The sequence below is a fragment of the Bos grunniens genome, chromosome 1, assembly GCF_055505025.1.
Source record: "Bos grunniens cultivar Pamir isolate PY7600 chromosome 1, Bosgru_T2T1.0, whole genome shotgun sequence".
NCBI classification, from domain to species: domain Eukaryota; kingdom Metazoa; phylum Chordata; class Mammalia; order Artiodactyla; family Bovidae; genus Bos; species Bos grunniens.
Genome location: NC_141165.1, coordinates 4439931 through 5016646, shown reverse-complemented (window position 1 = coordinate 5016646; position 576716 = coordinate 4439931). Strand labels below are relative to the sequence as shown.

The 576716-nt window shown below is 42.7% G+C and overlaps 4 protein-coding genes and 3 long non-coding RNA genes across 51 annotated transcripts; 4 read left to right on the top strand and 3 right to left on the bottom strand.

Annotated features, from left to right (window-relative positions):
- Nucleotides 1-23101: 23101 nt before the first annotated feature.
- Nucleotides 23102-63752, bottom strand: HACL1 (2-hydroxyacyl-CoA lyase 1). 13 transcript variants are annotated; one of them, XM_086397939.1, is made up of 18 exons: nucleotides 63238-63411; nucleotides 62944-63048; nucleotides 60176-60216; nucleotides 58913-58993; nucleotides 57357-57429; nucleotides 56354-56431; nucleotides 55448-55542; nucleotides 53812-53924; nucleotides 52282-52417; nucleotides 47426-47531; nucleotides 45839-45922; nucleotides 44822-44923; nucleotides 43521-43632; nucleotides 41493-41647; nucleotides 40350-40508; nucleotides 39340-39447; nucleotides 38258-38444; nucleotides 23102-23333 (listed from the first exon to the last, which is right to left on the bottom strand). In XM_086397939.1, exons 12-18 carry the CDS (start codon nucleotides 44836-44838, stop codon nucleotides 23148-23150), a joined length of 924 nt encoding a protein of 307 aa, XP_086254065.1. In that variant the 5' UTR covers nucleotides 44839-44923; nucleotides 45839-45922; nucleotides 47426-47531; nucleotides 52282-52417; nucleotides 53812-53924; nucleotides 55448-55542; nucleotides 56354-56431; nucleotides 57357-57429; nucleotides 58913-58993; nucleotides 60176-60216; nucleotides 62944-63048; nucleotides 63238-63411; the 3' UTR covers nucleotides 23102-23147. The 13 variants fall into 12 exon arrangements, 10 of the variants coding, with proteins under 10 accessions (XP_086254065.1, XP_086253412.1, XP_086253320.1 ...); XR_015163001.1 differs by lacking the exons at nucleotides 23102-23333; nucleotides 63238-63411 and adding exons at nucleotides 24936-25093; nucleotides 63637-63737; XR_015162876.1 differs by lacking the exon at nucleotides 23102-23333 and adding an exon at nucleotides 24936-25093.
- BTD (biotinidase) lies at nucleotides 63198-104046 on the top strand. 5 transcript variants are annotated; one of them, XM_086398278.1, is made up of 4 exons: nucleotides 63198-63395; nucleotides 85987-86257; nucleotides 91579-91728; nucleotides 102579-104046. In XM_086398278.1, exons 2-4 carry the CDS (start codon nucleotides 86003-86005, stop codon nucleotides 103749-103751), a joined length of 1578 nt encoding a protein of 525 aa, XP_086254404.1. In that variant the 5' UTR covers nucleotides 63198-63395; nucleotides 85987-86002; the 3' UTR covers nucleotides 103752-104046. The 5 variants fall into 5 exon arrangements, with proteins under 5 accessions (XP_086254404.1, XP_086254324.1, XP_086254530.1 ...); XM_086398198.1 differs by having other exon boundaries at nucleotides 63198-63601; XM_086398353.1 differs by lacking the exon at nucleotides 63198-63395 and adding an exon at nucleotides 63708-63791.
- Nucleotides 104047-124467: 20421 nt separating this feature from the next.
- Nucleotides 124468-340738, bottom strand: ANKRD28 (ankyrin repeat domain 28). 19 transcript variants are annotated; one of them, XM_086396292.1, is made up of 30 exons: nucleotides 340599-340735; nucleotides 254796-254873; nucleotides 249511-249594; nucleotides 232134-232171; nucleotides 204355-204433; nucleotides 190292-190362; nucleotides 184653-184853; nucleotides 183175-183262; nucleotides 177334-177476; nucleotides 174152-174364; nucleotides 170306-170384; nucleotides 169469-169583; nucleotides 168303-168385; nucleotides 166444-166507; nucleotides 166169-166237; nucleotides 163508-163648; nucleotides 152289-152400; nucleotides 151331-151357; nucleotides 150838-150912; nucleotides 146485-146686; nucleotides 145318-145405; nucleotides 144961-145078; nucleotides 143638-143857; nucleotides 137257-137344; nucleotides 137084-137167; nucleotides 135820-135965; nucleotides 135138-135220; nucleotides 134599-134681; nucleotides 133557-133648; nucleotides 124468-126379 (listed from the first exon to the last, which is right to left on the bottom strand). In XM_086396292.1, exons 4-30 carry the CDS (start codon nucleotides 232143-232145, stop codon nucleotides 126093-126095), a joined length of 3063 nt encoding a protein of 1020 aa, XP_086252418.1. In that variant the 5' UTR covers nucleotides 232146-232171; nucleotides 249511-249594; nucleotides 254796-254873; nucleotides 340599-340735; the 3' UTR covers nucleotides 124468-126092. The 19 variants fall into 19 exon arrangements, with proteins under 19 accessions (XP_086252418.1, XP_086252175.1, XP_086252952.1 ...); XM_086396049.1 differs by lacking the exon at nucleotides 254796-254873 and having other exon boundaries at nucleotides 340599-340738; XM_086396826.1 differs by lacking the exon at nucleotides 232134-232171 and having other exon boundaries at nucleotides 170299-170384.
- Nucleotides 299960-302054, bottom strand: LOC147378868 (uncharacterized). Its single transcript, XR_015163571.1, has 2 exons — nucleotides 300259-302054; nucleotides 299960-300090 (listed from the first exon to the last, which is right to left on the bottom strand). It is a non-coding gene; the product is annotated as an uncharacterized LOC147378868 (long non-coding RNA).
- Nucleotides 340624-376673, top strand: LOC147378866 (uncharacterized). Of its 9 annotated transcripts, XM_086398712.1 has the most exons (5): nucleotides 340624-340777; nucleotides 341452-341634; nucleotides 342051-342149; nucleotides 369966-370078; nucleotides 376308-376673. In XM_086398712.1, the coding sequence occupies exons 1-2, from the start codon at nucleotides 340624-340626 to the stop codon at nucleotides 341628-341630; spliced, it is 333 nt and encodes a 110-aa protein (XP_086254838.1). In that variant the 3' UTR covers nucleotides 341631-341634; nucleotides 342051-342149; nucleotides 369966-370078; nucleotides 376308-376673. The 9 variants fall into 9 exon arrangements, with proteins under 9 accessions (XP_086254838.1, XP_086255144.1, XP_086254774.1 ...); XM_086399018.1 differs by lacking the exon at nucleotides 341452-341634; XM_086398648.1 differs by lacking the exons at nucleotides 369966-370078; nucleotides 376308-376673 and adding an exon at nucleotides 363543-364109.
- Nucleotides 376674-413389: 36716 nt separating this feature from the next.
- Nucleotides 413390-418209, top strand: LOC147378865 (uncharacterized). Its single transcript, XR_015162082.1, has 3 exons — nucleotides 413390-413888; nucleotides 414054-414187; nucleotides 417144-418209. It is a non-coding gene; the product is annotated as an uncharacterized LOC147378865 (long non-coding RNA).
- Nucleotides 418210-426084: 7875 nt separating this feature from the next.
- Nucleotides 426085-434957, top strand: LOC147378864 (uncharacterized). 3 transcript variants are annotated; one of them, XR_015162040.1, is made up of 4 exons: nucleotides 426085-426215; nucleotides 426578-426665; nucleotides 433363-433498; nucleotides 434857-434957. It is a non-coding gene; the product is annotated as an uncharacterized LOC147378864 (long non-coding RNA). The 3 variants fall into 3 exon arrangements; XR_015162044.1 differs by lacking the exons at nucleotides 433363-433498; nucleotides 434857-434957 and adding an exon at nucleotides 432435-432930; XR_015162034.1 differs by lacking the exons at nucleotides 433363-433498; nucleotides 434857-434957 and adding an exon at nucleotides 428724-429218.
- Nucleotides 434958-576716: the final 141759 nt, after the last annotated feature.

Below are 576716 nucleotides of genomic sequence, written 5' to 3'. Positions count from 1 at the left end.
AAACGGCAACCCACTCCAGTGTTCTTGCCTGGAGAATCCCAGGGACGGGGGAACCTGGTAGGCTGCCATCCATGGGGTCGCACAGAGTCAGACACCACTAAAGCGACTTAGCAGCAGCAGCAGGTTGGTCATAACTTTCCTTCCAAGGAGTAAGCGTCTTTTAATTTCATGGCTGCAATCACCATCTGCAGTGATTTTGGAGCCCCCCAAAATAAAGTCTGACACTGTTTCCACTGTTCCCCATCTATTTCCCATGAAGTGATGGGACCAGATGCCATGATCTTAGTTTCCTGAATGTTGAACTTTAAGCCAACTTTTTCACTCTCCTCTTTCACTTTCATCAAGAGGCTTTTTAGTTCCTCTTCACTTTCTGCCATAAGGGTGATGTTATCTGCATATCTGAGGTTATTGCTATTTCTCCTATAATCTTGATTCCAATTTGTGCTTCTTCCAGCCCAGTGTTTCTCATGATGTACTCTGCATATAAGTTAAATAAGCAGGGTGACAATATACAGCCTTGATGTACTCCTTTTCCTATTAGGAACCAGTCTGTTGTTCCATGTCCAGTTCTAACTGTTGCTTCCTGACCTGCATATAGGTTTCTCAAGAGGCAGCTCAGGTGGTCTGGTATTTCTACCTCTTGAAGAATTTTCCACAGTTTATTGTGATCCACACAGTCAAAGGCTTTGGCATAGTCAATAAAGCAGAAATAGATGTTTTTCTGGAACTCTCTTGCTTTTTCCATGATCCAGCAGATGTTGGCAATTTGATCTCTGGTTCCTCTGCTTTTTCTAAATCCAGCTTGAACATCTGGAGTTTCATGGTTCATGTATTGCTGAAGCCTGGCTTGGAGAATTTTGAGCATTTACTTTACTACCATTGAAAGGTTGTTGTTGCATCAAGCGAATACACCAGGATTCTTGGCCCCCGGAGGAGAAGAATTCAATCCGGAGCCAGAGACGAAGCTTGATCGCTCAGAGCTTTTGTGTAATAAAGTTTTATTAAAGTATAAAGGAGATAGAGAAAGCTTCTGACATAGGCATCAGAAGGGGGCAGAAAGAGTACCCCCCTGCTAGTCTTTAGCTGGATGTTATATAGTCACTAGCAGTCTGTTAATGAAAGAAAGGAATGTCTTAAAATTCAGAATGGCACCAGGCCCCTCACCCATAAGATGCATTTTGGGATAATCTTGGCACCAAATGGTTTATCCTGGGCCATAAAATGATTAACTTGAATCTTGAAGAAGGGCAGACCACCATACAAATAGTTTCATTTACATAGATTAGGGGAACAATATCCATACTGGTTTGTCAAGTAGGTTCTGGGCAAAGAGGCGGAACCGACTTGGAGACAGAGTTTGGGGTAAAGGCATAGTACATTAGCATAGCTTAAGACAAACATTTCCATAAGAAAAAGGCATTGGTTATCTCTAGACTCGAGAATAGCTAACTTCAGGCGAAGCCAGGTGTCATTATGGCAACACAATATTTTAAGAGAAACCTCCCTTTAAATTTGTATAGAGACAGAAAAAATATTGCTAGTTTGTTTCCTCCTGCCGCTTAAGAGAGAGAAAAATGTCTGACACTTGCAGGCTATTTCCTCTATTTGGAGACCCCTGGCCTTCCTACCTGTTACCCTCTCACCATGTAAGATGAGTGTAATTGTGTAGTAGTTTGAGCATTCTTTGGCATTGCCCTTCTTTGGGATTGGAATGAAAACTGCCTTTTTCGAGTCCTGTGGCCACTGCTGAGTTTTCCAAATTTGCTGACATGTTGAGTGCAGAACTTTCACAGCATCATCTTTTAGGATCTGAAATAGCTCAACGGGAATTCCATCACCTCCACTAGCTTTGTTCGTAGTGATCCTTCCTAAGGCCCACTTGACTTCACATTCCAGGATGTCTGGCTCTAGGTGAGTGATCACACCATCAAGATTATCTGGGTCATGAAGATCTTTTTTGTAAAGGTCAGGAGTGGTGGCCATGAGGAGATGCCCCACATTCAAGGTAAGAGAAACCCAAGTAAGATGGTAGACACTGAGAGAGGGCATCAGAGGGCAGACAGACTGAAACCACAATCACAGATAACTAGCTAATCTGATCACATGGACCACAGCCTTATCTAACTCAATGAAACTAAGCCATGACATGTGGGGCCACCCAAGACGGAATGGTCATGGTGAAGAGGTCTGACAGAATGTGGTCCACTGGAGAAGGGAATGGCAAACCACTTCAGTATTCTTGCCTTGAGAACCCCATGAACAGGATGAAAAGGCAAAATGATAGGACTCTGAAAGATGAACTCCCCAGGTCAGTAGATGCCCAATATGCTACTGGAGATTAGTGGAGAAATAACTCCAGAAAGAATGAAGGGATGGAGCCAAAGCAAAAACAATACCCAGCTGTGGATGTGACTGGTGATAGAAGCAAGGTCCAATGCTGTAAAGAGCAATATTGCATAGGAACCTGGAATGTCAGGTCCATGAATCAAGGCAAATTGGAAGTAGTCAAACAGGAGATGGCAAGAGTGAACGTCTACATTCTAGGAATCAGCGAACTAAAATGGACTGGAATGGGTGAATTTAACTCAGATGACCATTATATCTGCTACTGTGTGCAGGAATCCCCTAGAAGAAATGGAGTAGCCATCATGGTCAACAAAAGAGTCCGAAATGCAGTACTTGGGTGCAATCTCAAAAATGACAGAATGATCTCTGTTCGTTTCCAAGGCAAACCATTCAACATCACATTAATCCATGTCTATGCCCCAACCAGTAATGCCAAAGAAGCTGAAGTTGAATAGTTCTATGAAGAACTACAAGACCTTCTAGAACTAACACCCCCAAAAGATGTCCTTTTCATTACAGGGGACTGGAATGTAAAAGTAGGAAGTCAAGAAACACCTGGAGCAATGAGTAAATTTGGCCTTGGAGTACAGTCCATAGGGTCACAAGAGTCCGACATGACTTAGCAACTAAACCACCACCATGATGTAAATAAAGATTTATGCAGGAAAAAGATATTAATTATGAGTCTAAACACTGAGTGACCAAGATGCCAAAGAGGATGATTGAGAGCAGGGAATTTTAGAAGAATATAAAATTACAAAGTTGCTGGAATATTCACTCACACAATTCTTATTTTATGAATTAAATTAGAAGTAAGCAGTACCCTCTTCAGTATCACTGTCCCTGGAATTAGAGATGGAAAAAAGCTTTGAAATTGTCTTTTACTTGTTCTCAAACTGATCTGCAGACTGGCATCACCAGGGGAGCTTTAAAAGACACTGATTGATGCCTGGGTCCCATCCTAGAGATTCTAATGCAATTGGGCTGGGCTGTGAACTGAGGACCAGGATTTTCAAAAGCTCCCCAGCTAAAGTGAAAAAAACAACAACAAAAAATCTCTTTTAAAATTGTATCAACAAGACAAACAGGAATAAACCTGACCAAGAAGGTGAAAGACTTATGTGGTAGGAACTTTAAAACACTGATAAAGGAAATTAAGGATTATTCAAAGAAATGGAAAGATATCCCATGCTCTCGGATTGGAAGAATTAATACTGTTAAAATGGCCATACTACCCAAAGCAATCTACAGATTCCCATGATATCTTACACAGAACTAGAACACATAATCCTAAAATTTATATGGAACTATAACCCAGAATTGCCAAAGCAATCCTGAGGAAGAAGGACAAAGCTGGAGATAGAACGCTCCCAGACTTCAGTGAATACTACAAAGCTACAGTAATCAAAACAGTGTGGTCTTAGCACAAAAACAGACACGTAGGTCAATGGTATAGAGTCAAGAGCCCAGAAATAAGCCACACACCTGCAGTCAGTTAATCCTTGACAAAGGAGGCAAAAACATACAATGCAGAAAAGACAGTGTCTTCAGAAAAGACAGTGATTAGGAGAGCTGGACGGTGTCATGTAAACCACTGAAGTTAGAATACACCCTCACACCACATATAAAAATGAACTCAAAATGGCTTAAAGACTTAAATGTAAGACATGACACCATAAAATTCCTAGATGAGAACATAGGCAAAACATTCTCTGATGTAAACCATACCAATGTCTTCCTAGGTCAGGCCCTCAAGGCAATGGAAATAAAAGCAAACAAACAAAAACCAAAACAAGTGGAATATAATCAAACTTTATAAGATTTTGCACATCAAAGAAAACACAAAGAAAATGAAAAGACAACCTACAGACTGGGAGGGACTATTTACAAATGATGCAGTTGACAAGGGCTGAATTTCCATAATATACAAACAGTTCATACAGCTAATATCAGAAAAGCAAGCAACCCAATCAAAAAATACGCAGAAGACCTGAATAGACATTTCTTCAAAGAAGATATACAGATGGCCAACAGGCACATGAGAAGATGCTCAACACTGCTAATAACCGTAGAAATACAACACAAAACAAAGATGTATCACCTCACACTGGTCAGAACGGCCATTACTAAAAAGCCTGCAAAAAAAATAAATGCTGAAGAGGATGTGGAAGAAAGGGAACCCCCCTACAATATTGGTGGGAATGTAAATTGGGGCAGCCACCATGGAGAACAGTATGGAGGTTTCTCAAAAAACTAAACACAGAGCTACCCTGTGATCCAGCAACCCCAGTCCTGGGTATATATCTGGAGAAAACTCTAATTCCAAAAGATACATACACCCCATGTTCAGTGCTGTGGTTGTTCAGTCACAAAGTCATGTCTGACTCTCTGCGACCCCATGAACTGCAGCTTTCCAGGATTCCCTGTCCTTCACTATCTCCCTGAGTTTGTTCAAACTCATGTCCATTGAGACAGTGATGTCACCCAACCATCTCATCTTCTGTCTCCCCCTTCTTGTCTTGCCCTCAGTCTTTCCCAGCATCAGGGTCTTTTCTAATGAGTCAGTTCTTCGCATCAGGTGGTCAAAGTATTGGAGCTTCAGCTTCAGCATCAGTCCTTCCAATGAATATTCATGGTTGATTTCCTTTAGGATTGACTGGTTTGATCTCCCTGCTGTCCAAGGAACTCTCAAAACTTCTCCAACATGACAGTTGAAAAGAATCAGTTCTTCAGTGATCAGCCTTCCTCATGGTCCAACTCTCACATCCATACAGGATGACTGGAAAGACCATAGCTCTGACTACATGGACCTTTGTCAGGAAAGTGATGTTTCTGATTTTAATATGCTGTCTAGGTTTGTCATAGCTTTTCTTCCAAGGAGCAAGCATCTTTTAATTTCATGGCTGCAGTCACTGTCGACAGTGATTTTGGAACCCAAGAAAATAAAGTCTGTCACTGTTTCCCCATCTATTTGCCATGAACTGATGGGAATGGATGCCATGATCTTAGTTTTTTGAATGCTGAGTTTTAAGCCAGCTTTTACACTCTCCTTTTTCACCTTCATCGAGAGGCTCTTTATTCCTCCTTGATTTCTGCCATGAGGGTGGTGTCATCTGCATATTTGAGGTTATTGATATTTCTCCCAGCAATCTTGATTCCAGCTTATGAGTCATCCAGCCCAGCATTTTGCATGATATACTCTGCATGCAAGTTAAATAAGCAGGGTGACAACATACAAGCTTGATGAACTCCTTTCCCAATTTTGAACCAGTCTGTTGTTCCATGGCTGGTACTAGCTGCTGTTTCTTGTTCTGCATACAGGTTTCTCAGGAGGCACGTAAGGTGGTCTGGTATTCCCATCGCTTGAAGAATTTTCCACAGTTTGTTGTGATCCACTCGGTCATTTACACTATTCACAACAGCCAAGACATGGAAGCAACCTAAATGTCCATTGACAAATGAAAGGATAAAGCAGATGTAAAACCTATACTGTAGAATACTATGCTATGCTAAGTCACTTCAGTCATGTCCGACTCTGTGCGACCCCATAGACGGCAGCCCACCAGGCTCCCCCATCCCTGGGATTCTCCAGGCAAGAACACTGGAGTGGGTTGCCATTTCCTTCTCCAATGCATGAAAGTGAAAAGTGAAAGTGAAGTCGCTCAGTCGTGTCCGACTCTTAGCGACCCCATGGATTGCAGCCTACCAGGCTCCTCCGTCCATGGGATTTTTCAGGCAAGAGTACTGGAGTGGGGTGCCATGCTCAGCCATAAAAAGGAATGAAATCATACCATGTGTAGCAACATGGATGGAACTAAGTGAAGTAAGTCAGAAAGAGAAAGACAAATATCTTATATCACTTTTATATGGAATCTAAAATATGACACAAACTTATTTATGAAACAGAAACAGACTCAAAGACATAGGAAACAAACATACAGATACCAAAGGGGAAAGGAGTGGGGGTGGGATAAATTAGGGATTCAGGATTAGCAGATACAAGCTTCCACATATGAAATAAACACCAAGGTCCTACTGTATAGCACAGGGAATTATATTCAATATCCTGTAATAACCCATAATAAAAAATTGAAAAAAATCACTTTGCTAAACATCAGAAAGTATGCAAAGACAAGAATGGTATGGACTGAACAGAAGCAGAAGATATTAAGAAGAGGTGGCAAGGACACACAGAAGAAATATACAAAAAAGACCTTAATGACCTGGATAACCATTATGGTGTGATCACTCACCTAGATCCAGACATCCTGGAATATGAAGTACAGTGGACCTTAGGAAGCATCACTACAAACAAAGCTAGTGGAGGTGATGCAATTCCACCTGAGCTATTTCAAATCTTAAAAGATGATCCTGTCAAAGTGCTGCACTCAATATGCCAGCAAATTTGGAAAACTCAGCAGTGGCCACAGGACTGGAAAAGGTCAGTTTTCATTCCAATCCCAAAGAAGGGCAATGCCAAATAATGTTCAAACTACCACACAATTGCACTCATCTCACATGCTATCAAGGTCATGCTCAAAATTCTCCAAGCCAGGCTTCAACAGTATGTGAACCAAGAACTTCCAGATGTTCAAGCGGGATTTAGAAAAGGCAGAGGAACCGGAGATCAAATTGCCAACATCCACTGGGTCATCGAAAAAGCAAGAGAGTTCCAGAAAAACATCTACTTCTGCTTCACTGACTGTGCTAAAGCCTTTGACTGTGTGGATCACAACAAACTGTGGAACATTCTTAAAGAGATGGGAATACCAGACCACCTTACCTGCCTCCTGAGAAATCTGTATGCAGGTCAGGAAGCAACAGTTAGAACTGGATATGGAACAACGGGCTGGTTCCAAACTGGGGAAAGAGTACGTCAAGGCTGTATATTGTCACCCTGCTTATTTAACTTCTATACCAGAGTACATCATGAGAAACACTGGGCTGGGTGAAGCACAAGCTGGACTCAAGATTTATGGGAGAAATATCAATAACCTCAGACATGCAGATGACACCACACTTACGGCACAAAGAGAAGAGAAACTAAAGCGCCTCTTGATGCAAGGGAAAAAAGAGAGTGAAAAAGTTGGCTTAAAACTCAACATTCAAAAAACTAAGATCATGCATCTGGTCCCATCATTTCATGGCAAATAGATGGGGAAACAGTGGAAGCAGTACCAGACTTTATTTTTTTGGGCTCCAAGATCACTGCAGATGGTGAGTGCAGCCATGAAATTAAAAGACGCTTACTCCTTGAAAGAAAAGTTATGACCAACCTAGATAGCATATTAAAAAGCAGAGACATTACTTTGCCAACAAAGTCCATCTAGTCATGGCTATGGTTTTTCCAGTAGTCATGTATGGATGTGAGAGTTGGACTGTGAAGAAAGGTGAGCACTGAAGAATTGATGGTTCTGAACTGTGGTGTTGGAAATGACTCTTGAGAGTCCCCTGGAATGCAAGGAGATCAAACCAGTCAATCTTAAAGGAAATCAATCCTGAATACTCATTGGAGGGACTGATGCTGAGGCTGAAACTCTAATACTTTGGCCACTTGATGAAAACAGCCGACTCGTTGGAAAAGACTCTGACCCTGGGAAAGATAAGGCAGGAGGAGAAGGGGGCAACAGAGGATGAGATGGTTGGATGGCATCACTGTCTCAATGGGCATGAGTTTGAGCAAGCGCCAGGAGTTAGGGAAGGACAGGGAGGCCTGGCGTGTGCAGTCCATGGGGTCGCAAAGAGTTGGACACGACTGAGTGACTGAACAACAACAGGCAAGTAACACAAAGCTGTAAAATACTTCAATTTATAAAAAGCTGAGAAAAAATACAAGCGCCCCAGGTGATGGCAGGATGCTTCCAAGGTTGAGAACTAGGGATCAGTTTCAACCACTTTCCACAAATGAGTGCACGGAGGTCAGTGCCAACAAACGGCTGCAACATGTGCATTGATTGGCTGCAGTCGATTTTCTCTGATGCGCTGTAACAGGATGGAGCTGGGGCAGGGATAATGAATAATCTAAAAATACTTTCTGTTTGGTTTGGGAAAGCAGCACGTGACTTCCCAGCCGCCGACTGGCCTGGCTAATTCGGTTTGGCTCAAATGAATGCGCCTTTTCCTGGTTTTGCACGGACAGCCCAGGACTGTGCTGAGGTGTGGAAGGAAGCAGGGGAGCCAAACGCTGGCGGCAGCCCAGATTCCCAAGGGGGACAGACAAGCTGTCAGAGGCTCATGAATCACTGAATGGACACGGGGACATTTCTTACCGCAGTGGGGGCAGGCCTCCACGTGGGTCTGGGGGCCGGAGGGTGTGAGGGAGAGGGGTGCTGGAGATCAGAGCGCACCCTTGAGCATGGCTTCCTGCGAAGCGCACCTGTAAACACACGCGCACCGGGCAGCTCTGAATTAGGTGTTCCATTGCCTCCCCCCGTTACAGAGATGTGGAAACTGAGGCTCAGAGGGGTATAGCCGCCAACGCAGAGGAGGATGCAAACTCATGCTCTACCCAAGAGGACAGTCCCGGTCCAAAGCCGAAAAACGAGCTGCTGAGAGACCTGGGTCAGAGCCTTAGATTTTTAGGTCTTGCTGAACGAACTTTGGCCCCCTTATTACTCAGCTCAAACAGTCTGCAGTAGAGACACCACCAGAGGCGGCCCGTGGCGGCGGCACCGACAGAGAGTCCCTGCGAGGCTCCCCGAAACCTGTCCGCGGCATCTGCCGGGGTCCAGCCCCGGCTGATGCAGGGTATTCGAAGGGGAGACGGAGTCGGTGACTATTTACATATTTATCAAAGATATAAAGAGTAATGGAATGAGAATAGCTCAGTAGGAAAATTCAGTGGGGAAAAGAGGCTGAGTAGCTTGGTTTACGCGGGAGACCAATAAAACTTCAAGACAAGAAGTTTGCACCACTTACATAGGCCGCAGGCGCCCTCCCGAATAGCAGAAGGTGCCCCACCCTAGACACCTTCTCGAGTGGGTCTTAGAAGCCCAGGCATAATTAGTAAGCATGGTGGGTTCCGTGCTCCAGATGGAGACTCAGCTGGAAATTAAAGGGAAGAATGACACGGGGAGACAAAGCGTTGGTGAGCAAGGCCCGTAGCTTTATTTTCAAAAGGGGCTTTTATACCCTAAGTTACACATAGAGGATAATAGGGGATGCAAAGTCAGCAGCTTTTGATCCTTATCAAAAACCAGGGTTTCTTTCCTGCGAATTTATCGTATACAAATGGTTTAGGTGATTTACATCATCTTCTGGCCAGAAGGCCTATTTACATTTTATGACTCTTGACAAGGACTTATCAACAAAGACTTATTTTCTCTAAGAGTAATTATTTTAAGGTTTGGCGCCATCTTCCGAAGATAAAACTGCATTCCTATAGGGTGGATGTGTAATGGGTTTACAACAAAGGAAAGAATTTATTACCTTAAGGGTCTAAAGTTACAAACACCAAGGTCACTACTTATTTTTTCTACATACCAACTATTAATTAATACACATTCAAGGATACAATTCAGGGGATGTGAAAACTTGGCAACAAGCATTGGCTCATCAATGAAATCCTTTACTAGTTTATTCTGACAGTTTTTAACTCTCTGAGAGGCTCTAAGCTATTTGAATATCTTAAGCTTCCCGTGCCTCTCGCGGCTGGGAGACTGTAAACAATCGTATGCATAGCTGTAGGAGTCCGGGTAAACTTGTCAGGCGAGTTAGAGAGCCATCTGAGGGGTTTGGATTTAAACACTCCTAATTGCCCAAGAACTTTATTAATTGGAGCTGTAAGTTAACTCTTTGACAGAGAGAGCGAGATGGTGGTGGGGGACAGCCCCCAGTAAAGTCAGAGGTGAGAGCACAAAGTAATCAAGTAGGCAGACTCTGGTTTTTTGGGGGAAGATGCTCGAGAATATCCGGGGAGACTCCCGAGGCTCGATCCCGCCTTTGCGTGTGCCGAGCCTCCTTCCTCATGACCTTTGTCACAAGCGAACGTCTCTCGCCGGCTCCCGGCAGGCATCCGTGTTGCTCCCCTCCCAGGTCTGCGCCCAACACTTCCTGGCGCTGCGCGGCGGCCTCCCCTCCCAGGTCTGCGCCCAACACTTCCTGGCACTGCGCGGCGGCCAGGGCGCTCCCACCCAGCCTTGCCGCCTCTCCCCTTCCCTGGGGTCTGGTCTGCATTGCGTCTGAAGGCCCTCCCAGCCTTCCCGGCCCCTCCTGTTTTCTCTCACACAGACGTTTCCTGTAATCAGATTCTCGCATGCTTAATGTCATCTCTGCATCCGCTTCGCGGAGCACCGGGACTAAAAAGCAAAGTCCCCCGCGGGGGCCCCGACCGTGCACACACGGGAGGGAGGCAGCAAAGGAGGTCGCCTCCTGCTGGTTCACCTGGGGCCCTTGGTCTGAGATTTTGAAGGCGCAGATGACAGAGGCAGTGCATTGCCTGCATCCCTGGCCTTGGTGCCATGAAGGAGGGAAGTCGAGGTGGCGAGTAACTTGACCAGCACTGCCAGGAGTCTAAGTCGATTGCCAAGAAGTCAGTTTTCCTCTCCGGCGACCGCAAGCATAAAAAACTGGGATTCTTTTTCCATCTTGTTATATCCCTTGGGGAAGATACTCAAGCCCTCCAGCCTCAGTAACTCCTGGGGGGCAGATTTCTTGCCATCTTTTGCTCCTCCTGAAGGAAGAAAGGAGGAAAGGACATCCTGATTCTAAGCACCTCGAGGAAAGTGGTCTGGGCGGCAGTCACCAGGGTCATTTAGCATTGTTCTGGAAGTACTAGCCAGTGCCAGCAGGCGACAGAAAGGAAGAAGAGGTTTGAGGGAATTCACTGAGGTGTGGAAATAACACACAAACTACGCAAACAGCAGCCAAGTGTGAATAGAGTGGAAGATAAGAACTTGTTTACGAGAGTGACAAAACAGATCAACGTCTGTGTGCTTGGTCGCTCAGTCGTGCCCGACTCTTGCGACCCCATAGACTTTAGCCCACCAGGCTCCTCCGTCCATGGGATTTCCCAGGCAAGAACACTGGAGCCGGTTGCCATTTCCTTCTCCAGGGGATCTTCCTGACGCAGGAATCCAACCCGGGTCTCCTGCATTGCAGGCAGACTCTTCACTGATGGAACTATGAGGACGTCTAGGAGCCAGTTTAACAAAGGCTGCGTAGTGCCAATACTATGAGAATTTTAAACTCCACCAAGGGACAGAAAAAATACTTTAATAGATTCAAAGATGCCTTATTCTTGAACAGACATAATTTAAGATTCACTAATCCAAATATTCACTTCAGATTTAATATTTAAAAGAATATTTAATAAGTATCCATTTACTGCCACTCTGCATTAAGTGCATCAGCTTATTTTCTGTCACCCTGTTTATTTACCTTATATGCAGAATACATCATGAGAAACGCTGGACTGGAAGAAACACAAGCTGGAATCAAGATTGCCAGGAGAAATATCAATAACCTCAGATATGTAGATGATACCACCCTTATGGCAGAAAGTGATGAGGAACTAAAAAGCCTCTTGATGAAAGTGAAGGTAGAGAGTGAAAAAGTTGGCTTAAGCTCAACATTCAGAAAACGAAGATCTTGGCATCTGGTCCCATCACTTCATGGGAAATAGATGGGGAAACAGTGGAAACAGTGTCAGACTTTATTTTTCTGGGCTCCAGAATCACTACAGATGGTGACTGCAGCCATGAAATTAAAAGACGCTTACTCCTTGGAAGGAAAGTTATGACCAACCTAGACAGCATATTCAAAAGCAGAGACATTACTTGGCCAACAAAGGTCCGTCTAGTCAAGGCTATGGTTTTTCCAGTGGTCAGGTATGGATGTGAGAGTTGGACTGTGAAGAAGGCTGAGTGCCGAAGAATTGATGCTTTTGAACTGTGGTGTTGGAGAAGACTCTTGAGAGTCCCTTGGACTGCAAGGAGATCCAACCAGTCCATTCTGAAGGAGATCAGCCCTGGGATTTCTTTGGAAGGAATGATGCTAAAGCTGAAAGTCCAGTACTTTGGCCACCTCATGCAAAGAGTTGACTCATTGGAAGAGACTCTGATGCTGGGAGGGATTGGGGACAGGAGGAGAAGGGGACGACAGAGGGTGAGATGGCTGGATGGCATCACTGACTCGATGGACGTGAGTCTCAGCGAACTCTGGGAGTTGGTGTTGGACAGGGAGGCCTGGCGTGCTGTGATTCATGGGGTCGCAAAGAGTTGGACACAACTGAGCAACTGAACTGAACTGAACTGATCTGAATGCTTTGACATAGGGTCTTGCTGGCCCCGGTGACTGCCCCTCCCAGGTTAACGAGTTCCTGGTGAGCAAACAACTCTTTTCACATACAAATCCATCCTGAGCCCGTCATCCCCACCTCCCTCTGTCTCACTCTGCATTGGGCTCTCACATTCCAGGCTTCTCTCCCTGGCCCTAATCACCGCAGGGTCCAGATGCCTGGGGCACCCTGGAGCCCATGGATATTGTTCAAACTGGCTAAGCCTAAACCTGCTTACTCTGCCTCACCTCTTTCTTCCCAAGGAAAGCACGGGAAAGGCCTCCACCGTGCATCCCCTCTTTCTCGGAGACCACCCCCACCACCTCCCGGCCACCTCTCCAGAACTGTGAGCAAGAAACCACCTTTACCTGTTGACGTTGCTGTCATCGGCAGTTCTTCTATTAATGCACTGAATTTTAAAATAGACTCCAATGGAAATACTATCTTTTTGTGCTACTAGACTTAACACAGAATAATTAAATGGAGAAAAGCCTATAAACTCCGCAGAAGAATGAGGTAGGCAGGGTGGTGGGGAGAGGGCACACAGCTGGAGCAGTGGCAGGGTGGGGCGGGGTGGGGCAGGAGTGGCGCTGAGTCAGGAGAGGGAGTCGGGAGTGCGGCGATGGGTTAGCCCACAGGACTCATGTGTGAAAGAAGCATGTATTCCCAGGAACTCAACTTTACTTTGGACCTCCATTTTGCCAAGGTAGGAATTTGGCCCAGTTCTGTCAGGATTCTTGTGGCCCATCCCTACCCCTACACGACTCTAAGGATGGTTCAGTTCAGTCCTTCAGTCCTGTCCGACTCTTTGTGACCCCATGAACCGCAGCACCCCAGGCTTCCCTGTCCATCACCAACTCCTGGAGTCTACCCAAATTCATGTCCATTGAGTCGGTGATGCCATCTAACCATCTCATCCTCTGTCATCCCCTTCTCCTCCTGCCCTCAATCTTTCCCAGCATCAGGGTCATTTCCAATGAGTCAGCTCATTTAAAACGGTGGCCAAAGTATTGGAGTTTCAGCTTCAGCATCAGTCCTTCCAATTCAGGACTGATTTCCTTCAGGATGGATTGGTTGGATCTCCTTGCAGTCCAAGGTACTCTCAAGCATCTTCTCCAACACTACAGTTCAAAAGCATCAATTCTTCTGCGCTCAGCTTTCTTTACAGTCCAACTCTCACATCCATACATGACTACTGGAAAAACCATAGCTTTGACTAGATGGACCTTTGTCAGCAAAGTAACGTCTCTGCTTTTTAATATGCTGTCTAGGTTGGTCATAATTTTTCTTCCAAGGAGTAAGCATCTTTTAATTTCATGGCTACAGTCACCATCTGCAGTGACTTCTGTCACTGTTTCCACTGTTTCCCCATCTATTTCCCATGAAGTGATGGGACCAGATGCCATGATCTTAGTTTTCTGAATTTTGAACTTTAAGCCAACTTTTTCACTCTCCTCTTTCACTTTCATCAAGAGGCTCTTTAGTTCTTCTTCACTTTCTGCCATAAGGGTGGTGTCATCTGCGTATCTGAGGTTATTGATATTTCACCTGGCAATGCTGATTCCAGCTTGTGCTTCTTCCAGGCCAGCATTCTCATGATGTAACTCTCTTTAATAGAAGTTAAATAAGCAGGGTGACAATATACAGACTTGATGGACTCCTTTTCCTATTTGGAACCAGTCTGTTGTTCCATGTCCAGTTCTAACTGTTGCTTCCTGACCTGCATACAGGTTTCTCAAGAGGCAGGTCAGGTGGTCTGGTATTCCTATCTGTTTAAGAATTTTCCATAGTTCATTGTGATCCACATAGTCAAAAGGTTTGGCATAGTCAATAAAGCAGAAATAGATGTTTTTCTGGAACTCTCTTGCTTTTTCAATGATCCAGTGGATGTTGATCTCTGGTTTCTCTGCCTTTTCTAAAACCAGCTTGAACATCTGAAAGTTCACGGTTCACGTATTGCTGAAGCCTGGCTTGGAGAATTTTGAGCATTACTTTACTAGTGTGTGAGATGAGTGCAATTGTGCAGTAATTTGAGCATTCTTTGGCATTGCCCTTCTTTGAATGAAAACTGACCTTTTCCAGTCCTGTGGCCACTGCTGAGTTTTCCAAATTTCCTGACATATAGAGTGAAGCAGTTTCACAGCATCATCTTTCAGGATTTGAAATAGCTCAACTGGAAATCCATCACCTCCACTAGCTTTGTTCATAGTGATGCTTCCTAAGGCCCACTTGACTTCACATTCCAAGATGTCTGGCTCTAGGTGAGTGATCACACCATCGTGGTTATCTGGGTCGTGAAGATCTTTTTTGTATAGTTCTTCTGTGTATTCTTGCCACCTCTTCGTAATATCGTCTGCTTCTGTTAGGTCCATACCATTTCTGTCCTTTATCAAGCCCATCTTTGCATGAAATGTTCCCTTGGTATCTCTAATTTTCTTGAAGAGATCTCTAGTCTTTCCCATTCTGTTGTTTTCCTCTATTTCTTTACACTGATCACTGAGGAAGGCTTTCTCATCTCTCTCTGCTAAGGATGGTGGGGGTGTCTAACCCAGGCCCCAGGGCTGGCCTTTGACCCCGAATGGCTCACCCTCTCCACTCTGCACCCTCAGGGTTGTCTGCTGCACCTTTTGTGACATAAACCCCTCCTGGGTCTCCACCCTTGCAAGAAAATGTCTGTGACGTCCATGATGTATATTTCACTACATGACTTGTGGGAGTCGATTCTTCATGGGAGCCCTCAGAGGAGCTTGCCAAAGAGAGCAAGCGGATGCAAGCCCCGGAAGAGGAGGGTGGGCAGCACCTGGGTGCACAGGGACTCAGCCAAGGCGGGAAGGGGGATGGGGATTCATTTCACCAAGCATAATGTGAGTAGTGAACGAGGTGCTGTAGGAGGGCAGGGAAAGTGGACGGCTTCGTGGAAGAGGTGACAATACAGCTGACACCACACGCCAAATGGGGGGCAGCACACGGAGCACTGGAGCGGAAGTGGCACGGCAGGGCTCAGGCTGAGGTGACACTGGGCCTGATGTCCTTTTCTCCCTGAGCCTCGAGGAGCCAGCTCCTGGGAATACGCTGGGGCCGGAGAGTGAGGCTCAGGACAAACGCGCTAGCTATAGAGTGACTACAGAGCCAGCTCCAGTGACACCTGGGAAGGAGACGGTGGATGATGCCATCTCTGGGTATTTCCAGGCCTGAGTCATAATTTAAAGTGTTCCCTTCAAACTTTGAAACTGGAGATCCAAGTGTTTTTAGCTGGGCCTTTTCTCTCTCTAACTGCAGGGGTAACCATACAACTGGTCCACCATGGGTTCACTGACCAGCTAGCCAGCCTCTCTCCTGGAAAGAAAGGGCTTGGAGGAGAGGGATGATCCAAAATAATCTGATGAAAACCAGAGGCATAGGCATCCGTGCCTGTCAGATCCGAATCCAAGGTGTCCCTTAATCTGCATTTTATCTTTGGGAGGATGTCACCGGATTTTCAATTTCCTTTACCCACATGACTTCATTATTCAGATTGCGAGAGTGCATGTGTGTGTACTCAGTCATTCAGTCGTGTCTGACTCCTGGAGACTCCATGGTAGCCTGCGAGGCTCCTCTGTCCACGGAATTTTTTCAGTCAAGAATACTGGAGTGTGTTGCCATCTCCTACTACAAGCGATCTTTCCCACCACCCAGGGATCAAACCTGCATCTCTTGCGTCTTTTGCACTGGCAGGCAGATTCTTCACTGAGCCACCTGGGTTGCCCCCGTTATTCAGATTAGCAGCCAACAAATGCAACCAGCAAACACCAGATGACTCAGACTGCATCTGTATACATTTCACTGTCCACAGCAGTCAGCACACTCTGCTTTATTAGGGTTTCTCAGTCATAATTCCCACCTGGAATTTAACTGGTTTCCAACTTTCTTCATACATTCATGTGAAACTTCATCACAGTCACTTTTAAATCTACGTTTACTTTAGCCATGTACCACTTCTTCATGGCAGTGTACTACTTCCCCATTGCCTAGAGAAATGTCTTAAAAACACTAAAGGAAATTGCTGCAGCCACTATGGAAAACAATATGGAGGTTCTGCAAAAAACTAAAAATAGAATTACAGTACAATCCGGCAATTCCACTTCTGGGTATTTATCCAAAGAAAATAAAAACATTAATTCAACGGATACATGCACCCCTATGATCACTGCAGTGTTATTTACAATAGCCAAGATATGGAAACAACCTCAATGTCCATGCATAGATGACTGGATAAAGAAGATGCGGTATTAATATAATACTACTCAGCCATTTAAAGAACAAGGTCTTGCCATTTGCAGCAACAAGGACTGACCTGGAGAGTGGTATGCTAAGTGAAGTCAGTAAAACAGAGAAAGACAAGTACATGATTTCAATATGGAATCTAAAAACTGAAAAACAAATGAACAAACAAAATACAACAGATTCATAGGTAGAACCAACTGGTGGTTGCCAGAAGAAAGTGGGGTGAAGGACAGATAAAAGAGGGGACAAAGTTTAAAAGGTAAAAACTTCCAGCTGTAAGATAAATAGCTCATGAGCGTATAACATACATAGGCAACATAATATTGTAACAGCTTTGCATGGTAAAAGATAGCAATTGGTGTTACCATGGTGACCATTTCATAATGTATAAAAATACTGAATCATTAAATTAAACATTTGAAACTAATACAATATTGTATGGTACTTACTATTAAATTAGAGGTAATAAAAGAACAAATATATTTCTGGAAGCAATATTACTTTTACTTTCCTTTAATGTTCAAAATTCTATTATTTCTTTGTAATAGATTTGAGACTTTTTTCTGTATGGAAAATACACGCCAGTCACAGAATAAGCTGAGCTACTCCAAAGGTGCACACATGAGATAACCACAGAAAATATCCACTGAGCTGTTTCCAACATGATGAGTTCTCAGTCAACTATCATCCAGTGAGTTCAGCTCAGTCGCTCAGTCGTGTCCAACTCTTCACGAGCCCATGAATCGCAGCACGCCAGGCCTCCCTGTCCATCACCAACTCCCAAAGTTCACTCAGACTCATGTCCATCAAGTCGGTGATGCCATCCAACCATCTCATCCTCTGTCGTCCCCTTCTCCTCCTGCCCCCAATCCTTCCCAGCATCAGGGTCTTTTCCAATGAGTCAACTCTTCGCATGAGGTGGCCAAAGTACTGGAGTTTCAGCTTCAGCATCAGTCCTTCCAGTGAACACCCAGGACTGATAACCCTTAGGATGGACTGGTTGGATCTCCTTGCAGTCCAAGGGACTCTCAAGAGTCTTCTCCAACACCACAGTTCAAAAGCATCAATTCTTCAGCGCTCAGCCTTCTTCACAGTCCAACTCTCACATCCATATATGACCACAGGAAAAACCATAGCCTTGACTAGACAGACCTTTGTTGGCAAAGTACTGTCTCTCTGCATTTGAATATGCTATCTAGGTTGGTCATAACTTTCCTTCCAAGGAGTAAGCATCTTTTAATTTCATGGCTACAGTCACCATCTGCAGTGATTTTGGAGCTCAAAAAAATAAAATTAGACACTGCTTCCACTGTTTCCCCGTCTATTTCTCATGAAGTGATGGGACCAGATGCCATGATCTTCGTTTTCTGAATGTTGAGCTTTAAACCAACTTTTTCACTCTCCTCTTTCACTTTCATCAAGAGGCTTTTTAGTTCCTCTTCATTTTCTGCCATTAGGGTGGTGTCATCTGCATATCTGAGGTTATTGATATTTCTCCCGGCAATCCTGATTCCAGCTTGTGCTTCTTCCAGCCCAGCGTTTCTCATGATGTACTCTGCATAGAGGTTAAATGAGCAGGGTGACAATATACAGCCTTGACATACTCTTTTTCCTATTTGGGACCAGTCTGTTGTTCCATGTCCAGTTCTAACTGTTGCTTCCTGACCTGCATATAGGTTTCTCAAGAGGCTGGTCAGGTGGTCTGGTATTCCTATCTCTTTCAGAATTTTCCACAGTTGATTGTGATCCACACAGTCAAAGGCTTTGGCATAGTCAATAAAGCAGAAATAGATGTTTTACTGGAATTCTCTTGCTTTTTTGATGATCCAGCAGATGTTGGCAAATTGATCTCTGGTTCCTCTGCCTTTTATAAAACCAGCTTGAACATCTGGAAGTTCACAGTTCACGTATTGCTGAAGCCTGGCTTGGAGAATTTTAAGCATTACTTTACTAGCATGTGAGATGAGTAAATGGCATGGAGAAGGGAATGGCAAACCACTTCAGTATTCTTGCCTTGAGAACCCCATAAACAGGATGAAAAGGCAAAATGATAGGATACTGAAAGAGGACCTCCCCAGGTTGGTAGGTGCCCAATATGCTACAGGAGATCAGTGGAGAAATAACTCCAGAAAGAATGAAGGGATGGAGCCAAAGCAAAAACAATACCCAGCTGTGGATGTGACTGGTGATAGAAGCAAGGTCCAATGCTGTAAAGAGCAATATTGCATAGGAACCTGGAATGTCAGGTCCATGAATCAAGGCAAATTGGAAGTAGTCAAACAGGAGATGGCAAGAGTGAACGTCTACATTTTAGGAATCAGCAAACTAAAATGGACTGGAATGGGTGAATTTAACTCAGATGACCATTATATCTGCTACTGTGTGCAGGAATCCCCTAGAAGAAATGGAGTAGCCATCATGGTCAACAAAAGAGTCCGAAATGCAGTACTTGGGTGCAATCTCAAAAACGACAGAATGATCTCTGTTCGTTTCTAAGGCAAACCATTCAACATCACAGTAATCCATGTCTATGCCCCAACCAGTAATGCCAAAGAAGCTGAAGTTGAATAGTTCTATGAAGAACTACAAGACCTTCTAGAACTAACACCCCAAAAAGATGTCCTTTTCATTACAGGGGACTGGAATGTAAAAGTAGGAAGTCAAGAAACACCTGGAGCAATGGGCAAATTTGGCCTTGGAATATGGAATGAAGCAGGGCAAAGGCTAATAGAGTTTTGCCAAGAGAATGCAATGGTTATAGAAAACACCCTCTTCTAACAACACAAGAGAAGACTCTACACATGGACATCACCAGATGGTCAAACCAAAATCAGATTGATTATATTCTTTGCAGCCAAAGATGGAGAAGCTCTATACACTCAGCAAAAACAAGACTGGGAGCTGACTGTGGCTCAGATCATGAACTCCTTATTGCCAAATTCAGACTGAAATTGAAGAAAGTAGGGAAAACCACTAGACCATTCAAGTATGACCTAAATCAAATCCCTTATGATTATACACTGGAAGTGAGAAATAAATTTAAGGGACTAGATCTGAGAGATAGAGTGCCTGATGAACTATGGAGGGAGGTTTGTGACATTGTACAGGAGATAGGGATCAAGACCATCCCCATGGAAAAGAAATGCAAAAAAGCAAAATGGCTGTCTGAGGAGGCCTTACAAATAGCTGTGAAAAGAAGAGAAATGAAAAGGAAAGGAGAAAAAGAAAGATATAAGCATCTGAATGCACAGTTCCAAAGAATAGCAAGGAGAGATAAGAAAGGCTTCCTCAGTGATCAATGCAAAGAAATAGAGGAAAACAACAGAATGGGAAAGACTAGAGATCTCTTCAGGAAAATTAGAGATACCAAGGGAACATTTCATGCAAAGATGGGCTTGATAAAGGACAGAAATGGTATGGACCTAACAGAAGCAGAAGATATTAAGAAGAAGTGGCAAGAATACACAGAATATACAAAAAAGATCTTCACGACCCAGATAACCACGATGGTGTGATCACTCACCTAGAGCCAGACATCCTGGAATGTGAAGTCAAGTGGGCCTTAGAAAGCAGCACTACGAACAAAGCTAGTGGAGGTAATGGAATTCCAGTTGAGCTATTTCAAATCCTGAAAGATGATGCTGTGAAAGTGTTGCACTCAATATGCCAGCAAATTTGGAAAACTCAGCAGTGGCCACAGGACTGGAAAAGGTCAGTTTTCATTCTAATCCCAAAGAAGGGCAATGCCAAAGAATTCTCAAACTACCACATGATTGCACTCATCTCACACGCTAGTAAACTAATGCTTAAAATTCTCCAAGCCAGGCTTCAGCAATACGTGAACCGTGAATTTCCAGATGTTCAAGCTGGTTTTAGAAAAGGCAGCGGAAACAGAGATCAATTTGCCAACATCTGCTGGATCATCAAAAAAGCAAGAGAGTTCCAGAAAAACATCTATTTCTGCTTTATTGACTATGCCAAAGCCTTTGACTGTGTGGATCACAATCAACTGTGGAAAATTCTGAAAGAGATGGGAATACCAGACCATCTGATCTGCCTCTTGAGAAACCTATATGCAGATCAAGAAGCAACAGTTAGAACTGAACATGGAACAACAGACTGGTTCCAAGTAGGAAAAGGAGTATGTTAAGGCTGTATATTGTCACCCTGCTTATTTAACTTCTATGCAGAGTACATCATGAGAAACGCTGGGCTGGAATCAGGATTGCCAGGAGAAATATCAATAACCTCAGATACACAGATGACACCACCCTAATGGCAGAAAGTGAAGAGAACTAAAAAGCCTCTTGATGAAAGTGAAAGAGGAGAATGAAAAAGTTGGCAGCTCAACATTCAGAAAACGAAGATCATGGCATCTGGTTCCATCACTTCATGGGAAATAGACGGGGAAACAGTGGAAACTGTGTCAGACTTTAATTTTTTTTTTTTTTTTTTTGAGCTCCAAAATCACTGCAGATGGTGACTGTAGCCATGAAATTAAAAGATGCTTACTCCTTGGAAGAAAAGTTATGACCAACCTAGACAGCATATTCAAATGCAGAGACATTACTTTGCCAACAAAGGTCCGTCTAGTCAAGGCTATGGTTTTTCCTGTGGTCATGTATGGATGTGAGAGTTGGACTGTGAAGAAAGCTGAGCGCTGAAGAATTGATGTGGTGTTGGAGAAGACTCTTGAGAGTCCCTTGGACTGCAAGGAGATCCAACCAGTCCATTCTAAAGGAGATCAGCCCTGGGTGTTCTTTGGAAGGAATGATGCTAAAGCTGAAACTCCAATACTTTGGCCACCTCATTCGAAGAGTTGACTCATTCGAAAAGACTCTGATGCTGGGAGGGATTAGGGGCAGGAGGAGAAGGGGATGACAGAGGACAAGATGGCTGGATGGTATCACCAGCTCGATGGACATGAGTTTGGGTGAACTCAGGGACTTGGTGGACAGGGAGGCCTGGCGTGCTGCAATTGATGGGGTTGCAAAGAGTCGGACACGACTGAGCAATTGAATTGAACTGAACTCTATGGCACGTGCCCTCCAGAGGCCAGCGTCTGCCGGGAGCCAACGTGAGGAACTCCGCCCATGTCAAAGGTCATGAGGAAGGAGGCTCGACATACGCAAAGGCAGGATCGAGCCTCAGGAGTCCCCCTGGAAATTCTCGAGCATCCATCCCCAAAGCCAGAGTCTGCCTACTTTACTGCTTTGTGCTCTCACCTACACCTCTGACTTTACGGGGGGCTGTCCCCCACCACCTCTCTCTGAAAAAGAGTTAACTTACAGCTCCAGTTAATAAAGTTCCTGGGCATGACAAGAGTGTTTCAACCTACAAACTCCTTTGGAAGTCCTCTAGCCTGCCTGAACAGGTTCTTCCAGCCACATGTGATTGTTCAGAGCCTCCCAACCGTGAGAGGCATGAGATGTTCTAAACTGTCTAAATACAGATTCCTTTGAGCAGTTAAAAGATTGATTAGAAATTGTATTGGTGAAGGGTTTTTCACTTGTTGGGCCAATGTTTGCTGCTAAGTTTCCATATCCCTACCTACTGTGTCCCTGGGAATGTATTGATTAATATAATTGGTGTATAGGAATGTAAGTAGTAGCTTTAATGTTTGTAACCTTGGACCCTTGAGTTAATTCTTTTCTTTTTATAGCCCAACACACGTTTGCCCTATAGGAATGCACTTTATCAAATGCTTTCGGAGGGTGGTGCCTGACTTTAGAATAACCACCTTTAGAGGAAAATGAAGAAAGGGTCATAAAATGTTAACAGGCCTCCTGGCCAGAAGATGATGTAAATCACCTAAACTTTTGCATATGATAAGTTTGAAAGCCTGGCTTCGATAAGGATCAAGGACTGCTGACCTTCCCCCGTTATCCTCCACGCACAACTTAAGGTATAAAAACTACTTTGGAAAATAAAATGCAGGCCTTATTCACCGAAGCTTGGTCTCCCCATGTCGTTCTTTCTCTCACCTTCTGGCTGAATTCCCATCTGGAGCGTGGAGGCTCGTCAAGCCTACTAATTATGCCTGGGCTTCTAAGATCTGACTGGGGAGGCCTTAGTGTCTCCTCTCCTTCGGGAGAACGGGAGGACGCCTGCGGCCTACATAGGTGACGCAAATCCCTTGTCTTGGAATTTAATTAGCTTTCAAGGTAAACCAAGTTATTCAGCCTCTTTTCTTCACTGAATTTCTTCGCTGAGCTATCCTTATTTAACCACTCTTTATATCTTTAATTAACATTTAAATAAGCTATTGTTTCCTGATCGCCGACACCGTCCCAGCTTCGAATTCCCTGGATCCACCGGGGCTGGACCCTGGTAAGCGTCCACGGGGAGCACGGGACACCCGGTGAGATGACAGGGCCACCCACTCTCTGCTTCTCCTCTGCAGCCCAGGCTCTGCAGTGTGTGTCGCAGAACTCCATAAGGCGACCTGCTGGGGAAGAGGGGGGCCTGATCTCAGGCGCTTGTCACGTGAAACCACATCTTCATGCAAGCATCTCCTCAGCTCATACCTCAAAGCTGGAGGCCACCGCTTCGCGGAGGTCACTTAGGTCCTTAACAAGCCAATGGATGGATACAAGTCTGATGTGTATGACACAGTCAAACTAGCTGAACTTAGATATAAAGTCCTATACCCCAATTCATATATAAAACTGCAGATAATAAACAAGAACTCTGAAAATAATTTCCATTTCTAGTATTTTCTTAAAACAATATGTTTCTGAGAATACAATTATATAACAATTTTCATTTTAAAATCTTACACAAGCAGGAAAAAATGTACAAAAAATAAAAATTACCTACATACCATCACCAAGATATATCAAAATTTTGGTTTACTTCGTGCCCACCTTTTTTCTCTATGTATATTATCTGTGAATGAGTAAAGATGTATATCCTGACCTGAACCCATTCATTTTTGTAGCTGTGATTATGCTCAGTCACATCTCTTTGGGACCCCACGGGCCCCACCAGGCTCCTCTGTCCATGGGATTTTCCAAGCAAGAATACTGGAGTGGGTTGTCATTTATTTCTCCATTAATAAACATTCTCTTCAACACAATTTTTATTTTATGATGTTGAAAAACCATAATTTATATAACCAATGTCTTATCATTAAACACTGGGGTTGTTCCTAAATAAAGCCATGCTGAAGGGGCTTACAAATAAATATTTGACCAAATATTTCATTATTTCTTTAAACTACATTCTTGAAATATGCCCACTGGGTCAAAAGTTATGGGGTATGAACACTTTATGATTGTGAATACAAACACTGCTAGAATCCCTCAGTGAAATTTGCACCAATTTCGACACAGTGCTCTGCTCTTCATTTCACCCTCACCAAATGCTGAAAACTGTAATTTTAAAAGTGCTTTGCCGAGGAGCTGGGGTATAAAAGAGGTTTTCAAGTTTAACTTACATACTCATTTGTATTCATACTCATACTCTGATTGATCATTTGCTTTTTTCTATTAATTATACATTCATGCCCTTTGCCCATTTTCTGACTAGTGCATTAACAGTTTTCTTATCAACAAGAGTTCTCTATATATTAAGGCTGCTGACTGTTGCTCTCAATGTGGTACACATATACTGAGGTTGATAATCCAAATATACCCTGAAATTATTAGTTTGGGTGTGAGGTGACTTCTCTTTGGCTTGGTAAGTTCTTTCCAGAAAAAGAAAACAAACACACAACTTATAGCGTAGAACAAGCCCCATCAGACACTGGGCAGACTAACGAACGAAGTGCTCAGTGGATAAACCACGAGGCAGAAACAGTCCAGGTATTCCAACTCACTCAACATGCCTCTCAGTATACAGTTCTTGAAACTGTTTTTTGTCTGAAGAGGTTTCTAAAAGATATGTGATGTTAAGAAGGGATTCGTTTAAAAGAATACTGACGTGTAATTCAACAGTTAGGTAGTCACAATACAATGTAATTAACCCCTTCTTCCATCTGTAAATGGTTATTTCTGTGGTAGGATTCTGGTAGCTTTTTATATTTTTAATCAATTCCTACACTATAAAATGTCACTTAGAAATGTTTTATTTAATTTTTGCATGACAATTTTAAGATTATAGTAATTTTGTTTTGAAAAATAAAATTCCATCTTATAGGAAAGAGAAAACTCTTCAAGTCATTCATTGGCATCTTTACAGATTAGACCTGGTCAGCCAGTGAAAATCCTAAAAAAAGAAAAGAAACAAATATTCAGTCAAAAGAAATAACTACATCAAACTATATCCTATCTTGCTTGTTCTAAAATCCAAAAGTCCCATTATAACGACACTAGCCACAGTGGGGGTAAATGAGTTTTGTCTTTGATCTACAGCTTTTCCTAAAAAGGAGCTAAAAATCTATTAGTGAATCTTCTGTCTCTTCCTACAAAACAACCTAATATCACTTTCTGAATCTTGCCCCATTAATAGTAATCAGGGCAGACAAAAAAACTATAGAGTATGAAAGAAGCAGAAATACTACAAAACAGAAATATGTAGAAAACAAACTTATGGTTTGTCATTGTTCAGTCGCTCAGTTGTGTCCAACTTTGTGACCCCATGGACTGCAGTATACACCAGGCCCCCCTGTCCATCACCATCTCCCGGAGCTTGCTCATACTCACATCCATCGAGTCAGTGATGCCATCCAACCATCTCATCCTCTGTCGTCCCCTTCTCCTCCTGCCTTCAATCTTTCCCAGCATCAGGGTCTTTTCCAGTGAATCAGCTCTTCACATCAGGTGGCCAAAGTATTGGAGCTTGAGCTTCAGCATCAGTCCTTCCAATGAACACTCAGGAATGATTTCCTTTAGGATGGACTGGTTGGATCTCCTTGCAGTCCAAGGGACTCCCAAGCATCTTCTCTAACACCACAGTTTGAAAGCATTAATTCTTTGGCACTCAGCTTTCTTTAAGGTCCAACTTTCACATCTGCACATGACTACTGGAAAAATCATAGCTTTGACTAGATGGACCTTTGTCAACAAAGTAATGTCTCTGCTTTTTAATATGCTTTGTCATAGCTTTTGTTCCAAGGAGCAAGCGTCTTTTAATTTAATAGCTGCAGTCACCGTCCACAGTGATTTTGGAGCCCAAGAAAATGGTCTGTCACTGTTTCCATTGTTTCCCATCTATTTGCCATGAAGTTATGGGACTGGATGCCATGATCTTAGTTTTTTGAATGCCGAGTTTTAAGCCAGCTTTTTCACTCTCCTCTTTCATCAAGAGGCTCTTTAGTTCCTGTTCCTTTTCTGTCATGAAGGTGGTGTAATCTGCATATCTGAGGTTATTGATATTTCTCCCAGCAATCTTGATTTCAGCTTGTGCTTCATCCAGCCCAGCATTTCTCATGATGTACTCCATATATAAGTTAAATAAACAGGGTGACAAGCCTTGACGCACTCCCTCCCCAATTTCGAACCAGTTTGTTATTCCATGTCTGGTTCTAACTGTTGCTTCTTGACCTGCATACATGTTTCTCAGGAGGTAGGTCAGGTGGTCTGGTATTCCCATCTCTTTAAGAATTTTCCACAGTTTGTTGTGATCCATAGTCAAAGGCTTTAGCATAGTCAATGAAGCAGGGGTAGATGTTTTTTTTGGAATTCCCTTGCTTTTTCTATCACCCAATGGATGTTGGCAATTTGATTATCTGCCTTTTCCAAATCTAGCTGGTACACGTGGAAGTTTTCGATTCACATACTGTTGAAGCATAGCTGGAAGGATTTGAGCATTAACTTGCTAGCTTATGAAATGAGTGCAACTGTGCGATAGTTTGAACATTCTTTGGCATTGCCCTTCTTTGGGTTTAGAATGAAAACTGACCTTTTCCAGTCCTGTGGCCACTGCTGAGTTTTCCAAATTTGCTAGCATACTGAGTGCAGTACTTTAACAGCATCTTCTTTTAAGATCTGAAATAGCTCAGGTAGAATTCCATCACCTCCACTAGCTCTGTTCGTAGTGATGCTTCCTACGGCCCACTTGACTTCACACTCTAGGATGTCTGGCTCTAGGTGAATGATGACACTACCATGGTTATCCAGGTCATTAAGGCCTTTTTTGTATAGTTCTTGTGTGTATTCTTGCCAACTTATGGTTACCAAGGGGAAAAAGGCATGGTGGGGGAGGGAAGAAACTGGGAGACAGGGATTGACATATAAACACTACTATATATAAAACAGGTAACTAATGAGAACCTACTGTATCGCACAGGGAACTCTAGTCATATTATGTAGTGACCTACATGGGAAGAGAATCTAAAAAAGAATGGATATATGCATAACTGTTAATTTTGCTGAACAGCAGAAACCAACACACTATAAACCAACTATACTCCAATAAAAATTAATTTTTTAAAAAAGGAGGAGATGAAGGAGGAAAGAGGACCAAGCTCCCACATCTAAGCAGAACTTTGGTAGAAAGAGCAGTGCACGGAAGCCTTTCCCAGGACAGAAACTATCCTACCCATAGAGCCTGGACACTGGCAACTGCAGAGATTAGGTCCTCCCTGTACAGCAAGCAGCCCGCTACACCATGAATCAGTGATAAGTGGTGACCAGCAGTCTGTTCTCTGTATCTGAGTCTGTTTCTTTGCTCACAGTCACATTCATTCGTTTTACTTCAGATTCCACATCAAGAAGTGACAATACCCAGTGTCGCTCCTCTTTCCCTTTCTCTGTCTGCCTTATGTCACGAAGAATAATATCCTCTAGGTCCATCCACATTGCTGCAGATCATGGGATCTCCTTTTTTATGGTTGAATAGTGTTCTATTGTACATGTATATCACATCTTTTAAAAATTTATTTATTCATTTATTTATGGCTGTGCTGGGTCTTCACTGCTGCACAGGCCTTTCTCTAGATGCAGCAAACGAGGGCTCCTCTCTAGTTGCAGAGTGCGGGCTTCTCGTCACGGTGGCTCCTCCTGCTGTGGAGCACAGGCTCTGAGGTGCACGGGCTCTGAGGCGCACAGGCTCTGCAGTGCACGGGCGTCAGCAGTCACAGCCTGCAGGCTCAGCAGTTGCAGCTCCCAGGCTCTGGAGCACAGAGTCAGTGGTTGCAGCTCATGGGCTTCGTTGCTCCGTGGCATGTCCCATCTTCCCAGATCAGGGACTGAACCTGTGTCTCCTGCATTGGCAGGCAGGTTCTTTACCACTGAATCACCGGGGAAGTCCATACAAGAATCTGCTTCATCCGTTTATTGGTTGATGGACGCTTAGGTTACTTCCATATCTTAGCTATTGTAAATAATGTTGCTCTGGACACTGGGGTGCATGTTATCTTTTCAGACTTAAACATATAGAAACAAACTAGTGGTCACCAGTGGGGAGAAGGACAGGCAGAGGGACGAGATGGGGTATGAGATTCAGAGACACAAATTACTCTGTATAAAGTAACTAAGCTACAAGGATATATTGCACAGCATAGGAATAGACTTCCCTGTAGCTTAAACAGTAAAGAATCTGCCTGTGATGCAGGAAACCAGGGTTCGATTCCTGGGTTGGGAAGTTCCTCTGGAGAAGGGAATGGCAATCCACTCCAGTATTCTTGCCTGGAGAATTCCATGTACAGAGAAGCCTGGTGGGCTACAGTCTGTGGGGTCGCAAAGAGTCGGACACGACTAAGCGACTAACGCACATAGGGAATATAGCCAATATTTTATAATAACTTTAAATGGAGTGTAGTCTATAAAAATCACTATGTTGTATACCTAAAACTAACATGGTACTGCAAATCAACTGTACTTTGTTTTAAAAAAATGACAAATGGCAATGGACACATAATTAATCAATGAAAAGTAAACAGCTTAGAAACTGTAATATAAGTGGAATTCTACCAGAATGAAGACACATATGTTGAAGTAGTAGATGCAAAAAAATACAAGGATAATCCTCGTGGAATTATAAAAGAGGAAGTAGGAGGCTATATTTCTCCAGCAATATCCTCCAGGTTCATAGAGAACCCACAACAGACCACTAGAAGCAGATCACTTAGAAAGGTGAACGTGATGAGAGGACAGTCAGTCAGGGCCCTCCTGTGACTACAACACCGGTCTGTTTTGTCTGTGTGCTCTGACCGCACTTACCAGGGCTTTAGCCCTTAGTGCTCTGATGCTCTGATGCCAGGAGGAGGGGCTCTTGGCTGCAACACTAACACCCCAGCTACTGGAAAGTAGGTGCTCAGCTAGACAAAAGGACACGGGATTTTAAAACCTATCTATTGGGTGTCTAGCTAGACAGAATTATCTGAACAAAGAGTTTCTTTCTAAGGTGATCAATAAACCCACAAAGGTACTGAGCAGATTCTGAAAGTTGACCTATCTTAAAACAGTCTGGCTGCTTGCTCCATGTAAACTGTGCTAATCTCACCTAACTCATCATCTTTCTGGCCTAGTCTTTCTGTGCTCACCATCCCCATCACCATGCTTCTTCTTAAGTATCTCTTCTCTCTGCTATGAGAAGAGCCTAGAGAGGCTATGCCAAAGCCTTTCTCTCCCTGTTTTTAAATTTTAATTGAAGTATAATTGACACACGTGCATGCTAAGTCGCTTCAGTCATGCTCCACTCTCTGCGACCCTATGGACTGTGGCCCACCAGGTTCCTCTGTCTATGGAATTATCCAGACAGAAATACTGGAGTGGGATGCCATACATTCCTCCAGGGGATCTTCCTGACTCAGGGATCAAACCTGCACCTCCTGTGGCCCCTGAACTGAGCCACTGGGAAGGCCCCATAATTGACTCATAACATTACATTTATTTCAGGGGCTTCCCAGGTGGCGTCAGCGGTAAACAACCCGCCTGCCAATGCAGGAGACATGAGACATGGGTTCAGTCCCTGGGTCAGGAAGATCCCCTGGAGGAGAAAATGGCAACCCACTCCAGTATTTGTATCTGGAGAATTCCATAGACAGAGGAGTCTGGCAGGCTACGTCCATGGGATTGCAGAGTCTGACACAACTTAGCGACTAACACACACACACGTTATACTCATTTCAGGTATACAACACAATGACCTGATATTTGTACACATCAAAAAATGATGACAACAAATCTAGCTAACATCCATCACTACATATAGTCACAAAAATGTTTACTGTAATGAGAACTTGTAATAGCTATTTGGTTAGCAACTTTCAAATATGCAACACAGTATTATTAACTACAGTTATCATGCTGTTCATTACATCTCCGAAGACTTATATTTATAACTGGAAGTTTGTACCTTTTGACCCCCATAGGCCATTTTGCCCACTCCCCACCCACCAACTCTGGCGACCACCAACCCATTTTCTGCACCTATGAGCTGGGGTTTTTGTTTGGGGCTCCATACGTGAGGTCATATGACACTCACCTCTCTCTGACTTGAGTCTCTCAGCACAACGCATTCAAGGCCGACCCACGTTGTTGCAGTGCTAAGACTCCATCCTTTTTACGGCTAAATAATAACCCATTGTGTGTATTTACAAACCATTTTAGGAATCACTGAGCTAACATGGACTAGAATGGGTGAACTTAACTCAGATAACCAATATATCTACTACTGTGGACAAGAATTCCTTAGAAGAAATGGAGTAGCCCTCATAGGCAACAAAAGAGTCTGAAATGCAGTACTTGGGTGCAGTCTCAAAAATGACAGAATGATCTCTGTTCATTTCCAAGGCAAACCTGCAATATGATAGTAATCCAAGTCCATGCCCCAACCACTAATGCTAAAGAAGCTGAAGTCTGAACCGAGATATGAAGACCTACAAGACCTTCTAGAACTAACACCCCAAAAAGATGTCCTTTTCATTATAGGGTACTGGAAGGCAAAAGTAGGAAGTCAAGAGATACCTGGTGTAACAGGCAAGTTTGGCCTTGAGTACAAAATGAAGCAGGGCAAAGGCTAACAGAGTTTTGCCAAGAGAATGCACTGGTCATAGCGAACACCCTCTTCCAACAACACAAGAGAAGACTCTACACATGGACATCACCAGATGGTCAATACCAAAATTAGATTGATTATATTCTTTGCAGCCGAAGATGGAGAAGCTCTATACAGTCAGCAAAAACAAGACCAGGAGCTGTGACTCAGATCATGAATTCCTTATTGCAAAATTCAGACTTAAATTAAAGTAGAGAAAACCACTAGGCCATTCAGGTATGACCTAAATCAAACCCTTTATAATTATACAGTGGAAGTGACAAATAGATTCAAGGAATGAGATCTGACAGAATGCCTGAAGAACTATGGATGGGGGTTCATAACATTGTACAAGAGGTGGTGATCAAAATCATCTCCAAGAAAAAGAAATGCAAGAAGGCAAAATAGTTGTCTGAGGAGGCCTTACAAATAGCTGAGAAAAGAAGAAAAGTGAAAGGCACAGGAGAAAAGGAAAGATAAAATCATCTGAACACAGAGTTCCAAAGAATAGCAAGGAGAGATAAGAAAAGCTTCCTAAGTGATCAGTGCAAAGAAATAGAGGAAAACAACAGAATGAGAAAGACTAGAGATCTCTTCAAGAAAATTAGAGATACCAATGAAACATTTCATGCAAAGACAGGCACAATAAAAGACAGAAATGGTATGGACCTAATAGAAGCAGATGATATTAAGAAGAGGTGGCAAGACTACACAGAAGAACTGTACAAAAAAGATCTTCATGATCCAGATAACCACAAAGGTGTGATCACTCACCTAGAGCCAGACATCTTGGAGTGTGAAGTCAAGTGGGCCTTAGGAAACATCACTACGAACAAAGCTAGTGGAGGTGATGGAATTCCAGTTGAGCTATTTCAAATCCTAAAAGATGATGCTGTGAAAGTACAGCACTCAACAATCCAGCAAATTTGGAAAAATCAGCGGTGGCCACAGGAGTAGAAAAGGTCAGTTTTCATTCTAATACCAAAGAAGGGAAATGCCAAGAAATGTTCAAACTATCACACAGTTGCATTGATTTCATACGCTAGCAAAATAACGCTCAAGATTCTCCAAGCCAGGTTTCAACAGTATGTGAATCGAGAACTTCCAGATGTTCAAGCTGGATTTAGAAAAGGCAGAGGAACCAGAGATCAAATTGCCAACATCTGCTGGATCATAGAAAAAGCAGGAGAATTTCAGAAAGTCATCTACTTGTTTTACTGACTATGCTAAAGCCTTTGACTGTGTGGATCACAACAAACTGTGAAGCATCCTTAAAGAGATGAGAATACCAGACCAGCTTACCTACCTCCTGAGAAATCTGTATTCAAGTCAATGAGCAACAGTTAGAATTGGACATGGAACAACGGAATACTGGTTCTAAATTGGGAAAGGAGTATATCAAGGCTATATACTGTCACCCTGCTTATTCAACTTATATGCAGTGAACATCATGTGAAATACTGGGCTGGGTGAAGTGCAAGCTGGAATCAAGATTGCCAGGAGAAATATCAATAACTTCAGATACGTAGATGACACCACCCTTATGGCAGAAAGCAAAGAGGAATTAAAAAGCCTCTTGATGAAGGTGAAAGAGGAGAGAGAAAAAGCTGGCTTAAAACCCAACATTCAAAAAACTAAGATTATGGCATCCAGTCCCATCAGTTCAGTTCAGTTCAGTCGCTCAGTCGTGTCTGACTCTTTGCGACCCCACGAACCGCAGCATGCCAGGCTTCCCTGTCCATCACCAACTCCCAGAGTCCACCCAAACCCATGTCCATTGATCTCATCCTCTGTCATCCCCTTCTTCTCCTGCCCTCAATCTTTCCTAGCAGTTCATGGCAAATAGATGGGGAAACAATAGAAAGTGACAGACTTTATTTTCTTGGGCTCCAAAATCACTGCACATGGTGACTGCAGCCATGAAATTGAAAGAGGCTTGCTCCTTGAAAGAAATGCTATGATAAACCTAGACAGCATATTAAAAAGCAGAGACATTACTTTGCTGACAAAGGCTCATCTACATGAAAGCTACGTTTTTTCCACTAGTCATGTATGGATGTGAGAATTGGACCATAAAGAAAGCTGAGCACCAAAGAATTGATGCTTTTGAACTGTGGTGCTATAGAAGACTCTTGAAAAGTCCCTTGGACTGCAAGATCAAACCAGTCAATCCTAAAGGAAATCAATCCTGAATATTCATGGGAAGGACTGATGCTGAAGCTGAAGCTCCAATATTTTGGGCACCTGATGCAAAGAGCTGACTTATTAGAAAAGACCCGGAAGCTGGAAAAGACTGAAGGTAGGAGGAGAAGAGGGTGACAGAAGATGAAATGGTTGGATGGAATCACTGACTTAATGGACATGAGTGTGAACAAGCTCCAGGAGATGGTGAAGGACAGGAAACTCCATGGGGTTGCAAAGAGTTGAACAGGATTGAGCGACTGAACCAAAACAACATCTATTGAGATGATCATATTATTTTTATCCTTCATTTTGTTAATGTAGTATACCACAATGACTGATTTGTAGATAGCAACTGTTTTTAAATACCTGGAATAAACCCTAGTTCATCATACAATATAATTTTTTAATGTATTGTTGAATTTGGTTTGCTAATATTTTATTAAGGTTTTTACATCTATGTTCATCAAGGATAATTTTCTTTTCTTGTGGTATCCTTGTCTGATCTTGGTTATTGAGGTAAATTTGGCCTTGTAAAAATGACTTCACAAGTGTTCCTTCCTCCTTTATCTTCTGGAAGAATTTGAGAAGAACTGATATTAATTCTGCTTTGAATGTTTGGTAGAATTCACCAATGAAGCCACCTGGTCCTGGACTTTTGTTTCAGAGGTTTTGATTACCAATTCAATCTTCTAACTACTAATCAGTCTATTCAAATTTTTTATTTCTTCATGATTCAGTCTTGGTAGTTTACATGTTTCTAGGAATTTATCCATAAATTTAGGTTGTCAAATTTATTAGTATATATTTGTTCACAGTAGTCTCTATGAATTTTTATATTTCCACAGTATCAGTTGTAATGGCTCATCTTTCATTTCTGATTTTGAGTCCTCTCCCTTTATTCTTGCTGATTCTAGATAAAGTTGTGTCAGTTTTAACTATTCAAAGAACCAGAGTTAAGTTACATCAATCTTTTCTACTGTGCTTTTAGACTCTATTTATATGTGCTCTGACCTTTGTTATTTCCTTCCTTCTAACAACTTTGGGCTTTTCCCCCCTTATTTTCTTCAAGTGTAAAGTCAGGTTGTTTGAAATTTTTCTTGTTTTTTGAGGTAGGCTTTTATTGCTATGAACTTCTGAGACCTGCTTTTGCTGCATCCCATACATTTTGATATATTTATTAGCATTTTCATTTAAATTTTTTAAAAATTTATTCTTTGACCCCTTTGCTGCTCAGTAACATGTTGTTTCAGCTCCACATTTTCTAGTTTTCTTTTGTAATCGATTTCAAGTTTCACACTATGGTGGCTGAAAAAGATGCTTTGTATGATTTTATTCTTAAATTTATGAAGATTTCTTTTGTGTCCTAACATATGATCTATCCTGGAGAAAGTTTCATGTGCACTTGAAAAGAATGTGTATACTGTTGTTTTTGAAAGGAATGTTCTGAATACATACGTTATTGACTGGGGAGTTTTTGCAGAAACTAACGCCTGTGGCCAGTGATTCGTCATGTAAGTGTATACTGAAATGTTTTCAGTCAGTAAGTTAAGTCCATCTGTTCAAATGCGTCATAGAAGGTTGATGTTTTCTAACTGATTTTGTGTCTGGATAAGCTATCAATGCCAAAGAATGCTCAAACTACCGCACAACTGCACTCACCTCACGTGCTAGTAAAGTAATGCTTAAAATTCTCCAAGCCAGGCTTCAGCAATATGTGAACTGTGAACTTCCTCATGTTCAAGCTGGTTTTAGAAAAGGCAGAGGAACCAGAGATCAAATTGCCAACATCCGATGGATCATGGAAAAAGCAAGAGAGTTCCAGAAAAACATATATTTCTGCTTTATTGACTACACCAAAGTTTTTGACTGTGTGGATCACAATCAACTGTGGAAAATTCTGAAAGAGATGGGAATACCAGACCACCTGATCTGCCTCTTGAGAAACCTATATGCAGGTCAGGAAGCAACAGTTAGAACTGAACATGGAACAACAGACTGGTTCCAAATAGGAAAAGGAGTACGTCAAGGCTGTATATTGTCACCCTGCTAATTTAACTTCTATGCAGAGTACATTATGAGAAACACTGGACTGGAAGAAGCACAAGCTGGAATCAAGATTGCCGGGAGAAATATCAATAACCTCAGATATGCAGATGACACCACCCTTATGGCAGAAAGTGAAGAGGAACTAAAAAGCCTCTTGATGAAGGTGAAAGTAGAAAGTGAAAAAGTTGGCTTAAAGTTCAACATTCAGAAAACGAAGATCATGGCATCCGGTCCCACCACTTCATGGGAAATAGATGGGGAAACAGTGGAAACCGTGTCAGACTTTATTTTTCTGGGCTCCAAATCACTGCAGATGGTGACTGCAGCCATGAAATTAAAAGACGCTTACTCCTTGGAAGGAAAGTTATGACCAACCTAGACAGCATATTCAAAAGCAGAGACATTACTTTGCCAACAAAGGTTTGTCTAGTCAAGGCTATGGTTTTTTCTGTGGTCATGTATAGATGTGAGAGTTGGACTGTGAAGAAGGCTGAGTGCCGAAGAATTGATGCTTTTGAACTGTGGTGTTGGAGAAGACTCTTGAGAGTCCCTTGGACTGCAAGGAGATCCAACCAGTCCATTCTGAAGGAGATCAGCCCTGGGATTTCTTTGGAAGGAATGATGCTAAAGCTGAAAGTCCAGTACTTTGGCCACCTCATGCGAAGAGTTGACTCATTGGAAAAGATTCTGATGCTGGGAGGGATTGGGGGCAAGAGGAGAAAGGGATGACAGAGGATGAGATGGCTGGATGGCATCACTGACTCAATGGACGGGAGTCTGAGTGAACTCCAGGAGTTGGTGATGGACAGGGAGGCCTGGCGTGCTGCGATTCATGGGGTCGCAAAGAGTCAGACACGACTGAACGACTGATCTGATCTGATCTGAAACTATACTGATGTAAGTGGATGTTAAAGTTCCTGAATATTATTATACTGATGTCTCTCTCTCTTTAGGTCTGTAAATATTTGCTTTATATCCATGTGTATGTGTGTACTTTCCTATGTTGTATGTCTATGTACTTTCCTATGTCATATTTATAAATGTTATGTCTTTTTGTTGGATTGACTCCTTTATCATTACACAATGCCCTTCTTTTTCTCTTGCTACAGTCTCTTGTTCTGAAGTCTATTTTATCTGATAGAAGTACAGCTACTCTAGCTTTCCTCTGGTTTCCATTTGCACGGATTATTTTTTTCCATCTCTTTATTTTCAGTCTGTGTGTGTTCTTATAACTGAAGTGAGTCTCTTATAGGCAGCATATAGATGTATCTTTTATCCATTCAGCCACTCTATTTACTTTGATTCAAGAACTTAATACATTAATATTTAAAGTAATTACTGGCAGGTATGTACTTATTGCCATTTTGTTCTTTTCTGGCTGTTTTGTAGTTCCCCTTTATTCCTTTTACCAAAGTCCTTGTTATCTGTTTTATAAAAACAGAATTTCAGTACAATTCTGTACATTTCATAGATTCCAAATAAGGTAATTTACATTCATTTACCAGGTGTCCATTTTGCCCATTTGTCCACTGCCTTGTTCAAAACAGAAGAAAATCTAACAGCAGATGTATAAAGAACCAAGACAAAAACTCCTTGAAAAAATATACAAAACATTGAAAACAACAGCTGATATGCAAGGTGTAAGCTTGAAGGCCAGGTATTTAAGAGAAAGCAAAATTAGCTGGACCAGGATCAAAGTACAAAGGTAAGTACGAAAAGCAACTTAATCTGGAATGGAAGAGGAGCAGGCTACAAACTTTATCATTTATTTTACTGGTAGTCTATACTGCAGTTTTGCTTTAGAGGCCAAAGTAACTTTGAATATAATTGCCCAAATTACCCTATTATATAATCTCCTATCCTATTGAGACTATATCCACTCTCTGCCTTCTGGCCACTTTGGCCTTCTTTCAGTTTCCTGGACTTGCCACGCTCTGTCCTGCTAAACAGCCTGTGCACAGTGTTCTTCTCGCTTCTTTGCTGAGCATGTCCTACTTCCTTACTTATCCTTCAGCTCTCAGTTTAAGCATCACTTCTGAGAAGACTTCCTGGTGACTCCAGTATAAACTGAATTCCTTTGTGGGTTTTTTTGCTTGGTTTCAAATTTATTTTATTGAAGTATACTTAGTTGATTTACAATGTTGTGTGAATTTTTGATGAATAGCAAAGTGATTCCATTATACATGTATATAGATACCCTTTTTCATATTCTTTTCCATTATGGCTTATAATAGACTTTTGAACATAGTTCCCTGTGTTATACAGTAGGACTCTGTTGCCTACCCATTTTATATATAATAGTTTGCACCTGCTGATCCTAGACTCCCAATCCATCCCTTCCCTCTCGCCCTCCCCCGTGGCAACCACAAATCTGTTCTCTGTATCAGTCTGCTTCTGTTTCACAGGTAAGTTCATCTGTGTCAAACTTTAGATTCCACCTACAAATGATACCAGACAGTATTTGTCTTTCTCTTTCTGACTTACTTCACTTAATATGATAATCTCTAGGCCCACCCATGTTGCTGCAAACGGCATAATTTTGTTCCTTTTACTGCTGAGTAATATTTCATTGTATACATGTACTACATTTTTATCTATTAATCTCTTGATGGACATTTAGGTTGCTTCCATGTCTTCATTATTCCTGCAGTGAACACTTGGGTGCATGTATCTTTTCAAATTATGGTTTGCATCAGATACATGTCCAGGAGCAGGATTGCTGGATCATATGGCAACTCTGTTTTTACTTTTTTGAGGAACTTCCATACTATTTTCCACAGTGGCTGCACCACTTTACACCCCCATCAATAGGGTAGGAAGGTTCCCTTTCCTCCACAACTTCTTGGATTCCTTTGTTTTATGTTTATTCAGAACTGGGTTTCTTTCCTTCAGAGGAATTGCCTCACTTTACTGTGATACATTCTAGTTGAGAGGTGATGGACTGTACTTTCTGACTGGACAATAAACTCCATGAGGTGAGAACTGAGCCTAGCTTTGCTCACTAAGCTATTCTTAGCACCTGACATAGCACATCTAATACCTATCTTAACAAATACTCATTGAACAAACAGATGACAGTGACAAACTCAGAAATGGTTTACAAAAAAAAAAAAAAAAGAAATGGTTTACACAGAACTCTGTAAATGAGAGGGTGTTCTATTTGGTAGATACTTTTGGGGGTGGGCTGAGAGATGCCTTCTGCTTAGCAATTGCCTTTACCTGGGCTTTCCGCGTGCCTTGTGGCTCAATCATGATGTTGATAAGGGAGGGATTAGTTGTGTCTGCCAGGCTCTGCCTCAGGGATTTCTGGAGTTCTTCTGGTGTTTGTACAAAATACCCTTTGCCTCCAAATGCAGTCATGACGTGCTCATAATGTGAGTGAGGCAGAAGACACATTGGAGGGGCCCTGAAAAAGAAGGTCATAGTCAATAGAAAATAATTTGTCTGAAATAATTTGTGGGAAAATTTCAGCTAAACTGAAAGGCATATGTAAACTGAGATGCCTGTAAATTAAACTTTCCATACATTTTTTATTGTCTATGTGACAATGTCTAATGAACTTTCTATGATGATGGAAATTTTTATATCTGTTTTGTCCAATACAGTAACTACTAGTGACCTGCTGCTCTGAGCACTTTAAATGTGACTGATTAAAAAGAAGAACTGAATTTTTAATTTAAACTTAAACAGCCATATGTGGCTAGTAGCTACCTTGATGGACAGTGTAAGCTATACCATCAATTATTATGAATCCTTCTCATAAAAAAGAAGAAAACAGGAATGATTACTACAAAACCGCAAATCACAACAAAACGACAAAGTCAGCAAGGCTTAAGAAACATACCCATGCCCTGCTGCCAGATTCACATCTCTCACATCCCACGGCCAGCCACAGTACTGTCTCAGGGTGACTGTGGCATCAGATGACCAAAATTTAGCGTGGTAAAAGGAAGACCTCTGTATCATGAATAATATGTAAACATCTATATCCCTATATTGTACAGTAGGAATAGTAGGACTAGGAGCATTTTGCAATAAGTTTTTTTGTTAACAAGGCTTAGACATCAAACTCATTCACCTGAGACTTCAGTGGCTCCCTGATCATAAACTGCTCATTGAAGTGCCAATCAAGGATGGTTGTATGAAAAGGAACCATGCAGACAGAACTCCTGCCCTGTAGAGCAGCCGGCCATGGAAAGAAGCAATACTTACACCACGCAGGCACATTCCGGTACAGCACACTTTTTAAACAGATTAAACTCGATGAGAAAAGTAAATATATGTTATTCTGGGTTACTTACACTGTAGTAGCATCTCCAAATTTTAACATTTCCTTCCAACTATCTTTATCAAAACCTTGATAAATTCCATTATTATTCACCACCAAAAGTACAATTGGCAAGTTGTACCTAAAATTGAAAGCAAAATATAAAGGAAATAATTTTCCATTCGAAAGCAATTTCTTTTCATTGGATTAAAATTTTAACTTGAAAATGGATAGTTTTCCATAAGCTTTTTTGTAGTATTAGGATAAGACTAAAAATTAAACATTTGTTATCCTAGTGAAAGTGAAAGTCGCTCAGTTGTGTCTGACTTTTTGCGACTCCATGGACTGTAGCCTGCCGGGCTCCTCTGTCCATGGGATTTTCCAGGCAAGAAGACTGGAGTGGGCTGCCATGCCCTTCTCCAGGGGATCTTTCTGACCCGGGGATGGAACCCCAGTCTCTTGCACTGCAGACAGACTCTTTACACTCTGAGCTATCAGGGAAACCCTAATAAAGATTATCAAATTATTAACAGAAATATCATGGAGCGGTAGAAAGAGTGAAAGGTTAGTGGTTGGCAGACTGGTCCTACCACTATGCAGCTGTGTACCTTGGACAAATCACTGAGTTTTTCTGAACCTTGGTTTTCACAGATCTGGGTGCTAACAAGAATGACACCTTCCATATTTAATCCACCCCCTGAAGCACCTAGATTACTTCAACTGTTCCTCACAACTGTCGTTTAAGGTAGAAACTAGTACGACTCCTATTCCTGTTTTAGAGGAGACTGAAATTTGGTTAAGAGACTTATTTTGGGTCCTGGTGGAACAGCCAGCATTTAAATAATCCAGGCCATCTGACCCAGAGGCTGTGCTCTTAACCACCAAGCTGTGCTATCTCCCCAAAGAAATCAAGAGTTTTTCAGACCAGAACTTTTTTCAGTGACCTAAAAACTACTCCCCTGTTTTGCATTAGGCAAGTGGGTCTTGGGTATAATTTTTCATATTTCAGAGAAAGAAATACCCTGATTCAGGATGCTTTTTTACCTGCAGATGGTTTCTACTTCCATGCCAGAAAATCCAAATGCACTGTCTCCTTCCACACAGATGACCCGCTGCCCTGGGTTTCTATCTTTAGCCACTATAGCAGCTGCAATGGCAAATCCCAAACCGACTCCCATTGTTCCAAAAGTACCAGCATCAAGTCTGTTGGGGAACAGAGCTAAAATGAAACTCTCTGGGCATATCACAGATGGTGGCGTTGGCACAAATCTAGTCATATCCACATGGCTCATGGAACAATAAAGAACAATAAAAACATCCTCCTTATTATTAAGTTTTAAGACTGGGAGAAACTAATTTGTTGCGGATAAGCAGAATGAATGGGAAAAATCACCTATGATTGCTTGGAAGACTGTGAATATATCCTCAGAACACTGAGTACACAAATTATCACATGACCTCAGGGCACACCAAGCATTGCTGTTCAGTCGCTAAGTCGAGTTTGACCCTATGTACTGCAGAATGCCGGGCTCCTCTGTTCTATACTATTTTCCAGAGTTTGTTCAAATTCATGTCCATCAAGTTAGTGATGCTATCTAACCATCTTATCCTCTGCCAGTCCCTTCTCCTTTTGCCTTCAACCTTTCCCAGCAGCAGTGTCTTTTCCAGTAAGTTGGTTCTTCACATCAGGTGGCCAAAGTACTGGAGCTTCAGCTTCAGCATCAGTCCTTCCAATGAATATGCAGGGTTGAATTCCCCTAAGATTGATTGGTTTGATCTCCTTGCAGTCCAAGAGACTCTCAGAGTCTTCTCCAGCACCACAATTTGAAAGCATCAATTTTTTGGCACTCAGCCTTCTTTATGGTCCAACTCTCACAAGAAAAACCACAGCTTTGACTATACACATCTTTGGTGACAAAGTGATGTCTCTGCTTTTTAATATGCTATGGGTTTGTCATAGCTTTACTTCTAAGGAGCAAGTGTTTTTTAAGTTGCCTCTTTAGTGCAACAGGCAGCTCGTCAGTCTCATACCAAGCACAGAAGTGCTCCAAAACCTTTACTAAAAATATATTTATGAAGTATGTCCTTATGGACACATAGAATTTTCAAATGTTTTTATTAATTTGCTTTTTGTCATTTCTAATTGAATGCATTATTTCATTATAATTCCTTTCTTGGAAGCCTTACCTGTGGCGAGGAAGGTAGTTTTGAAGCACAGTACGTCCAATATCCATAGTATTTGCTCCTTCACTCACCACAAAACAGTCTCTGGGTAGTTGTTCTTGAACATGGTAGAATACTGTGTAATAGTTCATAGGCAGAGATTTTTTGGAAGCTAATTCCTAAAACATTAGAAGGAAATATAATCAAATTAGATTAGGACACAATGAGAATAAAAATCATCAATAAGCTACTTTCAAACTGATCTGCAACAACTATTTAGGTTGGTGCAAAAGTAACCGTGGTTCTGTACTGCTGAGCTTTGCTGTTCAACACTGGAATGCACCCTTAAATAAACATGGTTTTGTTACACATCATTTTCATGTGCGTTTCTCACTTTGTGCTGTTCTGCTTATGACATTACTTGCTGTTTATTTTATATTTATTTTAGACTAGGCAAATGATGTTAAGACAAAAAGCAAGTCCGAGCAATTTTCTTATTCGAGTTCAAAATGGGTCATAAAGCAGCAGAGAAAACTCACAACGTCAACGCGTTTGGCCCAGGAGATGCTAACAAGTGTACGCTGCAGTGGTGGTGCAGAAAGTTTTGCGAAGGAGACAAGAGCCTTGACGATGAGGAGTGCAGCAGCCAGCCATCAGAAGCTGACAGTGACCAATGGAGAGCAATCACTGAAGCTGACTGTAAGCTGATCCCTTACCTGAGAAGTTGTCCAAAAGCTCAATGTCGACCGTTCTACAGTCGTTTGGCACTTGAAGCAAATTGGAAAGGCAAAAAACCTAAGTGGGTGCCTCATGAGGTGACCAAAAATCAAAAAAATTGTCATTTTCAAGTGTTGTCCTTTCTTATTCTATTCAACAACAACAAACACTTTTTTGATTGGACTGTGACGTGAGACAAAAAGTAGATTTTACATGACAGCTGGCGATGACCAGCTCAGTGGCTGGACTGAGAAGAAACTCCAAAACTCTTCCCAAAACCAAACTTGCAACACAAAAAGGTCATGGTCACTGTCTGGTGGTCTGCTGCCCATCTGAACTACTACAGCTTTCTGAATCCCAGTGAAACCATTACATCTGAGAAGTATGCTCAGCAAATCGATGAGATGCACTGAAAACTCCAACACCCGCAGCTGGTACTGATCAACAGAACGGGCCTAATTATCCTGCACGACACCGCCCGACCACATGCCACACAGCCCACGGGCTGAAGTTTTGCTTCACCTGCTACGTTCACCTGACTTCCTGCCAACCGACTACCACATCGTCAAGCATCTTGACAACTTTTCACAGGGAAAATGCTTCCATAACCAACAGGAGGTAGAAAATGCTTTCCAAGAGTTCACTGAATCCCAAAGCATGGATTTTCATGCTACAGGCGTAAACAATCTTATTTCTTGTTGGCAAAAATGTGTTAATTGTAACGGGTCCTATTTTGATTAATAAAGATATGTTCGAGCCTAGTTATAATGATTTAAAATGTAACAGTCCAAAACCGCAATTACTTTTTCACCAACCTAATGTGAGCTATGAAATTCCCAAATGGCCATCAGACAGCCACTCTGAGAAGCTATCTGACTTGTATACACTCCGAGAGAATAGGCCAAGCAAAACAGGTTCCAGTTCCAACTTGAGACACAATCAAATAAGCCAAGAAATAATCTCTTCCTGAAGATCCACAGTGCACAGTAGCATATTAAAGACCAAGACGTGCCATAGTAAAGACAGCTAAAAACACTAGGTTAAGCAAAACTAAAGTCTTATTTGAGCGCTTTCAGGAAAACACTGCCTTAGGAAAAAAGTGAAAATTTTATTCTAGAAGATTTTCATATAAAATATGGCCTTATACTAAAAATAAAAAATGAAGTTCGGGTTTTAGAAAATCTGAAAGTCTAGTCCTTCCCTACACACAGCACTGGAAAGGGGCTGTGCTTCACCCACTACTCCCGAGGGTCAAGGTCAAGGGCCTTGTCTGGCCAAATGCCTTTAAGATTATCAGCAGCAGAGCCCCATCTGGTCCCAGTACTGCTTCTTCACCTGGACCACTTTCATTTGCTGGAGATTATACCCAAGACGGATGAGGGACCCTCCTGTGCTCCTGCACCAGAGAAGACAGGGAAGATCCTTCCATCTTAAACCAAGGCGATTCCTACAGAAAAGAAGGAATTAATCACAATATCATTCGGGAAAAAGAAGTGTGACTGGCTCTTGATAGAAGAAACAGACACTGATTAAAATTCCAAAGAAAGAATCATATACAATCAACCCTACTTGTTTGGAAAATGCAAATTTATTCCAAGACAATTGATATATTAGGGAACAGTGAATATAGCTGGAATTTCATATTTGCTTATGCATGATTCTATCAGTTAGAAACACTACCCAAACACAGAAAACTGCACCCAGCTGAACCGAGATGCAGAGGAAGACATAGAACAGTGGGGTGAATAATCAGGAACAACCTTTCCCACCATCAAAGAGAAAACACTATCCGTAAGTAAAGACTTTAAATAGAAACTGAAGAATCCTGCAGAAGTGGTACGTTTTTGGGCTAACAGTGGATGGTTTGGTAATTTCATACATTACTACAATTTCCAAAGCGTTCAGCTACCAGGTAAAGCCCTGAGGACAGATGAGGAAGTTGCAAAAGAATTTCCAGCAGTGATACAAAAATTTCAATTGAAAAAGAAGGCTACAAATGGTCTCAATGACATAACAGAACAGAACACAGCAGCATAACATAGCGTAAGGTAACATAAAAGTGAGGGGATGGATGTGTTAATTAACTAGATAGGGAGAATTCTTTCACAGTGTGCATGTATACCAAAGTACTATGATATATACCAAAGTACCATGATGTACTTTACTTTATAATTTTATACCTTAATAAAATTGAAATAAAAAAAAGAAAAAGGTGGCTATACATTAGATCAAATTTTCAATTTTGATGAAACACTTATTTAAATGAATGCCTTAAAGAACTTACACCTTAAAGGCAGAAAAACATGCCCCAGCATTTAAGGTTCCAAAAGATCTCCTGTGATTTGGTACCAAGGTCAAACTGAGGCTAAGGAGCCCCAGCCATCCACACTGACTCTTAGCGCTCTGCCCAGTGTCAGATCCCCACTTTCCACCACTTCGCGGTAACTCACAACCGGTAACCCTTCCAGTGGCACTTTCACAAGAAACTCAGGTGCTGTATTTATCATAATACATACATGAATGTGTGTGTGTATCTTATGCACAGTGATTTTAGGGATGCACATGTATGCATGCTATGACAGAACTAACAACCGCGGACCCGCAGCATTCTTGAATTTCAGTGGGTCCCGTATTACCTTGGATAAAGCTTCATTGCTCTTCATTTTTTCTCTCAGAACTTTCCACCACTCACTCTCAGGAGGATACTGCCATGGTGTTTTATCAAATTGTTCTAAAAGCTAAAAAAAAAAAAAAAAAAGAAATTTTTTCTTTCCTTTTTTAAAATAAGCTTAAACCATATTAGCATAAAAGTCTCTTCTAAAGAAGACAACACAGCCACACTAGCCTACCCTTCACACCACTCATGTTCTGTTTTTCCTCTTGGCAGTAAAGGACTGATGGAAGATGAAAGGTACCACAGAAAACCTCTGCCAGAAGCTGGGATCCCATAAGACAAAACAGAAGTGATGCCCCAAGCACACATCACAGGCAGGGGCGTTCACAGTCCTCTCCGTTTGACACTAGAAGGAAAATCAAAGAACCTGGGCAAGAAGGTTCAGAGCCCTAATACCCAGGGATTCCCATGATACAGGTCAAATGCTCCGGAGTGTGTTTTAATATGTGGTTGGGATCACACCCTAATTTTGTGTAACGATGACTATGACACTAATTTATATCCAAAGTCAAGTGATAAATGTGCTATATCTTATCTCCTATCACAGTGAAATGTATAAATTATATGCAAATAATAAGAATCTGGATAAGTCACTGGTAACAGCTTGAAGAGTAAAAATATCTTTATTGCCAAAAGAAACACTAAGCGAGAATTTTTTCCAGTAGGTAAAGTCATTTCTTGGCTGTAAGTTCAGTTCCTCTGGAAGCTGTGTAATAATCTTTCAGATAGCTGGGTCAGTTTGCCAAACAAATGCCTTTAAATTGTCACTCATTTAAAAAATGCTTAACTTACTCACATACAAATGATCTATATATAAGGAGTTGGATTTACCAAGTTCTATAGTTATATTTAAGAATAGCTTTCTATCATAAATTTTATTTTATATATTAAAAGACCTGTTACCAAGTGAAACATTCCCAAAAACTGACTTCAGTTGAGACCAAGCCACATAAACTAGAACCTGGGCAAAAGCTCTCACCTGTTTAGTGACAGCATTTACGTCTCCAAGCAAGGTCACAGCAGGCCTTACATTATTCCCCAATTCTTCTGCACAGATATCAACCTAAAAAAGAGACAAGACTAAAGAACAAGCCATGTTTATTCTTAAAAATAATTAAAGAATCAAGACTGAATAAATGGACTGTGCATGTTACACATAAGCATATGATTAAGATTTGATATTCAAGAAGTTCCTTAATAAAAGTAATAATCCATGAACTCTATGAGGATCATGGCTAGTACAGAAACCTCACTAACTTCTCTCATTTTAAAATCTACTCTGTAGAATTTCGGTATTATTCCACTATACTCATAGGAATACATTTGAGTTGATCAATTATAGCTTTGAATAATAAGTTTTGAATACTTAATAATAGTTTTGAATACTTAATTACACTAGAATTCCTATTCAGAGCAGGAGTTCTCAAATTTGAACATGTATCAGAACAACCTGGTAGGCTTGTTAAACCAGAGACTGCAAGAATCCACCTCAGTTTCTTCTCTCAAGAGGTCTAGCGTGGGGCCCCAAAATGTGCATTCCTAACAGACTTCCCAGTGGTGCTGAAATTGCTGATCCGGGAACCACATTTTGAGAGCCACTCATTGGAAAAGGTTGGGAAAGGCTGAGGGCAGGAGAAGGGGGTGACATAGGATGAGATGGTTGGATGGCATTACCAACTCAATGCACATGAGTTTGAGCAGATTCCAGGAGATAGCGAAGGACAGGGAAGCCTGGCGTGCTGCACTCCAATGGAGTCAAAAAGAGTCAGACATGACTGAGCGGCTGAACAACAATCCAGGAAAAGCATGACTATGCCCTATTTACTCAGAATTCTGCTCCATTTCTGGATGGCCGTGGGTCAGTGAAGACAGCTTCCTGAGAAGTAACTCAGGATGGACTCTATTCTGTAATCAAGAGGTGGCAGCATCTTCCAGTACAACCCAGGTCTTGCTTGTCTGTGGCTTTAGTTTTCAATGCTAGAAGTTGACTTAGGAAGTAAAAGGTAAACGGAGAAGACAGCATTGTAGCAAGATCTTTACTTTACACAATCTATGCAGGGCAAGCAGGTTTGTACACGCACTAGTACTGGTTTTTCTACCAGTAGGGAAATGGGTTTATAAAGATAAAAAGCTTATTCTAAACATTGATTAATGACATAGTTGCACCACTGTTTAGAGGTTTCTAACCAAAGGGTGTTTGAAAGTTTGGGAATCTAAAGAAACTACTCAATTCCTAATAGTGCTGAATGTTTTGTTCTAATTTACCTCCTACTTGAAACTCTTGTCTACCTTTAACTCTAAAGAAGAAGCAAATTGTGCTTTTCAAACTATTTAAAACTTGATTTTGAAAGGTTTTCTGGTTAGAAGCAAAGTGAAACACGTTTCACAGGCTTGAAAAGGCAGCTCACTTTGGTACCTGTAATTATGCTAGACAATTTATAAAATTCTACCTAAGTAAAAAGAGAAACTGTTCATTATAAAAGTCAAGAAGAAAGCAGAGCTGGTAATGCTGAGAGAACAATGAAGGACACATAGCTTTGACTTTAAGTCTCTCTTCTTTGAGTACCTGGATAAACTTCACATCTGGCTGATACCTTGGAGGCAGTCCAAAATGCAAAATCCAATTTAATCTGGCACCGAGTAAAACAATTACATCGGCAAATTGCAAAGCCCTATTAAAAAGAAAAATCTGATATAACAAAAAGTATATCTACATTCTTATTTGAATTATTCTAAAATTAATTTCTAAAGTATTTGGAAAAGTTTAAATAATTTGGAGTTTGCCCTGCTCTTCAGAATGGGCTTAAATGGTAAATTCGATCTTTCAAACTGAAATAATTTATGAAGTCATCCTATTTAAATGGTAATCTAAAAGTTGACATAAGCAGAAAATACTACCATACTATATAGCATTTATTACTTTTTCATCATTAGAAAAATTATACAAGTCTACTGTAGATAATCAAGAAAAAACAGGAAAGTATAAGGAAAAAGCCAAAATTACCCAATATTACTATCAACTTATAAACTATTATTAATATCCTGGCATATTTTCATTAGTCTTTAATCTGCCTGCAATGCGGGAGACCTGGGTTCCATCCCTGGGTTGGGAAGATCCCCTGGAGAAGGGAAAGGCTCCCCACTCCAGTGTTCTGGCCTGGAGAAGGCCATGGACTAGAGCAGGACTCGACAGAGAGACTTTTACTTTCACTTTTTTTTCTACGCATGTATATTTTTAAATAGTTGAGCTTATATACTAAATACTGTCTCATGCACTTTTGCTTACCATATGCTTTCCTTTCTTATTAAGTTATTCTTAAATACAAATTTTAAAAGATACACATTTTGTTGGACACAAATTTATTTCAGCTCTTCTCAACTGCTAAATATTTTCTTTGCTATTAATAGTCTGGGTTGTATATCTTTATTTGACCACTTCGTATTGATTCCTAGAAGCAGGTATTTTTACGATGATTGATTCACTTTTCCAAACTGCTTTCAAAAAATATTACACCAAGTGTATTTGTAAGTTTTACATATTAATATCCTAATATTTTTGTCAATGTAACTTGCTTTTTATTTTTACTTTGATATCCACTCTGATAGTAACAGAGCTATCAACTCTTGCTTCCCTTTTGTTTACCTCATACATCTTTGCTTGTTTTTACATTGTATCATTTTTAGCTGTGGCTCTAATGATACATATAACCATCATTATTATTGATCCAATTGAAAGTCTCTGCCTTTTTGCAGGATAATTTTTATTATCATAATTGCCATAGGTTTTGTTCTTTCTACTTCTTGACTGTTTCCCTTTTTTCTTATCTTTTGCCCAAAGAGGATCTTTTGCTTTTGTTTTCTGTAGTGGTTTATGCTATTTTTCACAGAAATTTAGCTATTATTTTAACTATATGGTCAAAAAAACTATCCTTATATACTGCTTTGGTCCTGTGGTCCAATTTAACAAACACATAAAAACTGGAAATGGAGAGATAGATTTGCTTATAGATACTCCAAAGCCCATAAAATTCTTGATACAATTATTTATAGCCCCTTACAATCTTTTCTACATTATTAATGTCATTAATATTACCTTCTTAAAATTCAACAAGAATGAAGATAAATTTCAGTTCAACCCAAGTTAAAGTATATTTTAAGAAAACAGTGTAATAATTAATTTGGCTCCTGTTCAATGTATGAGTGTTAGTCACTCAGTAATGTTGGACTCTTTGTGACCTCATGGACTGTAGCCCACCAGGCTCTTCTGTGCATGGAATTTTCCAGGCAAGAATACTGAAATGGATTGCCATTCCCTTCTCTAGGGGATCTTCCCAACCCAGGATCAAACCTGGGTCTCCAGCATTATGGGCAGATTCTTTACCGTTTGAGTGACCAGGGAAGCCCATACAATGTATACTATTATGAAAAAAAGGGACAGTTATGAGCCTATTAAAATAGCATTAAATGAGTAACATTAAAGGCTGAACAGCAAACATTACATTTTAAAAATCCTCAAAGCTAACTGAGTGTGTGCATAACAACATGAAAATTACCAAGTGTAGCACAACGGTGAACTGTGGAGAGGGAGGAAGAAATGGATGGGATCAGGTAAGACATGCAGGGACTACAAACAAATCTGTCATATTTTGTTTCTCAGAAATAACCTTAAGCAACAACATATTTGATATTAGATGAAGTGGAGTGGTGGTTACATCAGATCAGATCAGATCAGTCGCTCAGTCGTGTCTGACTCTTTGCGACCCCATGAACTGCAGCACGCTAGGCCTCCCTGTCCATCACCAACTCCCGGAGTTCACTCAGACTCACGTCTATCGAGTCAGTGATGCCATCCAGCCATCTCATCCTCTCCCGTCCCCTTCTCCTCTTGCCCCCAATCCCTCCCAGCATCAGAGTCTTTTCCAATGAGTAAACTCTTCGCATGAGGTGGCCAAAGTACTGGACTTTCAGCTTTAGCATCATTCCTTCTAAAGAAATCCCAGGGCTGATCTCCTTCAGAATGGACTGGTTGGATCTCCTTGCAGTCCAAGGGACTCTCAAGAGTCTTCTCCAACACCACAGTTCAAAAGCATCAATTCTTCGGCGCTCAGTCTTCTTCAGAGTCCAACTCTCACATCCATAGGAAAACCATACAGGAAAAACTATAGCCTTGACTAGACGGACCTTTGTTGGCAAAGTAATGTTTCTGCTTTTGAATATGCTATCTAGGTTGGTCATAACTTTCCTTCCAAGGAGTAAGCGTCTTTTAATTTCATGGCTGCAGTCACCATCTGCAGTGATTTGTTTCCCGTTTCCCCATCTATTTCCCATGAAGTGATGGGACCGGATGCCATGATCTTCGTTTTCTGAATGTTGAGCTTTAAGCCAACTTTTTCACTCTCCACTTTCCCTTTCATCAAGAGGCTCTGTAGTTCCTCGTCACTTTCTGCCGTAAGGGTGGTGTCATCTGCGTACCTGAGGTGATTGGTGTTGCTCCCGGCAGTCTCCCGGTGGTTACACAGTGCTCACTAAATCACTCTCTCATCTGTATATTTATAATATTTCAAAATAAAGAAATTTTAAAATAAGTGGTCTATCAGAAAGTGTGTTTTGGCCAGAAAATCAGGAAAAGGGGCCTGCAATGCCTGAAAGCATGGAGGAAAAGCTCTGTAATTTTCTTTTTCTCTATGTCTCTTTCCCAACTGTGCTCTGAGTGCAGCACAGTAGCACTGCAGTAAGTCTTTTTGCCTCTTTTCTTCAGCCACACCGCACAGCATGCACAACCTTCCCTCATGAGGGATCAAACCCACGCCTCCTGCTTGGAAGTACACAGTCTCATTAACCACTGGACCACAGTCCTAAGCAGCTAAATTCCCAAGATAAACTTCATTTTTCAGGCAAGAGGAACTGGGAAAAGAGGCCCCTGTGGTGTGGAAAGTATGGGGGCATGTCCCTTTTTTTTAACATCTTTTTTTTTTTTTCTGCTACATTGCTTCAAAGGCAGCACCTGTTGTATGGTACTATAAGGTATCAGCAAGGGGAAGGAACAGGGATTCTGGGAAATGGGAGTAGGGTTTGGGCTGTGTCCTAAGAGAGAAAGGAAATCCCTTGTTCTGGATAGGAACCAGCATGTTCACATCCAGAATGGGGGCTGCGGCTCACCCCTGGGCTGGGCACGATTGGGCAGCCTCAAAGGAGAACAGCAGAAGCTTGGAGATTAACCGACCCTGGGACTATGCCCACAGTGAGTGAGATAGGACCTGCAGTCTGAAAGCAACCGAGTGAACTGCCTGTTAAACAAATAAACAAAATCAACCTTCTACAGAGGATTTCTATATGATCTAGAATCTCACAACATAGTATTCAAAATTCTAGGATACAGTCAAAAACTACTCAACACACACACACACAAAAGATAACCAATTTCAGAAGAAAATATAAGGAATAGACACCAATTGTACTGATGACCCAGATGTTAGAATTAGTAAACCTATTTTGAATCAGCTATTATGACTATGTTCCATAAGGTAAACAAAAATACTTTTCAAATAAGTGGGAAGATAAAAGTTCTCTGCAGAGAGGACTTTCCTGGAGGTCCCGTGGTTAAGAACCCACGTGCCAATGCAGGAGACACGGGTTCAATCCCTGGTGTGGGAAGATTTCACATGCCATGGAACTAAGCCGTGCCCCACAACTACTCAGCCCAAACACCTCACCTCCTGAAGCCTGCAAGCCACACTGCCTGGACTCCACAGTAACCCCGGCTGGTTTGGAACTAGAGAAAAGCCTGTGTGCAGCAACAAAGACCCAGAACAGCCAAAAACAAATCAGTGAATGAATGAATAAATAAATAAATAAGTTTTTAAAGTTCTCAGCAGAGAAAGAGGAAATATAAAAAAGATAAAAGGATTAAAAAGAATGAAACACTTATTCAGGGACCTCTGGGACAATATCAACGATCTTGTGTTACTCCAGAAAAAAAGACTGGTGCCGAAAAACATATTTGAAGAAATAATGGTCAAAACTTTTCAAATTTGGTGAAGATATCAATGCATAGATTTAAGAAGATTAGAAAATCTCAAAGAGGATAAATTTTAAAAAAAATGTGTCCAAACACATCATAATCAAACTGCTGAGAACCAAAGACAAAAAAAAAAAAATTCTGAACGCAGCCACAGAAAAACAAGATAGTGTTACATATAGGCGAACAGAGATTCAAATGACTACAGATTTCTCATTTGAAATTACGAGGGTCAGAAGATACAGAACAGCATTAAAAGTGCTGAAAAGTAAAAAGAAACGGGTATGCTTAAAAATACGTGATTCTTTCAGAACTTCTACTAGATTCATTCAAGTCACAAACTAATTTAAATGAGCCTGAAATCTGCCAAGCTATTGTATTTAAAATCTGGAGTTGCCCCATACCTGGATCTGGCAGCAGCTACACAGTTTGGATGGTTGTCACGGATAACACCCTTTCCCATGGGGGTGGGCAGAAACGGCAATTTACACTGCTCCACCAGCGTCCTGATACTCTCCTCTGCGTGGGCATAAGCAGCACCTACAACAAATCCAAATGTATTGGACAATGCAGTTAAGCTCCAGACACTTACAAGAGTTCATGTGAGACTGCTTTCAGAACTTCTCAAAGATTCTCCTGCTCAGGGCTTAAACTCGAAACAAATGGTGACTTACAGTTTTTTATCTTTGGTATTTTAAAATGTTTAAGAAGGCAGTAGTTCTAATTCCTCCCTCCCCCTGGCCAAGTAATAGTATCAATTATTCTGAAGTATGTCTACCCACAAACAAAAGTTGCACCTTCCACTCTTCTTGTTCTTAATTGTCGGTTCTATGCTGTTCCTCCTGAATTACTACCACTAACAATTACCTGAACACACATAGACTGGGAGGTGCAGGTGGGAAAGCAAAGACCTTGCTCTGACAGGTAAAAGCAACCTCACACATTGCTCCCCACCACCAGCCAACCAGGACTGCACATTGCCTAGTCTATGTATGGAAATTCTAACAAGGAGCCTAAGTTTCTAAAGCTCTGTAGATCACTTCGCAGGTTCCATAATCCAGTGACTGCAACAGGACTAACCCCGAGGCAGTCACACCATTTGTTTATTTATAGTTACGTGCCTGTAGGAATAACCATGTCTTATACTCTCAATGGCACTAGAAACAACTCCTTGTTTGGATACAGAAATGATTTCGTTTCTCATGTTACCAAGGCTGTCATTTTAGCTATTTAACTTTATGCTCTTCCTCAGAGTTAGTAAATATTACTCCACATCCAGTATTTATAATTCTCTGCTGAATCCAAGCAAATGGTGTAGTATATTCAGATTCGTGTAATGCTCACCCCTATAAAAATACATTACAATCTTTTCTCACCCATGCAGGATGAAAAATATTTACTTTTTAAAAAATCCAGAACACTTCCTTGTATTCTTCTTGCCTCAATATCTTGGTCCATTCGGTTCCCTCTTCCTGGACTACCTGGATTCTCTGTGTTCACTCCGTGACCAGTGACCCATGTCTTTTTCCACTGGGCAGCTACAGCATCATCTCTTCTGAATTGTTTTCCACATCACCAAACAAGAACGTTGTTGCTATCTCCCGAGAACCCACCTCAGTTCTCTACACACATCACACTTACTGATGATCAGGTCTGTCCACCAGCTGTTGTCGCTGAGTCATGTCTGACTCTTGTGACCCCATGGACTGTAACCCACCAGGCTCCTCTGTCATGGGATTCTCCAGGTAAGAATACTGGAGTGGGTTGCCATTTCCTTCTCCAGGGAACCTTCCCAACCCAAGGATCGAACCTGCATCGCAGGCAGATTCTTTATGGTCTGAGACGTCAGGGAAGCAAATAATGAGGACAAGTTCTAAACAGATTCGGCATTCTTTTGAAAGCCTAGCAAGATTTAGAGTTCCATTCAATGCTACCTTTCCCAATGATGACAAGGGGCTGCTTGGCATTCCTAATAACAGATGCTGCCATGCGTACAGCAGAGGTTTCTGCCATACTAATAGGAGGTGGCATACAGCACTCCACATACCTGGAAATAAAGAGCTCTGTTAATTAAAGGATGCCAAATTTTAAACTTTTTTATTATGAAAATATCAAATACAAAAAAAAGGTAGAAAAAATAGTATAATAAACTGCATATACCCACCCTGTAGGCCACTACTAATATTTTACATTTGTTTCACCTGTACACACATAAACACACATATACATTTCTTCCTAAGCCATTTTAAAGAAGATTATAGCAGCAAGATTTAAAAACTAAAAGATAAACACTTTTTCCTATATAACCATTATATCTATAAAATCTGATAAATCAACATTTATTCCCTAAGATCATCTAATAGCCAAATAAGCAATTCATTAACAGGAAAACAGAGCTAATGACTTTGCAATGAAGTGGTAGTTATTGTGGTTGAAATAATAAAACAAATCCTAATATTTAATACTATGTGCCATGTATTTTCATTTAATTTTCAAAATAATAAGATTAGGTATTATCATTACATCCATTTCATTACTGTAGGGGGAAAAAAACAACTCCTCAGAAAGTAAGTAACTTGCCCAGGATCCCTGGATGGTGTGTGGCAACTAGGCTGAAGTAAGTTGTTCTGTCTCCAAAGTCCATGCTTTACCTACCTCACTATATTACCACTCACTAAGTCCACATTTTAGTACCACAATATGCATTAGTAAAAGAAATATTAAAATGATCATAGTTATTTCTAGACACCAAATCCTCAGTGTTTTATTTCATTTACCCTAATCAATAAACATCATACTATACAAAACTTGGGAATATAATACCAAAAAAGGACATTCAAGTCTTTACAAAAATTGCAAACCCAATAATCTTATTTTGATCTTCATGTTCAGGAATTATAAGAAATCGACACCCTTTCTGACTGACTCCCAAATGGAAGCCAGACTTGGTATCCTGAGTGAACAGAAATGCCTGCTGTATCTCAGTAGTCACTGGAGGACCACCGAGTCCCTGACGGCAGAAATGTGCTAAACGGCACTCAGGGTGATGCATTAATCCAAGTAGCCAACCTTACCGGGTGACTTATTTACCAGTTTGTTGTACTTATTGTTCACTCAGTGCTTATGTACGGAATAAGGGGACTTGGCAAATCATAGTAACATCTGGTGTTGAACTATTTTTAAATCACAGAGACAGATTAAAATTTTTTATGCTGAGTTATAGTAATTTCTCAATAGTCATTTCAACTCTTGATTTATATCAACCATAAAGACTCTAAATAACCACACTATATGAGGATTAAATTTTTATGGTTACTGGAAGAATAATTTCAAATGAGTTTGGGAAGCTCCAAGTATTTGACTTAGTATTTAAACCCCAAGGTAATTCTTAAATAATACAATTTTAATTAAGAGAATTAAGCCCTTTGGCCAGGATTCAATTTAATCACCAAATCTGCAAAAGTTAAGACAAGTGAAAATTGTAATTTATAAGCTGCTAGGTAAATTCTTTTAGAAGGGTAAGCCTACGGTAACATAATTGAGAAAGAACTCCGATTAACTATTACTTACTTTACAGAACTCACATTCACCTGGAGGCTCACGAAATCTGCAGGTATGTCGACATAGCAAGCGCCTGGACGACCATAAATACTGCTCCTCACTGCCTAAGTTCATTACAAACGGAAGAAAAAATTTAAAAAATCTCAATCCTCATTATCACATCCTACTCAAATATAATTTAAAATTGTGAAATAAATACTATTTTAATTTTTCTTGACATCTTTAGTTGATGCAACATCCTTAGAAATAAGCAATTTTAATTAAAATTGAAATGCACTCTATTGATTCTATATTTTTGTTTCAAAGGGGAGACATAAGAAAGTACTCACTTAGGGCTTTAAAATTCATTTTTCACTACGCTTTAGTCCTAGAAATTATCTACTAGGTTCTGCCTGCCAAGTTTTTGTAACATGTACTTTCACCTACTTTCTAATCTTAATGATTTGCCAAAGATTTCAGAAACTGTGATGCTGTAATACGTGTCAGATGGTTTCTATTAATACATGGCTTTTGAAACAGCTTAAATGTAAAATCACACAATTTATTAATACACTGCTTAATCAACTAACAGACGGTCTTATATGCATTAGTACTAATTTTCAAAAATAATCTTACAGAAGTATAAGAGAAAGGGCACTGAGGGTTTCATTTTATCTTTCTTTCTACTTTTCCATAATTTAAAAAATTAAAAACTAAAGTATAGGAAAAAATCCTCCCAAAAAATTTCTTTTATGTGGTTCTTTCAGTAAGTTAAGGATAGTGAATATTAAAATGTATGTAGCTATTTATCAATATCATTGTTAACTGCATGATATACTCCAAATTTTTTTGTCTCTATTGAGAATAAAAGTAACACAGGTATAAACAACTGAGAAAAACCAGTGGACCTAGACAGCTTGTAATTAAATACTATACCTTTTCGATAATAGATGGAATAGCTTCTATGCTACTTGGCCGGGCAGAGAACTTGCTATATAGTCTACAAGCTTCAACCTATACGTGAAAAGAAAGTCACTTAAAATAAGCGCATGTATCACATTACTCTTCTGAAAGAAGACGAAATGTTGAGTCACTACATTCTATTATGTTTAGAGGAAAGATGGAGAAAAATGCATTATCTGGATTGTTTCTTAAAAGCCTCTGCAAAGCACAATCAAACATCTGCCTTGGTATAGTTCAGGAAGAAAATCAAAACAAGACACCATTTTCATTTCTCAGATTGGCAAAAATGAAAAAGTTAGGTAATAACAGTCATAAACTGTGGTGAGAAAATAAATGGGGAGAGAAGTTGACAATATCTCCTAAAAATGTAAGTAAGAATATCCTTGGACCCAGAAATTCTACCACCAGGGATACACAACTTTATCTGTTATATCTCATTATAATAATAATAATCTATTTTTACATTTCTGCCAGTTTTCCAGTTATATGTTTTGTTGCTATGCTGTTTGGCATAAATTCAGTACTGCTAATTTTTCACTATTTAGTGTGCTTTGAAGCATTATATAGAAACTGTTTGTCTTAGTACTTTTTGGTATAAAATCTATGGAACAGTTGGTAGTTTTAGTCCCGCAGGTGTGAGCGGGATTTTTCCTTATTTTTCCTTTCAACTTTTCTCTTCCTCAAAGTCTGAAAGTCCCAAATCATTTTTATTCCTGAATTTTCTTTAAAGAACTTATTTTCTGAGTTTAAATTTCTGTCAAAAAGGTTATCTTTCTTGGAAGATTGCTAAGTAGAGCCTAAGCTTTCTTAACACTCACATTGAGAGTTTCCTGTAGTTGAAGAAAATCACCTTTTAAGTTATCTCAGGTATTTCTATTTTATGTGTTTATTTTGCAGATAGAAGTTTTAATTTCTTCCCCATATATCTTAATGGAGTATAATTATACTACAGAGGGAAGATCTTAGAGACGGGTACCTGAGGAAACTCCTGGAAGGCTCCCATTGTTTCCTGACTTCTTTCAGAGGAACCACCAATCACAATCAAGGGCCTGAAATATTAATTTTTTAAAAGAGAATTACAACAAGTGCCCAGAGAATAGAAAACACTCAGTGAATGTTAAAAAAAGAAAGAGAATTACATTTTCTCTTAAAAAACTGTTAATTTAAAAAGATTTAGGAAACATCTTGGTCTGAGAAAACACTTCCTCAATTTCAGAAAAATCTGAAATTTATAGTAAATATTTTTTCTCCATACCCCTCTCTCCCCTGCCTCTTCTGGATACTGATGCTAAAACTTCTGGGTGGTGATGATATAAAATGAATTGTTATGCTATTCCTATTATTCTCGAGATTAAGAGAAGGAAACATTTTTTTCCTGCACTTTCCTAACTAAGTCTATTTGGAAATGGCAGAATGATGAGAAAAATCCCTCAGCAATAAAATTCTCAGGGAGAAATAAAAGATAGCAAAGCTAAAGTTATTTAAAAATTATGAGACACTGAAGTTGATAAGAAAGTGTAGGAAGAAAGCAAAGAAGGACCTGAAAGAAACACATGGCAAGAAAGAAAATAATGCCCTTCCCATGGGAAATTTAAACATTGTATGAATTGAACAGAATATAGCCCCCTTGGGCTTCCCTGGTGGCTCAGTGGTAAAGAATCCTCCTGCCAATGCAGGAGACGCAGGAGTGATCCCTGATCTAAGAAGATCCTGCATGCAGCGGAGCAGCTAAGCCTGTGTGCCACAACCACTGAGCCTGTGCTCTAGAGCCTGGGAGCCCCAGCTACTGAGCAGATGTGCTGCAACTGCTGAATCCACGTGCCCTAGAGCCTGTCCTCCCAACGAGAGACGCCAATGCAATGACAAGCCCACCCACTGCAACTAGAGAAAAGCCCACTCAGCAACAAAGACCCAACACAGTCAAAACCAAATAGATATAAATTAAATTATTGAAAAAGACAAAGACACAGCCCCCTTTAACATGATTGTACTGGTAAAGAATCAGAGATTAAGAACCAGGATTAAGGACAAGAGCAACTAATCTGTTTATAATACCAACTCAATAAATACAATTTCAACTGTCCTGCTGGTTATGCAAGACAAGGTGAAAAATTAAATACATTCTTGCAGACTGAGCTGGGATCTTTAAAAAACAATTCTTCACTTAAAGAGACTTACACACACATTCACTTACATATATAGATATGGAATATACACATATTCATCCCCAAATATTAAGTGTTTTTCTCTAGGTAAAAGAATTATCCATGTTTTTTAATTTTCTTCCTAACACTCTTCTTAATTTTTCACTAAGTCATTTCCTCAAGCATATGACCCCTCGTCTTCCCACCACAGAGCAGTGGTTCTCCACTGGATAAAATCATGTGTTGATATTTTCAGGAAAGTGTTCTCAGTAATAATAATAATAATAATAATAATCTAATTACCAGTACTAATCTGGTACTCATCTAATTACTAAATACTAATCTAAGTACTCAGTAATAATAATAATAAAAATAAGAATCTAATTACCAACAGTTCATGTTTGCATTTGCCATACCGCCCAAACTGTGGACAAGACCGGGGCCAGAAACAACAAGGCAGACTCCTGGCCTGAAAGCAAAACAGAATTGATTACATTAAAAGCAGGTCAAAGGTACTACTTGATTCATACTGCTTTAGGGTGGAACATAATCTTCCTGGACTTCCAAGGAGGGGTACATAGGTCTTTACTACAGCTGTAAAGCAATTATCAGAATATTTTTTAATTAGTTTTTTAAAAAAAGATATCAGTCTTCCTGCAAGAAATAAGGTATTTACCATCCTCACACTGTATTTCACTAAACTTCATATTTTGCTACTATATTTGGGCTAAATCAAGGTGATTGCATACAGAAGCAAATTTTTGACTACTGAGTGTACTTCTGTATGTAAAAAAAGGTGGTTTTTAAAAATTTCTTAACAAGTAAATATATAATGTAAATTGGTCTTTGACAGAAAGTAATCCTGAAATGTAGTGTTCTGCTCCAGTTTTTTAAGTTGAACTTGAATGCTTTACCCTAGATGACTTTCTAAGCTTAAAGCACTGAAGAAAATGGTATCTCCATACAATTCAGCCTACCAGTTTCAATTTATAAAGTAGCAACCTCTATTTAAGACAGCCTTTAAATTGGTGCAGCCACTATGAAAAACAATGTGGAGGTTCCTCAAAAAACTAAAAATAGAACTATCATACAATCCAGCAATTCCATCCTGGGTATTTATACACACACACACACACACACAATAAAATATTAGCAATAAAAAAGAATGAAATCTTATGAATGAAATCTTTGTGGCAACATGGATAAACTTGGAGGATATTATGCTTAGTGAAATAAATCAGAGAAAATAAAATACCATATGATTTCACTTATATGTGGACTCTCAAAAACAAAACAATGAACAAACAAAACAGACTCATAGACACAGAGAAAAAACTGGTGGCTGCTAGAGGGAAGGTGGGTAGAGAAATGGATAAAATTGGTGAAGGGGATTAAGAGATATAAACTGCCAGCTATAAAATAACTAAGTCATTGGGATGAAATGTACAGCATAGGGAACACAGTCAATAACACTGTATATAACAACTTTGTATGGTAACAGATGGGAGCTGGTTTTACTGTAGTTACCATTTCATTATGTATAATAATATCAAATCACTATGTTGGACACTTACAACTAATTTAATACTACATGTTAATTACAACTCAAGTTTAAAAAAGAAGCTGAAATAAAACATAGACTTGAGCTTACCTGCCTGTCAGATATCCAACTGCAGAGGCAGCATAGCAAGCCTACAAAGAAAAAACACTGGGACTGAAGCATTTTGGAACTTTTATAGTACTAAATCATGTTAAGTAATAAGTATTATACATGTATAAAGTATGTATGTAGTAATTTACTCTCAATAAGGGGAAAATGGAATATTTTTCATTTTAACAAGTAATCTTCTATCTGTACCTTTCAGATAATCACTTAAGTATCTAAATCTGATATTTAGTTTTTCAAGGAATTTGTCCATATCATCTAGTTTATTCATAATATCATCTTATAATTGCTTAAACATCTGCAGGATCAATAGGAATGCCCTATTTTTTATTCCTAACATTGATAATTTGTGCTTTTTATGTTTTATTCTTTATCAGTCTTGCTAGAGATTTACCAAATCTATTGATCTTTTCAAAGACACAATTTTTGGATTTGTGGCTTTTCTCTACTGTTCCTTTGTTCTCTCCTCCACTGATTTCCACTCTCATGTTTATCATTTTACTACTTTCAGTTTGGATTTACTTTTTTTTTATTTAACTTTACAATATTGTATTGGTTTTGCCATATATCAAAATGAATCCGCCACAGGTATACATGTGTTCCCCATCCTGAACCCTCCTCCCTCCTCCCTCCCCATACCATCCCTCTGGGTCGTCCCAGTGCACCAGCCCCAAGCATCCAGTATCGTGCATCGAACCTGGACTGGCGATTCGTTTCATATATGATATTATACATATTTCAATGCCATTCTGCCAAATCATCCCACCCTCTCCCTCTCCCACAGAATCCAAAAGACTGTTCTATACATCAGTGTCTCTTTTGCTGTCTCGTATACAGGGGTATTGTTACCATCTTTCTAAATTCCATATATATGCGTTAGTATACTGTATTGGTGTTTTTCTTTCTGGCTTACTTCACTCTGTATAATAGGCTCCAGTTTCATCCACCTCATTAGAACTGATTCAAATGTATTCTTTTTAATGGCTGAGTAATACTCCATTGTGTACATGTACCACAGCTTTCTTATCCATTCATCTGCTGAACATCTAGGTTGCTTCCATGTCCTGGCTATTATAAACAGTGCTGCGACGAACATTGGGGTACACGTGTCTCTTTCAATTCTGGCTTCCTCAGTGTGTATGCCCAGCAGTGGGATTGCTGGATCATAAGGCAGTTCTATTTCCAGTTTTTTAAGGAATCTCCACACTGTTCTCCATAGTGGCTGTACTAGTTTGCATTCCCACCAACAGTGTAAGAGGGTTCCCTTTTCTCCACACCCTCTCCAGCATTTATTGCATGTAGACTTTTGGATCGCAGCCATTCTGACTGGCGTGAAATGGTACCTCATAGTGGTTTTGATGGATTTACTTTGGTTTCCTTCTTCTAGCTTCTTAAAATGCATGTTCAGGGCACTGATTTTTGATCTTCTTTACTAAGAGATTCATTTAAAACTATTTCCTCTAAGAACTGCTTAGCTATTGCTCACATGTTTGAGATCTCATTTTCTCATCATCATTAAATTCAAAATGTTTTCCATTTTCCATTGGGATTTCTTCTTCACCCCACTGGTTAGTTAGGCTGATGGTGACATCTCCCTCTTCATCCTTGATACTGGTAATTTATATATTTTTTCTCTTTTAATCAACCTGCTGTGAAGTTTATTGATCTTAATTAATCTTTTCAAATATTTACAATGCATTGAATTTTCAAATGTTTGGGGATTTTCCATCTTCCTGTTGTTAAATTCCAGTTTATTTCCACATGGTCTGGTCACACATACTGTATATTTTCAATCCTTGCTTGGAGATGTATTGAAATTTCCTTTATGGCCTTCATATGGTTAGTTTTTATTTTTAAACTGTACTCCAGCTCATTATAAAAGAGGGGGAAGGTGCTAAACACAAAAGATAACCTGGGAAAATGCTAAATGCCCTTTAGGAAGAAATGAGACGGGGAGACAAAACGTCCTAACTTCCTTTCTTGGGCTTCCAAATAAGCCTCTAAGAACGGTGGCAATGTGATGAGGTGGAATGAGCACTGGCCTGGGTCTTGGGACATCTCTGGAGTTCAGTCATGGCTTTATCCTTTGTGATGCCTGTCACCTTGCAGAGCCACCTACTACACAACCTGAGACGTGACCTTTCCCCATTCATGTTGCAGGTACTATCATGGGCAGGCCCCACGGATAAACTGGGGATACAGATGTTGGAAGAAGAAATACGTATTTGTGACCCCCTGGAACTCACATCCTAATAGGGAAGTCAGACGAGGCAAATAATACACAGAAACAGACACACAACAATAGCTAGTTATAGGAATGAAGCACAGGGGGCCAGGATTCAGACCAGGTGACTGTCCCTTCTGATTCTGACACTGTAGACCTGGCAGAGCTTCATACTTTGTAGTTGTAAGAGCAAGGACTCCAGAACGAGAACACCTGGGTTCAAATCCTGGTTCCGCCAATACCAGCTGTCTCCTTGAGCAAGTTTCTTCACTTCTGTGTGTGTGTGTGGGGGGGGGGGGTCATCTCTCTTTTAATAATTTTACTTTATATTTATTTATTTTTAACTGGAGCCTCATTGTTCTCATCTGCAATGACGACTAACAATCGGTCTTGGCTCCCAGGAGCGTTGTGATTGATAAGCGTAAAGTATTAGAGGAGTGAGCGGTAAGCAGCTACTGTTTGCAGTCAATTATCTGTCATCACTGTTACTCATCCCCGAGAACCCGCTGGGCTCTGAGTCCATACTTACTGCCTGCTCATTCCTCATCCCGATGTATCTGATGCCCACCTCCTGCGCAGCAAGGGCGATTTCGGTCACCGGGATGCCTACGATGCCGAACATGTAATTCACGTCCTGGGGGGCGGCCAAAAGCAGAGGAATGAGGCCGGGACCCCAGCCCGCCCTACCGAGGCGGTAAAAAGAAAACCTCCCGCAAACCTCCCTTCTGCCCACCTCCCCATCCCGCCGCTTTCCCGTTTCCAAGACAACGCAGCGGCCCCGTCGGGCTTCCGTAGGGCTCTCTGCGGCTGGCAGGTCTCACACCTGGGTTTTCAGGGCCTGGGCGATGACTCGCGCCCCGGACACCTGCCCCTCGAGCCCGTCACTGCGCGCCGCCAGGTTACTTTCCGACATCTTCCACCGCAGCGGACAGCAGGCTAGCGCGGAGTCACCCTGTCAAGGCACCCCTGAGGACACCAACCGTGAGGCCGCTCCTCTGAGGGACGAGGGGAGCGATCGGCTCCTTTAAAGAGGGGGGGGAGCGGGGCTGCAGCCAGCCCACTGGCGCTGAGGCGCCGGGTAAACACTCTTTCCTGTCAGGGCCGGCCCTTCTCCCCGGCCCGCCCTTCACGGAACCCGCGGAGCGTCAGTCAGGAGGAGGCGGAGGCCTCCGCCGAGCGCGTGAGAGGTGGGCCCGCAGTGGGGTCTTGGGCCTCAGCCTACCACCTAGAGCCTTTTCGGAACGGGTGGCGCCTGCGCAGAGTCTGGGCGGAGGGGGAAGCAGGCGCGGGCCGCTGCAGAAGGGGGCGTGGCGCGCACTCGCGGCCCCGCCCCGCAGCAGGGCGGGTGGGGCCTGCGCAGAGCTCGGCGGAAGCGAGGTCAGGGGCGGGGCCGCGGCAGAAAGGGGCGTGGTTCCGGGGCTGAGCGCGGGTTTTGCTGGGACGCCAGTGGTGGGTTGGCGCCAGATTTTGGTCGATGCGGCTTTTTTTTTTTTGCGTTGTGTGGTCGTGTCCCCTTGTCCCCTTGTCCCCTTGTATTCTAGGCTTTGACGTACACGCTTATTTGATGGATACGTTCGTAACTTTGCAATCCTTAAAGATAAATGCCAACTAGTTAAATCCGTAGGCGGATGCGTACTCTTTAACTTAGACTACGACACCGAATCTCCCAGCGACAGCTGAAGTAACTTGCCCAGAGCCATTGGACCAGACGTCTTGCGCTCCCTTCACCCTTCCGCCCTTTGGCCACAAGAGATAAGAAGGGCCCCTTGAGCCTAGTTAACTTCTAACGGTTATTTTCTGTAATCGTTGCTAATAACCCTTCACCCTGCCTTTACAGTGAAGTCAGGAAATGGTGGGGAGAGTTTTGAATCTTCAGAGTCAGCCTCTCATTATAACCAGCTCCTGCAGCTGAGAACCTTTTTGTAAAAAAAAAAAAAAAAAATGTGATGAAGTATTTATTGATTTACAGTGTTAATTTCTGCTGTACAGCGAAGTGATTCAGTTCTGCCTCTACGTACACACTTATTTTTCATACTCTTTTCTATCATGGTTTATCACAGGAAGACAACCTTTTAAAATGCATTTTTTAGTGAAAATGTCTTTACAGTGTGTGGTTCATGATGCCAGGGCCTCAGGGGCATTAGACTACCTGCTTAGTAGCAAACAGAACTTCTCACATCATGAAGAAGAGTGGAACTTAAAGTTGTTGAGGATTTGAAGTGTTTTAAAGCAGAAAGACTAGTAATATGTGGGAAGGAAAGAAACCAGAGCAGCTTCCCAGATGGCACTAGTGGTAAAGAACCATCTGCCCATGCAGGACACAGAAGAGAGGGGTTTGATCCCTGGGTGGGGAAGATCCCCCAGAGGAGGGCAAGACAATACACTCCAGTTTTCTTACCTGGAGAATCCCCGTGGACAGAGGAGCCTGGTGGGCTACAGTCCATGGAGTCGCAAAGAGTCAGACACAACTGAGCGGCTTAAAACAGGCAAAGAAGCCGGAAGCAAGGAGAGTGGGTCCTGGGTAATGAAATGAATGAGAAACTTTGGAAATGAAAGAATTCCTAAACTCCTGGAGCTCTTCCAAAAAGGTTTCCCCTTGCATTTCAAGTCCTAACTCCCACTCTAAGCAAAGGAATGAGAATGGCTGCATCTTTGGGTATGGGGACCCAGCCTAATGTAGCCCATCTAAGAGGGAGATTTCTTTAAAGTTTTAGAGTTCATCTAAAAAATAAAAGCAGATCTTGCATTGTATTCCAGAATCTGCCCATATTTTAATATAAAAGTGATCTTTTTAATTGAGGTAAACATACACTTAAATGTACAGCTCTTAAATGACACTTGTAGCCACCGAAATACAAATGACATTTTAAAATACCTATGAAAGTTGGCATTCCGGAAAGATGCCAACTTTGAACACAAAATGTTCTTTGTGTGTCTTTGAATAATCCTTGGCACAATGTCCCCTGCCCCTGTTTGAGAAGCATTGACCCTTCATCTCTCTATCGTGTGGGATTGTTTCTGTCAGCACCTATGTGACAGTTTCTACCCCCAAGCATCAGAATTGCATGGAAAGCCTTTTATTTTTAAAAATATTTATTTTTGGCTGTGTCAGGTCTTGGTTGCGCCATGAAGCTTCCTTGTTGTGGGCATGTGGGCTTCTCTCTAGTTACAGCGGGAGTGCTCAGTAATTGTGGCTTGAGGGCTTCGTTCCCCAGCATCCTGTGGAATCTTGGGCTTCCCAGGTGGGGCTAGTGGTAAAGAACCTGACTGCCAATGAGGGAATGTAAGAGATCTGGGTTCGATCCCTGGGTCAGGAAGATCCCCTGGAGGAGGGCATGGCAACTCACTCCAGTATTCTTGCCTGGAGAATCCCATGGACAGAGGAGTCTGGCGGGCTGCAGTCCATGGGGTCACAAAGAGTCGGACGCAACTGAAGCGACATAGCACACAGTCAAGCATGTGGCGTATTAGTTCACCAACCAGGAAGTAGTCTTAATCACTGCACCACCAGGGAAGTTCCTGGAAAGTTTTTTTAAATATACAGTTGCTTGGGCCTACCCCACATCTTCTGAATCAGCATCTTAGGACAAATTAGTCACCTGTGTTTTTTTTAAAGCTGCTATCTAAATTTGATTTGCAGCCTGACTTGAGAAGCACCAGCTCCATACTCATGCTGCACGCATGAGTTAATAATTAAACGTGTGCTTGCCTATTATCAAATACTGATGCTTAATTTGGATTTTTGGGTTCAAGGCTAGTTTGACATTAATAGCACAGAATGTGTAGGTGGTGGTTAGTCAGTTCATGGACTTGGGTTCACTAGTGTCCCAAAAGATTCACTGACAGAATCACTCAGTATAGTGTGAAAACTGAACTATGAATTGGAACAAACCCCCTGAATTCAGATTAACATTGTGCAAAAGGATAAATTCTCAACTGAGTAGACTCTGCCCTTTAGCTGGGGGAGAAGTCGATGAGTCTGTTGAAACTTGTTTCACCTTTACACCTTTGAGTACAGGGCATAACATTCCATGGTGAACTTGGGTCTCATGATTCAGCAGAAGTACTGAGAGTCTCCCTCCAAGATTTGCAGGCACTTGGAGCAACTGCCTTCAATCCAATGGCAGTGAGCAGATTCCAGGATTCTTCAGTAACTTATCCAAGGCCTTTATGCAGACACTGTAAGCATTAACCACGTCGTTTACTATTTAAATTGGTGGTAGGCATGGAATTTTATTTGTTGGATATTTTATTGAAATTTTGTTTGTTTTGCCTTGTTTATTGGTGGAAGGAGGCCAAAGGAGGAGTAAGTCTAGTTTGTTTGTTTTTTAAAAGAAAAGGGTGGAGTAATGATAACATGCTATCCAAAGAGCAGAGTCAGTCATCAGAGAGTTTTCATACTGGTTACTCTATTTGTGAGCTCGAGACCTGAGATCCTACACTGCAGGTGGCTTCTTTACCACCGAGCTGCCGGGGAAGCCCAGGAACTTCTTAGGCCCCAGAATTATGATATTGTGTTTTAACTTCAGTAAACTAACAAGGACACTGAAAACCCATGTGATTATTTGAAAGCATAACACTAACTGAACCTGTAAGAAATATTCTCGTAGGCATATTTTATCAAAATGTGAAGTATTTGGTTATTGTGTGAAGAAATGAATTGGGATTATTTATGATGCATTATTGGAGAAGGAAATGGCAACCCACTCCAGTGTTCTTGCCTGGAGAATCCCAGGGACGGGGGAGCCTGGTGAGCTGCCGTCTGTGGGGTCGCACAGAGTCGGACATGACTGAAGCGACTTAGCAGCAGCCACAGCAGCAGCATGATGCATTATAGAATGGCTGAAAATAAAATAAAATTGACTGAAACAGAGGAGAAAACTGAAACTGAGTATCTTAAATACAAACAAAAGCAACAATAACCCAAAAGGAAGTCTATGTAGAACACTCTTTTTTAAACCAAACTTGAAAACTACATCAAATGGTTCTTTGAATAAAGCAGGTTAAATTAATTTTGTTTGCTTCTCATTAAGCTTATGAACTGTACCGAATCTCAGAAATAGGTCTGAAGTGAAGCCAGTGAGAAGCAACTTCATTATTGAACCAGCAGGGCCAGATTTAATGGCTGTCACTGGCAGACAGGGACTGGGAGTTTTTCCCAGTTGCTGTGTGACATAGAGAGTGGTTGGATCCCTGCCCTTGGTCTGCAGGCTCTTCACCTTTGCTTTGTTTTTTAATGCCAATGAGACTCAGCAAGACCCAGAACTGGAGTGGAAGCACTCCGGGGGCAGAAACTGAAGGAGCTTTGTTTTGTTTTAAACAAATATGGGGTTTGACATCAGCAATTATTAGATCACTGATAAGGTGTCTATTTTTTGGAAAATGCACCAGAAATGGTGACAACTATAGGTCATGCTGTGAGGACATAAGTGGTTTATTTCAGATGGCTTAGAAGTCGTAATATAGAATGTCTCCATATGCTGGAACTCCACAGTTGGGAGTGGTCTGTGGGCTAGGGCATCAGCAGCCCTCACCTATGAAACATGGTTATAGGTGTTTAAAATGTTTTCTGTTTTCATGTGTTTCTTCTGTTTCACCACCAGCCTTCATTTGAGCCCCTTCCTTTAGCTTTTTATATTGTATCATATTTTTTAAAACTTATTTCATTTACTCGTTTGACTGTGCCAGGTCTTAGTTCTGCTGCATGGGACCTTTGATCTTCCTGCGGCATGTGGGGTCTCGTTCCCTGACCAAAGGGTGAACCCAGGCGCTCTGCATTGGGAGCACAGAGTCCTGGCCCCTGGACCACCAGGGAGGTCCCTGTACTGTTTTCTTTTGCTTCTAATCTAGTCTGTGTCAGCTCCAGGGTAAACTCTGAATGATTCCCAGGGTTTGGAGTTGAACTGAGGTATAACCCGAGGTGAGGGACATCTTCATGATGAGGAACGCAAGCCCTTAAACTTTTTTCTGCATTGTGACCTTTGAGTTTCTGTTTACAGCTTAGCTGTGATGTATTGTTTTATTCACTTTCTTTTTTATACATTTATAATTTATATTTTTGATTTTATATGTTTTATATATATATACTTAATGTCATTTATGACATCTTTCAGACACATGAATAAGAAGAGAGATTAATAGACACCCAGGTACCCGGCCCTAGTTTAAGAAATACATTACAAATAGGGCAAAGTCTGTGTTTCCTCCCCCATCACATCTGCCCCCGTGCCATAGTGGTGACCACTACTTGACTTCAGTGTTTATCATTCCCACATGTCCATTCTTTAGGCAACGGCATTTGGGTTGTTTTAAGCTTTTTGGTGTTATAAGCATTTTTCCCTGAACGTTCTTGCGTGTCTCCTTGTGCGTATGAGTGAACTTGTATGCGTATGTATCTAGAGGTGTTATCAGAAGGTAGGTTCTTGTTTCGTTGCAGAAGGAATTCAGAGATGAGCTAGGAAGGTCATGAAAGCAAAGTGAGGATTTATTTAAGGGAAAGGATGCTCTCAAGGCAAGAGCAGGCAGTCTCAGGTGAGTAACTGCACTGAGTTTCTTTGGCAGGCTGGTTTATGGAGTGTAGAAATGAAGGGATAGAACATTCACTGGGGAGGCAGGGGTCTGGGGATCATTGTATTCTCTGAGTTTCTTCCTAGCTCTGCCTTCCTTAGGGAAGAGGCATTTCTGTCCTTATTTAGCCTTAATCAGAAATGTCATGGCATTGGTGCATGATGGGAATATCTTATTTGCAAGGCTAATTTTACTGTAATGAGGGCATAGTGAACAGAAGGTTACATTCAGACACTGGCGATTCTTGCCTTTTCCCACCTTTCTTTGTCTGCCTCCAGGACACTTACCACCCCCAACGTGTAGTTTCCTGTTAGTCTGGTTAGATTCTTGCTTTTCTTTGTCTGTCCAAGGACCCCCCCATTGTTTACAAGATGTGTGGTTTCCTCTAGCTAGATGACTGCTTTAACTTGGGCAGGTCATCATCAGTTTTACTAGAAAAATTGATCTCTAAACTTCCTGTACCAATTTATACCCCTGACTTCTATATATAAGAACTCCCCTTTTTCTGCATCCTCAATTGTGGAATTAAAAATTTTTTTTTCCAATTTTATAGTTGTGAAATGGATTTTCATTTCCATTTCCATATCTAGATATAGATTCCCACTCCAGTACTCTTGCCTGGAAAATTCCATGGATGGAGGAGTCTGGTAGGCTAGTTCATGGGGTCGCAAAGAGTCGGACACGACTGAGCGACTTCACTTTCTTTCTATCTATAGTTCCTTCTGGAGAAGGAAATGGCAGCCCACTCCAGTGTTCTTGCCTGAAGAATCCCATGGACAGAGGGGCCTAGTGGGCTACAGTCTATGGGGTTGCACAGAGTCGGACACAGCTAAGCAACTAACACACACACGCACACACAGATATAGATTACATAGTTACATATTCGGATTTATCCTTGGGTTTTCTTCTGTGATTTACCCATTTATATCTTTTGTCCTGTTCTTTATTGATTGTGTATCTTTTTCTTATTGTTTTATAGATGTTTTTATATATTCTGGATACTTATTCTTTGTCTTTTAACTTTGCTTATAGTTACTTTTGGATAAGGATATGGCAACCCACTCCATTATTCTTGCCTGGAGCATCCTGTCAAGGGAATGTGTGATTTCCTTGGTTCTGTCTCATCACAACAAAAATTTGAAGCAATGGATGTTAAAGCCCTCAGTGTGTCACAGCTCTCTACAGTGTTACAGCTCCGTGTTACAGCTCAGTTTTATTTAGAAAATAAAGGAAAATACATCCTCGAGGTGTGAGCGTATACCGACCTAAAAGACGTGAAGGGAAGAGAGAGGGAGCGCGCCCGTGGGAGAGAGACCCCCAGCCCTTTGGCTCCTCTTTTTATATGTCTTTTCCTCACCCTGGGCCTGCCCTGTGTAAACTGGGCTAGCCACGAGTGCTGTTTGTTCTACCTGAGGTCCTCACTCAGGTCCTCAGACCTTCCTTTGTTCTATTTTCGTGGGCTTTTCCCTTCCTTGTCTTCTAGCCACCACCATTCTGGACTCCTTTTTCCTGTTTTAACTACCTAACACAGTTATGTGTTTGGATTTATCCTTGGGGTTTCTTCTGTGAATTACCTGTTTATATCTTTTGTCCTGTTCTTTATTGTTTATCTTTTTCTTATTTATTTTATAGATTTTTAAAAAATATATTCTGGATGCTTATTCTTTGTCTTTTAACTTTGTCTATAGTTCCTTTTGGATAAGGACGTGGCAGCCCACTCCAGTATTCTTGCCTGGAGCATCCCATGGACAGAGAAAGCAGGCTACGTTCCATGGTTTGCAAAGAGTCAGACAGGACTGCAGCGACTTAGCACATAGCACATAGTTACTTTTGATGTACAGAATTTTGTGGTTTTCTTGGTGTGTGGTCACAACTGACAATTATTCTGTTTTATTTTCCTTTGTTTTCGGCTGAGTTGCACCGCTTATGGGGTCTTAGTTCCCTAATGAGGGATTGAACCCACATCCCCTGCAGTGGAAGTGTGACGTCCTAACCACTGGGCCACCAGGGAATTCCCATAACTGACAGTTCCTTTCCTTTATGTTTTATCTCTTCATATCTTGCTTGAGAAAGACTTTCCCTAAACTGAAGTTGTAAGGAATTTTTTTGGTGTGTTTTTATTTAAAGTTTAGGTTTTATATATATAAATGTATTTATATATATATTTATATGTATATTTTACAAGTATTATAAATATTATATATATATGTTTTTTATATATATATATATATATGTATTTAAGCTTCATGGTCTACCTGAAATTGATTTTTATATATGATGACAAGTAGCAATTCAGTATTTTTTCCCCAAATGATACATAATATGTCTATATCAATTAGATTTTGCTGTGTAATTAACCATTCTAAAACTCAGTGACTTAAAGCAACCACCACTTATTTAATTTGTAATCCTGTGAGGCTGGGCTCAACTGGGCTTCTTCATTATCTGTGGTCAGTTGCTAGTTAGCAAGGTCACTCTGCCCCTGGAGGTTGACTGCATATCCCCAGGGGTGGCAGGCTTATCCTCACTGCACATGTATCTTTCATCATTCAGTAAGCTTCCCTGAGCTTCTTTGTTTGGCAGCAGTTTGCAAAAGGGGACAAATCCCACCGTGAAAGCCTCTGTGTGCCTACGTTTGCTAACATCCCATTAGCCAAAGTGCATTACAGGTGGAGCTAAGACTCTGAGTGGGATGGCATTAGTGTTTCATGATAAAGGAACATGAACAAAGAGAGAAGAATTTCTAGCCGTTTTTATAGTCAGTTTACTAAAATACCTGTTGTCCAAGCATCTTTGATAGTGTACTTCATTCTTTTCCCAGTGATCCATAAGGTTATTTATCAAGTTGCCATGCATGTTGGCCTGTCTCTAGACTCTCTGTTCTTTTCCTACCCCAATCCAGTCCAATCCTATCTTAATTTCTACATTTTTGAAATAAGCCTTTATGTTGGTAGGATAAGTTGTTCTACTTTGTCATTTTGAAACCATCTCACCTAATGTAATTAGTTTCCTGCCACTGCTGTAACAAACTGAATGGCTTAAAACAACATAAATTTATCATTTTAAGAGTTCTGTAGTTAAGACATCTGACACAGGGTTCACTGGGATAAAACATCAAGGCGTTGGCAGGACCGCATTCCTTTCTGGAGTCTCTAGGGGAGAATCCACGCCTTTCTCCTTCCAGCCTCGGGAGGCCTCTCACATTCTTGGCTCCATCTTCAAAGTGAGCAGTGTCAGGCCAAGTCCTACTCACTCAGGTTCTCCTGCTTCTCTGTTCCTAAGGGCTGTGTGACTACGCTGAGTTTACCTGGACAATCCAGGGTAATCTCCCTATTTCAGTCAGTTTATCAGCAAACTTAATTCCCCCTTTCCACATATTCACAACTTCTAGGGATTGGGATGTGAACCTCTCTGTGGGGCCATTATCCTGCCACTGGGTTTATTCTTGGCCTTCTCTTTTGTGTAAATTATAAAATCAGTTTATCGAGTTCCATGAAATACTCTGAGATTCTAATTGGAATTACATTGTTCATAAATTAACTTGGATAGAACAGTATCTTTATATTAAGTCTGTTTTAACATAAGCATGATATATATCTCTCCATTTATTTTATTTTTCCTCAATCTTTAATAAAAATCTTTTATTATGTTTATGTCTAAGTATCTTACTATTTGGTTATTTGCATTTTCTAGTTTTTTTGGAGGGGTCAGTGTATTAGAATGCAATTAATTTTCATGTGCTGGTCCAAAATCTAACTACTTTACTATATTTTCTTGTTAATTATAATTAGCTCATAGATTCTCTTGGGTGACTTTGTTGATAAGCATGTCATATTCATGAAAGTTCTGTGTCTTTTTTTTTGTCCTTATATCTTCTATATTTTGTATTTTTTAACATTCCTCAATTATTTTAAAATATTTTTTAAAGGCTGTACTCCATTCATAGTTATTATTACATATTAGCTATGTTCCCTCTGCTGTACAATATATCCTTGTGACTGACTTTGTACATAATAGTTTGTACCACTTAATGCCCCCTCCTTCTTCACTCTCTCCAGCGGTAACCCCTGGTTTGTTCTCTGTCTCTATGCGCCTGCTGCTTTTTTGTTATATCTGCTAGTTTTTTATGTTTTTTAGATTGCACATGTAAGGTATTTCATTCTTTGATATGACTGGGTAGTATTGCTTTCTGTGTGTCTTCTCTGTCCATTCATCTATTGACGGATACTTAGGTTGGTTCCAAATCTTAGCAATTGTAAACAGTGCTGCTGTGAACATTAGGGTGCGTGTGTCTTTTCGAATTAGCATTATATCTATGCCCAGGAGTGAAATTGCTGGATCACTTGCTAGTTTCATTTTTATTTTTTGAGGAACCTCCCTGCTGTTTTCCTCAGTGGCTGCACCAATTTACATTCCCATCAACAATGTGCACAGGTTCCTTTTCTCCACATTCTCACCAACGTTTGTATTTGTATTCTTTTTGATGCTAGCTATTCTGATAGGTATGAGGTGATATCTCATTGTGGTTTTGATTTGCATTTTCCTGATGTTTAGTGATGTTGAACATCTTTTCAGGTGCTTGTGGACCATCTGCATTTCTCCTTTGCATATATACTTCTTCTTTTTCTTATCTTATTGCACAGGCTAAGACCTCCAATACAGTATAGATAAGAAGCACTGATATGTGACATTTTAATTTCCTTTAATGTGTTAATGTGGTGAATTGAGTTGATATGCTTTCTCATATTAAATGATTCATCATTCTTTGATAAATCCTACTTGGTCATGATGTAAACATTGCTTAATTAAGTTTGCTATTATTTTTATTTAAGCTTCCTGCATTTATGTTTAAGAATGAAAGTCAACCGTTATTTTCCTGTCTTGAACTATCCTTATCTAGCTTGGGTATCAAGGTTATACTTATACTGTCCTTTAAAAAGTTTTAGAATAGTTTGTATACAATATTTATGTTTAAATATGTTTGTATAAAAAAGATACAGTATGTATCTTTACTTGGATGTTTGGGAGAATTCTACTGAAAAATATACCAGAATTGGTGCTTTTAGAGAGAGTCTTTGATAATTTAATTTTTCTTGGGAAATTGGTCTGCTTCATTTTCCTATCCTTTTTGAACTTGGTTTTGGCAAGCTTTATTTTCCTAAAAAAATTGGCATTTTCATCCAGATATCCTTTTAACACATATTTGTACCAGAGCATCCAGTAATCAGTTCTGTGATCTCTGTTGTAATCACAAGTGTGCTCCTGTTTAGTTTTTCATGTACATGTACATGTGTTTTTGTTACTTTTCTCCTTGATCTATCTTGATGCAGTCTTGTTTATTTCATTAGTCCTTTCAAAGAACCAGTTTTTGTGCCCAAGACTTCTTGGAGAAATGGCCACTTCCAACTCTGAGCCAGGAAATGTATACAGTAAGCTTGGGACATCTTTTAGTGTTAAATTACAAAGAAGGTGTCAAAAACTATTAGAGTGATGTCAAGAGGAATCAAGGGCTGAATCGAAAAGGCTACTATGAGTCAAGGATGAGTTTCTATAATGATAATAATTGCAATGGAAAAAACCCATGAAATATGTTCAAATCCTTGAATTTATAATATTTTTAAAAAATTGGTCACCTTCAGATAATAAGTTACTTGTCTTGAAAAATGATTTTAAAAAGATTGAGAGAGAGAATCTAGCATTTATCCTGTCTTTGCTATATGAACTGTACCATTAGATAACCAAATAATAGATAAAATATCTCTTTATAAAAACCACTACAATTAATGAAGGAAAATGAAATAATAGACTACCAGCATTGCAATTCTAAATGAATAGAAAAAGGCATTAAGGACTGATGGTTTGTTCTAAGATCATAAAAATAGAGTCAGACACACGTCTCATGCCAAAAGAACATACTACCATGCATAGTCATCCCCAAAGGATAGAACCTGAGTTCAATCCAGTCTCTGGATCCAGCTGTCCTATTAAAGGATTATTGTCAGTTTATTTGCCATATTTTTAAAATCACCTCTTGGTTGGCAGTTTATCCTATGTGTATTTTTTCAAGAAAGACTGATAAAAATAATATTCCCTGAGTTCTTGCATTGTCCAGTCTATTATCTCTTATTTCTATACTTCAAACACAGTTTGGCATAGAAGAAAACTCCTGGTTCATATTTTCTTCTTCAGAAGGACTCTATGTAGGGTTTACTAGCATTGACGTTATTGTGGCGAAGTCTGAGGAGTGCCTGATTTTGTGCTCTTATAAATGCCCTTGATCATTTTACTCGGCTTTCCAAGTGATTCCCACTTTGTCTTTGAAGGTTAGGAATCTTACTAGACGATGTACTGGTGTTGAGATTCTGTTTCTTTCCTTCCTGAGTTTTGGTGTGTCCTTTCAATATGTAAGTTCAAATCTGCTTTTCTTTCTGGAAAGTTTTCTTCAATTACATCTTTAAATAATGTTCGTCTTCCATTATCTATTATCTGTTATTGTATCATTATGTATTATCTATGTGTAACAACTTACCACACATTTAGTAACTTAAAACACAGCATATTTATTATCTCACAGTTTCAGTGGTCAAGGCGTCTGAGCAAGCTTAACTGCACCCTTTGAGCAGGACCTCCCAAGGGCACAGTGAAGATGTCAGCTGGGTTCACAGTCTCATCCAAGGCTGAGTCCTCTTCCAAGCTCAACTGGTGTTTAGAAGAATAATTTCCTTGCAATAGTAGAAGTCCTGGTAGCTTTCTTCTTCAAGGACAGGAGAAGAGAAAGTGTCTGACTCCAGGGAAGACACCAGTTCCTTTTTCAAAGTCCTTTACCTGATTAGGTCAGGCCCACTCAGGATAATCTCTTAAAGAACTCAGAATTAGCTGATTTGAGATTTTAATTACATGTGAAATCCATTCACCTTTGTCATGTTCTGTTGACTGGAAGCAAAGCATAGCTTCTACCTGCATTCAAGGGAAGGGTGTCTCCACGGCACATTTATTTCCCTTTTCTTTTATGGGTTTCCCAATTGTGTATATGTTGGCTCTCATTCACCAGCCCTCCCTATCTGTCATTTCCTCTAGACTCCTTTTCAATTCTACATTTCCATTCACGTTGTTCACTTTCTCATTCTTGACCCCTTGTCACGTATATTATTTACAGCGTCATCAGATTCTTTGTGCTGTTCTGTACTTGCTTTCGTTTCTTTTTTTTTTTTTAAGTTCATTTTTTAAATTGAGGTGTAATTGACATGTAAAATTATGTTAGTTTCAGGTGTACAGCATCATGACTTGATATCTGGGTACATTACTAAATGATCACCACAGTCACCACACATAGTTGAAAATATTTTTTATGATGAGCATTTTTTATGATTTACTTTCTTAGCAACATTCAGATATGCAATACAGTATTATAAACTATAGTCACCATGCTGTACATTACATCCCAGGACTTATTTTGTAACTGGAAGTGTGCCTTAATTTATTTGATGGTGTTTGTTTTTCCTTCTCTCTTGCTGCTAAGTCGCTTCAGTCTTGTCCGACTCTGTGTGACCCCATAGACGGCAGCCCACCAGGCCCTGCCCTCCCTGGGATTCTCCAGGCAGGAACACTGGAGTGGGTTGCCATTTCCTCCTCCAATTAAGTTCTACCAAATAACATTTCATTTCCCCCCCTCTGCCTTCTCCTCCCCCTCCTCTCTCTTCTCCTTTCTCTACCCCTCCACCCCTGCCCTGCCTCTCTTTTTCCTTCCTTTTAAAAATGATTTTGTGTTTGGTCTTTTTTTGTGTGTTTGTCTTATAAACCAATTGTTTGGGGCTTTTTCATTTATGGCGAGATATTTGGTTACAATGTTTATGTGCTTTGTGGCAACTTGCTAGTGAATAATCTTAGTTTGCTTTTCTTATAGGATCCTTTTTAAAGAATTTAATTACTCTATTTATTTATTTTGGCTGCACTGCATGACTTGTGGAATCTTAATGCCCCCACCAGGGATCAAACCTGGGCCCCTCAGCAGTGAAAGCGCAAAGTCCTAACTAGTGGACCACTAGGAAGGTCCCAGAGCCAGGATTTCAGATCAGATATTTTAAAACTCAAAAGCCCATATTCTTTACTTCCATAGTATGCTGTCATTTCAACTGACTTTCTTCTTACTTAAATGACTTCCTAAGATCAAATCCCGGAAGCATACTTTTGTGACTTATAATACAAACTGTCAAACTTTTTTTCCCAATAAGAAATTACTACTTATTATTACTTTACTAGTTTATTTGTCCAAATTTAGTATTTTAAAATAGTACAAGTTAATGTTTATTTTGTACGTAAGTTCAGAGTCTTTCAGAGTGTTCGTTTATGATTTGTTTTCTTCTTTACATCTGTTCTTGTTCCTCGCCTAGTTGTAAGTGTTATCTTGAGGTTCAATTTTGCATCTAAACTTTAATTTATTGATCTGTTTCTTTTATTGTTTTAACTGCTTCAGATTTTAGACCGTTGTTTCATCAAACCTCTGATACCCAATTATAATTTATTCTAGCTTTCTTAACATTTAATATTTAACTCTTGATTTTGAGTTTGTTTTTGTGTATGGTGTAAGTTTAAACTTATTTCCAAATTGTTATTCAGTCATCCCAATATCACTTATTCAGTCAAACTTTTCCTCTTGTTATTCTGAGTGTGGTGGCATGAAAAGAGTGTAGGCCTTTGGACAGAATTAATTTGAATTGAATCCTGGTTCTAGATGTTGGTCCCTTTCAAGTTTAGGAGTAGCCTCTTTCCCAAAAGAGCCAGGCTGTATTCCACTGCTTCGCCCTGAGTGCTGAGGAATGTCGCACCTATGAGCTTGGGGAACTTGGGCCAAAGTTCCCCAACTGGGAAAGCTGCAGCAGTCAGTCAGGCGTCTGCCCTCAGATGCTCTGCATGGCCCAGGGCAATGGGACTTGCTTTAGTACCAGGATGTAGTCATGGCTGAGCTGGGACCCTTGCCAGAGGGGAAAAGGCACACAAAAAATGCCCAGTCTATTCAAAGCCTGGCATGCTCAGCGCCTCCAGGAGAACAAAAGCAGAGATGGTAACCAGTTCTCTGCCACGCACGTGAGACGGTCACTCTCACCCAGGACTGTGTGCTGCGCTCTGCTTGGCGGTGGGTCACCTACATCTTGCCACCACGCTTGTGCTGAAGGCATCGTCCACCAGGACTCAGGACTGACAGCACGTGGACCCACTTGCCTGCTTGTCGCTGCTCCTCTCTTGGGGAGCGTAGCTGTGCCCCTCCCGTATATGCTTCATGCACCCTCCGTAGGAGGAGGTGGCCTTTGGCAGGTTTTCTCTAGTGCTTTGTTTTGCTTTAGCTTTTTTTGTTGTTTCATTTACTCTTCCTACTGTCATCCATTCTCAGTGTTTCTGGACTGTCCAATTAGGGATTGTTCTTTTGACTTGGGGACCGTGGTTTCCATTGTTCTCCGCTGCCTGCATCCAGGGCATCCCCACCATCCTGTTGGTCCTGTGACGTGGGTGTCTCCCTCGCCAGCACGGGAGTGACAAGCCTTGAGGTCCTGATCTTTGGCCTGTCTTGCCTTAGGGATATCGTGTCCACCATACGCTTAATTCATGAAGAGCCGTTCCATTGTGCCCACTTCTGAGCACATCTTCCCTGAATATTTGACCTGTGGTTCTAGAGCATCGTGCTTTCTGTCTACTGCTTGTGTTTCTCCACGTCCAGCCTTCAGGGCCTTATTCTCTAAAAGGTGCTTCTTCTGACCACTCTGATTGAAGGTAGTCCAATACAGAAATGGGCGGGGGGCGGGGGGGGCGGAGCTTCTCAAGGGCTTTGAAAGACAGTTCTTTGCTGACACCATGGAGGCTTATTTCAGAGACCTTGATGACAGTTCTGGAAGGCTGGGAAGGTGAAGCCCAGCCGGAAGTCATAGATGTCCCAGAAGAGCAGGGTCGCCACAACCGCCCGCACTGTTCCTCTGGCCCAAGACCCGCGGAGAGTGAGGACGCACAGCTGCTCCGAGCTCGCCCTGCTCCCTTATCCAAGGTCTATGAACCACAGTTGAAGAGCTCTCAGCAATTCATTTTTGGCTCCCTAAGATTTCAGATAAATTTTTGAAAAGAAATCCGGTACATTTTTGCAGAATATAGCTGGAAGATTTTTCAGATTATCTATTTATTTATGAATGTATACTATTTACAAATTTTTTAAATTAAAAATTAAAATTTATAAATATGTCATTTATTTTATTGTATTTCTACATATTTCTTATTCATCTTATGAAATTACTGAATGGAGTATCTATCTATTACCCCTGTTTTATTCTTTTAAAATCAGGGACTTTAAACATATGAAAATCAGCAACAATCTGGTTCTACTGTGATATTCCTTTTGAGGCAAAAACAAGCACTGAATTATTTAACTGACCTGGGTCAGATTGTTCTGGGGACCCCTCCCACCTCCAATTTGGTAGTTTACTTCGCTGCTCATTTTCAGTAAAATAGTGGAAACGCTCTGAAATCTGCCCACGTTCTCTCAGCCCTGTTGGAGAGGCTCCTGAGAGACAAAGGTGATGGTTCTGGCTCACATTTTTCTTTGACGTGAGCAGAAGACAGAGACACAATGGACCTGCCTTTACCCTCCAGCCCAGTGGTTCTCCTGGTGACCCAGGCTGGGAGCATCAGCTCCACCATCACCCAGGAACTTGTTAGAAAAATGCATATTCTCGGACCCTACCCCAGAGCTTCTGAGTTAAAACTCCCAGGAACAGGGTCCTCGGAGCTCCGTGCTCAAGCCCTGCGGGTGTCCCAGCATCAGGCCCACGTTTGAGAACCCCTGCTCTGGTCTGACAACCCATACTCATGGGAGGGTGCTGTGAATTTCTGTCGAATTCTGCTGCAGCTGCATTGAAGACACTACCGTGGTCTTTGAAGTTCTGATAAACTATCCTTGTCTTGAATGTGTGCTGGGAGGGCTGGACCAGGAGCCAGGAGAACTGCTTTCTCTATTGTCACCACTAACTGGTCCTGGAGGACTCCCTCACCAGGAGAGTGGCGTTTTACCATCTGCTTTTCTTGCTTTGTGTGACAGGAAGATAAAATGAAACAGTGGATGTTAAAGTGGTTTGAAAGTGTTAGCATGGATGTGAAACGCAAGGCCGCGCCCGTACAAGAGAGGCCCTGTAGAGCTTTACCCCGACCAGATTTCCCTGTGAACAGTCCTGTGCGTCTGCCGTGGGCTGTGTTGCTGTGCACACCCACTCACAGCTGTTAGAAATCACAGCTAGCTTAGCACCTGTGAATACAGAGGAAGCAATAGGTCCTAGGAACATGACAAAGTGAAAAAAAAATAGCTTTCACGAGACCCCAGTGTTGGAAAATCAAATGCTTTCTAGTTTTTTCACTGTAAACGAGATAGGTGAAATGTTAGAAATGAAAGGGAGAAGGAAAGGAGGGGGAAAAACACCTGTTTACTTCTTAAGAAGGACCACTGTTGTGGCATTCGCGCTGACAGTGGTACCCAGTTTGCCCACAGGGTGGCAGCTGCAGACCTGGAGGCTCAGCCTCACGGGCCCTCTTCTCTGCACAAGAGTGAAAAACAAACAAAGAGCTTTCTTCCATTCATTCAACACCCGCGCGTCTCGGGGCGGCTTTGTCTTCAAGTATAGAGATAATATCCCATTTGAGGAAAAGAAAGGTGGCCCTATTTCAGTTCAAGTGATCTGTGATTGCTCATCGGGCGTTCCACGAGAAGTGACTGCAGTGGACAGAAGGAGGTGCCAGCCCAAGGCCTGGCCGTGGTCACACTCCTGTGTGTCCCCCTCTTGTTTGGTGAGAACAGCTGGGCTGTTTTTTAAGGGAAATCACGACCTACCAGTTCAGCCTGCAGTGCCTGGTAACTTACTCACTGTCCCGTGTGAATTCAGCCTTGAACCCCAGCACCACCCTCCGCGGCCCCCTGAAGCACCGGAGTCTTGGTGGCGGAAATTCGCAGGAAACTGGGCTCCAACGCCGTGGGGCTTTACATTGCTCGAGAGGAGGGGGCTTCCTTGGGGTTTCTTTAAATTCAGATTATATAAATTAGATGGAGAGGGGCACTCTTTCTTTTTTTCTTTTTTTAATGGAAAGATAATTGCTTTATAGAATTTTGCTGTTTTCTGTCAAACCTCAACATGAATCAGCCATAGGCTGATTTCTTTAGAAAAAAATTTTTTTAAATTTTCTATTGGAATATAGCTAATTAGCAATGTTGTGATGGTTTCAGGTGGACAGCAAAGGGACTCAGCCGTACACATACATGTATCCCTTCTCCCCCAAACTCCCCTCCCATCCAGGCTGCCACATAACATGGAGCAGAGTTCCCTGTGCCCTACAGTAGGTCCTTATTGGTTCTCCGTTTAAAATACAGCAGTGTGTCCATGTCCATCCCAAACTCCCTAACTGTCCCTTCCCTCCATCCTCCCACTCCCATCCCCCGCAACCATGAGTTCTCATAGTTTGTTAGTATGTTGCTGTTTTGTAAATAAATTCATTTGTATCATTTCTTTTTAGATTTTGCATATAAGGGATATCATATTTCTCCTGTCTGACTTACAAGATGCTCGTACTTACTTATGTGAAAGGACTTATGGAAATCACAAAATTCATGAGAATGGGTTTAAAACTATTTAGAGCTTCACAGTGTTTTTCTTGGAGTCCTGTCGGACACATGCAGAGGTGTATTCCACACGTTCCTAATAACTTATCTGGTCCCGCTTTGTTCCACAGGATGTAACATTTCCTCTGCCAACTCTTCCTGCCTCTTTCCCAATAAGGGGGCTGTTATTCTCCCCGGCAAGTGAAAAGTGACAAGCTCTTTTATTAAAACAATCAGGACATCTAAATATAAAATTTTAAAGGTGTATACCCACCTCTGAAATTATCTTATTAAGAATACCTTCATAATAATCCTTTCATTTTATTGCAAAAGACACTACTGTAATAGCAAGGCTAGGAAGGAAACACAGGTAATTATCAAAGTGACTCATGTAGCGAGATGGAAAATCCAAGTTCCTTGTGTGTAAAAATATCTCGTGATGGACGTGTTACCAAATTTCCACAAAATCGATTTCCATATCATGATTTAAGGCTTTGATTGCTTTCCCTCATGGATCGCAGGAACTTTCCCAAGCAGAATGAGCATCCAAGGAGCATGCTTCCTTATGAAATGAGAAGCAGAGGCTTCTGTAGGCAGTGGGCAGGTGAGGATGCTGGCGTGAAGGAGTCCCTCCACCCCGGCCGCCGTTCCCTGTCGGGACCGTGAGTGCTCTGACCCTCCCTGTGGGGGCGCCTGGGAGTCACCGGGAGATTCTGAACAGAGGAACGGCTCTGAGCGCTCAGGCTCTACCTGGATCTCCGTGGAGAAGGGGCCGGAGGAGAGGGGGAACCACTGGGGGAGCTGCCCGTTGCCGCCCTCTGACTTCATTTTCCGCCACCTCCCAGCCCTCTGCTCTCCTGGCTGTTTCTCGAGCCATCCCCGAAGCCCCCACTTGGCCCTTGTAACCAAGCAGCCCTCTGCCTGGAGCCCTTTCCCCACCAGGAGTCCACAGCCCTCGTCTCGCACTTTCTTCAGATACCAGGGTCTCTTTGAGCCCTTCCTGATTTAAAACTTGCCCCCACCCCCACCGCCGGCCCTCCCTGCCCTCTCCCCTGTCTCTATCTTTCCTTCCTACTTATTGCCAGCTGCTGCATGAAGTACGGTCAGCAGGGCAATAGCGGTGGGATTAATGTCCCAATAAACTCATCATCAGTTGAAAGATTTGAAGGTAGAAAGTGCACTCAGCACGCCCAGCCCACCTGCTGTGCCCAGAGCACTCACAGTAGTCTGCAGGTGGGCAGAACCCTCTAACCCCAGGCCTGGTTTGTCATAAAGGGTGGAAGTCTCACGGGATTTCTGGAACACCTACTGGAAAGGAGAAACAGCACGAGGTGTGGGGCTAGATGGTTGTCAGAGTGCGGGTTGTTCAGCCTCGTGATCTTAGGGTCCAGTCTGCCACGTGCAGGCTGAGAGAGGGTCACTAGGCAGGCCCCCATTCTGAGTCCTAAGCACGGTTTCTGCTAAAAGCATACAGCTTTCACAGCATCATAAAGTCACGAGTGAGGGACCCTCTATGTGCATTGTGGCAGATACGTGGTGGGGGGTGGTCCACTCGGAAGGGCTGGGAACCTTCACCACTGGGTCCTTGAGGCCAGCGCCTGCATCTGGCACGGGCAGGCGTCACGTGGACATTGAAATGAGTGTCCGCCAGCCCTGCCATCTCCCTGCCGGCTCAGGGGGGCACAGGAAGCAGGGGGTGGGAGTCAGGTGTCGCTTCAGTGACGCCTCCACGCCGGGCCTTTCTTGGAGTCTCATCTCACGTCAAATACCTATGATGGAAGGAGGCTCGTAGCTCACTCTTCAGACTGAACACAGGCCTCCAGCCACCTCTGTGTTCAGGGTCCAGGCCCTGCCCAGCTCTGCAGGGGGGTCAGTTGCTGGGCTGCCAGAAACCTCCTGACTCTAGGGCCCTGGTATTCCCGGGAAGCCCCCCACCCCTCAGCCACGGGCATGGCTCCCGAGCCAACTCCGGGCCCCCTCGCATCCTGGCCGCCCCCCAGCCCTGCCTTTCAGAGCTCCTGCCACATGAAGAATTCGGTTAAAACGTCTGCAGTGGCACCGCTTTGCAGCAGGGACGCTGTGGTGCCTATTTTTACTTGAATGACTCATTCTCTGCTGCCTCAGTAGGCTTACTTCCTTTGGAGCGTGACTACCTGGCTGAATCTGCCTAACCGCTCATTCCTGACTGACCTCTGTTCACGCAGAAATGATGGCACCTTTTGTAAAGAATCTAAATTTATTTTCTCAAAATAGAAAGAAAGGTGATTCCGTGCCATTTCCGCGAGTTCCTTGCTTTGCCAGATTGCAGTCCCTGAGACGTAAACAAAGGTTCTGCGTCCCCACATCAGTGGTGGGCAGCTCTTAGCTGAGAAAGCAGGGCCTGCAAACAGCGCCATTGCTCCAGGGCCTCCTGACCTGCACGCACCCGGCCCCGGGTCATCTGCCCCACACGCACCCCCATCATGGGCCTCGTTTTCCTCCCTCTTAGGGAGAGACCTGGGTTCAGTCCCTGGGTTGGGAAGATCCCCTGGAGAAGGGAAAGGCTACCCACTCTGGTATTCTGGCCTGGAGAATTCCATGGACCCTATAGTCCATGGGGTCGCAAAGAGTCGGACACGACTAGCGACTTTCACTCACTCACTCACTCAGGGAGGCCACGGCCTTACATTGCGAATGTGACTTTGAAGATGAATGTATCCCCCCTCAAACCACTCTCCATTATCATCGTCCTGAAATCAGAGCTGGAATGTTAAACAGATTTTGAGACTTCAAAAATTATTCCTTGCTGGTCTTCAGAAAGAAAACTCAAGTAAGAAAGCTTATCAATTGCACTTCTGTTTCTGCTCAAAAGCTCCTGACCGCGGGCTCAAAGGCCCCTTGTTCTGACCTCCTGACACGGCAGCGCCCCGGGGCCTGGCGTTTGGGTGGACCCTTTATTCCCCAGGGAAGGAGGGGCAGTTTGCGAGGGGCCGCTGGGGCAGGGGAAGGGGCCGCCTGCCTGGCCGGAGCAGTCTCTGAGTCCGTGCGGGTTCTGACGGAGCACCCGGAGCCCGGGCTGCTCCTGAAAATAGTTAGAGTTGTTTTTATTTTTGGAACTTTTGCAAGAAAAAGAAATTTGTGGCGCCTGGAGAGTCTGGTTTTGGAAAGCAAGCACAGGGCCTCTGAGTCCGACTTGGGCGGGACGTCATTTTCTCATTAAGGAGCAGAATATGGTTTCTTGATCTGTTTCTGCTGTCTTGATGTTTAGCTGGATTCCTGGGTGGTTGGTCAGCCTGGGTACATCTCCAGAGAGCAGGGGGCCCGGCCTTGGCACCACCCGGCAAATCTGTGTGCCAGGGGAGGGGCTTTGGCTGCCAGACCAGGTCGATTTTCAAGGCAGAACTGTGTGTAAAAACGCCCAGTGACAGATAACTATTAAATATTAAAATTCCTGTTCTTGGGGGAAAAAGGCACACACAGAAGTGTCATTGTAAGTGATATGATTTACTTCTAATCTCTTACAGTAAGAGCTAGAAAGCTGAGTTTCCTTTCCAGAAAATTCTCATTTATTTTCAAAAAGTTGCATTTTATTACTGCTGAAGGATTTTAATTTCCAAATGAGTATGCTTTTAAAAAAAAAAAAAAAAAAAAAAAAACCAGGAGTTTTGGAAATCCCAGAGACAGGAGTAGAAAAAGTCGCAGTGTATGATGGCAATTCTCAAGTTCAAGGAGGGGTGAGGGGAGCCATGCTGTGATGGCAGACTTCTTTTAGCCCGTCTGTAAACTGACATTTAAGTAGAATTTAAGTCGGCAGTTTCTCTGCACCAAGTTAAAGACTGTTGTGCTGGCTAAGGGGAGGCTTATGTGTAAGCCTTTATAGAAGTATATAGATATTCACTCCCAACCAAAGAAAGGCAGGGAGGGTTGTGATGCCTCAGGTTTTATGGCCAGGGTAGCCGAGCTGTACTTAGAGGACCACAGCCATCACAGCCGGTCTGGACGGTTGACCTGCAGCGTGAGCGTGCACATGGAGGGCAGGCTGTGGGGTGAGGGGGTACGTCACAGAATGATGTAAAACCATTAGACTAGTTATTATTGCCTAAATCTGAAGCCTGCAGCTAGAAGAGTCCTGCTGGGGAAACAATCGTGGCCAACACTGGGTCTGTTTTGGAAATGTTCTGATCCAGACGGTTAACACAGTGAGCCGTTTTATTAAGGGGCCCTCGCTCCATGTTTGGAGAGAATCGCACACCCTTTTATTAGGAACGTGAAGTAAAGCCTTTGAGTTTCAGCGTCCTGGCGGGTACGTCTAGTTGCCGGGAATAACGAATCGCATCTGCGGAAGCCCCAGTCCTGGCAGGATCCTGGCTTCAGCTGTCCTCTCCTCACCCCTTCCCCTTCTAGACTGACGAGCGGCGCCATGTCCAGAGCCGGCCGGCAGCTGGCCCTTCTCCTGTGCAGCTGCTGCGTGGCTGTGGCCGTCCCGGGGGGCCTGGCCGAGGAGGGCTGTCCGGCTGAGCCCCACCAGGCCTCCCACTACGTGGCCGCTGTGTACGAGCACCCATCCTTCCTGAGTCCCGACCCGCTGGCCCTCACCAGCCGGGAGCAAGCCTTGGAGCTCATGCATCGGAACCTCGACGTCTACGAGCAGCAAGTGACAACTGCGGCCCGAAAGGCAAGGCGTGCTCAGCAGGGCGGGCTGGCCCCGGGTCGGTGGTCCCCTGCAGCCCCTCTGCGAAATCAGACCCAGAGCGCTGAGCTGAAGGAATTAGGTGGCTCAGTTCAGTAGAGTTGCTCAGTCATGTCCGACTCTTTGCAACCCCATGGACTGCAGCACACCGGGCCTCCCTGTCCCTCACCAACTCCTGGAGTCCACCCAAACTCATGTCCATTGAATCGGTGATGCCATCCAATTATCTCATCCTCTGTCATCTCCTTCTCCTCCCGCCTTCAGTCTTTCCCAGCATCGGGGTCTTTTTCATTGAGTCAGTTCTTCACATCAGGTGGCCAAAGTATTGGAGTTTCAGCTTCAGCATCAGTCCTTCCAAAGAATACTCAGGACTGAGCTGCATCAGGGGGCTAGAGGCCCGCTACTCAGAGGGCGGTCTGCAGACCAGCAGCATCAGCCTGCCCACCAGAGCCCGTGAGAAATGCAGAACACAGGGCCCCGTCCTAGACCTGCAGAGTCAGAATCTATTATTTTGTAAGATCCCCAGGTGATGCTTCCCCTCCAGCCTGGGGGACATGCCGGGCCAGGCCCCTGGTTATCACACGTGGGGCCTGCTAAACCAACTGGGTGTCTGGTGGCTCCCATGCCCACAGAGTGGGCTGGGGTGCAGGCGGGGGCCTTGGCTTTCTTTAAGGCACCCCCGGTAGGAAGAAGGTGCAGAAACACTGCAAAGCTGCCTGCCCGCTGGCCGCTCCCGCTCTTGGAGGCTTTCAGAGTCTAACTGAACCAGGGAGCCACCCCGGAGCGGGTTTGCTGCCTCCCGACGATGCGGGGGGCTCATTGCTGGTCCCTGTGCTGGACCCCGAGCAGCCCGAGGGCCCGGTCCAGACAGAACCGAGCCCAGCGGACAGAGTGGACTGGTGCCGCCTCTGTGCCGGGGACGGAGCGGGACCAACTGGAGGGAGGGCCGGGGGGAAGGGCCAGCGGGGCTGCTGAAGGATGCCCCACTCTTGGGGACAGGCGGGGACCCTCTGGGGGCAGAGGCCCGTGCCTGTGAGGTCGGGGGCAGACCACCTGCCCAAGCAGCCCCCCACCCCTGCGCAGGGAGGCCAGCCCTGCCCGGCCACGTTCTGACATGCGGCCTGTAGCGCAGGTACGTGGAGCACACTGATGTTGGAAGGGCACCTAGAGGCCGCGTCCTCCTGCTTCTGATGGGTGACCCTCCTCCTCTGTTCCCAACCCGATGCCCAGCCCTGGACGCCTCCAGAGCCCAGGGCTCCCCGTCCACTTGAGGACGGTGGGAACTCCTGGGAAAGAGCTTTCTTTCCGTGAGCGACAGTCAGCCTCCCTGCCACTGCCGCCCATCGCCCTGTCCTCCGAGCCCAACAGGACAGACTGAACCCCCCCCCGCAACCCACGCTGCCTCCCCCAGAGCGCAGCCTGGCTGTCACGGCCGGGATCTCTCCCCAGGCCCATTGGGGGTCTCTCCCAGGCCCATCGGGATCTGTCCCCAGGCCCATCGGGATCTTCCCCCAGGCCCGTCAGGATCTCTCCCCAGGCCCGTCAGGATGTCTCCCCAGGCCCATCAGGATCTGTCCCCAGGCCCATTGGGATCTGTCCCCAGGCCCATCAGGATCTCTCCCCAGGTGCATCGGGATCTGTCCCCAGGCCCATCCGCAGCTCCTGGACAGGGGCGGTTCCAGCCCTTCCCTCAAGGCTTTCTGGGTTACCCCATACCCTGAACTGCGCACAGCTCTGTTGAGGACAGAGCAGAGCAGACCTGTCTCCATTCTCAGTCTAAGTGTTGTCCCCAGACGAAAAGCTTTTCACAGTTACATCTCGCTGTGGGCTTGCCAGGCACTTGCTGTCAGTTGCAGCCCCCGAGCCCTTTTCGCACAGACATACACACTGCCAAGGCCGTGCCATCGTGTAAGGTTAATTGATTTAATCTGATAGCAAAGCCTCCCATTGATGCCATTAAATTTCATCGTTCCAGCCTGTTGGGCTATTTGGGGATCCATACGGGCGTCCTGCGTAGCAGTTACCATCACTCACGTCATTCACACCTCCTGGACACAGCTTGTTTCAGTCTGCCCTGAAGTCGGTGTAAAGACATCCCAGGCCATGCGCTCAGGCCTTCTCCTGACACAGATCCATTCTCTGCACGGGGGCGTTGGCTTGCACCGTGCTGAAATGTCACCCCCTTTCCCTCCATCCTGTCCACAAAACCATGCTGAGACATTCGGCAGATGCCGCACTGAAACCCAGAGACCGTGACTGCAGTATCCCTGCCTTTTCATCACCTGCCCCCAAATGAAACATGTAACACGTTTTTATTAAACATACACTGGCTGCAGACATCATTGCATCTCTACTTGTGGTCCAGGAGCAGTGATGAAGCCGTTGATCTGGTCATTTTTAGGACTTACAGACATCTTAGCTCCCCTACATGGTTATGTGTGTTAAAGTCACCTCTAAGACAGGTTGATGTCAAGTGTGTGTCAAAGTTTTGTATCAAACGTGCTATAAGGGCAGAGGTTCCTGCAGGCCAACAAGTTCTCTCTTGACAGAGGCATTTACAGGGAAGAAAAGGAGTCATGCTTCAAGATATCAGGCTGGGAGCTCACCTGGGTTGGCACTCGGAATTCCTCAGGAGTTCTTGGGCTACTGGTCTATCAGGAAACTGCTCAAGCCCTTTGTCAGGCATGCAGAGTGCTTCCTAGAAGGCATCAGACCCCGAGTTCTGCCTCTGCTCCAGTCTGAGTCCTCATTCCTGGCAGGCATGTAGTTAGGAAATGCAATTTAATATTAATAGGTATACATAACTGTTACTTTCCACAGGTAACCATTCAGTGCTTTCAAAGCTTTAGTTTTTAATAGAGGAAAAACATTTGTCCAAGTATAATTTGCAAAACGTTAGAAACGTGACTCTTACACATAGAGAAGAATGGACATGTGTCAAAGGTTTTATTTAACTCATTAATTAGCCAAGGAACCAGTGAGGTGGTAAAGCTGGCTCAAAAGAGAATTTGAGGAAGAGATGTGAGTGTATCCATCAGTCAAATGAATGTGGAAATGAATCTGCTAATGGATACAAAAGTGGCTCGTGCTGCCCTGTGCCGTGCTGTGCTTACTTGCTCAGTCATGTCCGACTCTGCAACCCCACGGACTGTAGCCCGCCAGGCTCCTCTGCCCCTGGGATTCTCTAGGCAAAGGATACTGGAGTGGGTCGCCATGCCCTCCTCTAGGGGATCTTCCCGACCCAGGGATTTAACCCAGGTTTCCCACGTTGCAGGAGGATTCTTTAGTCCTACAGGGCAATGAATCATCATCTTTAGGGTGATGTTTTGTTAAACAGCAAAGGCAAACAATGGTACATTCACTAGATAAATGATCCTCGAATGCGCTTGTCAGTCAGTACTCTGCTATATCGTGGAAACACATACGTATACAGAGAACGTAGACAGACATTCTTCATCTTGTTTATTTCTGAGTTTGCGATAATTTTCTTTCTAATGTGCAGTAAGATGACCGAATGCATTTTCTGCTAGAGGGAGTGAATTTTTCTGTGATCTTTCTGGAAGGCTATTTGGCAACGTATGTTAAGAATTTAAATTTTTTTCCTATGTTTGACTCTCAGTATTTTCACTTATAAAGCTTTATACTTATAAAGCTTTATTTATAAAGAAATAACCAGAGTTCCAATCAAAGATTTGTGTACAGTGCTCATCCAGAAAGTGTCTTGAGTACCCTGTAGGCAGATGGTCACCACAGTTGTCCAGCAACAGAGGATAAACTGTGGTGTCTTCTTAAATATTATCCAGCGTCTAATACAAGTGATGTTTCTGAAGGTGTCTTTGTAGTTTTTTTTTTTTTTAAATAATTTTGTTTATTTACCTCTGGCCGCACTGGACTCCCTGCTGCACACAGGCTGTCTCTAACTGTGGTGAGCAGGGCCGACTCTTCGTTGTGGGTGTGCGGGCTTCTCATCAAGGTGGCTTCTCTTGTTGCAGAGCGTGGGCTGTAGGCACTCGTGTTTCAGTGACTGCAGCACTCGAGCTGGGTACTTGGTGCTTGCAGGCTCCAGGGAGCATGGGCTCAGCCGACGTGGTGCTGGGGCTCAGCTGCTCTGCAGCACAGGGAATCTTCCCAGACCAGGGACTTAACCCGTCCCCTGCATGGGCAGGCGGATTCTTACCCACTGTACCTCCAGGAAAGTCCTGGCACCTTTGTAGTCTTGATGGTTCTGTAGTGAGAGCATCAAGATAGAAAACTGTATGTTTATTATTGTCTCAGTTATACACACACACACACATAGACAGAGAGGGGAAAAATGAAATCAGGATGTTAGCAATTCCTATCTTCATGATACAGGCTTAGGAATTCTTCCTTTATAATTTCTGTTTTCCAAATGTTCTACAAATAAGCTTTCATGGGTTTTATATAGCCAGGAAAAAGTTATAAGGGTGTGCAGTGCATTCCGGAAAGCAGTGACTCAGATCGCCTGTTACTCTCGATGACTCGTGCCTGCCCGCCGCCCTCTGCCATCACTCGCCGTGGCTGAGGCTCCAGGCTTGGCACCTTCAGCCCAGTAAGAAGAGAGCGGCTGCAAAGGGCCTGGCCCTGTCCGTTCTGGCTGTCTCAGGCGGCTGCCATCCCCCTGGGCTGCCCCAGTTGTGAAGAGGCCTGTAAGGGGCCCAGGGCTCTAAACGGAGTCTCCTAACTCCCAGGGAGAGAAACACAAGTTACAGCCCAGTCCTGGTTCCTATGCTGAAATCAGCTCGACCCTGACCCCCCAGCCCAGGGGGCGCCCACCTCTGCTGCACGTTAGAGTCACCTGGGGCCCTGTAGACAAACTCTGTCCCCGGCACCTGCTCACAGCCAACAGAAGCAGACTCTAGGCACGGGCCGCCGGATCACCCTGGAACAGCCAGTATGTTTTAAGAAGCTCCCCTGCCTGACGGAAAAGCGCAGTGAAGGCTGAAAGCCACTGGACTACTGGTAGCGTGTGTGTTGAGCATGGCGTTCAGGGCCTGTTGTAGTTCCCACTGCAGCCCCCAGGGCACCACCCCGGCTCCTAACCCCGCTCCCTCCGGCCAGGCTCACCTGTCCCCACCGCCCCCGACCAGCTCCAGGCACGTCCCTGGTTCCTGGAGGACACTGTCTCGGTTCCCTGAGAGTCAGACCCAGTGAACTGTTCCCCCCAAGGCTCAGATCCCTGGCCCTCCGGTCCCTGGTTCCGAGCAGCTGCAGGACGGCTGTCGGAGGCATGCGGGCTGCTTCCCGGCATCTGCTGACAGACTGTCCTCTGATGTTTTGACTTACAGGGTGCACAGATCATAGTGTTTCCAGAAGACGGCATCCACGGATTCAACTTTACAAGGACATCCATTTACCCGTTCTTGGACTTCATGCCATCTCTCCGCTCAGTCAGGTGGAACCCGTGCCTGGAGCCCCACCGCTTCAATGACACGGAGGTAAGTGAGGGGCCTGGCTTCCCTCCTAAGGGGGCAGGAGGCACACGGAGCTGGGCCAGGCCAGGGGCCAGGAGCCAGGACGTGCAGAGCCCTTCAGATCCTGAAAACCAAGCCGAAGCTCCCTGTGCCCCACAGTTAGAGAGTGTCCGCTACCACGAGACCTTTACTCACCTGCGGCTCACTGTGGTTTTCAATCACCAAGGAATGCATGAATATATGCTAGAACAACAGACCAAACAGAAGTTAAAGAAGCGGGGCTTCCCCAGTGGCTCAGTGGTAAAGGATCCAGCTGCAGGAGATGTAGGCTCGATCCTGGTCCAGGAAGACCCCATGGTGCTGCGGAGCGGCTCCACCTCTGAGCCAGTGCTCCGGAGCCCGGGGACCGCGGCCCCGGAACCCCCTCTTCACGGCAAGAGAAGCCCCCGCAACGAGAAGCCCGACACCGCCGCCACTCACTGCGGCTGGAGAGAAGGGCTCCCAGGAACAAAGACCCGGCACAACCAAAAATCAATAAATAAAATTATTGTAAAAACTTAAAAAAACGCAAGTCCACTTCAGCACGCCCCATGCCCCATCCTTCCCTGCTTTCTAGAGAAAACTATAAATGATTGGATGCACCTCCAACTATTAATATATTCTTGTCTATGCATCCAGCAGATAGTGACGTCGTTTTTATTTTAAAGTTTTTTCGTTGATGTACGGTTGATTCACCATGTGTTAATTTCCGCTGTACAGCAAAGTGGTTCACTTACATGTACGCGTTTTTTGTGTTCTTTCTCGTGTTGGTTTATCACAGGATGTTGAATATGGTTCCCTGTGCTGTATCGTAGGACCTCGTCTATCTATTTTATAGACAGCAGTTTGCATCTGCTAACCTCAAACTCCCAGCCCATCTCTCCCGCAGCCCACACCCCGCCTCCCCTGCTCTCCCGCAGCTGCACCCCGCCTCCCCGGCTCTCCCGCAGCCCCCACCCCACCTCTAGCCTGCACCCCGCCTCCCCGGCCACCATCTGCTAATCTCAAACTCCCAGCCCATCTCTCCCGCAGCCGCACCCCACCTCCCTGGCTCTCCTGCAGCCCGCACCCTGCCTCCCCGGCTCTCCCGCAGCCGCACCCCGCCTCCCCGGCTCTCCTGCAGCCCGCACCCCACCTCCCCGGCTCTGCCGCAGACCTCACCCCACCTCCAGCCCGCACCCCACCTCCCCGGCCACCATCTGCTAACCTCAAACTCCCAGCCCATCTCTCCCGCAGCCCACACCCCGCCTCCCCGGCTCTCCCGCAGCCCACACCCCGACTCCCCGGCTCTCCCACAGCCCGCACCCCACCTCCCCAGCCCCTGCAAGTCTGTTCTTTGTATCTGTGAGCCTGTTTCTGTGTCATCCAGTGAAGCCGTTCAGTTGTGTCCGACTCTTTGTGACCCCATGGACTGTCGCCTACCAGGCTCCTCCATCTGTGGGATTTTCCAGGCAAGAACACTCAAGTGTGTTGCCAATTCCTTCTCCAGGGGATCTTCCCGACCTGGGGATGGAACCCGGGTCTCCCGCATTACAGGCAGACGCTTTACCGTCTGGGCCACCCGAGAAGCCCTGTTTCATAGATATGTTCGTTTGAGTTCTATTTTACATTCCGCATCAAAGTGATACCGCGTGGTGCTTGTCTCCTCCTGACTCACCTCGCTTACTCTGATCATCTCCTGAGCCCACCCCTGTTGTCGACCATGGCGTTACTCCATTCTCGTGGCTGAGTGACCTCCCGCTGTGTATGCGCACCACGTCTTCCATCCCTCTGTCAGTCGGTGGGCGCTTAGGTTGCTTCCGCGTCTTGGCTATTGTGCGTAGTGCTGCTGTGAACACGGGGGAGTGTGTCTCTTTTGGGATTAGTCTTCTCCAGGTGCACGCCCAGGAGTGGGCTTGCTGGGTCCCCTGGCTGTGCTGGGTCTTGACTGCTGCACCTGGGATCTTTGTTGTGTCCGGCGGGACCTTTCCTTGCAGCACAGAGACTCTCTAGTTGCAGCTCGCGGGCTCACTAATCATGGCACACTAGTTGCTCCATGGCCTGTGGAATCCTAGTTCCTCAACCAGGGATCAAACTCGCATTCCCTGCATTGCAAGGCAGAGTCTTAACCACTGGGCCACCAGGGAAATCCCTTTGGTTTTTTGAGGAACCTCCATCGTGTGTCCCACAGTGGCCACGCCAATTTGCATTCCCATCCACAGCGTTCTCCTTTCTCCATACCCTCTCCAGCAGTTGTTTGTAGACTTTTTAATGATGGCCATTCTGACTGGAGTGAGGCAGCACTTCACTGCAGTTTTGATTTGCCTTTCTCTAATAACTAGCAATCTTGAACATCTTTTCATGTGCCTGTTGGCCATCTGTATGTGTCTTCTTTGGAGAAATGTCTATTTAGGTCTTCTGGCCATTTTTCAATTGGGTTTTTCTTGTTTTCTTTGTTCCATTGTATGAGCTGTTTGTATATTTTGGAAATTGAGCCATCGTCTGTCACATCATTGGCAATATTTTCTCCTGGTCCGTAGGCTGACTTTTTGTATTGTGTCCTTGGCTGTAGAAAAGCTGTTTGATTAGGTCCCATTTGTCTGACTTTGCTTTTTTTCCCTCAGCTTGGGAGACTGACCTAAGACAACATTGGTTTATAATTCATGTCAGGAAATGTTTGCCTACGTTCTCTTCTAGGAGTTTCATGGTGTCATGTCTTATATTTAAGTCTTTAAGCCATTTTGAGTTTACTTTGTGTATGGTGTGAAGGTCATTGATTTACTTACATGTGGCTGTCTAACTTCCCCAACACTGCTTCCTAAAGAGACTGTCTTTTCTCTGTTGTATATCTTGCCTCCTTTGTCGAAGGTTAGTTGACCATAGGTAAGTGGGTTTCAGAGAAGGCAATGGCACCCCACTCCAGTACTTTTGCCTGGAAAATCCCGTGGATGGAGGAGCCTGGTAGGCTGCAGTCCACGGGGTCACTAAAGTCAGACACGACTGAGCGACTTCACTTTCACTTTTCACTTGCATGCATTGGAGAAGGAAATGGCAACCCACTCCAGTGTTCTTGCCTGGAGAATCCCAGGGACGGGGGAGCCTGGTGGGCTGCCGTCAGTGGGGTCGCACAGAGTCGGAGATGACTGAAGCGATGTGGGTTTATTTCCAGGCTCTCTCTGTTCCACTGATCCATGTTTATTTTTGTGCTAAGACCACACTGTTTTAATTACTGTAGCTTTGTAGTCTTGTCTAAAGTGTGGAAGGGTCATGCTTCCTGCTTTATTCTTTTTCTTCAGTATTGCTTTGACAATTCTGGGTCTTTTATGGTTCTATATAAATTTTAGGGTTATTTGTCCAAGTTCTGTGAAAATGTGAATAATTTGATAGGGATCACATTAAATCTGTAGATGGCTTTGGATAGTATGGCCATTTTAACAAAATTAATTCTTCCAATCTAAGAGCATGGAATATCTTTCCATTTCTTTAAATCATCTCTAGTTTTCTTTCTTAATGTTTTATAATTCTCAGTATATAAGTCTTTCCCGACCCCTTGGTCAGGTTTATTCCTAAGTATTTTTATTTTATTGAAACAATTTTAAAAGAGTTTTTTTTTTTTACATTTCCTTTTTGATAATTTATTTTCAGTGTAGAGAAATGCAACTGATTTCTGTACGTTAATCTTGTATCCTGCTACCAGACTGAAGTTGTTTATCAGTTCTGGTAGTTTTTGTGTGGATCTTTAGGGTTTTTTTTTTTTTTTTTTTTTATAGTATTGGGCTTCCCTGGTGGCTCAGAGGTAAAGAATCTGCCTGCGATGCAAGAGACCTGGGTTCGATTCCTGGGTGGGAAAGATCCCTGGGAGAAGGGAATGGCTGCCCACTCCAGTAAACAGAATCATGTCATCTGCATAAAATGACAGTTTTACCTCTTCCCTTCCAATGTGGATGCCTTTTTTTTTTTTCCTTGTCATTGCTGTGACTAGGGCTTTCCAATACTATGCTGAATACAAGTGGTGAGAGTGGGCATTTTTGTCTTATTCCAGATTTTAGCAGGAAGGCTTTCAGCTTTTCACCATTGAGTGTTATATTGGCTGTGGGTTTGTCATAAGTAGCTTCTATTATGTTGAGATATGTTCCCTCTCTCTCTCATCTCTACTTTGGTGAGAGTTTTTTTTCATGAATGGATGTTGAATTTTATCAAAAGCTCTTTCTGTGGTTTTTGTCTCCGGTTGGTGTGATGTATCTCATGTTGATTTGCGTGCACTGAACCATCCTGTGACCCGGGGTTGTGACCCTAGGATGAATAGCCCAGTTGTGGTATATGGTCTTTCTTATGTGTTGCTGCATTCAGTTTGCTAATATCTTGCTGAGAATTTTTCCATGTATATTCATCAAAGGTATTGGCCTGTACTCTTCTCTTTTGGTAGCGGCTTTGGTTTTGGTATGAGGCTGAGGGTGGTTTCCTGGAGTGTCTTTGGTTTCCCTTGTTGGGATTGGTCTGTTCAAATTGTCTATTTCTTCTAGCTCCAGTTGTGCTGGGCTGTATGTTTCTAGAAACTTGTCCATTTCATCTAAGTCGTCTAAATTGTTAGCACATAATTGTTCACAGTATTTTCTCCCGGTCTTTTATATTTCTGTGGTATCAGTTTTATCTCTTCTTTTTCCTTCTTTTGTTTATTTGGGGTCCTCTCTCTTGTTTTTGTTGAGCTTGGCTAGAGATTTGTTGATTTTGTTCAGCCTTTCAAAAGACCAGGTCTTGGTTTTATTGATTTTTTTCTGTTGTTGTTTTAATCTTTATTTTTTCCTCTCTCATCTTTATTATTTCCTTCCTTCTAATGCCTTTAGGGGATATATATAAATTTTATTTCTTTGTTTTTGGCTGTGCTGGGTCCCGTTGCTGTGGGTTTTCTCTAGTGGTAGTGAACAGGGGCTCCTCTCTGAATGCAGCGTGCAGGCTCCTCACCGCAGCGGCTTCTCTGACTGTGGAGCCTGGGCTCTAGGGCGTGCAGGCTCCTCACCGCAGCGGCTTCTCTGACTGTGGAGCCTGGGCTCTAGGGCGTGCAGGTTCCTCACTGCAGCGGCTTCTCTGACTGCGGAGCCTGGGCTCTAGGGCGTGTGCAGCCTTTAGCAGCTGTGGCACGTGGCTCAGTAGTCACAGTTCCCGGGCTCTGGAGCGCGGGCTTAACAGTTGTTGCCCACAGGCCCAGTTGCTCCACAGATGTGGGATCCTCTGTAAACCAGGGATTGAACCCGTGTCTCCTGCATGGGCAGGTGAACTCCTTACCCCTGGGCACCCGGGGAGCCTCTGACTTTGAGGAAGGCCTGTATCACTATGAATGTCCCTCTAAGGACTGCTTTTGCTGCATCCCATAGGTTTTGTATGGCTGTGTTTTCATTGTCATTTGCTTCAAGGTATTTTTAAGATTCTTCTTTGATTTCATAATTGATTGACCCTTTGGTTTTTGATAGCATGTTGTTTAGTCTCCATGTAACCTTTTTTTTTTCTCATTTCTTTTTCTGTGGTTGATTTCTAATCTCATGCCATTGTGGTCAGAAAAGACGCTTGAAATAATTTGTCTTCTTACATTTCTTAAGGCTTATTTTGTGCCCTAGTATGTGGTCAATCCTAGAGAATGTTCAATGTGCACTTGAAAAGAATGTTTGTTTGTTTTTTTTTAATGTAAGGTCCTAAAAATATCAATTAAGTTTAACTGTTCTATTGTATCATTTAGGATTGCTGTGCCTTATTGATTTTCAGTCTGGAAGATCTGTGTTTGATGTGAGTGAGCTGTTAGTCTCCTACTACTGTTGTATTCCTGTCAATTTCTCCCTTTATGTCTGCATTTGTTTTATGCATTAAACATTCGGTGATCCTATACTGGGTGAATATATATTGACAAGTGTAATATCCTCTTCTTGTACTGATTGTTTTCTCATTATATAGTGTCCTTCTTTATCTTTCTTTATGGTCCTTGTTTTAAAATCTATTTCGTCTGCTATGAATATTGTGACCCTCATTTTCTTGTCATTTCCATATGCATAAAATATTTTTTTCCATCCCCTCAGTTTTTTTTAACTTATCTTTATTTGGCTGTGGTGGATCTTAGTTACAGCATGCAGGATCTAGTTCCCCAACCAGGGATCGAACCTGGGGCCCCTGCATTGGGAGTGAGGAGTGTTAACTACTGGGCCACCAGGCAAGTCCCCATCCCCCACTTTCAATCTGTGTATGTCCTTTGTCCTAAAATGAGTCTCTAGTGCAGTGAAGTTGTTTAGTCGTGTCTGACTCTTGGTGCAGTGAAGTTGTTTAGTCGTGTCTGACTCTTGGCGACCCTGTGGACTGTAGCCCACCAGGCTCCTCTGTCCATGGGATTCTCCAGGCGAGAATACTGGAGTGGGGTGCCATTTCCTTCTCCAGGGGATCTTCCCGACCCATGGATCGAACCCAGGTCTCCTGCATTGCAGGCAGATGCTTTAACCTCTGAGCCACCAGGGAAGCCCAAAATGAGTCTCTAGTAGACAGGATATTGTAAGCACTTTTTTTTAAACCCAATCTGCCACTCTTTCTTTTGATTGGAGCATTTAGTCCGTTGACATTTAAGGTAATTATTGATAGATATGTATTCATTGCCATTGTAGACTTTGTTTTCTAGTTGACTTTTTAATTTCTTGTTTCTTTTTCTTCTTCTTTTTGTGATTTGATGATTTTCTTTTTGTATTATACTTATGTTCTCTTTTTGTTTTTCTGTGAATCTATTGTATGTTTTTGATTTGTGGTCACCTTGTTTTTCAAGTATGTTAACCCCTTCCTACATCTCCTTGCATTAGACTTATAGTCACATGGGTTGAAACACATTCAGTGAAAAAAATCTACTTTTCTTTACTCTCCTCCCCAACATTTTATGATTTTCATGTCCTCTTTTTCATCTTCATGTTTATTCTTTTGCTGTTCATTGCCTTCACAAAATGTTTGATTTTTTTTTAAAAACCTGTATAATAGTTTATTGAAGTGATTTACTTTCCAATTGTGATTTTCTCTTTTCCATAGATTCTTGCTTCTTTTCTATCTAGAGAAGACCTTTCAATATTTCCTTTAGGGTAGGTTTAGTATTGCTGTATTCTCTTAGTTTTTTGCTTGTCTGAGAAAATATTTATCTCTCCTTCTATTCTAAATGATAATCTTGCTGGGTAGACTATCCTGTGAAAAGTGAAAGTGGAAGTCGCTCAGTCGTATCTGACTCTTTGCGACCCCATGGACTGAAGTCTGTGGAATTCTCCAGGCCAGAATACTGGAGTGGGTAACCGTTCCCTTCTCCAGGGGATCTTCCCAACCTAGGGATCAAACCCAGGTCTCCCACATTGCAGGCACATTTCTTACTAGCTGAGCTACCAGGGAAGTGCAGATTTTTCCCTTTTAAGACTTTTTAAAAACTCTTAAGACTCCTTTATGAGTGTATCTTACTGCTCCCTTCTGGCCTGCAACTTTTTTGTAGAGAAAGAAAGAAAGAAAGAAACGGAAGCTGCTCACTCATGTCCAACTCTCTGCAACCCCATGGACTGTAGCCCACCAGGCTGCTTCATCTCTCAGATTTTCCAGGCAAGAATACTGGAATGGGTTGCCATTTCCTTCTCCACGGGGTCTTCCTGACCCAGGGATTGAACTCAGGCCTCCAGCATTGCAGGCAGATTCTTTAGCATCTGAGCCACCAGGGAAGCCCAAGAACACTGGAGTGGGTAGCCTATCCCTTGTCCAGGGGATCTTCCTGACCCAGGAATCAAACAGGGGTCTCCTGCATTTTAGGCAGACGCTTTACCCTCTGAGCCACCAGTGAAGCCCATTTCTGTAGAGAAATCAGCTGATAGCCTTAGGGGGTTCCCTTGTAATTAATTCTGTTTTTTTCTTGCTGCCTTTAGACTCCTCTCTTTATCTTTGACTTTTGTCATTTTAATTATAGAATGTCTTGGTGCAGGTCTGTTTCCTTTCACCTTGTTTGGGACTCTCTTTGTTTCCTATATCTGGATATTTGTTTCTTTCTTTCGTTTTGGGAAGTTTTCAGCCATAATTTCTTCAAAGAAATTTTTGATCCCATTTTGATTTTCTTCTCCTCTGGAGTCTCCATTATGCTTAGATTGGCACACTTTATATTATCCGTGTGCACGCGTGTCCTCAGTCGCTCAGTCGTGTCCGACTCTTTGCAACCCTGTGGACTGTAGCCTGCCAGGCTCCTCTGTGCATGGGATTCTCCAGGCAGGAATACTGGAGTGGGTTGCCAGGGGATCTTCTCAACCAGGGATCAGACCCGTGGTTCTTGTGTCTCCTGCATTGCTCTTTACCACTAGTGCTGTCTGGGAAGCCCATATTATCCCATAGTCCCTTACATTGCTTTCATTTTTTTTCTTTTTATTTGACTTTCTGTCTGCTCTTCTGATTGGGTGATTTCCATTATTCTATCTTCCAAGTATTTATTCATTCTTCTGCATTATTTAATCTGCTATTCATTGCCTTTAGCTCAGCTTTTGTCTGGACAAGTGAGTTTTCTAATTTTTCTTGGCTCCTCTTTATAGCTTCTAGGTCCTTTTTATGGTAATCTGCATTTTTATCAATCGCTCTTCTTAATTCCTTCAGTATTTTCATTATCTCCTTCTTGAATCCAGTGTATATTAGGCTGATGAGGTCTGTTTCATTGTTTGTTCTTTCAGGGGAATTCTCTTGATCTTTTAATTGGGAATGGTTCCTCCACTGTATTTGACTTATATTTCTCTTGCTCTGTGAGTTTAGGAGAAACAGTGATCTGCTGTGGTCTTGGAGGTCTAGTCTAGCTTTATGGGGTAGCCTCCCTGGGTAGCCTGTGTGGGTTTGGTATTTTTGGTGTGAGGGCTGTCTTTGCTATAGATGCCTGCTGTTCTTCCCTAGGTCTATATTGGTCATTATCCCCTGGATAGGAGGTATGACAGGCGTCGTGGTGACCAGAGCCTGCGCTGGACGTTGAGCAGGGCCTCCTCTTTGCTCAGTGGTTGTCACTGCCCACTGAGGGCCAGATCTGCTCCCGAGCTGTTGGGGCAGAAGCCCCCAGACCCATTTCTGAGCTGGGGTGCGAGGGAGCTGGGGAGCTGAGGGGGCCTGGAGCACTCCTGCTGGGAGAGAGCCACTAAGTATTCCTCTGCCAGCACCGTCCTCCCTGAGTGTGCTCTGTGGTGTCACCTGTCACCTGTCGCGCAGGCATACAAAGCCTCTGCTCTTGGCACTGCTCTCCGTCCCTTCTCAACCACGGGAAAACGGGCAGCCTGCCCTGGTGTCCCTCGGGTGGCGTTCTCACAAGGCCAGCGCAGCTCCGCTGAAGTCAGGCATCCCGAGCACAGTAGTTGCACATCTGGATCTGCTGCAGGACCTGCGGAAGCAAGCCGCAGCCTGCCGGGCCCCCATGTGCATGTCCCCACAAGCACACGGCCGCTAAGGCCGGACCTGTCCCAGGCCCGGGAGCTGCCCACTGGGATGTCCCAGGGGCGCTGAGCTTACAGAGCTGGCAGTGGTGGGGTGACCTCGCACAGTGGCAGGGGGAGGGCTCGGTTCCTGCCTTTACATGCGGGCAACCCACGGGTGCTCCCGCAGAACTTGCAGAGGTAGAGCTGTCATCAGCGCCCATGGAGACAGAGGCTGCTGTGGTGGACCCACCCCTCTGTTTGGGCAGTGTGCATTCACAGTGGGGTTTTGATGGGGGTGCAAGCCCTCCATGAGCGTGCCAAGACTGAGGCTCCTACGGCAGGCCCACCCTCGCCTCGCACGCTTGTTAACAAAGGCTCTTCACTTCTGTGGCCGGCCCAGGCTTCTTCCACATACACCCCTGCCCCTCACCATGCTCCAGCCCCCTCAGGCTGTCTGCGTGCAGCCCACTGCAGTCCTGCCCCTCAGGCTGTCCTCTGAAGCCTGAGTTTCAGCACCCAGCCCTGCTGCAGACATCGGTGGGTGCGTGTCTCTAGTGCAGGCTGGTGGCTGGACCATCCCTGCAGGCCTCTCTGCTCGGTCTGCCCAGGCTGGTGGCTGGACCATCCCTGCAGGCCTCTCTGCTCTGTCTGCCCCAGGTGGGTGGCTCGGCTCGCCTCTGAGCCCCTGAAGCTCCCTTTCTGTCTTGGTGAAGGGGCTTCCCAGGGTGCGGGACCCTTTCCTCTTTCACAGCTACTTCTTAGGGGTGCAAGTCCCATCCCAATCCACCCCTGCCTCAGCTTTTTTTTCTTTCGTTCTATCCGGTGTGTGGAGATTTCTCTTATGATTTTGGGTGTTTGAGATGGTCTGCCAGCATTCAGCGGGTATTTTGTAAGAATTATTCAAGATGGAGGTGTATTTTGATGTGTATGTGTGAGGAGGTGAGCTCCACATCCCCCTATTCTGCCACATTGATTGGACCTCCCGCCCCCCGCCAGGATAAACACTTTTAAAATTATTTTTTCAAGAGCACTGTGTTTTCCCTTTAAAGGACTTTGTTGCACTTTGCATCCCCAGTAATAGCACATGAGTGCCTGTTTGCCCATCCTTTGGTCAGTGAGAGAGAGAATAGCCTTTTTAATTTTTGCCAGTCTTATGGAGGTGAGAAATGACACCTCATTGTCATATTAATCTGCGTGTCCTTACTGCTAAAGAGACTGAGCGTCTCCTCAGGTGTTTGTTGGCCCTTTGTATTTGCTCATCTGTAGCCCGCTTGTCCATGTTCTCTGCGTGCTTTCAGTGGTGGGTACTCTTTTCTTCTTGATTTATGTTAGCTGTTTACATATTATGGACACAATACAGGTACTGTTCTAAAATTATAAGAAGGAGGCAGGGTTTAAAACTTCCTTCGTTTACACTTTCATTTCCCCCTCTAGGTCCTCCAGCGCCTGAGTTGCATGGCTATGAAGGGAGAGATGTTCCTGGTGGCCAATCTTGGGACAAAGCAGCCTTGCCATAGCAGTGACCCAGGGTGCCCGAGTGACGGTAGATACCAGTTTAACACGAACGTTGTGTTCAGCAGTAACGGAACCCTGGTTGACCGCTACCGCAAACACAACCTCTATTTTGAGGCAGCGTTCGATACCCCTCTGGAGGTGGATCACACAGTCTTTGACACCCCCTTCGCTGGCAAGTTCGGCGTCTTCACTTGCTTTGACATATTGTTCTTTGACCCTGCCGTCAGGCTCCTCCAGGACTCCGAGGTGAAGCACGTTGTGTATCCGACTGCCTGGATGAACCAGCTCCCACTCTTGGCGGCCATTCAGATTCAGAGCGGTTTCGCCATCGCCTTTGGCATCAACCTTCTGGCTGCGAACATCCACCACCCGTCTCTGGGGATGACGGGGAGCGGCATACACACCCCTCTGAAGTCCTTTTGGCACCACAGCATGGACAGTCCTGAAGGCCGCCTCATAATTGCTGAGGTGGCCAGAAACCCACCGGGGCTCGTCAGTGCAGGGAACGCCACAGGGAAAACGGACCCGTTCCACAGGAAGTTTTTACAACTCTTGGCAGGGGATCCCTACTCAGAGAAGGATGCCCAGGACGTCCATTGTGATGCGGCCCCCAAATCAACCACGAATGCCTCTCCCACGTTTAACTCTGAGATGATGTATGACAATTTCACCCTGGTTCCCGTGTGGGGGAGGGACGGCCACGTCCACGTCTGTGCACACGGCCTCTGCTGTCATCTGCTTTACCAGAGGCCCACCGTGTCCCCGGAGCTGTATGCCCTGGGGGTCTTCGATGGTCTTCACACCGTGCACGGCACCTACTATGTCCAAGTCTGTGCGCTGGTCAAGTGTGGGGGTCTTGGCTTTGACACGTGCGGGCAGGAGATCACAGAGGCCATGGGGATGTTCGAGTTTCACCTGTGGGGGAACTTCAGTACTTCTTCTATCTTCCCAATGCTTCTGACCTCAGGGATGATGCTGGAAACCCCTGACCAGCTGGGCTGGGAGAGTGATCAGTATTTCCTGAAGAAGAGGGGACTGTCCTCTGGGCTGGTGACGGCAGCTCTCTACGGGCGGTTATATGAGAGGGACTAGGGGGTTTTGGAAATGCCTCCCCCCCCACATACACACACCGACACAGGCTGAAGCTCACGGCAGTGGGACCTCCTCTTTGCCCCAGAGCCCATCTGGGAGGCAGGGAGGAGGTAGGGAGACAGGCTGCGTCAGGGTCTTTCCCTCTTAGGTGGAAATTAGTGAGGTATTTTCTGGTATTTTATACTCTCATTTCTATTTTTCAAGCCATTTCTTCCTCCAGCAGATCTTTCATCACACAATTGATTTAACAGCTCAAACAGAAATAAACGTCAGCTTATGTTTCACATGTCCACAAGACGGCTAGTTCTGCATGTTGTGTGTGCTTTTTCTTGTTGTTGATCAAGTGACTCCCAGGATATACAGGTATTTCACAAGCCTCAAACATTATCGAGGGTAAGAACACTCAAAGCAAAAGCCGTCTTAGAATGGCTGCCGTGGGGACTTTTCCCTACTGGTGGCCAGAATTCGGACCCATCATGCCACAGCCACAGGCGGCCCCAGCAATGTGGAGCCTGAGGCAGCTTTTGAAAACAGAGGGGAAACTTTTCTCAAATCTGCCTTTCTGCCAGTGATCAGAATGTGTCAGGCAGGCCTCAGCATAACTGGAAAGAAAGAGGGCTGTGCCCCAGAGAGAGAGAGAGGCTGGAAAAAGTGCTGAAGAGAGGGCAGCGATGGGAACAGATGAGTAATAGGATTCCTGGGCACAGTGTGTCTCATCCAGGGATTCCAGGCACGTCAATAAATCACACTGGCTCTGGGCAAGCACCTTCTGGCTGCCCAGCTGTAAGGGATGGAGCGATGCTGTGAACTCAGGGCCTTCTCCTTGCAGACAGGTGGCTGGAGCGGCCTGGGGCTGGCGCATGCAGACTTTATCCAGTCACTGGACAGGTGTCTTTGGAGAGCCCACCACAGCCGGAGCAGGACCTCCCACAGAGTGAACTGTAGATGCAAAATCGTATTCAGTGTGTGAAGACCGTTTTCAGGCCTCTGGTGTCGGTATTCCTTGTGTCCAACATTTCCAAGTTGTTTTGACTCTATGCCTAGTAATTATCTCAGATCATTTTTAAAGTGGAAAATGGATAGGTTTTTTTTTTTTTTTTAAAGAAAATGGATAGTTAGCTTTATGTGATTTGCCTCTTCAAGATATAGCTAGTTTCATCTCCGTTATAAATTAGGTGTTTTAAAGCAGTATGTGCATATATATATATATATATATATAATATATAATTAACTGTTATTATAATTATACAAAGCGAAAAATGAGATTCTTTGCCCGTCTCCCACAGTGTGGCCCTTCTGGACCCTTCTCTGGCTCTCAGGCAGGATAATAAAGAGCACAGATCCTAGAGTCAGACTGGCCGTTGCTTTCTTGGCCTCCTGGTTTTCACTTCCCCATGCAGACCTCGCCTGTTTATTTGACCTTGTTGCGCCCGTTTTCTTCTGCATGGAATGTGTGTTGAATCATTCACGTGGGAAAGAAGTGAAGACCCACTGACTCACTGCCTGCTTGCAAAGGCCTGGAATGAATCAGTCTGGCCTTCAGGGAATTTGCAGACGCAAATCAGGATTCCCGAGGAAACCCGGGAGGTCCCCCTGGAACAGAACGGGGACCTCTCCCACCAGATGCTGGCGCAGACCCAGGAGGGGTGAGCTGGCGGCGCCATGCGGCTCCGGATGTGGCCACGGTCGCCGCCCCAGGGAAGCAGAAATCATCTCAGAAATGCACATCTTGCTTCCTGCCGAGATGATTCAGATCAGCCCGAGAGAGACAGAGGCCAGGCCTACATGCAGGCATGGTGCAGCTCCTTCACCAGTGATGCTTCTGAGGCACCTGCTGGATGCACCTTCTGCTCCCGCGAGCAGAGCACCAAGAACTTTCCCCGAGCTGCTATCTACTGAAGATTCAGAACAAACTGCAAACAAAGCAGAAATGAGGGGGGGCTTCCACGATGAAAAGCAGTTGCCAGATGGCAGAGCAAAGCGGAGGGTAGGGGAAATGAGCAGAATAAATCATTTTCAAGATAGAAAAAAAAGCACCCATGACTCATGGTCATGACATGCTTTTGTGAGCTGCGATCCTGAAACTCAGGAAGCAAACGTTGATCCGGACCACAGCAGAGAGGCGGGACGCCCCGGGGTGTACTTTTGGCGGAATCGGGCTTGGGGGAAGTGGCCGGTCGGTGCGGTTTCCCATGAAGGTGCAGCTGGGCCTGTCTGCGGTTTTCCTCCAAGAGGAAGTGAGAGGCAGCAGTGAGCTGAAGAAGTGCCGTTCTTAGGGAAGGCGCAGCCGCGGCCTGCCGGCAGCCTGTCTGTCCCAGCGCCTGCCGAGGCCTCTCAGGAGGAGGGCCTCCCCAGCACCCCGCCGAGAGAGCCCCGCCTGGGACCAGCACCCTCCCCCCCCCTCCCCGAAACAGACGCTGTGCCCACGAGCAGTCACGCCCACCCCCCGTGGCAGGCACTGACATGCTCCCTATCTCTGTGGATTTGCCCATTCTGAACAGTCTCTCTAAATAGAATCACACCCCAGGTGGCCTTTTGTTCCTGCCTCCTTCCGCCTGGTGTATCGTTTTCAAGGTTTATGCTTGTGTACCGCCTACAAGGTCTTCCTTTTTATGGTTGAATAACGTTTCACTGTATGGACGCATCGCGTTTGTTTATCCATTCATAAGTAAGTGGGCTTCAGGGGGCTGCCACCTTTGGCTATTAGGAATGATGCTGCTATGAACGTTCATGCACAAGTTTATATATGTGAACATGTGTTTTCAACTCCTTGTGTATACGCCTAGGAGAGTAATTGCTGGGTCATAGGGTAGTGTTTAATTGTTTGAGGAACTGTCAAGACAGTTTTGGAGAAGAACATGGCAACCCACTCCAGTGTCCTTGCCTGGAGAATCCCAGGGACGGCGGAGCCTGGTGGGCTGCCGTCTATGGGGTCGCACAGCAGCAGCAGCAGCAAGAGTTTTCCAAAGGGACTACATCATTTTACAGCCCTATTAGCAGTGTTAAAGTATTCCAATATTTTCACATTCTTGCCAGTGCTTGTTGTCGTCTGTTAAAATCATAGCCGTCCCAATGGCTGTGGTTTCCGTTGTGGGTGTGATTTCATTTCTCTCATGGCAAATAATGAGACGTACCTTTCTTTTCTTAATGAAAAATTTTACATTTGTGGCTGTGCCGGGTGTTCGATGCTGCCTGGGCTTTTCTCTAGCTGGGGCCAGCGGGGCCTGGGCTCTTCTCTGGCTGCAGCGAGCGGGGGCTGCTCCTCGTTGCAGTGTGAGAGCTTCTGTTGCAGCGGCTTCTCTTGTTGCAGAGCCGTGAGCTCTCTGCCCTCAGGAGCTGCAGAGCGTGGGCTCAGAAGCCGCGGTTCCGGGTGGCGCTCGGGCCCCGTTTTTCTGCCGCACGTGGGATCCTCTCGGACCAGGGGTCCAACGGGTGTCTCCTGCCCTGGCAGGAGTGGTGGTGACTCCTCACCACTGAGCCACCAGGGAAGCTCTGAAGATTCTTCCAAGTGCTTACTGGCCACTTACATATCTTTTTTGAAGAAATGATTAAAATCGTATGCCTCCATTCTCCCCCCGACTCCCCTCCCATCCAGGCTGCCACGTCACCCTGAGCAGAGTTCCCCGTGCTGTGCGGTAGGTCCTTGTGATGACCCTTGTACATTCAGCAGCGTGTGCGTGTCCATCCCGATTCCAAACTACCCCTTCTCGCCCCTCCTTGCTGGCAACTACCAGTTTGTTCTCTACGTTGGTCAGTCGCTTTCTGTTTTGTAAGTTCATTCGTGTCTTTCTTTTTTCGATTCCACATACAAGGGATGTCCTAGGATAGTTCTCCCCTGACTGACCGAGCTCAGTGTGGCAGTCTCCGGGTCCGCCCATGCTGCTGCAAATGGCATCATTTCATCCTCACGTGTGCGCGGCTGAATCCCTCCGCTGTCCACCTGAACTAACACAGCGCTGTTGACCGGCTCCACCCGAATGCAAAATGAGGAGTCCGGAAAAAATAAAACCTTATGCCCACGTAAAAAAACTGAATTTTCTTTTTATTATTTAGTTGTAGGAGTTCTCTATTTTGAATATTAGACCCTTACCAGGTAAGTGATCTGCAAATATTTTCTCCGTTTGTTGGCTGTCTTTTCACTTTTTGATATTGGTTTTTGGTACACAAAAGTTTTTAATTTTGTGATGAAATCGTTAAGATGAAATCTAATTTATCTGTTTTTTCTTAGTTGTTTGTGCTTTAGGTGTCATACCTAATCCACGGGCACAGACTTAGAGCTGTTTTCTTCTAAATATTTTCTAGCTTGAGCTCCTACATTTAGATCTAAGACCCACAGAAGTTAATTTTTGTATATGTTGTGAAGTAGGGGTCCAAATTCATTCTTTTGCAAGTGAGCATCTAGCTGTCCCAGCACCATTTGTTGAAAGAGGTTATTTTTTCCCCTTTGCATTATCTTGGTGCCTTTACGGAAATCTACTGACCATAAATGAGTGGGATTATTTCTAAACTCAGCGCAGTGCCACTGGTCTGTATGTCTGTTCTTGAGTGACAATCGCAGTCGACCTTATTACAGTAGCATTGTAGTAAGTTTTTAGATTGGGACGCATGAGTCCTCTTTGTTCTTCATTAAAATTGCTTTGGCTATTTTGGATCCTTTGAAGTTCCATATGAACTTTTTGGCGTCATCTTGTAAGATTTTTGTCAAAAAATCACTGGAATTTTTATAGATATTTCATTAAACCTATAATTTGGGGAGTGCTGCCATTTTAATAATATTGTTTTCCAATTCATGAACACAGGATGTATTCTTATTTAGTCATTTTTAGTGTACGAATTCCTTTTATTTTTATTCCCAAGTATTTTGGGGAATGCTATAATAAATGGAATTGTTCTTTTAAATTCATTTTAAATCATTAATTGCAAGTGTATAAAAATACAGTTGATTTTTTATATTGATCTTGACTCTAGCAACCTTGCTGAACGTCACAGCACTAATAATTTTCTGGTGGAGTTTTTAGGGTTTTCTCTATTAAAAGACACTTGCTCCTTGGAAGAAAAGCTATGACAAACCTAGACAGCATATTAAAAAGCAGAGACATTACTTTGCCATCAACTGACTCATTAGAAAAGACCCTGATGCTGGGAAAGATTGAAGGCAGGAGGAGAAGAGGATGAGATGGCTGGATGGCATCACCAAATCAATGGACATGAGTTTGAGCAAGCTCTGGGAGTTGGTGATGGACAGGGAGGCCTGGCATGCTGCAGTCCATGGCGTCGCAAAGACTCGGACATGACTGAGTGACTGAACAACCACAAATATACAAGATCCTGTCATCTACACATAGATTAACTTTTTCCTTTTGTATAAACACCTTTTTTCCCCCCTCCCGTCTAATTGTGCTGACTGGAACCTCTAGTACAGTGTTGGGTTGATGAGGTGAGACTGAACATCCTTGCCTCATTTCTGATCTTGGGGAAAGCTTTCACTCATTCACTCATGTCAGCTGTGGGCTTCTCATGGTTGGCGCTTCCTTCTACTCCTAGTGTTTAGTGTTTTTATCTTCAAAATTCTTTTTCTCCGTTAATAGTGATAATCCAGTGTTTGCCGCTTTTATTGATATGGAGTATTACACTGACTTATTTTTATATGTTGGACATATCTTGCATTCCCGGGATAAGCCCCACTTAGTCATGGTATGTAACGTTTATTGTTGGCTGCGCTGGGTCTCTGCTGCTGCCCGAGGGCTTCCTCTAGTTGTGGTGAGCGGGGCCGTTCTCCTTGCAGTGAGCAGGCTTCTCACTGCGGTGGGTTCTCTTGCTGCAGAACGTGGGCTCTGGGGACACGGGCTTGGTTGCCCAGCAACTTGTGGGATCTTAATTCCCGGACCAGGGATCATCCCGTGTGCTCTGAATTGGCAGGCAGATTCTTTACCATCAGACCACCAGGGAAGTTCCTATGATACTTTTTCAGCACTGATATAGTTGAGTTGATAGTATTTTTCTTTTGATGCCTTTTTGCGTCTGTATTCATAAGGGATATTCATGGTGTATGAAGGTTTCTAGATGGTGATGGATTTGGTTTGATACTATTTTGTTGATAACTTTAGCATCTGTGCTCATAAAAGAATAGTTCTGTAGTGGTCTTAAGATGCCTTTGTCTGGTTTTGGTATGAGGTTAATACCTCACAGAGCCAGGTGGAAATGTTTCCCTCTCGTCTGTTTTTAAAAAGAGTTTCTGAAAGCCTGGTGTTACTTCTTGAAACGTTTTGTACAATTCACCAGTGAAGTCACCTGGTCCCGAGCGTTTCTTCATGGGGATTTTTTTTTTTAATTCAATGTCTTTATGTAGCATAAGCCTACTCAGACTTTTCTATACTACCCCTTCTTGAAACAGTTTTGATAGTTTATCTTCCTAGGAATTTGTTCATTTAGATTAGTAGCTTTGTTGGTATATAATTATTCATAGTACTGTCTTATAAATTCATTTGATTTCTATGAGGTTATTAGAATTCCTCTTCTTTTCCTGATTTCCACTCTTTTTTTCTGGATCGATCTAGCTACACGTCTGTCAGTTTTTTCAGACTTCTGTAGAGGGATTGTTTTGTTGGTTTTTCTTTTTTCTTGAATGCCCACATTTATTTTCGCTCTAACTTCTATTGTTTTCTTCTGCCTGCTTTGGGTTCTGTCTGCACTTCTTTTGTCTAATATCTTAAACTGGAAGATTATAGATTTGAGACCTTTCTCCCTTTTTACTATGTTTTCAGCTAAATTTCCTTCTAAGCACTGCTTTCACTACAGTGAAGTGAAATGTTATATTTTTGCTTTCATTAATCAATATGCCAGCAAATTTGGAAAACTCAGCAGTGGCCACAGGACTGGAAAAAGTCAGCTTTCATTCAAATCCAAAAGAAGGGCAATGCCAAAGAATGTTCAAACTGCCACACAATTGCACTCATCTCACTTGCAAGCAAGGTAGTGTTCAAAATCCTTCAAGCCAGGCTTCAACAGTACATAAACCAAAAAATTCCAGATGTACAAGCTGAATTTAGAAAAGGCAGAGGAACCAGAGATCAAATTGCCAACATCCGTTGGATCATAGAAAAAGCAAGAATATTCCAGAAAAACATTGACTATGCCTTTGACTGTGTGGATAACAACAAACTGTGGAAAATTCTTAAAGAGATGGGAATACCAGACCACCTTACCTGCCTCCTCAGAAACCTGTATGCAGGTCAAGAAACAACAGTTAAAACTGGACATGGAACAATGGACTGGTTCAAAACTGGGAAAGGAATACGTCAAGGTTATATAGTGTCACCCTGCTTATTTAACTTACATGCAGAGTACATCATGCGAAATGCCAGGCTGGATGAAGCACAATCTGGAATCAAGATTGCAGGGAGAAATACCAATAACCTGAAATATGCAGATGACACCACTCTAATGGCAGAAAGCAAAGAGGAGCTAAAGAGCTTCTTGATGAAGGTAAAACAGGAGAGTGAAAAACCTGGCTTAAAACTCGGCATTCAAAAGACTAAATCATGGCATCCATCTGGTCCCAACACTGAAGGGACCATGATTTTAGTCTCTCACTGTTTCCATTGTTTCCCCATCTACTTGCCATGAAGTGATGGGACCAGATGCCATGATCTGAGTTTTTTGAATGTTGAGTTTTAAGCCAAATTTTTCACTCTTCTCTTTCACTTTCATCAAGAGGCTCTTCAGCTCCACTTCATTTTCTGCCATAAGGGTGATATCATTTGCATATCTGAGGTTATTGCTATTTCTCCTGGCAATCTTGATTCCAGCTTGTGCTTCATCCAGCCTGGCATTTTGCATGATGTACTCTGCATATAAGTTAAATAAGCAGGGTGACAATATACAGCCTTGACGTACTCCTTTGCCAATTTGGAACCAGTCCATTGTTTCATGTCCGGTTTTAACTGTTGCTTCCTGACCTGCATACAGGTTTCTGAGGAGGCAGGTCAGGTGGTCTGGTATTCCCATCTCTTGAAGAATTTTCCAGAGTTTGTCCTGACCCACACAGTCAAAGGCTTTGGCACAGTCAGTGAAGCAGAAGTAGATGTATTTCTGGAACTCTCTTGCTTTTTCTATGGTCCAACAGATGTTGGCAATTGGATCTCTGGTTCCTCTGCCTTTTCTAAATCCAGCTTGAACATCTGGAAGTTCTCGGTTCACATACTGTTGGAGCCTAGTTTGGAGAATTTTGAGCATCACTTTGCTAGCATGTGAGATGAGTGAAATTGTGCAGTAGTTTGAACATTCTTTGGCATTGCCTTTCTTTAGGACTGGAATGAAAACTGACCTTTTCCAGGTCTGTGGTCACTGCTGAGCTTTCTAACTTTGCTGGCATCTTGAGTACAGCACTTTCACAGCATCATCTTTTAGGATTTGAAATAGCTCAGCTGGAGTTCCATCACCTCCACAGCTTTGTTCGGAGATATGCTTCCTAAGGTCCACTTGACTTCACATTCCCGGATGTCTGGCTCTAGGTAAGTGATCACAGTATCGTGGTTATCTGGCTCATTAAGATCTTTTTTGTATAGTTCTTCTGTATATTCTTGCCACCTCTTCTTAATATCTTCTGCTTCTGTTAGGTCCATACAGTTTCTGTCCTTTATTGTATCCATCTTTGCATGAAATGTTCCCTTGGTATCTCTAATTTTCTTGAAGGGAGATCTAGTCTTTCCCATTCTATTGCTTTCCTCTATTTCTTTGCATTGATCACTGAGGAACTCTTTCTTATCTCTCCTTGCTATTCTTTGGAACTCTGCATTCAGATGCTTTTATCTTTCCTTTTTTCCTTTCCCTTTCAGTTCTCTTCTTTTCTCAGCTATTTGTAAGGCCTCCTCAGACAGCCATTTTGCCTTTTTGCACTGCTTTTTCTTGGGGATGATCTTGATCGCTGTCTCTTGTACAATGTCATGAACTTCTAGCCATAGTTCATCAGACACTCTGTCTGTCAGGTCTAATCCCTGGAATCTACTTCTCACTTCCACTGTATAATCATAAGGGATTTGATTTAGGCCATACCTGTATGGTCTAGTGGTTTTCCCTACTTTCTTCATTTAAGTCTGAATTTTGTAATAAAGAGTTCATGATCTGAGCCACAGTCAGCTCCCGGTCTTGTTTTTGTTGACTGTATAGAGCTTCTCCATCTTTGGCTGCAAAGAATATAATCAATATAATTTCGGTATTGCATCTGGTGATGTTCATGTGTGGAGTTGTCTCTTGTCTTGTTGGAAGAGGATGTTTGCTATGACCATTGCATTCTCTTGGCAAAACTGTTAGCCTTTGCCCTGCTTCATTTTGTATTTCAAGGCCAAACTTGCCTGTTATTCCAGGTGTTTCTTGACTTCCTACTTTTGCATTCTAGTCCCCTATGATGAAAAGGACATCTTTTTTTGGTGTTAGTTCTAGAAGGTCTTGTAGGTCTTTATAGAACCATTGAATTTCAACTTCAACTTCTTTGTCATTAGTGGTTGGGGCCTAGACTTGGATTACTGTGATATTGAATGGGTTGCCTTGGAACAAGCAGAGATCATTCTGTTGTGTTTGAGACTGTACCCAAGTACTGCATTTTGGACTCTTTTGTTGACTATGATGGCTACTCTATTTCTTCTAATGGGTTCTTGCCCACAGAAGTAGATATAATGGTCATCTGAATGACATTCGCCCGTTCCAGTCCATTTTAGTTCACTGATTCCTAAAATGTCGATGTTCACTCTTGACATCTCCTGTTTGATCACTTCTGATTTACCTTGATTCATGGACCTAACATTTCAGGTTCCTATGCAATATTGTTCTTTACAGCATCAGACTGTTTCCCATCACCAGTCACAGCCACAACTGGCGTTGGTTTCACTTTGGCTCCATCCCTTCATTCTTTCTGGAGTTATTTCTCCACTTTTCTCCAGTAGCCTATTGGGCACCTACTGACCTGGGGAGTTCATCTTTCAGTGTCCTATCTTTTTGCCTTTTCATGCTGGTCTTGGGGTTCTCAAGGCAAGAATACTGAAGTGGTTTTCCATTCTCTTCTTCAATGGACCACGTTTTGTCAGAGCTCTCCACCATGACCTGTCTGTCTTGGGTGGCCCTATATGGCATGGCTCATAGTTTCATTGAGTTAGACAAGGCTGTTATTCATGGGATCAGTTTGGTTAATTTTCTGTGATTATGGTTTTCATTCTGTCTGCCCTCTAATGGATAAGGATAAGAGGCTTGTGGAAGCTTCCTGATGGGAATTATAGCCATAGGAAACGTACTTCTTACATAATGTCTCGAAGGTTGAAATCACTCCTTAGTCCAGGCGCTCAAGTGTGGATGCTGTGTCAGCAAGTGTGGAGCAGCCTGGATCTCAGTGTCCATTTCCCTCTGAGCTCTTGGGCAGCCATGTGCACTGGCAGTGAGCCATCATCGCAAAAGGGATCTTTTCTTCTGAGCAGTGGGTTTCAACAGTTGGCTTAAAATATCCAGTAAGCCATGTTATCAAAAAGCGTGGTGTCATCCAGACTTTCTTGTTCTATTTATGTAGTACAGGCAGAGTTATATAGCATATTTTTAAAGGCCCCAGGGTTTTCAGAATCTGAGTATTGGCTCAATGTTAGCTGCATTCAGTCAGTTCAGTTGCTCAGTCGTGTCCAACTCTTTATGACCCCATGGACTGCAGCACTCCAGGCCTCCCTGTCCATCACCAAGTCCCAGAGTTTACTCAAACTCATGTCCATTGAGTTGGTGATGCCATCCAACCGTCTCATCCTCTATCGTGCCCTTCTCCTCCTACCTTCAATCTTTCCCAGCATCAGGGTCTTTTCAAATGAACATTGAAAACAGGGTCCTTCCAATGAACATTCAGGACTGATTTCCTTTAGGATGGACAGGTTGGATCTCCTTGCAGTCCAAGGGACTCTCAAGAGTCTTCTCCAACACCACAGTTCAAAAGCATCAATTCTTTGGTGCTCAGCTTTCTTTATAGTCCAACTCTCACATCCATACATGACTACTGGAAAAACCATAGCCTTGACTAGATGGACCTTTGTTGACAAAGTAATGTCTCTGCTTTTTAATATGCTGTCTTGGTTGGTCATTAATTTTCCTTCCAAGGAGTAAGCGTCTTTTTATTTCATGGCTGCATTAGCCCCTAACATTAGAGTCAGCCTGTTTTTTGAAGCTTTGAAGCCAGGCATTGAGTTCTTCTCTCTAGCTATGGAAGTCCTAGGTGGCATCACCTTCCAATGGAAGGCAGTCCCAGCTATTGTCGTTTAGCGTAGCTGACTACATCTTAGCTACAACCTGCTGCAGGTTCTACATCTGCACAGGCTGCTTCACCTTGCACTTGGAGTCATAGAGACGGCTTCTTTCCTTAAACCTCAGCAAGCAGCCTCTGCGGGCTTCAGCTCTTCTTCTGCAGCTTCCTTGCTTCTCTCAGCCTTCACAGAACTGAAGAGAGCTAGGGACTTGCTCTGGCTCAGGCTTTGCCATAAGGGAATGTGGTGGCTGGTTTCATCTTCTGTCTGGACCACTCAGACTTTGTCTGTATCAGCAATAAGGCTCTTTTGCTTTCTGATCATTCATGTGTTCACTGGGGCAGCACTTTTCATTTCCTTTGAAAACTTTCCTTTTGCATTCATTTACAACTTGGCTGTTTGGTCAAGGGACCTAGCTGTGGGCCTGCTCTGGGCTATGGATATGCCCTCCTCACTGAGAGGAATCAGTCTGAACTTTTGATTTAAAGTAAGAGGTGTGTGACTCTTCCTTTCACTTGAACACTTAGAGGCCATTTTAGGGCTAGTAACTGGTCTAATTTCAATATTGTTGTGTTTCCAGGCAGAGGGAGGCCCGGGGGAAAAAAGATGAGGAAATAAGTGGTGGACAGTCAGAACACACACGTATTAAATTTGCCATCTTAAATAGGTGTGGTTTGTGGCACCCCCAAATAATTACAATAGTAACATCAATGATCGCTGATCACCATAACAGATATAATAAGAATAAAATTTGAAATTTTGGCAACAATTACCAAAATGTGACAGATATAAAGTGAGTATATGTTGTTAGAAATATGCTGCCTATAGACTTACCCAATTCAGGATTGCCACAAACCTTCAATTTGTAAAAAATGCAGTATCTGTGAAGTGCAATAAAGCAGATCCCCATAAAACAAGGTCTGCCTGTGTTATACAAAATCGTTTCTCCTGTGAGCTCCTTTCCCCCTATTCCTTTGTGTTATTGTCACAAATTCACATTTTCATACATTATGTACCCATCAACAGAGATTTATAATTATAGCTTTATATAGTTGACTTTTAAATGATAAATAAAAATTAAAAAAAATAGATTTGTACTGTTTTTAAAGTTTAGTTTGCTGTTACCATTACTATATTGCTCTTTATGTTTTCATTTTTCTTAATAACAAATAGGTAATAATAAATAAAACATCTTAATCTGTCCTTCATTTCTGAAAGACAGTTGTGCTGGATATAAGGCTCTTTATGGACAGTATTTTTCTTTTAGCACCTTGACTACCACATCCCTGCCTTCTGACTCCATCAGCTCTGATGAGAAACTAGCTGTTAATGTTATTAGGATTTCTTGTACATAATGGATTACTTCTCTCTTTCTGCTTTCAAGATGCTTGTTTTGTCTTTAGACAGTTTGATTATAATGTGTGTAGGCTAGATCTCTTTGAGTTTATATTCTTCTTGGGGTTCTTTGAGCTTCTTGAGTTTGTAGATTAGCATTTTTGAAATTAAGTTTCAGCCATTATTTCTTCAAATATTCTGCCTCCTTTTCTTTCTCTTCTCTTTCTGGGACTTCCCTTGTGTGCATGTTGCTGTTTATTGGGATCTCACAGGTCTCTGAGGCTATGATCACTTTTCATTTTCCCCCTTTTCTCCTCAAGACTAGGAATTGACCTACCCTCACACTCACTGGTTCTTCTGTCTCCTGAGATCTAACGTTGAGTCCCTCTATTCAAGTTACTGTAATTTCCAAATACAGAACTTCCATCTGCTTTTAAAAATATTATCTCTATTCTCTCTTTAGTGAGGTATTTTTTTTAAAACTTTAATTCTTTAGACATGGTTTTCTCTAGCTCCTTGAACATGTTTAAAATAAATGATTTAGCTTCTTTGTCTAGTGAACCCAATGTCTCAGCTTCTTCAAGGATCATTTCTATTGATTGTTTTTCCTGTGTAGGGGTATTACGTTGTTTCTCGGCATATCTCAACCTTTTGTTGAAAATTGGGCTTTTAAAATAATATAACATGGCAATTCTGGAAATCAGATTCACCTCCTCCCCAGAGTTTGCTGTTACTGCTGATTGTTACGGTTGCTTAGTGACTTTTCTGAACATGTTCTGTAAAGTCTGTGTTTTTGCCATCGTGGCCAGCGAAGTCTCTACTCATTTAGCTTAGCAGTCAGCTAATAATTGGACAGAGGTTTCCTTAAACATGTGGGACCAAAAGAATTCCCTGGTCTTTGCCAAAGGGCTGTGTCTATAAGGGCACATCTTCAAAATGCAGCTTGGCAGTTGAAAATTGGCTTTCACTTCCTGTTTGTGCAGAGCCTCAAAATTAGGCACAGGTAAGAATTTAGGGTAGCCTAGGTCTTATACAAGAAGGCACACAGGTTCATGTGTGTGTGTGGCATTCTAGATTTCTTTTCCAAAGTCTTATGGACATCTCTTCCCCTAGCTTTTCTTTTTAAGCTTTTGGTTATCTGTTGCTTGCCTCAGCTCTTATCCATCTCCGAAGGTAAGGGCAACATTAAAACTCTCGCCTGGCGCTGGGAAAACAGGAGAGCTACATGTGAAAGAATGAAACTAGAACATTCTCTAACTCCATACACAAAAATAAGCTCAAAATGAATTAAAGACCTAAAGGTAAGAGCGGATACTATGAAACTCCTAGAGGAAAGCAGGCAGGACACTCTGACATAAATCAGAGCAAGATCTTTTTGGATCTGTCATCTACAGCAATGGGATACAAGCAAAAATAAACAAATGGGACCTAGTTAAAAAGTTTTTACACAGCAAAGGAAACTATAAACAAAATGAAAAGACAATCTATGGATGGGGAGAAAATATCTGCAAATAATGCAGCCAACAAGGGCTTACTTTCTAAAGTGTACAGCTCATGGAGTTCAATGTCAAAAACCAACCAACCTAATAAAAATGTGTACAAGATCTAAACAGACATTTTTCCAAAGAAGACATACAGATGACCAATGGGCACATGAAAAGATGCTCAGCACCACTAATTTTTAGGGAAATGCAAATCAAAACTATAATGGGGTTATTACCTCATGTCAGCCAGAATGGTCATCATTAAAAAGTCTACAGATAAGAAATGCTGGAGGGGGTGTGCAGGAAACAACCGTCCTGCAGTGTCGGTGGGAATGTAAATTGATGTGGCCACTATGGAGAACAATACAGAGGTTCCTTAAAAAACTAAAAATAGAGCTACCATATGATCCTGCAAGCCCACTCCTGGGCATATATCCAGAGAAAGCCTTAATTTGAAAAGATACATGAACTCCAATGTTCATGGCAGCACTGTTTACAATTGCCAAGACATGGAAGCAACCTATGCAACCGAGACACGGAATCAAGACATGGAAGCAAAGTATCCACTGGCAGATGGATGCATAAAGACGTGGGGTATGCGTACATACGCAGACACACACACAATGGAGTGTTTACTCGGCCATGACAATAATGAAATAATGCCACTTGCAGCAACATCAACGGACGGACCTAGAGATTATCACAGTAAGTGAAGTAAGCCAGACAAAGAAGGACAAATTATCATAGGATATCACTTGCCGTATGGAAACAAAAAAAAAGATACAAATGAACTTACAAACAGAAAGAGACAGATGTAGAAAATAAGCTTATAGTTACCAAAAGGGAGAGGGAGGGGGAGGGATAAATTAGGAGCTTGAGATGAACATATATCACTAGTAGAATTGATGCCTTTGAACTGTGGTGTTGGAGAAGACTCTTGAGAGTCCCTTGGACAGCAAGGAGATCCAACCAGTCTATTCTGAAGATCAGCCCTGGGATTTCTTTGGAAGGAATGATGCTAAAGCTGAAACTCCAGTACTTTGGCCACCTCATGTGAAGAGTTGACTCACTGGAAAAGACTCTGATGGTGGGAGGGATTGGGGGCAGGAGGAGAAGGGGATGACAGAGGATGAGATGGCTGGATGGCATCACTGACTCGATGGACCTGGGTTTGAGTGAACTCCGGGAGTTGGTGATGGACAGGGAGGCCTGGCGTGCTGGTATTCATGGGGTCGCAGAGAGTCAGACACGACTGAGCGACTGAACTGAACTGAACTGATACATAAAATAGATAACCAACAAGGAGCTACTGTATAGCACAGGGAGCTATACTCAATATTTTATAATAACCTGTAAGAGAAAAGAATCTGAGAAAGGATATCTATTTATGTGTGTATGTGTAACTGATCGATTTGCTGTATGCCTGAGACTAACACAATACTGTCAATCAAATGTATTTCAATTAAAAAAATTCCCCCAAAATTCTTTCCTGTAATTGTTTTCAACAAGTCTCTCTTCAGGGAAAATAACTTTCACAGTGGGTCAACTTTGAGTTTGCCCAGCTACTGACAACACGGTAAGTGGGATCTTCCAGGGAACCATTAGGCAGCGAAAATGATGACAGTTCTCGGGAGTGAGGCTTTGAAAGGGCTCTCGTTTTGCTGTGCTCCTTCCCTGGCTGGCTGGCTGCACCGGCAACATGGGCTTGGTTGTCAAGGCTCCCCCAGAGCTGGAATGAGGAATGCAACCAGAGCAAGTTGTACCACCACGAAGGTCATGGATCTCATCGCGGCTCAGTGGTCCTCGCTGTTTTCACTGACATCACTTGGCAAACACTTCTGGACCATTAGCAACGTCCTAGGTCCTACTCCCACCTGACTCCTTCTCGCCTAACCGTAGGCAACCGGGGCATTTCTCCCCAAGCCCCTACACTCACAAGCACCTAGAATGTGAGGAGGCAAAGTCCTTCTCCAGACACCCCCTTTCCTTGAATTCTCTTCATTCACATTCTGTCATTTATATCATGAATATCATACCATGAATATCATACCATGAATATCAGAACCACAAGGAAGTGCTCTCTAGTATACTGGATCCTACCATCTTTGGGCAGGCACAATGAGGGTTCAAGACCATGTCGAGTGCAAAATTTCCTGTGAACGTGAAAATGCACTGTTTCCACTAGGTCTGAGGCGATGTAACTCACAGTGCTCCGCTGTCACCAGACGTGAACCACCTCTCCATGTTCGGGCGGGGGTGGTGAACTTTACGGGAAAGCCTGTTTGAGAGCTTAGTGCTCACCTAACCTCAGTCATTGGGCCATGTTCATTTCTAGCTAAAGATTTAAGCGAGTTACATGTCACAGACTAGGGGTGGTGGAGCCAACAGGCATCTAAGAAACACTTTCGATTAAACCAGATCCCCTCTCTTTAAATGCCAACTGATGCTTGGGTTAAGCTATGACATGCTCTGGGCTTCCCTGGTGGCTCGGATGGCATGGAATCTGCCTGCAATGCAGGAGACCGTGGTTCAATCCCTGGGTTACGAGGATCCCCTGGAGAAGGGAATGGCTACCCACTCCAGTATTCTTGCCTGGAGAAGTCCGTGGACAGAGGAGCCTGGTGGGCTACAGCCCATGGGGTCATGAAGAATCAGACACGACTGAGCGACTAATACTTTCACATGCTTTGGGGTTAGTTAAACCTCAGGTTTGCTTTTGGGGATTAGGTTGCCATCTTTGTCTATGCTTTTCCTGCTTTTATTAATTTCTTACTTCAACATTCTTCCACTTTCTCAGCAAAATCTTATGGCATCTCACATCAAAAATTGTACGATTCTTGAGTGCATAAATGGGGGTCTTTTAAATCAAGGATTTTCCCCAACTACCAACTATCACAAATCTTTCTGTCTGGAACAATCACCGCTGACATCCCTCTTGCTTCCCCGACTAAAATGTATGCTTCTTGACAGCAGGAAGTTTATCCCTGGCATAGCTCCGGGCTTTAAGACAGTGCGTGCTGCCCAGTATGGACTCAAAAAATGTTTGCTGAAGGCCTTAAAATCGAAAATGCAATTTTTCTTTAGGTTGAGAGAAGGGCACAGAGGAAGAAGTTTTTTAAGATCAAATCAAAATCATGGCTTTTCAGATTAAGGAAATGCCACACCTCAGCCTATATTTCAAACCTAATCAAGAAAGAAGGCAGGTAAGAATCAAAAGGAAGAGGGGTACAACACTCTCTGGGAAATGAGAAATAACACAGACCGAGGAAGGCAGAGAAATGGGGACTTACAGAGTGCTGGAGACGAGCTGAGGGCGCGAGCTAGCTACTGGAGAGCTGGAGCGAATGGCCACAATCAGACATGGGAGGGGCGTGGCACGGCATTGATAACCCAACACCTACCCTGTCAGCTCAACACTACCAGGGAAGAACTTTCCAACTCCAAATTCATTTCTGCAGCCCCCTTTTTAATATCTGAACCTCCTACACCAGAAGGGGAACCACAAGAAGGGAAGGAGCAGGCAGACAGCAAAGACTGCGAGGCATGTCCACGGATAAACCTAAAACAATGGCAAGATGGTGTGGCCCACCGCTTCAGGGCTAAGTTCATTGTGAACTGAACTCAAATTCTTCTTCTCTGACAAGCAGCGCCAAGCGCCTCATCTCCCTGAGGCTGGACTCGGCAGTGGCCGATCAACCACTGTGACACAGAGGCGAGACCCGTGCGTGCGGAGGGCAGAGGCGTGACCTGTGCGTGGGGAGGGCAGAGGCGTGACCCGTGCGTGCGGAGGGCAGAGGCGTGACCTGTGCGCGCGGAGGGCAGGCTTGCCTTTTTGTGCTCGGGTCACAGGAACACAGAGCGGGGCAGATGGAGCCCAGTTCACAACGCGGCCAAGTCCAGCCAGGCTCCCGCTTGAGCGCCACCCAGACAAGCCCGCCAGCTACCTGCAGAGGCACAAGTGAGGATGTTCGCTTGACAAGACTTGAAGCAGCAGTAGCCACAGAAACACGAGCAGCTGTCCTTCTCTGAGGCTCCACCGGGAGGACACACACTGGTAGCACGCCGCCTTCCCTGCACTATGCCCAGAGCCTAGCACAGTTCTTGCTTGGCACACGGCAGGTGTTGCGGTATTTGTGTTTCTTCTCAAACTCGTGACCTGGGATAACAAAGCTGAAAGGAACCTACTCATTTAGTGGCCAAGCATATGGTCCAGTTCCAAAATGGCCAGTTTCAACAAGGACTTGAAAGTGTTATCAGAGGTCATCAGGTGACCGAACGCCAAGGGTGGGAACTGCCTGGATGTGAACCTAGGCCCTAATGAATTATGGGCCAAACAAGCTCTGGCAGAATTCAGCTCACCTTTCTGCCTCATTCCTCCTGTGTTAAATGGTGCTATGAATAGGAGCTACCTCATAGGACAGTTGTGTGGATTAAGAGACGGATTTCAAGTACTTGCAACCTTACCTGGCGCATGACAAACACTGTGTATGCACTTTGTTACTATTATCAGCATTAAGACGATTTGGCAAAGTTATTCAAGTCTTCCTGGCCTGCTCCTCCCATCGCTTATTTATATCTACTTGCTGTCACTTCCATCTAATCTCTGTGCATAATAAATACTTCTGTAGGTTTACATGCTAAGTGCTGATATCCGTTCCATCCACCTCCCCTCCACCAAGCATTTTAAGAACTGCTGATTCTGTTCTCACTCGGGCTATCATTTGCCCCTTCTCCACCTGCTCAAATCAGATTTGTTCCTCAATGTTCTGCCTAAATACCACCTCTTCCAAGAAGTCTGTTCTGACCACCCTTCCCAGAGGGATCTTGCTGTAGTCTTCACTTGCTTCAGTTAGCAGTTCATCAATTACACTTTCACTTTCCACTTTTAGGTACCTACCCTTCCAAGAAGTCTGTTCTCCTCACCCTTCCCACAGGGATCGTGTTGTAGTCTTGACTTGCGTCAGTTAGCAGTTTATCAATTACACTTTCACTTTCCACTTTTAGGCACATACCTTCCCATGATGAAACTATAAGCTCCAAGAGGACCAGACCCCAATTTTGAGGCTCATTTTCTGCCCATTGCCAAGCATGTAGCAGGCAAGCAGTAAGTATTTGTTGAATAACTGTATTTAAAATGCTTGTTTAGAAAGGTTCATCTAAATTCTAAAACAGCTTTATTGAAAATTCAATAAGTTAGTAAAGAAAGGTAAAAACCAGTTACAGTTCAACACTAGTCAGATATTTTGAGGGAAAAAGAAGGTTGCACGTGAAAGACACTTGATTTATTGCATTAAAAAACTTTATTTAAAAGGTCCGATATAAGCCAAATTAAACCCCAAATCAACAGCTATACTTAGCTCCTGAACTAAACGGTACTGTTTGTCTTGTTAAAGGAGGTTATTTGCTATTATCACCACTGCCCTAAAAGCAGTTCCAGAGCAGAAGCTGGTATTATAATACACATCAGATACTTCAGATGTCATCTTCCATGCAGAAGTTAAAAAAGCAAGCAGGCTTTTCTATTCTGTGCGAGTATAAAACCATTACAGAATAGGGCCTGGACGCCTTTGACGCACAAGGTTTAGCTATAAAGGAGCGCGCGGGCGCTGTGCCCCTTCATTCAAGCAGCCCTCGGGTTCCTCCAGTACCAGTGCTGCTGCAGCGTGGCTCACGACGGTGCTTTGGGATTTGCCCTCGCTGGTGCTAACCAAAGGAAGTGGCTGATCAAGCCAGGGGACAGCCCATCACAAAATGAGACCGTAAAGCAACGGAACAGCTTCCCTAGTGGGCCAGTGATCGGAAGACCCACTTCACAAGTATTCCTAGTCAGGGCATCATGTACGTAAAATGACGCAAGCTCTGAATTCTGGTGCGTGTGAGGATAAATTAAGAACAGCTTGTTACTTTATAGCTACACCTTGAGTTTCATCAGAGGCAGTAAATCTAACAGTGTGTCTAATGAGTCCTTCTGGAAATGGCTTCAGCAGATGAGTCCAGCAGCCTGCAAAAGAGAAGAGGGCATGTGTCGTCCTGCCGAGGTTCTCCGTGTTCTCTTGGAGGACGGACCCGGGGCCCAAGGACCTAAGTTCCCGGGAAGGAGGGAGGCTCAGCTCCACCTAAGGAAGACCTTTCTAACAGCTGGAGCTGCTCAGCAACTGAGTGGACTGCCCGGTGAGGTAGAGTCACTGCAAGTGTCAGGGTGGGAGGATCACCCTGGTCGAAGGGGCTCCTGCATTTGTTAAGAGGCTAGACTGGATGAACCTCAGGTCTCTTTCAATTCTGAGACTCTAGGAAATTCCCTCAGGGAATTCAGAAGAGAATTCCTAAAAGGAAAGAGAAAGTACACATATGTATACTTTTAGAATCCTCTTGAGTTTTTTTCCTTTTTTTCAAAAGGTACAAAAGAAAATGTAGTCTGCTGTCTTTAAAATGCATATAACACCTTCCTGCCACTAATAATTAGGAAGGGTTCATTATGACTTCTTTATACTATAAAGAAAAGATGGACAATTACATTTATAATTTCTGTAAATATTTTAGAAAAAATGCTTAAAATCTAGTAGTCAATGCCCTAGAAACTTTATAGATTTTTAAGTAATATGCACAGATACAAATACATTATGCATTAAATACAACTCACATCTGTGTTTTATTATACTCTAAAATATACAGGAATCTTGATGTACTGAAAGAGTGCAAGTAAATACAGTATTCAAGCAGTCACTATTTCTATTTACATGCTCATTAATTCTTCAAAAACCCACAAAATTATCAAATAGATCAAAATACTGTTCTGTGTTTTCACACTTTATATTCAGAAAAACCAGCTGATAATTTACAATGTCATAAAGTTTCCAGTTTCACGATACAAAAAGAATAAAATGAAATTGGGAATCACTTTGTCAAAATTTATGGAACTCTACCCCGACCTGGAAGACCCCCTTACATAATTGAAATCATTTTCACTGGGAAGGTGACAGTTACAGTAAAAGCAGACCCTTATAAATTGTCGTTTAAAAGCCCAACATCAGCCTTCCCCGCCTCTTTTTGTTATTTGAAAGGCAGTCTTCCAATCTGGTTGGCAGTCGCTTCTTTCCCTAAACAGTAGCATGTTATAAACACGCTACTTTAAATGTGAATAAGACCTAAAGGCTTTAGTATTTTAAACCTTGCCCAGTACAGAAATGCCTTCCAAGAGACCTGATGATGTTAACTTATGAGTAGCAAGGGAGTTTTTCTTTTTGATTCTTCACTAAACAATGACAACAAAAATACCCTAACCCACTGTGGAGGCACGGGGGTGACATAAAGGTGACGAAAGTGTACCATCCAAGTAGTGAGGCTGAAAACGCCACTCCCCAGGACCACTCGGCTGCAACAGGGTGAAAATCATCCACTTCCTGATTTTATCAAATTTCCTTCTTTGAGGAAATTCTTTACATTTTCAAACAAAAATAGTTCAGTTTTAAACCTAAACCATTCAAAACCCGGCAATCAACAGTCTGACCCCAATCTATCACGTGTCTACATCACAAATATTTTCACCCTGACTGCACCCAGTCAGCTGGTTTTCAATTCTAATATTATAAAAGTTGGAATTTTAAAATTTTTATGTAAAAGAAAAAAAATGTAAAAATACATCTGCTTTCTCTCATGGTTTAATACATATTAGAAGGCTTTCAGATGTTTTCTTTTAAAAAAAAAAATCAACATTGAAAACCAAATCTCAGCTTCATTTTCCGAAATATTGAAGTTTGGTTTGGATAATGTCTAGTTTCACCCGCTCCAGTTTCCGCAAAGTGGTGCTCTACTAAAACCCGAGTTATTTGGTCCTTTGGCAATTTGCTGTGCACATCATGCCTATTGTACCAAACTTTTATTGCCCTTAAATTTAGTTGTAGTTTTATTGATAAAATTGAAATCTAGTGTCCTTATCTCTTCTTTCACGATAGTGTTGCTCGTGTGAGCAGATTAGGGTGCAGTGTCCCAAATAACTCCTGGCACTGCAAACCTGAAGCCTACAGCTTCACAAGGCTCTGTGCCATCAAGTGTTCCCCTCTGCTCAAGTCTGTTTCAAGACACTGGAAGTTCCTTCCGTAAACGTGCCTTTACAACTCTTCTTCCTAATGTGATCATATTTCTTCTGTGTGCGCACTCTGCCATCTCTCTTAGGTTGCATTTGTATGTGAGTAAGAAAGTGCCTTTTTCCTGAAAAAGCACAGTGTGAAGCCTCCCCGGGTCTCTGGCTCAGCCGGTCAGTAGGTCTCTGAATCGGAGTCATTGAGCTCGTCCACATCAGTGTATAGGTACTCCTGCTCCCCGCCGATGTTGTTGAAGCTACAGTAGGAGCTGGGTTCATTTCTCATGATGGGCAAGGCTTCGAAGCTGACAGTTTTCGAGGTGTTGGTGTAACGGTTAATGGCATTGAACGTCAGGGATGATAAAGGGCTACTTGACGAGATAGGCATCATGGTGGCCAGAATGAGTGCGAGGCAGTCTGCAACGTCCTTGTTGGGAGCACAGGCCAAAGCTGGGGTATAGCCTGGAATTAAAAACAAGTTTAAAAATCACTCATCCTGAGACTCATTTCACTAAAGAAAGGCAGTAAACCTACCCTGGTCTTCAACCTCAGACATATATTAAATTACTTGGCTTATATAATAAGCTGGCTTAATTAGAATGATTCATCCTCCTGCATCCATCCAAGTTCCCAGATGCTATCAGGCTAGAATAAGGGGGGAAAAGTCTGGTAAAACTTCATTCAGAATGGTGGGGGAGTTTTACCGTTAATTTGTAATTCTGTAGGGAAGGACTTACATGCTGAGAAACCTAAATGTGCACAGATTCGTGAGTGAGGCTATGAGCTGGTGCTCAAAATATGCATGTTCAATGAAAACACATGGCCACCATTTAACTTCTTTTGGGGTCATAGTCCACTGAGAAAAACATAAATCCAACCCTGAGAAAACTTGGATGGATGCAGATAAGTTATGAGATAGTGGAGGAATCATCCATCTGGGACCTCGGTTTCCTCTGTCGTCTGTTACGTTTAAAGCTTTAGGTTTAAAGCTCCTAAATCAAACAAATGTTTCCTTTGTGTATGTTCCCTTCTTCAGTACAAGACTGACTTTAAATGCTGGGCTGGATGAATCACAAGCTGGAATCAAGACTGCCAGGGAAATATCAACAACCTGAGATACGCAGATGACACCAACCAAATGGCAGAAAGTGAAGAGGAACTAAAGAGCCTCCTGATGAGAGTGAGAGGAGAGTGAAAAACCTGGCTTAAAACTCAACATTCAGAAAACTAAGATCATGGCATCCAGTCCCATCACGACAAACAGATGGGAGGAAAGTAGAACAGTGACAGACTATTTTCTTGGCTCTAAAATCAGCGAGAATGGTGACTGCAGCCATGCAAGTCAAAGACGCTTGCGCCCTGGGAGGAAAGCCATGACAAGCCTAGACAGCACTGAAAAGCAGAGACGCCACACGGTCCATCTGGTCAAGGCTATGGCTCTTCCAGTGGTCATGCACCATAAAGAGAGTCGGCCCATGAAGAAGGCTGAGCGCTGAAGAACTGATGCTTTCAAACTGTGGTGCTGGAGAAGACTCTTGAGAGCCCCTCGGGCAGCAAGGACATCAAACCAGTCAATCCTAAAGGAAACCAACCCTGAATGCTCATTGGACGGACTGATGCTAAAGTTGAAGCCCCAGTACTTTGGCCACCTGATGTGAAGAGCTGACTTGCTAGAAAAGACCCTGATGCTGAGAAAGACTGAAGGCAAAAGTAGAAGGGGGTGGCAGAGGATGGACATGAATTTGAGCAAACTCTGGGAGACAGTGATGGACAGGGAAATCTACTGTGCTGCAGTCCATGAGGTCACAAAGAGTCATAGCTGTTTATAATAGCCAGGACATGGAAGCAACCTAGATGTCCATCAGCAGATGAATGGATAAGAAAGCTGTGGTACATATACACAGTGGAGTGTTACTCAGCCATTAAAAAGAATACATTTGAATCAGTTCTAATGAGGTGGATGAAACTGGAGCCAGAGTTTCACTTACAACAGAGTGAAGTAAGCCAGAAAGAAAACCACCAATATAGTATATTAACGCATATATATGGAATTTAGAAAGATGGTAACAATACCCCTGTATACGAGACAGCAAAAAAGACACTGATGTATATAGAACAGTCTTTTGGACTCTGTGGGAGAGGGAGAGGGTGGGATGATTTGGGAGAATGGCATTGAAACATGTATAATATCATATATGAAATGAGTCGCCAGTCCAGGTTTGATGCATGATACTGGATGCTTGGGGCTGGTGCACTGGGACGACCCAGAGGGATGGTACAGGGAGGGAGGAGGGAGAAGGGTTCAGGATGGAGAACACATGTATACTTGTGGCGGACTCATTTTGATATATGGCAGAACCAATACAATATTGTAAAGTTAAAAAAAAAAAAAGAGTCTTAGCGACTGAACAATACCACCACAACAAAGTATCTGTGCAACAAACTGGAAACACTTGTCTGGGTCAGGAAAGACGACAGTGAAAATACAGAGTCTAATTAAATCATCAACGTCTCTTGTTACTGGAGCAATTTATAACTGGATCATTAATCTGAAGGTTAGAATTAATTACAAAATAAGATGGGTACTTACTATGACTTGCCAACTTTGGACCCTGATTACTATCTCATATTGCAAAGTATGCAAGAAGACATCAGGTCACAGGCGACCTTCACTGTCATCTGTTTATTATGCTTTCCATATGGAAAAGCGATATAAAACCTTGAAAATGACCAACAAAGATCATCTATTGGCTATTTGATGTACAGCCTCATAATGTGACCAAATATCTTCTATAGGTTAGCAATTTAGGCTCTTCATTTTAATCTATATTGCTTCTTATTTCCAGAAATATAATTTGCTGACAGTGAAAGTTTCTTTTAAATCAGGTGAGACTGAATTTATCTTAGTACGTGGTACCACTCACTTCTACGGATTTCATGACTGTATTAAACAAACGATTCCCAAATTTCTATGTCCAACCTAGATGTTGCTGACTTTGGGCTCCAGGTCCATACGTCTATATCCAATTACTCACCTGGAGTTGCCAGTGAACTTTTCTCACGTTCCTAAGTGAACCCAGCTCTTCCTCCTACATTCTCATCTTAAACAATGGCCTCCCCTCCCCTGCCCACATCACTCCATGCCAGACTGCAGGCCACGTCTTCCCTCCCCAGGCTCTGATGAATGCCCTTTTGATGGGATTCACTGGAGCCTGGGGAGGGAAGAAACATCAACATTCTTTCATCTGCAACATCTCTGCGGTACTCTGCCCACTCCCTCCTCCCACCCTGACTGTGAACTTGTCACCTAGTCTGACACAAAGATCCTTTGCCACTTGACCTAAGAGACTCTGCTGCTGCTGCTAAGTCGCTTCAGTTGTGTCCGACTCTGTGCGACCCCATAGATGGCAGCCCACCAGGCTCCCCCGTCCCTGGGATTCTCCAGGCAAGAACACTGGAGTGGGTTGCCATTTCACTTTCATGAAAGTGAAAAGTGAAAGTGAAGTTGCTCAGTCGTGTCCGACTCTTAGCGACCCCATGGATTGCAGCCTACCAGGCTCCTCCATCCATGGGATTTTCCAGGCAAGAGTACTGGAGTGGGGTGCCATTGCCTTCTCCCAAGAGACTCTGGTTTGGTGTAACTTAGTACTCAGGCTGCCCTGCATTGTATCTCTATTAAATATGCCACTCTCTCAGAAAGTTTTCTCCCATATTTTCACTTGTCCTTTGGATTCTGGCTCAGAAGGCACTTTGGGGGGGATACCTTCCCTGACATCTCTCACGGCATTCTAGGTTTATTCTAACTGAACTGCTTCAAGGGCCTTCTGACAGCCTGCTTCTTCTCGCTGTTGTTCAAGGCAGCTGGCTGTCCTGGACCCTACGGTGTGTCTGCAGGACTCAGCACACTGCTCAGCACACCATCACCTACACACACCTGCTGAGCTCGATGTGGCCAGGGGCTCTTCTAACCACTCAAAACAGATTTGTGCACACAGACTCCTGCCCTCATATGTTAGAAGATACGCTCTGTGGAAAGAAGGAAAAGGAAGGAATAGAGCAGTGCAATAAGAACTGAGAATGCGATGGGGGTGATCAGCAGGCTGTAGTATAAGAAGGGTAGTCGGGATGGGATTCACTGAATAGATGACACTGGAGCTAAGACTGGAAACAGGTGAAGGGTTTAGTCAAAGACCACTGGGGGCAGAGTGTTGGAAGCCGGAAGAAAGATGATGACGCACATCCACCATCATGTACATGGTGTGAGGAGCCGCCGTGGCAGAACTGGACAAGGGGGTAAGACGAGGAGACAAGCGGGAGTGGTAACAGAAAGAGCTGACCCAGTCGGCCCCAAGAGATCATCTAAGGACTATCAGTAAACTGAGATGCGGATGAGCAGCATCTCCCCACACGCTTCTCTGGCTTCAGTGCTGGGCTTCTCACGGCAGTGGCTGCTCTTACTGTGGAGCACAGCCCTACGGCACTCAGGCTTCAGGAGTTGCGGCCTGTGGGCTCAGCAGCTGTGGCTCCCAGGCTCTAGAGCACAGGCTCAGTAGTTGTGGGCACATGGACTTAGTTGCTCCATGGCATGTCAGATCTTCTCGAACCAGGGATCGAACCCGTGTCTCCTGCACTGGCAGGCAGGTTCTTTATCACTGAGCCACCAGGGAAGCCCCTTCCCACGTATTTTAAAAGGATCCTGGCCAAGGGTGTAGTAGACGGGGAAAAGTGGACATACTTGGATATACTTTGGAGGTGGATCGATAGTACATGTTGGTGCATTGTGCCCTGGGTATGAGGGGGTCAAGGAGCAATTGCAAGGGTGGGAACGGTCATCAGCTGGGCCCAGGCTGTGCCGAGAGCAGGCTTGCAGCGGGGACAGGCCAGCAGTCCAGGTCTGGGCCTGTGCATCAGACACTCACAGGGTGCGCTGTCAGTCAGGCAGCTGGAGACACAACTTACACATTCTCAGCACAGATGCAGTGTTCAGAACCCCAGAACTGGATGAGGTCACCCAGAGAGTGAGTGTAGGAAGTGTTGTTCAGTCACTAAGCTGTGGCCAACTCTTTGCAACCCCATGAACTGCAGCATGCCAGGCTCCCTACTCCTTCACTATCTCCCTGAGTTTGCTCAAACTCGTGTCCATTCAGTGATGCCATCCTACCATCTCATCTTCTGTCACCCCTTCTCCTTTGGCCTTCAATCTTTCCCAATCAGGGTCTTTTCCAGTGAGTCAGCTCTTTGCATCAGGAAGGCAAAGTACTGGAGCTTCAGCTTCAGCATCAGTCCTTCCAATGAGTATTCAGGGTTGATTCTCTTTAGGATGGACTGGTTTGATCTCCCTGCTGTCCAAGGGACTCTCAAGAATCGTTTTCAGCACCACAGTTTGAAAGTATCAATTCTTGGGTGCTCAGCCTTCTTCATGGTCTGACTCTCACATCTGGACATGATAACTGGAAAGAACCATAGCTTTAACTATATAGACTTTTGTTGGCAAAGTGATGGCTCTGCTTTCTAATATGTTCTCCAGGTTTGTCACAGCTTTCCTTTCAAGGAGCAAGTGTCTTTTAACTTCATGGCTGCAGTCTGCAGTGATTTTGGAGCCCAAGAAAATAAAGCCTGTCACTGTTCCCACTTTCCCCCCATCTATTTGCCATGAAGTGATGGGACTAGATGCCATGATCGTAAGTTTTTTCAATGTTGAGTTTTAAGCCAGCTTTTTCACTCCCCTCTTTTGCCCTTATCAAGAGGCTCTTTAGTTCTTCGCTTTCTGCCAATAGAGTGGTATCATCTGTGTATATGAAGTTGTTGATATTTCTCCTAGCAATCTTGATTCCAGCTTGTGATTCATCCAGCCCAGCATTTCGCATGATGTACTCTGCACAGAAGTTAAATATGCAGGGTGACAATACACAGCCTTGATGTACTCCTTTCCCAGTTTTGAACCAGTCTGTTGTTTCACGTCTGGTTCTAACTGTTGCTTCTTGACCTGCATACAGATTTCTCAGGATGCAGGTAAGGTGGTCTAATACTCCCACCTCTTTAAGAATTTTCCAGTCTGTTGTGAACCACACAAAGGCTTTAGTGTCCAATGAAACAGAAGTAGATGTGTAGAGAAGGCAAAAAGAATGAAGTACTGAACTTGAGAGCCCTCCAATAGTAACAGGTTGAGGAGAAGAGAGAGAAACTTAGCAAAAGAAACTGAAGATAGTACTGTAGGAGGAAAGCCAAGAAAGTGTGGAGTCCAGAAAGCCACATAAAGAAAATGCAAAAAAATGGGTATACCTGAAACTAACAGAACATTGTATGTCACACTTCAAAAAAAAAAAAAAAAATCAGTAAAATAAAAAATACTCAGTTCCAGTAAATATAGTTATTTAACAACAAAATAAGAAGTTATAAACCCTCATCCAGTTACTAATTCAAGGAACCAGATATTTGTGAATGAAGAACACCCCTAAGAAGGACACTGTAACAAGCATCATGTGCATTCTCTCTGACCCACCCTTATCCTGCCGTAAGAGATCTGCATCTGCTGGTCCAGGGAACAGCGTGCGGCAAATGCAAAGTGTGGAGACTACTTGGGGGAGTATCAGACACTAGCTATGGCAGACTGCAACCTTAACATCTGGTATTTCACATACATTTAAATTCCACATTAGAAGCCTATTCCTAAGGAAGGAATGATCGGTTGTGTCGAATTCTGGATGTAAAGTCAAAGCAGAGCTGACCCTAACACTGTGGAGGGCACTGGTGGTCTTGCTGAGCACAGTGCTGCAGTGTGGCGGGGGTGAGGTCTGACCAGAGGGGATTCAAGGGAGAAAGAAAGAGGAGAAGAACTGGAGACAGAGGGAGAAATGGCTCCTGAGTAACTGTGCTGCAAAGGGGGACAGGGAAATATGGCCACAGCAGGAGCAGAGGGAGTAATGAAAGGTGTGTTACGATGAGAGAAATGATGTTTTTTTGCAAAGAGATCCTATAAAAGCCATTATTATAAGACACAAAGCAAAGAGATGCTACAGTGACTGCCTCAGGCAGGCAGAGGACAGCACCCAGCACATGGATGGGAAGATAGATTCTGATAAAACCTGGCATTCAAGTAAGGGCCTTGATAAATGTTTGCTGAAAGAACAAATTCTTTGAATACTAAAAGAACAGAGGTGGTATCACTAAACCAAAGTTAATAAACCCTAACTCTGATTTGGGCTTCCCAGCTGGCACAGCTGGTAAAGAGAATCTGCCTGCCAATGCAGGAGACCCAGGTTCGATCCCTGGGTCGGGAAGATCCCCTGGAGGAGGAAATGGCAACCCCTGGAAAATCCCACGGACAGAGGAGGCTGGCGGGCTATAGTCCATGGGGTCGCAAAGAGCTGGACTTGACTGAGTGACTGAGCGACTGAGCAGGCAAACACAACTCTGATTTAACAGATACATGGAACTCAGGAGTTCACCTGTTGGATGGACTTTCCCTGTTTCTCCTTCCCTTGTTCCCTTTGCACAAGGTAAGCCCCAGTCAGTATTAGCTCCAGCTCTCCTCTCTGACCAATAAAAAATCCCCAAGTCTCCTTTCCTTCAAGTATGGATCACTGAAAGGCCAACGCTGTCTAACAGGTTAGGGAAAGAGGAAGCAGACGCTACTCACCGTTCTCATCGACCGCAAGCACACTTGCCCCTTTCCCCAGGAGTTCCTGAACCACCATTGTCAGCCCGTTTCGGGCAGCAACATGCAGAGGTCTGGAGAGAAAAAAATACGTGTACACATCCATGTGTGCAGGCCCACACGTGTGTGTGCTCACTCTCTACCCTGGTTGCTGAAGGCCATTTACGCTAGGCTATGGAGACCCACAGACGCAAACCGGAGGCCCCTGGTCCCAACGGCAGTGACGAGAGGAGTGAGGCCCGGGAGAGCCAGGACCCAGAGCGCCTGTCAGCGCTGCACCCAGCACCGGCCATCAGCAGCTCCCACTTCTACCAGACTCTCGTGCCACTTTCCTTCAAGACCAACGTTTAGAAAGATTTACTAACTAAACTGCAATCTTAAGTTGTTTTAAGAAATGCAGTTGGCAAACACATGTATTAAACAATAAAAACTGTAAACTGCAACAGCGCAAGTGCCAACAGGTTTTGAAGACAGTTTACAGGTTCCGTGACTCATTCTGGACCCTTCAGGGATCTGACTGAGACCTGAATGGGAACATTATTGTAAGATTCTTCTCTTTACTAAGTCTCAAAGCAGAACGGCAAATGAAAATGGTGAGGAACAACGGGAGACGCTGGGTCAGGATTTAGGTGGTCACCCAGGACTGGCGGCTCACATTAAGAGCCTGATTATTTCTGAAATCTCTCTAGCTACAGACATGTGTAAAACTTTGTGCCTCATTTGTTGTTAAGTGTATTATTCCAGTTGGTTACTGTAAAACACACAGAATAGTATTACTTTTCACCATAAACCTGGATTGACAAACAACCTATTATTTTCAAGAATAAGGGTTTCAGTTCAAAAACTTAAATAATGTCTTTTAATTATGATGATTTTAGAAATGAGTTTTGTCAATTATAAGAACTGTTTTTTTTATTTTTTAATTGCTTCTGTGACAGATTCCAGTCATATTAGAAAAGAATTCCATTAATCATTTTTATAATTAAAGGTTCCAAGGTTTACACTAGACACTGGAAGTACTCACGTTTGCAAAGCTGCATTGGTTGCATTGATGAGGTTTCTATCTGTTATCTTTTCCAGTATTAACAAGGCACTAGTTTCATGACCCTAAAATTATGACAAATAACTCTTAAAAACTTCGGCACCATCAAGGGTAACTTTATACACTCAATACACCCCAGTCGTCATCCATATTTTATATATATATATATGTATATACCACCATTCATATGCTATGCATTTTCTTGGCTAATGTCTTAAATATACATCCAAACATGAATTGGTGTAATGGGGTTACAGAAGAGGACAAGAATATTTAAGGTTAGAGACATTAGAGACAGACAATAATTACATTTAAGCCTGTGGTCCAAAACTTGCTTGGCTTACTGGAAATTTCATGTACCATAGTGCTTCACACATAAGTAAATATTTTTTCCAAGAAATCTGATGCCAGTGATTATTAGACAGGTTTGGTCCCTAGCTCTGTTCATTTTAGTTAAGTGGAAAAACCTTAAATGCCACTGTCGATATTAACAATCAAAAAATATTAAGATGTGTACCTACCTTACTGCAAGCCAAATGGAGGGCGGTGTTTTTACTGTTATCTTGTAAAGTCAGATCTGCACTAGCACTGCTAACCAGCATCTCTGGGAGGAAAAATTGTATCAACTCTTTTGTATATGAACATACACCTCAGATTACTAATAACTCACTGTAGAGAAATGAAGACAGAAAGGAAAAATATCCCTCTGGCAAAAACACACTGCAAAATAAAGGTCTACATTATATCCTCGTGTGTGTGTGTGTTGTACAAGGAACAGACAAGAACAGCAACTGACACTCATTCTGTGAGCGCTTACTGTACTTCGGCCTGTTCTAAGTGCTCTAGATTTACAGTAACGCATTCACCTCTCAGAACAACCCCGTGAGGAGGTGCTGTTCCTTTTGTCACTGTACGGATGGAAACATTGAGGCATGAGGCCACCCAGCTGGCAGATCCAGGACTCACATGCAGTCTGACTCCACAGTCAGGCTTCTTGACCATCCTAACACTGCCTGCTAACACGAGGGCAAATGAAAATACTGTGGGCCTAAAAGAAAACATGAGTGTAGGCAGGTAAAAGGGTTTAAGTCTGAGGAATGGTGAGATAACTAATGGAAAATTCAGTGAACCAGAGTGGAAGCTATATCGTACATAAGCAACATTCACACTTAGAACAACAAAAGCCTCAAGCGGTTTCTTTACCAACTGTGTTTGTCTGTCCGTTTTCTGCAGCCATCATGAGAGGTGTTTTCCCAGAGGAGTCCACAGAGTTCACGTGAGCATTATGGCTGAGCAGAAGCTGCAGACACTCCACATGGTCTGTGAAGGCGGCTGCGTGCAGAGGAGTTCTGCCCACAGAGAAATGCAAAGACTGGGCTAAATCTGTACGTGTATATTCTTAATTTATAACAAGCAACTTTCAAGGATTTACATACCAGGCTATAAAACCATTGCCTGGATACAAATAGGCTTACTAATTCCTGCCACAAAAATTTGTATTTTTGATAACTATTATTTAGGTAAACTAATGGGTAAATTATGAAACTGCCAAAAAAAATTACATCATTAAAGGAACCTTTGAAAGAAACAAATCCGGCCCCAAATACTGTCATCTATTACAACTGTTAGACTCTTCATAATTAGAAATGTTAACTTTATTAAAAAACAGTCTTTAGGGGGACTCCCTGGTGGTCCAGTGGTTAAGAATCCACCTTGCAATGCAGGCAACACAGGTTCAATTCCTGGTTCATGAACTAAGATCCCACATGCCACAGCACCTGTGTGCTGAGACTGGACACAACCGAACACATTAAAAAAAAAAAAGAATCTGCCTTGCAATGCAGGGGATGAGAGTTCGATCCCTGGTGGAGGAACTAAGATCCCACTGAGCCTGTGTGCCACAATTACTGAGTCCACACACTCAGAGGCTGTGTACCACAACTAGAGTCCTTGAGTCACAACAAAAAATGCTGTCACAATTAAGACTCAACACAGCCAAACAAAAAAAACAAACAATAACAACAAAGAGCCTTTGGGTAACAAGCACGTGCTAAGTTGCTTCAGTTGTGTTCGACTCTTGGTAACTATGGACTGTGGCCCACCAGGCTCCTCTATCTATGGGAGTCTCCAGGCAAGAATACTGGAGTGGGTTGCCATTTCCTACTCCAGGGGCTCTTCCTGACTCTGACAGGAGTCTCTTCCATCTCCTGCGCTGGCAGGCAGGTGCTTTATCATGCACGCCACCTGGGAAGCCCAACAAGAACGTATGTTTTTAACAAAGGGAAATCTTTAGCCAGTTTTCCTGGTCAAGGGAGAAAAGCCTTTTATAATGAGAATATAATTAAGATTTTGCAACAATTTATACTTGTAAATATAAAACCAACCTTTAGGTAATAATGGGGTTTCTTTAAATTCTCCCATATTAATCTAATAACTGATGAAATTTTCTACATGGTTGAATTCCTACCTTCCTTTTGAATCTGTGGCGTTCACAATGCTGGAGCCTAATGTATCAATTAACATCTCAGCAGCACCTTCGTTGTCATTTATTCTGTGAAGGTAACAAGGTGATCACTCTCAAAGCTATGCTTTATTTCTTAAATATTCAAATCAAATCCAATTCATTCTGCCTTTACTTACACAGCACAATGCAACGGACTGAAAGCATTTCCTTCTGTTTTCTGGAAAACGTCTTGTTCTAAAAGGAGTTCTACACATGTCTCATGACCTAGATAAGTAAATGGGAATCAGATATTAAAATACCAAGAAAATACTGAGGTGTCCATACATATCCACATATCCCAACAGATTAAAAAAAGGCTTTACATGGATTACAAGTAGTCAGTTCAGTTCACTGAACCCATTAAACATCACAGTTTTAGACACTTTGAAATCCAAAGTACAACTTCAGCAGTTTATTATTGACATGACAAATACTTTGTGGGGGACAAAAATTAGTCTCACTTTTTCCATGGTGACCAATTAAGAGTTATTTGGGCATTATTTCTTGAAATGACCTATTTACATATAAATAGTGTAACTTTCGGAGAAGGCAATGGCACCCCACTCCAGAACTCTTGCCTGGAGAATCCCACGGATGGAGGAGCCTGGAAGGCTGCAGTCCATGGGGTTGCTGAGGGTTGGACACGACTGAGCAACTTCACTTTCACTTTTCACTTTCCTGCATTGGAGAAGGAAATGGCAACCCACTCCAGTGTTCTTGACTGGAGAATCCCAGGGACGGGGGAGCCTGGTGGGCTGCCGTCTATGGGGTCGCACAGAGTTGGACATGACTGAAGCGACTTAGCAACAGCAGCAGTGTAACTTTCAAAATAATATATATTTACGTAACATTGTTGTTTTAGTAGCTAAGTCACGTCTGACTCTCTGAGAGCCCATGGATTGTAGCCCACCAGGCTTCTCTGTCCTGGGATTTTCCAAGCAACAACAATACTGGCGTGGGCTGCCCTTTCCTTCTCAGGGGATCTCACCGATCCAGGGATTGAACCTGTGCTCCTGCATTGGCAGGCAGGTTCTTTACTAGTAAGCAACCAGGGAACAACTATTTATGGAGCACAATTAACTTCAGAATTGAAATATTTTCTGGTTATAGGAATGAGCCAATGGTATTATTTTACAGAAGTGTTTAGAGGGAAAAAAAAGTACACGTCCCTGTCTCCACACCCAGTTCTACTCTCTGGACCTACTGCCTTACAGTTCCAGAACATTTTTAGGCATATACAACTGCATGTACATAACACATACTTTTTCATTTTTATGCAACTGGGACATTCTGCAAGTTGTTTTTTACTTAAAAAACTATATGTCTTTTCATAGTAGTGTATGTAGACATCCTATTGCTGAATGTTTGGGAGAATGTCACAGTATCAGAACATATCATAAATGATTTAATCTCTATAATTATGGATTTCAAGGTGACTGCTAGTTTTTCTTTGTGATATAATCATCAATGTTATAAATGAAATATTTCAGATCTTAAAGAGAAAAGTATTTATTTCTTTTGTATTTCCAAGAACAATTTTCTGGAAATGATATTGCTGAGCTAAAGGGCAATAACTGATTACTAGTAAGTATCAGGTCCACACTTTTTCTTTTTTTCAACAATTTTGTTTATTTTTGGGTGTGCTCTGTCTTCACTGCTGTGCAGGCTTTTCTCTAGTTGCAGAGACCAGGGGCTACTCTGCAGTCTTGGTGTTAAGGCTTCTCTTGTTGCAGAGCATGGGTTTTAGGCGGCTCCAGGCTCTAGAGCACAGGCTCAGCAATATTCTCCATCAGGGACTGAACCCATGTCTCCAGCACTGGCAGGCGGATTCTTTACCACTGAGCCACCAGGGAAGCCCCCAGGCGCACAGTTTTTAATAGCAACTTTAAAAATGGGAAAACCCAAACCCCAGATTGTCTTAAGCCCAATTGTCAAAGGCAGGGTTTTAGTAAAAGCGCCCTCGTTGCTGCGTTAATGATGGAAAGTTACATCCTGCTTCTACCTTGTTAGTCATTTGGGATCCACATTAGGAGTAAAGTAGATTCTTAAAGAGCCTCTTAATTTATTTCCATGGCTTAATATTTGGTTAGCAAAGTGATGCTTTATTTCTTTTACCCTAGCATTCTCAAACAACAGTTCAACTTAATTGTTACACTATAATCGTTTCTACCAGGAGAAGAAAGTATGTTCTAGGAAACCTGTGGTTATGCTCCGTCACCTGTGAGTTCTTTCATCTAGTGGTTCTCACCTGGAGCAATTTTAGCCCTCAGAGGACATCTGGCCACATCTAGAGACATTTCTGCTTATGACATTGGAGATGGGGTAGCAAAGTGCTGTGGCATCTAGTGGGTAAAAGGCAGGGCTGCTGCTAAACCTCTTGCAAGCACAGGACAGTCACAACAAAGGATTAAACACTGTCTGGCCCCAAATGTCAACAGTGCTGAGAAACCCTGCTTTAGCTCTCCCTCTCCAAATGTTAACTCATGGCCAAGAAGTAGTGAAGGTCAATGGTCCAGTATTGATTTGAGGGTTTCCTATTTTCCTGGGATAGCAGTTCTCAAGGTGTGGTCTGGGAGCTCCAGGGTGGGACTGCAAACTATTCTTTTCTTAAAACAAGACATCAAAGAAATTTGCTACTGTATTTTTTTTTAAATAGTTATTTTCTCATAAAAATGCTATTTATATTAACATGTAATAGATTTATTATTATTTTAAAATAAACATCTTTAAATTTCTCAGTCCTAATTTACCATACAGTAAATATTAATAGCTATAAGCCACAGGTCCTGAAACGGAAAGATGTGGGAGTCACCGCCTGAGCAGACTGTGGACAGCTAAAAGGGAGTCCTGGGGCCAGCAGTCATCGCTGGATCATGTTAAGCTGAAAACCTTCACTTTGTGTCCTGGGTTATAAAAGAAGGAGAAAACTGGTCTCCTTATGTTTTAGAGGGATATTTTGAAGATGCTTATAAGCATCAAAAAAATTTGATACATTTTTGAAAGGAACACATGAGATCATGTAAATATTCTTAGTTCTGTGGCTAAATGACTCCACAAACCAAAATCTGAATGTTAAAGCTGAGTATGTATAACCAGTTCTCTTCTAAAGTGTTGCCATCAATCCATTTTAAGAGAGTGTTTTCTGTTCTGTTGGAGTGCTTCCAACTTTCTTTTCAGCTGTACAATTACTAGTCAAAGTAAAACTATTTACATATTCTACTCTCAGAATGCCAAAATTATAAAATAGCCTTTTGTCTGTAAATATGGTATTAATTTTACACTGCCTTTACATTCTCTGTACATGGAGGCAACACACATCTAATTCCTTCCAGCTCAATTCAGAATCATTACCAATTCTACTAGAGCCTGGAAATTAGACACATCTGTTACGATCTTTAAATGGCAACCCGGCATGTAGTTTGGGCAAAATTTTGTCTTGTACACAATGTGCTCAGAGAGGCTAAATTCAGCAGTGATAGAGTAGGGAACTCACTTAAGAAAACCATGTTCTCCAGAAGGACCTGGTAGGAATGTTATAATAATAAATACCAACTCTCCAAAGGACAGTTACAGCAATATTTTTACAAGTAAATGCTCTACCCGAGGAAAAAATACCTTACTGTATGATGTTTCCAAGAGCTAATTTTCACTGATCAAAAAAAAAAAAAAAAAAAAACACAATAAAAGTCTGCTTCAAAATAGTTTTATCTCACTGATTCCTTAAATAAATTTCCCATGTCTAGATGTCTTACTCCTATTTGATTTTCCCGATACTTGTAAGATGTCAAATTATACTGTAAAGCAAAGGAAGAGCTGGAATCCAAAGGTTTTTATTGTTTCAAATCTGCTCTGGCTAAAGATCTGGTATAGTAAAAAAAATGAAACTGACTAAGCTTTTGAATTAGGAATATATTTAACTATTCAAGTTTTCCATGGTACACGATGGTGTGATCACTCACCTAGAGCTAGACATTCTGGAATGTGAAGTGAAGTGGGCCTTAGGAAGCATCACTATGAACAAAGCTAGTGGAGGTGATGGATTTCCAGCTGAGCTATTTCAAATCCTAAAAGATGATGCTGTGAAAGTGCTGCACTCAATATGCCAGCAAATTTGGAAAAACTCAGCAGTGGCCATAGGACTGGAAAAGGTCAGTTTTCATTCTAATCCCAAAGAAAGGCAATGCCAAAGAATGCTGAAACTACCGCACAACTGTACTCATCTCACATGCTAGCAAAATGATGCTCAAAATTCTCTAAGCTAGGCTTCAACAGTACTTTAACCAAGAAATTCCAGATGTTCAAGATGGATTTAGAAAGGGCAGAGGAACCAGAGATCATATTGCCAACATCTGCTGGATCACAGAAAAAGCAAGAGAGTTCCAGAAAAACACCTACTTCTGCTTCACTGACTACGCTTAAAGCCTTTGACTGTGTGTATTGCAACAAACTGTGGAAAATTCTTAAAGAGACAGGAATACCAGACCACCTGACCTGCCTCTTGAGAAACCTGTGTGCAGGTCAAGAAGCAACAGTTAGAACCACACATGGAACAAAGGCCTGGCTCAAAATTGGGAAAAGAGTCTGTCAAGGCTGTATACAGTCACCCTGCTTATTTAACTTCTGTGCAGAGTACATCACATGAACTGCCGGGATGAAGCTTAAGCTGGAATCAAGATTGCCAGGAGAAATATCAATAACTTCAGATATGAAGATGATACCACCCTTATCGCAGAAAGCAAAGAGGAACTAAAGAGCCTCTTGATGAAGGTGAAAGAGGAGAGTGAAAAAACTGGCTTAAAACTCAACGTTCAAAAAAGGAAGATCATGGTATCTGGTACCATCACGTCATGGCAAATAGATGGGGAAACAATGCAAACAGTGACAGACATTATTTGGGGGGCTCCAAACTCACTGCAGATGGTGACTGCAGGCATGAGAGTAAAAGATGCTTGCTTCTTGGAAGAAAAGCTATGACAAACCTAGACAGTATATTAAAAAGCAGATACATTACTTTGCCAACAAAGGTCTGTCTAGTCAGAGCTATAGTTTTTCCAATAGTCAGGTATGGATGTGAGAGTTGGACCATAAAGAAGGCTGAGCATCAAAGAACTGATACGTTTGAACTGTGGTGCTGGAGAAGACTCTTCAGAGTTCCTTGCACTGCAAAGAGATCAAACCAGTTAATCCTTAAGGAAATCAACCCTGAATATTCACTGGAAGGACTGATGCTGAAGTTGAAGCTCAAATACTTTGGCCACCTGATGCGAAAAGCTGACTCATTAGAAAAGACCCTGACGCTGGGAAAGATTGAAGGTGGGAGAAGGGGAAGACAGAGGATTAGATGGCTGGATAGCATCACTGACTCAATGGACACGACTTTGAGCCAGCTCCAGGAGATGGTGATGGACAGGGAGGCCTGGCGTGCTGCAGTCCACGGGGCTGCAGAGTCACATATGACTGAGTGACTAAACAACAACAACAACAGTCAGTACTCAGAGTTGCAAAATGACCAAATGTGGCCAATCCTCAAGAAGAAAGCAATCTTTCTCAGAAGAAAAGAACAGAGCTCTCAATTCTGATACAAGGATTAATATGAAAATTAAAATAGTGTATCTAGAAAATGCTCATGAAAATGTTTGATTAAATTATTAATATAACTTTGCAAGATTCGTATTTCTCCTCTTTTACTGCAACTCAACAATTATTTCTCAAAATGGTTCCCAGTAAAAGAATCATGTGAAACAGTTTATTACAAAAAGATAGATGCTTCCTCTGTGGCAAGGCAATTAGCTGAAGTTTAGAACAGCCACCATATTTTTTTTAAGCAAGTGGATATTACATAAACAGGTAATTTCTATTTTCTGTACATTTTGAGGGAAAGTTGTTAGAATTGTCAGCTAGTTTTGTAGATATGTTCTTATGACTAACAATAACCTGAATGCTACATTGAGATTCAAAACAACAAATAAAAAATCCTTCATATCCTTGATAATACCCTAAGCACACACTTTGACAGAACTGATGTTTTACACTATACGTAACATAGTCAACTGTTATCTAAGATGAGCAAATCTCTCAACGTGCTGTTACTTAAATTATTTTAGTGACATTTCAAAAGCCAATCCTGTTTTTAACACCTGTCCTTTAAAAATAGCTTTATATTTCTCTCACTGACCTTTGGTGAGATTACCTGTAAAAGGACTAATGGCGACAATTATTCTCCTGCAGGCTAAAAGTCAGTCTGTCATAACCATGAAGCCAAGTTCACTTCACTGTGAAAGTTTCTAGTTTCTGCTTCTACGATCTATTCTACTAGGACTTCATTCTCTTAAAATGTTGAACATACATGTTACTGTTGATATAAGGATCTTAACTTGCAGAGTGCTCAGAAAACATATGCAGATTCCAGTCTAGAATTTGATCCATTCTCATGGAAGTCAGAATGTGTAACAGTTAGCTGTCTCTCTGTGGTATACAACACAGTGGGCAGGGGATGCGGGTCTGTCTGTGTACTTAACCATTGTAGCAGGCCCAGTGAAGTGCTGTGTATCCGTGATTGTCCACCATGGCTGGGTTTGCATCCATAGATGCTGCTGACTGCAGAAGGGCTCCAAGAACACCAATGTGTCCACAGGCAGCTGACAAGTGTATTGGTGTCCGGCCCCTGCTATCTCGAAATAAGCAGTTAGCACCATGTTGAAGTAATGCATCCACACACTCTTCATGGCCTGTGACTGCCTGAAAAGAAGATTTTTGCATGCCATTGAATACACTATGTTGGGTACTACATGCCAATGGTAGCTAATTAGGAATTTTAAAGTCTGTATTCCCCATGTCTTCTCACCAGTCAAGGCATTTATCATACTTTGAGTACTTTTTTTTGAAAGTGGCTTGAGAATTTAGTTACAGTGGTGATTTTTTCAAAATAAGAGTAATATGAAAACTAGGAAAAAGGGCCTTTTAATTGAATGAAAATATTTCAAAGATAGCCAGGACATGGAAGCAACCTAGATGTCCATCAGCAGATGAATGGATAAGAAAGCTATGGTACATATACACAATGGAGTATTACTCAGCCATTAAAAAGAATACATTTTAATCAGTTCTAATGAGGTGGATGAAACTGGAGCCTATTATACAGAGTGAAGTAAGCCAGAAGGAAAAGCATAAATACAGTATACTAACGCATATATATGGAATTTAGAAAGATGGTAACAATAACCCGGTGTACGAGACAGCAAAAGAGACACTGATGTATAGAACAGTCTTATGGACTCTGTGGGAGAGGGAGAGGGTGGGAAGATTTGGGAGAATGACATTGAAACATGTAAAATATCATGTAAGAAACGAGTTGCCAGTCCAGGTTCGATACTGGATGCTTGGGGCTAGTGCACTGGGACGACCTAGAGGGATGGTATGGGGAGGGAGGAGGGAGGAGCGTTCAGGATGCGGAGCACATGTATACCTGTGGTAGATTCATTTTGATATTTGGCAAAACTAATACAATTATGTAAAGTTTAAAAAAAAAAAAAGAAAAGAAAATTCCAATATAAATCAGTTTTCTATAAAAAAAAAAAGATAAAAATGTGTAAGAAAGAGAAGAAAAAAAATGTATAAGACTATTCAAGATTTTAGGGTTTTAAAATTTTGTTTCAATATTGTTTCTCTGGATTAAGTTATGCTTTGTGGTTGCTTAAAATCAGAGTTCAAAAACTGAGACAGTGAAAGAAACAGTAAAGATTATTTGGTAAAAACTTAATGAAGAAAAATATAAACACAGCCTAGTTCAGTTTTAGGTAAAATGAGGTCATAAAAACTTCAGGAAAGAACGTTCTGCTTACCCCTCTGTGCAGCGCCGTCCTTCCCCACCTGTCTTTGGCATCGACGTTCGCGCCTTTGTTGAGCAGTGAGTACACACAGTCTGTGTGCCCGTTGAGCACAGACAGCATCAGAGGAGTCCTGGGCAACGACAGGAGCAGCCCCGTCACCACTGAGACCTCACCCCTGAGAGCACACTGAGCTGGCCTGCTTTCTAAACAGGTCTTTCTCTGACTCAGCTTTAAAGTATACTTAAAAAGCTGTGTTGGACGTTGCTCAGTTACACACTATGCCAGACTTACCAAAATAGGGGCAAAAGTATGAAGACGGAAAATCTGTCTTAGATCCTAAAACTAATTAAAAAAATGATGAAAACTTACTGTCCATTTCCATCTTGAATATCTACTGCATTCTGTGGTTCGGCATTTCCTATTAGTAGCCGTAAGCATTCCGAATGACCATTTGTTGCTGTAAGGGATATTTACAACTTTCAGCAATTATATATACATATATAATGATAAAGTAGAAAATGTCCATCTTAAACCACATTTTCTTGATATAATTTTAGACTATTCACTGAGTTTAACAAGAAAGAAAATGCTCATGTGATTTCGCGCTCCGGTGGTGGCAATGTACTTTGGAAGGGCAGCCTGCCTCCAGACACGGGGTGACACCACAATCAGACAGGTCAGTCACATTCTCCTTTGCCAATGGCTGGTTTCAAGCTCTGCCTGCTGAGATGTTCAGAAGTCTGAAGGGCATCTGGGAAATATTGTTATCCCTGATAGTGAAAGTTCTCCTTTTTTCCTGATTTTAGATGTGCTCCTTGTGATGCTTCAAGGAAATTCGGTTTAGTCCCATCTTTTTTTAAACTGATTCACTGACACTGACACTCAGTACACAGCAGCTAGGTACTGACGAGCGCATAGTGTATGGGGATGAGAAAAATACCTGACTAGGACTCCTTCACCTATAACGGTCTTGAATTCGTTATTTAAAATCAACACTGCCTTGTAGTAATTCCTGTAGAGAGCGGTAACTCTTTATCTGTAGTGATACACAGAGAGTACCGAGTCATCACAGTGGCAGGGTTATGTGGCTTTCCATTTTCACAAATCCACAACATCACAAAACACTCCGTGAAGTAGTTCTCACATGGCAGACACTTTGTAACCCCTGTCTGATTAAATGTTTAATGCAGTACCCTGGTACAGTAAGTAAAATATTTATCAGTTGTTAAATGAAAGCACATACCAATCCAAGATAATTTCCATCAAAATGAAGTAAAAATGTATTGTGCTTTTTGGTGTTGCTGATAAAGTACTTCAAAAGTCAGACTATTATATAAATCCAATTTCTAAGGTAGATAGTATTTTTTAAAAAGTGATATAATCTTGCTGTTGTCTTTTCCCTGAGAGTAGAATCATTAGAATTTTTACAATCAAAATGTTTAAAACAATTACCAGGAGTATAATATACAAGAAAGTGAAAAAGAAGAGAGTATTAGATGGAAAGTGGTAAATAAAATCATTCAGTCTTTAACATACCTGCTGCATGTATAGGTGTTCTCTTCAAAACATAATCTTTGACTAAGATTGAGGCTCCCTGATTAATGAGAACATCCACGCATTCTACACGGCCCTTAAATGCTGCCAGGTCCAGGGGGGTTCTTCCACTACCGTTTCTCACGTCAAGGTCTAACAGAGACTGGACTAACACTTCCAGGGCTTGATGGTGACCATGATAGGCCTAGGGACAAAGAAAAACATAAATTAAAATAATACGTATATTCAGATTAACTAAATTCTTAGAAACCCTAGAACATAAAGGAGTAAGTAAACTTGTCTTCATGTAATTGTATTTAAGATGATCCAAAACTTCTGTATTGATAATTAAGAAAGTTAACTAAAATTTTTCTAATAATCAATTAGTAGGCCGCAGTGTTAGGGATGAGCCTTCCACAAATAATGAAAGTTCAAATGACAGGTGATCTTTTCACGAGTATACAATGTCTGGTTTATGGCAGCCACTCTGTGATGTGTGACATGGGTTCTAAACAAGATTTCACATTAAGTCTCTGATTCCAAAGCCCAGGTTCTTCATCATAGTTTAGTGTCCCACTTCACCCTGACAGAATGTTCAGTTCAGATCAGTCACTCAGTTGTGTCCAACTCTTTGCAACCCCATGAATCGCAGCACGCCAGGCCTCCCTGTCCATCACCAACTCCCGGAGTTCACTCAGACTCACGTCCATCGAGTCAGTGATGCCATCCAGCCATCTCATCCTCTGTCATCCCCTTCTCCTCCTGCCCCCAATCCCTCCCAGCATCAGAGTCTTTTCCAATGAGTCAGCTCTTCGCATGAGGTGGCCAAAGTACTGGAGTTTCAGCTTTAGCACCATTCCTTCCAAAGAAATCCAAGGGCTAATCTCCTTTAGGATGGACTGGTTGGATCTCCTTGCACTCCAAGGGACTCTCAAGAGTCTTCTCCAACACCACAGTTCAAAAGCATCAATTCTTCGGGGCTCAGCTTTCTTCACAGTCCAACTCTCACATCCATACATGACCACTGGAAAAACCATAGCTTTGACTAGACGGACCTTTGTTGGCAAAGTAATGTCTCTGCTTTTCAATATGCTATCTAGGTTGGTCATAACTTTCCTTCCAAGGAGTAAGCGTCTTTTAATTTCATGGCTGCAGTCATCATCTGCAGTGATTTGGAGCCCCCAAAAATAAAGTCTGTCACTGTTTCCACTGTTTCCCTATCTATTTCCCATGAAGTGATGGGACCAGATGAAAGAATGTTACTACGCCTCAATCACAAGAGAGAGTAGCAACTGAAGCTCAGCTAGTACTTGTGCCCTGTGATTTCTCAAAGTAAAATGACTACCCTATCCTACAATGTGCCATATTTCAAACAAAAATTTTTCTTTTCAAAAATATTTAAACTGAGCCCTGCTGGAATAACTGCTAGGTGCTAGGCACTGTCCTACAGTACAGCAGAGCAAGAAGATTTTAAGATTTGTCTGAAACTCCCTCTTTACACAATCTGAAAAAGGGGCTCTCCAGAGAATTCACTTCAAAACCAACATGTCAACTGAACATCTATCACGCTTATTGGACTGGACACTGAGCAGACATGAAGGCAACAAAGACGGTTCTGGTGGGGAAGGAATGTCTTCTCTGTTCACTCATGTCACCCCTTTTAGATGAGGAATGAGCCATTTTCTAATACTGTTCAGACCTGCAGCTTAGCACATACTGGCAAAGCTGTAAATAATCCCATGTGAACTTTTCATTTAGAATTGAAAAATATAAAATCCTACCATGTTTGTGCTAACTATCACTTGCTTCTAAAAAGAGGTATTTAGCTAGAAAGAGGGCCCCACACTGTATCAAAGGGCTGTTAAGCTACTTCTTGTGGGAAATGTCACAGAGGACCAGCAGGAGATAAAGCTGCTCTGGGCCTTACTGATCCCTTGATGTTTCTGACTCCTTCAAGGTGAAATGACTGGAGATCACTGAGCTCTACTGTCTGAGGATCACCTCTAGGCTTGTTCTTCAGTTCAGTTCAGTTCAGTTCAGTTGCTCAGTCATGTCTGACTCTTTGTGACCCCATGAATCGCGCACGCCAGGCCTCCCTGTCCATCACCATCTCCTGGAGTTCACTCAGACTCACGTCCATCGAGTTAGTGATGCCATCCAGCCATCTCATCCTCTGTCGTCCCCTTCTCCTCCTGCCCCCAATCCCTCCCAGCATCAGAGTCTTTTCCAATGAGTCAACTCTTTACATGAGGTGGCCAAAGTATTGGAGTTTCAGCTTTAGCATCATTCCTTCCACAGAAATCCCAGGGCTGATCTCCTTTAGGATGGACTGGTTGGATCTCCTTGCAGTCCAAGGGACTCTCAAGAGTCTTCTCCAACACCACAGTTCAAAAGCATCAATTCTTCGGCGCTCAGCTTTCTTCACAGTCCAACTCTCGCATCCATACATGACCACTGGAAAAACCACAGCCTTGACTAGACGGACCTTTGTTGGCAAAGTAATGTCTCTGCTTTTCAATATGCTATCTAGGTTGGTCATAACTTTCCTTCCAAGGAGTAAGCGTCTTTTAATTTCATGGCTGCAGTCACCATCTGCAGTGATTTTGGAGCCCCCCAAAATAAAGTCTGACACTGTTTCCACCATCTCCCCATGTCTTTCCCATGAAGTGATGGGACCAGATGCCATGATCTTCATTTTCTGAATGTTGAGCTTTCAGCCAACTTTTTCACTCTCCTCTTTCAGTTTCATCAAGAGGCTTTTTAGTTCCTCTTCACTACCAGGTCAATAAAATCACACCACTAAAAGAAGGACAGCTAGACGCCAGGGTGGTGTGTGCACTGGGCTCCTATCCTCATGATGTCTCTGACTGGGTTAGGACAGGGGCTTGGGTGTCTAGCATGTGTGAAGGCAGGACCAGGGCCAGTTTCCTCAGCCCTCAGGCCGGTGTGTTTTCACTGCAGCAAGTTGTCCCGGATTGTGAGTTTGGAAGGAAAAAAATCACTTAGGTAATTTCTGAAAACCATCTAGGGACAGATACAAAATGCCAAAGTGGTGGTATAACCACATTTCACTGAACCTGATTATAAAAATCACAAAATTGTTTCAATTTCAGCTTAAAAATAATATCTGGCACACCCCTGTTCATAACAGCACTATTCACAATAGCCACAGAATAAAATAACTAGTTAAAGGAACTAATCTTTTTGAGATAATGTATTCAAAAACTTGACAAAGTGCTTAGTCTGGCACTTAGTAAGTGTTTAAGAGATGAGGTGCTATTATTGTAAGAGTGATGAGAACAATGCAGGAAGAACTGCCTAGTCATCTGCTCAGACATCATTTCTTGCCACCCATAGTAAAACGGCTATTTTCTCCATGCTGGCTTTGCAGTTCCAGATGACTTATTTACTATGCAGGCCTGGAAGAGTACATAGTATTTCCAAAGATCCAAAGGGCAAGGAAGCAAGGAGCTTCAGCATGTCTTCTTAGTTATTTAGACCATGGTAGGAAGTACTGCTGGGGAGAAAGGGGCAGAAAGATAAGGCAGAAAATTCAATGTACATGTGTGTCAGTGTCAGAAAATAGGCCAGAAGAATATTAAGACAAAAAATGATAGTATTTGTGAGAGGAAACAAATGGGTCACTGAACTTTTAGTGACACACACTAAGTACAGACCCTTAAAACAGTTTACTGCACTTGAAACCAGAGGTCTCACTAACAGTGACAGGGCCCAATTCTCCTGACTCTTAAAGTCCCCCACCTCCCACAACATGCTGTGTTTCAAAGATAATTCTTCTTTCAGCACAGAGGAATGAGATTGAGCCCTGCCTGAAATCCATAAGGTAATTCATTCCTATATATGACTTAACTGTCACACTCTCTCCTAACCTCCTCTTAGTGATGAACATTAGTGACACTAGAAAATCATGAAATTAAATCCTATAGCACAAGCAACCGAAGGACCAGTGAACACACACTTACCACCCCAAAAATCACAAAGTAAGCAAAACATTGTAGAAATGCCACAGAAATTATTGTTCTTGTATTATCTGCTTAAGAATGCAGAAGCCATTCCACTAGGGCGGGTCATTTTAAAGTTCACATCTCAGGCATATTCTCTCCTTAGAGCAGGTCTGGGGGAAATTAAACTCATCCCCCTCTCCTTTTTTTTAAAAGACAAACAAACAAAAGCACATTAAAGAATTCTCTGTATTAGGCAAGTTCTTACAGCCTTAATTCTACGATCATCATTATTAGGACCCAAAGTTCTCCGTCCTAGTTTGAGTCAACACAAACAGGTATGAGATATTTTCAGTAAACCAGCCATCAAGTTGGCTGTGAAGGCAGTACTTACAGCCAAGTGTAAAGGGCTTATTGTTGCTCTATTGTCTGAATCATTCAGCATGTCTGTTCCCGATGTTTCCATTAACTGAGAAAGAAAAGAATTTTAAATGTCAGAAATGGCACTTTTAGACATACCATAGCAGTTATTCCTGGTCCCCCTCCCCCAAGTTCAAATCCATTTTTAGAGTATAAGTGGATACTTGACATGAATTTAAAAATCCCAAAACATTATATTATGAAAACTAAGCTCAAAAACCTTACAGAGTGGATTATCCTGAAAACTTGGACCCCAAACTAAGAGTTTTGAGGGAATGGCTACAAACTCCGACTTTGAAAGAAATGCTGTTTAACTGCCACCAAGTGAGAACCACTTCCCTCCCCCTCCCTTACATGATTTCTGTCACCATCTTTGTTCCCAGGAATGTGTCAGACAGGCTCCAGTTCGAGTGACAGCAAATACTTAAATACTCTGAATAGTAGTGGGAAAACTGATTAATACTTACAACATCTAAAGGAGTTTCACTTGCAATCTGAAATAAAATTTAAAATAAAAATATTGAGTTGAAGAAGCAGTCATATATAGTAAAGAGATAAATGCAAACTATATGTCTTTATTTACCTATGGCTTTGTTAAATTCCCTTCTGAACTTGTGCTTTGCCTCCAAAAATTTATAGTCTTTTTTTAAGTAAACAACTTAAAAGACTAGACCAAAAATCTATATACATGGGTCTCAGATTTTAGTCTAGAAATACCATACTAACCTAAGGAAATAGTATTTCTGCAGCAGGGTTCTAAATGCTATATTAAGTATGACAACCTCCTTTTTCTTTTTTATACCCACGCTTCTTGAATTTTACTCCCCCCTTTAAGGAAAGCAATGTTAATTTATAAGTAAACTTAACTGAAGAAACCTGTAACGTGAGGCATGTACCACACACCTGAGAATCATGTAACTTGCCTTTTGGTTTGGCTGAGTTGGGTGAACGGTGTATACATTCAGGAATGAGACCACATTTGAAATAAAAAGTTCCTCTGCAGCAGATGAGTCTCCCTTCTCAGGACAGACTGCTAGTAGACTGGGCCTTTCAGAACTCCTAAATATGCAGGGGGGATCTTCTCATAGGGACATGTATTTCTCACATATGACAAAGTTACAGTTTAATGCCTTCTGGAAAACGTTTCACGAGGCAGGGGCAGTGAATGTTAGGTGGGCATGGGGGTTTCTAAGGGAAGGACACAAGGAGTCCTCTCCAGAGATCTAATTTCTTTCTGTCCCCTTTCTCTGTGAAAGGGAAAAGGGAATGAAAGAAAGCTTAATGAGGCAAGTGTGAATTTAAGATGGAAAGGGATTCTAAAGATATTACAAGGCATTTATTTCTTGATTCATTTATTCTCATTGTCATTACATTATTAGAACATAAACTCACACTTGTCCTTCCACAAGAACTCAGGATTCTTACCAGCTGAAGACACAGACGGTGACCATATGCAGCTGAATAATGAACGGCATTGTATCCTTGCTTGTCTCGGATCCCTGGATTTGCATCATTTCTTAATAAGTATTCCAGGCACCTATTAGAGTAAGACATATTCAAAATTCTAAATCCTGCATTTTAACCAGTGATAAAAACAAAGACAAACTCAAAACTGGCAATTTTTCTTACACTTGAATAATGTAAAAATCATAAATATACCTACACTACATAAATTTATCATTTAAATGACACCAACTGTAAGTATCATAAAGCCACAAATAAATGTTCGTAAGAGAATCTTCTTTATCCACAGCTTGTCCATGTACGGCACCAGGCAGCCTACTCAGTGTTTGACAGGATTAGATTCCCAGTGGCGGGAGCGTCCAATCTATCTGGACCACAGAGTAAGTATGATATCTCATTAGGAAGCTCAAGAAAGGATGTAGAAATATCTCCCAAAACCAAGATGAGAATTCAAAGATCTTGCTTTAGAGACCTGGAAAGTGTGGGAACAATGCACAACTGGTATACAGGTAACAAGGGAGATCTTCTCACAGGAAACAGACTTTATTCCTGTGCTATTACACTATGAAGAAAGCAATTTTAAAAGGACTTTAAGGTTCACAATTTGTTGTAATTTTGATAAATGTTATTGTTACTACAGCCAAAAAAAAGAGTACTGAATTAGAAACTAAAAGATTTATCTCTAGAGTTAGTTTGATACCATCCACCTTGGACAAATAGTTTCTTCACCTTTATGGTGAAATGGCTTTTGTTTATTCATCTTACAGATGGAGGTACAAATTCAACTAAATAATCTAAACACCATTCATGTTTTTTATTAAGTCTGCTTTAAAAACACAGACATTTCACTCAAGGGCATATCTTTCTATCTTTAATCAAGTTCTCTAGATGTGAATGATAAAACAGCAATAGTTCTCCTTACAAAGACTTGAATACAAGACAGATTCTATCAGTGGAACAACCTATTTTAAGATAACTTGCTGATACATGAGTACAGGGAAAAAAAGATTTATTTAAGGAAAGAAAAACAAGTAGGTTAGTTCATGCTTACTTTCTGAAGTAGGAGGCAAGTCTCAAAGCACTACTTACCGTGACTATTTGCAAGTATACAGCATTAAATGGTTTGAAATAATTCAACCATAATACATCCAGAAGTTCCTATCAATCACAGTGTTTAATAGTTTACCTTCACATTATTAGATGATTTGTCTCCTACAGCAAAACAAAGACTAAAAGTTGATTTACAACTATAAAATTACTTCTATTGCCATGCCTTTCAAATTTTGCTAAAGCAGTATGAATTTTCATAACTACTTTGTAAGCATTATCTTTAACAAATGAAAAAATTACCAACATTCAGGAAAAGTAAATCACTTGCTCCCAATCTTTTGGTTAGAAGCAAGGACTAGACCTCGTGTCTTTTCTTCAGGTGGTTCTTGCTACAAATGCTTCAGCACAGGGGTTAATGAGTTAGTGACACTTTAACATGGGTGTTTATAAAATACTGAGCCACAAAACTGCTTAATCTTGAAAATCTAGACCTCACTTTTGACTTGCAATTGAGAAGGCAAAGAGTCGATCCTCACTTTCTCACTGTAAGTTAACACATGGTCATTTTATAAAACTCAGAAAATTAAGACAGGAAAATTTTCTATGAAACCCTCCTTCCCCTAAAATTAACTATATATATACAAAATCTGGAGGAATATTTATGGCTAAATATCTCCTCCTTCCCCTAAAATTAACTATCTATGCAAAACCTGGAGGAATATTTGTGGCTAAATACCTAATAAACCACACTCACTGTTAAATACTTTGTTTTCTTCATCTGTTAGACAAATTAAATATCTTCATTCCAATTAGCATGTAATTTAAACCGGGGAGATGCTCAAACCATTTAAATTTCTCCTACTCTTCCTCCACCACCATAACTCCTACCACTTTTTCTGGACTGAATGCAACCCACGTGCTCCATGGCTGGTCAGAGCCCTGGGAGAGGAGCACGTACCCAGGGGCAGGGAATGGGGCACTGTCAGCAGACGCCTCCGACTCTCCCTGACCACAGGGCACACACAATAGTCAGTGCTTACATAAGACAGGCATTAACCATAGTTTAAAAACTATGGCTCATCGTTATAGGAAGATTGTAATGTATCAGGTATTGTTTAAGCAATTTTGATACTCTATCTCATATGACACTCTACCTTAATATGCTATAGGAGATCAGTGGAGAAACAACTCCTGAAAGAATGAAAGGATGAAGCCAAAGGAAAAACAATGCCCAGTTGTGGATATGACTCATGATGGAAGTAAAGTCTGATGCTGTAAAGAGCAATATTGCATAGGAACCTGGAAAGTTAGGTCCATGAATCAAGGTAAATGGAAGTGGTTAAACAGGAGATGGCGAGAGTGAACGTCGACATTCTAGGAATCAGTAAACTAAAATGGACTGGAATGGGCGAATTTAACTCAGATGACCATTATATCTACTACTGTGGGCAAGAATCCCTTAGAAGAAATGGAGTAGTCATCACAGTCAATAGAGTCCAAAAGGCAGTACTTGGGTGCAATCTCAAAAATGACAGAATGATCTCTGTTTGTTTCCAAGGCAAACCATTCAATATCACAATAATTTAAGTCTATGCCCCGACCAGTAATGCTGAAGAAGCTGAAGTGCAATGGTTCTATGAAGACCTACAAGACCTTTTAAAACTAACACCCAAAAAGAAGTCCTTTTCATCATAGGGGACTGGAATGAAAAAGTAGGAAGTCAAGAGACACCTGGAGAAATAGGCAAATTTGGCCTTGGAGTATGGAATGAAGCAGGGCAAAGGCTAATAGAGTTTAGCCAAGAGAATGCACTGGTCATAGAAAACACCCTCTTTCAACAACACAAGAGAAGACATTACACATGGACATCACCAGATGGTCAATACCAAAATCAGAATGATTATATTCTTTGCAGCCAAAGATGGAGAAGCTCTATACAGTCAGCAAAAACAAGACCAAGAGATGACTGTGGCTCAGATCATGAACTTCTAATTGCCAAATTCAGACTTAAATTGAAGAAAGTAGGGAAAACCACTAGACCATTCAGGTATGACCTAAATCAAATCCCTTATGATTATACAGTAGAGTGACAAACAGATTCAAGGGATCAGACCAGATAAACAGAGTGCCTGAAGAACTATGGACAGAGATTCGTGACTTTGTACAGGAGGCAGGGATCAAGACCAACCTTATGGAAAAGAAATGTAAGAAGGCAAAATGGTTGTCTGAGGAGGCCTTACAAATAGCTGTGAAAGGAAGGAAAGTGAAAAGCAAAGGAGGGAAGGTAAGATAAAGCATCTGAATGCAGAGTTCCAAAGAATAGCAAGGAGAGATAAGAAAGCCTTCCTCAGAGATCAATGCAAAGAAATAGAGGAAAACAATAGAATGGAAAAGACTAGAGCTCTCTTCAAGAAAATTAGAGATACCAAGGGAACATTTCATGCAAAGATGGGCTTGATAAAGGACAGAAATGGTATGGACCTAACAGAAACAGAAGATATTAAGAAGAGGTGGCAAGAATACACAGAAGAACTGTACAAATAAGATCTTCACGACCCAGACAATCATGATGGTATGATCATTCACCTAGAGCCAGACATCTTGGAAAGCAAAGTCAAGCGGGCCTTAGGAAGCATCACTACAAACATCACTCATAGAGGTGATGGAATTCCAGTTGAGCTAATTCAAATCCTAAAAGATGATGCTGTGAAAGTGCTGCACTCAATATGCCAGCAAATTTGGAAAACTCAGCAGCGGTCACAGGACTGGAAAAGGTCACTTTTCATTCCAATCCCAAAGAAAGGCAATGCCAAAGAATGCTCAAACTAACACACAATTGCACTCATCTCACATGCTAGCAATGTAATGCTCAAAATTCTCCAAGCAAGGCTTCAACAGTATGTGAACCGTGAACTTCCAGATGGTCAAGTTGGATTTAGAAAAGGCAAAGGAACCAGAGATCAAATTGCCAACATCCTCTGGATCATCAAAAAAGCAAGGGAGTTTCAGAAAAACATCTACTTCTGCTTCATTGAGTACGCCAAAGCCTTTGACTGTGTGGATCACAATAAACTGTGGAAAATTCTGAAAGAGATGGGAATACCAGACCACCTGATCTGCCTCTTGAGAAATCTGTATGCAGGTCAGGAAGCAACAGTTAGAACTGGACATGGAACAACAGACTGGTTCCAAACAGGGAAAAAGAGTCCGTCAAGCCTTTATATTGTCATCCTGCTTATTTAACTTGTATGCAGAGTACATCATGAGAAACACTGGGCTGCATGAAGCACAAACTGGAATCAAGATTGCTGGGAGAAATATCAATAACCTCAGATACGCAGATGACACCATCCTTATGGCAGAAAGTAAAGAAGAACTAAAGAGCCTCTCGATGAAAGTGAAAGAGAAGATTAAAAATGTTGGCTTAAAACTCAACATTCAGAAAACTAAGATCATGGCATCTGGTCCCATCACTTCACGGCAAATAGATGGGGAAACAGTGGAAACAGTGACAGACTTTATTTTCTTGGGCTCCAAAATCACTGCAGATGGTGACTGCAGCCATGAAATTAAAGATGCTTGCTTCTTGGAAGAAAAGTTATGACCAACCTAGACAGTATATTAAAAAGCAGAGACATTACTTTGCCAACAAAGGTCCATCTAGTCAAAGCTATGGTTTTTCCAGTAGTCAGGTATGGATGTGAGAGTTGGACTATAAGGAAAGCTGAGCACTGAAGAATTGATGCTTTTGAACTGTGGTGTTGGAGAATACTCTTGAGAGTCCCTTGGACTGCAAGGAGATCCAACCAGACCATCCTAAAGGAGATCAGTCCTGAATATTCACTGGAAGGACTATTGCTGATGCTGGCCACCTGATGCAAAGAACGGACTCATTTGAAAAGACCCTGATGCTGGGAAAGATTGAAGGCAGGAGGAGAAGGGGATGACAGAGGATGAGATGGTTGGATGGCATCACTGACTCAATGGACATGAGTTTGAGTAAACTCTGGGAGTTGGTGATGGGCAGGGAGGCCTGGTGTGCTGCAGTCCATGGGGTCACAGAATTGGACATGACTGAGTGACTGAAGTGAAACTCATGGCCATGTGTTAGGTCAGACTATTACTCCCACTTCACAGACGAAATGCACAGAGTTTAAGTAACCCACCCAAGGTCTCACAGCAATGACAGTACAGGTATCAAACCTAATGCTGTCTTACATGCATAACCAAAACAGTTAAAAAGGCTGCTGAATGCAAAGTTGTATACAATAGTCAAATGTATTTCTCTATTTCATAGCAAAAGGAAATTTAAAGATAAGATTTATTTTGGCAGTAAAAATATGAAATACTTAGAAATAAACCTAATGATTATAAAAGTTCCAAGAAGAATGTATGATTCCATTTATATAAGGTTAAAAACAGGCGAAAATACACAATGCTATTAGAAGTCAAAATATGATTTCATTTTTGTGAAAATCTATCTCCATTAAAAGTGTATCTTACGTTTAGATCTTTAATCCATTTTGAGTTTATTTTTGTGTATGGTGTTAGAAAGTGGTCCAGTTTCATTCTTTTACAAGTGGTTGACCAGATTTCCCAGCACCACTTGTTAAAGAGACTGTCTTTAATCCATTGTATATTCTTGCCTCCTTTGTCAAAGATAAGGTGTCCATATGTGCGTGGATTTATCTCTGGGCTTTCTATTTTATTCCATTGATCAATATTTCTGTCTTTGTGGCAGTACCATACTGTCTTGATAACTGTGGCTTTGTAGTAGAGCCTGAAGTCAGGTAGGTTGATTCCTCCAGTTCCATTCTTCTTTCTCAAGATCGCTTTGGCTGTTCGAGGTTTTTTGTATTTCCATACAAATTGTGAAATTATTTGTTCTAGCTCTGTGAAGAATACTGTTGGTAGCTTGATAGGGATTGCGTTGAATCTATAAATTGCTTTGGGTAGTATACTCATTTTCACTATATTGATTCTTCCAATCCATGAACATGGTATATTTCTCCATCTATTAGTGTCCTCTTTGATTTCTTTCACCAGTGTTTTATAGTTTTCTATATATAGGTCTTTAGTTTCTTTAGGTAGATATATTCCTAAGTATTTTATTCTTTCCGTTGCAATGGTGAATGGAATTGTTTCCTTAATTTCTCTTTCTGTTTTCTCATTATTAGTGTATAGGAATGCAAGGGATTTCTGTGTGTAAGACCAGAAACTATAAAACTCCTAGAGGAGAACATAGGCAAAACACTCTCCGACATACATCACAGCAGGATCCTCTATGCCCCACCTCTCAGAATATTGGAAATAAAAGCAAAAATAAACAAATGGGACCTAATTAACCTTAAAAGCTTCTGCACATCAAAGGAAACTATTAGCAAGGTGAAAAGACAGCCTTCAGAATGGGAGAAAATAATAGCAAATGAAGCAACCGACAAACAACTAATCTCAAAAATATACAAGCAACTCCTACAGCTCAACTCCAGAAAAATAAACGACCCAATCAAAAAATGGGCCAAAGAACTAAATAGACATTTCTCCAAAGAAGACATACAGATGGCCAACAAACACATGAAAAGATGCTCAACATCACTCATTATCAGAGAAATGCAAATCAAAACCACTATGAGGTACCATTTCACACCAGTCAGAATGGCTGCGATCCAAAAGTCTACAAATAATAAATGCTGGAGAGGGTGTGGAGAAAAGGGAACCCTCTTACACTGTTGGTGGGAATGCAAACTAGTACAGCCACTATGGAGAACAGTGTGGAGATTCCTTAAAAAACTGGAAATAGAACTGCCTTATGATCCAGCAACCCCACTGCTGGGCATACACACTGAGGAAACCAGAAGGGAAAGAGACACGTGTACCCCAATGTTCATCGCAGCACTGTTTATAATAGCCAAGACATGGAAGCAACCTAGATGTCCATCGGCAGATGAATGGATAAGAAAGCTGTGGTACATATACACAATGGAGTATTACTCAGCCATTAAAAAGAATACATTTGAATCAGTTCTAATGAGGTGGATGAAACTGGAGCCTATTATACAGAGTGAAGTAAGCCAGAAGGAAAAGCAATAAATACAGTATACTAACGCATATATATGGAATTTAGAAAGATGGTAACAATAACCCAGTGTACGAGACAGCAAAAGAGACACTGATGTATAGAACAGTCTTATGGACTCTGTGGGAGAGGGAGAGGGTGGGAAGATTTGGGAGAATGGCAATGAAACATGTAAAATATCATGTAGGAAACGAGTTGCCAGTCCAGGTTCGATGCACGATGCTGGATGCTTGGGGCTGGTGCACTGGGACGACCCAGAGGGATGGTATGGGGAGGGGGGAGGGAGGAGGGTTCGGGATGGGGAACACATGTATACCTGTGGTGGATTCATTTTGATATTTGGCAAAACTAATACAATTATGTAAAGTTTAAAAATAAAATAAAATTAGAAAAAAAAAAAGTGTATCTTAGTGAAATATATCTATGCATTCATAAACACATGTATCTATAACCACATGAACACAGAAAAGGCTATTGACAGATATATAGTAGGTCTGTAATTCTGATGACAGTATGGTGCTGCGGCTGCTAAGTCACTTCAGTCGTGTCTGACTCTGTGCGACCCCACAGACGGCAGCCCACCAGGCTCCTCTGTCCCTGGGATTCTCCAGGGAAGAATACTGGAGTGGGTTGCCACTTCCTTCTCCAATGCATGAAAGTGAAAAGTGAAAATGAAGTCGCTCAGTCGTGTCCAACTCTTAGCAACCCCATGGACTGTAACCTACTAGGCTCCTCCATCCAAGGGATTTTCCAGGCAAGAGTACTGGAGTGGGGTGCCATTGCCTTCTCTCGATGACACTATGAAGGACATGAAATGATTTACATAAATTTATGGAAATACCTGTGTTACTGGTAGTTATCACAGAAGAAAAGGCATGAGGAGGTCGTCTTCTTTATACGTAATCAGAATAAGCACCCCCAGCCCCAGGTCCTCACCCCTGTGCTCATAGGCAGCCCTATTTCTGTTCAAATGGCAAAGAGAGTTTTGTTTATAAGTACTGAATACATTTAATACTTTTGTTTGCTGAGTCATGACTGCTTATAGTGATTGCAGGCATCAGGATGATGGGGACAACTAGCAGGGTGAGTAGAAATGATGTCATGTATTTTTCCAACATTGATGGAAATTGGACAGAGGGACACACAGAGAGTAGAATTGTGCTATTAACTGTACATTAATAATCTGCCTCAAATGCGGGAGACCCGGGTTCGATCCCTGGGTTGGAAAGATCCCCTGGAGAAGGAAATGGTAATTCACTCCAGTATTCTTGCCTGGAGAATCTCATGGATGGAGAAGCCTGGTAGGCTACAGTCCACGGGGTTGCAAAGAGTCAGACACGACTAAGCGACTTCACACACACACACAATTATAATAAGTTATTATTTGTCACTTTGAAAACAGAGAACCAATGGCAGTGTGTCAAAAATCCCACAGTGTATACAATGTTCCCTGGGGAGGGTAACAGGACATTATCAAACAACTGTTCAAGAAGGAAACCAACAGACACAAATTACTAATAACAGTATTTGAAGCCATGGGAATTTATTTATCCTTTTAGAAAATATTTCACTCTGGCTTTGGCAGCAGAATGAATTATTTCAGATTCTCTTATTATTACCTAACCTATTCCAGGGATTTATAGCCTTGGAATCCAAAAAAATAAACCAACGCTTTATTTCTACTATGTAAGCCTCCAAAACTTGCTGAGAGAACGCCTCTGGTACTCTGTGGTTACTGTGGCGTAGAGCTTCCAGAGGTTCCCAGGGAACAAATCAGAGTTAATAAATGATGGTGTTAGAGAAGACCTCAGGGATTCTGATACTTTAAAAATAAGAGAGAGGCTCCAAAAACAGTGCTAGATTCTTTAACACACATGACCTCAGTTTTCCGCACAATTCTGAGAATGAAGTCTACTTCTTAGAATTGTGGGGAAAACTGAGGTCATGCGTGTTAAAGAATCTAGCTTCTCTGGTGGCTCAGACGGTAAAGAATTCGCCTGCAATCCAAGAGACCTGCATTTGATCCCTGGGTTGGGAAGATCCCCTGGAGAAGGGAATGGCAACCCACTCCAGAATTCTTGCCTGGAGAATTCCATGGACAGAAGAGCCTGGAGGTCTATAGTCCGTGGAATCCCAAAGAGTTGGACATGAGTGAGTGACTAAGACTTTCACTTTTTCAGGTTTCATTCTCATTTTATAGATAAGTAAGTTTTTGCCTAACAATTACTTGCTCAGGCTCAAAGAGGATATTATGAAGACCTCAACACTTAAACTGGGTCTTTTGGAATAAAGCTCATGTTCTTTCTAGTACATCAGGCTGCTTGTATTGATACTGAGAATTAAGTGTCTAAGTAATAAATATCTCTAGCCTACTGCTCAAAACAGCTTATATTAGTTAATAAAACTAACAATTTAATTCACTTCAGTGCTAAGTACAGTTCTAAAGAAAAAGTAGACTGGCTTAAAATAAAACCACAAATCTCAAACAGTATAGGTTGAGCATTGTCATTTTTATGTTTTTGTGTAGGAATTCAGGTTTAACTGTCTAAGGGCAGGAGGAGCACGGGGTAATCTCTGTGTCTATGTGACCTCAGTGGAATTTATGCACATCACTGGGCAATATCCAATAAGCAGTTATGGGAACAGTGGTAAAGGACTACCGATGTGATCTAGTCATTTTAGCTATCATCTATTTTAGGAAAACCTATAAACCAAATCTTGAAATTATAAAATTTATAAAATAGAGAATAATCAACTCACCTAAGTTTACCCAAATACTTTCTGACTTACAAAGTGTTTATCACATATTTTCTTTAAAGCTCTACTGCCCAAAAACATAATTCAAATAATTTACAGCTTCTCTCAAAAACTATTCTGATATATACGGAACTGTATATATTATATATTTCTCCAAAAAGAAAGTATAGTAATTCTTCAGTATCCAAGGGGGATTGGTTCCAAGAGTGCCTGTGGATATCAAAGACCATGAACCCTCAAGTCCCTTATAAAAAAATGAACATAACCCTACAATGAATATAGTCAGCTCCCCAAATCTGCAGATGCAGAACTAGCAGACACAGAGTGCTGACAGCGTATTTACTAGAGCTTTCAAGATTAGAATTTTAACCACAAATCCAACATAACAAAAGGGATTTGCAATTACAGTCACAGATTTTATAATAAATTAATATTTGTGAGTAATATCATTAAATTATGCTTTTTATAAGGAAATAGATCTCTATTAAATGCAACTTCCTTGAAGTATATTTTATAAAATCTTTCCCTCAAAACCATTGTTTTTATTTTCTACCCTTCACTGACTCAGACTCATGGGGAATACCACAGATCCTGAAGATATCTTCTCTGTCTCTAATGAGCTCATTTTCTTCCAAGAAGGCAATATACATTAAGGTACAGACATCTGACCAACTTCAGGTGAAAATTAATTATGAAAGAATTTATAAATCTCTCATTTGTTTTTATTAAGTCATCCTTGGGCAACATTTACTCACTCGCTGTCTACATAATTTACTTAAGTTAATATTTAGTACCAACTATGTCCAATTCTGCCAGTTCAATTACTCCCCATTTAAACACACATTTACAGGGATCCCTTGGGAATATGATGCTCTATCTGAAGGATACTGGTATTCCAATCTCCACCCTATCCTCTTGACGGCACTGTCTGTCTACCTCTTGCCTCTCCTTTTCCCTGTGATACACTCAGCACTGCTGCCTCTGAGAAGTCACGTGGAAAAAGCTTGGAAGTGGTAGATACTAAGATGTGCTTTTGGAAGGGAGGACAAAAAGGGACCTTTATACTTCTTCTACCACCTCATTAGTTCATAAGGCAGGTTGCTGAGTAGAAGCAGGTAGTAATAACTATGATTAAGAATAACTATAAAAACAACTTATTTTCCACACTGAACACTCAGGGAAAGAAATAATAAAGAGTACAAAAAGGAAATACAAATTTGCTATGAAAGCCGCCACCTGTCTGCAGGTGCTGGTCCACAGAGACGACGACCCTGCACTCTCACCACGAGACACTCACTTGCCGTCCGTGTCTGACGTCGCTGCGTAGTGCAGGGGTGTGCATCCTCGCTCATCAAGGTCATTCACGCTTGCTCCTGAGCCCACAAGAGCAAACAGGCACTGGTAGTTGCAGTTGGCAGCAGCGTAATGCAGTGGAGATCTTTTTGCCCAAATTAATTAAAAAGAAAAAAAAAAAGTCAGGGACACACCCCAGGAAATAAGAGCACAGCTGATCCACCCAGTTATAAATACTGTATTTATAGTAAGTTGGAGGTTGATTTCTGCCATATACTAAGTCTTTCAAAGGGCCAGACAGAAAGCTAGGAGGAGAAACCAAGATGCCCGAAAGCCTCTAAGAAAACAAAATAAGACAGAAACACAGTTAAAAGTAAAAGAATGTAAAATAAGATAGAAACACAGTTAAAAGCATTTCATAGCTTAGACAGTAACAATTACAGGTTTTTGAGTGAATTATGGATACCCTTCATATTCTGCTCCAAAACTTGAAAACTTGTATTCTTCTTCCTCCCTAATACCATCAGCAATCTAAGAAGAGTTTTCATTTTAACAAAGCTTCCCCTATACTAATACAAATGTTTCACAGTGCAGAGGTAGCACCTTCTGTTATGTCTAGGTTGAGGAATAAATGGTAAGAAAAATACAGAAGTATGAAAAAGAATGCTGTAATATCAACTATATGGGAGAGCTTCACAGTAATATCAGATTTCTCAAGCAAAAATGTATACTTTTGAAGATTTTTCATCATTTTGAAGAGCTAGGGTACTGTGTTAATTACTAGAGACTGAATATTTGTAGCTTATTTCTTTCCAGTTACTGAAATGAAAAACAATGCTATTGAATTTAGGAGTTTCTGTATTTAGATTACAAAACTATAATGATTCATGACTTTTCATTTACAAAAAGAGGAAGAAGAAAGAAAACAGAAAAGTGAAGGTGAATTTAGTCCAGAGTCTTCATGGCATATTGTTTTCTAAAATATATACCTGGGAAAATGACAGTGAAGCATTATTTTACTTTATTGGATACTAGTATAATATAGTAATAGTATTTTTGAAGATGCAATTATTCCTGAATTATTTTCAAGCCTGTAAAGTTAGAAGCCCTGCCTGTAGCATACAGTGCTTTATGTACTACTAACTAACTAACGTGAGCTGGATTAAAGTCGGCTTACACCTGCATGCCCTCGAGCCTGTGCTCCGCAACAAGCCACTGCAACATGAAGCCCACCCACTGCAGCTAGAGAGGAGCCCCCGCTCACCACAACTAGAGGGGAGCCTATGTAGCAATGAAGATCCAGTGCAGCCAAATACATAAAATAAATAATTGTTAAAAGGGGGAAAAAAAAAAAAGCATACTTACAAAAATAAATTAGCTATAAAAATATTGCACTCCAAAGACAAAGTGATTTTTGATTTCTTGGGTCACTGGCTCCTTCAGTCAGCAGGCATATGAGAACAGTCTGTTCCTCAAAGGAACAGCGGGTCCGACAGTTGTTTTCACTTTTCTTTCACACACTTCTGATTCTCTACCACATGTGATTCTATTGACCTCTGCACTATACCATTCCCAGGCACTGATACATATTCACACATTTCCTTCCAACACATACCCTCTCTCTTATCGTATACTCTGACATAATTCTCAAACTCTTGACACACAATTTCGCTCATATTGCCACCTTTCTTTTTCTTTTTTTACTGAGGTAACACTGGTTTATAACACTGCATAAGTTGCCTGCGTACATTAGACTTCTGTACACACTATAACACGCTCACGTGTTTTTCAAACTGCCTTCCACCCTTTCCTATATGGTTCCAACAGACATTGGGTCAATTCCCACTCTAAGTAACTTAGCAGACCCTGGTGGCTTTAATCACTGCAGTCACAGATGCAAGCAACAGTGAGGTCTGGGCTGAACAGTGAGAGTGCGGGTCGGCTGAGGGAACACAGGGCCTCTGCGTTCACACTGTGACCTGCTTCCTCCCTCCTAGTGCTCTGGAAGCAAAGCTAGGCCATAGAGTCTCTAAGAAAGAATGACTTGAGGGAATGGAGAACTACCACTGCTCTTGTAAGTTGCTGTTTAGGGAGCACAGGTACTGCACATGGGTTACATTTTCATAGCTATAAAGGAAGCAGAGGAATGACATCATAAAAGGTACGTAGTGCTTATAAAGGAAAGCTGTGGCTGGTAGGATGGGGCTATGGCAGGGGCCCAGTTGGAAGAAGGCTGTGGGTAAGAATGAATATTCAGAAGTTATTTCCTTATTGGAATCTTTCAACACATCATGATCACAATGTAAAAGATGTGAAAGTTTTTAGTTAACTCATAGAAGCCAAATAAAAAGATTAAGAAAGTCATTAAGGAAGCCATTAAGGACTTCCCTCATGGCTCAGACAGTAAAAAATCCGCCTGCAATGCAGAAGACATGGGTTCGAGCCTCGGGTCAGGAAGATTCCTGGAAAAGGGAATGGCAACCCTCACCAGGATTCTTGTCTGGGAAATCCCATGGACAGAGGAGCCTGGTGGCCTACAGTCCATGGGGCTGCAAAGAGTTGGACATGACTGAGAGACTAACACAGATGCCAAATTATAATTTGAGAAAGTCATTAAGCAAATAACATTAAGCAGGAGCTACAGAGGAACTGTACCACAGCTCACCTTCCAAACTTGTCTTTTTTGTTGAAGTCTGCACCAGTATTCAGCAGAAGGTTTAGGCACTCCAAATTACTACCCAGGAAAAATACAATGAGAAGATGCAACTGTCAATAACTTTATGATGAAATTGGTAGGTTTAAATAAGCATAAAAGTATGTTTTCAAATGAGGGCAGAGTGAATAAAATACTATGACTTGTATTTTACGAAACAACAACAACAAAACCTGCCATGATCAGCTACCTTTTTCTTAAAAAAAGTAAAAATTTTGTTAACATACCCTCCAGCTGCAGCTGCATGTAGACAGGTCCTGCCAAAATCATCTGGGGTATCTATATCAAATCCTACAAGAATGAATACATCTTATGTAATACTATATGCATGTTACTTTATGTTAAAGCATTACATTAACAATGTAAAAAATCACACCCCATCATACACAAAACTATGACTTACAAATAGGTACAAATTAATTGAAAACAGATTAATAATGTATTTTTTTTTAATTACCACTACAACACTGGGGTTTTTTCAAAACAAATGCTAGAGTACTTGTTTAAAAGTCATAGGATACAATGGAATATTATTCAGCAATAAAAAGAAATAAAGTACTGATACATACTTATAACACTGGATGACCCCTCAGAACATTTCTAAGTGAAAAACCAGTCACAAAACCACGTTAGGTGATTCCACCTCTACAACCTACCTAGAACAGGTAAATTTAGAGATAGAAAGTAGATTATTGATTACTAAGGGCTGGGGGAGGGAGGAAATGGGGAACTGATGCCAAATGAAGTTTCTCTGGGTGTGGGCGGTAGCAAAAATTTTCTAAAACCCACTGTAGTCATGGTCACGTATCTCTGTGAATATACTAAACTGTAAGATACATAAACATTGTTGGGGGGGTGGTGTGCCACGCTGCACGGCATGTGGGATCTCAGTTCCCAGACCGGCATAGAAACTGCATCCCCTGCCTTGAGAAGCACGGAGTAACCAGTGGACTGCCAGGGAAGCCCCATGAATGATTTCTTAGTAAACTTTTTCCTTTGCTACCTGTGGATTACTACTAACACTGAGAAGGGAGTTTTATAATTCTCTTTCATAGATAAATGGGTATGTGATTACTTGTGGTATGCATACACTTAAAACACTCAAAACACAGTTACATCACTTAAAAGATATCACCAAGGGCTTCCCTGGTGGCTCAGTGGTAAAGAATGTACCTGCAGATGCAGAAGATGCAGGATCAACCCCTGATCCAGGAGGATCCCACACGCTGCAGGGCAACTGAGCCCACACACTACAGCTACGGGAGCCTGCCCTGTGGAGCCTGGGAGCCACGACTGGAGCCGCGACTGGAGCCGGCACGCCTAGAGCCAGTGCTCTGCACCAAGAGAGGCCAGAGCAACGCGAAGCTTGTCACCACAGCTATGGGGCAGCCCCTACCCTCCCCAACTAGGAAGGAGCCCTCGCAGCAACGAAGACCGGGCAAAGCCAAAGGGGAAAAAAAGGTACCATTAAGAAAAACTCAGAAGGGTCTGTCTCACAATATGCTAATTTTTCCCAGAAACTTTCCCATAATTCTTTCAGCAATCATAAGTATTAATAATATATAAAATCTGTTCAACTTTTGTAACATGCTAATAGAATACCATTTAAAGTAAAATCTTATATATTTAGTACTTCTACACATTTTAATAAATATCTTTATAGTAATATTTATATTAACAGAAAGCTACTGATCCTGTTTTGTATCAAACTATGACTGTGGTATTTTAAAACAGTAATTAAATATGGTATACATTTCAGACCTAGAAGATACTGTAAACTGGTCACTGGTTCTTAAAAAGGAACCATGCAAATGAAGATATTTTGCTTCCAGACATAAAAGGACTACTTCAGAAATATTCCACATGCCATTCCCCAACTAAGAGAGAGGAAGAAATCACTAGAAAAATAAAACCTTTCCCAGAGTTGAAGAGAAAATCAAATCTTATAGGGCCCAATATCTTCTAAGAGGGGTTAATAAATGATCCATACTTGGATGTATTTGTATATAATTTTGCAAAAGCAGGATGGAAGGGAGTTTGGGGGAACCATAAAAGAGGATAATTTGTCTGTGAAGGTTCCACTCACCAGAAGAAAGAAGTTTCCTACAGCAATCTGAAAAACCACTTAAGGCTGCCAAATGGAGGGGGAACATTCCATGTATGCCACGTCTAAAGCAAAGAGGACAGTATCTTCATCACAATGTGAGAAAAATACAGTCACTTAAATAAAGTAAAAAGAAACTACTTAACTTCTCCAGCAACTTTCCTCTTGGAGTAGGGTTTTTCGAGCTCAGACTACTTACTGTCACTGTGGACCTTGTGTGGGTCTGTGCGTGTGTGGTGGGGAGAGGGCAGGACAGTGTGCGTGTGTGGTGGGCAGAGGGCAGGACAGTGTGCGTGTGTGGTGGGCAGAGGGCAGGACAGTGTGCGTGTGTGGTGGGCAGAGGGCAGGACAGTGTGCGTCTGTGGTGGGCAGAGGGCAGGACAGTGTGCGTGTGTGCTGGGGAAAGGGCAGGACATCACCAATGTCCCTGGGCTCGAGCTACACTGGGTGGCAGTGGCACTCTGCCCTAATTAGGACAACCAAAAATGACTCTATAGACATTTGTCTCAGGAGCAAAAATCATCCCACCTGCTTTGCCATCAAGAATCATTACCACAAGGCAAAATGTTTTGCTTAAGACTGTTCACTGCAGTAATTTTTCCTAGCAGTAAAAAATCAGAAGTAGGTTGTGTTTGTAAATGAGGAGAATGAATAAACTGTGAAATCTTTACACAAGAATTAAATTTTATAAAACGAATGAACTAGAGTTACTTACAGAGATTAAGAAAGGAAAAAAAGCCCTAATTTATATTTACATGGCTAAATCAACAACCACATGTAAAAAAAGTTTCATGAAGCATACAGTAGCATACCATTTTTAGAAAGCTTAAAAGAATATTTAAAACATTTATGAACATATAAAAGTATAATAAAAATGTAAAACTACACATAGGAATGATAAGCATCAATTTAAGTAGGGTGTGTATTTCTGCAGAGCATGCAAGAGAATCCATCTTTCAAACAAAATTTTACATGGAAACTTTAACATATTAGTCATAATCTAGAAAGAACTGGGATAAAAAACATAAAAAGACCCAATGAAGTCGTATTAAACATTCTATTACATCATCAACACCAAGAGGAAAAAGCTCAAGCAACAGTCCTACGTTCAGGACAAACCCGCGCTCCCCTGCCTGGCAGGCACTTACTTGGCGGTGTCGGCCCCGCTCGTGATGAGGGTGTTGATGAGCAGCTCGTGGCCATACCTCGCTGCTATGTGCAAAGGAGTGTTGCCATTCTTATCTTCACAGTCGATTACAGCTCCTGCAACAAAGGAGGAATAAAATCCATAGATTTCATCCACAGCAAAGTTACTGGGTCAGGCACTGGGATTACAGATTTTATACTTAGAGCAATTTCGTGAACTGAGCATAAGATTTTAATAGATTTAAAAATCAGAAGACAGTCTGCAACGCCTCATCAATTATTTGATCATGAGTTTACTCCTACCCTTTCCTTGCCAAATGAGAACAGCTATTGTCTTAAGTCTACTTATAAATAGTCCCTTGGAACATGGCTTGTGAAACACTGCCTTAAAGTAATGTACCCAAAAGTCCTTTTTATTTAAAAGTTTAGCTTGCCTAGTACTAATTCAAATACAAACGAAAAGAAAAGAAATGAAAATGCTAAAAACAGTTCAAAATATTCAAAAAGGGAAAGAGAAATGCAACTGAGTTTTGTCAATATATAATAAACTGCAGTGGAAAGGCAGAGTTATTTTTCTATTTAGCATGTTTTTTTAAAGCCAGTACTAACTGCTAGTGATATTATATAAATAATCTAAGCGAAACAATACAGAAATAAATGAAAAACAACTATAAAAGATACATGTAAGTGGCATTTAAAATTCTTCATTATCTGATTTTCATGAGATATGATATCAAATGTCAAAATTATGTATACTGCTATAACAATTCCTCAATACCATTCATTATGTGGATGAATGGTTTTACTTTAGAAAAAAAACAAACAGAAATACTTTTTACCACTCTGGATAATGGTTTGTGATCTGGAGAATCTACCATGGAGGGCAGTCATGTGCAGTGGAGTTTTTCCATCTTTGCTCTGAAATAGACACAAAAAAGATTTAAAATTCTGGTTATATTCATAACACATAATTGTTCATTTTATTTTGAATATCCTCTTGCAACCTTATTTTGTGTAACTATTACTCAAGCATTAGGTTTAATAGGTGCCTATGGCAGTGTAAAACAGTTATCTGAAATTATGAACTAATGTTTTAGTATGTATACCATAAAGCACAAATATATAGTGCCTACAGTTTATAGAAGGTCCCGAGTGGTAGGTGTGTTATAATCTTAATATCACTCCTATTTCACAGATGGGGGAACTGAAGAACAAGGATACTAATGATTTGACCAAGGTCACGTCATTGGAAGTGGTACAGCCAGGATTTGCTGCAAGGTTCAAAAATTTCACATTGCTATAATTCTTTTGTCCTAAAAGAAATGCTGAATCCCTCCCTGACCAAGGAAAAGTGAATGTCAGAATTAACTTCAGCCACTATAATTCACTTTAAAAACTTTATACATTACTTAGTTTATAATTATTTGTAATCAATATTGTTAGCTTTTTCTCAAATTACTTAAGATAATAAACTAGACTGGTTGTGCATGTGTATTCAATGTAGGAATTCTGAAATTTCAGAGGAATTCCAAATATGAATTAGTGATATCTTTTACTGTGAGTTAGGTAAAGTCCTTTCTTTCCTAAATTATTTTGTTAATCAAAACATACATGTGATTATCACAAAGGAAAGAAGTATTTGGGGTACTCTGACCAAAATTTACATATAGGATGGGGGTGGGAAAAGGTATAATAGCTATCTGGCTTGACAACTGGATATATTGCATGAAATTGTATTTTTTTTTTTTTGCTTTCAACATACATACTATCCAGAGTTTCTATCCTCTATAGTAACTGATTATAGAATAAACACTTGAAGAATGGAGGAAAAAAAGGCAGCAAGTGACATCGTCAATGTAGCGGGGTTCATGATAAGCAAGGTTATGAAAAACCAGACCTATATTGCTCTTTTTAAAAGAACATTCACTTTACATCTAAATAGTATTTTGTAGGACAATCAATTTAAAAACTTACAAACTGAATATTTATGAACCTAAATTTACATTCCAAATGTAAGTCATCCACAATTTGATCAGGTCAGAAACATCAAAATAGAGAATGAAATGGGAGGAAAAGATGAAGGAGAAAGATGACTTGATAAGGAGGACTTGAGGGTCAGCAAGTATGATTTTCTTTCTTATAAGCCAAATTTTAGAGCCATAGCGCCTTATTCAAATAACCATTTGTCAAATATAGGTAACGTTGGTGTCAGGAATGAAGATATATTCTTCAATGAAAACACATTACTTGAAAACTCACTACTATCAACAGTTTTTACATAATGTCAGGGTTGGACGGTACCCAGAAATCGTCAACAACCTGGAGAGTGTGTTTCAATGAGCTTGGCGCTAGGGTAACTGGACAGCTGCACATCAGCAGGAAGTCACACATCCTTAGTCAAGATCAAAGCAACTTTTATGGAATCCAGTTTTAAATCAATGTCATGGCCTGTTGTCTTCAAATCTACTTCACCACCACATCTTAACGACTTTGCTAAAATATTCCCTTGTCATGTGTAAAATCCACCACTGAATTTTCTAAATCATTAAGGAAGTAATGTCAAATAGGACCACTGATATGAGCAAGTAACCCTCTTGTAGAAATGATTCTCATCTCTACATTCCACAAGAAAACACAGACTTAAAAATAACTACAGGTACTGGTCAGCTACGTAGGCAATGACACATGAACCAAGTAATTAAATTATTTTCAAACTATAGTAACTGTCTGTCTAAACAGCACTGTATAAAATAAACAGCTTAATTTTTACTGAGCCATCGATACACTAAAAAATGCATAACAGTTAATGATACAGGTAAGTCTCTCTTACTCCAAGACACTTAATATTTAACAAAGATAATTTTAACTATAGCCACTTTATCATAAACAGATCTATCTAGACTAAAAATATCTGATGAGATCTTTTCATTTGAAAAATGTTAAGATAATTTCAATTTTTTTTATTTTGAAACACTCTTTACTAAAAAATATTACTAGGCTTTTGAGGAAACAAGTAACAAACCTCTCCACTCCTGTTAAGAATTTTTTTTTTCTGAGCACTGATTATCCAAACAGCAGGAATTCTTCAAATCAAAATAAATTCAAATAAATTCAAAATAAGTTCAAATTTATTATTAGGAAATTTTTAGACGTTATTTAAATTATTAACAATAAAACTTCAGTAGGTGATCTGACTGAGAACCGAAAGCTTTAAATGTATTTTCTTAAAAGAAACACTTGTACCAGAGAGGGCTTTTTTTTTTTTTTAATATTATGCCCTTTCCTTCCATGGTTTGATATGTATAAATTCTGTCCTTTAGCTGGCAGAGGGCAATTTAGAGCAATGACCTAAATATAGATGGGCTTGCTGCTGCTACAGCTGTCAGAGTGGGTCAGTGGCATTGTTAAAGGATGTTTTCAAGTTAGAGATGAGAAAACCGACTCCCTTCCCTATCCTCTGAAAGACACCAGCTTATCACACCTACAAAAGGAGCTGAAATGTTATGTAATTAAGCTCTGAAAACATTCGAAGCTTAAATATTTTTACAAATCCTAAATGGTTCTGTTTTTTTTTTAATGGTTTCTTTTTTTCATTCCACAAGCCACGGTTTGGCAAGTGCCCAAAGAATGAATTAATAAATTAATACAGACACAATCAGTGAAAGCAACTTGGAAAATATAAATGACAAGTACACATTGTAAAGTAGTTGTGTTCAAAATTGTGGTTACATGTGCATTTCCAAAGACTTATGCAGTAAAAGTACATTTATTTTAGCTCCAGAACTTTTATGTATTTCTAAAACTTAAATGCTCACTCTTGAAAGCAACTGACCAAAAATCAACTATTCCTTGTATGTAAACCACTGATATTCATCTTTTAATTTTTCTAATATTGTGAAAAATTTCAAAACAGGAAAGTTGAAAGAATATTACTGTGAACACCCATATGTGTACCACCTAGAGTCTACTGCTAACATTTTACTATATGAACATTATCATACATCAGTCTCTCTCTCCACCCACCCATTCTATTAAGTGATTTTTTTTTTTTTTTGACCAAGCTGTGTGGTATGCAGAACAAGGGATGAAACCCATGCCTGCCCAGTAGTGGAAGCTCAGAATGTTAACCACTGGACTGCCAGGGAAGTCCCTAAATGATATTTTTCAAAATTAGCTACAGATAATCTACTTATTGCCTCTAAAATACTTTGGTATGTGTATCATTAACTAAGGTTGAATATTAGCTTGGTTTGTAACCTTCTAAGGGAACATTTACATGCAATGAGGCCTTTGAAATCTTAAATGTACCACTTGATGAGTTTTGACTAATTCTTATTCATATAACCCAAAGCTCTCAAAATACAGGACATTACCACCATACCAGAAAGTTCCCCCATGCCTTTTTATCAATCCCTGCTCCCAGAGACAATAACTGTCCTGTTTTCTACCCCCAACTATAGATAGTCTGGCACCTCATTACTATTTGTCTGTTCTAAAACTTTATATAAGTGGGAACAGTGAACAAATTCTTATGTAACACTTTTACTCAGCATAGTACTTTTAAGACTTATCTGTGTATGTACCAGTAACTCATTCCTTTTTATTGCTGAATGGTATGTGCTACCAACAGTATTAACATAGCACAACCCGAAACACTAGGTAGGGATTTTGATCTGACTTCCTACCTTCATATTGACGTCGGCCCCATTGCCTACTAGAAGCTCTAAACACAATGCTCCATGTGTAGATGCAGCAGCAAAGTGCAAAGGAGTAAACCCTTTCTCATTCTTCTGATTTACATTAGCACCAGAGTCTATCAGTTCATTCACGACAACATCCTGTCCATTGTAGCAGGCTACGTGAAGAGGTGTATTTCCATAGGCGTTTGGCTCATTCATCTATTGGAAGACAAAAACGTCAATGTTAATGCAGTCTTCCTAATTATTAGTGTTGTAAGCTACCTTAACAACGTTGTGGTTGAAATCAAATTATTAAAGTGAGAAACAGGGATAAATAATACAGATAAGGCTTATAATTTTAAACTTATTTTAAAAAAACGAACATAACTGCAGCATTTTGGTGTCAAATGGATTTTGTACCATCAGGGAATATAATTCATATAGACAAATGTCTATTTCAAGACAAAACTGAATGATTACATGAGATATTTTAGGAAAATGAAAACAAATATTTTAAAAAGCATTCTAGGTAGAGACAATTAAAGCATTAACTCTAAGAATCATGAAAAATGGACACAAACTGAAAATTGACATATACTGAAAAACACACATATTTTCTCCTGGTTCATTTACAGTGACCAAAGATGAAAGTTGGTTTTTAGTAGACTGCAAGATTTTTAAGAAATGAGTGACATCCTTTCCTATTTATTTAACTCATTTTTGCAACAAACTTAGGCTCTAGATATATTCCAGCCTACATACTGATACACTGATATGTTACCAAAATGAGTATGCTCTAAACAATGTGATCAGTACTGAGAAATAATTGATATAACTCAAGTTTATCTTTCTATTCCTTAAAAAATATATTGGATTAACATTTTCAAGTTTACACAGCTTTCCTGTAATGAAGAATTTTACCTTTGTCCCTGTCCTCTGGGAGGTAACCCACGGCACACCTGATAGACATGTGCTTGTCTAGGGTGGGAGCTGGGTACCCTGCAGCTGAGAGGAGGGTTAGCAGAGCGGATAGTCTTCAGGGGCAGGGCCACATAAACAGCCATGGGATTTGGGGGAAGGGCTTTGGATCACTTGGTCTCAGTGGACTGAAATCAATCACATGAGCAATTCTGATCAATCATGCCCATCTAGTGGAATCTCAACAAAACTCTGATAACAAAGCTCGGGTGGCTTTTCTGGTTGGCAATACTGCATGCGTATGTCACACTCTGACGCTGGGAGATTAGAGTCCCAACTCTGCAGGGAGAGGCCAACGGGAGCTTTGCATTTAGAATGAATACTTGTGTGTCTCTTCCTTTGGCTGATCTTAGTTTGTATTTTTTCTGTGTAATAAAGCATAACTGTGAGTATAATAGTCCTCAGTGAGTTTCTGGAGTCCTTCTAGTGAATTATCAAAGCTGAAGGGAGTTCTGTGCCCTCTATCCTTGTGGTTGGGCCCAATCTATCACAACTTAAACATTTTCCTTTCTCAGATCTCCAGTAACAGAAATAAGAGGAACTGAAAAAGCCACACATAACTTTAGTCAAATCATCTAGATTTCAACACCCAAAGCTGGCAACCTAAAACAGATTCTCCCTTGGAGCTCCCAGAACTCTGAGAGATCACGTGTGCTGCCTTTAGTCACCCACTTCATGGCTGTTTGTTACGGCAGCTCTTAGAAGCTGAGTCATGCAATCAGAGGCCATGGGTCACCAAGTGGCTCAAAGTCTGACCACTTTTTTTGAAGAACACTCTCACCAGAGTTTATTTTGCTGCCAATAAAATATGCTTTAAAAATTGTCCCAGAATGGACTTGAAACAGTGACCAGAAGTAGGCTGTCTCATTTATCTAGATCAAGGGTCTCTTGGGCATTATAATCTCGGTGCTAAAACTGAGCTATAGGAAGTGCTGAGTTGAAAAAAAAACCTTTCATCTGTTTGCACTCTGCCTAACTGTGTTTGGCTTTCTGATCCCTATCTTTCAAAAATTAAGTGCTTCATATAGTCCTTAAATTAATAAAGAGTTCAACCAGGTCACCAACTATCTTTCTGTCTTTGCAGCTGATCTAAACTACCTCCCTCTCTCCTGGTTGTTTTAAATCAACGGCTTAGTGGTAAAGAATCTGCCTGCCAATGCAGGAGACACGGGTTCAATCCCTGGATTGGGACCCTCACTTCCTGGAGAAGGAAATGGCAACCCACTTCAGTATTCCTGGGAAATCCCATAGACAGAGGACCCTGGTGGTCTACACTCTATGGGGTCGTGAAAGAGTCGGACACGATTTAGCAACTAAACAATAACAAATAGTCTGTTTTAAAGAACCAGACAAGCTTGTCAGACCTGTACCTAAAATAAGAGTAGAGCTACTAAGTGAAAGTTGCTCAGTCACGTCCAACTCTTTGCAACCCCATGGACTATACAGTCCACGGAATTCTTCAGGCCAGAATACTGGAGTGGGTAACCATTCCCTTCTCCAGGGGATCTTCCCAACACAGGGACTGAACCCAGGTCTCCTGCACTGCAGGCAGGTTCTCTATCAGCTGAGCCACCAGGGCAGGGTGGGGGGTAACATACATGTGTGTAGAGGATGGACTATGGGAGCGCCAGGTATTCTTAGCTGTCCCGGTTCTATTATCAAAGATATTCAGATGAAGCAGGCAACCCTTCCCTAACCAAACAGACTCATATAGTAAGGAATACTTGCAGCTAACTAGAGGCCAGAAGCCTCTAGTTTCCCTGCCTACTTCTGGTCAATACACTGTATTATGAACAGCTACAGTCATTTAAAGGAAATATTAGACAAACTGGGCAAATACTACTAACAATAACCAAGCCACTTAGGAAAATAATTCAAGTATGTCTGATCTGCTGGTTTCCACAGTTGAAATGAAGCTACAGGGGGCTAGAATGTGATGGAAAAGGAAAACCTCTGTCAATCAACCATTCATCTTTGGAAAATATTCTACCTCTTAACACATTTGACTAACTTCATGTCTTGGTCAGAATCAGCAGACTGTATATTATGTAAAGGAGTATAAACATAACACTATTAAAAGACAAAAACGTTACTGTAAGAAAACATCTTTTAAATTTGAAAAAACCTCCACTGACAATGAAATCACAGACAATGAAATCACAAACACACAAAACGCTCCATTCTTCATCCTGCTTAGTCTGTACACCTACATCAACTCCAAGATCGAGAAGGTACTTGACTACGCTGATCATCCCACTGGAGGCTGCTGCGTGGAGAGGCGTGTAAGACTTCTTGTCCTTGCATGTCACCTCAGCTCCGTGTGCCACAAGTAATTTCACTACTTCAATGTGACCTGAAAATGTGTTTATGAAGGAAAAAAAACAAGCAGAGAGCGTATGGAAAATATGAAATACAATACGATCTTGAATATCTTTAAAGACAGGTAAAAGTACAAATTAACTAGACAATGCTCGACAGTCACCAATTAATCACGCTATAACCAGAGAGTGGACACAAGGAAAAAGTAAGAATTCAGGATAATTTTGATAAATGTTGACAGGCGCAACAAACAGCTGAAAATAATACATTTAATTATCTTATCCAATGATGACCCTGCAATCCTCCTTTCCCCTAGATCATGTTTCCGAGGTTGTTTTTAATACTCTCAAGTTACTAAACTAGCTTATTTCTAATATAAGACATTAGTTTATGTTTGCAAGCTTTAGCGGAATCTTCTTCTATTCAGAAATCTGGGAGTGAATTGGGCATATTTCTTAAAAATGTCGTCTTTGGAACATTAACCTAAAAACTCTCTCACTATTTCCACCAGCTGTCCTTAACAACCTTAGTTTGTTGCTCACCCATGCTGACTCCCAAATCTCAGTGGTCTAAACAATCAGTGTTTTCTCATTAGCATTATGATAGCTTGTCAAGAGGGCTCTACTCAGTCCCTCAAGGATCCAGACACATGGAGCTGACACAATCCTGAAGGCAGCTGGTCACTGTGCCAAGAAAGGGGACTAAGCTTCACACCACTGATCAAATGCTCTGGTCCAGAGGCCATGCTGCTTCTGTTAGTCAGAACTAGTCTCAGGCTGCCCCCAACCATGCAAGGAGGCCAGGAAGGGGGACCTGCATCTGAAAGGTGAGAGAGCCACTGGCCTCCTTTCCTGTCCCCTCACATCTCACCAGATGAGGTTACAGTGCTTCCTCCTCCTCCCCAAAGCTCTGCCACCACTGTGTCTTTGTTCATGAAGCCAGTTTCTTCACTGCACAGGATGTTCTGCCTGGATGTTTCTTTCTAATCATTGCTATTAATCCATGAAGAAGGCCATGTCAGTTCCTATCTGCCCTAGAAGGCTTCCAGTTCCCCAGAATTACATGGCCCAAAGCACCCTCTACCTGCAAATACTATCTAATAAGCATATAATACCTTGTGATGTTTCTTATACTTGAATCATTATTTAACTAACATTTTAATTACTTTTATGTATTAGGTTCCCAAATATGGATCTTTAAAGGAAAATGTCATAGGCTCTTATGGTCTCCTTCATGGTATACTTCAAACAAAACAGACACCCAATAAACATTTGTTGCAATAAACAAGTTGTTCATGATGTCATTTTTAATATGCCTTCATAGGAAAGGAGTATATAAAGTTAATAACTATAAATATGAGATTTTCAAACATAGGACCCCACTCTCCTGAAAAAAGGATACTATAAGATGTATAAAGAATCAAGTATATTTGGTTGTTTATATATATAAATTATCAATTTAAGTGGATACTTTCAGACATTTTCTCCCATCTTTATATGAAAAATATCTACTATATTTTTAGGAAAGGAAAAATCAAAAGAAAATCTATTAAATCATTAGATGTCAAAGTAAATGTGACTATCATATAAGAGCAGTAGCTGGTACAAAAGCTCTCTCAAGACAGACATGTTACTTCTCTGACCTATGGCTCTAGAAAAAACAACTACTTGGGTTTGTGGTAATGTATTAAAAATCAGGACCTATAATACCCGGGAGGGTCACACATAAATGGAGCTTATTTAAACCAGGCAAATGCATATTATTCACTAATAGGCCAAAAAGAAACAAATTCTTCTGATTTTTAAGACTAGAAGGCCCATAACACAAACATACTGGAAAAACTGTTCAAAATATATCACTCTAAGTAAATGACGCAGGTCATATTAACTGTGTAGATTCCAGGAAGTGTGAACTTTTCCTGATGTTGATAAAAAACCTATTTTTAAAAGGGGCCACACGTAAGCAAATTTACTATCTTAAAATTGACAAATATTTATTTAAGTACATTTCTGAAATATGCATAAATTCCTTTAATGGACCACTGAAAACAGGAAGAAGAGGTCTTTCCATAGTCAGTTTGGTGTGACTTATTTGAAAGAAAAAAGGCAAGAGAGTTCTAGAGTGAAATAAATATATTGTTCCAGCTAGGCAGACCCTAGCCAGAATATGTATGTTTTCTCCTTATCAATATATAAAATGATGGTACCCAAGGGGACTAGGTTTCATTCAATTTATCTGAGTGTATTTTCAGAAGATAGCATTCAGTAGATAGCATGGCATACTTAGTTCTGTAATCAGTAACAACGTTCTTTAAAAACAATTATATCCAAGCAATGTAAGCTTGGTAAGTATAATCATTATCCTTCAGGAATTTGGAAAATTCTCTGTATTTTTCTTTTGTTCATGAATGTATAAATAAAACGAGCTATGTTTGTTTGTTTTTTTCAATTTTTACAGGAGTATAGTTGGTTTAAAATGTGTTAGTTTCTACTACACAGCAAAGTGAATTAGTTACACATATACATATATCCACTCCTTTTTATTTTTCAGATCCTTTCCCCATACAGGTCACTGCAGAGTGCTGAGTACAGTCCCCTGTGCTGTACAGCAGGTCTGCACATTTTTATGGAAAGAAAAGGAGCAGAAAAAAAAAAAAAAACCAAAACCAAACACCATTTCATATCAACTCAAATTATGAACTGCTTTTAAAAGAAATAATGTAATGAATTGCTCACTAAGGTAATTAACCTTTACTTAGTGCCCTCTATCTCAGAGTCATCACAGTAAGGTGACTGGATTTTGTTAAAAGCACTGTGCAACGGAAAAGATGAGTGAGTAAATGGGATCTTAATGAAGGTTCACAGTAGGAACAAATACAGGGGAGGGAGGGGAAAATAATCAATTCATTTGAGGTGAGGATGGAGTTGAGAATTTAGTCGTAGCTCAAGGGGAAGAGGTAGAGCCTAAAGAGAAAAGTAGTCTCAGCCAGGAGACAGCAGGCAAAGAAGGAAGCCTGGGAGGAATAAATTACAAGAACACATGTGAGTCCAGTGTTTCCTGGGCTAATCCTGACAGAGTCTCTAGAGGTGACAGTGATCTGGACTTCAGGCCTGTCTAATAGACCAGGTAATAAACAGCTCCCTACTTCCGTATATTTAGCTCCTTTTAATTCTGAACACCTAAAACAACTGAAGTTTTTGAAATTGGGTGTAAATACTCTTCTTTCTCCAAGCTTAAAGAAAGGAAGAGACAAGGCAAAAAAAATATTAACCTCTGAATGTTTATGCTCAAAAATTAAATGGACTGTGAGGCACAAAAGATACAGAGTATTTTCTACAATCACAATCAGCCTAAAAAATGACATTTAGCAGATCAAGGAAAACAAAGCCATCCAAGGACCCTGAGATACACACACACCCAATTAGAGGCAACCCACAAAATTCTGTGGCCTTTAATTTTATGAAAACTGCTGTTTAGCCAAGCCTAACTCTTTGAAGATAAAAAGCCTAACGCTCTCTGCTTAATGTGTGAAACTTTTACTATAAGTTACATAGTTTAAAATCAGACTCGTTGTTCCTAAACTGTCTTTAAGAATAAGCTACTCTAGAGTATTCAGAAAAATTCCCAAGACTTTAATACAGAAAATCTACAGGCTGTGAGGAGACAGCAGGAGGACACCACAGGAGACTTGCTTCTGGATGTCTTACCTTCCATTAACAGAAGAAAACTGCCCATGACGTAACTAGAGGCACAAGCCTCTGGTGTGAGAGAAACACCAACCGCTCCAGAGTTACTTTCATGATAGGCAAAGGATCTTCCTGAACTTGGCGTTATTGACAAATTGCTTTGAGTTCATTTGGTTTCTTACATTTTTCTATTTTAGAATTTTATACAGTAATTTTAAATCAATAATCTTCCATCAATCTTCTAGTTTTAAGAGAGAGCTAGAAAAAGACAAAAGCGAATGCAGGCAGTAATGGGAATAGGCCATGCCTGTGTGAAGAGGGGCTAGACTGCCCTTTGTGGTCAGCATGAGAGGTACTCCAGTATGAGAGGGAAGAGACCAGCATGACACAACAGCTCCATCAGTCCGTGTGACCTTTCCTAAGCAAGAAGAATCAGCATAGTAGAAGCAGAATGGACTTCTGGGAGGAAGAGAAAATGTCCTGAGCTCCATGGCTGCAAAGAGAGGAGTTCCTCTCTACTTGAAGATGCCTCCGTCCACGGCTTCCTTCCTGAGGCACAACTGAGCCCTGCAGGACTTGCAAAGTTAGGGGCAGGTTAAGATTCACTTCAACCTGCATGGTTTCAGCACGCACAAGCCAGCATCTTTTCCGTTCTTTTGTAAGTATCCTGAGGAAGGTTGGCGCTTCTCCTCCCTGGCTGTCCAAGTCACCTCAAGAACCCATTAATGCTTTGGCAGTGCTCTGCTCACAGAGCGACACAGGTCATAAGTGGTCTGCCCCAGGACCATTTCCCCACGGACTCTGTTTCAGACAGCAGATTTTGGAGATCCTAAGACTTTTTAAGAATTCCAGCCCCTTTCTCGTTGTGCGGCACAGTTCGTGGGATCTTAGCTCCCCGACCTGGGACTGAAAATATGCTCTTGGCAGTGAAAACACAGTCCTAACCACTGGACCACCAGGGAATCCCCTCAAGAATGTTAAAAGCAGAAAAGTTGGTATCTACACCTCAGTTTCTTTCTGTGAAATTACTGTGGTAGAAATCAAACATGATATGCCTATTTAATCCAGTGCTTGGCCCAACAGGTTTTCAAAAAAAATTATTTGTTTATTTTTGGCTGCACTAGGTCTTCATTGCTTGCTCAGGCTCTTTTCTAGCTGTGGTGAGCAGGGGCGACTCTTGAGCTGCGCTGCACAGGCTTCCCATTGTGGCAGCTTCTCCTGCTGTTGAGCACGGGCTCCGGGAGTTACAGCGCACGGGCTCGGGAGCTGTGCTGCACGGCCTTGGTTGCCCTGCAGCATGTGGGCTCTTCCTGGACTGGCGCTGGAAGCTACGGCCCCTGCACTGGCAGGCAGGCAGGCAGGTTCTTACGCACTGCACCTCCAGGGAAGTCCGGTAACAGGCTTTCTAATATATCTTCACAACTTCTACCTTAATATCCCCATACAAACAAAGATGTGTTCAGGATAAGAATGAGCTTTTAGTAAACACCAGTCTAAACTGTACCCCAGGCTTCTGTCTAGGATGTCTCTCCCTTTAAAGGTAAACAGAATTAATTTTAAACAGCTTCCAAGGGAAATGGGGAGAAGACACTGGCAACTCACTCCAGTCCTCTTTTTGCCTGGAAAATCCCATGGACGGAGGAGCCTGGTGGGCTGCCATCCATGGGGTCACTAAGAGTTGGACACGACTGAGTGACTTCACTTTCACTTTCATACATTGGAGAAGGAAATGGCAATCCATTCCAGTGTTCTTGCCTGGAGAATCCCAGGGACGGGGGAGCCTGGTGGGCTGCCGTCTATGGGGTTGCACAGAGTCGGACATGACTGATGTGATGCAGCAGCAGCAGCAGCAGCAGCAAGAGAACTGGACCCAAGGTACTCCTGTCCTTGCTAGCCTCCCCTACTGCAAAGCTGGTTTCATTTGGGCAGCAAACTGAGACATAACTTCTCACTACCCTAAAAGACATTCTGTACAAATGCAAGAACGACAACGTCCAACTTTTACTTAACACTTAATATCAAAAAATAAATAAAAAAGAGACGTACCCATATATGCTGCCCAGTGGATAGCACGTCTATCTTTCTTGTCAAAAGCGTTAATATTGGCACCTCTAGACAAGAGTAATTTGACCATCTGGAATAAAAACAAACATAGTTTCATCAAAATTGAGAAGTGTTCCTGAATATCCATCATCAAGACTCATCTCAAATCTCTCTGGCACTGAATTTCTGCACTTGCAGAAACACTAGATTGTATACTGAATGCTTTAACATAATTTAATAAACAACAGGACAAAATACAACAAAAGGTTTTATTGTGGTTGTTATTGAAGTCATGCATCAATATCTTTTAAAGATGCCACTTTGTGTCCTGGTGTTTTATGAACAACTAAGCACAAATCTGGGAAGTATAAAGGGAGAGTATTTAACAACATGTTTTATTCCTTTTTTTATAGCTCAAAGTATTATTAAAATTCAAAGTACTTTCTGATTGCAGAAATGTCTTAAATTTAATTCAAACACAAATGAAGTGTCCATAATATGATTAGACCTGAAGGCCACTGCAGTCTACTTAGCTCAAAACGTACCAAGAGTAGTTATTTCCATTATGTCTAAACACATTTACAGTCATTTCCCTGTGGAAAGAGCACTGCAGATGTCAAAAAGGGACTCATCTAGTGACGGGAACTGCAGTGGAGGCAAGAACTCTTTATGCTGCAAAAACCGGGAAGAAGAGTGAAAGTAACACTGCAGCAGGGAGCGCTCAGCCCCCGAATCCTGGGAACGTCACTTTATTTCTTCTTTTTTAAATCAAAGTATAGTTGATTTACAATGCTTCAGGTAGACAGCAAAGTGATTCACTTACATACACACATATATATTTTTCAAATTCTTCTGCATTATAGGTTATTATAGGATATTAAATGTAGTTCCCTCTGCCGTACAGTAGGACCATTTATATTTACCCGTTTGAGTTTCTGTGTCTGCAAAAAAAATGAACTGGACAAGCTGGCCTCAAAGGTTCTTCTGACTGAGTCTCATTCTTTCCTATGTCTTCCATGTACATACATAAGCCCCACTCTTTGCTATAACACACCTAACATTATTAGCCAATGCTCGTTGTATAAGATAACTACTATTTTTTTTTAACTGTTTTCTTTTGATGGCCTGTCATCAATGAAATCTTGACTAAATGTTCAAAATAAACTAAGAAAATGTTTTCTACACTCTTACCTTCCTCTGCTACCATCTTTCTGGAAGAACAATGAAACTGCTCTGACTTTCTAGATATTTTTTCCTTCAATGACAGAATAAACTTTTCACATTGTTTTACAGTTAGTAGTGTTGGTTGGGGCTGTATCTGATAAATTTCTAAATGTGAGAAAGTTACATCATGAATTATGATGAAAAGAAGTCTGAGGGTTTGAAGAAGGCAAACATAAATAAAAAGAAGCAGGACAGGTGAGTTCATTAGTAACGGGGGTGGGGGCGCAGAGCGTCACTGAGGGAAGGGCAGCGCCTACCTCCCCATGGCCGCTGAGAGCTGCATGGTGCAGCGCAGTCCTCCCTGCCCGGTCAGACACGTTCACATTGCTCAGAAGAGGCACCAAGGCCTCCGCACACTTAACGGCTTTGTTAGCGGCCGCTGTGTGCAAAGGGGTTTGCCAGTTTTTGTCTCGAGCGTTAACATCTGCAGAATGCTTCAACAGCACCTGAACTGCTTCCTGAAACACACGAAGATACGTTACATAAGACAAATGACTTAACAGCTTTAGAAATTGTACATGCAAGATGGAAAACCAATTTCTTGAGGAAATAAAAAGTTTGGTAGAACCTGCTATAAACAAGCCAGAAAACAAAAGACCTTGAACCAAAGGCAGTACTCAGAGCCATGCAAGATACAGCAAGATAAAATATTCCCTTTGTTCATCCTCCAACTGAGGCATAGCCATCAATCTCCATCAAAATGTATGAGAAGAAATACTGACGAATATTCTTCAAAAGCATTCATCACTACTCTTGCTTTTCTAGATGATGAGATACAATTAATTTATAATTTCAAAGCTTTAAAAATTAGATTTATCACTTTGCTGTTAAATACAAAAAAATTTAAAACATACTATTTCCCAAGGTACTACACATGTTGTATTTTACAAAATGAAAAATTACTAGGACCTCGTTCATTAGAGAGAGACAGAGAGCACGCGAGTGGGGAGGGAAGAAAGAAGTCTTTGCTGTGATTCTACCTTGTGGGAAAGTTGGTGTTAACAAGGCAAACTAACAGTTTACTATTCAGTGATTGGTCTCCCAGAACACAAGGAAAATGTCACAACACATCCATAAACTGGACTCATGGCAAAATCAAAAGGAATCCAGTAAGCCATCAATATTAAGCAGTATAATCAGAACTAAACATGGCAAAAAGCTTCTCCTTGCAGGGACAATCCTATTTTTGGCAGATGAGTGACAAACTATACACAAAATGGAAAAGACCAGAAGCAAATTATCTCAGTTCTGTCATTTACAAGGCGTAACTATTCAAGTCTAGTAAAACTGAGCCTCTGGTCTTCTTATCAGTAAAGGGGGAACTAGCACCCGCCCACCACTCCTTTCAAGACTGCTATCAAGCAAAAAAAAGCTAATGTACACAGTGTTCAAAAAATTAAAATAACTATGCAACATAGCAAGAAACACCAAACAAAATACTATTATTCATGACTCATGTATAGCCTTTGAAATAAAAAGTAATAGGGATTGTATGAAATCTGGGAAACGGCAAAAGGCTGGAGAGATGCCCATCAATCTATCAATCTGTTAAGTAGTTAATCAAGGACATACAGAGGCCTGCCCTGTGACCTCACAACTCCATTCCAACTATTTTACCCATGAGAAAATTTAGAACATCCATCTGAAAATGTCATAGCAATCTTTTATTTACTCATAAGAGTCAAAAAAGAAATGTAAATGTCCACCTATAGGAAAATAGATACAACTGTTGCATATACATACAGGGAAACACGACTTCGCAATAGTAAGGAATGCACCACCAATGTACACAACAAAAAGGACAAACTGCAAAAGCAGTCAAGGTGCAAGAGCACACATTGTATGATTCCATTCTTACAAAATGACACAACAGCCAAAATTACTCCACAGTGAGAGAAATCAGAACAGCGCTTGCCTCGGGACAGGCAGGCCTGACTGAAAAGGGACATGAAGGCACCGGCTGGAGTGATGGAATCGTCTAAATCTAGACTGGGAAGAAGGCTGCAGAGGTATACACATCTGCCAAAACTCAAGACTACACACTTAAGAGTCTGTGCACTTTACTGTAAATTGCATTTCAATTTAAAAAAGAGAACACAGGGAAAATATACACACAGAGCAATATGTACTCAGAATCATGGAGAATGGGGTACAAGCACTGTCAGGATCTCTATAGCACGTTCATGGGAGATAATCAGAAGCAACATGAAGAGTTTATAATTAGGAAAATGGGGCAAATGCAGCATACTATGGATGACAGGTGTGCCTCAATTATGTCCAACTAGAATGCACAACGCACACCTGTGGGTTTCTGAAAAATGTGTGGAATATTTATGTTCCATCACCAAGAAGAGAGAAACCAAAGCTATACTTTTGTTTCACAGAAAAGCAAGAATGAACCCAGTTTGTGGCTGACGGTGGGTAAGATGGCACCCACCACAATGGCTAAGACTCTAGAATCAGGACAGATTAGTCTGAATCCTGAGTCCACTGCTGGGGACTTAACTGTGTACCCCAACGTTCACACGATGAAGTCCTGCCTCCCCCACTAAAGTGCATTTAGGAGGGAAAGGGAGAGGAGACAATATGGGAGAGCCCTAATCTGACAGACTGATGGCCTTTTAAGGCCAGGAAGAGAACCTCCCCTCTCCCCCTGCCTCACCAAACATGAGGACACAGCAAGAAGGCAGGCATCACAGGCCAGGAGGAGAGGCCTTGTTGAAACTGACCCCGTTGAACCTTCCTCTGAATGTTTAGCCTCCAGACTGAGACGATGCATTTCTGTTGCTTAAGCCACCCAATTTGTGGTATTCTGTTATGGCAGGTGAGCTAATATTGACATATCTACATTACAACTCAGAATAATATAGGCCAGTGTCATATCACAGCAGCAGTGACCTTCGAAAATTTGGAGAAAACTGGCTTCCCTGGTGGCTCAGACGGTAAATAATCTACCTGTAATGCAGGAGACCTGAGGGTTCGATCCTTGGGTTAGGAAGATCCCCTGGAGAAGGGAAGGGCAACCCACTCCAGTACTCTTGCCTGGAAAATTCCATGGATGGAGGAGCCTGGTGGGCTACATAGTCCATGGGGTCGCAAAGAGTGGGACACCAATGAGTAACACTTTCAAAGAACAAAGGACAGGAGACATCAAAAACAAAAATTAAACAAGGGTAAATTTCTGGAAATTGCAAACCAATGAGCCTGATGTCAAACCCTTGTAAAATTCTAGATTATCAACACATTACAAGCATTCAGGAAAAAACGTGTAGGGATAACTATGTAGGATATACATGGTTTTACTAATGGCAAAATTACCAGAATAACCTTGATCTTAATTTCCCCATTATTAGAGGGTACATAATATGGGTTTCCCTCATAGCTCAGTTGGTAAAGAATCTGCCTGCAATGCAGGAGACCTGGGTTCGATTCCTGGGTTGAGAAGATCTTCTGGAGAAGGAAATGGCAACCCGCTCCAGTATTCTTGCCTGGAGAATCCCATGGACAGAGGAGCCTGGCAGGCTACAGTCCATGGGGTCACAAGAGTCAGAAACGACTTAGCAACTAAACTACCACCAGAGGTACATATGTGTACATATGTGTAAGAAATGTTGCAGGTGGCCTTGACTTCAAACACACAAGTTATACCCTAGGATGTTGATTTACATATGATTATGAAATATGGGGATGGGGTGATAACAAAAGTTTAAATAATACCTGAAGAGTATTTATTCATAGCTTGGGGTCAGGCACAGCAAAAAGAAGGGCTAACCCATTTGCAAATAAATGCAATGTTTGGGTGAACCACTAATACTTCACATGGTGATCTATTTTAAACTCAGTTATCTTGACAGAACTAAAATGATAATTCTTGGGGTTATGTTAAAAAACAATAAATGCATATCCTTTGGAGGATCCAGTGTGATGTGGCTTTTAATAAATAAATAAATACACACACACCCCTAGCATTCAGAAATTGATCTATTCAGAATACAGAATGCATTTACAGAGAGCTGAACTGTATGTGACACTTGAGGAACGACAGTCACAAACCAAGAGGAGGCAGCCAGGCAACACGAGCAGGTGTGTCACGGACGGAGAGCTGGAATGGGGGGTACTTCACTGGAAGCAGTCTTTCTCAACCCAAGTTCAGGGAGGAAATTAACCCTTAAGACATCCACCGTCCATGAAGAGTTAACTTCTGTGAAAGACTAAACTTAATTTTAGGTTGAAAAGCTTAAACTTATTAGGATTAGCTTTCTAACCCACAGCTTGCCCTTTAAGTTCAAGCTACATACATAATTTTAAAAAATCAGCAGTTAGGTCTCTGGGTGGAACCTGCAATCTGCCTCTAACGTTAATTATTTTAAGAATTTTTGGCCTGGTATCTCTACAAATATACGAAGCGCTCTTCCTGATAATTTAATCTGGTAAAACTCCACTAAATTTAAGTCACATTCCCAAGAGTCATGCCAAAAAAATAGGCAAATATGATTAACTTACCAAACAGTTGCAATGATGGTAACGCTTATCTTCCTTAATTGCCATTATCTAAAGAAACTTCTTTACAAGAGGGCTAGCCACAATCTCAATAATATTACCATGAATTTCAGAATTCAAAGTATTTTGGTTAATATGTCTTAGTTTCCAGAATTCCCAGATTTGCCTAAGATCACCCAGCTAGAACGCGGCAGGTGATACCGGAAGCCAGTCTCCCCCAGCCCAGGCCCCACAGTTCATAAGTTGTAGCCACCAAGACCCCTGTTCCCTCCCCCTCCGTCTCCCAACCCGAAGGCTTATGGCCAACAGGCCGCCTCTGTCACAGCACAGCATTCACAGTCCTTTCCAGTCACTTTGTCCTCCGCTCCTCTTCACCTGCCCAGCTCTTGCTTTGTGTTCAAGATGTAGTTTGCGATTAGTATGGAGAATGAGCAGACTTAAGAAGGACCTGGTCCCATGATGGGGAGAAGGAGCAGGAGCAACCCTCTCCATCTCTCACAATCTCAGTAACTGAAGAAAATACTACTTTACACCATCACACCCTTTTATACTTTAAATTATTTAAAAAAATGTTTTCAACAAGAATCAAATACATTAAGATGGGTAAAAGGTGTGCTCTGGGCACAATGCATTTGTAACACACACACACAATCCATTTCAGAAAGGCAATAAAATGACAGAAAAAAAGAGGGTCCAGATATTCGTTATCATCTTTGCTACCCAATAGCTGACTGGTTTCTAGCAAATTGTTAACTACACAGTTTCTTCAGAATATTTTTATTCTTCAAGGATTTTATGAGGGTTAGAAGATAATGACAAATATAAAAATGAATTCTCACAAAATGTCAGTTATCTTTAAGATCAAACAAAGCACAGGATTATAAATAAGAAGGAACTGTTCTTCTTCATAAGACACTTAACGTATTTTAAAATTATATTTAGAACTGGCAACACAGGAGAACTAGTAATGTTTCCAAAATGAATTTTACAGTTTACCTAAACAATATTTCATTTAATCATTACACACTGCAGAGATTATTTCCTGATCACAACCAGTAGCACCTCTGAAACAAGTCTATCAGGCTACTGTGAGCCAGTGAGCAGAGAAGAGCCTTGATGAGGGATGTCTAAGACAGAAAGAAAACTGCTGTCCTGCAGGAAGTACAAAAAGAGAGCCTTGCATTCTCTGCCACTTCAGACTCTCCAAGAGGTCTTAGTCACAGAAGGAACATGGGACAATTAGCTTGGTTTGTGCAAACTGCAAAGTGAAGTGATCAGTCTAGGTAGTTTCAGTGGCTTGTTCCGTTTTTGAAAATACAGGATCTGCACATGGGCTCACAGGCAGGCCTGCGTAATGATTTCACATACAATGTATTTACCAAGAGAAATCTCATACCTCACTACAAGATGCAACTGCCCTGTGTAAAGGTGTCAACCATTTGCTGTCTTTGGCATTAACTCTAGCTCCTGCAACAAGAAGAAAAAAATTAAGTGAAATATTTTGCATAAAATAATTTAAAATAAATAACTATATACAGTCCAAATTGGATAAACAACAATTGAAAATGTAGTACTTCATTTTTTTTACTTTCTGCTAATAAATTATCCTTAAATTACAAAACAAAACTATTTTTTTAATTGATATCCAGTAAGGTATTAGCTCTTTTTATTAAAAAATCAAAGAAATATCATTTTATATGTAGGCTAGAAAAGCCACCTTTATACAGAGCATATCCAAAGTGAAAATCAGACCCCACTGTAGAATGTGTGTTAAAAACCTGATACTTAAATAAATAAGAATATTCAGATATAAAATGCATATCATGACAAAGTCTTCTTTACTAATATAAATTTATAAATATATAATTATATATATACAATTATATCAAGATAAAATATTTACAAACATATTAATTTATATAATTTTATAAATATATAAAATATAAACATAAAATATTCATTATATTATTTACTAATATAAATATAAGACCATTCATTACATTTCTTTACTAATGAATGTATCATGTTATAATGCAATAATATCAAAATAGTTCTCCAGTGATTATTTAAAATGCTCTAATACTATAGTTATTTTATAAATGGATACAATGGCTTTAAACTTAGGGGGAAAAAATAAGAAATAAATGAACCAACCCACATGTCTTTCCAGGTTATACCTGAAGTTCTGAAGAAGTAATCATTAAAACAAATCAACTATGTATTTTTTGCTTAAAAATTATTAAGTCAACAGACACAAATTTTCTTTAATAGAATGGAAATACCATTTAGTAAGACAAGTGTATTACATAATGTGGGGGGGCAGGATTTATCACCTATGTAAAATCTGCTGACTTGGTGCTTAAATCCCTACAAAACAGAAGTGGCACACCACGGGATCACTCTAAGCAGTAACAGCCTTGGCTCTCAGGAGTGCAGAGGACCTGGTGACAGGCCCAGCACGACAAGCAAGCCTAGATTTACATCTAGAATCATAACTAGCTCGTGAAAAGAGGCTTTAGGTACCTAGTCCAGCCCCCAGACTTCCCAGATGATCAAACACTGGTACAAGGAAGCGGCTCAATGCCATCAACTGCAGCAGAACCGAGGATAGAATTCAGACATCCTAAGGTCCTAATGTTTACATTCTATGTTCTGAGTGTGAGATTCCAGGTAACAATCAAGTGCAGTGACTCCAAGTTACAGCCTGAATAACCTCTAGCTATAGGTCCCTAACTAGTTGAGTGTGAGCTTCTAGGTAATAATCAAGTGTAGTGACTCTAAATTACAGCCCTAACGAGTTTTGTGATCCCTCTGAACCTACATTTTCAGCTATAAGACAGATCTCCTAATACCCTGTTACAGAGATTAATGAGGGGAGTTCCCTGGCGGCCCAGTGGTTAGCACTCTGTGTTTCCACCACAGAGGGCACAGTTCCATGTCTGCCCGGGGAACTAAGATCTCACATGCCGTGCAGTGCAGCAAAAAATAAATAAACTGACATATAACCACTCTATCTAGTACACACAGGGCACAAATAGGAGAGGTAGATTTTTACAAGCCTGACTGCGAAAGAAAATGAATGAAAGGCAGGTGTAGGAAGTCATCCACAAATGCAGCAGCTGAAGCTGAACTCTGTGTGGGCAGGGCCAACCAGCAGGACACTTAAAAGAATCCTGAACCAGCAGGAGAGCTTTCAAAACTGCTTAAGGCTGTGGGAGAAAGAAGGGGAGTCAGCAAAAATAAAACAGCCAGACACCGTGTGTATATCCATGTAATAAACATGGGAACAACTACCAGCCAAGTTCTTTGGAGGCCCAAATGGTGAAAACAGACTTTCCTGAGCACAACTGAGCCAGTGTTTGTTCTGGGTAAGAACACAAGCACCTGAAGGCGTAGCCCGTGGAGGGGCGGCTTCCTTCTCCCCACTCACCGCTTGGTTCTCTATAGTCCCCGCACCTCTTTCTATGGTTTTGTATTCATGTGCACAGGAGAAGGGCAGGTCCTGGCATTTTATGCCTGAAGGGTAGTGACACAGACACTCAGAAGACACAAATACCCTGGAAAGACAGAGGCAGAGACTTTCTAGAGGGCTGAAGATGTTTCTGAGTCTCCACAAATGGAAAGGCCATGAGTCTGACCCTAGGTGTTAACTGACAAGGAAACAGAGAGTAGCTGTCACAATGAGGACGACCTCTGTGTGCTGATACAGATCTGAGAAGAGAAAAGTGGAAACAGCAATAAGAACTGTATAAATAATGTTCTTTGCTTTTACCTGAAAAAGGAAGAGTTAAACATCTATGTTTACAAAAGGAAACCCTGGAGGAAAGCTAAGCCATCAAAAATGGTGGCTGCCTATCTGTGTCGGCAGTGGGGACGCTGAGGACTGGATGATGCGAGGGAAACGAGGGTGCAAAAGCAGCTGCGCTGAAATGTGTGCCTTTAAAGGTGTGTCCACTTTAATTTGGAAATGAAACAGAAATACTATATATTTAGAAAGTGAAATTTACTGATGAGGAAATAAAAAACACTTCAAGAGTTTGGCTTCAAGTACAAAGAAAAAAGTTGCAAAGTAGGACGAAGGTAAAAATAGTCTTTCTTTTGGAAATGGGTTATCAGATAAGACGAGTGAACGAAGAAAATCTAATTTTTATGGTGTACTTGGCAGTCCAAAGTAAAAAGTCCTGCTGGCTTCATTCTTCCATTTTAAGTTACAGTAATTAATTAAATCATCTGTCTCTTTTAATAACAAAGTCAAAGTTAATTTTATCAAAAACATGAGTGGTTGTAACAACTAACCCACTAGTGGCTTAATGAGGACAATGAGGACACATCATAAGTCCAAAGTAAAAAGTCCTGCTGGCTTCATTCTTCCATTTTAAGTTACAGTAATTAATTAAATCATCTGTCTCTTTTAATAACAAAGTCAAAGTTAATTTTATCAAAAACATGAGTGGTTGTAACAACTAACCCACTAGTGGCTTAATGAGGACACATCATGCTGCCATCAGCAACTAGTAGACAACCTGATGGATTTGGCTTGCTCTTTTTGAAGATTCTAAAGATACTTCAGGAAGATCAACACAATGTAATTTTAGACATCTGATCATATCCTTTCTCAGAAGACACTTATATTCCATTAAATCATATTTATTTTAATAACACTAATTAGATATTTTAATCCCTTGGAAATTAAAGGTCAAGTATGTGAGAAATGATTGGGGTACCTCTAAGGGCATAATACAACAAATTCCCCTGCCCACATGGGTTAATTAGCACGTGCTTTATATATTAACAGACAAACATGGCAATGAGCATTATAACAGCAGCAGTTGGGTGCACAATGAAAAGTGGCTTTAGAGTAAATAACATGGCAGGGCACATCAGACATCCAGGCTACCAGAAGTCATCTCCTGTGAGCTCTCTGAAGGCAACCAGACGTCCATCCACACACACAGAGCGCCAAAATTACATATTCATATAACAAATTACAAAGTTATTCCAGTAATGGAAAAGACATTTCCAAAGTAAAGCAACTAATCCAACAGCTCAAGACTAGCCACAGAGAAGATGAAGACAGGCAAAAGAGACGGAGAGAGGAGGGAGAGGGGGCAGGAGAAGGAAGGGAAGAGGCGTGAAGGGGGGAGGGGAGGAGGCGAGGAGGGGGAGGGAGAAGGGAAGGAAAGAGAAGGAAATCCTATCCACTTATAACACAGAACAGTCTTCCTACAGAGAAATGAAACCAAAGGTAACAGCTCTGGGGGCTCCGTCACAGGCTCTCTACCTGGCAGAGTACATAGTATCTGTGATGTAAAAGGATGACCGTAAGTCACTAAGAAAAGATTCCTTTCTTTACTATTTCCCAATCACTAAAATAGAACAGAACAGAACACAGCAGCACTGTCTCAACTGCTGAAATCAGGCTACTGGGAGGCCGTGTGGTAGGAGAGGCACGGCTCGGAAACAAGACCAGACAGCACTCTGAGGAGGCATCGCCTACAACCACTGCAAACCGACACCCACAGAAAGCCTCCTGAGCACCAGGAACATACCTCCCTAAACCCAAGGCTATGCTCAACTGCATAAATCAAACGTAGTCCTTAGTAGAATCCCCTCTTCCCTAGATCAGCTGAGCTTTCCTTTAAGAAAAATAAGCGGCCAGAACCTATGCCACATAAAATATCTGAATTTGGATTTACCTTTTTAGAGATGTGATGAGACTTGGTAGCACAGTTATATTAGACGGAAAAACCCACATAATCTTCCTTTCACCAATCTTTCCTTTTACTAATTCATACATATAAAATACACTCAGAAACAACAGCTTTTTAAAGATACTTAAGGTAAGAGTCCTTTCAGAATTAGATAAATATCTACCTCATTTGGAGATAAAACAAATTAATTTTAAAAAATAAAATATCTGGTTCACCTACATCAGTCTATTATGGGCTCTTGCCAGCAGTGCAGCCCGAGAGATCTGCACAGGTCGAGGAGACAGGCGGGTTGTGGACGGAGGGGCCCAGGGGGAAGACCTGTGATCTAATAATGGCCCTGTAGTCAGCAGGCTGTGACCTGGGGCTGCGCCTCATTACCCCTGGAGCTTCATTTTATGAAATGTAATCTCCCTGTGTGTGTGTGTGTGTATGTGTGTACATAACCACATCACACACGCACACGTCTCTGTCTCTCTCTAGGGAGGCTAGTCAGTTCAGTTCAGTCACTCAGTCGTGTCCGACTCTTTGCGACCCCATGAACCACAGCACGCCAGGCCTCCCTGTCCATCACCAACTCCCGGAGTTCACCCAAACCCATGTCCATCGAGTCGGTGATGCCATCCAACCATCTCATCCTCTGTCGTCCCCTTCTCCTCCTGCCCTCAATCTTTCCCAGGATCAGGGTCTTTTCAAATGAGTCAGCTCTTGGCATCAGGTGGCCAAAGTATTGGAGTTTCAGCTTCAACATCAGTCCTACCAATTGAACACCCTGGACTGATCTCCCTTAGGATGGACTGGCTAGGCCCCAGGTTAGACCCCAGGTTAAAATAACATAGGGAGCACCTGTTTCTGCAAAGTGAGTTCTGTGAACTCAGGCATTCAAATCACCAGTGTCCCAATTGACTCTAGGTCTCTCAGGTCTTCTTTGCAAGAAGACTAATTCGTCTGCTTTCTCCCTGATCTGTTCGCTCACCAAGATCTGCCAATTCTTTGATTTCTGAACCCGTTACTGGTAAAATAAGTGAAAGTATTAATTGCTCAGTCTTGTCTGACTCCTTGCGATCATATGGACTATAGCCTGCCAGGTTCCTCTGTCCATAGAATTTTCCAGGTAAGAATACTACAATGGGTAAAATAAGGGCTATGGCAAATGATCTCTACGATCCATTTCCAGTGATGATATTCTATTTTATTTTGAAATATTCAGAATAAATTATTTCATGCTTATTAAATACCCTACCCTACATTAATAAGGCAGTATCACTATAATCAATGTCAGGGTTCTTCAAGTTCAGCCCACAGGTTGCCAGCCACCTATTTTGTAGTTTTACCACCTTACAGGAGTCAAGATGAGTAGCTGCCACTGCCTGGATGACCCCTCACATAAGGTTATCAACTTCTGATCTAGGCAAAGAACTTGAGAGTTGATACTATTAAAATTATTTCTCTTTTCCTATGTGTCTGTAATAATCACAGTCTCACTAATAATTTTCTAAAACTCCTGCTTGCAGAGCATAGCTTTCTTCTTTGCTCCTAAGCCACAGAGGAGACAGTCCATACCCAGTGAGCTGGGCCAGGAGCCAAGTAGTTTAGCACTCTTCCCAAACTGGAAATAATGCTTTCCTTTGGCTGACTACCAAAGCCAGGGTCAAAGCTTCAGACTCTGTTTTGAGGTTGGGAGTAGAATGAGCAAAAGGCGAGTGCACTCCCACTTTCCCCGTGACGCTGGACCATCCCCACCCCACCGCCCCAATGGTGCACTACACCATTTAGGAGGGCGTTACTGACACTAAGGGGCTGCCCTGACAGCTCAGTTGGTAAAGAATTTGCCTACAAAGCAGAAGACCCTGATTCCTGGGTCAAGAAGCCCGATGGAAAAGGGAGAGGCTACCCACTCCAATATTCTTGGGCTTCTCTTGTGGCTCAGCTGGTAAAGACTCTGCCTGCAACGCAGGAGTCCTGGCTTCAATCCCTGAGTTAGAAAGATTCCCTGGAGAAGGGAATAGCTATCCACTCCAGTATTCTGGCCTGGAGAATTCCATGGACTGCATAGTCCAAGGGGTCAGACGTAACTGAATGACTTTCAAGAAAATAAAGTGTCACTGTTTCCATTGTTTCCCCATCTATTTGCCGTGAAGTGATGGGACCAGATGCCATGATCTTCCTTTGTTGAAAGTTGAGTTTTAAGCCAGCTTTTTCATTCTCCTCTTTCACCTTCATCAAGAGGCTCTTTAGCTCCTCTTTGCTTTCTACCATTAGGGTGGTGTCATCTGCACATCTGAGGTTACTGATATTTCTCCCCACATTCTTGATTCCAGCTTTAGCTTCATCCAGCATGGCATTTCGCACAATGTACTCTGCATAGAAGTTAAATAAACAGGGTGAAAATATACAGCACTGATGGACTCCTTTTCCAATTTTGAACCAGTCCTTTGTTCCATATCCGGTTCTAACTGTTGCTTCTTTACCTGCATACATGTTTCTCAGGAGGCAGGTAAAGTGCTCTGTTATTCCCATCTTTCAAAAATTTTTCACAGTTTGTTGTGATCCACAAGGCTTTAGCATAGTCAATAAAGCAGAAGTAGGTGTTTTTCTGGAATTCTCTTGCTTTTTTGATGATCCAACAGATGTTGGCAATTTGATCTCTGGTTTCTTCTGCCTTTTCTAAATACAGCTTGAACATCTGGGAGTTCTCAGTTCACATACTGTTGAAATCTAGCTTGGAGGATTTTGAGCATTACTTTGCTAGCATGTGAAATGAGTGCAATTGTGCGGTAGTTTAAAAATTCTTTGGCATTGCCTTTCTTTGAGACTGGAATGAAAAGTGACCTTTTCCAGTCCTGTGGCCACTGCTGAGTTTTCCAAATTTGCTGGCATATTGAGTGCAGCACTTTCACAGGGTCATCTTTCAGGAACTGAAAGAGCTCAGCTGGAATTCCATCACCTCCACTAGCTCTGTTCACAGGATGCTTCCTAAGGCCCACATTCTAGGATGACTGGCTCTAGCTGAGTGATCACACCATGGTGGCTATCTGAGTCATGAAGATCATTTTCTATGGTTCCTCTGTGTATTCTTGCCACCTCTTCTTAATATCCTCAGCTTCTGTTAGGTCCCTACCATTTCTGGGCTTACTTGTGCCCATCTTTGCATGAGATGTTCCCTAGGTATCTCTAGCTTTCTTGAAGAGATCTCTAGTTTTTCTCATTCTATTGTTTTCCTCTATTTCTTCACATTGTTTTCTTAGGAAGGCTTTCTTATCTCTCCTTGCTATTCTCTGGAACTCTACATTCAAATGGGTATATTTTTCCTTTAAATTGCCTTTCACTTCTCTTCTTTTCTCAGCTATTTGGAAGGCCTCTTCAGACAACCATTTTGCATTTCTTTTTCTTGGGGATGGTTTCAAAAATACGAGCATTAAATGAATAGCTCCCAATAAAATTATCTATAGAAGGATATCAGAAAATTAAGTTCTTAAAACAGAAGTTCTTCAAGTCACTGCCTACACAAATTCTACTACATGCTAAGTAGATGGGGGTGGGTAGAGTGTAGAGGAGAGGAAAAGTGGTTCAGATTGTAGCAGAGTTAAGAATATAAACCCTGTAGTCACACAGCCTGGGTCTGAAAGCTGGCTCTAGCTATTATTAGCAATATTATTTTCAGCCAGTTATTGCATCTCTAAATGCTTTCAGTGCAGTTCAGTTCAGTCGCTCAGTCATGTCCAATTCTTTGCGACCCCATGGACTGCAGCACGCCAGGCTTCCCTGTCCATCACCAACTCCTGGAGCTTGCTCACATTCATGTTCATCGAGTCGGTGATGCCATCCAACCATCTCATCCTCTGTCGTCCCCTTCTCCTGCTGCTTTCAATCCTTCCCAGCATCAGGGTCTTTTCAAATGAGTCAGTTCTTTGCACCAGGTGGTCAAAGTATTGGAGTTTCAGCTTCAGCATCAATCCTTCCAATGAATATTCAGGACTGATTTCCTTTAGGATGGACTGGTTTGATCTCCTTGCAGTCCAAGGGACTCTCAAGAGTCTTCTCCAAAACCACAGTTCAAAAGCATCAATTCTTCGACACTCAGCTCTATTCATGGTCCAACTCTCATATCCATACATGACTACTGAAGAAACCATAGCTTTGACTAGACAGACCTTGTTGGCAAAGTAATGTCTTGGCCTTTTAATATGCTGTCTAGGTTGGTCATAGCTTTTCTTCCAAGGAGCAAGCATCTTTCAATTTCATGGCTGCAGTCACCATTTGCAGTGATTTTGGAGCCCAAGGAAATATTCAAGTCTGTCACTGTTTCCACTGTCTCCCCATCTATTTGCCATGAAGTGATGGGACTAAATGCCATGATCTTAATTTTTTGAATGTTGAGTTTTAAGCCAACTTTTTCACTCTCCTCTTTCGCTTTCATCAAAAGGCTCTTTAGTTCCTGTTCCTTTTCTGCCATAAGGGTGGTGTCATCCGCATATCTGAAGTTACTGATATTTCTCCCAGCAATCTTGATTCCAGCTTGTGCTCATCCAGCCCAGCGTTTCTCATGATGTACTCTGCATAGAAGTTAAATAAGCAGGGTGACAATATACAGCCTTGACATACTCCTTTCCCAATTTGGAACCAGTCTTTTGTTCCATGTCTGGTTCTAACTGTTCCTAAAAGCTTTAGTTTCCTTTACTGATAATAATATCTTTAGAGATAAGAGCAGTATAATGCGATCATACATGAAAAAGGTAAATTTAATATAGTACTTGAGAGTACACTCACTGCTTCCTATTACTTCATCCCATTCAATAATAATCGTAAAATTAATTCTACTAAGCTCTAGTGTTAATATAGATTCTACAGATGAATACACTTGTTTGATTACATATAACATGTCGAAGTTATACCCCTCATTCACAAATCTTGAAGATGCATCATGTATAAATATTTGATTTCTAGTGAATTTATTCTGGACTGCAGGTTAAAGGGAGTAAGTAGTTTTACTCAGAAAAAGCAAAACAAACCTAACTGGCCAAAATATAAAAGAGAAGGGGAGGAAACACCACCTTCAATAGAAGAAGCAAATAGTTACAATCACAGACAACAGTATGAATTTCTACCAAATACAGTGAAATCTGTGCCAAATGAAGGGTGTCAGGTGAACCTTCTTCAATTCTTGGGAAAGCTACGAAGTCATCTAAGTCATACTGATGCGCATGTCCTTCTGACCCATTCTCTCCACTGTCTGCGACCCAGAATCCCTATCTAACATCCTTTCGATGATCGAGAGGCCATCCTCAGGAGAATCTCCCTTCATGCTACAGAAGAACAAGCTAAGGACGCTGCATGAGAGACCAAACAAGCACCTTCATTATTTTTGATAGAGCTGCTGGAAATGGAGGATAAGAATCAATCACCATTGATCACAACCTAAGTTAAGAATCTATGATCCAAGTTGCTGCCCCAACTATCTGTAGTACATCAAGAATAAGCGAAGCTAAGCTACCAGGACTGACAGAAAACACATTCAGTTTGAGAGCTAGGTAAAGAAACAAACACAAGTGATGCTCACTTTTTGCCCCTCCTTACTCTATTCTTTACTGATAGATGCTCTGGGAAAACATATTCCTCAGTGATATATAACGGAGGTCCAGTGGTTAGGGCTCTGTGCTTTCACTGTCAAGGGCTCAGGTTCAATCCCTGGTCAAGCCACACCCCACCAACCAACAATCTTAAAGGATTTAGCACGGGACCAGAGCAAAAATACACAAAGGCAGAGAAAACTGAGCAAGGTAGTTAATAGGTAAATATATTTGAAAGTAATCCCAGGAAAGGAGAGGAAGAATGTGTGAACTACCTATTACACACAGGGGCTTCCCAGGTGGTGCCAGTGGTAAAGAACCTGCCTCCCAGTGCAGGAGACACTAGAGACACGTGTTCAGTCCCTGGGTTGGGAAGATCCCCTGGAGGAGAGCATGGCAACCCACTCCAGTATTAATGCCTGGAGAATCCCATGGACAGAGGAGCCTGGCGAGCTACAGCCCATAGGGCTGCAGAGAGCCAGACAGCACAGAAGCGGCTGAGCACGCATGTGTTATACACAACTTCAGAGAAATTAAATTCTGAGCAAAGACCTCAAAGAGCTCTAAGAAAGACGTAAGACAATGCAAGGAGATGAGAGCTGGCAGACCAGGATCGAGAAAAGGAAAAAAGCACTTAAAGATGAAAGCCTAGAAACAACCAAAAGCAAAATAGATATGCCTTAAAACAGAGTCAAGAATCTGAAGCCACAGCTAGAACAAATCTGTAAAAACCCAGGTCAGGCTGTCCCACCACTGGTTTTCCAGATCACTCTAAGGGCCAAAGCAAGCCCTTAACTGGAATGCACCCACCTCTGCTTTATTCCCTACTGCTTCTTTCACTTGCCTTCACACATGCTACACTCTGTGGTATTAGTTCTTATCTCTTCATTTCCACCAAGTTACTGCACCACACGCAAGGCTCCCTTCCTTATTTGCTTCAGTTATCTCCTCGTATGTCCCTGAATTCTTTCCTCATAATCCAACACAAATAGCAACTGATCCCCGCCCAACATACTATTCCTTTACCTTATCCATAGCAATTATCATCGCATGACAAACTATATACATTAACTTGCAATTATGTCCTCCATTAAAACATAAGACCTTTCTTTGGGATTGGAATGAAAACTGACCTTTTCCAGTCCTGTGACCACTGCTGAGTTTTTCAAATTTGCTGACATATTGAGTGCAGCACTTTCACAGCATCATCTTTTAGAATTTGAAATAGCTCAGCTGGAATTCCATTGCCTCCACTAGCTTTGTTCGTAGTGATGATTCCTAAGGCCCACCTGACTTCACATTCCAGGATGTCCAACTCTAGGTGAGTGGGAGTGATCACACCTTCGTGATTATCTAGGTCATGAAGATCTTTTTTGTACAGTTGTCGGTGTATTCTTGCCACCTCTTCTTAATATCTTCTGCTTCTGTTAGGTCCATACCATTTATGTCCTTTATTGAGCTCATCTTTGCATGAATGGGCTTTATTGAGCCCATCTCTGCAGTTGCCCAGTGGTGTCCAACTCTTTGCGACCCATGGACTGACTGTCCACGGGATTTTCCTGACAAGAATACTGGAGTGAGCTGTGATTGGCAAATTACTTTCACTTATTCTGCAGGATGTCTTTTCGTCTTGTTGGTTTCCTTTGCTATGCAGAAACTTTGAAGTTTGATGTAGTCTCACTTGTAACATCTGCTTTTGTTTCTTTTGTTATTGGTGTCAAATCTAAAATGTCATCACCAAGACTAAGGCCAAGGATCAGTCTTACCGTCTATGTATTCTTCTACGAGTATGATTCTTATGCTCAAGTCTTTAACCCATTTTAAGTTGATTTTTGTGTATAGTGTAAGACAGTTGTCCAGTTTTCCCAAAACCATTTACTGAAGAGATGGTCCTTTCCTCACTATATATCCTTGCTTCTTTGTCATAAACTAATTGACCATGATTCGCACAAGTTTATTTTTGGGCTCTTTTTGTTCCGCTGATCAGTGTGCCTCCTTTTATGTCAATACTATGCTGTTTTGATCACTACAGCTCTGATCCTCTTACAACTACACAAGGCGTTACCAAAGAACTCAGTGTTGACAGTTCTATGGTTACTCGACACGTGAAGCAAACTGGAAAGGTGAAAAAGCTCAATAAATGGGTGCCTCATGAGCTGACCAAAAACAAAAAAAATTGTCATTTTGAAGTGTCGTCTTCTTTTACTCTTTGCAACAACAATGAGCCACCTCTCGATCAGATTATTTTGTGTGACAAAAAGTGGATTTTAAACAATGAAAACCAGTGTTCATAGTTGGACCAAGAAGCTCCAAAGCACTCCCCAAAGCCAAATTTGCACCAAAAAAGGTCATGGTCACTGTTTGGTTGTCTGTTACCCATCCACTACAGCTTTCTGAATCCTGACAAAACCGTTACATCTGCAAAGTATGCTCAACAAATCAATGAGATGCACTGAAGACTGAAACGCCTGCAGTAGATACCGGTCAATGGAAAGGGCCCAATTCTTTTCCACAACAACGCCTGACCGCCTGTTGCACAACCAACATTTCACAAGTTGAACTGGGCTAAAAAGTCCTGCTGCATCTGCCATATTCACCTGACACTTCTTGCCAACCGACTACCATTTCCTGAAGCATCTCAATAACTTTTTGCAAGGAAAATCCTTCCACGACCAGCTGGAGGCAGAAAATGCTTTCCAAGAGTTTGTCAAATCCTGAAGCACAGATTTTTATGCTATAGAAATACACAAACTTATTTCTCATTGGCAAAAATGTGCTGATTATAATGGTTCATATTTTGATTAATAAAGATGTGTTTGAGCCTAGTTATAATGATTTAAAATTCATGGTCTGAAAGCACAATTACGTTTGCACCAACCTAATATAACTCTATACACTCATGCAACTTGTTATAAAAACCACAGTAAAAAAAATTTATTAATTTATTATGGCAAAAATTCTGTTCAGGCTACTATTTAGTAGGATTTTCACTCAGAATGTCTCTTCAGTGCTCCTTCTCCCAAATATCAAAGGAATGATACTATCTCTCCAACTGCCTTATGCATATCTCTGTGCAATCTGACAATACAAGCTGAATTTGAACATAAGCATCCTTTCTCAATAAATATCAGATTATTGTAAAATAATCTTGGTACTACAAAAATATTTCTAAGCTCTCTTTGATCACCTATTTTAGGTTTGCAAGAAGTCTGACTGCCATAGGAGCTATTCTATAGGAGACTGTTATACCATTTCTTCATATATAAGGTTTTGAACAGTTTAGAAGTTAAAAATAAAGTACAATTTCCTAAAATAAATTTTACAGGCCCTCAAAAAGAATTAGATATATGATATTTAAAGACATAAATCTTGCTGCCATCATTTTCAAAATATACCTACTATCATATAATTTCTTATCCCTCCAATGCTAGACTAGCTCCAAGCTACCATCACCTCCTCCTCGAAGAACTGTAATCAGCTTCTAGTAACTCTGTGGTCAATGAGGCCTTGTATGACTACTTTGTGTAACACCCAACCCTATATAATGCTTATCCCACTCTATCATAGCTGTCCCTCATCATTCGCACGGAAACTGGTTGGAAGACTCCCTGTGGATATCAAAATTCACAGATTCTCAGTTCTTACGTAAAATGTTATAGTACCTGCATATAACCTATACATGTGCTTCTGAATATTTCTCTCTAGATTACTTATAATACCTAATACACTATATAAATAGCAGTAAATAGAATACAATGCTATGTAAATAGCTGCCACTGAATGGTAAATTCAAATTCCCCCCCTTGAACACTCTGGAACATTTTCAATCTATTTTTCACCTATGGTTGGTTCAATCCATGAATACAGAACCCATGAATACAGAGGGCTGACCTCATTCTGATCTATTTTTTCATTTTCCCATAGCATTTATCTCATTTTACATGCTGTAAAGTTTACTTGTATCTGTAGCCTGTTTTTCTTCAGTTATATGCTCCACAAAGGAGGTGACTTGTTTTCCAATGTACTCAGTACCAGAAGACTACCTGGGACATGTTATGAGATCATTACTTCTAGGATAAACAAGTTTCAGGTTGTCTAACAAATATGAGGAAATAGTGAGGTTTAATAAATATTAATGACAAAAATATACATGATGTGCTCTTACACAGAGCTGACCATACCAGATAAAATAAGCAATTCAATGATTTCTGCATCTCCAAGATAGGCAGCAGCATGCAGTGGAGTTCTCTTTTCATTGTCCTGTGATAAGAAGGAAAGGTGGAACATAAATTTTAATATAAAGTTAATTTTAATATACTTTAAATGAAGAAAACCCACTATAAACTAGCTTACTACTTCCACAACTCTAGTATGCAAGTCCCATTAACAGAGTATTTCTTTGCTAGGAGAAGAAAAGCCTAAAAAATATATTTTGGCTTTAAAAGAATAGTATAAAATACAGTAAAGAATAAAAGATAAATCTAAGATGACAAAGCAATAGCTTCTTAGACTTTCTTTGAATAAAGATTTACATTGCTAAAATATACAGGAAAATTTCCTTTACTTCACACTACTTGCCCACCTACCCCAAAAATATTTCCACAATTTCACACAGTTTATAAAACAAACCCTAACAAACCAAAAAGGCTGCTTATCAAAATGTTCCTCACCAGGGAACATTTCAAATGTTTCCATAGAACTACAGTGGCAAAAGTAGAAAATATCTCTGGGGATCTGAAATTATCTCTTAAAATAATCTTAAGGTTTTTCTTAAAGTTCCTGCCAATTTTGGTTTTGGCTCTAAAATATATTCCTATCCTATACATAGTCTTCCAACCTTCCTCTAGAAACGGAAGCTATATCTAAGCGCACGGCTGTGTACACGTCTTGCCTCAACAATAAGGTCCTCCAGTTTGAGAAGCAGGATCTTAGAGTAACGTCACATTTACAGATTCAGTTCAAAGTATACCTCATCTAAAGTTTCAACAGTGTTGCTGAAGTCACTGCATCTGAGAAAGCTATTCATTTACAAATATTTATTTTGAAATTTACAACCAAATGTTTAGATACTGGTTTTTTGAGCCAGACTGTTAGTTTTTTTCCATTATCCGTTTCCCTCTTTGCCCAGAGGAATAAAGTTTTACCTGGTTATTGACCCACCCAGCAAGAGAACAGACTCCTAGCATGCCTTGAAGCATTGTTACTTAGTGTGGACAGATCATGTGTGGGAGGAAGGAACGGCACAACTTTGACAACTTCAGCCTAAAAGAAACTACTCCAGAGCCAAGACTAACATTTCCCACCTCCCTCACACTGAATAGCACGTGTCAAACTGTGCCAGCTTTGACCATGCAGAGGTAGGCTAATATCCTACAAGACTTAAGCAAAACATACTGAATGATCTTGTAGAGCAAAGCTGCCCCAACAACACACAGTTGAACCACTGACTTCTAGACTATTAAGAGAAATAAAATTCTTAAATAGGTATCATGGACATCCCTGGCAGTCCAGTGGTTGGCAGTCCGCCTGCCAGTGCAGGGGACATGGGTTTGACCCCTGGTCTGGGAAGATCCCACATGCCAAGGGACACCTAAGCCTGTGTGCCACAACTCCTGAGCCCGTGCTCCACAATAAGAGAAGTCACAGCAACGCAGAAGCCCCAGCACCGCAGTTAAGAGTGCAGCCGCCACGCACTGCAACTAGAGAAAACCCACGCGGCGGCAACAAAGACCTAGTGCGGCCACACATGAGTAAGTAAGTAAATAACAATCATAAAATGGGTATTTTTGGGGGGGTCTTGTATTATGATATTGTAACTTTCAAGACTAAAAAAATGAAAAATTTCACATCACAATAATCTTCCAGTTTGGCAATACTCCAATTATACTAAGAAAAGATTGTTATGCCAAATGGGAATAAATTAGGGGAAAAAACTGCTAATCAAAACAGGGGTTAAAAATATTCACAGGCAATTCTAAAAAGGTTTAGATGTATTTATATAAAATTATTAGAAAATATGTATAATACATAATTATAACTGGCCCAATATACATTTCTTCATATAATGTTAATATATTTGTGTCCTTAAAATAGTAACAGGTGATAAAAAAAAAAGAGGTTGATATAGTAGTTGTTACTGTTTTTTTATAAGCTAAGAGTTCTTGTCTCTCTAAAGCCCAGTTAATTTCCACAAGATCGTATTTTTTCTTCCAATACATACCCCATTAAACAAATGGTTTGCATAGCAATTATCGGACAAATAGTCATTGAAAAAGCTAACACAGAAGCACTAAAATATAAGGCTTTATTCAAAGCTGAGTCCTAAACTTAATCACTTCAATAAAAGGATCCTTGGCTGAAGGCTTTTCAGTGTTAATCACTAACACATCAAACTTCCCTATGGTATTTGGTGGTCAATGGTTTAGTCGCTAAGTCGTGTCCAACTCTTGAAACACCGTGGACTGTAATCTTCCAGGCTCCTCTGTCCATGGGGATTCTCCAGGCAAGAATACTGGAGTGATCTGCCATTTCCTTCTCTACCCTATGGTATCCCTGGGTCAGGAAGATCCCCTGGAGAAGGAAATGGCAACGTACTCCAGTACTCTTCCCTGGAAAATCCCATGGATGGAGAAGCCTGGTAGGCTATAGTCCATGGGGTCACAAAGAGTCGGACACAACTGAGCGACTTCACCTTCTTTCCTTCTTTAAACCCACTCAAACTGAGGAAAACATCTCCTCCACAGTATAAACCACATACACAGCACTCACAGAACACATACACACTCACATTTATGTGTGAGAGATGTATGGAATTCTATGACTCAATGCCTTGAATCCTATTAACGTATTTTATGACTATGAATGTTTTTTCCCTTTGATCTGTAGAGAGGAAAAACTAAGGAACAAATTGATTAATTTTAAAAGAAAAAATTTTACCTATCAAATTTAGCTGCAGTTAAATACTGAAAATGATACAATAAAACACTTAAGTTCCTTTTAACAAAATTTATTAGAATGAAAAAATCCTCTTACACACGCTGAATTTCACTTCAAGGATTTTTTTTTTTTAGATAAAGATACTACTATGTGTGAGAAAAACTTTAAGTATATTTACTGACCATAGTTGGAAGCAAAATGCTGAAACAATTTAAATGCCCATCAACAAGCAAACGGTTATTAAAAAATTATGAAATGCAAGCAGTTCTTAACCAACCTTCATTTAACTGACTCCGGTTAATCAACATTCTGTTTCCTGAGTAAAACTAAGGGTGACTTTGGCACAGCATGTGTTCTGAGTATCAGACCACGGCAGCCGGCCCTGCACATGCACCCCTATCACTGGGTGTGTGCACCAAGGGGAGAGAGGTGTGCTAACACACCTGCTTGCGCCAACTGCACCTGCAATCACACGTGCGATTTGTTTACATATTATTTAAACCGAGAAACAGGAGTGAAGCAAAAGCAAATTGTCTGTATGATCACTAGGTTAAATACTATATTAAGACTCAATACAAGCTACCAAAAAAAGTACTGTTGAACTGGGTGCAGCCAAGACAACTGATGCACTAAGGCAGTTAATATATGCAGAGCTTGTCTTGGGTATCTAAATTCTTACATCACTTTAAGAAACCCCAAATGGAAATTAGAGCTAACACCCTGGGGCAATGGTCTATGCAAGGAAAGTAACACTGAACTCCTGTTAGTGGACTCCACATTGTCAACCAAAAGCCTTACCCCAATTTTTAAAAACCAGCTGGAATATTACACATTATTACAGTAAAATGATTAAAGATCATTTAAAATGCTTCCTTCTGTCAGACTTTGATTAGCTTATCAACTACCAGTTGTGCACATTTTTAGATTAGAGTCTTGGAGCTGTATATCCATGGAATGAAACACTACGTCCAATTCCAAAGTGTGTGGGTTTTCCCCACACATCCACACAACGTCCCAAGGCTAGCTAGCTCTCCTACAACTTAACACGATTCTGACACTACCCGCCAGGGGACAGCATCGCCACAGGCTAAGGACTCAGTGCTACAAGAGGGGTTCCCCGCCCCACCACAGAGGTCAACAGCAAGTTCAGGTTGTTATCAGACCGCTGACTGGCTACAAACCCAGGTTCCCCTGACCTCCTTGGCTGTGACTAACTGCTAGAGCTGCTGACAAGACTTAGAAAAGCAGTTTGCTAACTAGATTACCAGGTTATTACACAAGATGCTGGAGGATATGAATTACAACAGTCAGATGAAGAGAAACACAGGACAAGATCCTAAACAAAGGAGATTCCATCCTCAGAGTCTGGGGCCTGGCCCAGTGGCACGTTTAAGCATTTCTGGTTCACCAGCCTGGAAACTCTCTGAACCCCTCACCTTGTGGGTTTATGAGTTCCCACTGACTGCTGGCAACTGAACTCAATTTCCAGCCGTTCTCAGAGATCACAGGGTGAGACTAAAAGTTCCGATCACGTGGTTGGCTCCACAGGCAAGGACCCCTTTCCAAAAGTCGTCTCATTAACATAAGGCACCACGGTTTTCCTCCTAGGAAATGTCAAAGTTTTTTCTGTGCTAGAAATAGAGACTAAGACTAAATATATATATTTCCTATTATAAACCATAATATTACACTATGCTTTCAATTTAAAATAACAAGCAGACCCCAGTGCTCCTTATTAATGGAACATCTCTAAAGCGAAGTGTTAAATGAAAAATGCAGCCTAGCAACAATTGTGTTAAAGGTTCTACACACTCCTAGACTTGAATATGCATAAAACATCCTTCAAGGATACTCAAGGATATCCTGTATATTTAAGATACAGTGACTGCCTCTAGGTGAAGATCACTGACACACGAGAGTTTGAGGGTGAGAGAGTTACTTCTCACCATCTGTGGCCTTTGGTACTGCCTGGAGTTACTACCATGTACATGTTTCAAATAGTAAAATAAAAAATTAAAAATAACATTTCAATCAGCTGAAAAGCATTTCAATAACTTCCCATACCAGGCATTTTTACAAGTCCAAGTGCCCATTAAAAAAAATGTTTCTTACATGATCAGTTTTTAAAGAAACCATACCTCCATGTTGTATTTCAAACAAACTTAACTAGAATTATTAAACACACAAAACAGACGCAAATAAAAAATTTAACTCATTTGATCACAAAGCTTTTTGATTATATCCACTGAAGTAAACACATTTTTCTTGTAGTTCTCATGTGGTGCTCTGAAAAGATATTTTGTGCATATGATCAGGACTACAAAAATTATTTACCCTCCCTCAATAAAAGCAAAACAAAAAATAGCTTTAGCTCTTACAAGTGATTATCCCGAAGATGAAAAAAGGACACACATTAATGGAGACTAGTGACTACTAACCACTTAAAGCTGATAGTGTTAGTTGCTCAGCTGTGTGACTCTCTGCAGCCCCATGGACTGTAGCCCACCAGGCTCCTCCGTCCATGGGATTTCCCAAGCAAGAGTACTGGAGTGAGTTGCCACTCCCTTCTCCAGGGGATCTTCCCTACCCAGGGATCAAACCCGGGTCTCCCACATTGCAGGCAGAGTCTTTAGCGTCTCAGCCACCAGGCGAGCCCCATAGGCAAATGCTGTGCCGGTGCAGTGCGTACCAGTGACTGGACAATGAGGACATTACTTTGTGGTGGTACAACAGTTCTCCATCTTGAACCTGTGGGTGGTTATACAAATCTACACATATGGCAAAATGTCCCAGAATTATACACGAAGACATTAGTACTACTCCGTTCCTCCTCCCCCCAAATGGGTGCATGCAAAAACTGCTGAAACCCAAGAAAGATGTGCTGTCTAATTGAGCTGTACTGTGCCAGTATCAACTTCCTGCTTTGGGGGTTTCCCTGGCAGTCCAGTGGTTAAGACTCCATGCTTCCAATGCAGGGGGCACGGGTTCGATCCTTGGTTGGGGCACTGAGCTCCCACATGCTGTAGTGCAGCCAAAAAAAAAAAAAAAAACCCTAAACTTCCTGCTTCTGATAATGCACTGTAAGTAACAGGTCATCATAGGAGGAATCTGAAAGATGGAAACACAAAACCCTCTCTGTACCATTTTTTAAAATTCTGGAGTGTCCATAAATAATTTCTCCAAAATAAGGTTTTTAAAAAGTGTTCAGAAACATCCTGAATTATACTTTAGTTTTTATGCTGTTTTATGGTGAACTCTGAAATGCTCACCAAAACACAGGCAAGCAAGGTTAACAACTTGTGAGAAAGAAGGGAATCCATGGTGCATCTCAGCACAGGCCAGGAAACGGGTGAGATCCACTAGGAAGTGCCTTACGTTAAACCTGGGAACTCAAACTGCACCTCTACGTTCTCAACATTTTCTGTGGAAGTTTTAACTTAAAGCAGATCTGGGGACCTGGCTGGAATAGGAGGAAATGTTTATGTGAGTAGTCAGTCGTATCCAACTCTTGGCGACCCCAGGGACTATATAAAAATAGGTAAGTGAAAGACAGAAATGATAAACTGAGAGACAGCACATCTGTATAAGGAGAAATAGAGAGTCTAAGAATTCACCTATTGATACGGATTCAACTACATCCTCCGCAGCAGTGACTCAAATCCGTAATTCTGCCCTGCTCCAGGTGCTGAAGCTTTCGTGTATATTAGCTGAAACCAGGAAGGACAGTAGCACTAGCATCACACAGCTTGCTTTATATGCTGGGACCGCTCTAAGCATTTTACCTCAGCAGGTTAAGAAAATGAATACCGAATAGGAAATCAAGTCACAGAAAAAAAGTTTAAGGAATTTACTCATCTGGAATTGGCAGAATCAGGACAGAAGCACCGGCAGTTGGGCTCCAGGGTGCATGCTGTTAACTTATTCGACCCAATGGACCCTAGCCCACCAGGCTCCTCTGTCCACAGCATTTCCCAGGCAAGAATACTAGAGCGGGTTTGCCATGCCTTTCTCAGGGGATCTTCCCAACCCAGGGATCGAACCTGTATCTCTTATGTCTCCTGCATTGATAGGCAGGTTCTTTACCACCAGCACCACCTGAGAATCTCAATTTACTATACACACTCTATAAGGCTCCATTGTACACTGAACCATTGTTTGTTTAAAACTAACCACTCTCCCTCAAAACCTGTGGCCTGACTTCACTTTTTCTTATCAAACTTCTTATAATTTTCTAAGTAGTTTTCTTTTCTCTGTTTTCCATTTACTTTCCTCTAATGGTTACTTTCTTGGCTGCCACTTATCATTTTTACTTTTATTTCTACTACTATCAGACTGAAACTTTGTTAAAAAATCTGGGTGTCAGCTTCTGGGCCACGTAACTCAGCTGGAGTTACCCAGGAAGGAGTCAAATCTACTCTTTGTCTTCACCTCTTCATAAAGTAAGTTACGATAGCTGGTTGTCCTCAAGACCCTGCACTCGAAGAAGTGGTTAACCTCTGCCTTGGGGATATAGTTTTATAGGGCGCTGGTGGATGTCTAAGATGCTTCAAATAAGAGAACCCTAGTTTTTTTCAGTATGGAAGTGACACTCTGTACACTTAAGAACCATCTGGAAGAATCCTCAGGTTGCGTTTTTAATTTTTATTTTTATGTGCCAGCAGATCAAAGTTGGAAGGCAATTTCACATTCACTAAATCATTAGCTCAATCACCTTTAGTGGCACCAATCATCTCCACTCTCCCTCCTTAACCTGATGTTTGAAAGCACTAACCTATCGCTGAAACCAGTTGCTGTTCAGCCGCTCAGTCATCTCCAACTCTTTGCGACTCCATGGACTACAGCATGCCAGGCTTACATCCTTCACCATCTCCCGGAGCTTGCTCAAACTCACGTCCATTGAGTCGGTGATGCCATCCAACCATCTCATCTGTCGTCCCCTTCTCCTCCTGCCTTCAATCTTTCCCAGGGTCAGGGTCTTGTCCAATGAGTCAGCTCTTCCCATCAGGTGGCCAAAGTATTGGAGCTTCAGGTTCAGCATCAGTCCTTCCAATGAATATTCAGGGTTGATTTCCTTCAGGATGGACTGGTTTGATGTCTTTGCAGTCCAAGGGACTCTCAAGAGTTTTCTCTAGCACCACAGTTCAGAAGCATCAATTCTTTAGCACTCAGCCTTCTTCATGGTCCAACTCTCACATCCATATGTGACTACTGGAAAAACCACAGCTTTGACTATACGGACCTTTGTCAGCAAAGTAATGTCTCTGCTTTTTAATATGCTGCCTATTGAAACCAGTTAATCTCTACTAATAGAAAGAACAGTGGCACATTTTCATCTTTCACCTTTGTTTCCTTTACCAAGAATGCATTTTGCCTGCCCAAATCCTTCCTACTCTTTATGGCCCAGTTCAAATTTCATCTCCGTTACAGTCTTCAGGACCATGTCAATTCACTGGGATCGTTCTACCCTGTGCTTCTATTACGACATTATCATTTGTACTATTCAGGTGGCATTCTTGTTATTGCTCAACTCTGGTTTATGTCATGGTTTCATAATTAGGTAATAAGTATCTGGAGGAAGCAAACTATCTAATTTTATACCCACAGCACCTGGCTGAAAGTTACATACCCCACAGGCACTAGAGAGGTTTAAACAAATTAAAATGTTAATGAAGAAAATTCACCATGAATCAATGATACACTAATGTAATGCAGCTTGTAAGAGACATGTATATCGACTTTTGGGGTCCTAGAACACAGTGCATTCTAGAAGAGCCTCTGACAGACAACTACCCAGATCTCTGGGAACACACAACTATAAAAATGAGTTAACAACTAGTTCTATAATGTTTGTTATGATTCTCTTCCAAGGAATACTTTGAGAACCTCTGTGGAACCTTTAAGTTTCAGATTACAACATGAAAAATCATCTGCATTTAGCAGAACGATGGAACTTTAAGTAAAAAGTATTTTCGACTAGTAGATGGTCTATGTTTCTCTCACTATTCCTAACAGCTACTGTTTACTGAACACATACCTTAGATGGCATTACTGGGTGCAAGGGAAAGAAATCTAAATTGAATCTGTTTAGGTAAAACGGATCTATCAGAAGGATGCCGGAATACCTCATGGAGCTGAGCACCAAACAACTACAGTTTTGGTAAGGAAGGCACATGGCAAGGCCACAGGGGAGCATGAAACATTCAGGACTCTTGTCTTTTTCTGTTTTTTCAGCATCAGCTTCTTTCCTTTGCCTTTACCAACAACACCTTCCCTCACATTAGGAAATAACACCAATAGAGATCCTGGGGTTTCCTTTGAAAAATTCAGCAGACCCAAGAGAAGTCTTTAATTTTAAACCTCAGAATAGTATTCTGATAGACTCCACTTTGGCAGGTTGCTTACCTGTATACCAACAGAGTGCAGTAACCATGTGGGACGACAAGCTTTTCAGAAAAGGAGTGCAACCCACGGATCTTTATTTTGTGGCAGGCACTGCATAAGGCATTTCACATATCTGCTTTACTTTGCAAAATGATTGTACGGTTTAGCCTGCATTATTCTTAAGAATATGCCTGCTTTTAAACCTAGGCTCTTCACCAAAACACTGTTAACAACAGACCAATTAAAAGTATTTATCAAAGTTTGGTAAGCTGTGGATTCTCCTGTGAATTGTGAAAAAAGCAAAACAGCTACAAGTACACGGCTTAGCTCCCTGGGCTGGAGGCTGACCTGCCCCACACCTGGGGACAGTGAAATCTCGCTTATTCCTTCTACACACAGAGCAGAACTATCATTGGCCTATAAACAATGTCCCTCTAATATTCTCTTTCTATATTCACACAGAAAGGAAAAGGAATGGCTAAAGGAATAACTGGGCAGGCCATTTCTCCTTCCATTTCTTTAGAAAAGTGCGCTAGCCAGAAATCCAGGATTGCATATACATTTGACCCTTGGACAGCATGGGTTTGAACTGTGTGGGTCCATATATAAGCCAGGTTTTTTCAATAAATATATTAGGAAAAATGCTGGAGATCTATGACAATTTGGAAGACTTACAAGTGAACTATGTAGTCTACATATACTGAAAAAACTAAGAAAAAGCTAGGTATCATGAAGGCATAAAATACATGTAGATACTAGTCTATCCTTACTTAGGCATAAGGTGAGTGATATTTAATATATTTATGTTAGTTTTTCTACCACTGAACCACCCATGCTTTAACTTTGCTTTCAAAGGCTTATATTACTATATGGTATTCCCTCCTTCTCCTGCTCCCCCATCTTGTAATTGGAGAGACTGTGTTACCAGCCTATCAATAACACAAATAAGTTGTTTTTGTACAGGCTAGGCTTCTGAGAAACAATTGATTACACCAGGCTACCACAGAGCAATCATATTGTTGCTGCTTCAATATCACTGCATGAATTGTTGTACTTGTAAATAAACACGAGTTTCTTTTTCATATTTTCTATTTTGTAGCAATACATATAACATCTAGTGATTTGTTTCATTATAAGACAATATTGATGGGGGTGGTGAGAGAGATGATTCATCTTATAAACAGATGATGCAGACTTACAGTACTGATAAATGCAGTTAAGTACTGTAAATGTATTTCCTCTTCCTAAAATTTTCTTAATAACATTCCTTTTTTCTAGTTTAAGAATATAGTGCATGCATGGTCAGTCATGTCTGACTCTTCGCACCCCCTACTCTGAGTAGCCCACCCGGCTCCTCTGTCCATGGGATTTTCAAGGCAAGAATAGTAGAATGGGTTGCCATTTCCTTCTCCAGGGGATCTTCCTGACCCAGGGATCAAACCCACATCTCTTGAGTCTCTTGCATTAATAGGTGGATTCTTTACCACTGAGCCACTTGGGAAGCCCATAAAATACAAATAACATACCTTATCTGTTAATCAATTGTTTATGTTATTGGTAAGGCATCTAGTCAACAGTAACCTATTAGTAATAATTTTAGGTGAGTCAAAAATCATACATGAATTTTCAGCTGCACCTGCTGGTTGCAGGGTAGAGGTTCAGTTCAGTTCAGTCACTCAGTCGTGTCCGACTCTTTGTGACCCCATGAATCACAGCACACCAGGCCTCCCTGTCCATCACCAACTCCCAGAGTTCACTCAGACTCATGTCCATCGAGTCAGTGATGCCATCCAGCCATCTCATCCTCTGTTGTCCCCTTCTCCTCCTGCTCCCAATCCCTCCCAGCATCAGTCTTTTCCAATGAGTCAACTCTTCCCATGAGGTGGCCAAAGTACTGGAGTTTCAGCTTCAGCATCATTCCCTCCAAAGAAATCCCAGGACTGATCTCCTTCAGAATGGACTGGTTGGATCTCCTTGCAGTCCAAGGGACTCTCAAGAGTCTTCTCCAACACCACAGTTCAAAAGCATCAATTCTTCAGCGCTCAGCCTTCTTCACAGTCCAACTCTCACATCCATACATGACCACTGGAAAAACCATAGCCTTGACTAGTCGGACCTTTGTTGGCAAAGTAATGTCTCTGCTTTTGAATATGCTATCTAGGTTGGTCATAACTTTCCTTCCAAGGAGTAAGCGTCTTTTAATTTCATGGCTGCAGTCACCATCTGCAGTGATTTGGGAGCCCAGAAAAATAAAGTCTGACACTGTTTCCACTGTTTCCCCATCTATTTGCCATGAAGTAATGGGACCGGATGCCATGATCTTCGTTTTCTGAATGTTGAGCTTTATGCCAACTTTTTCACTCTCCACTTTCACTTTCATCAAGAGGCTTTTTAGTTCCTCTTCACTTTCTGCCATAAGGGTGGTGTCATCTGCATATCTGAGGTTATTGATATTTCTCCCAGCAATCTTGATTCCAGCTTGTGCTTCTTCCAGTCCAGTGTTTCTCATGATGTACTCTGCATAGAAGTTAAATAAGCAGGGTGACAATATAAAGCCTTGATGGACTCTTTTTCCCTGTTTGGAACCAGTCTGTTGTTCCATGTCCAGTTCTAACTGTTGCTTCCTGACCTGCATACAGATTTCTCAAGAGGCAGGTCAGGTGGTCTGGTATTCCCATCTCTTTCAGAATTTTCCAGAGTTGATTGTGATCCACACAGTCAAAGGCTTTGGCATAATCAATATAGCAGAAATAGATGTTTCTCTGGAACTCTCTTGCTTTTTCGATGATCCAGCAGAAGTTGGCTTTGATGTCTGGGTAGAGGTGGGTGTCCTTTATTCCCATGCTGTTCAAGGATCAACTGCATTTAAGTACCAGGGATAGTACCTAGGTATGAATGTCTATACTCCCACACTTCCGAAAACACTTAACAAGAAAATATATACCCAACAGTTTAACAATGAATACACAGTAAGTCAGCTATATTAAAAATAACATAATTACCTAGTTGTGCTGCTTAAACTAAAACACAAAACCAAAAACAATTCATCTCAAATAATGTACCTTAAACACAGCAACAGATGCTTTACAAACCCTAATCTCAGTAAAATAAATGCAAGCCAAACTTTAAAAACTTCAGAGCAGTAAAATGGATGCTCAATAAATATCTACTGGCTTGAATTTATCAAACTCACAGGCAAATCTCATAAGACAGATAAAAATTAAAGTCAATGAGTAGCATAACTCAAAGCTGAAAGGAACCTGAAATGTTTAGCTTTTGACAGTAACAGTCATTCTGGATAATAGAGACAAGGAGATTTTACCTAACTTTCAATCATCCTTGTAAAGGTCACAGTTATAAAAATATTCTAGGGAAGCTGGGGAAGGGGGAAAAGAAGGCAAAGAAGAGGGTGAAAGTTATTTTCTTGGTTTAACATGTTATTAATGAGATTCTGAAAACAGCACCATCTTTTAGGACAGAAAATGTTTACAGTTCTTTATTTGTATCCTCTTATTTTTCAAGTACAGAAAAACACCAATTAAAAATGGTTTTAAAACAAAAAGATCTCCTCTCAGAAGGGCAGGGACAACACCGGTTGACTCAGTAGCTCAATGACATCAATGAGGTCTCTCTCAGAAATCCTACCTGTCCACTTTGCTGCCAACCACAACTACATGTTCCAACCACAGTGTAAAGGCTCATCTCAAGCTGGTCCACCTCAGACAACACCCAGCAACCATCCAGTAGCAGAAGTCCTCTACTCCCTGTGTGTCCACTGTGATTAGTCAGTCAGTGAAATTTCAAAAGCAGTTTTAGGTTTTAAACACATCAATATATGACATCACTCAAAGTCAGAACCTTAGGGTTCACTCTTGATGCTATAAATTCTATGCATTTGGACAAATGTTTAATGGTACTTATGTATCTATCATTATGGTATCAGAGCATTTTCACTGCCCTAGAAATCCCATGTGCCCTGCCTATTCATTCCCACCCCCTAGCAACCCCTCATGTTTATACTGTCTCCACAGTTTTAACTTTTCCAGAAAGTCATACAGTTGGAATCATACAGTATGTAGCCTTTCAGACTGGTTTCTTCCATTAAGTATAGTATATGCATTTAAGGTTTCTTCATGTCTTTTCATGGCTTGAGAGCTCATTTGTTTTTAGTTCTGAATAATCTATTATTTATGCACTTACCGATTGAAGGACATCTTTGTTGTCATTGTTGTTCAGTCACTCAGTCGTGTCCGACTCTGTGATTCCGTGGACTGTAGCACACCAGGACTCCCTGTGCTTTACCACCTCCCAGAGTTTGCTCAAACTCATGTCCATTGGGTTGGTGATGCCATTTAACCATCTTGTCCTCTTATCACCCCTTCTCCTCCTGCCTTCAATCTTGCCCAGCATCAAGGTCTTGTACAATGACTTGGCTCTTCACATCAGGTGGCCAAAGTATTGGAGTTTCAGTTTCAGCACCAGTCCTTCCAATCAATGTTCAGGACTGATTTCCTTTAGGATTGACTGGTTTGATCTCCTTGTTGTCTAAGGGACTCTGAAGAGTCCTCTCCAACAGCACAGTTTAAAAGCATCAATTCTTCAGCCTTCAACCTTCTTTATGGTCCAACTCTCACATCCATACATGACTACTGGAAAAACCATAGCTTTGACTATGTGGAACTTTGTTGGCAAAGTAGCGTCTCTGCTTTCTAACACGCTAAGTTTGTCGCCGCTTTTTTCCCAAGGAGCAAGCGTCTTTTAATTTCATGACTGCAGTCACTGTTAGAAGTGATTTTGGAGCCCAAGAAAATAAAGTCTGTCACTGTTTCCATTATTTCCCCGTCTATTTGCCATGAAGTGATGGGACCAGATGCCTTGATCTCGATTTCTGAACGTTGAGTTTTAAGCCAGCCTTCTCACTCTCCTCTCACCCTCATCAAGAGGCTCTTTAGTTCCCTTCACTTTCTGCCAAAAGGTTAGTGTCATCTGCATAGCTGAGGTTATTGATATTTCTCCAGCAGTTTTGATTTCAGTCTGTGCTTCATCCAGCCCACTTGGATGCGTCCAAGTTTTACGTCTTCCTTCTCAATTTATATACCATTTATTTCCTTTCCCTTGTTATTTCCACATTAGCTAGAACTTTCAGGATGATGTTGAAAAGAAGTTGAAAAGGGCCAATCTTACTGGGAAAGGTTTGAGTTTCTCACCATTAGCTGTAGATTTTTTTGTCGACATTCTTTATCAAGTTGAGGTAGTTCCCCCATTATTCCTAAGCTTAAGGAGAGACTTTATCATGCAGGTATTGGATTTTGTCAAACACTTTTTCTACACTACAGGTATGATTTTGTGATTTTCTTTTCTAGCCTGTTGATATGAGAGTTTACATGAATTAACTTTCAAAGGTTGAACCAGACTTGCATAGCTAGCATAAATCCCAATTGACCATGTTGTAGAATTCTTCTTACATAGTGTTGTATTTGATTCATTAACACTTTGTTGAGAAACTTTCACATCTTATGTTCATGAGAGATACTGGTCTGTAGTTTTCTTTTCTTATATTGTTTTTGTCTCATTTTCATATTAGGGTAATGCTGGCCTCAAAAAATGAGTTAGAAAATATTCCCTCTGCTTCTTGCCTTTGAGAGAGACTGTAGAGAACTGGTATAATTTCTTAAGTGTTTAGTAGAATTCATCAGTAAATCTGTCTGGGCCTGGTGCTATTTTAGAAGGTTATTAATTGTTGACTCAATTTTTTAATAGATATAACCTATTTGTACTGTCTGTTTCTTGTGAGAGTCTCAGCAAAAGAATTTTTTAAAGGATTTGTCTATTTCATCTAGGTTGTCCAATTTCCGGGCACGGAGTTGTTTGCTCCATTCCTTTATAATCCTTTTCAGGTCCACAGGTCCCACAGTGGCCGCCCTTCTTTCATTTCTGATATTAGTAATCCGTACCTCCTCTTTTTTCTTACCTGGTGGAGGCTTATCTATTTTGTCAATCTTTTTAAAGAACTAGCTTTTCTTTTCACTGAAAACAGAAAATCAATAGAGAAAAATCAATTTAGTTGACTTTTGCTCTATTTCTTCTGCTTTTTTTGGATTTAACTTGCTCTTCCTTTCCTAGTTTCCTAAAAGCTTAGATTACTAATCTTCTCTTCTAATATGTACATTCAATGGTGCAAGTTTCCAGAAAAATCAATGCTTTCATTGCATCCTCCAAATTTTAATAAGTTGTGCTTTCATTCTCAATACAAAACCTTTTATATTTCACTTGAGAGTTCTTCCACGGCCCATTGTTATTTAGAAGTTTGTTGCTTTAATCTGCATGTATTTGGGATTTTCCAGTTAACTTTCCGTTAGTGACTTCTAGTTTAATTCCATTTTGTTCTGAGAGCAGACATTATATAATTTCTATTCTTTTGAATTTGTTAAAGAAAGTGTGTTTTATGGCCTAGAATGTGCTCTATCATGGTAAATATTTCATGTGAACTTAGAAGAACGTATACTCTGAAGCTGCTGGATGAAGCAGTCTACAGATGTCAACTATATCCAGCTGTTTGCCAGTGCTATTGATTACGTCCTCACTCATTTTTTGCTATTTGATCTATTTCTGACAGAGGAGTGCTGGAGTCTCCATCTCTAACACCTGACTCATCTATTTTCCCCTGCAGTTCAATCAGTTTTTCTCTCACATAGTTTGATCTCTTTTCTTAGGTGCATACATATAAGGGTTGTTATGTCTTCCCAAAGAATGGACCCTTTTATCCCTATATAAGGCCCTTCTTTATCCCTGATAACAACCCCTGCTTTGAAGTATATTGTGTCTGAAATTTATACAGCTACTCCTGCTTTGTCCTTTTTTTAAATTGAAATATAGTGATTTATAACGTTCTGTTAATGTCTGCTGCACATCAAAGTAATTTCAGTTATATATATATATATATATATATATATATATAAATGAAGTGAAGTGTTAGTCACTCAGTTGTGTCCAACTCTTTGTGATTCCATGGACTATAGCCTGCCAGGCTCCTCTGTCCTTGGGATTCTTCAGGCAAGAATACTGGAGTGGGTTGCCATTTCCCTTTCCAGGGGATCGTCCCAATTTAGGAATAGAACCCAGGTTTCCTGCGTTGTAGGCAGATTCTTTATCGTCTGAGCTATAATATATGTATATTACATATGTATACACACACACACACATTCTTTTTAGTGCTCTTTTCCGTTATGTTTATCTCAGGACACTGAGTACAGTTCCCTGTGCTGTACAGTAGGACTTTGTTGTTTATCCATTCTATATATAATAGTTTGCATCTGTTAAGCCCAAACTTCCAGTCTATCCCTCTTCCATCCACTCTCCTCCTTGACAACCACAAGTCTGTTTCTCTATGCCTGTGAGTCTGTTTATGTTTCGTGGATATGTTCATTTATGTCAGGTTTTAGATTCCATATATAAGTGGTATCATATGGTATTTGTCTGACTTACTTCACTTAGTATGATCATATCTAGATTCAACCATGTTGCTGTAAATGGCATTATTTCATTCTTTTTTTATGGCTGAGTGGTATTCAATTGCATATTTGAGCCACATTTTCTTTATTCATTATCTGTTGATGAACAACAAGGTTGTGTCCATGTCTTGGTTACTATGAATAGTGCTATGAACACAGGAGTGCATATATCTTTATGAGTTGTAGTTTTGTCTGGGTATATGCCCAGAAATGGGATTGCTGGATCATATGGGGTAACTGTTTTTAGTTTTTTGAGGTACTGGCATAATGTTTCCACAGTGGCTGTACCAACTTACATTCCCATACGTCTGCTTTCTTTTGATCAGTGTTAGCATGGTATTTTTTTTCTTCATCCATTTACTTTTATTTGTATGTGTCTTTCTGTTTAAAGTGAGTTTCCTATACACAACATATTGCTATTCTTCAATACTTAGTCATGTCAAACTCTTTGCAACCCCATGGACTGCAGCATACCAGGCTTCCCTGTCCTTCACTATCTCCCAGAGCTTGCTCAAACTCATGTCTGATGAATTGGTGAGGGCATCTAACCATCTCAACCTCTGTAGCCCCCTTCTCCTCCTGCCTTTGATCCTTCCTGGCATCAGGGTCTTTTTGAATGAGTTGGATCTTCACATCAGGTGGCCAAAGTATTGGAGCTTCTTCTACAGCATCAGTCCTTTCAATGAATATTCAGGGTTGATTTCCTTTAGGATTGAATGGTTTGATCTCCTCGCTGTCCAAGGAACTCTCAAGAGTCTTCTCCAGTACCACAGTTTGAAAGCAACTTTCAATTGGCTCATTTAGAGCATGACTACTGATACACTTGGATTAATATTTACTATATTCATTACACTTTCCTATTTGTTTCCCTCATTCTTTATTTCATTACACTTTCCTATTTGTTTCCCTCATTCTTTATTTCTATTTTTATCTTCAACTCTTTTCCTGCCTTTTGTGGTTTTACTTGAGCATGAATTTAATAAAAATCCATTTTCTCTACATTCTTAGCCTACCAGTTGCACTTTAAAAAAATTTTAATGGTTGGACTAGAGATTACTGTACACATTTTCAGCTGATCTATCTACTTTCATAGGTACTGTCAGTTCTGTTAGAAACAAAATAACCCTGATTCCTCAGTCCTGTCCCTTATTGTCACTGTCACCCACACAAAGTCAGACCTCTGACCAGAAGGAGGGGAAAATTAATGAACACTAAGTAAGAGGCCAAAGTCTCTGCTACTTTGAGTTTGCTAGGCAATGCGGTATGAGGAAAATATCAGAAGAAGCAAGACACCCATTAGAGAAGAAAGTCAAAGCAATTTTGTTACAACCCACTGAAAAGACAAATGGAATGAAAGAAAAAGGAATCACTAGCTGTGTTATGAGCTAGAATCTGGCGGAGCATCCTGCTGTCACCCCTAAAATCACTGTGAAATAACCCAGGCTTAAGTGGTATATTATAATCCACAGAGCAAGTAGAACAGTTCACAGAGCTGCCACCACTGCACAGAAAAATAGCCTCAAAGGTCACCTAGTTCAATTGCTTTATTCTACAAATGAGAAAAACAGGGTTCAGAGAGGCTGAACCTTGGAAGGGCACACAGGCTAGAACCTGGTTTGTCTGACTTAGAAGCCAAGGTTCCTCTTGCTAGTACATTCTGGATCTCTTTACCTTCTTACAGTTTAATAAGGTAACAGCACCAGTGTGGTAGCTAGCATTCTTTATATCCATGTGTGTAGCTGTAAATATCTGCACATATTTGGATTTTAGAAAATAATATATTTTAAAAATCAAAGCAGTGGACTTCCCTGGTGGTACGGTAGGTAAGAATCTGGTACATGGGCTTGACCCCTGGTCCAGGAAGACTCCACACGACGTGGAGCAACTTAAGCCTGTGGGCCACAAGTACTAAAGCATGAAGGCTTAGAGCCTGTGCTCTGCATCCAGAGAAGCCACCGCAATGAGAAGCCCATGCACCACAACCAAGAGTAGCCCCTGCTCACCCAAGGAGAGAAAAGCCCAAACGGCAACGAAAACCCAACAAGTCAAAAACAAATAAATACATAATTTTTTAAAGCAGTAACAAAGGACTCATTAACTATCCTATAACTGTAGAAATATGGTCCCACTTTAGAAAAAATTTCCATATAGCATGACAACCTTAATGTTCTTTTTTATAGCCCTCTATCTGTGGTAATTACAATTATAAAGTGAAACTCACAGTACAAACTCCAGGAATAAGAGACATTTTCAGTTCTTAGAAATGAATCACATAAAACAGGAGACTCAATCATTAGATAATTTAAACACAAAATATCACATTGCCTACTAGAAAATACATGTAACTGAAAGTTACATTAACATTTATTAAAATTTATTAAATTAATGCTTATTAAAACATTTATTAAAATTATTAACAGTTTTTTATGGTTAGTAAACAAGGAAGGGGCTTTCCTGGTGGCTAAGCTGGTAAAAAATCCTACTGCAATGTGGGAGACCTGGATTCAACCCCTCAGTTGGGAAGATCCCCTGGAGAAGGGAACGGCTACCCACTCCAGCATCCTGGCCTGGAGAAGTTCATGGACTGTATAGTTCATGGCGTGGGAAAGAGTCGGACACGACTGAGCAACTTTCACTTTCACTTTCAAACAGGAAGATACACACACCAATTCATCATATTTCTTGGTGAAACTTATTTTGAAGTCTCCATTTATAAACAAATATTTTAAATAAGGCTAACTCAAACATGTCTTCACTCAACTATAAATATTAATCTTCAGCACAAGATAACATTTTATATTATCAGCAGCTTGAGAAAAAGAAATCTAGTCACAAATATATGCATATGTCCTAAGGTCATGATATTTAACTATTTAATCAAACATACATTCTCAATTAATAGATAATCTAAATATGCTCCACCAGCAAATTACATGTATTATATATAACCTTAAACATTAATTTAGAATAGGGCTAAAAAAATGAAGTAAGAATCAGATGTCACAGCTACTATTAGGGGGGTGGGTCTTCATCCTGATTTGAAATATACCAGTTAAAATCATTAGATACACTAGAAAGATTTGATCTTATCTCGAAAATCCTATGCTTGAACTCTAACATGGAGAGTAAATACAAACATGGCTTTTTGTGGTGGGTAGGAATCAATTCTCCAAGCCAGGCTTCAGCAATATGTGAACCATGAATTTCCAGTTGTTCAAGCTGGTTTTAGAAAAGGCAGAGGAACCAGAGACCAAATTGCCAACATCTGCTGGATCATCGAAAAAGCAAGAGAGTTCCAGAAAAACATCTATTTCTGCTTTATTGACTATGCCAAAGCCTTTAACTGTGTGGATCACAATAAACTGTGGAAAATTCTTCAAGAGATGGGAATACCAGACCACCTGACCTGCCTCTTCAGAAATGTGTATGCAGGTCAGGAAGCAACAGTTAGAACTGGACATGGAACAACAGACTGGTTCCAAATAGGGAAAGGAGTACATCAAGGCTGTATATTGTCACCCTGCTTATTTAACTTACATGCAGGGTACATCATGAGAAACGCTGGGCTGGAAGAAGCACAAGCTGGAATCAAGATTGCCGGGAGAAATATCAATAACTTCAGATATGCAGATGACACCACCCTTATGGCAGAAAGTGAAGAGGAACTAAAAAGCCTCTTGATGAAAGTGAAAGTGGAGAGTGAAAAAGTTGGCTTAAAACTCAACATTCAGAAAACGAAGATGATGGCATCTGGTCCCATCACTTCCTGGGAAATAGATGGGGAAACAGTGGAAACAGTGTCAGACTTTATTTTCTGGGGCTCTAAAATCACTGCAGATGGTGACTGCAGCCATGAAATTAAAAGACGCTTACTCCTTGGAAGGAAAGTTATGACCAACCTAGATAGCATATTCAAAAGCAGAGACATTACTTTGCCAACAAAGGTCCATGGTTTTTCCTGTGGTCATGTATGGATGTGAGAGTTGGATTGTGAGGAAAGCTGAGCGCCAAAGAATTGATGCTTCTGAACTGTGGTGTTGGAGAAGACTCTTGAGAGTCCCTTGGACTGCAAGGAGATCCAACCAGTCCATTCTGAAGGAGATCAGCCCTGGGATATCAGCCTGGGGATTTCTTTGGAAGGAATGATGCTAAAGCTGAAACTCCAGTACTTTGGCCACCTCATGCGAAGAGTTGACTCATTGGAAAAGACTCTGATGGTGGGAGGGATTGGGGGCAGGAGGAGAAGGGGACGACAGAGGATGAGATGGCTGGATGGCATCACTGACTCGATGGATGTGAGTCTGAGTGAACTCTGGGAGTTGGTAATGGACAGGGAGGCCTGGCGTGCTGCGATTCATGGGGTCGCAAAGAGTCGGACACGAGTGAGCGACTAAACTGAACTGAACTGAGGAATCAATGTGGCTCTGTAAATATACTACACACAGAAACCTCTTTTGGGTGTGGGAAACAAAATGATCGACTTTATTAAATGGGTTTATGAAAATGTATTAAAGTCAAGTCTATGCAGCAGCATTTTACTTTTTAAGTGATTTTATGTTATTCTTTAAGTGATTTATATAACTAATATTTTTTTTTCATTCAGCAGCTGAACCAAAAGGAAGACTTTCCCCAGTTACATAACAAGAGTTGTCGATACCTTTAAAGAAATTATCCTTGTATTCAGTAACATTTTCAGCATAAATATCTGTTGTAATACAATATCAATTTGGGAAAATATTAAAAAATTAATATTTGTGTCACTGGAGTCCTAGAAGGAGAGGAGAAAGAAACTAAGAAAAGAAAAAAATTCTGAAGAAATAACAGTTGGAAATTTTGCAATTTTTGGCAAAGATATAAATTTATACATTCAATACATTTAATGAACAACAAATAGGATAAATGGAAAGAAAACCATGCTGAGACATACCAGTATCAAACTGTTAAACCCAATGATAAAGAAAAATAGTTTTTCTCAGGCTGCTTTTACAGACAAGTTACATATAAAAGAAATACTCAAATACTGTGGATTTCTTATCAGAAACCAGGGAGTTCAGAAGACTGAAAAAAAATAAAAAAATAAAAACCTGTCAAACAAGAATTCTGTATGACATGAAAGGATCCTTTAGAAATGAAGGCAAAATAAAAACATTCTCAGATAAAAGAGAACTAAAGGAAATTAATTCCCAGCTGACTTGGTCTGTAAGAAATGCTAAAGGAAGTTTTTTTCAGGCTGAAGGGAATGTTACCAGAGGGAAACAGATCTTCAAACATGAAGGAAGCAGGATTTATTGAAAGCAAAAAATTTTAACGTTATTTGGGAAGGAATTCAGTGTACTACATGTATTACATGGCAAATCTAACACAGAGTGGAGAGTAAGGACTTTGGATTTTTTAAAATTTGAGGTGGTAAAATTGACTGAAAAGATATATATTTATGTTACAATCCCTAGAACAACTACTAAGAAAATAATAAAATTTTGACCTAATGGTCAAAATGCCATTAGGTATGCAAAAATAGTATATCCAAATAATCCAAAAGAAGAAAAGAGGGAATAGAGGAGCAAAAATTAAAAGGGACGGACAAAATTAACAGAATCCAGCCATATCAATAAATACATTAAATGTAATGATCTGAACACAACAGGGTCAATTCATGAAAAAACACAACAAAAACAAAAAACCATTGACAACATTAATGTATTTATACCTAATAACAGCTTCAAAGTACATGGAAGCAAAAAGTGATTTCATCAGGAAGGGAAAGACAGATAATCCACAATTATAAAAAACTTTAGCACGTCTCTCCCAGTATCAAAAAGAACAAGCACCAAAAAGAACAAGTAAATAGAAAAATTAGCAGAGATACAGATGACCTAAACAATGCTATTAATTAATTAAGCCAGTGTTTACAGAATGCTACAGAACATTCCACCTAAGAACAAAAGAATATACATTATTTTTAACTGCACTTAACACATTCAGCAATGCAGACCATATTCTGGGCCAAAAACCATAACTTAACACAATAAAATAAAATGAAATCATACAAAGGATGTACTCTGGCCATGACAGAACTAAACCAGAAATCAGTAAGAGAAAGACACTTGGAAAAACCCCAAGTATTTGAAAATCAAAGTATATTCTTTAATAGTAAAGCATGTTGAATAAAAGGGGAAAACTAATTCTAAATATCCCATCTAAAGAGGAAATCTCAAAGGACATTAGAAAGTATTTTGAACTGAATGAAAATGAAAATATATCAAAATTAAAGCAGTATTCAGAGGACAATTTAAATATTAAATGTTTCTAGCACAAAAGAGAAGGCAATGGCAACCCACTCCAGTACTCTTGCCTAGAAAATCCCATGGATGGAAGAGCCTGGTAGGCTGCAGTCCATGGGGTCGCTAGGAGTCAGACACGACTGAGCGACTTCACTTTCACTTTTCACTTTCATGCATTGGAGAAGGAAATGGCAACCCACTCCAGCGTTCTTGCCTGGAGCATCCCAGGGACGGGGGAGCCTGGTGGGCTGCTTTCTCTGGGGCTGCAGAGTCAGACACGACTGACGCAACTTAGCAGCAGCAGCAGCAGCAGCACAAAAGACGTTCTCACAACCTTATGGTTACCAAAAGGGTAAAGGGAGGGAGGGACAAATTAGGAGTTTGGGATGAACAGATACACATTACTATACATAAAACAGGTAACTAATTAAGGACCTACTATATAGCACAGGTTTTGTAATAACCTGTTACAGTTAAACTAGAAAAAGAATAGAAGAACCACAAAGCAAGCTGAAGAATAGAAATGATAAAGAATAGAAATTAATGAAGGTGCAAACAGAAAAAGAGAGAAAATTAATGAATCCTAAAGCTGCTTCTTTGAAAAAAATCATTAAAACTGATAATCCTCTAACAAAAATTACAAAAGAAGACACAAGCTTGCATCAGGAGTCAAAGAGGGGATTATCAATACCTTGGAGAAGGCAATGGCACCCCACTCCAGTACTCTTGCCTGGAAAATCCCATGGATGGAGGAGCCTGGTGGGCTGCAGTCCAGTGAAGAGTCGGATACGACTGAGCAACTTCACTTTCACTTTTCACTTTCATGCACTAGAGAAGGAAATGGCAACCACTCCAGTGTTCTTGCCTGGAGAATCCCAGGGACGATGGAGCCTGACAGGCTGCCGTCTATGGGGTCACACAGAGTCAGACATGACTGAAGTGACTTAGCAGCAAAACATCAAAAAGATTAAAGGAGTAATATGAAAAATTGTATGCTCAAAAATCCCACAATTTGGGAGCATCCTTGGTGGCTCAGTGGTAAAGAATCCACCTACCAATGCAGGAGACACGGGTTCGATCCCTGAGTGGGGACGATCCTACATGTCACAGAGCAAGGAAACTTGTGTGCCACAGCTGCTGACCTCTAGAGCCTGAGAGCCACAACGCTGAAGCCACGCGCCCAGAGCCCATGCTCCACAAGGAGAGAAGCCACAGCAACGAGAAGCCCACGGGCTGCAAGGGGGCGCTCCCCAAGTAGAGAAAAGCCCACAGAGCAACAGCACCTAGTACAGCCAATAATATAAATAAACTTTTTTTTTTTTAATCCCACAATCTGGATGAAACAACCACTTCCTAAGACACATACAAATTACTCAAAGGAAAACAAACAGACAAAAAACAGTAACTCAAATAGTCCTACATTTATTTTAAAAAGTTGAATTCATAGGTAAAAACACATTCTAAGAAAGAAAACTTGAAACCCAGACAGTTTCAATGGCAAATTCTACTAAACATGTAAGGAAGAAATGATACAAATTTGAACATCATCTAGTAAGCAGAAGAGGAAGGAAGGCTTTCCAATTTATGAAGCCAGTATGTTATATCCTGATACTCAAAACAGGCAAAGATACTATAAGAAAACCACAGATTAATACCACTTATCAACACAGACACAAGTACCCTCAACTAAATATATATAGCAGACTGAATCCTGCAGCCTGTTAGAGGAATACTACGTCACACACAAGTGGGGTTTACTTTGGGATCACAAGTCTTATTCAAACAGAACCAACATAATTCAACAAATTTAGACTAAATAAGAAAAAAAAATCATGATTATCACATTTTTAACAAAGTATTTCTTCATGATTTTAAAAAACCCTCAGCACACTAGGAATAAAAAGGAACTTCTATAACTTGATGAAGAATATTTACGAAAATTAAAGCTAATATCCTAAGATCAAGAACAAGGCAAGTTTGTCTACTTTCGTCACTTCTGTTCATTCTCATACTAGAAGTTCTAGTTGGCAAAGTAAAGAAAAAGAAATAAAGGCATATAGATTAGGAAAGAAGAAATAAAACTGTCTCTATTCACAGACGGAGTATTATCTGTAGAGAAAATCCCAAGGAATCTATTAAAAAAAATCCTAGAATGAGTTTAGAAAAATTGCTGAATGCAACATTAACATACAAAAAACAAATGTATTTCTGAATACTAGCAATTAACATCTACAAGTAAAAAAATATTTTTTAAAAACTGTACATTTACAACATGAAAGAATGAAAGAAAAAGAAAATAGAAATGCTTAGATACGAATCTGACAAAAATTTTGCAAGATTTGTATGCTGAAAACCACAAAACATGAAAGAAATAAAGACAACCTAAATAGAGAGAGAAACCATGTTCACAGATTGGAAGACTCATTATTGCTGACATATTAATTTGATCTATTGATCTATAGATCCAATGCAAGCCTAATCAAAATCCCAGAAGGACTTATAGTAGATATAACCACCTCAAATTTATGAGGAAAGGCAAAGACGTTAAAATAGTCAAAGCAATTTTGATAGAACAGAACATAGCTGGGAGTCTCACAGTGCGTGATTTCAAGGATTACTACAAAGCTGCAATAATCAAGGCAGTATGGTATCAAAAGGGAGAGCCATAAGCAGAATAAAGAGTTCAGAAATCAACTCACACAAATATAATCAACTGATTTTTGGCAAAAGTACAAAATCAATTGAATGGATGTATAATCTTTTAAACAAATGGTTCTGGATATCTGCGTGCCAAAAACATTAACATTAATCTATACTTAATACCTAACACATATATTAACTCAAAAACATCGTAGACCTAACTGCCATATCCAACATTTTAAAACGTCTAGAAAAAAGACATGAGAAAACATGTAGGTTAGGCAAAGAGTTCTTGGATATGAAACCAAAAGCACAGTCCATGACACTGATATTTTAAATCTGATCAAATGAAAAACTTTTGTTTAAAGGAAGGTATCAGTTAAGAGGATAAAGACAAGACATACACTGGCAGAAAACATCTGTAAATCACACATCTGACAGAGAACTTGCATTAGCAATATACAAAGTACTTTCAAACTTCAAAAATAAGAAAAGAGTCCAACAAAATGGGGCTAATTAAATTGTGTTGGGATAATGTAGTATCCATTTGGAAAAGAAAAAGAAAAAAATCCACTAACTTATGTTACATGCCTAATTTAACTACAAGTGTATCATAAAGCTAAATTTAAAGAGTATAATGATAAAGCTATCAGAACAAATACATTACCTTTGTGACTTAGGTTAAGGAAAGACTTCTTGAGGTAACAAAAACTCAAAATCATTAACAATAAAGGAAAATGCTGAAAAACTTGACTACATTAAAATTAAGATATGTTCAATGACACAATAAAGAATGAAAAGGCAAACCGGAATGGGAGATGGTATCTGTAAAACACACGGTTCACAAAGGGTTCAAATCCAGAACATATTAAGGGCTGCCACAAATTAGTACGGAGAGAGAGAAGTAAAAAGAACAGGCAAGTGTTTAACAGGTACTTCATCTGTGTGTGTGCGCTCAGCCGTGTCTCTGTCTCTTTGCGACCCCATGGACTGTAGCCCACCAGGCTCCTCTGTCCATGGGATTTCCCAGGCAGGAATACTGCAGTGGCATGCCATTTCCTTCTCCAGGGCATCTTCCTGAGCCAGGGATTGAATCTGCATCCCCTGCATAGGCAGGTGGGTTCTTTACCATTGAGCCACCTGGGAAGCCCCAAGAGACTATACAGATGTCCAATGAACATATAAAAAGGTACCTGACACAATTACAAGAAAAAAAAAACAAAAAACAAACACCTCTCCAACTTTATAAATAATAAGATACTACCACATACCACAGAATGGCTAAATAAGGAAGTATGACAAAATCCAAGAACATGGTTCCACGATGTGGACCAACAAGAATTATCATACAGTGCTAATGGGAGTGCAGACTGTTTAAGAATATGACATTCTCTATTGAGTTGAATATATGCATAGCCTTAAATATCAGGAATTCTATGCCTACATATATACCTTATAGAAATGCATGGTTATGGACAAGCTTATGAACAGCTGCATTGTTTACAAAAGGCAAAAACTGGAAACAACCCAACTATCCACCAACAGAAGAACACGGATAAACTGTGGTGCAAGCATTCAGTGGAATATTATGAACAATCTTTAGCAACACATAACACAGGCAAATTTTTTAAATGAGATAGTTTCTGCAAAAGAATCCAGATCCAGAAGAATACATGTGGTATGACTCATTTAATTAAACATGCAAAATTAAATTATATTGCTTAGGAAAGAATAATTAGGTGGCAAAATTATAAAAGAACACTAAGAAAGAGACTATAATAAAGTCAGGCTACTGGTCACACTGTGGTGTGGGAGGAGACAGCTCTAGTCACTAAGGGGGCACCAAGGGCCCTTGTGAGGTGCCAGCATGTTCTGTTTCTTGATCTGGGTAGAGGTTACATTTAAATAATTCATTATATTCTCTACTTGTTTACACATTTTAAGTGATCTATATTTCATAATTTTAAAGAGATTAAAAGGAGAAAAATTTAGATATGAGTGCTTCAACATTCTTTCAAAATATCAATTAAAACACATTTGAACTAAGAGGAAACATACATCAAAAAATTGGCAGAAGACACAGACTCTGAAATGCTATTTCAGCTTCAGAAAAGTAGCTTCTTTTGTTGGTTTGTCAAGTTTCACTCTCCTGAACTAATGTTTGAAACGAAAATGAAAGTCACCTGAGTATTGGAAAAGAAAGCTACTCACCCTTACACCCATGCCTTTCCCCCAACTATCATTTGGATCTACAAGGGAATTAAGAATAAAAATAGAAATTTTATTACCAGAAATTTGCTCAAGGCAATCTGAAAAAACTCAAATAAAAGAATTAATGTAATACAGTTTCTATGTAAACAAAATCCCCAAATCCTCACTGTACATATCTATCTTCCAAACTAATGATAAAAGCTTGACAAATAGAATTTTGTAACTGTTTTCTTATATACAAAGACAAATATATTTTAAAATGAATAGATAATTATTTTTTGAGCTTGTACAAAGGAACATGCTTCATTATCACTTAGGTAAGAAATATGCAAATCACTGAGTCTCTAGAAAAACTACTGAGGGAAAAAAATGATACATTAATAAAATATTTATGTAATTTACATGTTTTCCTCCAAAAGTAATTATACTAAGATATGAAAAAATATCTCAAGGTTTCATCATTGTAATTTAATGAAAACGTGTATTTGTTTAATTGACTCAAATCATTCACTTTCATGGTAGATATTCTAAAATTATCATCTAAAATATTTTATTTGTGAATACATTATTTGGGATGGGATGGAACATCAGAAGTTTCCTTCCCCAAATCCGACTCTGGCTAGTACAGGTTCTTCAGTTTACCAATGTATTAGGTAGCTAGACTTGTTTTTGTGTGCTGTTCTGGCAGCATGACCTGAATGAAAACTGAAGCCCATATTATCAAGAAATGGTTTTATTGCACAGTTCTTGGCTTTATTAGGCAGTTCTTAATACAGAGTAACGTCCCTGAATCCCCTCTTCACCTGTGACCTTTCTATTGTTTCCTGTGCTGCTTGTCAGCTTTGCTCAGCAATCCTGCAAACTTTACTTTTATTTACTGATTATGAGTTAGACTTGTCATTCAACAGTAAAGTTTGGCTTTTGAGGGTTGGCAGGGAAATGCAATGTTAAAAACTTAATTAAATGCCTTCCTTAAGAACCAACATCCATCCCTCCGCATTGAGGGAGCCTTTGGCAGAGAACAAGGCAGAGCAAGCCCACCTCCCGCCGTCCCCTTTACAGTCAGTATTCCTGACAGACCTCCAGCAGAACGGGGCATACGGTAAGATTACTCTTTATAAGAGCCTTTGCTTGCCTGCACTTCAAGTGCACGTATTTTTTGGTTTTGGTCCCCCCCCCTTTTTTTTAAAGAATTCACCCTTCCTATGTTAAAGTGATTTGAACTGTCTAAGCAAGTACTGATGGGAATACAAGAAAGGAAGCCAGTTTAGCTCAAAGGACTTGGGCAACTGACAGCAGTAGGGGCTTCCCTGGTGGCTCAGTGGTGAAGCACCTGCCTGCCAGCGCAGGAGATGAGGGTTCAATCATTGGAGAAGGAAACAGCAACCCACTCCAGCATTCTTGCCCAGGAAATCCCATGGACAGAGAAGCCTAGTGGCCTGGAGTTTATGGAGTCACAAAGAGTCGAACGCGACGTAAGAGATTAAACAACAACTGACAGAAGATTGCTCCTGTCCTAAAACCAAAACCAACATACGCCTGACACAAAGGAAAACACCTACAACAACACAGCCAAACTCAAGGTTATAAACCTGCTGAAGTAGAAGATTATGTCTTATTATTCATTCATTTCTAACACTTTACAAATGGCTACACAGGACTGAAGAGGTCAGTTTTCATTCCAATCCCAAAGAAAGGAAATGCCAAAGAATGTTCAAACTACCACATAACTGCATGCCTCTCACACACTAGCAAAGTAATGCTCAAAATTCTCCAAGCAAGGCTTCAAAAGCACGTGACCAAGAACTTCCAGATGTTCAAGCTGGATTTAGAAAAGGCAGAGGAAACAGAGATCAAATTGCCAACAGCCATCAGATAACAGAAAAAGCAAGAGAGTTCCAGAAAAACATCTACTTCTGCTTTATTCACTACGCCAAAGCCTTTGACTGCATTCAGTTCAGTTCAGTCGCATCCGACTCTTTGCGACCCCATGAATCGCAGCACACCAGGCCTCCCTGTCCATCACCAACTCCTGGGGTTCACTCAGACTCACGTCCATCGAGTCAGTGATACCATCCAGCCATCTCATCCTCTGTCGTCCCCTTCTCCTCCTGCCCCCAATCCCTCCCACCATCAGAGTTTTTTCCAATGAGTCAACTCTTCGCATGAGGTGGCCAAAGTACTGGAGTTTCAGCTTTAGCATCATTCCTTCCAAAGAAATCCCAGGGCTGATCTCCTTCAGAATGGACTGGTTGCATCTCCTTGCAGTCCAAGGGACTCTCAAGAGTCTTCTCCAACACCACAGTTCAAAAGCATCAATTCTTCGGCGCTCAGCCTTCTTCACAGTCCAACTCTCACATCCATACGTGACTACTGGAAAAACCACAGCCTTGACTAGACGGACCTTTGTTGGCAAAGTAATGTTTCTGCTTTTTAATATGCTATCTAGGCTGGTCATAACTTTCCTTCCAAGGAGTAAGCGTCTTCTAATTTCATGGCTGCAGTCACCACCTGCAGTGATTTGGGAGCCCCCCAAAATAAAGTCTGACACTACAACAAAGTGTGGAAAATTCTTTAATAAGAGATGGGAATACCAGATCACCTTACCTGCCTCCTGAGAAATCTGTATGCAGGTAAAGAAGCAACATTTAGAACCGGATATGGAACAATAGACTGCTTCCAAATTGGGAAAGGAGTATATCAAGGCTATATATTGTCACCTTGATTATTTAACTTATACGCAGAATACATCACGCAAAATGCTGGGCTGGATGAAGCACAAGTTGGAATCAAAACTGCTGGGAGAAATATCAATAACCTCAAATATGCAGATGACACCACCCTTATGGCAGAAAGCGAAGAGGAACTAAAGAGTCTCTTGATGAGAGTGAAAGAGGAGAGCGAAAAAGCTGGCTTAAAACTCAACACTCAAAAAACGAAGATCATGGCATCCATCCAGTCCCATTACTTCATGGCAAACAGAAGGTGAAAAAATGGAAACAGTGACAGATTTTATTTTCTTGGGCTCCAAAATCACTGCAGATGGTGACTGCAGCCATGAAATTAAAAGACGCTTACTCCTTGCAAGAAAAGCTAAGACCAACCTAGATGGCATATTAAAAAGCAGACATCACTTTGATGACAAAGGTCCATCTAGTCAAAGCTATGGTTTTTCCAGTAGTCATGTATGAATGTGAGAGTTGGACCATAAAGAAAGCTGAGCATCGAAGAACCAATGCTTTTGAACTGTGGTGTTAGGAGAAGACTCTTGAGAGTTCCTTGGACTGCAAGGATTTCAAACCAGGGCATCCTAAAGGAAATCAGTCCTTAATATTCATTGGGAAGGACTGATGCTGAAGCTGAGGCTCCAATACTCTGGCCACCTGATGCAAAGAACTGATTCATCTGAAAAGACCCTGATGCTGGGAAAGATTGAAGGCGGGAGGAGAAGGGGATGACAGAGGATGAGATGGTTGGATGGCATCACTGACTCGATGGGCATGAGTTTGAGCAAGCTCCAGGAGTTGGTGATGGACAGCGAAGCCTGGCATGCTGCAGTCCATGGGGTCACAAAGAGTCAGACACGACTGAGCAACTGAACAGAATTGAACTTATAGTCAGTCCTTTGTATACCTGGATCATAAATACTTGAGAAAAAAAATTTCAGAAAGTTCCCTAAATCAAAACTTGAATTTGTCTCAGGCCAGCGGCTATACATAGCATTTACATTGTATTTACAACTATATACATAGTATTTATGCTGTATTAGATATTGTAAGTCATCTAGAGATGATTTAAAGTATATGGGAGAATGGGAGGATGTATATGGGTTATACAAATGGCATATACTACTATTTCATACAAGGGTCTTGTTGAGCATGCACAGATTTTGGCTATCTGGCAGATGAGATAGGGTAACAGTGGGGAGTTCCTAGAACCAATAGTCTACCGATTAGGGATGACTATGCTGGGTGTAAATACAGAGAATTCAAACAAGGCGTCTATCTCCAGAGAGTTACTGAACATGACACAACTAAATTAAGATGTTACAAAGATGTTCAAAGCAATACAGCCATCTGATTGGGGTGACATAATACCACCCGGGGGGCCAGGAAAGGTGCTCCATAAAAAGAGACACTTAAACCTTATATTCATTTTGTATTGCAGCATAAGAAATGACCATAAGTACAGCAGCTTAAAGCAGTAATCATCTACTGGTTAGAGTTCTGTAGGGTAGAAGTCCAGGTATGGTGTTGGCTGGGTTCTCTGCTGAGGGTAGCTCACAAAGCTGGAACCAAGGTGTCAATGGGCTGTGCTCACAAAAGGACAGCTGACTAAGGAAGAATTCACTTCCAAGGCTCATTCAGGCAAAATCTGGTTCCTGTGGTTGTGAGACTGAAGTTCCAATCTTCCTTCCTGACTACCAACCAGAAAGTTCCTTCCTTCTGCTCCCACAGACAATCGTTGACCTGTGGCCCCTCCATCTTCAAAACCAACAACAGAGAATCTGTCTCATATCACATTCCTTACTCCCTTTGTTTCTGACTCTAGACCCAGATTTAAACAGTTCACGTCATTAGGTCAGGCCCACCCAGCTAATCTCACCTTTGGAAAGTCAACTGTGCCAGATGTCATAGACTCACACGAGTGCCATCCTATCATATTTACAGTATAGGGGATTCTACAGGATATGTACACCAGGAAAGGAGGACTTTGTGGACCACTGGAAGCGCCCTGACTGCCATGAGCTGCAACTGGTAGAATGAACACAAGTGGAAGGCGAGATAGAGAGAGCTGGGAGCAATGTGGGCACAGCTGACCCCCAGAGCCGGGACAGAGTGTCAGCGACACGGGGAAGAGCATGCATGACGGTCTCCCCGGGACCCGGCACAACTGACAGCACAATGTTGTTAAGGGAGTGAACTAGCATGCCAAATTCTATCAAGTCAGACTACCAAATATTTACCAAGGGCTTACACACTGACAGCTACAAGAGAAAAGCTAAGACATTTGTTCTAATCATAAGTCACTGGGCAGAAACAGGGGTGAGAAGCCAGTGGGGACAACACGGACAGAAAACGGAACTGGACATTAAGAAAATGAGGCTTGTAAGCTATCTCTGCTAAATGCAAGTGACCACATCAAACTCCAGGGGTCTCAGCTGAATGACATAACTACTATACCTCCAAAATCCCTTTCCAGTGCTATCCATCTTACACAACCGAGGGCTTGATTCTTGCCCTGGAGCAAATTCTATTTAAGAAGTTTTGAATCTAGTTTTAATTCATGTTGTAATCTAGATATTACTCTATCAGTAGTAATATTAAAACGACAAGTCCACAGACCATCCTAAACACTGAATTTACTCTCTGGTGTACACATTTAGCAGCAATCAGATATTCCTAGGCTAAGGCTTACTTGCTTTTCATTTAAAAAAAAAAAAAAGAAAGAAAAAAAAACACCAAAATTCCATATCAATAAGAGTAAGAGGAGGCAAAGGTGATGCCATCTATGAATGGGCAATTTTAATTATCAGATACAACACAATTGTTTTGAAAACTAATGCAGAAAAATTCTTTTTCAAAAAGACTGCTGGACTATCATAGAAAATTGCCATTCCATAAAACATGTAAGATGCAAGTGTGAAAACACTCACTGGAATGTCAGCTGTTTCAATCAGTAAAATGCTTCTCAATGGCTTTTACAGAGCTAAGTATATTTTTAATAGGCATATTTCCCTGAGCTGAAGAGACAGAGCTGGCAGTCTGGGGAGAAAACCAGGATAAGAGTTCTCAGGGAAGAGTATCAGAGTGGAGAGATGATGCAAAAAGAGAATCCTAGAGACCTGCACAATATCCTTTGTGCTAAGACCTGAGCAGCACATGTGCAAGGGACTTGTAACGAGTGGAGACTTGTGAAAAGAACCACCCAAAATGATTAAAGCAGTGCTTTTCAATCCTTTTTTCTTTATCACTTGAACCCAAGAGACTTTTTAGACTACTCTTTCCTAATTGCCTTGAGGAAATTTTAATGACTGTGTACCTAATTTATGTTCTTTGGCCCGTGGGGCCACGAATCATTGTAATATGAAAGATTTTTCACACACACTCATGCATCCCAACAAAAAACACAATTTGGAGGTGATAAGGAAATGGCAACCCACTCCAGTATTCTTGCTTGGAGAACCCCATGGACAGTGGAGCCTGGCGGGCTATAGCATGGGTTCAGAGTTGGACACGAAGAAGTGACTTAACACAGCAGTGCATATCATTGCCAACGGGAACACACGCATCAGAAGAGACAGTACTCAGTCCTCACACAGGGAACTGTGTACTGTTCCTACCAGCCAGGCTCGAGAAACTTACCACTCCCAGAGCCTTGGGCAATGTACTCAAGAAAAATTACCTCAGGAGTGGGGAAAAATTATTCTATTTTGAAATTAAACAACATTTATAGTAGGAACAAAATGTGTAAGATATGGACAAATCTGAAAAAAAAAATGGAATTAAAAAATTTGCTGAGGGAAATTAAAAATGACCTAAATAGAGAAATATATAAGTTGCTCAAAGGTAAGGAGACTCAATACTTCTAAAATTTTAATTTTTGCCAAGCTGATCTATAGATTAACACAAGCCCGATTTCTTTCTCCCTCAAGAAACTGACAAGCTGATTCTAAAATTCACATAGAAATGCAATGGACCTAGAATAGCCAAAATAATCTTGAAGGAGAAAAAAGCTGGTAATTTCAAGACTTACTATAAAACTCTGCTATCGTAGCAGTGTGGTACTGGTGTGGAGCCAGACAAACATCGACGGGACATGACAGCGTCCATAGCAGATCACACACACAGGCACGGCTGACTTTGATAAGATGAAAGGCAATTCAGTGAAAAAGCACAGAGTTTTCAAGATTTTGGGGGGAAGTGGGAGGGAACCATGCTGTGTGGTTCCTGATGAGGGACTGAGTGAACCTAGGCCATGTCAGTACAAGTTCAGAATCCAAAACCACCAGGCTGCTGGGGAACTCCCATTTTCAACAAGTATGTTAACAACTGGATATATCCATATATTAAAAAAATGAACTTTGATGTATACCCTGTATCACAAGCAATTATTAACTCAGACTATAGATCTAAATGTAAAATTTATCTACTTCTGCTTCACTGACTACACTAAAGTCTTTGACTGTGTGGATCACAACAAACTGTGGAAAACGCTTAAAGAGATGAGAATATCAGGCCACCTTACCTGTCTCCTGAGAACATGTACGCAGGTCAAGAAGCAAGTTACAAGCAGACATGGAACAACTGACTGGTTCAAAACTGGGAAAGGAGTACAACAAAACTGTTTGTCACTCTGCTTATTTAACTTATAAACGGAGTACATCACACAAAATGCTGGGCTGGATGAAGCACAAACTGGAATCAAGATTGCTGGGAAAAATATCAATAACCTCAGATATGCACATGATATTACTCTCATGGCAGAAAGCGAAGCGGAACTAAAGAGCCTCTTGATGAGAGTGAAAGAGGAGATGAAAAAGCTGGCTTAAAACTCAACACTCAATAAACGAAGATCATGGCATCGGGTCCCATCACTTCATGGCAAAAAGAAGGTAAAAAAATGGAAACAATGACAGATTTTATTTTCTTGGGCTCCAAAATCACTGCAGATGGTGACTGCAGCCATGAAATTAAAAAATGCTTGCTCCTTGGAAGTAAAGCTATGACAAAACTAGACAGCATATTAAAAAGCAGACACATTCCTTTGCCAACAAAGGTTCATACAGTCAAGCTATGGTTTTTCCAGTAGTCATGTACAGATGTTTGCGAGCTGGCCCATAAAGAAGGCTGAGCGCTGAAGAATTGATGCTTTCAAACTGTGGTGCTGGAGAAGACTCTTAAGAGTTCCTTGGACTGCAAGGAGATCAAACTAGGCAATCTTGAAGGAAATCAACCCTTAATATTCATTGGAAGGACTGATGTTGAAGCTGGGGATCTAATACTCTGGTCACCTGATGAGAAGGGCTGACTCACTGGAAAAGCCTTTGACACTAGGAATGACTGAAGGCAAAAGGAGAACGGGGAGACTGAGGACGAGATGGTCAGCTAGCATCACCTACTCAATGGACATGAATTTAAGCAAACTCCAGGAGACAGTGAAGGACAGAGGAGCCTGGCGTGCTACAGTTCACAGAGTCGGACATGACTCAGTGAATGAACAACAACAACAAAACTTTTAGAAGATAGGAGAAAATCTATGTGACACTGAGATACAGATTTTTTTTTTTTTGACATATCACCAAAACGAAAATCCATAAAAGAATAAATTGATAAACTGGATATCATTAAATTTTTAAACCTCTGCTCTCCAAAAACACTCATAAGAGTGAAAATAAAGCCACAGATTGAGGATTTGTGTTCAGAACATATAAAGAGCTCTCAAGAGTAAGAAACCATCTAGTAAGACAAAATATTACCAAAAACATCTGAAAAGACATTCCAAAAAGATATAAAGACTCCCTAGGAGCAATGAAAAGATGCTCAACATCATGAGTTATCTCAGAAATGTAAATCAAAGCTACAGTGAGATACTCATCTATTAGAATGTTTAAGATTAGAAAACACTAATCATACCAAACATTGGTAGGATGTGGAAAAAACTGGAGTTCTCAGGTCCTGCTGGTGGGAATGTATAATGGTTGATCCAGTTTGGAAACAGCGGGCAGTTTCTTAAAAAGTGAAACATACGCCTACCATAGGGTCCAAACATTCTGCCACTAGATATTTACCCAAGAGAAAGGAAAGCATATGTTCATACAAAGACTTGTAGACATACCTTCAAAGCCGCTTTATTTGTAACAAATAAAAAAAAAATCCCTCAAACTCTATCAACAGGTGAGTGGATAAACAAACTGTGTATATGAATACAAATTAATACTATTCAGCAACAGAAAGTAATGAACTATTAGCATACGCCTCAAGATGGATGAATTTCAGAATAGTTATGCTGAGTTAAAGGAGCTAGACAAAAGAAGGACCTACCATCTAAAGCATTCAAGTTAATCTATGGTGACACAAAGTAGATCCGAGGTTGGGGGCAAATACAATCTTTTGAGAATAATAGGAATGTTAACTATCTTGACTGTGGTGATGGTTTCACAGGCGTACACCCATATCAAAACTTATAAAATTGTACACTTCAAATATATGTAACTTACTGCATGTCAACTATATCTCAATAAAATTTAAAAATAGACTGAGGCACTAATTGAGACTTATCAGAGCAATTAGCAAGTTCAGCTCAGTCTAAAATTCAGGACACAATCTATGACATTTTTGTTATATAATTATCATTATTTATCTACCACCAATTTACATAAACATGTCCATTAAAATTGCTTCAAATAAAGAACTTACAGAACATTTAGTCTATCTGGGAAGCTGATAATATATTTATAATAACTCATAATAAATTCCAATATTATAAAAGTTTTGCTAGCATGCGCTCACCTTCTGAGTCAGCCTACACTCTGTCTATGAAGTGTGTGTGCATATGTGCTCAGTCGTGTCTGACTTTGCAGCCCCATGGACTGTAGCCTACAAGGCTTCTTTGCCCATGGGACTTTCTAGGCAAGAATACTGGAATGCGTTGTCATTTCCTCCTCCAGATGATCTTCCTGACCCAGGGACTGAACCCATGTCTCCCGCACTGCAGGCAGATTCTTTACCACTAAGTCACCAGGGAAGCCCCATCTATGGATTATGTATCTCCCTAAATAAACCTTTCACTTACAAAAAATTATTAAATAAAAATTCTGCTTGCTCATTAAAATTTTTCTTTACTTGGTGAATTTATCTCATTTACTACCAATCAGCAAGACTAAAAATAACTCAAATGTCCTCTAAGAGGGGGACTGATTAAATAAATTCTTATAAACACATAAGGGCAGAACTATGTGAATATAAGGAATAAGGAAGCTCTCTCTAGGCTGCTGCTGCTGCTGCTAAGTTGCCCCAGTCATGTCCGACTCTGTGTGACCCCATAGACAGCAGCCCACCAGGCTCCCCCGTCCCTGGGATTCTCCAGGCAAGAACACTGGAGTGGGTTGCCATTTCCTTCTCCAACGCATGAAAGTGAAGAGTGAAAGTGAAGTCACTCAGTCGTGTCCGACTCTTAGCGACCCCATGGAGTGCAGCCTACCAGGCTCCTCCATCCATGGGATTTTCCAGGCAAGAGTACTGGAGTGGGCTAGTATGGACTAATTCTCCAAATACACTGGGGATTAAAAAAAAAGGAAAAATGGGGAAAAACATATGTTAAATAAAAAGTAGTTAGTGGAATACAGAGATAAGTCACCATCAGAGATAAGTCACTATCAGTTTCTAGCTGCAAAAACTGCTGGTTTCATTGGACAAAACTTTGTTTCCGGACTATCATAATAAGACATTCACAGACAACGACATGGAACACAGGCTCATTTATGGATCCTGGAGGAAAGCTGAATGCTGGTAAAGAAACTTTGAAAGTCTGAGGCTGAAACCTAGAAGCACTAGCAAGAACAGAGGAGAGGTGCAGTATTTCGGGATGGAGAAACTACAGCTGACCCTCTCAAGGGTGGGAGCTAAGACGGCTCTTCTCTCTCCAATCCTTCCCTACTTTACCACATGCTCAGTGGAGGCCAGCTGGGAACTGTGTGGGTGCACGTGAGCTGGGCTGGGGGTCTGTGGGCTCCAATACCAATTACTGTGAAGAGCTGTAAAAGATTAGGCACACACACACGTTCTGGGGACAGAGAGTACCCATAGTAACCTCAAGCAACTGAGAGAAGAGGCTGTTAAAGACCTCTTCCAGAACATGAACAGCTTGGTGTGCTGACAGCCAGCAGAGGCAACGTGTGGTCACCAGAAAGATTTGTTAAAGATTAGGGTTTTTCTTAGTAATTTCTAGAAAAGGCTAGAGAACACTGAAGAATGAGGGTGGGTGGAGTTCAGGCAACTTGTGTAAACTTATGGTTTACTACTTTGTGTGAACTGCCAACAATCTTATTACAATAATACTGAAAACAAATGATCTGCTTGTGTGATGTACACACACACATATATGCACATGTATGTATTTGCCAAACAACTTCATCTGAGAGAGTAAAGCAACCTCATTTCCATGATCCCAGAAAGTATTTTTGAAAGCTTAACAGACGTCAGTATTTTTAAGACTACTTTGGCAAAATCAACTCTAAAAAATTTTCAATAAAAAAGTACATCTAAATTTAGAAACCAATATGCAAAATATACAAGGTAGCATTTTCAAAATTATCAAGCTTATATGATACAGGCAAGATCTACTGACTAGTTCTTAAATCAACTCTTCTGAGTTTAAAAAGGGTCACAGTCACAGAATTCATAATCTAAGACTTCCTCTGATTTAAACACTGAAAGCACTGTTGGCTGGATTATAATTACCCCTGGTTTGATATTACTTTGAATGACATTTTTATCCAGCCCAAAACTATGGCACTAAGGGAGGCTTGTTTATTCACTTATTTGCAATGCTAAAATTTACCAGTATTTGATTATGAAATTTAGGATTATATTTGCATACAGAATGTGGACGTTAACTTTTAGGGGGAAAGAAATCCATTTTTTTTTAAACCATTACTGTTTTATGGCACTATTTGGCAAAAGAAACAAACATCTCGAATTTACTTTTTAACTTCCCCAGGTTCTGTCAAATCTACATAGGTTCAAATTCTGTTCTGCTAAACACTTTCTGAGTTTTATTTTTGTCACCTATTGCTGGGATGGAAATGTCAACCTACCAACTTTACAAGATTGTTGTGTGAGTTACAGCAAGTAACCATAAAAAGGTTTAGGCACACTGCTGCCTCTGAAATACAAACTCAATAATTAACATCAATTTATATCACTCTGGATAGAAACAAACAATTCCTGCTTGTGGAAAATTTTCTAATAAAGTCATACCTTTTCTCTGAAACGTGTAATTAATATTTCAAATTATTTGGGCTCCATAATATGGCATTAAATTTTGATAATACTAGGGAAAGGTATTATTATTATTGCCATATAAATCTGAAAACACAAATGAAAACTTCTGGACAAAAGCAGGAGATCATTCGTCTGACATTTTTAGTGCCTTGCAAGTTTAGGGTGTGAAAAAAACCATGAGGGCCATTAATGTAAACCTACACATTTTACAACAAAAGCAAGTCCTAAAGAGTAAAATGGATGTGTGGCTCAGCTCGTAAAGTCTGCCTGCAATGAGGGAGACCTGGGTTTGATTCCTGGGTTGGGATGATCCCCTGGAGAAGAGGAAAGGCTACCCACTCCAATATTCTGGCCTGGAGAATTCCATGGACTATATAGTCTATGAGGTCACAAAGAGTCAGACACAACTGAGCAACTTTCACTTTCACAATAAGGTCTAAGAAGCACTTAGACCTTTCAAATTATATTCCTGTTCAAATATCTTGTAAACTGTTCTTTACATTGTTGCTGTTTAGTTGTTCAGTCATATTCAACTCTTTGCAACCCCATGGATTGCAGCACACCAGGCTTCCCTGTCCTTCATTGTCTCCCAGTTTGCTCAAACTTACAGCCATTGAGTCAATATGCCACCCAACCATCTCATCCTCTGTCACCCCTTTCTCCTTCTGCCCTCAATCTTTCCAGCATTAAGGTTTTTTCCAATGCATCAGCTCTTTGCATCAGCTGGCCTGTTCAGAGTACTGAAGCTTCAGCTTCAGCATCAGTCCTTCCAGTGAATATTCAGGGTTGATTTCCTTTAGGATGGACTGGTTGGATCTCCTTGCTGTCCAAGGGACTCTCAAGAGTCTTCTCCAGCACCACGGTTCAAAAGCACCAATTCTTCAGTGCTCAGCCTTCTTCATGGTCCGACTCTCACATCTGTACATCACTAATGGAAGAACCAAACCGACCTTTGTCAGCAAAGTGATGACTCTGCTTTCGAACACGCTGTCTAGGTTTGCCATAGCTTTCCTTCCAAGGAGCGAGCGTCTTAATTTCATGGCTGCAGTCACCATCTGCAGTGATTTTAGAGCCCAAGAAAATAAAGTCTCTCACTGTTTCCACTGTTTCCCCATCTATTTGCCATGAAAGAGATGGGACCAGATGCCATGATCTTCGTTTTTTCGAGTTTTCAGCCAGCTTTTCACTCTCCTCTTTCACTTTCATCAAGAGGCTCTTTACTTTCTCTCCACTTTCTGCCATTAGGGTAGTGTCACCTGCGTATCTGAGGTTACTGGTATTTTTCCTGGTGATCCTGATTCCAGCCTGCGTTTCATCCAGCCCCGCACTTGGCATATAACAAGCAGGGTGACGATATATAGCCTTCATGTACTCCTTTCCGAATTTTGAACCAGTTCACTGTTCCATGACCAATTCTAACTGTTATTTCTTGATCTGCATACAGATTTCATAGGAGGCAGGTATGATGGTCTGGTATTTCCATCTTTTAAGAAAATTTTCCAGTTTGTTGTGATCCACAGAGTCAAAGGCTTTAGCATAGTCAATGAAACAGATTTTTTCTGGAATCCTCTTGCTTTTTCTATGATCCAGCGGATGTTGGCAATTTGATCTCTGGTTCCCCTGCCTTTTCTAAATCCAGCTGGTACATCTGGAAGTTTTTTGTTCACATACTGTTGAAACCTAGCTTAAAGGATTTTGAGCATTACCTTGCTAGCATGTAAGATGAGTGCAATTGTGTGGTAGTTTGAACAGTCTTTGGCATTGCCTTTCTTTGGGAATGGAATGAAAACTGACCTTTTCCAGTTTTGTGGCCACTGTGAAGTTTTCCAAATTTGCTGGCATATTGAGTGCAGCACTTTCACAGCATCATCTTTTAGGACTGGAAATGGCTCAGCTGGAATTCCACCATCTCCACTAGCTTTGTTCATAGATGAGCTTCCTAAGGCCCACTAGACTTCGCACTCCAAGATGTTTGGTTGGCTCTAGGCGAGTGATCACACCATGTTGGTTATCCGGGTCATTAAGATCTGTTTTGTACAGTTCTTCTGTGTAGTCTTCCTACCTCTTCTTAATCTTTTCTGCCTCTGTTAGGTCCATACTGCTTCTGTCCTTTAGTGTACCCATCTTTGCATGAAGTGTTCCCTTGGTATCTCAAATTTTCTTGGAGAGTTCTCTAGTCTTTCCCATTCTATTGTTTCCCTCTTTCTTTGCATTGTTCACTGCAGAATGTTCAACTTGACAAGAGACGCAAAAAGCAACAGAGGAAAGGAAAGATACACCCATCTGAATGCAGAGTTCCAAAGAACAGCAAGCAGAGATAAGAAAGCCTTCTTAAATTCTTTAAATTATGAATATCAAGCTTCCTTTGAATTTTTTTTTTAACTTTTTCACCTATTTGGCATACAGTGCTTCTTCCACATCTGAGTGACCTATTTTTCTAAAAGTTTCCTATTTCAACTGTTTTTAGGCAATCAAAAATCTTCTACTAGGTTACCTATCCAAACAGCAATTTCCTTTTATTCCTTCCTGAAAATGCTGATTTTCTCCAGATAGAGTTCAATATAATCACTGAGGATAAGCGGCTATTCTCATGCCACAGGATGAACCTGGTGATGAACAATGACTTATCTAAGCAAAAAGCTAATCCCATTCTACCTCTGCTGGTGGACTGGTTTACAGTGGGCTTGTAACCAAGGAATCTCAGGGAGTTTTGTAGCAATTCTGAAAAAGAGCTTTTGCTTGATTAAAGAAGAAAAAAAGGAAATTTACAGAGTTTCCTTTCCAGTTTTTCTGGTTGTTTGTCTTAAGTGCAGGATGCAGCAGTTATCTCTTTACCAGGAGGAGAAAGCCAAGAGTCTCAGAGAGAAGCTCATCCAGGGCCATGATATTACTGTCTTAACCAACCCCCAAACACCCTGTTCTGGACTAAATTCCTGTATAAGCAACAAATTCCTGGATTTACTCAGATAGTCAACCACTTGTGGGCCAAAGTCTCCAAAAAGAAAACTCCCATATTTTCTAGTGAAATCATCTCAGGTAGCTTCTATAATAAAAGACTTCCTTCTCAGACCAAAGTATATGAATGCATAATATTTTATATCAGTTTTTAAAAAATCAGATACGTTACTAAGAAAGATGCTATTTAGTGGTCCATAGTATTCAATACTTCAGGATATGACTCAAGAAGCTAACCTAAATTAATAACAATGCTTATTTAACAGTATAGAGACAAATCTGAACTCTTATACCCACTCTAAGAACAAAAATAACTTTAAAAAATATACGTTTCAAAAAGATGTCATTCTCAAATACTCATTTGAATAAATTATTTTAGAAAACACCACTGTTGCACTGACATAAAGCTTAAAAATATTTTATTACCTATCTAGAATGAGTAGGTTTTATATTATAGAACAGTGTAAGTTTTATTACAAACATACACACTCGCCTCTTAAAATCCTATGCAATTCCTTATCATGGAGGATAAAAAAATAAGGGGAAAAAATTGCCACCCTAAATTAGAAGAATGGCCAAAGACTTAACAAATATGATGATGACAATACTGTCAACTATCAAGAGTCACAAAAGGAAAGGAACCATTAAAAAACTGTCAAAACTCCATGAATCATTAAAGACAAAATCACCCTCAAGAAGGGTCTACTGATTTGAAACACTAACCAAGCTTTTAGTTCTAAGCGTGGGTCTATGTTTCAGACAAGCGATCAAGCTAGCAGATGTTAAGAAACAATATTTTACAAGTAAGCAAAGAAAGGAATCTATAAGGAGAAAAGCAAAGATGAAAAGTCATAAAAGTTAAGAGGTCACACACTACAGACCCAGAACAGTTTCTAAGGCTATCACAGTGGAATAAACTGATTCTCAATAACAATCTTTTGAGCATAAAACTTTTAAAATTTAAGATAATTTGATTATTATAGCAGAAAAGCAGTTGGCTATATTGAGGCTTTATAATGATAGACATATTAACCATGGTTAGTAGGATTATACACCAAACCTCCTCAATAAGATGAGATTTGTTAGTTCTGTTTAAAACAAACAAAAAACAGTATGTTAAATAGAACACAATGCCTTTTCCTCCTTCTCCTAAGCGTATACCCTACAATTATTTTGTCTTGAGTATACTCTCCAGGACACCCCAATTATATAAAGTAACCAGCACTTCATTTAAAATAAATCCTGAATGAGGTAAATGTTTCCAGTAAATATAAACTTAAACACAATGCTTAAGGGAAAAATGTAACGACAGCATTTTGGTTACATTTTAGAATGTAAGGATGAATCATTTTAACTAATGATTCAAATTTACTCAGTTAATTCAACCTTAAAAAAATAAGATACTTCTTATATCTACTTAACATCAAGTGGTCATGATAGCACTATCCAAAAGAACAGGGGAAAGATGAGAGCTGGAGATGAGCTGGCAGAACACGTCTTTCTTAGAACTGGCCAATCAATTCCAGGTCATCTGTTTTGCTGTTGCTATAGGGACCTTATGAATCACGACTTCTCCCTACTCTCCATCTTTTAGAGAAGTGAATCACGTATGAAAAAGATACTGAAAACATTAACTTCCAGTAAAAATATATACAGTAAAAATTTTGATTTTATTACAGTTAATTATATATTTTCACCCACCTCAGCTTAGTAAATTAAAAAGTTTTGCCACTGGAGAAACATACACAGAATTATCTACATACCCACTCTTTCCAAAACTGTCCCTCCTGTCAGTCCTGAATGTTATTCCACTGTATCTTTAAAAGTCTGAAGAACTTTCAAACAATGTTTTTATTTACTGTGATACCCAAACAGATGCATCTTTGTGTATAATGTTTACCATGATTGCTTACAGAAAGCAAATTTGACCTCAGAACCAAGTTAGATATATTATAAATTTAAGACATGTCTCTTATTTTAAGTTCACAAAAAAGAATCATCATCTGAATATTTAACAGTGAAGTGTCATGACGTCTATAACTTACTTTCAAATGGGATTCAGAAAAAGAATAAATATATGTGTAGTATAAAAATAACTTGTGTAAATATTGGAGAGAAAGCAAATACGGCAAATGTTATCAATGATGGAGGTTATATGGGTATTCAAAAAGTTCTTCAACTTTTCTGTGAAAAATTTCAAAGTAAAAGGTTGGGGGAACAAAAATCCTTCACTGACTCCTAGTTGTCCTAGGTTTTAGTAATTACCCTGAATATACATATCCAGTCCTTTCCTTTTTGCCTCAAGACCTTTCTACCTTTGCTTAGACAAACTTACAGAATTGTGTTAGGTCTTTTAACAAAAATCATCAACTCTAGCAAAGTACGCTTCAAGGCTGGTATCAGTGAAACTGTTTTACCTGAAAGTTAACATCTTCTTTCTTAAATATTAGTGCTCGAACTTCATCAGGATCTCCATTAAATATAGCTTGCACCAGTGAGGGCTAAAATACAAGAGAGTAATAAAAACATTAATCACACCACATGGATGATTCTTAAGCTATTTCCACATAACTTTTAAACTAAAATTTTTCTTCCCTATCACAACAAAAATCACTTGGCTTTTGACATAAACTAAGTTTCATGAAGTCAAATCATATGAAAGTACAAGATTCCTCTTTGGAAAAAAGAGTAGGCCTAATTAAAAAAAAATCAATTCCATATGACCAAAATTAGGTAGTATAAAAACCATAATTAGATTTTATATGAGTGGAAACCTTTTTTTATACAGACAGTAAAAAGAAAGTATCGTCCAAATAAATACAAGTGAGACATCTCAACACATACTTGCAGGACACAGCTCGTCAAACAGGCATTTGACAAGGAGCCCACAGAGGAAGCCTCCTCGAGCAGCTCTGTTTCGGGCACCCGAATAATTTGCATGAGTTAGCATTCCATGTGTAAAGATAAAAATCCAAAGAAAACCTGACAGCTGATGAAAATCACTGCTATTCAAAGACCAAAAATTACTGTAAATCTGAGTAACATGAAGAGGCAGACACATGCATGTCTAAATATAACAAGTTCTTAATCAATGATATAGCCTCTCTGATAAGGTATCACATTATACTCTCAAACAAAAAGTTAATTGACAAAGCTTTAAAAATAAAATTAAAGATGAAGCCTGATTCTTTTTCTGTAACAGCCCTGCATGTACATATATAAAATTCACTACAGAGAAGGCTGTGCCTCGGTGCTGCTGGCAACAGCCAACTTTCCTAAAACACACAGTTCCTCATACTTGCCACATCAGTTTCTAAAACCACAAGTAAAAACTGAAACATGGGTGCTGTAGCCTACTATCCTCAAATTATTTTTTAAACTCATTTTAACAGATTAAGAGATAAAGTCTGAAATGTTATCTAAACATCTGAAAAAGTGAAAATAGGAAATGTGTGTATTTATACACAAGTAATATTACATCACACTCACACACCTATATTGCTTTCACTTGGGTTTTTTATGTAACTAGTGGAAATTAACTTGCATTTATGCTTAAAAAATAAAATTTACCCTGCTAGTTCAGTAAAAGATAGTAAACATATAAACTCTCGTATCTTACCAATACATTTCCCGAAGGTGCAGAATGTAGGGATTTATTTTCCTGTGGCAATTTACAAATGAATTCAGGAGACTCATCTTCTACCTCCTCCAAAACAACAATACACACTCGACTCATTCGTTCTTTTAAAAAGCTGAATTCTAAGCTATGTGATAAAAGTCACAGTTGGAAGAGCACAAGTAGCTTTTCCTCCTCTTCTGTACAGCGCTTAGAATCATCCTTTAAAAAGCACAGCTGGTGTTTTTAAAGTTAATAAGTACTATCAGAAAAACTAAAGCTTAAAATTATAACTACATAACTTCCTAAAAAAAAAACCAAACAAACCCAAATTCTATTATTTTGTCGGGTTACTGTAAAACTTAAAAGAAATTTCACATCAACATGTCAAGAACTAAAACTGAATCCAGAACAAGCTCATTTAAAACTATTTTTCCGCTACCAAAACAGTCATATTACTACTCTGTTTTACAGAAATTCACTTGCATAAAAAGATCACTGTCTGGGTGATAGCACCACACACAACAGAATAAGACGAGGAGCAAGTGCTGAGACAGACGATCACAGCTATACCCACTCCTGCCTGCAAGGTCATAGTTACCAGCAGCTGGCTTGCTTATCATTGAAAATAAAATATAAAATCTCACTATTCGGTTTCCACTTCTAATTTGTCTCCACTTCTTCAGCTTCGCTGGTTTAATATAGATACTATCCAGAAAAAAAAAAAAAATACAGCTAGAGCTCTCAAAATGTTGCTCAGAGGTTGACAATTCTTTCTGTGTTTGAAAAAGAAAAAAAAAACAACACTCTGCATTAATAGCAAAGCTGCAGTACATTTACATGCAATGAGTCAGACCACAAGAGACAATAAGACTCTTGGTACTAGAATACAGCTTGATTAATCCAGATATTCCATATAAGAGAAGAAACAGTTAGCTTTATTCCCATCGACAGCACAGGAAAAGCATAGTGTTCATTCTTCCTCCATCAGGCAGTGGTCTGTGGCTGCTCCAGCAAAAGGGCACAGGCACCAAGCAGAAACGGTGTTAGCGGAGAATCCTAATGGAACAGGCAGGCTGCGAAGGAATTAGAAGGCATTTGAGCTCAAATTACAGCTTCAGGCTTTTCATTTTTAAAAAAGAGAGGGAGAAAACTCCAGTAGTTTATCATTCCAGTGTTTTCTTTGATCTCCACATGAATGCAGCTTCCATCAAAGAGTCTTCATTCAGAGGAAAAAACAGCAGACTGTGCATCTTCTCTGAGCCAACTACTTTATTCAATCATCTGCCTCTGTGCCAATATAGTTTCCTTCCACTGTGAAAACCGCTACAGTTTTCTTTTTCAGTCGATTTCAGATGCTTTCCTGTTCCTCATATGATCTTGCAAACCGCCACTGACACCTCCAAATGAGTAGCAGGTCCTTAACAAACAGAGAACCTCAGGATCGGCCCCATAGAAGCATTCCAACTGAGCAACAGTCTGAAGAGCAAGGACTGCAGAACCGCAGGGTGAAATGCCTAGTAATGCTCACATGTTTCACTTACCAGAGAGCTGAGCTACTGCTCCGGATGTGACTTCCTCCAGCAGGAGAAAAAAACAGTGCGTTTGGACAGCCTTCACAATTAGAAGGTTCATGCCAGTTCTGTGACTAATCCAGATCAAACTAAAAAATTCTATAACCGAAAAATGAGTGCGCTTTTACCATTTTCCACTAAAAGCCACAAGGAAATCTGGTGTACTGCCTCTGCTGACTAACACTGGTTTTAGCAAGTAAACAATTCCAAACAGTTTAACTGCTTTCGTATGTTACAATACAGCAAATGTTTAACCCTATAGTGACAGCTGCAGTGAGAATGTCTGCAGTGAACCCATAAAAGAGAACTAGACATGGAGGAGCATTTTATGAGAACATAAATACCATAAACCCACGGTTTTCTTCCTATTTCCTCAAGACCATTTTTACATGTATGTTATTTTCAAGAATGTAAAGAAGTTTAAACAAAAGAAATTTAAGATTTACTAACAATTTCTGAGTTGTTAAATTTAGTCAACCAAATCATGTTTTGAAAGAGAAAAATGAAAATCCCATATTGGAGAAATTCTAATTGTAAAATTCTACTAATCACTTGAATTTCACAAAAGAAATAATACTGTCTTCCGATCTGGATGTGGAACAAAGCCTTAAAATCTGTTGAGTAGCTACATAAATCTATTGTTTCAAGTCCTTGGTAGTGGTAAAGGGTTAACACAAAGCAAAGAATCTTCTCCCTCCCTATAAAAGTAATTATCCTGGAGCTACAAATAAGTGTTAAAAACAACCAATTTATAGTTGGCTTTCTCTGTTTCCTCCCCATTTCTTGGTTTACTAAGGACGGGATTATTTTCCCACAGAAAAATGACAAGAAAATACTATGATTCTGCCTCAATCTTTGTTTTCATCTGTCAACCAGCATTTTTATTAATAAACATAATATTCCTGAACATTTGTGATGTGCTAGATGTTACATTCTCAGTTAATATTCACAGTGGCCCTGCTACATTCCCATATGTAAAGAGAAAAAACAGACTTAGAAATTACTATATCCATAGTTGGCAAATTAGTAAAGCTGTACCTAATTGTAAACACATGCTCTTTCTAATCTACTCTGCTTCCACTGACTGTACGCATACACTCTCGTCAAAGAGTTCTGTACTCTATAATACCAGACTGTAAAAGTGATCTTAGAAGACAAATCATCTAAATGATTGTGAAAAGTTTAGGTAACAAAGTAACATACTATTTATTGCAATAATATTCCCAAACAAGTTATTTTTAAATAGGTACTTCAGGGCTAATGTTACCTCACACACTTAAGTCAGTTGATTTATCAGAACACTAAAAAAAAAAAAAAGAAAAAAATCCAGCATAATATAAACAAGAAAGCCAGAATTCAACAACAAAACCCATTATCAATTTAAGAAAAAACCTATAACCCTAACATAACTGTACTAAAATACTAACGTGTGCCAAAAATTCAGTTACTTTTAAAAATATAAATGGTTTTAAGTCAAAATAAAGACATGCAAGTATTCTGACGTGCATGAAACCACTATAGTAACAATATACTGTCACTGTCAGGGGGCCTCGCCCCCCAAACAAAATCTCTTTTTATACGGACAATTTTAGCTTGTTCTAAAGTCTCCAGTATATAAGTTCACCTGCTTAGACCTAAGCAGGTACATCCTGTTTTCTTGCTCTAGGTCAAATTCTATACTTTGGTTTTTCCCAAACAGAAAGCAAGCTCCTTGAAGGTAGGGGCTATGCTACATACATATTGTTTCCTCCAATATCTCCATCTGTAAATAATTTCACTGAAATAAATTCTATTATGTCACAAGACTCAGGAATAGAGTGGAAAAAATATAAAAGACAGTGGGGGCAGGATTCATGTATTTCAACCAGTAAACATGGGGGTATTAAAGTGCAGCACAATGAATCCCGTGCCTCTAGGGGGAGAGCAACTTAAACGTGTAAGCTGACAGCATATAGAACAATGATACTGAGGACGGTTCAAACTACCGGCTCGGCAGTCAGCCTGCCTGGAGTTCAGATCCCAAGACAAAGCTGTGTCTTTGAGCAAGCTGCTTTAGTCCTTGAGTCTAAGACTTAGACTTCTGAGAATAATAATCTCCAGAGATGTTCACCTTGGAGACACACTGTAACAGAACACTGATTGAGAAGACAGGCTCTGTAACCAAACTAATCTAATCCGGCTTCCTACTAGGAAACATAACTGTGTGACCTTGAGCAAGTTACTTAACATTTCCGTGAATCATTTCAGTATCTACTAAAGAGCTGACAGAATCTACTTTGTGGTGTTATTAAGAGTAAAGTTTAAAATAAAGATAATAGTATTATTACAGATACTTAGGATAGTTAAAAGATATTCCTTGTGAAACCCTGGATACTGACAACCTGCCCCTACTGGGGAAGTGATTCCGTTTGGGGGTCTGGAGATTCCATCCTGTTACTAAGTCCCCACCCTTTTCAGGCCTCTAGAGAGCCTGCTAGAAACTTTACACTCCTGTAACCAGACTAGTGCTTACCAAGTGTTACTGGGGAAGAGAGCAATAAACTTAGGCAAGAGGTGTTTGTATTCCTCCACATTCATTGTATTTCACAGCCTAGGGAAAGAGCAAGAATAAAAAGTATTGGCCCATAATACATTAACTTATAAAAAAAATACTGAAACATTGTATGTTAACAGTGCCATACAGCACTGTTTTACATTTCCTACTGAATATGAGAGGCCCCCTCATTTCAAGGCATTCACATCTTAAAGGACATGGGTAAGTGAGTACTGAAAACACTGCTGTGGCTTAGTTGCTAAGTCCTGTCCCGACATTTAGCGACCCTGTGGACTGTGGCCCAACTAGGCTCCTCTGTCCATCCTGGACAAGAACACTGGAGAGAGTTGTTCTTTCCTCTTCCTGGGCATCTTCCTGACCCAGGGATGGCGCCCAGGTCTGCTGCACTGGCATGAGGAGTCTATCGCTGAGCCATCAAGGGAAGCCACTGAAGAAATCAGGAATGGAGAAAATGGCTAGGAGGAAAAATGGACAACAACTGCAGATTTAATTCAACAATGGGGTTTTTGCCGTTTTCAGTTGAACAATGCAAGAAAATGTTTTTTTTTTTTTTTGTGAGGCATTTAATTTTTAGGCCATATCAGATTAACTTTTTAATAGGCCAACAATTTCAATGACAACTTCATAATCCTTCCATTCTTTAGATTAAAATGTATCCTCTCAAAAGCTTACTCCCTACTTTTCACACAGAGTTAATTCATGGAAAAGCTGGCTCAAAATTCTCATTTTACTGATAAAAAGTTTAACATCCTGGAAGATTATTTTTAGGTTCCCCATATTGTTACAACAGAATTTCTTTTCTTGATACAAATGATTTTTCCTTTCTGAACAGTCAACCCAAAGCTCATCTTATCTCTTAAAAATTTATAAACTCCAGACTGATTATTACAGAATAAAATATTTTATCGAGGGTATGCCAAATGATTACTCCGCACCAAATTAGTCTGAGTATTAAAAAATAAAAGCTTGTGGTAAAAAATGGTGGGTTCAAATTATGTTTCAGAAACAGTTCTCACAGTTCAAGGATCCTGAACAATCCTCTTGAGTTATATGCCTCCCCAGTCCATATACTTTGGAAAAAGTCTGTGAACAGATTTAAAAGCAAGCAGGGTACGAGGAAGCAGGGTCGGGGGCGGGGGTGAGGTGCAAAGAATAAAGAAACAGTTGCTCTCTAGGCTACTGGTCAGATTTCCATGTGATTAGCAGAGCTACTGCAAACTGGCACTATATATTTTTTAAATGATGAATTCAAAATCCTTGAAAGAGATCAGATTTAATTCTCCATCTGTAATGTATTTCTCAGCTAGGAAAAGGTCAGTTTTCATTCCAATCCCAAAGAAACAAAATGCCAAAGAATGCTCAAACTACTGCACAATTGCGCTCATCTCACACACTAGTAAAGTAATGCTCAAAATTCTCCAAGTCAGGCTTCAGCAAAACATGAACTGGGAACTTCCAGATGTTCAAGCTGGTTTTAGAAAAGGCAGAGGAACCAGAGATCAAATTGCCAACATCCACTGGATCATCGAAAAAGCAAGAGAGTTCCACAAAAACATCTATTTCTGCTTTCTTGACTATGCCAAAGCCTTTGACTGTGTGGATCACAATAACCTGCAGAAAATTCTGAAAGAGATGGGACCTGCCTCTTGAGAAACCTATATGCAGATCAGGAAGCAACAGTTAGAACTGGACATGGAACAACAGACTGGTTCCAAATAGGGAAAGGAGTACATCAAGGCTGTATATTGTCACCCTGCTTATTTAACTTCTATGCAGAGTACATCATGAGAAACACTGGGCTGGATGAAGCACAAGCTGGAATCAAGATTGCTGGGAGAAATATCAATAACCTCAGATATGCAGATATGACCACCCTTATGGCAGAAAGTGAAGAACTAAAAAGCTTCTTGATGAAAGTGAAAGAGGAGAGTGAAAAGCTGGCTTAAAGCTCAACATTCAGAAAACTAAGATCATGGCATCCAGTCCCATCACTTCATGGCAAATAGATGGGGAAACAGTGGGGAAACTATGAAATAAAAAGACGCTTGCTCCTTGGAAGGAAAGTTATGACCAACCTAGACAGCATATTAAAAAGCAGAGACATTACTTTGTCAACAAAGGTCCGTCTAGTCAAGGCTATGGTTTTTCCAGTGGTCATGTGTGGATGTGAGAGTTGGACTGTGAAGAAAGCTGAGAGCCGAAGAATTGATGCTTTGGAACTGTGGTGCTGGAGAAGACTCTTGAGAGTCCCTTGGACTGCAAGGAGATCCAACCAGTCCACCCTAAAGGAGATCAGTCCTGGGTGTCCACTGGAAGGACTGATGTTGAAGCTGAAACTCCAATATTTTGGCCATCTGATGCAAAGAGCTGACTCATTTGAAAAGATCCTGATGCTGGGAGGGATTGGGCGCAGGAGGAGAAGGGGACAACAGAGGATGAGATGGCTGGATGGCATCATCGACTTGATGGACATGAGTTTGGGTGAACTCCGGGAGTTGGTGATGGACAGGGACGCCCAGCATGTTGCGGTTCATGGGGTCGCAAAGAGTTGGACATGACTGAGCGACTGAACTGAACTGAACCAATTTTCTAAATGTTTACCCAATCATACTTCTAAAATAGCCAATGTTATCTGAAGACCTCAAGTGGTTTCAACCTACCAATACTGTATAATGATAAATAATGAACTATTAACTCTTTCATCTTTAATATTACTATATACTTCACAGTGCTAACAAATTCAGTTCCGTTGCTCAGTCGTGTCCAACTCTTTGCAACCCCATGGACTGTAGCCCACCAGACTTCCCTGTCTATCACCAACTCCTGGAGCTTGCTCAAGCTCATATCCATCAAGTCGGTGATGCCATCCAACCATTTTATCTTCTCTTGTTCCCTTCTCCTACCTTCAATCCTTCCCAGAATCAGGGTCTTTTCCAATGCATTCTTTGCAAAGAACACATTTTGTACCCGTTTTTGCCATTTTCCATTCAACTAGAACATACAAGTTTTCAGTTAAGTATACTCACATGACAAAGACAATACCTCCCAGTTTCCCTTTAGTGAGGAGCCACAAGACAAACTTCTAACAAGTATTTTAAGTAGAGGTGTCATGTGGCTTCCAGAAAAGTTTCTAGAACAAATGACATATCCATCCTGCTTCCTGGAACATGAAAGATTGGCCACCATCTTAAACCAACTAAGGACCAGAGTCTAGCGTAGTGGAAAAGCAAGCTGAATGGGATCTGGGTTCCTGAGGACTCCGTGGGACAGAACTGCCATAAAAGTCCTGGACTGCCTACTTTCTGAAAAGTGGAAGTGTTAGTCGCTCAGTCATATCCCACTCTTAGCAACCCCATGGACTGTAGTCCACCAGGCTCCTCTTTCCATGGAATTCTCCAGGCAAGAATACTGGAGTGGATATCTAATTCTTCTCCAGGGAATCTTCCTGGTCCGGGATCAAACCTGGGTGCTCTGCACTGCAGACAGATTCTTTACTGTCTGAGCCACCAGGGAAGTCCGCTTACTTCCTGACTTTTATGTTAGAGAAAAATAGTTCTGCCTTGTTTTAAGTCACTGTGATTCTCAGTCTCTTTTCACATGGAGCTGAACCTAACTCCAAATGAGATTCTTATTCTTTCTTTAATCACCAGTTATACCTGTCCAGCCCTGCTCTTCTACCATTCATACTCCAGTACACGTTATAGCCACTTATATTTTCAATAAATGAAATGCACCTATAAACATTAGCCATAACAAATTTAACAGAAACAATCACTTACACACAATAACTTATAAACACAAGCCACAAAAAATTTAACAGAAACAATAAGTGACCAGAAAACAGCTTGAAGAACAACCCACTATATTATGCTGTATAAGCAAAGGAGAATCAACAGAGGGAAAATGAAACAAATGCTTATTACACATATTCTTGCTGAATCCTCCACCACCATCCGTGGGTACTATTTTACAATTTATATACTGAATATACAATTGTATATACAATTTATATATTGTAAATGGGGGCTCAATAACATCCAGTCAGTCAGAGACTCTCCATCTGTATTTATTCCTCATCTACTATGTGCTGGGCTTTCTTCCAGGTCAAGAAAACAAAATTATGAATAAAAAGTCAATCTGTGTTCTAATGAAGCTTACCCACAAATAAATATTACAAAACTAGAAACTGTGACCAACTGTAGAAGGAAAGCAATTCTGGAAGGGAAGGATCTAAAGGAAGGCCCACGTGGTTGGAGGAGCAATCATGAGGGACAAGGGCAGACGCAGCTGGAGAAACAGCAAACTCAGCTTACCCAGGGCTTGGTAAACCAAGTTATAAAGTCTTTGTTTTTTAAAAAATAATTTTATTTATTTGCTCAGGCTTTTCTCCAGTTGCAGTGAGGGGGGCTACTCTCTAGTGGTGTGTGGGCTTCTCACTGCAGTGCCTCCTCCTGTTGCAGAGTATGGGCTCCAGGGAGCTCGGGCTTCAGGAGCTGAGGCACAAAGGCTCAGCAGGTGTGGCTCCCAGGTTCCAGGGCGCAGGCTTAACAGCTGTGGCACACAGGCCGAGTGGCTCAGAGGCATGTGGGGTCTTTATCAAACTTAGCAGGTGGACTCTTTATCAAACTTTACAACTAAAGTTTGTGGTTTTGATTAAGTGACTGAAAAGTTATTAAAACTTTTACAGCAAGGTTTGCTTTAAAAAGATCATCATAGTTTGCTTTAAAAAGATTAAGTGGCTTCAGTGTAGAGAGGACTGGAGTAGAAGAAAGGAAGCCAAAACCCAGTTAGGAGACCCCTGCAGTGATCCAGAAGATGAGTGATCTGATCTAGGGTGCTGGGCATGTAAATGGAGAGACAGATAGATACATTTTAGAAGTGGGACTTACTGGCCATGCTAACAAACTGGATGCAGGAGGGAGGAATCAGGTGGTTTCTGACTTGGGAGACTAGAGCTTGCTAGAGGTCAAGCAGTTTAGGTCTTCTTCAGTTTCTGAATTTATAAAATGGGGACTATGATTTGTTTTATCTTATCTATAGTTCCTTCAAGCTCTCAGTTGGTTTCAAATATTAATCCAAAGTCTCTTAGTATACACTTTCATGATTTGAAAATGAAGTGTTAGCAATCCCAAAGCAGCCTAATTCTGCTGCTGCTGCTGCTGCTAAGTCGCTTCAGTCGTGTCCGACTCTGTGCGACCCCAGAGATGGTAGCCTACCAGGCTCTTCTGTCCCTGGGATTCTCCAGGCAAGAACACTGGAGTGGGTTGCCATTTCCTTCTCCAAAGCATGAGAGTGAAAAGTGAAAGTGAAGTCACTCAGCCTAATTCTAGGTGGGTATAAAAACATTCCTAAAGAATGCTAAGATTTGGTTCAATCCTTCTCAAAGTCCAGTACATTGAAATAATCTAAAAACCTTTTGGCAAGAATACTTTATTCCTAAAGCATTCACTGAAATAACAATACCAAATAATTCAACAAATACCTAAATATTAATATTTCCACCCCACTCTGTATACCACACCAAAGGATCACAAAATATCATATATCATCATCACCTTCAAAGACCTCAAACAACCTAGTGATTTTTTGGATACGATACCCAAAACACAGACAACAAAAGCAAATATAAACAAGTGGGACTGCACCAAACTAAGACGCTTCGAGACAGCAAAGGAGACCACCAACAAATTGAAAAGACAACCTATGTAATGGGAGGAAATATTTGCAGTCCATGTATCTGTTAAGGGGTTAACATGCAAGATATACAAGGAACTCATGCAACTCAACAGCAAAACAAACAAACAAACAAAACCCCACAAAAAAACAAAAACCAAATAACCTGATTTTTAAAATGGACAAAAGACCCATGTAGGTATTTTTCTCCTTCTTTTTTTAAAGTACATATTTTTCTAAAGAAAACATATAAATGACCAATGGGTACATGATGTTCTCATGTACACGACATAAGGTGTTCAACATCATTAATAACTAGGGTTATTCAAAGCAAAACCAAAATGAGATTTCATTTCACACCTGTTAGGACAGCTAGTACCATAAAGATGAGACAAGTGTTGGTGAGAACACGGGGAAAAGGAAACCCTTTGTACACTGTTGGTGGGAATGTAGACTGGAACAGCTAGTATGAAAACCAGAGGGAGGTTCCTGAAAAAATTAAATATAAAACTACCACAAGATCCCATGATCTCACTTCTACGTACACATTCAAGGGAAATTAAGCCAGTATCTCAAAGAGTTATCTCTACCAATGCAGATACAATGCAGAGTGTATCATACTCCTGTGCTCATTGCACCGTTATTCACAAAGCCAAGAAATGGAAACAGTCTAAGAGTCTACTGACAGATGAATGGATCAATAAAATACAGTATATGTGCATGCAATGGAATAGTATTCAGCTGTAAAAATGAAGGAAACTGTGGCATTTCCAACAACATGGATGAATCGGAAGGATATTACGATGAGTGAAATAAGCCAGACACAGAAAAATACTGTGATTCCATTTATACGTGAAATCTTAAAAAGCTGAACTCATAGAAGCGGAGGGTAGAATGGAGGAAATGATGTTGGTAATCTAAAGGTACAAACCTTCAGTTATAAGGTGAATAAATTCTGGGGATCTAACATACAGCTTACTCCTTGGAAGGAAAGTTATGACCAACCTAGGTAGCATATTCAAAAGCAGAGACATTACTTTGCTAACAAAGGTCCGTCTAGTCAAGGCTATGGTTTTTCCTGTAGTCATGTATGGATGTGAGAGTTGGACTGTGAAGAAAGCTGAGCACTGAAGAATTGATGCTTTTGAACTGTGGTGCTGGAGAAGACTCTTGAGAGTCCCTTGGACTGCAAGGAGATCCAACCAGTCCATTCTGAAGGAGATCAGCCCTGGGATTTCTTTTGGAAGGAATGATGCTAAAGCTGAAACTCCAGTACTTTGGTCACCTCATGCGAAGACTTGACTCATTGGAAAAGACCCTGATGCTGGGAGGGATTAGGGACAGGAGGAGAAGGGGACGGCAGAGGATGAGATGGCTGGATGGCATCACCGACTTGATGGATGTGAGTCTGAGTGAACTCTGGGAGTTGGTGATGGACAGGGAGGCCTGGCGTGCTGCGATTCATGGGGTTGCAAAGAGTCGGACACGACTGAGCAACTAAACTGAACTGAACATACAGCACGGTGATGATAATTAACTACTGTATGAAAGCTTTGAATTTGCTGAGAGTAGATCTTGTGTTATCACAAAAGCAAAAAAACAGATAACTATATGAAATGAGACTTGCTAGTTAACATGTTCAGCTTGACTGTAGTAACCATTTCATAATGTATATTTTATTGTCATGTCATAAACCTTAAACAAACACAGTCTTTACTTGTCAATTATACATAAATAAAGTTGGAGGAAAAAAGACCTCCTGCGGCCTAAATGAGGTACTACATCATACATGAAAAAAATTAACATGTACAAGGTAAGAACGCAAGATAGTAAAAAGCAATATATATAGAAGACTTAAGTAAGAGGTACAGACTATACCTGTCACTAATGCAGTCACTGGTAAGGAGTACAGTATATAAACTTATGAACTGTAATTGGTATATAAAGATACATTCTAACTGCCCACTTTCTTAAAAAACTGCTGTCCTTCATAAAGCTATGTATTAGGTTGGCGCAAAAGTGACTGGCTTTGCACTGCTGAACTTTGCCATTTGATACCAGAATACATTCTTAAATAAATAAATGTGGTTATGTTATATGTCATTTTAATGCACATTTCTCACTTTATGTTTTTTTGCTCATGACTTATTACTTGCTATTTATTTTATATTTATTTTAGACTAGGGAAATGATGTTACACAAAAAGTAAATTTGAGCAATTTTCTTACTGGAGTTCAAAATGGGTTGTAAAGCAGCAGAGACAACTCACAACAATTCATCTGCCAGGAACTGCTAACAGATGTATGGTGCGGCAGTGATTCAAGAAGCTTTGCAAAGGAGATGAGAGCCTTGAAGATGAGGAGTGCAGGGGCAGGCCATCAGAAGCTGACAACAACCAACAGAGAGGATCATCAAAGCTGATCCTCTTGTAACTACAGGAGAAGCTGCTGAAGAGCCTCAACGCTGATCATTTTATGGTTGTTCGGCATTTGAAGCAAACTGGAAAGGTGAAAAAGCTCAAAGTGAATGCCTCACGTGCTGCGTGCTAAGTCACTTCAGTTGTGTCCGACTCATTGAAATCCAAAGGACACTAGCCCACCAGGCTCCTCATGGGATTCGTGCCTCGGGCAGAAAAATCGTTTTGAAATATCATCTCCTCTTATTCTACACAACAGTGAACCATTTCTTGATCGGATTGTGATATGCGACCAGAAGTACATTTTATATGACAACCGGTCATGACCAGCTCAGTACAAAGACAAATTTGCCCCAAAAAGAGGTCACAGTCACTGTTTGGTGGTCTGCTGCCCGTCTGATCCACTACAGCTTTCTGAATCCCAGCAAAACCATGACATCTGAAAAGCATGCTCAGCAAATTAATGAGATGCATCAAAAACTGCAACAGCTGCAGCCCGCACTGGTCAACAGAAACAGCTCAATTCTTCACAACAATGGCCAGATGGATGCATGTCGCATACCAATACTTCAGAAGTTGAACGAATTGGGCTACGAAGTTTGCCTCGTCTGCCATATTCACCTGACTTCTCACCAACTAACTACCACTTCTTCCGGCATCTCAACAACTTTTTGCAGGGAAAATGCTTTGACAGCCAGCAGGAAACATATAATTCTTTCCAAGAGTTCGCTGAATCATAAGGCACCGATTTTTATGCTAAAGGAAAAAAAATCATTGACAAAAATGTGTTGATTGTAGTGCTTCTTATTTTGATTAATAAAGATGAATTTGAGCCTAGGTATGTTCCAGAAAAACATCTATTTCTGCTTTATTGACTATGCCAAAGCCTTTGACTGTGTGGATCACAATAACTGTGGAAAATTCTGAAAGAGATGGGAATACCAGACCACCTGATCTGCCTCTTGAGAAATTTGTATGCAGGTCAGGAAGCAACAGTTAGAACTGGACATGGAACAACAGACTGGTTCCAAATAGGAAAAGGAGTACGTCAAGGCTGTATATTGTCACCCTGCTTATTTAACTTCTATGCAGAGTACATCATGAGAAACGCTGGACTGGAAGAAACACAAGCTGGAATCAAGATTGCCAGGAGAAATATCAATAACCTCAGATATGCAGATGACACCACCCTTATGGCAGAAAGAGAAGAGGAACTAAAAAGCCTCTTGATGAAAGTGAAAGTGGAGAGTGAAAAAGTTGGCTTAAAGCTCAACATTCAGAAAACTAAGATCATGGCATCCAGTCCCATCACTTCATGGCAAATAGATGGGGAAACAGTGCAAACAGTGTCAGACTTTCTTTTTTTGGGCTCCAAAATCACTGCAGATGGTGACTGCAGCCATGAAATTAAAAGACACTTACTCCTTGGAAGGAAAGTTATGACCAACCTAGATAGCATATTCAAAAGCAGAAACATTACTTTGCTAACAAAGGTTCGTCTAGTCAAGGCTATGGTTTTTCCAGTGGTCATGTATGGATGTGAGAGTTGGACTGTGAAGAAGGCTGAGCGCTGAAGAATTGATGCTTTTGTACTGTGGTGCTGGAGAAGACTCTTGAGAGTCCCTTGGACTGCAAGGAGATCCAACCAGTCCATTCTGAAGGAGATCAGCCCTGGGATTTCTTTGGAAGGAATGATGCTAAAGCTGAAACTCCAGTACTTTGGCCACCTCATGCGAAGACTTGACTCACTGGAAAAGACCCTGATGCTGGGAGGGACTGGGGGCAGGAGGAGAAGGGGACGACAGAGGATGAGATGGCTGGATGGCATCACTGACTCGTTGGACGTGAGTCTGAGTGAACTCCGGGAGTTGGTGATGGACAGGGAGGCCTGGTGTGCTGTGATTCATGGGGTCGCAAAGGGTCGGACACGACTGAGCGACTGAACTGAACTGAACTGATGATCATTTAAATTCACAGTCTGAAATGGCAATTACTTTTTTACCAACCTAAATAAATTTCAGTGTTGATAATTTTTCCTCCTTTAATTTACCAGAAAGGTGCCTTCTCAAAGAAACCAACAGTCTTCTAGCTAGAACATTTAATATCAAAACTCATTCTTCATCATATTTCAGAGAAAAACATGTTGAAACACTAAAACTATTTCAGGCTAAAACTATTTATAATGCAAGAACAGCAGTCAGCTACCCAACATGTAGGTAAGTGCCATCTACTAGAAATATAAAGTGAGCCACATACGTAAATTAAAATTTTCAAGCAAACACATCCTAAAATGGTGAGGCACGTAAAATTAATTATAATACTGTGTTATCGAATATCCAAAACACTGCATTAACTTGTAGTCAATATAGTTATCAGATACCTTACTATTAAAACTGTCTTTAAAATTTCCTGTAGAGTTTAGAGTTAAAGCCTACCTCAATGAAAACAGCAAATTGTCATTGGAAATAACTACTCTCTATTCAGATCGTGTAAGTTTACAATATATGTGCTCAAGTTGTTCCAAGCATACTTAAAAGTTTTCCAATAACTAAGACAATTAAACACAATTAAGAATTTAGTTCCTCAGTTACAGTGGCCAGCCATTTGGCTGGTGACAATCAGGTTGTACAACACTGACTTCAATCTATAAGAACCAACTTCAATATGCTATCTACATGACTGTCTAAAGACAAAGATCATAGTTTAGATTTTTATGGCAGCTCAGAGTCACTGATGCTAATATGCACTGTTCTACAGTAAAATAAACACCTCAGGAGAGAACTGCCTTAGCTGATATTTCCTAAATATTTGTCTTAATTTGAATAGCTCACCAGTTCTTTCTTTTTTCTTTGTCTCTTATCTCAAAACATAAAAACATCTAATTTTATCATGGTACAAATCTTGGCTTGAAGACAATAACATACTTTCTTATGAAACAAACTACATGAACTTTATAGGTGCCGTTTTCTTTATTCAGAGGCCTCTTCACATATATTAGTATTCCACATAGAGTTCATAAGATAACTTAACAAAAACTGGCTAGTCATCGGTCAGCACAGTATTTCTTTGGGTACCTTTGTTCTGGCAAAACGTTGTCCACTGGAGAAGAGAATGGCAAATCACTTCAATATTTTTGCCTTGAGAATCCCACGAAGAGTATGAAAACACAAAAGGATATGACACTGAAACATGAACTCCCCAGGTTGGTAGGTGCCCAATATGCTACTGCAGAGAGCGGAGAAAGTGCTCAGAAAGAATGAGGAGGTTGAACCAAAGTGAAAACAACGCCCAACTATGGATGTGACTGGTGATGGAACTAAAGTTCGAAAGAAAAATATTGCATAGGAACCAGGAATGTTAGGTCCATGAAAGTTAGGCCCATGGAATGTTAGGTAAATTGGAATTGGTCAAATAGGAGATGGCCAGAGTGAACACTGACATTTTAGGAATCAGTGAACTAACATGGATCAGAATGGGCAAATTTCATTCAGATGACCATTACATCTACTACTGTGGGCAAGAATCCCTTAGAAGAAATACAGCAGCCTTCATATGCAACAAAGGAGTTCGAAATGCAGTACTTGGATTCAATTTCAAAAATAGCAGAATGGTCTCTGTTCGTTTCCAAGGCAAACCATTCAACATCACAGTAATCCAAGTCTATGCCCCAATCACTAATGCTGAAGAAGCTGAGCAGTTCTATGAAGACCTACAAGATCTTCTAGAACTAACACTCAAAAAAAAGTCCTTTTCATCATAGGGGACTGGAATGCAAAAGTAGAAAGTCAAGAGATACCTGGAATAACAGGCAAGTTTGGCCTTGGAGTACAAAATGAAGCAGATAAAAGGCTAACAGAATATTGCCAAGAGAACGCACTCGTCATAGTAAACACAAGAGACGACTCTACACATGGACATCACCAGATGGTCAATACCGAAACCAGATGATTACATTCTTTGCAGCTGAAAATGGAGACGCTCTACAGAGTCAGCAAAAACATGACCAAGAGCTCACTGTGGCTTATCATGAACTTCTTATTGCCAAATTTAGACTTAAATTGAAAAAGTAGGGTAAAACACTAGACCGTTCAGGTATTACCTAAATCAAATCCCTTATGATTATTCAGTGGAAGTGCCAAATAGATTCAAGGGATTAGATCTGATAAACAGAGTGCCTGAAGAACTATGTACGGAGCTTTGTGACATTGTACAGGAGGCAGGGATCAAGACCATCCCCACGGAAAAAGAAGGCAAAATAGTTGTCTGAGGAGGCCTTACAAATAGCTGAGAAAAGAAGAGAAGCAAAAGGCAAAGGAGAAAAGGAAAGATACATCCATCTGAATGCAGGGTCCAAAGAAGAGCAAGGAGAAATAAGAAAGGCTTCTTCAGTGTTCAATGCAAAGAAATAGAGGAAAATAATAGAATGGGAAAGACTAGAGATCTCATCAAGAAAATTAGAGCTACCAAGGGAGTATTTCATGCAAAGATGGGCACAACAAAGGAAAGAAATGGTATGGACCTAACAGAAGCAGAAGATATTAAGAAGAGGTGGCAAGAATACACAGAAGAACTATACAACAAAGATCTTCACGACCAAGATAATCACAATGGCATGATCACTCATCTAGAGCTGGACATCCTGTAATGCAAAATCAAGTGGGCCTTAGGAAGCATCATTACGAACAAAGCTAGTGGAGGTGATGGAATTCCAGTTGAGCTATTTCAAATCCTAAAAGATGATGCTGTGAAAGTGCTGCATTTGATATACCAGCAAATTTGGAAAACTCAACAGTGGCCACAGGGCTGGAAAAGGTCAGCTTTCATTCCAATTCCAAAGAATGCTCAAATTACTGCACAATTGCACTCATGTCACACACTAGCAAACTAATGCTCAAAATTCTCCAAGCCAGGCTTCAACAGTATGTGAACCATGAACTTCCAGATGTTCAAACTGGATTTAGAAAAGCAGAGGAACCAGAGACCAAATTGCTAGCATCTGCTGGATCATCCAAAAAGCAAGAGAATTTCAGTAAAACATCTACTTCTGCTTTATTGACTATGCCAAAGCTTTTGAGTGGATCACCACAACACTGGGAAATTCTTTGAGAGATACCAGACCACCTGACCTGCCTCCTGAGAAATCCGTATGCAGGTCAAGAAGCAACAGTTAGAACTGAACATGGAACAACAGACTGGTTTCAAATCGGGAAAGGAGTCAGTCAAGGCTGTATACTGTCACCCTGTTTATTTTAACTTATATGCAGAGTACATCATGCGAAATGGATGAAGCACAGGCTGGAATCAAGATTGCCGGGAGAAATATCAATAACTTCAGATACGCAGATGACACCACTGTTATGGCAGAAAGCAAAGAAGAACTAAAGAGCTTCTTGATGAAAGTGAAAGAGAAGAGTGAAAAAGTTGGTTTAAAACTCAACATTCAGAAAACTAAGATCATGGCATCCAGTCCCATCACTTCATGGCAAATAGATGGGGAAGTAAAGGAAACAGTGACAGACTATTTTGGGGGGCTCCAAAATCACTGCAGATGGTGACTGCAGCCATTAAATTAAAAGATGCTTACTCCTTGGAAGGAAAGTTATGACCAACCTAGACAGCATATTCAAAGGCAGAGACATTACTTTGACAACAAAGGTCCGTCTAGTCAAGGCTATGGTTTTTCCAGTAGTCATTTATGGATGTGAGAGTTGGACCATAAAAATGCTGAGTGCCAAAGAACTGATGCTATTGAACTGTGATGTTGGAGAAGACTCTTGAGAGTCCCATGGACTGCAAGGAGATCAAACCAGTCAATCCTAAAGGATATGAGTCCTGAATATTTATTAGAAGGACTGATGCTAAAGCTGAAACTCCAATACTTTGCCCACCTAATGGGAAGAACTGACTCACTGGAAAAGACCCTGATGCTGGAAAAGATTGAAGGCAGGAGGACAAGGGGATGACAGAGGATGAGATGGTTGGATGGCATCACCAACTCGATGGACATGAGTTTGAGTAAACTCCAGGAGTTGGTGATGGACAGGGAAGCCTGGTGTGCTGCAGTCCATGGGGTTGCAAACAGTCGGACATGACTGAGCAACTGAACTGAACTGAAGGGAGAAAGTAGAAATATGACTGTATTTAAGTAGCATTTTTTTAAAATAATAATTTTGGATTATTTCTTTCATAATTTTGATTACCTCAACCAGTAGTTTAAAATTAAGCAGAAGTCTTATCATTCAGACTGGACTGAAAGCCAGACTGAATTAAAATTTTTTACATTATATTATTTGGAAAAATATCCTATTTCATCTCTTATTTGTACAAGATTTGGCTGGAATTTATGTTAACTAGCATATGTCTGGAGAAGGCAATGGCACCCCACTCCAGTACTCTTGCCTGGAAACTCCCATAGATAGAGGAGCCTGGAAGGCTGCAGTCCATGGGGTCGCTGAGGGTTGGACACGACTGAGTGACTTCACTTTCACTTTTCACTTTCCTGCATTGGAGAAGGAAATGGCAACCCACTCCAGTGTTCTTGCCTGGAGAATCCCAGGGACGGGGGATCCTGGTGGGCTGCCGTCTATGGGGTCGCACAGAGTCGGACACGAATGAAGTGACTCAGCAGCAGCAGCATATGTCTAGCATACCATTTATGTTTACCAGATTCATGATAAACACATCCTCTAAAATATAATTAACATCATTTGCATAATTAATAATCTTTCAGCAACTGTTTCAAAGACAACTCATTGCTTAGTCATGTCCGACTCTTTGTGACCCCATGGACTATAGCAAGCCTGGCTTCCCTGTCCTTCACCATCTCCCAGAGTTTGCTCAAACTCATGTCCATTGAGTCAGTGATATCATCTCATCCTCTGTCAAGAAGATGGATCAGAAATACTGGGCCTAAAGACAACTGAGGCCCAATATTTCAAAGAAGTAGAGTATAAAATTTTTACATTAAATAGTCTGAATTTCCGCCTTTTCAAGAAAAGACTGAGGAAAAGTTATTTGCAATTCATTTTGGTTTCTGTGATGTGGTGACACTGGGGTGAATGCAGTGTTAAGTGACTGCACTTTACAGTCTGAAGGAAGAAAAATCCCAGTTTAAAAAGAAGTTGCTATGGTTACCCAATGTTTGCCTTTATAAGCAATAATTACGTGAGCCATTCAGGGATTTCCCACTAGTGCAGGAGAATCAGTAGCTGAAGTATACACTAGTCATTTCACACACAAATTGGGGCTGCATACGCCACTTCCATTTCAAAGCAGCTATCATTGGGAAATGCTAAAGATGACTCACATCTTTCTAAACCATAAAAGGGTGGAGACAAAAACACTAAGAGTAACTATTTTAAAATCCAAGTGATGACTCAGATCGTTTTCGACATTTTTCATATTCCTTCGTTTCCTTTAGTAAAGAGTGCTATCTAAAATTGTATAAAGCAGCTTCAATTGTTGAAAGAAGGAAAGGGCGTTTCTAATGTGTTTCAGTCATGGAGTTTTTTTTTTTCTTCATAAATAGATTTTCGTGCTCTTGATAAACCTGTAAAAAGTCATGCTTATAACTTAGTATTACTTCAGAATTAAGTGTCAATTCCTTTAGATGTAGTCAATTTTTAACTTCTTAAGTGAGAAGAAGGGGTTCCTGTCAGAATTGATGACTAGCTAGCTCATTCTTGAATAACTAGTAGTTAAATGTACTGTCAGTTATTATATTTCTAGAAGCTTTTTGTCTATCTTGTTCACAATTAGAACAGTCATTAATGCAAGAATATTTATGAAACTGTGACCCCCATACAGTTGCAATGTTATCTTAAAATTATGCAGCCTATTACATCTTAATGTGCATTCCACAAAGTATCTAGTTTTCTGCACAAGAGACTATTAAATATGCTTATTCTTTAATATTAGGGCTATTCTAAACTAAAACAGCATCTTACGCCAAACTATAGAGTCTTATCACCACAAACAAAGGGAAGTCAAAGAAGGGGGCTCCAGGGTGACTCACTTGGTTCCTCAATGTTATCACACAGGACACCTCGGCTCCTCCCAGCTTTTATGCCAGACTCAGCATGGACCTTAGAATAATTCCCTTCACAGCCACAAAATAATAACACACTGTTGTCCAGCAGGATGGGGAGTTTTCTTCTCTGTCTCCTTTTTTAGATACAAAGATATTCCCTGATATGGGACCAGGCCTGGCTCACTAGTAGGCAGAACACGACTGCCATGATTAGCTAACACAATTAGGGGTTTCTCCAAGTCATGTGGGGTACAGGTGGGCAAACACACAAAACTGGGGGCCTGTAGGGAAGGAAGTGGGCAACAGTCGGTGAGTAGGCAACTAATAGCATGCTATTTACAATACAAGAAATTAAATTTTGGCATTTTATTTCAATAGTTTAGTTTTCTTGCCTTTATGAGATACTTTGAGAGTTCTGTAGATGTATTTTTAAAGGGGGAAAATATCAGTTATAAATAATTTATCTTGAGAAAGATTAAAGGTGATCATTTTATGAATGCTATTGAGAAAAGAGAACAGTATACTTTAGAATATAGAGCTGTAAAATTATACTTTACTTATGACCAATTAAAATGAAGGTTTTATATCAAAAATGTTTCCTGTTAAACTTAGTTTTCTCCTCTAGGAAAAGAAAGTCTAACTATTAGACACAGGTCAAACTGCACCGAGAGTAATAAGACCAGAAAACATTCAAAAAGAGCAGCCAGGAAGATCGTAGATCTAAGAACCATGTCCTAAGGGTCAGTGAAGCTGAGGGGTTCCATCTGAAAAGGAGTCACGGAGAATATGACAGCTTTAAACTGTGTGAAGCGCTGTCACTGCCAAGAGATACCAAACTGCACAGGTCTTGAAATAAGAACTAGCATCGATGAATAAACAAGCAGGAAGATAGAATCTGGTTCAATATAAGACTGTACTGTTTTCTTTTAATCTAGCATTTTATCTGAAAATGGAAGAGGCTGGATGCTCGCATGGGGCAGGGATCAGAATCCTATCCCAGGTCACCCGAATACCTCCTTATGATGGTTCTAGGCACTTAATCTGTACTTAATTTGTAACAACATGCCTGCAAAAACACTCCCTTTCACAGATGAATTCTGAGCTGTTGCTGCTGCTGCTGCTAAGTTGCTTCAGTCGTGTCAGACTCTGTGCGACCCCAGAGACGGCAGCCCACCAGGCTCCCCCGTCCATGGGATTCTCCAGGCAAGAACACTGGGGTGGGCTGCCATTTCCTTCTCCAACGCATGGAAGTGAAAAGTGAAAGTGAAGTCGCTCAGTCGTGTCCAACTCTTAGCGACCCCATGGACTGCAGCCCACCAGGCTCCTCCGTCCATGGGATTTTCCAGGCAAGAGCACTGATCTAGACAAGTTAAAACTGGAAATCATACAGCTAAGAAGTGGAGAACACTGGATTCTTAGCCAGGTCCATCTGTCTCCAAGGCCTGGCTCTTCCCACACATCACACACCTAAGAGAAGTTAAATCAGCAGCTAACAAGCAAATGGGATTTCTCTGTTGGTGAGAACTGAGTGTCATCTGACTAAAGTCCCTTTTAGAACTGAGATGCCAGAAATGACAAGAATTCCTCCCTTCCACTCGCACCAGCACTTCACATCTGCTCTCACATTAGTTCCTCACAGCAGAGACACAGGGTAAGGAAGCTGGGGAAGCTTTCTCTCTTGGCATTCTACTCAGAGAAGAGGACAACAAAGTTAGATTCCTTCAACGTCCTTCTGGTTTACCCTTAAAATACCTATTTTCCATTTTTTCCCCTCTCATCTTTTATTCCCTTAGTAGTAATTCACTAAATACCTCTTACACACCAGGTACTGAATCTCAATGACTTTGCAATCTGACAGGAAGAAACTGTAGGCACAAAGGAGGAAAGAGTACATTTTTTGAAAATATTTCCATCTCCTTAACAGATTTTCCTTTATCAACTCCAAATCCTTTCTTATATCACTTTGGTTTATTCCTCACTGCAGTCTCTATTCCTTTTTCTTAGCCTACAGGAAACTTTGGCTCCTTAACAAGCTACGACCTTTCGCTTGTTCTTCCCTACTTCAGCAGACTCCATTCTCAACCACTACTCAAGTGATACTGCTCCAAGGTCACCAATGATAATCAGCTGTTAAATCTTCATTTTTCTCAACTTACTATACAATACTGGACACCAATAATATTTATTAAACTCTCTTCTGGCTACTTTTATAAGATTTTCATCTATTTCTTAAGCCTTTTAAGTACCTTTCATTTGGCTTTCCTTCCACCCTCTAAACTTAAATACTGGCTTTCCTTTCAGCTCACTTTGCTTCCTCTTGGTCTTCAATCTCTTCTTGGACAATCTCATCTATTTCTATGAGTCATCAGTTATGTGATACTTCTAAGACTTTATTTCTAGTCCTAATCTCCAAGTACAACTTTCAAATGCTTGATGGGCCCTTTTACCTTCATTCAGTTCAGTTCAGTTGCTCAGCTGTGTTCAACTCTTTGCGACCCCATGAATCGCAGCACGCCAGGCCTCCCTGTCCATCACCATCTCCTGGAGTTCACTCAAACTCACGTCCATCGAGTTGGTGATACCATCCAGCCATCTCATCCTCTGTCGTCCCCTTCTCCTCCTGCCTCCAATCCCTCCCAGCATCAGAATCTTTTCCAATGAGTCAACTCTTCGCATGACGTGGTCAAAGTATTGGAGTTTCAGCTTTAGCATCAGTCCTTCCAAAGAACACCCAGGGCTAACCTCCTTTAGAATGGACTGGTTGGATCTCCTTGAAGTCCAAGGGACTCTCAAGAGTCTTCTCCAACACCACAGTTCAAAAGCATCAATTCTTCGGCGCTCAGCTTTCTTCACAGTCCAACTCTCACATCCATACATGACCACAGGAAAAACCATAGCCTTGACTAGATGGACCTTTGTTGGCAAAGTAATGTCTCTGCTTTTCAATATGCTATCTAGGTTGCTATCTAACTTTCCTTCCAAGGAGTAAGCAAGCGTCTTTTAATTTCATGGCTGCAGTCACCATTCTGTATTATTTCATACTTAGCGTGCCAAAATTCAACTTATCATCTCTAGCCCACTCCCTCAAAGGGCTCTTTTCTGAGATTCCCCAGGTGGGTTAGCGGCACTGACACTGCCGTACACACAGTGATCCAGAGCACAGAAAGGATTACCTAGAAGACTTCCCTTACCTGATCTCCCACTCTCAGTTAGTTGCCAAGTTCCGAGCATTCTACACAAAGTCTTCCTGAACTCTTCACCCAAAGGGACGTAGCTCAGACCCACTTCAGTCCTCTCAAAACCCACCTCCTAACTGGTCTCTCAGCGCTTGGCTCTCCATCTCCAGTTCTATCCATCCTCATAGCAGACAGGTTCTTTCTCAAGAGTCTCTTGCTTTAGGGAGTGCATCTGGTCCAAAGATAAACAAAAGACCCAGGACTGGTCAGAGTACCACCTATTCTTTAGTTTAATTCAAGGATGAACATACAATCAAAGCCAGACAGGAATTTCCTAAAGATTTTAGTTTCCTGCCAAGGATATGAGGGAAAACACCCTTTTTCTTTGGGGATTGTAATGAAATGTACACTAAGCTGCCTAACAGGAGAGAAGAGGACAGAGCTTTGAAAGGGTAAGGGAGGAGGGAACTCCACACTGTTGCCAAGTCCTGGAACCAGCTCTGTCTGACCATGCCTACTGTCTGGCTGATCAGTTTTCTTTTGCATTTAAGCCACTTTCAGTTGGGATTTTTGCCATTTGTAACCAACAGTCCTGATTAACAATTTTCTATACCACTAGTCACTTCTCTAAATTACAATGTTATTTGCCTGCTTTTATTTAGTGAAATAAATTTTACAAAACACAACACTGAAGATACCCACCACTATTGTAACTTGTTACAATTTCAATATAGCACATCATTTCATGTGGCTGCGCCACCATATACCATGTTCCCTCTGCCTAGAATGCTCCCTTTCTACCTAATTAGCCACAAAATATACAATAAGGTTGCATAAAATAAAGCTAAAAATTAGGCAGGGGCCAAACCAGAAAAGGGCCTTATATGCCACATTGACATATATACATTTTAACTGCAGAAAGGTGGGGAAGACTACTAAAAAAATTTAAGTTCAAAAAATGACATAATCAGATTTGCATGTCAGAAGCCTCACTGTGGATATAGCATGAAGGACGATTTAAAAATGAAGTGATACTAAAGACAAAGAAAACAATAGCAGGCCACTGCAAGAGTCTAAGCCACGGGCCACAAGGAGTGGAAAGAGGAATAAATTAGGACATTTCTGGGGAAATAAATTTTGCCAACTGCTGTCAAATAGCATTGCTAAATCTTTCAAAGTCTTTAAACTAGCATTTCTATTTGCAAGAATGTAGACATTGGGAAGATCTCCTGGAGGCATGGCAACCTACTCCAGTATTCTTGCCTGGAGAATCCCATGGACAGAGGAGCCTGAGGGGCTACAGTCCATGGGGCAGCGCAGAGTTGGACACAGCTGAAGCAACTTAACACGGGACACAGCACAAACATAAGGAAGTAATGTGAAGCCTATAAAAAATTACATGTCAGGAATTTGCTGAAGGATCATTGATAACAAAACATTAACAACAACCTAAGTGTTAAATAAAAGTGATTTAAAATTTAGACTATATCATACAGTGAAACTGAATATTTACAAAGTGAATTTTTCTTCCGTAATTAAATTTATTTATTTTTAATTGAAGAATAATTGCTTTACAGTATTGAGTTGGTTTCTGCCAAACATCAATATGAATCAGCCATATGCCTATGCCCCCGCCTCTTGAACCTCTCTCCCACCTCCTGCCCTATCCCACCTCTCTAGGTTGTTACACAGCCCCGTTTGAGTTCCCTGAGTTACAGAGCAAATTCCACTGTCTATCTATTTTACATATGATAATGTTTGTTTCGATGTTACTCTCTCCATACATCCCACCCTCCCCTTCCTTCACTTTGTATAGGCTATCAGCTCATCCACCTAATTAGAACTGATTCAAATGTGTTCCTTTTCATGGCTGAGTAGTATTCCCCTGTATATGTGTACCACAACTCCTTTATCCATGCATCTGTTGATGGACATCTTGGCTGCCTGGGTCTTAGCTATTGTGAACAGTGCTGCAATGAAACTGGGGTACATGTGTCTTTTTCAGTTTTGGCTTCTTCAGGGAATATGCCTAGTAGTGGAACTGCTGGGTCATATGATGGTTTTATTTCTAGTTTTTTAAGGGATCTCCATAGTGGCTCTATCAATTTACATTCCCACCAACAGTGCAAAAAGGTTCCCTTTTCTCCACACCCTATATGGCATTTATTGTTCACAGATTTTTTTTTTTTTGATGGCCATTCTGATTGGTGTGAGGTGATATCTCATTGTAGCTTTGATTTGCATTTTTCTAATAATGAGCGATGTTGAACATCTTTTCATATGTTTATTAGTCATCTATATGTCTTCTCTGGAGAAATGTCTTAGAAACTGAATTCTTTAAAGCATGAGACAATACTCATAAAAATGTGCAACATATTACAACACACAATATGAGTCTAATTATGTTAATGAAGATCAGAAGAACTTCTGATTTGGTTTTTTAAAAAAATCTTTAGTTTTTTTAAAAAGAACAATCAGTTCAGTTCAGTCACTCAGTCATGTCCGACTCTTTGTGACCCCATGGACTGCAGCACACCAGGCTTCCCTGTCCATTACCAACTCCCAGAGCTTGCTCAAACTTGATGCTCCCAGTGCATCAAGTCAGTGATGCCATCCAATCATCTCATCTTTGGTCGTCCCCTTCTCTTCCTGCCTTCAATCTTTCCCTGCATCAGGGTCTATTCCAGTGAGTTAGTTCTTCCCATCAGGTGGCCAAAGTGTTGGAGTTTCACTTCAGCATCAGTCCTTCCAATGAATATTCAGGACTGATTTCCTTTAGGATGGACTGGTTGGATCTCCTTGCAGTCTAAAGGACTCTCAACAGTCTTCTCCAACACCACAGTCTGAAAGCATCAATTCTTGCATCAATTCTTCCGCGCTCAGCTTTCTTTATGGTCCAACTCTCACATCCATACATGACTACAGGAAAAACCATTGCTTTGACTAGATGGACCTTTGTCAGCAAAGTAATGTCTCTGCTTTTTAATATGCTGTCTAGGTTGTTCATAGCTTTTCTTCCAAGGAGCAAGCATCTTTTAAATTCATGGCTGCAGTCACCATCTGCAGTGATTTTGGAATCCAAGAAAATAAAGTCTGTCACTGTTTTCATTGTTGAGTGGTAGTATTATCGATAATTTGCTCTTTCCTTCAAATATTCGTATATTTAATTTTTTCTGAGTAACATTATTCCTTAGTCATCATTTGCTAAACTCAGTGACTATTTTAAAGAAAAATAAGTCCTAGAGGGGTTAAATGACAAAAATTCACGTTAGTAAGAGTTAAGAGCAATACCTGAACATGGTTAGAAGCTGCTCTGTTAAGCAGCAGGATCATGAAGGCAGAGACACTTACTTGCACCTCCAGAGAACCTGCAAAAGCTGACCACTGAGCACAGACCAAGGCCGTTAAGGCTTGAAGCTTGCGTCTAAATCCAACCTCAAAAGCATCAAATCACTAGTGAAAAGGAGACTATAAGAAGGTTTAAATACTTGTAACTTTAATTTTATATAAAAAAATCTTTCAAAGAACGGTAAAGGAAATAGTAATGACAAACTAGACTGGAGAAAGACAGCATCAAGGAAAAGTGTTTGGAGACACTGATGTTCTATTGTCTGTACTTACTTTGCTTTTTAAAACACAGGAATGCTTTTAACATGGGACTATTATTTCAAGTGAGACTTCCACAACCTTACTACAATCCCAAACAAACTCTACAGATCCCAAGTATTCAATTTATTCAAGTAAAATAATTATAAAAAAAGTCCTTTGATAACCTTTGATTCTCAAAAAGAGAATCTGAATATAATATCTGTAAAATAAAAGGCTCAGTAAAAGATGTTTGGATGGCTACTGGATAGGAGAAAAGACAAAATGATCAAGGACAATTTTCAAAGTCTGAGCTATCTGAATTTTTTTAACATTACAAATCAAGAACTGTGTTTTATTTAGATGGCATTTAAATTAAGGTACCACCTAGAAAATCAACATCTAAGACGGTAGACTCAAGATTATATTAAAAAACATAGTCAGTAGAGCTCTTAACCCATTCATACACTTATATCTGTTTTTTAAAAAGATTAAACCACATATTGGATCACAATGATGGCTTTGTTTCACTGGCTTTAACTTCCCTGTCTACGTGAGCAGCCATGCGCTGTGCTCAGTTGCGTCCAACTCTGGGACCCCATGGACTGTAGCCCGCCAGGCTCCTCTGCCCACGGGATTTCTCAGGCAAGAATACTGGGAGCGGGTTGCCATTCCCTTCGCCAAGGGATCTTCCCAACTCAGGGACAGAACCGTGGCTCCTGCACTGGCAGGCAGATTCTTTCCCATCTGCACCGCCTGGGAAGCTACGAGTATCATACCACTATCTTAATTCCACTGCTCTTTATGAAGAGTTTAAAAATGGTTTCTCATGTAAAGTCAGAAAATTTGCAGAAACCAATGCAAAAGCACCATCCAGTGGTAGAAGATGAAAATTGCAACTTATACAGGGATCACATTTTTGTGATTCTACAGTGTGGCTAATACACATTACCAGGAGACAAAAAGACAATTGGGCTAAATGATGTTGATGGTGTCTGCTATTTATTACCATTTTCCTAATCAAATCTTACTCTTACTATCTTAAGTTTGACATTTGTCCTTTTTCTGACTTGCCCACCTGTTACCCAAAAGCTTGACTAAATTAAGAAGGAGTATTTCAAGACTTCTCAGAGCCTTAATTGAGCCAGAGGTTAAAAAAAGTTACAAACAGAAATAAGGTGTGTGAGGGATGAATTTCTAGTGAAATTTTACTCAGCAAGGGCCACTCCCGGAACAAATGAGAGGCATCCTATGTTTCACTTTTGTTTTTTAAGTGATAAGCTGGTAGATAATCCTAAAAAGCCAGGTAAAGATTCACAATTGGTTAATTCCTTCAGAATTCAGAATTCCTAAAAGGAATATGGATAATTAATGTCATCAAAATTATTTCAAGTTGGCAAATACAACATAATAATGCTTGCCAACAATCTGCTCCCCATCTACCAGAGTACAGATGAATACAATTTTTCAGCTTCCATTAAGGCCTCTGGATCACCCTCATCTAAAAAGTAAAGTTTAACAAAGAATTATAACAAGAACAACAACAAAAACCCAAAAGCTATTAAGGGTGATTTGTTTTTGAAACAATGTTGCATTAAGCCTACTTCATATCAAATGGTATTACCATTTGGATCATAAACTATCAAAAAGTACAGCAGGCTGCAGCTTGGTAAGGCAAAGAAGCTAGTGACTGGCCTTCAGTTTCTTCCTTTCCACAGTCTTTCAGAAATATGGTTGAATTTCAGATAAGAAGTGTCCCAAAGCAATGATATCAAGCCAGCTTATACTGTGTGCACTAGTGCCTTCAGTCTGACACCTGCAGACTTTTAAACTCTTTTCACTAACAAGGGCATTTCTCGCATGTGAGGCTCCCCAGGGATGGCTGAGTGGCTGACGTATCTACAGTGTGCATCACAAACACAGAACACAAAGCAAAAAGAGCTAGGAGCAGGGAGACACACCACTCAGACAAAAGAAGGAAGACCCCTTCCAAAACAGCATTAAGTGTTTCAGGATAAAATAAAACTAACTGCAGCGTCACCGTATTTAATATTCTCTTCCCCAAACTCCAACAGCAAGAGCTTATTAGATTCTTAAGCCCCCTGCATTGAAAATCTATTTGCTATACTAAAGTTTTCCACAAATACAGGGACCACCACACTTATAAACAAAATGCCTACAACACAGGATGACACTAAGTATTTATGCACATACACTCATATATAAAAGAAAAATTTAAGTTAGGAGGCATCTCAGTTCAGTTCAGTCGCTCAGTTGTGTCCAACTCTTTGTGACCCCATGAATCGCAGCACGCCAGGCCTCCCTGTCCATCACCAACTCCCGGAGTTCACTCAGACTCACGTCCATCAAGTCGGTGATGCCATCCAGCCATCTCATCCTCTGTTGTCCCCTTTTCCTCCTGCCCCTAATCCCTCCCAGCATCAAGGTCTTTTCCAATGAGTCAACTCTTCACATGAGGTGGCCAAAGTACTGGAGTTTCAGCTTTAGCATCATTCCTTCCAAAGAACACCCAGGACCAATCTCCTTTAGAATGGACTGATTGGATCTCCTTGCAGTCCAAGGGACTCTCAGGAGTCCTCTCCAACAGCACAGTTCAAAAGCATCAATTCTTCAGCGCTCAGCTTTCTTCACAGTCCAACTCTCACATCCATACATGACCACTGGAAAAACCATAGCCTTGACTAGACGGACCTTTGTTGGCAAAGTAATGTCTCTGCTTTTCAATATGCTATCTAGGTTGGTCATAACTTTCCTTCCAAGCAGTAAGCGTCTTTTAATTTCATGGCTGCAATCACCATCTGCAGTGACTTTGCAGCCCAAAAAAAGAAAGTCTGACACTGTTTCCACTGTTCCCCCATGTATTTCCCAGGAAGTGATGGGACCACATGATATGATCTTAGTTTTCTGAATGTTGAGCTTTAAGCCAACTTTTTCACTCCCCTCTTCACTTTCATCAAGAGGCTTTTGAGTTCCTCTTCACTTTCTGCCATAAGGGTGGTGTCATCTGCATATATGAGGTTATTGATATTTCTCCTGGCAATCTTGATTCCAGCTTGTGCTTCTTCCAGCCCAGCATTTCTCATGATGTACTCTGCAGATAAGTGAAATTAGCAGAGTGACAATATACAGCCTTGACGTACCCCTTTTCCTATTTGGAACCAGTCTGTTGTTCCATGTCCAGTTCTAACTGTTGCTTCCTGACCTGTATATAGGTTTCTCAAGAGGCAGGTCAGGTGGTCTGGTATTCCCATCTCTTTCAGAATTTTCCACAGTTATTGTGATCCACACAGTCAAAGGCTTTGGCATAGTCAAGAAAGCAGAAATAGATGTTTTTGTGGAACTCTCTTGCTTTTTCAATGATCCAGCGGATGTTGGCAATTTGATCTCTGGTTCCTCTGCCTTTTCTAAAACCAGCTTGAACATCTGGACGCATAAACAGCAACAAACTAACAAATTACAAGAGCTGCCTCTATTACTGCAGAGAGACTAGGGGAGAAGCACCTACCATAATAGAAATTCCCACACTATTTCCTCTGGTGGAAGCAGTAGTGGTATTGTTTCAATTCCAACATCAAGCCTGTAGCAGAAAACAAATATCAAAAGCAAAGATATGCTGACTCTAGATATGAAGGGCTACATTATAAAGTAACTACTACTTTGAACTTTTAGATAATACTCAAAAATCTTAGTAGTTCAGAACTTAGTTTTACCCTTCTATCAAGAAAGAAAATTATTTTTAATAAAAGAGTGAAAGAAAATTATTAATTAGTATAATGAGACAGAGTTTTTTAAAGGTGTTCTTTACATATGAGCTGGATTCTCTGAAGAGACTCAAAATGTGGGGTTAGATTCTTAGGATCCTAGCAACAGGATAGTCTCATTAATTAAAAAAATTAACACCTATCCAATGTATTTAACATTTCTCAAATAATTTCATGGGGATATCTTAATCTAAGAAACTGTCTATAAGGTATAAAATAGTCAATCTACATATTGTCTGAATATTAAAAATATGTTCATTTTATATATACGTAAACTTAAGAAATAATAATATTAACAAGGATAAACACTGATAATTATTTTCTATATATGTACTAAAAAATCTGTGATAATGTACATTCTAGGAACTTACCTGTCTCCATCTTCTTCCACTTAACAATGTGAACATTACCCATGTTCTTGAATATTCGTTTACAACACCTTGAATAAGTATATAATATTACATTCAAAAGTAATACCTCATTGTATTTAAGTAATTTCCTAAGACTGAACATTTGGGTTACTCTTCTTTTACTCATATATAATAATTTTTCCAGGCTCATATCTCAACAGTTATTTACAGTGAAATAGTTTGTTTTCAAATAAATAAAATTAGGCCTAAAATATTCTGGACCCTTAATTCTCAGATGCAATGACTTAGAAAGATCAAATGTTGGAATTAAATTCTCTGTATATAAGTATTCTGTCAACCATATTTATTATTAGTCTGAATCATCCGTGTTTATCATTGTTGTCATAGTGATTATTGCTAATGTTCTAATATGTCTTTCCAGTATGTTATGTTAAAAGGAGACAGAAACCATCCACCTGGCAGAAAAACGTTTTAGCTACAGTTCTAAAGATATTAAAATTTGTTATGTCTCCTCTTGCCAAAAATCTTTATGAACAAATTAACTGTCAAAAAATATTCAAGGAGCAGTACTTTTACTACTGTGCTGGAGAAGACTCTTGAGTCCCCTGGACTGCAAGGAGATCAAACCAATCAATCCTAAAGGAAATCAACCCTGTAAGTTCATTAGAAGTACTGGTGCTGAAGCTGAAGCTCCAGTATTTGGTCACCTGATGCAAACAGATGACTCGTTGGAACAGACCCTAATGCTGGGAAAGACTGAAGGCAAAAGGAGAAGAGGGTGGCAGAGAATGAGATGTTTAGATAGTATTACCAACTCAGTGGACAGGAATTTGAGCAAACTCTGGGAGACAGTGAAGGACAGGGAAGGCTGGCGTGCTGCAGTCCATGGGGTTGCAAAGAGTAGGACACGACTTAGCAACCAAACCACCATATTATAATAAAACAGACAGTAATATTATTAACTTGCCATTTGGTGGCAGCAAACACAAAAGAAAGTACGTTTCCTGAGTGCTGCTATCTATTGTATTATTACCAATTCAAAGGTAGTCTTCCCTGAATCTCAAATTTTAAACAAGAATTTCAAATGAAAGATGGTGCTTTACAGGTTTTAATAGTTATGTTTTAATCCTTTTGTGTTGACAGTCAAGCTCAAATCAGTATTATAAGTGAATGTGTGATTAATATTAATAGCCTTCTGTTACTATAGCATTTACAAATACACTTTAATTGCCTCACAAACTATGGGAATCTTTTGATGCTTATCAAGTAACAAGTAATTGCAATAACTTTCATTTGTACTAATATTTATATATCTCATGTAAAAATTACATTTTTTTACTCTAACTAAATCCAGCTAGCTTCCTATCATCATACTCATACAAATAATCATTTGTTAACAACTTCACATGTACTAAGTACAAGGAGAAACTGTTTCATGTACAAGACTTCATGAAATTTACACAAAATCTCTCATATATTTCTTTTCCAAGACTTGTGAAAGGAGGTAGCAAAGGGTCATCTTGAGAGTCTAAACTGTATACAAATACACGTGTGTTCTGTGTTAAGTCGCCTCAGTCGTGTCCAACTCTTTGCGACCCTATGGACCATAGCACGTCAGGCTCCTGTGTCCATGGGATCCTCTAGGAAAGAATACTGGAGTGGGTTGCCATTACTTCTTCCAGGGGATCTTCCCAACCCAGGGATTGAACCCCCATCTCTAACGTCTGTCTCCTGCATTGGCAAGCTCTTTACCCCTAGAGCTACCTGGGAAACCCACAAATATACATAAAGTAAGAAAATATTGTCTCCCTCTACGTTTAACAGCACACAAAAAAATTAGAGCAAGGAAATGCAACATAGTTTTATTTTTTGTATTACAATTCCCTTAACTTCTTCCAAAATAGCAAGTTCTGTCCAAACGGAAAATGTGCAACACTCTTAATTCACTACTCTATGGACTCAACTCACAAGATGCTAAGTGATTGAAATAATTAAGTTATAACAAACTGAAAAATGTATGGAGAGCATCTTTTCACATAAAATTCTCACACAGCAGAGTATATCACACTTTGCAGTAACTGATTTGGAGAAATCACTGCCGAAGTGTCTTATGATCCAAGACACAGAAGGATCATGCTGGAATCATGAGTGGACTCACAAAGAGACCTCATAAGGACCCAGGAGCCACAGTTTCATTCCCCCACCCTCACAGCACAGCAGCTCCTCTAGGGCAGGGCCATACCCACTCACATGAGTGTACCCAGCTCTTTGGCTCTGCATACAACAGCCAGGAGCAATTTGCTGTGTATGGACATTTATTTCTCATACTGATAACTGAATCTTGTCAGCAGAAGAGAAATTCCTTTTTTTTTTTTTTCCCCTGTTTTTGTCCCAAGCAGATACAAGATTTTACAGGTTAAAAATGAATATTGGCAATTTCATATGGGCTAACCAATTATTCACAACGTAAGTTCCTTGAGGGGAGGCACCATTTCTTAAGCCCCTCAAAATGCTCATCTTCTAGTAAGGGCAAGAGATAAGTAAAAAGTAAACTACACAGCAGTGCAGTAAGTATTTTGATAGCTCAAACTTCTCTGTGAGCGTGTGTGCATGTGTGAATGAGTGAGAGAGAGAGAGATGTACATACATATAATGCATTAGGAATCATGAGATACACTAGTCAATAAAAGGTATCAGGAAAAGTGGAAACCAACTGAAAAATAACATAGGACTCCATTGCTAAGTGATCACTATACTGAGCTATACATATTTATAGAAATATAAAAGTACTGGGGAGCTAATGACTGATTTATCTCTGAGAGGGGAAGCAAGTTCAGGGGTGCCTGCCCTCACCACTCCTATTCAACTTATCAAAAAGAACTCCTAGCCACTATGACAGGACTGTAAGAAGAAATAAAGGGCAAACAGTTCGGAAAGAAAGGAATAAAACTGTCTGTATTAGCAGACAAACTTGACTGTCTACGTAGAAAATCCATGAACATATTAAAAAAGTTTCTAGAACTCAGGATTAAGTGTAGTAAAGTCATAGAATACAATTATATATCTGCATACTACCAATGAACTAGAAATTTAAAATAAACTTTAAGCAGTACCATTTATAACAGTACCTCAAACTTAAAGTACTAAGGTATAATTTAACAAGATATGTACAAAATCTGTGTGCTAAAACTATAAAATACTGATGAAAGTGAAAGTCACCTAGTCATGTCTGACTCTTTGGACCCCATGGACTATACAGTTCATGGGATTCTCCAGGACAGAATACTGGAATGGGTAGCCTTGCCCTTCTCCAGGGGGTCTTCCCAACCCAGGGATCGAACCCAGGTCTCCCGCATTGCAGGCGGATTCTTTACCAGCTGAGCCACAAGGGATAGAGGAAACCAAGTAAGTGAAGATACCACATCTGTGTACTGGAAGACTCACTGAGGTGTCAGTTTTTCCTTATGTAATCTATAATTCAATCCAATCCCAACCAAAGTCCCAGCAGTATTTGTAGAAATGAATAAGCAGACTAAAAAATTTATATGTAAAGACAATGGATCTAGAAAAGCCAAAACTATTTTTAAGAATGAAACTGCAGTCATATAGATCTAATGGGATGGAATGGAAAGTTCAATTAAAAAAAAAAAAAAAAGTCTTTCCAACAAATGGTCTTGAATAACCAGATAATTCATTTGCCAAAACTACAACAGCAAAACCTTAGACCTCCATCTAATACTGCTGCTGCTACTGCTGCTAAGTCACTTCAGTCGTGTCTGACTCTGTGAGACCCCATAGATGGCAGCCCACCAGGTTCCCCCGTCCCTGGGATTCTCCAGGCAAGAACACTGGAGTGGGTTGCCATTTCCTTCTCCAATGCATGAAAGTGAAAAGTGAAGTCACTCAGTCGTGTTCGACTCTTAGCGACCCCATGGACTGCGGCCCACCAAGTTCCTCCGTCCATGGGATTTTCCAGGCAAGAGCACTATAATTAACTTACAGTGCATCATAGAACTAAATGTATGGTCTGAAATTATAAAGTTAAAAAAGAAACAGAGGAGGAAATCTTTGTGATGATGATGAAAGCAAAGATTTCTTAGAGATGATATAAAAAATACAGCCCATATATAAAAATGATTAAAATTCATCAAAACAAAGAATCTCTGCTCTTTGAAAGATACCACTAAAAGAATACAAACACAGGCCACAGACTTGCAAATTAGATATATGATAAATTATATCCAAAATAAATGAAGAACTTCTATAACTCAATTTTTTAAATGTAAACATTTTGACACTTCACCAAAGAAGATATATAGACATTAATAATTAGAAAACTGCAAAATAAAAACATGGAATCCTATTACACATCTACAAAAATGACTTTTCTGTGTGTGTATAAAACTGATAATACCAAATGCATTATGCTAAGTGAAAGGCTATATTCTTATGACCTTCTGCAAAAGCTAAAACCTTAAGGACAGAAAGGCTTCCCAGTTGGCTCAGTGGTAAAGAATATGCCTGTCAACGCAGGAGATATGCATTCGATCCCTGGGTCAGGAAGATTCCCTGGAGAAGGAAGGAAATGACAACTTCCTTCTTGCCTGGGAAACTCTTCTGGTAGTCAAGTACTCTGGCCTGGGAAATCCCATGGACAGAGGAGCCTGGTAGGCTACAGTCCATGGGTCGCAAGAGAGTCGGACATGACTTAGCAAATAAAAAACAAAGTTGCTAGCAACTGGGGACCTGGGGAAGGGACGAACACAAAGAGGCAAACAGGAATTTTTAGGGGTGATGGACTTGTTCTATATCTTGATTGCAGTGGTCATTACCTGACTATGCATTTGTATAAACTCACAAAATTGTATACTAGAAAGGGTAAATTTTACTATAAATTAAACCTTAGTAAAAAATAGAAAAAACTATAAAAATACTAGAAGCCACAAAACAGTTTTAAAAAATAATCTCCTAATAGGAGAAGACACAAAAATTTAGAAGACATAATTCACAAATTTAAACAGTTAAAATTATTACATTTCTGCATTTAAAAATGTAACCAAGGGGTGAAATAAATGACAAACATTGGCAGGGGGGTGGGCGGGGAACCACTATTAAAATAGGCAAAGAATAGGAACAATTCATAGGAAAGGAAACATAAATGTCTCAAACATACAAAGAGATGTTCGACCTCATAAAAGAAAATCAAATTAAATTATATGGATGTATCATTGTTTATCTTTCAAACTGGCAAAGATCAAGAAGCCTAAAACTATTGAGGTCCTATAGTGAATGAAGTATTAATATAATCTCTGTGGGAAAGTGATTTATTAATAGCTAGCAAAACTTTGAACACATTCTAAACTGATATGGAAATACATTTCTAGGACGTTTTTAAGCGAAAAGAACAAGTTACACTGGGTCTATAAAGTGTGATACCTGGTGTGTAAGAAAGAGAGTGCCAGCTGAAGACTGTTTTTAAGGACCAAGTCACTGCAGTCGTTGACCTTTATCACCGTCCGAAAGGAGCTCAGGGCAGAGATCGGCAGGTTGGGGGAGACAGACACTGTGCTCTGGGAAAAACTGGCAGAACAGGCCTTCAGATGGTTAGGTCTTTTTAGGAGAAAACTCTCTGAACCCCAAGCTCTTGCATCTTCTCATACACAGAAAAGCACTAAATCCATTAACTAAGATACCCGCTCCTCACGACCAGCCGCGCCTCCTACCAAGATGCGTGCCTGGCTGCACATACCCACTTGGCCAAAGTCACAAATATGCTGACCTCTCCCCTCACCTCCTTGGAACAGTTTTTCAGAACTCTCTGGCAAGGTGTCTCCCAGTCTGAATAAACCTGACTCACAGTTTCTGCATTGTGAGTTTTTAACTCCACGAGAAAAAGATGTATCTGTATTTGCTTTTCTCTGCATACAGAAACACTAAAGATACACAGGAAGGAAACATGGTTATTCATTTAAAATGAGCTGTACAAGTTTAACACAGGAGACACAAAATGGGAGAGACTTCTCAAATATAGCTTTACCTGATTTTGATTATTATATCACATGAAGGTAGGAAAAAGGGGGAGAAAGAAGAATTTACTCCACAGTTGACATATTTGCACATGAGCAAAGAGATATACGTAGGTGTTACACTGAAAATAAAAAAGAATTTGGTCTTTCTTTGTCCTGGGCACCTGAGAGCATGGGTACTCTTGGAATTTCCCAAGTGTCTTTGTTATTCATGGGAAGCTCCAAGGACCATGCATTAGTTTATGCTAATGAAGTGATTCTAGGCAGGTCCCTAGATTGTTCCTGATTGGGGTTGATCAGGCTGAAGGAACCACTGTGTGATAAAAGCATTGAGGTTTTGAGTCACACGATATTAGTTTGACTTCCTGAACTCCAGGGAGAGGATGAGGCTAGAGACTGAATTCAATCATGTGGCCAATGATTCAATCCATCGTACCTATAAACTGAGTAATCTTGATGCTGAGCTATCAATATGCTAGAAGGGTGATCTGTCTGAGACAGGCTGGGACCTGGGACCTTTGCTGCAATGCTTATACTTGGACAAACATCTCCTAAGGCAACAGAATACAAAGAAAACTATAAGGGACTAAAATAACTGCATGCATGCACAGTTGGGGCAAATTATGAACAAAAAGACCAAAAAATCCAACTGCCACTTTGGAGGTGTTCAGAGAAAAAAAGCAGGGCCCCATGCGTGAAGCCTGTGCATGGCGCAACCAATGGGGTGGGCAAGCCGCCTGCATCACTTCTCTGTCCCTACCTACCAATCTGCCCCTGCTGTTTTTGTTCAGTCGCTAAGTCTTGTCCAACTCTGTGCAGCCTCGTGGGCCTCAGCACGCCAGACTCCTCTAGCCTCCACTATCTCCCAGAGTTTGCTCAAATTCATGTCATTGAATCAGTGTCGCTATCTAACCACCTCATCTTCTGCTTCACGCTTCTCCTTTTACCTTCAATCTTTTTCAGGATCAGGCTCTTTTCCAATGAGTTGGATCTTCCCATCAAGTGGCTTCAGCTTCATCATTAGTCCTGCCAATGAATATTCAAGGTTGATTTCTTTTAGGATTCACTGGTTTGATCCCCTTTGCAGTCCAAAGGACTCTCAAAGAGTCTTCTCCAGCACCACTATTCAAAAGCATCAATTTTTTGGCACTCAGCCCACTTAATGGTCCAACTCTCATATCCGTACATGATTACTGGAAAAACCACAGCTTTTGTTGGCAAAGCGATGTCTCTGCTTTTTAATAAGTTGTCTAGGTTTGTCATAGCTTTCCTTCCAAGGAGCAAGCATCTTTGAATTTCATGGCTACAGTCACTATCCCCAGTGATTTTGGAGCTCAAGAAAATTAAGTCTGTTACTGTTTCCACTTTTTCCCATTCTATTTTGCCAGGAAGTGATGGGACTAGATGCCATGATCTTAGTTTTTTGAATGTTGAGTTTAAGCCAGCCTTTTCACTCTCCTCTTTCACCCTCGTCAAGAGGCTCTTCAGTTCCTCTTCACTTTCTGTCATTAGGATGGTACCATCTGCGTATCTGAAAAGTGAAAGTGTCAGCCGCTTCAATCATGTTTGACTCTTTGCAACCCATGGACTCTAGCCCGCCAGGCTCCTCTGTCCATGGGATTTCCCAGGTAAGAATACTGGAGTGAGTTGGGATTGAACCTGGGTCTCCTGCATTGCAGGCAAATTTGTTACCATCTGAGCAACTGAGCTTGTTGATATAGCTCCCAGCCATCTTGATTCCATCTTGTGATTCATCCAGTCTGACATTTCACATGACGTGCTCTGCACAGACATTAAATAAGCAAAGTGACAATATACAGTCTTGTCATACTCCTTTCCCAATTGTGAACCAGTCAGCTGTTCCATGTCTGCTGGAAACTGTTGCTTCTCAACCTGCATATAGGTTTCCCAGGGGACATGTAAGCTGGTCTGGTACTCCTGTCTCTTTAAGGATTTTCCACAGTTTGCTGTGATCCAACAGCCAAAGAGATGAGTACAATTGTGCTGAACATTCTTTGGCATTGCCTTTCTTTGAGACTGGAATGGAAACTGACCTATTCCAGTCCTGCGGCCACTGCTGAGTTTTCCAAATTTGCTGGCATATTAAGTTCAGCACTTTAACAGCACCATCTTTTAGGATTGGAAATAGCTCAGCTGGAATTCCATAACTTCCACTAGCTTTGTTTGTAGTGATGCTTCCTAAGGCCCACTTGACTTCACACTCCAAAATGTCTGGCTCTAGGTGAGTGACCATGCGTCGTGGTTATCTCAGGTCATTAAGATCTTTCTTGTACAGTTCTTCTGTGTATTCTTGCCACCTCTTCTTAATATCATCTGCTTCTACTACATCTTTACTGTTTCTATCCTTTAGTGCGCATATCTTTGCATGAAATGTTCCCTTGGTATCTCCAATTTTCTTGAAAACATTTCTACTCTTTCCCATTTTGTTTTCTTCTATTTTTTTTGCATTGTTCATTGAAGAAGGTCTTATCTCTCCTTGCTATTCTCTGGAACTCTGCATTCAGTTGGGTATAATTTTTCCCTCTCTTCCTTGCCTTTCGCTTCTCTTCTTTCCTCAGCCATTTGTAAGTCCTCCTCAGACAACCACACTGCCTTCTTGCATTTCTTTTTCTTGTGGATGATTTTGGTCACTGCTTCCTGTACAATGTTATAAGCCTCCGTCCATAGTTCTTCAGGTTCTGTGTCTACCAAATCTAATCCCTTGAATCTATATGCCACTTCCACTGTATAATCAATCATAAGGGATTTGATTTAGGTCACACCTGAATGGCCTAGTGGTTTTTCCCTACTTTCTTCAATTTAATTCTGAATTTTGCAATAAGGAGCTCATGATCTGAGCCACAGTCAGCTCCAGGTCTTGTTTCTGCTGACGGTATAGAGCTTTTCCATCTTTGGCTGCAAAGAATACAATCAATCTGATTTTGCTATTGACCATCTGGTGATGTCCATGTGTAGAGTCATCTCTTGTGTTGTCAGAAGAGGGTGTTTGCTATGACCAGTGTGTTCTCTTGACAAAACTCTGTTAGCCTTTGCTTTGCTTCATTTTTTACTCCAAGGCCAAACTTGCCTGTTACTCTAGGTCTGTCTTGACTTCCTACTTTTGCATTCCAGTCCCCTATGACAGTGCTTCCCAGGTGGCATTAATGGTAAACCTGATTGCCAATGCAGGAGATGTAAGAAATGAGGGTTCTATCCCTGGGTTGGGAAGATCTCCTGGAAGGCAAGGCAACCCACTCCAGAGTTGGACACAACTGAAGCGACTTAGCACAAATACCCCTATGATAAAAAGGACATCTTTTTTGGTGTTAGCTCCAGAAGGTCTTGTAGGTCATGTCTGGCTCTTTGCAGCCCTATGGACTATAGCCCACCAGGCTGTTCTGTCCATGGGATTTCCCAGACAAAAATACTGGAGTTGGTTGCCATTTCCTTCTCTAGGAGATCTTCACAACCCAGGGACTGTACTCACATCTCCTTGGATCCTGCAGTGGCAGGTGGATTCTCTACCACTGCATCACCTGGGAAGCCCGAGGGCAATCTTGCCGAGACCAAACTCTTAACCAGTGACATCTTCAGAACTGCACTATGGCAGGCGGGTATTCATTGCAGCCTTGTTTGCATTAGCAAAAGAACAACCTAGATATCAATAGGGAACTGGGGTTACATAAGAAGAAAATTGGGTTTCCTTGGTGGCCCAGACAGTAAAGAATCCACCTGCAATGCTGGAGACCTGAGTTTGATAGCTGGGTTGGGAAGATCCCTGGGAGAAGGCAATCGTTACTCACTCCAATATTCTGGACTGGAGAATCCCATAGACAGAGGAGCTTGGCAGGCTACAGTTCATAGAGTCCCAAAAGTCGGACACTACTGAAGCGACTTAGCATGCATGCATGCAACAAGAAAATACTAAGCAGCCATAAGTATTAATAATAATAATAGAACTCTTTAAGTATTGATAAGTAATGAACTCAAGATCCTGGAGGCAGAGAGAGGAGGTAAGACGCACCATAGTGTATGATACACTATCTACCATGTAAAAGGCAGTAGTAACAGGTATGTGTTTATACAATAAAATCTCTAGGAATAAACAAGAAAATTGGTTGGCTATAGTAAGAGGAACGAGACAACTTAGGGATGAGTAGATTTGAACAAGAAAATATTTTTACATTCAGTTCAGTTGCTCAGTCGTGTCCTACTCTTTGCGACCCCATGAACTGCAGCATGCCAGGCCTCCCTGTCCATCACCAACTCCCGGAGTTCACTCAGACTCACGTCCATCGAGTCAATGATACCATCCAGCCATCTCATCCTCTGTCGTCCCCTTCTCCTCCTGCCCCCAATCCCTCCCAGCATCAGAGTCTTTTCCAATGAGTCAACTCTTCACATGAGGTGGCCAAAGTACTGGAGTTTCAACTTTAGCATCATTCCTTCCAAAGAACACCCAGGACTGATCTCCTTTAGAATGGACTGGTTGGATCTCCTTGCAGTCCAAGGGACTCTCAAGAGTCTTCTCCAACACCACAGTTCAAAAGCATCAATTCTTCGGCGCTCAGCTTTCTTCACAGTCCAACTCTCACATCCATACATGACCACAGAAAAACCCATAGCCTTGACTAGATGGACCTTTGTTGGCAAAGTAATGTCTCTGCTTTTGAATATGCTGTCTAGGTTCGTTATAACTTTCCTTCCAAGGAGTAAGCATCTTATAATTTCATGGCTGCAGTCACCATCTGCAGTGATTTTGGAGCCCCCAAAAATAAAGTCTGACACTGTTTTTCCATCTATTTCCCATGAAGTGATGGGACCAGATGCCATGATCTTCGTTTTCTGAATGTTGAGCTTTAAGCCAGCTTTTTCACTCTCCTCTTTCACTTTCATCAAGAGGCTTTTGAGTTCCTCTTCACTTTCTGCCATAAGGGTGTTGTCATCTGCATTTCTGAGGTTACTGATATTTCTCCCGGCAATCTTGATTCCAGCTTGTGCTTCTTTCAGCCCAGCGTTTCTCATGATGTACTCTGCAGATAAGTGAAATAAGCAGAGTGACAATATACAGCCTTGATGTACTCCTTTTCCTATTTGGAACCAGTCTGTTGTTCCATGTCCAGTTACATTATATTCTTTCTATTCCTTTAAAATGATGAACCATACAACTTCCTGATAAATTTTAAAAGCTTCACAGATGAATCAGATGCATACCAATGGTAAGAATTATTTAGAACAATATTTTATTCAATACTGGAAATGCAATATATCCTTTGAAGAATAATTCAGATTACTTAAATATCTAAAGGGCAGAATGATAAATCAACTTGATGCTATATGATGCAACCATTAAAAGTCATAATCAGGAAGATTACGTAGCAACTAGGTGAAGTGTGACACTAAAATGAGATGAAGCTGAGTGTCAATCCAAATTAAATATAAAAGTCCCATAATTAATGTGTTCTTGACAAAACATTTTTCATGAAATAAACAGAGCTGCCATGACATATATAGCATGTAGTGCAATGTATTCATTTAAATAAAAAGGTTATAAAGCTGCATATCCCCTCTGTTTACAATTATGCATCACTCACTCATTGCAACACTGAGCTGTTACTATGTGCTAAGCATTGGTAACAAAGAGCATAATATTGTTCTGAAGGAGTTAAACAGTTTAGTAAAGGAGACAAGCACACACACAATGTACTTATGACAGAAAGATACATACTGAAAACCAAGAAAGCCCAGGCCTAAAAAGGGGCAGAAAAAAAAATGCTTAAGTACTAAATTAATGAAATACTTTATACAGTCATACCAAGAGCGCGACTAATCCAATCTTGAGAAGCAGGAGAATTGAGTGTGTGTGCATGCACGTGTCAGGCATCACTTCTGCCAGAATGACTCGGACTTTAAACAAGATGACCAAATAAAGGTAAAAAGTCATTTATAATAAAGAGGGCAGGGTGCAAAAATAGAAAGCAACATACTACAGGTAGAAATATAAATTAATATATCCTCTGTGGAGGGCAACTGCCAATACCTAGCAAAATTATAAATGTACATCCCACTGGAAAAAACTTCCAAACTATATCAGCTGGGAGAAAAACGTACACAACAATCTAGTAAGCCACCTTACGCATTAAAAGGAGGAGGAAAATAAGAACAGATATGCATTGACGTGGCTTGTCTACTGTAAAATCTGCATCACTGATACCCACTTCTATAGTTTCCTCTGCCTCACAGGCGGAAGTCTGGAACTACATTTTCCAGAATCCCTTTCCCTCAAATGATTCAAACATAGCATTTCTCTGCCAGTGAGGGAGATTACAGGATTTTAAGAAGAGAAGGAGGAGCCATTGTTGTCTGATGGCAACTGTGAGTAAATGCATGGGCAGGCAACAGGCATGAGATCTGAAAGGGCCACTGCACAACAATCATCTGTTTTTTTCCAGACTCAATATTGTACAATGTCAATTTTCTAAATTAAACCCATAAATTCAATAGAATAATCATTAAATTTGAGTTTCCATGGCAATTTGAAATTTATAATGTACACAGAAAAAAAAATCAAAGGGTAAGGAAGAGTTCATTTTGAAGAAAAATGTGAACTTCTCAGCATATACAAAAATAAAATTCCAGATGGGTCAAAAAACTAAGTAGGTAAAGAAACTGCAAATTTTTAGAACAAACAGGATATTTTTAAGAGCTTGACTGCTTCTCACACAAGGAAGGAAAAAACCCCAAAAGACTGGGAAATCTGATTACACTACAATTTAAAATGTTCATAAATAAAGTGAAAAGACTTGTAACATACTGAGATGTATACAACAAAACCAACAACAAAAAACATAGCATGTATGCACGCGCGCGCACGCACACACACACACAGTCTCAAAACTGCACTGTAAGGAGGAAAAAACAAACAGGCAACTCACCCAGAGAGCTCCAATTGGTCCAAACACACAAAAGTATATTCTATCTCAGTATAATCTGGGAAATACAAATTAAAACAAGACACTACTTCGTACCTATCAGATTGTAAAGGCTGAAATCAAATGAAAACAATTACCAACAAGTTTGAGAGTAGAGGCAATACAGCTGGCACAACCACTTTGGAGAAAAGTAAAATCACACTGTAAAAGTGAATGTGTATATATGTTATGACCCAGAAAGACTACTTCCACATGTCAACCTCAGGAAACGTGTGCATGTACACAGAGAGACGCCAGGATATCGACTGCAGCACCATCTGTAATGGCTCAACACTAGAAACTACCTAAGCACAGGGTGTTAGGGGAATAAACTGCATTTATCTGTATAAGATACAGAACAATTATAACAAATGTCTCATGATGAATAAAATTTAAAAACAATGTTGCAAAAGACATATCATTTCCAAGTTTAGAAAACACAAAAATGATAGTACGTATTGTTTACAGTACTATTTATGGGGATATAAACACAGTGTAAGTGCAAAAACCTGAATGGTGCAAGTCAACTTTCAAGGCTGGAAAGGATGGGAATGGGGCTCTAGTTGTCTATATAACTATTTTATTCCTTTTTAAGAGACAACACAAATACGGCAAGTATTAATATCTGTTTATTCCTGGTAACAGGTGAGTAGGTTTCTACTGAATTTTATTTTATCCTGTGTGTCTGAAAATCTCAATCTGATTTAAAAGTATTTTTGAAGATAGATCATTCTGCTTTGCTTCAGCACAGAAAACAAACTGCAATGGGCAAGCCTGGGGAGGGCAGACTGGGGCGAGGCTGCACTGACCCCAGCAGGAGGCAGAGCAACATAAAGACACACCAAGCGGGCAGGGAGAGACCTGCTGCTTCCACTCTCTGGTCAGGGCTACAGAGCTCTCCACACACTCATGCGAGCCTTGGAAGCCTGTCAGCTATTCCCTTTTAGGATCTGCTTTATTGGTGAGACGTTTGTACATATATGATAATTCAAAAAACCAAAGGTCCTCCAATGTCAGCTTGATTTGGGGGGTGTCATAAAATTCAAGTTCAGTTGTATCAGCTTCTAGACAGTGAATTTCGGCTGCCTTTCCACAGAACCACTTAGTAAAAATCAAAGCTTGAGGAGCCATAAATTCTACACTACTATTATTAAATCTGATTCACAGTATTATCATCACATCTGTATTACTAGCACAATGTCAAAGACACATCCTTGTCAATCTGCACCAAAACTTGTCACTTTCACTATTTGTGTATCACATAAAAGATGGCAGCTTCTAAAGAAAATCTAAAGTTCATCATCTGTAATCATCACCTGCAAATAATTCTATAGACATAGGCCTCAAGAGTCATTAACATCAGATTCCAACAGAATTATTGGCAAAGACACTGAAAATTCCAAAAAGACACATAAGAACACCTAGATAATGAGTCAGTCCCTACTGATGTCTTGATTCATAAGTACAGTTTGAAACTAACAGCACGCTTTGATCAACACTACTATTTCAGATAACCTAATCAAAGTGTGTATGCACATTCACACATGCACAAGAATGACACGGTGATCCAAATGGCCCAGCTCTAGTGAAGAAGAACGCAGGCCCAGAGGTCCCCCAGGTCACCACTCCTATCACAAAGCACTGCAGCAGGACCCTAGGATCCTTATGAAAAGTACTGTTATCAGACAACTCCCCAGAAATACATGTTAAGCCCCGGAAACCACTGTGTTGTTTTTCTTGTTTAAATACTGAGGTAATGCAACTTTTAGAACTGAACGCTACTTTCTTTCATGGCTGTCTGCTTATCAGCATGAACTGCTTAAGAGAGAAGGGACAGGACACACACTCTTTCCCTTACACACAGCTGTTTCTCAGCTTATAACGCCAAGGTCATATCACCCTTCGGGCACGCCACACGTGTATTCTTATTTCTCTTGCAAAAAGGAAAAATAATTTGTTTATTTTAACTCAGAAGTAGACCAAAACACCCTTGTCTTTTGAGACTTGTTTTTAAAGACAAAGATAGAAGTGCTATACCTTGGGCTGTCTGACGCACCTCTATTCAGTGTGACCGACGCACTTCTGGGCCCTGGGACCACGATACAGTTCATTCGGCTATCACTACTGACCTATCATCGTTTTTGTGTTTCTTCTCCTTTTAGTCCTTTATTGAACCACTTTCTTCTTTTGTTTCTTCTCTGAACCTTTGTCCTGCCTCTTTTATTAGATGAAGTCAGATGCAACTAACTCTGATCTCTGACTGACACACATGAACTATTGCACACTCTCTAGCAGTTACGTGAAATGATGCTTAGAGTCCGACCTGTTACCTTGAATAAAGTCACTTAACTTCTCTGAGTCTGAACCTCCCTAACTTTAATAAGAATAATGCTGCTTACCTTAAACTCATAAAAAGTACTCCGTGCCCTGCAGTGACTCAATGAACGTAAGCCACGCGCCCGTTTTCCTCCCCCTCTCCTCCATCTACCCCCGGAGCAGCTGTCCTGTCTCTCATCTTTACAGACCCATACAGGAGACAAGGTGAAGTGAAAGTCACTCGGTCGTGTCCGACTCTTTCCGACCCCACGGACTATACAATCCATGGAATTCTCTAGGCCAGAATACTGGAGTGGGCAGCATTGCCCTTCTCCAGGGGATCTTCCCAACCCAGGGATCAAACCCAGATCTCCCGTACTGCAGGCAGATTCTTCACCAGCTGAGCCACAGGGAAGCCCTCATATAGGAGAGGAGGGGGAAAAAGTCTTTATCACATGAGGGTGCCTCAGACAGTAACTAACAAGGAGACAGAAAGCGGGTAGGAAGAAGGGGCCAGAGCTCCAAACACTGCTCTGCCTCTGTCCTAAGATACTGGAACACACCACAGGCCAATTCAGTAAGATGGATCCAATGGTTTTTCAAGAATGCATTCTGAAAAGTCACCAGAGCTGATGTCCCATCTTTTCTCAGTACACATACACACAAAAACTGTGCCTTTCCCAGCCAGTGTGGCGACTGTCTTCTTTAGGGATTCATTTCTTCCCTGTCAGGGGGTTTGCCCAGCCCATATCTCCTCTCTCAAAAATGACTAGTACCATTCAAAGCCCATCACTTCAAGCTTCTGCCAAAAGAAAGGGCATTAAGGGAAATACTGGAGCAGGATGGGGGTGGCAGTCTCACATAGGAGAAGGGTAGAATAGCTGAATCGCAGCAATGGTGGGAGTGCAGCTGAGTGCCAGGAGCCACTGGAACCAGGCACTTACAATCAGCGTCACTCCTATCGAAGCAGACCGCTTCCTTCAAGGAGTGGCAAACACAGACAGCTCTTACATACTGCATCCGACCACACCCATATCCACAGAGGGATGTCTCCTTCCTGGTTTCACCTTAAAACATCCCGGGAATTCTGACTGGCCCTCGTAAAGCGAGGCAGGCAATAGACCAAGCAGTGAAGACTCTGGGAAGTCCCAACAGAACCATGTGGTAAGGGACCGAGATGGACAGACAGAACCCCAAAATAAGAGGGTGCTGTCCCCAGGAGACAAAACACGGAAGGCAGGCGATACAGGTTACTACTATAGTGAGAAAGCAGAAAAAGCAGTTTCTGGAATAGAAGAGACCTTGGTCAAAATCTGCTTATTTCAGTTAATCAAAATAAACCTTGGGCAAGCCATATATCATCTCTGAATTAATCTCCTCATGTATAAAATGAGATTAAAGTAAGATTTAGAAAAGAAAAATCATAAAGTTACTAGCAGAATTCTACTACCTAATAGGCATAAAGACAGAAATGTTTTATTAAACCACTAATTCATTACATCTTACTTTTTTCCACCAGTGAAGTCAGAAATAATCACATAAATGTTTAAATACTTGATTGTTTCTGAAAGTTAACATGTAACAGGCCTTCTTCTGTCATTCAAAGTCATAGAATTTCACGGGAATCAACCCAATGCTTGATATTTCCAGCTAGAAGTATACAATTCCACCTCTAAACTGGCAGCTTGCTTTCACTGAGCTTAAGTCACTTCCTGTAGCTTTCATCCACCAGCCACTAGTGTGACATATGGTGAAAGTCCACTCCTGCTTCCGGATGGCAGGCCTCCAAATATCTGAGGCAGCCATGATGCCTCCCACCCACCTGCCCAAGTTAGTTTCCCAGCTACACATTCCTATTTGCCTCAGTCATCCACATCACACGATTTCAAGTATACCTCCCATCTGAGAATGCACCTATAGCCAGAAACGTGGTAATTTCAGGCCTGGAGTAAGCCAGGATCGAGGCCCCTGTGTCATCTCCGTGCACCAACCAGACACTTCTTTGCATCGCATGTGCTGATGGAGCTAGCAAGCTGCACTCCTCAGCCTTTATCAAAAAGGATTAGTTTTGGGAACAAAGGACAAGATCTTCCACTCCTCTCTGTTCATTTTCCCTTTGTCAGATTCAGCGGATCACATCAGTCTATCAAGCTCAATCCTCTTGGGTCCTTTAACCTGTCATCCAAAGTCCTCACTATCTCAGAGCCAACACTGATGTGCAGTAACATTTCTGGGTCTCCTCCTTCCAGATTATGGAAGGAATATACTTTCCTATCCCACAAACGCCCCAGCTAGGTGTGGTCACAGAACCTGCTTGATCAGTTAACTGTGAGCTGAAATGATGGATGGAGCCTCTGAAGGCTGATGTGCCATCCATCATGTTCTGTCTCTTGTACCACAAGTAAAATCAATATTCCAGAAGGCAGAAACTCCAGAGGTTCCTCTGTGAGGACAACACAAAGCAGAGAACCCTGGTGACCTGAGAACAGACATGCAATATAAGCAATAAATAAATCTCTTCTCCTTGTCAGTCACTGAGATTTGAAAATTATTGCTACAGCAAAACCTAACCCGTACCAGCTGTCAGACCACCCCTCCTGTATCTGTGCCAGCTGCAAATGTGATGAGTGATCTGTACACCTCAAGCAACTCACTGAAGACAGGAGGCTGCCCCCACAAAAAGAGAAGTTGGACTGTTTTAGTTTGTTCTTAATGAATTAAGGCTAATTCTTAATGTTAAGTACTTCACCTCCCCTGGAAACAAGCAATTCTTTTAAATAATCTACTCTAGAATCTCACCTGAGGGCCACATCAAACTCTGTAATCTTGCTTCTTTCCCTTTCTAATAAGCAGGCAACCTTTTTCCGTCTGAAATCATCAGGTGCCTCTCTCCTGAACCCCACCACACCTGAAAACATAAAAAGTTATTTAGAAAATTCATTTTCAAGTTCCTACAATCCAAAGATACAATTAATTTAAGTCAAGAACAAGTAGTTGCTATCTTTAATCATCTCTCTGGACTTCATTTCCCTCATTCATTAACCTCTCACTACTTTGCTTTAACCCAAAGACTGACCTTTTCTGAGCATGGCCAGTCAGAGGAATCTTTTCTTTGAGGTGTAATATTCGTGTCTTCCCACATTCGGCTAGTCTCACTATCCTGTACCATTCATAAGCTCGTTACTTAAAATGTATTCAGTTCAGTTTAGTTTAGCTGCTCCGTTGTGTCCAACGCTTTGTGACCCCATGAATCGCAGCACGCCAGGCCTCCCTGTCCATCACCATCTCCCGGAGTTCACTCAGACTCACGTCCATCGAGTCAGTGATGCCATCCAGCCATCTCATCCTCTGTCGTCCTCTTCTCCTCCTGCCCCCAATCCCTCCCAGCATCAGAGTCTTTTCCAATGAGTCAACTCTTCGCATGAGGTGGCCAAGTACTGGACTTTCAGCTTTAGCATCATTCCTTCCAAAGAAATCCCAGGGCTGATCTCTTTCAGAATGGACTGGTTGGATCTCCTTGAAGTCCAAGGGAATCTCAAGAGTCTTCTCCAACACCACAGTTCAAAAGCATCAATTCTTCGGCGCTCAGCCTTCTTCACAGTCCAACTCTCACATCCATACATGACCACTGGAAAAACCATAGCCTTGGCTAGATGGACCTTTGTTGGCAAAGTAATGTCTCTGCTTTTCAATATGCTATCTTGGTTGGTCATAACTTTCCTTCCAAGGAGTAAGGGTATTTTAATTTCATGGCTGCAATCACCATCTGCAGTGATTTTGGAGCCCAAAAAAAGAAAGTCTGACACTGTTTCCACTGTTCCCCCATCTATTTCCCATGAAGTGATGGGACCGGATGCCATGATCTTTGTTTTCTGAATACTGAGCTTTAAGCCAACTTTTTCACTCTCCTCTTTCACTTTCATTGAGAGGCTTTTTAGTTCCTCTTCACTTTCTGCCATAAAGGTGGTGTCATCTGCATATCTGAGGTTATTGATATTTCTCCCAGCAGTCTTGATTCCAGCTTGTGTTTCTTCCAGCCCAGCGCTTCTCATGATGTACTCTGCAGATAAGTTAAATAAACAAGGTGACCATATACAGCCTTGACGTACCCCTTTTCCTATTTGGAACCAGTCTGTTGTTCCATGTCCAGTTCTAACTGTTGCTTCCTGACCTGCATACAGATTTCTCAAGAGGCAGGTCAGGTGGTCTGATATTCCCATCTCTTTCAGAATTTTCCACAGTTTACTGTGATCCACACAGTCAAAGGCTTTGGCATAGTCAATAAAGCAGAAATAGATGTTTTTCTGGAACTTTCTTGCTTTTTCCATGATGCAGTAGATGTTGGCAATTTGATCTCTGGTTCCTCTGCCTCTTCTAAAACCAGCTTGAACATCAGGAAGTTCATGGTTCACATATTGCTGAAGCCTGGCTTGGAGAATATTAAGCATACTAGCGTGTGAGATGAGTGCAATTGTGCAGTAGTTTGAGCATTCTTTGGCATTGCCTTTCTTTGGGATTGGAATGAAAACTGACCTTTTCCAGTCCTGTGGCCACTGCTGAGTTTTCCAAATTTGCTGGCATATTGAGTGCAGCACTTTCACAGCATCATCTTTCAGGATTTGAAAGCGCTCAACTGGAATTCCATCACCTCCACTAGCTTTGTTCATAGTGATGCTTTCTAAGGCCCACTTGACTTCACATTCCAAGATGTCTGGCTCTAGGTCAGTGATCACAGCATCGTGATTATCTGGGTCGTGAAGATCTTTTTTGTACAGTTCTTCTGTGTATTCTTACCACCTCTTCTTAATATCTTCTGTTAGGTCCCTACCATTTCTGTCCTTTTTCAAGCTCATCTTTGCATGAAATATTCCCTTGCTATCTCTAATTTTCTTGAAGAGATCTCTAGTCTTTCCCATTCTGTTGTTTTCCTCTATTTCTTTGCAGTGATTGCTGAGGAAGGCTTTCTTATCTCTTCTTGCTAGTCTTTGGAACTCTGCATTCAGATGCTTACATCTTTCCTTTTCTCCTTTGCTTTTAGCTTCTCTTCTTTTCATAGCTATTTGTAAGGCCTCCCTAGACAGCCATTTTGCTTTTTTGCATTTCATTTCCACGGAGATGGTCTTGATCCCTATCTCCTGTACAATGTCACGAACCTCAGTCCACAGTTCATCAGGCACTCTATCTATCAGATCTAGGCCCTTAAATCTATTTCTCACTTCCACTGTATAATCATAAGGGATTTGATTTAGGTCATACCTGAATGGTCTAGTGGTTTTCCCTATTTTCTTGAATTTCAGTCTGAATTTGGCAATAAGGAGTTCATGATCTGAGCCACAGTCAGCTCCTGGTCTTGTTTTTGTTGACTGTATAGAGCTTCTCCATCTTTGGCTGCAAAGAATATAATCAATCTGATTTCGTTGTTGACCATCTGGTGATGTCCATGTGTAGAGTCTTCTCTTGTGTTGTTGGAAGAGGGTGTTTGCTATGACCAGTGCGTTTTCTTGGCAAAACTCTATTAGTCTTTGCCCTGCTTCATTCCGTATTCCATGTATTAGGCAACAGCTTGGTCTCAGCCATATCTGTCTTCAAGGAATTTATAGTTAAAAATGTCAACTTGAATACAACAGAAGTGGGTAAGAGCAACAACACAAGGAGTCTTGAATGCCTCACTTGGGTAGTGTAATATAGTGCCTAGGAACATGAACTTTGAAAGCAGACAGTCCTGGTCTCAATTTCCTCACCTGTAAGACAGAGATAATTAATAGCAAAGAACTGTTTGAAGAATTAAATCAGACAACACAAGGGGCTTAGCTATATTTAATGCTAATGTTACCCTGAAGCGAAAGGCAAAGGAGAAAAGGAAAGAAATATCCATCTGAATACAGAGTTCCAAAGAATAGCAAGGAGAGATAAGAAAGCCTTCCTCAGGGATCAATGCAAAGAAATTGAGGAAAACAATAGGATGGGAAAGTCTAGAGATCTCTTCAAGAAAATTAGATACACCAAGGGAACATTTCATGCAAAGATGGGCTCAAAAAGGGACAGAAACTGTAGGGACCTAACAGAAGCAGAAGATATTAAGAAGAGGTGGCAAGAATACATAGAAGAACTGCACAAAACAGATCTTCATGACCCAGATAATCACGATGGTGTGATTACTCACCTACAGCCAGACATCCTGGAATGTAAAGACAAGTGGGCCTTAGAAAGCATCACTATGAACAAAGCTAGTGGAGGTGATGGAATTCCAGTTGAGCTATTTCAAATCCTAAAAGATGATGCTGTGAAAGTGCTGTACCAAATATGCCAGCAAATTTGGAAAACTCAGCAGTGGCCACAGGACTGAAAAAGGTGAGTTTTCATTCCAATCACAAAGAAAGGCAATGCCAAAGAATGCTCAAACTACCGCACAATTGCATGCTAGCAAAGTAATGCTCAAAATTCTTCAAGCCAGGTTTCAACAGTATGTGAACCAAGAACTTCCAGATGTTCAAGTTGGATTTAGAAAAGGCAGAGGAACCAGATATTAAATTGCCAACATCCGTTGGATCATCGGAAAAGCAAAAGAGTTCTAGAAAAACATCCACTTCTGCTTTATTGACTACGTCAAAGCCTTTAACTGTGTGGATTACAACAAACTGGAAAATTCTTCAAGAGATGGGAATGCCAGACCACCTGACCTGCCTCCTGAGAAATCTGTATGCAGGTCAAGAAACAGAACCAGACATGAAAAAACAGACTGGGTCCAAATCAGGAAAGGAGTCTGTCAAGGCTGTATACTGTCACCCTGCTTATTTAACTTATATGCAGAGTATATCATGAGAAATCCGGGCTGGATGAAACACAAGCTGGAATTAAGATTGCTGGGAGAAATATCAATAACCTCAGATATGCAGATGATAGCACCCTTATGGCAAAAAGCAGAGGAATTGAAAAGCCTCTTGATGAAAGTGAAAGAAAAGAGTGAAAAAGCTGACTGAAAACTCAACATTCAGAAAACTAAGATCGTGGCATCCAGTCCCATCACTTTATGGCAAATACATGAGGAAAGAGTGAGAGACTTTATTTATGGGGGCTCCAAAATCACTGCAGATTTTGACTGCAGTCATGAAATTAAAAGACGCTTGCTCCTTGGAAGAAAGTTATGACCAATCTAGACAGCATATTAAAAAGCAGAGACATTACTTTGCCAACAAAGGTCTATCTAGTCAAGACGGCTATGGTTTTTCCAGTAGTCATGTATGGATGTGAGTGTTGGAAGCTGAAGAACTGATGCTTTTGAACTGTGGTGTCAGAGAAAACTCTTGAGAGTCCCTTGAACAGCAAGGAGATCCAACCAGTCCATCCTAAAGGAAATCAGTCCTGAATATTCATTGGAAGGACTGATGTTGGAGCTGAAACTCCAATACTTTGGCCACCTGATGCAAAGAACTGACTCATCTGAAAAGACCCTGATGCTGGGAAAGATTGAAGGCAGGAGGAGAAGGGGACGACAGAGGATGAGATGATTAGATGGCATCACTGACTCAATGGACATGCGTTTGGGTAAACTCTGGGAGTTGGTGATGGATACGGAGGCCTGGTGTGCTGCAGTCCATGGGGTCACAAAGAGTCAGACACGATTGAGGGACTGAATTGAACTGAATGGTTAATAATTGAAAAAATTGACACACTGATATGACTAATCATATTTTAGAAGTACTATGCTTTGGACCCAGTAGCAAGAATAGACTGAAGAGTAGGTCTAAAGTCCAGGTGAGATGTGTGAATCCATGCTCTGTCATGTCTGACTCTGCAACCCCATGGACTGCAGCCTGCCATGATATGTCCATGGGATTTTAATCAGGTTAATAGGCTGTTGCAGTAATTGACAGTGCAGTTAGACAGAAAAGAATGAGAGAAAAATCAGCAAAGATTTTTGGCTGATAATAATTATCATCAGCCAAGACTATCATTTAGTCTTGGCTCTGATAATAACTATATAATCTTGCACAAGGCCCCAGTTCTCTCATCATTAGATCTGACCTATATGATCAAAGTCTATTTCCAGAGTACTACCTGTTTTTACTTCCCTATAAAAACTTCCCTGGTGGCTCAGATGGTAAAGAATCTGCCTGCAATGTGGAGACCCAGGTTTGATCCCTGGGTTGGGAAGATTTCCTGGAAAAGGGCATGGCAACCCACTCCATTATTCTTGCCTAGAGAATTCCACGGACAGAGGAGCCTGGTGGGCTACAGTCCATGGGGTCACAACAAGTCAGACACAACTAAGTGACTAACACTTTCACCGTCTTTACAACTTTTACAGTTTATATATCTATAATGTCAGTTACAGGCATCTCTTATACAAATATCTGCAGCAAAACCCCAAAAACTCAAAAGCATAATTGAATGTTAACAATTTTCTTCAAAAGCAAGCAGAAAAAACAAAAAGCATGCACAATGTTAAGAGCTAAAAGAAAACTTTCTCAGAAAGGGCAAAAAAAAAAAACACACCAAAAACCCACCTATTATAAATCTAGAAACTGCGAGTTAAATTTTCTGTGCAATGCAGACTGTCTTTATCACTTAAATTCCCCAATACCATGAAAAACTTTTAAGATAAGCTTTCCACAGTGAAGCTTCAGAAAAACACATTTCTAAATCATCTAATACCATTTCTCCATCTATTAATATTAAAATAGACAAGAAAAATAGACAAGAAATTAAAATAGACAAGACTAATAGACAAGAAAAAGAAAAGACATCCAAACTGGAAAAGAAGAAGTAAAAATATCCTTGTCCACAGACAACATAATCTTCTATGTAGAAAACCCTAAAAAGTCCACAAACAAAAAAGAATATTAGAACTAATGAATGAACTCAAAGTTGCAGGATACAAAATCAACACACAAAAATTAGGTTTTTGTTTTTTTTTTTAATATACTAACAAGAAACAGAAAAGAAAATTAAGAAGACAATTCCATTTACAGTAGCATAAAGAATGAAATACCTGGGAATAAACTCAACCAAGGAGGCAAAAGACTTTTACATTGAAAACTATAAAACACTGCTGAAAGAAATTAAAAAAGACAAATGGAAAGATGTGGAAGACTTAATAATATTAAAACATTCATACTACATAGGGTAATCTATAGATTCAATATAACCCCTATCAAAATTCCAATAGTTTTTTACAGATTACAATTTCACCCTAAAATTCATATGGGATCTTCAGGAATTCTGAATAACCAAAACAATCTTTGGGGATAAAAAACCTGGGAGATTTCACATTTCTTAATTTCAAACTACAAAGCTACAGAAACCAAAACTGTGTGGAACTGGCATAAAGACAGACATGTAGACCAGTGCAAAAGAACAAAGCCCAGAAATAAAGCCTTGCATACATATGGTTCACAGACTTCAACAAGGGTGCCAAGATCATTCAATGGGAGAAAGGACAGTCTTTTCAACAAATGGTGTTGGAAAAACTGGATATCCCTGTACAAAAAATGACGTTGGACCCTTATCATATACCATACACAAAAATCAGCTCAAAATGGATTAAAGACCTAAATGCAAGAGCTGAAATTTATAAAACTCTCAGAAGAAAATGGGGAAAGCTTCATGGCACTGAATTGGGCAAGGATTTCTTGGATATGCCCAAATCACCAGCAACGACAACAAAAAAAAAAGACAAAGTGAACTTTATCAAATTAAAAGCTTTGTGTATGAAACTGCTTTCACTCGAGTGTAAAGTCACTCAGCCATGTCCGACTCTTTATGACCCCATGGACCGTATAGCCCACCAGGCTCCTCTGTCCATGGAATTTTTCAGACAAGAGTACTGCAGTGGGTTGCCATTTCCTTTTCCAGGATACCTTCCCAACCCAGGGATCGAACCTGGGTCTCCCGCATTGCAGGCAGAGGCTTTACTATCTGAGCCACCGAAAGGATGCAATGAAAAGGCAACTTACAGAATGGGAGAAAGTACTTCCAAATCATGTATCTGAGGAAGGATTAATATCCAGAATATATAAAGGAGTACAAAACAGTAACAAATGAAAACAACCCAATTAAAAGATGACTATTTCTCCAAAGATACACAAATGGCAATACACACATGAAAAGATACTCAATATCATTAATCACTGGGAAAATACAAATCAAAACCACAAAACACCACTTAACAAACATCACAATGGCTATTATAAAGAAAACAGAAGATAACAAATGTAGGTGCGGTGCACAGAAATTAAAACTCTTAAGCACTGCTGGTGAGAATGTAAAATAGTACAGCCAGTGGTACAACACAATTACAATATGCCAATTCCTCAAAAAATTAAACACAGAATTACCACATGATCCAACAATTTCACTTCTGGTGATACATCCAGAAGAATTGAATGTAGTGACTCAAACAGGTATGTACACACCGACGTTCATAGCATCATTACTCACAAGAGCCTAAAGGACACTTAGAAAGCAATCCAACTGTCCATGATGGATTAACAAATTTTTTTTAATGTGGCAGATACATACAATGGAATGTTAGTCAACTTTAAAAAAGATATTTTGATATATGCTTCAACATGGATGAGCCTTGAAGACACTATGCTAAGTGAAATAAGTCAATCACAAAAGGGTAAATATTGTATGATACACTTAAAGCAGAATGGTGTTCGTCAGAGGTTGGAGGGTGAAGGGTACAGGAAGTTAATGTTTAATGGATACAGAGTTTAAAGTCACTTAATTGCACATCTTAAGATGATTAAAGTGATAAATGTTATGTATGTTCATTTCACAACCATGAAAAACAAATAGAAAAATAATTTTTTGCTTTTATATAAATGAATAGTTTAGAGTAATTTGTATTTTTGTTTAATTTTAGAATGAGAATTTTTTTAACATCAGAGATAAAATAATATTCTGATGAATCCTATCACACCCACAAGAAACATTGATGACCAATACCCCTAAATATCTCCTGTGATTGTTCAGATAGCAGGGGGATATGTTCAAATCATTTGATCTAAATAAAAAGGAAAATAGGGACTTTCTTGGCAGTCCAGTGGTTAGAACTCTGCATTTCCACTGTGGAGTACATAGGTTTGATCCCTGATCAGGGAACTAAGATCCCACAAGTCACGTTGCACAATGAAAAAAAAAAAAAGGAAAACAGAATATAACGAGAAAAAAATGAACATGAAATTTTAAAAGATAACTGTATCTACTTAAGTATTTCAAAAAAAAGTTGGTGATCAGGAAAAAAAATCTTTTCAAGGCAAGTTTTTAAAGACAGAAGTTCCTCACATTAAACTAGTGAAAAACATCCAACGATACAAGTATCAATACTAAATATTATTTGTATTTGAACTTGAGAAAAAACAAATTGTGGTCTTTTTTAATAATCTAGTTCCTAACCCCCACTATGAAATGACTGTGGGTTACTTCAAAAGGTTACAAGCGTCCTAGGGATTAAAATGGTACACATAAAAACTACATTTACAAAATCCACCTACCCAAGATATAATATCTAGGGGGAAAGATCAATGCCTTTAAGTTTTTAACTCAACTCTTGACAGGTTTTCCTCCCTGATTTCTTCTGGCTCTTCACAGCTTTGCACAGCACACAACACTTATTTATTGACCCACAGATACTGTGTTTAGGTCACACACCAAGTAACTTTTACAAAGGCTTGATCAAGACCAGAACTCTAAATCAGGGTAATGCTAATGAATTTTATACAGATAAGAAAATATCTGCGGAAAGTCTCTTTACCTCTAAATCACTTTCACTATGGTTCTCCTAAATGCTGTCTTAAACATAGTAATGCAGTAACAATTCATTCAAACCTACAGAGTTTATTTTCAGTGTTTAAGGAACTAGGAAGCCTATCATTTCTTTATGATTAGATAAAGCTCTAATCAATAATTTAAATGTTCTACTATACTTCTTTTTTTATGGGTATGCAGTCTCTTACAATGAAGGTGTTTGCTAAACCTATTCATAATTTTTCTCTAAGATTCTCATAACATTTTTTCCACAATCATTTGTCCGTTGTAAATTTTAAAAAATAATTTACCATTTCCTGTGATTCTTTTTGTCATTCTTCTAGATATAATTCTCCACTTACCTAATCTACAAATAATGCTTTTGTAGTTCTATGAAAGTAAATATTTAATCTTCAAAAATTTTGCTATATGTTTTATACATTAAAAACATACTCAAATCAAGATAAAAAGCCAAAACTTTACATCAAAGCCCAAGGAATTTAAATTTTCTTGTCTATGTAAGCCTAACCCAACTAGAGACAGAAATATAGGTTTAACAGTATCTGAGGGACCAATATCAGGATATCATCTGTTCAAAAAAATTTTGGTCTCAAGACCCTTTCACACCTTAAATTACTGAAGACTCTAAAGAGTTTTATTTATTGGGCGGGGGTTATTAATAATGATATCTAATTATTCAAAATGAAAAACTGTTTATGTAATTTCAAAATTTTAAGCTTCATGGCTTCTTCACCAGTAGATTTCATCTCAAAAACACACTTTCTCTGCTCACCTATAAAAAGTAGCTCCTTATCTGTTAAAGTTTTACCATGAGATCGCAGCAATTCTGTCACATCTTCAGACTCCACTTCTAATTCTAGTTCTCTTGCTGTTTCCACCATATCTGCAGTTGCTTCCTCCACTGAAGTCTTGAACCCCCTCAAAGTCTCCATGAGGGCTGGAATTAACTTCTTCCAAACTCCTATTTATGTTAATATTTTGACCTCTTTCCATGAATCATGAATGTTCTTAATGTCATCTAAAATAGTGAATCCTTTCCAGAAGATTTTCAATTTACTTTGCCCAGAGGCATCAGAGGAATCCTTATCTATGCCAGCTATAGCTTAACAAAATGTATTTCTTAAAAAATAAAACTTGAGGGTTTCCCTGGCAGCTCGGTGATAAAGAATCCACCTGCCAATGCAGGAGATACAGGTTCGATCCCTGATCCGGGAAGATCCTACACGCCATGGAGCAACTAAGCCTGTGCCCCACGACTGCTGACCCTGTGCACTAGAGCCGGGGAGCCACAACTGCTGACGCCCATGTGCCGAGAGCCCGAGCCCCACAAAGGCGGCCACCGCAACAAGGAGCCCGCGCCACAGACAGCCAGCCATGCCCGCTCACTGCAACCAGAGAAAAGCCCGCAGAGCAATGAAGACCCAGCACAGCAAAAAAATAAATAAATACGCAACTTGAAGTTAAAATTACTCCTTGAACTATAGAATGGATGTTGTGTTAACAAGTATGGAAACGACCATACGTGAATCTGTGTGTACACTGCCCTCAGCTCTTGGACGACCAGGTGCACTGCTACTGAGCAGTCATTTTGAAAGGAATCTTTTCTTCTGAGTAGAAGGTCTCAACAGCAGGCTTAAAATATTCAGTAAGCCATGTTTTAAAATCCAGCCTTTGCTGCTCCATTTATGGAGGACAGGAAGCATAGATGTAGTGTAATTCTTAAGGTCCCAGGATTTTCAGGATCAGAGCACTGGTTTCAACTTAGTTACCAGCTGCACTGGCCTCGAGGAACAGTCAGCCTGTCCTTTGAAGCTCTGAAGCCAGGCACTGACTTTTCATTTCCAGTTACCAAAGTCCTAGATGGCATCTTCTTCCAATAGAATGCTGCTCATCTACACCAAAAATCTACTGTTTAGTGTACCCACTTTCATTATCTTAGCTAAATCTTCTGGATAATTTGTTGCAGCTTCTATATGAGCACTCACGGCTTCATCTTGCAGTTTTAGGTTTTAGAGACGGCTTCTTGCCTTAAACCTCATGAACTCTGCGAGCTTCAAACTTTTCTTCTGCAGCTTCCTCACCTCTCTCAGCCTTAACTGAATTGAAGAGAATTAGGGTCTTGCTCTTGGTTAGGCTTTGGTTTACGGGAATGTGGTGGCTGGTTGGATCTATCCAGATAACTAAAACATTCTCTGTATCAAGACGAATAAACAACTAAAAATAAAATAAATAGGCTACAAGGATATATTGGACAACACAGAGACTATAACCAATACTTTATAACAACTATGAGCTGTGCTTGGAGTATAACCCTGAAAAACTATGAATCACTACTGAAACCCATGTGCCCCAGAGCCTGTACACCTGAAACTTACAAAATATTATCAGCTACACCACAATTAAAACAACTTTTTTTCTCCGTATCAGCAATAAGGCTGTTTCACCTTCTTTATCTTTCATGTGTTCACTAGAGCAGTACTTTTAATTTCCTTTAAGAACTTCTCCTTTGCATTCGTTCATAACTTGGTTAATTGTTTGGTTCAAAGGGTTTAGTTTTTGGCCTGTCTGGGCTGTTAACATGCCTTCCTCACTAGGCTTCATTTCTAACTTCTGACTTAATGTGTAACTCTTCATTTCAACAGGTACTTAAGAGACCATGAGTAGGGCTATTTATGAACTGGCCTAATTTCCACAGTGCTGTGCCTCAGGGAATAAGGGGGCCCAAGGAGAGAGAGAGAGCTGTCGGAACACACGTTTATGGATTAGGATTAAGTCTGCCACCTGATATGGGGCATAGTTCACGGTGCCCAAAAACAACGACAATAATAGACATCAAAGACCACCGATGACAGATCACCATCACAAATAATGAAAAAGCTTGAAATATTTCAAGAATTACCAAAACATGACTCAGAGACACCAAATGAACAAATGATGTTGGAAAAATGGCACCAATAGACTTATCTGACACAGGTTTGCCACAAATCTTCAAGTTGTAAAAAACAGAATAAATGTGAAGCAAAGACAAGGATAATAAAACAAGGTTTGCCTGTACATACATGCAAGTTTCTCTACACGAGACATTCAGTTTTGTCCAGGGCCACACACACACACAGACAGGGTCCATGGATTCATAATTGCCAAACTCATAGTAACTACTAATGCTTTCTCCAAGTGACTTGTTTAAAGCAGGGTTTCTCAACCTCTGCAATAATGACACTGTAGAGCAGCTTGATTCTTTGCTGAGGGTAGATGTCCTGTTCATTGTAGAATGTTTCAGCTTCACTCCTGGACTCTATCCAACAGATGCCAGTAGCATCCTTCCTCAGTTATGACAATCAAAAATGTCGAGATACCACCTCACACCAGTCAGAACGGCCATCATCAAACGAACAATAAATGCTGGAGGTATGTAGAAAAGGGAACCCTCTTGCACTGCTGGTGGGAATGTAAATTGATATAGCCACTATGGAAGATGGTATGGAGATTCCTTAAAACACTAGGAATAAAACCACCATATGACTCAGTAATCCCACTACTTAAGCATATACCCTGAGGAAACCAGAATTGAAAAAAGACACACATACCTCAATGTTTATTGCAGCACTATTTACAATAGCTAGAACATGGAAGCAACCTAGATGTGCATCGACAGGTGAATGGATAAAGAAGCTGTGGCACATATATATAATGGAATATTACTCAGCCATAAAAAGGAATGTGTTTGAGTCAGTTCTAATGAGGTGGATGAACCTAGAACCTATTATACAGAATGAAGTAAGTCCGAAAGAGAAAGATAAATATCCTTTACTGACACATACATATATGGACTCTAGAAAGATGGCACTGATGGATTTATTTTCTGGGCAGCAGTGGAGAAGCAGACATAGAGAACAGACCTATGGACACAGTGGGAGGGGAGGAGAGGGTGAGATGTCTGGAGAGAGTAACAGGGACGCTTCCGTTACTGTATGTAAATAGACAGCCAACTGGAATTTGCTCTATGACTCAGGGAACTCAAATAGGGGCTCTGTGACCATCTAGAAGGGTGGGATGGGAGGGAGGTTCAAAAGGGAGGGGACACAGGTGTACCTGTGGCTGATTCTTGTTGATGTTTCACAGAAAACCACAAAACTCTGTAAAGCAATTATCTTTCAGTTAAAAAAATAAAGTGGCAACAAACAAACAAAAATGTCATTGGAGAATTCCTATCCCCCACCACTGAGAATCACTATTTTGGAGAAAAGTCATCTAGGAAGCCTGACCTCACCTTTTGTTGTTATTGTTGTTTAAAAAAGAGGATGGGGGCAATAAATTCTATTGTAGCTCTTTCTTCTCACCACTCCTAAATTTAATTATTTGATGGTGGAAAGCAACTGTCCATTCTGATTCCACACACATGTGCGTGTGTATCTTCTGTACCATAAGCACATTATTGTATAAGGAAAAGACAGGTCAGTGTTTCTCAACCTTGGGAGTGCATATCAAAATAACCTTTTCCAAAAAAAAAAAATATACACACACACACACACACACACACTAGGGTCCTGTCTCAGATACACCTTTACTCATCTAGCAAATATCTGAATGTCCATTCTATGCAAAATATTATTGCAGGTGATGGGGATACAGCAGTAGTAACAGACAAGATGCTGGCCCTCTTAGAATTCACATTGCAGTAGAAAGAGATAGACCATAAATATAGTCAGATAAAGAGTATTATTTCAGATAGAACTATAGAGACATAAAAGTTTAATAGGACCATTTTCTGCATTCTCACCAATAATATTCAGTAGATAGTATCAAAGTACTGAATGAATTTGTTAAGAGTTTGGTACTGAGAAAAACTGTGGCCTTTACTCTCTGGGAAATTATAAGCTCAAGACTAACAGTTACATTCTCTCACAGTTTCAATTCTAACTTCCATGAGTTCAATGAAAACACTACATTAAACCCTTGAAAATGGTAAAGTTTAACGATTTTATAAATTGGGGGTTGGGGGAGTTCCTGCACTTCTGAAGGCAACTGTAGGCTATGGGAGAGAGAATAGTCCAGGAACAAGGCTGTCTCCTGCAGAAGTTATTCAAAGGAAAAAACATCCGCTGACAAGCTGACAGTCAAGGATTGTTCACAACAAATCTGGCAAGACTGAGGAAGAGGACTTTTTTCTCTTTCATTTTATACTTCTGTGAAAAACTGGTACCAAAAACCTGAAATAAGTAAGTTTTCTGCTCTTCAATTTTTCCTAAGAAGCAAAATAAAACAAATCACACACACCCCTCCCCACCTGCCAAAACAAAAAAACAATAAAAAAAACTCTTGCATATCCTTTCTACGGTTAAAAAACAGGAGTGTGGAGAAAAGGGAGCCCTCCTACACTGCTGATGGAAACGTAAATTTGTACAGCCTCTATGGAGAGCACTATGGGAGGTCCTTAAAAAACTAGTACAACTGGTGCTGCCGTATGACCCAGCAATCCCTCTCCTGGGCGTGTGTCTGGAGAAAACTACAATTCAAGAGACACACGCACCCCTAGGCTCACAGCAGCACTACTGACAACAGCCGCGACACAGAGGCAGCGCAAATGCTAATCAGCAGACAGACAGATCAAGATGTGAAATGTGCTCAGCCACAAAAATGAATGAAATAGTGCCATCTATAGCAACCTGGATGGATCCAGATATTACCATACTCAGCAAAGTAAGTCAGAAAAACAAGCACCATATGATATTACTTACGTGTACATGTAGAATCTAAAATATGACACAAATGAACTTACGTATGAAACAGAAGGGCTTCCCAAGAGGCTTGGTGGTAAAGAATCTGCTTGCCAAGCAGGAAATACGGGTTCAATGCCTGAGTTGGGAAGATGCCCTGGAGAAAGAAATGGCAACCCACTCTAGTACTCTTGCCTGGGAAATCCCATGGACAGAGGAGTCTGGGGGGATACAGTCCATGGGGTCGCAAAGAGTCAGACACAACTTAGTGACTAAGCACCAACACTGAAACAGAAACAGATTCAGAGACACAGAAAACAAACTTATGGATGCCAGCTATTTTATATATATATATATATATATATACACACACACACACACACACACACATATAATGGATAAACAACAGGGAACAATATCCTGTAATAAAACACAATGGAAAAGAATATGAAAAAGAAAGTATATTTAGGCATAACTTAATCAATTTGCTATAAAGCAGAAATTAACATAACATTGTAAATCAAGTCTACTTCAATAAAATAAATTTTTCTAAAAAGAAAACAAATCTATCGCTACCAAAGGAGAAAGAAGATGGCGGAAGGATATATTAGGAGTTTGGGATTAACATATACACATTATTGTACATAAAATAAACAATAAGGTCCTACTGCATAGCACAGGCAACTACACTCAGTATCCTATAATAAACTATAATGGAAAAAATATGAAAAAGAATATATATGTGTGTGTATACATACATGCACAAATATGTATCACTTTGCTATATACCAGAAAGTAACACATTGTAAATCAACTACACATCAAAAATAAATAACTAAAAGTTGTGAGTATCAAATAAGAAAAAGATTAAACACTTCTCTGTCATATCAAAACTACTTAAAGGTACCACTTAAATACACTCAGCATTTAGGAATCAGAAAAAAAGGTCAGATGCCAGAAAATGTTTATCTAATGTTTCAATACACACTCCATTCCATACACACAAACAGCAGTAACCTGTTCATCTTTTAAGAGTGATTCTCAAATGGATGTTTCACAAACTTCACAGACAGCTCCCAAGGATCCTATTCCACAAGTGTGTAACTCACGAATTTCTAAGTATTCCATGCCTGCAAGGAAGGAGCTACATTTAATAGCTTTTAATTGCTCAAAGAAACAAAGAAGGAACTGCAGAGAAAAAGGCAGATTCATCTTCCTCTTAAGAGCCTGAGGTTTGTCCCTGCCATCTCTAAAACAAGCATTCAGAACAAGCTTGTTCTTTCCTCAAAACTCTAATGTGATGCAAGAACTCTATAAAATCTTCCAATGGCTGCTCCCCAGTTTCAAATCCCACAGTTTAGAACACGAGATAATCCAGGAATTGGCCCCTACATACTATGATAATGACAGCACAAAGAACACAGGAGGAAATGGAGCTATAATGGAGTATTATTAGTATTAAATCTGAAGTAGGCTGTGATAAACTCAGATGCACACTGTAATCCCTAAACACTAAGAAAAATATAGTTCTTAAAAATCACACATTTTAAATGGTAAAAAGAAAATACAAAAGGTAATAAAAACAGTGGGAAAAAAATGACATGACATATATAGAAAATGAAAAGTAAATGGGAGATGAAATTCAACCATTTCAAAAATAGCATTAAATAGGAAAGAATTATAAAACACTCCATTAAAAAGGCAGATGGCTAGACTAGATTTAAAAAAGCAATACCCACCTATATGCCATCTACAAGAGAAACTTACAAACAGGTTGGAAGGATGGGAAAAGATGTAACATGCAAACAATAACTATCAGAGAACTGAAGCAGCTCTATTAATATCTGACAAAATATGACTACATAAAAAAAAGTTGAGATAAAAAGGCATTTTATAATATTAAAAGTACCAATTCAATAGAAGATATTAATGAATATAAGCATATGCACCTAAGAATCAGGCCCAAAATAGGGGAGGCAAGAAAATGAGAGAAATGAAGGGGAAAACAGGCAATTAGTAACAGCAACAGCTTCAATACCCTACCCTCTTACATATAGAACAAGTAAACAGGAAATCAGTAAGAATAACCCGAACAATACTGCTAACTAATGTGATCTAGGTGACACATATTCAAGACTCCACCCAGCAACAGAATTCACATTCTTCTGAAGCATTCGTGGAATAATCTCCAGGACAGACTGTACGACAGACAATAAAGTAAAAGTGTTAGTTACTCAGTTGTGTCTGACTCTGCAACCCCATGGACCATAGTCCGCCAGGCTTCTCTGTCCATGGGAACTTCCCAGGCAAGAATACTAAAGTGAGTTGCCATTTTCTTCCCCAGGGGATCTTTCAGTCCCAGGGATGGAATCCAGGTCTCTGCATTGCAGGCAGATTCTTTACTATCTAAGCCACCAGGGAAGATCAGACAATAAAACAAGTTTCAAATTTAAAAGAACTGAAATAAGACAAAGAATACAAATAATATTCCCCAATCACAATGCAATTAAATTAGAAAACAAACAAAAATTGGAGAAATCCACAAATGTTTGGATACTAAACAAGACACTTCTAAACAACATTTGGGTCAAACACAAAATCATGAGGGAATTTAGTTAGAATGCATTTTGAACTGGAAACAAAATCAAAACATATAGGATAGTAAACACAGAAGAATTTAAAGGGAACTTTACAGCTGTACACACCAATATGAGAAAAGGAAAAAAGTATGCTTTTTCCCGATTGCTTAAGACGGAAACCAACTAAACCCAGAGCAAGCAGAAGAAAAGAAATTACAAATGTAAGAGGGAAAATCAGTATCATGGAAAAGAGAAAAAAATAGAAAAAAAATTAATAAAATCAAAAGTTCGTTCTCTGAAAAGAAAAATAATTTAACAAATCTTTAGCTAAACTGACCAAGAAAAAAACAATAAAGACGAATTACCACACCAGGAATGAAAGGTGTATATCACTGACTTAAGAGAAATTAAAAGGATTATGAGGGAATGTTTTTACAACGTTAAGCCAACAAATTAGACATTACAGATAAAATGAAAAAAATTCCCTGAAAGACACAAACCAACAGAACTGACTAAAGAGGAAACAGAAAGTCTAATCAGACCTAAATGAAGAAACAGAATTAGTAACTTAAAAGACTTCCACAAAGAGAAGGTCTGGCCCATACAACTTCACTGGTGAATTCTACCAAACGTTTAATCCTTCACAAACTCTTCTAGAAGAGAGCAGAGAACACTTCACAGTTCATTCTATGAGGCCAGCATCACCCTTATACCAAAGAAAAAGATATCACAAGAGAGAGAGAAACAAAACATAAGCAAGCTAAACCCAGCAACACACAAAAGGGATTATATGTGTCTGGCTGTTCTTAAAACATTAAACATAACATTATCATAAAAGCAGAGATGTCACTTTGCCGACAAAGCTCTGATAGTCATAGCTATGGATTTTCCAGTAGTCATGTATGGATGTGAGAACTGGACTATAAAGAAGGCTGAGCGCTGAAGAATTGACGCTTTCAAATTGTGATGCTGGAGTAGACTCTTGAGAGTCCCTTGGATAGCAAGGAAATAAAACCAGCCAATCCTAAAGGAAATCAACCCTGAATTGATTGGAAGGACTGATAATAAAGCTGAAGCTCCAATATTTTGGAGTCGACTCATTGGAAAAGATCCTGATGCTGGGAAAGATTGAAGGCAAAAGGAGAAGAGGGAGGCAGAGGATGAGACGGTTGGATGGCATCACCGACTCAGCAGACATGAATCTGAGCAAACTCAGGGAGATAGTCAAGGACAGGGGAGACTGGTGTACTGCAGTCCATGGGCTTGTAAAAAGGCAGACACCACTTAGCAACCAAACAACAATCATGCAATTCAGCAACCTGACTTATATGAATATTCCCAAGAGAAATTAAAACACACATCCACACAAATTGAAGGTTTGCAGCAACCCTGCACTGTAAAATGATGGTTCACATTTTTTAGCAATAAAGTATTTTTAAATTAAGATATGTATATTGTTTTTTCAGGCATAATGGTGTTGCACACTTAATACTCTATAGCACAGTATAAACATAACTTATACACGCACTGGGAAACCAACCAATTGTGACTTGTTTTATTGAAGTACTAGCTTTCCTGCAGTGGTCTGGAGTCAAACCTGCAATATCTCCAAGATATACCTTGTTTTTGTTTAGTCACCAGGTCATGTCCAACTCTTTTGCGACCCCCATAGACTGTAGCCTGCCAGGCTCCTCTGTCCATGGGATTTCCCAGGCAAGGATACTGGAATGGGTTGCCATTTCCTTCTCCAGGGGATCTTCCTGATCCAGTCCAGGGGTTGAACCCACATCTCCTGTATTGGCAGGCAGATTCTTTACCACTGAGTCACCAAGGAAGCCACAACTTGCAAATTATAGTGGTTGCCTGAGGCTGAGAGGGCTTCCCACATGGCTCAGGGCTAAAGTACTACCTGTCAATGTAGGAGACTCAAGAGATGGGAGTTTGATCCCTGGGTCAGAAAGATCCCCTAGAGAAGGAAATAGCAATCCACTACAGTATTCTTGCCTGAAAAATTCCATGGACAGAGGAGCCTGGCGGGCTAATAAGTCCACGGGGGTCACAAAGACTCAGACATGACTGAGCACGCACACACAAGGCAAAGGCTAAGAGAAAGGAGAGGAGGTTAGGAGAAACAGAAGTAACTGCTCATTGGCACAAAGTTTCTTTCCGAGGTGATAAAAATGTTCCAAAATTAGACTGTGGCTGATAGGTGCAAAACCCTGTGAATTTACTAAAAAACAAACAAAACACACTGAATTATAAATTATTTAATAGGTAGATTTTCTGAATCATATCTCAAAAAGATATTAAAAACAAACTCCAGCTCAGATTTAGTTTGTTGGCCCAAGATCATACAGTCAGAAAGTGGCAGAGCTAAGTTCCAAACCCAAGTCTTTTAATACAGTAGCAGTTGCCATTTATCAAGTGCCAACTATGTGCCAGGGGTTTTACACACTCTCATTTAATTCAACAATTCTGGGAGCAAGACGCAACTACTTTCCATTTCTAGGTGAGGAAACACAAACTTAAGTGAAATAACTTGCCCAAAGTCACAGAGCAGATAAATTAATGAGCTAGAATTAAAAGTATATGTTCCAGCATTCCAGACATTCAATTAAGACTGCTGCTGCTGCAGCTAAGTCGCTTCAATCGTGTCCAACTCCTAGCGATCCCATGGAGCCTACCAGGCTCCTCCAACCATGGGATTTGCCAGGCAAGAGTACTGGAGTGGGTTGCCATTGCCTTCTCCTCAATTAAGACTATCATACTTGTTTTCCATATCCATGAATGACATCTATTATTATTTACTTAACATTTAAGTCATTTACTCCTCTTGCCTGAGAAAGCCATGGAAAAGAATGATGCTATAACCTGAGAGGGTAAAATTGGGGCTACAGACAGGAATAGAAAAAGTGGCAGGTGAGAACTTAAGACTGACATAATGGCACCCAGGGGAGGAACTGCACATACAGTGCCCACTGAGAGACAAGGCCTGCTGAGAAGGGGGCACAGCCTGACAGACAGATTGCAGGAGGTAGCAGACCAAGATGAAAGGGATGAGACTGAGATATAAGTTAAGAGCTGAGGCCCAAGAGGTGCCAATGGACTCAAAAAAGGAGACTGAGGTGGAAAAACAGAGATGAAAGCTGAGTAGGTATGACTAATACAAAAGGGTGCAACGGAAGAGCTGGGAGACCCCTAAAGAGGCCATAGGAAAAGCTGTCCCGTGATTCAGAAAACACTACCCTAGCCAGTACTGCTCGAGTCAGCAGGTCAAGTTTCTCAAGAGGTCTGTTTGTGGCCAAAGTGAACCTAGCCAACAAGGTGAAGTCGGTTCTAACACAGCAAAGCACAGGTGTGGGTGAAGAAACAGGATAACCGATCATGAAAGACATTAAGGTCAGAGAAAAGGAATCCCAAGCTCAAAAGTGTGGCTTCTAGGTGCTGAGGAAACTAGGTGAAGGGTAGGGAGTTCTTCTGACTTTATAAATAGAACCTGGACTCTCAGTCGGTGGAACACTGCTAGTAAGCAAAGAAAATAGACCGAAGTTAATTAAGCAGCATCTCAAAAGCAATAATTCAAAAGCCAAAACACAGGAGCTTTCTAAACCAGTAATGCACCAGGACATACAAAAGAATCCAGATATTACTGATCATCTCTAACAGTTAAGCGATCCAGTCAGTACATCTAAATTTAAGTGAGGATGATATACAGAAATCCAGCTTTATGATAAAAGATAAAGTGAAAGATAATTTGTTTCATTAAGGGACTATTTAAAATAAGTTTCTTTAAATTACCAAGGTCACTCACTGTTAAATAAGTGCTTTAACCCTATACACAAATTTCCAGAGCATTGCTATAGTACATCTATATAGTGTTTCATTTAGAACTCTTAACCAGTTTCTGAGTTGGGAAATACTTCTATTAGGTTCCCTCTCTGACCCGCTACAGTATCAGCTGAGAATGTCTGCAGGCTGCAGTCCCCCAGTCTCCTCGACTGAGGTCTCTGGATTCCAGGCATCTCTGTTCGAATCATTTAACCAACAGACATGCTGGTTTTTAACTTACCTGCCCATACCTTGGATTAGGCTACTTACTGGCTCTACACGAGTAATTCTACACTTGCAATTCCAATTTGTTCTGCTGGCTTCAACTCCACTGCCCACCCTTCATGCAGCAGTTTGCTCTTATGTCCCTCAAAAGCCAGCTGTTGCTAACTCTGAAGTCCAGCTAACTCCATTTCTCCAGAACGTGACTGTCCCTTCCCTCGCTGTTCAAAGTTCTCACTCCTGGCATGACCCAGTCTGACACTCTGGAACTACACACTGCCTAGCACACAAGCTTCCGAAAGTAGGGGAAACTCCCCCCACTCAGAGAACTATCCAATAGAGAAGCTCTTGTTTACCATCTACATACATACATACCAAACACATATATAAAATCTTTAAAAGCTGTTTGAATTATCTGATTTTACCCTAATTAATTTACACTAATAAAAACATAATACTAAAGATAGCTAAGTAGGTCCTTTCTGACTTTCATCCTTTTTAATCCGAGTTTCCTCAAATGGAAAAGAAGAGGAAATGCAATCAAAAGCTATTTCTTAAAAAACAAACAACAACAAAAAAAACTTTTCGTTAACTGCAGGAAAAGTTTCATGATTTAATCTGCATCAACACTAAGATTTGCAGTTCTCCTAAATTAAATATTTGATCCTTTTTTGGTGGCAACGAAAAACATATTCAAATGAAATAGCCCCATATAACACCAAATTGCCAAAAATATACTTGTAGTTTTTGCTCCTCTAATATTAAAGGATATTAAAAAGATAAAAGACCACCTGACCTGCCTCTTTGAGAAACATGTATGCAGGTCAGGAAGCAACAGTTAGAACTGGACATGGAACAATAGACTGGTTCCAAATAGGAAAAGGGGTACGTCAAGGCTGTATATTGTCATCCTGCTTATTTAACTTCTATGCAGAATACATCATGAGAAACGCTGGGCTGGAGGAAGCACAAGCTGGAATCAAGATTACCAGGAGAAATATCAATAACTTCAGATATGCAGATGACACCACCCTTATGGCAGAAAGTGAAGAAGAACTAAAGAGCCTCTTAATGAAAGTAAAAGAGGAGAGTGAAAAAGTTGGCTTAAAGCTCAACATTCAGAAAATGAAGATCATGGCATCTGGTCCCATCACTTCATGGCAAATAGTGGAAACAGTGGCTGACTTTATTTATCTGGGCTCCAAAATCACTGCAGATGGTGATTGCAGCCATGAAATTAAAAGATGCTTACTCTTTGGAAGGAAAGTTATGACCAACCTAGACAGCATATTGAAAAGCAGAGACATTACTTGGCCAAAAAGGGTCCGTCTAGTCAAGGCTATGGTTTTTCCAGTGGTCATGTTTGGATGTGAGAGTTGGACTATAAAGAAAGCCGAGCACCAAAGAATTGATACTTTTGAACTGTGGTGTTGGAGAAGACTCTTGAGAGTCCCTTGGACTGCAAGGAGATCCAACCAGTCCATCCTAAAGGAGATCAGTCCTGAGTGTTCATTGGAAGGACTGATGTTGAAGCTGAAACCCAAATACTTTGGCCACCTGATGCAAAGAGCTGACTCATTTGAAAAAACCCTGATGCTGGGAAGATTGAGCACAGGAGGAGAAGGGGACAACACAGGATGAGATGGTTGGATGGCATCACCAACTCAATGGACATGGGTTTGGGTGGACTCTGGGAGTTGGTGACGGACAGGGAGGCCTGGCATGCTGCGGTTCATGGGGTCGCAAAGAGTCGGACACGACTGAGTGACTGAACTGAAAAGGATATTTTACTCAGGCTATGTATGGCTCTTGTCCACCAAGAATGAGAGAAAACATACTACAAGAGGAACATGGGTTAATAAAATCTCATTAAAATACACTTTAAGGACCCCTAACTCCAAGAATGGGTTCAATTAGCCATTTGCCTCTTTGATGCTCTCAAAGCACAAGTAGCATAACTGTTCTTATCTAATTCCTGATTTTCCCATACTAGAAAGCAGAGCCCCTGTTTTATACATAGATATATCTTCATTTTCAAGGACCAGCAGGTAGTAGGCATACAAATGTTTGTTATCTAATAATATAACCAGGATGTTAATTATAATGATTTCCACAAAAATAATTACAAGGAAAACAGCACACACACATATATATATATATGGTCTGGAAGTCAACAACTGAAGACTAACCTATCAAATTATTGTTTCTGTTTGTTATTTTAGTCACTAAGTCATATCTGATTCTTTTGCGACTCCACGGACTGCAGCCTGCCAGGCTCCTCTGTCCATGGAATTTCCCAGGCAAGAATACTGGAATGGGCTGCCATTTCCTTCTCCAGGGAATCTTCCTGACTCAAGGACAGAACCCACATCTCCTGCACTGGCAGGCAGATTCTTTACCACTGAGCCACCAGGCAAGCCCAGCCTACCAAACACATGAATTTAAAAATACAAATAATACAAACCAAGAGCAACTGCTTCTAAATTATAATTTGGATAATAATCTAAGGAGTTATATCAATTAAAGTTACAGTGTGTGTTTTAATAAATAAATCCCCAAACTGTGGCATAACACATGTGCTTAGTCGTTCAGTTGCGTCCGACTCTCTGGAACCCCATGGACTGCAGCCCACCAGGTGCCTCTGTCCATGGGGATTCTCCAGGCAAGAGTACTGGAGTGGGTTGCCATGCCCTCCTCCAGGGGATCTTCCCAACCCAAGGATTGAACCCAGGTCTCCCACATTGCAGATGGATTCTTTACCATCTGATCCAGATGGCCTAACATAATAGTTAATTTTTATTTCATGTCTTTAGGGTTTACCAGGTGGCACTGTTCAATAAGTGGATTACCCATATACACAATCTTCCAGAGCATTTCCATAGTAAACCTATACAGTATTTCAATTAGAACTCTTAACTAGTTTCTAAGTTGGGAAATAGTTCTATTAGCTTCCCTCTAATAGGTAAAGAACCCACCTGCCCATGCAGGAGACGTAAGAGACATGGGTTCGATCCGTGGGAGGGGAAAGAGCCCCTGGGGGAGGAAATGGCAGCCCACTCCAGTATTCTTGCCTGGAGAATCCCATGGACAGAGAAGCCTGGTGGGCTACAGTCCACAGGGTTGCAAAGAGTCAGATGTGACTGAAGCGACTTAGGACTTAGCATGTATGAAACCCCAAAAGACACGTTAATGATCAGCTGGAGGCGTGAAAAAGCTGGAGATGACCCAGATGACAAATATCCAGCTCTCTTGGACCCCTCCTTTCCAAAGCTGCTCTGGCAGCCAACACCCAGCCAGCACTGAAGAAAACAGAGGGCTGTTCAAAGGAGGTTTGTGTTTGCCAGAGTTGAAGAAACACTCAATTACATATTTTTTAGTAGCTTAGTTTTCTACAGCCAGTTCTCAATCATATGGCCATCCTCAAGTGCAAGAGGGGCTGGTCATTATAAGTTAGCTGGGATCCAAGAGGAAAAGAAACAATACTGGTAAAAAGCAAGCCAGTCTTCACCTAAGAGGTTTTAAAGTACAGGGGCGGGGGCACCGCACCAGCTGATCCTCACTCAGATCTAACGGGATCCCCAAAGCCTGTACTTCAGACAGCTGAGCGATTCTAGTTTGTTTCCGCGTTAGGAATGGCTGACTTAGGAAGAAGAACTTGAGGCAAACAGAAACTTCCATGGAAAAGTTTTAAATAATGTGTGGATAAAAAGCACTAAAAGACAAGGAGAGAACTGAGTCTCTGGGCCTGAGGAGCCACCAGGACCTTCTCTCTCCCTTCCTGGAGCGGCCTTCCCGTGGCCCTCTGCCCTGCGCTGGGGACGCTTCTCCGGCTTCCCTGCCTCCACGCCTTCCATACCCCCCTCACACTCTCCTCGGCCAGGGACTCTTCTCATTCACTTCACTACCACAGAAAACGCTTTTCTCTGAGCCCAGCCTCACATTTAACTACCTATTTAATGACACTTCTACATTAAATGTCCCACTAGGAAAGCAGTACATCCGGAACTGAATTCATCTACCCTCAAACCAGCTCCTCTTCTTCATGCCCTATTCGCCCAGGCCCTTGAGTCAAAACCCTAGGAGTCAATGATAAATTGGACTTCATAATTAAAAGCTTTTATGCCTCAAAGAATATTACCAAGGGATAGAAAGATGACCTACAGAATAGGAGAAACTTTTTGCAAATCATATTTCTGTTAACGGACTTGTATCTAATATGTATAAAGAACACTTACAACTCAATAGTAAAAAGACAAATAGCCCAATTAAAAAAGGGACAAAAGATCTGATGAAAAGATGCTCAGCATCATTAACCATCAGGGAAATGCAAATCAAAACCAAAAATGATGCCATTTCACACACACAGCATGACAGACAGTAAGTGTTTCTGAGGATGTGGGGAAACCAGAACCCTCATACACTGCTGGTGGGAATACAAAGTGACACAGCTACTCTGGAAAATCGACTGGAAGTTTCTTAAAAGGCTAAATACAGAGTAACAATATGACCTAGCTAGTTACACTCCTAAGTACACATCCAAGAGAAATAAAAACTAATGTTCACACAAATGTTCACAGTAGCATTATTCATACTTAGCCAAAAAGTGAAAATAACTCAAATGTCCATCAACTGTTGAGTGGATAAAATGTGGCATACGATACAATGAAATCATTATTTTATTACTCAGCAATAAAAATATTGATACAAGCTACAACATGAATGCCTTTCCTGGTGGCTCAGACAGTAAAGCTTCTGCCTGCAATGCAGGATACCCTGGGTCAGGAAGATCCCCTGGAGAAGGAAATGGCACCCCACTCCAGTACTCTTGCCTGGAAAATCCCATGGACGGAGGAGCCTGGTGGGCTACAGTCCATGGGGTCACAAAGAATCAGACGTGGCTGAGCAACTTCACTTTCACAATACGAATGAGCTCAGAAAACATGCTAAGGCAAATTTTAGAGGCAAAAAGTAGATTAGTAGTTGTCGAGGGTTGGGGATGACAGGAGCTTGGAGGAATAACAGGTTTAGGGGTTAGAGGTATCTTTCAGGCAAGATATAATGTTCTAAAATTGTGGAGACACACAACTCTGTGAATATACAAAAAACCATTTAAGTGTATAATTTAAATTGGTCTGTGAATTTTATCAGTAAAGGTGTTTCAAAAAGGAAAAGCTGTAACTCAACAACAAAAAACCACCTCATTAAAAAATGGGCAGAGAAACTGAATAGACATTTTTCCAAAAAACATGCAGATGGCCAAACAAGCACATGAAAGATGTTCAACATCATTAATTACCAGTGATTTTTAAATTTTAAAAAAAATTTTAAAATAAGGTATCACCTCACACCTGTAAGAATGGCTATTATCAAGAAACCAAGAAAAAACAAGTGTTGGCAATAACATGGAGAAAGGGAACCCTCATACACTGTAGGTGGTAATGTACATTGGTGCAGCCAGCATGGAAAACAATATGGAAATTCCTCAAAAAATTAAAAACAGAACTACCATATAATCCAGCTATCCCCTTTCTGGGTATTTATCCAAACAATACAAAACACTAATTAGAAAAGATACATGCACACCTATGTTCATAACAGCATTATTCACAATAGCCAAGATATGGAAGCAATGTAAATGTCCATCAATAGGTGAAAGGATAAAGATGAGGTATACAATGGATACTACTTATACATTATTATTTAACTTATATGCAGAGTATCTCATGCAAAATGCTGGGCTGGATGAAGCACAAGTTGGAATCAAGATTGCCGGGAGAAATATCAATAACCTCAGATATGCAAATGACACCACCCTTATGACAAAAAGCAAAGAGGCACTAAAGAGCCTCTTAATGAAAGTGAAAGAGGAGAGTGAAAAAGTTGACTTGAAACTCAATATTCAGAAAACTAAGATCATGGCATCCAGTCCCATCACTTCATGGGAAATAGATGGGGAAACAATGGAAACAGTGACAGACTTTATTTTTGGGGGTCTCCAAAATCACCGCAAATGGTGATTGCAGCCATGAAATTAAAAGACGCTTACTCCTTGGAAGAAAAGCTATGACCAACATAGACAGCATATTAAAAAGCAGAAACATTACTTTGCTAACAAAGGTCTGTCTAATCAAAACTATGTTTTTTCCAGTAGTAATGTATGGATGTGAGAGTTGAACCATAAAGAAAGCTGAGCACCGAAGAATTGATGCTTTGTAACTGTCATGTTGGAGAAGACTCTTGAGAGTCCCTTGGACTGCAAGGAGATCCAACCAGTCCATCCTAAAGGAAATCAATCTTGAATATTCATGAAGGACTAATGCTGAAGCTGAAACTCCAATACTTTGGCCACCTGATGAGAAGAACTGACTCAATGGAAAAAACCCTGATGCTGGGAAAGACTGAAGGCAGGAGGAGAAGGGGATCACAGAGGACAGGGGACATGAGTTTGAGCAAGCTTCGGATGTTGGTGATAGAAGCCTGGTATGCTGCAGTCCATGGGGTCACAAAGAGTCAGCCACGACTGAGTGACTGAACTGACTGACTTATCCATTAAAAAAAAAGTGAAATTCTGCCCTTGTGAAAACATGGGTGAACCTGGAGGGTATTATGCAAAGTCAGTCAGACAGAGAAAGACAAATACTGTATGCCTTCACTCATGGATGGAATATAAAAAACAAATAAAAACCAAAATAAATGAATAAACCAAACAGAAACAAACATAGAGAACAAAGTAGTGATTAGCAGAGGGGAAGGGGTGGGGATAGAAGACAGAAGTGGTAAACATACTGTAGTATATACAGAGGTAGAAATACAATGTTATACATATGAAACTTACAAAATGTGATAAACCAATGCTACCACAATAAACACATATTTTTTTAAAAAAGAAAAAGCTATCAAACTGTTAATCCAGAAATTGAAGCAAGAGAAAAGGCTACCTCTCCAGATTAATTTATATGACAAAGTTTATGCAGACTTGAGTACTTTTTAGGTAACAGGATATAAAAAATATCAAGCTCGACAGTAGTAACTTTCATTCTAGGCTTTTAGAACAAGCCTTTGTGTTAGAAACAACTGCTTCCTGATTTCCCTTTCAAAATATTTTAACTGTCCTGTGCTGCATGTTTTAATATTATCCATGGCCTTAAATCCTTAACAGTAGAAAAGACATACCTTTAACTTTATAACAAACAAATTATGAAACCATCACCAATTAAGAATTTGAACTTAAATTTACTAGGTAAAAGTGAACTTTAGTTGTGGGAGCAGTAACTCCATCTAGACTTTGCTTTGTATACCAATCAGCATATACAAAGAATCCTGGCAATTTTTCTTAAAATCAGCATCACACAAAGAAAGTGGATGAATGAATCAATTAATAGTATAACTAAGAACTGGGGTTATGGATATGAGTGGGAATCAAACCTAAAGTACTTGAGAACTGTAATCACTGTGTACCATATACTGTGACACTTAAAAAAGATTGGTTTAAGTAACTGAAGATTTCATTAGCTTTTACTTTAAATTAGAAGTATTACTCAATGATTAGTTTGATGTGACTTGTCCATAGGAGACATTATCCAAAACAAAAAGGCTTAACCCTTTGGGCATAGAACATTTTCAGGTGCATCTTATTCTAGCCCAGGGAGAGTGCATTCACTGAATTTTACATTAGGCTAGAAAAACAAAAAGGAAATAAAATGCTGAGAAACCTAATACACCCCAAACCTAACTCCTTGGATTATCTGCTCCCCCCCACCCCCTGCCTCCCCCCGCCCACTACCACAGTGTTCACTTGCATTCATGTATAATTGACCCTGGTGGGACTACTGGGCTTCCCTGGTGGCTCCGACAGTGCAATGCGTGAGACGCGGGTTCAATCCCTGGGTTGGGAGATTCCCCTGGAGGAGGGCATGGCAACCCACTCCAGTCTTCTTGCCTGGAGAATCCCCATGGACTGAGGAACCTGGTGGGCTCTCTCGGGTTGCAAAGAGTCGGACACGGCTGAGCAACTAAAGCACAGCACAGTGGGACTATGCACACAAAAAATTACCAAACGCTTTATGACTATAGGACACAATTCTATAAATAAATAAATCATTATTACATATACAAGGATCCTTTAAAGATGTACTCATTTCTATTCGAACTTCAGCTTAGTAATTAATATATTCCAATTAGTTTCCACTAAATGAAAAGGTTTTACATATGTTCTGAATTACAGCAGTAGCCACCTAACGAATCTTGGGTGTCCCTATTTGTCTTTTATAATCTACTCTTCTAAAACCTGTAATTTAGCAGTTATTAACTTTATGGTTTCATGTACCTCTCAAAGGATCTAATGAAACTATGAACTGTCTTGAAAAAAGTATACATATACACATTCCCTCTGAAGCCCTTCACAGAGCCTACATCAGACTTCCATCACCTGCCAATCAGTCCAAACTTCTTAACCTTGTACTCTTAAGTACTTCATACCGTAGTCACTGTTAATTCAACCAATCTATCTCCAGTCCTTTCCAACTACAACCACCAATCAGGTCTACCTCCTCACTGTGTGTGTGTGTGTGCTTGGTCATGTCTGACTCTTTGCAAACCCATGGACTGTAGCTCACCAGACTCCTCTGTCCATGAGATTCTCCAGATAAGAATACTGGAGTGAGTTGCCATGCCCTTCTCCAGGGGATCTTCCCGATCCAGGGATCGAACCCAGGTCTCTCATACTGCAGGCAGATTCTTTACTGGCTGAGCCACACACCATCCTCTATTTCTGGCTTGCCTTCAGGGATTCCCCTTGTTGCTTTCCTGCACCAATGTCTGCTTTCGACAAAGTCTTTCTGTGAACCTCAAATACCTCCCTAGCCATGAGGGTTTCCCTCTTCCTAAAATCAGATCATCTGATCCTTTCTGAATTTGGAATCATGTTATCTGCAACTCTTACAAAGCACTGCATGTTCTACACTGTATCATACAAGGTATTAAAAAAAAATTAAGAAACATACGACTTAAAAAACTTATTTTTAAACTATATGTTAGTTACATTTTCAAAGAATATGCCCCATGTTTTTCTTCAACTTCTATAAAGCTTTTCACATGAAGCATCTCAAACACTGTGCATTTATTTATGTGTGTCTTCACCTGGTGGCTCAGACGGTAAAAAAAAAAAAAAAAAAAATGCCTGCAATGAAGGAGATGCGGGTTCAATCCCTGGGTCAGGACGATCCCCTGGAAAAGGAAATGGCAACCACTCCAGTATTCTTGCCTGAAGAATTCCATGTACGGCCCATGGGGTCACAAAGGGTTGGACACAAATGAGTGACTAATGCTTTCACTCAATTTCAAACCAATAAGACTCTTCAGTGCAGAGACAGTAGCTACTGCACCTTTGTGTCCCCCACAATATCCAACACAAAGTAAGGAAACACTTGATATGGAATACTTGAACATCTGAGCATAAGTGTCTTTTGAGCATATCACACATCCTGCTTCCCCAATTAGAAGATTTTTCAGAATCTTTTTTTTTCCTACTGTAAAGTCAAATAATGTTCCACCCTTGATAAGGTAAGTGAAATACTTAACAAGTAAGAAGTTACTAACTATCCAAAATAGTGATTTAAATCCATCCAACATGTACTCATTGATATGTCAACTCTGCTCAAAAAAAAAAAAAAAAAAAAACAACCTTTCAATATATCAAGTTCATTTCAGTCGTGTCTGACTCTTTGCGACCCCATGAACCACAGCACACCAGGCCTCCCTGTCCATCACCAATTCCCGGAGTTTACCCAAACTCATGTCCATTGAGTCGGTGATGCCATCCAATCATCTCATCCTCTGTCGTCCCCTTCTCCTCCTGCCTTCAATCTTTCCCAGCATCAGGGTCTTTTCAAATGAGTCAGCTCTTCGCATCAGGTGGCCAAAGTACTAGAGTTTCAGCTTCAACATCAGTCCTTCCAATGAACACCCAGAACCGATCTCCTTTAGAATGGACTGGTTGGATCTCCTTGCAGTCCAAGACTCTCAAGAGTGTTCTCCAACACCACAGTTCAAAAGCATCAATTCTTCGGCACTCAGCTCAGTCATCCATACCTGACTACTGGGAAAACCATAGCCTTGACTAGATGGACCTTTGTTGGCAAAGTAATGTCTCTGCTTTTGAATATGCTGTCTAGGTTGGTCATAACTTTCCTTCCAACGACTAAGCGTCTTTTAATTTCATGGCTGCAATCACCATCTGCACTGATTTTGGAGCCACAAAAATAAAGTCAGCCACTGTTTCCACTGTTTCCCCATCTATTTGCCATGAAGTGACAGGGCTGGATGCCATGATCTTAGTTTTCTGAATGTTGAGCTTTAACCCAACTTTTTCACTCTCCTCTTTCACCTTCATCAAGAGGCTCTTTAGTTCTTCACTTTCTGCCGTAAGTGTGGTGTCTTCTGCATATCTGAAGTTATTGATATGTTTCCTGGCAGTCTTGATTACAGCTTGTGCATCTTCCAGCCCGGCATTTCCCATGATGAACTCTGCATATGACTTAAATAATATATCAAGAATTCTTATCTAATGAACATTAACCAAGAAGGCTGACAAAGATGGCTCCTACACACACACAAATCCCAAAGTGAAAGCTATTATCCTTTAGTATTACTGCAAACAAAATTTAACTCAATATGAAACAAACTCAGAAAATGGAAACAAAAAACATCCAGATTATAAATATGCACAGAGGCAGTAAAACAGCATAAAAGTATATACTTCAAATTCTTAAACTTGATATAAAAGTTTATGACCAACTGATTCATGCTACTACATGGATGAACCATAAAAATATTATGTAAAGTGACAGAAGTCAGACATAAAAGGACACATGCTGTATGATTCCATTTATATGAAATACAGACAGATTTATAGAGACAGAAAGTAGATTAGTGACTGCTAGGGGTTAGGAGGAAGGGAAAACAAAGCGTGACTGCTAATGGATTTTTGGAGTGATGAAATGTTCTAGAATTAGGTAATGGCTGTACAATTCTGTGAATATAATAAAACTACTGAACACTTTGAAAGGGTGAATTTCATGGTATGCAAATTATATCTCAATTTTTTAGTGTTTATAACCACTTTGGCTATTTTATCTGAAAGAAAAATGTTTCTTAATAGGAATCTTATTGTGTAATAGTTTGCTTCTTCAAGCTGATCTACACTAGAGGTTATAAACTGGTCCTCTCAGTTCATCACTCAGTTGTGTCCGACTCTTTGCAACCCCATGGACTGCAGCACACCAGGCTTTCTTGTGCTTCACCAACTCCCGGAGCTTGCTGAAACGCACGTCCATCAGTCGGTGATGCCATCCAGCCATCTCATCCTCTGTCATCCCCTTCTCCTCCTGCCTTCAATCCCTCCCAGCATCAGGGTCTTTTGAAATGAATTGGCTCTTTGCATCAGGTGGCCGAAGTATCGAAGCTTCAGCATCAGTCCTTCCAATGAACACCCAGGACTGATCTCCTTTAGGATGGACTGGTTGGATCTCCTTGCAGTCCAAGGGACTCTCAAGAGTCTTCTCCAACACCACAGTTCAAAAGCATCACTTCTTCAGTGCTCAGCTTTCTTTATAGTCCAACTCTCACATCCAAACATGACCACTGGAAAAACCATAGCTTTGACTGGACGGACCTTTGTTGCAAAGTAATGTCTCTGCTTTTGAATATGCTGTCTAGACTGGTCATAGCTTTTCTTCCAAGGAGCAAGCATCTTTTAGTTTCATGGCTGCAGTCATCACTGCAGTGATTTGGGAGCCCAAGAAAATAAAGTCTCTCATTGTTTCCCCATCTATTTGCCATGAAGTGATGGGACTGGATGACTGGATGCCATCATCTTTGTTTTCTGAATATTGAGTTTTAAGCCAGGTTTTTCACTCTCCTTTCACTTTCATCAAGAGGGTCTTTAGTTCCTCTTCACTTTCTGCCATAAGGGTGGTGTCTTTTCCATATCTGAGGTTATTGATATTTCTCCCAGCAATCTCAATTGCAGCTTGTGCTTCATCCAGCCCAGCATATCTCATGATGTACTCTGCATATAAGTTAAATAAGCAGAGTGACAATATACAGCCTTGACAGACTCCTTTTCCACATTGGAACCATTCCGTTGTTCCATGTCCAGTTCTAACTGTTGCTTCCTGACCTGCATACAGGTCTCAAGAGGCAGGTCAAGTGGTGTGGTATTCCCATCTCTTTAAGACTTTTCCACAGTTTGTTGTGATTCACACAGTCAAAGGCTTTGGCATAGTCAATAAAGCAGAAATAGAAGTTTTTCTGGAACTCTCTTGCTTTTTCGATGATCCAATGGATGTTGATCTCTGGTTCCTCTGCCTTTTCTAAAACCAGCTTGAACATCTGGAAGTTCACGGTTCACGTATTGTTGAAGCCTGGCTTGGAAAATTTTGAGCATTACTTTACTAGCGTGTGAGATGAGTGCAATTGTGAGGTAATTTGAGCATTGGCATCGCCCTTCTTTGGGACTGGAATGAAAACTGACCCCAGTCCTGTAGCCACTGCTGAGTTTTCCAAATTTGCTGACTTACTGAGTGCAGCACTTTCACAGCATCATCTTTTAGGACTTGAAATAGCTCAACTGGAATTCCATCACTTCCACTAACTTTGTTAGTAGTGATGCTTCCTAAGGCCCACTTGACTTCGAATTCCAGGATGTCTGGCTCTAGGTGAGTGATCATACCATTGTGGTTATCTGGGACAAGATCTTTTTTGTCCTTCTTTTTTTAGTTCTTCTGCATATTCTTGCCACCTTTTCTTAATATCGTCTGCTTCTTTTAGGTCCATACCTTTTCTGTCCTTTATTGTGCTCATCTTTGCATGAAATGTTCCCTTGGTATCTCTAATTTTCTTGAAGAGATGTCTAGTCTTTCCCATTCTATTGTTTTCCTCTATTTCTTTGCACTGATCACAGAGAAGGCATTCTTATGTCTCCTTGCTATTCTTTGGAACTCTGCATTCCCTACTAACCCCCTTTTAAAACCACAGCTTTAAGATTTCCTCAATGATAACTACCAACTTGCCAACATTTATAAATAGAAATTTTTCATAAGAATCTGTATTTCTGGCTTCCTACAAGAAAACTGGAGTTCTCAAAATACTAGGCACACCTGCCCAGCAACAATGGACTGGAGCTGATTAGCAGCTAACATACCTGTTATCTGCCATGAATCTCCATCATTCCCAATTGTCTCCTAGATACTGAAGCCAAGTATCAGCTGCCATTCAGCTCCCTGTTTGTGAGTTTTTATCCCTTATCCAAACAAAGACCATCTATCTTTCTTATTAATGTATACTATGAATCACTGCTGATAAAATATAACCCTGTAATTGGTCTAAGGGTACAAATGTCCAGCTATAAGATGAGAAAGTTCTAGAGGTCTAGTGAACAGCACAGTAAGTATCATTTACAATGCTCTATTGTATATACATAATTGAAAGTTGCTATAAGACACAGATCTTAAATACTGAAAGTTGTTACAAGACATAGATCTTAAATATAATTTACACACGAAATGATAATTACATGAAGGGACAGATGTGACTGTAGCCATGAAATTAAAAGATGCTTGCTCCTTGGGATGAAAGCTATGACAAACTTAGCGTATTAAAAAGCAGAGACATCACTTTGCCAACAAAGGTCCAGACAGTCAAAGGTATGGTTTTTCCAGTAGTCATGTATGGATGTGAGAGTTGGACTATAAAGCTGAGTGTTGAAGAATTAATGCTTTCTAATTCTGGTGCTGAAAGACTCTTGAGAGTCCCTTGGACTGCAAGGAGATCCAACCACTCAGTCCTAAAGGTAATCAACCCTGAATATTCATTGAAAGGATTTATGATAAAGCTAAAGCTTCGGTACTCTGGCCAGCAGATGCAAAGAGCTGACTCACTGGAAAAGACCCTGATGCTGGGAAAGATTGAAGGCAAAAGGAGAAGTGGGTGGCAGAGGATGAGATGGTTAGATAGCATCACTGACTTAGTGGATGTAAATCTGAGCAAGCTCCGGAAGATAGCGAAGGACAAAGGAGCCTGTCATACTGCAGTCCATGGGGTTGCAAAGAGTGAGCCACAACTTAGTATCTGAACAACAACATGGAAGTGTTGACTAACTTACAGTCGTAACCCATTTCACAACACATTCATGTATCAGAGCAGTGTTGTACACTTCAAACTCACATATGTTATGTATGAATAATATCTCAATAAAGCTGGAAAATGTACAAAAAAGATTTTCACAACTCAGATAATCACGATGGTGTGACCACTCACACTCATCTAGAGCCAGACCTCCTGGAATGTGAAGTCAAGTGGGCCTTAGGAAGCATCATTATGAACAAAGCTAGTGGAAGTGATGCAATTCCAGTTGAGCTATTTCAAATCCTAAAAGATGATGCTGTGAAAGTGCTGCACTCAGTAAGTCAGCAAATTTGGAAAACTCAGCAGTGGCCACAGGACTGGAGAAGGTCAGTTTTCATTCCAATCCCAAAGAAAGGCAATGCCAAAGAATGCTCAAACTACCGCACAATTGCACTCATCTCACACACTAGTAAAGTAATGCTCAAAATTCTCCAAGCCAGACTTCAGCAATACGTGAACCGTGAACAATACATGAACTGTGAACTTACAGATGTTCAAGCTGGTTTTAGAAAAGGCAGAGGAACCAGAGATCAAATTGCCAACATCCTCTGGATCATCGAAAAAGCAAGAGAGTTTCAGAAAAACTTCTATTTCTGCTTTACTGACTATGCCAAAGCCTTTGACTGTGTGAATCACAACAAACTGTGGAAAAGTCTTAAAGAGATGGGAATACCACACCACTTGACCTGCCTCTTGAGACCTGTATGCAGGTCAGGAAGCAACAGTTAGAACTGGACATGGAACAACGGAATGGTTCCAATGTGGAAAAGGAGTCTGTCAAGGCTGTATATTGTCACTCTGCTTATTTAACTTATATGCAGAGTACATCATGAGATATGCTGGGCTGGATGAAGCACAAGCTGCAATTGAGATTGCTGGGAGAAATATCAATAACCTCAGATATGGAAAAGACACCACCCTTATGGCAGAAAGCAAAGAGGAACTAAAGACCCTCTTGATGAAAGTGAAAGGAGAGTGAAAAACCTGGCTTAAAACTCAATATTCAGAAAACAAAGATGATGGCATCCAGTCCCATCACTTCATGGCAAATAGATGGGGAAACAATGGAAACAATGAGAGACTTTATTTTCTTGGGCTCCCAAATCACTGCAGTGATGACTGCAGCCATGAAACTAAAAGATGCTTGCTCCTTGGAAGAAAAGCTATGACCAGTCTAGACAGCATATTCAAAAGCAGAGACATTACTTTGCAACAAAGGTCCGTCCAGTCAAAGCTATGGTTTTTCCAGTGGTCATGTTTGGATGTGAGAGTTGGACTATAAAGAAAGCTGAGCACTGAAGAAGTGATGCTTTTGAACTGTGGTGTTGGAGAAGACTCTTGAGAGTCCCTTGGACTGCAAGGAGATCCAACCAGTCCATCCTAAAGGAGATCAGTCCTGGGTGTTCATTGGAAGGACTGATGCTGAAGCTTCGATACTTCGGCCACCTGATGCAAAGAGCCAATTCATTTCAAAAGACCCTGATGCTGGGAGGGATTGAAGGCAGGAGGAGAAGGGGATGACAGAGGATGAGATGGCTGGATGGCATCACCGACTCAATGGACGTGGGTTTGGTTTGATTCCGTCAGCTGGTGATGGATAGGGAGGCTTCGCGTGCTGCGGTTCATCGGGTTGCAAAGAGGTGGACGCGACTGAGCAACTGAACTGAACTGAAAAGTTGGAAAATAAATAAAATTTAAATGCAACCATGCAAGGAGAAAAAAACTTGACAGTGACACCTGTTGAATAAAACCCTGTAACTGTTACAGATTCATGCTGTATAAACACATCAAAATGGGGAAAAAAATCGAGGGAAAAATTCATGTTTCCACTCCTACAAACAGCAGACATTCCTTTTATTTCATTTACAGTTATTTTCACCTACTAATAAAAAATAGTACAGTAATAACTTCTTACCCCCATATTGGGGTTGGCACAAATGAGGGAGAGCTGTCTCATTCACTGATTGGATAGGAAAGCAAACTACTGTGTTTACTCACTGATTCTATGTTTAAACCAACTATAACCCCCCTGACATTTATGTGCACAAAGAAAAACAACCCCTACCTATGTTTAGTTTCTATGTAACAGACTGTATTAACAATGGAAAAAAGCAAAATAAATATGGAAATAACAGAGAAAAGCTCAAGTGAAAATGAGGACTGAGTAAAATGCTGCCAAGCACCTTCCAGCTTTACAATTCTATGTACTTAAATGGATCTCCTCCTTTCCTCCAAGTAAAATAATTCATATAGCTGAATGGCCTGTTCATAGATGGAAAGGGTTAAAATGGTATTTGCAGGCTTCCCTGGGGGCTCAGTTGTAAAGAATTCACCTGCCAATGCAGGAGACAGGGGTTCAATCTCTGATCCGGGAAGATCCAAAATGCCTAGGATCATTAGGCCCGTGGGCCACAATTATTGAGCCTGCACTCTAGAGTTTGGGAGCTGCAGTTACTGAAGCCTGCGGGCCCTAGAGTCTGTGCTCCACAGCAAGAGAAACCACTGCAATGAAAAGCCTGTGTACTCTCTATCAGGGCTCAGTGGTCAAGAATTTGCAAGCCATTGTGGGGGACTCAAGAGATGAGGTTCGACTCCTGGGTGGGAAAGATCCTCCAGAGAAGGAAATGGCAACTCACTCAGGTATTCCTGCCTGAAAAATTCCATGGACAGAGGAACCTGGTGGGCTACAGTCATGGGGGTTGCAAAGAGTTGGACAGGATTAAACACGCACCCGCTCACTTAAAGCCTGTGAGACAATCAAGACACCCAGCACAGCCAAAAATAAATAAAATTATTTTTTAAAAATACATTTGCATTCCATTTCATTTTTACCATTACTTTCAATAGCTAATAAAATATCAACATACAAGATGACTTCTAAAAGTGGCTATTCCCTTTAAACCAGGCAAAAACAAACTCACTTTTAGCAGTCTTCCAAATGACAGACCAAATGAGCCAACTACTAGTAGTTTAGAGGTAAACCCTAATGCTCTTTCCCCCATCTGAGCCATGCCACTTCATTAACTTGCCCAAATATCTTCAAGTTTACAGGTGACATTTTACATATCATCCTTAGTTCAGTTCAGTCACTCAGTCGTGTCCGACTCTTTGAACCCCATGGACTGCAGCACGCCAGGCCTCCTCGTCCATCCCCAACTCCCGGAGCTTACTCAAACTCATGTCCATTGAGTCGGTGATGCCATCCAACCATCTCATCCTCTGTCGTCCCCTTCTCCTCCCGCCTTCAATCTTTCCCAGCATCAGTGTCTATTCAAATGAAAAATCTTTATCATCCTTACCATGGACATTATCTAAAACTGGAGTAGCATCACAGTTGCTTCATAACTGCAATTCCTAAATACACAAATACAAAGGTGCAACTGGGTTTTATGTGAAAATACAACCCTGTTTCTGTAAAATGAGATGCTCTCTTTACTAAAAGTTCACCAAATTTCTAATGCACACAATGATCCAAATAACTTTCTTCAAAAGTATAGGACTAAAACAAAAACTGTTACCTCAACTATAAGTTATGGAAACAAGGCGCCATTGGATCAGTAAAGATGAGTGGAGTATCCAGATCAGAGTTTCACACCATTAAAAGCATAACATGAATTAACTGCACAGTAATTAGCAGGAATTGGTTTATGCTCTACCTGTTATTCTTTAATAGTGCTGCCCCATAGAACTTTTTGATATAGGTGCTCCACATTTGTGCTGTGCAATACCACAGTCAAGAGCCACACAGAGTATGGGACACTTGAAATGTGCGCACAGAGTATGGGACACTTGAAATGTGGTTAGCAGGAATGAAGAACTGGATTTATTTTACTTAAAATTAAAGTTAATCTAAATTTAAGTTGCCACATGTGGCTACTGGCTATCATATTGGACAATGCGGTTCAACGATTTGAAATACAATGTATAAACTTGGTTAAATGCTAGAGTTTTTCAAAGTATCAAGTCCTGATGACCTTAATACCAACTAACGATTTGAAATACAATGTATAAACTTGATTAAACGCTAGAGTTTTTCAAAGTATCAAGTCCTGATGACCTTAACACCAACTAAAACCTTCCTGATATCAAATGATACATACACAAGTTCAACCATCGGCCTCCACAGAAAAGTCACGAATGACATGACACTACTTAAAGATTCAAATTTTAAGGTACGATATTTGCTAAGAGACAATACTGAAAAATACATCTTAAAGTTTTTCCCCACCGTTTTTCAAAAGGGGATTTCACTTCTGAAACAGTTTCCCAATGCATCCAACTACCTTCCCTTTAAATCTGCTCAATACCTTCTGTTCAGAAAAACAAATGGCAAAAAAAACAAATTCTCAGCACGAATAAGCCTACTAAGATTCGGTGTATTTCACACATTCATTTCCCTTTTCCTTCAGAGGAGATTTCAAATGTTTGCATTGCCTAGAGTCTTACTACCCATCATTCAACGTTTTAAGGTAGACAAATCATTCTGATATCGTGGCGATTTCGTCCCTAGACACAAAAGTATCTCCTCCATCAAAAAGTGTCACGACTCTTAACCGCACTTCAGGTGTTCGTGAACCCGCTCTTCCTGAGTCAAGAAAAGTAACCAAAATGGTGCACAAAACGTCAGAAGAAAACGAGTCTGAGAACTTGCACGGTGAATAACTTAGTCCTTGAGCGGAAAAAAAAAAAAAAAAAGGAAAAAAACCAACCTTCTTTGATCCGGAGAGGCGGCCTCCAACTTACCCGGCGACGCCAACAGGCGAACAAGGTCGTGACCCGCGGTCCCGGCCGCGGGCGGCGCCCGGCCCGGGCGGCGGGAAGCCACCTGTTAGGCCCAGGCCTCACTCACCTGGAGAAGCGAAGGCGCGTACCCGGACGCGGGCGCCCGGCGCGAGCGCGGACCCGCCCCTTGGCGGCGGCAGCGGCCGGAGGCGGCGGCACGTGGGCTCCCCCGGGCCGGGCGGCTCTGACAGGCGGGCCCCCGCGACCCCCGGGGCGCCCCGCCGGCCTCGCGCCGCCCAGCCCAGCGGGCGCCCCGCGGCCCGCCCCGCCGGCGCCCCCGCCCCGCAGCCTTTCCCTCACACGCCCGGAGCCCGCCGCCCCTCGCCTACCTGGTCGCGGAGTTTGAGGAACGCCATGGCGGTCGCCGCCGCCCGGCCGGCGCTGCCGCCTCAGGAGCCTCTCCAGCGCCCAGAGCCGGCAGGTCGGCGGCCGTGCGCTGAGGAGTCCGCGGGCAGGGGGGCGGCGCCGCCTCCCCGCCTCCAGCCGCCGCCGCCGCCGCCGCCGAAAGGTGAGGAACCGGAGGGTCCCGCCTCCTCCGCGAGGACTCCCCGCCCTGTTGCTTCTTTTCTTCCTCTCCCCCGTCCGCCGCCTCCTCAGCCGCCGCCGCCTCACGCCCCCTTTTCCCAACACAGCCGAGCGGCCCCCGCGGCCCCGCCGCTCCAGTCCGCGGCCGCCGCGGCATCCAAACTCCACTCCACAATATTACCACCACCGCCCGCCGCGATTGGCGGCCGCGCGGGGGAGAGGCCAGAGTAAGCCGGGCGCCCATTGGCCACGCCGCCGCGCTCGCCCGGGGCCCCGCCTCCCGGACGGGGCGGGGCCGGGCAGGAAGCGGCGAGGGTGGGCGCGGAGCCGCGAGCTCCGGGCGGGGGGCGGGTGTGAGAGAGAGCCGCGCGGAGCCGGGGGAGGGGCGGCCAGGTGCCCGGGGCGCGTGCCCGGGGCGCGGGGGGCGGAGCCCGGCCTGGGGTGCGGGTCCGGTCTCCCTCAGTGACTGCCCCGGGGCTCGCGCGTGAGGGGAGCAGGGCAGACGCCCGCCCCCTCACAAAGCCTGAGGAGGCTGCGGGGACCGGGTGGGGGGCTGGAAAGGGCGTGAGGGGTGGAGGGGCCCTCGGGTGCTGCCACCTTCCCGGGAGCGGCGAGGGCATGGGGGCCAAGCCGACTCTCAGGTCTGAACTTCCTCAGGGTGCACAAAACCCGAGGGAGCGGGCCGAGACGTGGTCCCTGGGAGGCGGCTGTCCCCCCTCGGGGGGCCGCGCAGGAGGGCAGAGGCCGGAGGGAAGGAGCCGAGCCAACTGGCCGAGTCTGACACGTCGAAGGAGAAGGAGCTCTCTTCTCTCCGACCCTCGGCCCTCCGCACCTGAGGAGGTTAGAAAAGGGGGGCGTCCGGGGATGGCTGCCCTCCTCCGGGGGGCGCAGCACCCGTGGGCGGGGGAGGGGAAGACGACGCCGGCCTTCCGGGCGGAACGGCAGTATCTCTGCAGCCGAACGGGCTGTGGACGCCCGAGTCTTTCTCTCTACCCCATAGTTCCAATCCGAAGCAAAGCGATGATGGTTCTCTCCCCGCAAAGCCTCCTGCCTGGCTTGCATTTTTTTTTTTTTCCCGCCCTCTTTCTTCTTTCTCATCTGAGGGGTTTTGCCTCCCACTCGAGAGAAATCAATTAAAAAAAAAAAAAGATGTGCTGGATGCATCCTTGGATGGAGGAGGAGAGGAATGACTCCCTCACCCTGCTACACACGCCCCCACGCCACCCCACAGCTCTGAAACGGCTTTTCTTTCTTAGGCAGCCGCGCTCTGTTGCCATTCCAGGCTTGTGTGGGAGAAGACTGCTGTGCGCCTGTGTCTGTCCGCCCGGGCGACTCCAGCCCTCGGTTAATGAAAGGTACAGATGGTTAGAACACAAATGTGTGACGTCAGGCTTGGTTTTAGAAAGTTCTCTGTTCCCTGCATCAATTGTGTCTCTTGGGACAGACTTATTTAGAGGATCGATTTGGGTCTAATGGCAAGCAGGAGAAAAGGGAACCTATGCCAAGAATGTCAGTGTCTTGTAGTCCTATGCTTATTACAAAAAGCTTCTTTTAGCCCCATAATAAAAGGAAAGTATCAGAGTGCAAAACGAAAAGCACCGCTGATTGATAGCCTGATCCTTCCACTATTCTTTGACATACCAAAGCTTCGATTCTATACAAACAGTTTCTTATATAATGACATTTCGCATCATATTTCCTACTTAAAATGGAGGGATTTGCGCAACTGCGAGGTAACACTCGTGATGAAACCAAACAGCTCTTGCTTTGCATCCTCAGTACCTCTCGCCCCTTCATCAACTCCTGCACATTAAATAGGGATACTGTTTGCCACCCAGTCTCTCCTTTCAGTTCAGAGAAGGTGAAGGAGTTAACATTGTGGAAACACTTGAGTTCTCCAAAACAGAGATGTTGTGGTAATATTACCGGAGTATTTTTGATCACAAGTTGCCTTTATAAACAGTTACCCATGTGTTGTGTTCACTACAGAGTTCTTAGTCCAAGAATGTAAGAATTTACTCTTATTCATACACAAGCCTTTTAAGCCCTCTGGATGTCTCAGTTCAGTTCAGTTCAGTCACTCAGTCGTGTCTGACTCTTTGCGACCCCATGAATCGCAGCACGCCAGGCCTCCCTGTCCATCACCAACTCCCGGAGTTCACTCAAACTCATGTCCATCTAGTCGGTGATGCCATGACATTAATACATCACCCTATCCCGGCAACCCACTCCCAATGATCTCTCTTCTAAGTTTAAGTTCTAGAATTGAAAAGCACAACAGGAACTTGATTAGGAACAAGGCAAAGATTCACTTTTGGGAAAACAAATGCCTTTGAGAATGTGAACAAAAATCATGGGCCAAAGATGCATTTTAACAGATTTTAGGCTTGAGCTAGTGAAACTTTTCAGGGCTCTTCTGAAGTTTTCTAATTAATTATAGTTAATGAAAGTATTTTATAAGTTACCATCCCCAACAACCTTGCAAATAGAATGCTCCAAACTCTCCTGATAGATAATGGTTAATATCCAAGTCAGATCAAACCCTCCTCCACCCTAACCACAATTTAATTTGTGTCTTAATTTCACCATTTGTAAAAACTAAGCATAACATTATCTGGCCTACACCTCTCATACAACCAAATAAGATAATGATATGAAAGGCTGTAGGAACTCTGCAGAACCGTTCAAATTTAATGTTATTATTGTAGCAACTACATTTCCATTATCAGGACAGAGGATAACAGTCATTCTGAAAAATAGGAATAAGAAATCTATGTAATTTAGCAATAGGATTAAATAAGGGTTATATTCAAATTCTGACAGTAATTTTTATATCTTTATTATAAGGTTATTCCAGCTTATATATATATAAAATATTTGAATATTAAATCTATAGTATTGAAAAGTCTTCTGTAATCAAAGCTGATGAGGCCAAGAGCTAGAATGGTATCAGTAACCTCTCTCCAACTCTTGTCACCCCATCCTTTTCTGTCACTTTCATCCTTCTTTACTGCACCCAGGCTCTGAACTCACATCTTAAGTACTCTGCAGTCATAAAGGAAACCTCAAATTTTAAAAGTATCAAGAAATAACTAATAAGTTAGGCAAGACTCCTGTGCCCATGCTTCAACCAGTTACTACAACAAGCAGGATCTGAGAATTAATGATAGCTTTGGTACAGTTGTTGTTCAGTTGCTGAGTTGTGACCAACTCTTTGCAACCCCATGGACTGCAGCACACCAGGCTTCCCTGTCCTTCACTGTCTCCCAGAGTTTGCTCAAATTCATGTTCATTGAGTCAGTAATGCCACCCAACCATCTCATCCTCTGTCATCCCCTTCTCCTCTTGCCTTCAATCTTTCCCAGCGTAAGGATCTTTTCCAGTGAATTGGTTCTTCCTGTCAGGTGGCCAAAGTATTGGAGCTTCAGCTTCAGCATCAATCCTTCCAATGAATATTCAGGACTGATTTCCTTTAGGATTAACTGGTTGGATCTCCTTGCAGTCCAAGGGACTCTCAAGAGTTTTTTCCAACACCACAGTTCAAAGCATCATTTCTTTGGTGCTCAGCCTTGTTTATGGTCCAACTTTCACATCCATACATGACTACTAGAAAAACCATAGCTTTGACTGTATGGACCTTTGTTGGCAAAGTAACTTCTGTGTTCTTGAATATGCTGTCTAGATTTGTCATAGCTTTTCTTCCAAGAAGCAAGTGTCTCCTAATTTCATGGCTGCAGTCATGGTTTGGAGCCCAAGAAAATCAACTCTGTCACTGTTTCCAGTGTTTCCCCATCTATTTGCCATGAAGTGATGGGACCAGATGCCATGATTTTAGGTTTTTGAATGTTGAGTTTTAAGCCAGCTTTTTCACTCTCCTCTTTCACTTTCATTTAGAGGCTCTTTAGTTCCTCTTCGCTTTCTGTGGTATCATCTGCATATGTGAGGTTATTGATATTTCTCCAGGAAATCTTGATTCCAGTTTGTGTTTCATCCAGCCTGGCATTTCGCATGATGTACCCTGCATATAAGTTAAATAAGCAATGTAACAATGTACAGCCTTGATGGACCCCTTTCCCAATGTGGAACCAGTCCATTGTTCATGTCCAAGTCTAACTGTTGCTTCTTGACCTGCATACAGATTTTGCAGGAGGCATGTAAGATAGTCTGGTATTCCCATCTCTTTAAGGATTTCCCACAGTTTGTTGTGATCCATACAGTGAAAGGCTTTGGCGTAGTCAATAAAGTAGAGGTAGTTGTCTTTCTGGAACTCTCTTGCTTTATCGATGATCCAGTGGATGTTGGCAATTTGATCTCTGGTTCCTCTGCTTTTTCTAAATCCAGCTTGAACATCTGGAAGCTCACAGTTCACGTACTGTTGAAGCCTGGCTTGGAGAATTTTGAGCATTACTTTGCTAGCATGTGAGATGAGTGCAATTGTGCCGTAGTTTGAGCATTCTTTGGCATTGCCTTTCTTTGGGATTGGAATGAAAACTGACCTTTTCCAGTCCTGTAGCCACTGCTGAGTTTTCCAAATTTGCTGGCATATTGAGTGCAGCACTTTCACAACATCATCTTTTAGGATTTGAAATAGCTCAACTGGAATTCCATCACCTCTACTAGCTTTGTTCATAGTGATGCTTCCTAAGGCCCCCTTGACTTCACATTCCAGGATGTCTGGCTCTAGGTGAGTGATCACACCATCATGGTTATCTGGCTCATTAAGATCTTGTTTGTATAGTTCTTTTGTGTATTCTTGCCACCTTTTCTTAGTATCTTCTGCTTCTGTTAGGTCCATACCATTTCTGTCCTTTATTGTGCCCATCTTTGCATGAAATATTTCCTTGTACCTCTAATTTTCTTGAAGAGATCTCTAGTCTTTCCTATTCTATTGTTTTCCTCTATACTTTCCTCTATTCCTCTTTCTTTCTTTTTTTTTTTTTTATTCCTCTTTCTTATACTGAGGAAGTCTTTCTTATCTCTCCTTGCTATTCTTTGGAACTCTGCATTCAGATGGGTATATCTTAACCTTTTCTCCTTTGCCTTTAGCTTCTTTTCTTTTCTCAGCTATTTGTGAGGCCTCCTCGGACAGCCATTTTGCCTTTTTGCATTTCTTTTTCTTGGTGATGCTCTTGATCACTGCCTCTTTTACAATGCTACAAACCTCTGCCCATAGTTCTTCAGGTACTCTATCAGATCTAATCCCTTGAATCTGTTTGTCTCTTCCACTGAATAATCATAAGGGATTTGATAGGTCATACCTGAAAGGCCTTGTGGTTTTCCCTACTTTCTTAAATTTAAGTCTGAATTTGGCAATAAGGAGTTCATGATCTGTGCCATAGTCAGCTCCTAGTCTTGTTTTTGTTGATTGTATAGAGCTTCTCCATCTTTGGCTGCAAAGAATATAATCAATCTGATTTCGGTATTGACCATCCGGTGATGTCCATGTGTAGAGTTGTCTCTTTTGTTCTGTGAAGAGGGTGTTTGCTATGACCAGTGTGTTCTCTTGGCAAAACTCTTGTTAGCCTGTGCTCTGCTTCATTTTGTACTCCAAGGCCAAACTTGCCTGTTACTCCAGGTATCTCTTGACTTCCTACTTTTGCATTCCAGTCCCCTACGATGAAAAGGATATCTTTTTTGAGTGTTAGTTCTAGAAGATCTTGTAGGTCTTCATAGAACTGTTGAACTTCAGCTTCTTCAGCATTACTGGTCGGGGCGTAGACTTGGATTGCTGTAATATGGAATGGTTTGCCCCTTAGAAACAAACAGATCATTCTGTCATTTTTTAGATTGCACCCAAGTACTGCATTTCAGACTCTTTTGTTGACTGTGAGGGCTACTCCATTTCTTCTAATGGTTTCTTTCCCACAGTAGTAGATATAATGGTCATCTGAATTAAATTCACCCATTCCTGTCCATTTTTGTTCACTGATTCCTAATATGTCAATGTTCACTCTTGGTCACCTATTTGGCCACTTCCAATTTGCCTTGATTCATGGACCTAACATTCTGGGTTCATATGCAGTATTGTTCTGTACAGCTTTGGACTTTACTTCCATTACCAGTCACCTCCACAACTGGGTGTTGTTTCTGCTTTGGCTTAGCCTCTTCATTCCTTCTGGAGCTTTCTCCGCTCTTCTGCAGTAGCACATTGGGCACCTACCGGCTTAAGGATTTTATCTTTCCATGTCATATCTTTTTGAGTTTTCATATTGTTTATGGGATTCTCAAGGCAAGAATACTGAAGTGGTTTGCCATTCTCTTCTCCAGTGGACCACATCCAGAATTCATGTCTAAAATGATGGAAGGAAAGATATCATGTAGATGTGATCACCTGGGTAATGACTGTGAGCTAAGCAACCACACCCAAGTTTACTTGTTGTGCTACAGTGTGGTGGGTATTTACCAGCACTTTACATGGGTTATGTCCTTTAAATTTTTCAGTAACCTTTTAGGGTTAGGAAACTGGGGTCCAAAGATAGGTGTGCCCTTAGTAGGACCTGAATATACAAGGACCTGGAAAGCCAAAAGCTTCCTAGTTTATGATGTAGGAGATAGACAACTACTGATAACTTTTGAGCAGATAATTCTTATATTATAAAATGATTTTTATGATGAACCTGAAATATATGGAAAATGCATAAAAGAAACTGCCAAAGCAGCAAAGGTATGTTCAGGGACCTAGAGCATAGAATTGGAAGACCTCATATACATATGAAAGAGTTTCTGGAGATGAGGAAATAAAAGTATGAAGGAGAAGCAGTCTCCATAGCAATAATATGTGAGAATTTGTCAGACTTAATGAGAAATGAGTTATCAGATCAAAGGGAGATGCTTAGGCTCAAGTGGCATAATTTTTTTAAAATTGAGACCCATACATAATAGTGAAATTAGAGAATACCAAAGACTTGGTCTTTCTTACCAAGTAAGAAATGTTCAAAGATACCACTGAGAAAAGTGAATTTATTTAAAGGGAATTACAGCCATCCTATTAGTAAATTTATTGGCAACAATTGGCTACAGAAGACATTCAAAACATCTTCAGTGTATTGGGAGTCCATAACTGAGAAGCTAGAACTCTATTCCTAGCTAAACCATTTTTCTCAAGAGGAAGAACAGAATAAACACATTTTTAAAATTTAGGACTTACAGATGGTCATTGAAAAAAATACAAAAGAATACACTCCAACATGAAAAAAGCTGAACCCAAAAGGAATAAGTAAGTGAGTGGGAGAAGGAAGAATAAACAAACAAATCAGTGAATATCTTGGTTAATCTAAATCAGCAGTATTTTTTAAAAAAGACTAGTATTTGGGAATGTTAAAACCCTGTGAAATTAAGTTATTAGCCCTTCAAAATGAGATGAAAAAAGTCGCACTGTGTGACTGTCTGACTCTTTGTGATCCCATGTACTATAACCAGCCTAGCTCCTTTGTCCATGGAATTCTCCAAGCAAGAATACTAGAGTGGGTTGCCATTCCCTTCTCCAGGAGATCTTCCTAACCCAGGGATCGAACCTGGGTCTCCTGTGTTGCAAGCAGATTCTTTCCCAACTGAACCACTAGGGAAGCCAAAATGTGATAGATGATGGCAGAAAGGACTTCTGAGTTAAACATGACTTTTTTTTAATTCAGAAGGAGTGAGGTAGTTTTAAATTTTAGACTTTGACAAGCTACTACATTAGTAAAATTTTTTTGTTTCACTCACTGGGAGAGCTGAAAAAAAACAAGCTTGGGCTGAGCTTCTAGAAAAAGTGCTCTAAACCATGTGATAGAGCTGGTGTGATAAAGACAGTGCTGCTGTTCCCAACAAGCACCAAATGCTAGGAGCTCAACCTCTCTTTATCTGCTCCCGCCATCAGCATCAATGCCAGTTATGTGTCAGAAACTTAGTCTTACAGTCACGGCCACCTCCACAAACTGGATGTTGGCCTCTTCCTACACAAGGACAGTGGGAGCCACATGCAGACCTTATATCCTTACATCCTCACATTTCCACTTGTGCTTCTGGTTAGCAGGGCCAGTGGTATTGGCCTGCATCCTAGCTGCAAGGCAGGCAGGGAATTTGAGTTCTCAATTTTATACTAGGGAATAGGTATCTATAACCAGGGAATCATCCCAAATATAAAAGGTTTTTTAAAAGGTTATGGCAGCCTTGAATATGACAGGATCCACTAGTGATATACTTACTAAACCTAGAAGGAGATTCACCAAAATAAGAGAAATAGAATGTATACCTTCTAAACCTATAGACAGAGAAAAATAAAATGACCTAGAGAAAAGTCCAGGTTAGCAGACAAAAAAGAAAAAAAAAGCAAACTAAAGTTATGATAAATAGGAAACTCCAATTAGATTGTAGAAAGAAGTCCAAGTATATTCAGTTCAGTTCAGTCGCTCAGTCATGTCTGACTCTTTGCAACCCCATGAATTGCAGCATGCCAGTCCTCCCTGTCCATCACCAACTCCCGGAGTTCACCCAAACTCATGTCCATTGAGTTGGTGATATTATTAATCACAAAAAATATATATGGTTTAGGCCTGTCTTTTAAAAAGTAACAACATCAAAAAGAAAAAGTCACTCAGTTGTGTCCAACTCTTTGCGAGCCCATGGACTATAACTCACCAGGCTTCTCGGTCCATGGTATTTTCCAGACAGGAATACTGAAGAGGATTGCCATTCCCTTCTCCAGAGGATCTTCCCGATCCAGGGATCAAACCCAGGTCATAAAGAAACCCAACTATATGCTGTTTGCAAGATAATGGTTAGAACATAGAAGAAGTTTGAGGAAAGGCAATTAAAGAAAACTATATACCAAGAAAATACTAACCAAAAAATTGTTCCTCTAATAACATTAATACCAGATGTAATTTAAGCAAGAAGGATTAATTGAGATAAAGAGATGATTTGTAGGAATCATAAAAGGAACTGTCCCCCATGATATATTCATAAACTTGTGTGCACTTAACCACATAAAGCAAAAGTTAATGGGACTCTATAGAGAAATTGGCAGATGTACCATTTAAAAACTAATAGACAAGCAGACAAAACATTAAACTATCATTAAATCAATAAGCTTCATACCATGTGAGATACCATAATCTACAGGAAAAAAATAGTTCATGCTACTTCTCCAAGACACTAAATACAGCCATTTTACATGTAGACTTTACCAACATACAGGAAAAAATGCCTTTTGTTTGTTATGTTTTACAAAGAAACTGAGAACCAAGTATAACCAAGACTGGTGATGACCAAATGCTGCTCAGTCATCTTGTCTTCCAAACCAACCCTGGACCTGTCCAGTTCTTTGACAAGAGCAATTATTTCAACAACAGGGCCCTTGGAACCATTTCACTGAGTCAAAAGCTCTTCTGAGGGGGTCTCTGCTTAACTGCTTTAATTATCTGTCTGCTGGTAATTGCTCCACTGTGGTTGAAATACATGGAAAATGCATATAACAGACTGCCTGAGGTAAAAATATACAGTTGTATACAGAGTTTGATATAAATTCTTAAAAACCAAGCAAGCAAATGTCTGAACCCCCCCAAAAAATTTGTTTTAACTTTCAAAGAAAATATTTGTTGCTTAGTCACTTAGTCATATCTGACTTTTTGTGACCCCATGAACTGTAGTTCACCAGGCTCTCTGTCCATTGGATTTCCCAGGCAAGAATACTAGAGTGTGTTGCCATTTCTTCTCCAGGGGATCTTCCTGACCCAGGGATCAAGCCTGCATCTCCTGCATTGTCAGGGGGTTTCTTTACCACTGAGCCACCAGGGAAGACCATACAAGAAAATACACTGCAACATTAAATAAAGTTTTGAGTGAAAGAAATATGAATCCTTTCTTCTGTTTTTCTGTATTGTGCATATTTTATTTGGTGAGAATTGTTTGAGTAGTTTACAGATGTATTGGCGCTTCATGATTTCATTACTTCATTGGAATAAAAAAGGCATGAGATGTAGAAAATGGCAAAAGAAAGTGTGACTGTATCAATAAGCACATTAAATGTGATTGGACTGAACATGCTACTGAAAAGGCAGATTTTATCAGGCTGAATAAAATAGTAAGATCTGACTCTGTGTCACAGGTCAGCAAGAGACACACTGAAATTCAAAGATATAAGTAGATATAAAGTAAAGGATGGAAAAGATACAATGTGTAAAAAAGAGACACAAGAGAATGTAAGTGGGTACAACCACTACAAAAAGCAGTAAGGAGGTTCCTTAGAACACTGAAGATAGAATTATGGTATGATCAGCAATCCCACTCCTGGGTGTATATCCAGACAAAAAAGTAATTCAAAAAGATACATGCACCCCTATGTTCATAGAAGCACTATTCACAATAGCCAAGACATGGAAGCAATCTAAATGTCCATCGACAGATGAATGGATAAAGAAGATGTGGTACATATACACAATGGAGTACTACTCAGCCATAAAAAAGAATAAGTAATACCATCTGCAGTAACATGGATAGACCTAGAGATTATCATACCAAGTGAAATAAGTCAGAAAGAGACAAATACCATGTGATATCACTTATATGTGGAAACTAATGTATAACACACATGAACCTATTTACAAAACAAAAACAGACTCGTAGACATGGAAAACAGACTTATGGTTGCTAGGAGGAGGGTTTTGGAGGATGGTTGGAGTGGGAGGTTGAGTTTAGCTATGTAAGCTATTATTTATAGAATGGATAAACAATATGGTCTAACTGAAGACATTTTGATAAAAGATTGAAATATCTAGAGAATGTAACAATTATATATACATCTAAGAACCAACTCCCAAAATGTATGAAACAAAACCCAGCAGAAATGAAAGAAGAAATAGACAATCGATAACAGAAATTTCAGCAACTTACTTTAAATAATTGATAGTACACCTTTAGAAGACTTTTAACAACACTATCAATCAACTTGCATTAACTAGTATTTATAGAACACTCCACTCAATAATTGCAACATACACATTTTTTTTCAAGTGCATGTGGAACACTTTCTAGGATAGACCATATACTGGAGTCCAAAATAAGTTCCAATAAAGTAAAGAATATTGAATTTATACAAAGTACAGCCTTTGATCACAATGAAATTAGAGATCCATAACAAATAAATCTGGAAAAATACCACAAATTTGGAAGCAACACCCTGCTAGATAACCAATGAATTAAAGAAGAAATTGTAAGGGAAATTGAAAAAGTTGGACTGAATGAAAACAAAAACACAACATATCAAAAGTTATGGGATGGATCTATAACAGTCCTTAGAGTGAAGTATATAGCTTTAGTTTCTTATATCAGAAAAGAAAAAAGGTCTAAAATCAAAAATCTAAGCTTCCCCCTAAAAAAACTAGAAAACAATGAGCAAAAGAAACCCAAAGCAAGAAGGAGTGAAATGATAAGTGTTATAAAAGAAAAACAATAGACAAAAAATTTTAATTTGGTTCTTAGAAAAGATCAACAAAATTGGCAAATACTTAACTAGACTGACTAAAGAAACAAGAGAAAAGGCACTAATTATCAACATCAGAAATAAAGGGTATTGCTACCAACCCTACAGAAATTAAAAGTATTCTAAGGGAATATCTGGAGAAGAAAATGGCAACTCATTCTTGTATTCTTGCCTGGGAAATCCCATGGACAGAGGAGTCTGGAGAGCTATAGTCCATGGGGGTCACAGAAGAGTCAGACATGACTGAGCAATTAAACAAGGGAATACTATTGACAACTCGATGCCAACAAATTAAAAAACTTGGATTAAGTGAACAAATTTCTAGAAGTACACAAAACCAACTCAAGAAGAAATAGAATATTTGATTAAACCTACAAGTAAAGAATTTTAATTGCTTTTGAATGTGGTGCTGGAGAAGACTTTTGAAGTCCCTTGGATGGCAAGGAGATCAAACCAGTCAATCCTAAAGGAAATCAGACCTGACTGTTCTTTGGAAGGGCTGATGCTGAAGCTCCAATACTTTGCCCACCTGATGGGAAGAGCCGACTCACTGGAAAAGACCCTGTGCTAGGAAAGATTGAGGCAGGAAGAGAAGCGGGCAACAGAGGATGAGATGCTTGGATGGCATCACCAACTCAGGGGATTTGGGTTTAAGCGAGCTTTAAGAGATAGTGAAGGATAAAGAGGACTGGCATGCTGCAGTCCTTGGGGTCACAGAATCAGACAAGACTAAGCAACTGAACAAAAATAATATATTGAATTAGTGATTTAAAATCTCACAAACAGAATCTCCCCCAGATGGCTTTACAGATGAATTCTATCAAATGTTTAAAGAAGGAATAGTACTAGCCTTTAATAAACTCTTTCAGAAGACAAAAAAGAGAACACTTTCCAATTTATGAGGCCAGTGTTACCCCCAATACCATAGCCAAAGACCTCACAAGAAGAAAAAAAAAAAAGCTACAGAACAGTTCTTCATGGACAAATATTTAAAAATTCTTAGCAAAATATCAAGTTCAACATTAAAATATATATGTATGTATAATACATAAAAAGTATATATAATATATAATTTTATATATAGTTTCCCTGATGGCTCAGTGGGTAAAGAATCCACCTGAAATTCAGGAGACACAGGAGATGCAGGTTCGATCCCTGAGTCAGGAAGATCGCCTGGAGGAGGAAATGGCAACCCACTCCAGTATTCTTGCCTAGAAAATCCCATGGACAGGGAAGCCTGGTGGGCTACAGTCCAAAGGGTCCCAAACAGTCAGACATGACTGAGCAACTAAGCACGGTATATATATATATGTTGTTCATTCACCCAGTTGTGTCCAACTTTTAGCAACCCTGTGGACCATGAACCGCCCAAGACGGACAGGTCATGGTGGAGAGTTCTGACAAAATGTGGCCCACTGGAGAAGGGAATGGCAAACCACTTCAGTATTCTTGTGTTGAGAACCCCACAAACAATATGAAAAGGCAAAAAGATACAACACTGAAAGATAAACTCCTTAGGCCAGTAGATGCCCAATATGCTACCACAGAAGAGCGGAGAAAGCTCCAGAAGGAAAGAAGAGGCTAAGCCAAAGCAGAAACATTGCCCAGTTGTGGATGTGACTGGTGATGGAAGTAAAGTCTGATCCTGTAAAGAACAATACTGCATATGAACCCAGAATGTTAGGTCCATGAATCAAGGCAAATTGAATGTGGTCAAACAGGAGATGGCAAGAGTGAACATTGATGTTTTAGGAATCAGTGAACAAAAATGGACAGGAATGGGTGAATTTAATTCAGATGACCATTATATCTACTAGCGTGGGCAAGAATTCCTTAGAAGAAACAGAGTAGCCCTCATAGTCAACAAAAGAGTCCGAAATGTAGTACTTGGGTGCAATCTCAAAAATGACAGAATGATCTGTTTGTTTCCAAGGCAAACCATTCAATATTACAGCAATCCAAGTCTACACCCCAACCAGTAGTGCTGAAGAAGCTGAAGTTCAACAGTTCTATGAAGACCTACAAGACCTTCTAGAACTAACACTCAAAAAAGATGTCCTTTTCATCGTAGGGGACTGGAATGCAAAAGTAGGAAGTTAAGAAATACCAGGAGCAACAGGCAAATTTGGCCTTGGAGTACAAAATGAAACAGGGCACAAGCCAACAGAGTTTTGCCAAGAGAACACACTGGTCATAGCAAACACCCTCTTCCAACAACACAAGAGATGACTCTACACATGGACATCATCGGATGGTCAATACCGAAATCAGATTGATTATATTCTTTGCAGCCAAAGATGGAGAAGCTCTATACAGTCAGCAAAAACAAGACCAAGAGATGACTGTGGCTCAGATCATGAACTTCTTATTGCCAAATTCAGACTTAAGTTTAACAAAGTAGGGAAAACCACAAGGCCTTTCAGGTATGACCTAATCAAATCCCTTATAATTATTCAGTGGAAGAGACAAACAGATTCAAGGGATTAGATCTGATAGACAGAGTGCCTGATGAACTACGGACAGCAGTTCACGATATTATACAAGAGGCAGTGATCAAGACCATTCCCAAGAAAAATAAATGCAAAAAAGCAAAGTGGTTGTCTGAGGAGGCCTTACAAATAGCTGAGAAAAAAAGAGAAGCAAAAGGCAAAGGAGGAAAGGAAAGATATACCTACTTGAATGCAGAGTTCCAAAGAATATCTTCAAAGAGAGATAAGAAAGCCTTCCTCAGTCATCAGTGCAAAGAAATAGAGAAAAACAATATAATGGGAAAGACTAGAGATCTCTTCAAGAAAATTAGAGATACAAGGAAATATTTCAGGCAAAGATGGACACAATAAAGGATAGAAACACTATGCACGTAACAGAAGCAGGTATTTCCCAGCATCAGGGACTTTTCCAATGAGTCATCTGTTTGCATCAGATGACCAAAATACTGAGCTTCTGCTTCAGCATCAGTCCTTCCAGTGAATATTCAGGGTTGATCTCCCTTAAGATTGACTGGTTTGATCTCCTTGCTGTCCAAGGGACTTTTAGGAATCTTCTCCAGCACTACAGTTCGAAGGCATCAATTCTTTGGTGTTCTACCTTCTTTACTGTCCAGCTCTCACAACCATACATGACCACTGGGAAGACCATTGCCTTGACTATACAGACCTTTGTCAGCAGAGTAATGTCTCTGCTTTTCAACACACTGTCTAGGTTTGTCATTGCTTTCCTGCCAAGAAGCAATCATCTTCTGGTGTCATGGCTGCAGTCACCGTTCGCAGTGATTTTGGAGCCCAAGGAGAGTAAATCTGTCACTGCTTCCACCTTTCCCCCTTCTATTTGCCATGTAGTAATGGGGCTGGATGCCATGACCTTCGTTTTTTAATATTTAGTCTTAAGCTGGCTCTTTCACTCTCCTCCTCAACCCTCATCAATAGCCTCTTCAGATCCTTTTTGCTTTTTGCCATTAGAGTGGTATCATCTACATATCTGAGGTTATTGATGTTTCTCCTACCTATCTTGATTCCAGCTTGTAACTCATCCTGTCTGGCATTCCTCATGATGTGCTCAGCATTTAGATTAAACAAATAGGGTGACAGCAGACAGCCCTGCCATACCCCTTTCTTGATCTCGAACCGATCAGTTGTTCCATACAGGGTTCTAACTGTTGCTTCTAGACCCATATACAGGTTTCTCAGGAGATAGGTAAGATGCTCTGGTATTCCCATCTCTCTAAGAGCTTTCCACAGTTTGTCATGATCTCACTCAAAGGCTTTAGCGTAGTCAATGAAACAGAAGTAGATGTCTTTCTGAGATTCCCTTAACTTTCTCTATCATCTAGCGAATGCTGGCAATTTGCTGTCTAGTTCCTCTTACTTTTCTGAACCCAACTTGGACAAGTTCTTGATTTGCATAATGCTGAAGCCTAGCATGCAAGATTTTAAGCATGACCTTACTAGCATGGGAGATGAGTGCAACTGTCTGATGGTTAGCACATTCTTTGGTACTACCCTTCTTGGGAATTGGGATGAGGATTGACCTTTTCCAGTCCTGTGGCCACTGCTGGGTCTTCCAGATTTGCTGACATAATGAATGCAAAACCTTGATGGCATCATCCTTTAGGGATTTGAATAGTCCTGCTGGGATTTCATCGTATCCACTAGCTTTATTAACAACAGTGCTTTCTAAGGCCCACGTGACTTCGCACTCCAGAATATTTGGCTCTGGGTGACTAACCACACCATTGGAGTAATCCAGTTCATTACAATCTTTTTTATCCAGTTCTTCCTTGTATTCTTTCCATCTCTTCTTGATCTCTTCAGCATATACTAGGTCTCTACCGTATTTATCCTTTATTGTGCCCATCTTTGGGTAGAATGCTCCCTTGACGTTTCCAATTTTCCTGAAGAGATCTCCGGTCTTCCCCCCTTTGTTGTTTTCTTCTAATATTAAACACTGTTCATTGAAGAAGGCCTTCTTGTTTCTTCTAGCTGTTCTTTGAACCCTGCCTTTAATTGGACTCCCTCTCTCCCTTGCTTTTCGCTTCTCTTTGCTCTTCCGCTGTTCGTAAAACCTCCTCGGATAGCCACTTTGCCTTCTTGCTTTTCTTTTTCTTTGGTATGGTTTTGTTCACCACCTCCTGTACAGTATTACAGGCATCTGTCCATAGTTCTTCAGGCACACTGTTATCTAGATCTAGTCCCTTGAATCTATTCATTACCTCTACTGTGAATTCATACAGGATTTGACTGAAGTCATACCTGGCTAGTTTAAGCCTGCATTTTGCTATAAGAAGCTGATGATCTGGGCCACAGTCAACTCCAGGTCTTGTCTTTGCTGAGTGTATACAAATTCTCCATCTTCAGCTACAAAGAATGTAATCGATTTGACTTTGGTATTGACCATTTGGTGATGTCCATGTGTAAAATTGTCTCTTGTGTTGTTGAAAAATAGTATTTGCTATGACTAGTGCATTCTCTTGGCAGAATTCAGTTATCCTTTGCCCTGCTTCATTTTGTTATCCAAGGCCAGACTTGCCTGTTACTCCAGAGATATCTTGATTTCCTACTTTTGCATTCCAATCCCAGATGATGAGTAGAACATCAATTTTGGTGTTAGTTCTAGGAGGTCTTCTAGGTCTTCCTAGAATTGATCGAGTTCAGTTTCTTCAGCATCGGTGGCAGTGTCCTAGACTCGGATTATTGTAATGTTGAATGGCTTGCCTTGGAAATGAACCAAGATCATTCTGTACTTTTTGAGGTTGTACCCAAGTCCTGTATTTCAGACTGTTGGTCACGAGGGCTACTCTGTTTCTTCTAAGAGATTTTTGCCTGCAGTAGTAGATGTAATGGTCCTCTTTATTAAATTCACCCGTCCCCGTCCATTTTCGTGTGCTGATTCCTATGATGTCAGTGTTTATTCTTACATGAACTCTCCTCTGCTCTTCCCGAGTAGCATACTGGACACCTTCAGACCTGGGGGACTCGTCTTTCAGTGTCTTGTCTTTTTGACCTCTCATACAGTTCACTGTGTTCTCATGTGAGTACACTGGGGTGGTTTGCCATTCCCTCCTCCAGTGGATCACGTTTTGTCAGAACTCTCTGCTATGACCCATCCGTCTTGGGTGGCCCTGCAGAGCATGGCTCATAGCTTCATTCATAAGCCCCTTCACCACGACAAGGCAGTGGTCCATGAAGGGGATATATACCCTGTGGCCAGTGGTCCATGAAGGGGATATATACACCCTGGCCAAGTTGGGTTTATTTCAGGAATCAAGGTTAGTTTAACATCTGGAAATATCAAATTACCAAACAATTTAACATCTGAAAATATCAAATTATTTTGATAATATCAAAAAGAGTTCAACATTAACATTGAAATATACTTTACACACACACACACCATGAGTCTGTTGGACTTATTTCAGGAATGCAGTTAGTTTAACATCTGAAAATCAATTAATGTAATATACTATATTAATAGAATACAGGACAAAAATTGCATGCATATGCACTGCAAGTAAGGCATATGAACTCAGTGAACCTGAATCTTTTATTTGGGACAATAAACATGCCTGTGAGCTTTCTTGATGGGTCAGCAGTAAAGAATCTGCCTGCAATGCAGGAGACCCAGGTTCTATCCCTGGATCAAGAAGATCCCCTGGAGGAGGCCATGGCAACTCACTCCAGTATTTCTTCCTGGAGGATCCCATGGACAGAGGACCCTGACAGGCTACAGTCCATAAGGTCTGAAAGAGTAGGTCATGACTGAAGTGACTGAGCATGCATGCACAAACATGCCTGTCCTTTGCTCCAGAGAGGGACGTTACCTTCATTACAGTGCTCAGTAAGCTTCCCTGATGTTGGTTCCAAAGGAAGATACTGTTCCTATCCCCAAAGCTGTCCACTCTACAAAACATCCTTAATAAGATGGCCTGAAACAAAAGCAATGTGAGACACATGGAGAATCGGCTAAACAGAAAATGTATCCATAATTAAGAGCACAGATACATCATCCATCTCACAGTGTGGAGGTTGGGAGAGTAGAGAAGATGAGATAAGTGGACAAGATGCTATTACCTCTCTTTTTAGTTTTTTGTTTTCTTCGCAGTGTCTCAATAGATGAGAGTTTCAAATAAGAGGGAGCACTGGGCATAGGGCATCTGGAAGACTGAGAGGGTAGACAAAGGAAGCAGAGGTACTGGGCCCTGCCCAGGGCCCTCCTGCAGTTGATGATCACAAGTTTAAATAAAGTCACAGTTATGACAGTTTTAACCAGGTTTGTCCCACTTCTTGGGTGCAAGGACAAAGTAGGCAGAGGACTGGCTTTAACCAGGATTGTAGTTTTTCTGGGCAAGCTCGACAGACAAAAAGTAGATGCACCCAGACAGGAGAAGACAGTGGTGGCCCAGGGAGTGAAGGCTGGATGAAGAAGAGAGTGGGGAGAGGAAGGACAGTGAAAAATGAATGGGGCTAAAGGACCAGAGCTGCTGATGTGGGTGGACGGTGGTCGGAGTGCAGGTATTGCAGTATGTGAACTAGGAGACAGGAGGTGGCGGTCAAGTAGTGAAGTGCTTAAAGTCGACGTTTAGAGCTATGCAAACATGGGATGGGTAGCTGAGGGTGGAGGAAAAGATCACTGGAGGAGAGGTGTTCAGGAAACTGAGTGGCCAGAGTGTCGGATGGGTCATTTATGAGCTTGTTGGAGTCACCAAACAAAGCTGGAATCAGGTGGAGAGAAAGGCAGGTGCTAAACTGTTCAGGGAATGATGGGGGAGGGGTAACCGGGAAGTTACTAAGGATTGTGACAGGGAGGGTGGCAGCTGCTCTGGACTGGTGGCAGACTACTCATTCATTTAATAAGTATTTCTTTATATACGACTAACATTGTGGGAGAGACTAATTATTATCACTGTTCTCAAGAACTGTATGAACTAACACAAAGATAATGCATATACCTGTAAGAAGCTAAACAACAGGGCAAGCATTGCAATATGTAGAGTCAGAAAGAACAGTGACTCGAGGTTCTGGAGATTGGAGCTCTAGTTCCAGCCCTGCCAATAATGAGCTGTGAAAGCGAAAGTGTTTGTCACTCAGTCATGTTCGACTTTGTGACCTCATGAACTGTAGCCCGGCAGGCTCCTCTGTCCGTACAGTTCTCCAGACAAGAATACTGGAGTGGGTAGCCATTCCCTTCTCCAGGGGATCTTCCTGATCCGGAGATCGAACCCAAGTCTCCTGCATTGCAGGCAGATTCTTTATCGTCTGAGCCACCAGGGAAGCCCAATTAGCTGTGAGCTGGGGCCAATCACTTGATCTCACCTGGCCTTGGTTTCTACATTTGGATATGGATTAAATTATTCCCAGGCGACCTCAGGGTCTAACATTCTGTGATATAAAGTAATACATCTATCCAAAGGAAGTTAGAGGAATAAGCATAATTGTTTAGATGTTACAGGAAGAGGAAATAGAAGCATGAAGAATTTGCCTGGCAGCAGGCTAAATCAGGTTCATTGTTTGTTAGTCCATTTGGAGTGTAGAGGGGGATTCCTGGATGGTTCAGCGAGTAAAGAATCCACCTGCAGTGCAGGAGACACAGAAGATTTAGATTCAGTTCCTGGGTTAGGAAGATCCCTTGGAGGACGCAATGGCAACCCACTCCGGTATTCTTGCCTGGAAAATCCAATGGACAGGGAAGCCTGGTGGGCTACAGTCCATGGGGTTACAAAGAGTCAGATATGACTGACTGATTAAGTGTGCGCGCGCGCCGCACACACACACACACACACACACACACACACACACACACGGTGCAGAGAAGGTACCCTCATCCACACTTGTTTGCCTCCACTTACGCAGAGCTGTGTTTTTCTTTCCATTATGTCTATTTGGTTCTGGCTAGGTCATGATTGCTTATCTCAAAGACCAAAGAAAATACCATTAGAACCCATCACCAGAACATCTACATTTCACACAACCCTGAAAGGATACGTTTTTATAGGAAGCAAAGAGGTATGTCGCCCTGTAGGAACTGTATGTCACTTTAGGGTGATTAGGCTGACATGCATTTCCCTGATGGAAAACATAATGAACGGGTACCATAACCCTTGACATCAGGATAACGTTGAGGTGGGATTGGAGGTCAAGGTTTAGAAGGATATAATTGAGGTGAGGGGATAGAACAGCTTTTCTTCTGGAACAGATTCTTCCTTTGTAACTTCAATGTGACTCCTGTATTTTTTAATGCATGCCAGCACATTCACTCATACAGTTAACAGATGTTCATTGAGATCCAGTTGTATGCTAGGCTCCATTGTAAGGGCGAGAAGTAGTGTAGAGAGCAAAATAGCTAAGAGCCCTGGCCTTTCTCCCTTTGCCAGTGTATACTGAATGGGGGAGAGGGACATAATAGGAAAATGGATAAGGTATTTTTCAGGGAATGATCAATACTGTGAAGCCTGTAAGCATATGTTTATGCCTTACTAGGTTCTGATAACTAAAGCCAAAGGGTACCATGATGAATAAAAGCCTCTTGCCGTAGTTTGTAAATTTTAACCATGGGCTCCTTTAGCTGGGGTTGTCTGGAAAGTGAGACCTCAAAAATGAATTTTCAGTCACGCAGAGATGGAGTGGAAAGAGCAATGTTCCAAGGAGGCAGCATGTTCAAGACATATAAAGAAGGCTACTGTGGCTGGAATGTCTCAAGGACAGGAGAGTGTAACAGAAGGTGAGGCTGAAGCCTGAGTCAGGGCCTAGAATAATCCGGGCCTTGTAAGTCAGATCAGAGGGTGAACGTTTGACTTCTTATTTCTCTACTGTGGTAAGCCATTGGAGGGTTTTGAGGAGGGACATTCTGTGACTTGACTTTTCATCTTAGAAGTTTACTCTGGCAGTCGTGTAGGGAATAGACCCAGGGCCGCGTGAGGGGAAGCGGGAGCTCTGTTAAAAGCTGAGGGGTTATGGAGGCCTGGTGCGGGGGAGGGATATGGAGAAGTTGAATTTGAGACCTGTTCTGAAGGCAGGATAACAGGGCAAGCTGACTGATGGCATGTGGGGTGTTAGAAAGAGAGGAGTCGAAGGACAAAAGCCCCTGCATTGGGTGCACAGAGTCCTAACCGCTGGACCCCAGCACTGTGCTCCTGGAGCCTGGAACTGTGTTCTTCATTAAGCACTGGTAGAATGAATGAATACCATAGCTGTTGATAGGGTTAGGGTCTAGGCCTAGATCAAGTGCCCTGCCTCAAAGGAGGGCTTTCTCCCTTTTGCCTGACAGATGTCTTATCCACCTGGGGCCCGCTGGCATTTTACCACTATACACACTGAACTGCAATATAAAACGGTATTTCGCTTTTCAGCACCCTAAATGGACCCTTTCCACAGAGTCAGCTGATGCTGAAGTAGGTCAGAACAGGGCATGTGTCTGTGATCTGTATAGGGCATATAACCCTGTTACGACCTGTGGTAAATTGTCTGCAAAGATGGCTGGGACTTCCCTCGTAGTCCAGTGGTTAAGAAACTGCTTTGCAATGCAAAGGAAGCAGGTTCAATCCCTGGTCAGGGAACTAAGATCCCACGTGCTACGGAGCAACGAAGCCTACGAGCTACAACTAGAGAGTCTGTGCGCCACAATGAAAGGTCCTGCATGACACAAGGAAGTTCCTGCGTGCTACAACTAAGGTCCACACAGCCAAATCAGTTCATTAAAAAAACAGCTTTTTTTCATGTCTGTGCATATGTTGCCCATCCCAACAACAGACAGAGTTTGTTCCCCATCCCCTTGAATCTGGTGGCCTTGAGACACGCTCAATAGAAGTTAAAATAACGTCCTATGACTTTGGGCCTGGGACTTAAGAGCCCTTGCAACTTTCAGTTTTAATGCCTTGGGATCTAGACCACCAGGTTTAAGAAGCTTGTAATTCTAAATGATGTGAAACCACAGGGAGAGAGAGAAGCTCAGCCAGCGTCCAGCCATCCCAGCCTCTGCAGCTGAGGTGTGAAACATGAATCAAGCCGTCTTGGATTCTCCAGCCCAGACAAGGTGTGCCAGCCAGCCAAATGCAGCAGACAAAGGAACCCCGCTCAAATCGCACAATCATGAGAGAGAATAAATGGGGCTGTTTTAGGCCACTGCTTTGGGGAGTTATTTGTTATTTAGCAACAGATAGCTAAACTAGAATCTGTTCCAGGATCCATTTTATGGCACAACTTCTAGAAACACACTGTATTTAAAAGCAGAGCGCCTTCAATTTCTAGCAAAACTACAGATGCAATTGTCTCTTGTCTCAGCTGTGTCCGTTCTAGGAATCAGTTCCAAAGGTATCCTGGCAAAAATACAGAGAGATATATTGGCTATTAATTTCAGCACTATTTACAATAGCATCAAACTTCAAACACCTCAAATATCTATCAGTAGGGGACTGGATGCATAAGCTATGTAGCATCCATGTGATTGAGTACCACTGCTGCTACTGCTGCTAAGTCGCTTCAGTCGTGTCCGATTCTGTGCGACCCCATAGACGGCAGCCCACCAGGCTCCACCGTCCCTGGGATTCTCCAGGCAAGAACACTGGAGTGGGTTGCCATTTCCTTCTCCAATGCATGAAAGTGAAAAGTGAAAGGGAAGTCACTCAGTCGTGTCCGACTCCTAGTGACCCCATGGACTGCAGCCCACCAGGCTTCTCCGTCTAGGCAACTGTAAAAAAGGACACTGACCACCTCTGAAACACTGTGCAGAAACGTGTGTGGTATGTTGTGCTACTGTTTAATTTTTTTTTTTTTTTTTTTTTGAATCACCGCCGTAGGAGTGAGGCCGAAGCCTAAGCCCAAGCCGAAGCTGCCGGCGCTGTTCATCCTGATCCGCGCTGCCGCTGCCTCCCTCCCCAACGTCTACAACGCGTCAGCGACGGATAATTATTTTTTTAATGGAAGGATAAAATATAACATTTTCAAAAGAAATTACTGCCTATAAGGGGAGAGAGGAGATAGGGTAAATGATACCACAGGAATATAATCTGCAAACTCCAGACTGTGGGAAGCATTATGAAACAGCCGACCCAGTTTCTTCAATAATTAAAGATTTTTTTTAAAGGGTGATAGAATGGGAACCTGGTGATTAAAAAGAGGGACTTAAGAACATATGGACCAATTATAATTTATGAACCTATTTGTATTCTGATTTGAATAATTAAACCCAAAGTTTATGAGACAATGGGAAAATGAGACAATGTTTTGTAATAGCGTATAAGGGAAAAGAATCTGAAAAAAATGTATGCACATATTCACATGTATGAATAACTGCGGTACACCTGAAACCAGCATGACATTTTAAATCAGCTACAGTAAACAATTTTAATTTAATTAAAAAAGAATTTCCTGTGTCATGTTATTCCTTACACTTAGGAGAAGGTTTAAATAACATGTAAATAGTCCCCTTCTTCTCTTCCAAACACATGTCTTTCATTCACTCAGTCATTCAGCACTCCTTGGTCGAGGGACTGTGTGAGAGGTTCTGGTGTTGGGGACAGGGTGCTGCCACCCAGAAGGCTGTCAGCATGTGTGCCGGATGCTTACTGCACCGTGGGACAGAAGAGGGCTGTGGCGGAGGCCTGTGCAAGCAGAGGGAGAGCCTGGGTGCTCTAGTAGGGGTGGGGGAGAAGTTTCAGAAGAGGCAGTGTCTGGGGCATGGTTCTGGAGAATGGGCTTCCCTTGTGGCTCAACTGGTAAAGAATCCGCCTGCAATGAAGGAGACCTGGGTTCCATCCCTGGGTTGGGAAGATCCCCTGGAGAAGGGAAAGGCTACCCACTCCAGTATTCTGTCCTGAAGAATTCCATGGACTGTATAGTCAATGGGGTCGAAAAGATGGACACAACTGAGCGACTTTCACTTCGCTTCACTGGAGAAGAATTGGAATTAGCTTCTTTTGGAGGCAAGATGTAACCTGAAGCTTTCCACTTTACAAAATTCTTTTACTTTCAAATACCAAAGTGTCCTCATCTCCTTCCTCCAATTAAACAAATAACGTTGGCCAAAAGATCTGTTCAGGATCCAAATGAACTTTTTGGTTAACCCAGTATGTATGAGTCATCCTCAAAGTGTGGTCCCTGGACCAGCAGCATTGCCATCCCTTGGGAACTTTGAGTCATGCAAACTTTGAACCCCATCCCAGACCTGCTGAATCTGAGAACCATAGATTCACTTCCATAAAGGCAGCTTGAAGAAGTTAAGAAAGAAACCTGTCCTTTTGTCCAAGTTTTTAAAAATACATGATTATAGGGGAAATTTTGAGTGAATCCAAGATAGAAAAATAATTTAGCGTGGCTGAGAGCCTGCCCAAGGAGGGCTTGTGGAGTCCCCAGTGTTCCACAGAGAGAGCCCCAAGTTCCAGGCTGGGCAGCTGCTGTCAGCCACCCAGGAGCACCTGCACACCAGGGAGGTCAGAGACTCGAGAGGACCAGACTGCCAGTCTCCTCCTCTGAGATAGCAGTCCTGAGGCCAAATGCCAGATAAGAAGATTATTCTCGGAGAGGGAGAGTATGTAGGACAAAGGATAATGAGTAATAAAATTGTATGATAAAATTTTTGTGAAAACATGTAGAAACATTTTACTTTTTTCACATGACTACTAGAAAATGTTAAATAGTCTGTGTAGCTCCCCTTTGTGGCTTGTATAATATTCCTCTTAGCACAGGTGGTATGTAAGGTATATATGAAATGGAGGATGGGCAGGATACAAAATTTGACTTTTTTTCTCCAGCTCTGGGCAGGAGAGTGGGTGAACCACAAGTGATCATTTCTTATTCGCGTGTCATTTGTACTGGTATCATGAAGATAGCTTGATGATACCAGACATAAAAATCCTGCAGCAAACATCTTTTATATCCATACTCAAAAGCAGTTTTTAAATTCTAGAAAATAGACTTCCCATTGGAAGAGAATGCATCACTTTGTAAAAACTAGGACATACCTCAATATATAGCAAAATAGCCACCCCTACTCCTCCCCTTGACTGCTTCAGACATGGGTCATTAATCAGGACATGTTTTTCCTTCCAGTCTCAAACACAGTGTCAATGTCCTTATCAACTGAGTGGTCTGAGGAGCCATGCAGCTGGTGAGAGATGCAGCCATGGTACAAAGTTAGGTCAAGCTGACTCCAAAGACTGAATCTCTTCTTTATGCCACACAGAGTCCCACTTCATAACTGGGGCACACTTATATTTCTAGTTAAAGTCAATAAATCAATGTCTTATAAATTTGGTTGGTTGGCACAAGTCCACCCTTGAGAGATCACATATCTTTTGATGTGCTGGCAACTAAAAGCCGGCTCTAGCCCAGGAATGGCCTGTGCAGAGCATGGGTACTCTCTTTTCCCTGCACTTTGACAGACCTTGCCCATCAATTGAAGCACTCTTTTCTGTCAAACCTAAACAGTAGCCTCACAGTCCTCTTCAATGCTGGGCTCCATGAAGTCACTGCTTTTACTTTTTGGACCGCAGCATTTGGGATCCTAGTTCCCCGACCAGGGATCAAACCCACGCCCCCTGTGTTGGAAGCTCAGTCTTAACCACTGACCACCAGGGAAGTCCTACTGTGTCTGGTCTAGAACCCACCAGGGAGTTTTGGAATGAAATTTACGGCAAAGATAGTAACAGTTGTTACTGTATTAGGATTATTCTGATATTATCTAATGTAGTATCTAATATATCTGAAATATACCTAACATATTTCTATATTCAGAATGTTGACATTGCTGCTATTCAGGAAAGTGTACGCTGGACTTCTCTGGCAGTCTAGTGGTTAAGACTTGGAACTTCCATTGCAGGGGGCATGGATTCTATCCCTGGATGGGGAACTAAAATCCCACATTCCATGTGGTGCACCCAATAAAAAGAAAGAAAGAAAGTGTCCACAGCTAGAAGGCAAATTTATAAGTATAAATAAAGGGTGTGGCCAAAAGGTGGTGTCCCAGAAGAAGTACACTGTAAAAATTTCACATTAAAGGAACTCTCAAGGATATTCAACTGAAAGTGCAAAGGAAAACATATTGAAAGCTGATCTAAAGTTAGAAAGGGTGTGACATTTGCTAAAGCATAGAAAAGATTCCCTGAAGGGGGGCACTATTCAAACTACTTAATACAGTTTTTACAAAGAGATAAAACATTTTATCAGTGTTTCTGTTTTTAATAACAATCTTTTAAATAAATGTTAGTTTTGCCATTTAAAAAAATTATTGTATTGAAGTATAATTGATTTACAATGTTGTGTTAATTTCTGCTGTACAGCAAAGTGATTCAGTTTTTTTTAAATTTTATTTTATTTTTAAACTTTACATAATTAGTTTTGCCAAATATCAAAATGAATCCGCCACAGGTATACATGTGTTCCCCATCCTGAACCCTCCTCCCTCCTCCCTCCCCATACCATCCCTCTGGGTTGTCCCAGTGCACCAGCCCCAAGCATCCAGTATTGTGCATCGAACCTGGACTGGCAACTTGTTTCTTACATGATATTTTACATGTTTCAATGCCATTCTCCCAAATCTTCCCACCCTCTCCCTCTCCCACAGAGTCCATAAGACTGTTCTATACATCAGTGTCTCTTTTGCTGTCTCGTACACCGGGTTATTGTTACTATCTTTCTAAATTCCATATATATGCATTAGTATACTGTATTGATGTTTTTCCTTCTGGCTTACTTCACTCTGTATAATAGGCTCCAGTTTCATCCACCTCATTAGAACTGATTCAAATGTATTCTTTTTCATGGCTGAGTAATACTCCATTGTGTATATGTACCAAAGCTTTCTTATCCATTCATCTGCTGATGGACATCTAGGTTGCTTCCATGTCCTGGCTATTATAAACAGTGCTGCAATGAACATTGGGGTACACGTGTCTCTTTCCCTTCTGGTTTCCTCGGTGTGTATGCCCAGCAGTGGGATTGCTGGATCATAAGGCAGTTCTATTTCCAGTTTTTTAAGGAATCTCCACACTGTTCTCCATAGTGGCTGTACTAGTTTGCATTCCCACCAACAGTGTAAGAGGGTTCCCTTTTCTCCACACCCTCTCCAGCATTTATTATTTGTAGACTTTTGGATCACAGCCATTCTGACTGGTGTGAAATGGTACCTCATAGTGGTTTTGATTTGCATTTCTCTGATAATGAGTGATGTTGAGCATCTTTCCATGTGTTTGTTAGCCATCTGTATGTCTTCTTTGGAGAAATGTCTATTTAGTTCTTTGGCTCATTTTTTGATTGGGTCATTTATTTTTCTGGAGTTGAGCTGTAGGAGTTGCTTGTATATTTTTGAGATTAGTTGTTTGTCGGTTGCTTCATTTGCTATTATTTTCTCCCATTCTGAAGGCTGTCTTTTCACCTTGCTAATAGTTTCCTTTGATGTGCAGAAGCTTTTAAGGTTAATTAGGTCCCATTTGTTTATTTTTGATTTTATTTCCAATATTCTGGGAGGTGGGTCATAGAGGATCCTGCTGTGATGTATGTCAGAGAGTGTTTTGCCTATGTTCTCCTCTAGGAGTTTTATAGTTTCTGGTCTTACGTTTAGATCTTTAATCCATTTTGAGTTTATTTTTGTGTATGGTGTTAGAAAGTGGTCTAGTTTCATTCTTTTACAAGTGGTTGACCAGATTTCCCAGCACCACTTGTTAAAGAGACTGTCTTTAATCCATTGTATAGATTCAGTTTTATATATACTCTTTCTTATGTTCTTTTCCATCATGGTTTATTACAGTATATTCAATAGTTCCTCGCATTATACAGTAGGACCTTGTTATTTGTCCATTCTATATAAAATATTGGGTTGGCCTAAATGTTCATTCGAGTTTTCCCATGTTACATAAAATGAACGTTTTGGCCAGCTCAATAGGGTTGCATCTGGTAATCCCAATCTCCCAATCCATCCCTCCCCCACACCTCTTCCCCTCTATGTCTGTGAGTCATATCTGTTTCGTAAGATATATTCATTTGCTTTGTATTTTAGATTATCCATATAAGTGATATCATACGGTGTTTGTCTTTCTCTTTCTGACTTACTTCACTTGGTATGATCATCTCCAGGTCCATCCATGTTGCTGCAAATGGCATTATCTCATTCTTCTTTATGACTGAGTAATATTCTATTGCGTCCACTCATTTGTTGATGGACATTTAGGTGTTGTACCTAAATGGACATTTAGGAAATGTCTTGGCTGTTGTAAATAGTGCTGCTGTGAACATAGACGTGATGTGTCTTTTCTTATTTATTTTTAAATTTTCAAAATTAAATTTAAAGTTTTTATTTTATCCTATTCTTAATTTTTTTATTATTTTAGCATGTGTATTTTTGAATTGTAGTTTTGTTTGGATATAGGCCCACTCCCAGTCCACACTCCCTTCCCCCACTGCCCTCCATGGGGGATTGCTGGATCATATGGCAACTCTATTTTTAGTTTTTCTAAGGACCCTCCATACTGTCTTGCATAATGGCTGCACCATTCCCATCAAAAGTATAAGAGGGTTTCCTTTTATCCACACCCTCTTCAGCACTTGTTATTTGTGGACATTTTAATGTCTTGACTGGGGTGAGGTGCTACCTCATAGTAGCTTTGATTTGCATTTCTCTAATAATTAGCAATTAGCAATGTTGACCATCTTTTCATGTGCCTACTGGCCATCTGTCTTCTTTGGAGAAATGTCTATTTAGGTATTCTGCCCATTTTTTGATGGTGGTGTTTGTTGTTTTGTAGTTGGTTGTATAAGCTGTTTGTACATTTTATAAGCTCAGCCCTTGTCAGTTGCATCATTTGCAATATTTTTTCCCAGTCCATAAGTTGTCTTTTATTTGTTTATGGTTCCCTTTGCTATGCAAAAGCTTTTAAGTTTAATAAGGTCACATTTATTTATTTTTGCTTTTTTTTCCCTATTGCCTTGGGAGACTGACCTAGGAAAACATTGGTATGATTTATGTCAGAGAATGTTTTGCCTATGTTCTCTTCTAGAAGTTTTATGTTGTCATGTCTTATATTCAAGTCTTTAAGCCATCTTGAGTTTATTTTTGTGAATGGTGTGAGGGTGTGTTCTAACCTCATTGATTTACAGTGTTGCTGTTTTTAAACTATCCCTGTACATTTACAAATAAAAGTAAAAATGTTTTAATATTTTGGCAAAAATTGTAATGAAACAATTGTCATTTGTCCTATTATTATTAAGATTACTTTGCTCTGTTTCAGCTTGCATGGTCATTTTTATGCTCCTGAACTACCATGCAATGTGAGGACTGCCTGTATGTTGATAAAACAAGAAGAAATTCAAAATCATAGAACTGTGCTAATGCTTTGGCAGTGTAAGTATATTTTAAAGTCTAATTGGGGTTAGAAAAAAAGATAAAGATGCAGTGATATTGTAGACACATCTGCCAGTGCAAACCTATAACTCACACAGCTATTTCAAAGGTGTGTGATGCATCTGAGACACAGGTGATCTGGATATTCCTTGCCAAAAGGGTGGGAATATGAAAAGGAAAAGATGGAGAGCAAGTGTGAATCACTGTATAATGTCTCATCCCCAGAAAATATGGCGGTCCACGTCAAGCCATCTTTACATTTGCTTCCTAAGGAATGAGTCTGCACCAGTTAATTACAAGGCCAGTGGCTGCGAGTTCTCAGGGCTCCAGCTCCTCTTGCTGGGCATTTCTGCCTTCTACTTGCATGTTGGCTCTGTTTCAGGCTGGCGGCAAGTCAGGACAGCTGTCCCAGGCATCACATCCAAATGCCACATCATCACAGAGGCAGAGAGAGGATGTCTCTTCCAGTGTCTCCTTCTCAGGAGTAAGGAGAGGCCGTCCAGCCTATTGGCCAAAACTGGACCACGTGGCCGCTGTATCAGTCAGGGTTCAGGTGGACAACTAATGCCATTCTATGCATTCTGGATATAAAAGACTTAATACAGAGTTAGGGGTACACATGACTGCTGGGAGAGCTGGGAAGCAGAGTTCAGGAACTATCCTTGACGATCAGGCAGTTTGAGCCTGACCAGTCTTAGCCTGAAACACCACCTGAGTGTGTGATTCCTCAAGTCTGTACCAGGAAGCTGCTGACAGTCTCTCACCTGCTCACATGCATAGCTCCAGCCAGCCCTAGAGGAATAACACCATCCTTTTGCCCCGAATTCCTCTTGTGAGCAATCCTCTGGAACAGACAGAGACAGTGACTCCAGGGAAGCTTGCTTCCAAGACTTAGAAGGGAACTCAGACCATCCAGCACACCCGTCCCTGCACCAGCCCCAGCATGAGGGAACGGTCCTTGAGATTGGCTTAGGAAGGCAGGATTTCCCTTTGATCTGGAGTAGGGAAAAGTCACTCTCCACTGTGTCACATGGGGGAGGCTAACACCCATCCCCCCTCCCGAACCAGTGCTCAACTGAAAAGGAAACCGGGAGGAAAAGCTGTTGGTGAGACAACCAGCCGTGCCTGCTACATGCTGTTCACACCATAATCGTAATTTTCTTTGCAAATAAGCATATTTATTACCCAAATAGCTAGCTATATATTTTAAAGAAATGTGCTCTGTAACATTCACCACCTTACCTGTTATTACCCACACGGTACACTCTCTTGCAAGCTGCTCAAATCCTGTGCTAAATGGTAAAATTATAGCCAGCTGATTGATAATTTATAGTATTACTGCATTCAGTAAAAAGTTAAAGCTCCTCTTAGAAAATTTCTCCACTAGCTTTTCTTCTCCAGATCACCGGCCAGATTTATTTGTCTGCTGCTGCTTTAAATGCCTTGCCAGCACCCTGAGCACATCCTTGATTTAATGAACTTATTTGTGCAGCTCAAATTTACAAGATTGGCCGTGCCCCTTCCTGTGCGCCTCTTCCTGATCAACATTTGACTGTTTTTCTAACATCCCAGTTGATGCCATCCCAGTTTCCTCAGAGACTGTGGGATCAGTTTTCCCCTGAGAAAAGGAACGTGGATGGCTGTGAGTTCCTTTGAAGGCCCCAGGGGAAAAAATGCACGTGTCAAGGATGCTGACTGCTGCTTTTCTTACCAGGGCTCTTTACAGTAAATCCTTGCCATCAGTAAGCCCAGAAAACGAACCTTTTTGGTAGAGGAATCAGGAAAATTATGTATGTGCAGGTGCTAGGGAGTGGTTTCTGTTCTAGAAGGGCCTCAGCGTTTCCTCCCACGGGCCTCCTTGGGTGTGCAAGCTGCATATGTATTTATAACTCTGCAGTGAAAAAACTGAACTTTATTAGCAGAGATAACTGTCATAATTCAAGCAACTGCACTCTGTATAGCAACCAGAGACTCTAGGCAGCAGGATAATGTATGTTCTGTCAAACCGTGTGCAAGTATAGGTGCCTTATGAGTCACTAACTGGGCACAAACAAGGAAGAGGAAGCTCGGCTCCTATGGGGGGCCCTGGGGGGCCTGCAGAATGTGTCCAAATGCTTCTTCCAGAGAGCTGGCTTGGCCTTGAGGTCAGTGAAGTCATCGTGAATTTTTGCATCCTAGTAGCAGCCTGCTCCAGCATTCTTGCCTGGTCCGGAAAATTCCACGGCCTGGGCAGCATGGTGGGCTACCGTCTACGGGGTCACAGAGAGTTGACAAGACTGAGCGCGTACACACGCAGCAGCCTTCCGCAAATGTTTGTTGAGGGAATGAGTGAATGAGGTGTTGACCTACAGATGCGCTGTGGCTCCTGAATTGTCCTCTCTGTGTGTGTACTCCTCCCCTTCCTAGCCAAACGTTTATTCTAAATCAGCAGAGCCACAGCTGTGCCATTGAAAAGCCTCACTCGCAAACACAGTCAGCCAAGCGAGGAGGCTCTAAGCCAGCGACTCTCCATCTAGGCTGCACATGAGCCTCATTTGGCGATGTTTGGAAATCCCAGTGCTCACATTCGAACCTCAGACCAGCTGAAATCAGAAATCTCCAGAGCTGAGACCAAGGCATCGGAACCCGGCCAGTGAGAACCACGGGTCCACGAGGGCGTGGAGGCTGGGGGACCCAGAAGACACCCCTCAGCCAAAACCTTTCTAAGTTTAGCTCAGCTTCCAGTATTTTATCCTTTGCACTTGCAGTCAGATATCCTCGAGAGGTCCTTTACTGTGAAACGCTTGCAGTGCTGCATTCCCTGGGGGCTGATGGTGCAGACAGGAAGGAAGGACTTATGATGGGACTTAGCAATTTGTACATCTTTAGAATCTGAGGCAGGGAGGGCATGTCCCATGTCTCAGGAATATGGAATACTTGAAACAACAAAACAATGCCCAAGTTAGTGCCCTACTCTCCAGCCTCCTGGCCGCCGGCACGTGTGCGCTTGGGGCTCTGCCTGCTGCCTGGCGGCTACAGTCCCTAATCATAGCTCCCCCCTACCCCAGGTCTCTCTGGGGCCCTCCTCACTCTCCTGGGGAAGGCTGGGGAAAGGTAGATCAGGGTTGTTTTGGTTTGTAGCCCTCTTTAGAGTGGGGGACGGCTGAGCCGTGACTCAGGGGAAATTCTAAGTTGCTACAAGCTGCAGCAAGCGTGTGTCAGTGGGAGGTGAGAACGACAAACAGAGAGCTGAAAACCGTGCCAGGAACCTGCCTGGTGGATAATCAGAACTTGCCTATAAATAATAATGGAACGATGAACATGTTGGTGAAGTTATTTTCTAAAGCAGTGCATAGGCAAAATGAGTGCTTCTCATGAGCAAAACCTCAAGCGGTTCCAGAAGGCCAAGGAAAAATCCAGAATGCCTATCTGCTGGTGGTGCCTTTATGAACAATTTTGGTGCCTTTATGAACACCAGACAACTGATTTTTCCAGACAACTGAAAGCTACCCTCATTTGATGCCAAGAAACGTGAACTTTTAATTGTGTAAGGGGACTTTTTCTCAAAGGGATTATCTTCTCCTGAGAGGAGATCAACAGAGTGCATAGTCATTCACTGGCTTTTGGGGGTCTGGGAAGCAGAACCCAGATTTCCCTACAATCGCCCTTTTCACCTGGTCTCATGCTGGGGCCCAGGAATGGAGCATGGAACCCAGGCTGAAGGCCATCAGAGTGGCTCGTTTCCCCTGGGTGCTGGCCAGGAACTCTAGTGCACAGGCCTTATGACAATTATTTTCCTTGTTTTGAGCCCTTTCTGGCTTCCAAACACTCAGGTATGTTTTGAATAGATACAATGACTGCAAATCTGGCCTTTGTATAAGTACAGAATACTGAGATGAATGTACTGTTATTTCTTTTAGCGTTCTTAACATTTACTTTGGTTTTTTGAACATCTTCAAAAGACTCATAAAGCTGTTCCTATCCCATGACTTAAGCATACACAATGGAGAAACAGCTCAGGAAAGGGATCTAAAATAATCCATACCCAATTTCAGGCTCATTTCTCAAACTATTTTGTGCAAGGTCTTATTCTGCCTTGGGACCTTAGCCATGACAACTGATGTTACTGATGCACAATTAAAGTAAAATAAAACATCATACCATTTATCCCACAATCAGCTTTTATGAGACTTGCATTGTCATAGACTCTTAAGGGAAAAAAAACAAAATGTGTGTCTGTGGAAAATTTTGTACAAAACTCTGTGTACCTGACTCAGTTGTGAAGTTCCCCCAGGCCTCATGGTTGAGAATTGTGGGTGAAATTAAACCCACTGATGGATTAAGTGCCTACACTTGGTTCATTGCCGAGTTGGTGAAGGGAGGTGGGATGCTGTCAGAAGCTGTCACATCAGGATGTGACAAGGAGGGAAGAAGCTGCCACTCACTCCGGTGGCAGAGATGTGCCGTGTGGGGAAGACGCCAGCCCTGGCAGCCTCACTGGGCCCTGTTCTCAGGGCCCCATTATATTACCCAGAGTGACACACGCACTTCACAATTACAGCTTTGTGTCATTAGAAAAGTCTATAATTATGGCCACATGGCTTTTTTTTTTTCTCCCAAGGCAGGAAAGTGCTTAATACATTTCAGGAAGCCTTACATTAAAGAATGGTTAGGTCTAGACATTTAAAATGACAAATTTGAATTATCTGGTAAGACCACTAATCTAGGTTTCCCAATTCCAACTAATAGGATAGAAAATTAAAAAGAAGAGTCCCAGCTTTTATTTCCAGTTGTGTTACTAATTAGCTATGTGGTCTGGGAGCCCGGTTTTCATATCTTTAAACTGGAAAGGCCTAGATTTACACTCTCTAGTATAGTGCTACATACAATTATTTAAATTTAAGTTAATTAAAAATAAATAAGATTTAAAATTCAGTTCCCCTCGGGACTTCCCTGGTGGTCCAGTGGTGAAGACTCTGCTCCCAGTGCAGGGGGCCCAGGTTCGATCCCTAGTCAAGAAACTGGATCCCACATGCCACAACCAAGAGTTCGTATGCCACGATTAAGAGTTTGCATGCTGGAACTGGAAGATCCCACATGCCACAACTAAAGATTCCACAGGTTACAACTAAGACCCAGTGCAACCAAATAAAACGTTAAAAAAAATTGAGTACCCCAGACACATTAAAAGTGTACCACACTAGACAGTGCAAATCTAGGCCTTTCCAGTTTCAGTTCAGTTCAGTAGCTCAGTCGTGTCTGACTCTTTGCAATGGACTGCAGCACGCCAGGCTCCCTGTCCCTCACTATCTCCCAGAGCTTGCTCAAACTCATGTCCATTAAGTCAGTGATGCCATCCAACCATCTCATCCTCTGTCGCCCCTTCTCCTCCTGCCTTCAATCTTTCCCAGCATCAGGGTCTTTTCAAATGAGTCAGTTTTTTGCATCAGGTGGCCAAAGTATTGGAGTTTCAGCTTCAGCATCAGTCCTTCCAATGAATATTCAGAACTGATTTCCTTTAGGATGGACTCGTTTGATCTCCTTGCAGTCCAAGGGACTTTCTAGTTTAAAGGTATGAAAACCGAGCTCCCAGACCACATAGCTAGTTAATAGCACAACTGGAAATAAAAGCTGGGACTCCTCTTTTTAATTTTCTATCCTATTACATGAGTTGGGTGGCCATGATATTGGAGAGTGCAGATGTAGAACATTTCCATCATCACTGAAAATTCTATTGGTCTGCCCTGCTTTAGATCCTGAAGGTAAAATATGTTTCACATCTTGTGCCCCTGCGTGTTGATGGATAATGATGATGGAAAATGTCCCAGGCTATCTGCTCAGGTTGTGAGCCATCCTGGCTCTGAGAACTGCTCCCTGGTCCACTGGACTGGGCACGGCATAGATGCTTTGAAAGCCGTCACTTCTTTTAGACGATGGCTGACCGGGCCAGCAGTGGCCACCTGATCCAAGTACAGTCCCTTGGACCCTCTCTCATGGGAATTTGGTGCTAAGATTCAGATATAGCCTCTAAACATGACTACGTTGAGTCTGAGTGACCACATGATCTCAAGCAGCTAGAAATGCAGAGAAAGCCTGACTGCAGACATAAAATAGTGAGGGAAGCATGCAAAAACCCAGACATCAAGGACTTTCAAGTTCCTGGTTGCTCAGGCCCAGCTGCATTCTTGCAGTTGAGTTTGGGGAGATATCTTTGTATGTTTGTATGAAATTTCTCTCTTTTTGGCTCCAGGGTGGCTCAAGTTGGTTTCCATTACCTGTAACTGAAGAATCTACTATCTAAACCAAGAGTTGTTTCTGAGAATTGAGAAGAACTCTAAAGCTCTATTCAGACACAGCAGAAGAATGTAGTGATTGATTGACGATGTCTGCCATGGGTACGGATTGGGGAAGTGGAAGCATCTGTGCTAAATATTGGCCAACTCTGATGAGCTAATTTCTGGAAAGCTCTTCAGCTCTCAAATTCTTTTTGTTTCTCTGATGAATACTTATGGATTTTTCTTCTGATAACGCTGGATGAACAGCATATTTTTGCTTCACATCCTTATGTTTTCTATTAACTGTTTCCATTGGTGAAATAAAGTTTAATGACACTTTACTACCTTAGAGAAATAATAAATTGGAGCTATTAAGCATCAAAGTCTCCAAGCTGTACATAAAATGTGAGCTCTAAATCCAATAAAATTTTAGCAAACTTTTATTGGATTTAGAAAAACATCTACTTCTGCTTCATTGACTATACTAAAGCCTTGGACTGTGTGGATCACAACAAATTGTGGAACATTCTTAAAGAGATGGGAATACCAGACCACCTTACCTGCCTCCTGAGAAACCTATATTCAGGTTAACAAGCAACAGTTAGAATCAGACATGGAACAACAGACTGGTTCAAAATTGGGAAAGGAGTACGTCAATGCTGCGTATTGTCACCCGGCTTATTTAACTTATGTGAGTACATCATGCAAAATGTTGGGCTAGATGCAACACAAGCTGGAATCAAGATTGCTAGGAGAAATACCAATAACCTCAGGTACACAGATGACACCACCCTTATGGCAGAAAGTGAAAAAGAAATAAAGAGCCTCTTGATGAAAGTGAAAGAGGAGAATAAAAAAGTTGGTTTAAAACTCAACATTCAGAAAACTAAGATCATGGCATTCAGTCCCATCACTTCATGGCAAATAGATGGGGAAACAATGGAAACAGTAAGAGGCTTTATTTGGCGGGTGGGGGGCTCCAAAATCACAGCAGATGGTGACTGCAGCCATGAAATTAAAAGACACTTGCTCCTTGGAAGAAAAGCTAAGGCAAACCTAGACAAACAAAAAGCTATTACAAAGCTTTAAAAAGGTTTGTGTATTAAAAAGCAGAGACATTACTTTGCCAACAAAGGTCTGTATAGAGAAAGCTGTGGCTTTTCTCTTAGTCATGTATGGACGTGATAACTGGACTATAAAGAAGGCTGAGCACTGAAGAATTTATGCTTTCAAACTGTGTGGTTGGAGGAGACTCTTGACAGTCCCCCAAGGAGATCAAACCAATCCATCCTAGAGGAAATAAATGCTGATTATTCATTGGAAGTACTGATGCTGAAGCTCCAATACTTTGGCCACCTGATGAGAAGAGCCAACTCATTGGAAAAGACCCTGATGCTGGGAAAGATTGAAGGCAGGAGGAGAAGGGGACAACAGAGGATGAGGTGGTTGGATGGCATCACCAACTCAATAGACATGAATTTGAGCAAGCTCCAGGAGATAGTGAGGGACAGGGAAGCGGGCATGCTGCTGTCCATGGGGTTGGAAAGAGTCAGACACAACTGAGTGATTGAACTGATTGAATTTTTATCAATGCCAGTCAAATTCCCTAAAATTTGTATCTTATGTGTTTTTTTTAAGTCACACTATGTAGCCACCATCACTCTGATACCAAACCCAGACAAAAACACTACCAAAAAGGAAATTACAGGCCCATGTCTTTGATGAATATAGATCTGAAAGTTCTCAACAAAGTATTAGCAAACTGAATCCAACAACATATAAAAAAGATCACACACCATAATCAAGTAGGATTCATTCCAGGGTCATAAGGATGGTTCAGCATATGTAAATTAATCAATATGATACACCACATTAACAAAAGACAAAAACCACAAGATCATCTCAATAGATGCAGAGAAAGCATCTGGTAAAATTAAGCATCCTTTCATGATAAAAATCTCTTACCAAAGTGAGTATAGAGGGGCCATATCTCAGCATAATATGGGACAAACCCACAGCCAATATAATATTCAATAGTGAAAAGCTGAAAGCCTTCATGCTAAAATCTGGAACAAGCTAAGGATACTCACTCTCACCACTTCTATTCAACATAGTATTGGAAGACCTAGCTGCAGCAATCACACAAGAAAAGGAAATAAAAGGTATCCAAATTGGAAGAAAAGAGGTAAAATTCTCATTAATGCAGATGGTGTTATGCTGTAAATATAAAACTTTAAAGATGCCACACAAAAAATACTAGAACTGGTAAGCAAATTCATCAAGGTAGCAGGATATAAGATTAACACACAGAAATGACTTGCATTTATTTACACTAACAATGAAATATCAGAAAGAGAATGTAAACAAACAATCCCTTTTAAAATTGCAGCAATAAATAAATAAAATATTTAGGAGTAAACCTCACCAAGGAGGTGAAAGACTTACATGCTGAGAACTAAAAAACATTACTAAAGCAAACTGAAGCTGATTCAAAGAAATGGAAAGATATCCCATGCTCTTGGATTGGATTAATTAATATCATTAAAATGACCATACTACCCAAAGCCGTCAACAGATTTAATGTGATCCCTATCAAATTGCCCATGACATTTTTCATAGAATTAGGATAAATAATCCTAAAGTTTATATATTATAAAACAATTTAAAAAGACCAGAACTGCCAAAGCAATCTTTTGGAAAAAGAACAAAGCAGAAGGCATAACCCTATCAGACTTTAGACAATACTCAAAGCTACAGTAATCAAAACAGTATGGTCTTGGCACAAACACAGACATATAGATCAATGGAACAAAACAGCGAGCCCAGAAATAAACCCACACAACTATGAACAATTAATCTTCAACAAAGGAGGCAAGAATATACAATGGAGAAAAGACAATCTCTTCAGCAAGTGGTGTTGGGAAAGTTGGACAGCAACATGTGAACCAGTGAAGTTAGAACATACCCTCACACCATACTCAAAAAGAAACTCAAAATGGCTTAAAGACTTAAATATAAGACATGACAACATAAAGCTCCTAGAAGAGAACATAGGCAGAACATTCTCTGATACAGATCATACCAGTGTTTTCTTTTGTTGACTGTGAAGGCTCCTCTATTCCTTCTAAGGGATTCTTGCCCACAATAGTAGATATAACGGTCATTTGACTTAAATTTGCCCATTCCTGTCCATTTTAGTTCACTGATTCCTAAAATGTAGATGTTCACTCTTGCCATTTCCTGTTTGACTGCACCCAATTTACCTCGATTCGTGGACCTAGCATTCCAGGTTCCTATGCAATATTGTTCTTTATAACCTTGAACTTTACTTTCAACACTAGATACAACCAAAACTGGGCATCGTTGCCACTATGGCTCATCCTCTTCCTTCTTCCTGTAGCTATTTCTCCACTCTTCCCCAGTTGTATACTGGACACCTACCTATCTAGGGGGGTTCATCTTTCAGTGTAATATTTTTTGCCTTCCATACTGCTCATGGGGCTTTCAAAGCAAGAATACTGAAGTGATCTGCCATTCTTTGTCCAGTGGGACATGTTTTGTCAGGCCCTAACTAGCAGAGACATGCCTTTCAGCCATTCATTGTAGCTGGATGACATGCCTGGTGCCCTGGTTGTCCCACTGCTGATCCTCTTTGAACATGTAAACCTTCACTGGCCATCAGATGTTGGTTGACCTGTGGCTGGGGGTTGAGGCAAAAGCCCTGTCTGAGTGGCTGGGAACGGGGTCCGAGGAAGGCTGGAGCCAATACTGGAGGCCCCTGGGAGTGGAGGGCACCCTGGCTTCACTGCTGCTGCTGGCCAGCCTGGAGCTGATTCGCCACCCAGGAGTTCACAACAAACTGTAGACTGTTCTTAAAGAGATGGGAATACCAGACCACATTACCTGTCTGTGAGAAACTTGTATGCAGGACAAGAAGCCACAGTTAGAGCCAGACATGGAACAACAGACTGGTTCAAAATTGGGAAGGGAGTACATCAAGGCTATATATTGTCACCCTGCTTACTTAACTTATATGCAGAGTACATCATACAAAATGCTGGGTTGGATGACTCACAAGCTGTGATCAGATTGCCAGGAGAAATATCAACAACCTCAGATATACAGATGACACCACTTTAATGGCAGAAAATGAAGAAGAAATAAGGAGCCTCTTGATGAAGGTGAAAGAGGAGAGTGAAAAAAGCTGGCTTAAAACTCAACATTCAAAAAAAGATCATGGCCTCTGGTCCTATCACTTCACAGCAAATAGATGGGGGAAAGTGGAAACTGTCAGATTTCATATTCTTGGGCTCCAAAATCAATGGGGATGGTGACTGTAGCCACAAAATTAAAAGATACTTGCTCTTTGGAAGAAAAGCTATGACAAACCTGGACAGCATATTAAAAAGCTGAGACATCAGTTTGCCAACAAAGGCCAGTATAGTCAAAGCTATGGTTTTTCCAGTAGTCACGTATGGATGTGAGAGTTGGATCATAATGAAGTCTGAGTGCCAAAGAATTTATGCTTTCAAACTGTTGTGTTGGAGAAGACTCTTGAGAGTTCCTTGACTGCAAGGAGATCAAACCAGTTGATCCTAAAGGAAATCAACCCTGAACATTCATTGGAAGGACTGATGCTGAAGCTGAAGCTCCAATACTTTGGCCACCTGATGAGAAGAGCTGATTCACTGGAAAAGACCCTGATGCTGGGAAAGACTGAGGACAAGAGGAAAAGGGGATGACAGAGGATGCGATGGTTGGATGGCATCACTGAGTCAGTGGGCATGAGTTTGAACAAGCTCAGGGAAATAGTGAAGGGCAGAGAAGCCTGGTGTGCTGCAGTCCATGGAGTTGCAGAGTCAGACATGACTTAGCAACTGAATAGCAACAACAATGTTTTCTTAGGCCAGTCTCCCAAGGCAATAGAAATAAAAGCAAAAATAAACAAATGGGACCTAATCACACTTACAAGCTTTTCTACAGCAAAGGAAACCATAACAAAGAAAAAGGACAGCTTACAGAATGGGAGAAGATATTTGCAAATGATGCAACTGACAAGAGCTGAATTTACAAAGTATTCAAACACGACAAAAAAACAAACAAGCCAATCAAAAAATGGGCAGAATACCTAAATAGATATTTCTCCAGAGAAGGCATGCTACTGCTGCTAAGTCGCTTCAGTCGTGTCCGACTCTGTAGGACCCCATAGACAGCAGCCCACCAGGCTCCCCTGTCCCTGGGATTCTCCAGGCAAGAACACTGGAGTAGGTTGCCATTTCCTTCTCCAATGCATGAAAGTGAAAAGTGAAAGTGAAGTCGCTCAGTCATGTCCGACTCTTAGCGACCCCATGGACTGCAGCCCACCAGGCTCCTCTGTCCGTGGGATTTTCCAGGCAAGAGTACTGGAGTGGGGTGCCATTGCCTTCTCCGAAAGAAGGCATACAGATGGCCAATAGGCACATGAAAAGATGTTCAACACTGCTAATTATGAGAGAAATGCAAATCAAAACTACAATGAGCTCCTACCTCACACTGGTCAGTATGGCCATCATTAACAAGTCTACAAATAACAAATGCTGGTGAGACTATAGAGAAAATGGAACCTTCCTACACTGTTGATGGGAATGTAAATTGGTGCAGCCATTATGGAAAACAGTTTGAAGGTTCCTCAAAAAACTAAAAATGGAGTTGCCATATGATCCACTAGTCTCATTTCTGGGCATATATTTTGAGAAAACTATAATTTAAAAGGTTTCATGCAGTCCAGTCTGCCAACAGGGGCATGATTTGCTACAGCCATGACATGGAAACAATCTAAATTTTCACTGACAGATGAATGAATAAATAAGATGTGGTGTGTGTGTGTGTATATATATATATTACTCAGCCATAAAAAAATGAAGTAATGCCATTTGCAAGAACGTGTATGGGCCTAGAGATTATCATACTGAATGAGATGAGTCAGACAAAGACAAATACCATATGATATCACTTATATGTGGAATCTAAAATATGACATAAATCTTCCCTGAGGAGTGTATCTGGACCAGTAATCTTATGTTCTCTCCTCAATTTGTTGTGGGCTTACCTGATAGCTCAGTTGGTAAAGAATCTGCCTGCAATGCAGGAGACCCCTGTTCAGTTCCTGGGTTGGGAAGATCCCCTGGAGAAGGAATAGGCTACCCACTCCAGTTTTCTTGGGCTTCCCTGGTGGCTCAGACCAGAGAATCTGCCTGCAATGCAGGAGACCTGGGTTCAATCCCTGGGTTGGGAAGATCCCCTGGAGAAGGGAAAGGCTACCCATTCCAGTATTCTGGCCTGGAGAATTCCATGGATGGTATAGTCCATGGGGTCACAAAGAGTCGTACATGACTGAGCGACTTTCACTTTCAATTTGTTGTATGATTTCTAGACTGTTCTCTGGAGAGTTTCATCGCTGGTCACCATAAATTCAGGAGAACCAGCCAGTAACCATTACTTGCCCTCCACCCAGATATAAATGAAACAGTTCTTTTATTTGTTTTATATATTGGGCTTCCCAAGAACATTGTCTTAGGCCAAGCTTCCTGGAAGCAGAACCTGAGACAGTTTTAGATGCGTACAGGTTATTGAGGGGTTCCCTGGAAAGAAGCCTGTGAGGGAGTAAGGGGAGCAGGCCGTGATCTCAGGTGACTTCCAGCCTTGGCCTGATCCATGGGCACTCTAAAATGTAAGTTGCACTACAGAGTTGTTCTGCCTTGAAACTAGGGGACCAGGGTTTGTGCCCCTGCATCCATCAGTCATTGGCTGCTTGGGGTGAGAATGTGGGGGTGATGCATCTCAAAACTGTCTGGGTGGGACAGCTCATCCAACAGCAATTGTCCAAAGAGGGTACCCAGAGAAGGCCACAGGCAGATGTTTTCATCCACAGGACTTGCAGCAGGCAGGAAGCACTGCCTGGTGGAGACGGTTGGACACCATCAGCCTACGAAGACCCAAGTACAGAAGACCAGGCCGGGACCAGAGCACTTTATCGCCGTCTGGTATTTTGGCCTCAAGCATCAGTATGGAATCACAGTGACCAGGGCTGGACCCTGAGAAGCCACAGGGGCTCCCATGCAAAGAGGCTCAGAGTCTAGAATCCTAATAGTTTGGGCATTCTCATTGGCCCTTTCTTCCTGGGCCGACATGCAGTCTCAGCCTTGTGCATCACACTTTTGGATGATTAAGAAAAGTGAGAAAAAGGAAAAGCAAAGAGACCAAATCCGCCCAAAGGTATAAACCCTGATACTGTGGCTTCAGTTCAGTTCAGTTCAGCAAAGCCCTGTTCTTCCTTCACTCTCCTAAGGCAGATTTAGTTAAGTGCTTATGCTGGGCCCAGCACCGTGAAGGCAAATACCAAGGAGCAGTTCCAAGGCCATTTTGAGCAATGGCAACGTGACTAAAAATAAACGCTGCTGTAGGGTATTTGGTGTCCACAAGCAAGGACGGGCCAAGAGAGGTGGGACTTGCGGAGAGTCTGGGTCAGTGGGGAGTGCTGAGAAGTATAGCAATAGCCCCCAGTGAGCCTACCAGGGACTCCAAGGAAAGAGCTGAGGTCAGTTTGGGGCACCAGCCAAGTGCCAGTGTCTAAGGAAGCAAGTTAAGGTCAGTGTTCAGAAGCCTGGGCCAAGGAGAGGGAGTGGGCACAGAGGCACAGCAGGGCCAGGCGCTGGGTGAAGGAAGATGATAACATAGTTAGCACCTACCACTTTCAGGCACTTTGAGTACATTGGCTCAGACGGGAAAGCGTCTGTCTACAATGTGGGAGACCTGGGTTCGATCCCTGGTTTGGGAAGATCCCCTGGAGAAGGAAATGGCAATCCACCCCAGTACTATTGCCTGGAAAATCCCATGGACAGAGGAGCCTGGTAGGCTACAGTCCATGGGGTCGCAAAGAGTTGGACACGACTTTCACTTTTAATCCTCACAATAACCTTGTGGGATAGGCATGGATTGGCCAAAAAGTTCATTTGGATTTTCCATAAGACGTTCTTGGGAAAACCCAGACGAACTTTTTGGCCAACCCAATGTGAGGCTCAGAAAGATGAAAACAGTGCTTCTCAAATTTTAACGAGCATATGAATCACCTGGGATTGTGCTAAAATACAGATTCTGCTTCAGTGTGTCTGGGGTGGACCCAAGGTTCTGCATTTCTAACCAGCTCCAGGTAATGCTGGTCCTACTGGCCCACAGCCCATCCTTTGAGTTTCACGAGATTAACACCCTCACCACAAAGTCCATGCCTTTATTATTATGAAGGGAAGGTAAGGAATGAATGGCAGGAAAACAAAAGCATTCTAGTTTGAGTCTAGTCTTCCAAACAGAGTCATGGCCATGGACTCTGGACTATGGCTGTCCGCCCTCCTGGGTGTGGGCAGGTGTGGGCAGGCGTGGGCAGGGAGGTGTGCTGCCCTGAAGAGGGGAGTGGCCTTCTCTGGATGCTTGGAGGAGGGGGCCCTGACAGTTCTCGGAGATGACTTACTCATTTCAGTGCATCTGATCCGGTGTCCTTTAGACACTGCTCATGGCTGGTTTAATGATCAGTTAATTTGGATTAGATAATATGGTAGAAATTACTTTTCAGCAGCAACGTTCAAGTTGCTAGCCTCAGAAGGAAACAGAATCCATTTCTCAGAACTTCTCTTGATCTTTTTTGAAAAAATGGTTTGTTGTTTATCTAAGACTTTCTCATGGGCCTTATTATTAAATTTCCTCCTCTGTTATCATTGTGAATATTGGTACAAAAGCTTTTTGAAACATTACTTAGGGCCTTCTGCTAGTTTTTAAGTTGTGATAATTACTGTTATGTATTTTTAAAAAGATCTTGCGTTCGTATGATGTGTGACAGTTTCTAGAACGTTCATTGACGTTTTCTTCCTTATCTCCACACAGGAGATCACTGACCCAGGAGGTCACTATTGTTTTCCCAGTTTATGGAGAAATGAGTGGAAGCACAGAAAGATGAAGCAAGCTGTTAGGGTCCTGTGGCTGCATAAGGGTAGAGATACTAATGTGTTTTGAGTATTCGCTGCTGTCAGGCACTGGTCTAAGCCTTATATGTAGTAGGTCACTTAGTCCTTGCTCTAACTCCATTATTACCCCCATTTTATAGATGGGAACGGCTGAGGCCTCGAGGTATTACCTGTGTATTCAAGGCTACATGGCTAGCAAGAGGAAGAACCAGGGTCAGAGCTGAGCCATTGGGGCATCTAACTCCTACACTAGAAAGGACCTATTGCAATGTTTGGGGCCATAGCAGAAGCAAAACACATTTTGGGGGTGTTCTCCACCCCTGTCCTAGAATAAACGGCAACCTGGGCAGCCGCAGGGAAGACCTTTAGAGGCTTGGAAACATCACTCTCAAACAGGAGGAGGGATTTGCCAGGCTACCAAAATGGGTAGATGGTAAATAAAGCCTCTTAAAGTCATCTGTGGGGCCCAGGCAGCACCACGTCTGGAGGGCATCTGAGGCTGACACTTCGATTCAGGGCCAGTGGCCAAGCCAACCCACCCCAGTCGGCCTGTCCATAGGTCTTTTGACTCCGCCTTTGCTCAGCCCACATGCATCACTTTTTTTTTTAATTTTATTTTATTTTTAAACTTTACAATATTGTATTAGTTTTGCCAAATATTGAAATGAATCCGCCACAGGTATACATGTGTTCCCCATCCTGAACCCTCCTCCCTCCTGCCTCCCCATACCATCCCTCTGGGTCGTCCCAGTGCACCAGCCCCAAGCATCCAGTATCATGCATTGAACCTGGACTGGCGACTCGTTTCATACATGATATTATACATGTTTCAATGCCATTCTCCCAAATCTTCCCACCCTCTCCCTCTCCCACAGAGTCCATAAGACTGATCTATACATCAGTGTCTCTTTTGCTGTTTCGTACACAGGGTTATTGTTACCATCTTTCTAAATTCCATATATATGCGTTAGTATAGTGTATTGGTGTTTTTCTTTCTGGCTTACTTCACTCTGTATAATAGGCTCCAGTTTCATCCACCTCATTAGAACTGATTCAAATATATTCTTTTTAATGGCTGAATAATACTCCATTGTGTATATGTACCACAGCTTTCTTATCCATTCATCTGCTGATGGACATCTAGGTTGCTTCCATGTCCTGGCAGAGAAATGCAAATCAAAACCACTATGAGGTACCATTTCACGCCAGTCAGAATGGCTGCGATCCAAAAGTCTACAAGCAATAAATGCTGGAGAGGGTGTGGAGAAAAGGGAACTCTCTTACACTGTTGGTGGGAATGCAAACTAGTACAGCCACTATGGAGAACAGTGTGGAGATTCCTTAAAAAACTGGAAATAGAACTGCCTTATGATCCAGCAATCCCACTGCTGGGCATACACACCGAGGAAACCAGAAGGGAAAGAGACACGTGTACCCCAATGTTCAATCGCAGCACTGTTTATAATAGCCAGGACACATGCATCACTTTGGTACGCGAATCAGAGTTCCAGCACGAAACCAGGTTCACCCAGAGGGTACAACGAAAAGACTTTGATGAAGGAATTGCTTGTCGAGGGATGAATGGGGTCAAGGAAACAGGTGAGGGCTTAAGGCACCCAGAGCTGTCCCCACCCTTCCAGGCTCCGAGGGGGCAGGGGAAGGGAGGCTGAGCAGAGCCTGATGAGCGGCAGGCCTGGAGGGACTGTGGTGTGAAGGAGCAGGGAAGAAGACAGAGAGGAAGAGCCGCTGTTCTCCTCCCGCCCTTCGTTCTCCCGTCAGCGCCTCTCATGGCTGGGTCTGCTACGAAGCCAGCTGGCCAGGGAGCAGGCTGATGCGGTGCCCTGGGATCAGCCTCCTGAGCGCAGAGCCGGGCAGAGGAAGGCGGGGAGCGTGTGCAGGAGAGGAGGCCGGACACCGAAGGACCGGCGCGGATCACTAGCTGGTTCTCCCGCCCCCGCCCTCCAGTCCACCAGCCCGGCTGCATTCTCCGATCCCGCGTCATTCATGTCCTTGGCTCTGAGTTTTCCGACCCAAAGGACTTTTTCCAAAGAGGCTTCCCTGCTGTGAGGAATACGGAAGACTGGCGAATGGCAGGGTCCTGGTATGTCTGAGAGGCCAGCCGTCTGGATGTGTGAATGTGCGTGGCTCTGGTGTGGAGCCGGCCGGGAACCATGCTGGGTGACGAGCATGAGAAGTTACAGACTGAGGGGGCCGTGGGAGCCAGATGCGGCCTCGTGGCCGCAGGGCCTCCTGAGGAGCAGTGGGCTGTGGGCTCCGCACCTCAGGCCCCTGGGTGCGAACGGGGCGTGAGGCCCCTGAGGTTGTGAGAGCAGACTCTGAAGTCAGTCGGCTTGAAGCCAAATCTAGATGCCAGCACTCACTGGCTGGCTGACCTTGGGCAAGTTCATCCCCTTCTCTGACCTCATTTTTCTCATCTACAAAATGGGGAGAATAACAGTACCCACCTGTGAGAGATGTTGTGAGAATTAATGGAGTTAATCCACAAAGTGGATTTTAGAATCCCATGTACAGTAATCACTGTCTAAAAACTAAACTTATAACCACGAAGGGCTTCACTTAGCATTTGACGAAATATTTGAGGAGATATTTTTAAAAGTCAGTTTAATAAGTCCAATCAAATAAGGATTTTTGCTAAAAATCGGTGAAAATACTTAAAAGTAAAAGGAGACATAGGCAGGTAGTAGGAACTCAAACATATAAAAGGGTTTGGGGAAAGTATCTCTCTGCACGTATTTTGTATTTCAGTCTCACCAGGAACCAAACTGCTGTGGTGAGACTTCATGTCACTAGGTTGGGTGAATATTTATTGACGACCTGCTCTCTCTCTCCTACGGAGATTGTCTCCTGATTTAATGCCCCACCCAATTCCCATCGAAGCTCTTCCCAAAGAGAATTTCACTTAACACTTGACGAAATATTTGAGGAGATGTTTTTAAAAGTCAGTTTAATAAGATTTCCTACCATCTTATTTTATCCATTGACAAAATTAGGAAACAACAGTCCTGCATGACAGGCTTGTTCTGAAGAACAAACAGGTCTGGTGCATGACGCTCATTAAACACGAGCTCTCAGTATCGTATTTTGTGATTTTACCGTTGAAAAATGTGACAGGGATATACAAGAAAATATACTCTGTATTTTGGCTACTTTGAGGAATTGAGTTCTGTGTTTGGATAATTAAACTATAAGACTTTCAGTAAATGTGAAATTCGTGTATATAAAGTAATATAGATGGAGATACAAAGTTCTATTATGAAATTATCTTTTATCAAAAACTAAATCTTTATCTGATCAAGCATCTAGACCTAGTTACAAAGCTACCAAACATGCAGAGGACAGAAGAATAGGTTAAATGACATCATGGGGATGCAATGAACAAAATCCAGACCGTGTGTGAAATGGATTGAACTGAGTCCTCTCCTTCCCTTCTCCCTCTGTTATCATATTGAAGCCCTAAACCCCAATGTGGCTGCATTTGAAGGCAGGACCATAAGGAGGTGATTTAGGCTAAATGACATCATAAGAGTGGGGCCCTACTCCATTAGGACTGGTATCCTTATAAGAGGAAAAGACACCAGTGCTCTCCCTTGCTTTTGGCGTGTACACACAGAGGAAAGGCCATATGATGACCTCCGCCTCTGGCAAAGGTCATGAGGAAGGAGGCTTGGCATACGCAAAGGCGGGATCAAGCCTCAGGAGTCTCCCTGGAAATTCTCGAGCAATCTACCCCCAAAACCAGAGTCTGCCTACTTTCTGCTTTGTGCTTTCACCTACACTTCTGACTTTATGGGGGGCTGTCCCCCACTACCTCTCTGAAAAAAGAGTTAGCTTATAGCTCCAGTTAATAATTCCTGTGTGTGACAGTGTTTCAACCTACAAACTCCCTTGGAAGTCCTCTAGCCTGCCTGAATAGGTTTTTCCGGCCACATGTGATTGCTCAGAGCCTCCAAACTGTGAGAGGCATGAGATGTTCTAAACTGTCTAAACACAGATTCTTTTGAGTAGTTAAAAGATTGATTAGAAATTGTATTGGTGAAGGGATTTTCACTTGTTGGGCCAATGTTTGCTGCTAAGTTTCCATATCCCTTACCTGCTGTGTCCCTGGCAGTGTATTGATTAATATAATTGGTGTAAGTAGTAGCTTTAATGTTTGTAACCTGGGACCCTTGAGTTAATTCTTTTTCTTGTTATAGCCCACCACACCTTTGCTCTGTAGGAATGCAACTTTATCTAATGCTTTTGGAGGGTGGCTCCTGACCAATCACCTTTAGAGAAAAATAAGTTTTCTGAAGAGAAGGTCTTAAAGTGTTAACAGGCCTCCGGGCCAGAAGATGATGCAAATCACCTAAGCTTTTGCATAAGATAAGTTTGCAGGAAGAAAGCCTGGCTTGCTGCAAGACTCTACCCCTTCCCTCATTATCCTCTATGCATAACTTAAGGTATAAAAACTACTTTGAAAAATAAAGTGCGGGCCTTGTTCACCGAAACTTGGTCTCACCATGTCGTTCTTTCTCTTACCTTCTGGCTGAATTATTCAGCCTCTTTTCTCCACTGAATTTCCTCACTGAGCTATCCTTATTTCAGCCTCTTTTCTCCACTGAATTTCTTCACTGAGCTATCCTCATTCTATTACTCTTTATATCCTTAATTAACGTTTAATTAAGCAGTTGTTTCCTGATCCTCGCCGACGCCGTCCCCGCTTCGAATACCCTGGATCAGCCGGGGCTGGTCCCCGGCAGTAGCTGTCCACAAGTCTGGAAGAGTTCTCACCAGAAGCCAACCCTGCTGGCAACATGATCTGAAACTTCTGGTCCCCAGGACTGGAGAAATAAATCTCTGTTGTTTAAGCCACCCAGTCTGGAATACTTTGTTATGGCAGCGCACGCAGATTAATATGGTAGAAAACTCTACAGGACAAGCAACCTGGTTTCTTCAATGAATGATTTCAACAAGGAGAGAGAGAGAGAAAGAAAGAGAGGGAAAGAGAGACAGAGAAAGGGCACGTACTACATGGAGCTGGATTCTCAAATTCAAAAGATTTAAAAGACACCAATCAGGACTTCCCTGGTGGTCCGGTGGCCAAGACTCCACGCTCCCAATGCAGGGGTCCCAGGTTGTATCCCTGGTCAGGGGACTGGAGCCCACTGGATCCCACGTGCCGCAACTGAGAGTTCTCATGTCACAGCTAAAACCTGCTCAACTCTCCCCCCACCAAAAAAAAAGACACCAGTCATTTGCCGGGGCCTTCTTTGAATACAGTTTGCAAACAAACTGGAAAAAAGAAAAAGAGATAAATTAAGCTCCATTATCTCTCAGATTTCATCGTCTCCCTGTATATGAGGTATTAACATCATTTGTAAATGAGAATACAGGCACTTGTTGAAGCTGAGAATTTTGCCTAAGATCATTGTAGAAAATAAACATGTAACGCGCTTAGAATAGTATCAAGAGTCTAGGAAGCACTCTGTGTATTTTAGTTGCTAGCAAAAAAAAAAAAGAAACGAAGAAGGAGAGGAGGAAAAAGAGATAATTATATTATTTATGACATTTATGGGACAACTGGAAATTTGAACACTGGATATTTTATGATATTAAGAAATTTTTATTGTTTGAAGCATGATGAAATTATTCAGGTTTGGGCTTTTTGTTAAAAAAAGAAGTATATATCCAGATACGTGCTGAAATATTTACAGATGAAATGAATTGATATCTAGGATTTATTTCAAAATAATATGCGGGGTAGCAGCTGGCAAAATGGGGCTTCTCCGGTGGCTCACTGGTAAAGAATCCACCTGTAATGCAGGAGACGCAGGAGATGTGCGTTTGATACCTGGGTTGGGAAGATGCCCTGGAGGAGGGCACGGCAACCCACTCCAGTATTCTTGCCTGAAGAATTCCACAGGCAGAGGGGCCTGGAGGGCTACAGTCCATGGGGTCACAAAGAGTCTGACATAAGTGAGTGAACACATAGGTGATAAATGAAACAAGACCAGCTATAAGTCATTAATCGTTAAAGTTGCTTATGGATTTGTACAGTTGCATTATACTGTTTTCTCTATTTTGTATGTATGTTTGAAATTGTCAAGAACTCAGATACTTTTTAATCTATAACCAACATATCTTTATACCTCTCTATCTTCACCCTCCCCCTTTGCAAGCGAGCAATCAAGAAAGAAAGAAAGGAAGAGAAGAGAAAACAGCATCACCAGTGCTGTTTCACCAGTACTGGTCACCAGGTATTACCAGCGACCAGGGAAAAAGTTAGTCATGGCAGGTTGTATCCTTCCTCAAAAAACAGGAATTTTTCCTGAAAAAAAAAAAAGTGTTTAATGATTTAAAAAAGAGAATTTTTATAGAATAGGAAGAGAGGAAAGAAAAAATGGCCCCCAAACTGGGCTGTGGTTTTATGTGAAACTGCCACTCCTTCCAGACAAAACCACCTGTGAGGGAAACTCCCTTGTCAATCTCCATTGTCATCCCAGGTCACTTCCAGGAGGTGCCACCAGTGGGTTCCTCCAGGAAGATGCAGCAATATTTGTTCTGTTCTCAATTGCCACCAGTGTCCCAGGACTTAGGGGACAGGCAGAATCAGTTGGATGTTGTGTCCAGTGTGTGCTTGTACCTGGCAGATAAAAACAGCAAGGAAGATCTGCATGTGTACAAACATAATCAGTCCCCACAGTGGTTCTCACTGTGAGCTTCACATTGTGCTGGCTTTGTATGCAGTGCAGTTGTGGTTTTATTCCTATCCTCAAGGAACCCACGATCTAGTAGGATGGTGTGATTAATACAAACAGAATTAATGACTTAGCCAGTAGATTAGGGCTTTTGGGCTTACCAAGTGTTTTCACAGATACGGTTTCATTTGATCCTTATAACAGATCCTGGAAGCAGCACAGAGTGACTATAGCAAAACAAATTCCAAACTTGGAGCTACAAAGCGAGTTTGTGATAAACTAGAAGGAACTCTCCCTGACTTTTTTTTAAAGTATAGTTGATTTATAATGTTGTATTAATTTCTGGTGGACACCAAAGTGATTGAGTTCAGTTCAGTCACTCAGTCGTGTCTGACTCTTTGCGAGCCCATGAACCGCAGCACGCCAGGCCTCCCTGTCCATCACCAACTCCCGGAGTTCACCCAAACCCATGTCCATTGAGTCGGTGATGCCATCCAACCATCTCATCCTCTGTCGTCCCCTTTTCCTCCCACCTTCAATCTTTCCCAGCACCAGGGTCTTTTCAAATGAGTCAGCTCTTCGCATCAGGTGGCCAAAGTATTGGAGTTTCAGCTTCAACATCAGTCCTTCCAATGAACACCCAGGACTGATCTCCTTTAGGATGGACTGGTTGGATCTTCTTGCAGTCCAAGGGACTCTCAAGAGTCTTCTCCAACACCAAAGTGATTCAGATATATACATACACACACACGTATGTGTGTGTGTGTGTGTGTGTGTGTGTGTATGTGCTCTGTCATGTCTGATTCTTTACCACCCTAAGGACTGTCTCTGTCTATGGCTCCTCTGTCTCCGGAATTTTTCAGGCAAGAATACTGGAGTGGGTTGCCATTTCCTTCTCCAGGGGATTTTCCTAACTCAGGGATCGAGCCAGCCTCTTTTGTAACTCCTGCGTTGGCAGGCGGGTTCTTTACCACTGTGCCACCTGGAAAGCCCGTATGTATATGTAAGAAGTGTTACCTGTTAATCCCAAGCCCTTTATTTATCCCTCCTCCCCACTCTCCCCTTTGATGACCAGAAGCTTGTTTTCTATGTCTGTGGGTCTGTTTCTGTTTCACAGATAAGTTCATTTTTATCACTTTTATAGATTCCACATGTAAGAGATGTTGTATAACATTTCTCCTCTGTCTGACTTACTTCCTTTGATATAATCTCTAGGTTCATCCATGTTGCTGCAAATGGCGATATTTCATTCTTTTTGATGGCTAAATACTATTCCATTGTACATACACCACATCTCCCTGACTTATAATCATTCATTGAATGCAAGAGAAGATGGGTGTTATCAAGGCAGGCAAGAGAGGATTATGACCATATTTAGAAGAGCTTAACTCAAACCAGGTAGACAACACATAACATGAAAAAAATGTTTATAAAATATGTTTTTTTTTAACTGACCCCCACTTAATATGTATTGTTTCTCTGTGAGACATACTGATCTCAAAGGGTACTTCTGGCTGGTGGTCTGGTCTCGTATATGCCCACTGGTTATATTGTAGGCTTTCCTAGAGTGAATCAGTTGAGCTTGTTTCCAAACCTGTTTGTGCCAGTTGTGCTATCTTGTAATTATGCAGTTCCATTAAAATATGTGTTAACCCATGAAATAATGAGTACAAAAAATAATGGGTTATTGTTTTTATGAAGATTCATTTGGGTGCTACGGAAGAACATAGCAGGTTTTTATTAAAATAATGTTGTGTCTCCCCTGCTGCCCTGCAGGTGGGTTCATCAGTGCCATCCGCCTAGATTCCATGTACATGTGTTAATGTACAATATTTGTCTTTCTCTTTCTGACTTACTTCACTGTGTATAATAGTACCATCCGCCTAGACTCCATGTACATGTGTTAATGTACAATGTTTGTCTTTCTCTTTCTGACTTACTTCACTGTGTATAATAGTACCATGGCCTAGACTCCATGTACATGTGTTAATGTACAATGTTTGTCTTTCTCTTTCTGACTTACTTCACTGTGTATAATAGTACCATCCGTCTAGACTCCATGTACATGTGTTAATGTACAATATTTGTCTTTCTCTTTCTGACTTACGTCACTGTGTATAATAGTACCATCCATCTAGACTCCATGTACATGTGTTAATGTACAATATTTGTCTTTCTCTTTCTGACTTACTTCACTGTGTATAATAGTACCATCCGTCTAGACTCCATGTACATGTGTTAATGTACAATATTTGTCTTTCTCTTTCTGACTTACTTCACTGTGTATAATAGTACCATCCGCCTAGACTCCATGTACATGTGTTAATGTACAATGTTTGTCTTTCTCTTTCTGACTTACTTCACTGTGTATAATAGTACCATGGCCTAGACTCCATGTACATGTGTTAATGTACAATGTTTGTCTTTCTCTTTCTGACTTACTTCACTGTGTATAATAGTACCATCCGTCTAGACTCCATGTACATGTGTTAATGTACAATATTTGTCTTTCTCTTTCTGACTTACGTCACTGTGTATAATAGTACCATCCATCTAGACTCCATGTACATGTGTTAATGTACAATATTTGTCTTTCTCTTTCTGACTTACTTCACTGTGTATAATAGTACCATCCGTCTAGACTCCATGTACATGTGTTAATGTACAATATTTGTCTTTCTCTTTCTGACTTACTTCACTGTGTATAATAGTACCATCCGTCTAGACTCCATGTACATGTGTTAATGTACAATATTTGTCTTTCTCTTTCTGACTTACTTCACTGTGTATAATAGTACCATCCGTCTAGACTCCATGTACATGTGTTAATGTACAATATTTGTCTTTCTCTTTCTGACTTACTTCACTGTGCATAACAGGCTCTAGATTCATCCACCTCATTAGGACTGATTCAAATGCATTCTTTTTTATAGCCAAGTAATATTCCATTGTGTATATGTATCACAGTTGCTGTATCCATTCGTCTGTTGATGGACATGTTGAAGTATGGCAGAAACCAACACGATATTGTAAAACAACTATCCTCCAGTTAAAAAATATAAAGTTGCTATTGAATAACACATAAAGGGAAAACTGTGATGAAAATTGTAAAAAATCTCAAATTACTTTGTAGCTGTCTTTATGTTGTTTCTCTACTTTAAGGAAACTTAGACTAGAAATTATAGATGATGCCTTACTAGTAGGCTTTACACAAAGGAAAGAAGGTCAGTTTTAAAGAAAAGGTATTTGTCCTATATCAAAACATTGGCACACAAAGAAAGGTACTTTTAAATGTTTTAGAATAAATGCTAAGTGCATTCTTTTTTGATTTTCTCATTTTTTTTCAATGAACTTTTAAAACGCATTTTCCCAACAGCATTTCTCAGTTTGGTTAGATAAGAGGGCTTGTACTGAACTGTATCTTCACGGAGCCTAAATAAAGAAAAAGAGTCAAGGAGCATGAAAGTTGATGGCATTGTCCAAGGCTGTCTGCTCGAGGGAGGTGCAGACGCAGATGTCTCTGTGGCCTCTTGCCGAGTGGAGAGCATGGGTGGTTGAGTTCATCTAGACTGATGTCATTGGCCACTGGGATTGCTCAACATCCCGCTTGTTCTGATTTCTTCTTCACCAGGAGATTCTCTGTTTACAATCCGGCCATCCATGTGCATTTTCTCCTAGACGAGAAAGTGCTGATAAGAGACTTGAGTCCTGATTCCTGAAGCTGTTAGTGTTTTTCATCATAAATTAGAGAATTATTACAATGATGTTTAACTTCTAGAAGACAATATCTACTGCCTCTTCTGATACATCTTGTGAAAGCTTACCTTGAAGAGGGTGGAAGTCATCCAACAGTGTCAATATGTCTGCCAATTTTAGAAATATCGACCACAGATTCAAAGTGCTTCAATACCCTGCACGATCCAAATGAAACTGCTAGTTTGTGATCCACGCTCCAGAAGCCATGATGCAGAAGGAGACGTTCCTTCTGTGGTTGTTTTGCTATCCAACTTAGGGTCTGAGTCTCTTTGAATCAGCAAACATGTTTATTTGCCATGGATTGAGGACCTACTATGCATAAGAAGCCATTCCAGGTGACTTACATACATCCAAATCGTCCTCACAGTCTAGCAAACTTTGCATTTTACCCATGAAGAAGCAGATGGTCAGAGAAGTTGGTTAATATCCCCAAGCACACATGCTAGGATATGGTCAGGTTTCTCTTGCTTCAGCCTTCTTCTTCACTAGAAATATCACATTATTAAATTTATCAACGTTCCCCCTTTCTGCAATTAAAAATTTTCTGTCATGCTAACTGGAAATCATTTTTTTTCCCTTCATTTGGTAAATAATTATCACAAGTTAAGAATTCCAGGAGAAATAAATAATTCATATTGTCAGGAGACATTCTGAAAGAAGACAAGGTCAGTCCCATGGCCAAATAAGTGGGGCAACCTCCGTGGTGCTTGGGTGACTCCCTGAAATGCAGAGGCACCAACAGCAGGTTACACAGCAGGCAGCTGCTCCAAGGAGAGTTAAACGTGGGACATGGCAACAGTCAACACAACCAAAATGATCATTAGTTGCTTACCATGTGTCAGGAACTGTGCTAAGCATTTGGAGTGCATTTAACTCTTACAGCAAACCTATGAAGAAATTGAGGTGCAGAGATATGAGGTAACTCACTCAAGGTACCATACCTAGTAAATCGAAGCGACCAGATTCAAGTTCGGGTTTCGTTTGGCTCCAAAGTCCACGCGTTACTACGTTGAGAATCTATCTTCCAGTTACAATAAACTTGTATTGAATGAACATTTTGTGCCTGGCACTGTGGTCATGATGTTGTTGTTGTTCAGTCACCCAGTCGTGTCTGACTCTTTGCAACTCTTTGGACTGCAGCACACCAGGCTTCCCTGCCATTCACCATCTCCTGGAGCTTGCTCAGAATCATGCCCACTGAGTTGGTGATGCCATCCAACCCCATCTAATCCTATGTCATTCCCTTCTCTTCACATCTTCAATCTTTCTCAGCATCAGGGTCTTGATGATATATGCACATAGATTTTCATAACTTAATTTCTCTTTTCCATTAGTTTGTTTGGGTGGCATAAGGCAGGCAGTTTATGCTACATGGTCTGGCCCCTCTTAGAAGATGTTCAAATAATTTATTTTTGACAATCTAGCTACAGTGATGCTAAAGAAATAAATTAAGGATTACAAGATACCATGATGATGATCAGATCAGATCAGTTGCTCAGTCGTGTCCAACTCTTTGCAACCCCATCAACTGCAGCACGCCAGGCCTCCCTGTTCATCACCAACTCCCGGAGTTCACTCAGACTCACGTCCATTGAGTCAGTGATGCCATCCAGCCATCTCATCCTCTGTCATCCCCTTCTCCTCCTGCCCCCAATCCGTCCCAGCATCAGAGTCTTTTCCAATGAGTCAACTCTTCGCATGAGGTGGCCAAAGTACTGGAGTTTCAGCTTTAGCATCATTCCTTCCAAAGAAATCCCAGGGCTGATCTCCTTTAGAATGGACTGGTTGGATCTCCTTGCAGTCCAAGGGACTCTCAAGAGTCTTCTCCAACACCACAGTTCAAAAGCATCAATTCTTTGGTGCTCAGCCTTCTTCACAGTCCAACTCTCACATCCATACATGACCACAGGAAAAGCCATAGCCTTGACTAGATGAACCTTTGTTGGCAAAGTAATGTCTCTGCTTTTGAATATGGTATCTAGGTTGGTCATAACTTTCCTACCAAGGAGTAAACGTCTTTTAATTTCATGGCTGCAGTCACCATCTGTAGTGATTTTGGAGCCCAGAAAAATAAAGTCTGACACTGTTTTCACTGTTTCCCCATCTATTTGCCATGAAGTAGTGGGACCGGATGCCATGATCTGAGTTTTCTGAATGTTGAGCTTTAAGCCAACTTTTTCACTCTCCACTTTCACTTTCATCAAGAGGCTTTTGAGTTCCTCTTCACTTTCTGCCATAAGAGTGGTGTCATCTGCATATCTGAGGTTATTGATATTTCTCCCGGCAATCTTGATTCCAGTTTGTGTTTCTTCCAGTCCAGCGTTTCTCATGATGATAATTACAGTTTACTGGTGTGCTGTGATTTACGGGGTCGCAAAAAGTCGGACTGAACTGAACTGAAGGGCTAACTCTGTGGCAGGTATCTGACTAAGCACATTATGTGTAATATCCTATTTGATTATTGTTGTTCAGTCACCAACTCGTTTGAACTGCAGCACACTAGGCTTCCCTGTTGTTGACCATCTCCTGGAGTTTGCTCAGACTCATGTGCACTGAGTCGGTCATGCCATTCAACCATCTCATCCTTTGCTGTCCCCTGTCCACCTGCCTTCAATTTCTCCCAGCCTCAGGGTCTTTTCCAATGAGTTGGTTCTCCCCATCAGGTAGCCAAAGTATGAAACTTCAGCTTCAGCATCACTTTCCTTTGAGTATTCAGAGTTGATTTCCTTTGGGATTGACTGGTTTGATCTCCTTGCCATCCAAGGGACTCTAAAGAGTCTTTCAGCACCACAGTTCAAAAGCATCAATTAATTCTTTGGTGCTTAGCCCTCTTTATGGTACAGCTCTCACATCCATACATGACTACTGGAAAAACCATAGGTTGACTAGACGGATCTTTGTTGGCAAAGTGATATCTTTGCTTTTTAATACACTGTCTAGGTTTGTCATAGCTTTTCTGCCAAGGAGCAAGCCTCTTTTAATTTCATGGCTGCAATCACTGTCTTCTGTGATTTTGGAGACCAAGAAAATAAAGTCTCTCACTGTTCCCACTTTTTCCACATCTATTTGCCATGAAGAGATAGGACTGAATGTCATGATCTTAGTTTTTTAATGTTGCATTTTAGCCAGCGTTTTCACTTTCCTCTTTTACCTTCATTGAAAGGCTCTTTAGTTCCTCTTCACTTTCTGCCATTAAAGTGGTATCATCTGCATATCTGAGGTTGTTGATATTTCTCCCAGAACTCTTGATTCCAGCTTGTGATTCATCCAGCCTGGCATTCTGCATGATGTACTCTGCATGTAAGTTAAGTAAGACAGGTGACAATATACAAGTGTTTATGTACTCCTTTCCCAATTTGGAACCAGTCTGTTGTTCCATGTCCAGTTCTAACTATTGCTTCTTGACCTGCATACAGGTTTCTCAGGAGGCAGATAAGGTGGTCTGGAAAATTCTCTTTAAGAATTTTCCACAATTTATTGTGATTCATATAGTCAATGAAGCAGAAGTAGATGTTTTTCTGGAATTCTCTTTTTCTATGATCCAATGAATGTTGGCAATTTGATCTCTGGCTCCTCTGCCTTTTCTAAATCCAGCTTGTACATCTGGAAGTTCTTGGTTCATGTACTGTTGAAGCCCAGCTTGAAGGGTTTTGAGCATTACCTTGCTACCATGTGAAATGAGCACAATTGCACAGTAGTTTGAACATTCTTTGGCATTGCCCTTGTTTAAGATTGGAATAAAAACTGACCTTTTCCGGTCCTGTGGCCACTGCTGAATTTTCCAAATTTGCTGGCATATTGGGTGCAGCACTTTCACAGCATCATCTTTTAGGATTTGAAATAGCTCAACCAGAATTCCATCACCTCCACTAGCTTTGTTCATGGTAATGCTTCCTAAGGCCCACTTGACTTTACACTCCAGGATGTCTGGCTCTAGGTGAGTGACCACACCATCGTGGTTATCCAGGTCATTAAGACCTTTTTTGTACAATTTTTCTGTGTATTCTTGCCACCTCTTTTTAATCTCTTCTGCTTCTGTTAGGTCCTTACCATTTCTGTCATGTATTGAGCCCATCTTTGCATGAAACGTTCCCTTGGTATCTCTGATTTTCTTGAGGAGATCTCCAGTCTTTCCCATTCTATTGATTTTGGTGTTCTCACAGGAGAAGAAGAGCACATGTCTTTTACTCCTCCATCCCGACTGTACGCCTATTTGATTTCTTTGCACCAATGCTGTGATGCAGGTACAGAGTAAGCAAATATCTCCAAGAATCCTTAGACAAGGCAAAGATAAAGGCATGACTTCCCTACATTGATTGAGGCACAGTTGGAAGGAAGCTATAGAAGAGAGGGATTTTGAGAAATGAAACCCATGGAAAACAATTGACCCCAGAAGATGCCCCAAGCATGAGTGGAAACTTTATCTACAACAGAGCTGGCATTGCATATTGTTGGAGAAAGTGTAGACCATTCAGCAGTTGGTGTAAGGAAAATAACTGGATCCCTACCTCACACCACACACAGCAACCAGTTAAGTATGCAAAGGAAAGCTTCAAAACTTATAGCAGAAAACACAGGAGAATATCAATCTGATCTCAATGCAGGAAAGAATTTTCTAAACAAGAATAAAAAGTGCAAGTCATGAAGGAAAGTATTGTCAAACTCAGCGCCGTTAAAATTAAAAAATTCTATTTATCAAAAGGGGCAAAATGAATGTGAAAGAAAGCTACAGTCTGGGAAAAGAAACATGCAGAACATATAACCAACAAACAAATTTATCCAGAAAAAAATATGTTTTATAATATACATATTGTATGTATAAAACACATATATGCACTTGATAGCAAACATATGTATAACACACATATCTTAGAAATTAATTTTCAGAAAGACTAAAGCTAGGTGAAAAAACAAACAAAAGGCACGGAAAGGCATTTGACAGAAGAGAAAGCATAATGCCCGATAAACACGTAAACACTCTCAATCTCATTTATAATTAGGAATGTGGAAATTAAGCCTGGAAGAGATACCATTTTCCAGCCCCCAAATTGATAAAGCATTTTAGAACATGTTGGTGAGGCAACTGTGAGATATATACACACAAATTATATCCTTATATACTGTTGATGGGAATATAAATTATTCCAAACATTTTGAAAATAATTTGGCATTATCTAGTAAAGTTGAACACACACATAAAATGTTCTGTTACCTAGCAATCCCAGAGATGTGTAAACACACCACATACACACTTAGCCTCAGATCAACTCTAATGTGTGTACAACATGAGACATATACAAAAATGTTCATGATAGCATCTTCTTTGTAGTCACAAAACAATAAGAAACAATTTACCAAGAGAAGAATGGACCATTTCTGCCATACTTACACAATACCTTACCATAATGAAGAGGAATGAACTTTAGCTGCATGTGTCAACAGGAATGCATCTTTCAAAAAAAATGCCAAGTGAAAAAGCTCACATTGCAGAATATATGCAATGTGATAACAATTATGGAAAGTCCAGAAACAGGCAAAACGGAACTGCAGGTTGCTAAGGCATGTGTGGAAATCTATTTTTCTGTTCTGAGTGATGGAATCATATACACAGACTTTAGACTTGTGCTTACTTTGGGAGAAGGAAGATCAGGAGAATGGCATGAAGGTGGGGTGCGAAGAGGACTCCAACAGAACTGGTAACATTCTCTTTCATGAGCAGAGTGGTAAATCCATAAGGGTTCATATTAGTAGTAGTAGTAATACCTTGCACATTTGTTTCATTATACATTTTTGAAGTATGAAATAAGGTAGAATAGAGATAAAAGATGAGAAGATGGCTGGAATTGTTGGCTATATATATTATATATATTATATATATACTATATCTATATAATAACCCAAAGAAGTACTATCTCTTGGAGATACCAACCCAATATTCTCTTTTATCTTTTCCATCAACCTTCCCCATTCCTCTTACCTCCTCCTGCCAAACCAGAAAACAAAAACCAAACAAACAGATGAATGAATAACCCATAATTTAAGTGGAATCGATTATTTAAAAAGCAAGCCAAATAAAAAACTGGTTGGTAAAATGAAGATACCAAAGATATTCTCCTAAAGTCTGACAGATGTTCTGCCATGACATTTGGTCTTCAAACATTGGTTTATTCTGTAAACTTAAAAAGAATTGAAAAAACTATGTGCAATGCATAATTTTTATGTTTACACCTAAGTTTAAGAAGAAGCCAATTCCCTATTATAAATACTGATATTTTGAAATAAACTTTATATAATTTAAAACATGTTTCCCGGGACTTCCTCTGTGGTCCAGTGGCTACGACTCCACACTCCCAAAGCAGGGGACCCAGGTTCGATCCCTGATCAGGGAACTAGATCCCACATGCCACAAAGACTGAAGATCCTGTATGCTGCAACTAAGACCCAGAGCAGCCAAATAAATAAATACAAATATTTAAAAACTGCTCTATAAAAAAATGTTTCCAGTGAAACCCATGTGTAATCATCCATTAAAAATATACAGGAACAAGCTTTTCTTAAAATATTGACATTTAAAGCAAGTGAAAGTTATGAAAGAAAGTGAAAGTTATCACACAGTCATGTCTGACTCTTTGCGATCCCACAGACTGTAGCCTGCCTGGCTCCTTTGTCCATGGGCTTTTCCAGGCAAGAATACTGTAGTGGGTTGCCATTCCTTTCTCCAGGGGATCTTCCCAACTCAGGGACCGAACCTGGGTCTCCTGCATTGCAAGCAGATTCTTTACCAACTGAGCCACTAAGCAAGACTGTTATATAATTTTAAAAAAGTTTCCAATGGAATCTGTGTACCATAGTGATTGATATCATTATCCGTTTAGAAATATTTGAATGAGCTCTTCTAATTGTTGCCTCATTCTTTCCTCTCTTTGATTCATATTTTCATTCCTTTACCATATGGAACTTTACCCCTGTGAAACATACTTTGCGTCATATTTTTCTACAACAAAAAATATGCATATAAACTCAGAGCTCATAAGTCTCTAAGGGTTAAAACATTCTGCTAGATTGAGTCATACAATCGTGAATGGTAAACAATGGATAAAAGCACAAATATATGTTTTGGTAGTTATTATTATCAAACACAATTTTTATTGGAAATGGATCGCTTCATAATTGGATCAACTTTTTCCTTTCTTTGTTCTACTTCCTAAAAACAACCAAGTAATAGTTCTATGTTGACTATTACTGCTAAAATGGAATAGGATTCAGCAATGTTGGACAATTCTCTGCAAAGAATAATTTGTGGTCTTAAGATTTGCAATTCAGAATGCACAGATTCTGGTAAAATCATTAACAGTGTTCTGAGGAAGAAAGTCAGAAGCTTATAAAGGCAAAAGTCACAAGGTTGTTAGTTGTCTGGCAGGAATTAAATTGAATTTGATGCAGGAAAATAAATATTTATCCATAAAGATAGACTGTCATAAGTTATCTGATTTTTTGTCATGAGTTATTTTAGGGTAGGGGTCCAACAAGTAGCTTGGGTTTCTGGAACACTGGGCAGGTGTTCTGGAGGCCTGCATTAAGAAAGTAAGTGGTCAAAGTTCAGATTTTATCAGGACCAAGACCTGCATAAGGCCCACTTCCTCAGTGGCCTCCCAGCTCCATTTTAGAGTTGTCTTAGCAATAAGAACTCCAGTTTGACTTTCCCTTTGCAGAATCAGTACTCACCTTATTTTTTCTTTTTTTCGATAGAATGCTGAGAAGTTTTGTTCAAATTTCAGCAGTGGGTTTGGAAGTTTTGTTACAGAGATGTCATTAAATTCTTTGAATTCTTTTTGAATAAATGCTAAAAATCACTTAGTGATTTTTTTCCTCAAAATTATCTAAAAATAACTACTAGCAAATAATTCACATCTCCTTCAGCTTTGTTGAGAGCAATGAATCAACACCATTTGACTTGTGAAAATATTTGTAACCAGTTATTAGAGTTAGTCACTTTCTCAACAGTAACACGAATATTTCAAATTGTTGCTTTGCTTGGGAATCAGTGGGTTTCTGCACCCTGAGGCAATGCACCATTGTAAGCTTTGAGATGGAGGAGAGGAGGGAAGAGAAGCAGGAAGAAGTCTGTTGTAAAGGGGAGCACACAGCTTTGATCTCACTTTCTTAGATTTTAGGAAACAGTGAAAATAGGTTTTGAGGATCTAGAAATCGATTCCTTTAAGACCACTGAAGACTCTACAAGGAAAGTTCTCCAAACTCTCCAACTTGGACAGGCAAGTCTGTGGACAGGGAAGTTGGCATTGCTGGGAGCTTGCTAGAAGAGCATCGTCTCTACCCCATTCTGAACCAAAAGAAACAGAAACTGCACGTAAAGAAATCTCATGGTTTTATCATCAACACATTGAAGTTTGCAAAGCATTGGACTAGACCGTTAGTACTCCCCTGTCCCCCAAACCTCAGTTCAGGCATTGGCTCTTGTGTGGCTTCCTTCAAACCATGGGTAATCATTTAAACCCCTCTCCAGCATCTGTGGCTCATGATTCTGACTTCAGTTCTCCCAGACGTCCCTGGTTCAGTTTCCAGCTGCCTCTGAGACTGACTGAGCTGGGCTTCTTGACTGCAGATAATTTAAAGGCTGCTTATGAAAAAGCAGATGGTCCCTAAGGGCCCCCGCTAATAAGTGGCAGCTGATGGCGCTCACTTCCTTCTCACTAATGACCAGATTTGGGAAAGACATCCGTTTTCTTCCCTGAGTGTCACTCGGAGCAGCGATTTTGAATTACGGGATGTTAAGACTGGCAAGGCTCGCCTGTGTCACAAAGAGGTTTCCTCTTATCATCCTTGTGGACACCGTGACCTTGTCATTAGGAGAGCTACAAATAGAACAGCTTTTTCTTTCTTTTTTTTTTAAGGAAAAGAAAAGCCTATTCAAATAGAGAGTCAAAAGCTATTGGCTCCCGCAAGAAGAAAATGGCTGTGATTGTATCTTTGAAATGTTTTTGCCTTCCCCTGTAGTATTTCTGCTGCGTTGACAGGCATGCCATCCAAGCTGGGCCTGGCTCTCCACCCGGCCCGGGGCTCTGTGTTCAGTTCTCGTGTGTGTGGGATCCCAGACCTGTATGTAAACAAGGGGGCCTGGCGCCAAGGCCTCCTTCTTGGGTGCAAACACCCAAGTGTCAGATGAGCAGTCCATGGGAGGAAGCATTTCCCTGGTATCGTTCTCGTTTTGCCCCTGCAGCAGGAAAGCCTGCATTATGCTGAACGGAGCAAGGACAGTTCAGAGTTCAAACCCCGCTCCACCGCTCACTGGCTGGGTGACTGGGCAACTGACCTAAACTCTCTCAACTGCTGAGTCTCTATCTTGAAAATAGCATGACTCAAATGGTTTCGGGAGAATTAAATGAAACTTGGAACACAAGTAGGTAAGTGGATGCTCTGTAAAAGTGGTTTTCCGCCTCCTCTCAAAACAAATGGACTGCTGCTAAGCTGCTGCTAAGTCACTTCAGTCGTGTCCGACTCTGTGCGACCCCATAGATGGCAGCCCACCAGGTTCCCCTGTCCCTGGGATTCTCCAGGCAAGAACACTGGAGTGGGTTGCCATTTCCTTCTCCAATGCATGAAAGTGAAAAGTGAAAGTGAAGTCGCTCAGTCGTGTCCGACTCTTAGGGACCCCATGGACTGTAGCCCACCAGGCTCCTCTGTCCATGGGATTTTCCAGGCAAGAGTACTGGAGTGGGGTGCCATTGCTTTCTCTGAAACAAATGGACAGTGCTTCTTAAATCCATTGCCTCAAAAAGTCATGGACTCTTCAGCTAGGGAAATTCTTAAAAATTTATTATTTGCTCTCCCTGGTAGCCCAGTTGTTAAAGAATCCGCCTGCAATGCAGGAGACCTGGGTTCAATTCCTGGGTCGGGAAGATCCGCTGGAGAAGGGATAGGCTACCCACTCCAGTATTCTTGCCTGGAGAATTCCATGGGGTCACAAAGAGTTGGACATGACTGAGCAACTTCCACTTTCTTTCTTTTTTTCACCTGAAGAAACTGGAAGGGAAAATAATCTGGATGAGCCAAGATGCAGATTTTACAAAGGGCTTAATTGTGCTAATGATTATTTAAGATGATGGTGGCCAAGAAGGGACATATTTCTCTACAGCTGATTGGCCACAGATCCATACTACAGGCGGGTTTCCTTCATAGCTGAATTGGTAAAGAATCTGCCTGCAATGCAGGAGACCCTGGTTTGATTTCTGGGTCAGGAAGATCCCCTGGAGAAGGGAAAGGCTACTACTCACTTCAGTATTCTTGGGCTTCCCTGGTGGTTCAGCTGGTAAAGAATCTGCCTGCAATGCGGGAGGCCTGGGGTCGATCCCTGGGTTGGAAAGATCCCCTGAAGAAGGGAAAGGCTACCCACTCCAGTATTCTGGCCTGGAGAATTCCATGGACTGTATAGTCCATGAGTCACAAAGAGTCAGACATGACGGAGCAACTTTCACTTTCACTTTTCATGTTACAGGTAATGAGAACCAAGTCAGAACAGGAACAGACAAGAAAAGAGAGGAGGCAGGACAGCGGGAGCACAGCCCTGAGAGTCCTTCAATGCGCTGTATTTGCTGCTTCGAACAGCACCTCAAATACTGAAAGTAGGTGTTAATATCAGTGCTTCTCAAAGCTCCATCCCCAATTGGCAGCTTCAGCATCACCTGGGAGCTTGTTAGAGATGCAAGTTCTCAGGCCCTGGAGTCAGAAACCCTGGCAGTGGGCCCAGCAATCCATGTTTTAGCAAGCCTGATGCACTTCAGACATACACTAGAGGCTCAAAATTACTGGTTTACATGCTAGCACCTTAAGCATCTTTTCTAAAGCAAAGTAAAACGACATCATAAATGTCTTAGCATTTGAAATTCTTCAACTCCTTGACATATGCTGTGAAAATTCCAAGATATTATTGTCTGCTGATTCTTGCACAGTCACCAGATATAACTTCCTCCACTGCCTTGGGTGGGATTTGTTTAATCAGGAAGCAGTTAAAAAAGAGAGAGAGAGAATGATTTTGAAAATTAAGCAAATGAATTTGATCTCTTTTCTGTTCTCTAGAAATACCTTTCCTCTGGCATGACAGTATATTTATAACTTTCTTGCAAATTACACCAATCACCCAGGTTTCATTTCCCCACCTTGACAATCCCAGCTCTAGAAGCAGTCACAGTGACGCCCTGTGTGGTCTGGAGCATGGCAACATCTGCGATGATGTGGTGGTGGCCCACGGGCAGAAACTCTGCCTCCCCCCCACCACCGAGGGCCGTCCTACCTTCTGCTTATTCTGAATTTTCTGTGTGGTGGTTAGAAGTCAAGGAGAAAGCCACAAGTTAAAATCTGTAGCATATTCCGCCTCTTATTCATATCCTCTTATCACTGGCTGGATATGTGTCTGCCTCAACCCCCCAGCTGGGGGCTCCTCGAGGGGCGGTGTCACCCACTTAATCCCCGTCTACAGGGCAGGCGTGAGACAGACGTTTATGAACGCGGCCGAAACGGACGCCCAGGGAGACCATGAGGTTCGCCCAAGGCTGGGGACCCTTCTGGGAGCCCATGGTGGTTCCACCGCCTCTGTTTACTCTGTGAGGGTTTATTACTTACTTCATCTCCACGTGGCATTCTCTAGAGACTCCGTAAATGATTGACTGCAGTCACCTCCCCCTACCCCCCAATCTGCAGAGACCAGGCTTTGTAAATATAAAGGCAGCCAGCAAGTCACAGCTAAAAGCTTTGTAATGAGGACAACTCCAACATGTTATTTTCAACATTTGACTCCCAAGTTTGAATAATTCATGGAGGGGGAAAAAAAAATCTGTTGAGCTAGAAGTGACTGGGCTATTTTAATGAAAGCTGAGATTCGGAATGGTTTAGAGCTGGAGAGTCTCTGAGGAGAGCAAAGGCAGGAAGGGACTGCCTGGCACCCAGCAACCTGGGGAGCCCAGGTCTCCTCTGCCCCTCAAGGTTGCTGGCCAAGCCCTTGCAGTGGTCTGCGGTCAGTCCCAAAGCTGCGCTCAGACCCGAAGATGCCACGCCCAGCGCTTGGCCTCAAGCCCCGCAGCCTGCCACCTGACACCAAAGGTCAGGTCCAAGGGCTTCTCCCTGTCACTGAGGGCCACTGAAGACCCAGGGAGCTCAGGTTTCCTTCTCTGTCTTCAATCTAGCCCAGTTGTCTCCATAGGCTGCACATTAACCCGCCCTGGGGAGCTTTTGAAAAACTGGATGACCAGGGCCAGACCCAGAGCAATTACATCAGCCTCTGGGGTGGAGGTGGGGCTGGGGCCTCAATCTTTTTAAAGCACCCCGACCCCAGCCACCCCAGCTGATTCCAACCTGAAGGGGAATTTGAGAAACACGGAGGGCAGCCCTCTCCTTCTCTCTCGTCTCAAATTCTCTTGAAGGCCAGCACCCTTCTCTTCCTCCTGTTTTCTTTTGCTAATTCTTAGGCTTGAATACTGTAAGCATAGTTTATGTTATGGGTGCTGCCACTCATAATGAAGCCGCTTGACATTGGCACAGAAGATCCCTGGGTCGGGAAGATCCCCTGGAAAGAAAATGGCAACTCACTCCAGTATTCTTGACTGGAGAGAATCCCATGGACAGAGGAGCCTGGTGGGCTATAGACCATGGCGTCACAGAGCTGGACACAACTGAGCACGCGCATACACACACACACACACACACACACACACAAGGCCCTGCATCCTCTCCCGGCCCTGTCTCTGAGTTGGTTGTCTCCTCCGGGTGGCCCTCCTCCAAGCCTCCACCAGGTCTCCACTGGGCCTCACTGTCCCCTGGCAGGACTACAGGCAGTCACTGCTGCACTTTCATCAGTAGCCCCCTCCTCCTGGGATCCCGCCCCCTACCCCGGGCAGGACCCCAAGCCTCAGGGAGACTGCCCTGCAGTGATCGGGCCCAGAGGGAACAATCCTTGCAACAGCTCTTCTGTTCTTGCTGGCTAAGCGTGTGGGCGTGCAGCAGGCATTTGCTGGGGAACGTCGGCAAAAAATAAAACTTCTCAAGCTTCACTCCTGTAGACAGATTGAGAGGCCTCCCAACAGTTCAGAACTGCCGAATCTGGATCCGTCCGCCCACTTACCCCCCCAGGAAGTGGTAGGTTGAGTTTGATGTGTTTGCATTTAACAGTGGCCTAGCTTATGGGACTTGACATCATAATGGCAATGTTTTAAGATGAATAAGTCAACAGGTGGTTTTTGGACCTCACTGCTCACGGAGCACCAGGCTAGGCACTGACAAAATTGAGGGGGAGGCCACCTCTGCTAAAGGTACCTTATGGCCTGTGGCCGTGGGGAGGAATCGAGGCTCGGGGCTGCAGCAGTTGGTCTGAAGGTCAAGAAGAGCAGAGGGCTAACACTCAGCCCCAGACTCACAGGGATGAGGAAGCGAGAAAGAGCCATAAAGCGGGGAGGTCCGGGAGGGGCAAGCTGACAAGTGTGTGTTTAACTTCCCAGGATTTCAAGTCTTGCAGCTATTTACCTAACCCATGCTCACCAACCATACTGCAGCCTCCACACTGTTTTAATCTTGCCTTTCTGACCTCCAAGCACATTTGCAGCCAGCAGAGAGCTGGGCAAACTCTATCCCAAGCCAGCTGCAGCCTCCTCCCCAAGCCTCTCTCTCCCTCTGCGGGTGTGTCTCTCTCCCTGGCTGACTCCCACACGCCGTCTTCCTTGCCATCTCTTAGATACAGAACATTTTTTTTCTTCATGGCTAAGTAGAGAAATCCAAGCTCTCAGCCTTTTCTCAAAGCAATAATGAACATAACTGGTAGAAATAATCAATACAAAACAAGATTGACAACTTCTAACACTACGATACAGGGGGAAAAGAATGACTTGACTGAAAATTACCTAAAGAATCAAAACTTGACAAAATGTGGACCTGCAAATCTGGGAACAGCTGGATTTGGTAGAAATACTGGCCACAAAGAGAAAATCACAAAGGCAGATGTTATAACTGGTAAAACTTGGCCTGGACAAAAACCAGATGGTGAATCAAATTTCATTGTAAAATTTAAACAGGAAAAGAATTGATGCCAGTGAAGATAATTCCAATAAACTAATAAAAAATGGTAAAACTGGAAACTAATTGTGCTGTAGGGAAAACTAATGAGTGAATTTCTTTACTTAATGACACTTGTTCTAGAAGTTACTTTCTTGGTAGAAATCTATCAATGTTGGCATAATTCTGATTAAACTATGTAAAGGCCAAACTTCCATTAGCATTTAAATAATGATCAGTAACTATCAGGCCTCCCCAGAAGCAGCAAAGTGGGAGCTGAGTTGCCACTCCAGGATGGGGCCTGGGAATCTGGATTTCAAAAAGAATGTTTCAAATAAGACATCTGTTAAAAAATATATTGGGGGGTGGTGACTAGAGGAGTCTGAACATGGAAGGATATTAAATAGTGCTAAGAAATTGTTTCTATTATTTTTAGGCATAACAATGTTATGATATGATGTCATGTTTCTTAAACATGGACAGAATTGTCTTTCCCCCCAAATTCGTTATGTTGAAGCCCTAACCCCTAATGTGACTGTATGTGGAGATAGGTCCCTTAAAGATCAAATCAAGGTTAAGTGAGGCCATAAGGGTGGGGCCCCGGTCCCACAGGACTGGGGTCCTTATGAGGAGGAGGAGACACCGTGAGTGCACGCATAGAGAAAGGGCCACGTGAGCACGCCAAAAAGCCCAGAGGCCTCAGGAGAAGCCAAACCTGCCAGCACCTTGATCTTAGATGTCCAGCCTCCAGAACGGTGAGAAAACAAATTTCCATTGTCGAGGTCACTGAGGTTACGGCATTTTGTTTTGGCAGCCCTGGCAAACCAAGGCAAGTCTTTACATAGTAGAGATCCCTCCTGAATTATTTATGAGTGGAGCAGTATGATGTCTGAGATCTGCTTTAAAATACTCCAGAAATAAAAATAGAGAGCTGGTGGGGGGATAGATGAAACAAGACGGGCTAAAAGTGGACAATTACCAGAGCTGAGTAACAGGTACACAGAGGTTTATCATACTCTCCTCTTCTACTGTAGGGCATGTTTAAAAATATTCAAAGAAGTTTTAAAAATTGACTTGGATCATTGTAAGGTGATTTTGATGCACACAAGTAGGCGATTACCGAAAGGGGTTCTCATTAACTTGTGTTCTAACCTGGGTTGGTATGACCTGGAATAAATGTGTCACTAACACTTATCTATAAATAAAGTTTTAACTAAATATAATAAGGCAGTAGGGAAAGGAATCAAAATGCCAACTGCAGGCAGTGGGACTGTTGGTGAGGGAAATTAGGCAGGGAAGAGGGAATCAGCATTTATTGAGCACCTGATGAATCCTAGGTGCTTCCTAGCCGTTAACTTTGGATGCTCACATTGGTTTTAAATTTTAAAATCTTTTTATTATCAAGCTATTATATGAAGAAACTAAGGCCCAGAGAGGATGAATGAATTCACATACTACAGAGTGACTGACTCAGCTGGGAGTCGAATCCTATCCGTCTGCCTCCAAAGTGTGCATTCTTTTCCCTAGCCGTTACCTTGAAGAAAGAAATGGCACCCCACTCCAGTACTCTTGCCTGGAAAATCCCATGGACCGAGGAGCCTGGTGGGCCGCAGTCCATGGGGTCGCTAGGAGTCGGACACGACTGAGCGACTACACTTTCGATTTACCTCCTCCCTGGATATTGCCAAGTGACAGATCACAAAGGGCAGAGGAATTCTGACGAAGATGAGGTCACGAAGAGATAGGCCCAGGACAGACTAACGGAGGACTTGAACTCAGAGGTAGGTCCTGGAGGTGGAGTGCAAGGGCATCCCTGGATTGCGGAGGGACGGCCAGAGGAGGAGCCTGGTGGCACATGGAGATGGAGAGGGCTCCGCAGCTCCTGGGAGAGAGGCTGGGGGCAGGGTGGGGGCATGGGCCTGCAGGGATGCTGTCCCAGGACTGGGGCCCCGCAAGACTGGTGAGAAGAGCAGATTTCAGAAAGAGGCGGGAAGATGAGGCCTCCATCGACAGGTGAGGGAAGTCGGGAGGAGGCTGTTCCAGGTGGGGAGGAGAAAGGGCTCAATTCAGGTTGGATGTGCAGAATTGGGGACGACTGCGGAACACCCGAGTAAAGAAGGCCCGATGGCAGCTGGGGTGACAGAATGTTGGATTTGAAAAGTCATCTGACCTGCTGCTTCTTTCAAGAAATGTGAATCCTGGGGACTTGCCTGGTGGCCCAGTGGTTGAGAATCTGCCTTCCAATTCAGGAGACACAGGTCTGATCCCTGGTCACTGCACTAAGATCCCACATGCCTCGGGCAACTAGCCTGTTTGCCGCAATTACGTGCATCACAAGTAGAAGCCCTCAAGCCAAAATGAAAGACCCCATGTGGCGCAACTAAGATCCGATGTGGCTAAATGAATAAACAAATATTTTTTTAAAAGAAGAAAGAAAGGAGAATCTAGGAAGTAATCAGGGAGTGCCCTGGGATACACAGAAGATTTTGGCTCCTTAATCTAGCTTACACCACGCTTCAGAATGTAACCGTCCATTCTTTGCTCTCCTGTATGTTCCAGCAGAGTACTGGGGACTCAGCAGAGGGAGGGAGATGCCTTTTGACTGACCTTCCTGCTTCCGTCCTGCTATCCCCTCCAATTATTTTTTTCTCAGGCAGTAGCCATTACAGTTGCTCTGCCACCTGGAATAGTCTGTGTAAATGGGCTAAATGTAAAAGGAACTTTCTGGATGCTGATGGAATGCATACCCTGTGCAGTTATGTAAGACGCAGGCCTGAGAAAGCGATCCTATAAAAAGGATCCGGCCCTCCTCTGCTGCCTGAACACACGAGCCACACCCTAGCCTGAGAACATGTGCACAGGCGCCGCCCTCTCCCTAGAAAGCTCTTCTGATGCTGTTTTGTGTGTGTGTGTGTGGTGCTTTATTATTTGTTTCTTTTTAATGTAGTAGGCATTTTAACTTAAAAAAAAATTGACCATCCGCTCTCATTGGAATAGAAACTCGACAAGGGCAGGGCTCTGTGTCCTGTCTGTTTATGGCTATAAAAACAGTGCCTGGCACACAGCAGGCACTCAGTGAGTGAATTACAGCATAACAGGGCGACAGGCTAACATAAAGACCTGGACAAAATTGCCGCAGAATTTAAAAGGGGCACCAATCCCACCTCCCTGACAGTGTCAGGGCAAGATTCCCGAAGAGATGACCATCGAGCTGGGACTTGAAAGAGAGGTAAGTGGGTCAAGGCAGATGTGGCTGGTTGAATAATGACCCCCAAAGATATCCAGGTCTTGATTCCTGGAGACTGTGAATGTTACTGCATAGGATAGAAATGACTTACAGATGTGATTAAGTGGTATCTTGAGATGGGGAGAGAAAGTGTTAGTTGATCAGTCATGTCTGACTCTTTGTGACCCCATGGACTGTAGCCCTCCAAGCTCCTCTGTCCATGGAATTCTCCAGGCAAGAACACTGGAGTGGGCTGCCATTTCCTTTTCCAGGGATCTTCCCAACCCAGGGGTCGAACCCAGGCCTCCCACATAGCAGGCAGATTCTTTACCATCTGAGCCACCAGGAAAGCCCGTGAGATGGGGAGATTATCCCGTATTATCCTGTGGTGGGCCCTAAGTGCAACCACAGGTGTCCTGAAGGAGGGATTTAAAAGCAGCAGAAAGTTTGATGAGGAAACAAGGCCCTTTACTGCTGCCTTTGGAGGTGGAGGAGGGAATCATGAGCCAAGGCATGCAGAGAACGAAGCTTCAGAGGCTGGAAATGAGAAGGAAGCCAGTTCTTCTCCAGAGCTTTCTGAGGGAGCATGGCCCTGCTGGCACCTTGACTTTGGATGAATGGAACCGACATCAGGCAAGAGAATAAAAAGATTGGTTTCAGTGGTGGTGTTGATAACTCAGGTGTGAGGATGAACTAGGTTCGGAGAAGGGCTCAGGAAATTGGGGCAAAATTACAGGTGGGATATCCAGGTGATGTCCTGGACAAGGCTGGAGGCCAAAGGAACTCTGTGCTCATCGGCTTTTCCGTAAACAGTCCCGTGGAGAGAAGGTCAGTATTCCTAGAAGAGGCCTAGTCTGCTGGATGGACTTGAAACAAGTGTTTCCTCATGATGTGGTCAGCTATTGCATTTTCGCCCTTCATCTCTAATCTGACTTTGTAGAATGCTTGCTTTCTGACCAGAATATGTGTTCTGTTTCCCTCGTGAGCACTCAGCTCTAGGAAGCAGCAGATTTGATTAGTCATTCTTCCCTGAACAAGAGGCCAGCTGCCCTGGGAAGCCTACCCTGCTAAGTGTTCTTTGCATTTCTCCTTGAATGCCTTCAACACCAGGGCCTCATTACCATCTTGTAAGACAATATATTCTCGCTGTTAGTGTGTGTGCATGCACGCGTGCTCAGTCGCTTCAGTTATGTCCAACTCTTAGTGACCCCATGGACCTGCCTGGCTCCTCTGTCCATGGGATTTTCCCAGCAAGGACACTGAGTGGGTTACCATTTCCTCCTCCAGGGGATCTTCCAGACCCAGGGATGGAACCCGCAACTCCTGCGTCTCCTGCTTTGCAGGCAGATTGTTTACCGCTAAGCCCCAGGGGAAAGCCCTTTTAAGGCCGAAACTGCCCAGAGTTTTCATTTGGTTCTGAGGCTTGACCATTGGCACAAAACGATGTGTTTCATGGCCCTAGGTCTGGAGTCAAAAAGAACTGGGTTTAAGTTCAGACTCTGCTCCTTACAGCGAACTTGGTCTCTTTGTCTACCCTAGTTTGCTCGATAGTAAAATGGGGATAAAATGACAATCTACCTTATGAGGCTGTGAAAAAGCATGATACCTGACACATGGCAAATGCTCACTAAATGCTAAATATTATTATGGATGTTAGATGTCATTTGAACATCGCTTCAAAAAGCACTACATGATGATATGTGCCTTCTTCAGAGGAGAGGGGTAGAGACCCTTAATAGTTGTCCCTCAGAGTCCCCACTGAGTTGTGAGTGGATGTGGATGTTGGCCTTTTTGAATTAAATGTATGTTAAGCATAGATATGACGTGTGGACACTCATTCAGGACATGTGGAAGGTATAATCAAGGTATCCCCCAGCAGTTATTCCTGCCTACTTAGAAAAAGAAAGAATTTGCTTTCCATTTACCAAACAGCAGGCCAGCATAGTAAGGAGGGATTGATTTCCTCAGCATTCCATTAGCTCGAGTCTTTAAAGAGAGCATAACGCACTCCAGTGGTAAGAGGGATTGCGTCATCCAGGAGCGGAACGGGCCCTGGAGAAGAATCTGGCTGGAGTCGCAGCTTTCATTCAAAGGGAATAATCCCACTCCTCTCCACATTCGCCACGTATGTTTTCCTAAAAAGATTCTTTCAAGTCTGGCAGCTGAGACTCACATTTCCGATCCGGACACCCGTTTCATAACCAGCTCAGCTGCTGACCCAGTTAAATAATAATGAGCGATTTTCATAAATCTAAACGTTCCCTCAGAAGAACCCAGTGGAAGAGGCTGCAGGGTGGTGCTTGGGGGTAAGTCATCAGCAGTGGTGTCAAAGCCCATTTGATTGATGGCATTGAACATCAGCTGTCTGCACACCCGCAAACCGCCGGTGGGAGAGAAGGGGAAATCTAGTGAAGCCTCTGGTGGTTTTGTCCACCTGGAATTTACACAAGTGAGCGTTAGAGACTGGGAGGAGGAAATCCTGCTTTCTGCACAATTCAGTGATTTCCCCCCACCCCCACCCCCACTGAAGAAAGGCTGCTTCCTGGAGGGCTTTGTGGGAAATAGAGCCACTTGGCAGACATATAACAACACACAGGGCAGGGCGGTTGGCAGGGGGTTCGGGGGGAGGGGTGCCCTGATCTGTAGAAATTGCTAATTTCTGTTGTGTAGATACTTTCACACAGTCTATTTCAAGTCACCAGCTTGACATCACTGGATGTGGTCTTGGGGAGAGATGGACACACCACTTCAGAGGGTTTCCATCATTCAGATACCATAGATATAAATGAACTCAGGAGCATAGATAATAGTGAAACGTAGCAAAATAATTGGAAATTTTGAGTATTTTTTAAAAAATATATTTAGATATAAATTTATATAATTTGGTTTTTAATTGAAGTATAGTTGATTGAATTTAATTGAAGTATATAGTTGGGCTTCCCTGATAGCTCAGATGGTAAAGAATCTCCCTGCAATGCAGGAGACCCCGGTTCAATTCCTGGGTCAGGAAGATGCCCTGGAGAAGGGATAGGCTACCCACTCCAGTATTCTTGGGCTTCCCTGGTGGCTCAGCTGGTAAAGAATTCACCTGCAATGCGGGAGACCTGGGTTTGATCCCTGTGTTGGGAAGATCCCCTGGAGAAGGGAAAGGCTATTCCATGGACTGTATAGTCCACGGGTCGCAAAGAGTCGGACACGACTGAGCGCCTTTCACACTTTCACACGTAGTTGATTTACAATGTTGTGTTAGTTTCAGGTGTGCAACACAGTGATTCAGCTATGTATTCTTTTCCATCATTGTGGTTTGGTACAGGACCCTGAATATAGTTTCCTGTGCTATTCGGTAGGTCCTCGTTGTTCATCTATTTTATACATATAGTAGCGCGTATCTGTGAATCCCAAACTCCTGATTTATCCCTCCCTGCCCCAATAATTTGATTTTTAATTATGGCTGTGTTTAACAGCTAGCTCTCAGAATTCCTGAAATTATAGCAATTACCAGTTCATATGAGCCAATACAAGTGGCTCCAGCTCACCCCTGACTTGTGGCTGCTGCTGCTGCCAAGCCGCTTCAGTCGTGTCCGACTCTGTGCGACCCCATAGACGGCAGCCCACCAGGCTCCGCCGTCCCTGGGATTCTCCAGGCAAGAACACGGAGTGGGTTGCCATTTCCTTCACAGTTTCCTTGTGGCACTTGAAAAGAACACACACTCCTTGGGGACCAGGGATGAAGGCCTGTCAGCTTCTCTGAGGTCCAGCCCCACGCCTAACCGCTCACGGACTCACTCCTCGTTTCACGTTTTTCATTCGTTTCTTCTCGGTTGCGGCGTCTGCGTCGCTGCCTGCGGGCTGCCTCCGGTTCGGGTGAATAGGGCTCCTCTTCCTTGTGCTGCGCGGCTTCTCACTGCGGTGGCCCCCTTGCTGCGGGGCACAGGCTCTAGGGTGCTCAGGAGCTGTGCTGCACGGGCTTAGTTGACCCGGGGCGTGTGGAATCTTCTCGGACCAGGGATCAAATCAGCGTCCCCTGAATTGGCAGGTGGATTCTTAGCCCCCGGAGTCCCTCATCCACTTTTTGTTTATTAGAGCAGATGCTGGGCCCTGCAAATCCTGACGGGACCAAGAGAAGAAGCTCAACACGGACAAGGGAGCTGATTCCGGGGGAGTGTGATGAGAAGTGGGCAGAGATGGAGACAGGCAAAGTGCCAAGCTCCTGGCCTGAAGCCTGGGAGGCTGCTGGTTTGACCTCTGAGGCTCTCTGCCACAGTGGCTGTTTCCCCTTCGGGATACACTCTCCTCCGTCGGCTCCAGGACGCGGCTCTCTCCTGGTTCTCCTCCCGCCTTGCTCGCGGCGCTTCCTTAGACTTATTTACCGGCTTCTCTTCATAACCTCCAATGTCACAGCATCCCAGGTCCCAGTCCCTGGACCCCTTCTCTTCCCTACCTGCCCTCCTCAGTGGTGATTTATCCAGTGTCATGGCTGTCGATCACACCTTTCCAGCTTTGACCCCGCCTCTAAACTCCAGTCTCCTTTATCCAGTTGCCTATTTGAAAACCCTACCAGATAGCTAGTAGGTAAGTCAGCTCACCACGCTGAACCTCTGACCTTCTGTCCTCTACAACTGGTTTCTCCTTCATCCCCCTGTCCCAGGCAACACAACTCTAGCCTTCTAGTTGTTCAGGGGCTCAAAACCTATAAGGCATTCTTGAGTTCTCTCTTTTTTTCATCCCCCAGATACAATCAATTGGCCAAGATTGTGGACTCTACCTTCAAAACACTCCACATGTAACCACGTCTTAGCTCCTCCACTATCTTTTCTATGGACTTAGCCATCATCATCTCTCACCTGGATATTTCAATAGCCCCCTAATAAGTCTCCCACCCCAACTGTTCATCCCCATCCCATCACCTGCAATCTAATCTCAACATAGCAGCCAGATCAATCCTGTTGAGAACATTTTAAAACTCATTTCATTTACCTCATAGAAATTTCATGCATATTACAGTGTTTGGCATATGCCATACTGTTGCATTTCAATTCACAGGCTATTTATTCTACCACATGATATCATGATGTCTAATAAAGACATACCACAGAGACATTGTAGATTCAGTTCCAGACCACTGCAATAAAGTGAATATTCCAATAAAGTGAGTCACACAAATTTTTTTTGTTTCCCAGTACATATAAGAGTTATCTTAACACTATATTGTAGCATTTTAAGTGTGCAACCGCATTATCTCTTAAAAAATGTACATGCCTTAATTTAAAAGTATTTTATTGCTGAAAAACGCTAACCATCATCTGAGCTTTCAGAGAGTTGTAATCTTTTTGCTGGTGGAGGATCTGGCCTCAGTGGCTGTTAACTGATCAGGGTGGTGCTTGCTGACAGCTGGAGTGGCTGTGGCAATTTCTTAGACAACAATTAAACAACAATAAATTTTGCCACATCAGCTGACTCTTCCTTTCATGAATGACTTCTCTGTAGTATGAGATGCTGTTTGATAGCATTGTACCCGTGTATTTAGAGAACTTCTTTCAAAATTGGAGTCGCTCTTCTCAAACTCTGCCACTGCTTTGTCAACTAAGTTATGCATTACTCCAAGTCCATTGTGATTTCAACAAGCATCACGGCATCTTTACCAGGAGTAGGTTTCATCTCAAGAATCCACTTTCTCTGCTTATCCATAAGAAGCAACTCCTCATCCATTCAGATGTAATCATGAGACTGAGCAGTTCAGTCACATCTTCAGGCCCCACTTCTAATGCTAGCTCTCCTGCTGTTTCTACCACATCTGCAGTTGTTTCTTCCACTGAAACCTTTAACTCATTAAAGTCTCCCATGAGGGCTGGAATCAACTTCTAAACTTCTGTTAATGTTGGTATTTTGACCTAGTCCCATGAATCATGAGTGTTCTTCATGGCATCTAGAATGGTGAATCGTTTCCAGCAAGTTTTCAATTGACTTTGCCCAGATCCTTCAGAGGGATCACTCTTTATGGTAGCTATAGCTTTATGAAATGTATTTCTTAAATAATAAGGCTTGAAAGTCAAAATTGCTCCTTGGTTCGTGGGCTACAGAATGGATATGGTGTTGGCAAGTGTGGAAACAGCTTGAATCTCATGGTATTTGTCCCTCAAAGCCATTGGGTGACCAGGTGCATTGTCAATGAACAGTCATGTTTTGAAAGGAATCTTTTCCTCTGATCTCAGTAATGGAGTTGACATATTCAGTAAATCATGTTGTAAATAGATGTGCTGTCATCCCAGCTTTGTTTCATTTACAGAAAACAGAGTAGGTTTAGCATAATTATTAAGGCCCCAGGATTTTAGGAATGGTAAATAAACATTGGCTTCAACTTTAGCCTCTAGCAAGAAAGTCAGCCTATTCTTTGAAGCTTTGAAGCCAGGCATTGACTTCTCCTCTCTAGCTATGAAAGTCCTGGGAGGCATCTTCATCCAGTAGAAGGCTGTTTCATTGACATTGAAACTATGCTGTTTAGCGTAGCTAATGGCATCTTAGCCAGATCTTCTTGATAACTTGCTGCAGCTTTTACAAAACACACTTGTTACTTCACTTTGCACATCTATGTTACAGAGCTTCTCTCCTTAAACCTTGTGAACCAACCTCTGCGAACTTTAAACTTTGAACTTCTCTTCTGCAGCCTCCTTGCCTCTCTCGGCCTCCCCAGAATTGAAGAGAGTTGGGGTCCTGCTCTAGATCAGGGAATTGGTGGAATTCCCTGATTAATGTCTCTGGAATCTTAAGGGAATTGGTGGCTTAAGGGATTTGATCTTCTATTTGGACCACTCAAACTTTTCTCCATATCAGTAATAAGGCTGTTTTGCTTTCTTATCACTGGTTTACTGGAACAGCACTTTTCATTTCCTTCAAGAGTCCCCTTTGCATTCATTCGCATCTTGGCTAACTGTTTGGCACAGCAGACCTAGCTGGTGGCCTGCCTGGGCTGTTGACATGCCTTCCTCACTGAGCTTAATCATTTCCAGCTTTTGATTCAGAGTGAGAGCTGTGTGACTCTTCCTTTCACTTGAACACTTAGAGTCACCATAAGACTATTAATTGGCCTCATTTCAATCTTGTCGTGTCTCAGGGAACCAAGAGGCCTGAAGAAAGGGAGGGAGAGCAGTCAGAACACGCTCACCATTTATGGGTCAAGTTCATTACCTGACAAGGGCATGCACTGTGGTGCCCCACAACAATGACAGGTAACATCAGAGATAGCTGATCACAGATCACCAACATAATAATAATGAAAAACTTTGAAATATCACCAGAATTGCCAAAATATGACACAGAGACATCAAGTGAGCAAAAGCTATTGGAAAAATGGAGCCAGTCAGTAGATTTTCTCTGGGCAGGGTTGCCACAGACTTTCAATTTGTTTAAAAAAAAAAATACAAAACAAAAACCCACTATCTGTGAAGCATAAAGAAAGCACAGGTATGCCTTTATTAAATTTTGTTGGTTCTCAAAGATGAATGGCTTGTGCTTTGAAGAGATGCACCCACAGATGCAGGCAGCAGGATTTCAGAGCGGAGCCAATGCTGAGCTGCAATACACACAGTGCCTTCAGAAGAGCTATTTTAATAGCTGAGACTAATTTAGTTGTTTTGAGAAAAATTTCTAATTTAGTAACATGAAGAAGAAAATTTCCTTGTCTTCTTTTCCTTAGCAAGCATATATTCAATGTCTGCACCCATCTCTGTGTCCATTTTTTAAAAATTAAGATATAATTTCAGCTCAGTTCAGTTGCTCAGTCATGTCCAACTTTTTGAGACCCCATGGACTATAGCACGCCAGGCCTCCCTGTCCATCACCAACTCCCGGAGTTTACTCAAACTCATGCCCATAGAGTTAGTGATACCATCCAACCATCCCATCCTCTGTCGTCCCCTTCTCCTCCTGCCTTCAATCTTTCCCAGCATCAGGGTCTTTTCCAATGAGTCAGCTCTTCGCATCAGGTGCCCAAAGTATTGGAGTTTCAGCTTCAACATCAGTCCTTCCAATGACTATGCAGGACTGATCTCCTTTAGGATTGACTGGCTTGATCTCCTTGCAGTCGAAGGGACTTTCAAGAGTCTTCTCCAACACCACGGTGCAAAAGCATCAATTCTTCAGCACTCAGCTTTTTTTATGGATACCATAGTATCTATAGATATTTATTGGAGAAGGAAATGGCAACCCACTCCAGTATTCTTGCCTAGAGAATCCTGTGGACAGAGGAGCTGGTGGGCTGCTGTCTATAGGGTCACACAGAGTCAGACACGACTGAAGTGACTTAGCATGCATGCATGCATAGACATTTATTATAGATATTTACACAGATTATATAATATTATATATTATATCTATATAGATATTTACATAGATTATATAATATTATATATTATATCTATATAGATATTTACATAGATTATATAATATTATATATTATATCTATATAGATGTTTACATAGATTATATAATATTATATATTATATCTATATAGATATTTACATAGATTATATAATATTATATATTATATCTATATAGATATTTACATAGATTATATAATATTATATATTATATCTATATAGATATTTAATTAGTTAAATTATAAGATATTATTTTCTTATGGTGAAATTCCTCATTTTTAGCATACAGTTCTATAATTTTTGACAAATGCATAAAATCAAGTAATTACTACTACAACTTGATTGATAGAGGTTACATTTCTCTTGAGTAATATAGGGATTTCTGGGCATGCTATGTTGTGGAAAAGCCTATATTTTAGAATGTTTTTGACTAAGTGCAGAACACTTACTCTCTAATCCCTGGTTAACAGTGATGTAAAAGGTAAAGCCGCTCTGTGCCTTGGAGGAGCTTCTGTGTTTCCATCAATAGGAAGAGTGATCTGTAAATGAGGAAAGCCATCATTTGGTCAAATGATTCAATTCAAAATAATTTTCCAAGTACTTAAAAATAGTTTGTTGGCTTGCCTTCTTAAGGACACTACACCTTTCCCTTAGTTACATATTGCTTTGCCTAACAAGCATTTTTCCCCGGTAAGAGTGAAGTCCAACAGGATGGGGTGATCACCTTGCCACACTCTTAAGGTCCTGTTGCCAGGAGCAATTCCTGCCCAGGGTCTTAATCCAGGCTAAAGTGTTCCCTTCTCATTTTATTTCTATTTATTAAAAAAAAAAAAACAACAGAATGGTTCTTTATGGATGCAGAGAATACACTGACTTAACAATAATAATGGAAAAAGACATGAACACTGATATATGAACATCCTGGTATAAACACAACCTTCTCTTTGGCTAACATGGTCTTCTACAAGCAAAGTTATTACTGTTATTGTTACTGTTATTATGCAGGGTCCTCAACCTTGGATGCATATAATAATCATAGAGGAGCTTTAAAAGTAAATAAGCAAAAATATTTCCAGGACTCATTCCTGAACAGTTGATTTAAAATCTCAGACATGGGACTTCCTCGGTGGTCCAGTGGTTAAGACTCTGTACTTCCACTGCAGGGACATGGGTTTGAGCCCTGGTTCAGACACTGAGATCTCATGTGCTATGTGGCATGGCCAATAAAATAAAATAGTCTCAGAGATGGAGACCCAGGAATCAGACTGTTTAAAACTCCCTCAGGAAATCTGGTTTGCCACCAAGACTGAGAACCACTGGCCCAGCTGTGCAGAAAACTTCCTGCTTAGCTTTGAGGGTCTTTTCTTGGAAGGGCAGACAAATCTGGAGGCAACCTGCCGTATGGGGGCAGGTGCCAGATCAGGGGTTATAGGATCTGTGCTAGTTCCAGCTCTGATTACAACTAGGCAGGTGAACTAGGCCTTTCTGGGCATCAGTTTCTGGACCAGATCAAGGGTGAGGCAAGTTAGGTGTTAGGGCACAACATTTGAGGAGGTTGCTCAGGATTGTGTACACTTACCCCAAACTTAGAATATATGCCTCCTTAAATTCTGCAGCCCTCCTGTCTACTTTGCCTTAGTCTAGACTTGGGCCTGCTCAGTTTCCTCACCTGTAAAATGATGAGCTGAGCTTGACTGTTTACTATCTTTCCCAGTGCCAGTATTTCATGTCCCAAACCTAAAACTTTGGCCAATGTAGGACTGGCCAAAAAATAATAATAATAATAAAATAAAGACTTGTGTAATTATTTGGTTGAATTTGGTCAATAGCCAAGCTGAATAATCCAGACCAAAAAATACTCCCTTTCTCTGCAACAGGAGGATGGATTTTCTTTGTTCTGTGCTTCAGGAAGTTTGTATGAACAATGTTCAGTCACCTTATACCTTAACTGTATCAACAATCCTTGTCCCACTGGCTCGAGGACTTTGAGTTTAGCCACAGATGGCTATGTCTTCACGTGCACAATCTAAAAATTCTCAAAATGTGTGTGTTGGTTTGGGAGAGGGCTATTAAGGCCTACAACTAGTTATGTGCCCTGGGTAGGGGATAATATTTTATTTTGTTTTAAATTTCAAAGAACTTGAAAGGAGAGCTTGGGTCAGTGACATGCAGTGTTGGTTCCCACAGATTGGTGAGAGACAGTTGTTATATTTTCAGGAATTTGGTAAACCCAGTGAACTGAGACTTCTTAAGTGAACAATGCAAAGAAATAGAGGAAAACAATAGACTGGGAAAGACCAGAGATCTCTCTTCAGAGTAAGAGATAAGAGGGAACATTTAATGCAAAGATGGGTATAATAAAGGACAGAATTAGTAAGTTCCTAACAGAAGCAGAAGAGATTAAGAAGAGGTGACAAGAATACACAGAAGAATTGTACAAAAAAAGGTCTTAATGGCCCAGGTAACTACAATAGTGTTGTCACAGACCCAGAACCAGACATCCTGGAGTGTGAAGTCAAGTGGGTCTTAGAAAGCATCACTACGAACAAAGCTAGTGGAGGTGATGGAATTCCAGGTGATATATTTTAAATCCTAAAAGATGCATTCAGTATGCCAGCAAATTTGGAAAAACTCAGCAGTGGCCACAGGACTGGAAAAGATCGGTTTTCATTCCAGTCCCAAAGAAGGCCAATGTCAAAGAAAATTCAAACTACTGCACAGTTGCACTCATTTCACATGTTAGCAAGGTAATGCTCAAAATTCTTCAAGCTAGGCTTCAACAGTACGTGAACTGAGAACTTCCAGATGTTCAAGCTGGATTTATAAAAGGCAGAGGAAAGTGAAAGTGAATTCGCTCAGTCGTGTCCGACTCTTAGTGACCTCATGGACTGCAGCCTACCAGGCTCCTCCATCCATGGGATTTTCCAGGCAAGAGCACTGGAGTGGGGTGCCATTGCCTTCTCCGAGTTAAATACTAGATGTTAGTAAAAACAGGCCTGGTTTCTAGGTGTGCTGCTGAATTGCTATAGGGACTTTTGTTTGGCCTTTTAGACAGAACTCTTTCCAATGAAAGTCACAGAAAACAGAGTCAAACGGGCTTACTCAAAATAACAAGAGCAATTTATTTCACATCATCTAAGTCCGGAGTGGGCACTGGACTTCAGGCAGTGGAACCAGAGATCAAACTGCCAACATCCACTGGATCATAAAAAAGCAAGAGAATTCCAGAAAAACATCTACTTCTGCTTCATTGACTATGCTAACGCCTTTGACTGTATGGATCACAATAAATTGTGGAAGATTCTTAAAGAGAATTTTCCAGACCACCTTATCTGCCTCCTGAGAAACCTGTATGCAGGTCAAGAAGCAACAGTTAGAACTGGACATAGAACAACAGACTGGTTCCAAGTTGGGAAAGGAGTATGTAAAGACGTGTATGTTGTCTCCTGCTTATTTAACTTACATGCAGATTACATCTTGCAGATTGCCAGGCTGGATGAAGCACAAGCTGGAATCAAGAGTTCTGGGAGAAATATCAACAACCTCAGATATGCAGATGATACCACTTTAATGGCAGAAAGTGAAGAGAAGCTAAAGAGCCTTTTGATGAAAGTGAAAGAGGAAAATGAATTTGGCTTAAAACTCAACATTCAGAAAACTAAGATCATGGCAGCCAGTCCTATCACTTCATGGCAAATAGTTGGGGAAAAAAAGGAAACAGTGACAGACTATTATTTTGGGCTCCAAAATCACTGCAGATGGTAACTGCAGCCATGAAATTAAAAAGATGCTTGCTCCTCGGAAGAAAAGCTTTGACTAACCTAGACAGCATATTAAAAAGCAAAGACATTACTTTGCCGACAAAGGTCTGTCAAAGCTATGGTTTTTCCAGTAGTCATGGTTGTGAGAGTTGGACCATGAAGAAGGTGAAGCACCAAAGAATTGATGCTTTTGAACTGTGGTGCTGAAAAGACTCTTGAGAGTCCCTTGGACTACAAGGAGATCAAGCCAGTCAATCCTAAAGGAAATCAACCATTGGAAGGACTGATACTAAAGCTGAAGCTCCAATACTTTGGCCACCTGATGCAAAGAACTGACTCACTGGAAAAGACCCTGATGCTGGGAAAGATTGAAGGCAGGAGGAGAAGGAGACAATAGAGGATGAGATGGTTGGATGGCATCATCGACTCAATGGACATGAGTTTGAGCAAACTCTGGGAGATAGTGAAGGACAAGGAAGCCTGGTGTGCTGCAGTCCATGGGGTCACAAAGAATCAGACACTACCTAGTGACTGAACAATAACAAATTATTAAAAATCAAATTATATACACTCACAATTAAATAAATTATATTCAAAAACAGTTTCAACAAAAGCTCAAAATCCTTCACTTCCCAGTTATTCTACTACGTTTTATGGTACAAACAGCAAATAATTTTGTGCTATTGATACATCTCTTCCCAAGTCTGCATTCAGAGCTGGAAATCAGCTGCAGTGGCATTACTCATTCTTTATCATCATACTATGCGAAGTAAGTCATAGAAAGACAAATATCATATGATATTACTCATGTGGGGAATCTAAAATACGACACAAGGGGGCTGTTGCGTGAGGCGGGAACAGACTCACAGACACAGAGCACATTCCGGCGGTTGCCATGGGGAGGGGGTGGGGAGGGGTGGCTGGGGAGTCGGGGCTTAGCAGGTGCAAACTGTTACGTATAGGACGGCTGCGAGGTGAAGTCTACTGGACGCCGCAGGAAGCTGTCTTCAACTAAAAAGGTGAGAACTCCAGTACTTGTGAATGAGACTCGCCCTGTATAAAGCGGCTTCATGCAGCGGAGGTACCTTTTCACGGACTCGTTCCCCTAATACTTTGAGAGTATCATCTCTGTCCCTCTATCCTCAATCTATTCAGCAGGCAAAGATATAATACTCGCTCTGTTAACTCGTAAGTTTATTGTGAAAACAAAACTTCCTCTTAACTCTCAAAAATTCTTCTGCGGTTTATGATTTGTGGTTTAATAAAAGCCTTAAAATGAATACCTTATACAGTATAAAAGGCCTTGTGACAAAGTATCGTGAAGGCTCAAGAGAACAGGTAACAGATATCAAGACTTATTTTCCTATTTCCTTGACCCCAGGGCCTGGCTGGATGTGGGAGTGACGGGACAAAGTTGGAGTGCTCGTCTATGGAATCTGTGCCCTTTGCGTGGAAAACAATACCTCCAGGTAGCTTTTAAAGTGGTACGTTTTGGTTATGCTGGAATGCTTGAGTGAATAAGTTAACTCATGGCTATAGTTAAAGGATAGTAATAACTCAGAATTTTATGTTAAGATTATTCATGTGTTGGCATGTTTTCCACAGACACACAAAAATGTGTGAACAAAATGTGAAGGGATTCATTTAGCACGAAGTCCTGTGATCTGTTTGCTGGGGCAAAGTGCTAAGTCTGCCTTCCTTCTCTCTCCGGTTCGCCCTCTTGGTCTGCAGCTGTGAACTGAGTGTGGGGTGCCCCCCTGATTAATGCCCCTGGTGGCCCTTAGACAGAAGTTGGGGTGGTCTGAACCCCCTGCTGTGGACCGCAGAGCCTTGGGGAGGGGCAGTCATGGCAAGAAGTATCCGAATCCTTTTCGGTGCCCAAAGCTTTGTCTGTGAAGCACAGGATGACTATTTTTCAGATGCACCTGAACGCTGGTGTTGTGACCCAAACACCATCTCATGATGAGGTCTTCCTGAGCCCTCAGCGCTTTTCGGTCCTCGGGGCCTCAGAATGGGGGCATCTGCTCTCCTCTTGCCAAGGTGCCCACCTGAGGGACTCACTCGAGGACTGAGCACCAGCCCCAGCTCTCTTCCATGGGCCATCTGTCCTGCTCTGGGGCTGAGGCCACCCTGAGAAGGAGCACCATTGCCGAAGAGGTCCGCGTAAGCAGCCCTCTCTTACCTTAGCTCCACAAAGGCCCGTGAGTGCAGTGGGGGCTCCGCGGGTATCACATGTGTTCCCAATCCACAGATATTGATAAACAGCAGAAGAGGACAGGTGGCCAGTTATTTTTGCCATCAGAATAGAGGACTTTATGTCCAAAAGGATTGGAAAACCTCGGGTGGAAAACCTGTGTGGACCATTTCCAATTTTCTGCAGAGGCACGTGTGGTCAGATCCTGTCGATCTTGTCTCTGTTAAGGGGTGAGCTTTGGAACTTCATTCTGCTTTTAAATTAATTTTTCTCGCAGTATAGTTGTTTTACAATGTTGTGTTACTTTCTGCTGTACAGTAAAGTGAATCAGCTTTATGTTCACATATATCCAGCCCCCCCTTTTTTTTGTGGGCGGCTTCCCTTGTAGCTCAGTCGGTAACGAATCCGCCTGCAATGCAGGAGACCTGGGTTCGATCCCTGGGTTGGGAAGATCCCCTGGAGAAGGAAATGGCTCCCACTCCCGTATTGTTGCCTGGAGAATCCCATGGACAGAGGAGCCTGGAGGGCTATAGTCCACGGGGTTGCAAGAGTCAGACACAACTTAGCAACTACACCACCACCACCATCTCTTTTTTGGGATTTGCTTCCTACTTAGACTACACAGAGCACTGAGTGTAACTTCATTCTTACGCACACACAGATACACAGTAATAGGCACACACACACACACACACAATCACACACACATATACATCACACCCCTGCTTTTGAGACGCAGGCTATTTGCCCTTTCATTTGCTCACCAGGCCTACTTTTGTCTCTAATTTCCAGAGCCTTTACTCCCCTCATTCATTCCCATTGTTCTCTATTGGTGCAGCCTCCCTTCTCCAGTACTCTTGCCTGGAGAATCCCAGGGACGGAGGAGCCTGGTGGGCTACAGTCCATGGGGTCGCGAAGAGTCCGACACGACTGAGCAACTTCACTTTCCCTTTTCCCTTTCATGCATTGGAGAAGGAAATGGCAACCCACTCCAGTGTTCTTGCCTGGAGAATCCCAGGGACGGGGGAGCCTGGTGGGCTGCCGTCTATGGGGTCGCATAGAGTCGGACATGACTGAAGCAACTTAGCAGCAGGAGCTGTTCTCATCCCAGATGCATTCCGAGTTAACCTGGGATTGAAAGACACATTTCCCTCCTGTCCTGCCTACCCTCTGGGTCTCAGGTTTCCAGCTCTCCGATCTGTGTGTGTCCTGCTTTCTTTCCTGGTGGAGCTCCATCTCCAGGAAGGCTGCCAGGGTCTCTGGAGTGAGAGCTCTGTTAGTGATTTCTGTCTTCCCTTCCCACATCGCACTCTATGCAGCTCTTTCTTGGCAGGGGGAGCCCAATAAGTCAGTGACCCATCTGAACAGACATCAGAGGAAGGGTCAAGGCAGCTCAGAAGAAGGCCTAATGTCACAGGGGACATCAGATGATGGCTTCCAAGGAGCCCCCTTCCTCTGACAGGGGAGGGAGGCAGCTGGCTGACCACGTGATGATGCGACGGGCACAGGGCAGCCTGGTACCTCAGAGGCCCTCAATAGCTGTTTTGTTGGAAGAATGGGTCAACTGTACTTCCAAGTCAATTTGAGCTTAAAGCAGGAAGGGATTCACAGGCTGCCCACCACTGCCACAGAACCGACAGACTTTTGAAAGCATTAAGAAAATTCTGAATGTAAGCTTGGTGGAGGAAGAAAAATGGATACTAATGATTAGCAATTAAAAACTGCCGTCTCTGACTTTTTTTTACAACATTTCATCTATTTTTCTATCTGAAAAGAGTGTATTTACCAGCTCCTTTTAAAGAAAGCAATTAAAGACCACTTCACTGCTGATAGGTCCTTTCCAAGATTTTACCTATTTTTTCTGTTTGGAAAAAGTGTATTTGTCAGCTTCTATTATTTGCCTCTGATGAAACCCTGGGGCAGTTTTGGTTCCTGAGTTGTTTTTTGCCGTGTAATTAAGCTGATTAGTCTCCCATGTGGAGTGGGAACAACTGGCTTCACGTATGCTGCGGTACAGTCACCCACAGAGCTGCAATTATTTACATGTTTCTCATTTCCGTGTGGACATTTTTAGACGTTGTTAGATAAAGATCTAGCAGACTTGAACTCTGTGAACATTCGGGCCTTTGGTTACCAGACGCCGCCGTATCCGGTTCAGATCCCCAGGCTGAAGTGGGCATTCTACAGTTTTGTACAGAACAAACTCTGAAGATGCCGATTCAGCGTCCGTTCCCTCTCACCTCGTTCTGGGAGCACCCTTGTTTTTTTTGCTCAAAGATACTCTGCCCCCACCCCCCCCCACCTGCCCGAGGTTTACAGAAGCTAACTCCACCTGCAGTTGCACGGGGGTTTGATTGGTCCATGAGTAATCCTGCCCCCTTGCCCCAGAGATTAGTTTCAGAATCTAGATCTTAGATAATCAGCATGTGGCATTCCTCAGGCCAAGGAGATTGGTTTAGAAGTGGTCATGTGACCAAATTCTGACCAGTGAGATGAAATGGAAGGTTTGGTAGGGGTTTCTGGTCAGGAGGGTTTCTGATCTTAAGAGTGGAGCTGCTGGATGAGATGATTCTTCTAATGGACGTTGTTGTGGCCAGGCTGCAAGGTCAGGAAATGCACCAGTCACCTTGCTGTCAGCCTGAGTGTGCAATCAGCCCACAAAAGAGGCAGGGGACAAGGAAATCACAGAGAAGCAGATTGGGGACTTGTGGAACCAGACCTGATGGCCACCCAGCATCTGGACTGTTTCAGCTACATGAACACATCAGTCTCCTTTAGGGTATAAGCTGATTGAAAAGCAGTTTTCTTTTACTTGCAACCAAAAGCATCACTACAAATGTAGGCAATGTTACCAAAGAAACGTGAATTGAGAAATGAGAACTCAGTCTTCTGGAAAAGAAACATAAGTGTGTATGTGCATCTAGAAAATAAAACACAGGCAGGCTTGGGTGTGGCGTTGGCTTCCCACTTCTATGTCCCAAAGGAAGAGATAAGTTCAGAGAGTTCTGACAAAGCCTTAAGTGGCACAGCCAGAGTAAATAGAACAATCCTAGATACCCACCAAAAGCCACACCTGCACAAACTCCTTCAGAGAAGCTCTGTGGGTGACTTAGTACCAGGGCCGCCTTCACCTAAGTTTGGGAGCAATTTCGAGGCCTCTGCTCTTTTGCTATAGTTCTTGTAAACTATGTGAACAGAAAAGAGTTCTGTGTGTCTTCTGATTTTCTACATAATGCTCTGTCTTGGTAACGTTGCCATTTTTCTTTAAATGGCTTGGCATTTCTTTTTGAGGAAATGGTGAGGAGGCTAAATCCTCCACTTCCCTGGACATGAGCGTGGTGTCGGATACACACAGTGTCGTCAGATTCTTTCTGAATCTCACCCTCTATCCTCAAGCAATTTGTCAAGATATTTTCCTAAATATAGAGAGTTCTCCTGCCAAGAATTCTGGTGACAGTTGTCAGGCAATAAAATTGCAATCTTCTGACTGTGAATGAATGAATGAATGGTCTTTCCACTGATAGATGACATCAAATTGCATAGATTCACTGGAAGCCTTTTGAAGAATCTGATGCAGTCTTGTTTTATAGTACTAATACTTTAATCTTTTGAAAAAATTCCAAACTTTCTGAAGTTTAATAATCAGAATGGAATATTTTTTAAAAATTTCTTCAATATTGAACAATGGGTATTGTATCATTATTTACCATGTAAGCATTATTATGGCATATTACAAAGCACTGGTAATATGGCCATAAGAGAATTATTCTTGCCTAATTATTTAATCCTGAAATTTCTTCTTAAAAATTGACTCATATTTCCACTAGCAGGTAGGATTTCAGAGGAGAAAATGTTCACTGAAGCCTAGGATATTTTAAGGAGATTTCAGCAGTGAGACAGGAGTTGACCAGGTAGGATTCAGAAAAGAGAGAGAAAGCAGAAAGGTCTTATCTTGGCGAATGGTGTCGTAATGGGAAGGCATTAAAACATACTTCAGGGAACAATGACTCAACTAGTGTGGCTGGAGCAGAAAATAATGGGGAATCCTTTTTAAAAGATAGTGTTTAGACGATCTTAAAACCTAAACTAAGTACTATGGGTTTTCCTCCTGTAGGAACACGGGAGCCTCATTCTAGACCAGGAGGGATGAGGGCTGCAGGCTTTTTTTTAGGAAGGTGGGTCTGCTTGCAGAGCACATGGCCCTGGAGGCTGGCGCCCATTGCGGGTGAAATGAGGTGGTCCATGCGCATCCGGAACAGGTGACTGACAGGTGGTGGAGATGGTGGGGGTGGTGAGCCAGCATGGGATGAAGATTCTACTGCTCTGGAGACCAACTGGATAAGGCAGTCCAGACCGAGAGGGCATCAGAAATGATGCTGGGGACTTCCCTGGCAGTCCTGCAGGGGGCATGGGTTCAGTCCCTGGTTGGGGAACTAATATTCCACATGCCAAGCAGCAGAGCCAAATAAATAAATAAGCTGTTGTCGTTCAGTTGCTAAGTCATGTCTGACCCTGCAAACCCATGGACTGCAGCACACCAGGCTCCTCTGTCCTTCATGATCTCCCAGAGTTTGCTCAAATTCGTGTCCATCAAGTCGGTGATGCTCTCTAGCCATCTCACCCTCTGCCATCCCCTTCTCCTTTTGCCTTCAGTCTTTCCCCGCATCAGGATCTTTTCCAGTGAGTTGACCCTTAGCATCAGGTGGCCAAAGTACTGGAACTTCAGCTCTTAAAACAAAAAAAGTTAAAAAAATACATGACTCTCAGGGTTGCAACCTCCATGATGGATGGATGGATGAAACTACCACTGGAAAAGTTGAGAAATGCAGAAAAAGGAGCCACCTATTAGACGGGAAAAGGAATTTCCCCTGACAGACTGTGTTTGAGGCAACAGAACATTGAAGTAGGTAGTCCAGACGGCTGGAAAGGTGCAATCAGATGACAGAACTGTCAGGGCTGGAAATAAGGATCTGGGAGCTGTCTCCCCCTCAACAGCTCTTCCTCCTCCTTTCTGAGTAGAATCCTGCCTGTGTTTGGTTGCCAGGGCCCAGATCGAGAAGAAAAATCATGATCGGCCTGAGTCCAGACATGGTACCTCACTTGCCTCTGATTGGCCCAGGGGTGAGCCACACGATCCAACTCTAGCCAGTGAGACTCATGGATTCCTGGGAAGGATTTTCTCCGTGAGGAGAAGGGCTGTTCTGCCTTCATCTCCTTCCTTCCTGATAGTGACCTCCCAGGAGAGAATGGAAACTGTTGGAGCAGCACCTTGAAGGGTGTGGCTGACACTCTGAGGGTGACAAAGCAGAAAGACAGTAAGAACTTCGGGTGCTGGTGCCCTGGTTGATCTGCTGAACAAAGTCTGGATTTGCCAACATCTAGACTTCTTATGCTTGCCAGGAGAATCCCAGGGACGGGGGAGCCTGGTGGGCTGCCGTCTATGGGGTCCCACAGAGTCGGACACGACTGAAGAGACTTAGCAACAGCAGCAGTAGCAGACTTCTTGTGACACTTACGTTTATTAAATGTCTCTTGTCTCTGTGAGTTAGTATTTTATTATTTTCACCTGAAGATGTTTTAGCTGATGTGGGTGCCAATTATAAATGTCCCTGAGGGTGGACTGACCTGTGAGGAAAGGAGTAAGAATAAGACAAAGCCTGGAGAGAGATATCGTATTTAAGAGGTAGAAGCTTTTCACTATATAAACTTTAAGGTTTCATATAAATAAGTGACACAGAAAACTCTTTTTAATCACACACACACACACGCACACTCCTACAAGCTCCCTCCTGTGAACCACATTTTCCACAGAGCATATGTTTCAAATGAAAGGTCAAAAAGGAGATTAAAGTCAGTGTGGAGTCCCAGGATAGGTGATCATTTCTCTAACATGTTATGCGGCTTGTTGCTAAAACAGAGTCCCTCCAAACGAAGCTGCTTGCTCAGTGAGTGCCTTATTCCTCTTTCTCCAGGCCTTGGCCCCTCCCTGTGATGGGTGAGGAACTCGGCTTATTCCTGGGGACAGCAGCCTGCCACCAGAGAGGCCATAGGCTGGAGCAAGGGCTGACTCACAGGGTAGCGAGGAAACAGCCTGGATCTTTGACCGGGGTAAGCAGTGTCTGATTCCACTGCGGGGAGGAGGGAGAGGTTATGACAAAGAAAGCAATAACTATTTCACTGAGCAATTAAGTCCATTATTTCTCTTGAAAAAGCATTCTCTTAAGCCGTTAAGGAGAATTTAGCTCCCATCTTGACAGAATGTACTAATGACTGCTAATGGATACATTCTTTTAATAAGTGAAGAGGCACAAGAAAATTGCCAGATATTAAACAGAGTCCCGCGCGTCATCTGAGTCTATAATGGCCCTATCAAGTGACCCAAGCGAAAGAAATGTGACTCTACAGGGGTTAAAGGAGTTTATCTTTCCTTAGTGCTATATAAATTCACTACTGGAAAGAACAGTAATTCATTGGTCTATCCAGCAAATGTTTAAAAGGGGGTCATATCTCAAGTTTAATGATGCATTTCCTTTTGGTAGAAAGAAAATATGAAATAGGACCTCTGTACATTGTAGATTTATGTAAATAGCCTCTTCCTGGCAAATTTCTACTGGGTCTCTGAGTCTTGGGATTTTCAGCTAAGAAGTTAAAGAGGTGGTGTAACACGTTAATTTTATTTGTTCTTTTTTCCAATATCTTCCAGAGTGTTTTTTTATTGGTTGGTTTGGTTTGGTCATTTTAAACTCTATCTTTAGAAATGTTTCTCAAGATTCAAGTAATTTCTAGTACTCCAATCTTGGGGGACACTTCTTAAAATTTATAAAGAATTCCAACAAATTAAGAAGAAAAAGACAATCCCAAAGAAAAATGGATAAAAGAAATGTAGCAGAAACTCAAGAAGAAATGGCCAAGAACCATATAAAAAGATGAATGATCCGTATTTTAGTTTTCTGCAAGGTGATGTTTTCAATACAATAACTGTGCCTCCAAGCTTCATCCTTCCTTGGTATTGTGTGTGGCAATGTTTACTTCACGCTGTAATATTTCACTGGGTGAGTTTTCCACAATTCCATTCTCACTACAATACATGGAGTGTGGATCTATGTTTATAAAGCTCAGAAACTACTCAAAAAGCTAAAAGGGATTGCAAAAAAAAAAAAAGATAGTTGATGGCACTATTAAAAACAAAGTAATGATATGAACACATTTTGAGGTTTTTTTCCTTGCAAGTGGAGCAGACTGACACTGGGGATAGGATAGGCGAGTATTAGTTATCTGCGGCTGCATAACACATCACCCCAAAACTTAGTGGCTTGACACAAAACTTGCGATTCGCTGGGTCTCTGTCCCACTAGAACCAGCTGGCTCTCTTGGGGGCTGCACTCGCTGGGCTGGGCTGCAGGGTTAGGACGGCCCCACTCTCAGGATGGGCACCACAGGCCTTTGGCACTTGGCTTCTCCCGCAGGCCCTCTCTTTCCACGTGGCCTTTCCCTCCAGGAAGATGGACTGGGGTTGTTGACAAGGAGAAAGCACCCACATAATACTCATGTAATGAAAACTTGGCGGTAAGTAAAATCTATCACCTAACGCAGGAGTGCCCTGTGTTAGATCCTTTTTGGAAATACTGCACGTGGCATGCCTTAGACACTCACAAGGCAAACAGTCAGCTTGCTAAGGCTCTGAGACAGGACTTCCCTGGTGGCCCAGTGCTAAGACTCCACACTCCCAATGCAGGGGCCGGGGTTTGATCCCTGGTCAGGGAACTAGACTCCGTATGCTGCAACTCGAGATCTGTATGCTGCAACTCAGAAAGATCCCACACACTGCAACAAAGATCGAAGATTCTGTGTATTTCACCTAAGACCCAGTGCAGCCAAAATACATAAATAAATACTTAAAAAAAAATAAGGCTCTGAGGGGTCCTGCAAGGAGCAAAATAGAAAGGCCTTTTTTTTGGTGTAAGGAGCTGGTGAGAAACAGCAGAAGCTATCCACCTTCTCTTTCCTCGGGGTGGATGGAGCGGGGCTGGCTTAGAGAGAGCTAGAAGGCTTGACCTCCTTTTGAGAACACCCTCACCCTCCGAGGCCTACTGCACACGCGAGGCTTCGGGAAGTGGGTCCCTGCAGAGGTCAGCAGTGCATCTCCTGGACGCAGGTCTCCTGGGTCTCTGCCCCTCCCCACCGCCCTGCCCTGCTCTTGAACTAGCTCACCTCCCTGATTTCTGTCTCTCGTTCGCTTTAACCCCTGTGACCTGTTTTGATCAATTATTCTGACCTGATCTTGTGCACCTTCAGCTTGTCCCTGATGCCCAGTGACCACAAGCTCCCTGGACTTTCTTTTATATATTTTCCCCCTTGATTTAAAAGTTAATCCATGCTGGTTTTAACAGATTCATATAATACCCCAAAGTGATAGCCTCCCCTTGTCTGTTCCACTTCCACAGTCCCAACTGTCTGCTTCCTTCCAGTTGACTTTTTCTGTTTATATAAACAAATGTGTGCACATACTTGAATGCAATGGGTATCAGTATATAATCTCCCTTCCCCTCTAATGTATTATGTACAGTCTTTCCAAGTTGGTGCATACAGACCGACGCAACTCCCTCTGAAAGCTGCAGTTCCAAAGTACGGAAGTTGCTTTATTGACTCGGCTGTCTCCCTCTTGATTGACATGGACATTACTCCTTGTTTCCTGCCACTGTACCTGACGTGGCAGACCCGACGTGGCAGTGATCTGCCTCCTGTGTGAGACTTGGCACATTCATGCTCACGTTCTGACAAGTTTCCGGAAGTGGTGGTGTGGGATCTTAGGGCTTGCCTGGCCTCCCCCGTCTCGTTGTCCTCCTGAACCTGATGTCCTAGATACCTCTACGATCACTGGCCTGCCTGCTCAGGTCATCCTGGGGTTCACCCAGTGCCGGGCCTCTCTGCCTGGCTCCTCCCTGGGGAGCAGTCCCTTATCTCCTTCTCAATGAAGCTCTGCCCGGGCAGAGCAAGCAGCTCACGTCACTTGACCACTTGCTGCACTGTGTTACCAGTATGTTTCAACTGGTCTAATTTCCCCATAGATCAGAATTTCTGAAAGCATCATTGCGACTAAACACAAGTTCATGTGCCTGACGCACAGTGAGGCCAAACAAACTGAAATACCGAACACTGGAGCTTGGAGCAGAGAAATGTCATTGCAGGGCCAAGCGAGGAGCCGGGGAGACTGTCCTCGAAAACCCAAACTCCTCAAAGGGGTTCCGCAAAGCACTTTTAAAAGCCAGGAAAGGGAGGGGCCTCCCAGGGCCTGCGATCAGCTCATGCACAGCTCTCTGATTGGCTGATGGTGTGGTAACAGGGCTGTTGGGTTAACATTATCAATCTTGAGGCATCAGTAGGTCTGAGGGCTACGTGCTCATGATCATCAAGCAGTTTCTTGATCATCAAGCTTAATTTCTTCCATTTGGTGGTGGCTTTTAGCACCTGGAAAACTCAGGATATATGCGTGAGATACTATTATCTGGGTACTTCAGGGAAGAGTTACAGCTGAGGATGTGGGAGAGGAGTCTGTCCTAGGAACGCACCATAGGCTCCTCTGGGTTATGTCATCAGTGCCTGGCATAGGCTTAGCGCTCAGTGAATGAATTCATTAACAAATTTATCTGAAATCACACTGTGTGTTAACACGGCAATGTGTACATACAGCTATGAACAAAACCAAACTCCCTGCTCTTGAGTGGGTGGAGACACACAGTTTAACACTGTAAATAATTGGCCAGATGGCAGACTCCTCACCCCTGTCAGCTTGGGCTTCCCAGGGGGTGCTAGTGGTAAAGAACCCCCTGCCAATGCAGGAGATATAAGAGACGTGAGTTCAATCCCTGGGTTGGGAAGATCCGCTGGAGGAGGGCATGGCAACCCACTCCAGTATTCTTAAGAGAATTCCATGGACAGAAAAGCCTGGTGGGCTACAGTTCACAGGGTTGCAGAGCTGGACAGACTGAGGTGACTTGGCACACATGCACGAACCACAGAAAGGGGTACGCCCTTGGGCACAATGGCTGTCAGTGATCACCATCCCCTAAGGGGTCACCAGCACTCCCGGTAGCTGAGGGGCTGAGGCTTTCGTTCCTGAAGTTTTTCTCAGTGAGTCAAGGTGACCTGACCCGACGGGGAGCACACAGGCTGGGGCGTTGGCGGCTGGCAGTCAGTAAGCCCTGGTTCTAAGCCTTGATGCTCTGGAAAGAAAGTCAGGAGAGTTGCTGAGAGGATTTCTTGGCTCTGTTTGCTTGCAGGGTCCTTTCCCTTCCCTGACTCAGCTCAAGGCACTCACAGCTGCAGGCTGGATTTCTCTAGCTCCCGTGGTTATTTCTGATCAGGTCTGACCTCTGGGAGCCACTCAGTCAGTTCAGTTGCTCAGTCGTGTTCGACTCTTTGTGACCCCATGGACTCCAGCATGCCAGGCAGGCCTCCCCATCCATCACCAACTCCCGGAGCTTGCTCAAACTCATGGCCATTGAGTCGGTGATGCCACCCATCCATCTGTTGTCCCCTTCTCCTCCGGCATTCAGTCTTTCCCAGCATCAGGGTCTTTTCCACTGAATTGGTTCTTCACATCAGATGGCCAAAGTATTGGAGTTTCAGCTTCAGCGTCAGCCCTGCCAACGAATATTCAGGACTGATCTCCTCTGGGATGGACTGGTTGGATCTCCTTGCAGTCCAAGGGACTCTCCAGAGTCTTCTCCAATAGTTGAACACCACAGTTCAAAAGCATCCATTCTTCAGTGCTCAGCTTTCTTTATAGTCCAACTGTCACATCCATACACGACCACCGGAAAAACCGTAACTTTGACTATATGGACCTTCTCAGTAATGTCCTTGCTTTTTCATGTGCTGTCTAGGTTGGTCAGAGCTTTTCTTCCAAGGAGCGAGCGTCTTTTAATCTCATGGCTGCAGTCACTAGTCAGACATTGTAAACAGAAGGGAGGGCAAGGCCAGGGGTTTGTTTCCTGCCGAATCCCCGTCAGGAGCCCGGCTCCACCACCCCTGTTCAGACCGAGGGTGGGTCCAGCCTCCATCAGGGATCCTCCGCCCCCGGGCTCTGGCGACTATACGGTGGGCGACAGAGAGGCTCAGTTCCCCTTCAAAGAGGGACCCGCTGCCCGGCTGCAGGGGCGCAGCGGGCAGCCAGCCTCCAGCCATCAGCCCCTGCAGGGTCAGCCCTGCTGGTGTTCACGCCCTTCCCCACCAGCCCACATCCTGGGACCAACGGGCTGGGTATTAAGCACCCAGCCATTCTGACTCAAGGCCGGACACTCTGGTGGGCAACACTCCAGACCTGGCTGAGGTTCTGGCGGGTCTGCGTCACAGGACAGTTTCTTCCTCCGCCATCCTGTTTCTCCTTTCCCTCCCAGGGGCTGACTTCCGGTGAACACCGTGAACTCCAAACTATGCCTAAGTGCGCGCTTCCGGAGAACCCAGCCTGGGCCCACGGCTTCCTGTGGGGCTCCTTTCCCCCACCCTTTCAAGCACTCAGATTATGCACTGCCCGTGTAACCAGTTCACCGCATCAGCTGTTTAAATACTGAAATCAGCCTTAGTCATTGCCTGATAGAACGTTTTACATCTCAATTTGAGTCTATATTCAGATGCGACTGAACGACTAACAGTTTCACGTTTTCCCTTCCAGGCCGCCCCTCCTAAGCAATCGCGTTATGGATGGGTCCCCAACTCATAGAAAAGTATCATAAAACATTGGGGAGGCTCGTAACACTGCCCTTTAAAGAAAGGAGAGAGCTGACCGTGGAGGTGCCCCTGCAGCAGGTAAAACCAGTGAGCAGCCCACGAGTTGAGGTCCCCCACTGTCTCCTAAAGCTGAAACTCCAGTACTTTGGCCACCTCATGTGAAGCATTGACTCACTGGAAAAGACTCTGATGGTGGGAGGGATTGGGGGCAGAAGGAGAAGGGGACGACAGAGGATGAGATGGCCGGATGGCATCACTGACTGGATGGATGTGAGTGTGAGTGAACTCTAGGGGTTGGTGATGGACAGGGAGGCCTGGTGTGCTGTGATTCATGGGGTAGCAAAGAGTTGGACATGACTGAGCAACTGAACTGAACTGAACTGAACTGACTCCTTGGAAGGAAAGTTATGACCAACCTACATAGCATATTGAAAAGCAGAGACATTACTTTGCCAACAAAGGTCCATCTAGTCAAGACTGTGGTTTTTCCAGTGGTCATGTATGGATGTGAGAGTTGGACTGTGAAGAAGGCTGAGCACCGAAGAATTGATGCTTTTGAACTGTGGTGTTGGAGAAGACTCTTGAGAGTCCCTTGGACTGCATGGAGATCCAACCAGTCCATCATAAAGATCAGTCCTGGGTGTTCATTGGTAGGACTGATGCTGAAGCTGAAACTCCAATACTTTGGCCACTTGATGCAAAGAACTGAGTCATTGGAAAAGACCCTGATTCTGGGAAAGATTGAGGGCAGGAGGAGAAGGGGATGACAGAGGATGAGATGGTTGGATGGCATCATCGACCCAATGGACATGGATTTGGGTGTACTATGGGAGTTGGTGATGGACAGGGAGGCCTGGCGTGCTGCAGTTTATGGTGTCGCAGAGAGTCGGACATGACTGAGCGACTGAACTGAACTGAACTGGTCTCCCTGCTTATTAAACTTATATGCAGAGTACATCATGAGAAACGCTGGGCTGGAGGAAGCACAAGCTGGAATCAAGATTGCCAGGAGAAATATCAATAACTACAGATATGCAGATGACACCACCCTTATGGCAGAAAGTGAAGAAGAACTACAGAGCCTCTTGATGAAAGTGAAAGTGGAGAGTGAAAAAGTTGGCTTAAAGCTCAACATTCAGAAAACGAAGATCATGGCATCCGGTCCTGTCACTTCATGGCAAATAGATGAAGAAACAGTGGAAACAGTGGCTGACTTTATTTTTCTGGGCTCCAAAATCACTGCAGATGGTGACTGCAGTCATGAAATTAAAAGACGCTTACTCCTTGGAAGAAAAGTTATGACCAACCTAGATAGCATATTAAAAAGCAGAGACATTACTTTTCCAACAAAGGTCCGTCTAGTCAAGGCTATGGTTTTTCCAGTGGTCATGTATGGATGTGAGAGTTGGACTGTGATGAAAGCTGAGCACCGAAGAATTGATGCTTTTGAACTGTGGTGTTGGAGAAGACTCTTGAGAGTCCCTTGGACTGCAAGGAGATCCAACCAGTCCATCCTAAAGGAGATCAGTCCTGGGTGTTCACTGGAAGAACTGATGCTGAAGCTGAAAACTCCCTAACTTTGGCCACCTGATGCAAAGAGCTGATTCATTTGAAAAAACTCTGATGCTGGGAAAGATTGAGGGCAGGAGGAGAAAGGGACGACAGAGGATGAGATGGTTGGATGGCATCACGGACTCAATGGACATGGGTTTGGGTGAACTCCGGGAGTTGGTGATGGACAGGGAGGCCTGGCATGCTGTGATTCATGGGGTCGCAAAGAGTCGGACACGACTGAGCGACTGAACTGCACTGAACTGTCTCCCAGATGGGTGGCCAGCGCTTGCTGCCTGTTGGCCCCTGCTCTCCGCAGCCCCTGTGATTCCCACTGAGGCTGGACACACCGGGCACAGCACTGCCAGCGCTGGGCTGCCGCCTCTCTGCGCTGACTGCCCCCTGCCTCAGCCCTCTTTGTCCCGGCTCTGGGGTTGGCCTGCCTGCGGTCCTCACCTCCCCCGAGGGCAGGGCTGGGCCGGGGGTGAGGAGACGCAGGAGCCTGGGGCACGGAGACAGCAGGCTTCCCGTGGAGGGTGGGGCGTGCCGGTCCAGAGAGGAGACGCTGAGCAGGCCTGAGACCAGGTGTGGACGCGAAGGGCCGTGTCCGCCAGGGTCCACACAGGAGACAGAAATCACGGCGGCTTGCTTTTCCAAGAGAGACGATGTAGGCGGAAGGCTTGTTGAGGAGGTAACTGCAGAGGCCCCGGAGAACTCGAAGGGTAGCAGAGGCAGCATCTGCGAGGTAGCCGCCTCTTAGGCTGGGGGTGCTCGAGAAATAAGGGAGAGACTGAAATGATGCCAATTTAGAAACTCGACGACAGGTTTCGGCGCTGGGACTCCAGTCTCCGGGGCTGGGACTCCAGTCTCCGGGGCGGGGTGGGGGGGGGGTGCTGCTGCCTCTGCGGGGCCCCATGAAGCTGACTCTGCCAGGGTCAGGGTTGAGGAAACGGCAAACCGGATTCAGTCCCTGGGTAGGGAAGCGGAGGGAGCAGCCCCGCCGCCCCCGCCCTGCGGCGCCCTCTACCGCCCCCTGTGGGCCGGGCCCGGCACCGCACCGCCGACAGAGCCGGGTTACCCTAGGAGCCGCCCCCAGCCCCGCGGCGCCCTCTGCAGCCCCCTGTGGGCCGGGCCCGGCACTGCACTGCCAACACAGCCAGGTTACCCTATGAGGAGCAGCCGCCCCCAGCCCCGCGGCACCCTCTACCGCCCCCTGTGGGCCGGGCCTGGCGCTGCCGACAAAGCCGGGTTACGGTCTGAGGAGCTGCCTCCAGCCTGCGGCGCCCTCTCAGTTCAGTTCAGTCGCTCAGTCGGGTCCGACTCTTTGCGACCCCAGGAATACCAGCACGCCAGGCCTCCCTGTCCATCACCAACTCCCAGAGTTCACTCAGACTCACGTCCATCGAGTCAGTGATGCCATCCAGCCATCTCATCTCTATCGTTCCCTTCTCCTCCTGCCCCCAATCCCTCCCAACATCAGAGTCTTTTCCAGTGAGTCAACTCTTCGCATGAGGTGGCCAAAGTACTGGAGTTTCAGCTTTAGCATCATTCATTCCAAAGAAATCCCAGGGCTGATCTCCTTCAGAATGGACTGGTTGGATCTCCTTGCAGTCCAAGGGACTCCCAAGAGTCTTCTCCAACTCGCCGGCCCGGCGCCGCAGACAAAGCCAGGCTACCCTCTGAGGAGCTGCCTCCAGCATCACACAGCTGAGGTTGCAATTGGGAGACTTGGAGGCAAGAGACCGAGAGCCTTGAATAAGGGGCGTCCCTCCCTCAAGAGTCTATATCTGGGGAGTCTCGGGCAGAAGTGGCCTGGAACCTGGTCACGAATGTAAATCAAAGGCAAAGGCCAAACAGTTCCCGGGCTCCATGGGCGATTGGGTATTCAGTTTGTAAACAGGAATCAGGGTTATGACAGCAGGATTTCAATAAAGTTCAGTGACCCGCAGGAGCATTTCTAGAGCTCCCGAGAACCTGGCAATGTGGGTGCAGCAAACCGCCAGTTTCCAGGTCTGTCTGCCTTCCCAGCCCCCACCCGCCATCACCATGCACACTGGAGCCTCCTCAGCTGTTGGTGTGTGTGGGGGGGTCTGCACTGCAGAGTGGTCACACCTTCAGCTCTCAGTGAAGTACCACACAAGTGCAGTCCTCAGGGAGTGACTGTATTCTTTTATCTGTTGCTGCAAATTACCCAAGAGTTGAGCGGTGCAAAACAACCCACATTTATTATTTTGTTGTTTGCTTTGTTGTTTAGTTGAAGGTGAAAGAGGAGAGTGAAAAAGTTGGCTTAAAACTCAACATTCAGAAAACGAAGATCATGGCATCTGGTCCCATCACTTCATGGCAAATAGATGGGGAAACAGTGGAAACAGTGTCAGACTTTATTTTTCTGGGCTCCAAAATCACTGCAGATGGTGACTGCAGCCATGAAATTAAAAGACGCTTACTCCTTGGAAGAAAAGTTATGACCAACCTAGATAGCATATTAAAAAGCAGAGACATTACTTTTCCAACAAAGGTCCGTCTAGTCAAGGCTATGGTTTTTCCAGTGGTCATGTATGGATGTGAGAATTGGACTGTGATGAAAGCTGAGCACCGAAGAATTGATGCTTTTGAACTGTGGTGTTGGAGAAGACTCTTGAGAGTCCCTGGACTGCAAGGAGATCCAACCAGTCCATTCTGAAGGAGATCAGTCCTGGGATTTCTTTGGAAGGAATGATATGCTATGCTATGCTAAGTCACTTCAGTCATGTCTGACTCTGTGTGACCCCATAGACGGCAGCCCACCAGGCTTCCCCGTCCCTGGGATTCTCCAGGCAAGAACACTGGAGTGGGTTGCCATTTCCTTCTCCAATGCATGAAAGTGAAAAGAGAAAGTGAAGTCGTTCAGTTGTGTCTGACTCTTAGCGACCCCATGGACTGCAGTCTACCAGGCTCCTCCGTCCATGGGATTTTCCAGGCAAGAGTACTGGAGTGGGGTGCCATTGCCTGAAACTCCAGTACTTTGGCCACCTCATGTGAAGCGTTGACTCATTGGAAAAGACTCTGATGCTGGGAGGGATTGGGGGCAGGAGGAGAAGGGGACAACAGAGGATGAGATGGCTGGATGGCATCACTGACTCGATGGACGTGAGTCTGAGTGAACTCCAGGAGTTGGTGATGGACAGGGAGGCCTGGTGTCGCAGAGACACCAGGGAGACCTGGATTCATGGGGTTGCAAAGAGTCGGACACGACTGAGCGACTGAACTGAACTTGTTGTTTAGTCGTTAAATCTTGTCTGACTCTTTGCAACCCCACGGACTGTAGCCCACTAGGCTCCTCTGTCCTTGGGATTCTCCAGGCAAGAATGGTGGAGTGGGTAGCTATTTCCTCCTTTTTCAGGGTATCTTCCCAACTCAGGGACTGAACCCTCATCTCCTGCATTGCATGAGGTTTCTTTAGCACTGAGCCACGAGGGAAGCAGTTATTATTAATGAATTTTTGTTACTAAAAATTATTATCTCAGTTTCTGTGCTCAGGATGCCTTTGGCTTGGAGCTTTTCACAAGATTGTATGAAATTTCCACCAGGTCTGTCTACATCTCAAGGCTCACCTGGGGGCAGATCATTTTCAAAGTTCACTCCCCTGCTGTTGCCAAGTCTCAGGTTCCCCGTGGCTGTTGGCCAGAGGCCTCCACAAGGTCCCTGCTGTGTGGGCCTCTCTGCAGGGCATCTCATGACGTGGCAACTGGCTTTTCCAGAACAAGAGAGGGTGAGAGATGACTAAAAGGGCAGAAGGCACAGGCATATTCCACCCAGTCTCAGAAGTGACACCCCATCCCTTCTGTTAGAAGCGAGTCAGGAGACCCAGGGTACACATGCACCCAGAAAGTGGAGAGTTACTGGGAGCCGTGGACGGGGCCTTCTCACTGTGACTCAATCCGTAGCTGCCCTGAATTTCTCAGAGCAGTAGATATCCATCCTGCAGTTCAATACAGGCTGGGTCTCCTGTTCTAATCAAATTACAAAGTTAATAACAAAGTTAATTTAACAACATTAATTTAAGGCATATAAAATGATATACATAAGTATCATGGCACCATGTGGTAATTAGGCATCCAAGGCAGAAGGCTCACCAAAATGTAATCAGTGGTATTTCAACACAGCCAAACCCATTTAACTTTTCCTATTAGCTTAGGTCACCAGTATCTGTCATCAACCTCCATGATCATAAGTTTTCCCCAATACCACCTACCACTTGTTACCCCACGTGTGAACTCTGACACTCACATAAATGCAGTTGCAACGATCCTGGATCTCACTCTGCAGTAGCTGGGTGCTTTGTCTCGGCCCCCTGTTCCCAGTGTTTTTTATTTCTCTCTGCTCCCCAGATGAAAGCTGCTGAGTGGCTTGGGCTTGGGTGGCAAAAACTGGATGTGGAGGCTGTGAACTGGGTTTCTCCAGGGAGGTGCCGTCAAAGTAGGGGGCCTGGTGCAGAGCGCTTATGCTCTCCAGCGCTTCAGAAGGGGCGGCTTGAATTGTTAAAGCAGTTGTCCTTGTATTTCCCCTCTTTGCTTGTACATTGCTTGGGGTGATTTGAGCAGGGAATAAAGTCTTTACGCTTTGGACAGCCACAAAGAAGTAAACATGCACACGGAGGGAAAAGAATATATCACTGATGAATGAGCTTCAGTGACTTGGGACCTACTGTCAGATCTTCTATTGTATTGCTGGGGAAGAATGACAGGAGGAGGACGGGCCAGAAGAGGAGGAAAGAAGGAAGAGAACAGCAGGGCTAGGGGTGGGCTGGGGCGCTAGGTGGAGGGTGAGCTGCAGACCTACCAGGAAGGGTTGCCAGATTAAATGCAGGACATCCATTTACATTAGAATTTCAGTTAAAAAAAAAAAATATATATATATAGTATAAGTATATCCCATGCAACATTTGGGATATACTTATACTAAAAATTATTTTTTTTTCCTGAAATTTAACTGAGAATTCTGTACTTCAATTTGCTAAATCTAGCAAAGTTGTTTCTTGCCCTTTCTGATGGCTACTGTCCTGGCATTAATCCTTTCCTCTCTGGCTGCTCTCAGACCTGCACATAGACCCCCAGCTCCAGGAAGCTGCAGGGGCAGCAGTAACAGGGGCACAGCACCCTCATCTGAGGTCTCCCTGCTCCTCTCTCCCCAGTGACTCAGTAGCAGATCAGAGCAGATCAGATCAGTCTCTCAGTCGTGTCCGACTCTTTGCGACCCCATGAATCCCAGCACGCCAGGCCTCCCTGTCCATCACCAACTCCTGGAGTTCACTCAGACTCCCGTCCATCGAGTCAGTGATGCCATCCAGCCATCTCATCCTCTGTTGTCCCCTTCTCCTCCTGCCCCCAATCCCTCCCAGCATCAGGGTCTTTTCCAATGAATCAGCTCTTCGCATGAGATGGCCAAAGTACTGGAGTTTCAGCTTTAGCATCATTCCTTCCAAAGAAATCCCAGGGCTGATCTCCTTCAGAATGGACTGGTTGGATCTCCTTGCAGTCCAAGGGACTCTCAAGAGTTTTCTCCAACACCACAGTTCAAAAGCATCAATTCTTCTGCACTCAGCCTTCTTCACAGTCCAACTCTCACATCCATACATGACCACTGGAAAAACCATAGCCTTGACTAGACGAACCTTTGTTGGCAAAGTAATGTCTCTGCTTTTCAATATGCTATCTAGGTTGGTCATAACTTTCCTTCCAAGGAGTAAGGGTATTTTAATTTCATGGCTGCAGTCACCATCTGTAGTGATTTTGGAGCCCAGAAAAATAAAGTCTGACACTGTTTCCACTGTTTCCCCATCTATTTCCCATGAAGTGGTGGGACCTGATGCCATGATCTTCGTTTTCTGAATGTTGAGCTTTAAGCCAACTTTTTCACTCTCCACTTTCACTTTCATCAAGAGGCTTTTGAGTTCCTCTTCACTTTCTGCCATAAGGGTGGTGTCATCTGCATATCTGAGGTGATTGATATTTCTCCCGGCAATCTTGATTCCAGCTTGTGTTTCTTCCAGTCCAGCGTTTCTCATGATGTACTCTGCATATAAGTTAAATAAGCAGGGTGACAATATACAGCCTTGACGAACTCCTAGCACTTGCCCCAATTTCCATCTCCTAGAGTGCTGTGCCTGAAAGTCAGTGGCCACGGTGTGAGCGTGTGCACAGCAGGACAGACAGATGTGAAGACTACAGGGGGCTCTGGGTAGAGTTTAAATGTGGGCAAAAGACTTCTTGCTGAGCAGTTCACGCTGAAAGGAATTTAGTGTGTCCCTTGGTGAGTAGCCTGGGAGGGTAGCTGGAGATCTACCACTGCAGTGCTTCTCCCAAAATTGCTTTCAGGTTTTACAGTAACATGGATGCTATTTTGACGGCCAAGTTTTTGATGAACAAAGCAGTAAAACCACAAGAAGTACTTACATTTTCATCATGCAGGAGGAAAGAAAAATTTGGATCTCTGAGGTTTCTAATAAACCAGAAAAAAAACCCAGTTGTGTTAAATGCTAATCTCTTCTAATTGTCTGTCTTTCTGTCCTGATGTCTAACTGGAGGGTCAGTTCAGTTCAGTTGCTCGGTTGTGTCCGACTCTTTGTGACCCCATGAACCTCGTAGGTACAAGGGTATTGCGTGCTCCTGGGAGGAAGCTACTCTTCCTTGCCCGTTGTCCAAACAATGGAAATTTCCTGGATTCCTTGCTGCAGTTTTCAAAGTTAATGGACATATGCTGACTTTTAAAAAGCTTGCTGTTACCAGGAGCAAAAAGAAGCACAAGAAAAAAAAGCTTACCTTCAGATTCTCCAAGGTAGGCAAAAAATTATTCCCAAAGAAATGAACAGCAGTAACAAAAATGCTCCCCTGTTCTTCATGAATCTGGATCCTGGCTCTCACACAGCAGGCGCCTAGGTCCTGGGCAGGGTTCAGAGACAGGAGGGTGGAAGGAGCACGAAAGGAGCTGGTCCTCAGGGCTGGGATGCAGCATCACATCAGATGCATCCTCCTGCCTGGCTCACCCCCTCCTTCCCACTCTTTCCTGCTCCCACAGCAGCTTCTCATTTTCTGAGTATTCAGGACGCGTCTCCCCCGTGCCCATCCCCTTGCTGTCTTCTCCTCCCAGCTACCCCCATTCCATTCCTCTATCCATTAATATTCAACGAGAAGAATGCCTCCTCCAGGCAGCTCCCCACCCTGACTGTCGCAGATTATATTAGGTTTCCTTCCAGCGTGTTCTGCTACCAGCTTTATCACTGCATGAATCACAGGGTATAATACTGCTAATTGTGATCTCAGTCTCCCCCATGGTCACCTTGAGGCCAGACTGTCTCGTGTGTCTTTGGACAGCCATGCTCAGCACAGTGCCTGTTCCATACCAGGACGGCTGGATGAACAAAGGCTCTGAAATGCTTGATAATGAGTTTTAGGGTGTCAGCTGGAGCTCCTCAAGTCAATCATGCCCACCCGGAATTGTGACAACTGTAATATGGGTCTGTGCACTAGTTTTAAGATTTCCAAATGCCAATGGATATCATACAGTAAACCAGGTTAAGAAACACCCCCTGACTAAAGGTTTACTTGCATTGTATCCAACTGGAGTCATGTCAGTCCTCTCTGACGTCCTTAGATTTTTCGTGAGGAACAGAAGTTGTTAATTGTCCTTTTATCACGTCAGGGCAATTTTTTGAGTGAGGAGGAGTAAGTAAAATCACCAGCTAATTTGCACATGATAAAAATAAAATCTTTTTTTATGTGATAGAAAGGTGAGGTGCCAATTTCATGTCATTGCCTATTCTTGTAGTCATTCAAGTTTCCTGAGCATCTGTTACACGCAGGGCAGTGCTTTAGGGCCCCAGATGTGGCAGTGAATGAGAGACACAAGATCGTCCTTTTGAAGTTGAGCTCCTGTGGGTGAGAGAGAGAGATAATAATCATTAAAAAATACACAAGAAAATATCTGATAACAGTGAGTGCTACTCAGAGAACAAAATCAAAGGGACGTGCTGGACAGAATCCTGATGTGAAAAGATACACACAGCTCTGTGTTCATAGCAATGCTATCCACAACAGCCAAGATACAGAAGCAACCTAAGTGTCCATCGGCAGCTGAATGGATAAAGAAGATGTGGTATATCTATACAATGGAACATTAATCAGCCATAAAAAAGAACAAAAGAATGTCACTTGCAGCAATATGGATGGGCCTGGCAACCCACTCCAGTGTTCTTGCCTGGAGAATCCCATGGATGGAGAAGCCTGGTAGGCTGCGGTCCATGGGGTCGCACAGAGTCAGACACAACTGAAGCGACTTAGCAATAGCAGCAGCAGCAGCAGAGATGATCACACCAAGTGAAGTAAGCCAGACAAAGACACATATCATATGATATCACTTATATGTGAAATTTAAAATATGAAACAAATGAGCTTATTTATGAAAGAGAAACATAACAAACATAGGGAATAGATTTGTGGTTGCCAAGGAGGGGTGGTGGGGGAGGGATGGTTTGGGAGTTTGGGATTAGCTGATGAAAACTATTATGTAGAGAATGGATAAACAACTTTTCTTAAGTTCTCTAAGGGCTTCCCTTGCAGCTCAGTCGGTAAAGAATCTGCCTGCAGTGCAGGAGACCTGGGTTCAATCCCTGGGTTGGGAAGATCCCCTGGAGAAGGAAATGGAAACCCGCTCCAGTATCCTTGTCTGGAAAATCTCATGGACAGAGGAGCCTGGTGGGCTGCAGTCCATGGGGTCGCAGAGTTGGGCACGACTGAGCGACTAACACACAGAACTATGAGAAAATTGGATAGAGGCCTACTGCACAGCGCAGGGAACTACACTCAATATCCTGCGATAAACCATAACAGAAAAGGAAAAAATATTGGTGGGAGGTATTAGAGTGACTCTGTAGCAAGGAGAGTGAGGAGCTTATATTTAAGCTGACACTTAATGACAAAAATATTAGAATAAAGAGCAACATCAAGAAGGCAAAATCAAGCAAAGGGCCCCGAACATGAACAAATGCAGCATTTGTATTGTTCTTGTGTGTATACCGTCTGTCTTCTCCCCTGAGCTGCAGTCTCCACGACCGAAGGGACCATGTCTGTTTTATTTACCAACACGTCATACGCCCAGTGGCCAGCACAGCACCCGCCTGGCACAAAGCACCTGCTCATCATACATTACTGAATACCGAGTGGACCACTGCCCGCTGCACGTCCCGCCTGAGACCAGGACTGTTCCTGCACGCGTGGGCCATGGGGCCTCAGCTTGGCAGAATGGAGCGAGGCAGAAGCTGGTTGCCTTTTAGCGTCTGGCAGTGAGAGAGCGCTGGGGACTCAGGGTCCAGGTGAGCAAGCCTCATCTCAGCCACGGCTTTCAAGGCTTCATGTTCAGGCTGCTTATCTGTTGTGTTTATGGGAATCTGAGATCAGTCTTGGCTGAATTCATTCTTATCACTCAGTTACACGTTAATTTCTGGGCAAAAGGAAGCTTCTAATTAAGAGTTCAAATCCCCCAAAAAGCCATATGCCAAGTTACATGTGTGAAAAAATCCCTGGCTGCCGTCTTTAGTATACGGATGATAGGGGCTAACTTGCATGCTGCTCTGGGCCAGCCAGGCTTCTAACTCAACCAGAACAACAACAACCACAGCAGCCACAAAACTCCCGTTGCTGCTGTTGGTTCTGGGGACCCAAATTCCATCTTTTTGTTTGATTTTTTTTTTCCTCTTCAAGAAAATTGCAGATACCAAGGGAACATTTCATGCAAGGATGGGCACAATAAAGGACATAAATGGTGAGGACAGAACGGAGGCAAGCGATTAACAAGAGGCGGCACAGACAAAAGAGCCACACAGAAAAGGCCTTCACGGCCCAGATGACCACGAAGGCGTGGCCGCTCACCCAGAGCCAGACATCCTGGAGTGTGAGTCAAGGGGGCCTTAGGAAGCATCACTACAAACAAAGCTAGTGGAGGTAATGGAATTCCAGCTGAGCTAGTTCAAATCCTAAAAGATGATGCTGTGAAAGTGCTGCACTCAATATGTCAGTAAATCTGGAAAACTCAGTAGTGGCCACAGGACTGGAAAAGGTCAGTTTTCATTCCAAAGCCAAAGAAGGGCAAGGTCAAAGAATGTTCAGACTACCGCACAATTGCACTCATTTTGCATGCTTGTGGTGTTCAAAATCCTCCAATCTAGGCTTCAGCAGTATGTGAACCAAGAACTTCCAGATGTACAAGCTGGATTTAGAAAAGGAAGATGAACCATGCTAACATTCGTTGGATCACAGAGAAAGCAAGGGAATTCCAGAAAAACATCTGCTTCATTGACTATACTATGGCCTTGACTGTGTGGATCACAACAAATTGTGGGATATTCTTAAAGAGATAGGAATACAAGATCACCTTATCTGTCTCCTGAGAAACCTGTATGCAGGTCAAGCAGCAGCAAATAGAAGCTTACATGAAACAGCTGACTGGTTCTAAATTGGAAAAGGAGTATGACAAGGCTGTATATTGTCACCCTGCTTACTTATGTGCAGAGTGCATGCATGCATGCTCAGTCGCTTCAGTCATGTCCGACTCTTTGTGACCCCCATGAACTGTAGCCCGCCAGGCTCCTCTGTCCATGGGGATTCTCCAGGAAAGAATATAGAAGTGGGTTGCCATGCCCTCCTCCAGAAATGCAGAGTACATCATCTGATATGTCGGGCTGGATGAATCACAAGCTGGAATCAATATAGCCAGGAGAAGTATCAACAATCTCAGATATGCAGATGATAGCACTCTAATAGCAGAAAGTGAAGAGGAACTAGGAGCCTCTTGATGAGGGTGAAAGAGGGAAGTGAAAAAGTTGGCTTAAAACCCAGTGTTAAAAAAACTAAGATCACAGCATCTGGTCCCATTGCTTCATGGCAAATAGAAGAGGAGAAGTGGAAGCAGTGATAGATTTTATTGTCTTGGGCTCCAGAATCACTGTGGATGGTGACCGCAGCCTTGAAATTAGAAGATGCTTGCCTCTTGGAAGGAAAGCTATGACAAATACAGACAGCATATTAAAAAGCAGAGACATCATTTTGCCAGTAAAGGTCCAGCCAGTTAAAGCTATGGTTTTTCCAGTAGTTATGTATGGATATGACAGTTGGATCATAAAAAGGCTGAGTGCTGAAGAATTGATGCTTTCAAATTGTGGTGCTGGAGAAGACTTTTGTGATTCCCTTGGACAGCAAGGAGATCAAACTGGTCAATCCTAAAGGATATCAACCCTGAATTTTCATTGGACGGATTGATGATGAAACTGAAGCTCCAATACTTTGGCCACCTGATGCAAAGCGTGGACTCACTGGAAAAGATCCTGATGGTGCAAAGATTGAAGGCAAAAGGAGAAGAAGGCAGCAAAGGATGAGATGGTTAGATAGCATCGCTGACTCAATGGACATGAATTTGAGCAAACTCTGGGAGATGGTGAAGGACAGGGAAGTCTCATGTTGCAGTCCATGGGGTCACAAAGAGTCAAACATGACTTAGCAACTGAACAACAACAATGTTATGGTTAGTGCCTGAGATATTTAAGGGCTTTGGAGACTCTGGGCCTATCTCACTCTGTATCAAATATCTTAAATTCTAACCAATCTTACATTAGGTATAATGTAGTTTGCTCTTGTTCCAAAACATTTGAAAGGATTTTTGTTTCAGCTAGCTAATGCTGGATAACGAATCACCTCAAAACTTGGTGGCTTGAAACAACGCATTGTCTTTCATGGGGTGGTTCTTCTCCAAGTAGGGTTAGCTGGGTGGGTGGGCAATTGTAATCATCTGAAGCACTGGCCGGGAACTCAGCTGAGGTTAAAATGTCCGGGATCCCTGGGCATCTGAGTCAGCTGGCACGTGACTGGGGGTCCAGCTGGACTGCCACCCGGGGTGCCTGCTTCTTCTCCGTGCAGGCTTCTCTAGGTGGCCCTGGGCCTGGCCCACAGCGTGGTGGCTGAGTTCTAGCAGGACTGTTCCAAGAGTAAGCCTTCCGAGAGGGAAGAAGCGGTAGCTGTAGGATCAATTAAAATCTAGTTTTAGAATGGGCATAGCATTGCTTTCTCTGTATTTTGCTAGTCAAGGCAGTGACTGACCGTGTTGTTCAGTCGCTCAGTCATGTCCGGCTCTGCCTGGTCCACAGTTAATGTGGGAGAGACCTACGCAAGGGCGTAAGCACTGGGACATGTGACCATCTGGGTCATCGAAATGACAGTCTCCAACAAGTTTTTAAATAATTAGTATTTTCGTTCTTCAAAAAATCAAGCACAGGAATACTAGCAATTCCACTTCTGCATCTATATCCGAGACATTTGAGAGTAGTGATTTGATTGGCGCATCCACGTGCAAAGTGGCGTTGTTCATAGTAGCTAAAGGTGGAAACAACCCAGACGTCCTTAGATGGATGAACAGATAATCAAAATGTGGTCCATACATACAATGGAATATATTATTCAGTCTAAAAAAGGAAGGAAATTCTGATCCATGCTATAACACGGATGAATCTGAAGACATGCTGAATGACATAAGCCACTCATAAGTGGACAAGTAGTGCATGATTCTGCTTATATGAGGTCCTTAGGGTAGTCAAATTCATAGCGATGGAAAGTAGAATAGCACTTACAAACTGGAGAGAGGAAGGGATGGGAGTGATTGTTTAGTGGGTACCAAGTTTTTCAGTTTGGGAAGATGAAAAGATTCTGGAGATAGGGAATGATGATGGTTGCAAAATAATGTAAATGTACTTGTTGAATATACTACTGAACTGTGTATTTGAAACTGGTTAAAATGCTAAATTTTATGTTATGTATGGCTTACCACAATAAAATGTAATTTTGAGTTTTATAAAAATAAAATATTCATCTTACATTTTTGGTTTCTATTATAGCTATGTAAGAATTGAATTGAGCTGCAGTTAACTATTTCTTTGCAGTTCAAAGTAGCGTGCATGGACTGGAAACACAGGCATCACTTGGGCACCTGTGAGATTGCAGAATCTCAGGCTGGAGCCCAGATCTACAGAATCAGAATCTGTATGTAGACAAGAACCTCAGATTTTTGGGATCTTATTAATGTCTGAGAAATACTGAATTACTTGACCTATGTTATGTTTTGTAGATATTCAATTAAACATGTATTGATTTTGAGAATATAATTTTGTTTTGCATTTTGGAGTCATGTTTTTATAAACCCTCAAAATTTTTCATGGGACTTGAAGACACTCCCAGGTGGTAGCCACGGTGCCTAGAGAACCTTGGGGATGAATTCATAAATCCTACACCTCGTCACATCCCCTTTGGCTCCAATCCTTCTTCCCCTCTCAGCTATGATTCTTCAGGCCACCTACCTGCTCTCGTAGGAGCTCTTCCCTGAGGGACCCCAGGCCTCAAGGCAGGTTTCAGGCATATCACATCCCAGACCTGGTTTGGAAGATAAAATCAACCCTGTCTCTTCTAATTACTAATCCACAAATTTTCCTACTGAAGAGGTAGTCTCAATTTAGCCTCTTTTTTTTTTTTTACTATTGACTATTCATGTAGTTGTGGAGAATGACTACAGTATTCATGTAGAAAAGTACACATACAAATTTACAACTCAATACATTTTCATTCACTAAACATTCTCCCATAACCATGCCTTCCTTCCTCCATGGGATCTTCCCAACCCCTCTCCTGCACTGCAGGCAGATTCTTTACCATCTGAGCCACCAGGGAAGCCAGCTTCGATCCCAGGGTTGGGAAGATACCTTGGAGGAGGGATGGGCTACCCACTCCAGTATTCTTGCCTGGAGAATCCCCATGGACAGAGGAGTCTGGCAGATTACAGTCCATGGGGTCGCAAATGACTTAAGCGACTAAGCAAAGCACAGAATACACATTCTCCCATAACCACCCCATAGATCAAGGAATAGAACATCACCAACACCCAGGAAACCTTTCTATTCTAACGAATGCTTCTTCTCCCCCAAAGTTAACCACTGTTTGAATTAACAACATTGTTTAGTTTTTACCGATTTTTATTCCTTACATAGGGCTTCCACTTAGAAGAGGTGCTCAGCCACTGAGGTGGCTCAGTGGTAAAGAATCTGCCTGCCAATGAAGGAGATGCAGGAGACCTGCATCAGGAAGATCCCCTGGAGGAGGGCATGGAAACCCACTCAGTATTCTTGCCTGGGGAATCCTGTGGACAGAGGAGCCTGGTAGGCTCCAGTCCACGGGATTGCAGAGAGTCAGACAGGACTGAGCAACTAAACACATTCCTTATATAAACAGAATATTTTCTTTTATCTTCTCTCACTCAAATTGCCCTTCTGAGATTCAGCCATATTGTTGTGTGTAATTGTAGTTCATATTCTCACTGCTGTGCAGTGTTCCATTGTGAGAATACACCACAATTTTAAAAATCACGCTACTGTTGATGAGCATTCGGGCAGAGTCCAGTTTGTGTCTATTATAGCAGGGCAGCTAGGCACATCTTAGTACTTTTGCAGGGGGAAACATACATACACCACGCTTCTGTGGGAATTACTGGGGAGTGGAATTGCTGGGTCATTGGGTACGTCTTTGTTTAGCCCTGGTGATAGTCAGTTTCCCAAACTGTTAACCCTATTCTTCATTTACAAAGACTCGTCCTGCCCTCATTCTATCGCTTCTTAGAGTTGTGACAAATCTCAAACGTGACATTCTCTCTCAACTGCAAGATTTACAAATTTCTACCAAAACATCGGTGCTAACATTTCAAAATAAATAAATGCATCCATGAAATTCTCAGCAGCGGCAGAGGGAAAACGCGAAGAATCCAGATGACAGGTCTAATGCCAAGATGCGAAGCCGGTTTCCTTTGTTGCGCAGAGGGCTGGAAGCCTTTCTGCAAAAGCTGCTGCCAATCAAGCTTGCCGATCTTTGCAGGGCTAATTAACAGCACTTGGGCAAGCTGGGGGGACAGGCGGGCCTGCACCGTGATGCCAATGGGGCCAACCCAGGGCTTATGGCTAATTATAAACACAAAGAGCACTTAAAGGCTATGATTTGAAGAAGGAGAAAAAAAAAAAAAAAAAACCCTGAACAAAACCAAGAAACCCTCTCCGGAATTCTAATGCCAGCATGCTTGTGATTGCATCGCTTGGGGGCAGGGGTGCCAGTAGAAATCTCCGGAGTGGACTAAATCACACAGCACCCTGTGTCGGGCAGCCACCCTCCCAAACACACCCAGGGAAAGGGCTTCCTTTGTGTCAGGCAGGAGCAGGAGGAAGTGTGTCGGTTTCGTTTCCAGGGGCGTCCTGGCCCCAGCTTGATAAGCCCGTTTACACCAAGCATGGACGTGCAGACTGGGGCAGTCCAGAGTCCTGTGGGGTAGGTGTGGTGGGATTATCTGTGCAAGCTTTGATCCCCATTAGCTACAAACCACAAATAATCCATAAGGTATGCAAATCAGGTCCCAGAGAAGAGCACTTATTTGCAACTCCTGGAACCAAGCAGGGAGAAGCTGTGAGTGTTTGCCAAGGAAGAAAGCAGTTCTTGCACACCTCATTGCAGAAGCTTGTCTGATGAGGCGAAAACCCTGGGCTGCTGGGAGGGAAAATGAAGCTGGAACTGGAGGCAGCTTTCATGCCCATAGGTCATCCGGAAGAGCGTCCACACAGTTCAGGCGTGTGCTGTGATTGGATGTGAAATGGAGGAATCAGATATGAACGCCTTTCCCCGGTTTTCCCATCCCTTGGGGCGCCCCCTGGCTCAGGCCCTAATGAGCTCTGCATGTACCCCCTTGGCTCTCCCCGAGGCTTTGAGCAGCTACCAGGACAATCTAGGGCCCCCAAAACTGGGGTGTGGGGTGGGGGAAGAAGCTAGGCGGGGGGGAGGGAACAGAAGAAACAGAACTTTTACTTTAAAGGATAGTGGAAAGATGTTTGCACGAATACTCTTGCCCACTCTTGAGCAGGAGGTCTTGATTTTATCTGATCCACGGATCCTTTTGGCAGTCCAGTGAAGCCTCTGGACTCCTTTGCACAACAGATTTTGAAATGCGTAAGTGAAAAGTGAAAGTGAAAGGTGTTCAGTCCTGTCTGACTCTTTAGGACTCCATGGACTATAAACCCATGAAATTCTCTAGGCCAGAACACTGGAGTGGGTAAAACATACTATATAAAACAAAACATATATATATTGTATAGCACAGGGAACTATATTCAATATCCTACAATAAACCATAATTGAAAAAATATGAAAAAGAATATATATATAATGTATATATAAATGAATCACTTTGACGTACACCAGAAACTAACACAATATTGTCAATCATCTATATTCCAAAATAAATGAGTGAATTAATTAAAAAATATAGTGTTATACTGTCTAGCTATCAAAATATTTAAAATATAATATGGTACCAAAAGTGCTTCTTTACTAACACATGAGATATTGAGATCCAGTAGCAGATCCACTGACTACAATAGTTTTAAAGCAATGATGAGCATAAGCAATATTTTAAGATATCTACCATGTAACTGTAATATAGCATAAAAATATCTGTGATTTCACTTAGTCACAGGTGTTACTAACATCCCTATTGTGTGTAATTTACATGTAGAATGAAGGAAATGTGAAATTTCAGTTACAGTTTAAAAATTCTCCAAGCCAGGCTTCAGCAATACGTGAACCGTGAACTTCCAGATGTTCAAGCTGGTTTTAGAAAAGGCAGAGGAACCAGAGATCAAATTGCCAACATCTGCTGGATCATCAAAAAAGCAAGAGAGTTTGAGAAAAACATCTATTTCTGCTTTCTTGACTATGCCAAAGCCTTTGACTGTGTGGATCACAATAAACTGTGGAAAATTCTGAAAGAGATGGGAATACCAGACCACCTGATCTGCCTCTTGAGAAACCTACATGCAGGTCAGGAAGCAACAGTTAGAACTGGCCATGGAACAACAGACTGGTTCCAAATAGGAAAAGGAGTACGTCAAGGCTGTATATTGTCACCCTGTTTATTTAACTTATATGCAGAGTACATCATGAGAAACGCTGGGCTGGAAGAAGCACAGGCTGGAATCAAAATTTCCAGGAGAAATATCAATAACCTCAGATATGCAGATGACACCACCCTTATGGCAGAAAGTGAAGAGGAACTAAAAACACTCTTGATGAAAGTGAAAGAGGAGAGTGAAAAAGTTGGCTTAAAGCTCAACATTCAGAAAACTAAGATCGTGGCATCTGGTCCCATCACTTCATGGGAAATAGATGGGGAAACAGTGGAAACAGTGTCAGACTTTATTTTTTGGGACTCCAAAATCACTGCAGATGGTGATTGCAGTCATGAAATTAAAAGACGCTTACTCCTTGGAAGGAAAGTTATGACCAACCTAGATAGCATATTCAAAAGCAGAGACATTACTTTGCCAACAAATGTCTGTCTAGTCAAGGCTTTGGTTTTTCTGGTGGTCATGTATGGATGTGAGAGTTGGACTGTGAAGAAAGCTGAGTGCTGAAGAATTGATGCTTTTGAACTGTGGTGTTGGAGAAGACTCTTGAAAGTCCCTGGACTGCAAAGAGATCCAATCAGTCCATTCTAAAGGAGATCAGTGGGTGTTCATTGGAAGGCTGATGTTAAAGCTGAAACTCCAGTACTTTGGCCACGTCATGCGAAGAGTTGACTCATTGTAAAAGACTCTGATGCTGGGAGGGATTGGGGGCAGGAGGAAAAGGGGACGACAGAGAATGAGATGGCTGGATGGCATCTCCGACTTGATGGACATGAGTTGGAATAAACTCTGGGAGTTGGTGATGGACAGGGAGGTCTGGCGTGCTGCAATTCATGAGGTCGCAAAGAGTTGGACATGACTGAGCGACTGAACTGAACTGAAAGATAAAGATGTACCTTTTCCCATCCAACTTTATAAATTTTCTGAATTCTGAAGAACCTCAATGAATTTTAAAATTGAATTTTAAAAGATATATTCAAGATCACTAATGTATGTTTCCCTTGCTTCAAAAGACCTAATAACAACAATTTAAAATAATTCTTAGGAAAAATGTATTCCTACGGACAGTGACATTGTAGAAAGACTGGTGTGGTTACCGCCCTCTCTGAAAGCGCAACCTTCTGGCACAGAGGCCGGTGCCGAGCCCCGATACAGCACTGCTCCTTCAGGAGACCAACTGACCGCTTGACGGCAACTTGTCCTCACAGCAACAGACCCTATTCTGGGTGTGGGTCTGCCTTTCATACCCGCAGAGCCTCATGGAGTACCATCTTCCAGGGGCATCTTTTTTTTTTTTAAGTCATTGGTGTTGTGTTTTCCACATAATATCCACTAATGCCATCAAGAGCTATGGAGGCACAACATTTCTTAAAATGAATCCATAGGAAATCCCAAAGCCTTTGGGGCTGGGCTTTATTAGGCTGAATTGACCACGAGGTAGACCCAGGCTTCTTGGGTGGAAAGGATGGTCTGCCAGCCCAATTCTCCTTCAGTAAGGAAACTCTTATATCCTCAGCTGATAGAAATGTTGCTGGCAGACAGCCCTTACCTGTTAGTCCCCTTTGGGCACTGCCTTGTTTGAAGAGGGCCACCTCACCCAAAGTTGTGTCTCCTTCTAAAAGCTGACTGACCCAGGGGTGGAAAGCATTGGCCTCTGCCCCAACTGGGAACTAATCAAAAAGGTTTTCTCAGCCTCAGAACTCCCTGTGGGTTGGACTGAGGCCTTCATAGCCCAGTTTTTCCCTCTGCCCAGTTCTTCTCCCGTCTGTAGGTCTGACCCAAGGGCTTTTCCTAATAAAACCTCTGTATGCTTATCTCCCATGTCGGAGTCTGCTTCCCGGTGAACCTGACTGATAACACTTTTGGTTGGTGCTTGGCTCATAATTTACAGATTCTTTCACCTAGAATTTTACTCCAAAGGGTGGTTACTGCTGTTCTATTACTTTGACATTTTCTTCTAAGCTGCGGACAGCCATCAATCTGCGAGTTTTGAAGCTGGTACTTTTGATCTTCACACATAGAGGCAATGACACCTGTGATGACTACTAACTGGCCACTGAGCCTGTGAGAGGCCATTGGCTGTGCCTTGCGTCCCATCCCAGAGATATTAAATATGAAGAAAGTTCTTCTCTACCAAGGTTGCCTTTGCATTTTCCTGAGTTTCTTTTAGGTTTAAAAGTCTCAGGTAACCTCGTAGCTTAGGCCTTTACTCCACAGCCTTGTCCGGCTTGGTCTTGGGTGGTGGCCTCCTTTCTTGGTGACCAAGGGTAGTAATTAGTCCATTTCCTTGCCCTGACCTGTGCCCAAGGGCCCCTGGGAGCCTCAGGCCTCACCTCACTTCTGGCAGCTCTCCTGACACCTGGCTGTGGCTTTGGAGCACCCAGTCTTTGGCCGTCGAATGCAGGTCCCTGCACCCCCCGCCATAGTGACCTCTCCCGCCAGCCTTCTCTGCTGTCACTGGAGTCCCCCAGGGCCCTTGCTTTGTCCAGGTGAGCCCCGCCACCGTTTCTACTCCCTGGAGGCCACCCCACATGGGCACATAACGCTGGGAGAGCTCCTGCCTCCTAGCACTCCGGGGGAGAAGCAGGGCTTTTTTCAGACCCTCAACCCTAACTCTTGCCTTTCCTCTTTCACTGTTTCATTACTGAGGAGGCACAGGACCAGAGCCTGCATCCAGGAATACGCACCTGCACTCACTTTCTTACCCCTCTCAAATCCTTTTCCTTCCTACCTCGTACATTTATCTCTTCAAGTACAGAAAACTGTTTTCTGTAATGTCTCATGTCTTCTAGAGTGTAGAATCCACAGAGGAAAGCAATAGAATGGGGAAGGCTGGAGATGTCTTCAAGAAAATTAGTGATACAAGGGAGCATCTCATGCAAAGATGGGCACAATAAAGGACAGAAATGGTATGGACCTAACAGAAGTGGAGGATGTTAAGAAGAGGTGGCAAGAATACACAGAAGAACTGTACAAAAAAGGTCTTCATGACCTAGATAACCACAATGGTGTGATCACTCACCTAGAGCCAGACATCCTGGAATGTGAAGTCAAGTGGGCCTTAGGAAGCATCACTATGAACAAAGCTAGTGGAGGTGATGGATTTCCAGTGGAGCTATTTCAAATCTTAAAATATGATGATGATGCTGTGAAAGTGCTGTACTCAATATACCCACAAAATTTGGAAAACTCAGCAGTGGCCACATGACTGCAAGAGGTCAGTTTTCATTCCAATCCCAAAGAAAGGCAATGCCAAAGAATGTTCAGACTACCACACAATTGCACTCATCTCACACATTAGCAAAGTAATGCTCAAAATTCTCCAAGCCAAACTTCAGCAATACATGAAGTGTGAACTTCCAGATGTTCAAGCTGGATTTAGAAAAGGCAGAGGAACCAGAGATCAAATCGCCAACATCTGTTGGATCATTGAAAAAGCAAGAGAGTTCCAGAAAAACATGTACTTCTGCTTTATTGCTTATGCCAAAGCCTTTGACTGTGTGGATCACAACAAACTGGAAAATTCTGAAAAAGATGGGAATACCAGACCACCTTACCTACCTCCTCAGAAATCTGTATGCAGGTCAAGAAGCAATAGTTAAACTAGAAATTGAATAACAGACTGGTTCCAATTCAGGAAAGGAGTACATCAAGTTTGTATATTGTCACCCTGCTTGTTTAACTTATATGCAGAGCATATAATATGAAATGCCAGGCTGAATGAAACACAAGCTGGAATTGAGATTACCAGGAGAAATATCAATAACCTCAGACATGCAGATGACACCACCCTTATGGCAGAAAGTGAGGAAGAACTAAAGAGCCTCTTGATGAAAGTGAAAGAGGAGAGTGAAAAAATTGGCTCAACATTCAGAAAACTAAGATCATGGCATCCGGTCCAATCACTTCATGAGAAATAGATGGGAAAACAGTGGAAACAGTGACAGACTTTATTTTTTGGGCTCCAAACTCACTGCAGATGGTGACTGCAGCCTTGAAATTAAAAGATGCTTGCTCCTTGGAAGAAAAGCTATGACCAACCTAGACAGCATTTTAAAAAGCAGAGACATTACTTTGCCAACAAAGGTCTGTCTAGTCAAAGCTATGGCTTTTCCAGTAGTCATGTATGGATAGAGAGTTGAACTATAAAGAAAGCTGAGCACTGAAGAATTGATGCTTTTGAACTGTGGTGTTAGAGAAGACTCTTGAGATTCCCTTGGACTGCAAGGAGAACCAACCAGCCAGCCTAAAGGAAATCAGTCCTGAATCATTGGAAGGACTGATGCTGAAGGTGAAACTCCAATACTTTGGCCACCTTGATGTTAAGAACTGACTCATTTGAAAAGACCCTGATGCTGGGAAAGATCGAAGGCGGGAGGAGAAGGGGACAACAGAGGATGAGATGGTTGGATGGCATCACTGACTCAATGGACATGATTTTGAGCAAGCTATGGGAGTTGGTGATTGACAGGGAGGCCTGTTGTACTGCAGTCCATGGGGTTGCAAAGAGTCAGACATGACTGAGCGATTGAACTAAACTGAACTGAGGGTCCACAGCATGAATCTCTATAGTAAACTGCTGCTGCTGCTGCTAAGTTGCTTCAGTCGTGTCCAACTCTGTGCGACCCCATAGACGGCAGCCCACCAGGCTCCCCCATTCCTGGGATTCTCCAGGCAAGAACGCTGGAGTGGGTTGCCATTTCCTTCTCCAATGCTAGTCCTCCAGAACTGACTCTTCATATTTAAGCCCTAGTTTCTGGAATTCTGAGCAACCTAACTTCCTTTCTTCCCTTTCCTCTTCCCCCTCTTCCTCCTTCTCCTTCTTCTGAGAGCTTCACAAAGCCCAACCTTTGCAATAAAAAAAAAAAAACACACTACTTTGCTGTGAGTTAAAAATTCCGTTTGGCAATTTAGTGGACTTACTTGAATTAGGTTGTATCAAAATATTTTCCCAACTACAGATATGTGTCACACTTTGTTCCCTGCAGAGAATCTATTCTCTATTCTAAGCCCATGGAACATTTGCTAAGAGTGATCAGCTATTAGGCCACAAGAAAAATTTTAACATATTCCAAGAAGAAGAAATCACGCAGGCTACAATCTTGGACCAAAATACAGAGAAAGTATGTGTGATTGCCAAAACCTTAAAAAGAAAGAAAAAAACCCCATCACACTCCTACATAACTTTTAGATCAAAGAGAAAACAAAACTGCAATTACAGATTATTTAGAAAACAATGATAAGAAGAACATTACATAAGCGAGAAGGTCAAGGTTGTGCACATAGAACAATTAGGAGTTTTAAAGCTTTTACAATTAAATAAGTTAAAAAAGAACATAAATAAACTGTTCAACTAGAAGTTAAGAAGAGAGCCAAGAAAATATGACTAAGAAAAGTAGGAAGTAGGAACTGATCAGGATTAAAACAGAATAGCTTTTAGAAAAGAGAAGTAAGGTAAGTCAGAGATATTTGCTTAAAATACAAGAAAAACAGAAAAAACTGTTGCAAAGCTAATCAAGGAAAAAAAGGAAAAAATAAAAAGTATGAAATGAGGAAAGAAATATAACCATAGATAAAGGACAGCTTCACAGGCTTTATATGTAGATTATTGTGTTGAACTCGGAGCTAAGAATTGTAAAATCTGGGTAAAATGAATGATTTTATAACAACACATAAAATATCAAAATTTATCAAGGATGAAGAAGGTATAAATATGCTCACAACCATAGAAGACATTTTAAAACTTGTCAAGACACTCCCAAGATGTGCCTAGATTTTATAAGCTAATTCCACTAGAACTCCATGGAGCATATAACTATCATGGGATTTAGACTATTCCAGAGCACTGAAAAAGATGGAGAGTAATTCACTTAATTTTACTAGACTAGCATAATCTATTTGTTTTAGTTCATTGGTGTATATATATATATATATTAACTTTTTACTTTTTATTGGGGTATATTCGATTAACAAACAATGCTGTAATAGCTTCAGCTGAAGAATGAAGGGAATCAGCCATACATATACACGTGTCCATTCTCCCCAAACTACCCTCCCATCCAGCCCACCACATAACATTGAGTAGAGTTCCACGTCCCCTACAGCAGGTCCTTGTCGGTTATTCGTTTTAAATACAGCAGTGTGTACATGACTCACATAATCTTGGTATAAAACTTGTAGCAGAAATCTACTGCCATCTCAGATACAAATATAGTCCTAAGAATCATAAAAAGCAAAGCACAATATTCCATCAGAAGAACAATATAATGAGTAAAGTTTTTTCTTAAGAATGCAGAAGTAGCTCAATAATGAAAAAAATCACAGACATTATTGGGGGAGGGGGGTAAGCTGACACAGCGTTTTGGAAGGGTAACTTGGTAGAATCTATTACATTTAGACATGCATCTAGTCTGTGGCTTAGCAATACCGTTTATAGATATTTGTGTCCTAAAGATACACTTGCATAACAAGCACAAGGATGTCTGCAAGAATATTTACTGTAGCAGAGTTTCTTTATAAAAAAAGAGAAAGAAACAATATTTATCAGTAAGGGAATGACTAAATCTCAGTGTTTAAAAAGTATGTATTGGGAGAAAGGGGGAATAAATTAGGAATTTGGGATTAAAATATACAGAGAAGGCAATGGCACCCTACTCCAGTACTCTTGCCTGGAAAATCCCATGGATGGAGGAGCCTGGTGGGCTGCAGTCCATGGGGTTGCTAAGTTGGACATGACTGAGCGACTTCACTTTCACGTTTCACTTTCATGCATTGGAGAAGGAAATGGCAACCCACTCCAGCGTTCTTGCCTGGAGAATCCCAGGGACGGGGGAGCCTGGTGGGCTGCCGTCTATGGGGTTGCACAAAATTGGACATGACTGAAGTGACTTAGCAACTACTATAAATAAAACAGGTAAACAACAGAGACCTACTGTATAGCACAGGTAACTATACTTAATATCTTATAATAATCTAGAATGGAAAAGAATCTGAAAAAGAATATATATATATATATATGGACTCCCCTGGCCATCCACTGGTTAAGACTTTGCCTTCCAATGCTGTGTGTGTGGTTTTGATCTCTGGTGGGGGAACTAAGATTCCACATGCTTTGTGGCCAAAAACAAACAAAATATAAAACAGAAACAAATATTTTAACAAATTCAATAAAGACTATTAAAATGGTCCACATCAAGAAAAAAAATATATATATATAATTGAATCACTTTGCTGTACACCTGAACCTAACACAATATTGTAAATCAACTATATTTCAATAAAAATTAAATAAAGAATGTGTTACAGTATATGTACTGAAAAAAAAATCTTTGACACACATTAAGTAAAAAACAAAACAAAACAAAAATTTGTGGGTTAAATCATATTATAGAAAAATTCCACTCATATTGAAAAACAAAACTATATACTTATGTATCTACATGTGTATCTGTAAATTAATATAAATATCTTTTTATAGAAGATATCCAGGTTATAATTTTGTGGATGAAATGGGGTCAGTGGAGATAGCAATAGCTGCCAAAATATGAAACTTTTGTATCTTCTGTATATTTCTATACCATTTAACATTTTTACAATGAAAATATGATCAAATATTACTTGAGTAACTGAAATAATAAAAGAATCCTATTAAACATGTTATAATACTTCATCTCATCAATAGCCAAAAGAGAAAAGCTATCTTCTTCGTATTCTATTTATTCCTTAAAAAAACATGGTAAATAAGGAAAAGAAGAAAACTTTTAAACAAACAGGATCAATAATATCTTTCTTAAACTGACAGTCATCATCATACTTAACAGTGAAAGATTTAATTATTACTTAGTAAAGTCAAGAATAAAACTCAGGGTTCCAGTCAAGATGGTGGAGTAGAAGAATGTGGAACACACCTCCTCTCACAATCACATCAAAAATACATCTACAAGTGGAACAATTGTCAGAAGACACCTACTGAATACTAGCAGAAGACCTCAGACTCCTGGAAGGATGATAAAAATCTTCACATAGCCAGGTCGGGTGAAAGAAAAAAAAAAAAAGGAGGAAGCAGGACAGGACTTGTACCCCTGAGAGAGAGCTGGACAAATGTAAATTTCTCACGCTCTGGAAAGCTCCCTCAACCAGTGGGGTGATAAGCGAGGACAGAAAGGAAGCTTCAGCGGCTCAGAGGAAAATGCAACAACCGGTTTGTTGCAGGCAGAACAGAGCGAGACCCGCGCGGGCCATCTGGTCCACCCCCTTGCGTGTCCCAGCCTGAGACGCACATCCACTGGCACAGGTAGGGGCCGGGAGCTGAGACTTGGGGTCTAGAGGACAGACCTGGGGAGATGAGCTGGCTGCTCAGAGACAGTGCAAAGGGGCTGGCGTGTGGTACGGCCATAACCAGGGGTGTTCATGGAAGAAGCCCATCCCACCATAGAAGCAAAGCACCACTGTTAAGTGGAGCACAGAGCAGGGGCAGTGGAGAGGCTGCCCTCACACCCCTTTCTCCACACCACAGCCACTGCCTCTGCGGGCTCCAGAAGAGCATGCCCCAGCCACCACCTTGGGGGTTCCTGCCCCAGAGACCTCCCACACTCCAGTCGTTGCCTCAGTGGGCTCTGGGAGCAGATACCAGCAGGTTGCCCAGGCACAGAGATGGGAATGAAATCACAGCTAAGCCCCAGGTAACTTAAGAAGCAGGACTGAAATCTTTCCGCACAACATCATGAACCGTGGATTTACACCTTTGCTGCGAGCTTTGTAAACGGCACCCGCATGACATCCAAGTAAACAACGGGTACTCCCAGGGCAGGGGTGGGTCTGGCCTCAGCAGCTGTGGGCTTTGTGGGCACATACGCATGGGGCCTGGGCTAGACCAGGGTCTGAGCTGCCTCCGTGGCTCCCACAGGAGGTCCAGGTGTGTGACTACTGTGGTCCTAGGACCCGACTCTAGGGGCTTTGTGCTGGTGGCCTTGGGAAAACAATGCCTGAGGGACACCAGGGTCCATTGCCAGCATTCCCATGGTTGAGGTGGAACCAAGGGCAGTGCCGACAATGGTGTACTTTGCAAGCCTGCACAGTGAGTGACAGCTGACACCACGGAGCACACTCAGGGGTGAGCGGCTCTGGCAGGGGAATACTTAGTGGCTCCTCTCCCAGTAGGAGAGTTCCAATCCCACCTACTTTATACTGCAGCTCAGAAATGCAGCATAGAGACAGGTCTGGGGGCTTCTGCTCCAACACATAGGGAGCAGACCTTGTCCCTGACAGGGCGGTGACAACCACAGAGCAAAGAGGAGGCCCTGCTCAATATCCAGTGCGGGTTCTGGTCACCAACGCCAGTCACACCTCCTATCAAAGGGATAACAGCCAGCACACACTGAGCAAAGAGCAGCAGGATCCACACTGAAAGCAGTCCTCAAACCAGAAAAACATTAAACTCACACAGGCCACACAGGGATGCTCCCACATGAAAACAGCCCTTCAGGACCACAGTAGATGATTGTTTCTCCTAAACTCATACAGCAAGAGAAATGTAAGTAAAATGAAGAAGCAGAGGCAGCTCTCCCAATCAAAAGATCAAGAAAATTCCCCTGAAAGAACAAACAATGAAACAGATCTCTTCAATCTAATAACCACTGAGGGAAAAAAAGGAGATAATGAAAATACTGAAGAAATTAAGGGCTATTGATAGAAATGCATATTACTATTACAATGAACTAGAAACTATAAAAAGGAACCAAGAAAAATTAGAGAACTCATTCACTAAGATGAAAGATGAGCTAAAAGCAGTGACTAGCAGAATGAATACTGCAGAAAACAAATAAGTGATCTGGAAGATACAGTAATGAAAATCAACCAGTCAGAACAGCAGACAGAAATCCAAATAAAAAAAATGAAAGCAACATAAGCGATCCATGGATAATATAAAGTGTGCCAATCTACGCTTAACGAGTATTCTAGAAGAAGAAGAAAGAGAAAAGAGGGTTGAAAGTGTATTTGAAGGAATTGTGGCTAAAAACTCCTCAAACCTAAAGAGAGAAACAGATATCCAGGTACAGGAAGCACAAAGAGTCTCAAACAAGATTAACCTAAAATAGGCCTACACCAAGACATACTATAAATAAAATGACAAAAGTTAGAGAGGATTTTAAAGGCAGCAAGAGAAAAAAAACAAAGAGTTCATTACAAGGGAACCCTCATAAGGCTGTCAGCTGATTATCTCTACAGAAACATTATGGGCCAGAAGAGAGTGGCAAGATATATTTAAAGTCCTGAAAGGGAAAAAAACTGCAACATAGGATACTCTACCCAGCAAGATCATTTAGACTAGAAAGAGAGAGAAAGAATTTCTCAGACAAGCAAAAACTAAAAGAATATAACATACTAAACTTATCCTAAAGGTGATATTGAAAGGTCCTCTCTAAATAGCAGAGAAGTAAGAATCTTTAAGAAAGAGAAAATCATAATTAAATAAGCCAGTATCCAGATTAAAAAAGATAAATTTCTGTGAAAACAATGGCAACCACAATGAACAGCAAAAGGATGACATAAAGATGTAAAAGCGAAAGCGAAGTCGATCAGTCATGTCCGACTCTTTGCGACCCCGTGGACTATAGCCCACCAGGCTCCTCAATCCACGAATTTTCCAGGCAAGAATATTGGAGTGGGTTGCCATTTCCTTCTCCAGGGATCTTCCCGACCCAGGGATCGAACCCAGGTCTCCCACATTGCAGGCAGACACTTTATCATCTGAGCCACCAAGAGGACATCAAAATCATATAATGTGGTGGAGGAGATGACAGAGTACACACATAGATTGACAGTAAGGGAATGGAAAAAGGTGTTTCATGTAAATGGATATAAGAAAGCAGGGGTCACAACACTCATACTGGACAAAACAGACTTTAAAACAAAGGCCATAATGAAAAATAAAGAAGGGCACTACATAATGATATGGGATCACTATAAGGTGGGGACATTATACTCATCAACATATATGCACTCAGTATCAGTTCAGTTCAGTTCAGTCGCTCAGTTGTGTCCAACTCTTTGCAACCCCATGGACTGCAGCACACCAGGCCTCCCTGTCCATCACCAACTCCTGGAATTCACCCAAACTCATGTCCATCAAGTCTGTGATGGCATTCAGCCAGCTCATCCTCTGTTGTCCCCTTCTCCTCCTGCCCTCAATGTTTCCCAGCATCAGGGTCTTTTCTAATGAGTCAGCTCTTCACGTCTGGTGGCCAAAGTACTGGAGTTTCAGCTTCAACATCAGTCCTACCAATGAACACCCAGGACTGATCTTTTTTAGGATGGACTTGTTGGATCTCCTTGTAGTCCAAGGGACTCTCAAGAGTCTTCTCCAACACCACAGTTCAAAAGCATCAATTCTTCGGCACTCAGCTTTCTTCACAGTCCAACTCTCACATCCATACACGAACAGTGGAAAAACCATAGCCTTGACTAGACAGACCTTTGTTGGCAAAGTAATGTCTCTACTTTTGAATATGCTATCTAGGTTGGTCATAACTTTTCTTCCAAGGAGTAAACGTCTTTTAATTTCATGGCTGCAATCACCATCTGCAGTGATTTGGAGCCCAAAAAAATAAAGTCTGACACTGTTTCCACTGTTTCCCCATCTATTTGCTATGAAGTGATGGGACCAGATGCCATGATCTTAGTTTTCTGAATATTGAGCTTTAAGCCAACTTTTTCACTCTCCTCTTTCACTTTCAGAGGCTTTTTAGTTCCTCTTCACTTTCCACCATAAGTGAAGTATAGGAGAACCCAAATACATAACATAAATATTAACAGATATAAAGGGAGAAATTGATGGGAGTACAATAATACAAGCAGACTTTAATACCCCACTCACATCAATGGACAGATCATCTAGACAGAAAATCAATAAGGCAACAGAGATCCTAAATGATACAATAGTACAGTTAGACTTGATTGATATTTTCGGGACATGTTATACCCCAGAAAAACATAATACACATTCTTTTCACGTGCATATGGAACATTCTCTAGGATTGACCGCATACTAGGGCACAAAATAAGCATCAATAAATTTAAAGATATAAAAATTATTTCAAGCATGTTTTCTGACCACAGTGGCATGAAACTAGAAATCAATCACAGAAAAGAAACAAGAAAAAAAAAATTACCTGGAGACTAAAAACATGCTAGAAAAGAAAAAATCAATGGGTCAGCGATGAAATCAAAAGAAATTTAAAAATACATTGAAGCAAATGACAATGAAAACAAAACCATACAAAATCTATGGGATGCAGCAAAAGCAGTTTTTAGAGCCAACTTTATAGCAGTATAGGCCTTTAAAATACAAGAAAAATCTCAACTAAACAACCTAATCTATCACCTAAAAGGATGGGGGAAAAAAAGAACAAGTACGACCTAAATTCAGCAAAAAAGAAGGCGATAATAAAGATCAGAGAGGAAGGAGATAAAATAGAAATTAAAAAAAATAGGAATAAAATCAAGAGCTGTTTCTTTGAAATGATAAACAAAATTAACAAACCTCTGGCCAGGGTCACCAAGGTGAAAGAAAGAAGACCCAAATAAAATGAGAAACGAGAGGAGAAATCACAACTGACACTGCAGAAATACAAAAGAAAAAGAGAATACTATGAACAATTGTATGCCAACAGATTGGAGAGCCCAGAACAAAAGGACAACTTTCCACAAATATACAGCCCACCAGAACTGGATCAAGAAGAAGTGCAAAACCTCCCTGCAAACAAAATCCAGGGGCAGATGACTTTACAGGCAAATTTTTCCAAACATAAAAAAAAATAACTTATACTGATCCTTCTCAACTTATACTGATCTTTCTCTTCAGTATTTTGGAAAATACTGAAGAGAAAGGAATACTCCCAGAGACATTCTATGAAGCCGTCATCACCATAATACCAAAACCAAAGACATTACCAAAAAAGAAAATTACAGGCCAATATCTTTCATGAATATAGATGCAAAAATTCTCAACAAAATAGCAAACTGAATCCAAAAATACAAAAAAAGATCGTATACCACAACCAAGTTGAATTCATTCCAGGGTCACAAGGATGGTTCAACATATGCAAATCAGTTAATGTGATACATCACAGTAACAAAAGAAAAGACAAAAATAAGGTAATCATCTCAATGGGTGTAGAAAAACCATTTGGTAAAATGCAACATCCATTCATGATAAAAACTCTTACCAAAATGAGTGTAGAGGGAACAAAATAAGAATTTTTTTACTACAAAATCACAGCCAATATAATACTCAATGATGAAAAGCTGAAAGCCTTTCTGGTAAAATCTAGAACAAGGCAAGAATGTTCACTCTCACCATTTCTATTCAACATAGTATTGGAAGTCTTAGCCACAGCAATCAGATAAGAAAAAAAAATGGTATTCAAATTGGTAGGAAAGAAGTAAAATTGTCATTATACATAGATGATGGGATACTATGTATAGAAAGCCCTAAGGACTCCACACAAAAACTACCAGAACTGATAAATTCATCAAGGGAGCCAGATGCAAGATGAACATACAGAAATATGTTGCATTTCTTTACACAAACAATGAAATATCAGAAACAGCATGTAAGCAAACAAATCCCTTTTAAAATCACAGCAAAATGAAAAAAAAAAAAAAAAAAAGGCAGGAATAAATCTGACCAAGGAGGTTAAAGGCTTATATGCTGAGAACTACAAAACTTTAATAAAGATGCTGATGCTGGGAAAGATTGAAGGTAAAAGGAGAAGGGGGCAACAGAGGGTGAGATGGTTAGACAGCATCACTAACTCAGTGGGCACGAGCAAACTCCGGGAAACAGACGGACAGGGAAATCAGGCATGCTGCAGTCCATGGGGTCACAGTCAGGCACGACTTAATGACTGAACAAAACCCACAAAATAGAGTAAACTAAGGATGAAGCGAAGTAAGTAAACAAGATAAAGTAAACTAAGATGAAGATGATTCAAAGAAATGAAAAGATATACCATGCTCTTGAATCGGAAGGACTAATATTGTTAAAATAGCCATACTACCCAAAGCAATCAACAGATTTAACATGATCCCTATCAAATTACCCATGATGTTTTTCACAGAATTAGAACCAATAATCCTAAAATTTTATTTTCTTGGGCTCCAAAATCACTGCAGACAGTGACTGCAGTCATGAAAGACTCTTGGCTCCTTGGAAAAAAGCTATGACAAACCTAGACAGTGTATTAAAAAGCAGAGACATCACTTTGCTAACAATGGTCCATATAGTCAAAGCTATGCTTTTTCCAGAAGTCATGTAGGCAGATGTGAGAACTGGACCATAAAGAAGGTTGAGCGCCGAAGAATCGATACTTTCAAACTGTGGTGCTGGAGTCCCTTGGACAGCAAAGAGATCAAACCAGTCAATCCTAAAGGAAATCAACCCTGAATATTCATTGGAAGGGCTGATCCTGAAGCTGAAGCTCCAGTACTTTGGCCACTTGAGGTGAAGAGCCAACTCATTGGAAAAGACCCTGATGCTGGGAGAGATTGAGGGCAGGAGGAGAAGGAGGCGACAGAAGTTGAGATGGTTGAATATGCATCACCGACTCAGCACACATGAGTTTGAGCAATCTCTGGGAGACAGTTAAAGATAGGGAAGCCTGGCATGCTGCAGTCCATGGGGTTGCAAAGAGTCCGACACAACTTAGCAACTGAACAACAATCCTAAAAATTTTATGGAACCATAAAAGACCCAGAATTGCCAAAGCAATTTTGAGGAAAAAGAACAAAGCTGGAGGCATAACCCTCCCAGACTTTAGATAATACTACAAAGTAACAGTAGTCAAACCAGTTGGTATTGGCATAAGAACAGATATATGGATCAATGGAACCAAATAGAGAGCCCAGAAATAAACCTACACATCTATGAACAATTAATCTTCAGAAAAGGAGGAAAGAATATACAATGAGGGAAAGACAGTCTCTCCAACAAGTGGTCTTGGAAAAGTTGGATTGTTGTTGCTCATTGTTCAGTCAATCAGTTGTGTCCAGTTCTTTGTGACTCCATGGACTGCAGCATGCCAGGCTTCCCTGTCCTTCACCATCTCCAGGAATTTGTTTGAACTCATGTCCACTGAGTCTATGATGCCATCCAACCATCTCATCCTCTGTCCCTCCCTTCTCCTCCTGCCCTCAATTTCTCCCAGCATCAGAGTCTTTTCCAACGAGTTGGCTCTTTGGATTAGGTGGCCAAAGGATTGGAGCTTCAGCTTTAGCCTCAGTCCTTTCAAGAACACATGAGAAATAAAGGAATAAAAAATTAAAAAAAAAAAAAACTATCTGAAAAAAAAAAAAAAGAATATTCATGGTTGATTTCCTTTAGGATTGACTGATTTCATCTCCTTTTTGTCCAAGGACTATCAAGAGTCTTCTCCAGCACCACAGTTTGACAGCATCAATTCTTGGTGCTTAGCCTTCTTTATGATCCAACTCTCACATCTGCCTACATGACTACTGGAAAAACCATAGCTTAGACTACATGGACCTTTGTTAGTTAAGTGATGTCTTTGCTTTTTAATACGCTGTCTAGGTTTGTCATAGCTTTTCTTCCAAGGAGCAGGCATCTTTTAATTTCAAGGTTGCAGTCATCAATCTGCAGTATTTTTGGAGCCTAAGAAAATAGAGTTTGTCACTGTTTCCATTTCCCCCCATCCATTTGCCATGAAGTGATGGGACTGGATGTCATGATCTTAGTTTTCTGAATGCTGAGTTTTAAGCCAGCTTTTTCACTCTCCTCTTTCACCCTTGTCAAGAGGCTCTTTTGTTCCTGTTCACTTTCTGCCATTATGGTCATGTCATCTGCATATCTGAGATTTATTGATATTTCTTACAGCAATCCAGCCCAGCCTTTTGCATGATGTATTCTGCATAGAAGTTAAATAAGCTGGGTGACAATATACAGCCTTGACAGACTCCTTTCCCAATTTGGAACCAGTCTGTTGTTTCATGTCCAGTTCTAACTGTTGCTTCTTCATCTGCATACAGGTTTCTCAGGAAACAGGTAAGGTGAGCTAATACTCCCATCTCTTAAAGAATTTTCCAGTCTGTTGTGCACCACACAGTCAAAGGCTTTAGTGTAGTCAGTGAAGCAGAAGTAGATGTTTTTCTGGAATTCTCTTGCTTTTCCAATGGTCCAGCAGATGTTGGCAATTTGATCCCTGGGTCCTCTGCCTTTTCTAAAGCCAGCCTGTACATCTGGAAGTTCATGTACTGTTGAAGCCTAACTTGAAGGATTTTGAGCATTACCTTGCTACCATGTGAAATTACTCTTCCAAGATGTGCTAATCTAAATGGCAAATCTTAGTGGCTCAAGAATATAAAGTGACTTTTATACTCCAAGTCCTCGTTGCCTGCCAGGCTTTCTACTAAGTGCTTTATAAATAACATTAACTCTTACTAGGAACCCTCTGAAGCATATTTATCATTGCTTCTAATTTACAGGTGAGGAAGCAAAGTTCCAGGAGGTTAACGTGGTGGCCAGTGGTGACTGGTGGAGCCCGGATCCCAGCCTGTACCATCTGATTCTGGAGCCTGCCTGAGATTCTGCTCATGGGACCTGGAGCCCTGCTACACATTATTTAAAAGCCAAAGGTACTTTTCAATAAGAACTCTATTTCTATAAGAAAGATATTAAAAAGCAGCATTCATTGTATAAAATATCAGCAGTTTTTATGTATAACATCAATTACCAACTTGGAAATATCAGGGGGGAAAAACCATTCTATTAACTATGACAACCAGAACTATGAATCACTAAATAGCTTGCTTATGAAAGACTAATAGGAGGAAAACTTTAAAACTTTACTGAGAGACAAAGGGAAGATGACGAAATGGGGAGGCATGCTCATTTACAGCTTAGAAATCAATGTTGAAAAGATCCAGATTATTCCCAAAGCAATCAATCTATAAACATAATGTAAATTCCAGACAGATGATTTTTTTGTCAGTACCTGGCCGAATTATTCTTGTAAGAAAAATACTGAATTTCAAAGACTGATTATATTTTAAAAGTCAGAACTGTGTCGTATGAAACGTTCAGAAGTAAATACCATACATAGTCTGGAACATACACCCAAACATGCACACACATGCACACACGGGATACTTGGGCAGGACACTGCTCTCTGAGTGTACCAAAGTGTGGGAGAGGTTTATGACAGATCATGAGAGCACATTATTACATTTTTAGGAGTTTTGTGAATTGGTTGATAAGCACAGACATTATTATAAAAATAAAATAAGCTATTTTAAAAACAAAAGTACTACATTCTTAAATACACTCTTTGCTTTCTAGTTACTTTTACTATATTTTGCCGGCACGTATGCTCTGGAGGTCATCTGTGGCTCGTGCATCTGGGTGACGCACGTGTGTAATGGTCTGAGCTGTGCTGCACTTAGTCACTCAGTCGTGTCCGACTCTGTGACCCCGTGGACTGTTGCCCTCCAGGCTCCTGCCCATAGGGATTCTCCAGGCAAGAATACCGGAGTGGTTGCCAAGCTTTCCTCCAGTGGATCTTCCAGACCCAGGAATCGAACTGGGGTCTCCGGCATTGCAGGCCAATTCTTTACCAGCTGAGCTACCAGGGAAGCCTGTCAGTGGCATCATGTTGGTAGCTTGAAACGGACCATGGTGAGACTCTTTATTCTGGGGTCCTGACTTCTTTTCAGATTGCTGATGGTTAAACATTTAACAGCACACCACCTGATTAAAATTATGCTGGTGGAAGTGATTTCATCTGTGGGCCCCAATGAAGGCTTTTGGTTTTATGTATGTGTCTATAGGATCCCATGGATGGAGAAGCCTGGTAGGCTGCAGTCCATGGGGTCGCTAGAGTCGGACACGACTGAGCGACTTCACTTTCACTTTTCACTTTCATGCATTAGAGAACGAAATGGCAACCCACTCCAGTATTCTTGCCTGGAGAATCCCAGGGATGGGGGAAGCCTGAAGGGCTGCCATCTATGGGGTTGCACAGAGTTGAACACGACTGAAGCGACTTAGCAGCAGCATGTATACAACTCTCTACCTAGAAGCAGAGTAACTGGTAATGCATCCAGTTTGCCTCCCAATCCGTACTAGATCAAGTTAAAAGGGTTTCCAGTGGCAAAGTATTTAAATAAGCTGTCAACCTAAAACATATTATAAGTTTTTCTTTTATAAACAGACAATGCTCTAAATCTGCTGACCTTTACCGTGATGAAAGTGGTGTCAGTAAAATGTACCTAAAAGATACTTGGGAAAAATAAATACACTCGTCTTTTGGAGGCAAAGGTTATGTTATAACAAAGTGTGAGCCAGTAACAGCTTTTCAAAATAAACCCATGCTTTGGAGAACATGAGTTTATACTGAAATGTATAGCAGAAATTTCTCAGAATTATGTGATTTTGAGGCTGAAAATATGTAAGTGGGCCACTTATAAAAACTTGTATCTGCTTACTTTCAAAACTTAGAAACAGGATATTCTAACCTTATACACCAACTAACTTTTTAACAGCAGGAAAAGGTAAAGCTTTCCAATTATTTTGCAAGAACAAGTGCATGACTTCAGGAAAAGTGGAAACTCTCAGCTGAATTTCAACAAATACCTTCGTATAATTGGTGGATGAGGCTGGAAAATGAGTATCGCTATTTATTAGGCATGGTCCATAAAAGCACTTATTTCTTTTGATGTCTGTGCTGGTGAAGCTCCTTTTCAGTCATTTCAAAACCGAGTACTAGAGTAACCTGAATTTAGAACCAGAACTTCAAATGGCTACACTACAAAGTATTACACCTAGACGTCAAAAAAAATCAAGCATATTTTATCTTTGCTAAAACACAGTTTTTTTTTTAGTGAGAACAAAAATATGCTGTGTCCTAATTATCAAAGTGAAAATGTTTTTAAAACGCTGTTTCTTTGATATTTGTATTTCCTTTTAAAATTCCCAAGGGTGGTACCGAGACCAGCATCTGCGTCGACTGGAGGCCACACCCTCAGCCTGGCCTGGCTGCTTCGAGCTAAATCGAGGAATTACCCACACCTGTGAATTTTTCAGACATAGTATCAAGGGATGACAACGATAGTTCATCTTAGGTAGGTGTGTGGGTGAGGGACTAGGAGTGGTCTGCTCTTCGTTGGAAATTTTGAAGACTAGAATAATTCCTGACATTTTGAAGTACATTTATATTAAAACAGACTTTTTTTTGGAGTAAATAGATCCCCTACTTGGTGTAAATCCCAACTCCAATTTTAAACTAGCTCCAAGTTATAAAGGCGTGTAGTAAAACTGGCTGATAGAACATGTACTATGTGCCAGGCTTGAGCTCCAAAATCACTATTTCGGGCTCCAAAATCCCTGCAGGTGGTGACTGCAGCCATGAAATTAAAAGACGCTTGCTCCTTGGAAGAAAAGCTATGACCAAATAGACAGCATATTAAAAAGCAGAGACATTACTTTGCCAACAAAGGTCTGTCTAGTCAAGCCTATGGTTTTTCCAGTGGTCATGTATGGATGTGAGAGTTGGACTATGAAGAAAGCTGAGTGCTGAAGAATTGATGCTTTTGAACTGTGGTGTTGGCGGAGACTCTTGAGAGTCCCTTGGACTGCAAGGAGGTCCAAGTAGTCCATCCTAAAGGAAATCAGTCTTGAATGTTCATTGAAAGGACTGATGCTGAAGTTGAAACTCCAATACTTTGGCCACCTGATGTGAAGAACTGACTCACTGGCAAAGACCCTGATGCTGGGAAAGATTGAGGGCAGGAAGAGAAGGGGATGACAGAGGATGAGATGGCTGGATGGCATCGCCGACTCAATGGACATGAGTTTGAGCAAACTCAGGGAGATAGTGAAGGACAGAGAAGCCTGGCATGCTGCCATCCATGGGATCGCAGAGTCAGACAGGACTTAGGGACTGAACAGTAACATACACACTTGTGTTCACTCATACAATGAGCTCTGAAATGCACAACTCTTACACAAATGCAGTCGTATTTACATACAGTCAGTGCCCACACACACATTCCCACGTGCACACTCACATTCACACTTACATTCATGATCACATGCTCACATCCACATTCACACACACATTCACACTATGTGACTCACACCCCCACACATATTGTGCCCCCACATTTAGACACACTCACACTTTATCTCAGCTCTCTGAGGAGAAGCAGAATGGGATACATTAGAATTTTTTCCCTTAGTTTTCCTGTGTGGGCTGGTTAGGGACCTTATTATTAGCTTATCTATCATTTCTCTTGCATTATTTGTGTTTTTCTTCAAAAGGTCTTTAGAGCTTTTCATCACAAAAAAAAATTTTTTAAGTCACATTAATAGTACACATAGGCATATTGCACATACAACTTGCTTAAACATAACAGGTTCTTGCTAAGCTTGAGAATGACTGAACTGAACTGATATGCCAGGCATTGTCCCAAATTGTTCCAAATTAGTTCATTTAATCCTCTCCACAGCCCTACAAGGTGGATCTGCTGTTATCCTCAGTTTACAGATGAGGATGCTGAGGTCCAGAGACCTTATGTGATCAGAGGGTGCTAAGTCGCTCAGTCGTGTCCAACTCTGTGTGATTCTCCATGCAAGAGTACTGGAGTGGGTTGCATGCCCTCCTCCAGGGCATCTTCCTGACCCAAAGATCGAGCCTGCATCTCTTACATCTTCTGCATTGGCAGGAAGGTTCTTTACAACCTGTGCCACCCGGTCATCTGCTAATAAGCAGCAAGACCAGAACTCAGATCTAGTCTGTTTGGCTCCAGACCCTATGCTTTCAACTGCATTGCTTGGGCTCAGGGCTTCCCAGGTGGTGCTAAATGCAGGAGATGTAAAAGACGTGGGTTCGAAGATGGGTCAGGAAGGTCCCCTGGAGGAGGGCATGGCAACCCACTGTAGTATTTTTGTGTGGAGAATCCCAAGGACAGAGGAGCCTGGCAGGCCACAGTTCATAGGATCACAAAGAGTCAGACACGACTGAAGTGACTTACCATGCATACTTGGGCGTAAGATGTATAAATGAGTAAATATCTGTTTGTTGGGGATGCACACTCAAATATTTTTATTAATGGGGAACATGATCAAAAAAGTTCGGAGGCCGTTAGCCCAGGGAATATGAACTCAGATGCTAGTGTGTCCTGGAGAACTTTTCATGATCCAGCCCCTGTCAGTCTCTCAGACCCATCTCCTGTCCTCCTTCCGTGCAACCTGTGCTTTGAATTCTACCGTCTTGAACTCGATCCTGGCCGCTCCCTGAATTCCGAATGCCTCCTTCCCTCTCCCGCCGCTCCCTGAATTCCGAATGCCTCCTTCCCTCTCCTCCTCCTCCTCGGCCTCTGGAACTTGGCTCAGGCCACTTCCTTCCTTTTCCTCTCTGCTCCTTCTCCTGCAAACGTGTCTTTTGTGTGCCCAGCATTTTCTGCATACTTCTCCAGGACATCTGCCCCACTGTTTTGCAGTCACCCATTCACTTGTTTGTCGTGCACCTAGGAGACAGGAGACAGTGCTCTATTATATTTATCTGTGTACATCAGGCGCTGGTGTGGAGCCTTTCCGCATTGGAGTGAATGTACGACGGATGAAAGGGAAATCCACCACTGCCCTAGGAGCCGTTCTGCGACCTGTTATGCGTGTAACAGCCACCAGAGGGGGCAGGCAAACAGGGTCCTGTGAACAGCACCGTCTGGAAGGATTCAGGCTGAGAATTCAAAGACCTATTCTAGAGCCAAATGGGAAGTTCACTGGGCACACAGGCCATTTCTCTGCTTAAGACAAGAACAAACAAACCCTTCCTGGTAAGCACAGTGATAAAAATCTGTGCTTTATTTGAATTTTTTTGAACCTGGACCATCTTCAAATCAGAAAGCTTGGATTCTAGTTCCAACTCTAACATCCATTTAGCCTGTTGGATCCCAGACAAGACCCTTGGGTTTGGGAGCTTTAGTTTCTTAACCTGGAAAACGGGATGTGTACTCATTTTTCCTACCTCCCCAGGATGTTCTGAGGTCCACAAGCAAGAAAGCACAGTTTAATAATGAACATCTTAAAAATGACAACGCCACATGTGGGGTGTAAGCAGACTCCAGGGGCTAAAGGAAAATAAGTCCAACCACCCTTGTTAAAAATTAGTGTTTTGCTCTGTGGGTTGAAAACCAAAGTATCCATGTGGTTAATCAGCACAGTCTTGCCTGGGAAGCATAGACACCTGGAGATTTCAAGTTGGGGGTGGGTTCAGTTCAGTTCAGTTCAGTCGCTCAGTTGTGTCCGACTCTTTGCGACCCCATGAATCGCAGCACGCCAGGCCTCCCTGTCCATCACCAACTCCCGGAGTTCACGCAGACTCATGTCCATCGAGTCAGTGATGCCATCCAGCCATCTCATCCTCTGTCATCCCCTTCTCCTCTTGCCCCCAATCCCTCCCACCATCAGAGTCTTTTCCAATGAGTCAACTCTTCGCATGAGGTGGCCAAAGTACTGGAGTTTCAGCTTTAGCATCATTCCTTCTAAAGAACACCCAGGACTGATCTCCTTCAGAATGGACTGGTTGGATCTCCTTGCAGTCCAAGGGACTCTCAAGAGTCTTCTCCAACACCACAGTTCAAAAGCATCAATTCTTCGGTGCTCAGCCTTCTTCACAGTCCGACTCTCACGTCCATACATGACCACAGGAAAAACCCATAGCCTTGACTAGACGGACCTTTGTTGGCAAAGTGGTTTAGACCTTCTCATTTATTGTCTCCCACTTGAGCATGTCAGCCTTATTGCCTGAGACCCCCTAGTCCATCTGCATCTAACGTCATGGATAATCTGCGTATTTCATCACACTTGTTCATAGTTTAGAAAAATTTTTGCAAATGTGCGTACATATCATTGCAATAAATAAAACAAAAATCATATAATAGCTTTCCTTAGTTTCTAGTCTAAGTGTATTTTTAGAACCAGCAAATAATTCAAAATACACTTAGAATTGCAAAACGTGCATACTGGAACCTATGCAAATTTGACAACAGGGGCTTAGCAAACTCACAAACAGTCAATCCAAACCCATAACCATTTAGCAGTGTTAGTGTTAGCTCAATGAGGGGATTGGATGCCTGGGCTGAGCAGGGATGGGTAGATGTGACTGCTTCTTCTTGGAGGGCCTCTGATCTCACAAATGCCTCTCAAAATAAGTGTGTCTCTGTGTTCTTGAGTAATTTAAGGGATTTTAAAGGGGACTGTTTATATGTGCAGTGGTCTCACTTTATATTTTGTCTTTAGAACCCAGCTCACCAATTGTGGCACATGGAGGTCTGGGAACATTTGGGGCACAAATTTAAGCCTCAGCCGAATCAGCTGATGGAGCCCAGGATCCCCTAAAACCCCGAGTGGCGTCCAGAGACCGCTGCAGAACCAGGCCCTCACTCCAAGCCCAGTGCCCTTGCGGCCCACAGCGGCGCGTGTCGGTAGGCTTTTCTCTCTGGGGGACCTCGGACACCGGGCCTCTGGTGTCCACGAGCTCTGGAGCTGTTCGTGTGCATGGCACACGCTCCCTACAGCAGCAGTCCACCCCCACGGGTCCCCTTCTCAAGGCGCCCTGCTCCTGGAGCCGCAGGGCAGGGCTCGCCTCCATTCTGTCTCTCAGTAGCCCCGACAGTCGAGCAGGCCTTGAGCTGGAAGAGACGCTGCAGTCGGTTTCGAGCCTCACTCCAGGCGACCCGAGGCGCGTGGGGGACCCTCTCGGGGGCTGGGCGGCCTTCAGGAGGCCTGCGGGCCCTGCTTTCGGCTCCTCCCTTCCTTAGAAACCACGGCCGGGTGCGCGGGACACCGCAGCGGCCCCGCGCCCTCTGACCCGGCTGCCGAGCGGCCTTTTCCTCTGGGTGAGGCCACCCTCCCCCGTTGCGTCTGCCTCTGCTGCTCGGGGCGCGGGGGTGCGTGAGCGCCCTGCCTGGGCGCGCTGGGTGCCAGGGGCAGCCACCAGCCGCCGGCAGGCCGCGGGGGTGAGGAGCAGGCCTGAGTGGGCCGCCGTTTCACACTCACCCGCGCACACCCTCGCTGCTGCTGGGAGCTGCCGTCGCTCCTCCCCGGGGGGCAGGCGTGAAGAGACCCCTTCATGGAGGGGCAGAGTCAACGCTGAGGTTCTAGAACCAGCGACTCCACAAGCCACAGTGGAGACGGTGGGGATTAGGACTATCAGGCCTCCAAAGGCTTCCTGATCATCTCGAAGAAGACGTCGGAAACGGGTGGAAGGTTCCTCTGGCTCCCATGCTGGGTGGCCGGAGCTTCTGCAGGTAAGATTTAGTTAGATCTCAAGGAGAAGTCGGAGAAGGCAATGACAACCCACTCCAGTACTCTTGCCTGGAAAATACCATGGATGGAGGAGCCTGGTAGGCTGCAGTCCATGGGGTCGCTAAGTCTGGCAGGACTGAGCGACTTCAGTTTCACTTTTCACTTTCATGTATTGGAGAAGGAAATGGCAACCCACTCCAGTGTTCTTGCCTGGAGAATCCCAGGGACGGGGAGCCTGGTGGGCTGCTGCCTATGGGGTCGCACAGAGTCAGACACGACTGAAGTGACTTAGCAGCAGCAGCAGCAAGGAGAAGTTGCCATCCTTGAGAGCTTGCAGACAGCCAGAACACTGTAACGGAGGACCCTGGAAACACTTTGGAGATCTTTAAAAAAAATACAATGACTTGTCTCTACTCTGCCATGGTCTGGAATGACAGCCCTGAAAAAACTAAAACCATGGCAACCACAAAGCTCTTTATATCCAACCTGAGTCTGAAGCAGTTTTAGATTTGTTACAGTTTAGATTTGTTATTTGGGGCTTCCCTGGTGGCTCAGATGGTAAAGCATCTGCTTGCAATGCAGGAGACCTGGGTTTGATCCCTGGGTCAGGAAGATCCCCTGGAGAAGGAAATGGCAACCCACTCGGGTACTCTTGCCTGGAAAATTACATGGATGGAGGAGCCTGGTAGGCTACAGTCCATGGGGTCACAAAGAGTTGGGCATGACTAAGTGACTTCATTTTCTTTCTTTAGATTTGTTATATATCCCCATATTCCTCATTTCCAATATTAAATACACACTGATGGTGCTTTGCACCAAGCCTGGAGCTCCACTGTGGAAGAAAGACATTTTTTTAAAATTTAAGTTTAAGTATGTATCGGTTGTGTGGGGTCTTTGTTGCTGCTCGTGGGCTTTCTCTGGTAGCAGCGACTGGGGTCAGCTCTCTAGTTGTGGTGCTTGGGCTTCTCACTGCAGTGGTCTCTCTCGTTGCAGAGCACAAGCTCTGTGGTTCGTGGGCTTCACTACTTGTGACCCATGAGCTTAGCTCCTCTGCAGCATGTAGGATCTTCCCAGACCAGGAACTGAACCAGTGTCTCCTGCACTGGTGGGTGGATTGTTAACCACTGGGCCACCAGGGAAGCCCCAGAGGAAGGACATTAATATCTGACAGGGAATCCCTGAGAGAACTCTGTATGGAAAATTGAGGTTTGAGGCCCACCTCTGAGGGACTCCCAGAACTTTTTCCATTAAGTACCCTCCCACCTCCACTAGGGGCTTAGATAGTAAAGCATCTTCCTGCAATGCTGGAGGCCCAGGTTTGATCTCCGGGTCAGGAAGATCCCCTGGAGAAGGAAATGGCAACCCACTCTGGTATTCTTGCCTGGAGAATCCCATGGACGGAGGAGCCTGGTAGGCTACAGTCCATGGGGTTGCAAAGAGTCAGACACAACTGAGCGACCTCACTTTCACTTTCACCTCCACTATTTGTTACCTCTGCACCCTTCACCCAGACTCCTTCTTCACATCCATCCTTCCTAATCTGGTTTCCAAGACTTCCAGAAGACTCTCTGGATGGATCCTGAATCCTCTCTTGAGCTTTAACTGGGAAACATGGAGGTGGGAGGGTGGGGTGAGAGAGGCGGCCTAGGGAGCGGTCAGGGGAACCTTGACCCTGAGACCCCTCCCACTTTCCTCTTCCTTCTCTCAGTCATCCTCAAATCCTGTCCTCCATAATCAGCCATGTTTTCTGAACCAAAATAAGGACATGAGATCTGACAAGTGTACGTATGGGGAAAATGGGACGTTATATCCTTGAGACTGGAATTGGGAATCCTGGTCTCAGATCACGCTCTAAGCCCTAAACCACAAAATCAGGGATGCACTTGTTGGCTTCTCTAGACCTTGTCAGTGAGGCAAAGATTTCATGTACAGATGGAGTCACGTGTAGATGAGGCCACGTCACCATGGCTTAGGGACACCAAATAGTGTGAGAGTTGTTTTATGATGGTCAGCAGTGCTTGGCACACTGCCTTTGATAATATCCCCACCACCCCAAAGATATTAAGAGGGATGGAGGCTAACAATGTGGGGGCTAATCCACACAGACTTCATAGTCTTTCCCTTGTATCCCCAGTCCTTCCACATCCACAGGTTCGGCCCACCTCAGATTATAGTACTGAGTATTTACTGTTGAGAAAAACCCTGTTCCACGTGCATTTTACTTAAACATTTATCGAGTTATATGTATTCTGTCTGAGATACAGTATTCTTTGTTTTTTTTTTCCTTTTTTCATATCTCAGGCATTTCAGAAACCACTCAAAAGCTTTTCACCTCAGATGCTCTGCCTATAGGATCCAGTGGCTAAAATGCCTTGAACATTGGATGTTTGTTTAGAGGACCAGACTCAGAGAAACATGCATACAGCTTTGGCAGATCATCTGCAAATCTGGATATCTTGGTAAGTGTTACTATGTTTGTGGTAGTGAGAGGCAGATGGGAGGCCATTGAAGGAAGGAAGGTCCTAGAACGTTTCCAGAAATTTCTTGACTCATCTTGGCTGTCATTGGGTGTGAGTGAAAATTATGTAATACTGTTAATTATTCTTGGTATTGTTCAGTCACCAAGTTGTGTCCAACTCTTTGTGACCCCACAGAAAGCAGCACGCCGGGGTTCCTTGACCTTCACCGTCTCCTGGAATTTCCTCAAATTTATGTCCATTGAGTCTGTGGTACTATCTAACCATCTCATCCTCTGCCACCCTCTTCTCCTTTTGCCTTCAATCTTTCCCAGCATCAGGGTCTTTTCCAATAAGTCAGTTTTTTGCATCAGGTGGCCAAAGTATTGGAGCTTCAGCTTCAGCATCAGTCCTTCCAATGAATATTCAGGACTGGTCTCCTTTAGGATGGACTGGTTGGATCTCCTTGCTGTCCAAGGGTCTCTCAAGAGTCTTCTCCAGCACCACACAGTTAATTACAAGGGAGCAAATGTCCCTGGCTTCCCAGGTGGCGCCAGTGGTAAAGAACCTGCCTGCCAACACAGAAGACATTAAGAGAGGTGAGTTTGATCCCTGGGTTGGGAAGATCCCCTGGAGGAGGGCATGACAATCCACTCCAGTGTTCTTGCCTGGAGAATCCAATGGACAGAGGACCCTGGCAGGCTACAGTCCCTGGCATCACAAAGAGTTGGACACGACTGAAGCAACTTAGCAAAATGTCCTTAGTTTTGCTGTTGTTTTGGAAACAGTTTTTCTGTTCTATTTTTGAGAGTGAAAGTGTTAGTCACTCAGTCATGTCCAACTGTTTGCAGACCCATGGACTGTAGCCTACCAGCTCCTCTGTCCGTGAAATTCTTCAGGCAAGAATACTGGAGTGGGTAGCCATTCCCTTCTCCAGGGTATCTTCCCTACCCTTGGATTGAACCTGTGTCTCCTCTATTGCAGACAGATTGTTTACCATCTGAGCCCCCAGGGAAGCCGCTTTAGGGAACTTAAATATTCATCAGTGCAGAGGGCTTCTGTGGCTTTTGGCCACCTTCCCACTCCTCACCACAAAGTCATCTACCACAAAGGTTTTCAGGGCCCTTGCTCTGTTGGTGTGAGGTGCTTTCAATTTATGAGGAATGAAGAGGGATACCCACTGGAGCAAACATTGGGCACGATTGTGTATCAGACTGTGTTCCAGGTTCCAGGGAGTCTCAGCTCAGTTCAGTCCCTCAGTCGTGTCCGACTCTTTGTGACCCCATGGACTGCAGCACGCCAGGCGTCCCTGTCCATAACCAACTCCCGAAGCTTACTCACACTCACGCCCATTGGGTCGGTGATGCCATCCAACCGTCTCATCCTCTGTCATCCCCTTCTCCTCCTGCCTTCAATCTTTAGAGGTGGATAAAACCCACAAGGTTCCTGACTACGTGGAACTTCCACTCAAGTGAGGGTTTGATAAATAATGAAAACATGCATAAATGAGCAAGGTAATTTCAGATGGCGTAAGTGCTAGGAAGTGAAGAATCTGATGATATGCCTGAGAGTGATAGGCGAGAAGGGTCTGAAGCTATTCCAGGTTGCGTGGTCCGGAAAAAGTTCTTTGCAGAAGTGACTGAGGCTTGAAGACTCCAGTGAGCCAGGTGGGGCAGAGTCTTCTAGCCATAGGGATCGGTCGGTGCTGAGGCCCTTACGTGAGAGCTTGGTAAGTTTCAGGAACACACAGAAGGCCAGTGAGGCGGGAGCATGGAGGGTAGAGGGGCAGCCCCGGGCATTCCTCATCAGGCCAGATGCAGAGGAAGCTGTAACAAGTCCACTGTTTGAGCCAGCGATGGCTCTGGTGTCCTGAACACCTTGTTCCCCAGGACTGGGCATCTATTTCTTTCTGTCCCATTGACCCCACCCTCATGACTCAGCTGCTTTTCCCTCTCCTTCTCTCTCTGTTCATTTCTGCATGTCTGTTTCCACTTGAGCGTGTTGGGGAGTCACATCAATGAGACATGATTCTGGTGGATGGGGTGTCAGGTGAGGTCTGTCATTACCGGCTATCTCCCCTCCAGCTTCTCTGGCCTGGACTCTGGGTCCATCCACTGTGACCAGGTTGTCACCACCCAGAGCTTGGCAGTGTACATTGAAGGAAAGTGTAGTCTCCAGCCATACCACCCTGAACGTGCCCAGTCGCATCTGAAGGATGCTGTCATGACTACTTCCCTCAGGATCAGACTGTGCACTGGGCCAGATTTAAAGAGACTGACAGCCTTTTTATAGGAAGGATATTTACAACCGTGATCCAAGAAACAAGCCTAAAAGCTGGTTTGTTTTTAACAAAAGGCTCCACAAGGGGTTAGTGCTTAGCTACTCACTGGTCCTACCCCAGAAAAGTCTGCCCTTCAGCGTCCGGATGTCAGCACTGCTAAGTCAGCCGTCCACACAGCCTCTAAGGACTGGCTTCTTCCTGTTTCTGCTCAAGACATCGTGATTCTCTCGCCCTCCCCACGTGCTCTTACACAACAGATCCCGCCGTTTCTCTATCAAGAACTAGCCTCTATTTCTTCTCCCCTCAAATATGTACTAGCTGTGTGAGTGGCTGTAACCAAGGACTGTAGCGGAAGTACTCTGTGTAGGAGAAGAGCATCTTCACCTGTTGGAACATCCCTCCTTGGGCCCCAGCTGCCACATTGTAAGGAAGCCCAATTATCCGTGAGAAAAACCCCCAAAGAGAAGAATGGAGGTCTCCAACTAACAGCCCCTGCTGAGCTCCCTCCAATCTCATGCGTGAAGCCACCGAGGACCTTCTAACCACCCCAGCACCCCAGCCAGTACCTGCAAGGCATTTGAATACCCAGTCAATCCACAGCATTGTGAGGAATAATGAACCGTTTCGTTCTATGTCCCTATGTTGTATGGTGGTTTTTTTGCAGAACAGCTCCTGAGCTTCTACAGCATCCAGAATCTGGGTATAAGGGGGTTGGATGAGGACAGAAAATGGGTTCTATCCCATTGCATCACATGTGACCTTATGGAACTTCAGAATTGGGTACAGGTAGCCAGGCTTGGGAAAGTGAAAAGCAAAATTTTCACTTTACTTGATCGTTGCTTGTTTTGAAGAATCATTAGAACAGAACTCCTTTATATCCTAATGACAAGAAGCCCAGGCCACTCTTGCTTGGGACCTTGCCTACGTGGTGTTGGCAGTTTGGGGAGAGGATGTAGGCACAGCCTGGAAGGCAGGGGAGGACTCAGCATGATGGGCAGTGCTGAGCCTGACCTTTATCTGAGGGCTAGAATGTGATACTGCTGTTTGCTGTAGAATTAGAGAAGTTCACATGGATATTATTGGATTATTCAGATACTAATTCTTAAATGATGAAATGAGAAATTTCTGTTTTTTTAAATTGGAGTATAGTTGCTTAACAATATCATGCTAGTTTCTACTCTACAGTAAAGTGAATCAGCTATATGTATACATATAGTTCCTGAAATGAGAAATCTCATTTGCTTTTCCTTTTTCTTCACTTTCTTCTTCTTCTTCTTCTTTTTTTTTTTTTTTTAGGAGAAGAAGCAAGAAAGATGTCCAACCTATTCTTGAGCTCCAGCTTAACATTTGGTTATTTGTTCTTTATCCAAAGTCAATATTTTGGAAGAAGTTTGAACCAAATCATTCATGCATTCTCGGGTTTCATGCATGAAAAATCCCCACAGTTTTCCACTTAAAAAGAAATAAAAAGTCTGAGAACTATGTACTGAAAAGCTATTAAAGGTTGTAGGCTGTAAACTCCAAACTTGGCAGGATGAAATGGTCATGAAAGAAGGAAGTTCAAGTCAAGTGTGAATCAAGTAGCCAAAGCTTGTAACATGTTCAAGGCATGTAGACCAGAGCTTGTGTGGAGCACTTGACAGTGAAAGCCTGTCACGAGTAACCTGTCACCAAACTGGGTCCTCCAGACAAGGACACTTACCTCTTGCCTGATCACTGTGATGGTCTCATAACCGGTCTCCTTGACTCTGTATCTTTTTAAAGCACAAGTTTATCAGGTCATTTTTCTGTTTACAAACGTTCAGTGACTCTGCATTGCCCTCAGGATAAATAAGCACTTCAGAAGTCACCTTAAAGAGTACAGGCATGATCCATCTTTGCTTCCCTCTCTGACCACACAGCTCAGCCACACCCCAGCTCACACTGTCTCCCCCCATCATGGTGAACTCCTGCTGTTCCAAGAATGTTCACTGCTCTCCAGCATGAGTCCTTGGACATGCCATTCTCTCTGCTGGGACCGCACCCCAGTTCTTATTTATCTACCAAGAATCAGCTCAGATGTCACCTCTTCCAGGAAGGACTAGGGGTACCTCCTCTGGATTACCATTGCATTTGGTAATTTGTCACGATGTGTAATCATTATATGTTTACATGTATGTACTGTTCATATCCCCCATTAACTGCCTCAAGGCAGTTACCCTGCTGTATTTGACTTTATAACCACTAAAACCCACATAGTACTTGACTTATAATAGATACTGGATAAATCGTTGTGGACAAAAAGTAAACAAATAGCTCTAAAGCTTATTTACATTTGTTTTGCACCCTGGGAATAAGCCAGAGACATATAGGGACATAGAGTTTTAAGAGGGGGACCTACAGAGTCAAGATTCTGAAATCCAGAGAATTGTTTATCCATGTCATAATTTTGCCTAGAATTGAACTTTCCCTAGAAAATAACACCCACAGCGATTCAACCAGGCAGTGTTCTTGTTTTCAGAAGTGTTGTCACAATGGACTCTGTGTCACAGAGGTTTGGAATTTACTCATTTAATTAACAAAGATCATTTGAATTCCAAATGTGCCAGGCCTTGTGCATATTAAAATGTGAAGACATCTTACATTGTTTTCCTCCAGGAGTTTGCAGTATCCTGGGGAATTGGTAATGGGGTTGGGTTTTGATTTGATGCTATGGTTGTTGTTGTTAAGACTTCTACAAGGATGAAGTTCTTTTGGAGGAGGGCTGCCCCAGTTGCAGCGAACTCAGCTGACCAATATGAGTTCAGCTCCAAAAAAATGTTTTCAATTTTTTCCCAAAAGAAAAAACAGGCATAAAGCTCACCCAAGAGAAGAAATGTAGATGACACGCCCCACCATGGGCACAAAATATTTTTTTAAAACAAATGACACGTGAACAAATAAGTAAGAGGATACAGGATGCAAAGATGTAGAAGAAGAACATTCAACCTAAGTTTCTGACACACCTGAGTCGTAAGGATGGAACAGATTTTTCTCCCTTGAGGCACCACATGCTCCTTAAATCCTCGAGAATCATGTCCAACTGCTATGTGTGGAGGATAAATGTCTTTGGAGATGTTTGGAAAGGAAATGGAAGATGGTGAGAACCTAGAATGGTCAGTCTACAAACACACCAGAATTGATGCTGGAGGGATAGCAATGTGTTGATGACATCAATCAATGGAACTCTGCCCGAGGGTCACAGAGATACAGGATGGAATATCAAAGGGTGAAATTTGACCTTAGAGGTGTAGGGAGGAGAGCAGAGAACAGGCCTAAAATTCTCCTCTGGCTGTTGACCACTTAGTCAACTTTCCAAATCTGAAATTTCCACTCATTTCTGTTTTTCTTCTGAAAGTTAACCTTCTGAGATCTAGAAATGTGTTTCAAGGAGAACCTCAGGATAGTTGCTTGCCTCTAAATAATAGCAGTGTTATTAAATAATGTATGTGATTGACTCCAGTTCTCTCCCTTCCTCTGGAGACACACCACGCCATCTGTGTTCCCCATCTATATTTATACCTCCCTGACCCAGACTTGTGCTTGGACCCGTAGAATGTGGTACAAAGATTTGAGCCTAGCCTTAGGAGTCGTACCTGACTCTGTCTCTCTCTGTACCTCTTCTATCATCATGAGAAGTGCTAGTCCTGTGTAGGCACTGCCTTCTAGCAACAATCAATATGCATGGATCTGACATGAGCCCCAAATCAATGAGATGCCAAGCGCATCTGGACTTGTAACTTGAAGCAGAACTACTCAGGTAATATCAGCCTAGATCAGCAGACCCTCAGCCAACCCTCAGAGACAAAAGCAAGAATTAATGAAAGTTGTTTAGACACTGTTTGGGTTCGTTTGGTACACAGTGAAAACTGACTCACAGGGAAGTGAAATGATTTGCAGGAAATAGAGGAACAACGATCATATCAGAAAAAGCACTCACGAGAAAATTCAGCCAGAGCCTGTCAAGTCTCATAGGGAGCGTGGCAAGGAGACTCAAAGCAGAAGAGCAAAACAAAGCAAGCTTCAGGGTTAAAGAACGGTAGGCTGTTAAAAAAAGAAAGAAAAGAAGATGAATGAAAGCCTGTCCAGCATTCGTGCTATTGAACTACGGTTCGCCTGTCACTTAGTAGCTTCATGATCTCTCAGTTTTCTCACTGTGACATAGGAATAATGAAAACAACTACTTCATAGGGGTGTTGTGAGGATTAAATGAGTTGAATACATACAAAGAGCTTAGAAAAGTGTCCGGCACGTGTTAAGTGGTATACGCAATGTTAGCTTAGTGGGGCCTCCATGATGGAGCTCCAGACTTAACTGCTGCTTGGTACTTCTGAGTCCACCACTAGAATGCTTGTGTTTCATGCTAACTTAGCTATCAGAACTCCATTTCCCAGAATTTCTTCCTAACTGCCTGGTCTGCCAACCTACAGTGACTTCAGGATTGACCCCCACCGAACGCAGAGTTAACAGCCCTCTGCACCAGCTCCTGCCGTTACTTACCATCTCATCTCTACAGCAGATCTGTGTTTTCCCACATTACTCATCTTGCTTCCCTGGTCACACCTTGACTGATATCCCCACCTCTAACACATTAACTTATGAGTTGGGAGAGAAGACGTGGCATCATTGAAAACTTAGGATTTTTTCCAAAAAAGTTTGCTTTCCCATAACCCTAAACATTTCTATCCTCAACTATAGCCCCTCACCCACCATCTCCCTAGACTTTTCTGTAGGAGAACTTTGAGCAGCTGTGAATGAATATTGGCTGCTGGCATCCTCATGAAACAAATATTCAACTCCTGGCTTCAGAGCACTGATGGGTGGGGTTAGCCACTGGTCTGTCATCGTATTTCACAATCAAAGCAGTAGATTATCCCTAAGAATAAAACAAAAAAGGAATTCTATGTACATCAATATTGCTATTTTCCCAATTTCTCAGAACGAGTTGTACAGAAAAATACAAATGCTATGAAGATAGGTCCAAGTGAAACACAGAATTCATAACAAGAGGATGTTGTCACTCTGGAAAAAGGCAGCCTAGCGGGCTTTGGGTTAGTATTGCAGTCATGAAAACAAGTTCGACGTTTGTGTCAGATAAACAATCGTCGTCACAGCTCTGGAAGCTTAGAAAGTGAGTCATCCTGAGGAGCGGGTGCTGAAGGCGTGGAGGCAGGCGTTTGCCTCAGCCCTCTGGCAGCTGACAGGCACATTCTTTCTTCCCCGTGATGCTGTCTCTGGGAGATGCGCTGCAGCCGTGAGCACCAGCATCTCTGTTTCCACTGAAATGCCCTTCACCTCTTCCTCCCCAAGACGCCTGTGTGCTCTGCCCCCAACCTTCTGCTGTCCTTGGGAGTGACCATTCTCTACCGCCAATGGATTTCCTCCTTGGGGGAGAGAAAATACTTCAAAGAGCCTCTCCTTGCAAGAGGGACGCATCGTTAAGGACTTTCCACCTGAGATGCGTTGGCTGAGTCCACAAGACAGAGAACAGAGCAGGTCCAGTCTCAAACCCAGTCAACCAGCAAAGGAAGAAAGGGACGGAAGGGGGATCAGAGACTGGCTAGGGGTAGATGCGAGGTCAGCGTCAGTGTGTGTGCGTGTGTGTGTGTGTGCGCGCGCATGTGTGTGTGTGTGCGCGCGTGTGTGTGTGTGTGTGTGTGCATGTGTGTGTGTGTGCGTGCGCATGTGTGTGTGTGTGTGTGCGTGTGTGTGTGCAGGGGGTCCTGTAAACAGGAAGTGATGGCTGGGGTGAGGTCCACAGCAAGGCCAGAGATGGAGGCAAGGAGGAGGGTTCAGGCAGGAGAGGCTGAGGGGCCACTGATTCTGCAGCCTGGGCTGGAGCTGGGGCAGGTCGAGAGGCATCACCAGGGCTCTGCCAATTGCACTGCTGTCCTTTCTCCTTCTTCTGAGTCTGCTTCATGACAGGACCAGGAGTTCCTACAGGCATAGCCATCGGAGGCTGAGCACTCAGGAAGCAGTGTGGTATAGGGGAGGCGTCAGCCTTTTGCTCCAAGACATGTGATCACAGTGTTCCCAGAACCATTACTCAGAATTGCTACCAGCCTGAAACTAACCAAACTACCTCCGCTGCAGAATGGATCGGAAGTGGAGGTTTATTTATAAGAACATTGTGGCTGATTTGCTCAGTGGAATACTGTATTAGACTCCTGGGCTACCATAGCAAATTACCATAAACTGGTGGCTTCCCATCACAGAAACTTATTCTTCCCAATTCAGGAGACTGGAAGTTCACAATCAAGATTTTGGCCAGGCTGGTTCCTCCTGGCTCCTTGGACAGAGGTTTTGCTCTGTCTCTCCCATAGCTTCTGGGGCTTGCCTGCAACCACTGTGGCTTGTGGCTGCATCACTCTGTCTTATCATGACCTTTTCCTCTCGATATCTTCTCGTAAGGACATCATTGGTCATAGGGTTCAGACTCCACCCTAATCCCGTATGATCTCATTTTAAATGATCACATCTGCAAAGACCCTAGTCTAAAGAAGGCCACATTCTGAGGTTTTAGGCAAACATAAGTTTTGGAGAGATACTGTTCAACCCAGTACAAATACTACGAAACAGTGAAACTGGTTGAACTACAACCACATGCAAAGTGTGAATGAAAGCTTCAAACCCAATATTTGATGAAAGAAGCTAGACACAAAGGAGTATGTACTGTGATATTACACTACGAAGGCCAAGGTCTACTGTAGTGTTCAGGGACAGTGATGGCACCATAGCAAAAAGCAAGTCCGTGATTCCCATAAAAATCAGAACGGTGGTGACCTGGAGGAGGAGACAGGAAAGGGGGCATGAGAGGGGTTTCTGGCATGCTGGAATGTTCTCTTTCTTTTTATTTTTGGTGAGAACAGTTTATAATTTATTTTAAAAGACATTATTGTCTCCTGAGAAATCTGTATGCAGGCAAGAAGCAACAGTTAGAATCAGACATGGAATAATGGACTGGTTCCAAGTTTGGAAAGGAGTATGTCAAGGCTGTATATTGTCACTCTGCTTATTTAACTTATATGCAGAGTACATCATGTGAAATGCCAGGCTGGATGAAGCACAAGCTGGAATCAAGATTGATGGCAGAAATACCAATAACCTCAGATACACAGATGACACCACCCTTCTGGCAGAAAGCAAAGAGGAACCGAAGAGCCTCCTCATGAAAGTGAAAGAGGAGAGTGAAAATGCTGGCTTAAAACTCAACACTCAAAAAACTAAGATCATGGCATCCAGTCCCATTACTTCATGGCAAATAGATGGAGAAACAATGGAAACAGTGAAAGACTATTTTCTTGGGCTCCAAAATCACTGCAGATGGTGACTGCAGCCATTAAATTAAAAGATGCTTGCTCCTTGGAAGAAAAGCTATGACAAACCTAGGCAGCGTATTAAAAAGCAGAGACATTATTTTGCTGACAAAGGTCTATATAATCAAAGCTATGGTTTTTCCAGTAGTCATGTACAGATGTGAGAGCTGGACCATAAAGAAAGCTGAGTGCTGAAGAATTGATGCTCTTGAACTGTGGTGTTGGAGAAGACTCTTGAGAGTCCCTTGGACTGCAAGGAGATCCAACCGGTCCATCCTAAAGGAAATCAGTCCTGAATATTCTTTGGAAGGACTGATGCTGAAGCTGAAGCTCCAATACTTTGGCCACCTGATGCGAAAAGCTGACTCATTAGAAAAGACTCTGATGCTGGGCAGATTGAGGGTGGGAGGAGAAGGGGACGACAGTGGATGAGATGGTTGGATGGCATTGCTGACTCGATGGGCATGAGTTTGTGCAGGCTCCAGGAATTGGTGACAGACAGGGAAGCCTGGTGTGCTGCAGTCCATGGGGTCGCAAAGAGTCAGACATGACTGAGCAACTGAACTGAACTCAGTTGAATTATAAATGTGTAAATTATTCTTGTTAAGATATATAAAAAACTGATAACAATGGTGGTCTTGAGGGGGAATAGGGGAATGGTGGTATCTGGGTGGCCCACCAGACCAACATGGGAGACTTATTTTTCATTGTATTCTCCAAATTGTGTAAGATATGAAGATGTAACCTATGAAAAAATTAAACTACTATTTGGTTTGTCTCCTCTGAAGAAAGAGGTAATATCGAGCCCTGTTTTAAAAATATAACAAAAAATATAGCAGTAGGAACAAAAAGGATAAGGCAATGGCACCCCACTCCAGTACTCTTGTCTGGAAAATCCCATGGACGGAGGAGCCTGGTAGGCTGCAGTCCATGGGGTCACTAAGAGTCGGACACGACTGAGCAACTTCACTTTCACTTTTCACTTTCATACATTGGAGAAGGAAATGGCAACCCACTCCAGTGTTCTTGCCTGGAGAATCCCAGGGACGGTGGAACCAGTGGGCTGCCGTCTATGGGGTCACACAGAGTCGGACACGACTGAAGTGACTTAGCAGCAGCAGTAGCAACAAAAATGAACTTTGGCCTTTATCTCACATATTATACAAAACAAATTCAAAACTGATCATAGTTTTAAATATAAAAATGTAAAATTAAAACAGGAGAAAATTTCCCTGATTGGGGGTCAGGCAGAATGCCAAACACATGAACCACAAAAGTAATTGATAAAGTGAACTTAATCACAATGTAGAACTTCTATTCTGCAAAAGAAACTAAAGACAAGTCACGGACTAAGAGAAAATATTTACAAATCACGTATCTGAAAAACAATTTTTATCCAGGATTACAAAAGACTCTCAAGATGCATTAAGAAAACAAACAATCCAATTAAAAAATGGGCAAAAAATCAGAATAGCTCCTTCGCCAAAGCAGAGATCAGTTCAGTTCAGTCGCTCAGTCGTGTCCAACTCTTTGTGACCCCATCTGCAAAGCCACAGACTTTGTAACCCACAGACTGCAGCATGTCAGGCTTCCCTGTCCATTACCAACTCCTGGAGCTTGCTCAAACTCATGTCCATCGAGTCAATGATGCCATCTAACCATATCATCCTCTGTCGTCCCCTTTTCCTCCTGCCCTCAATCTTTCCCAGCATCAGTCTTTACCACTGAGTCAGTTCTTCACATCAGGTGGTCAAAGTATTGGAGTTTCATCTTCAGCATCAGTCCTTCCAATGAATATTCAGGACTGATTTCCTTTACAGATAAAGATGGCAAATAAACACATGAAAAGATACTCAATATCATTATTCATTAGAGAAATGAAAAATCAAACCATAATGAAATACCAGTAAATTTGTTGTTGTTCCATCACAAAGTTGTGTCTGACTCTTTGCAACCCCATGGACCCCTTGAATCTATTTGTCACTTCCACTATATAATCAAAAGAGATTTTATTTAGGTCACCCTGAGTGGCCTAGTGGTTTCCCCTACTTTCTTCAATTTAAGCCTGAATTTTGCAACAAGGAACTCATCATCTGAGCCATAGTCAGCTCCAGGTCTTATTTTTTTGACTGTATAGAGTATCTCCATTTTTGACTGCAAAGAACATAATCAATCTGACTTCAGTATGGATCATCTGTTGATGTCCAAATGTAGAATTGTCTCTTGTGTTGTTGGAAAAGATTGTCTGCTATGACCAGCGTGTTCTCTTGACAAAACTCTATTAGTCTTTACCCTGCTTCATTTTGTACTCCAAAGCCAAACTTTTCTGTTACTCCAGGTATTTCTTGACTTCCTACTTTTGCATTCCAGTCCCCTATGATGAAAAGGATATTTTTTTGGTGTAAGACTAGAAGGTGTTATAGGTCTTCATAGAACCAGTCAACTTCAGCATCAGTGGTTGGGGCATAGACTTGGATTACTGTGACATTCAATGGTTTACTTTGGAAAAGATCTGAGATCATTGTGCTGTTTTTGAGATTGTACTCAAGTACTGCATTTCAGACTCTTTTTTTGTTTGTTTGTTTTTTACTATGAGGGCTACTCCATTTCTTCTAATGCATTTTTATACACAGTAGCAGATATAATGGCCACCTGAATTACATTTGTCCATTCCAGTCCATTTTAGTTCACTGATTCCTAAAATGTCAACGTTCACTCTTGCCATCCCCTGCTTGACCACATCCAATTTACCTCGATTCATGGACCTAACATTACAGGTTCCTATGCGATATTGTTCTTTACAGCATCAGAATTTACTTTTACCACCAGAAACATCTACAACTGAGCATTGTTTCCTCTTTGTCTCTGCTGCTTCATTCTTTCTGGAGCTATTAGTAATTGCGCTCCATTCTTCCCCAGTAGTATATTGGACACCTTTTGATTTGGGAGGCTTATCTTCCTGTGTCATATCTTTTTGCCTTTTCATACTTTCCATAGCGTTCTCTAGGCAAGAATATTGGAAGGGGTTGCCATTTCCTTCTCCAGTGGACCATATTTTGTCAGAACTTTCCACTATGACATGATGTCTACCTTGGGTGGCCCTTCACAGCATGGCTTATAGCTTCATTGAGTTACACAAGCCCCTTCGCCATGACAAGGCTGTGACCCATGAAGGGGGCATACAAAATAGATACTTGCAAATGGTATAGGCCAACCCATTGGCAGGGATTCCCTGGTGTCTTAGTGGTAAAGAATCTGCCTGCAATGCAGGAGACTCGGGTTCGATCTCTGGGTCAGGAAGATCTCTTGGAGAAGGAAACGGCAACCCACTCCAGTATTCTTGCCTGGGAAGCCCCATGGACAGAGGAGCCTGGCGGGCTTCAGTCCACGGGGCTGCAGTAGCATCAGACATGACTTAGCGGCTAAACAACAACAGCAACAATAACCCATTGAGAACTAAGTTATTCCAATCTCCCCAATCATTTCGTTTGTGTTACAACGATTGTAAAGTTAATCCAATTCCTTGTGCTTTAAATCGGCCTTCCTTGTCCTCCTAATTTTAAAATTAAATATGTCGTACTCCACTGTGAGGAAAAGTTCTATTCATATCCCATTGAATATCTATGCTTCTTTAAAAACCCAGGAATTTAGTTCTCCTCAGATACCTCACCACATAGGAATCCCAATAAGTTACGGTACTTGACATCAAGAAGAGTCTCGGTGGGCAGAGCTTTCATTCAGTGCTACACTTTGTGTGATCATTACTTCTGTTCTGCTGATGGGCAAACTGAGGCATGGTTTCTAGGTGGCGCTAGAAGTAAAGACTCCTCCCTCCCCTCCGGATTGAGAAGGTCCCCTGGAGGATGACAGGGCAACCCACTCCAGTATTCTTGCCCGGAGAATCCCATGGACAGAGGAGCCTGGCAGGCTGCAGTCTATGGGGTGGCAAAGAGTCGGACACGACTGAAGTGATTTAGCACACACGCAACCTGAGACATGATGAGGAATCCACTTTAAAAAACCGAAACAAGTGAAACACACAACTGGGTCTGACTGGGACTAGTCCCCTTTGTGTCATGGGATTTAAGGCACTGTACTTAGCCTCTCTGCGCTGTCATCATTTTCTGTACAATGGGACTAACAGTGACTAACTTACGGGGCTGTAAGTGTTTATGATGGTGCCTGGTTAGTCTGAGTAAGTTTCAGTAGAAGATCTTATTGAAGAACGAGGTTGACTGTCCAGGTCTCTCCACCATCTTTATCTAAAAACAACCATCTCTAAAAACTGCTTATGCTAAAAGTACAGGTTGCAACGTACTTACCTGGAACTTTCTAGATGACTTACTATGTTTTTCTGGGTCTGGGTCCTCTCTTCCTCCTCTACCACCAGAACTCAAGGCTCACAGGTAGCAGGGTCCGTCTCCCCATGACATGAGGAGATGGCTCAGGGAAGTGCTCCTCTCTGCCCCACCTACTTCTGGCTCCAACCAGCAAACCTGCAGCTCTCTGGAATATTCCAGTGTTTGATCTGACTGGTGGTTACAAAGCCGTTCATTTGTTAGTATTGGGTTAAGCCATTCTATTCCTGTGCTGTTTTTCACAGTGAAACAAGGGGGTGTTCAGACACCCACAGCTCCAAGTTCTGCCAGTAGCTATGGGGTCTTGGGTGGGTTGCCTCTCTGGACCTCAGTTTCCTCATCTGTGAAGTGAGGAGATTGGGCCAGGTGACCGCTGAGACCCTTCCAGGCCTCCCCTTCTGGATTTATAACTCATCTGATTCTCCAAGCACATCCATGAGGAGGGACAAACACCCACCATTGCGCTAACAAAGAAGGAATCATTGAGTGAAGCTTATGGTATCACAGGCTTTGAAACCAGAAAGACCTGGATTTGAGCCTCAGCTCTGCACTCAGTTTTCAGGGGACCATGGACAGATCACTTTAACTCTCTGGGTCACAGTTTCCTCAGCTACAAAATGAGTTTAGGAAAAGAATCTTCTTTACAGAATTGATGAGAAGATCAGAAAGGATATGTGCGTATATTACCAGCCTGTGCCTGGAATCCAGACAGTTGTTGGTAACCAATCACATGCCAACCTGGCAAAAGCCAATCAGATCAAGTCAACAATTCGCTCTTGAAAAGTGAAACTGACAGGTTTCACATCATGTGATCTCTTTTAATCCTCCCTTCAATGCTGTGAGGTCACTTATCCTTCTGGGTTTTTCTAGCTGATGAGAAGGAGGGAGGAAGTCACATGACCAAAGCAGCTACTTAACAAGTGGTTCTGGGAAAGCTGATCAACCATGTGTGAAAGGATGAAACTAACACACTTTCTAACACCATAACAAAAATAAACTCAAAATGGATTAAAGATCTAAACGCAAGACCAGAAACTACAAAACTCTTAGAGGAAAACATAGGCAGACATAAATCATTGCAAGATCCTCTATGACCGGCCTCCCAGAGTAATGGAAACAAAAACAAAAATAAAGAAATGGAACCTAGTTCAATGTAAAAGCTTTTGCACAATGAAGGAAACTGTAAGCAAGGTGAAAAATCAGCCTTCAGAACAGGAGAAAATAATCGCAAATGAAACAACTGACAAAGAATTAATCTCCAAAATATACAAGCAGCTTATGCAGCTCAATACCAGAAAAATGAACAACCCAATCAAAGAGTGGGCAAAGGAACTAAACAGACATTTCTCCAAGGAAGACATACAGATGGCTAATAAGCACATGCAGAGATGCTCAACATCACTCATTACTAGAGAAATGCAAATCAAATCCACAATGAGGTATCAGCTCATGCTGGTCAGAATGGCCACCATAAAAAAGTCTACAAACAATAAATGCTGGAGAAGGTGTGGATAAAAGGGAACCCTATTACACTGCTGGTGGGAATGCAAACTAGTACAGCCACTGTGGAGAACAGCATGGAGATTCCTTCAGACAGTTCAGTTCAGTCACTCAGTCGTGTCCAACTCTGTGACCCCATGGACTGCAGCACGCCAGGCCTCCCTGTCCATCACCGACTCCTGGAGTTTACTCAAACTCATGTCCATTGAGTCAGTGATGCCATCCAACCATCTCATCCTCTGTCACCCCCTTCTCCTCCTGCCTTCAATCTTTCCCAGCATCAGAGTCTTTTCTAGTGAGTTGGTTATTCACATCAGGTGGCCAAAGTATTGGAGTTTCAGCTTCAGCATCAGTCCTTCCAATGAATATTTAGGACTGATTTCCTTTAGGATGGACTGGTTGGATCTCCTTGCAGTCCAAGGGACTCGCAAGAGTCTTGTCCAAAACCACAGTTCAAAAGCATCAATTCTTTAGCACTCAGCTTTCTTTATGGTCCAACTCTCACATCCATACATTACCACTGGAAAAACCATAGCTTTGACTAGACAGACCTTTGTTGGCAAAGCAATGTCTCTGCCTTTTAATATGCTATGTAGGTCGATCATAACTTTTCTTCCAAGGAGCAAGCATCTTTTAGTTTCATGGATGTGGTCACCATCTGCAGTGATTTTGGAGCCTCCCAAAATAAAGTCTCTCACTGTTTCCACTGTCTCCTTATCTATTTGCCATGAAGTGATGGGACCAGGTGCTGTGATCTTAGTTTTCTGAATGTTGAGTTTAAAGTCAACTTTTTCACTCTCCTCTTTCACCTTCATCAAGAGACCCTTTAGTTATTCTTTGCTTTCTTCCATAAGGATGGTCTCATCTGCATATCTGAGGTTATTGATATTTCTCCTGGCAATCTTGATTCCAGCTTGTGCTTCTTCTAGTCCAGTATTTCTCAGGATGTACTCTGCGTATAAGTTAAGAAAGAAATGCAAAAAAGCAAAATGGCTGTCTGGGAATGCCTTACAAATAGCTGTGAAAGGAAGAGAAGTAAAAAGCAAAGGAGAAAAGGAAAGATATAAGCATCTGAATGCAGAGTTCCAAAGAATAGCAAGGAGAGATAAGAAAGCCTTCCTCAGCTATCAATGCAAAGAAATAGAGGAAAACAATAGAATGGGAAAGACTAGGGATCTCTTCGAGAAAATTAGAGATACCAAGAGAACATTTCATGCAAAGATGGACTCGGTAAAGGACAGGAATGGTATGGACCTAACAGAAGAAGAAGATATTAAGAAGAGGTGGCAAGAATACACAGAAGAACAGTACAAAAAAGAGCTTCATGACCCAGATAATCACGATGGTGTGACACTCACCTAGAGCCAGACATCCTGGAATGTGAAGTCAAGTGGGCCTTAGAAAGCATCACTACGAACAAAGCTAGTGGAGGTGATGGAATTCCAGTTGAGCTATTTCAAATCCTGAAAGATGATGCTGTGAAAGTGCTGCACTCAATATGCCAGCAAATTTGGAAAACTCAGCAGTGGCCACAGGACTGGAAAAGGTCAGTTTTCATTCCAATACCAAAGAAAAGCAATGCCAAAGAATGCTCAAACTACCGCACAATTGCACTCATCTCACATGCTAGTAAAGTAATGTTCAAAATTCTCCAAGCCAGGCTTCAGCAATACATGAACCATGACTTCCAGATGTTCAAGCTGGTTTTAGAAAAGGTAGAGGAACCAGAGATCAAATTGCCATCGGCTGGATCATTGAAAAGCAAGAGAGTTCCAGAAAAACATCTATTTCTGCTTTATTGACTGTGCCAAAGTCTTTGACTGTGTGGATCACAATAAACTGCGGAAAATTCTGAAAGAGATGGGAATATCAGACCATCTGACCAGCCTCTTGAGAAACCTGTATGCAGGTCAGGAAGCAGCAATTAGAACTGGCCATGGAACAACAGACTGGTTCCAAATAGGAAAAGGAGTACATCAAGGCTGTATATTGTCACCATGCTTATTTAACTTCTATGCAGAGTACATCATGAGAAACACTGGGCTGGAAGAAGCACAAGCTGGAATCAAGATTGCTGGGAGAAATATCAATAATCTCAGATATGCAGATGACACCACCCTTATGGTAGAAAGTAAAGAGGAACTAAAAAGCCTCTTGATGAAAGTTAAAGTGGAGAGTGAAAAAGTTGGCTTAAAGCTCAACATTCAGAAAACTAAGATCGTGGCATCCAGTCCCATCACTTCATGGGAAATAGATGGGGAAACAGTGTCAGACTTTATTTTTTCTGGGCTCCAAAATCACTGTAGATGGTGATTGCAGCCATGTAATTAAAAGACGCTCTATGGTTTTTCCTGTGGTCATGTATGGATGTGAGAGTTGGACTGTGAAGAAGGCTGAGCACCGAAGAATTGATGCTTTTGAACTGTGGTGTTGGAGAAGACTCTTGAGAGTCCCTTGGACTACAGGAGATCCAACCAGTCCATTCTGAAGGAGATCAGCCCTGGGATTTCTTTGAAGGAATGATGTTAAAGCTGAAACTCCAGTACTTTGGTCACCTCATGCGAAGAGTTGACTCATTGGAAAAGACTCTAATGCTGGGAGGGATTGGGAGCAGGAGGAGAAGGGGACGACAGAGGATGAGATGGCTGGATGGCATCACTGACTCGATGGACATGAGTCTGAGTGAACTCTGGGGGTTGGTGATGGACAGGGAGGCCTGGTGTGCTGTGATTCATGGGGTAGCAAAGAGTTGGACATGACTGAGCAACTGAACTGAACTGAACTGAACTGACTCCTTGGAAGGAAAGTTATGACCAACCTACATAGCATATTGAAAAGCAGAGACATTACTTTGCCAACAAAGGTCCATCTAGTCAAGACTGTGGTTTTTCCAGTGGTCATGTATGGATGTGAGAGTTGAACTGTGAAGAAGGCTGAGCGCCGAAGAATTGATGCTTTTGAACTGTGGTGTTGGAGAATACTCTTGAGAGTCTCTTGGACTGCAAGGAGATCCAACCAGTCCATTCTAAAGGAGATCAGTCCTGGGTGTTCATTGGAAGGACTGATGCTGAAGCTGAAACTCCAATACTTTGGCCACCTCATGCGAATAGTTGTCTTATTGGTAAAGCTGATGGGAGGGATTGGGGGCAGGAGGAGAAAGGGACGACAGAGGATGAGATGGTTGGATGGCATCACCGACTCGATGGACATGAGTTTGAGTGAACTTTGGGAGTTGGTGATGGACAGGGAGACCTGTCGTGCTGTGATTCATGGGGTCGCAAAGAGTCAGACATGACTGAGTGACTGAACTGAACTGAACTGAAGCAGAGAGATTCCTTAAAAAACTGGAAATAGAACTGCCATATGACCCAGCAATCCCACTGCTGGGCATACACACCGAGGAAACCAGAATTGAAAGAGACACGTGTACCCCAGTGTTCCTCGCAGCACTGTTTTCAATAGCTAGGACATGGAAGCAACCTACATGTTCATTGGCAGACAAGTGGATAAGAAAGCTGGTACATATACACAATGGAATATTACTCAGCTATAAAAAGGAACACATGTGAAGTCAGTTCTAATGAGGTGGATGAAACTGAAGCCTATTATACAGAGTAAAGTAAGTCAGAAAGAGAAACACCAATACCACATATTAACACATATATATTGGAATTTGGAAAGATGGTAACGATGATCCTATATGCAAGGCAGCAAAAGAGACACAGATGTAAAGGACAGACTTTTGGACTCTGTGGGAGAAGGGGAGGATGGGATGATATGAGAGAATAGCACTGAAACATGTATATTACTGTATGTAAAATAGATGACCTGTGCAAGTTCGATGCATGAAGCAGGTCACTCAAAGCCGGTTCTCTGGAACAACTCAGCGGGATGGGGAAGGAGATGGGAGGGGGGTTCAGGACGGGGGACACATGTGCACCCATGGCTTATTCATGTCAGTGTATGGCCAAAACCACCACAGTATTGTAAAGTAATTATCCTCCAATTAAAATTAATTAATTAAAAAAAGAAAAAGAAAGAATCTCAGGCAGCTGTGGGACAGGTTAGAAGGAAAAGAGAGAGGGTAGGTGAGAAGTCCTGTTGGTCAAGGAGACCCACGAAGGCCAGGGGGTCATGAGGTGGTGCTGAACCCCACATGGCCGAACACTGTGGTCAAGTGTCCGAGAGACGCCTTGCAGAGGTGAGACGGGGAGACCCAGGGCAGCGGGGGCAGTGATGACCCAGGGGCTCCAGGTCAGTCTGTCACAGGGTGAGAGGGGAGCCAGCCAGGAGGGGAGGGGCTAGTGGGCCCTGCATGGGGAGCCTGGCGCTGGAGCAAGTGCCCTGAGGCCTCTAAACTAGGCCCAGAGAACTTGAAATTCAAGACCTCTTCAAACCATCATGTGCAAAATCCAAAGGAATGGAAAAGTAGTTCACAAGCTGTATCACTAATGCAGCATTGTAACGTATGTGAAGCCTTCAAGTTAAAAGTGTTAAAGTGAATTTCTTTGTAGAGGAAAAAAAAAAAAGACCTCTGCTTCACCACCCAGAATGAATTCCAGTTCGTGTCACCTTTCAGGAATTTTGATCACCTGGGAGGGCATGGGGGGACTTGGAAATGTGCGGAGTCACCCCTGTGTCCACCCTGTTCCTATCTGCACTTGCACTTCTCACAAATGGGCCACTGCTGGCCCTTGGACAGTGGCACCTCTGGTTTACAGCTGCTTGAGGACTGCATCTCTGAACGGGCCTTGTAAACAGCAGAACCTCTGGTTCCTCGGTGCCTCAGACCCACCACAGTAATCATATCTTAGAGACACAAGCATGACTTTCTTTGATGGTGGTTTAGTTGCTCAGTCATGTCTGATTCTTTGCGACTCCATGAACAATAGCCCACCAGGCTCCTCTGTCCTTGGGATTCTCCAGGCAAGAATACTGGAGTGGGTTGCCATTCCCTTCTCCAGGGGATCTTCCCAACCCAGGATGGAACCTGGGTCTCCTGCAGTGCAGGTGGATTCTTTACTGACTGAGCCACCAGGGAAGCCCTATTCCGCTCCTTACGGCCTTGTAAAAATACAGATGACCAGCCCTCATAGACAGCATGCTTCCTCAACACTCTTGTGGGATTGCCAGCCTAGATGTTTTCCTTTGGGACAGGAGCGTAGGGTACTGAAAAGCACTGGGCATCTGGGCAGTCAGATGAGAGGGCTATGAGCCTTTTCTTTCACCAATGAATTGTGTTCCAAAAGAGAAGACTATGTCTGAGCAGAGACGGCAAGTTTCACCCACTTTTATATCCCGAATGTTTTCCTTATTCAGCGTGTGTCTTCCACTGCTGCTCACACACTTACTCGACTGGAGGAAAAGGCCTCATGTGCCAAGCATGATGAGGCTCACTGCTGTTGTTGTTGAGTCGCCAAGTCTTGTCCAACTCTAGTGACCCCATGGACTGCAGCCTGCCACTCTCCTCTGTCCATGTGATTTTCTCAGGCAAGAATACTGGAGAGGGTAGCCATTTCCTTCTCCAGAGGATCTTCCCGATCCAAGGATCAAACCCAAATCTCCTGCATTAGCAGCAGATTCTTTACCTCTGAGCCACCAGGGAAGCCCGAGTCTCTTTACAGACATGAACTCATGCAAACATCAGAAAAACCCATTTTGCAGACAAGAAAACTGCAGCTCACAGGGGCCGTTGGCTTATCCAAGCAGTGGGAGGCAGCCCAGCGTGGTGGGAGGGTGCCCAGCGTGGGGCGTCCCAACTCCTGCTCCCTGATTCTCAGCTAGGTGACTCAAGAGAGTTACTCAACCCTCTTCTGCTGCTGTTTCCTCTTCCTCCTCCTCCTCTTAGGGTTGGAATGAGCATTAAATGGGGCGATGTGCATGAAGGGATCCATGTAAATGCTGGCTGTGCTCTAACCATGCCAGGCAGTGGCTTGGCCCTGGGGATTTAGACAGCAGGATCCCAAAGAAGCCCAATGAGGATTCGTGGAAATGGGTAGTTATGACTTCTTGGAAGGGCCTACCTGAATATTCATGGGCAAAAGCTTTTGTTCCTTGGTTAAAGGGGGAAGAGGGGTGAGTTTCTTTGAAAGAGGTTCAGAGAGGGGCTTAGAGATGAATGAGAGACTCTATAAAGAAAGCTGAGCAGTGAAGAATTGATGCTTTTGAACTGTGGTGTTGGAGAAGACTCTTGAGAGTCCCTTGGACTGCAAGGAGATCCAACCAGTCCATCCTAAAGGAAATCAGTCCTGAATATTCATTGGAAGGACTGATGCTGAAGCTGAAGCTCCAGTACTTTGGCCACCTGATGGGAAGAACTGACTCACTGGAAAAGACCCTGATGCTGGGAAAGATTGAGGGCAGGAGGAGAAGAGGAGGACACAGGATGAGATGGTTGGATGGCATCACCGACTCAATGGACATGAGTTTGGGTAAACTCTGGGAGTTGGTGATGGACAGGGAGGCCTGGTGTGCTGCAGTCCATGGGGTCGCAAAGAGTTGGACGTGACTGAGACTGAATTGAGAGGCTCTGGGGTGCTGCCTGCCTCACCTCCACCCCACATCCATGCTCTGTAGAGGCTGAACAGGAACCCGCCCCCAAGGCTCCATCCCCAGGAGCATCTTCCTCCCTCCCCGCCCTCCCCTGCTGGCCCAGCAGCCTCAAAGCAGCAGGGACGTGTCCAAAGCCAAGAGGCTCACATGCAGATGACAGGCTGACCCTCCCAACCCCAGCCCCACCCTGGTGTGAAAGAAAGGGCAGTTGCACAATCAATAGCTAGCTGTTTGGTGGTGAAACAAGCACCCCATTGATGGAGGAGGCAGGGGCTGCTTCTCTGAAGCGTGGCTGGGTTCTGGGCTGGCAGAGCTGGCTTGGTTCTCTGGCCTTGTTTATTGTTCTGTAAGTGTGGAGGGAGGCTTTTCATATCTGAGTGCCCATATCTGGACAGGACATCAGGCTGGAATGGCCAATGAAATCCATGTTAAAGATCATCCCTTGTGGCTGAAAGGAAACTGACAAGCTCCTGAACTGAAAAGCTGAGGTTTAACCCCTGCTGGAGGCTTTGGGGCAGGAGACAGGAGGTTGGCTGGCCCCCCAGTGACAGTTTTCATACTTCTTAGGCAAGCCATTTTTATTTGGAGGTCCAGAAATGTTTTAAAATATGCTTTCAGGGCTGCGTTCAAATATCTGGGGAGATGCGTGGGAAGCTGCTCTTGTGTGTGAGCTGGGGGTGCAGCTGGGGGCAGCCAGCACACCCCCTGATGAGAGTCCCCTTGCTCCAGCGCCTGGGCTCAACCGTGTCCAGCCTGGAGGGCCTGCATGTTCTCTTTCTCCTCGGTGTCACATTCTGGGGTTTGTTTTGTATCCCTTTCGATCTTGGTGAAACAACACGCAGAGGGAAGATTAATGGAAAAACTCTACTTCCAACTGCCAGGAAAATATTTTTCCCTTTTCAGCATGAAAACAAAGAGGCGTGTCAGCTGAGTGGTCTGGACAGAAGAGGAAGTCAGTGTTCCTGCAGGGGCCCTGCTCCGCCCTTCTCACGGGGCTCCTCTCCTGGGCAGGACTTTCTGTTTTTCTCGAAGGATCTCTTGTCTGACTACCTAAAACAGGTCCAATTCATCTGTAAGTGACCTCTGAACAGTACCCACTCTGTGCAGGCCCCGGCAGGCTGCTCTCCTAACGTCAGCCCCCCTGACCTGTAGGGTAACTTCCCAATGAAGAGTGGACTAACCTGACATTACAGATAAGGAAACTGAGGCTGGAGGCATGAATTAGCTTCCTCAGGGTCACACAGCAAATGATGGATAGAGTGAGAATCCCAATCTAGGCCTACTTGCCTCTAGGCCCTTTTCTTTCTTTATTCATTTTAAAGATATTTTTAAGTGGACCATTTAAAAATTTATTTTAAAATGAATTTGTTACAGTATTGCTTCTGTTTTATGTTTTGGTTTTTTTGGCCACAAGCTATGGGGGATCTTAGCTTCCTGACCAGGGATGGAATCTGTGCCCTCTGCATTGAAAGCTCAAAGTCTTAACCGTTGGACTGTCAGGGAAGTCCCAGGCCATGGGCTTCTTTATAACCTGGCATGTATCAGATCCTGGCCCGGGGCCTGGTACATACCATGCTCAGACATTTGCCAGAATAGAAGAAAGCCTCCTGAGGCTCAGATGACGTGGGGTGTCTTGATTTTACCACCTTCACTTCCTATGAGGCCTTCTCAGGATGCCCCAGAGTCCTCACCGGCAGAATGGGCATGAAAATGCTGACTCCTGCCTGTGGATCGATGGATGATCTCTGGTGGGCCCATGAGGAAACAAGGAGGGCTCCTGAGCTGGGAGAGAAACTGCTCAGCTGTCTGCCCTCACACGTGCCGGACACCCAGCCTCTCTGAACCCTCACAGAAGGCGTGAGTGGGCCCTTCACCCAGGCCTTTTTCTAAAGATGAGATGAGATATAGTTTATGAAGCCTCTGGCATATGGTGGTGTTTGTGAGCTGTTTTCGCTTGGTTTACTTTAAAGGCTTGAATCTGGGAGCCTCACGCGGGGGAGGGGAGGGATGCAGTGAAGGATACTTTGCTTCACTGTGCATTTTTCTGGGAGTCGGCCCACAGTACTCATTTCACTCTCAACAACCTTTCGTGACCCCAAAAGCATTTAAAAACCACTGCAGTCCAATCTGATTCTTGATGCACAGTTAGAAACCACTGAGCTAAGAATATATTGTGTCTACATGTTCCTGGAATCACGCTACTCAAACAAATAGCACATGAGGCATCTTTGCCTTTTAGAAGTTTACCATTTAAATATAGACAGTAGCTGGTGATGCAACTGAGTTAGGTACATACGTGGGTAAATATCAGAAATGATGTGGGAAGCATAGAAGAAAAGATTAAATATTCACCAGCTGTACAAAAGCAATAATCACTTCTTGGTTCTATTTCAACTTTTCTTTCAAGCGTATATCTAACTACCGGTTATTAGTGGGTAGTCACTCTGTGCCAGGTGGTGACTTGTTTGTTCTAAATGCTCAGTCCTGTTTAATCCTTACCACCCCACTGTGGAGTGGATACAAATATAAGCTCTATTTTACATATGAGGAAACTGTGACTCAGAGTGGTGATAACTTGTCCCAGCTTACACAGCTCGTCAATGGTGATACTCAAAATCATGAGCTGTATGGGACTTAAGTTTGAAGATGTTTTCATTTCTTTGGCATCTTTTTTTGGCCCAGACTAGTGAGTACTAGTGAGTATTACAAGTACTACTGCTACTATGACTACTACTGCTGGTACTGCTACTACAGCTACCCCCACGTCTGCTCAGAAGGTACATGGCTTCTAAAGAGTAAGGAGTGAAGAGCCTGCTGTAAATCTTGTGTAATAAATTCAGTATCAGACTTTTAAAAGAGGAAAACTGCACAGCCTTAGAACTGGCTTCTCAAAATTTCGATGATTTTTAATCAGAAAGAAAAATGAAGGGGAAAAGAGAAACCAAGGGAGCTTTGGATCTGAAACTTTCTCAAGTCCCCTCTCACGACTAATATAACTTAAATGATAGAATAGACTATCTATCTAGCCAATGGGAACTTGCTGTGTGTCTCAGGAAACTCAAACAGGGGTTCTGTATCTACTTTCTCTGTATAGAAAGTGGATCTATTCAGATTCTCAGAGCTCCCCTGGGCCCAGTGTCCACAGAAGGACAGGAATTGTACTATAAATATTATTTGATTTGCTGCATCAAGGTCAACATCTATTTGGCAAATATATTATTCATAATTCCCAAAGGTTTCCCTACCAGACATTGCTTTCCTTGCTGTATGTAAGTAGACCCTTCTCTTTCTTTCAAAAACATCTGGCATGCCAAGCCCTCTGCTAAGCACATTTGAAGACACACAGTTGAATTCAGCCTTTGCTGGACTTACAGACTAGAAAAGGAAATGAGACCGTAAATATACACATCTTCTATTTTCCCAAGAAGAACACAGTATAAGCATAACCTTAGAGGGGTATGGACAGAGGTTCAGAGGGGTGCAGAGGTTCCTGTGAGGGGCTCAGGGCTGGGCGTCAGGCACTGCGGCGGCTGTGGCCTAATGAATGGATGGAGCTTGGACATGCAGAGATGGGTCCTTCAGGGTGGGAAGAAGAGTCTGAGCCAAGACACTGAGGCAGGAAATCACATGTATATTTGGGGAGCATCAGGGAGCTTGACTCAGCAAGTGGTCCTTGGAATAAAGGTGTGACTCTCCCAAAACACCTGTGGTAGCAGGGTTGGGGGGCCCACTCATCCACTCTTGGTCTGACTGGAATAAACCCAGGCCCACTCGCCTGCTGTCTGTCTACCATGATGGAGAACAAGCAAGGTTCAGTGCAGAGGCCAGAGAGAGAAGGATGCAGAAGAGTAGGCTCTAGGGGTGTGTGGAGGGTGGAAGGCTCTTAAGGGCCTTTCCTAAGGAGGAAACGCATCTGACCTGTGACACAGAGGCAAAGTCTGGGTGGCTTTTCTTTTTTTAATTAACTTATTTTTAAATTGAAGGATAACTGCTTTTTAGAATTTTGTTGTTTTCTGTCAAAGCTCAACATGAATCAGCCACAGGTATACATATATCCCCTCCCCTTTGAACCTCCTCCCATCTCCCTGCCCATCCCACCCCTCTAGGTTGATACAGAGCCCCTTTTTGAGTTTCCTTTGCCATACAGCAAATTCCCATTGGCTATCTATTTTACATATGGTAATGTAAGTTTCCATGTTACCCTTTCCATACATCTTACCCTCTGCTCCCCTCGCCCCATGTCCATAAGTCTATTCTCTGTATCTCTCTGTATCTCTATTGCTGCCCTGTAAATAAATTCTTCAGTACCATTTTTCTAGATCCCGTATATATGCATTAGAATAAGATATTTATCTTTCTCTTTCTGAGTTCCTTCACTCTGTATAATAGGTTCTAGATTCATCCACTTCATTAGGACTGACTCAAATGTGTTCCTTTTTATGGCTGAGTAATATTCCATTGTGTATATATGGACCACAACTTCCCTATCCATTCGTCTTTTGATGGACATCTAGGTTGCTTCCATGTTCTAGCTATTGTAAATAGTGCTGCAATGAACAATGGGATACATGTGTCTTTTTCAATTTTGGTTTCCTCAGGGTATCTGGGTGGCTTTTAACAGGAGAGAAAACCCTTCTAAGCTGAGGGCTGGGGAGGGACCTGGGTTTTGGAGGCCAAGGAGCACCAGCTGGTGTCTGATCACCTCTCCCCTGGGCCACCCAAGGGAGCTTGTCCTCCCGGCCTTGAGGTCTAGGACAGGCCATAGCTACAGAACCGAATCCTAATCCATTCAGCAAATGAGAACTCTGTGGAACAGACCCACAGAGCACTTCCTTCCTAACCAGCCCAGCCGACCACCCAGTCTTACCTCTGTGTCTAACACGGTATCCCACAGGTCTTTTGCTTTCTGCTGCTCAAAATGCAAACTTTACTCTCAGAGAGAACTCTGGCAAGCTACTTGGCCTCTGTGCATCTCAGTTCTCACTTGTGACACAGGGTTAATAACAGGATTCACTCCACAGAGTTGTGAAGATGAAATGAGTTAATTCATGGAGGTGTTTGGCACAACCCAGTCTATTTATCTATCAGCTTCACACTCGAGGTGGGGATGGCCGAAGCCAGATTGTCAAGAGCAGGCTGTCAGAAGGATGAGGCCCTCCCAGGAACGGGGGTCCTGAGAGCCACGGGACCTGGCCGGCGTCACACCCCAGCACTGTGTCTTGGGGGACAGAGGTCCCCCTGCGTCAGAGGCCCTTCACTCCACTACCCACGTAACACGGAAGCTGGGTCTTAAAGCGCGGACGGGGATTAACACGTGCACAGGGAGGGGGCAATGTGAGTGTCTTGTCCTTCCTTGGCACCATGACCTCCAGAACACACTTCCCCCTTGGCAGCCATGCGGTGAAATGGAGTGGCTTTTTAAAAAGAATTTCTTGCAGAGAGAAAAAAAAAATCTCTTTTTAGAGGAGAGATGTTAAAACGGTAGACGTGGAAGCATCTGAAGTGGAAAGACCATGGGTATTGAAGGATCTGGGCTTCCAGACGATATCCTTAGGGCTGGGGGCCCACGAAGAGGGTGCGGGTGTGCTGTCAGAGGAGGTTAGTCTGATTGTGCAGTTACAGAGAGAAACGCACTGACCTTACTAATGGACGGAGAGAGGAAGCAAGAGGGGGCGCCTGGAGAGGCCGTTAAGATGAGTGTCTTATTGACTACACGGTTGATGGCCTTGCTCACAGCCTGAGCGTAAAATCATGAAATGCGTGAGCCTCGTTTTCCTGAGGATCAGACACTGACCTACTTCTGCGGTCCATTCTCCCCCTGAGAGGTTTTCCCACTCTTGAGCGGACGTATTCCTTTCCAGAAACGGTAGTGGGGCAGAGGGCGCAAAAGCTCACTCAATAAAAGGCAGCTTTACCCTCCCTACAACTGCACTCTCGTTTAGTATGAAAGAAAGTAAAGTGAAAGTTGCTCAGTCGTGTCCAACTCTTTGTGACCCCATGGACTATATACTATATACATGGCCTGGGAGGCTCCAGGCCAGAATACTGGACTGGGTAGCCGTTCCCTTCTCCAGGGGATCTTCCCAACCCTGGGATCGAATCCAGGTCTCCCACACTGGAGGCGGATTCTTTACCAGCTGAGCCACCAGGGAAGCCCAGGAATACTGGAGTGGGTAGCCTATCCCTTCTCCAGTGGGTCTTCCCAATCCAGGGATCAAGCTGGGGTCTCCTGTACTGCAGGTGGATTCTTTAACAACTGCACTCTTGGTTAGTATATGGAAATGGTATTTGAAATTTGCATACCCTCACTGGCCCCAGTCCAGCTTCTCAAAGGAGAGGCATATAACTCGGGGTGGCGGGGGGGCATAACTGTTAACAACTTCCCCCGCTTTTTTCACGCTTGCCAGTGTCCTAGTTTGGGCTGTGAATTACATAATCACTTGTCTCAGCTTGGTTGCCCTCAGAAGCAGACACTGAGACAGGGATTGAAGTACAAGCGTTAGACTTAGGAAGTGCAGGGAATGCATTGATAGGAAGCCAGGAAAGTAGATAAGGAAAGGGATGCAGCTGATAAAAGAGTGTGCTGTTAACAGTGGCTATGGTGGGCGCCTGGAGTGTAGTCTTGGGGGGAAGCTCTGAGAAATTGTGCGGGATCTATTCGGAACTGCCCCACCCGCAGGGCAAGGCAAGCGAGATGGGGTGTTTATACACCAGCCAGGTGGCTCAGATGGTGAAGAACCCACCTGCAATGCAGGACACCCAGGTTCGATCCTTGGGTCAGGAAGATCCCCTGGAGGAGGGATGGCCACCCACTTCTTGCCTGGAGAATCCTATGGACAGAGGGGCCTGGCAGGCTATGGTCCATGGACTCGCACAGAGTCGGACATGGCTGCTCCTGGCAGGTATCTGTTCTCTGCTATTTCTGGCTCAGCTCTGGAGCATAGCGGCCTTCTGTGGTCCTGGGAAAGCAGTTCCTCAGGCCCAGGATGTGGATTCCCTTCTGAAAAGTCACAGGAGCCCCCTGGAAAGCTCAAGGAATATCAGGGCCGCCAACAGAACACATCACGTTACCCGGAACTTCTCTGCATCCTTCAGCTGGCACCTTGCCATGTCCAAGTTCATTCACCAGAAACTTCCTTCCCCTCAAATCCAAGCTTCACAGGCTTTCTTACCAGCCTCTCACCGGCTTCCTTGTTCTTGTCACCACCGCTCAACCTCTCCCTCTTCAGACTCTGTACTGACCTCCTTTTTGTGATCTGTTTCCTCTTAATTTCTCGATGCTCTTATTGTTTTTGATTAACGAGGAGTGTTTCTCCAAGATTCTCTTCTTTCCCTGGAGAATTTTCTACATCCACGACTTCAACTGTTACCTCCATGCAGATGGTGCCACCAAATTAATAATATTCTCTTAAATTCATGAACTGCTTTAAACCATAGAAAAACCCTCTCACTGAAGTCTTTTTGACTGAGTGTATATCAGACTGAACGTACATAGTTGCATCAGGCATTTCTCTCTGGAGACCCACCTCCACATCCCGGTTGTCAGCTCAGGGTCTCCATGGATACGTCCTACCATCGTCTCCAATTCAAGCTGCTCAGAGCTTGGTGTCCCCCTTGTTTTTTATCTGATGCCCAACTCGAGAAACACAGCTTCCTTCACTGTCTCCAGAGAGGTTTTGTCCCTCTCACTTCCTGAACATCTTGTTTGTAGCTTCTGAGAGTGGGCAGCTCTCTCTTTCCTTCCACCTGTTCCTATAGTCAAGACCACGCTTGCAAAGGATATGAGCTCTATGTGATCATTGCTGGGTTAAGGAAGAAATGACTAACTCTGTGCATCATAAACTACAGGGAAGAAAGGGGTCTGCTGAGCTTCGGGGAGACAGCTGGAACCATGTTCCGAAGGCCCACACCCTCCCGCCCCAATCTCTGTTCCCAGCTGCCTTTCTTCAGCCTGGTCTCCTCCACAGAGCAGGATCCATGGGTACAGCAGCTCCTTCTCACATTTCATGCAAGCGTGGCTGGTTCCTTCCCTTCAGTTCAGTTCAGTTCAGTTGCTCAGTCGTGTCTGACTCTTTGCAACCCCATGAACCGCAGCATGCCAAGCCTCCCTGTGCATCACCAACTCCCAGAGTTTACCCAAACTCATGTCCATTGAGTCGGCAATGCCATCCAACCATCTCATCCTCTGTCGTCCCCTTCTCCTCCTGCCTTCAATCTTTCCCAGCATCAGGGTCTTTTCCAACGAGTCAGCTCTTCACATCAGGTGGCCAAAGTATTGGAGTTTCAGCTTCAACATCAGTCCTTCCAATGAATATTCAAGACTTATCTCCTTTAGGATGGACTGGTTGGATCTCCTTGCAGTCCAAGGGACTCTCAAGAGTCTTCTCCAACACCACAGTTCAAAAGCATCAATTCTTCGGCGCTCACCTTGCTTTATAGTCCAACTCTCACATCCATACATGACCACTGGAAAAACCATAGCCTTGATGAGATGGATGTTTGTTGGCAAAGTAATGTCTCTGCTTTTTAATATGCTGTCTAGGTTGGTCATAATTTTCCTTCCAAGGAGTAAGCATCTTAGGAAGCATTACTACAAACAAAGCTAGTGGAGGTGATGGAATTTCAGTTGAGCTATTTCAAATCCTAAAGATGATGTGTAAAAGTGCTACACTCAATATGTCAGCAAATTTGAAAAACTCAGCAGTGGCCACAGGACTGGAAAAAGTCAGTTTTCATTCCAATCCCAAAGAAAGGCAATGCCAAAGAATGCTCAAACTACTGCACAATTGCACTCATCTCACACGCTAGTAAAGTCATGCTCAAAATATTCCAAGCCAGGCTTCAGCAATACGTGAACCGTGAACTTCCAGATGTTCAAGCTGGTTTTAGAAAAGGCAGAGGAACCAGAGATCAAATTGCCAACATCCGCTGGATCATCAGATTCCTTCCCTTAGTTTCAGTTTTGTTTTGTTTTGTTTTTAAGAATTCTAATCAGCTAAGACTAGGTCCCACACCCACGCCAGTGGCCAAGGTGTGGGATGCTGTCACTGGCAGCCTCCTCTCGAGTCCATCTCAGATGACTGCAGTAAAGGAGGAAGCAATCCCCTAGAGAAAGGGAGAAATGCCTTCTGGAGAACAAGGGAGGGTTGCTGAGCAGATCAGACACTTGATTCCATAATCGTACCCCTTTCTGAAATGAGAACCCCTGCACCCCATCTTTCTGGTGTTCTAGGCTCTGAACTCTTTCCCTCCTCTGAGTGGCCACCACACTTCTTGAACCTCCTGCTTATCTGTCCCTTAGTCCCATGTTGTTTTACCTTGTCTCCTCTGTTAGTAAGAGGAATTGTCATGCCAAAGTTTTCTTTATTTTTTAACTGTTCATCGATTTATATTATTTTATCACTAGTGGCGACTAGGCCATTCAGGTAAGACCTAAATCAAATCCCTGAAATTATACAGTGGAAGTGACAAATAGATTCAAGGGATTAGATCTGCTAGAGAAAGTCCCTGAAAACTATAGACAGAGGTTCATGACGTTGTACAGGAGGAAGTGATCAAAACCATCCCCGAGAAAAAGAAATGCAAAAAGGCAAAATGGTTGTCTGAGGAATTTTTACAAATAGCTGAGGAAAGAAGAGAAGTGAAAGGCAAAGGAGAAAAGGAAAGATATACACATCTGAATGCAGAATTCCAAAGAATAGAAAGGAGAGATAAGAAAGTCTTCCTAAGTCATCAATGCAAAGAAATATAGGAAAACAATAGAATGGGAAAGACTAGAGATCTCTTCAAGAAAATTAGAGATACCAAGGGAACATGTAAAGATGGGCACAATTAAGGACAGAAATGGCATGGACCTAACAGAAGCCTAAGATATTAAGAAGAGGTGGCAAGAATACACAGAGAAACCATACAAAAATGATCTTAATGACTCGGATAACCACCATGGTGTGATCACTCACCTAGAGCCAGATATCTTGGAGTGTGAAGTCAAGTGGCCCTAGGAAGCATCCTATGAACAGAACTAGTGGAGGTGATGGAATTCAACTGAACTATTTCAAATCCTGAAAGATGATGCTGTGAAAGTGCTGCACTCAACATGCTGCACATTTCTAAAACTCAGCAGTGGCCACAGGACTGGAAGAGGTCAGTTTTTGTTTCAATCCCAAAGAAAGGCAATGCCAATGAATGTTCAAATTACTGAACAATTGCACTTATTTCACATGCTAGCAAAGTAATGCTCAAAATTCTTGATGCTAGATTTCAACAGTACATGAACCAAGAACTTCCAGATGTTCCAGCTGGATTTAGAAAAGGCAGAAGAATCAGAGATCAAACTGCCAACATCCGTTGGATCATAGAAAAAGCAAAAGCATTACAGTAAAACATCTACTTTTGCTTCACTGACTATGCTAAAGCCTTTGACTGTGTGGCTCACAACAAACTGTGGAAAATTCTTCAAGATATGGGAATACCAGACCACCTGACCTGCCTCATTAGAAATCCGTATGCAGGTCAGAAACAACAGTTAGAACTGGACATGGAACAACAGACTGGTTCCAAATTGGGAAAGGAGTCCATCAAGGCTGTATATTGTCACCCTGCCTATTTAACTTATATGCAGAGTACATCATGAGAAACACTGGGCTGGATGAATCACAAGCTGGAATCAAGATTGCATGGAGAAATATCAATAGCCTCAGATAAGCAGATGACACAACCCTTATGGCTGAAACCAAAGAGGAACTAAAGAGCTTCTTGATGAAGGTGAAAGAGGAGAGTGAAAAAACTGGCTTAAAACTCAACATTCAGAAAGCTAAGATCATGGCATCAGGTCCCATCACTTCATGCCAAAAAGATGGGGAAACAATGGAAACAATGACAGACTTTATTTTCTTGGGCTCCAAAATGACTACAGATGGTGACTGCAGCCATGAAATTAATAAATGCTTGCTCTTTGGAAGAAAAGCTATGACAAACCTAGACAGCATATTACAAATCAGAGACATTACTTTGCCGACAAAGGTCCATCTACTCAAAGCTGTGGTTTCTCCAGTAGTCATGTATGGATGTGAGAGTTGGAGCATAAAGAAAGCTGAGTGCTGAAGAAATGATGCTTTCGAACTGTAGTGTTGGAGAAGACTATTGATAGTCCCTTGGACTGCAAGGAGATCCAACCAATCCATCCTAAAGGAAATCAGTCCTGAATATTCATTGGAAGGAGTGATGCTGAAGCTGAAACTCCAATCCTTTGGCCACCTGAGGTAAAAAGCCAACTCATTGGAAAAGACCCTGATGCTGGGAAAGATTGAGGGCAGGAAGAGAAGGGGACAACACAGGATGAGATAGTTGGATGGCATCTCTGACTCAATGGACATGAGTTTGAGTAAGCTCTGGGAGATGGTGAAAGACAGCGAGGCCTGGCATGCTGCAGTCCCTGGGGTCGCAGAGTTGGACACGACTGAGCTACTGAACAATAACAATGGCTTTGTTGTTGGGACACAATGGGATTGTGTCTTAGTTTATTCTTTATCCCATAAGACTGAGACTTTTTATCCCATGCCCGAGACCTTACCCAGACTGGGCTCAAAAACAGTTTCTTTGATTTAGTATTTGCTGGGTTGTCACCCGCACTGAACATTTATCAACCGGGGAGGTATAGTGAAGAAGAAGTCCTGTGCCAAGAGTCAGGCAACATGGCTTCCGAATCTCCCATGAGCTTTGAGATGCTGGCCAGATTACAACTCTCTTTATTTCACAGACTTTGCATCTGCGATATGATGACAATAAACTGTGCCCTAACTCTTAGAGTTGGTGAGAGAACACAGAGGAAGTGATAGAAATGTGCTATATAAAAACAACTCATGTTTGTTCACGTGGATAATTCAAAGAGAAAGCTCAGATGTTACCGATAAGGTATTATTTCCAGGTACAAATCTTGCTACCGAGTTTGCATTTACACAACTATTTCCTCACTTAGATCCTCAGCTTCTTCTGCTAGAAACATGAACTAGTGCTTAAGTTAACCATTTAATTAAGTTGTAAAAGATTTGTGGAACTTAAAAAAATATCTGACAGTACACTTTAGTTTCCAAAATTTACTAGTGAGAAAATGCATTTCTTAGATCCCTTTTGGCACAAAGTTCCAATTTGGCAAATTATGACTTTATTGCTTGGTGGGATTTTTGTTTGTTCATTTTTGGTACTTTTGAAAAGTGTTAAAATGTTTGGTAATGAAGTACTGATGTAATATTCTTTAAAGTTTTTGTTTGTTTTTGCTGGGTCTTCTTTCTCTAGTTGCAGAGCACAGGCTTCTCACTGCGGTCCTCGGGCTCGGGAGTGTGCAGGCTCAGGAGCTGTGGCTCCGGGCTTAGTCGCTCGGCAGCCTGTGGGAATTTCTTGGACCTGGGACTGAATCCGTGTCCCATGCATCAGCAAGTGAAGTCCTAACCACTGGGCCACCAGGGTTTATGTACTTGGTCGCTCAGTCGTGTCTGACTCTTTGAGACCCCATGGACTGTGGCCCACCAGGCTGCTCTGTCCTTGGGGGTTCTCCAGGCAGGAATACTGGAGTGGGTTGCCATGCCCTCCTCCAGGGCAGTGATAGAAACCAGGCAGATTCTTTACCATCTGAGCCACCAGGGAAGCCCAAGAATACTGGAGTGGGTAGCCTTTCCCTTCTCCAGGGGATCTTCCCAACCTTGGAATTGAACTAGTGTCTCCCGCATTGCAGGTGAATTCTTTACCAGCTGAGCTACCAGGGAAGCCCAGGGAAGTCCCTAATATTCTCTTTAACATCAACGTTTTGCTTCTTCTATTGCTAAAGAGTCTGTAATCTAACTCTCCTCTCTTAATCAAGCTGCAGATAACCAGTTCAAATTTACTCACTGCTTGTGGAAAATTCAGAAAGACATGGGCATATCAGACCACCTGACCTGCCTTTTGAGAAACCTGTATGCAGGTCAGGAAGCAACAGTTAGAACTGGACACGGAACAACACTGGTTCCAAATAGGAAAAGGAGTTCATCAAGGCTGTATATTGTCACCCTGCTTATTTAACTTATATGCAGAGTACATCATTAGAAACACTGGGCTGGATGAAGCATAAGCTGGAATCAAGATTGCCGGGAGAAATATCAATAACCTCAGATATGTAGATGACACCACCCTTATGGCAGAAAGTGAAGAGGAACTAAAAGCCTCTTGATGAAAGTGAAAGAGGAGAGTGAAAAAGTTGACTTAAAGCTCAACATTCAGAAAACTAAGATCATGGCATCAGGTCCCATCACTTCATGGCAGATAGATGGGGAAACAGTGGAAACAGCGGCTGACTTTATTTTTCTGGGCTCCAAAATCACTGCAGATGGTGACTGCAGCCATGAAATTAAAAGACGCTTGCTCCTTGGAAGGAAAGTTATGACCAACTTAGATAGTATATTCAAAAGCAGAGACATTACTTTGCCAACAAAAGTCCATCTAGTCAAGGCTATGGTTTTTCCAGTGGCCATGTATGGATCTGAGAGTTGGACTATAAAGAAAGCTGAGCGCTGAAGAATTGGTGCTTTTGAACTGTGGTGCTGCAGAAGACTCTTGAGAGTCCCTGGACTGCAAGGAGATCCAACCAGTCCATTCTAAAGGAGACCAGTCCTGGGTGTTCATTGGAAGGACTGATGTTGAAGCTGAAACTCCAATATTTTGGCCACCTGATGCGAAGAGCTGACTCATTGGAAAAGACCCTGATGCTGGGAAAGATTGAGGGCAGGAGGAGAAGAGGACAACAGAGGATGAGATGGTTGGATGGCATCATCAACTCGATGGACATGGGTTTGGGTGGACTCCAGAAGTTGGTGATGGACAGGGAGGCCTGGTGTGCTGCGGTTTCACAGAGTCGGACACGACTGAGCGACTGAACTGAACTGGTATACACTGGACACTCTGGGTCATTAGGGCCCTGTCCTTGCCCTCATGCTCCATGGGTCAAATGGGAAAGACAAATGGTAAATAGCTCTTTATAGAATCTGTAATTTTGTATGTCCCAATTCTCTAAAACAATGTTTGAGTCCGGATGGGCTCCCTGCTGTAACAGCCTGTTTTCACTGTCATCACCTAGCAAAGGTTTATCTCTCACGCACACAAAGCCCACGGTGCATGTCCCTTGTTAAGTGGCTCCCTCCAAGTGGTGACACAGGGATCCAGCCTCACTCTGTCCTGTGAAGTCCCCATCTTCAACTTGGGGCCTCCAAGGTCACCATGAAAGGGGACGCCAGGTGGGCAGGGCACATTGTACACTCACCACCTTGGCTTGGTTGGGACACGTCTGCCCTCTGCTTGCACGGGTCATTGGTCTTTCAGTTCCCATGGTCCAACTCAGATGCTAAGCAGCTGTGTCCCTGCTGTAAGTGAAGATGCGCAAGATGAGTATCTTTGGTAGGCCACCAGCCACCTCTGTATCAGGTGAGTACTATATTTACAGGTGACGGAAATCGAGGGGGTGAAAGAAGAACTTACCAGGTCACGCTGCCAGGATGTGGAGAAACCAGATTTGAGCCAGGTTTCTTTGACCCAAAGCTCATGCTCTCACAGCTCTGTTATGCTAACTTCTTTGCCATGACCCGTTCCAGGTTCGAGGCTATGGTAGAGCTCTATGAACACTCTCTGCCCTTGAACCCATTTCTCTTGGTTTGGGCCAGCCTGGAATGCTGCCCCTGCTGCCGTTGGATTTTTCTGAGGGCCCTTGGCTGTTACTTAAGGCCTTGCTAGTCTTTATCCTTCCCCAGATGTGTTCGTGGCCCTGGGTGAAGTTTCCATCTTTGAGGACAGAAAACAAAGAAATAGGATTAGATTTACACAACTGTTGCTTGGAGAAGATGGCGGCCAATTTGCGTACATAACTTTGGGCATCTTTGGTTACAAAAGAGTTGCCTCATTTTCTGGCTCCATTTCCCATAGACAGAGCTCTAGGAATTTGGATATAGGAGACCACTTTGTGTTTGAGAAATGGAATCGATTTTGTCAGTGGGAACAGGAGTATCAGGCTCCAGTCACAAGCAATGTGACAAATGCGTGTAACAGACTCTTTACCTTTGAGGTGGGATGGACCCAAGTGAAGAACTGTGCTCACATTCATTCTGCCTGATGCAGATATGTGACTAATGTCAGCTCCATCCACAAAACCCTGACTACACTGAGTCCCAGTTACTATGGTTGTATAACAAATTATCCCCAAACTTAGAAGCTTAAATAGTCATTGATTATACTCACCAATTCCTGGGCCAGGAATTCAATCAGGGCACAGCAGAGTTGGTTTGAATTTGTCTTTCAGTTTCTAGGGCCTCAGTTGGAAGTCTTAGGAACTGAGGATTTGTTGCTGTTCAGTCACTAAGTCATGTCCAACTCTTTGTGAACCCCATGGACTACAGCACTCCAGGCTTCCCTGTCCTTCACTTCACTGTACTTCACTATCTCTCAAACTCATGTCCATTGAGTCAATTATACTATATAACCATCTCATCCTCTGTCGTCCCCTTCTCCTCCCGCCTTCAATCTTTCCCAGCATCAGGGTCTTGTCCAGTGAGTTGGCTCTTTGCATCAGGTGGCCCAAGTATTGGAGCTTCAGCTTCAGTAACAGTCCATCTAATGAACACTCAGGGTTTATTTCCTTTAGGTTTGATCTCCTTGCAGTCCAAGGGACTCTCAAGTGTCTTCTACAGCACCACAGTTCAAAAGCAACAATTCTTCGGCGCTCAACCTTCTTTACAGTCCAACTCTCACATTCGTACATGACTACTGAAAAAACCAGGAGTGTGACTATCCAGATCTTTGTCAGCAAAGTAATGTCTCTGCTTTTTAATAGGCTGTCTAGGTTTGTCATAGCTTTCCTTCTAAGATGAGGGTTGAAGTCATCTAAAAGCTCATTCACTCATAAGTCTGTTGGATGATCGTGGCTGTTAGCTGGGGGCTTCAGCTCCTGCTCCAAAGGGTCTCTCCATGCAGTTTCTCTCTGTGGGTGATTTTGGGGTTGGATGGACCAACATCCTCACAGCATGGTGGGTGTGTTCCCAGGGGAACATCTTGAGAGAGAGAGCTTTTTTTCACTTATCCTTGGAAGTCACATACTATTCCTTCTGTTCCATTTTACTCATTGAGGCAGTCACAGAGTCCACCCAGGTGCAAAGGGAGGGCAGATGGACTGTGTATCTTCATGAAGAGTGGAAATCTCTAGATGGATGATCGGGACTGGAAATAGTGTTGCACCCACTTTTGTCACAGTTATTCGGCCACTTTGCTTTTATTCTGATTCCTAAATCTGACTTAAACAGCAGTTAGATATTTGATGCCTACGTGCCAGATATCTTGTATTCATTAAATCTAAGCCTGACCCCAACACTGCCTAGCAGATTACTAGTCATCTCACAGATAAGAAAACTGAGGCTCAGAGAAGTTAACTAACTTGCCCAAAGACACAGAGCTGGCTGATAGTATAGTCAAGTTGCAAGGCCAAGCCAGGCAGACTCCGAATTCCATACTCTTCCCCACAGTTTCCATATGGTTCCCAATGGGGATGACTCATTCCTTTAATGGAAGCCAAGTCTGGCAGGGGAAGGCCAGTGTGGTGGTGATGGGGTAAAGGGAAGTTCAGACACTGGATTAATGCTAGTTTCCATGAAGGTGCTTGTTCTAATAATTTCCGCCTTTTAGCAGCCACACATCCTTAGAGCCTGTCAAATCAAGCTGATGTCATCATACCCTCCCTGGTTCTCAAACATCTGCAATACATTTACTTTGACTCTCTGTCATGTATAAAATATTCCTCAGAAGCCAGAAGATGCTGTCATGTTAATGGACAATAGAATCCACCCTCCTTCCTGGGGGCTGAGGATAAAGCCTGATGAGACTTTCCTAGGGGAACCAAAGGGTTCATCACCCCAGCTGGAGATTTTTGAGAGTAAAAGGGGAGGGTCATGCTAGGAATGTACTGTATCTGGATCTGGGGGGTAGTTCCAGCTTTGTGTGGTATAGACAGTCTTTACTCTTATGAGGCTGTAGTTGTATAAGCTAGACCTGGTCCACAGCCTCAGGATGGCTACATGTGATGAGAGCCATGCCAGGACCATGGCATCAGTGCACTCTGTGGTGGGCCCGGGGGACAGTTGGGCCCCCTCCCTGTTTCCAGTTCCCATCAGGCCTCCCTGGGGTGGGAAGAGCCGCGTCTGTGCTCAGAAACCGTGGGCTCTCCAAGTCAGGATCCTGTGAAGGTGCATCTTTAGATCCTCTTGCATAGTAAATGCACACCCTCACTCACACTGTCATTCATGCACGATGACATTCACACTCACACCACTTATATGCACACTCATTTCACACAGAACTTGTACTCACACAATCACATCCATACTCACATTTGCACTTGCAAACAAACTCTCATCACTTTATAACAAATAGAAGGGGAAAAAGTAGAAGCAGTGACAGATTTTATTTTCTTGGACTCCAAAATCACTGCAGACAGGGACTGCAGCCATGAAATTTAAAGATGCTTGCTCCTTGGAAGGAAAGCCACGACAAACCTAAGACCGCATATTAAAAAGCGGGGACATCACTTTGCCCACCAAGGTCCAAATAGTCAAAGCTATGGTTTTTCCAGTAGTCAAGTATGGATGTAAGAGTTGGACATAAAGAAGGCTGAGTACTGAGGAATTGATACTTTTGAATTGTGATGCTGGAGAAGACTCTTGAGGGTCTCATGGACTGAAAGGAGGTCAAACCAGTCAATCCTAAAGGAAATCAACTCTGAATATTTATTGGAAGGACTGATGCTGAAGCTGAAACTCCAGTCTTTTGGCCACCTGATGCAAAGAGCTGACACAATGGAAAAGACCCTGATGCTGGGAAAGATTGAGGGCAGGAGAAGGGGATGACAGAGGATGAGATGGTTGGATGACATCACCGACTCAACGGACATGAGTTTGAGCAAACTCAGGGAGATAGTGAAGGACAGGGAGGCCTGGTGTGCTGCTGTCCATGGGATCGCAGAGTCAGACAGGACTTAGGGACTGAACAACATACACACTCGTGTTCACTCATACAGTGAGCTCTGAAATGCACAGCTCTTACACACATGCAGTCATATTTGCGTACAGTCAGTGCCCACACACATATTGCCATGTGCACAGCCACATTCACAAGCACACACTTACATTCATGACCACACGCTCACACCCACATTCACACACACACATTCACACTATGTGACTCACATCCCCACACATATTGTGCCCCTACATTTAGACACACTCACACTTTATCTCAGCTCTCTGAGGAGAACCAGAATGGGATACATTAGAATATTTTCCCTTTATTTTCCTGTGTGGGCTGGTTAGGGACCTTATCATTATTATCTTATCTATTATTTCTCTCATTTATTTGTGTTTTTCTTCAAAAGCTTTTCAGGGCTTTTCATCACAAAATAAAAAATTTTTAATCATATTAATAGTACACATAGGCATATTGCCCATAAAATTTACTTAAACCTAACAGAGATTCTTGCTAAGCTTGAGAATGTTAAAACCAAAGGAAAAATCACAATGTATACTACACTACAGAGTTCATAATTACTCCCTCTTGACCTGTATACCTTAATATGTTTTAAACAGAGCCTCTTTAGTTGGTTCAAGTACTGTTGAAGCCTAGCTTGGAGAATTTTGAGCATTACTTTGCTAACATGTGAGATGAGTGTAATTGTGAAGGAGTCTGAACATTCTTTGGCATTGCCTTTTTTGGGGATTGAAATGAAAACTGACCTTTGGCCACTGCTGAGATTTCCAAATTTGCTGGCATACTGAGTGCAGAATTTTAATAACATCGTCTTTTAGTATTTGAACTAGCTCAGCTGGAATTGCATCACTTCCACTAGCTTTGTTCATAGTGATGCTTCCTAAGGCCCACTTGACTTCGCATTCCAGGATGTCTGGCTCTAGGTGAGTGATCACACCATCGTGGTTATCTGGTATTTAAGATCTTTTTTGTATAGTTATTCTGTGTATTCTTGCCACCTCTTCTAGCCACCTGTGTATTCTTGCCACTGCTTCTGTTAGGTCCATATCGTTTCTGTCCTTTATTGTGCCCATCTTTGCAAGAAATGTTTCCTTGGTATTTCTAATTTTCTTGAAGAGATCTCCAGTATTTCCCATTTTATTTTTTCCCTCTATTTCTTTGCATTGATCACTGAGGAAGGCTTTCTTATCTCTCCTTGCTATTCTTTGGAACTCTGTATTCAAATGGGTATATCTTCCCTTTTCTCCTTTGCCTTTAGCTTCTTTTCTTTTCTTTTCTTTTCTTAGCTATTTGTAAGGCCTCCTCAGACAGCCATTTTCCCTTTTTGCATTTCTTTTTCTTGGGGATAGTCTTGATCACTCTTTTTTTCAGAAGAACTCCCAGATCCTAGAGTCTGGACCCCAAAGGCCAGCTACTGTTTTCTTTCCAAATATATGTGCTGCTCATCACCAGGTGTGAGTAGATCTTTAGGTCCCGGGCCTCAAAAAGGCAAAACTGCCACCCCCTTTCCTTTCTCCCCTTTAGGGTCAAAGCCAGTCTACTAATCCTCTCTCAGCTTTATTTTAAGGTTTGGGGCCAATGGGTCTAGACCAATATCCTGTTTTTCAAACTGAAAGGTCTGAGTTTATGGGGCATGACACTGGTGATAGCAGACTGGAAACAGTTGTGGTGATGGTTTGTGCAAAGGAGGTGGGAACTCTGATGTTCTTAGTGAGGACATTGATGTTAATAGTAGTGGTGGGGGGTGGGTGTTGATGATGGTGGTAATATTCATGGTGAGGGTGGTGTGATGGTGGAGCTGGTGGTGATGATGGTGATGAGCTGTGTAGGGAGGTGGTGATGGTGGTGGAAGTGGGGGAGATGGAAGGCATGATGGTGATTCAGTGCTGCAGGTAGAATGGTGATAATGGTGGAGTTGGGGGTGGTGGTGGTGGAGGTGATGGTGATGGAGGTGATGGTGCTGTTGGAGGTGATGGTGGTGGAGGTGATGATGGTGGTGGAGGTGATGATGGTGCAGGTGATGGTGGTGGAGGTGATGGTGGTGGAGGTGATGATGGTGGAGGTGATGGTGGTGGTGGAGGCGATGGTGGTGGAGGTGATGGTGGTGGTGGAGGCGATGGTGGTGGAGGTGATAGTGGTGGTGGAGGCGATGGTGGTGGAGGTGATGGTGGTGGAGGTGATGATGGTGGAGGTGATGGTGGTGGTGGAGGCGATGGTGGTGGAGGTGATGGTGGTGGTGGAGGCGATGGTGGTGGAGGTGATGGTGGTGGAGGTGATGGTGGTGGTGGAGGCTATGGTGGTGGAGGTGATGGTGGTGGTGGAGGCGATGGTGGTGGAGGTGATGGTGGTGGAGGCGATGGTGGTGGTGGAGGTGATGGTGGTGGTGGAGGCGATGGTGGTGGTGGAGGTGATGGTGGTGGTGGAGGCAATGGTGGTGGAGGTGATGGTGGTGGAGGTGATGATGGTGGTGGAGGTGATGGTGGTGCAGGTGATGGTGGTAGATGTGATGGTGGTGGTGGAGGTGATGGCGGTGGAGGAGGTGATAGTTGTGGTGGTGATGGTGGTGGAGGAGGTGATGGTGGTGGTGGTGGTGGTGGTGATGGAATTGATGGTGGTGGTGGAGATGATGGTGGCGGAGGTGATGGTGGTGGAGGAGGTGATTGTGGTGGAGGAGGTGATGGTGGTGGAGGAGGTGATGGTGGTGGTGCAGGTGATGGTGGTGGAGGTGACGGTGGTGGAGGAGGTGATGGTGGTGGAGGTGGTGGTGGTGGAGGTGATGGTATGAGAGCATGTGAGATGACAAAAGTGGGGGAGGCGTGTTACCACCACAGGGGGTGAGTGGGTTACCACCAAGTGGGTGGCCGCTGCCCTGGTGGTGTGTAGAAGTGAGTCCTGGTGGAGGTGCTGGTGCTGATGCTGGCCATGGCTGGTGGCTGAAGTACAATCAGTGGTTTACATCTCATAGCAAAGAGTGGACCTGAAGACTTGCTCAGCTGTGACTTGACAGCCTCTTTTGCTGAAGAAGGGGGAAAGAACCCTGGTGGGTGCACCCCACCACCCACCTAGTTCATCACAGTTTCTAGCTGACTCAGTTTTGAGTTACCAGAATAAACTGGATACAGCTTCTGTTCCACCTTATGGGTGCAGGCATCCCTCACCAGACCTGTTCTTATCCTTGTAAAGTCTCTAGTAAGTGAACCTCTTCGGAGGCCCCAGCAGGAGGGGCCTGGTTGTGCAGGGAGGAGTCTGGAGCCCTGGGTGGCATGCAGCCCCCCTCAAGCTCTCTCTGCCCCCAGCTGGAACCTGCACATGGGGCACCTTTCCAGGATCTCCTGCTGCCACCCCACCACAGACTGCCTACCATGTCAGAGCTCACATAACTGACCTCAGAGTAATTCTCCACCATACGGTGTGAGTAAGGCAGGATTCTCCCCATTGTATAGCTGAGAACACTGAGGCTCAGAGAGGGGCAGTGGCTCCCTGAGATCGCACAGCTAAGGAGTGGGCAAGGCCCCACGTGCCCGCTCTGCTTCGCCTCACTGTGCCTTCCGTCCATCACAGAACGGAATGCCCAACAGCAATGTCTTAAACCCAGCCAGGCTTGGACAAATAACAGCCAGGGTACCCACAGGGGTACAAGGCAGGCAGGAGCTGCTGCTGTCAACATGGATTTTCGATGTCCTGTTAAAAAGCCAGCACTGATTTTCTGACCAAAACAAACATATTTCTGCGACTGGAAATCAAGTTACTCAAGAGTTGCTCCCAACAAAAAGATGCTATCCTCTTGACCCAGGAATGCCCTTTCAGGAAAATACAGAGGCTTAGAAGGAGCCTAGGTGTCTCTACCAATTTCTATTTCAAAATAAATATTTAAAGAGATTTCTCTTTGCAACATGTTTTGCTAAAAGACACACAGGGGCGCGAGTCTCCCTCGGGGGACTGAGGAAAGGGGCCAAGACTGATGGTGTGAAGCAGGGCTGTGCGGAGGCGAGGCTGGTGTACAGAGCGAGCGGCCGCGGGGCGCTAGGAGCTCGGGGCTGTCCCCCTTTCCCAGCTCCGCAGCCGTCGTGGTTTGGGCCATGCTTGCTAAGAGGGAGATAGGCAAAGCCACCGCACCTTCAGGGTGAAACCCAACTTAGACGGCCGAAGCCTAAGGGGGACCTCAGGAAAGTTGCAGGGGTTGTGAAGAGGGTGGGAGGGAGGCTGGGAGAGAAGCAATGGGTGAGGGGAAGCCGTAAAAACCAACAGCTCTTCCAGACGCAGCGGCGGGCTCTGCCGGCCGTGTCCGTGGTTAAGCCCTGCAGCCCAGGCTGCCAGGCTGAGCAGGGAGCCACCCCCGGAGACCAAGCAGCTGCCTCCAGGACCCCCCTGCTTCTGCTTCTGGGTTCTGTGCACAGATCATACCTCTTAGCTCCTCGTGGCAAAGGCCTGGGGACTCTGAGACCATCCCATGCAGCCAAACCAAAGTCTCTTGCCCTTCTCCAGAGGAAGGGATTGAGCCCGGAGCTCTTCCCAACCCAGGGATCGAACCTGGGCCTCCCGCGTGGCAGGCAGGTTCTTCACCCTCTGAGCCAGCAGGGAGGCCTGACCAAAGCCCACACCTCAGGATCTGGTGGTTGTGTTTGCAAATATGCGAGGAGGAGGGAATGGGGCCCGAGAGTTGACCCTGAGTGCTGGTGGCCATGAGCTGCCGCGGGGCCTCCTGGAGTCCCCACCTTCAGCATTTCACAGCCACCTTCCACAGTTTAGAAAAGCCCCCAACCCTGCTGAATCTTCATCCATACATCAGTCCTGGAATTATTCCTGCCTTCTTCCACAGTTACTGATGAAGAACCTCCTATGGGCTGAGAAATTACTGGATGATGGGGAGACTAGTATAAAACCCCATGTTTATTGGGTGCATTATTATCCCCATTCTACAGATAGGCAAACTGAGGCACAGAGAGGTGTTAGAGCAGTGAAGGTGCTAGGTCTGCCCCTGCTCTCGGGGAGCTTAGTTCCCGTATGGCGGGTAGACATACAACGAAGAACGACCTGATGACTTAATCGTAATTGTGGTGGCATGTTAGAGAGGAGGTGGGAGCTTGTCTGGGGAAAAGGTATGGAAAGAGGTTGAGGGATGGCTTTGAAGGACCTAGAGACAGGCCAGGCCTGGAATGAAACAAGCGGGGCCTCGAGGGCTGGAGATGTGGGGGTACACTCCTGGAGGCCCTGGATACACCCTCTCCTGCCCCACCCTGGGCCCAGAGTTTGGAGAAGGCTAGAGGGAGGTGCTGGCTCCCGACTGGAGCAAAGATACTTCATTCAGCAAGAGGGAAAGCTGGGGGTTTGGGAATGCACGCAGGGGAACTGAGAGTAGGGACTAGGATGATGGGAGAGAATTTCTGACTATTTTCTCAGTAAAATCCCAGACAAGATCGTCATCTGGGAGTGAAGCCAGAGGAGGGGACACGGGCAGTTTGAGGACAGGAAAGGAAAGCCTGTGTTCAGGACTGGCAGAGCCCGCCATGGCCGTCCTAGGGAGGCCCCCCGAGACTCGTGGGCATCGGGAACTGAGGGTGAGACCAGTGGCACAGCTGTGTGTTCTGCTCCAGTGGTGGGCTGCTACTCGGCCAGGGGGGTGGCGTGGGTGGTGGGTGGACTTGACCTGAGCAGGGGTTTAGCCGGGTGAGCACAAGGCGGGGAGAGAGGGGACAGGCGGTGGGCGGAGGCTGGCAGGCGGAGAGGGTCATGATGGCTCAGAGGATGCAATTCGAGGGGAAGAGGGACACGGGGACTTGAGGGCGCTGATGAACACGGAAATAGGCTTCGGAACCGAACGTCTCCTCGGGGAAGCAGGGCTGGGCGAGGACGGGCCATCTGAGGAAGAGAGCGGGAAGTTTTCCAAGGTGGTGTTTTCATCACTGGTGTCAAGGTCGGGAGGATGACTAAGGGGGCGAACGGCTGGCAGGGGGGATGCATCAGAGGAAAAGTGCAAAGGAGAGGAAGGAGTCAAAGAATGGCAATGCCAAGGGTGGGGTGAGTCCTCTGGATAGGTCCTGAAACTGTGATTACAGAGCCAGAAAGAAAGAGGGAGCCAGGGGCTAGAAACTTCCACAAGTCAGAGGAGATCACCTGGGGATTGTTAGATGACAGGACCAGAGATGTGCTGGGGTGCTCTGGTTTGAAAGCATGAACTTCAAGGGAGCTGGGACATTGGCACGTGGAAGGATGGAAAATGGCTTGAAAGTGGAGATGGGAGACAGGGAGGGCAATGGTGAGAACAGAGCGGCTCCACTTGGTGGGGCTGAAGGGGAGACGCGGCCCTCAAGGCGGACCCAGTTCCAGAGTTAGGGCGAGGGGCTGAGGGAAGGTCAGAGAAGAAGGTGAGGCACTGATGGTGGAGCGTGAACTCCGGAGGGCCCAGCGGGAGGGTGTGAGGGCCCACGGGCACAGCCTGGGCTGGGACGGGGGCTCAGGACAGCCCAGAGCAGTCCAGGGAGAGAGGAAGCGGGTGAGAGTTGCGTCAGAGACTGAGACGGCCCATGGTCCGTAAGGTCGTTGTTCGGAGGTGAGAGGGAGAGTGCTAACAGCTCCGCAGTAGTGATTCATGCGTTTTTAAGAAATGATTTCCATTTGTAATCCTTTGATTGCAAAAGATGATTAAAAAAAAGTCTTAAACACACCCTCGGTTGCAGTTTTCCTGAAACTATCACCAAATGCCCAGCTCTTCGGTCTCTGCCCACCAAGACTCCCAGCACCAGGGTGAGGTAAGGAGGGGCAGGGAGTGTTGAGTCTGCAGCTGTGCCTGAAGCCACCCCTCCAGGCCAGGGCCCTCTCAACATCCACCCAAGACGCCAGCCTGAGTGTTCGGGCCGCGGTGCTGACTGGAAGCTGTGCGGGAGCTCCAGAGACTGAGCTGGTGGAAATGATCCGGTCACCCTTCCCCTCCTCCTGCCCAAGTCCATCTTTTCCCAAACACTCTTCCTTAACGGGAAGGAGAAGACACTAAGGAGAAATTTTATATTCAGGATCCCAAGCAAAATTTTAGGATTTTTTTTCTCCCTTATCTCTAGAACTAGTACATTTTCTTGGGGACAGGGATTCTTTCCTTGGGGAATTCTGTCCTGCTTTAAAAGGGCCCATGTTTGGGAATTTCCTGGGATTTTGGGCTTTCACTACTGAGGGCCCAGGTTCGATCCCTGGTCAGGGGAATGGAGATCTGGTACCTTGCACGGCGTGGCCCAAAAGCAATCTGTGTGCCTCTGGGGAGGTTTGCAGGGCGACAGCTCACATGCCACAGTGGGCAGCTTTGTGCTGGGCCAGGAACCATAACGATCACACGTGGGAAAGAAACTAGGTGAAGTTATAGAAACCCCAGATGCAACAGAGACGCAAGAATCCAACAAACTGGGCCTAGAAGGAACACCCAGGCCCAGGCGAACAGCCTCCAAGCAGCCCCCCACCCCACAGCTGTTCATCGCGCGTCCACAGTAAAGACACTGCACAGGCGGCTGTGGCCTGCAGGGGCCTTGGCTGAACATCCTGGGGCACACTTGCAGAGCGTGCCCAGCTTTACAGCGTCATGAATCAGAGTGACCCCAGTGAGTGATTATACCCGATATTCAGGAGGACACAGGCGTGCGCGCGCACACACACACACATGTCAACGCACCGGAGGCCAAGCCTGTGAAATCTGTGACTGACCCTGCATTCCAGGCCTCATCATAGCTCTGTTTAGGGGTGAGACTGTAAACAGAGCGCTGGATTAAGACTGAAAACACTTCAGGTCTGATCTGGAATTTTCCCAGCGAAACTCTGAGTTTGCACGTTTGGAGCTAGTGTGTCTGTGAAAGGAAGCAGGGGGCTAGGAGATGACAGGCTGGTTTTCATAATCTTCTACCTAACATGCTGCACTTTACAAAGGTCTTTCACCCAGACTGTCCATTTGATTTTCATGGCATCTTTAAGAGGTAGCTAATTCCCTGTCCTCTTTCTGGAGGAGGAAAGCAAGGTGTCCAGAGTTTAAATCTCTGCAGATCCAAGGTCTGGGGTATTCAAGCCCATTAGCGTCCACCCTTTCACCTTTAGAAACGAAAATACCAAGTACAATCCTTCTTTAAAGACAGTCACGTAAACTCATACCCGAGACAAAAATCCTTAAAAGGGTTCGCACAAATCAATGAGTTCTACCTAATCTGTTTCCACAGATGCCATTTCTAGCTGTTGGGGTGTCTCATTTGTTCCTGGGAAGCACAGAGACTGTGCTGTGGAGCTGAGCTGATTGTTCAGTAGACCCTGAAAGATACATCATTTTCCAGAACGTTCTAAGAAGAGGTTAATTGCTGAATGCTTGAAGGAACTTATAACAGCTACTAAATCAGCCATAAAATCAAGTGGCTATTTTGCCAAGGGTGCCCTGACCACCACCTTTCAGATAAATCTGTGTGCTTCTCCCCAGAGCAGCCAGTCCATTTGGAACTGCCCACAGTGCCTGGCGGCCCATCGGCGCCTTGCATCAGTGTGTGCACCACTGAAGCCATGCCTCCGGGTGCTCTGCGCTGTCCATTTGGCTTCCCGAGACGGTTCAGCCTTTTATCTGTGCAGACCTTGCTGAGGGCCAAGTCTTGCTGTGAGTTGGAAGTAATTTAAATTAAAAGCTGCCCTGTGGGGGGAAACCCTATGAGTCCTCCCAGAAAGAAGGGCATCTTCTTAAGTCTGTGACCTCATTCTTAGTGACCGGCTTTTTGCTTGTCTTTGTTTCAGCCTAGTCCTTGGTTGGGGGAGGGTAGCATCCCAAACATCTGCACTCCAGCCGCAGGACGTGGGAAGGGAGACGAGTCGCTGGGAAGGGCTAGGATGGCCCAGCAACTGGGGTGGGGCCCCAGGGGGAGCTGAATGCAGACTCAGAGCGGGCCGGAAGCTGCATCCATCACCTGGACGCAGGAAGCCCAGCAGAGGCGGGGGAAGGGGGCCTGGCTGGGACTCAGACGCCCAGCTCACAGCAGCGCCAGGCAGCGAGCACAGGTGGCTTGTGCCCTGTGCCCAGACACCCTGGTTCCCATGGCACAGATGGCCATCCCCAGGTGGCCATCAGGAAGCTGAGACACCCCAGTCCCCATGGCTGGGTGACAACATGGGGCTGCCTTGGCCTGTACTTCCTGTGGCTGAGTGGGTCCTGGGAAAGGCAGGGGCTGAGAAATTTAAAGGAATAATAATAATAAAAAAAACTCATCTCAAATTATTTCAGCTACTAAAAAGAAATGATAATCATGCGATAGAGGTCCTGATCATTCCTACGTGACAACCATATGGCAGCATATTCGTGAATCAAAATAACATTGACAACTTAAATTCATACAATGCTGTATGTCAAGTGCATTTCAGTTAAAAATTTCTAAATACATAAAATTTTAAAAGCTCACTTCTCTAGGGACCTCATGATAACCCAAGCTGACTTTCCCGGAGAGCGGAGGGGAAAGGGTCTCCGGGGGAGGGGCTGACCCGCAGCCTGGCGGGGGGAAGATGGTAGGAGATGGGGTTGGGGGTGGGTTTGGAGATACAGGTGGGGCAGAGACTCTAGGCCAGACAGACAGACAGTGATCTCTCCTCTCTGGTGACTGCCACGCCCACTGGCCATCATGACTTCTGGGGCAGGGAAAATGTGCCATGGGGCTGGAAAATCTCAGAGCACCAGAGCGGGCAGACAGGAACAGAGTCTCCTGGGATGCAACCCCATGGACTATACAGTCCATGGAATTCTCCAGGCCAGAATACTGGAGTGGATAGCCTATCCCTTCTCCAGTGGATCTTCCCAACCTAGGAACTGAACCGGGGTCTCCTGCGTTGCAGGCAGATTCTTTACCAACTGAACTGTCGGGGAAGCCCAAATACTAAAGACCTATGAAAATATGAGAAAGTGATATTTTATTAATGGCTGTTGTCATTAATTAGACTCTATCCCTGTTTTACATACTACATGGCGAACAGGCTACGTTGTGTACTATTTTATTGCTGAGTACAGGGTAGGTACCAGATGGGTTAGTTAACTGGTTTCTTCTCTCCATCAGAACAGCCTGCTTCTCAAATAAGACACAGAACAGAAGTTCAAGAGGCCCCTAACAAAGCTATTCATGGGACTGATTTACTCTGCTAACAGTATAACTATAGTAACTGGATTAGCCTCCAACTGTCCTTTGGAAAAACCTCAGCTTGGAGTACAGCGTGGTTCCAGAAGCATTTATTTGCATAGGGCCGAGTGGAACCACGTGACCTTTTGCGCCCCCAGCTTCTTTACGGGGGTGGAGGGGTGGCAAGGAAACTTTCCCTTAAAGGACTGAGAATGAACATTTCAGGCTCGCCTGCCACACGCTCTGTGCCTCCGCTCTTCCGCTCTGCCGATGAGGCAGCCTGGAAGCGTGACTGTTCCAAGGAAACTTCACAAGAACAGGCAGCTGGTCGGCAGGCTACAGAGGGACCCCTGCTCTAGAAGAGCGTGTACAAGGAGAGGTGCTGCGGCTGCTTTTTGGAAATACACCTGGCCACAGCCCACTCTCCGATCGGAGGAGAGACAATTCCTTCATTTCATGTTAAAGTCATGGGTTCTAGAAGGTTCCTCTGAGTGGGTCAGGGGTCAGGCTGGCTCACAGAACCTCAGGAAACTTGAATGACTTTTTGACGCTTCACCATGTCAAGAAGGCATTACAAGCCCCGTTGAGAGAGTGTCTAACACAAGGGAACTCTGCTCCCACTCCATGCCCACCCCTTCCCCTCACCATGGCAGCACACAGCCTGGGCCATTGACCAGTGAGCCAGGAGGAGGAGCCCATGCTGGCTCCCCCCCGTTGGCAAGCTTCATCTTCGGGGGTCCTCAGGAGCCTGCTCTTCCTCTCTGAAGCTCCTGGCATCCTGTGGCCTCCACAGATCAGCCAAGAGCTCCAGATCTGGAGTTAATTGAACATCCTGGACTTTCCTGGTGGCTCGCTCTCTGGTAAAGAATCCACCTGCCAATGCAGGAGACTCAGGTTCGATCCCTGGGTTGGGAAGATCCCCTGAAGGAGGGAACAGCAACCTGCTCCAGTATTCTGGGAAATCCCATGGACAGAGAGCCTGGCGGGCTATCATCCCTGGGGTCGCAAAGAGTCGGACGGTACTGAGTGACTAAACAACAGCTTGGCACCAGCAGGACTGCCTGTGTCTTCCCCTGGGTGCAGAATCAGACGAACACCAAAGCTTTGAAAGGGAAAGCTGACATCTTTGAAGGCTAGAAAGCAGGCGCTGGTCTCTGGTCGCCCTGTCTAGCCTGGCCACGAAGGGGCAGACAGTGGCCGATGCAGGAGCCTTGGGCTCTGCCCTGGGCCAGGGCTGGGTTGCTCTGATTCCCTGTTTACACGGACGGGCTGCCGTCCACAGGCCTCTTCTGAGGCTGGAAGCTCAGCTCTGATCCACTGCCTGGCTGAGCCCAGAAAGAGTGTCTGTCTCCTCCTCCTCCATCTTCCTCCAATGCTGCTTCAGTTGGGTGTCTGTGTTCTCCCCCATCCACCCCCTCTCTTTTATGCCAACACACACACACACACACACACACGTTCACTCTTTCACTGAACAACTAGAATTGGAGCCCTAAAGACTGAAGCTAAACAAGCATTAAGAGACAGAAGACTCTTGGAAAGCAAGGAGTCCCTTGGACCGTAAAGAGATCAATCCAGACAGTCTTAAAGGAAATCAGTCCTGAATATTCATTGGAAGGACTGATGGTAAAGCTGAAGCTCCAATACTTTGGCCACCTGATGTGAGGAACTGACTCATTGGAAAAGATCCGGATGCTGGGAAAGATTGAGGGCAGGAGGAGAAGGGGACGACAGAGGATGAGATGGTTGGATGGCATCACTGACTCAGTGGACATGAGTTTGAACAAACTCCGGGAAACAGTGGAGGACAAGGAAGTCTGGCGTGCTCCAGTCCATGGGATCGCAAGGAGGTGGACACGACTTAGCGACTAAACAGCAGCAAAGAAACAGGAAAAAAGCAAAACCTGACATAGAGATTGCTTCATTGTTTAACACAGTCCACGGACAGTCTGCTTAACAGTAGCTGAGCTGGGGGCCTCCTGCCAGGACAAGTCCTGTTCCTTCTGACCGTTCCTCCAGCGGAGGGGGTGGGGAGTGGGGAACAGGTGCTGGGAAAATCTTTGGCCACTTTATGTTTTGAGATGGACCCCAGGGGAAGGCGGGTTAGAACAGCAGCTCCCGACAAAGTTGTGCTTTTGTCCCCTTTCCTGTGATGGCTCTGAGTCTTCGCCCTCCTACAGAGGTTTCTGTAACAAACCGACTCCTTTATAAACCTAAACGCATTTCTCGCCTCCATCTGATGATGCTGGAGAATGCGCACAGAGTGGAAAATGCCATGCAGCTCCTTCCCACACGAGCCTGCGTGTGGCGCGATGCGGCCAGGAAGAATGGAGACAAAGTTCAGCTTCCTTCCACGTGGGCTCTTGGTACAGAGATCTGGGTTCTGGATCCCAAGCACTAATTGATCACAAGCCAAACCCTAATGGGATACGCCTTTCCTAGTCACGACCCTGCCCCATCCCCTCTCCACAGCCCCCATTTCAGCAGATTTCACTCACAGCTGGCAGTGACTTACGGAAGCATCTTGGCTCAGGCCTCCTGAGCAGGCACTGATACTGGGCTGGCAGGGAGGACCGCCTCATTTGGGGGCAGGGTGTGCGGGACCTGGCGAGATGCAGAAGGTCAGGCAGTGACCCCTCCTTTGCTCTACTCAGGCTCTCCAGGGACGCTGTCACTCGGTGAAGCCAGAGGCCCACGCCTGTGGGGCAGCCCAAATCTTTGACCACTGGCACTGTGGCTCAGAGGGTAAAGAATCTGCCTGCAATACAGGAGACCCAGGTTCAATCCCTGGGTGGGGAAGATCCCCTGCAGAAGGAATGGATACCTAGTCCAGTATTCTTGCCTGGAGAATTCCATGGATAGAGGAGACTGGTGGGCTACAGTCCATGGGTTCACAAAGAGTCAGACACAACTTAGCAAATAACAATAAGTGCACATGCACACGTGCACACACACACACACACACACACACACACACTAAGCAATCACAATGATTTTCCACCACACTGGCTGGAGGAAGGTCCCAAACGCTCCCTGCTGGGTCAGGCACCAACCTTTCACTACTGTATTAGTCTGGTCTCTCCAGAGAAATAGAAAGCCATATATGTGCATCTCTATATCAAAGATATATGTGTGTATATCCATTCAGTCACCCAGTTGTGTCCAACTCTTTGCCATCCCATGGACGGCAGTACACCAGGCTTCTCTGTCCATCACCAACTCCCAGAGCTTGCTCAAACTCATGTCCATCAAGTCGGTGATGCCATCCAACCATCTCATCCTCTGTCCTCCCCTTCTCCTCCTGCCTTCAATCTTTCCCAGCATCAGGGTCTTTTCCAATGAGTCAGCTCTTCGCATCAGGTGGCCAGAGTATTGGAGTTTCAGCTTCAGCATCAGTCCTTCCAATTAATATTCAGGACTGATTTCCTCTAGAATTGACTGCTTGGATCTCCCTGCACTCCAGGGACTCTCAAGAGTCTTCTCCAACACCACAGTTCAAAAGCATCAATTCCTTGCATTTAGCTTTCTTTATAGTCCAACTCTCACATCCATACCTGACTACTGGAAAAGCCATAGTTTTGACAAGAAGGATCTTTGTCAGAAAAGTAATGTCTCTGCTTTTTTAATATGCTATCTAGGTTGGTAATAGCTTTTCTTCCAAAGAGCAAGCATTTTTAAATTTTATGGCTGCTCTCACCATATGCAGTGATTTTTGGAGCCCCAGAAATAAAGTTTGTCACTGTTTCCATTGTTTCCCCATCTATTTGCCATGAAATAATGGGACCGGATGCCATGATCTTAGTTTTCTGAGTGTGGAGTTTTAAGCCAACTTTTTCACTCTCCTCTTTCACTTTCATCAAGAGGCTCTTTAGTTCTTCTTCACTTTGTGCCATAAAGGTGGTGTCATCTGTGTGTCTGAGGTTATTGGTATTTCTCCGGGCAACCTTGATTGTAGCTTGTGGTTCATCCAACTGGCATTTCACGTGATGCAATCTGCATATAAGTTAAATAAGCAGGGTGACAATATACAGCCTTGACATACTCCTTTCCCAACTTGGAACCAGTCTGTTTTTCCATGTGTGGTTCTGTTGCTTCTTGATCTGCATATAGATTTCTCAGGAGGCAGGTAAGGTGGTCTGGTATTCCTATTTCTTTAAGAATTTTGCACAGTTTGTTGTGATCCAAATAGTCAACATATTTGGCATAGTCAATAAAGCAGAAATAGATGTTTTTCGGAACTTTCTTGCTTTTTCAGTGATCCAACAGATGTTGGCAATTTGATCTCTGGTTCCTCTGCCTTTTCTAAATCCAGCTTGAACATCTGGAAGTTCACAGTTCACGTACTGCTGAAACCTGGCTTGGTGAATTTTGAGCATTACTTTGCTAGTTTGAGGTGAGTGCAATTGTGCAGTAGTTTGAACATTCTTTGGCATAGCATTTCTTTGGGATTGGAATGAGAACTGACCTTTTCCAATCCTGTGGCCACTGCTGAGTTTTCCAAATTTGCTGACATATTGAGTGCAGCACTTTCACAGCATCATCTTTTAGGATTTGAAATAGCTCAACTGGAATTCCATCACCTCCACTAGCTTTTTTTTGTAGTGATGCTTCCTAAGGCCCACTTGACTTCACATTCCAGGATGTCTGGCTCTAGGTGAGTGATCACACCATCATGATTATCTGGGTCATGAAGATCTTTTTTGTATAGTTCTGTGTATTCTTGCCACCTCTTCTTAATAGCTTTGGCTTCTGTTAGGTCCGTAGTATTTCTGTCTTTTATCAAGCCCATCTTTGCATGAAATGTTCCCTTGGTAGCTCTAATTTTCTTGAAGAGATCTCTAGTATTTCCCATTCTATTGTTTTCCTCTATTTCTTTGCACTGATCACTGAGGAAGGCTTTCTTATCTCTCCTTACTAGTCTTTGGAACTCTGCATTCAAATGGGTATATCTTCCATTTTCTCCTCTGCCATTCACTTCTCTTTTCTCAGCTATTTGTAAGGCCTCCTCAGACAGCCATTTTGCTTTTTTTGCATTTCTTTTTCTTGGGGATGGTCTTGATCACTGCTTCCTGTACAGTGTCAGGAAGTACAGAGTACTTCAGGCACTCCTTCTATCAGAACTAATCCCTTGAATCTATTTGTCACTTCCACTGTATAATGGTACGGGATTTGATTTAGGTCTACCTGAATGGTCTAGTCATTTTCCCTATTCTTTTCAACTAAAATCTTAATTTGGCAATAAGGATTTCATGATCTGAGCCACAGTCAGCTCCTGGTCTTATTTTTGCTGACTGTATAGAGCTTCTCCATCCTTGGCTGCAAAGAATATAATCAATCTGATTTCGGTGTTGACCATCTGGTGATGTCCATGTGTAGAGTCTTCTCTTGTGTTGTTGGAAGAGGGTGTTTGCTATGACCAGTGCATTCTCTTGGCAAAACTCTGTTAGCCTTTGTCCTGCTTCATTCTGTACGCCAAGGCCAGATTTTCCTGTTACTCCAGGCATCTCTTGACTTCCTACTTTTCCATTCCAGTCCCCTGTGAAGAAAGGACTGGAAGGACTGATGCTGAAGCTGAAACTCCAATACTTTGGCCACCTGATGTGAAGAACTGACTCACTGGAAAAAACCCTGATGCTGGGAAAGATTGAGGGCAGGAGGAGAAGGGGACGACAGAAGATGAAATGGTTGGATGGCATCACTGACTCAATGGACATGAGTTTGGGTAAACTCCGGGAGTTAGTGATGGACAGGGAGGCCTGGCATGCTGCGGTTCATGAGGTTGCAGAGTCAGACACGACTGAGCGACTGAACTGAACTGAACTGATGATGAAAAGTGCCGGGGTCCAGCCCCGGTGGATCCAGGGAATTCGAAGCGGGGACGGCGTCGGCGAGGATCAGGAAACAACTGCTTGATTAAACTGTAATTAAGGATATAAAGAGTAATAGAATGAGGATAGCTCAGTGAGGAAATTCAGTGGAGAAAAGAGGCTGAATAATTCAGCCAGAAGGTAAGAGAAAGAACGACATGGTGAGACCAAGTTTCGGTGAACAAGGCCCGGGCTTTATTTTCCAAAGTAGTTTTTATACCTTAAGTTATGCATAGAGGATAATGGGGGAAGGGGTAGAGTCATGCAGTAAGCCAGGCTTTCTTCCTGCAAACTTATCATATGCAAAAGTTTAGGTGATTTGCATCATCTTCTGGCCCGGAGGCCTTTTTCTCTAAAGGTGATTATTCTAAAGTCAGGCGCCAGCCTCCAAAAAGCATTAGATAAAGTTGCATTCCTACAGAGCAAAGGTGTGGTGGGCTATAACAAGAAAAAGAATTAACTCAAGGGCCCCAGGTTACAAACATTAAAGCTACTACTTACACTAATTATATTAATCAATACACTGCCAGGGACACAGCAGGTAAGGGATATGGAGACTTAGCAGCAAACATTGGCCCAACAAGTGAAAATCCCTTCACCAATACAATTTCTAAGCAATCTTTTAACTACTCAAAAGAATCTGTGTTTAGACAGTTTAGAACATCTCATGCCTCTCACAGTTTGGAGGCTCTGAGCAATCACATGTGGCCAGAAAAACCTATTCAGGCAGGCTAGAGGACTTCCAAGGGAGTTTGTAGGTTGAAACACTGTCACACCCAGGAATTATTAACTGGAGCTGTAAGCTAACTCTTTTTTCAGAGAGGTAGTGGGGGACAGCCCCCCGTAAAGTCAGATGTGTAGGTGAAAGCACAAAGCAGAAAGTAGGCAGACTCTGGTTTTGGGGGTAGATGCTCGAGAATTTCCAGGGAGACTCCTGAGGCTTGATCCCGCCTTTGCGTGTGCCGAGCCTCCTTCCTCATGACCTTTGCCAGGGGCGGAGCTCGCTCCCCGCAGAAAAGGACAAAACATGGTCCACTGGAGAAGGGAATGTATATAATTCAGTATATAGGGAACTGGTTTATGTGATTATAGAGGCTGAGCAATAATAGAGCTACAGTTGGCAAACTGGAGACCCAGGAGAGCAGATGGTGTAAGTTCCAGTCTGAACCTAAGTTCAAAGGCAGGAGAAGACCAAGGTCCCAGCTTAAAACAGTCAGAGAGAAGTCCCTTCTGACCTGTCTTTTTGTTCTATTCAGGTCTTTCACTGATTGGATGAGGGCCACCCACAGTAGGGGGGACAATCTGCTATACTCTTTCTACTGATTCAAGTGTTAATTCCGTCTAGAAACACCCTCAAAGACATACCTGGAATCGTGTTTAGCCAGCTACTCCGTGGTACTCCCTGACTCAGTCAAGTGGACATCAAATTAATACTCATGGTTGATGAACAGAAGGCGTGGTCCAGGGTATAAGGGGAGAGCTGGGGTTTCCTGCATGGGGGCGGGCACTGGTAGCTTGCCGTGACTGGTGATCGGTGGTGCTGGATTCGTGGTCTCCAAAGGAGAAGATTCAACTCTGGGACCAAAAGCAGTCTCAGTCACTCAGAGCTTTGTGTAGATTTTATTTAAAGTGGAAATGACAGAGAAAGCTTCTGACATAGACATCAGAAGGGGGCAGGAGAGTACCCACTTCACTAGTTTAAGCAGGGCCTTATATATTTCTCAACTAGCTGCTGAGAATAGATTAAAAAAATACCACAAGGCTGTGAAAATTTTGCCCAGACCTTCTTCTATAACATAATCCAAAGCTCAAAAAAAAAAAAAAAGGCATGTCCTTGAACAAGAGACACTGGTGCCTGTGAGGCCTACTTGTCTAAGGCAAAAGAATGTGAAAAAGAATGCTTACCTCCTCTTTAAAGGGGCCTGAGGCTTGGACTTCTTATTAACCTGCCTAAGTTAACTCTCTCAGCCCCTGGGAACTGGAGGTAGTGATACTTACCGATCAGTACAGAGGTATTTCAATGTTTCCACAGCTGCTTTAGCCATATCTTTGTGTCTCAACTCAACAACAGTTCTGCCTTAAGCCAGGTCACCTATCGGAGCTTCCACGATATTCCGGGAATTGCTATACTTCCTGCCCGCTATGTGGCATTTTCCAGAATGTCATGGAACCTCCAGTAGGTGACTTAGACTTAGTAAGACGCATCCAGAGCCCGACTGAGAGATGGAAACAGCAAAGATGGGAGAGTTGATCTGGGCCACAGTGCAGGATTGCCGACCTTCCTGCAGGCAGGGGCAGTCTGGTAGCTGAGGTGGTGGCTGTGGTGCCTACCATGAGGCAGGTGTGGTTTTAACCACCCTCATCTGTTACATCCTCAGGCCCTATAGTCAATCAAACTCAAGTCTGAATCCTCAGTGTCAGGACTGCTGGTTATCCAGTGGTTAAGACTCCTCACTTCCACTGCAAGTGGTATGAGGGTTGGATATCTGGTTGGGGAAGTCAGATCCAGCATGTCACATGGCACAGCCAAAAAATAAACCAAAGTCTTTATGGTCTGTGTGATGTAGTGCAAGTTCCTTGGTGTCTACAAGCCTTAGTTTCTTTCTCTGAAAAACTGGGAGTGATGATAGTATGCGCCTCACAGGAAGTCACAGGCAGAAACTGGAATTTTGGCCAGGGGAGAAGTTGAGTCTGGACCCATCTGGAAGATCGTCAAAATGTCCCGCTGCACTCCCTAGAGCTCCAGTCTGACCCCAGGCATGTCCTCTGAATCCAGGAGTGGGGGGCTCAGGACAGTGTGCCCTGATATGTAAACACTGCAAAGGTGTTTGATAATGGGTTTCTCTGTTTTCTGGAACCCACCAAGTTTAGAACCAACACTGTGGGGAACATCCTGAAGAAGCTGTGGCTTATCTCCATAAACCAGCCCGAGGAGCCAGCTCACCCTGGAAAGTGTGTTTCTGTCTCCTTGCAAGCGATCTCGTCCCTCCTCTTTCCTCTCACCCTGTCTTGCCCCTTCCCTTCCACCTCCTTCCCCCTTTCGATCCTTCTTTCCTTTTCCCCTCTTGATCTGACTTCTCATGATGCACATTTAATGTGTCTTCCTCCTCTTCTCCTTCAACTCACTTTCTTTCTCCTTCCCTCTCTCTTGCTCTGTTTGCCTCCCCCACATACGTGTGTACACAAACGTGTAAGCACCGCACACATACATTGCTAATTGTCACCTGCACTCCCACATTTAACACACTTGCAAGATGACAGCACACTGCAGAGAAACATCGCAAAACCACTCAGTAGAAAAATACTGAGCATTACGTGGTTCCCTCCCCCTTTTTTTTACAAGAGCACTGGGATAAATGAAAGGCAGGAGATAAGATCACCATGATTATCGGCTGTTTCTCATCACTGTCCTGACTTTTGCACACGCTGGCATTTCCCTAGCATTCTCATACATCATCAGCATCAACCTGGCCCCCAAATGAAAGCCATTCCTTCATGAGAGTTCAAGAGAGAAGGCAGACAATGGGATTTGGGGTCAGGGAGAAGTGTGCGGAAGGCAGGCAGCTATTTTATTCCCTGTATTTCCCTGCCCTGGGAGGGACTTTTAAAGGTCTCTTTGGGGGCATAGGGCTTCCCTGGTGGCTCAGCTGGTAAAGAATCTGCCCACAATGTGGGAGAGCTGGGTTCAATCCCTGGGTTGGGAAGATCCCTTGGAGAAGGGAAAGGCTACTCACTCTAGTATTCTGGCCTGGAAAATTCTATGGACTGCACAGTCCCTGATTTCACAAAGAGTCGGGTACAACTGAGAGACTTTCACTTTCACTTTGGGGGTACAGAGACACTAGAGCCTGCTAACAAGGCTAACTTTGAGGAGTCAGGTGAGCTTGGAGAATTCTGTGGAAGAGAGAGGAGCCCCAGGCAGCCATCCTGAATTGAAGCAACAATTGACATTTTTACAACACTGTTAGACCTCGAAACGTCTTCACCTTAATGACCTTGGAGGGTCTGTCTCTGAAGGGCAGATGGGGAAACAGACTCAGGGGGCAGTTGGGTGTTCCAGCCGAGGCCCCTGGGAAGGTGAAAGGGATGAAAGCTTGAGCCCAGGCTGTCCAATTCCAAATATTCTTGTCACATTTCTTCAGGTGGATTACTTGAGATGAGCCCGAGTGTAATATCCCCAGTGGTTGCAGCCTCATTTCTTCAGTTTGGTGAGGAGAATTCACCCCATCTTCCTTGCTGAAGCTCCCTGACTCCTCAGGAGAGAGCTCAGAAGCACCCAGGGCTCAGAGTTTGGACCCAGTGAGCACCCAGCACAGGCCCCAGCACGGAGACCCGGCTGTCCTGCGTGGTCACACATCAGACAGCTTTCTGGTCTGGGTGAAACAGCCCTCAAATGTCTCATTCCCTTATGGTTCTGATTGTAAATTTGCCAGTCTTGGGAGAGAGCTAGCCCTCCGAGGACAAGTTTCGGTAACGTGGAGGTCTGGTTGTGGGAGAGAAGCCATCCAGTTCTTGGTGGGAACTTCTCCCTGCTGGGAACACACAGGCTTGGTTTCCATCACTGACTTCCTGCAGCCGGTTAATTCTGGAGAACCAGCAGACCTCACTTGATTTCCTAAATTTCACGGGGGCTGAGGACCTCTCACTGACCAGTGGCCCATCCTGGAGGCCTCCTGGTGGTCAGCAGGCAGGCCTGCAGGCAGCCCATTTCACCATGATGCTTTTATTAATATGTTTGGCACAAAATGACAGTGTCCATAACTGCAGAAATCTGAAGGTATTAAAAACGCTCAGGATTAAGCAAATGTGGAAGCGATGGTCTGAGTTCACAGACAATCCCCAGAGAGGAGCAGATGAATGAGGGGCCATGGTGACAGGAAATTTTACTGTTGTGATAACTGCGGCAGCACGAAAAGTATGCGACACGGTGCTAAACAGAAAAGAAATTCAGGGCCTGGGATGAAAATGGCACACAATTCAGCAACACTAAAGAAATTACGTAGGGCGTCAGATAGTGCATCGGATCAGAAGAATGGAGGCGCGAACACAAAAACAGTTGACTATGTATTACACTCCGAGTGAAAATATTTGTATTAGTCAGTTTTCACTGCGATGATGCTACATGACAAATAACCCCCAGACTTCTTGTGGCTTATAAAAACTTACACTTACTCCTGGCCAGTTGGTCTGCAGGGTGACTGTAGGCCAGATGTGGATCAGCTTGGCTAGGCTGTGCCTAAAACTTTGGGTGACGTTCGAGTGTGCCTCCTGTACCTTCATACTGAGCCATGCTCCATTTGCCAAGAAAGTCACATGGCCAAGTCCAAACAGGTGGGATAGGAGATGTCCTCCAGCCAGTGAGGCTGTTAAATTGCGTCCACCCAGATTCATCTTTTGACATCCTAAGCCCCACACTTCATAAAGTGACCTTATTGGGAAGGAGGGTCTTCAACTGAGGTCATCAAGGCGGGCCCCAGCCTGAAATGACTGGTGTATTTATTAAAGGGGGAAATTTGGACACAGAGACAGACAGACAAAAAACAATCTGCAGACATAGGCAGAAGACAGTTGCTTCTGAGCAGGTGAGGGTGACACCTGGAGTAGACCCGCCTCTTATAGCCCTGGGAAGGCGTCAACTGCACCAGCCAATGATTGGAAGACAAATAATTTCCTGTTGTTTAAATATCCCTAGCCATGGCAGGATAAAGAAGGGAAGGAAGAATTTAGGACAGATAATACTTTCATTCAATCCCAAAGAAAGGCAATGCCAAAGAATGTCCAAACTACCGCACAATTGCACTCATCTCACACGCAAGTAAAGTAATGCTCAAAATTCTCCAAGCCAGGCTTCAGCAATACATGAACTGCAAACTTCCAGATGTTCACGCTGGTTTTAGAAAAGGCAGAGGAACCAAAGATCAAATTGCCAACATCCGCTGGATCATAGAAAAAGCAAGAGTTCCAGAAAAACATCTATTTCTGCTTTATTGACTATGCCAAAGCCTTTGACTGTGTGGATCACAATAAACTGTGGAAAATTCTGAAGGAGATGGGAATATCAGACCATCTGACTTGCCTCTTGAGAAACCTATATGCAGGTCAGGAAGCAACAATTACAACTGGACATGGAACAACAGACTGGTTCCAAATAGGAAAAGAAGTACGTCAAGGCTGTATATTGTCACCCTGTTTATTTAAATTATATGCAGAGTACATCATGAGAAATGCTGGGCTGGAAGAAGCACAAGCCAGAATCAAGATTGCTGGGAGAAATATCAATAACCTCAGATATGCAGATGACACCACCCTTATGGCAGAAAGTGAAGAGGAACTCAAAAGCCTCTTGATGAAAGTGAAAAAGGAGAGTGAAAAAGTTGGCTTAAAGCTCAACATTCAGAAAACTAAGATCATGGCATCTGGTCCCATCACTTCCTGGGAAATAGATGGGGAAACAGTGGAAACAGTGTCATACTTTATTTTTCTGGGCTCCAAAATCACTGCAGATGGTGACTGCAGCCATGAAATTAAAAGACACTTACTCCTTGGAAGGAAAGTTATGACCAACCTAGATAGCATATTGAAAAGCAGAGACATTACTTTGCCAACAAAGGTCCGTCTAGTCAAGGCTATGGTTTTTCCAGTGGTCATATATGGATGTGAGAGTTGGACTGTGAAGAAAGCTGAGCACTGAAGAATTGAGAGTCCCTTGGACTGCAAGGAGATCCAACCAGTCTATTCTAAAGGAGATCAGTCCTGGGTGTTCACTGGAAGGACTAATGTTGAAGCTGAAAGTCCAGTACTTTGGCCACCTCATGCAAAGAGTTGACTCATTGGAAAAGACTCTGATACTGGGAGGGATTGGGGGCAGGAGGAGAAGGGGATGACAGAGGATGAGATGGCTGGATGGCATCACCGACTCGATGGACATGAGTTTGAGTGAACTCCGGGAGTTGGTGATGGACAGGGAGGCCTGGCGTGCTGCGATTCATGGGATCGCAAAGAGTTGGGCACGACTGAGTGATTGAACTGAACTGAACTGAACTGAATGCAGTTTATGGCAAAGTTATTCCACAAACCATTTTTTAAAATTAATTTTTATTGGAGAATAGTTGCTTTACAGTATTGTATTAGTTTCTACATACACATCATTTTTAAATTTAAAATTTAACATAGTGAAAAGTTCACACAAGTCCTTTTCTCATTAGCAATAGTCTATGACAATAATAACAACAGTAAGAAGGAAACAATTAGAATACAAGCACTATTACATGCCAGGCATTGTTCTAAGCTCCTTATATATATACATATAAACTTCCTTGTGTGTGTGTGTGTTAGTTGCTCAGTCATGTCCGACTCTTTGCAACCCCATAGACTGTAGCCCACCAGGCCCTTCTGTCCATGGGATTCTCCAGGCAAGAATACTGGAGTGGGTTGTCATTTCCTTCTCGAAAAGGAACTATAGAAAGAAAGTGAAGTCGCTTAGTCATGTCCGACTCTTTGTCACCCCATGGACTGTAGCCTACCAGGCTCCTCCATCCATGGAATTTTCCAGGCAGGAGTACTGGAGTCGGTTGCCATTTCTTTCTCCAATAAACTTCTTTAATCCTCAAAATAAAATAATATCTCTGATATTGTTATCTTCAATTGTACATGAAGGAATGAATGCCCAGAGAGGTTAAGCCATTTGCCCAAACTCACACAGCATAGTGGTCAAGCTAGGCTATAGCCCAAGAGAGTTCTGTTTCCAGAGCCTGAACCCCTGACCACTCTGCTACCTGCCCTCCCTCATACTCAATACTGTATTTTCTTTCCCTTTGGGGCTCCCCAGTATATTCAATCTGTCCACATAAGTCAGGCAGATTGTATTTCTTATCACAGCTCACAATCTCTTGGGACCAAACCCCGACATATCTGTTTTGCCTCACCTCAAACCACTGTGCCTTCACTCCAACCCCATGTACCTTACATTTGGTGCCTGAATATGCCAAGCTTGCCCCCGCCTTCAAGACTTTGTTCTTGCTGCTCTTTCTGCCTAGAATACCCTTTCCCAGGTTTTTGGATGTACCTTCTTGTTATTCAAATCCTAGCTTAAATGGTGTTCCCCAGAGAGGTCTCCTCCCGCCCCACCAAAGCAGCTCACCCCCACCTCAGCCATTTCTCTCCCACCACGTTGTTTCATTTCTATTCATGGCTCTTATCGATACCTAAACTTATCCTTAAACATGTATCTATTTACTTTTTTGTTATCTATCTCCAGTCTAGAATGCAAATCCTTTAAGAGAAGGGCCTTTGTTTATCTTGTTCATGATGTATTTCCAGTGCCTTGGGTGGTTTGTGGCACAGAATAGGTGTTCCATAAATATTTGCTGAATAAATGAATAAAGTTCTCACTCTGTCATGACATGCAGTGGACTTCCCAGAAGCATCCTGGCTCCAGGTCTCCCTCTGTCTTTTTGATGATACAGGAGGTCCAGAGACATATAATCTACATTGACGCAGGTTGATGCTACCGAAGCCAAATTTTGTTTCCAAGCACACGGTCTTTGCGTCTTACAGTGGTTGGAGGCAAGTGAAGTCTTCCACACCATCCAAGAAGAGAGGTCAGAGGGAAAATAGCCACGGGAGGAACAGACACCCAGAGCTGAGTTTCCATGGCTTTTGCTTCAAGGTGACTATTTACTGTATTGGATGAGGGTGGACACATCTGAGCCTGTCAAGAGAAGATGCTACTTCGTCTTCTGGGTTTGGATTAGATTTTGGGCTGCTGGGCCATCAGGAGAGGTTTGGGCTCCCGACCGGGGTATGAGCTCTTCTGGGCCGCCAACACATCTTTGCTCTGTGACTTCTGCTTCATGGGCTGGGTGTCTGTCCTCTTGAAGCTGTGTGGGAGGAATTGTCTCTGAGCTGGTTTCTCTTTTCTCATGAAGCCCTCTAGGGGACTAAGTGGTGGTGGTGGCTTAGTCCCAAGTCGTGTCCAACTCTTGTGACCCCATGGACTGTAGCCCACAAGCCTCCTCTGTCCATGGGATTTCCCAGGCAAGAATACTGGAGTGGGTTGCCATTTCCTTCTCCAGGGGATCTTCCCGACCCAGGGATTAAACTCACATCTCCTGCATTGCAGACGGATTCTTTACTGTCTGAGCCACCAGGGAAGCCCCCAGGGACAGAGGTGGGAAAGTAAATCATCAAACTTCTGAAGTGTAACTTTAGCCACCGTCTGAAGTGTCTAGACTGAATCCGGGAAACCTCAGACTGGGTCCTAAGGCTCTCACATCCTGGGCGGATGAGATGCTGCTTCCCCTCTGTGGAGGCAGAGGGTCAGGTGGGCGAGTTGAGACTCTAGTGTCTATTGAGTGTTGGACCCTCTATTTTAGAGACATTACATAAAAAGTTACTGCTGCTTTAGAGGTTCAGCGTATCTTTCCTCAAAGAACTCAGGACTTGGTGAAAATTAACAATGTTGAGGTTAGACCTTCATGGAACACTAGGGTTGACAATCTGAAGATTAGTAAACTTTCTGCAGAGGATAGATCTGTCTGTTTTTAAAGATGGCCTTGACGGGGGGAAGGGAAGAGGGACGTTTGAGGTCCTACACCTCTGTCCCTGCAGAGGGCTGCCCTTTCAGTAGAAGGGGCTTGGACATCAACGGCTGATCCCCTAGGCTGAAAAAACCCACTCAAGATAGCTTAAGCCCCAAAAGGAAAATTTAAATAAGGGAGACATCATTCTCTAAAGAAGGCTACTGACAAGAGCAAGCACTGATCTCTCTGTTTCCATGCTCATTAATATTTTTTTGAATTGGGATTCCCTGGCAGTACAGTGATAATTAGGACACTGTGCTTTCATGATCATGGCCTGGGTTCCATCCCTGGTCGAGAAGCTAAAATCCTGCAAGCCACATTGTTTGGCCCCCCCAAATTTTTTTAATTAAAATTTTATGTGCTTAAAACTTTTTATTGAAGTATAATACACACACACATGTGGAAAATTGCACATATCACAAGCATAGAACTTGATGAATTTTTACAAACTAAACACATCTGTGTAACCAGAACTGGATCAATAATATACCAAATAAATTTTTAAGATTTTTTTTTTTTTGGTGTGGGCCATTTTTAAAGTCTGTTGAATTTGTTACAACATTGCTTCTGTTGTTTATGGTTTGGTGTTTTGGCCAGGAGGCACCTGGGATCTCAGCTCCCCAAGCAGGGGTGGCCCTGAACCCCCTGCAGTGGGAGGCACAGTCTTAACCACTGGACCACCAGGGAAGCCCCAAGGTACAAAGTCATTGTGAGCCTCAGAGAGGCCCCACCGCGCGCCTTTCCACTCCCGACCCCACAGGACTGACGGCCACTTGGCTCGCTAACAAGGTTAATCAAGGGAGCCGTTAAGGAGACATCGAACACCCCAGAGTCAGCTCATCTCAAGACAAGTGTGTTCTGCCTCCCCTTGCTTTTCTGAATTTACTGTGTTTACTTTTAATTGCATTTGCTCTGAGATCTCCGTCTGCTAATAAGTAATACAACGCGACTGGAGTCTCAGCGCTCAAGCTCTCCTGCAGGGACAAAATCTATCCCTTTCAACTATTGATAATAATGGCCGAGACTTCCCGGGTCACCGCCGGGCAAGCACTGTTCTGATTACACAAATGCAGTCGTTTAATCTTCGCAACATCCTGATGGAGTGAGTACTTTTATCATCACCCCCATTTTACAACCATGAACTTCCAACGTGCCCTTACCGTTGCCGCCGATCACACTCTACCTCCTCGTCCGTGTCTGTTCACACAGGGCTTTCACATCCGTTCTGGAACGTTCTCTAATTTGACAACACCGGACAAACACTTGTCAACACAACAGAAGAGGAAGACAAAGGTGAGAGGGCCTTAGGAAGTCAAAAAGAATATGCAATTCTGATTAGACTCTATGTTGTCTTGGGACAAGCTATTACTCGCCGTGGGGGAGGCAGGCTTTCCATTAAATACATCAGAGGAAACCGACTAGAGCTCCTGTTGCTGCAAAGGCCAAGCTGGATTGTGAACATTTTATCCCATGGGGTCACAGGACTGGAACACCGGATTGCCTGTGACGTCTGGACACAGCAAACCTCTCCTGGGTTGTTTGGTCACTAGGCTGTGCCTGACTCTTTTGCCACCCCATGGACTGTCGCCCGCCAGGCCCCTCTGTCCATGGGATTTCCCAGGCAAGAATACTGGAGTGGGTTGCCATTTCCTTCTCCCAGTGGGAGAAGAACACAACAGTACAGACAGGGGCCGACTTAGGTGGAAACAGCTGGGAGATCTGAGAATGTTGGCTCAGGAGGTACCAACAAGCACTCATTTAACTCCTAACATATCAGGAAAGGCGTCTCTCCCCCCGGTTCCCAGAAGAGGTCTGTGGAAGGCCCTGCACATCTGTGCATTGGATGGACTTCCAAACCAGCCGGCTCAGCCTTCTTGGCAGCATGCTCGGGACTCTCCGATGTGGTAACGCGGCAGACATGTGGGCCACCACAAAGCTGTGCTGGTCGGGACCATAACCCCCCACGCCCCAAACATCTAAGGTTTCTGCTGGGAATCGGAAAATTACTGAGTGATAGGATCCCATCTTTCCCTGCCCAGGCCGATTTTTTCATCTACCACAGAACCCACAGCTTGGTATATGTACTACATCGCCAGGCCTTTCTTCCCAGGAGGTTCTACTCCACAAATTTCAGTTACATATGCTCTCTGCAGGATTGTCGGTGAGTCTCCAAAAAGAGGGCTTGAAGAAAAGTGGGCAGAGCTGCAATAAAGTTGCCTCCAGAAAGTTGGAGACAAAGAGAAGGCTCTTAGGAACTAGTGCAAATTAATCTGAGTTGAGGTAAGTAGCCTCCTTAGAATATTTCAAAAAGATATAGGATGCTGTGTTACCAATGCATAGACTTTTGCAGTTGAAACAAAGTACGCGAAAGCTCCTAGTAGTATCTGGTAAATGGTAGGTACTCAACAAAGGCCAGCATATTATTATTATTTTTTTATCTTCTAGTCCAAAATCCATTTGTTGTAGAAATCATTTTGGACCTCTTTGCTAGAATCTTCTTTTCTTAGAGTGAGCATAAATATATTTCTCTGCAGTTTCTTCTTATTAGCTTCTATTTCTGGAGACTTTACAAAGTAAACCTTCTCTCTCTTGGCCATGACAAACTCTGAGGGTAGTCATTTTGTTCCTCAAACATGCTTTTCAATGTGAAAATCCCCAAGGTCCTCAACCTTTCTGCTATGACCTGTTTTTGAGGCCTTCAGCATCCTCTTCACTCCCTCCTAACATAAGTACCTGTGTTTGTCTCTGTCCCTCCTGGAAGGTGACCATGCTTTGGACTCTGCAGGGCCATCACGTTTTCTCATTGTCATCTATGGAAGGTGGCATGAAATTTGTTTCACTGTCCAGTTTGTGCTAAGAAACTCTGTTACTATCTTGCTAGTCAAGGAAACCTTCACAAATTTTTACGTCACTTCTCCCATCTATGAGTGAAGATGGCGGATTGTTCACGCACAGCTGTTTTCCTCTCCTTTCACGGTAGTTGGATACCTGGCTACCCAGCTAGAGATTACATCTCCCAGCCTTCTCTGCAGTGAGGGTCATGACTCCATTATTGCCAGACAAATATAAGTGATGCACTCCACTTCCAAGTTTTGGCCTTTAAACATTGCCTCTGTGCTTCTCCGTGCACTGGTCCTTTACTGATAGCTGGAAACCACACAGGCCTGTGACCAGGCTCTAGGATGCAGATGAGGACCACATTCGAGGTCGTTGACGGAGTTACAAGATGAAGGAGACTGAGGCCCTGATTGATAAGTGAAGCGGGGAACTGGCCAATCAGGACCTTTAACAATGAGGTTTGTATCAGTCAACTATTGGCATGGTAGTGTGTAACAAACATCTCCCAAAATATCCCATAGTATTCACGACTATGGATCTGTCAGTCAGTGTCAGCTAGGCTGATCTAGGCTGGGTGCACCTCCTGGCTTGTTCTCCGTGTGTCTTATCCTCCTGGGACCAGTGCCTACTTCGGGTACAGTCTTCTCTGGCAGGCCTTTGGAGTAACACCATATGTGAAGAAACATGTGACACCTATGAGTGAGTAATGGTTTATGGTGTTTATTTCGTTTTCTACAAACCCTCTAACACATTATTACTTGCCAGTGTTCCTTAAAGACTCTTTAGTAAGGCCTAGCTGTCTCATGCCTCTCAGGAGTTTGGGACATACTTCAGAAGACGCAGTTTTAGGGTGCCCAGAAGATCTTCTGTTAGTTCTTCATCAACTTAGATCTTAATCTTTCAGTATCCCAACTCCAAAGTCAGAGGAGACAATCTGGTTGGGCCAGTCCAGCGAATGGCTTGATTTCTCTGGGTCAGGTGTCCACTCTGATCCAGTTGTCTGTGGTCAAGGAGATAGGATCTTAAAATAACATGCCATTTTCAACTTCTTTCTTTGGCAGGGTCTGTGGATGAAAGGAAATTCAAAGAAAAGGGTGGAGGGAGCTAAATGCAACCCTCATTATACTGAATTCCTGGAAATGCAAAGTCACAGACCAGACAGCAGGTCATGCATCCCTACCTAGAAACTGACACCTAGGGAGTCCCAGCCTGCCCTGCTCCCCCACCGCTGGCCTCCAATGAACCATACCTCCCGGTGTTCACACCCTGTGTACTCCTCTCCCGCGTGACTCTGGACTTGACCATGCACTTGCTTTGGTTATTGAGACATTAGCAAAGTGATGCCAACAGAGACTTGATAAATGAATTCACATCGAGAATTGTCCTCTGGAAATGCTCCTTCTTAAAAGCCAACTGCCATTCTATAAAGAAGCTTGGGCCACTGTGCTGAATGGGAAGAGGAAGCCCCAGGCCCAGCCACCGAATATAGCTCATGAGTGACCTCAGATGCACCATGTGGAAAAGAAGAACCACTCAGCTGGTACCAGTCAGTCCAGAGAATCATGAGAAATAATCAATTGCTGTTGTTTTAAATCACTGTTCAGGGGAGGTTTATAAGGCTACAAAGCATTTATTAAAACACATGCCTTGTTTAAAATTTCCTTGGCGACAAGACTCATCTAGACATCCAGATGTCTGGCCAAGGACCCTTGGAGAAAATTTTATGGCTCTGGGAATACTGCCAAAGAGCCCTAAAAAATGAAATCTGGAGATGTCTTCATTCTCTCCTGGAAATTGAGAAAATTTCCCCCTCAGATCTTGAACAGAGAAGGAAAATCCTTAAGTCATGAGGCATAAGAAAGTCCTGCTAACCAGCCAGGTGAGACTAGGCTCTCACAGAGCTCCACACATTCCTCTTAGGTTTCTTACTCTTATTTTCTTCTCAATAAATACCTCAGCTTGAAGGGAAGGCCACAGTTCTTTTTTTTTTTTTTTTGGTTCTTCCAAGATACCAGGGGCATCCCAAGTGGTGCAGTGGTGAAGAAGATGCCTACCAATGCAGGAGACTAAAGAGACGAGGGTTCAATCCCTGGGTCAGGATGATCTCCTGGAGGAGGAAAGGGCAACCCGTTCCAGTATTCCTGCCTGGAAAATTCCATGGACAGAGGAGCCCGGCAGACTACTAGCCCACGGGGTTGCAAAGAGTTGGGTCCGACTGAGCAACTGAGTGCCTGACCATGCGCGTGCACGCACGCACGCGCGCACACACACACACACACACACGACACCAAGAGAGAAAACTGTTTTCAAATAACTTCTGTTCTATCGCCTGGTCTCCTGTGAGATTGCCCGTAGTGTGACGGGTTTAAGTCCTTAAATATTGAAGGGTAAATGTTCCTAAGAATAGCAAGGAGATAAGAAAGCCTTCTTCAGCAATCAATGCAAAGAAATAGAGGAAAACAACAGAATGGGAAAGACTAGAGAGCTCTTCAAGAAAATTAGAGATACCAAGGGAACATTTCATGCAAAGATGGGCTCGAAAAAGGACAGAAATGGTAGGGACCTAACAGAAGCAGAAGATATTAAGAAGAGGTGGCAAGAATACACAGAAGAACTGTACAAAAAAGAGCTTCATGACCCAGATAATCACGATGGTGTGATCACTGACCTAGAGCCAGACATCCTGGAATGTGAAGTCAAGTGGGCCTTAGAAAGCATCACTACGAACAAAGCTAGTGGAGGTGATGGAATTCCAGTTGAGTTATTTCAAATCCTGAAAGATGATGCTGTGAAAGTGCTGCACTCAATATGCCAGCAAATTTGGAAAACTCAGCAATGGCCACAGGACTGGAAGAGGTCAATTTTCATTCCAATCTCTAAGAAAGGCAATGCCAAAGAATGCTCAAACTACCACACAATTGCACTCGTCTCACACACTAGTAAAGTAATGCTCAAAATTCTCCAAGCCAGGCTTCAGCAATATGTGAACCATGAACTTTCAGATGTTCAAGCTGGTTTTAGAAAAGGCAGAGGAACCAGAGATCAAATTGCCAACATCCGCTGGATCATAGAAAAAGCAAGAAAGTTCCAGAAAAACATCTATTTATGCTTTATTGACTATGCCAAAGCCTTTGACTGTGTGGATCAATAAACTCTGAAAATTCTGAAAGAGATAGGAATACCAGACCATCTGACCTGCCTCTTGAGAAACCTATATGCAGGTCAGGAAGCAACAATTAGAACTGGACATGGAACAACAGACTGGTTCCAAATAGGAAAAGGAGGACATCAAGGCTGTATATTGTCACCCTGCTTACTTAACTTATATGTAGAATACATCATGAGAAACGCTGGGCTGGAAGAAGCATAAACTGGAATCAAGATTGCCAGGAGAAATATCAATAACCTCAGATATGCAGATGACACCACCCTTATGGCAGAAAGTGAAGAGGAAATAAAAAGCCTCTTGAAAGTGGAGAGTGAAAAAGTTGGCTTAAAGCTCAACATTCAGAAAATGAAGATCATGGCATCCGGTCCTGTCACTTCATGGGAAATAGATGGGGAAACAGTGGAAACAGTGTCAGACTTTATTTTTTTGGGCTCCAAAATCACTGCAGATGGTGACTGCAGCCATGAAATTAAAAGACGCTTACTCCTTGGAAGGAAAGTTATGACCAACCTAGATAGCATATTCAAAAGCAGAGATATTACTTTGCCAACAGAGGTTCGTCTAGTCAAGGCTATGGTTTTTCCAGTGGTCGTGTATGGATGTGAGAGTTGGACTGTGAAGAAAGCTGAGCACTGAAGAATTGAGAGTCTGTTGGACTGCAAGGAGATCCAACCAGTCCATTCTAAAGGAGATCAGTTCTGGGTGTTCATTGGAAGGACTGATGCTGAAGCTGAAACTCCAGTACTTTGGCCACCTCATACGAAGAGTTGACTCATTGGAAAAGACCCTGATGCTGGGAGGGATAGTGAGCAGGAGAAGGGGCAGGAGCAGGAGCAGAGGACGAGATGGCTGGATGGCATCATCGACTCAATACACACGAGTTTAGGTGAAGTCTGGGAGTTGGTGATGGACAAGGAGGCCTGGCGTGCTACAATTCATGGAATTGCAAAGAGTCGGACACGACTGAGCGACTGAACTGAACTGAACTGAAATTTTCCTAATGACAAAGAAAGCTACCTAGAGAGACAATCACCATCTTCTGAGGTCATGAAAAATACTACTAGGTGGGGCTTCCCTGGTGGTAAGCGGTTAAGAATCAGCCTTGAAATGCAGGGGACACAGGTGTGATCCCTGCTCACGGAGCTATTATCCCACAAGCTGCAGAGCAAGTAAGCATGTGGGTCACAACTAGAGAGCTCGTGCTCTGAACCAAAAGATCCTACACGATGCAACAAAGACCTGACTCAGCCAAATAAATATTTTGAAAACCATAAAAAATTCTACCGGGATCTCAGGAATATTTTGGCTGGGTATCTCAGGAATAACTGTCTCTGGCTGAAGGTGTCCCCAGTTACTTACTGATTCCATTCAGGATGCAAGGCTCCAAGTTCTATTAAGTGTACCTAGGGATTTCTACTCCAAAACACCAAGACTGACATTAAAAACCTCTTAAGTCAGTGACTAAGCACTGAACTTTGCCCAGAAGCAAGCTTTCATTCATTCATTGAACAAGTATGTTATTGGGCAGCTACCCTGTGGATTGATATGATGGCTGAGCAGATATTTCTTCTTTTGAAGCTTGCCAGTATGCTTTCTCACCTTGAGAAGAGTGAACCAAACAAAATTTTTTTTTTTTTTGGAGGATTGGAGATGGCCTCTTTCTTTTGGATCCAGTTTGATGATTCTTCTCTCTCTCCCCAAGCCAAGAGTGAGCCTGTGATCCAAGCCAGGCCAATTAAATGTTCTTGCTCTGGATTTTAAATCAAAACAGATTAAAAGTACTGAAAACAAATTGGCACTCAGGGATCTCACACCCCAATCAGGCTGTTTTTACTGGAACATTTCCTGCCACCTTAACTTCCCACTGTTTGAGACTGTCTTGTTCCTACTCATTTCCAAGCCCTGTTCTCTAGCCTATTGATTCCAGATGTCCTTCCAACAAATCTCACTTTCCTTAGATTAGCCGCACCAATTTCTGTTGCTTTCACCCCAAACACCCTGACTGGACACGAGAAATGAATGAAACAGACATAATCCCAGCTTTCAGAGTCTGTCAGTCTGGTCAGGAAGACACACAAGAAACAGATGAAAAAATGTGCATTACAAAGAGTTGTGAAATGAAGGAACAGGGTGTTATGAGAGCCAGGAATGCGGTGATCTAATTGGCATTTCAGTGGTGTTGCTGAAATCGGAAGGCTGAGAGGGCTCAGAGAGACAGGGTGGAGGGAAAGAACCTTGCTGGCCGAGGACCGAGAACAAGCGAAGACCCTGAGGCAGGGAGGTGTTCGCTGCGTTCCAGGAAGGAACAGAGGCTGGGGTCTTTGGGAGGCATGAGCCAGGGCTACTCCTGGATCACACAGTCTTGTAGGTTACGGGGAGAAGTTAAGTTTGATATCACGACAAGAGGCAGACGTTATTGGAACATTTTAAGTCTGTGAGGATGTGATCTGATTAGATTTTTAAACAATTCCTCTGGCTGCTCTAAAAAGAGTTGGCTTAGAGGACAAGAACTAGGGAGCTATTGATTGTTCTGGGAGGGTAAGGATGCTATTTAGGCTACACGGCAGCAAAGGAGAGGGAGAGAAGCAGAGTCCTGCTGCAATTTGTCGGTTTGGACACAGGGCCTCCCACTCTGGAGTGTGCCTGCCTGTGGCAAGGACCAGCCCTGCTCTTGCCGGCTACCCCTGCATCCACGGGGCTTCTGCAGAATTTCATAATTTATGAAGTGCTGCTCTGTCCAAATCTCACTTGATCCTTGCAGCAACCTTGAGGGGTTGTTGAAAATTAAATAACAAAGGCTGGAAAGGGGCGGTTGAATGGCCAAGACACAGTTGCTGCTGTTGCTAAGTCGGTTCAGTCGTGTCTGACTCTGCGCGACCCCATAGACAGTTGCTAACAACCAAACCAGGACTCAGAGGCAACTCCTTCCATGATCGCTGCTGCCTCCAGCTTAGTAGAAAGAAAAAGAAAGTGAAGTCGCTCAGTCGTGTCCGACTCTTTGAGACCTCATGGACTGTAGCCTACCAGGCTCCTCAGTCCATGGGATTTTCCAGGCAAGAGTACTGGAGTGGGTTGCCATTTCCTTCTCCAGGGGATCTCCCCAACCCAGGGATCGAACCCAGGTCTCCCACATTGTAGGCAGGCGCTTTACTGTCTGAGCCACCAGGGAAGTCCAGCTTAGTATCTGGTGTATAAACTGTGTGATCCCGGAACGTTCACAGTTCTGAGAGCGAACCAAGGACCCTCTCTGCCATTTGTGGGCATTCCTCGCCCCTACGAGCCTGAGCTCCGCCTGTAGGATGGTCCCGGCACTTCATTTGCATCTGTCTCCCTCCCTCACCTGGAGGCTTCTGAAACCACTGACCAGCTTTGCCCAGCACATGCTGAGCCCTCTTTGGCCAAGACATCCATGCCTATCACCTTTTATCTCATTCTGCCTGAGTCTCCTTCAACGTTCTTTGAGTCGTTCCTGCCATCCTTCCCTGGAACGTCTGCCTCCCTTTGCCTGGGTTAAAGTCTGGACTGGCAGCATCAGGCTCCATCGGTGACTTGTTAGAAATGTGAACTCCCAGGCCCCGCCCCAGACCTATTGAGTGAGGAACCATGGGGGTGGCCCGGCCATCTGTGCTTTCATCGGCCTGCCAGGTGACTTTGACGCACACCAGAGTTTGAGAGCCACTAGCCCGCGTCTTCTCAGGAACAGCCCTGATGCTGCAGACAGCAGAGCCCAGAGAAGGCTGTGTTTCCTATAAACCCAAGTCAGGGGCTGAAGTTCTTGATGGCCCACATGGCTGAGAAATGGTGACAGCCCCAAACTGAAGAACTTAATGAAGTTCCGAGAGGTGTTTTCAGGGCCAGTCTCCACTTAGGCCTCTCTCCTTGGCTTGCAGGCAGCTCCTTCTTGCTGTGTCCTCCTGAAAGTCTTCTATCTGGGTGTGTGCTTAACTAGGGGGTGTTAGGTCTCTCTTCTTATAAAGTCACCTGTCAGGCTGGGTCAGGGTCTGTCCATACGACCACATGTAACCACGTGATGGTAGTGGCGGTCGGTCTCTCAGTCGTGTCTGACTCTTTGCGACTCCATGGACTGTAGCCCTCCAGGCTCCCTGGCCCTTGGGATTTTCCCATCGAGAATACTGGAGTGGGTTGCCATTTCCTCCCCCAGGGGATCAATCTCTGTCCTGGAGATTGATCTCCTGCATTGGCAGGCTGATTCTTTACCACTGAGCCACCTGGGAACTTAACCATAACCACCTTTTTAAAGGCCCTGTCCCCAAATTCAGTCATATTGTGAGGTGCTGGGGGGTTAGGACTGGAATATATGAATTAATAAGGGGACAGCTCTGCACAGACTGTGACTAGAATTCTCTTCAGTGGAGTAGGGAACAACTGTAAGAGGTGGTCAGAGAGGGTTTCCCAGAGAAGATGATGTTTAACTTTACTCCTATAATTGTTTCCAAGTGGACAGGCATTGAGAGTGAATTCTGGGCAGAGCAGGGTACCCTGAACAGGTAAAGAAGTGGGACCATTGGCTGGCTTGGAGATAAGAAATATGTCAGTGGCTAGAGTATGTGGTCCATGATGTTGTATCTTGTTGCCCAGGTCAGGGGAGTCCAGGGGCCCAGTCTAGAGTCTTCAGGAGCTTTGATGAATGCATCATTTGGGTTCTTTGGTTACTGACTCAAGTTAGGGTAAGTCAGCATGGAATTTATAAAAGGATATTAAGGAGCTCAGAGAATTTTTGGGACGGCAGAAGAATTAAACACAAAAATGGTGCCCTGGGGAATGCTGCCCATCAGAACTGCTTAATAACCTTGACAGAGTGATCCCTGCCAAGGGACCAGTGAACAAGCTCTGACAGCTTTCTCTGCCCTTCAGTTCAGTTCAGTCCAGTCGCTCAGTTGTGTCTGACTCTTGGTGACCCCATGGACTGCAGCACGCCAGGCCTCCCTATCCATCACCCATCCATGGAGCTTACTCAAACCCATGACCATAGAGTTGGTGATGCCATCCAACCATCTCATCCTCTGTCGTCTCTGCCCTTGAGAACCTCCAATCAAGATGCAAGATCCCAGACTTATAACATCAAGTGTAGGTGAAGATATGGAGCAGCTAGAACTATCCTAAAATGCTGATGGGAATGTGAACCAGTACCAAAACTTTGCACGAAGTGTTCCCTTGGTATCTCTAATTTTCTTGAAGAGATCTCTAGTCTTTCCCATTCTGTTGTTTTCCTCTATTTCTTTGCATTGATCGCTGAGGGGGGCTTTCTTATCTCTCCTTGCTATTCTTTGGAACTCTGCATTCAGATGCTCGTATCTTTCCTTTTCTCCTTTGCTTTTTGCTTATCTTCTTTTCACAGCTATTTGTAAGGCCTCCTCAGACAGCCATTCTGCTTTTTTAGCATTTCTTTCCCATGGGGATGGTCTTGATCCCTGTCCCCTGTACAATGTCATGAACTTCCATCCATAGTTCATCAGGCACTCTATCAGATCTAGTCCCTTAAATCTATTTCTCACTTCCACTGTGTAGTCATAAGGGATTTGATTTAGGTCATACCTGAGTGGTCTAGTGGTTTTCCCTACTTTCTTCAATTTAAGTCTGAATTTGGCAATAAGGAGTTCATGATCTGAGCCACAGTCAGCTTCCGGTCTTGTTTTTGCTGACTATATTGAGCTTCTCCATCTTTGGCTGCAAAGGATATAATCAATCTGATTTCGATGTTGACCATCTGGTGATGTCCATGTGTAGACTCTTCTCTTGTGTTGGAAGAGGGTGTTTGCTATGATCAGTGCGTTCTCTTGGCAAAACTCTAATTAGCCTTTGCTCTGCTTCATTCCATACTCCAAGGCCAAATTTGCCTGTTACTCCAGGTGTTTCTTGACTTTCTACTTTTGCATTCCAGTCCCCTATAATGAAAAGGACATCTTTTTTGGGTGTTAGTTCTAAGAGGTCTTGTAGGTCTTTATAGAACCGTTCATCTTCAGCTTCTTCAGCGTTACTGGTTGGGGCATAGACTTGGATTACTGTGATATTGAATGGTTTGCCTTGGAAATGAACAGAGATCATTCTGTCATTTTTGAGATTGCATCCAAGTACTGCAATTCAGACACTTTTATTGACCATGATGGCTACTCCATTTCTTCTAAGGGATTCCTGCTCACAGTAGTAGATATAATGGTCATCTGAGTTAAATTCACCCATTCCAGTCCATTTTAGTTCGCCGATTCCTAGAATGTCGACGAGAGAAGGCCACCTCTCTCGTGTGCCAGAAGAGGTCACAGAGCTCAGTAACAGACACACACTGAATCAGCAATGGAACAAGGCACAAAGGGCCGGGTCTGGGCCCCGCTGTCCTCTGCCTGCGGGGGCGGGGGGTGGTCTACAGACAGCGCTTATGTCTCCTAGCATCTATGTATGATGACGCAAGGGGAATACTGCCAACAAGGGAAGCTCCCCTGAGCCTTGGTGTCCAGGGTTCTTACCGGTCACGAAGGCACAGCTGGCTGCTGCTGTGTTTCCTGAGGTGTGGACCAGCCCCTCCGAAGGTCCATGTGATGCTGTGTGGTCCAAGGCATCACCATAAATCGCCCAGGAGTGTCACTACCTGGCTTGGCTCCGGGTAAACAAGGACACTCTTGTCAGGCAGGCTATCCTTGGGCTTAAAGTTACCTCCCAGGAAGCAGGAACCAAACCTTTTTTGGAATATGCAGAGTTTGGAGTTCTTTACTACAGGCCTTCTCTTCTGTCTCAGTCTAGTGGCTGTGTCAGAGTCAGAGGGCAGCGCAGTCTCACAGCTGAAGGCACAGCTGCAGGGATGGGGCCGTTCATGCCACCCAGCCGCAGGCCTGTCTGGGATGAGGACTGGGCCAGAGTCCACCACATTCTCATCATCCTGGAACACCATGCTCCCTGCAGCCCGTCTGCTGTCCTCCACATTCCCACAGCCCCTCATTCACCAGGAAAGTCCCAACTCAGGCTGTAAATTGAGTGCCCCCAAAGCCCTCCCCGACAACCCTCAGCAAACGCAGAGCCTCCTGAACTGACTCAAGCTCTGCCTTGCCCAGTGCTCTGAGATGAGAGGTGGCCCCTTTCCCACTCTCCTTTTGATTCTTCCTCTGTCCTCTTCTCCTGATCTGCCCCCGACTTAACTTCACCAGGACAACGACCTGCCTGCCTCACTTGTGCCTTGGAGACTCCCTGGCCCAGCCATCTGCTCCCGCTCCTGACAGCCTGCTCACTGCCAAGCGTGGAAACTGCACATCAATTCTTCTGAGGGCTGTTTCCAGTCCCCTGTCCCCGTATTCCCACCTGGTTTTTCTCCTCCCAGCTGCTGAAACAATTTCCAGATTTCCAAGGCAGGGAGGAATTGGTGAGAACTTTTCACAATCCACATCTCATTGCCCAGGCTTGTAAAACACGTTATGTGCAAATATATTGTCTCCTTCTTGGCACCTGGGGTGTGAAACTGGGATGGCAGCAAACCGGGTCTGAATCCAGGCTACTCCTTGGCCTCAGAGCAAACCAAGCCCCTCATGGAGATTATCTGACCCTGAAGATGAAGCTGTCCTCTTCCCAAATGTCACCTCCTCCATGAAGCCTTCCTTAGACCCTTAGTGGATACTGATTTCTCTCCAGTCTGAAACCTCATACATGTCTCCATACAGATTCTTCCTGGTATTACTTCCTTTTACCTGAGTGCCCCATCTCCTCCATGTTGTAGGTAATCAGAACCATATCTATCTCCTCTATATCTACCCCTAGGGTCAATATTTGTTGAATGACTATTTGATGATAGCTGATAGATGGCCCCACAGGCCCTAGTCTCTAGAAGTCGGATCTACACTGGAAAGAGAAAGGTTAGCAGAGTTCTTTGTTCACCTCAGCCCTAAAGTGGGTACAACAGGCTGCCCCATGGGGAGCCTGGCGCAGGGACCTTCCAATGCCCAGCAGGCGGCCAGTCAAGAAAGAAGAAACCAGGACACAGGCTCCCTGAAGGTGGGAGTGTGCTTTAGTTTATACCTTCGGGGCTCAGCAAAATGCCGCCCACCTAGAAAGAGTGAGGTCAAACAAAGCCACGAGGAGCAGGTAATACAAGGCTCAATTTAGAGACAGAACTGAAGCAGGCAGCTTCTTAAAATAAGACCTTCCAGGGCTGAGGCGAGGTGGGAGAGTGGGCCCAGAGGCAGCCGGCAGGTTCTTTTTCTCTTCTGCTCCCTCCAGACTTGAGGCTGTGTCCTTGAAGCAGCAGCCCCCCGCCATCGCCGGCTCCCACAGACCCCCAGGTGGCAAGATGCCAGCAGGCAGTGGAGGCGTGGAAGAGGCTCCCTCTCCAGCAGAGCTGCTCACCCTTCACCGTGCGTGTGGTCAGTGCAGGTTTTATGAACCTGCAGCTGCTGGGTTTGTAGGTCTGGGTAGGGCCTGAGATTCCACAGTTCTCCCAAGTTCCTGGGTGATGCGGATGCTGCTGGTGGAGGAAGGTATTTGAGGAGTGACGGGCCAGGCTAGCAATGGGTCTCAGTGCTGGCAGCCTATAATCACCTGGAGGAATTTTAAACTACTGAGGCCTATTGCCAAAACTTGGATGGTTATTATGAGGTCAGTGGGTCTCCAAGTTCAGGCCCTGGGCTGGCAGCACCAGCATCAGCTGGAAACTTATGAGAAATGTAAATGCTCAGGGCCCCCACAGACCCCCAGACTGCAAGGGCGGGTGCAGGAATCTAGGTTTTAACGAGCCCTTCAGGTGCACACTGAAGTCTCTGCATCTTCTGCCTCCAAGTGAGATACAACAGGAGGTGCAGAGCATCACACAGAATCACCATGTGGGGCTCCTGCCAGGAGTACTTGACCTGAGTCTCTTCTCAAGGAAGCAGTGGTTAGCCTCTCCTGGTAATGCTGTGTGGTTGTGGAGAAGAATGCCCCTTTTCTTAAGGGAGACATGCTGAAACATTTAGGGGTGAAGCGCCAATGTATGCAGACTGCTTTGGAATGGTTTGGCCAAAAGAGAATGCGTGTGTAATAAGAGAGACAGTATGGACGTGGCAAGATGTTAATAGCTGGCAAATTTAGATAAGAGATTTAAAGGAGTCCCATGAGCCCTTCTTTCAAATTTTCTGTATTTTTGGAATTTTAAAAAATAAATGAAGAAATAGTAACCATGCAGGGTCTGGCCTCTAGTGTTCTCTGATGCAGTTGTTTGAAGGTAAAAGCGGATTCCATTGTAGAATGTCCTTCTGGTAATTCAAACGCAGAGCCAGTGTTAAGGACCTCAGTTGCAGGGCAGCTTTTCTTAAACTGTGGTCAAAACAGCCACTTGCACCAGAACTCTCTGGGCTGCTGCTTTAAGATGCAAGTCCTGAGCCTCATTTGTGCACCGGAATCAGGATCTCTCAGGCCAGCACCATGGAGAATTCTGGTGCTAATATTTGGGAATCATTGTTTTAAAATCTTTGTCCGAGCATTAGGTCACCAATCCAGGCTACAACAGGGCCCAGGACACAAAATGAACTAGTACATGTACACCCATGGCTGATTCATGTCAATGTATGGCAAAACCCACTACAAGACTGTGAAGTAATTAGCCTTCAATTGAAATAAATCGATAAATTAAAAATAAAATGAACTAGTTAAGCAGGCTGGGTACAAGGCAGTAGGGAGCAGTGAGGAATAAAGGAGACAAGAGCATAGACACTCCCTTTAAAGCCCCAGCTTCCAGCTGACTGTGGCAAGAACGTGTTGCCGATGTTGCCCAGCATTGTCAAATCTTTTTTTTTGAAGATACACTAGAAACTCAGAATTTTTAACCCCCCAATTTAAAAGTATTGATGACTTTCTCAAAATCCAAACACTAGGGTCTGCAGTGGTGTCCCCTCTTTCGTGCCTTATGTTTGTAATATGTGCTCTATCAATGTGTGTGTGTGTGTGTGTGTATTCCAACAAAGCTAAACAAAACATCTCTGGGGGTAATGTGCAGCCTCCTTCTGCATAACTTCTGACTTGGACTTAGCTAAGCAATCGGGACACTATGAGGGTCATGGTTCGAGGGTTCTATAGCTTATCAGAGAAAGTCCCACAGCCGGCATTCTAATCGTGTTGTCACATCCTGGAACAATAGTTTTCTCTGCAGGAATCTTTCCAAACATCCCCTGCAAGTTTCCTCTGTTGTTCTTTAAGCCTGATGGGGTTGAGGGGGTGGGAGAACCTGAGTGAGTGGTGCTTCCATTCGAAAGGGGTTTCCCACTTACTCTGGGTACTTTCTATGATCCAGTGGATGTTGGCAATTTGATCTCTGGTTCCTCTTGCCTTTTCTAAATCCAGCTTGTATATCTGCAAGTTCTTGGTTCATATACTATTGAATCCTAGCTTGGAGGATTTTGAGCGTGACCTTGCTAGCATGTGAAATGAGGGCAATTGTGCAGTAGTTTGAACATTCTTTGGCAATGCCCTTCTTTGGGATCGGAGTGAAAACTGACTTTTCCAGGAGAGTCGGACCATAAAGTAGGCTGAGTGCCAAAGAACTGATGCTTTTGAACTATGGTGTTGGAGAAAACTCTTGAAAAACCCTTGAATGGCAAGGAGATCAAATCAGTCAATCCTTAAGGAAATCAGCCCTGAATATTCATTGGAAGGACTGATGCTGAAGCTGAAACTCCAATACTCTGGCCACCTGATGCTAAGAGCTGACTCATTGGAAAAGACCCTGATGCTGGGAAAGATTGAGGGCAGGAGGAGAAGGGGACGACAGAGGATGAGATGGTTGGATGGCATCACTGACTCAATGGACGTGAGTTTGAGCAAGCTCAGGGAGTTGATGAAGGACAGGGAAATCTGGTGTGCTGCTATGAGGTCACAAAGAGTTGGACACGACTGAGCTACTGAACAACAACAACTGGGTACGTTCTGCGGCTCCCAGCCCAGCAGCCATGCCACCTGTCCACAGGTCCTGGCATACGAGGTCTCAGTCCCAGCAACTCCGCTGCCCTATTGTGTGAACCTGGGCAAGTCACGTCCCCTCTCCGCACCACCAGCTCCTTTCCAGGCAGGAGACTATAGCCGCTGTTTCTGTTTTTTTTAGCAGCAGAAATCTTTTTTAAAAAATCTACTGAAAATTTACAGCAAAACCCAAATATGAAGCAAAATGATACAAGGTTAATTTTTCCAAGGTTGACTGGGACACATCAATACTTGCTAAACCTCTCATACAGCCATAAAATCCCAGGAAAAGAGTTTGAAAACTACAGAGCTTAGTTATTTTCAATAAAATTTTCCAATTTGGAGATTTGCTTATTTTTCCAATTTGGAAATGCCATTTTTACGGGATTTATGGGATTTCAGATATTTATGGGCAATTTGCTCTAGGTCTCCCACTGGTTCATATTTTACTTACAACTGTAGGGAAGGCCACTTCTACAAAGCACTTTTTGAAGCCGAAAATGGGCTTTGGATAAATTCTCATCTTGTACTTTTCAACCTTTTCTAACCTATGACTTCCTTCTGATAAACATAAAGATCTCATGGACTGAGAGTTCTTGATGTCATCCCACATTTTTGCTTTGAGAAAAATTTTGTTCAACCTTTCTTTGTGTAATTTATCTAACAAAGACAATAGGTATTATATTTTCAAGTTCCACACGAAATTATATAATAACAGTGCATTATTTACTTGCTTTTTCCGAAACACACGTGTATGCCACCCCCAAAGAATGGAACCTTCTCCCTCCTTGCCACTGAGTATAACTGACCAAATCCTTCATCCTCATTTGTGCTTAAGCCTTGCTTTCTTCAGTTATGAAGTGTGAGGCCTTAATACTGGAAGAGAGGTTGGGGCAGGGAGTTGGTGGGGACATAGGTGAAACCAGAGTAGCCTTGGGTTGATTATTGTTGAAACTGGGCAAATGGTCTATGGAGATTCTTTGGTGTTCTCTCCACTTCTGTATGTTTCAAAAATTCCCATAATAAAAAGGTTGAAATGAAGACGCTGTTATCTGCCTGCGGGTTAGAGTGGAGTGTTTCGCCCAGCTGCAAACCTGGAAGCGTGTTGAACAGCATCTTCAGTTGCTGCAGCTGCTCCTGACCACAGTTCTCCTGCCTCCGCTCCCTGACTCTATCCATTTTGTTACAGCAGAGTATGTTACTGAGCCCCTCTGAGGACACCCAGGGAATTGCAGCAGTCCAGATCCCAAGTCAGAGGAAGCCCCTGACTCTGGGTCCCTTCACTCATCTCTTGACAGTAACCAGTGGAGCTGGTCCTGGCCACCGCAAGTCCTCTCTAGCCTGGGGTACAAAGGGTTAACACTCTGCCTCTGGAATGACTGGGTTTCTCTTTGGTCAGAGCTGTCTTTTAGGCTCATGCCTTCCTGGTGACTCAGTACAGACCAGCATGACCATGAGTCTGTGGTTCCCGAGTACAGGGGTAACTGACTTGCATTACCAAAAACTGAGACTGGTTTACACTTGACTTCTTCATCCAGGTTGAAACAACTCACCTGTGTCCTGAGTGGTGGGGAAAGGCTTCCATAACACTGGATGCCTCATGGACGGTCAATGCAGCCTCCAGGAAAAAATAAATCAGAAGCTGCTGCTAACTAAAGAATCTGTGGCATTCAAACGCAGGGAGGGGATTGTGGGGGTGCAGAGTGGGCGGGCAGGGCACCAAAAGGGCTGACATCCGAAAAATCCATCTGTGACAAAGTGGCTTCCAGCTAATTAAACAGAGAAAAACCTCTTTTAGGGAAGATAATCCTATTGGATCAACTTGCAAGATTTTTCCAGCCACCTTCTGCCTCTTGGAGCTTCAATTAAAAGCTATTTAGCAGATGGCAGTTTCTGAGTCACAATCTTAGACTCTGGCAACCACGTGAGCTGTCGTTTTCCCAGGGGGTCCTGGCCGCATATGGCCCTGGAAGAGGAGCGACCGTGCTTTCCTGGTGGGCAGTGGAGAGCCCTCTCCCATCTTAGCACTCAGATGGCAGGCATGTCGGTGTGTCCATCAAGGGCAATGAACAGGAGGGACTTTACTGCTAATTCTGGAATTTGGGGGCTCTGGAAGGCATAACATAGCAAGGCTGGAAAGGAGCCTAAAAACACATTGTGTGTGTGTGCGTGTGTGCGTGTGTACGTGTGTGTGTGTGTGTGTGCACGCGCGTGCTCAGTCGCTCAGTCGTGTCCAACTCTTTGTGACCCCAAGGACTGTAGCTGGCTGGTCTTCTCTGTCCGTGGAATTTTCCAGGCAAGAATGCTAGAGTGGGTTGCCATTTCCTGCTCTCGGGGATCCTCCTGCATCTCTTGCATCTCCTGAGCTGGCAGGCATATTCTCTACTGCTGCGCCACCTGGGAAGCCCACCCTGGAGATATCATCTGGCCTAACCCCTTCTTTTTATAGAACAGGGAAACTGAGGCTCAGAGAGGTGATGTGATCTGTCCAAAGTCACCTCGCAAGGGAAAACCAGAGTCAGGAATACGTCTCAGTCTTGTTTACTATAGAAATGACTTCTCTGTTTATTTTAGGGACTTAATTCATTGCCTGCTTCTCTCCCAAGTTCCCTCCTTATACTCACGGGGCACCTCAGGGACATCTTCCCCATGATCTGACAATCTGGTCAGCAGAGAGGCTTGACAAGGTCATTGAGTCCCCCCTCCTGCTTCACTGCAGAAATCAGTGCTGTACTGCTCTCCTCCTCAAAGCTTCCTACTAAAGCTGAAGTCCCAGCTTCCCTTGAGTGCTGTCAAAGAGAAACACAGCCGGACACTGGTCAGAGGCAGCAAGACAGATTTCATTCAGTTCTGCTGCAGTCGGGGAGAGAGCTCAGCTCCACTCTGCTGAAACAGATGACAGGAGCCCTTTAATCCCTGCGGCATGCTAAAGGGAAGTGACAGAGGATGTGATGGAGGGTGGGTGACGGTCAAGGCCACCTGTATTCTGTTGTTTCGTCTTTTTTAATAACTTTATCTGTTTGCTTTTGGCTGTCCTGGGTCTCTGTTGCTGCCTGGGCTTTTCTCTTGTTGCAGCGGGCAGGGGCTACTCTTCACTGCACTGTGCGGGGTTCTCATTTGCAGCGGTTCTCTTATTGCGGAGCAGGGCTCTAGGGCACTTGGGATTCAGCAGTTGGGGCGCCTGGGCTCCAGAGCACAGGCTCAGTGCTTGTGGCACACAGGCTTAGTTGTTCTGTGGCGTGTGTGATCTTCTGGGACCAGGGATCAAATCCGTGTCTCCTGCATTGACAGGTGGATCCTTTACCACTGAGGCACCAGGGAAGCCCCCCACCTGTGTTCCCTATTGAAATTGGCCTCCCACCTCCCCCTACATTCCCCCTCCTCCCTTTGGAGGCTGGGAGACAGGGCCCTGTCCTTCTTGATGATTACATTCCAAGTGATGGCTCCTAGGTCCTCAAAAAGATAATATTGGCTTGTGGAAGATACATCACAGCAGAACAGAGAAGTAAATGCTCATAAGAACAGAGAAGTCAGGGGCATATAATCAGGGTTTTGGAACAAACAGTAAATCCTTTTGGCAGTGTTGAGATTTCTATGAAATTAAAACAGGCTGGCTCCTTGGAAGGAAAGCTATGACAAACCAGATAGTGTATTAAAAAGCAGAGACATCACTTTGCCAACAAAGGTCTGGATAGTCAAAGTTGTTGTTTTTCCAATTGTCACGTATGGATGTGAGAGCTGGACCATAAAGAAGGCTGAGCACTGAAGAATTGGTGCTTTCAAACTGTGGTGCTGGAGAAGACTCTTGAGAGTCCCAAGGACAGCAAGGAGGTCAAAACAATTAATCCTAAAGGAAGTCAACCCAGGATATTAATTGGAAGGACTGATGCTGAAGTCGAAGCTTCAATACTTTAGCCACCTGATGCGAAGAGGTGACTCAATGGAAGAGATCTTGATGCTGGGAAAGACTGAGGGCAGGAGGAGAAGGGGACGACAGAGATTGAGATGGTTAGACAGCATCACTATCTATCTTCTCTCATCTGTTCATGACTCAGTGATCATGAATCTGAGTAAATTGCAGGAGATGGTTGAAGGACAGAGGAGCCTGGCATGCTGCAGTCCACAGGGTCGCAAAGAGTCCAGTGCAACTTATCAACTGAGGAGCAACAATTTAAGGAGACTGGGACCATTGTCCTGGGGATGCAGACCTGAGGTGTGTGTGTTGTTCAAGTGTCTTAGTATACAGTATGGTCAAAATTATTTGTGTCAAGAGCCTGCAGTTCTCATGGGCCAAAGATGAGGCCCAGTCAACAGTCAGAGGAGCTTGACTCAAGTTTGGTCAAAGAATAGTCTCTGTCAGTGCTGATGAGACTTCTGCTGCTCTGACAGTCAGGAAGTTGATTCAAATGTTTTCCCATGTAACCCGCTACAATTTAAGCTTATTTCTACCTGCTCTGTACTGTGGCTGGAAGTTGGTTCATGTTCTACTTGGAATGTCTCTTCTTATATTCAGTGTCAGACTTTTCCAGACTGGATTTTAAGTTTTCTGAAGATAAGATTCATGTATCACATTAAAAAAAAAATTCCATTGTACTTTGTAAGTAGCTGATTTGATAATTATTTTCTGATCAAAATCCCAGATCACATTTCACTTTCAATGGTACTCACCAACATTCTATATCTTATTTCTAGAACCACCTCTGTGGCTTTTCTCAACTCTTTCCAACTTGGGAGGCCAAAATCAGGCTCAGAAATTCATGTCTGTACACCTCACAAGCACGTTCTCTTTCCAGAAGGCCCTAGAGAATTAAATTATCCAGTTTTTGCTGCATACCTGCTATAGGCCAGACAGATGCTGCTCTGGGTGCTGAGAAGAGGTCAGCGGGTTATTGTATTCTCACATGCTATTAAGTAGACCAGCGCGAGAGACTGAGCAGTAAGTCAGTGATTTCAGGACTCAGTGAGGTGCTCAGAGATAGAGGTGTCTGTGTGCTAGCTCCTCAGTCGTGTCTGACTCTTTATGACCCCATGGACTGTCGCCCGCCAGGCTCCTCTGTTCATGGAATTCTCCAGGCAAGAATACTGGAGTGGGCTGCCATTCCAGGCGTCCTTAAATCCGTATGGATGGAAAATGGTCAGGAAAGTTCTCTCCAGAAGAGACAGTGTTTGCTTGGGCTGGCCTCCCTCAAAGCAGAGCCTGGGAGGGGAAATCTTGTACAAGTGACTTATTGAGAGAGATCTGAAGAAGCCTGTCAAGAAATGAGGGGAGTGAGATAGAACAAGAGACCAAGTTGGGTTCCTGCTGGAGTCTAGCTCTCGTCCCAGGGGACTCTCCGGAGGGAGTGGGAATTACACCAGAGCTGTCTCTCAGCCAAAGAGGACAGACTTCTGTACTCTTACCTGCCGTCACTGGCTGGAAGCTGCATCCCAGGGCTAGGGTGCCTAGCCTCCCATATAATTCTATGAAAGAAACCCCTTTTGGCAGAGGGTGAATCTTGGGGAAGGATTTGGCTTTGAGCTGTTAGAAGCTAATGCTCATAGCCACTGGGGGACAGGGGTCTTGCTCAGCTAACAGGGATTCGGGGTGAGTGCCCCCAACCTCTAGCACAATGTCTGAACTGACTCTAGAGAGGGTACTAGTCAAAAGTAGTTACACGGGATGTATGGGAGGGGGGAGAGTAGGGTACTTCAGGGCAGAGTTACAAGGGGAAGAGAGAACACGATACATTTGCCAAGGACAGAGTTTCTGTGCGTCTTGGCTCCGGGTGCTATAACAAAATATGAAGTGGGTGGCTTATAAGTAATAGACATTTATTTCTGACAGTCCTGGAGGCGAGAAGTCTGAGATCAGGGGGCCAGCACGGTCAGGTGCTGATGAGAGACGTCTTCTGGGTCTCGGATTGCTGTTTCCTTGGAGTGTCCTCACATGGCAGAAAGGGGCCACGGGAGGAATCTGGGGTCCCTTATTTAAGGACACGAACCCGAATGGCCTTTCAGAGGCCCCTCCTCCCTGCCCCATCACCCAGGGGGGTGAATTTCAACTGGTGAATTCAGAGGAAGGGAACATACCATCAGTCTGCTGCCCTGCAGATGGGATAGACAGAATCCTGGGCTTAAAAAGAAAGGAGTGGGGCTTCCCTGGTGGTCCAGTGGCTAAGACTCCAAGCTCCCGATGCAGGAGGCCCTGGTACACCGCAACTAAAGATCCCATGTGCCGCAACTGAGTCCTGGCGCAGCCTAACACATAAAATATTTGTAAAAAAATTAAAAGGATGTGTGTGGCAGCAGTTAATCGCAGTGAGGGTAGGAGTCCTCCCCAGTTTGGTGACTCGTGTCCACCCTTCTGCCTCCTCAAAGGAGAATGGAGATGCTATCACTGGGGAAAATGAACCAGAGGGAGGGTGGAAGAGGGCTCTGGCCAGGACACACGGAAGGATGACCAGTTGGAGCTATGCGACGTGTGAGTCATTCCAACTCACAAGATTGTATGAGCTTCTCCCCCAGCAGTAGGAGATGTTTATAAAAGCCTTCTCAGGCTCCGTTCTTTGAACAGGCATTTGATTTATTCACCTGCAGTCAAACACCCAAGAAGCCCCAGCAGAGTCACTCGTTGCTGTGCAATTGTTTACCCAGCCTGTCGCTCTCGCGGGAGGCTGTGAGCTGGTCCTGGCCCCAAATCCATCTCCCTGAAGCCAAGCTGGTTGCTCAGGACCTTGAGTTCTGCCCGGTGACCACAAATTGATAAACTGGTGTTTCGTTCTGTTTTTCTCCTTTCCTGAGAAGTTATTTCCTTTTGAAAAGATGAGCACTATTGTAGCTTTCCCCTCACTGGGACCTCAGTCTGCCCCTTGGCCTCAAAAATAATAGCTGAGTGTTTTGCAATAACACTTGTCAACAACTCCTTACCTCTCCCACTTCACTGGCTTGAATATACCCATCTTCAAGCAACTCTTCCTCTGTGGAATTTAATTGGACAAACACCTTCCCACTTACGGGGGATGATGCTTGTTTTTGGTCTGTGATTGCCGTTAAATCTTCGATAAATGCATTAATGAAGTTGTATGAACCAAGAATCTACTCTGACCCTCTTAACAGTGTCGAAAGATTATCAAAGGCTTTTGTTGAGATGATCTGTGTGACTGCATACACACAAATGTGATTGGATGGTGGACATATGCAAAATTACAAAGCAACATCCAAGCTCCACAGATGTCCTGTGTAAGCTGCATGTCTTCCCCCACTTAACTGATTACCAAAATAACTGTGTATCCTCAGGAACTGTTCTGATTTTCATTCTCACCTTGGTGGCATTCCTCATGCATTTTTCAGGCTGTGGCATTCATTCATTCATTCCATAAATACACCTCAGAGCATCTGCTGTGTTGCAGCCACAATCAGGTGCTGGAAGCGACAATGAACAAAGTATTTAGGGTCCTGGCTCTCGTGGAATTTCACAGCTTTGGTAGAGAAGCAGATATTCAGTAAATCATTTTAAAATGTTTAATCACAGGAAAAAGAAAAAGAAAAAACGTAGAATCGCACTCGGGACAGTTTTAAGAAATAAAAATACAGTGGTATTCTGATTACCTGTAGCTGCACAACAACCATCCCGACGTTCAGGCTTAGGGGTAATAGACTATGTGATTGATGTTGATGATCACTGGACAGGTGTCGGTCATCCAGCAGCTCTGGCTGGCATTGGCTGGGGTGGCGTAAAAGCTGGATGCTGGAATCATTTGAAGGAAACACCCCCTCCCCTGCCTCCGGGACCTCAGCTGTATGTGTCAGATGGAACACACCACACTGCCTCTCCACGCAGTTTGGGCTTCCCCAGGGTGTGTGTCCTGAGAGAGGGCAGGCGAGATGCTGAACCATCTGTGCAGTCACAACTTCCTGCACAACTTCAGGGGGAGGGGAGATAGTCCCCGGTCTCTTGATAAGGTTTCAGAACTGCACGTAGGATCAGAAATGCGGCTAGGGCAAGTTTTGGAACGTGTAATATCTCACAGGCGGCTATGAGAGAGCAAAGAGTTTATTAGAGGGATCCAGGATTTTTTAGGATGGGATCTGGAGGAGGTGGGAAGAAAGGGAGAGCATTCCAGGCAGTGGGTCCTGGCTCAGGAGGAGGGCAGCTCTAGGGGGAGCAGAATGAAAGGACGGCTGCAACAGAGTGAGCCTGCATGACGGAAAAGCGCCAGCAACGTGAACGTCATCCGTGGGCGCCCTCGAGGCGCTTCACCAGCCTGTACCTGGCATCCGGCTTGTCTGTCGCTGCACAAACCACCTCAAACTCCTTAGCGTAAGAGAGCATCGTCACTTGTTATTTTTTCTCTATAACCCACTGTCCAGAAAAAGGCATCCTTGAAAGTAGGTGCTTTTTCAGCTTGAATCAGGACTGTCCTTGCCAGACCAGGACATATGGTCCTTCCTGCTCCAACGTCCGTAGCCCTCTCCAGCTCCTTTGCCTTCCGACCATTCACTGTGTCATTTTCAAACACACGCTTATTGAAATGTGGGCTTTAAAATGTATTTTCTGTTTCTTGGTCATTTCTCACTTCTAGATCATAAATACTGTGTTAAGGTTGCTTTTTCCTGATGAGCCTGAAACTTGATGGTTACGAATTTTGTCCCACAATATCTTCCATGCAAACTGAGGCAGCTTTTGGCCTGTGGAAATAACCACTCAGGATGCCTCTCTGTCAGACGAAAGAAACCCAAGCAACGGAAGATTTTGCTTCAAGAAATGCTTTTTAAAAACCTCATTTTTTGGCTAAGTGATTTAAAAAAAAAAAGAAAACAGGGATGACTCATCAGTTGAAATCAAATCCTTCATCCCAAAAAAGTGTTTTTATAAGAAGTGGGTGTTTTTTCTGTCCCTGAAGGCAGACGGCGTAATATTTGGTGCCTTCCTCTTCTGAGTAATATATTCCATCTCAGTGGAAAGTGACAGCTTCAGACTGGAGCCAATAACATTTTATTTTCGGAGTTGGGCGTGATACCCCCTTATGTGCCTTCAGCCCTGAGAAGAGTTCAGCCTGGACCATTCCACACAGGCCCCTTTGCCTCCCTTCCCTCCAGCCAACTGTTAACCTGTCTTTCTGAGGACCCTAGGTGCCTAGGGAGGGCGTATGGAAACAGCGCCAGATGTAAACAGCCCTGACTATCAACAAGCATGACGTTTACTGTCCAAGAGTCCACCCACCGCCCACCTTCCTCTCCCAACCTCAGTTCCCCACTCAGGAGCCTGTATTCCTTTTGCAGATCTCCACCAGAACGTCTTTTCTTTCCCAAGACTCTACAACTCTGTGTCCTTTACTGAAAGAAGGCGATGGGATTCATTTCTGAGCCATGAAAACAAACGTCCCATTCCACTCTGTCTGTCTTCTTGGAGGCTTCCACAAATACCTCCTTGCTAGAAGACAAAAAATGCAAAACGTGTATCCATCTCTTTTCCAGGTTGAAGCCCACAGGGAACTCGTACGAGCCCTGAACTATTGCTCCAGCATCAAGAATTAAAGGGTATTTAAATGAGATATTACATGAGGTGAAGACTAGGAGAACAGAGGGGAAAAGTTAAGAGAGCCACTTGGGGTGGAATAGCAGCACTAATAGCTGCTCAGACGCAAGGCGGGTGGGACTTAGGGTGGCCAACGGTCCCAAGTGGCCTGGGCCATGGAAATTTTCAGCTTCCCAGTC

Coding starts and splice junctions, on each gene's coding strand:
- BTD (XM_086398117.1), top strand. Junction 86,258..91,578: donor TGACAACTGCGGCCCGAAAG/GCAAGGCGTGCT, acceptor TTTGACTTACAG/GGTGCACAGATCATAGTGTT. Junction 91,729..102,578: donor ACCGCTTCAATGACACGGAG/GTAAGTGAGGGG, acceptor TTCCCCCTCTAG/GTCCTCCAGCGCCTGAGTTG.
- LOC147378866 (XM_086398512.1), top strand. CDS start 340,624: ATGGCGGTCGCCGCCGCCCGGCCGGCGCTGCCGCCTCAGGAGCCTCTC. Junction 340,778..342,050: donor GCCGCCGCCGCCGCCGAAAG/GTGAGGAACCGG, acceptor TTTCTTTCTTAG/GCAGCCGCGCTCTGTTGCCA. Junction 342,150..350,493: donor CAGCCCTCGGTTAATGAAAG/GTACAGATGGTT, acceptor TTTCTTCTCCAG/GGGATCTTCCTGACCCAGGG.
- ANKRD28 (XM_086395669.1), bottom strand. CDS start 251,545: ATGTACTGCAGCTTTGCTATTAATGCAGAGTGTTGTTTTTTTTTTCTT. Junction 184,854..190,291: donor CAGTTGCATCTTGTAGTGAG/GTATGAGATTTC, acceptor CGTGTGTTTCAG/GAAGCAGTTCAGGTGCTGTT. Junction 137,168..137,256: donor AGTCCGTTGCATTGTGCTGT/GTAAGTAAAGGC, acceptor TTACCTTCACAG/AATAAATGACAACGAAGGTG.
- HACL1 (XM_086397194.1), bottom strand. CDS start 63,327: ATGTCGGAAAGTAACCTGGCGGCGCGCAGTGACGGGCTCGAGGGGCAG. Junction 63,049..63,237: donor CCCAGGCCCTGAAAACCCAG/GTGTGAGACCTG, acceptor GCCGCCCCCCAG/GACGTGAATTACATGTTCGG. Junction 40,509..41,492: donor AACTACCTTCCTCGCCACAG/GTAAGGCTTCCA, acceptor GTTCCCCAACAG/ACTTGATGCTGGTACTTTTG.